This window comes from Acipenser ruthenus, chromosome 2, assembly GCF_902713425.1.
Source record: "Acipenser ruthenus chromosome 2, fAciRut3.2 maternal haplotype, whole genome shotgun sequence".
NCBI lineage: Eukaryota > Metazoa > Chordata > Actinopteri > Acipenseriformes > Acipenseridae > Acipenser > Acipenser ruthenus.
In genome coordinates, this window is record NC_081190.1 from 16,935,992 (window position 1) to 17,512,707 (window position 576,716).

The following is a 576,716-nucleotide window of genomic DNA, read 5'->3' on the forward strand; positions in this document are numbered from 1 at the left end:
TACAATACAGATATTGGTCACCCTCAGGTAGGAGGGAAGGGAGCCCAATCTAAACTCAGGCCTGTTTCCAATGAAATGTTACAAATTCCAGACATGGCACATTTGACTCAGTTGGTTCAGATAACTGTCTCTTTCAGGTGCTGGTATTTCAGGATGACTGGTCTTACTGTTCGCTGTCAGCAAAGCGCAATAGAAATTCACTCTAGAAGAGTGTTTACACTGTACGATAACAAAGAGCAGACATTTATGTCCTATAGGTGGCAATTGAAAACAGGGATGTTAAAACGGGTACACCTTTGTCAATGGATTTGAGTGAATTGAAGTGTTGACTTGCATTTTGAAATGTAAGTAGGAACGCTCTGCAGTTCTGTAGGCTGCTGTTCCCCACAGCCTCGGAGTTTTCATGTTGGATTAGCGGCTGCAGGAAAAAAGATGGGATAGGGATTAGAAGAAAGACAAAGTGCTTTACTGTGCCAAACCTGAACATGGCGTGCTGTAATCAGATCTGCTCACCACTCTCTTTGCTATTTGACAATCCAAGTACGATATATCTTTATTTTCATCTTTACTTGGCAATTCTGGTTGTACAGTAATAAGGTGGCTCCATGTGTTCATGACCAGAAAATGGTACTGTATCTCAACAAATGAGCTTTTACCTGCAGCCTTTCCTTATGCCCGTTTCACACACAAATGTCGCTACTGAGCCATCTCTGAGACATTTAAAATCCTTTAAAATACCCATTTACAGCACGAGATTGCGCCATCTATGCCAGTATAATACCATCATAACCCTTTCACACAGCCAAACGGATCTTGTGAGTACAACTTTCAAACCTGTCAGTCAACAGATCGTTTTCATGGCAACGGCGATTCGCCCATAAATTACAGCGTCACACACCGTCCCTTCTATTTGTGAATTCACCTCCTCGTCAGCCCGTAAAGTGAACAATTCCTTAACTTATTCCAGATTCCAATTACTGCCTCGTTCTTGATCAGCCATTGTATTTGAAAAAAATGAAAGTGTGTAACAAAAAAATGCCCAACATGTCCGGTATACAGTCACATGGGATGTTGACTTTCAATCCACGCCTACTATAGCGCTTCAGTGCCGGCATAGCATTTCACACGGGAGTTGAGACGGTTCAGTGCCGTCTCTGAACCTCTTCGTGAGGTCGTTCAGAGATGGCATAAAATATGACGGCTCTGTGACGGTATAGGCAATTTGCACAGACCAAAATGCAGCGTCGGTGCCAGTTCTGAGCCGTCATAACTCGTCTGTGTGAAAGGGGTAATAAACAATATTGCCTTCACCTTGTAGATTTAATAAAGTGTGTTGGGAGAACTGAAGTCAGGCAGTCTCTGTGGGCATTGGTATGCAAGGGTTGAAACAGCCTGGCTTCTTGACATAGGCAGTTGACATCCTTGATGGGCCAGTACTTGGAAGTTGTTGGATAACCTTGAACGAGAATTATGCAATTTGGTGACTTGACTGTAAACTATTTGAGTCACCAGTGTGTGTCAATATTCACAGAAAAAATATTTACAAAAATGCATCACTGAAACCTGGGACACCTTCATGGAAAAAGGGAGACCAAGATGAATCTTAGGGCAGGTCACAACACATTGCTGAAGAGCACTGGGAAGATTGCTTAGTAATTCATGGTGATTTCTCTTGCTAAATGTGTGAGGCTTGGTTGGTGTACTGTAGAAAAGGGTTGGTCTAACATGTAATAATAATATTGTTTTGTCATGCATTGGCTTGTTTTGCTGGGGGCTTGATAATGGTAATGAAATTATACTTCATACTGATAGTGTCTTTTCTACCTTGCAAACTCACAAACACACGAAGATGAACTGGCAAAGACGCTGATCTTGTTAGTTAGAAGCAGTCCCCACATTACCGTATTTACAAAAAAACATGTATGCTGTACGAACTGCTGTATAGGTTGCCAGATTCTGTTACCTGGATCAATGAGCTCTCAACCATTTCCAGTTAATTATAAGATACAGAGATAAGACAATATTCCAGTTAATTATAAGATACAGAGATAAGACAATATGTGGGATTCCATTTCGAAGGACCTGGATAAGCCTGGTATGTATGATTTATTGCCATATATGTTAACGAATATGCACTTCTCATTAGCACATTTTAATAGTTTTGTATTTGTTTTGGAGTGAAACTGGCAGGTTCCTAACCCGTCGCATCGCGTCTGTTGTTTTAAAGTGTGTTTGGCCGCATCGCTGCGAAGGTATCTTGTCGCCTGATGAAAAATCGCATTGCGTCTGGTGTGTAGCGGACTTTAGACTTGGACTCCAGAAACCACCGTCTTGCAACGTGTGGATTAGCGGTTAGGGTTCTGGAGCAGCAGTATGGAGTAGTGGTTAGGGCTCTGGGCTCTTGACCGGAGTGTCATGGGTTCAATCCCAGGTGGGGGACACTGCTGCTGTACCCTTGAGCAAGGTACTTTACCTAGATTGCTCCAGTAAAAAAAAAAAAAAAATAATAATAAAATGTATAAATGGGTAATTGTATGTCAAAATAATGTGTAAAAAAAATAATGTAATTGTATGTAAAAATAATGTGATATCTTGTAACAACTGTAAGTTGCCCTGGATAAGGGTGTCTGATAAGAAATAAATAATAATAATTTAGCAGCATACAATTTACTTAACTACATTTTTACTGTTTGAAACATGTTTTGCGAGGGATAGTAATTTTTAGAGGAGAGACATAACTTGAGTGAATTATCTACCGGGATACTCGGAAAATTACGATAAGCTCTGCATTCATTGTGGAAATAGGGAGTAGCCGTAAAAGATAATGAATGTAGGTTTCCCTCTCAGCCGGGCAGACAGAAGATCTAAAGGGCCAACCCAGCTGCTGTAATAGCAATTGTGCAGAACAACTTAAATACAAAATTAAAAGCACAGGAATGCTTGTTCTGGCAAATATAATACATGCCACTGGCTTTTTAAATGTTTTGGTAGTGTGGCATGCCTTCCTCTGCCTTTTGAAGCCAGCTTGACTTTAAAGAAATGTGGTTCATGCCTTGTTGTTATCTGCAAAGAAGTTGTGGCAGTTTGATGAAATAAGCTTTTCTGTTTTATGTTGGGGGGGGGGGGGTGTATTTTATTTTAATGTAGCAGTTTTTTTTCCCTTCAAACGGTAGTAGTTCAATGCATCATAATATATATATTATTACACAAACAGTACTGTGTATATATAAAATACAGTACAGTTTCTATGAGATCTAGTGCTTTATCAACAAAACACCTCAATGTGAGATTGCATATGGTGGAGATCAAAAATGAAATACTATAGGAATCTTTCTGACACGCATATCCATTTGTATGAAAAATGTACACGTCAAGTAAATCTCCTTTTCAAACCTGAGTCCACACCCCAAATAGTACAGTAGCTGCTGATCGATTGAGTACTCTGTTTGCAGTGGAGGCTGAAGTGCCTCAAGCCACACAAGGAACAGTAGTGCAGGTTACCTAGTTTGCACGCCCTGCCCCTTACAGAACCGGTCTGACCGCTCTATCCTTCAGTGACTCGCAGTGAGGCTCTTGGAAGTTCTTTCTGCCTGTTAACTGTTGCTAGAGAGTTTTGTTTAAAGCAACCTGTTGCTAGACAGATTGGAGAAGCCTCTTGAGCTCCTCTTGGTAATTCCAATAACCCTGGTGTGGACCAACAGGAACAAGCAAAAGTGATTTAAGGTAGGAAGAAATAACTTTGTTGTTTACAATAGTCTTTTCTTGGAGTAAAGATTTATGCCTGTGTTGTGGTAAAATATGACAGAAATCATGGTCAAGCACCAGTTTAGGTGTCTCAATGTCAGTTTGGGGTAGAGGCCAAGTTTCTGCAAGTCCCAATAATGTTAGTGCTTTGTCTTTTTGTTACACTGATTCGTTATCCTAAATCAACAAAAAATCAGAACCTGTCGGTACACATTCCAGTTACTCCTACTTAATACAGCAGGTGTGTGTCTGTACCCTGTAGAGGTTAGATTCTGTTACTTTTTTAATTTTGACCAAATTTAAAGGTACGTTGTTACCAAAAAGTATAGTTTTGGTCTAGTTTGAGTAGCTGTATGAACCTATATGACAAAAGCAGAAAAAATAGTAACAATAATAAAAAGCAGAACAGTGAGGCCTGAGTTACTAAAGTATGTGTTGGTCTAAATCCAAGTTTAAATTAATCTCAGTGGTCCCAGTAGGTAAGGAAACCACAGAGGCAGAGAAGGAGATCATCAACTGTTGATGCCTGCACTGTAGTAATCCATAATAGAGTGAAACCTGCCTAATCCGGCATCGCTTGGGAGTGAACATTTTTGCTGGATTATACAGTATACTGGATTACAGAGGTATTGCAAAATCCAATACTGTACCTAAAAAAAACAACTCTTACAGTACATACAGTAAAAAAAGGGTCCAGGTATAACCTACAGTTAAACCTATAGTTTTATCAGTCTTCAGGAGTTTACTGTAGCTGTACCATACCTGCGAGACATGCGTATTTACACAACATACGAGATTGTACATTTAGAAAAGAAAAGTTGCATGACTTGGTGCTGGACTGTAGCCAGAATTAAACAAAATGCTGGTTTGTAGAGGGGCTGAATTGGACAGGTGTTACTGTACTTAATTGACTGATCTCTAGCACTACCAGATCAAATAGAAATGTCTTCAAATTGGTGCCTTTTACTGATTTATGTATCACTATCACTCTTTTTCTTGTAATGAAGTTATGTGAAAATAACAAAATGTACCATGAAACATAATGCAAGTAATGATTATACCTGTATGCTATGACATTTCATCATAGCACATATTTTTGTGTCACTTACTCGCTTGGCACTATGAGCAGAAACTCTGTAGAAAGTTAAACAGGTTAGGTTGTGTTCCCTGCCGCTGCCTCGGATCGTTGAAACATTTGTGTTGTGGTTAGTCACGTTTTAAAAGGTGCTGGGTGACTTGGTGATTAGCATTCCTTGATTTCCCTCCAATGGCAGCAAAATAACTGGTGTAAAGGTCACTAACAGTGACCCAGACAGAAAGAGGAATTCAGATCGCAATCTGGGAGTTTTAGAATTGAACAAAGATGTTGGACAGAGTTGGTGTGCTGTAATGTATTTAACTAAATAAAGAGCATTAAATAAAGAGCTTCACAGCGTTGAAGGCTGAAGAGGTTTCCGCATCCTTGTACTGTACATGTAGCAGAGAGAAAAAGCAAGCGTAATGTCACACATTTGCTTAGTAGGTTTATTCTTAAGACAATGTCAGAAATGCACTCGTATTAGGTTGTCTGTGTTTGCTTCCACTAGGCTTTATGAATGTTCCTTGCGAGTCTTTGACTTGTATACTAGTCAACCTGTTAGTAGTGTGTTGGGAAGCTAACAGGGACGTTTACACACGAGAGCGTTCTACACAGGGCATAACAACGTAAGAAAAGCGAGGACAGGAGGCTGCTTGCTTTGTCAGTGCTTGTCCGGTAGTTGATTAATTCCAGTCTAGTTAGCTCTTAAAGGATCAGAATTGATACAACATGGATAGATAATCTGTTTCATACACTCTGTATAAAAATGTGTCTTCCACTTTCTGTCCTGTGCCGACACCATTCAATTTCCAATCGTGTCCTCTTGCCCTGGTCTTTTGTTGGGATTGAAACAGTGGGTGAAACAGCTAGGATTAACATTGTGGACTCCTTATAAGATTTTAAAAACTTTTAAAATGAAAATATTTCTCTCTTTGCATTCCCTTGTAAAACTACCGGTAAAAGGTGTGTGTTTATTTTTTTTGGTCTTGTGAACGAATAACTGGTTACCTACTCTAAATGGTTGTTCTTGATCTCTAAGCTAAACAAAGTGCCTTTTGTTTTGTAGTAAAATATCCCCACATGAGATTATGGCCAAGACAAATTAAATGCAAATGCAGTGATGTCAGTTCTTTGATAAAGCTGTGTTACCACAGCTGAGTATTGCATGAAAAGCTCAGGGCTCTCTCATGCTCTCCACAGTAAACCTTTGTGGTCCATTTGCATGACAACTGCAGCATACCGTGTGTCTGCTTTGACTGCAACATGCAAGATCAGAAGGATCTTCTGGTTTTCAGTTAGCCCTGCAATGTGAAGCCTGAATAATAGCTTGATTTACTCAGCTCTGTATTAGTCGGGCCTTTTTGGAATAAGGTCATGGCAATTGCCTTATTGTAAAATCTAAGAGCTCCTATTTTTTGTGGGATATCATTGTCCTTGTAAATCTGTACATCTGTTCTTGCCATGTGATGTGTCACAAGTCTCCGTTGAGGTGTGTGAGTTTGTTTATAAAGCTGTGTTCTCCTCCGGGTGGCAGCAGTATTGGTAGTACAGTAAACCATACTAAAACAGGATCGTTTGGAACTGGAAATTTGTGCTGGATTAGAGGTATTGCAAAATCTAATACTGTACCTAAAGAACAACAAAACAGACAAACCATTTGAACACTTAATCTATTCCAGTACATACAGTAAAAGTAGTGTCCAGGTATAGCAATTTCCATGTACTTTCTTCATTATGTGCCAGCAGGACATGTGCTTATTTACACAACATACTTGCTTGTAAATTTAGAAAAGTCACATGACTTGGTGCACAGTCAGATCTACATTGGTTTTAGCCAGACTTCGGGCACTTTCACTCCTAGTTTTACTTTTTTTATTTTAATTGTTATATTTGTAATGACTTGTTTCTTACAGATCTTAACCTGCGTTTGAAGAGCAGCAGACTCCACTGGAAATGGCCATTAATGAGCTGACGTCGAGAGCAGTCCTGCTGTACGACGAGTGGATTAAAGATGCTGGTGAGTTTCAGTATGAAACACTATTGCTACTAAAGGAGGTAAACCAAACCCAGTTTCTTTACTGTAGTGGTGCACAGCAACCAAGGAACAAACCACTGTCTATCCCTGGAGCCAGATAGCTCTACAAAGACCAGATGCTTTTACATGCTTATTTCCCAAATCTAATGCCGCAGTTTATCATTTTGTTGATATTTAATAGAGACTTCTTTGTTATGCTTGTCAGAATCCAGAGTTGTAACACTGGGTTGAATCATTGTGGCTGTGTGTGGAATTGCTTATCTGAGAGTGTTCACTTGATTGTTTTGATTTGGGTTATTTGCAACTGTGCTGAAGCAAGAAGGCATGACTTATTTAATTAAAAAATGATGGTACAGTCACACTGTATTTACACCTATTCACTTTTTCCTTTTACAGTTAAATAAGTGTTTTTTTTTTTTACATTGTGATTTTATGGTGTAGGCAGTCCTTCTGAATGTTTCTTGGTTCTGTTATAATTTCTCTAAATCCACCTTTTACCAACTTTTGAGCTACTTTTAGCTTTACAGAATCCAAAGTATTGGAACTGAACAGCTTTCATTAACTTTCTACTCTGCCAGCACCACCTACTGCCTCTCACTGTAGAGTAGGTGGATCGAGCAGAGTTGAAAGGTCATAATGTCCCATGATTCTTCAGGTGCATTTGTATTTTGACATTCTGTTTTATCTCAAGGTGTGGGATTCAGTATTAAGTATTCTAGGCCTTGCATATTCTTAATTTCCTTTTTCTTTTTTTTCTCTTCTAAACTAATGCAGACCCCAGAACTGCAGACTGGCCCCTCATGTCCTCTCCTCTGCCACAGATACTCCTTATCGGAGCTTACATTTACTTTGTGACCTCACTGGGACCAAAGTTGATGGAAAATCGGAAACCGTTCGACCTCAAACAGATCATGATTGTCTACAACTTCGGCATCGTGGCATTTTCTATATACATGTGTTATGAAGTAAGAATACATATATTTAAATGCATCTGAAAATGCATGGCTGTGTGTTTAATACAAGAGTCTGTATGATGGGTTTTAGAGTAAATTAGTTTAGTTTAGTAGTTTTACTAAATACATTTTCACTCTACAATACCAGTGACACAGATAAAGGTTGAGATGTTATAATCCTGTAATTGCTTTCATTAGAAGGTTTCTCATACAGTGCATTTAAGATAATGCCCTGTTCATGCTAAGAATGCCCCACTTCCATTTGTGGAAGTGGGAAATCAACTATGCTGTTTTTCCCCCCACAGTTTCTTTAAATGCCTAACACTGCACAGTAGAAAGTGGGATTCTCTGCCTCTTATCTGCGCTCAATCAGAACAAATGTCCTTCAGATAAGGATTGGATTGGGGCCTGGTTTATGTGTTTGCAATGGACACATGAAAATCCATTCAGTCACAAAAAGCAAGTTCTGTTCGAAGCATTCAAAAAAATAAGATTGAATTTCTTTCTCTAATCTATCTGAACAAAACACAGTTGTGCTGTCTTTCTTTGGATGGCAGCCTGGTTTGAATTCAGGTTGTTCAGTTCAATGAGGCAGTGTTCTTGCCCACCTGTAGAAAAGAATCCAGTTTAGTCAATGGAGTAAACTGGTGTGGATTCCAGTCTGCTGCACAGCAAGTTTGTTTCTTGTGTGTTTTTATATTTAATGCTTTGGGATTCAATCTCAAACAGTCTCCAGGGGATATGATTAGTTTAGTTTATTCTGCTTACAAAAGAATTGAACATTAAAAAGCAAGTAGGTTCAGATTTCACTTTGTTTTGTTTTCCCTGTCCCCTAACCGGCTTATGCTGAGTGGTTCTAACCACAGTTACTCGCATACTGTTGTGTGTGTGTATGTTTTATTATTTTTTTTAAATAAGTCTGTGTTAAGGTGGTTTCATCAGAGTGGTTTCAGGAGCTGCTCTTCAATTTTAGATCCCTTCCATAGATATGTGTAGCATAGGCTAAATCAACAAATGTGTCCTTGCCATTTAAAATCAAGTTTCCTTTTTTTTTTTTTTTGTTTTTTTTTGTTTCACTGCCAATACTGTGCACTAGATGGTGCTGTTGCATACTAATATAAATATATAAAGACACTTTGGCTGATCCTACAATACATCTTTACAGCTCCTTAAATAAGTGTGTGTATATGTGTGTGTGTGTGTGTATAATATATATATATATATATATATATATATATATATATATATATATATATATATATATATATATATATATATATATATTATATAATATAATATAAACACACACACACACACACACACAGTACACCCTCGCTATAATGCCCTTCATTATAACAAACCGTTGGCTATAATGAACGTGGACCCCAGTGGTTATCCAAAGGTATAAAGTTTAAGCGATTCATGTTTTTTCTCTCCCTTGAATGAACAGTTTCTTATGGCTGGCTGGGCGACAGGCTATTCATTCCACTGTGACATTGTGGATTACACAAGCTCACCTAAAGGCCTAAGGGTAAGCTCATAGCTACAGTACCAGGCATGCTGGGTTTCCTTGTGTGTGCAGCAATGAAAATGATAGCAAGGTTAAAGGGAAGTCATTCTTAAAGTAGATTTGCATGTGATTCGTTTCCCCCCAAAAGATCAATGTTTGCCAGTGCTGCCATCTAGTGGTTTAAATGATTTTGTGTACCAGTTCCTTATTAAATTGGCCTTGCATACTTTCTTTTTTTTATTCCAGATGGCATGGACCTGCTGGCTTTATTACTTTTCAAAGTTTATTGAGTTACTAGATACAGTAAGTACTGATATTGTCAACTTGTTTTATAAGTTGTTTTAAAAATAATAAAATAAAAATAGATGAAACAGGAAAGTCTAAATGTTAAAGTATTTAACTGAATATTTAGTGTTATGAAATGTCATTATTTGGACATTGTACACCATCATAATTTAAATATGGTGTTAAAATGTGTAACTAAATGTGAAATATATGACTATAAATACTAAGCAAAGCATACTTTTTTGTTGGACATAAATTATAATTTAAACAGTAAACAAATGTTTACACAAGTTTTAAACTTTATTTAATACATGTACATTTACAACCTAACTTTTGAAGTAAATCCATGAGACAGTAGGTCATGTCAAAAAATGCCCCTCCTCTGTTTTGATCTTTCTGAAAGTAGAAATAGAACCAGTGATCCTTGGTTGATGCAGTTTTATACAATGACATACTTGGGTATGAACTTTGGTTCTTAATTATTTTTGCCAACCATTTCTAGTTATATTCATATTCTCCAGGGATATCATGCAATGTTTTTGTGTAGAAGATCAGTGTATTTGTTTACTATATATGTGTTTATTTTGTTTTTCCTCCTCCCAGGTCTTTTTTGTACTCCGAAAAAAGAACAGCCAGATCACGTTTCTCCATGTCTATCACCACTCCATTATGCCGTTCACCTGGTGGTTTGGAGTCAAATTTGCTGCAGGTATTTATTCCTTCCTCATTTATGCTCGGAGGCTGTGAGTATAATATTTGGGATTCGGTTACTAATCTACTTTGCAAATTAAACATTATGTATTTTTAAAAGTACCAGAGGATTATCCAAATCTGCCTCTAGTTCAGGTCAATTGAATGAATAAACTCAATCTATGGATTTGTTTCAGATAATTGAATCAAGCCACCCTGACACAGGGTGTTCCTAATAAAGGCGCCCCATCCTCATTTGTTGTTGATGCAGCTTGCTTGCTTCTAGCATTCATCTTTGGGTTATTGTGTGTATGAATCAGGTACCACAAGCCTCTGCAGCCATCGGATGGAAACAAGACATTTCTGACTCATTTAGCAACAGTGGTTTTAAAAGGGTTAAAGGTGTAGTATCAAAACTGATGATCAAGGTTTCAGTCCAATTCCAGAGATAGACGTTCTGTAATGTGACAGATAATTCTTCTGATACATTTACAAGAAACCTGCAGCAATCCCTCCCTTCAGTGACTTACATGAATTGAAATAAGACTCATTCTGTGTAGCAGTTTCACCCACTCCAGGTTTTAATACAAGCTTGATTAGCCACAGTGTATAGGTAACAAGCTCAGGTATGTCTTAGTTAAACTCATAGTAATACTAGGAATGAATCTGCTATGCAATGGGAGCCTTATTTCCGTCACTGACCAATCCTTTGCAAACTACAGATAGCCTGACCTTCAATGGTCTGCCATTTCCTAAAGGCATGTGACAGTGGTCCTTGGTTTCCTGGTTGCAGTCTAGGATACAGAGGCTCATCCTAGTTGGGCACCCACTGTAATGCCCCTTTCAAATATATGTAAATATTGATGCCTTCCATATATATTTGTAGCATAGGCTAGATCACTAACTAGGCCGTGGATTGGAGATTATTGCAAAACCAGGCATTCTCTAAAGCAGTCATAGAAACAAATGTATCTATTGATACCACTGCAGGGTGTAGCCATCCAGGTGCTGTCTCTGAAAACAAAAGGTGTTAAGTGTCACTCAGACCAGTATTAATAGCTTGTTGAAAACCTGATGTGTATTTTATGGGTGGAGTTCACACAAACAGATGTAACTCGTGAGGATTGTCATTTGAATGTGTGGAAATACAAGGGGTACTTTCTTACTACTAATCCATCTCTTGCCTTTGTTCAGTTTCTCACATTCTAGCCACAGTCGTACAAATAAAAACAAACATTCAAAAGTGATTCGTTCCCGCAGGTGGACTGGGGACGTTCCATGCTCTTTTAAATTCCATTGTCCATGTTATCATGTACTCCTATTATGGATTGTCTGCTATGGGACCAGCCTATCAGAAGTACTTATGGTGGAAAAAGCACATGACTACCATTCAGCTTGTAAGTATCTCCCAAGCTTAGTTACATTTTTCTGTAATTGTACAATTCCACTAATGGAACTATTTCTTTAAATTAGTTATGGTTTGGTTTAATACAATATGTTTGTGTTATTGTATACCAAGTGAAGAAGCAGCTGCTTGGATTTGTGATTGCTGCTTGGAGAACAGCAATCCAAGCAGCTGTAACTTCACTTGGAATGGTAAATTAGCCCAGTCAACACCGATGACCCTCATCTGTGGAGAGCTTGTCTGAATAATCGGTTTATGCAGCTCTAATAGTATTTTGCTTCTTGTTGGTTCACAAATACGAGTGCCCCCCTTTACTGAACAGAGTTTACAATTCATTAACCTATTCCAGAGTAAAGCTGTATGACATGTGCTGAATTGAAAAGGCTATTTTTAACAAACACAATCCAGACAAAGTAAACCTGGATTATGAAGTCTTGTGTTTATAGATTACAGCGCCATCTACTGCCCACTCTTTGCTGCTACCGCGCTTGTGTTCTAACTCTGGTGTTGATGTTGTCACCGTTGTGTGTTTTAACAGGCCCAGTTCATCCTGGTCACAGTCCACATTAGTCAGTTCTTTTTCATGAAAGATTGCTCCTACCAGTATCCTGTCTTCCTCTACATCATTTGTCTGTATGGATGCATCTTTCTACTGCTGTTCCTCAACTTCTGGTACCATGCGTATACCAAAGGCCAGAGGCTACCAAAAGCTGTGAAGAATGGACTAAACAATAACAAAGAACAGTGAAGACCTGGAATGCAAATCTGTCCTTTCTGCTAGCGACAATCTTCAGTGATATTCACAGAGGGGGGAATAAACGTACACAGTGTAAATTTATACATTTTTCTAAAGTATTTGATTATAACTTTTTATATCTTGAAAAATATTGAAAATGAATATGCTGATGTTACCAAAGTATATAACCTGACAGTTTTGTATCCCTGCTTGGTATAACTGTTTAAATCTGTGAGAAGTCATTTAGGTTTTAAGCCAAATTCTTGTCTTCATGAACTACACAAGATGGTAACCAAAAGCACTTTATGAGGTGCTATAAGCAGCCCTTGTATCAGGGTCCTTGAATGATAACTAACACTGTTTTAAATTAGTTATGCTACTTAAAAGTAATTTATTAAAAGGAAACATGTCATGTTTATAACATTTGTCATAGTTACTTTGTAAAAGGAAACATGTTCTCTATATATTTCATTAGAAAGTTGCCTATTTGTATAACTACCTAAGTTATGTTTTAATTTAAAAACAATAAAATTGTAACCATGTGTCACAATGTTCTTTAATTTGGTATGTGTGACACATCTTTGAAGCATGTACACATTCCACAAGGAGCAATATTTATATAACTATCTTCTATTGGTTATGTAAAGTTCTTTAAAGATATTTTCTTGATACCCCTGAATGACAAGGATTGAAGCTTTTGAAATCCATGTTGTGATGAAGGTATGACTAGTTACCCATGTTGTACTTTAATGTTTTTCACACCACAAGTACAGTATGATCATTCAGAGACACAAGAGCAAGTGGCTTAATGTGACATCAAAGCAGACAAGAGAATTTAAGATGATTAACTTGTTCCCATAGGAACAGGGAATGAATCATTTTCTTAATTTGCTTTCATTTCAGATGCATTGATTTGTAATATCCAATACCATATGCTTTAAAATTACTATATTATGCTAAACATCTGCCAAAAGTCATAACAGTGCCCAATGCTGGAAAACAAGTACTGTGGGGTTTCTTGCAGAAATGTAGCAGTGGATAGTACTTTTTCAGACGGTTGTGCCAGTGTTTCATTAATGATTGCTGATTGGACTGTATATAGCTCTTCCTTAGCTTTATCGTGTTGTAATGAATGTCTTTTTTTTTTGTAGACATGAACCACAGTTAAAACAATGTGTAGAAATTATTATTATTATTTTCAATCTGTATTTTGTGCCAAAAATAAATATGATTCAGATCGTTTACCTCTGTGGTGTTCAATGTATATTGATGTGTTCAAGCTTGCAGAATTATTTTTTTTTATAACAAAGTGGTCAAACTCTTTTCTAGTTACTGGTGCCTCTCGAATGTTTGTGTGCCTTTTGTAACCTGATATGTGGACGTGTTTTTTTTTTTTTTTTTTAAATAACATTCCCGCATTCCCCAACTCGCACTTTGAGCACGAAGCATTTTCACCATTTGGTTCCTTGCATGTGTAAATGCTTTGTGGATCAGGGACCTCACCACACTATATGTAGATTTTGGTCACGATTGTTTCTCGCTGAAAGTTACCCCCACCTGCTGGATTGAATACAACACGCTGCTGTGCTTAAACGCAGAAATTACAATTATTTCAATCAACAAGGCAATGCACTTTGTTAAACGGAAGCAAGTAAAGGCAGGAGTTTTAAAGACATATTCAATTTATACTAACATTTTCCTCTGCTGTTTTTGTTATGCTTTACAAAAAAATATTAAAATCTGATACCATGTTCATGGTTACCCTGATTTTACATCACCAGGTACTAAATGCTATTTTAGGTGCATTAACAAATCAATCTAGTATGCTGTGCTGGTCTAGGGTTAATAGTAAGAAGGGCCGATCTCCATCAGGAACGAACTGTTTAAAAAGACACCCGCAACTGCTTCTACTGGAAAATGAATTATTTTAAAACTAAACTTAAAAAAACTCCTTTTAAAAACATGGTTGTGCTTACTTTTTTTGCACATGTTATTTAATGCATTGTATTTTTCTGTATCTCTTTTTAAGCATGTGCACAAATCCGTGGTCAAGTTTTCATTAATGCCACGAGCATTTCTATGCTGCAATAAACTTCCCCTTTAATGTCTCAGTTGTGCGTTCTTTCCTCTTCCCATATTAGGAATAAGGTAAGGTCACATGATCATGCCTCCGGTCCAATCACGATGTTAGGTTTGAAGCTACTGAATTCAAACTATTTTGTGAGTTTCGGAGTTCAGCAGGCGAGTGAGTGGTAAATAGGGAAAAGTAGGAGTTGAAATAATCCGTGTGTAAATATGGAATCCTAGCATATAACTGAAATACAAATTCTAAGCGGTAAACATGGAAGGGAAAGTAATTGGGCCTGGTCCGTACCGAGCTACAAAACTGGTAAGTGCTCTGCTTCTCAGGTACAAAGTCTGTGGGCAGGTCGTTGTGTGGCTATGCGGTTGCGTATGGTTCACCAAGGAATGTAAATCTTAAGAAAAGCGCTTTAATTTTTAAGTAATGCATTTCAGTTTTTTTTTAAATTATGATGTAATAACTGTAATGGGTAATTCTATGACGAAGCACCCCAAACAATTTGGATTTTAAACCCCGCCGTCTCATGTTTACACCAAACTTGGTTCTGGGGTTGTTTCAGGCAAACAAGCTCATATTTGCATTGTTAGACTGATTAGGTAAATGGGTAAAAAAGTTAGAGGTGTCAAAATGTGGTTGATGTGTACCCACTCTTAACGTTAACCAACCTTTTACTCAAAAACGGGTTGTGCTACAGACTTGTGAGAGGTGTCATTGTATTAGAAACCTCACAGCAAAAAAAAAAATACTTTCTTTGAAAGAAAACAAAAGAAAGTTACACCTTAATACAGATTTTGACTTTGCGGTGAAACACCAAAAATAAAGAACAGCTCAAGGTCTCGGCTTTGTCTGTGCAAAAGGAAGGTAATATTCTTGGTTTGCTTTGAACAAATAACCTAACCTTTGGGGACTTTTATATCCAATTCATGCACCCTGGGTGGGAATCACAGCAGTATCGCTGGCCAGAGAAAGATGACAAATGCTGAGTACCCCAAAATGACACCTCCCAAAAGTCTGTAGCACCAACCGCTTGAGTAAAAGGTTGGTTAACGTTAAGGAGAGGTACACATCAACCACATTTTGACCTCTCTAACTTCTGACCCCTTTACCTAATGAGTATAGCAATATAAATGTGAGCTTGTTTGCCTGAAACAACCCCATAACCAAGTTTGGTGTAAATCAGAGATGGCAGGGTGTAACCTGTTGTTGGGAGATTTGTCACGGAATGACCCGAATATGACACTCCAGTAAAACCAGAGCATAGGTAAAGAGCTGTTTCCTATGTCAATAACATAAAGGAAGTGTCGGTTCAACGTAGTACATATTTGCAATAGTCTGAACTGGGGTGGAGTCATTGGAATTACTGTATTATAGACAAACCTTTATTTTACGATGCTTCAAATGCCCCTGGGTCACAACATCAGTCTGCACAAGTTACTGTAATTTCATGGCATTGATCCGCTTTTTACCTGACTTGACCTTCTGTCCGGCCAGATTGCTAAGCTCTTTCTTTTCAAGTTAATAACCAATGCCTTGTTGTCTTTCTTTATTTAGCTAACACTTACTTTATGCTGTTATTTATTTTTATATTTTTGTACGCTTACAGTGGAATGAAACAATTAAGCTGTTTCGTGCTGGCATGCCATTGAGGAAGCATCGGGTTCATTTCCGAACCTATGAAAGCTGTTTCACTGCTTCCGAAGCTGTGGACTGGCTACACAAGCTGCTTAAGAGTAACCAGAACTTTGGCCCCGAGGTCACCCGTACTCAGACTGTACAGCTGCTAAAGAAATACTTGAAAAATCATGTGATAGAGGACATAAAGGGAAGGTGGGGCAAAGAAGACTTTGAGGACAATGGACAATTGCACAGGTAAGAGGAACAACTGACACCACCCAGTCCTCTTTACTGACTTGAAATATTTTGCCATGTATATGACAATTTGGGGTTACTTGGTAACTGACTGTGACTTGGTAACTGTTACATTCAATACTGTTCACGATGGAAATAATCTCACAACTCTGTCTTTCCCCCTTAATACAAAGGCACCAAATCATTATGCTTTTGAGTCTCTGAAACCTGAAACTGAGGATTGTAACAGAAGATTGCAACTGTTTTTTAGAAAATATGTATATCAGTATTTAATTTAGGAGTACAGTTAATATTCTTTCTTATTTAATACAGGTTTCCTCCATCATCCCCACTAAAGCCATATCCTAAAAGGCCCCAGTACACTGAAAAGAATTGTATTCCCAAATTTCCGAAATGGGATGATTATGAACCAATGTCTTCACAGGATAAGAATCCAATGAGGCCACTTGTTCTGGTAAGACATACATACACATACTTTAACAGTCTTCAAATGAAAATACAAAGAACATACTATATTTGTTGGGTGATTTATACATTTCACTTGTGTGTGTGTTTTATTTTAAAGAATTCAGAGTTGTGGAACAAGCGGCACAGCATTGCGATTGGAGAGGTGCATGAGTGCAAGCTGGTACACAGGAGAGAAATCTCACCCAGGAATGTGGAGCACATTTGGAAATCGATGACTCTTGCACAGTATGTAAAACTCGTGGTTTGTTTTTCCTGAGATGGGCATGTGTTGGAGTGTGAGAGTCAGCCTTTTTTTGCTACAATATGAAGTGTATTGAAAGTCGAACATAACCACAAATGTAAAATAAACTAACGAGCAACAGTTACACAACTCTATAGTTAGCAACCGTGATGAATGAGAAGGCTGTTTATTTTAACTTGGCTTTCAATTGTACTTGTTTCATACTGCCATTTCTTTATACTGGCCCTGGTAAAAGTATCTTGCGGTCTGGCACTGTCATGTACACCCCGGGCAACTTTAAGAAGTAAGGTAAAAAAACATCACAAATTAAATGTAGGCATTTATCAAAAATGAACTACCTATTGCATCTGTTTAAGTGGTTGTTAGCATAATTGCCCAACTTTTCTCAGAGCATATGCTACTAATGCTTAGGTATAGGGGCTGATCGTACCAAGAAGGAACTAATAATGTCAGTGTCACTAATAATCAGAAATGATTTTTTTAAAATTTCAGGACAAATGTGTCTAAATACCTCACATTTTGAAAAGTGACTTACTGGTTAAGATTGGTATATTTGTGTAGTTATGAATTATATATATCTTTTTTTTTTTTTAAACAGTTTACAGAAGATAGTGGGACTGGAATCCCTCAATGGTGTGCTGGACTCAAAACTGATAAACCCCAAGCATATACTTTACAATGTGTACAATACCAATAAGCAAGGAGTTGTGGTTCTGCAAGACAAATCCGGTAAGATCTCTGCAAGCTGCAATGAATGAATTAGACTTTGATTTACATATTAAATGTGTTTTACTTCACGTTTAATATGTAACTTTCATCATAAAATCTTAATCCACAGACTTAAAAATGGGTCTGTTGATTTTGAAAAAAATGTTCTAACCCATTAACTAACATATTCCAGGGGTATAAGGCCCTCGGTATGTGTGTCCATTACTGTAGCTAAATTCCTAAGATGAACAGTGCACTGGTCTATTATTATTATTATTATTATTATTATTATTATTATTATTATTTATTTCTCAGCAGAAACCCTTATCCAGGGCGACTTACAGTCATAAACAAAAATACATTTCAAGAATCAATGATTCAATAAATTACAAATTTGGTTAGGCAATGTTGATAGTAAATTATACCGTGACTATACTTTACTGTAGAAGGGCCGTCAGTAGTTTGTTGTTTTCAGTGTTTCACGTTTGTGAAAGTCAGGTAGTCAAATAACGGGGGGGGGGGGGGGGGGGGGGGTTTACAATTGATACTCATAGGCTACAGTGTTCAGTTTTTTCTACACTAACTGTTTATCATGTTTTCTCTATAAAATCCTTCTCCTTGCTCACCTCTTCAAACAGCACCTGTAGAACTCCTCTGTTTTTATCCTGGGACACTATCACCCTTCCTTAAATGCGCTTTATTTGCTCTTATCTGCTCCCTATTTTACTGTATTTAATCCTGTACTTCAGAATACTGTAATCTGCCAAGTGTTTAATCTGTAGTATTTTGTATTTAATCATATCCTGATGTAACTATCACTGTTATCTGCTGTATTATTGAATTGTATTTTGTCACACCTGTACTTTGCTTGAACAAAAGTCATTGTATTTATCTTGCTCTTATTGTATTACTTATATTGTAACACTTGAAATGTATTTGCTTACGATTGTAAGTCGCCCTGGATAAGGGCGTCTGCTAGGAAATAAATAATAATAATAATAATAATAATAATAATAATAATAATAATAAAATTACTGTCTGTATATGTACGTTCAGTTTTTAAACCTTGCTCATTTTTTAACAGAAGAGCTTCCTCATTGGGTTTTATCTGCCATGAAATGCTTAGCAAACTGTAAGTATCATTTTAACACTCGACCTAAAACTTCTTGAGAGACTGCATTTCTCTTATCTGTAAACATATAAAATCCCAAAACGATCGGAATGTTGTCTGTTTTGGTTTAGTACTGCATACATACAGTATTGTGGCTTTTGTTTTGTTTTTTCTCTCTCAGGGCCTAATGGTAGTGAGCTTAAACAGCCGATGTATCCTGGGTTTGAGAGAGACGTCTTGAAAACAGTAGCAGATTACTTCCACAAACTGAAAGAGCCTTTGCTCACTTTTCAGCTCTATGATATTTTCGTCAATATCCTTGGTGAGTCATTATATATAATTGTCAAAGTATCAGTAATAAGGCTTTATTTAATGTATTTCACTTACTGTATACTTTGTAGGTTGGGTCACTTATTGGCTATAGTGTGTGAAATCTTTGTGAATAAAACAGAGACTCTGTATTTGTCAAATTGTAATTAAAAAAAAAAAAAAAAAATCACAACACTAGTAAAAAAAAAAAAAAAATACTATGTCTCTACATTTGAATGGGTATGATGTTTACAGGACTTGTCCATCTAAATGTGAACTGAATGTGTTAGCTGGCATAAAGAAGAATCTTGACTTCATTGCATTTTTAAGGATATGCTTTGGGTTGCTTAATTTACATGTTCAGTTTGCCTCACCCTTTTTTGTCTGTAACTTCATTGTTCTCGCACAGTAATCTGCATGGAATGTTCATTGAACACATCACACATTGCATGCTGCAATTTTTAAAACATTTTTGTAAGCATGTTTGTTTTATTTATGTCACTGTTTGAAAAGTGGGTCTTTATCTGTAACCTTTTCATTCGTTTGTCACCTTCCGTTTCATTGCACCTCATGCAGCGTTGTCAGGGTTTATTGCACTGCAGAAGCAAACCCCACAAAGGAAGGAGACTGTAAAACAACCTCTGCGAATTCAGCAGAAGCCAACAGCTGAAGAGGGGAGACGGTGCAGGCTCAGTTCCCATATATCTATTGAAAACATTATGCTGAGCTTGTCTAGAAAGGTACAGCAAGGGGCATGTGAACCAATTGAATCCCTACAACATGTGATCAGTGGTCATTCAAAAGAATGGAATGCTGGAACTCTTAGACCCCTACCAATAAACTGCAGAGAAGCATCTAGCTCAAATGGAAATACTTGTTCACACACACACAGTGTTAGTGCTACAAAAGAACAAAGATACCAGAGATCCATCTCCCAACCTTTCTTGATCCACACAAACCAAAGTAGCCTACGGGCTAGAAAACACATTTCAGATGAAAACCAAGTGTTAAAAATAAATCGCGGCAATAGCTTGCAAAATCTCAAGGGACTTCAAAGTGAGACTTTGAACCCCTGGGTCTCCACGTACAGATACTGCTCTGAAGAAAGCTTATACGGCGCAGATCTCAGAAGGAACAGACATTCTTTTTCCGCCTTCACTTCCACTGCTGAACTTTTGGCAAACCCTGAAGACAAAGAGAGCACAGATCAGGGGTATGGAGTGATGCTGCAAAGAGCACAGTCGGTGCACTGCATGCCAACTACACACGGTTCCCATTGTAAATCCTGCCAAGATTGTTTCAGCCCAGGAAATGTGTCAACTTTGCCATTGAGGAACGAAGGGACTGAACGTCAGAGTGTTGGTCAGGGTAATTTTCATCATGCAAAGACTTTGAGAAGTGCCAAAGACTGCCTCCTCTCTGAGAATCCCTGCTTTACCAACTCCTTCAACAAGCTCCAGCCTGGCTCTCCAAGCAAACCTCTTACAGAGTTAAGCACTGCCCCTCTATCACTGGCTTCGGGTCAAAAAGCTTGGTCCAGCTCACTCAGTGATACTGGTAGCACAAACCCTCAGTCTAGCAGCATGTCAAGTAAGCACCATTTCACAAGAGAGGATGATTCTGTCTGTGGAATCATCTTGTAGCTTTTGTTTTACAGGCATTGGTGGCATTTGATTGTTGGGTTCAGGTGTTGTGAATCTTTCAAAATTACAAGATAGATTTTTTTTTTTTTTGCTTGCTGAATGTTAAACAAAAGCTATTGATCATCTAGTGGTTTCTTACCTAATTGGTCGTACTGTTTATCACTGTTATTTCTGACTAGCTAATTTTATAAGGATTCCTTGAAATGGGGCATATTTAGAATCAACATTTTGTTCCTCATGATATAGGCCTTCTGCAGAAGCAGCAAATTGCAACCGAAGCCCTTCAGGTTTGCTGTCTTCTCCTGCCTCCAGTAAACAGGAGAAAGCTGCAGTTACTGATGAGACTGATGGCACGGATTTGTCAGAATACTCAGATCCCACCACTCAATGATGCCATTGGGACCAGAACCCTGGTAGGTTCATAATGTCGTCATGTAACATGCATTGCTTGTTGTAAGCATTGAAGCCCAGTAGATAGTTTGTAAATACATACATTTAATATCCAGTAGAACACAAAACAAAAATGTCTTGTATAATTCCATATCAATATCTGAGCACTCTGTCATGCATTATTGTATTGGATAGGTTGTTGGGGCATTACTAATTTCCTCCTCTATTTATAGCAGAAACAATACCCCCTATCCAGAGCAGAAGTAATAGCTCTTAAATACTGTGGGGTTTTTTTCCCTCCTCAGATGGTTCAGACCTTTTCTCGTAGTATCTTGTGTTCAGCGGATGAGGTTGACTTGGATGAACTTCTGGCCACTAAGCTGGTAACATTTATGATGGACAATTATGATGAGATCCTGAAGGTTCCTAATCGGCTACAGAGTGCAGTTGAGGAGCATTTGGCCCACATGCGAAGAGTTCAGGTGGGTCACTTTATAGCATGCATGGGTGGATATCCCATTTAAAAATAAAATGTCACCAGTATGCTACATGCACCAAGGGACTTTTAGTATTCTGCATACTGTTGGCATATGCTAACTAATAGATGCATCATAGTCCTATGCAGATGTTATGCAAAATATTCCGTTTATATGGATTTTACAGTCTACATACTCGGTATGCTGTATACTAATCATAATTCATTTAAATGAGTCTTATGTTAATTTGAATGTATATATCTTTTTTTTAGATAAAGTATGCTGGAGCCGATGCAGATGCCTCTATTGTTTCTCAATCCTACTGCAAACAGATCAGCAAAGAAGAGTTTGATGAGCAGAGAGCCAGTAGCTCACTGGCTCCAATGGCGGAATTGCTGGAAGGGATCATTAAGGATAAAGAACTGTCCATCAAAGACAAAAAGAAGAAACTTAAACAGGTTATGCAGCAATTTCTCTTTGTTTCAGACTGGTAATCATTTCATGAGTTTTTAGTAAAACCCATATTCAAATGTAAAAAACACAATTTCTGAAGGAGATACTGAGATGCCACTGCTTCATGTTTAACAGTTTTCATTTTCTCTCCATTAGTTTCAGAAGTCTTATCCTGAAGTCTACAAGAAGCGACTTCCCACAGTGGAAAGCGAGGCAGCTCTGTTTCCAGAAAAACCTACATTTAAACCTCAGCTGATGTTTTTCACTCTCAAGAAACCATTCCAGCCATTTCAAAGAACCAGGAGCTTCCGGACGTGAGATTCAGCTTTGGTTGCAAATTTCAATTTGTCAAACTTTTATTGGTGTCAGTCATTTTAACAAGATGTAACTGCTGAAAGAAATCCTGAGTTTTTTTACTCTTTTAGTTTTCACTCTCAGAGTATATTACGGAAGCTAAAAGTGCAGTAAATCTAAACGCTAAACTTGGTCTAATATGTTCTATTCTTTTGAAATCTCTTTACTTCATACTTTCTTGGGGCTGTCTCCAAGCAGTCCAGCATAAAAATATACATCCAGAGCTTTTATTATTTTAGTTTACCTAAAAAAAAAAAAAAAGTACTGATCGCCTCTGTTCTGATTAAACAAGGTCACCAAGGTGTGTTGCACCTTTCAAAATCTGGACTGCAACTCACTATCAGAATATTAACAAATTAATTTATAGGAGAGGAAAATGTTATATAAAGTCCCAGAATGAACCAGGACTAATGTCCTGTTCTGCTGCATAAAGTGTTTACAAGGAATATTTATTGCCCATGTTAAAGTACTACTAACATTTCACCTGTACAAAATATATGATTATTTAGTCTAGGATTTGCACAATCTTTTTTTCTTTCAGTTGTCTGTTAAATAATGATTAATGTACCCAGAACAAGGCATGCATGTACATTTCTTTAAACTAGTTCATGCCAATAAGATGTAGATACTTGAAAATTATTATTTTTACACTGGAATAATCACTGTAATATTTAGTGCATTAAGGAAATGTTTGTGAGTTCTCACATTTTTATCTGTTGCGTTTGGTCAGTGCTTCAGAGAACAGCAGGTTGGTATTAAAACAATTGTATGGCATGTGTTTGACCAGACACTAATTAAACCAAACTGGAGTGAAGCGTTATTCTGTGGCAACTTTAACAATAGAATACAGATGTACATCCGAGTGCATTTTTTGGTATTGATTGATGACGTGTGTTCGGTTTATGCAGGTACAAGGATATTTAAATGTGTGTTAGAGTGAGTTTTGTTACATTTCAGTTAAGTAGGACATGTTTGTGCCTATACTGTAATTCAAGGTCTTGCTGGCTGTAGTGATTCCTTTATTGGATGTTTATTTGCATGTCCTACTGTGCAATTCCCTTTCCTGTCAGCTACCAGTTTTAAATGGTAATCTTTGGAGCGCATGTTTGTGTTTTAAGTTTTAAATACATAACTGCCATGGTAGACTTTTAAAAGTACCTCTGCATGTGTATGTTGTGTGGTGCCCTGTCTAAAGATATCTTCTAAAACGTAAGACATTGAACACCATGTTAGACAAAGTATTACATTTTTTAAATGTTGGCAATTCAGCAAGACACTGATTATGCTTTCAATCTTTTGCTGTCTGTAAATACACACTGTAAGAACCACAGTCAAACATTTTAATCCACCAATAAAAGACGCATGTTGGCGGTACGTCCTGTTGCTGCTTGTAGTTCCTTTATTTTTTGAAGATTACATTGTATCATTGTAAAATCTGCCCTGGATTATGTGTGTCCAAGTGTTGTAAGTTCAGAAAGTTCAACACAAATACTTTTGTGATTAAATCATTCCTGTGTTTGTACTTTCTAATTTAGGAAGCACAATTGATGCCGTGCAGCCTTACAGTTGTTGTATGGCCTGACCTGTGTGCAGTGCAGCCTTCAGTTGCTCAGTTCAAAACAGACAAAATACCAACAATGCATGTGTGTAACCCTCGTGGAAATAAGGCTAATGTTAACATTGTTTTTAGAAAGGTAGAAAAACGACCACTTTAAAAGTCAATATCCCAAGTAATTACAAAAATACAGAGTGACAAACATATAAGCATATATTGGGCTCCTAATATATCACCAGCAGGGGGGAAATCACAGACCTGTTAGCAGATTGTTGGGTTTATATATGGAGAGATGCACACGTCTAATGATCTCAAATTGCTGCACACATTTATTTAATACTGTTAATCTTTTTTGTAAATACAATTTGCTTTAAAAAAATGTTATCAAAGACATGATATTGTATATTTCAACACGTTGCACGCTTATTTTCTGTATATCCTCCATCTTTCCTTTATGGCTTACAGCTACACACACAGGCATTTTTACTTTTGTAGAAGCAACTGCATTACCTAAAACAAACTTTAGAAAATGAACATTATACATGTACTCGGTGAAGAACCAGCACCTCCAATACACAATATAAAGCAGCTGGGCCAGCACCTCTTACACACCACAATATAAAGCAGCTGGGCTTGCACCTCCCATACACCACAATATAAAGCAGCTGTCCCATCATCCTCATCATTGCAGTGGCATGTGAAAACTTAGAAAGATGGTCTCTACAGAGGTTTTTAGTCATCTACAATAATGTACAATAGACCTGCATTCATAGCTTCCCCTTTAAGAAATGAATATAATGAAAGTGCTGAATGTGTATGAAGGTAACAAAATCCTCCAACACAGGTATATATAAAAAAATAAACAAATCGTTTGGCATAACTGACAACCACATCATTTAGAATAGCACCTTGTAACAAAGTGACTGGTATTCAGTATTGATGCTTAACGTTAGGGTTTCTTTCTTGTTTCGATAGGCGCACCACTAACATTCAGTCAGCAAACACTGAAATTTGTGTAAACAGAACAAATAACACGACAATGCCTTTAAAAGCATTCTTGTGGGTCGGTAGTGTGTGATAGTTTAGGTACTTCCCCAGCCACCAGCTCCCCTCTAATGTGGGTATAATGATCCTGAGACAAGACAAATCCATGCTTGTCAAATGTAGTGTACTGAATAATCATGTGTAGTAGTTTTCAGCAAGGTCTGGTGACCAGTTTTATCACTGGGCACACACTTTATTGGAGGGGCCGTGCCGGCTTAAGGCCAAGGCCAGTGTGCACGAGAAATGCAACTGAAAGAATCTTTACGGCCAGATGACTAGTCAACTTTGGTCTGGCATGGAGCGTAAAAGCAGAATATGTTAGGGAGTTATTTTCCAGGTGGTCTTCATTTCCTTTGTTGTAATCTATCCTTCATAAAAAATTAAAATAAAATAAAAATTGAAAATATGCTTTTGATACATGGCATCTAATGATACTGTATCAACAGCACACTCTTTAACAAACTGTGTTCACTAGGTGGCTTTCAATGCAATTAGCTGAAGACCAGATTGGTCAAATGGAGCAATTACATGCAAGGGCAATGCTTATTGTATTGATGGACTAAGCTTAATTTTCTATATTTTAATAATAACATTTACTTTGTATAATGTGTGCATGTGTGTGTTTGAAAACACGTTACAATTATTAATTTGAAAAGCTTCTGCTTGTTTAACTCGCTTGGGTGGGGCCCTGTGTCCTGAACAATTGGTTTATTCCCAGAGGAAAGGAATTGATTCTGTGTAAACAGGAAGAAGCTGACATGACCATATATGAGCAAAGGCGCTGTGTAGAGGGAGAGAGGAATGTGAAACACAGCACATCTGAAAGTGCCTCTATAAAACAGCAGTAAAGAACAAAGATTGTACTCCATACAACCGACAGACAGCATTGCATTGCAGGCTGGAGCGACTGAACTATTAACTGGAAACTAATATTCATGAGCTGGTGCAATTTTATATATCGGGCCTACAGTTTGACTATGACTGATATTAACTGTTGATAATAAAAAAGACATGAACTACTACCTTACACATTGAGTGATCCATTATTATTTAATGTTAATTATCTCATAATAATGTTATCACTGTAATCTGATACATGGTGGTAGAATATCATTTGATGCATGCTAAAATGACTGTTTACCATACTTTTAGTTCTGTATGCGTTACATATCAATAATAGTAATAATCGACGTATTTCAAAATGGAATTATTATTACAAAGAATAAGAACCAATTATAATAAATAAATCCAACAATATAGATGGCACGTTCTCTTTGCTGGCATTAAATACATTCATAATTCATAAAACTTAATCCTAAAGTAGTAGTATTAGAAAGAAACTTACCAGTAAGTTATACAATTAGACAAACATTTCTGATGGAAGCTGTTCCACTATCTGCTGAAGCTCTAGTACCTGCCTCCAGCCCCTGCAGCATTTCACCAGCACTGGCTGCTTCCACCACAATGCCCAGTTGCTGAACCTGATATTGGAGTGGTGATCAGCAGACTTTGGCATGTGCTGGCTTCATTTCAACAATGTGGTCTGTGGGTGCAAATCCACACTAAAGGACTCCTAGTAAACACATATGGCACACTCCCGTCACTAACCTGAAATGTATACAAGTTTCTTGACAAGTTTACAGTACAGTCCCTTTTTATGTTTGTGGTCGTTGATAGATGATTGACAAAGAGAAGCTACTTTCACCTGAAGGAGACCTTGAAAGCTTGTGATGAATTATTGTTATTGGTGAATGAGACTGAATGGTCACCTTATCTATAAAACAAAAAAAATCCCTGGGCTCCCGAGTGGCACATCCAGTAAAAGCACTCGCTAGAGTGCAGGATACGCTCTATAGCCTGGATGTCGCGAGTTCAAATCCAGGCTATTCCACAGCCGACCGTGGACGGGAGCTCCCAGGGGGCGGCGCCCAATTGTCCGAGCGTCGCCCGGGGGGAGGGAGGGTCGGCCAGGGTGTCCTCGGCTCACCGCGCACCAGCGACCCCTGTAGTCTGCGGGCTTGCCTGTAAGCTGCCCAGAGCTGCGTTGTCCTCCGACGCTGTAGCTCTGAGGCGGCTGCACGGTGAGTCTGCAGAGTGTAAAGAAGCGGGCGGCTGACGGCACACGCTTCGGAGGACAGTGTGTTCATCTTCGCCCCTCCCGAGTCAGCGCAGGGGTGGTAGCGGTGAGCTGAGCCTAAAAATAATTGGGCATTTCAAATTGGGGAGAAAATAATAAAAAAATAATTGGCAACGACTAAATTTATAAAAACAAAAAAAAGGAAAAAAAAAAATCCCTTTTTTGTGTGAAAAGTTTTTCTCTTATCAATCTTCATTTATTTCTCCTGCAATGGCATTTGATTGTAGTAGCGGCTTCTTCAAATGCTTTTGAAACAAAAAGAAGCAGAATAATGTTAATTACCTTGAAACCTGAAGCTCATGCTAAAGTAGAAATATACAGCAGTTATGTAAAATAAAATTGCAGAGCGGATCTGTTTTACATATATAAGGATCAGAAATTTAAACATTTACATGATAACAACTTCCATCTGAAATTATAAAGCCGCCCGTCTCTGTGTCTCACTAAACATCAGCAATTTCCTTCCAGTAATTCACATCAAGCTCAATGTATAACAATCAAGAAATCTCAGTAACACTTACCTGGTGACCAATGTTGCTTGTCACACCAAATGATAATTTTCTTTCCCTTACGCAAGGAAGAATGGTAGTTGTGTCTTTTTTTTCTTTATGAGCCTGTAAAAATATACAAATTTACTTGAGCCATCACCTCTCTATGAGCAATATTTGACCCAACCTAATTTTCCCTGGTACCAGTCATTAGCGTTGATTTATTTTTTACATCAAATTCTAAGGCAGGGGTCAAATAACCACCTCTCCAGAACTTGACCCACCAGAATGGAATGGCCCAAGAAAATAGTACCTGCATGTAGCTTTAATCCAACTTTTAAAAAAATCTGAAGGTTTCAAAGGAACGATTCTCAGGAAAGAAGAGTTCAATATGATGCCAAAGTATATACATGCGAAGTTACCGTTTTTGTTGTTTCATCTGTAAGTGAATCCAGTGCTTCATAGATGTCATTTCTATCGATTGCCTTTGCTGCTTGTTTTAAGAGCACAAGCGATGATTTTTCTTCCCATTGTGTCCACATCCTCAGCCCCTCCAGCGCCTGGTCATACACATACTTATTTTCAACTTGTATAGTCCGCCAGTCCTTTGTATAGCCAAGTTCTCCAAGCAGCTTTGTCCAGTCTTTGCCAATCATATTTGCTACAACATGCAATGCATTTCTCTTTGTACCTGTAGAGAAATATTTGTAGCTCTTTATTTAACCAAATATCATTAGGCAAAAATTGTTGAACATGTATACAACTCTACATGCAAAACCATAGCAAAAGCTACCAAAAAAAAAATGATACATGCATTGGAATTGTTCTACATCAGTTTGTACGTGGTCCTTTTCCGTTAAATGCCGCTTACCTGTCTCTCTGTTCATAAATTTCCAGTGTTTATCAACCTGTGTTAAATCTGCAACATGTTTCTTTAGTTTCTTTCTCTTCCTTATATACATGCTCCAACCAGTCACACAGAGCGTTAACAGTAAAACCAGCACCACTGCTATGGTGGACACTGTTTGTGTGTTCAGACACAGACTGTTGTGTGAGCACTCTTGAAGGCATCTTGATTCATTACTGTTTTTATCTGTAGAATCGGGAGTTAGGTTCTGAATGTTCTGTTGATCCTGTCCTAAAAATGTATACAAAAAACAAAGGAAATGTCAATACAAAAGTGCTACTCCTGAATGTCCAGGCATTGCTGACAGAGCTGTTAACACAATTAGCAACAATGGTTCTAATTGTGAGTGCCACTGGCTTATCCAGTGGAAAAGGTAAAGGTAACTACATTATCCTATGACTCAACATTCCAGTAAGTGTATATGCTAAAATCCAGAATGTATAAAATACATCATTATTAAACTATCTAATAACCCCCTAGCTATTACTTGGTACCCAAATGGCTTGTACTTTTGAAAACATTGGACTGGGTTATCAAAAACAAGAAAGTGTTATATGTATATAGTACTATGAATTTCATTTATTTTCCCCTATAAGTAAAAATGACATTTTCTTACATAACTGTTGCCTATTCCATCTAATTGTGTTTTTTTTATTAATAAATTAAAACATATAGCAGAAAACACATCTTATATTTCCCTGTTCATTACTGTCCCAATAAAGACTTGATCCGCTGAAAGATCGTCAGAGACAGTGCCATCTAGTGCACAACGACTACCATACTATATATCAAGCTTAGAATACAATCTAAAATCTGCACTCCCATCACAGACTGATTTTAATTGTGAGTTTGTCAAAAGGCTTGACATAAGATAAACATGCAAGCAGTGGGGTGCATTCGGCAGGGGATCACAGTTATTCTTCTCTGTCCTGGACTAACTGATGCCGACAGTATTATCTTTAAAATAAATAAATAGATGCACCAAACAGCAGATTTCAGCCCAATTCATTTCAAGTGACAAAATGAATTGAGGAGGCGTGCTATTTCACTGAATCTCACAGTAATGTAAGTGGCAGCGCCTCAGATGGATGCTCATTGTTTCACACGGTATCTTTCCAATGCATTACAAATTAGAAATGGTAAAAAAAAAAAAAAAAAAAAAAATACAACACCACATAATTACCAGGCTGAAGTAATGATTTAACTGGTCTTGGTCCACACACGTTGTCAGCTGTCCCATTTCCGAATTCCCTGACTGACAAATTATTTCCAATGCAGTTTGTGTGCCGTTTACAAGTTGCGGTGCTTGAAATTACATCTGAGAAATAACCATGTATGCAGCGCTTGCAGAGTACATTGGACATGTTTGTGCCTGTTTTGTAAACTCCGTGTCCAAGTGGACACTGTCTGTGAGGCATACACTCTCCGTCCAGTTGATAGGCATTGTCTTTACACAGGCACTCCCGGTTCACGGTCGGAATGCACGGGGCAGTTTCTACTTCAAGAAGCCCGCAGGGTTTCCTGCAGGTTAAACACTTCCGCAAGTCTGTTGGGAAATCCATATATGTACCATCTTCACAACTGGTGCAATCAGTATCACTGCCCAACCCACAGTCTTCAGCAACTCTGTGACCAGGTGGGCATTTTCTGCAGTTGATTTCTTTACCTTCAACGTTAATTGAATATGTTTCAGATTGAGCAAAACTTCCTACTACCAGGAAAAGCATAATGAGAAAGATCCACCTCTGCAGAAAAAAACAATCATCATTAATATTACACGACTGCACAATCCACATTACAAAAACAATACTGCACAAACCACGTCTGCATTTTTAACATCCTTTTTATACAATGAAAGCCAGTAGTAGTTTTCATTCCATCTGCACCAGCACCAGATTTTATCAGAACATTATATTGTTCAGCCTTCATTTCCCTTTCAAATCAGACATTTGAATTGTGCTACTGGGATATAAGCACAGGTGAAAGGTGTTAAAGTGAAAATAAAAAATGAGAGGAGGAACAATATTTGGCAGTAGTAGTCACAAAATATACTGCCGTATAGTACTGTAGAATGATGTACAATGAAGTAACATTTCAAAAGGGATCGCATGCAACATTTGTATCCTCAGTTAATCAGTCACCACTGCCAGAATCATTTCTGCACATCTGGTAACGTTCATCAGCAAATCACCTGGACACATTCAGCTTACAACACCGATCTCAATGATTTTCAGATCGTCCAAATGAATGAGATTTGTGATACTCCATTAAAATACGTTATAATTTCCATTCTCCATAGGAGTTACATCGCAAAGTTCATAGAGCGAGTCACAATCCGAAAGAGCATATCTGCCAGGACAAGCCAATATTAAATAACGCAAGTATGTTTAAAAGAATCGTCTGAGAGTCAGAGTCAGAATGACTTGTTATTCGGAAACACCGCACCAGTTGCAACACGGTTCTGGGTAACTTTTTAAAACGTAAAGTATTTTTTTTTAACATTACATGTGTTAATCGAATATCCAATCATGTTAAATATCTGCACTTTAAGATATTAAACAAAACAAACAATACAGACTATATTTTTCTAATTTGGCTTCCTGACACAAATTGTTTCTCAAAAGTTCCAACTAGTCGCCTACGTTGTAGTTTCGGTGACTCACACCAAGAACTGACGAAACATACAAACCTTTGCGAAACCTTACAATCTACACTGACTTGCTAAAATCAATATAAAAATTTTTGCTGGAAATCGTTCTTACTTACAGAATTACAGGCCGATGCCATCTTCTTGTAATGGAAATCACGCTTAATTTTCTTGAGGGTGTTTCCAGCAAGGATTGCGCGCAGACTCACCGGGCAAGAATCCAGCAATTGCGTTGTGAGTCATGTTGACTTGTTGTTTAGGTTTCTCCCAGGTATGCGAATGGGGTTTCATTCTGGGTTAACTACCTCGACAGGCAGCTGAGATAAGACTGGTGTAAGAGGGTTAAAAAGTAAACCGGTTCTAGGAGTTATATAATTAGTAACAATTGTGATATACAGTACAAATGTTAACATTCATAAATCTGAATTAGTATTTTACAGATTATAAAATCTTTTTTTGCCAGTTTTTAATTATTATTATTAACGAGTGTCTTATACTGTGTGTATGAAAATGATACACATTAGATTTGTATAGTTCCCACAGCCCAGTACCCACCATGCCACAACTCAGAACTCATATAAAAAATTTGAATGACCGGATAGTACAACTGAACATGATTTTAGGAGTCTCTTATCTAAACAGGCTCCAATACTTCATGTTTTGATACAGCCAGTCGGCCCTTTATTGTTTAACTTGTCCAGGCCCTGGTGTATTGTGGCATTGTACCTGTTTGTCTTTGGGCATCTGTGAAACTCCTGTCCTAATTCTGACGCAGGATCAATTACAATACTTTAAATGTAAAACACACACCTCAGTGTTTGCGTCACAGGTGGGCGAGGAATGAGAATGCACTGAGATACACCCTCACTGATATACACGAGGTGGGAAAGTTTCACACACCTGTTCTTTTGAAGTCAGGCTTACATCATGTTTGGAAAGCGCTCCGTTTTGTAACTGAGTTAGAGGCGTGCATGAAATAACTTTTTTTTTAGCAGATAAGGCTGAAATTGACAAAAGAAATGTATTTGCTTTCACTGGTCAGTTTTTTTAGCAGTTCTAGCGTAATTCAACTGCATTATTCTTGGAAATTACCACCTGTTTTGGCACATACTGTATGCACTGCCAAGTTTGAAGAACACTCTAAATCTAAAAGAAAGCTCAATTCTCCTGGTAAAATAGTTAACTTCTAATTCACCGGCTAGATGTGTGTAAGCATTATCCAGTAAGGACTCAATTCTATAGCCTCAGGAACAAATCATCCACACTGCTGCATTGTACAGAAGTACAATATCAAATTTGTCCACCAGAGGTCTCACTTGTTGTACAAACAATTGATCTTAAGAATGCTGACAGGAAGCAAAATTCAAATTCAAAGTGCTTTATTGGCATGACCAATACATTGCCAAAGTAGTGATGACAATTTTTCATCTTTTACATAAAACAATTACCATTTAAAACACGTTTACATATTATTACAAAAAGCAAGTAAAACACAAATAACAGTATATATAAAACCACAACAACAACAATAGTAATGATGAGTATTTTATACTATTTTCTCCTCCCTCCCTGTGTGAGGAGCTTCAGTGTTCACTCTCTGTCCCTCAGGCTGTGACAGGTGCTTGTGTACTGGGCTGCCACTTCCACACAGCTTGTCTTCTCTCTTAAGAGGATGGGGGGTTTCTCTGGGTCTGGCAGGTCTGGGAATTCTGAGCAGAGATGTTTTATTTTCGGGAAGAAGGCTTCCCTTATTTTATTGTATTTTGTGCACTGCAGTAAAAAGTGTATATGTCTCGACCTGATTGAACTGACAGTGAGCACACAGGCTGTCCTCTTTGGGCAGCCATGTCTGCCTGTGTCGGCCCTTCTCTATGGCCAGGCTGTGCTCACTGAGCCTGTACTTTGTTAACTGTCTCTGTTTACTGTCTTTCACCTTGGTCAGGTATTCTGCCAAGGTGCAGTGTCTTTTTAGGGTCCAATAGGATTACAATTTGCTTGTTGTTTTTGTGTGTGTCCCAATGGGTAAGGTATTCTTGTTTGTGTTGTGCTATAATATGGTTGACTCTGATTGTGTGTGTTGGAGTGGTGCTGTCCTGATGCTGGTTGGTATTAGTGTGGCTCGGTGCAGTGAGCTTCAGGACCAGCTGGCTGAGGGGACTCTGCTCTGGGCTCTGCTCTTGGCATTGCAGGGCTTTATGGTGGTAAGAGTTTGGGTTGCTGTCTCTTAGATGAAGCCAAAATTTGATTGCTCTTTTTTGTATATTAATCAATAGTGGGTACTGGCCTAATTCAGCCCTGCATGAATTGTTAGGAGTTTTTCTTTGTATTTGCAGGATACTTTTGCAGAACTCTGTATGCAGGGCTTCTATTGGGCTCAAAAATTTTGAGCCAAATTTCAATTGGGAGCTTGTATGAAGTTTTTTGTTACTGGCATAAAGTGCACTGCGTGCTTTTCTCTCAGTGCATTCACTGCCAGGTTAAAACTCCCTGGCGCGCTGATTTTTAGGCCTTGATCGGTGTAGTATGTGTAGTGTTCTAAAGTGTTTTTGTCAAGGGTAAAGTGGTACTTATTTCCCTGAGCTACTGTATCTGTATCTGTATCTCTCTCTCTCTCTCTCACTCTCTCTCTCTCTCTCTCTCTCGATCCAGTTCTATACACCAAAATAAAGTGCGGTAATGTAAGGAAACGTCACTTTAAGGGAGCGTGCATGTTTTGTAACCTCAGATTAGCAGAATAACCACTCAAATATATATATATATATTTTCCTGAAAGAAAAATAAATAAAGAATAATTGTCCATATTTACAGGCACCCCATTCACATGGGCCTAGGTGAATGACTGCTTTGTGTTTAGTTGTTTGTGTGCTTCAAAATAGTTCTGTTTGTGTTTAAAATATTCTTCCCTTCTTAACTGGTTTCTAATGACAATAAAACCAGGGTTCTATTGCTTAATTTGTTGAGTTACTCATTGATGTGTATTGCCCCACATGCAGTGTAGCAACACAGAGAAGATTTGTTATGTATTTGTCCTGACTGTAATATAACTTAATGGGTTTTTTGTTCCAAGCAATTCTTACCCTTTTTATTGCAGCTGCCCCTGAAGGCAGTTCATAAGCACTTTCTCTTCTCCAAAGAATGATCTGTTAAAGGATAAAACCTTTCCATACAATGGCAGAGGTCCCTGGGCTTGTTTAAATCCATTTTAATTCATTTAGCTGTGGTGGCAGGCTACAAACTTGCGGAACAAACAGAAAACTCAATTCAATTGTACTGCTGCTGTGATTGATTGAAACTCATTGTTGTGGACCTGTGCCACATTTCACTTTAATGTTTCCCCCTGACCTTTGCTTTTTTGGCCTGTCATCAAAGGAGTACCAACAACAGATACTTCACATCTTCAGCAATAAAATTCCATATGAAAAACAGGATGTATCAATTACTTATACAATACAACACATGGTGACCACCTACAGGTTGCCCCATGATGTCATAATTAAACATTACATGATTCTCAGAGGGGCCCGGTATGCTAAGGCATGCTTTGTTGTATTTTCTGTTTTTGGTAAATTCACAAAACTAATAAAAAGAATTTTAAAAAAAGATTAAAGGCATGTATTGTTTTTTTCTATTTTGTTTGTTAACTTTTATATCTGTGTTTATAATCTCTTGATGCAATGTTATTATAACTTGTGATGTGATATCTACTAGCAGTAGACACCGGATGACTAATCTAACCCTTTGAAATGTTTCAACCAAGCCAATATTGCAGACTCTTTCTACAATTTATTCTTTTATTTGTAATCCTTCTGGCATCTGTCATGTGTTAACCTTATGCATCTTTTTGTTTTATTTTGTATTACATTATTTAATGGGTTCAGTTCTAAAACTGGAACATGTGAGATGGTAGAGCTAGAGAACACACTTTGAACCTCATTTACAAAAGGGTGCTGAACATTAAGGTGTACCATAATTGCAATTAGCATGCACATTCATGATTTCTGTATTTACTATTGCAAATGTATTCATTATTGAGCAAAATAGTGGGCATATTATGGTGCACACTCATTTTATTGTGCCACACTATGGTAACACAGTGTAACATTTTTTTTTTTTTTTGGTTCCTGGGTAGTAAGTGTTATTTCCTAATTTCTTATGCCTCAAAAGTATAGAAAATGGCTATTATTCCCCACAAACTTTGCTTTTGTGACCAGGACAGTGATATTTTGAAATTTACCTATTTTCCAGAACATTCCAGATAGATTCGGGGCTGAGTAAACTTGGAGTAACTTCTAGAACTTTCTAGAACTTTCCATAAATAGTAGTATAAATACAGGGGCCTTAAGCCCACCAGTTCAGTTTAGTTCCAGCTGCCTAAGTGGATACAGATCTGCATTTTTCTGAGATGGCATCAAGGTCATAGGAGACTTCAAAATGGTGGCATTCCTGATGGGTCTCCAAGGCGGTTTTACCAAGTTTCCCTGATATCTTTACCTTTGGGACAGCAGGGACACCAAGGCGCACTACCACAGACAGGACTGGCCACAGCGGACCGAGTTCTCTGTGGGGAGGAACAACGTCAAGTGGGAGCCACTGGTGGACCCCCGGAAAGTGCTGATGTCACCACTGCACATCAAATTGGGCCTTATGAAACAATTTGTCAGAGCTCTAGATAAGGAGTCGGCAGCCTTCAAGTACCTTCAAGACTTCTTCCCTAAGCTGTCTGAGGCAAAGGTCAAAGCCGGTGTCTTTGTCGGACCACAGATAAATCTTGATAAATTCAAGGAGAACATGGGAGCGTACTCGGAGGAGCAAGGCGAGCGCTTCCACCAGGATATACTGGACTTTGAACGCCGCTACCAAGGACAGTATAACGAGAACATGATGGGAGACTACATTTGGGGGCTGATTCGTGAAAGTGATTTACAGTATAATCGTAAATCTCGAAAAACTACTCACTTCTAAATCTTTTGTAGTCATTTTTGTATTACTTTAGTATAAATACATGTTAATTTGGATTTGTTGTTTTTTTCTGACTTTATGTGAACGAAAAGACACAAATTCGCCCGTTTTCTCATTGGAAATAGGTGAATTTCAAAATATCACTGTCCTGGTCACAAAAGCAAAGTTTGTGGAGAATAATAGCCATTTTCTATACTTTTGAGGCATAAGCAATTAGGAAATAACACTTACTACCCAGGAACAAAAATTGTGTTACATAGTGTGATTTGTATGGTATGAGGCACTCCACTCCTAATAATGAGGGGAGCTTTATTAACACTGTATTTACTAAAGGGCGATAATCGTAGTTTGCACCTTACATTGAGTGATAATTAGTTTGTTTAGAAACCAGGAAACCACTGATAGGTGCACTATTTAAACCTATTTTTCTGGGCTGAAATCTATCTGGCACCTTGGAGGCATTACTTGCATTAAAGTATTCATATAGAGCAGTGAAAATTACCTGTAAAAAAACAGATTATATTAAGCTTGGATAAACATTAATTAATGTTATAATTTCTTAGATTTTATTTTATAGTTCAATGCATTGGTACAAATTGTAGAGTGGTTAAATAAAACACTGGACCAAACAAGGTATTATAATTAAAAACAACCTCCTCCACTTGAATGTCTTACACCTCTGCATGTAGTTTTAGTTTGCATTGCCTCTGCCTGTCCCCTGCTGAGTGCTGCGTCTGTTGATCGCTCATTTTCGGTCAATGTAAGCCACCTCCACCTTTCACAATAAGCCACTGACCAAAAGATATTCCCATAATATTTAGTGTCCTTTCGTAAATGAGGCCTTTTATTTTTAAATTAAATACCTAAAATGACCACATGATGGAGCAGTAAGTGCTACTGAAGACTTTGTCCAGGATGGAGGGAAACACCACAATATTAATATGCAGTCTACAACAATATCAGTAAGGTAGGCATTGTGCATGACTTTTCGTCAGGCCAAGCTACCAGACACTGATGTGTTTTTGTCACCTGTTTTGTGTGGGGTTACATAGATCTGTCAAAGTTGGTCATATTTACTCATTCTTTGGCTGGAATATGTGCAGTCAGCAAGAAGCTGATTTTTTTATTTTATTTTATTTTTACATAACAGTAGTGTCACTTGATCAAATAAATGCAACTTTTATTTGTTTGTCTCGGATGTAACCTGCCATGGAACATGGAGCAGGCAGCAGCCTATGGACAGAGACAAATCATAGGTCCTAAATGCCAATGTGTTGTCCTTGTTAAACAAGAGCTAGCTCACACTAACCTAGCCTGGCTCTGTAAAGGCATTACATTTGTATTATATTACTGTTATTGTCCCCGAAAAAAAACAGGTTCAATATTACTTTTAAACCTGTTAAGGAAACTGTTAAGGAACTATTGTTGTAAAAATAATCAAATACTTGTGGTGTTCTGTGTCAAAACCAAAATCCAGGAAAACTCAACTCAAGATAGTGTTTACTATTAAATTACAGGACGATCAATCAATCTTTATTTTATATAGTGCCTTTTGTGATGGTGGTCCACTATGAAAGGCGCTATATAAAATAAAGATTGATTGATCTCCCTATTATTTAATAGAGATGTTCTGACCTTCATTTTTGCCCAATTGTCATTATGTTTTTCCTCATCTGATTTCAAGTGTTTGATCCTTGTTTATACTTTTACCTAATTTGGTTTCCAGATATTGTTTCACAATCACGCAATGGTTTATTTTTCAACATTTATTTTGGATGACTTTTATGGAAAGTCTTTTGTGTTTGTGTCCACTTAGTACAGATGGGATTTAAAATCCCCAGAGAATATAAGGGGTCCAAGCAAAGCCCTGAGAAAAAAGGCTTCTTTATTTAACAGAGCAGAATGTTCAACTGCTTCAGTTAAAGAATACTGCTTAAAGAAAAGGGAAAGATTGACAGAATTGAAAAAATGAATATAATTTTTTGAGCAAATGTTGTACATACTGTGTAAAATGGTACTCCATATGAATAGGGCTTCTGATTTTCAGTTTTAACCAAAAAAATCATAAAACACAAATAAAAAAATGAAATTGGTGTATAGCCTATAAACACCGGAAAAACACAGGAAAAAAACTGGAAATTGTTACTCAGTTCAGTATGACTTCACCCATTTCCCATTAAAAACAAAAAAAGACCTTTTCCAGTGCAGTTGGGCAATGTCTCTCCTTCCTGACATGTATCTATCATTGATTCATTCTGAATACGTTAAACCCACCTCAGCTACTGAGTGGCAGCACATTCATATGTTTCTATTGGAGACTCCGCTTGCAAGATTTAAAACAAGATTGCAATTAGAAGGCTTGTTTGCGGGATTTAAAGCTATATTAGTTAGATAGAACAAAACCGAATTGTAAATTGTGGCAACATGTAAAAAAAATGCCTAGACACACAAAAACCCAGAAAAATTTGCCCGTGACCATAAGGATTTCGTTGTGGAAGTTAACAAAGGAAATAAGGTACAACTTAAGTATACAAGTACTGTCGAGTTACTACTATACATATTTTGGCAGAAAAAAAACGCCGCAACATTGTGGAAAGTAACTGAAAACAATAATTACATACAGTGCATAAAAAGGGAAAGACCTGAAAAAATACAACCATTTACATAAAACTCAAAAATTGCTAAAAATAAGCACCGAAAAATGAAATGAATAAAAACAGAAAAACAGAAGCCCTACATGAGAGTAACATACAAGGTATAATAAGACAAAATAAATATCAACCTCTAAGGCTAACGTTTTTAATGCTTACAGTTCATCTTATAGAATGCTTGGAATAGTAGATACAAAAGGTACCAATGTACAATCCATAACATTATGCATCTCTTTGAAAGGAGGAAAATATTGTTGCAACCCCTTGTTTTTAATATAATATAATTTTAGAATTATCTGAGTATGTATTTTCCCTTTGGAAACAGTTGTTCAAATTAGACACAGGTTTGATGGACCACTTTTTCCATTTTCTAAGATCTAGGAATATTCACAGTTTAAAAGACCATATTACAAGAGTAGCTGAAGCAGTCCCTGAAGGATGGTGGGTAAAACTCTTGGATCTGATCAAGGGACGGGTTAAAGAAAGACCGGTGTACAATGAACTTTGTTAATGGTGCACCTCTTAGTGGTTAGGTAAAACATTGTTATCCCGAAGGAGCCCTCCTTAAACACACACTGACTTCTGTATAATACTGTGTGGCAGAGCTGAGGCGTTGAGTGTGTTTTGAATATTGTTTGGGTTTTGTAAAAAAAAAAAAAAAAAGTTTTACAAATGTATACATTTTTGATAAATATGGCAGGACTGGGTTTAGAATCCCCTCCCTGCTAAAACGTGTGGGATGTGGTCAGGCACTAATTGATTAATTGATTATCAATTAGAACTGGCCACATGCTATGAAAAGGACTTAGAAATCCTGATCCTTTGTTCTCCAAGCAGGGTTAAGCATGGCTTGGGTAAGATGAATTTGTCTGTAGGTGCCACACAGCTGTTTGTACACCAGGGCTACGTAAAGGTAAAGAAACCAGCCACTGAGGATCACCGTGTGTACATTGGGATTATTAGCATCGAGTATTTAGTATTGAGAATTTATTATCTTTAGAGAGGAAGTGTCAGGGAGAGACTGTTCTTGGAGTGGACTAGCGCCCCACCACTGTTTGGTCAACTTTCACTTCCTAGTGATGTTTTTGAACAATGTTCTTTTTTAGCATTTGTTTTGTGATTATTTAACCCCACACTAGGATTACCATTGCTGGTACCCTAGTGGCAGCCACGCTACACTGCAATTGAAACATTGTGCAAATAACTGTAAATAAATCTTGGACGTTGGTGCAGTGTTCAACGTCAACCTCCCGTGTCTCTCTCGTCTTTCTAAGCGGATCCTCGCCCCCTCTTACATATTGTATAAAGTTATTTTTGTTTTAGTGCATCAATTGCCTAGAGTCCTCGAATAATTCTATTCTGTCCAGTGCATAGGGCTTGAGGTGTTCAGGTTTTTGATCACATGATGTCCCTTCGAACTTATTTTGAGCCAATTCTCTTTCCTAATTAAACTCAGAAAAATCTGTTAATTACAAAACAATGTCATTTCTTTTTACCTTCATATCTTGACAGAGCCTGATTCTGTTTCGCTTAATTTTTATTTTAAAAAGATGTGAAAAATTACGTTAATTGCTCATCGCTGATCCCAATTGCATATAATTCTTGCAGTCGCCTAGTCTACCACTGTGCTTTTATTATTTTCTCACATTTAACAGAGTTGTCCTGACGGTGATAGCAAGTCAATCATTTAAAATCACCTTGATTTGTAGCAAAGAAAAAATAAATCTCAAACCCAATCTTTAATTTGTAGTTTTCTCATTATTAGGATACAGACAGCTTAATAAGGACTAATTAACATTTAAAAGGGAGATAGAGATTTGGAAAATAAAACCCGAAAAGTCCAAGCCCTAGTTATATGGTACAATACGATGTCTTAAGCCTTTCCACAAGAAATACAGAATGTGGGATCCTGCTACGGTTTAAGTAAATAAGAGATTAAAAGCTTTATTACTGTGTGCCAAATGTGACACATGTTTTTTTTATTAAATGGCAAGGATTTCAGCTTTAAACTCATTGTGTAAAATCTTAAGCTTGGTTAAAAAAAAAAAAAAAGTAAACTTGACCAAGTGGTTCCATATGAAGGACACCTGGATACCAGATTAGAGTTAATAAAACAAATACAATAATGCAATTAATGTTGTTGGTGACATTCTGGATCGACAATATATTATGCAAACGTTTTTTATTTAAAAAATATAATCTATCACCCCCCCCCCCTTTTATTTGCTTAAATATGTTTATAAGTTTCATCTCGTGAGATATGGAAGTCAGAACATTCTATCCATCTTCATTGCATTGGGAATGAAAAAAAAAATAGGGTAAAGCAGGGTCATGGTCTGCTAGATTTGGCACATTATTATTTCAATTGAGCCCACAAGAATCAGACTCAGAAACAAATTAAGGGCACAGATATGAGATAACCTTTTTTCTATGTGTCATTATGGCCATGTGCAGATAGTGTCTGTGTTAGATGAATGGTCTTGGGTCAGTAAGTGCACATCCAAATTGCTAACCCTCAATTGAAATTACTACTAAGCCATTGTGTGAAGCATGCTCTTTTTTTTACCTTGCTATTAGAAGGATATTGATGGTTACACCTTTCAGTTTAATGAATAGCTCAGAGAGCTAAGCAGAAACTACAGTTGCTTCTTCCTCAGCAACATATGCAGAATTCGGTCCTTCCTCACCAACTACTCCAAGCAGCTAGTTCAGGCCCTGGTACTGTCCCGCCTTGACTACTGCAACTCCCTCCTGGCCGGCCTCCCTGCTTCCGCTGTTCGTCCGCTCCAGCTCATCCAAAACTCTGCTGCTCGTCTTGTCTTTTCCCTTCCTCATTTCTCCTGTGCTACTCCTCCGCTCCCTCCACTGGCTCCCTATCGCCGCTGGCATCCAATTCAAAACTATTGTACTCACCCATCGCTGTCTTGACCTTTCTGCTCTCTCCTATCTCCAGACTATTATTTCTCCCTATACCCCCTCTCACCCCCTCCTCTCCTCCGCCACTGGCAGATTAGCTGTAACCTCCCCCCCCCCAGTGCAGCGAATACACGCTGTACTGTAATTAGCACGTTACTCTTATAAGCAAATAGTTTAACTGCTCCTAGTTAAAATCGCTCTCAAACATAATTATTTACTGTATTTTGTATTCTCTTATTTGAATTTGCTCTTAGTTACTACTGACTTTATTGTATTTCATAACTGCTCTTATCTGTAATGTGATATTTTGTAACAACTGTAAGTTGCCCTGGATAAGGGCGTCTGCTAAGAAATAAATAATAATAATAATAATAATAATAATAATAATAATATTTTCAAACACAGGCATGTGAGATAACAACTTTTGCTAGAGGTGCCTGAGTTGACAGAAGAGGATATCACGTTTTAAACAAACAGCAATGTAGACAAAAGGTTTGTATAAAAAAAAAACCATTCTGACAGATAAAAAAAAAAGAAACTTGCAAATACAAGTTTAAAACATAAGTACAGTAACACCCTTATTTAGACAACACCTGTCACACATATAATAACAGATAAGACTTAACACACCAGAAAATACAGGTCACAATTCATTTTTCCTACCAAAACTAGACACAATCAATTAAATTGTATCATGCACTTTTCTTTAAATAAGACAAATAAAAGTGTATTTAAAAGGATCATGTTTAATCCATACAAGTAGTTTTAAACACGGTGACTCACCGGTAACAACAGCAGCACAGCACATTCCTTTCACTGTTTTACACACCTGGACTTATACAGTGGAAACCAGTCAAGCTAAATTATTACTGGGACCAATCAACTCATTAAATAACCCCCCCCTCCCAAATACTGTATTTAGTGAAAACTACAGAAGAGAACTAATGGAATATCATATTATAATAATACATATCTAAAGTGAATAACAAGGATACATACATGTGAACACATATTATTTGTTTATTATTATTTGTTTATTTAGCAGACGCCTTTATCCAAGGCGACTTACAGAGACTAGGGTGTGTGAACTCTGCATCAGCTGCAGAGTCACTTACAACTACATCTCACCCCGAAAGACGGAGCAAGGTTAAGTGACTTGCTCAGGGTCACACAATGAGTCAGTGGCTGAGGTGGGATTTGAACCGGGGACCTCCTGGTCACAAGCCCATTTCTTTAACCACTGGACCACACAGCCTCCATATAACAAAAGAGTTAGTACAGAATAAATCATGAATTAATACATAACTAACCACTCAACATCTGTTGCACACTCAACTCAAAGGTTGTCGAAATCCAAGTGATTAGTGTAGTATAGAGACCATGTAGCATGCATTTGGCACCATTATTATAGTCATTAGCTATTTTACAGTAACATTTGATTTAATTCAGACCCCTGTCTTCTTCTTTGTCTCTAACACATGCACCTTTGAGTGCTGAGGGAATCCTCTTGATTTGGGGTGAAAACTAAAGGGGATAAGTCAGGACATAACTGTGATGTTATGCAACACCCCAGAAATACGGGGGAAACAGAAACAGAAACAATGGCCTCACACAGTTATGTTAAATGTCAGACGTGGATGGATCACAATTTGACTATGCCAAAGTTAACTAGAAAAGGATGAACTCCTAAATAATACTGAACACTAATGTGAAACCACAGTACCACAGGTACATTTATTCCAATTTACTAATGGTTTACAATAAGTATCTTGCATTAAAAATACATTTAATGATATATCGACAGCTAGAAAACACTTGCGAAAACATTGCAAGAGTAGAGTAGCAACAAAAAAAATGGCATTTTCCAGAAGTTGAGGACAATAAAACAGAAGAAGATTTAACCAATACTACTTTTACCAACCAGATTATCCGACTATAGAAAGCCATCAACAGCTCAACTGATCACCAGTCTAGATTGATTCTTCTTGTACTCACCCCTAGGTCTCCACGCTCCTGCAGAAACAATACAGCTTTTCCCAGCTTTAAGTTGACATACTTTTAAGCTCAAATAAGAGGTACAAGAGATTGTTTCATCATTCAAACAGCACAGCCACAATATCAATGCAAAATCTAAACTTCTGCTTACCTTACCACAGCCTGTGCTACAGCCCCACTCTCTCACTCACATGCTCTCTGCCTCCCTAGTAGATATTGAGAATTAAACTAAGCAAAGATTAAAAGGACACAACAACAGGTGGACCAGTGATACTGTTGCTAATGATAATAAGTTATTTGTACATCCTTGATCAATCCTTTAAAGAGAACCATATTTAAAATATAAACATCTTGCAAGTCAATATATGTGCTTAAGCTGCCTCTGTGGTTTGGGATAGCAACCCTCTGGCCATCTATAATCAACTTTTTTTTCAATTACATCCTCATTGTGAGTGGAAGTCTGCAGAATGGCTGACCACTTTATTTAATTGAGACCTGTCCTAAGCATTACTCATTCTTGGTTTAGAACTATACTAAAGCATTCAGTGCAATTGGCAGGCCGTCACCACACCTTATTCATTTAAACTATAAAGGCTTATGGCAGGGCCTAACATTCATGCACCAGTAGAGATTTCTCACCCTTGTCCTCAAACTGTATTTTTTTGCTTCAGAACGTGTTTGCTGGTCTATCCTTCAGAAAGGTGCTAGAATTCCTTTCCTTGATCTTTTGTAGCTTATACTTGACCTTTTCTTATTTTTAAAGAATATACAGTTCAGCCTTTCCTGTAACCCTGTTTTACTCTTTAAGTCATGTTGTAACACAAATGGGGTTCAGTTGAAACAGTGTAAACATCCACAGTATAAAGTCAGCAGAATTAGCAGGTAGCTGGATATTGTGATATTGACATCAGGCACAGAACTTGACAATTGAATTTCTGTTTGCAAGACTAGATGAAGCGCAGATACTGTGCTTGAAATAGCTTGCTGAACCCTTTCCCACTGTTCGAGTGCTTTGTTTACATGGTTGTTTGAATGTAGTTTCTTTCCATTAATATAATCTGAAGCCAGGAGCTCAACAGCGGATATCAGCCAACACCTGTCCCCTGGAAGACAAAGACCAGTCCTGAAGCTGTCTGCACAAGCTCACCGGGAATAGGAGTTAACAATGACAATCCAAAAAATACAACCGTATCATTTTTATCAAACAGCTATAAAAAAACAAACAATGTAATTGGTCAATTCCCACTGGAATCATTTAATTAATATTGAATTTGTGTCAAGTAATAATCCCCTGCTTCATTAAAATTTGAATAAAAAAGACTAGGCCCTGCTTTCTGACCCACGCGATTTCCCTGTTTTATTGTACTATTGAATCAAAATGGCAGAGAAAGGAGGGCTCTTTCCTGAATTCACCAATGCGTTAAAAGCTTATTTTGCTATTCAATAAGCTTTTATTTTAAAACACATATTTACTGTGCGCCAATGAAATTGAATCCACCTCTATGCAATTACAATGGTATAGCTGGAACTCAAAAAGCATCAACATAGCATTTTGTAGCTTGCTGCTGGACATTAAACATATTACAACACCACTCCTTTTTACAAAATATGAGTAATCACACGTTACTCTCACTTTTAAATATTGAGGTATATTGAAGCACCTCCTGTATACCTGCGCTAATTTATTATTATTATTATTATTATTATTATTATTATTATTATTTATTTCTTCGCAGACGCCCTTATCCAGGGCGACTTACAATTGTTACAAGATATCACATTATTTTTACAAACAATTACCCATTTATACAGTTGGGTTTTTACTGGAGTAATCTAGGTAAAGTACCTTGCTCAAAGGTACAGCAGCAGTGTCCCCCACCTAAGATTGAACCCACGTCAAGAGTCCAGAGCCCTAACCCTAACTGGTGTATACAGTACATATTATTTTTTTAAAATATATAATTTGCTGGGTTATTTCTGTATTTTTTCTTTCCTTTTCAACACAATTACTTTATACTGTGCTGGTAGTAGTTCAGGTATCCAATGACAGTATATGGATTTGGCACTGATAAGCCAATTGGACCTCACCCTTAGAGCCCTAACACATATACACTAATACATTTTCTCGATAATATATATGTTAAAAATAAAATATTAGAGAAAACAAATGTCACGGGTGGGGTGACCAGGGGTAACCGTAGTAAACCTATTTTTAGAATTTGTAACGACTACGCCACCTTGGGTTTGGCAAGGACAAGGACCTTGATGACCGAATAAATAATAATTTCCCCTATGCAGGTTCTTTTTATCCCTGGGTTCCAATATATACACACTGGATGTTTGGATAGGTAAAAACAATTTATTGTTTCTCAACAGGGTTAAAATAGAATACTAAAAACCACACAGCAACAAGTTTAAAAAAAACAAAAGGAAAGGTTACTGTCCAAAATGGCGGATAAGCCAAAAAGAAGGAATCAAGCTCTGATAGCTCCGGGGGGTCCCAAGAGACCCCTCTCCCCAACGTCCGCTTCCCTCACAGCCCTAACCTGCTGCGGACCTCACCAAGCCCACCGCCCGGACCTCCAACCGCTGACCGGCCAACACCTTCGATGAACCTGGAAAGGAGTGGGGCAAAGAAAATGGCCGTCGGGAAACGTACACTCAGGTAAGTATAATTACCACCTCTACCCAGGGGTTCTGGTTACTTCCCCTTAGCCTATCTTTAAACCCCGCGTGTCTCCTTTCTCTCTCGCCGCCGTTCCTATGACCCCGACATGGCACGCTGGAGACCGGCGCTGGACCTCGACCCTCCGCACTGACTGGTAAGTATCTCCGGAGTCGGATGCTGGACCTCGAACCTTGGGACAACAGTAAGTAGAACGCTGGCAGACCTTGAGCGTGTCCTGGCAGGACTACAAAGAGATCGCTCAGCGTAGGTAAATGCAAAATACAAAAATATTAGAGCAGTTCTGGAAATGATTAAAGTGCAAATAAGATAATGTTATCTCTTCTCGCCCTCAGACCCTTGGCTGTCTCCCAGGACCACGACCTTGACTCTGCTGGGGAATGGATTGTCCAAGGAGTACCACAGCAAGGCAGTTACCCAAAATAAAAATCTATTGGTTTGTAAACCAAAAAATGTCTTCAGTGTCAATAATTCTCTACACCAACCTGTTAACACAAAAAAAGTAGCTTGAACACAGTCCAACAGTGGCAGGTGATAATAAAACAAAATCCCCCCCCAAAAAACACAAAATCCAAAAACAAAAACCCATTAAAACTCCTAACTAAGTCCCGCTGCAACAAAGTCCCAAATAGAAAAAAAAAAAAACTCCAAACCCGTTCCTTTGTTCCTGCAGTCAACCTTAGACTGCTCCCAAGAGTGTTCTCCATGCTGCTGTTCCTATCCAATACTGCTGTCTCCTCGCTATTCTTCCAGACACGTTGTGTGCTTCTTCCCAAAACACTTCTCTTCTCCCCTGGTTCCTGTTCCTCCCTTTTTATAGTCAGCCCATGACTATCATTGGCTGGACTGGCAGGTAAGGCGGGACTCCCTATTAACTGTGGGGAAAGCGCTAACCCAAACATCAGGTCACAGTGCAAATTAGCAGCAGTTTAAAAACAACAGATTCACTAATAAAACACACAACAAAAATACAGGCAGTTAACCGTCACTTGTGATACAAACAAGAAAATAATTTAAAATGGCAACCGTTATGTTAATTATCCTGGCGAAGGTCATATTTCACCTTCTGTTGCTGAGTTTTCAGCCCAGCCAAGAATTAAAATGGCCCTTTCACACAGCAAATGAATAATCATTTTTATGCTCTCAGCCAAGTTCATCCTGGAAAGGGGTCAACATCACAAGACAACCACCATCACAGTTTGAACCTAATTTGGTAGTGTCAGCTCATCGAAGCCATAAGTGCAGAGATTGTGAAGGTGACAGTGTTACTGTATGCTGAAGAGACAGAGGGTGTGTGGGGACTGTCGGAGCTGCGTGGGGAGGACAGGGAAGGAGAAACCCTGCAGAGTCATGGCTTTCACTATTCATTCATAACACTGTTATCATGCATCACAAAGACACTGTATTTCTCCAACAAAGACACAACCCATAGAAAAACTGCTTTTTAAATGTGATCTTTGAGGGTTGCTTTGTAAAACTGATTTAATAGCTGTCTTTTATTCTGCTAAAAATCTAGTTATTAAAAAACAGAATACTTTATGCTAACCAGGCAATAATTACCATTAATTATGTTGCTATAAGATATTTCTAAGTCTTTTTCTACTATTGCAGTATTCATTAACAAGAGAGAAAATGACATATAATCACCTTATTAAATGCTATAATTTCTGCCTGCTTAATAAAAATAGGTCAACAAAAAACAGGCTTCATTAAAAAAAAAAAAATCCCAACCTTAGGAGCCATAATGGCTAAAGTCCTTGAAGACCCAGGAAAGGTTAAAAAGGTCTAGGTAGATTTATATTCTAGTGCTATGGCTCTGTCAGTGGTCTAAGGTTTGTAGCTCAATTAAAGCTTTCTACAGTTTCAGAGTACATTTCTTAAAGCAAATTTGAGATAAAATAAATTTCAGTATAACATTTATATAAAGCTGAAGAAGCAAATTCAAACACCTGGCAGATTCACGTGTAGTAAAAGATAAACAAACAAAATAAGCAAAGATGATCATATAGAAAAACACAACACATTGAACATTGAACATACTGCACTGCCTTGTACTGCATTGTATCCAGCTGTCTCTCAGAGGGGAACCAGCTGAACCAAACCCATAAATATTTACAGTGTATTATGCTTTTTAAAAGCAAAGTATCCATTATAGAGCTGTCTTTTAACATGCATTATAAAGGGAGTAAGAAAGCTTGGGGTTTGACTGGCATATTGGCACAGCTTTGGAAAGCATAGCATTAAAGTTTTAAACTTCCTCAAAGATCTGACTATCCTGGTTTGTAATATAAGTATATGTTGTGTGTTGCTATGCATTCCATGAACAGATAAAGGTTATTTTGCTCCCAGGCTGGCACAAAGTAATTTCAGCCAGGCTAAATTCAGGACTGAAGCCTTGGCATATCCCAAGGTAATGCCCTGCTGATGTCAGCTCAAAGGATAATGCATATCCTTGAATGTATTTATAAACTTCACATTGAAAAACAGAATTATGATCAATCACAAGGTTGATTTTTAAAGCTGAAATTAGGTTACAAAGGGCACTTTTGGGAAAGTGTATGTAAATGAATTCAAATAAAGTGAACGGTATGCTCTTCTTCACTTTAGGGATATTGTAAGCAGAGGGTATACCGTATAAGGGGTGCAAAAATCCTGAACCCTTTATGAACGCATTCAGTTAACGGAACCCTCAATTTTAGGGGGCATCACTCTTCTAATTGTAGCATGTTTCATTTGTGGATAACATATAGGAGTGATGTAGGATGGTTCCATACTTGGTATTTGGGTTCTGATTTTGCATAGCTGGCAATTTAAAACCAAATACTTTATGGGATTCTGTTGCAAATTGACAGACAGATTTCAATGCAGATGCAGAAAACCAATAGTTTGATAAGTCAGGATAGACTGAGCTGTTTTGACTAAAGGGAATCTAGCACAACTGGGGGTCCTATAGGTGACCGGTTCTAGTTATAATGTTTTGGATAATAAGAAGGGGCCATCCCTCCTCTAAAAACTCTCATAACACAGACCTACAGGGCATGCAGTAGGGTCTGATTCAGTACAATTGATGGCAAATGTATTTCTGCCTTTTGTGTTTTGGATACAACATAAATATTGAGAAACATAGATATTGCCACACTGTATGTATACATGAATACATGTTTTTATCAAATATTGGTAGCAGCCTATTCAGTGAAATGTTTCCGTCTGGCCTGGAAAAGCTCCCCTTAATCTTGGTAACCTTCACTTCCCTTTTAGCTTAGTAACCTACACTTTCTTAGGAAGCTTAGGAAACGTTTCCCTTTACCTGGGTCACTTTTCCCCTTAATTATTTGAAGTAGATATACCATATGTACCTCAGTTCTTTCACCCTTTGGATGACATTGTTTTTAAGTAGGCAAAAGAAAAAAAAAACAGACACAAAACATGAGGACGTCCTACCAGAAGGGCCTACAAGAACACATTTATAAAGGTCCTTTATGAGGCCGGTTTTCAACATCACTGAGTCTGTCAGACTGAAACCTATAAACACACCCAGCAGAACATATCAAAATGTATTAATTATATTTCATGTAGATTGCCAGCTCCAAATAAATCTACAGCTATGGCCAAAAGTTTTGCATCACCCTATAGAATTAACTAATTTTGTTTCATAAAGTTGAATGAAACCTGCTGAATAATGTTACGTTAACATACTGACTTACATACCGCTTTGTAGTTTTCTATATATTGTTACTTAACAAAGAACAGACAAAAATTGAAAAATGTGACATTGAACATGAAATACTGTACTACTATTATGGCTTCAAGTAGACTTTTGGGAATGTATTTAAATGATGCTTTCTTCAAATTATACTTGGCAAGTTAAACACTAATTGTAGTGAGAGTTATGATCCAAGCTCTATTGTAATCACAGTGCTTCAATAAGCACTTCGCATACACTGGCACACTCAATAGGAGTTAGCCTATTTTCACTGATATGATCGACTCAGAGTTGAGAATCATAATGATCTAGGGTGGTGGGGGAAAGCTCCAATCTTGAAATGATTTTTTATGTGTTTAATATTGGAACACTGAGGTGCCTGCACTGAAGAAACAGACAGGAGACATCAATATGGAACACTCAATAACAAACTGAGGGGCCATAAAAAAAAAGGTTTTGAGACACTAGATCTGAAATCAGGTTTGTCCAGCAGTGCTGTTATTGAAGAGGAATTGTTTTTTAACCACTTTTAACCCAACCAATACGTGCATTAGATGCTTTCCGATAAATGGATTGCATTTTGATCATTTCTATTGGGGTTGTCATATTAACAGTATTAATTTGATTATCTGAGCCAAACAATCTTACAAAAAAAAAACAAAAAAAAAAAAACAGGTCCCAAGTTTGGATAATGTGTTTTTGACACACATTAAACTAGCCTATAACTATACTGATTAAGTAGCCATAATAGTCAGTTTGCTATTACTACTATTATTACAGAAAAGGAGCAGATGGCACTATATGAAAGAGAGACATAATTATATGATTATATGGACTGTAATGAATACAAAAAGTAAAACGTCTGAACAGCAGCTTCACCATATCAGTCACCTTATAGGGCAGCAGTGTGTAAGTCGCCCTGGATAAGGGCGTCTGCTAAGAAATAAATAATCAATCAAAACACATACCCTAGTTTCCTAAAACCTTGTACCAGATCAATAATGAGGTGCTAAATAAAGCACAAACCACTCACAGTTTTTATTAGATGTCCTTGTATCGACACTTTATAAAAATACCATGTCATACCCTTGTCTCTAGTACAGTATGTAGTAGAGGCATATTGTACTCATTAAAGCTTCCTCATCTTTACCTTGGGATGGGGATAACGATTGTACTTCAGCGCACTGTCGTTAGTATCCCCCACTGGGGATGAAATTCTCTGTAAAGGGCAAACATTGGAGACGTTCGTACGCTTATCAAATTGTCACTGAACATGGAATTGACATTATTTAGCATAATATTAAGAATGTCAGATTCTTAGAATATATAGCAGTGTCTGTCTGTATGTCTGTACATCTGAATGCCATGCCTATGTAGTACCCTTTGGGTAAAATACAAATAATAATTAATTGCAGTGTTACAATTGTAACTAAAATGGAATCAAAACATAGTTAGTAATATTTTGATACATTTATTAATGTTAGTTTGATATTACAGTTTTAAATTTGTTTGTTGACTTTTCACCACCGCAAAGTCGGGTCCACGTCTCCGCGACTGAGCGATCAATTGCACAATGCGTGCAGATGAATGCTTATATGTGGACGTTTCTGCAAACCGTTGCAAGCAGTTGCGCAACTGGCTGCTTACAGTAGAGACAAAGCTGTACTTTCAAGCGATCTACTGAGCAATTTGTAGTGGAGTTTTTTTTTTTTTCATGTGCACGGTTGCGAAATATGATTGATTATTACAATCTCCTGACTGTCCTGTACATTTCTGTGGTAAAGAGGAGGTACATTAAAAAATATGTCAACTATTTAAAAAGATAACAACTGCGTCCCCAGCCAAGGTCGTGTCCATCATTTATGTGGCTTCGCTTCTGCTTTTAATATCAAAATAACTACAGATGAGACGAATATAACAGCCAGTTCTTCATGGGTAATTACTGATGCCATCGTATACTAACGACAATGACAGATGAAGGAAATAACTGACAGCACCAGCAGGGGCAGCGTAATCGCCAGAAAAAAAAAAAAAATACACACAACTCTAAACGCGGGAAACTTGTTGCTCAACTAAGTTGCTCAGGTGTGGACAAAGCAGATGCAGTCGATTAAATTGCGCAATTTGAGAGCGCTTTGGTTGCGCAGCTGAACGCTCAGATAATATGGACCCGGCTTTAGGCAAGCGTAGTGTGGAGACGTTTATCTAGTGTTCGCAGATGAGGAGAGTAAGTGCTGCAGAGAAAGCAAAAGCAACTGTATAATAAAACGACTTGATATTTATTTTATTTTTTAAAAAGTACAGTTTCAGTTTGGTATAGCATCCGTGTGCAAATGGGAAGAGATAACTGTTCAGGAAACATAGAAATAATTAATAATTTTGAAGAAGCAAGCAACATAACAACAACCCTGAATCAGCGGTGAAAAGGTAAAACGACTTGCAAACAAACATCGCTTCCTCTATCAAAAATATTCCAATTTCGGGAATAAAATAATCAGTGGTTAAGAATATTATTCAGATATGTGTCTGTTGAAGTCCAGAGTGCTACACCTACCTACTTTGATTCATGTGTTAATAAATAAATAAATAAACGCCCGTACCAGAGCTGCATTCCACACAATCAAAACCCAGACGGATAGACTGCACGATGACAAAAGATAGATTACTTCAGTTATGTGGAAATATGCAGGAATTTATTTTTTATTATTCCGGAAATGTGCACTGGAGCAAAAACAGTATTCACGTAAGACGGGCCTATCAAAACAGGGCAGCAGTGTGGAGTAGTGGTTAGGGCGCTGGACTCTTGACCAGCGGGTCGTGGGTTCAATCCCAGGTGGGGGACACTGTTGCTGTACCCTTGAGCAAGGTACTTTTTGCTCCAGTAAAAACCCCAAATGTATAAATGGTAATTGTATGTAAAAATAATGTGATATCTTGTAACAATTGTAAGTCGCCATGGATAAGGGTGTCTGCTAAGAAATAAATAATAATATCGTAACTTTAACTGTGTCATTTCTAAGTGAGAAGTGCCTCACAAGGATGTTTAGTTCTACACTAAAATATAATGCCTTGGTATCTGTTTACTTTCTTCAGTTGTAATACTATGCTGTCTACTTCATTAGAAAGCAGATCTTCACACTCTGGTTTGTGTATATTTGACAAAGGTAGAACCAGATACGCTTGCTTTAAACTTCTGAGTTTTAAAAAGCCATGCTACATTAAGCAAGTAGTTGTTATTATAAAACAATGGAAGAAAGAGATTATGCGGCTTCAACCAATTAAATACATGAGTGGGATAATAACCTCTCAAGAAACAGGTCTTCACAAAGTCAGGTCTTCATAAAATAACACTATTATATATATATATATATATATATATATATATATATATATATATATATTCTGGGTGCTAATGTAGTGAAAGGAAACAGAGAATTTTGATTTTTTTCTTTTAAAGAACACTGAAAACAGTTCTTTGGATAAATAAAAATGAAATAAAACCATTATTAGCTGTTGAAATAGTTTTACTTCACTTGATCTTCAATAGCAAATTAGTTCCCTAAAGTATGACACACATACATTCTCATTACGGCTCTGAGATTTGGATAAAGAGAACACACAGTCAACACATTTTAAATAGATATCTTGTAGAGAAGGCGGCCATGGCAATGAGAACAACACTGGGGTCTTTTCAATTGATCTAAACAGATAATTGAATCTGAGTGTACCAAGGTTAAGAAAATCAAATGTCTAGCAGTGCACAAGATTAAAAAAAACGCCAGGGAAGGGCCTACTGAATAATGGTTAGATTTTAATAAATTACCTCATCCAAGACCATCTCAGCTAAAGCAAATACATACATAATAGAGTAGCTTTCATTTTAGCTAACAGTGTAATTATTGCTGGTTTAACAGGCAGTGTTGTGAGACGAGGTTCAAAGCTATATCATTGCTTGTGCAGTTGAATAGTAGTCCAAAGAGGCACAGAGACAAGCAGTGGGTTCAGATTTGTTTGTATTAAAAGATCAACTGAATCAACAAACTTGAATTACTAGAAAAAAAAAAGGAAACACAGAATACTCTCTTGGCCTTGATTTTTTCCCCCCTGGGAGGCTTGTTCTACAGCTTGACAGCTTGAGTGGCTGGAGGATGGGATGGTAGACAGGTTCCAGTCTTCTTCCCCGGGGGAAGATAATTAGCTGCATGGAGGAGGAGGTGGGGGGAGTGGAGGTTGCATGAAAATGGAAAGACGGAAGTACAGGTGAGTACAGCACAGAATTTACACTACATGTTGAAGGACAGAAGTCAGATTTTTTATTATTAGTAATTATCTGAAGATGAGTCTTGGCTCATAGCATCTTAGAACCACACACACACATATATATATATATATATATATATATATATATATATATATATATATATATATATATATATATATATATATATATATGTATAAGAGCTGCATCTCTCTGTTGCAAGTCTTGGCTACAGATTTCCATCTACAACTTCATTAAACAAATTAGGGTAGGTAATGATTGAGGAATGGTAGTGTATCCCTCCAAAATTACAATGCTGAGATATGTCATGCCACTATTTGAAGAAAAATAGCACTATTTTTATTAATTTATTTTGACTCACCCTGCGCACAACATGGTGCACTTCTACTAGGTGAGCCACTTGGGAACCCAAAATAGCACTATTTTACTATTTACAAGATTAAGGTACAAATATGAATTTAACAAACACGTACATTTATTATTGTAGCATGCACGACAGGTCTGTTATTCTCATACAAGCACAATGAGTTGAATCTGGGATCAAAATTTCTAAACAATCAGTTGTGTGTTAAAAATGGCAAATGACTCTACATATTTGATGTGCCACTGACTTTGTTGTTATATAAAACGTAAAATGTATGTTTAATCAGAAGTGTGTCCACAAAAAATAAATTATTGTACCTTGATAGACAGAAATATAATACAAGCTTGCATCCTTACAGTATGCTTGTCATTGTCCCAGAGTGCCCTGCCAGAATCCCCCTGCAGTTTTTTTTGATGGTTGGGCCAGTCTCCGCGGTGCAGTCACAGCTTCAGGAACATTAAGAGTCTCAGCACGGATGCTTGTGATGAATCCTGGCAATCGGTAGTGTTCATCATAGGGGAGTTTGTCGGTAGGAGATGCAACAAACACTGACATGGGGTTTAAGGGAATCCACTTCTTAGTTACCTTTGTTGTATCTTAAGAGTTACACATAACTTGGTTCCCCTCCCTTGGTATACATAGGAGTTTGGCATACAGCAGCAACAGAGCTAAATTAAATGAGAAGCAGAACAGTAACATCCTCCCCCTACACTGAACTCTTCTTCTCTCCTCTCATCTAGCGTGATCTCCAGTACTTAGAATGAGGCATTGTTGTTATTATTAAAGGTACAGTACTCAAAACAGGACAAAATAATCCGCACATGCTGTTTGTGCCCTTTTTTGCCCTCAATGCTATGCAAATCTTAAGCTATTGTTTCACATATTGTAGCAAGCACAGGAATTACAGGCGACACACATCAAGGATCTCAGGTAGAATGCAGTTTATTAGGCAGCTAACAGCAAACCAGCACCATCCACACACTCAAACACATACACATCGACAGCCCTTCACCACCCCAGAGCACTACTCCGCCTCTCAAGGTGACGTCCACATATTACACAAATAACACCGGAAGGGTAATAACAATCACAGGGTGATACATTTAACAATATTGGAACTTTACAATAACTAGTAATGAAACACAACAATAATAATACCATATTTCTAACTCCCAGCATCCTCTGCTGTATATTAGCATAAGTGTAGAAAGCTGGCTCCGGGCACGGCACTCCGTTTGCCAGCAGGTGGCAACGGTGAGTCAGTCCAGTTACAATATTTTTACCAAGGCAAAGCAGGTGTACAGTATCCATCTTTGTGAATGACAGAGCGGGTCACTAGCCAGGAAAAAGAAAGAACTGAAAATACAGTGCCTCATTAACACATATACACATTAAACACATTCTTAGACCATTTTTTTTGTTGTTGCTGATTTTGCTTTCGTACTGGATCGGCTATCACCTGATGATGACCTCATTGTAGCTAGTGAAAAATAATCAGCAGTCATCAGCCAACATAAACATATATTTAGATTGGCAAAAAAAGAATTGGGAAATACTGAAACCAGACACCCTAAAAAAACCCAATAACCTACCCTTAATCAATCGAACAGCACATACACAGAAATAAATATGTGCTAGTTTTATGAAAGCCTTTTTGAACATGACTTTGGTCAGAACAAGTTATTACAGAATGCCATCTTGGGGCTCCAAACTTCAAATAAAATGTCAGATTAGATATTATCAGATATATAATTCCCAGGCACAATAGAGAACCCTAAGGTTACTGACAAATCAGTTCTAATATTAATAAGCTATAACAACAATTAACAACATTGGAGCATGGAAAATATTCTGTAATACTTGCATGTTTTAACATGTAACCCCTATATGCCATTATAACTACAAAGTTTTACTGAGTCTTTGCTGAGTAACAACTTCAGGTGCAGAAAAAAGCTCTCAGTAAAACGGAGAAGCACACACACAACAGAATAAAAGTGCTCTTTTGTCTATTGCATCAGAATGGTTGATCTCACTTTAACATGTCCTTTTGACAATGCCAGCCACCAAAGGTTGCTCAGTGATTTATGATGGGCTGAGGACCCCAGCCATCAAATTAGACAGTCAGAGCAGCATGTGTTAATAAGGGCATATCTGGGTCATACCAGGCTGATGAGCTCTAACTAGGACAATGCTCACAGCTAAATGAGGGTCACATCGAGGTCTAGTGTCATTACACTGGCTTGTCATACAGTATTTACTGTATGCACTTTTATTAGTGCTTACTAATGTTGCTCACTGATAAACACAGCAATATATAAGGATGGTATACAATGCTGGTTACAAATCTTAGCACACATCAAAGAACCATAATTAAAGTACATACAGTACAGGTACACAGATGGCAGGTGCTTCAGTATCCAAGACAAGTAAGAAAATTAATGATCTTTAAAGGGGAAGTCTCACAGTGGCATACTTATAAATGTAAGATGAATTAATGTTCAACAATATATACGTTTGCAATAGCAAATCAAATTTCTGAAATGTGTGCTTGTCATTACAGTAAATCTGCATCTTTGGGCTGCTGTGTTGTCATGCTGGGAAATGACCTTGCAGTGCGATAGAAACTTGGAAGGCTCCACTTGAAAAGCATTTTTTTTGTTTTGTTGAACTGTGACCTTTATTCATCTAACTGAGACATCTTCTCATGAAATCAAACCCCAGATGATTGAATATTTCCGATGCGACGAATACTGAGCTCAACCTTCATTGCTGACCCACAAACTGTACTGACAGCCAGTAGCTGTACGGAGATCAGATCTCAGCTGCAGGGAACCAGTTTGCATCCTCCAGTCTCTTCTGAACACAGAATGCTAAGTGACGATTGATTCAGGGTGATGGAGGGCTGAGTGGAGAATTAAAGAGGGTGAAGAAAAAAAAAAGATTAATATGAACCAAGTATTCATTTTTCAAACAACACATTGCGCAGTGATAAACAAAGCGTAGTTGCTTACATTCCTTCAGTTCTTCCAGAACATAACATTCATCATCCGCTTCTAACTCCCTGATGTCAAACGGCAGTTGTTGCTGGGATGCTGTAGAAATCTCTGTAATTAGAAAACATTTTTTTTATTTATTTATTTCCTTTTTTTTTTTTTTTTTTTAATTGGAGTGCCCAAATCTGTATTTATCCCAGTTCTCCAAGATTTGCAATCCAATCAATCACCTTTTTAAACCTAAGCAGCGGATGTTGCCTGAATCCTGGACTATAGAATTCCACCGTCTGGCAACTGACCATCAGAGGTCACTGTGACTGGGGACCCACAGGATGTGATGCACTAGGAGTGCAAAGACCAGTGCATCACATCCTGTGGGACCCCAGCCAAGAACAGCAACTCAGAATGACTGGTATTTGAACCAGCAAACTCCTCATTGCAAGACTCGCGTACACCCCACGAATGCATTTTACTTGGTGAAATCCTCCATACTTGTTATTACTTTTAGTCAAGTTAGCCACTCAGATCACTACTGAATGTGACTTTATCTTGCCTTTTTTAGGAAACACCCTCGGGGGTGATCTGTTTGTGCTACACCTGCTACTGTGTTTAAATCAGTGCTGGCCAAACTATGGCCCACAGGTCAGATACAGCCCCCAGGGCTTTTACAAACAGCCCTCCAAAAGTCTGTCAGTGTGTAAAAATGTGCAGCAAACACTTAGAAATTCCTTAAAATGTAAACAAGCTACATGTATTGTCACTCAGCACTTAAAAATAGGAAACGAGTGAATTATTGATTTATTGGCAGATTATAAACACATGAACATTGAATATTTGTTGGCACTTGTTTATGATGTTTACCAGAGTCCCCTCTATTCCTATATTCTGCTTAGAACATGCAACAGCTTAGAAGTCACTTGCAATAGTAGCTGCATTCGTGTTAATCTGAGAGGTATGACACAGGCCTGGTTTTTGGGATGGAACCGCATAACAGTCTGGCGTTTTGATTGGTCCTTGTCTGTTGGAGGAATATGACGTCAGCACGAGTGGGAAAGCTTGGAGAGGTTTTAAGATTGTGATGAGAGAGAGAGAGAGAGAGAGAGAGAGAGAGAGAGAGAGAGTGTGAGTGAGAGAGTGTCCGGCTTTCCAGAACCTTTCAATTAAAATATAATATGGTATTTTGCTGTACTAATGTAACACACTATGGGTGACTATTACTTGATACAAATTATCATGTTAGAAATGGCTTTCTGTGGTGATGTACTTTTTTCTTTCAAATAGCATATATATATAATCGTTTGCATGATTTATATTAATTGCAAATATACTGTATATCCTGCTCACTATTACAGTTTTGTCAGAGGATACATCAGTTTATCTCTAATGTAATTTAATCAGTTTTACATATAGACTGCCCTGTTCTCAGACTACATCCCAAATTCTGTGCCGCTTTGGTTTTCAGATGAGGTCCCAAATTGTGGGCTGCTCTGCATTTCCGAATTCAGCCCAGTTTTTGGGATGTTCTGCTGTTGCAGATTAAAGCTGTAACAGTTAATGCTCAGTTTACCTTAAAAAGGTACAGCAGAACTGGATCGTGAATTCATTTAAGAGTACCCCTTAGTACATGAATCAAAGTTAATGTATTTTTTTACTCTCCCCAGAAAACAATTTTTTTATGAAGAAACAGAAATCAAATTTAAATGTTTTTAAAAGAAAAAAAGCTTATTTCTTTATTACAATGAAGAAACTACATTGCACTGAAATAGATACATGAACATTCATTAAAGCAGACATTTTTATTAAAGGTTAATATTAAAACACATTTTTTGAGAAGGAACATGGTATTCCAAAAAAGGACATCTCATTTGCTTATGTAATGTCCATCAATACATAGTCATGCTTAGGGGTTTATCAGAACTCAACATTAATAGAATGGAGGAGTTCAACATATTCACCTCTCACACACACACACACACACACAAATACAATAAAGGCCTATATCAGCTGTTTCACTTATGGGTTTTAAGAGACCAGTGCCCTTCAACTTAACATACAGTAAACATTATTGTATTGGTAAAATATTCCTTATCTATTCCTGATAGTTTAAACTGTAGGCTATAGATAATGAAGTTCTGAAGTTCAGTTAGCTAAGCAGTTCCTCACTCCTCCCACTTTAACTGCTGTGTCAATGTAATGGCTGCCCATGTAAAGATCTTTGGGATCCTATGGGATGAAAGGCGCTATATCAATCCAAAGTATTATCTTTCATTTAACTTTTAATAAAAACGCCTGCTTTAATTAATGTTCATGTATCTATTTCAGTGGAATGTAGTTTCTTCATTGTAATAAAGAAATAAGCTTTTAAAAAAAACAACAAAAAAACATATAAATTTGATTTTTTGTTTCTTCATAAAAAGTAATGTTTTCTGGGGAGAGTAAAAAAAAAAATACATTAACTTTGATTCATGTACTAAGGGTTACTCTTAAATGAATTCACGATCCGGTTCTGCTGTACCTTTTTACGGTAAACTGATCATGACCTAGAAACTCGGCTGTCATCTGTAAGAGCAGAACATCCCAAAAACTGGGCTGAATTCAGAAATGCAAAGTGGCCCAGAATTTTGGACGTTATCTGAAAAGCAGAGCGGCCCAGAATTTGGGATGAGAATGACACAGAATTTGGAACGTTATCTGAAAAGCAGAGCGGCCCAGAGTTTGGGATGTAGCCCGAGATGAGGGCAGTCTTTAAGTAAAACTGTGATCAAGTAATAGTAACCCATAGTTTGTTATATTAGTACAGCAAAATACCATATTATATTTTAATTGAAAGGTTCTGGAAAGCAGGTCTATCTCACTCTCTCCGATCACAATGTTAAAATGCCTCCAAGCTTTCCAACTCATGCTGACGTCATATTACTCCTACAGACAAGGACCAATCAAAACACAAGACACTTATACGGTTCCATCCCAAAAACCGGGCCTGTGTCATACCTCTAATCTGACATGTGGTTGTATTTTTTTTTCCCAGTAAAAATGTCTAATTCTAAATTGAAGAGGAGAAGGGTCGACGATGAAGCAAGAAAGTTCCAAGAACAGTGTACTGAAAATGATTTCTTTGTGGAATATGAAGGTAAAGCCATGTGCTTGATTTGTCAGGTAACGGTTGCTGTTTTCAAAGAGTATAACCTGCGAAGACATTTTTGCACCAAACATGAAAGTGCCGACCAGAAGTACAGTGGCCAGAGCAGAACTGACAATGTTAAAGAATTAAAAGCATAGTTAGCAGGTCAGCAAAAACTCCTTTTCAGGTGGCATACAATTTAAGAAAATACAACACGGACTAGCAATGCCATATCAGAGTTGATAGCCAAACACTCAAGACTGTTTTCTGAAGGAGAATTTGTCAGAAAATGTTGGTCTACCCAGAAAAAGCTAACGTATTTGATCAAATTCCTTTGTCGAGACACACAGTTGAGTGCAAAATTGAAGCTATGTCTACAGACTTACAGAGTAAGTTTCGGGAAAAGTGCATAATAATTTATTGCATTCTCAATTGCTTTGGATGAGAGTACAGACATCTCATGATTTTTGTCAGGGGCATCTCCAAAGACTTTAAAATAACAGAGGAACTTGTAAGTCTTGCCAGTATGCATGGCACAGTTAAGGGGTTGGATATTTTTAATAAACTAAATGTTTGAGGATTGCGGTTTACTGTGGGGAAAAACTTGTTTCCTTCACTACAGATGTAGCCCCTGCAATGGTAGGTTCGCACAATGGACTCGTTGCTCGTATCAGGAAAAAAGTAAGTATCACTGCATCATACATCAGGAGGCACTGTGCTCAAAAGTTGTTCGTTTGAAAAACATAACGGAAGTTCTCATGAAAACAATTAATTATATTCTATCACATGCTACGAATCACAGGTTGTTCAAAGCATTTCTAAATGAAGTGAATGCACAATGAGGTGACTGCGCTTGAAATGTGTTGAAACGCTTTTTTCGCTTTAAGGGAGGCGATTGACATCTTTGTGAAAGAGAAGGGAATGCAAGGGGAGGATCTGTCTGATCATCAGTGAGTTATGGATCGTGCCTTTTTGGTTAACCATAACACGAAATTACAGGGCAAAAACCATGTGATTTCCCATTTGTATGATGCTGTCATAGACTTTGAAACCAAGCTTAAACTTTTTGCCATGCAGTTACAGAAATCCAACTGTGTACATTCCCTTCCCTCAAAGAATTCGCTGACAAAAATGCAACTCTCGGAACACACAAACTATGGAAGATATGAAGAATACGTGCTGAGTCATCTGGCTGCGTTCCAAGGCAGGCTTCTGGTCTTCAAATCCAAAGAAAACAACATCCATGTATTTTACAATGCCATTTTCTGTAACTTAAAGACTTGCCTGAAAAGTTTCAGCTTGAATTAATTGAACTGCAGTGATCTATGGAGCTAAAGGACACATTTAATAAAGTTGCCCTGCTGGAGTTTTATGCTAGTTAAGATGCCCGCTTTCCTAACCTGAAACAGCATGCACAGAGAATATTCACTGCATTTGGAAGCACATACATTCATGAACAAACATTTTCTCTGATGAAAGTCAACAAATCCCAGCACAGAATCTGTCTCTGATACTCACCAGAGAGATGTTTTGACTGTTTCAGTGTCTAATCTGAAGGCTGATGTCAAACAAAAAAGTCTCACTGAAAAGTTAGGTGAGTACTCTTGAATTTCATGTTCATTTTCATTTTAAATTTGTATTTATTAAACACTTTGAAATGCTTAGTTTCTAAGATTGTTAGAAACAGTAACTAATATGTATTGCAAAATCCTAATTGGTATAGTTTACTTTAATTCACACAAATAGAGGGGCCATACTATGTCTTGCTTTACTGAATTGATTTCATGTAAACTGGGCTTTCAGGGTTGTTCTAGATTCTACAGTTATGAGATGAAACTGCATGGCTATGTAAATTGTGAAATTCGTTTTACTGTGGGTTATGCAGTCCTCTACCCTTCTTGAGTAAGTCAACGTGGCCTGCAGTAGGAGAAAGGTTGGCCAGCACTGGTTTAAGTATAGCATCTAAAACGATGGCAAGGACGGTGGAAAAACTGCAACAATGCTTACCTGGGCTGTAGACCAAAGACAGTAAAAATAGCCAAACATATACAACCTATCATCTTACAGAAATATAGCTCAATGAACTTACAGTACATGGAATGAACTACAAACAAAACATATAAGCTGAAGGTCTGTAGCAATACCCAGCTCTGGTCCTAAATGATCTTTAATTACTTCAAGCTGCTTGCCGAAGACTGCACTCCATCCAGACATCAATGTGTTTATGCAGAATTTACCAGTGGCATTCTTAGGGGGTGCCATCTTAACCATTGTGAACCCTTTTGAATTTTGAACAAAATGGCAGTACTTTTTGCACTCAGATGGTTGTTAAAGTAATAATGCAATTGTACAACAATATTTAACATTCGTAATCGAATTGTTGCTTGACCTTTTTGTTTGTTTTTCTTTTTTTTGTCATTAACATACAATGCCCTGAACAGACGCTTGGAAGTGAGTGTGCATTATCGAGTTCAAATAAATGGACTGCATTCTCAAAGCTATTTACTACAATTCGTTATCAGCCCAATTCCTTTCAGAAAGGAGAAACACACCCATCAAGTTACCCAAACCAGATTTTTTCCATTCAGAATACATTTCCATGAATGACTATTTGGAATATATAGCTTTGAGAATCTTGCCCAGTGTGTTAATCCTCTAGCAAAAATATTTAAGGCAAATATATTCACCATGTAGCATACAGTACAGTATAATCTATATAACATATACTGTTATACTGGTGATGTTAGAATATGGCGTGCAGTTCTAAGCTCATTTTGAATTTGCATTGATCTGTATCTCAACACTATACAAATACAGTATCATGAAAGAACAGAGCTTAATGCTTTACTCCTTTCTGCATCATGTGACTTTACTGCCCCTGATTACAATTTTATGGTTCAGTTCCTCTAAGCTTTACAAATACATTACTGTCAAACGCCACGGCATACTGAGGTAATATACAAATTAAGTCAATCTATTTTTTTATGTCCATAAGATGGGCTTTACTGCATTAAATAATGCCAGACCAATGTGTGTTTTCATTTACTTCAATGGCAATTGATGAATCGGAAGTAATATTTAAGGCAAATATATTCACCATGTAGCATACAGTACAGTATAATCTATATAACATACTGTACCTTTTAGGAAAAAGTGGTCCCATTCATATACCGTATGTACTGTATGTAATGGCCTACCACTCCAGCCAGAGAAAAAACTGAACAAAAAACTATTGTCTATATATACATATATACAGTACTGGACCAAATGTTTTGCCAAATCTGGAGTATTGCCAAAGTAGGCCATTCCACATGTTAGGATGAAGTTATCCAAACATATTTAGACACTATCATCCCAATAAAAACTATTTTAATTTCTGTTATTGATTAAGAGAAATATGCAGTCAAGAAATTGAAACATTTTATTCTGAAGAAGCACAACATATAAGAAATGAAGGTTGATTTTCATGAAACAGAGATAGGTGTCAAGGGAAGGCAGTTTGAACTTTGAGGTGCGTAAATCATTCACTGTTTTTTAATAAATAATTACCTAAATACTATGGGGTGCCATGTGTAAAAAAAAAAAAAAAAGCGTTAATATTTTTTTTCCAGATTTAACTTAAATCTTGTATTTTTTTCCACAGATTTATAAATGTTGTGAAAATAAATAAATATATATTTTTTAAATGTGGACATTCAGATAGAATTTATAAATCTTAAAATAGTCAACATTTAAATGCTAAATCTTTATTTTAAAAATACATATATATGTTATTAAATATTTATTTTGAGAATCAATATTTAGCTGTTCGCAAATAAATCTGGATTTTGTGAACTTAAATATTTAACTAAATCTTAAATCTCTAAAAATATTTAGCATTTAGCTAAATATTTAACTAAATCTTAAATCTCTTAACTATTTAACATTTAGCTAAATATTTACTGGCCAGCTAAATCTCTAAAAAAAGATTGAATATTTAGCTAAATATTTAACTACATCTTCAATATCTTAACAAGATTTAACATTTATAAATCTGGGGAAAAAATACAAGATTTAAGTTAAATCTGGGAAAAAAGAATGCTAAAATATTAAGGCTTTTTTTTTTTTTTTACCCTATATTGTAGATTGTATAGATTTTGGGGAATGGGAATTATATGAGGTTTAAATCATTTCAAGGCAGGGCTTTAAATAAAAAGTTGACTTGTGAATGCAAGTATGACAAGGAAGCAACTCTTGACACAGAGTATTAAATAAAGATGGGCACCACTTGAACGCATGCTTTATTCACAGGTGTTCAGGAGTGGTTGTGATTGCTGCATTTCCTACAGAGAGTGTTCTGAAACACAATAATAAACTCCACACTCTCTTCAAGTGGAGTTCAATGAATACCAAACCCTAATTAACAGGCTTTAAAATGTCTTTCAAAATAAGACCTTTTTACAACACTGCTTTCCCTCACAGAAAAGTATGAAAAATACAATGGTCAAACCAGGACTATTAAGCAGTATTTGCCGTGTATGACAACACAAACATTGCATAATGGTACTGAAGTCATGGATTTGAAGTGGATATTGGTTCATATGAATGTGATACCAGGTCTTATTTACATAATACCATTCTACCTCGTTCTACTGTTACAGCCCTGGTCCTTTAGCAGAGTGCAATCATTTGGTGAGGGGCATAACAATGAAAGAGTTAATGCCTTAAAAACAAAACAAAAAAAAACAACAAAAAAAAACCTACAAAACAAAACCAAAAGCACAGCTAAGAAAATGACACTCTTCCCTCCAGCACAGCTGATCTACTATTGGATCATTTCTAAATGTCTGGCTGGATTTTTTCTCTCCATAATTTCTGATAGCACTGCTGTTAAAATAAGGAGTATGTTCTTTCTGTTAAGAGCAGCGTACATTTAAGCATAGGCAATAAGCTTTAAGCTTCCAATAGTACAATAGATGCAGCTCAAGCTTCAGTAAAAAGCACAATAGAGTTAATAAGTGCTCTCATGCTAAGCAGATTAATGCAAGGGTTATCCCAGCTCTGCTGTTGTAATGCTGCTTTTCCAGCTACTCGGAGGCAGCGAGATGATTGGTCGAGTTCGGTGTTGAGTTTCATAATTTCTAAGCAAGCGTGTATGAGCATGAATCTTATAGTAGCAGGCAAGGCAAGCCAGACTTTTTCAGGTTTTTGTCTTCATACTTGGATTAAACAAACACTGTTTTTTGGTGATCTGTTATAATTGACAACTATTGCGGCTGCTGACTGCTTCAGAAGAACAGAAGAGTAAGTTGCAATTTTCCTTTCCTGGGCTTTTAAAAACAGGGTCTGCTTCTGCTTGTGTGTGTTTTGGGAATACAGTACTGCACTTGGAATTAGTGTAGTTCCGGTTTGAATACTCGTCAGTGTCATTAATCAGGTGAACCTACATTAAAATGAATGCTGTTATTTTAATTAGTGACTTCTTTTTTTTGTAATCTCCTGTATTATAAGGGCTCTTAAACTTAGTGCAGATGAATGACTCAAGGACTCTTTACCAAATAACTGAGTGTGACATTCAGGCTGTCATGGTTACATTATGAATAGAACACTCTCTTATTTATTTGGGTGACCGTTTTTATTTTACAGAATGAAATATACCCTTTTCATGTTTATCAGATGGCTTATTAAATAGAATATTCTGTGCAGTCATAAACTGCATTAACCTCTCAAATTCCACACAACTGCTGTACTAACAGTTGTTTGTTTTTGTAACCCAGATACAACAAACTGTGTCACTTACCACGAAATATGAAACATATGTTTTAATATGTTTCATATCTCATTGGAAAGTAACAAGTTCATAACATCAACTATAAGTTTTATCTTTCATTAAAAGTAATAATTGACATGGGCATAAGACAGTTTTCTTAATAGACTACCTTAATTGTAACTTTTATGTTTCTATTTTAAATACAGTAATTGTGGCTTTTTATTCTCTGAATTACATGCTTACATGAAGCAGTTAAAAAAAAAAAAAAAAAAAAAAAAGGAAACTAGTTTTAGGTGTGGCAGATTTCTGTTCAGGGTTGCCGTGAACAGAAAAAAATAAATAAAATAAAATAAAAAATAAGGCCACTTCATCCAAAAAAACCTTTCAGAATGTTTAGTGTTCCCAAATGTCTATATACAAGATACAGACTAAGTTAAAGACTAGTATGTACTTGTTGTTTCATTAGGCCTTTTTAAGTTTCATAGGCTTGCAGTATATGGTGTATTATTCATTTTCTGTCTGCTAAATGTCACAGTGGTTCTAGCTACTTAACGTCTGATTGAGACAGACTGAAGCAATGCAAACAATAGGTGATTAATACCACCTGTAATTTAAAACTGACATGTGGTAAGGGTTCATTATCCTAACCAGTGATGCAAATATTTTAACGAATGGAACACAGTGGAAATGTTAAACTTTAATAAGCTGTATGTCTGGGCTTGTGCCAAAGTTGCACTCCCAAGTCTGCAATTAGATGAAAATCATGCTGTCTGTGTAGTGTCAGCTGTACTTTCTTTAGATGTGCTAAAGCTGGGCGTGTCTACACATTAGTATACAGCCGTCTTCTGCTATCTTTGTTATGCACCCCTAAACAGGGTTTGATCAGATTTTATATTGTATACAGTATGTGCTGTTTTATATTAGATTATATTTAGGGCTTCTGATTTTTGGTTTTAACCGATAAAACCCGATAAAACACCCCCGATTCCCATTAAAAAATAAAAACCTACTACAAAAATAATAATAAATACATTTCCCTGTGCTGCTGGGCAATGTCCCGCCTTCCTGACTTGCATCTATCATTGATTCGTTCTCAATACTTTAAACCCGCCCCAACAATGAATGACAGCACATTCCTACATTTCTATTGGAGACTCCACTTGCAAGATTTAAAATGAGATTACAATCAGGATGGAGGCTTGGTAGCGGGATTTCAAGTTGTATTACAGTTAAAATACGGAGGATTTAAAACAGAATTGTGGCAAAATGTACAAAAATGCTTCCACACAAAAACCCCAGAAGAATGTGCCCGTGACCGTAGGGATTTCGTTGTGAAAGACAGCAAAGGAAAGAAGGTACAACTTAAGTGTGCAAGTACTGTTGAGTTACTACATATTTTGACAAAAAAAAAAAAAAAAAACGCTGAAGCATTTTGGAAAGTAACCGAAAACACTAATTTTATCCAGTATATCAAAAACAAAAGCCCCAAAGAAAACTGATTTACATAAAACTCGAAAATAGCTTAAAATAAGCACAGAAAAATAGAATTAACAAAACCCGAAAAACAGAAGCCCTAATTATATTGTATGTTCAGTACAGTGTCAGGAAACATAAAGGCTGTAAATTCAGATCTGGAGGATCGTAGTATACATTGTGTCTTTACTCGGAAGAACCATCCAATGGCAAAGCAGTGGATTTGGAACACATACTGCACAGTGGTCCTAATACGGTAACACACTTGTACTGATATGGTGGGATGGAACTGGAATGGGTTATCAGTGTGCATTAGATTTAATACCAGTGTGACATCAACATTGGTGAATTATTATCTCTATTTGATCTTACAAACTTCTAAAACACGCTTTACATTAAATCATCTGAATTTCATGGTTCAAAATAAACCATAGAATGTTGAAGGGTAAAATAAACTAGGTCGTGTATAGCAGGATGTAAAGGCTCTAACACCAGAACTCTGTAATATGATACTGTATATGCTGTGCTTCATAGTGCACATAGTCTATACAGAAGACTCTTACCAAAGTTAATTTGCACAGTACATTTGCACTGTAACTGTGCACTTTACTGTGCATTTACTAAGCTTACACAACCTTCCCATGGTTAGAACACTTTGTCATGCATGTTTTTATTTACCTTGTTTGGCTATGATGTACCGTGGTTTAACATTTTTTTTTTTTTACTACTCTGATATTATTTTACTGTGGTGTACCCCAGAAAATGTTTATAAGGGTAATTCAATTTTAACACTGCAAGTTCTACTTCAAAACATAAAATACAGTTAATTGGCATGCCAAATGGACTCTCAGATGACGACCACAGTGAACACATTTGATCTCAATATGTTTTAAGTACCTCTTATAGACAATACCACATTGACCTCATTGTGCTGTATAAGTTGAAACAGCAAGAACAGTTTCATAAGAATTAAAATATAATTACTTGCCAAATTGATTTTAATTTATGACATGATATTTGTTTCGATCTAAAGAACAGTAGGAGAGAAATTAACATCCCCTGCAGCTGAAGCTTAATATAGCTGTAAAAAGAAAACTTTGCTTACTTAAAATGTCTAAAAAAAGACAGGTTTGCCATATCGAATTCTTTAGAGTCCATTAAAGTAAAGGCTGCCCTGAGTGAGGTTGGAAAAAAAAAGACATTTCCCTACATTCTCTTTCATTCTACTGCCATTTACATTCAGCAGTTAACTCAATTTTCTTTTTGACTTAAATTACTGGGGATAACCCTTACAATGCTGTATGTTCTGCATGCATATTGTGCCTGTATCCATACCAACAGTATAATCTTATAATACGGTATATTAAACCACTGTGTTTTATTTAGTTTTTTTCTCTACTTCAGGTAACTGGGTAACAGGTTGTAAAAAAATATATATATATATTGGCAAATGTTTACTTTAGTTATATGGATATTGGAATGCTCTATGAACAATGAAAGAAAAAGGGTGAGGTTTTCTGCACAAATACTATTCCAAACAAGTATTATTTAAATTCTGACGGACTCTCCCTGGTTTACGTCATTCATGTTTCTGCCTTAAAATACAATATAAATATAAAATATAAAATGCTAATGTGGGCAAACAAGAAACAAGGCTTTCTTTACTTAGTTAAACATTCATGCCAGGAAGGTTGTTGTTTGTTTTTCTGTTAAGGATATGGGCTGACACACGTTTTTTAAAAATCAGAAATCAGGATTCAAGAGGCTGTCTGTAGGCAAGGGCATGCGCTACTAAAGTCCAGATATTGTATCTACAGTATATTACAGAGAGCTGCAGTGGTCAAGCCAGATTTGTTTGAAGTATTTGGACGTTGCATCCAGCTGCTACATGGAAACTTTAACGTGACCTTTTTTAAATAGTAGGAACAAATCCACAGTATTTTTTCTAAAAACATAAAAACACTCTTTAATTGTATAAAACCAGAAATAAACACTATAATAGTTAAGTGATCTTGAATAAAATTCCCCACTTGTTTATTTTATGTTTTGTAACCAACATTTTTTTTCTCTCTTCAGAAAAACAAACTATGGTTCTTTTGAGTAAATGGCTGAATATTCCCTATAGTGTTTTAATACATAACTAAATATTTTAAAGGACTAGTTTGTACAGTAGCTTTCAGGATTTGGTACTTAAATCATTAAAATACATGGTCCTATTAACCCCAATATTCAATACTCTCCTTATCATTGTGCAGTTTCATGTTTAATTACTAATATAACATTGTTTTCCATTTTAAACAGTCTCTGAAAGTACACTGCAGTATAGCTGCTCTTTTGGTTTGTACCCATGAGAGTCTTCCATGGCCTATACCTTTTTACCTGTTTTGTGTTTAAACAAGATTGACATTTGTTGAGTGCAGGACCAAGAAACATGATACTTTTATCAGCTGCCTCTCCAGTAGTGCTTGTTGCTTTTCCTGTTGCTTTCTACTGACTCACAACTTCAAGTACTGTGCTGTAAAACGACACAAAAACAAGGGCAAATAATGATGCATGAACTAACGTATTTCCTTTTGAATTCATGACGTAGACATCAGTTTAATGTTAGAGTCAAGCATGAATTATTGTTTACTTTGAATTTAATAGGAAATCATATGCTTGTTCAAACACTGAGTATTTAGCGTTACCGTTTAATTTAACTGGTTGACAATTGTGTGCAGTTTACAGTATAGGAAGATTATTTACAATTACTCTCACATATTAATCTCAAAAATGAGGAGGGGGCTTTCATGAAGCTAGATCAGTTAAAAGGCTTAATTTGTTGATGTAATGAAATGAATATGTTAAATATGAAATCACATGGGCACAATAGGCTCTCATAGTCCTTTGCTCTTAACCAGCCATTCACACTGATGTCCAAGCCAAGCCTCCAAATAATATCTCTAAAAGAGCAAGTAGATTCCAATGACATTTTTTGTCCCCTTTAACTTTTTATGATATTTGTAATCACTCTGCTATATTTCAAAGTTGCCGGAACTTCTAGTTTCTCTTTCTGGTAAATTGTGTACTTTCAAAAATCAAAAGTTAAAATGTAATTTGAAGTATTGTAAGATATGTGGTACTGTTGGCCACCTTGAGTAATTTATGACCATCTACAAGGAAAGGACTAAATAGTGTGTGAAAAAAAATCCTCCCCCAATATATTTTAATAATAGATGACTCACTGGGTTGCTATGATCCAGCTCACAACAGAAGGTGTAGTTGGAAAAGGTGAAGTATGTTGCAAGCGCTAAGATAAGTATTTTGTTACTCGTTGTGCTCCCTTGGGGTGGAGTTAGTACATGTCACAGCAAAATATACGGAAAACACCAACAAGTGACAACATGTTTGAGCCAGATGAGGAGAAGAAAGATATAGCCTCAGTAGCTGCATCAGTAGCTATAAAACACATCCAAAACTCAGGCTTAGTTCACTGCAGGTCTGTCATTGTGTTGCCATATAATGTGAATTTGAATTTAAAATATTGTAACACCACCATATATATATATATATATATATATATATATATATATATATACACACATACATGGCTTGTAATGATGCCTGGTAGTGGCAAGATTTGTGACTGAAGTCCAGACTGTTTCCAGATTGTGGACGTGTTATCAAACCACGTTAGCACACTAGATCTCTTGGACAAGGTCGTGAGAGGTCATCCACATAACGCAATGACTGCACATAGGCTCAGTTTTCACTTCTGGACAGCAACTGGAGTCTCCATAAGCGAACTGTGAGTCTACTTTGAGATCAAGAAGATCAGCTAAATCTCGCTCAGTTTATTTTACTCGAGTAAACAGGGCTTTTCACCCAACGTCATGCAAATGAATGGGAAAGGTGGGGGTTGATATGTAAATTAACTATGTGTAAAGTACTCGTGCTGTTTTTTAAGATTACTAGTGACATTTTGTGAAAATGTGGTTTCCATGCGCAGAGAACTGGTACACGAGTGAATCCAAGCTGCTGTAATAAAGCAAAATACCCTGTGCCTGCTTGGTTAATAATGTGCTTTACTGCTCTTGACCAAATTGTCTTTCAATTTGAGGAGGCTCGTGCTGTCAGAGATGCTCTCCTTTCTTTTAAGTTGTGTTGGATTTACTGCTGTGTTAAATATTAATGATGCAAACAAATAAAACACAATCAATACCTTCATTTGCAATTTTATTTGGTCAGTTCTGAGGGGGCATCAACAACTTGGATGTTGATGCGATCGAGCTGGCTTATGACATCCAGTTCACAAACTATATTTATTAACGTGGAGGGCAGACGCGCGTTGTCTTTGGACATAGCTGGGATCAAAAAAAGGATGGGAATTAATTCAGTTAAGCAGCTCACTTGCTCTTTGTGTTTAACTTTAGCGTAGTTTTTACAGCAAGGGTATTCTCAAACAGCTGCTTTAATACTATAACAAATGCATAACTCAGTTTGTGTTAAGTGGTTTAATACAGAACTGTAAACCCACAAGATGTATACAACATGACAGACAAGACACAGCAAAAAACAGTAATAAAAAAAAGACACTGCTAACCATAAAATCGCCCATCAGCCACTACTTTCTGCCATCTTTGAATCCACAGTAACAACTGACCTGATCCCTTGCAATATTTATAGTTAAGGATAAACACGCTCATTAACATTTACATGTGAAATGTGGTTTTCCATGCGAAACTGGGCATGGTTTTCCCGTGTGTTTCATCATTTACACGAGTAAATGAGATTTACCCTATCCCTCTCGTTTGGCCGTTTTTTTCGTCCACAAACCTGATTTACCCGAGTAATTCTCCCAAACGTGCACGCGCATCGCCATTTCACGTGTAAATTGACCCGCATGGAAACCCCATGATTGCTGTTACACACTTAAGACCATTAATGTATCCGTTAATTTCAATACGGAAAAAGTGATCCCTTGAAATTCTCAAATTTGATTCTTGTTGTTAATTGTGTTTTTGGAAAAATTCAAGTTTGAAATGTTGGTTAATTCATGGTTAAGCCATGTTGACAGTAAATTGTAAAAGTAATATATTTTTACTTAAGGAGTCTTTTCTAAATCACTGTTTTCTATACTTCTTTTGACGTGTAAATCAGATAGGGAGTAACAATACACAGTATATCTTATTCATCATAATATTTTTTTTAGCTTTGTTAGAGCAGCTGAAAATATACTGTAGTAGCAGTTTTGTGTGTTGCACAAATATACAATTAGCGGTGATTATGTGGGCTCATTGCAGAATGTTGGCCCAGTAATCTGACATTCATTTGTATTTTATCACATTATGTAGAAAGGTAAATGCCAGCCTGATAATGATTAGATCATGTGAATGTATTTTAAAGTCAGGTGTACCAGAACAACAATGCAGTATTCATTCATCACTGTCCAAGCAGAACACCGCAACCTCTACAAAGCAACCTCTGCAGAATCAGTTGCATATTTTTATCACACACACACACGCACTCGGGTATAATTCATTTGCAAACTGGCATCCAATAAGAATGGATTTCAGTCATTGCAGTATTCCTTGGGCTCTAATTTAGGCATCAGGGGTTAAAAACGCCACTGCCCTTGTCAAAGTGTAAACCTGCTACACGTGCCAAGATTTTCATAATGAAATAGAATACCGGAAGCTTATATACTCCCAACCACCAGTGGCTTTTATTTCTGTGTCTTAAAACACAATGCAGGTAATTTTGGTCAGTGGATTTGTGAAGTGGATTTAAAGAAATCACCCTTTTATGAAATCTGCTTTTCACTTTTTTTCTCCAGATGAACCACATAAAAATGACACTTTCCCTAAAGATAGTTCTAACTCTTAACTTTGCAAAACGACAACACTGCTACGACTATAAATACTTTCAATGACTATGTTTACAATAAAAACAGAGGTAGCACACCATGATAGTAGCGATGTTATCCATGAAAAAAATCCACTTCACCCTGTCCTATTATATTTTGAATGTCACGCATCATGAGAACCATTCTATGAACTAAACATGCATTGCATTAACAAGGGTGTTTACAACAACTATAATACGTATAATTACAATAATTACACTAGATGTAACTGGAATGTTCTCGTCATCTTTTTGCTTTTTTATTACATGTAATTATTGTAATTATTTGTGAAATGTTTCTCTTAAGGTTCCCTTGTAGCACAAAGCAGTTGTGTTTATGTGTTTTGCAAAAATTGTCTGAATATGCTACCGCTACTACTACTAGCAGTCCATTTTAGTTTATTTGTTGAACCATGTACCATTAATATGTGTTTATGCGGTTACCGTTGTTCACTCAGCAAAGGCTTTATTGATGGAGCTACACAGAGGGTTCGGATGTTAATTGTACCAAACTGGCACTGGCCTACACCCTCCAAGCATTCCACACTTGGAACACGCATTTCCAACATCTAGAAAAGGAATGTACAATGACGGCATGATGACATCAACATTCTAGAAAAGGAATGTACAATGACGGCATGATGACATCAACATTCTAGAAAAGGAATGTACAATTCTGGCTGCCAAAAGTCATTGTAAACACAGCTGATGTCTTATATGAAAAGTTGAGCTGTGTTGGGTGGAGTTATTTTTTCTACAGGTGTACTGCTCTAGTAGTCTGCTGTTTTGTTATTTTCCTTAGACATTTTTAGGTGTCTGCTGTGTTGAAAGACTTCATGGAAATGTTATTTTTATATATGGGTTTAAACATTTGGTATTTAGGAACCAGAGTTAAGCATTGCATTCCTTATTATAACATTTCTTATTACAATCAAACTTTTAAAAGTTACAGTAATTACACATTCTTCTACTTGTTCAAGAAGTAAACACTGTGTTTTAAAGATTACAAATACTGCGATGCGTACAAGGTCAAAGATTCTGGGCCATATGTTAACCGCATAGTGTTAGTCCCAAATATGTCTTGTTAACGAGCTCTTTCTGTATATCACGTCCTTACATCTGCCTTTTTTTAACCATGATAACATTTTACTTTTACAGATTACCACATTTTCCTCAAGCTTATACTATGCATTTACCATTAGTTCATTGTTCTTGCCATGCTTGTGTATCCTATACAATGCTTTTCAATGGTCCTTATTTTACTAATGCTATTGGTCGTTTTTACAGACCCTGATTAGTACCTAATGTTACATTGGGTAAGGTAGTCCACTATTAGTGCTAATCAAGGTCTGTGAAACCAGCCCTATGTTTTTACCAAGGTATACAACAATACACTTTAAAAAGGACATTTGTAAACGTGAAATTATTTTGTAGATTTATAGCATGATATGTAAATTAATATAAAATAACTAGGCCACATAAATTATACTAAGTGAAATAATAATAAAGCGTGGTAAGGTGCTTTCTCAATGTGTAGAAGGTAGAAACTGATTGAATTAGTTCAAATGCTTATCAGTGCTGAGCACAATGTCAAGCTGAAGGACTTGTAAGGACAAAATGCAAAGTAAAGTAATGCTTTACCCTTTTGCTTGCAATGCAATCTACCTGGCTAACCTCCACGAATAGTTGGAAATGACAAGTTAATGCCTGTAGCAAAAGTATGTCTGAAAGCTTCCTGCATAGCCCACAAGTTCAGATACAGCAGTTGTGATCTTTTTGAGAAATGAGCTTTGCATTTCATAGGAAGTGTTCCATGGAACCTTTCCTTTTTAGGCAACACTGTTGGTAAATAATAACTGTAGCATCTCCACCACTGTTAACAAGGAATTACTCCTCACAGTCTGTGCGGACACAGTAATAAATAATATATACCATACCTCCAAAAGTGTGTATATTATATAACAGGCTGTGCAGTCTAGAGAGTGCCATTTTAAGAGATACAGCTATGGCCATAAGTTTTGCATCACCCTGTAGAATTAACAACAAACCTCACATGTTGCTGGAGGCTCAGCTTGCTGCAAAGTTTCTTTGTGTTCCTGCATAGACTTATTTATTTTTATATACACATATACACACACACACACACACACACACTGCTCGAAAAAAATAAAAGGCGCAAACATTCAAGATGGCAAAGAATAACACCATAAACATGTAGTCAAAAAAGCTATTGTGGTGCATTTTGCACTGGTACCCCCATTTAGACTTCAGATTGGATCATTAGTCAAGTGGCTGCTCAGGTGATAACATCGTTTGTTGCTGGTTTGGGAATCATGGCTTCTAATGATGCCAGGGGGTGGCAGACAGAGATTTCAAATGCTGGAATCTGGGGATACACAAAAAATACTTTTGACAAAATGTATTTCTGTCTCTGCCACTAAAAACAAAGTTCTTAATTGTATATGTGTTGGTCAAAGGAAATTTGATCAGCTGAAATGTCATTTATATTCTATAGTTTCTGCCCTCTCTGAAGCCTCATTGTCATTCTGTCACTCTGTAACTTAAATTACGAATATCCTGTCACAGCCCGTGTCAACAGGAGGTCATGAATATCATCTGCTAGCACCTAGGTTGTGTACTGGGTTGACAAGTGTTTTAATTTGAATTCCCAAACTTCATTTCTCAAAATAGTAATTAGTGAGTGGAGGGTTTGGGGTTTTGCTTTAATTCCAGTAATGTCAATCACAGATCTAGTTTACAAAGGCTACATTTATAACAAAAAATAGAGGTAGCACACTATAATTGTTGCACTATTATTCATGAAAAAAATCCCTGACCCTGTCCTTTTTTTATTTTGACAAGGGTTTACAACACACTGCTCAGTGCCGTGCCAGTGGGTGTCATTTTATGGAATTAAGGATGGATATGATCATATCTCATATTGAACGTACTAATAATTAAAGGCACATTGCATTAAAAAGGGTGTTTACAGGAGCAAACAAGATGCTCCATTTGTTTTCTGAGAATGTATTTTACTGATAATATTGAAATTGTTGGACATTATAGGGGGAGGTACTGCTCTGGATTGTAAATGATCTCCTGCTTAATGCTGATGCTGCTCTGTCTGCTCTACCTCATTAAAGGGGAAATATTCTGTTTCTGTCTGCACATACGTTTGCCTATAATAACACATGTATAAATTGCAATGTACAAAATTCATGTGTTTTGACAGTTTGGTGTTCAAGACACCTACTGACAGTAGAAAGGTCAGGGCAGGGTGTTTTAGTTCCACAATTGATTACATATTATACAGATACATGCTGAGGTTATGCAGCAAGAAAGTGTCCCATTGTTCGACTCACTCACAGCATGAAAGAATGTAAATATGTTTCAATTGATGGGATCTCGGGGGTTTACAGATAAAAGGAAGCTCAAAAAGTTTGTTTTGGTTTGAAAAAGCTTAGGAGGTCAGTAAGAGTTCTCCATGATAATTCACTCTTTGATCTGTTTTTGTGACTACCAGCAGGGTGTCGGCATTTTGTTTTTAGCAGCAGTTGGGAATATTATTGTTTTTATGATAATCACAATAAGAGTAGAGCTTTGCTGTAAAGAGACCGCTCAACATTTTATGGAGATAACTCCTGAATGAAATGTCGGATGTAGTTCAGGCCTACATTTGACAGTAGGATGATTGGGCCTACCCTGGGTTTGGTTTCTTCTCACCAGAGGGTGATACATCTGTGATAAATTTGTATTAACCGTAACATTTTGAATAAATACGGTTAACCGCTAAGGCAGAGGCCCCCCAATTTTGTGATTTTGAAGGCCGTTAGCAGGGAAGGAATTGCACTATGGGAAGATAAATACACAATTGACATTTCTTTAAGAGAAGTGCTGCCTCTGACATTAGTTTGCTGGAATTTTGATGAAGAAAAAACAAAAGAAAAACATTACACAGGATATGCCTTTCCCTTCTTATATCTGTTTTGTTCTTACATCATCCACCCTCCACCATTGCTTTGGGAAGTCCTTTTACTTCAGACAATTCAAAGCAAAGTATTATTTTTTTTAAATTACCTTTTCAATTAAAGTTGAACCATCGTGTTGCCAATGCCAAAATTGAGTGATTTAAATTCATGAATTAAATATAGTTGTGAAAAACAGGAAGTAGGATCCAACAAATAGATAATAAGGGGGTTGCCAGTTATGATATTAAATGCTCTTATTCTCTTCATAAACATATCATTATTATTTTACTGTTGCATGTCCCGTTTCCTGTTCTGAATGCTGTCTTTGTAAAATTAATTTAGATCATTTTAATTACATTTTTGTTGTGCTGCAAAGTGGATCTCATTAAATAAAATATAATTAGATTAAACAAAACTGTAGACATTAATATTCTTGAACCATTAGTTCATGGATTTTTTTAAAGCTTAAGATGGTTTGATCCACATGGAAGTAGTTTTGTGTGCTCAGCGGTACACTAATTTGCATTTAGGGGATTTGTTTATAAACAAACAGCAGGAACAATTTCAAAAAACGATATCCTGTTTTGAAGCTGTCCATAGTTTTTGACGTTAAAATGTATGGGGGGGTTACCGGAAAAAAAATGTTAACCCTCAATGAGTTACATTGTAATTATACCCTGAATTAGCCAGTTGGTCAATGCCAGATTATGACATCACAGAGATGGGTTCACCATTTTTTTTTTTTTTTTTGATGACCCCTTGATTTTGTTTTTTGTCTTTCAGAAAAACAGGGTAAACCATTAAAAGCAGTTAAATACATAATTATAGATGGACTGCAGTGAATTAGAAGGTGGTAATTGCATCAAGGGGTTCTGGTCAAGCTCTACTCTCGTGGTTAATGATGAATTCACCAGAACCTTGAGAATATAATATAATGTAATATATATATATATATATATATATATATATATATATATATATATATATATATATATATATATATATATATATATATATAGAGAGAGAGAGAGAGAGAGAGAGAGAGAGAGAGAGAGAGAGAGAGAGAGAGAGAGAGAGAGAGAGAGAGAGAGAGAGAGAGAGAGAGAGAGAGAGAGAGAGAGAGAGAGAGAGAGAGAGAGAGAGAGAGAGAGAGAGAGAATCAACCACTTCAAATGGATCGCTATACCAAAGGGATTCCACTATTTGGTTGTTAATCACGAGTAAAGATCAATTGTTATTCAGCTACATTTGATTTTTACAGTGAACCCCTTAAACGTATTTCAGTAAAAAATATCTTGTTTGCCATGAACAGTTTTCAATAAGCTCTCTGTTTGCGTAACACTGAACTTTCTGATTGTTCTTAGCTCTTTGCTCGAGCACAGCTGGGCACTGAAATAGTGGTTGACATCTACTTTGTTGCTTTAGGTTTAATTTCCTGTTTGATCAAATTGGAACTTGTAGTAATTCGATTTAGCACTCGTTCTAAATATATTTCAGACGTGTATGAAATAACTTGTTTGTAACCCCTGTGGTCAACTATAGATGCCCTTCCATAGTAACATGACCTTCAGCTTGTAACACCTGCAGCTGAACAGATGTACTGTAATTCAGTTATAATTCGCTTCCCACTGTAGTTTGCGTAAATAGCTGTACAGAGTGGGATTAAAAGTATGTGTAACTTTACATGTGTGTTTCTGAAATAAAGTGCGGTTTGCTATTTGTTAGTGTTTGATTGTAAAGTAAGCAAAGTCAAACTCAGCACAAAGAAAACTGAGGTTGTTTACTCATAGGATGTTGGTTCGCATGCTTGCACAAAAGCATATGAGTTAATGGAACACATTTATTTAAGTTACATACATAGTCTGTATGAGGGTGTTCAATTTCTACCAACACTTGTGTTGCTTGTTGTTTTGGAATTAGCAATTGATTTTTTTTTTTCTAAGCAAATTAATTAGTCCAAGACCTTAAGAAAAGGTCATGCTTTGTACAGGATTAACAAGAATAGCAAAGTCAGCATTGGGTTGTGTGCTTGCATCTATAATGTTTAAACTTTAACCCATGAGTTTATGCTGATCTGGACAGCTGAGTGTCTGGTTGTAATTCATCATTGTACAGGCTTGTCTAATTCTTGGCAGCCATAAAAGGTTGCTGGTTATAACTCTTTTTCCCAGGACACAGAAACAAGGGATCAGATATTCATTAATACATGTGTCTATTTTGATGTCTAGAGTATTACAAACACATTCTGTTTTTCAGAATCTTTGGGGTTTCTTGAATGTGTCGCCATAACAAAGAAAGTTATTCTAAAATGTTTAACGAATTGAGAGAAAGGCTAACGATTACCTCATTAGTTTTTATCGGTCCTGAGCGTCCACCTGCTATTCATAAGAGTGAACGACAGCAAAATTCTGCCGATAACTAGGAGTTATTGAACACTTTCTACAGTCAAGTCTAAACTAACGACAGCCTCGGCAGACTATTTTTTTTAAAGACCTATTTTATTACTACACTTGCTTTGTTATACAATTTGACATACCCGTGATTAACACTGCCTAGTTTGGGAAAAAACCAAAACTTAAATATATACTCACAACATATTCTCTGGCATAATCATTTTGAAGCAGTGCTGTGAAGTGGAGAGCAAGTGAGAGACTGAGAATAGACAGTTATTTTATTATTATTATTTCTTTGCCGTGATCCGCGGCTGACAGCGGCCCTTTTTATTTCTTTTACCTGTGTTCACAATAAACAGTTTGGATGAATACTGCCTGTGTGAACCTGTTTATTTTCATGGAGCGTTACAATATACAGAATACCAGTGCTGCTGATGCAGTCGGTGGGAAATTTGGGCTTGCTTGGTATTGCAAAAAACACTGATCGAGCCATAACAGTTGAGAATGTAATGTTTTGTTGATGATGATGATGGTGATGGATTACTAGAATTACAGTATCATTCAAACGTCCTCCTACAGTGCTTTTTGTTGAGTTTTCTTCATTTTTTGGTCCTGCAGTTAAGAATAGAAATCGTATGTGTGCGTATGGAAATGTGTTTACTAGCTTTGCCAAACAAAACGAAAATACAAAGTCATGATAGGGGCATTGGAATCAGGTTTGTACTGTTGGTGGGTTCCGTTTTTCTTTTTGCAACAGCTACCAACACCACCCAGGCAACATTAATAATGCTGATGATGTCATCAAAAAGAGCGACTGTATACACATTCATAAAGTGCTTTGCGACAGTCGCCTGTTTGCTGAGATCATTTTATGAATAGCAATATGCACGACTTTCGTTAGTTTTAAACGAAATTCATTTTATTACGGCAGTCGACAAGTACTTATGAATAGGACCCACTATGTCTTAAATATATATGATTTGAAAGGGCAATGATGATATACACTGATAATTAGTGATGTCACTGGATTCAAAAGTATGCAGATGACACAATTAAGGGTGTGCCAATACGCATACTTTGAAGTTGTTAGCTATTAGTTAAATGGAATAAAGCATGTCAAATTACTCAACACAAAACAATGAAGTCCCGCGGTTTATTTTGTTTACACAAACATTGGCAGTTTACGGCCTTATGACTGTAAGGCATACCCCTAGACACAATCTTGTCATAACTTTTAATTCATTGTAATTCAATACATGATTTATTATACTACTTAGTTAAATTCAGTTTTACTGTAAAACCAGAATCAAATAAGAATGAAATGAAAAGCTCATTTTTCCTGCAGACTTTTACTGGAAGGTTCAAAACCCATATCCACTTGCATGCTCAGGTTTATAATGTAGAAGCTATTATAATGGTTGGAGAACTTTGTGGCCAAATAGAATTCCTCATTTCATGGATTTTCATTATCATTCACTTGTAAGCATCTTCAAGTACTCTATTCAGCCACACTCACTCAAGGCTGAAAAGGTACACCTGGCAAGCACAGTGCAGGAATGTATAATTGTGCTTCATTTCTGACCCTGTATCGTATGGTACCAGTTTGTCTTCTCTAGAGCACTTTGTGAGCAGATGTTGATCCAATGAGCGGCAGATCGCTATACCACCATCACTTAACTGTTAAAAATAGGACCAGACCCATAATTGTATTTACTGGATTCTGCCATGTCAATGCCCAGGGGGCGTAAAGTTGTTGTTAAGGCAAAAGTGTGTGGAGGCATTGACTCGGGCAGGGGCGGAATTACCGGCATGATTGCAGAGGGAGTATTTTTAACATTAGGTAGATAGGTTATGTTTACAATTAGGCATGCTTAAAATTCAAAGGTAGAGCACAGCACACAGCCACGCTAAAGAATCAAGAAGTGCAGTTAATATATTTAATGACTAGTGAAATACAATTCAAAGCTGCTGTTTTGCTATTTCAAACCTTTTCACAAAACAAACATTAAACTAAGCTGCAGTGTCCAATGAAAAACCACATTTGTAGATGAAAAACGCTGAAATAAGTTTCTGCATTTAAAAAAACATGTAAACACGTGACATTTTCGGTCCACTAAAATAAAGGGCTTTACATACTCTGCAAGGAAGAAACTGCAGTGTCCAGTGTGAAAACACAACACAAAATAATAAATTAACATCCAAAGTAGCACTATAGCATTAAAATGTTCAATACAAAAATGGTGCCTAAGTTACAAGCTCTTGGAGTGTCTAAAATACAATCTAAAATATGTAGCTTAACAACAGGAAAGCGTAATCAATCAGAGTGTGGAGTCTGATCCGAGTCGAACTCCACGTCTTCGTTTTGTGAACAGAAGTTAACCTAACCCTAACCCTAAATCATTCAATGCACACAGCAACTACTTCTAGGCAGTCTCTTCTATTCATGTGAGCCGCAACATTTCCCCTCAGGCATTATCTGCGCATGATTATTGATACAACGTTGATACATTTGATCTCTCTCATCCTTTGGAAAATGTAAAGTTCCATTTTTAAAATACAGGTTCATTTTCCAAATAGTGACCCACAGCATAGAACACATCATTGTTCATTGCTGGCTGACTGGTTTGACATGGCCTTGCTCCTTAAGTGTTGGGAATTGAATTAATCAAAAGTTCTAGTTAAAAATCTCTGAGGAGAAAAAAAAAACAACAACAACTTCTTATCCAGCCTATTATTGTCACAAATTGATTCATATCATTTATGGGATGTGACCCTAAGTCAATTCCTCATCTTGAGTATAGATGTTGCTATGGCAGAATGTCTTAAGCCAGCTTTCTTCAATCGGCAGCCCACGGGCCAAATCCGTCCCATAAGAGCCTCCCGTCTGGCCCGGCGGACGTCAGCTGCAGTGCTGCCAACTGGGCGTTTTGTTCGCAAAATTTGGCTGTTTTTAATTACGTTTTGCAGGACAAAATTATGCTAAGCGGGTTGTCTATTTGTGGGCGGTTTTAACAAAATGCTGTGGGTTTTTTTTTTTTTTTTCACTTGCATACTCGCAATCCGCACATCATGAGCACCTTTGGCCCCCCAAGATTAGGACATTGCCTTATCTGGCCCTCCAGTGGGATCTCATATGACAAACCCGCATACATATTAAAACAAACATGCTAAATTCTATTCTTTTGTTTATTCTTCATTTTGAGAAAATAGTGCATTTCTACTTGATATTTGCTCAAACGTCCCAAGGATATTTTTTTTTATCAGAACAAACCTATACAGTAATACATCTAGGATTGACAGAATCTAACATGACAAATGCATATCATAATCTGTCAAGATCAACAAAGTGTTGAAGCCTTTCCTTGTAGAATATTTGTTTCTTCCTCTGGTTATGGTGTTTATTTTAACACCTCCCATTCCTTTATTTGAGGTGTTGATAACACATTTTTTTGCCAAAATAAGTTTGGTGTATTTCAAACAATATTAAAACATTTGTCACAGGGTATATATACAGTACTGTGCAAAAGTTTTAGGCAGGTGTGAAAAAATGCTGTAAAGTAAGAATGCTTTCAAAAGTAGACATGTTAATAGTTTATATTTATCAATTAACAAAATGCAAAGTGAGTGAACAGAAGAAAAATCTACATCAAATCAATATTTGATGTGACCACCCTTTGCCTTCAAAACAGCGTCAATTCTTCTAGGTACACTTGCACACAGTTTTTGAAGGAACTCGGCAGGTAGGTTGGCCCAAACATCTTGGAGAACTAACCACAGTTCTTCTGTGGATTTAGGCAGCCTCAGTTGCTTCTCTCTCTTCATGTAATCCCAGACAGACTCGATGATGTTGAGATCAGGGCTCTGTGGGGGCCATACCATCACTTCCAGGACTCCTTATTCTTCTTTACGCTGAAGATAGTTCTTAATGACTTTCGCTGTATGTTTGGGGTCGTTGTCATGCTGCAGAATAAATTTGGGGCCAATCAGATGCCTCCCTGATGGTATTGCATGATGGATAAGTATCTGCCTGTATTTCTCAGCATTGAGGAGACCATTAATTCTGACCAAATCCCCAACTCATTTGCAGAAATGCAGCCCCAAACTTGCAAGGAACCTCCACCATGCTTCACTGTTGCCTGCAGACACTCATTCGTGTACCGCTCTCCAGCCCTTTCGGCGAACAAACTGCCTTCTGCTACAGCCAAATATTTCAAATTTTGACTCATCAGTCCAGAGCACCTGCTGCCATTTTTCTGCACCCCAGTTCCTGTGTTTTCGTGCATAGTTGAGTCGCTTGGCCTTGTTTCCACGTCGGAGGTATGGCTTTTTGGCCGCAAGTCGTCCATGAAGGCCACTTCTGACCAGACTTCTCCGGACAGTAGATGGGTGTACCAGGGTCCCACTGTTTTCTGCCAATTCTGAGCTGATGGCACTGCTGGACATCTTCCAATTGCGAAGGGAAGTAAGCATGATGTGTCTTTCATCTGCTGCAGTAAGTTTCCTTGGCCGACCACTGCGTCTACGGTCCTCAACGTTGCCCGTTTCTTTGTGCTTCTTCAAAAGAGCTTGGACAGCACATCTGGAAACCCCTGTCTGCCTTGAAATTTCTGCCTGGGAGAGACCTTGCTGATGCAGTATAACTACCTTGTGTCTTGTTGCTGTGCTCAGTCTTGCCATGGTGTATGACTTTTGACAGTAAACTGTCTTCAGCAACCTCACCTTGTTAGCTGAGTTTGGCTGTTCCTCACCCAGTTTTATTCCTCCTACACAGCTGTTTCTGTTTCAGTTAATGATTGTGTTTCAACCTACATATTGAATTGATGATCATTAGCACCTGTTTGGTATAATTGTTTAATCATACACCTGACTATATGCCTACAAAATCCCTGACTTTGTGCAAGTGTACCTAGAAGAATTGCTGCTGTTTTGAAGGCAAAGGGTGGTCACACCAAATATGGATTTGATTTAGATTGTTCTTCTGTTCACTCACTTTGCATTTTGTTAATTGATAAATATAAACTATTAACATGTCTACTTTTGAAGGTGAGTGAAAGCAATAAATTCAAAAACAAATGGGTTGTAGGGAGATATGCAAATAAAGCATTACAAGAGCCAATCAAATCGCGCGTCATTTGTTTTTGAATTTATTGCTTTCACTCACCTTAACTCGAAAGCTACTTGTTTTTACTTACTCTCCTGAGCCTTTCTGAAGTCAAAATACAGTTGCGCTGTACTGATGAGCTCCAAAAAGGGCAAAACATGTATGCAGCTACAGTATTTTGACTTTTAAAATGCTGTGAATGTAGAAGCCGTTAGGCAACTTTCACGTGATTTGATTGGCTCTTGTAATGCTTTATTTGCATATATATATATATGCAAGGTGGTTGAGAATATGCACCATTTAGAGACCAACAATTACTTCAATAAACTGTGTTGAAAATAATACATCTATTTATTTAATAAACATTAAGCCAAAACACTCCAGGATGTGCTCAATTATTAAAACATATCATTGTGCCAGCAGCCACATTAATAGGCAATAGTGGATGACTTATTGCTAATTAAATACAGTATTATTTCAGAACAGAGTAAATGTCTTTGTTGGTTTATAGATGGCAGGTACTGTATGTTCAAATACCTTGTACATTTTCCTATGACATATGCTTTGATATTGTTCATAGCACTCCAAACCTACTTAAATCACAGACATATTAAACTTTCAATACTTTTTTTTTTTTTTTCCACACACACATAACACACGTATATGTAACAGGCATATCTGGTTTCGCTGTGATTTTGCAATTATACCCTGATACCATGTACATCATGATAAATCTAATCTCATTGTAACATTGATTTCATTACACACAGCCACTCCCCCCCCCCCCCCCCCATACACACACAGCCAAGCCTACATAATGCTTTCATTGCCTCCTACCCTAGTCTAGCACGGCATTATAAACTATTATAAGTTACCACGCATTTACCTAATGTACTGTAATAAGGTAATGTGATGTTTTATTTCATTTAAGGGACTGACCAACTGTAAAAGCCCAGGCTGCAGCACGTCTAGACGAAAAGAACAGCAAGCCCTGAGGCATTCTTAGATCCAATCAGACCAATTCTTTCCTGTGGATTTCTTAGGTAATATTTGGGGCTTTATTGTAAGTAAAAATAAAGATCAAAAGCAATGTTGCCTATTATAGTACAAAGTAAATCTTAGAGAACATTGACACTTTAACCTTTTTACTAAGCCAGCCCTGTGCTATGCCACAGTAAAACTACAACTTTGCATTTTGAAATAATTTTTAACTTTCAGAAACAACGCTTACACAGGAAGTGTATAACATATTATAATGAACTACTGTATACATGTTTGTATATATTTTAAAGGGTTATACTTTATTGTAAGCAGACTAAACACAGATCCAAACTCTGGTATTACTGTAGCCTTGTTTATTTTCAAAATTACAATTGTCCAACAAGAGTCAAAAGATATTAAAATCAAAAGAGTTCCCCATTGTGCATTTCTAAGTACAGTAAGTCACGCTGTTATCAAGCATTTATGGCTTAAAAATAAAATGCAAAAACATAATTTGCATGATACAAATTCGAGCGCAGGAAGGATACTGTAAGTACATGATCCTTATAAAAATACCACTGTCCTCTGTTGTGTCCACAAAATGTGTTCAGCAACAAAGAAATCCCTCTGAAGCTGCAAGTGCCACAATGACCACCGTACATAACTCATATACATTTCCAATAAAGCATTGTCATTTTGATCACTCGTGAAAATAATAATGCAAAACCGTTTAATATATGACTATTTACAATAACGTTGGAGAACATTTACTGTATTTAATAAATAGATCCTTTTGTTTAATTGTGAATTATATATATATGCAATAAAGTACAGTAAACACTCTCTGCTCAATCCGTACATACTGTAATCTTAAATCATAAATGTGCTGTTTTTTTGCTGCTGTCCGAAAATGGGTGGCAGTTCTCTTTTACTCCCCAGTCTTTAATACAGTTACCCGTTAGTATTAAATAAAATGTGGTCTTTAGCAAGTCTGAACACATTTCAAGTTCAGCCCTTCAGCCACTTCTGCATCATCCATTCAAAACAGACTTTAGCTTGTTCATACTACACCTGATATTTGCCAGAATGGATGTGTGCCCTTATTGTTCATTAAAAAAAAAAAAAAAAAAAAAAAAAGCAGGAATGAGGTACCAGTATTGACGTAGATAGGAGTTAGTTCTCTACATCACTGTCAGGAGAAGACAAAGGATTTACAACAATCTGTTAGTCTGACTGGAGCCCTGGGGAAAGTTGTAGAGACACACATACTGGGTCAAGGGGCAATAGAGGATGAATGCCTCCAAATGCTGCCTCTGTAATGGATCTGAACCGACATCAAGCTGTCTCTAATGACAGTAGCACTGCTGGTGTGCAGATTGTGCACCATGGCTGTCAAAACAAAGAGATCCACTTAGAGCAGTGTAATAAATCAAAGATGTGATTGTGAATTGGCATCTCGGCCCAACAGGTCTAAGCAGAACGTGTGACTGCTACAGACGTGCTCAAATTTGTTGGTACCCCTCCACAAAAAACGAAGAATGCACAATTTTCTCTGAAATAACTTGAAACTGACAAAAGTAATTGGCATCCACCATTGTTTATTCCATATTTAATAGACTTTGCTTTTGATTTTTTATTCAACATAATATTGTAAATAAGAAAACAAATGAAAATGGCATGGACAAAAATGATGGGACCGCTAACCTAATATTTTGTTGCACAACCTTTAGAGGCAATCGCTGCAATCAAAACATTTTCTGTAGCTCTCAATGAGACTTCTGCACCTGTTAACAGGTAGTTTGGCCCACTCTTCCTGAGCAAACTGCTCCAGCTGTCTCAGGTTTGATGGGTGCCTTCTCCAGACTGCTTCAGCTCTTTCCATAGATGTTCGATAGGATTCAGATCAGGACTCATAGAAGGCCACTTCAGAATAGTGTAATGTTTTGTTCTTATCCATTCTTGGGTGCTTTTAGCTGTGTGTTTTGGGTCATTATCCTGTTGGAGGACCCATGACCTGCGACTGAGACAGAGCTTTCTGACACTGGGCAGTACGTTTCGCTCCAGAATGCCTTGATAGTCTTGAGATTTCATTGTGCCCTGCACAGATTCAAGGCACCCTGTGCCAGGCGCAGCAAAGCAGCCCCAAAACATAACCGAGCCTCCTCCATGTTTCACTGTAGGTATGGTGTTCTTTTCTTTGAAAGCTTCATTTTTTCGTCTGTGAACATAGAGCTGATGTGACTTGCCAAAAAGCTCCAGTTTTGACTCATCTGTCCAAAGGACATTCTCCCAGAAGGATTGTGGTTTGTCAATATGCATTTTAGCAAATTCCAGTCTGGCTTTTTTATGTTTTTCTTTCAAAAGTGGAGTCCTCCTGGGTCTTCTTCCATGGAGCCCTCTCGCTCAAAAAGCGACGGATGGTGCGATCAGAAACTGACGTACCTTCATGTTGGAGTTCAGCTTGTATCTCTTTGGCAGTTATCCTTGGTTCTTTTTCTACCATTCGCACTATCCTTCTGTTCAATCTGGGGTCAATTTTCCTCTTGCGGCCGCGCCCAGGGAGGTTGGCTACAGTTCCATGGACCTTAAACTTCTTAATAATATTTGCAACTGTTGTCACAGGAACATCAAGCTGCTTGGAGATGGTCTTGTAGCCTTTACCTTTACCATGCTTGTCTATTATTTTCTTTCTGATCTCCTCAGACAACTCTCTCCTTTGCTTTCTCTGGTCCATGTTCAGTGTGGTGCACACAATGATACCAAACAGCACAGTGACTACTTTTCTCCATTTAAATAGGCTGAATGACTGATTACAAGATTGGAGACATGTGTGATACTAATTAAAGAAACTAATTAGTTTGAAACATCACTATAATCCAATTTTTTCTAAGGGGTACCAACAAATGTGTCCAGGCCATTTTAGAATATCTTTGTAGAATAAGCAATAATTCATCTCTTTTCACAGCTTCTTTGCTTTATTCTATGACATACCAAAGGCATGCAAGTATACATGATAAAATAGCTTTTAATTTCATCACTTTTCAGGAGGAATGAAGCATTATTTCAATGAGCTGTAAGGGTACCAACAAATTTGAGCACGTCTGTATGTTCAGAATGCTATGCATCATGCATAAGACATGCGCTTACAGCTCCATTACAGAGCTTGCACTTTAGTTGAATGGTAAGATCGTGGTCTTTGAACCGTACGGGTTGTGGTTCACATCCAGCCCTTGCCTTCCCATTTTACAACACAGAACCAGATGCATTAAATTAACAAGATAAACAGAAACCGTACATGGTAAAAAATCAAGCAAATCAAGCAGATGAAAACAGAATAAAACAACTTGAAACTTTTTCCTGTTGAGAACCCGATATTACTGTCAGCAGTTGAGCATGTGCCATTTTTTTTATCCCTATAAAAGCCATTTACTGTCCTGAAATTGTTTTATCAATTTGTATGCAAATGAGGCAAAAAAAATGGCTGTTGTGACGAGAGTGCCGCTGCCACGGTAATGGAACACACTTGATAGTAAATCCCACCTATTATTAGGGAAAAAAGCACAAGAGTTACAGCCTCTGCCACCTCAGAAAAACAGATGGTACATTTTACACATAAAAACTAAGTTACATCTCCTTTTGTTTTTAGTTACCAAACTGCCAGACTTGGGGTGTTTATCCATTTACAAATCACAGATACAGTATGGCTTCTCATTCACAAAAGCTGGCAGTGACTGCCACTGCCAACAAAACCATGTGTTTGTCCACAGCACTCAGATGGAAACAGTCTGTCGCTTCTTTGATGAACACACCATTAAAGCATCTTTATGACCTGTACGTGTCATTTTCATTACTGGCCATGAATTCATCATAAAATGAACGATTCACACATTTGTTTTCTATGGATTTATTAAAGTGGCAGTACAGTCAAGGGATTAATGAACTCCAGCAAACGGCTAAAATGAAGATCCTGTGTTTGAATCCTAACAAAGCCATATATATATATATATATATATATATATATATATATATATATATATATATATATATATATATATATATATATATATATATATATATATAAATTTTGTTAAGTGCAATTCTTTCACAGTTTGTATTGTAGTATTTAATAGTAGCCCATGCCTCAATGAAATATAAAGTATAGACTGTACAGTTAGAATAGAGATTTAGCTTGCATGTTCAATACAGCGTGTGAAATCCACCCTCTTTCCCAGTAGAAATACGGACCACTCTTTATCATCCTTTACATGTCCCTGCTCAAGTAGCCACGGCTTTCTTGCCATTTCTCTATTCTAAGACTTGGCCGACAGCACCGTTCAACAGTGACACCTGCAGATAGGAATAGGTTTTCCTGCTAAGGTGTTTGGTTGAATGGTGTGTGTGCTAGAGTAGATTAACTAGGCTAGGATATCTCATTTGCATGATTTATTTTATATACCATAAATAGTCATCAATACATTAATATTAAAAATCGATTTTATTATAAGGTGTATATCTGTCTGTTATTCAAAGTACCATTAATTCTAAAAGGCAATAATGAATAAGATGGATACAGGGTTGCTTGTTTAAAGGTGGCCTGCTGTTTGTTTATTTTTTTACAGTTTGTGTTATATAATATGTTTGACACATACATAAAAAAACCAATCATTATCATTTGGGGGATACTGTAATATATCCTACTGTAGTTTAACAGTTATAATTACTCTACAGCTACAATTTGCATACTAAGAACGTCAGAAAATGTATAAGAGGAGGCCATTTAGCCCATCTAAGCTACTGCTATTCCTAGTAGCTCATTGATATCAGAACTGTCAGGTTGGGTCTTAAATTAACCAAGTGATTCTGCCTCAGCAACATGACTAGCCAGCTCATTCCATAATACCCTCACCACTCTTTGTGTGAAGAAGTGCCCACCCTTGTGTCCTAAATCTATCTTCACTTAATTTACTCCACTTAATTCAATGACCTCCAGAAAAGTGCCTTGATTTTACAGTATATCATTTTAAGTACATGTAACAGGGCAGAAGCTGGGGCGAACCTGCGACCCCACACACTGCAATTGAGCGTCTTAATCACAATACAAAAGAGCCAGGCTCATCTACATTTCTGGTTATAGAGCTTTTAACCTCATCTCACCGACAGGGGACAGGACAGAATCCGCAATGGCAGTGTATCGCACAACACTGCCTGTTACATATGAGAAATTTAGACCTCAGTATTGAACTACATCAAACCTTTAACTCTCATTAAAGTGTAGATGGTCCCTTTAAGGGTCGTACAACATGTGTTGTAGCTACCCACTACACATAGCAACCGCTGCCTTGGTAACGGTAATCCAATAGGATGTCCCCCAAAGGAAAACCAATGTAAAATAATCTGCTCTGACAAGCCAATCAACCAAAGAAAACAACTGGCTGTGACCTTGATTTAAGGTTCCTATTGTTATTTATTATAATTGAAAATGCCCTGTAATGCTCTAGAGCTGCTTTTTAAATTGAACCCTCTTCTTTTAATGAAATAGCTTGTCAACCTAAACATTTGGTGAGAAATAATACGTCAGGGTCACTTAACATCTTTAAGGTCTTTAAAACAATACAAGCTCTTATTTTACTGTATTTGCATATGCTCTGTTCCTTTTAGTTTAAACAATAATTTGTTACAATTCCTGTGAGTTTGTACATCATATACAGTAACAGAAATGAGTTTATAAAACAAATATATTAATAACTGCATGAAAGGCACTTGATGCAAAAACTTTTTATTTTTAAAACTGCAGTTGTGTATGCTGGCATGGCAGTACACACAATAGACACTAATATTATTAATACAATCCATCACTAATACAATCTTTCTGTAAACTGCTACAGTGATGAAAGCAATAAATCAGTAGAAAAGTGAACACTCTCCTGCTGATATTATAGTACACAAATGCAAGATACAAAAGAGGTTATCACACAATAATAATTGAGTAACGGGTAACCTATTGATAGATGCTTTTATTGCGTGAGTTATTATTATTATTATTTCTTCGCAGACGTCCTTATCCAGGGCGACTTACAATTGTTACAAGATATCATATTTGTACATACAATTACCCATTTATACAGTTGGGTTTTTACTGGAGCAATCTAGGTAAAGTACCTTGCTCAAGGGTACAGCAGCAGTGTCCCCCACCTGGGATCGAACCCACGACCCTCTGGTCAAGAGTCCTAACCACTACTCCACACTGCTGCCAACACAGTTGGCTATGTGATGTGACCTTTCAACTCTGCCAGCCTCAAGACCTTTGTATAAATAGAGCAGCAGGTGTTGGGTAAAGTCAGGAAAAGGCAGATTATAAGAACAATGAGAATAATTCAACAGTGGAGCAACAGAACTCAGAACCACTCAGATTGATTTAAACAATATAAAACAGTAAGGGAAATGTTACTTAATAGTGCTTAACATTTACTCGTAAGCAGTACAGATAATACATATAACATAAAGAATGGTGAAAACTCAATTGACAATGGTTTTGCTACATGTCTCATTAAGCGTATAGCTATGAATCCGGGCTCTGCACCACAGATATTTTAATTCTGCAGTTGTATGTCCCAGCCTAGCTCTTAGTTGTTCTAAATGTGTGAATGGCGGTTTCTGTTTTACAGTAACAGCAGTGACTAATCTCCCGGTTGCTTGATACACAAACAGCAAACTAATAGTCTGTACATTGTACTGGTACATGCAGCATAACAGTTTATATTTTCTTACTATGAAAACATGACACATGTTTTACAGTACATACAGGGACCAAACCATTTTTTTCTTAATATTGGCAGAATGACATTAATAGAGTAGTATATATGGATAACAAATAAATAAGCCTTTGGGTATTCCCTTATGAAAAGGTATCTAGTTGTAAGTAATCTGTAGCCAGTCAAGGACGGCCCTTGATAAATACATCCAATTTAAATATAATTTAAAGTAAAATTAGTCTCTCGAAAATATAGCAGTCATTTGCAGAAGTTTCCACTAGAGGTGCTATATGTAGCAAAAATAAAAATCTGATTCCTAAACTGACAAGAAAGGAATACAAAATATGGATACATTCAAAATGTTATAAGCCAGGGCTATGCATCCCATTATTTAGCTCTTTGATGTTCTAGAGATTACTTTCGACTTTTCTTTCTTCAGAGATGACAAACTCATTGAAGTGAAACGGGTGTAGCTCCACTGCTCGGCTGGCCTCGACACTAATGATGTCTAAAAAAACACCTCAGTATGCTTTTGAATCATAAAAATCAGTAGCAATTCTGTCATGTATTAATGCAAGACACTGTAACGAAATGACAACCGCAACAACAAAAGGAAATCAAATCTATCTTACCCTTATTTGCAGGAAAACACAAAGCTGGATCACTTGTTTATATCCTTGTTTCATGTGCAACACAGTGGCTTAAATGATAATAATGTTGACACATACATCATTTTCAATAGAAATGTTTCAGATCTGATGGAATTTCAATCCTTTATAGCTCTTTTTACAAATCCCTGACCCAAAAGTCAAGTGACACAGCTGCTGTGGATATGCTCAACTGTATTAGCAAACACATATTTTATTGGGGGATGTAAAATAAACACTTTTTTTTAATCATCTCACATAATAGCATGTTTTTATGCATATGACATATTTGACCAAAGACAGCATATGTTTTCCTAAAAACAGAGAAGCACTTAAAAAGGAATGGGTAAATACAGGAGTCACTTATTGAGAAACACTGGCTCTGACAGTTTCTATGTTTTTTTTTTAATAAACATTGTACACCAAAATGCAATTTGCATTTTTTTGTGAAAGGAAAATGTCATCACCATAAAAATGTGGTGAGCGTCGATGTCTAAGGGGTTCTTTAGAAGCTGCATGGCTCACCCTGTCAATCAATACAAATAAATGTCCCATTTAAAACAAGAAAACAAAATGACAAATACATACAACAGTGTTTCTAAAAATCAAATTACAAATATAAATTAAAATAAGAAATATATTACAAAAACAAAAGTAAAACCAGTTAAGTTCATAATACCATGCTGGTAATACAAGCTGGTAACTTAATTGTGCTGTTTACTTAGTTTTATTTTCCTTTCACAAAAACTGGCCCAAAAATGGTACAAAGACCTTTAAATTTGGCAATGGAGATTCTGCTTGACTTAATATACTGAGTCTTATTAAAAAGATCATTTTTTTATTTTGCCCGGTGTTGCATTTATCTTTAGAACTTAAAAAAAACAAAACACAGGATGGATACTAAATGGTGTTGTTTCAAATTATGTAGCTCTGTGTCACGTTTTAAATTGCAGTAAGTGAGGCCGACTCTCTGGTGTGATGGTCTGAGCTGTGGTTCGTAGGAGTATCTAGAAAGCCTGGACAAGATAATACAATGCATGGGTGATTAAAGTGGTGCCCTAGAGGTCCCTGCAATAATTTAAAATATATTTGAAGTATTAAAGGCTGTGAAGGAGGCCTACTTTTCTTCAATCTAAGGTTACTATTCAATCTAGCTATCTTTTTTTTTAATCTAACTTCTCCTCTACGCGGGTCGTGACTTGCTAATGTAATACCAGGGGAAATCGTTGACCTTTCGATTTCACATGATAGTTTTCTTTTCTATTAGTATTCATTGAAAAGTTGCGATATCGTGTGGTAAGGCAGGAAATCCCTGTGGCCTTGTTATCTACTTTAAGACATGGAAAAGTATTGTAGTATTAAATAGAAATCTGAAGGTTGTTTTGAAAATATCTAAGGTACTGTCCTGTAGTTACTGTACTGGAGGTTAATTTACACCTTGTAGGTTTAATGAACAGCCATTTTCATCAGTGATATAACTTTAGTGTCTTTTGTATATAAAAGGTACATACTGAATACATTGGAGTGGATTATGCATAACCATAATATCAAGTGTCTTTAAATTGGCTAATTTAGCGGAGACATTTTTTTTTAAAACTGAGAAATTGACAGATGGTACATATGACTTACTGTACTGTAGTACTTTCGAATTCATTATTTGGAAACAATAGTGTGGTTATAGAGAAGAGATTCCCAACCTATTTACTGTGAGAAGTTTCTTTGTATGATAGACTTTCAATGGTAACCGAGATTACAACAAACATGTGTTTCCATTATATCTGGTACCATAATTAGGATGAAGTTTGAATGTTTTACCATATTCGGATGAAGTTTGAATGCTTTACTTTAGGATGTATGTTGCCCTTTCTTTGTCTTGAAATAACTATTGCATTGCTGTTTGTTTGTTTCAGCGTTTTTAAAACCCTCAATACTATAAAACAGTCAATACTAGTGTATGATGTTGACATCTTCAATACATGTATATGCACAGCCTTTGATTAGTGGATGCATGCTTTCTGGTGAAAACAGTCCAACAATATTTGTTTAAAACATAAATCTGTAATGAGGTTGATGAGGAAACAAAGATTTCTGGGTAACACTTCACATTAAGTGTCTATAATCACTGTGTATTTACATAGTAAATACATATGTACTTACACCTAATTACAATGTTATTATGCATAGTTACAATATACTTAACATGTACATGCACTATATATGCAAGTACACAATTGTATCAGAAAAATGTTAGGTTTAGAGTTAGGGTGAGGGTTAGGGGTAGGGTTAGGGTTAGCATTAGGGTTCTATCATGCAAAAAAAATTACACATCAAGTACTTTGTCACTATGCATAATAACATTGTAATTATGTGTAAGTACTCATGTATTTACTAAGTAACTACTATATAAATATACAGTAATTAGAGGCCATTAGGGGCTGATGCAAGTATTGGCACAGGCAAACAAGTGTAACTAGTGGCCAGGCAATTATTTTGCACTGCGGCCTATGTAAGTTTAAGAGCAATGCAAATTTCTCAGCACACACAAATAACAAGCTGCAGTCATGACAATGAGGATCGCAATGAGCACCGCCTGTGCATGCGAACAAAAAAGAAACTTGCAACGCAGCCAATGACATGCAGCAGGAACAGGAGGGCCACATCACAGCTGACACAGCTGGAAAGGCAAGCAGAGAGGACAATCCATCCCAAACAAAGTGACCCTGGATTTGAATGTGTGGGGTCTTCTCTGCCTTGCCCTTTTAATGTCTATCCTCACTAAGAGCCAACCGTCGTCACATCAGACAGTGTACCACAACAGCCATCCTGAAGCCAGTGACAGGTCTCTGAAAGTGTGTGGTTTTATACAACTCTAAACTACTTGATTCTACAATGGTTTGCACCTTGTCAGAGGAGATGCAAAGTTTTTGGAGGGTCAGCAATTGCCCAAGTGCAAGGCAAAATCCTTTCATCTCATTATAATGCTTGCTCTCGCTTAGTATTCCAGATCCCTGCCCAATTTTCTGCTCTTTTCTTCATTTGAATACATTTCAATGGATTAATCATTTAAATGGATTAATGATGGCACAGTGCTAATTTGATAGCGGGTGCAGAATGGCAGGTGAAAAACATTCTTTACATGTGCCACATTTTTAGTGACCGCTAAAGTCCCACTTTACACCAGCTAAAAATGTTTTTTGGCTGCAATATGGTTGCTTTGAAGCCGCAAATCACTTTCCACGTATCCTTACATCGGCCCCTAAATGTAAAGTGTTACCGGTTTCTGAGGTTAGTCCAGGGTCTCTTGTCCTGTGTTTTAATGTTTTTTCATCCGCATTTTGGGCCATATGCATAAAACTTACCATCTGCTTTATTGTGGCAGTCTTAAAAAAAAGTCAGCATTGGAAAGTAAGGATAATATTCCACTGGAGGCCAGTTTTTCATATTTTTCATCATCCATCATTGGACTATACTTTTCTTTGAAAATGAATTGATAAGAAGTGTACATCTTTTACCAGACACATTGAGTTATATTACAGTGTAGCTATTCTGCCGGTCACATTGCTGAGTAAGGAGGGGCAACCATAAAGTAAATCACATATTAATAACTTGTAGTTAAAAACTGAATTGAATTAATAGCAGTGATCACCTATTGGCACAGCTTTAGCGCAGCACATTAACAACTGCTATGAGTGAATATTAATGGTAACATTTAACAAATAAAAATTAACCAAAAAAGCACAAATGATAGAACACTGCAGTTACATGCTGGATGGCAACAGTTAGGTAAGTAAAGTTGCAAAGTTTCTGTAACATGATTCTAAAATCTTACAAAGTCGTTGCCCTTTTAATGCAATGCACATTTAATTGAGAGTACAATTCTCATGAAGCGTGATATCCAAAATATTAGTATAGACTTTGAGCATTGCCTTTTCATTGCAAATATATAACTTTATTTCTTCTTAGCAGACACCGTTATCCAGGGCAACTTACAATTGTTACAAGATGTCACATTATTTTACATACAATTACCCATTTATACAGTTGGGTTTTTACTGGAGCAATCTAGGTAAAGTACCTTGCTCAAGGGTACAGCAGCAGTGTCCCCCACCTGGGATTGAACCCACGACCCTCCCTTGCTCTAGCCAAATGCTATTTCTGTGTTATAGGTCATGACGGTTGTGGTGAAATAATATCCTGCGTATTATGGCAGTGTGATCAACATGCAATCAGAAGTACCAGGAGAATGAACAGGGCAGAACATGGCCTGAGGGTAATGATGACTGTACCATGAGTCTCTGTGGGATCAACACAAAGAGAATTACACATCTATTAGTTGGGGTCGGTAAGCCACAGAGGGCTGTGGTTCAGAACAGCACAAAAACTCTAAAAACACATCATAGTGAAGCAAATTCACTGGCTATGTCATGCTGATGCTGATAATACAATTCGTCTTGTGGTGTTGACCTGACTTGAACAAATGAGATGTGTTTGTGACATCTGTGCTTTCCTCTGTGATATTGGAAAAAGGAAAAACAAAGTGAATTTGTAGCTGTAAAACAGTCAGTTCCAGATTTGTTAGATTGTTGTGCAGGAGATTATTTTCTATTTTTATTTTAATTCCTATTTTAATGTTATTTGTTCTTTAATGTTTTCTTAGTTTTATTAAGACAGTATGAAACTGTTTGCAACTCATAAGGTGTTATGAGTTATATCTGTTGGGCTTTGATTATTATTATTTTATTATGGGCCCTATTCAGAAAACTTTGACTTAGTTAAAGAACCACACTGACCAAGAACAAAACGGAAAAGGAGAAGTGTAAAAATACACTGACCTGGCTGTACACTAAACTCAGCCCATACTAGTCTAAAACCCTGCTTTAATGTTTGCAGGCCCAGTGCAGGTATTGCTTGGTATTCTATTCAGAGTCTGCCAAGGCCATTATAAAATATTCAGTGCCAACATCCTTTGAGCCTGCGCAGGCCATCTTCATTTCTGTCTAGGTCAGCAGGTCTTTCTCTCCTCTGTCTTCTAGTTAGACTGTTTGTGTAAATGTATTGATGAAACCTGTTGTCAGTGCTGCCCATACACTTACACATAACTCATACTGTTACTGTAAATGCAAGCCCCAGTGCAAGCAACTACTGTATGACTACAGCCAACAACAAAGACATCCCTAGCCAATAAACCATTGAGATCTGACTTACCTCAGATACTAGTACAGTACAGTCTGTCCATTTCACTGCCTCAAATGTTTAACCATAAACATTGTAGGGTTAAAGTATACTTGTCCATTCAGGTCATCATGTGGTCAGCGTGTGGAATTGGAATAGTGGGAATGGATCGATGTGGTTACATTTAGTTGAGCAGACCACATGTGTTTCCATTCTAGTGCTATAGTATGTGTTTTTAAAGCTATTTACCGTTATATTCTCTGGTTAGTTCAAGGATTTTGCTTCATCTCCCATCCCTGTCAAAATTGATGTTTTGTGTACAGTATATATTCTTTGTAGTATTTCCTTCTAAGTTAGTTGAAAATTGGTCTCATTTTTCTTCTTTTGATCCCTTACTCGATGGCTTGTGTAGTTCCTTAGTTAGATCAGAAAATCAAAAGCTCATTTTCCATTGTAGCCACATGGAGGAGCTATTACAATGCATCCTCCTAATTCTTGTTCATAAATGACTTTCATCAAAGCATTGTGTAAAAATGTGAAAAGGAAACTGCTAGTTAAATCAAAAGAAAAACATATTTTTAATTTAGCAAAACATTGTTTATGAAAATTTCATAACAATGAAACGAATTTAGATTTGTGTATGATTAAGATCTGCATACATCTTAAAACACCAATCAATTTAGCATTTCACTGGTAAACCACAGTGAATTGCTAAGGGCATGTTATTCTTGGTACATTTATTAAATTCTGTTGAAAAAAAAAAACAGAATAGCAAGAAAATCTCATCAATATTTATCTTGTCACAAACAAAACATTCTCTCAAACGCTATCCTGGAACACTGCTGTTGAAACATAATAAAAATATTTAACGTATATGTACCAAGGTAACCCTTCAGGAAGGACAGACGATGTTTGGTCATTTGTCCTGAACGAAAGATGTTCTTAGATTTTATTTTACACTGAAGTAGCTTTTACGGTTTTTAAGCCATGTTATCAATATTCTGACCATATGGTAACTGCTCATTTCGTTGTATTCAATGTTGGAAATTCAAGCAATGTCCAGAATTTACAAATGAAAATCAAATGAAACATTAGTCAATTACTGTAATTGTTGCGTACACTACAGAATTAAACTAATTGCTGTGAATCTGTGTTGGGGTTTTATGTAGTAGATTGTTGTCCATTAAGAAGTCATGTGTGTTCCAATATCCAGCAGAGACCAGGCAGCACTGAGGGTCACATGCATAAAAGATGACAGTATTTTCCAGACAGTAAAAAAATAAATACTGGGCAGTGTTTTACATGGGATTCATAAAACTACAAGCAGGTTCTTTTACTGGCCGGTAATGGTTTTAGATAATATTTGTGAACAAAAGTCAAACTAAATATGAGTAATCAGTTAGAGAAAATGACCTGCATGTTGCATATGGTATCATAGACACTGGGGTACAAATCTGTTCATTTAGAATAATGAAGTAAAACCATGTTGTTTGGTTCCGTTTTAAAAGTGTTCCATCCTCACCTTTCAGCTCCTGTGCTTTTCCCTTCCAAAAACCAAGCCATGCGAGACATGTGTTACAAAAAGAAAACCTAAAAACTACAGGCAAAATAATGCCTCTGTCTCCACCAAGACAAACAAAAAGAAATGTCAATGGGGAAGCTATACATTTGCAGAGACAGAACAAAAAGCAACGGCACCGTACAACTTTATGAATCAGATAAAAAATATATGCTAATAAGAAAACTGGTCTCCAGTGCTGCTCTGTAAATTCCATCCATTCATTATCTGTAACCACTTAATCCTATAGAAGGTCGCTGTGAGCAGGAGCCTAACCCAGCAGACACAGGGCGTAAGGCAGGACTACACCCTGGATGGGATGCCAGGCCATTGCAGGGCAACTAAAGGGCAATTTAAAGAGGCCAATGCACTTAGCCAGCATGTCTTTGGACTGTGGGAGGAAACCGGTGTCGCAGCGCTAACCACCGCACCACCGTGTCGCCCTTGCTTTGTAAATTATAGGTTTCAAATACATAGAAACATATTTATACCTTACTTCATACCTGTGAATAAATTCATTCCAAACTAATTTTACTATAAGCACGTATCTAATTTGTATCAGATTTAATATGCTTTGGTATTCTGAAAAATAAGACATTAAAGTAATTACTTCATTAACAAAATTAATACATAATTATGGAGAATGAAGTATAATCATTTAAAAAAATGTTTCTTGAAAATCTATAGTTTTTCACAGCAGTAGGATGTTTACTATAATATTAATAATGCGTGCTTATTTTATTATTAATGAAAAATCCCAGAAAAACGCATGGACAGTAAGAATTCTACATTATCGGTAAAACCTGTTTCTCTTGATTTGCTAATCCTTTTTACTCCTACTTTCCATGGATTGGCACTGCTGTAGAAATGCCATGACACAACGAAGCACTTTGAGTTTGCACATTACGTTCCATTTGTTGGCGTTAATCAAAATTGGGCCTGGTAAGTTTTATACACTTTACATAAGAAATCTGATATGAGATAGTTATTGATTTGATGTGATTTATTGACCCTTTGCATCATGTCTTTACATGACTTACAGGTACACTTTCTTTGGTCATATGTTTGGTCATAGGTGTCATTACTAAATGATGGATATCATTTTATTTGTAATGATAAAAATTGGTGATGTATCTTTATTTAGTCAACTTTACATAAGTCAAACTTTTTTTAGTCAACTTCATATAATTATTTGAAAACCAAAAATCTAATGTTCAATTAAGAAAGAGACATACTTTATAAATACCATCTGCTCTAATTCTGTTTGTGCTGTTTTGAATGTTCAGCACTTGAGAAATGACATTTAGTCAATAGCTTTACAAGTACTTAGGAGGCTTCTTATTCTTCAACTCAATTACACTTATATAAACAGAACTAAATGATCCATGAAGTATAAGTATGAACATGAGTACTGACATTTCATGCATTAGTAGCTCTGATGGTAATGGGGTGGGATCTGTTGCATCACCAGTCACTTGCTGTCTATCAAGGTGATATTTCAGTCCATGGACGACTTTCCATAAAACACCAGGTTTAGTCAACACATTTATTTGCTTTATTTTGTTTTTGTAGGTGATTAATGCACCCTTTTTAAAGGAGAAAGCTGGTTGTGGTAAAATATCCTTACAGTTACAGGGATTTATATGGGTATTACAAATATACTGGTGAATAAATGATCAAAAGGCTTGCTCCCCTGAACACCTGGAATCTCAGTTCACAACATTCACTTCGGGTGATATGGTCAAAAAGAAATATTGCATGTTACAAGAAGACCAGCACTCACTTCACATAAAAAGAGATGACTTTATTTATTTCTTCATTTCAAACGTTTAAAACAAAACCCCCGGCAGACACCCAAGCACAGAAGCAGTACGGCTAGATGCCTTCCAGTGTGTCAAATATATTTGTTCCAAAACAAATCTACTTTCCTACAGTAATCCCCACTTTCAGTGTCACCATGCGCCCCTGCCAGATTGGCCCCTTTTTGCTTCTTTTCCTCCAATGCAGCACAGAAAGATACAGTTCTGCTGTTTACTGGGAATTATTAGAACCGGGACCTAGAAATACAGCTGCCTCAATTAGAGAGATTAAACAATTTAGTCTTTGCCTGAATCATCTAATTGAATGTAGCTAAGGAAATGCAAATCCATCACATCTATTGAAAGCACAAATGAATGAACCTTATTTGGTTGACAGAATGATTTTTAAACTTTGTGTTTAGTGGACTGTATAATTTTAGCAGTTTTTTTAAAACTATAAAACTATATTGGTAATTACCTATAAATAAGTATAACATAAGGCTACATGTGATCATCATTTTACAACGTCTGCTCTTGACTTGTAGTTCTCCTGATTGGAATAAAATAGTGTTATTCTCACTCGTGTCAATAACTATAAAGTTAAATATACAATGTAATTGGGAATGTATTAAAGTATTAGCAATGAACTAATAATTCTCAAAAGGAATTGGATGGTATATCCATTGTAGCCCCCTGTGTTACAAGATCAAGATCATAATTTGTCACTCTCATCTTGGGGCTTCAAACTGATCTTAGATTGATAGGTTTGACACCACAGCAGTTTCTTGCATACAGTTACAGGATATATTGTGTACTGTAGCATATTTAATTCATCTGACTTTACATCACCTTATTATGTAGCTCCCTTTACTGGCATGTCAGAAAACCTGTCACTTGTTTTCTATCTGACAGGGCCTTCCACACCAGCCACTTTGTGAATGCAGAGCTTTGATTTTAAAACTCAACAATTTTACTTCCAGCTTCTGAACAAGACACAATAACCTGGGTTTAAAAACACCTGACTTAGGAATAATATAAAACAAAAAAATATATAAAATCTCAGCCTTGCAGTTTTAATAATCAGAACTTTATTATCGCAAATATATTGAGCCGCCTATCTATAGACAAGAAATGTTATTATCTTTCTCCCCAGGCAATGTGAATCTGTAGTCTCATGTTTAAACACAGATTGCATTTTAAGTGCAGCACCAGCACAGTTTTATAGCTGCTGAGTTGCATGAGAACTCTAATATGTCGGATTATGTTGTGTTGTGATAGAGCGGGATTCTCGGAATGACCTTTAATGTCAGGAATGATTGATATACTGTGCTTCTCCAAAGCAAATACTGCCTGGGGCTGCTAAGCAGAGCTCATTTAAATTGCCCTAGACGCTGACATGTTGTTCATAATTGAATGCCTGTTTGATAGAACACGAGCTTACTTAAAATAACATAACTTCATTGAGTCCATTATAGCACTGTTTCCACAATCAGGCCCAAATGCATTTGTGTCTATTTTACCTTGATGGTTTCAGGAATAAGACCATAAGAACATGAGAAAATGTACAAACTAGAGGAGGTCATTCGGCCCATCTTGCTCGTTTGGTTGCAACATTAAACTTTAGATTGACTTTTCTCATTGTACCCTATTTATTCTGTGTGTAGACAATAACAGCACTGTTCTCCTCAGTGAATCTTATTCTGCATCTGAATATTATTCTCAGAATCAATACATCAAACCAGGTGAATGTGCTGGATTACTCCACAGCAATATATATATATTATATATATATATATATATTAATGAAGTGAAGCATATCAATTCTACAATACATCTCTGTAAAATTTTGTAGGAGCAAATTATAACATTTATAGGTTATCCAATAAAAAAATACATATTCTCAGGGTCTCCCTCCATCTCTTTTCTCTGACACTGAAACACACAATCTTCCACTTGGGTGTATCTTCTTGTGACTTTGTGTACATTGTAATCATGTGCATTGTTTTTTCATGGGTAATTACTGTTTCCTAATATTTAAGAGTTGGGTCTTGGGGTTGCATTGAATGAACAGAAATCTTTTGGGTCGAAAGAGGATTTAAATACAGAGTGTAATAACTGAAAAAAAAAAAACTTTACAAAAATGCAACCCTTAATTTACATTGACACTACATATAGAATCAACATTTCTCTCTTTACTATTTTATAAATATACCCTCCTTTGGAAATAAACTATCAAAAGCACATGCACACACTTGCAGCATACTGTCTGTGAGTACTGTCCTCTGTGTGTGTTTTTTTATCAGTGATAGATTCTCTGACTCCCACTCTGAGAGATTGCTGGTAGGTTTATTGCTGTATTAAATAACTCTGTATAGCAGTGTAGTCTGTAAGAAAATAGGTGCCTGGCACGAGTTGTTCACAAGTCCTCACAAGGTTGCTGTGTATCAATATATAAACAGTGTATGTATTTACACACCCAGAGTATGATTACCAACATTAATTTCATATATATTGTGCACATCTATATGGACAAAATATGAAACATGTATTTCTGTTGCTCTTTGTGTAATACACAGAGGTAAGGTGCACACTATATATTGCAATCTATTGTAATAATTCACAGGCCAATTTAGCCTCGCCTGTTTCCTTCCAGCAGTCTACCCAGGCCAGTTACTAGCATCTCTGGGTTGTTAAAATTGAATGGAGAGGGATATAACAACTTTTGTTGTCTCTCACACTTGGATAACCTTGAAAAAAATTAAGCAAGATTAACCATGGTTTTCGAATTAAACAAGCACTCATAAAATATAGGATTACAGTGCACTTTAAATTTCATTTTCACTGTAAATGCTGGAACTGGATTTTGATACTGCAGGGCCTTATTAGTTAATGCATCTCAGCCCAGTGCGATTCCCTGCTGACACCAGGCATTTTCATTTGCACCATGATTGAAGCTAGTCATTTATTTTCATTAGGTGGTTCTCACTTAATCCAACCCCAAACAAAGAAAACTATACCATAATTGGCTAAATCAAATGCGGCGATGTCAAAATGAATCACACACTGTTGATTGCATACTCATTTCAGTCTTGAAATGAATCACGCACTGTTGATTGCGTACTCATTTCAGTCTTGAAATGAATCACGCACTGTTGATTGCGTACTCATTTCAGTCTTGAAATGAATCACACACTGTTGATTGCGTACTCATTTCAGTCTTGAAATGAATCACGCACTGTTGATTGCGTACTCATTTCAGTCTAGAAATGAATCACGCACTGTTGATTGCGTACTCATTTCAGTCTAGAAATGAATCACGCACTGTTGATTGCGTACTCATTTCAGTCTTGCCGAGTAAGGCTGCAATTTGTTTTGATGCGGTTAGTGAACATCCTCAAACTCAACTTTTTTTTAACTTCAGCCCCTACCCTCCGTAAGACTTTTTGTTTGAATTGTTCAACTTCAGCGAACCATAGTGCAAAGGAACCTGGTCTGCAATTGAACAAGTGAACCATCCAACCATCGAACTGTCAAGCCATTACTCCATCAAACCTCCACACAACAAATTGTTAGTTAAAACTACAATTCAAAGATGCCTCTTGAATCAAGTTCCAAAAACGTGACATGGGCCGACAACTCTGATGTTATTTAAATAAAGTGTAAAATAAAGGAAAATAAAGTCTAAGATGCGGTTTGTTATGCAGTGAGTTAGCGAAGAGCATCTTTTGTTGTGTTTCATCCACAACTATTAAACACTCAATAGTGTCATACTAAAATGAACATATGAAATGAATGACAAATGTGTGTTCCTCTAAAAATTCACAAATCAGACACTGTTCTGTTTGAATTTGAACTTCTTAAAACATTACGTTGTACGTTTTTGACATGCTTTCTGTATCCTGTAACCACTATAAATGTGCATTCATTTTAGAAGCTCAGCACACTGAAGTAAATCCCAGAGCAGCTCCTGTGACAGCTGGAATCAGAGCTGAGAGGTGTGAGCTCAGCTGGCTTTAGCCATTCCCTTCCCTTAGGAAACAACTACCGGTAGCCATCCCTTATGCAAAGCACAAAGCCTCTTTGAGATGCACATTCAGGCTGTCGTGAGGTGAATTCACTTGCCAGCTAATTTGGTGCACAACTCCTCCTCCTGGCCACAGGATTCCACCTCTCTGCGTCAAAAACATCCAGCAAGGTTCTGATTGGTGGATTAAGTCTAAAGGTTCCGTGTGCAGAGGTTCATTGTTTTTACATTTGAAAATCCAGAATCCACTGCATCGCTTACTCAGGAACTATTCTTACATCCTACTCTGATTTGTTATTGGCTGTATTTAACGAACAACACAAACATATGAATAAATATAAGGAAATCAGTCAAACTGAAGACTGATTGGTTTTTCAGGTTGTGGTGCGTCTGCAGTCAGTGCTATTAGTCCCCCCATTTTAAAAGTATGCCCTGGTATTTTTGCATGGTATTTTTGTGGTTTTCCCATGGTTATACTATGCATTTTACATCATTACCATGGTTATTAATATGCTTTACCATACCTCACTATTCTTTACAATGCCTTCCTATGCTTTACCATGCTTTCACTATGCTTCATTACACTTTGCCATGCTTTTACTGTGGTAAACTTTTATAAGAGCCTCACCTTTCATGAGCTCTGCAATATAACATTTAAAGAAAAAAACAAACAAACAAACAAAAACAAAACTGTGTGAATACAAATGTAAGATGAAAACAATACCAAATCGCTCTGCTCTGTTGAAATAAAGAAAGTAACACAGAGTACAAACTGGATTCTTAGTGAAATCACAAAGGTCAGTTGTCTTGCAGTATTTTGATCAGCTTCGTTTTCTTATCTGTGTCAGATTCTTGAAGTTCTCACCACCAAGGAAAAGCAGCCTCCAAGGAACACAAGCTTACAAGATGAAAAAGATGGCCTGTCCTGGGGTTGTCAGGAGAGACAGTGTAAGTAGGACATTTCTATTCACTTTTTATCTTTTCCGCTTTGTGTTTTTTACATTTTTTGGAGGGTGTGTAATAAATATTTAATGTGTCTGCCCACTAAAATTAACATCCCTGGATTACATTTAAAAAAATGCAACAAGATATGTTATTTAATTGTTAAAAGGACAGCAATTTAAAACACCCTTTTTCATCTTTTTGTAACCAAAGTCTCCTCGGAAGATCTTTCCTTCTTCCCTGAGACTCACACTCGCACTTCACATACTGTTGGAGTCATTGGTTGCTTGTAGCAGAGGGTGGCATGCCTTTTGTATTAATAAACTCTGAGGTTCCACTTTTGATGAGGTCACAGTGAGCATGCAGTACAACAGCGACTCCTGTGACAGAAGGTTCCAGCCGTACTATCTATGGGGAGGGGGAGGGTGGGGGGTTGTTATGGTAACAGTCCTGGTATGTGACACCCCTGTGTGAGACCTACAGATTCCTTTAGTGTCAACTGTATAGGACAAAAAATAATTTAAACTGCTTCTACCAGAATTACATATTTTTACAATAGCTGTTATATCATAATATAATGCAGGTCTCCCCTACAGTTGTTGTTTACTGTAAATTATGTTTGAAATTGCCCTCTCTGCTACCACAGCATGTACTTTTGTGGCAGGCTTATGTTCATATTTCATGTTAAATACAAATAGCCTCAGCCTGTTACTGCTCTCCTTACATTTTACAGACTGACTCACCATTTCCCTCAATGCTATTCTACAGTTTGAATTACTGTCATTATTAAACCAGAGGAAGGAAACACACTATAATAAAAGTCATGGCTAATACAAGTGTAGGCCCAATCCCCCAGGTAACAGATGCCAGAAGGGAATCTTGTTTTCTTGAGTGAGCAGTGAGAGAAGCAAACTACATTTTCAATATGAAATTTCAGAAAGCGTTACCGTTATTTGAGCTTTAATCTATTGAATGAAGACAGTATTTATAAATCCCTCAACTGGCTACAGCACTTGCACCATTCCTGTAATTCTTGTAAATATACCTGGTCTATAAGTTCTAGCTAACATTAAGCAATGTTGCAAATCCAAAACAGCTCTATACATTACACGTCACAGGCATCATCATCATCTGAAATACACTGCAGCAAGATAAAGTGCATAATACAAATATAATCCTGTATTATTATATCTCGTCAGACTATTTAGGTGCAATGTCTTAATCTAATAATTGTTGGCATTGCAATGAAGAGAAATGATCACTTTTCCATATGTTATGGACCTGTAAAAAATTAAGCTTATATTGGGAACATATATTCAATCATATATCCAGTATTTTAGGTTTTTCTTTGAATAAAATCACCCTCATTGACTGTTAGGTCTTACTGAACATCACAACTTAAATAGAGTTCAAACCCAGTTAGTCTTAAGTATGTTACTTACTGCTGAAAAAGCTATAATGTTGCAATGGAAAGAAAATGAACCACCACCACTTACTATGTGGAAAAACATAACCTTGGATGTTAGAAAAAGCACACTATAGTTTGGAGGGAGTTTGGTCAGATGCAATCAAATACTTAAGTGATGCTCATATGTAATTCTCAAGAGACTATTTATTTATTTAAAATGTAATGTGTTGTATTATATATATTTTTTGAAGAGGCTATATGCTTTATTTATTTATTTATTTTACTATTTTTGGTATTATTATATATAGTGTTGCAATCTGTTTAGTACTATATTTTAAGGTAAAGAGATACCTTTTATTGAATGTGTGTATTGTTTATGTGTTTTAAATGAATAAAATCTTAATCTGGAAAAAAAGATTGATATCAGAACATTGAGAATGCTGGCTTATTCCACCTGCCACGTGCCCATCAGCCACTGGGACTGACTTGATTCGATCTCGTTCTGCAGATGGAAATGTAGGAGTCAAATCAATTTCATTTGGGGCTCTGTCAGTCCCTGTTAGGATTAAAGACTGGCAAAACTCAATCTCTCCAACATGCACTGATGGAGGATGTTACCTAAAGACCGTGGAACAAGAAGGATGTGAGAGGCAGCTCTCAGACTGAAGACCATAAAATGTATGCAGAACATGAGTCTGTTAATAAAACAGTGAAAGTCTGTGAATGAATTCATGGCAGTTATATGAAAACAAGATACATACAGGTGATCTTTGACTTCCTTGTCTGGTTGCATATTGGATTGCAGACTGCAGATGGAACTGTACAGCTGTGGTCGAACAAAACCTGCTGAATAATGTTACGTTAACATATTGAATTACATAGTGCTTTGTAGTTTTCCATATACTTAATGAAAAACTGACAAAAATTGAAAAATGTGACATTTTGAAATCTAACGTGAAATACTGTACTACTTGTGACATGGCAGAAGCCCTGCATAGGTAAATGGTGTGATTTTTGTAGCTGTGTGAATAAAAATGATATATTTTGAATTTGTTTGGCAGGGATGGGGTTAAAACTTCATCTCTGCAAAATCCTGGTGCAGAATGTGGCTGGTGCTTAATTGAGTAATTGAGGATCAATTAAGCCCAGCCACATGATATAAAAGGAAAGCCAGCACCTTTGTTTGGAGGAGAGGCGAGGAGAGGCGAGGCGAGGCGAGGCGAGGCGAGGCGAGGCGAGGCGAGGCGAGGAGAGGAGAGGAGAGGAGAGGATGGTTTTCTGTTTATTTTTTGATTCACTGTTACCTTGTTTATTTTGCCTTTTGTTTGAACTGAGCGTTCACCTTTTTGTTTGGAGGTAAAGGGATTTGTTAGATAGAGAAGTTCTGTGTTTAGTTTGAGCCTTTCACTGCAAGGTTTTAGTTTGTTTTTTTCTGTGTGAAAAGTATTATTTTGCAACTTTTTGGAGCTACACTGTGTGCCAGAATAAATGTGCGTGAAAGTGCTTTATTCTGGTGTCATCTGTCTGCCTATCTGCACACATTGGTCCCCTACTTAAAGGAAGCAGCTGTCCTACTTTCCATCCACTAGGGGGTGCACTTTCAAATACTATTATGGCTTATGGTAGACTTTTGCGATATCATTTTGTAGTTTCATTGATTACATGATGTTAAATAAAAGATATAAATTATGTTCATATAGTTTTATTTTTTTATGTCTCAAGCCTAAAATTCTAGAATGTATGAAACACCATTTGTGCCAACAGTTAATCAATGAATTAATCAATTAATTCATCAATTTGCAGAAATTCATAAATTAATTTGTTTTTTTGTCCATCAGTTCATCAATTAATTGGCAATTCATCAATTAATTCATCAATTCATCCATACGAAATGCTAGACGGGCTTCTGGGTGAAATGATTGCTCCACAGTTGACCTGTGAATTTATTAATTAAAAGATGAATTGCCAACTATCAGTCTCGCGCTGTGCCAAAAAGGTGCAAGGAAAAGTGCTTCAGCCAATCACCTTGCAGCTTACTAGAAAAGGCGTTTCAATCACCTCAGCATGGTCATGGTCACGTTCGGCAATGACAGCCTGGATTTGAACCTGCGATCTCCAGGCTATAGGGCGCATCCTGGAGCATCTTTACTGGATGCGCCACTCGGGAGCCCCCAGTAAAGTTCAGCACATTGATATCCCCTAAGGTAGTCCGTACTACTACAAAGCTACATTTTTTACATTTTGTTTACAAGTCTCTAGCCCCTCCAGTAACACTGAATGAATATGATTTTAAATATTGGGAAATGATTGTAAAAGTAAATGACACATCTTCTGCATTAACTGATTTATAAAACAGCTGTTGCATGTGAATAACTTCATTATGAAGATGTAGGGACTCTATCATGCATGCTGAAAAATAATTGTGACTCCTCAAAGTCTGCTTTCCTTATTATGCTCACTGCCTGAATCTGATTATGTTGCAGGGAATGTACACCTACTTCCTACTTTTCTGGGGTGCTGAATAGCAGGGGGCTATTAATACATTCAGAGAAGGCTTGTTGAGATCTGGACAGCATTCATCCTGCTTTTTTATTCTCTAAACTTCTTCGACAGCTAGTGTGTGCTTGGCATAAATACTCTAATTAGAAAATGTGGGTAAAAGGATTTTTCTTTCAGCCAAAAGATAATGAATGATCTGTCTCACGGACTTCCTTATACACAATCCTCTCTTGTGGCAATCGAGAACAAGGACTTAATTTCAATTAATTTCCAGTGAACTCAGCGTGTATTAAATTAGAAACAAATCTCTTGTGCAAGTTAGCACCTTATTATCAGCCATTAATCTATTTTTTGTGATATATTCTTGGGCTTGATGTCCATGTCAGTAGCACTGTGATGTAAATGTAATTTTCTCTCTATGGGCCTCATTTACTAAGGGGCGCTAAAGATTAGCACTTGTGTTAATTGAAATTACATTAGTTAGTGCCCAATTTACGATTGCAAATAGCGAGCCTACTATTAATTAATGCACACGCTAATTGGCACGCGTAAAATGTTGAGCTTCACACTTTGGTAATCAGAATGAATAGATGAATTTAATGAAAATGTATTTAAATGAGGCACCCAGCTCAGACTAATGAGATGAGCTGTATTCACATGGTATTTACTAAAGGCTGCTCACTGTAGTGTGCACCTTAAAGTGATTGCTAATTAGTGCTGACGGTCGTATGGTTAGGCTCAAGAGAGCTGCAGAAAATGAAATGAAAGTATCTCTAAGCACTGTACAATACAAGGCAAAGAAAATCACAATAAAATACATTTGTATAAGGATCCCAAGGCATGTCACACACAAAACTGCCAACAATTAGACCATTCAATAATTTAAAAAAAAAACCAGTCTAATAAAGAATATTCTGAAAACAACAAATTAAAGATAAAAAAATAAAAAAAAACGTTTAAAACAAAAAAATCATAAAATTTGAATTTAAAAGGGACAAAAAGAAAATGCAGTTTAGATTGTAAAATAGGAACACTAAGATTTTTTTTTTTTTTAATACAAATACATTTTTAATCTTGACTTCAAAAGAGTAAGAATCCCAGCTTCCCTGACAGAAAAAGGCAGAGCATTCCATAGTCTATGAACTTTACAAGGAAAGGGCCATCCTCCCATGTTATTTTTATTCACCCTAGGGTTAACCAGCAGCCCCGAATCCTGTCATCTCAGAGTGTGGTTAGGAGTATACAGGGTCAATAATTCCTGTAAGTAACTGGGTGTTAATCAACTCAGGGTCTTAAATTAAAAGCAAAATCTTAAAATCAATCCTAAACTGCACAGTGAGCCAGAGCAAAGTGAAAGGGAGCATTTTTTTCCGGAATAGGAAGCATTCTCAGTCCCTGAATGTACAAATGGTGTATGACTCTCAAATGACAATCCTGAATGTGGTTGCTGGCTATCCTGGCAGTGCCCATGACACTTATATGTTGAGACACAGTGGTCTGTTTGATGATTTTGAGACCAAAAAATACAGGGAAGGGTGGCTGTTGGGTAGGTGTTATTACATTCACTACTTAACGTGCACACTAAATTTAAATTTAAGTAAGAGGTCAGTAAACTACTGACCTCTGGAGGACAGAGGCCAACCCTGCAAGTGTCCGCTTTTTGAGCTCACTGGGGTCCTGATCAGAAGGGTTCGCTGTAGTGTGATGAGGATCAACGGTCCCTACGGAATCATGTGAAGACTGACAGCTTTGCACAGACAGGACACAAGCCTGCACGTGTGACTCACCCTGCACACCACTCCGCTGGGCTGTTACCAGGTGATCCACTCGGGGATACTTCAAATAGAATATTTAAGTACCCAAGATACTGAATCTCCAGCATTGCTGCCTTGTCCTGAATTAATCAAAACCAGAAAATAACCTCCGATCGTCCTTCACAATCTGAATCTGTGAAAACACTTCTGTGGGCAGAGTGCGGATGGCAGCCTGCGACATATAGCTCAGACAGCCTATATGGGGTATACACTGACTGTGTAGGTCAGGTAGGTATATTAAACAAGATGCTTATTTCTGAAAAAAAAAAAAAAAAAAATCCTTCACACTGCTTAAAGTAATTGTAGCTAACAAATGAATTGCATAAATCGTCCCCATTTTGTACAATTTTAAAGTAAAGCATGTTTTAGGCAAAAATGCACTTTTATTTTAAAACAAACATCTGGTACTACAATAGGTTAAAGGAAGTTCTCAGTTTCCATCTAGGAGATCTGTTAGTGCTTTACTATCTGGGTCATTTGACCTGAGCAGTGTCTTCTGGGTCAAAGCATGTTACTGGTTAGGGTTTGGTTTAGGGTTAGGGTTAAGGTTATAGTTTGCTATAACATGTGTTTCTTTCAAAACTGCACATCTGAGATTCTGAGAATAAAAGTATGGACTTTTCACATTAACTATTTGTCAGTGGTCATCTAAACCTCAGATGTGCAGATATCAATACTGTATGTACTAACTAGAATGGCTTCTATATTACGGCATGTGATTCCTTCCTATGTCAAGCATGGTTTTACAAAGCTATACAAACACATTGTCGGAATGTGCAGGTTACCTTGGCCTCTCACTTTGGTTTTCAGATGGTAAACACTAATTAGTGGGGCTTGCGAAGCAAGAGTCCCCACTTTAAATCTTCGACTATTATTATTATAATAATAATAATAATAATAATAATAATAATAATAATAATAATTATTATTATTAGGCACACTACTCCTCTTATACCGTTTAAGCTACAAACGCAGTTCAAACTTTAAAACGTGTAGACCGGTCTGGAATAGTGTGCTTGCATACAACTTTTTGATATCTTTTATACTTTTTAAATGATTAAGCTTTTTGTCCTTTTTGTCCATCTTCATTCACTTTAATGGGACTTTTTTCAACATTCTAAAGCTCCCCATTGTTTAAAAACTCCCAGACTTCCAACATTCTATTTACTGTAAACGATGTAACTTTTGACACAAATCAGCTACTTTGACCACTTCCCCAACAAGCTAGACAAAAAGTTAGAGGGTATGACATCTTCCTCTACTTCTCTGCTATTCAAATATGAAATCAAAACAGAAATAACTTTTACCAATCAAGAGGTACACCTGTTTTAGTAACCGCACCAACTCAATTTTCTTTTTATAAACAACTGCCATTTTGACCACTTTCCCAACAAGTTAGACAACTACTTAGAGCAAATTAAATCTTCCTCTACTTCTCAGCTATTCAAATATGAAATCAAAACAGGAATGGCGTCTACCAATCAAGAGGTACAGCTGTTTTAGTAACCGCATCTACTTCTTTCAGTAGGCTACTTCCCACTGTTGAATTAACTGTCATAGAACTTTGAGAAATTTCAAATTCTAGCACATTCTAAGTATGAGACAATTAGTAAACAATATGACTTTTGACACAAATCAGCTACTTTGACCGCCTTCCCAATAAAGCAAGCCCCACAACTTTACTTGTAAAGTTACCATCTAGTTGGTTTGAGATTTTTCCTCCTGCACATTTGGCATCTCTCAAACAAGCAGTTCCCATACAAGTTTAACATTTGTCAAATGGCCACGGCTACTGCACTTTCAACATCTAATATCACATCAACTATTCCTATACACATTTGCACAGTTATATAAAACATTGATGTTTTTTGTATTTACAGTATTGTATTTTCCTGCAAGACGGTAGCTCACTGTGAGACAGCCATCCCTTCAGTAACTAGGGGAAACTTAAGTTCTTTTAACAGCCAAATAAAACTTTTCAAAGCAGAAGAACATTTCTTTGTTTCATTCATAAAGCTTGTATCTCCAGCTGCCAAAAAAAAACTAAACTGTACCTTGGGTCTTCGTACTTGTATGAGACTTTGGGGGAATAAATACATTAAGGTCTGTGTGTAGGAGGAGGACTCAGCGATGTGGGTTGAATCCTGAGCATTTTCTTTACACAGAACCATGAAAGAATAAAGGAAGCTACTTTAGATGAAGCTGCTGTGCCAGCAACATTATGTTTAAGTGGTTTAAGTAGTACAGTGTTGGTTATATTAGAAATAGATGCATTTGTTCCTCCGAATAACTGAAGGTGGAAACTTTGCCCCTGAAAAGGGAATTAGGTGGGCATCTGAACTGTAAAAAAATATCTGGAGAAACAGAAATTGTTATAAAACAGTCCATAAATAGATTAATTAAAGTCTTATCTTTATATTTTTCTTAACTTAAATCAGTATGCATTTCTATCCTCGCAAACACATTCATATCTGATGCTATGGATGCTGCTTGTCAATTTTGTAGTTGTACTCTCTCCAGATTTTAAAAGGACACCACTCTTTCTTTCTGGGCAGACCTCCTACTCTTATCATCAGTCATCCTCCTGGGTTTGTTGCAGCTGCTTCTTCAATTATCAGAACTGAAACACCCGTGGAGAATGCTGGGAAAAACACAAGTAATTCTATTTCAAGAATCCAACTTCTTGTTTCAGACATAAGTAATATCTTCAGAGAATGTTAATATATATTTACTATGGGGTGAGATCTAGTAAAAAAAATATTATACCAGATATCTTCATCTACCTTAACTCTTTCAGTACTAAGTAACACATCGGATAACAAATTAAATGCTTCCAGTGTCTTTTACTGGTCAGTATAGATAGTGAGACAGTGAGGCTTACAATATTGCAGAGGCTCTTAATCATAACTGTGGTAACGATACCACCAGGGTCCAGACTCCCCGACGCCCTTTTGTCTGCATAGTTCTAAACTCCCTTCCACAGAAACATGCATTGACAGGCCCAGGCTGTGAGGACTCCGGCAGCCTTTCAAACCCTTGCAAACCCTTCAGTACAATGTACTACCTGCGGTGCAGAAATGGGCTCCTGGTGGGAGGTTTGATGAGGAAAGCAGGCGAGAAAATGCACAGTGAGCAAATAGTCTTCTTTATCAGAAATACATTCCTTTACTGAAAGAAAATAGTTTGACTTTACTGCATATATTTAAAGGAGTGTTTTAAAACCCATCTTCTTATTAGAATACCATAGCAGTGGTGTCACTGGTCCAGTATTTCCTTTGTTGAAGATATTTAGGTTCTTTGCTTGTTTTTTAGGGTCCTTATTATACAAAAAGATAAGGACCTTTATATACTGACCCACATGTCTGTCTGTCTGTCACACCCTGTGTTGTGAACACGATTACTGTATTGATTTTGCACCAATCTTCACCAAACATTTTATTTTTTATTTTGCAAAAACAATGCACACTTTGACACTCAGACACATATGATTGAACATGTAAATGTGCAGGGACATGACAATGCAGCTGCCTGGCTTTTTCCTTCTCTGGCATAAACATATCACTTCAGTACTAATCAGTGTAGCATGACAGAAGGCACATGGGACCTCTGCTTCTGTCTATGAAGAGCAGCACAAGAAATGAGTAATGCAAATTACGGGTCTGGACAGGGAATAAAACAAGAAACTATAGAGAGTTTTAGGATATGTTCCCGCCAAAGGACTTGCGTTGGAGTTGTTTTCTCTGATCTTATATTGCAGGAGTGCTGGACTACTTTGGGTTTTTTTGTCAGACACTACTTCTGTCAACCATTGATAGTTGCTTCTGTCAACAATTGACAGCTGCTTCTGAAAGCTTTTACAACACTGATGTGTGAGCACTTGTATAGATATAAACTCTGTCCTTATCTGAACTGCAATTTAATGGCATGCAGCTATTGAACAGGAGATTGCTGTTTCGAGTCTATTCTACGAAAGTCAGATACTGTTTTTCTTTTCATTCATCTTGCCACCCACTTATAGCACAAGACATACACATACAACACGTTTATGCAGTAGCAATGAAATTCCGCTATCTGTGATAAACACCCATCCCAGGTTTCAGCTTTCACAAAAAACTCTTGCTTGCCGTCCCCTGTGTTCTCTCTGCTCTGAGGATTATTACAGAGGACTTCGGTCTTGAGTACCATTGCTGCTGTCTTTCTCTGGAAAAGCAACCACATGTAGTAACACCCTTCCCCAGGGGCAGCAGACAGTGATGCCAGACCAAGGGGTTCATGACTGTGGATAGGGACAGAGGAAGTGGAAGGGACAACATTATTTGGCACACTGTGTGTTTTTTTTTTGTTGTTGTTTTTTTGCTAGGTACTGTGGGTTTGTTTTTTGTGTTATTTTGGGAATTAAAGCTTGATAAATATCCATTTTGATTGTTGCTTACCAAACCACGATATCCCGAGTGTTACAAACAACACATATTGAAAATGCTTAAGGCATAATCCACCTGTGTCCAATTTAGAATACAATAAAAAAAAGAAATTCAGCTGAAAAAGAAAAGCCTAGACCATAATTTAATTTCAAGCCACATTGCATTTGAAAATGTGAATTCTGTGTGTGCACTAAGCCAATAGACTTAGTAATCAGTTCTTGTTAAAGGCATGGATACTGGTTACACAAGACCACAGTATTTTATAGAAGTCAGTTTCATCACATTAATATGATACCATCCACCTAATGAGGTGCAAAAAAAATAAGTGACCTAAAAAGGATAGAATTCAGCTTTTATTTTGATAAACAATTAAACTATGCCATGTACCAAAGAGCCACTGTATGCCCTTTTACCCATTTTGGGAACGATGCACAAAATTGCAGCTTTCAGGCTGTACCTTGTTTTATTAGGCATTTATTTCTCCCACTGTATGAGAAAACAAGGTACTTTATAACATTATTCAACCACATTCCAAACATGTGTAAGAGGCTTTCTTTACTGCTATGTACAGCTGGCATTGATCTCGCAAGTGTAAACATAAAATTGGATAATGCAGTTTCAGGATGGTAAAAAGTATCTCTATGTAAACGTACACCAGTCAGTAAGAGTTTTGTGAGGTAGTTTGCATTACAGACATGTATCTACATTGCTGTTACTGTGAACCTAAACTATAGGTAGTTTGCATTACAGACATGTATCTACATTGCTGTTACTGTGAACCTAAACTATAGGTAGTTTGCATTACAGACATGTATCTACATTGCTGTTACTGTGAACCTAAACTATAGGTAGTTTGCATTACAGACATGTATCTACATTGCTGTTACTGTGAGCCTAAACTATAGGTAGTTTATTACAGACATGTATCTACATTGCTGTTACTGTGAATCTAAACTATGATCATTTCTTCATTCGATGCAGATGCTGCTTTGTGCCTTTGTTCAGTCAGGGAAATTGAATTCCAAGAAGACTTTGGTTGAATGGACAATTGTTTCTATGGCTTGCTTGTTATAACCAACTATATATTGTATAAGAGGGCAGTTTAAGTGCAGGTTGGTAAACATCAAATTAGTATTTTATATGCTGTTCCATTGATAGACTTCCTGTTCATCTGCAGACCAGAACTAAAAATGGGATTTACATTACCGTTTATCAGAACACTACCAGGGCTCCTCCTAATTATAGCACATTAATTAAATGACAACTGGGGGCCAGGCCTTCTCATTTCCATTGAAGTAAACGCCTGCAAGCCATTAACAAAGTTGACCTCCCCCTTTATGACTCACTTCTCTTACGTCTTTGTGGGGTTTTATCTAGGATAGGTTAATTGTTTTGTTAAACCCCACAAAGCTGCCCCCAGCTGATTTCTAACTATATCTGTTTTTTCCTGATTATATTTTTAAAGGGTGATTGCAAGGATTAATAATGTTTCAGTTTAAATCCTTTAGATTCATGCTACTAGAACAAAAAAAACAAAAACAAAATCACCAACTACAATCCTATCAAACAAGAAACTTCAATGCATCCACAACTTGGGGGAAAAAAAATATTAGTTTGTCCATAAATACTATTATGCATACAGGTCATCACTGTAAACTAGATGATACATCTCAATACACCATTCACGTTAAAACATTTAAAAAAATGAAACAGCCTGTGAGTGCTGGATAACGTGGACATGGCAACTTCAAGTTCCCTTCTTGTAAACTGTATTGAAATGACCTATACTTTACAAACTGTACTATAGAATGCTGCCTTTTTTATTTTTAAGCTGGTTTGATTTTGTTTTTAACAGAAATGGAAAGCATGGATGTGATAATTACCCAGATTTACAGTACCATGTATGTTATCTTGATTACTGGGGTTCATAATTAAAACAGTAGGAAGCCTGTTATTTCACAACAGGCTTTCTGCAAATGCAATAGAACAACTGTCAGGACGCTGCACTGATTGCATACTTTTTAAATCTAAAACGGTCTGCAATATATTCAAAATCAAATCTGGATGTGCAGTAAATGTGTTTCTATATATATGTATTTCTTAAGGCCCCAGTTGTAGCATTCAAAAGAGAAGCTAATTTAGGTGATATTTTAGTTCACAGTAAACATAAAAGAATAATTGACAAAATAGGTTCTACGAACATATGCACTAGTAGATGTAAAGTGTAAATACATAGACAAACGTAAAAATATAATTAAACATAAGAACACCACATATCCACTAAAAACTAATACCTACTGTAAAAATAGCAATGTTGTTTATGGAATAGCCTGTGAAAAATGTGATGAAATCAAATATGTTGGAGAGACTGGAACTACTTTATATAAAAGAATTCAGAACCACCTTTCATTAATTAGAAATAAAAAAATGAATGAACCAATAGTACAGCACTTCACCAGTCAGGGACATGACATAAATGATGTAAAGTTTGTAGTATTAGAACAGCTCAAATTAGACAATGCGACATATAGAAGAATAAAAGAAAGTAAATGGATAAATAGACTGAACACGATTATGCCAGCGGGACTCAACAGAAAAGAATGAACTAATTAATTTCAATAAATATATAACATTTAAATAAATAAACAAAATTCATTCAAAAGTTGTGCATGCTGATGCGCTGGGGAGGCCAAATCTAGACTGATCCTCAGAGCCAGCATTGCATGATATAATAAAAATATCAGTTTATAAAAAGTAGTGTTAATTAGAATTAATACAGATTCAAAGATAGAAGTAAAAATGATGTCACAATATATAGAACACCATTACATCATGTAAGAATAAATCATGAATTTGAATGTAAACAATAACAAGTAGTTGTCATGCCGTCAAAAACCTATAAATACCTCCAATGTTTGGATTCAAACACAGGCTCCCTTGAGAAAGATATGTACAACATATCGAAACGTTGGGCAGCTGGCTCTTTGAGCTAAAATATAGATTTTATATATATATGTATATATATATATACATACATACATACATACATATATACATATATATATATATATATATATATTTTTTTTTTTTTTAAATTAGGAATCAGTTCAAAATAAATGGTACAATCAATCAATTTTATTTTATATAGCACCTTTCCTGTAGAATATCTCAAAGCGCTGTAAAAGTACAATAGATAATCAGAATAACTGATACGCATCCCTAGTTGAAAGTACCCTGAATATTAGTTCATGTCAGGGTGGGGGGGAGGGGGGAAGGTGCAGGCTATATTTTAGGACCAATCCAGCTGGCATGATCCAGGTTTCTGATCCAGCAGATCGCTGTGGTGGCCAATTGGAAGCAGCCTGTAATTGAAACTGAATTGATATATTTTCTGGGATTCGCAAGTGAAGAATCAGCCACTGACGCCAGCCATTGTGGATCTGTAGTAATGTTATCTCAAGATACTGAAAGGGAGGCAAAGACCTTTAGCCTATGCCAGCCGAGGGTTGACATCTACGCAGAACTGTACGTTGTCTCACTTTGTGTTCAGGGGAAACACATTTAATGGGGAATTTTTATTTAGCTTGTATTGTCTTGGCTGAATTCTGTTCACTTGGTTAAGTATGGTACTTTTCCATTTTGGTAACCCCCCCCTCGCCTATCCGGTTTTGCGCAGCACCGAGTCATCTGCTATGAATAAGAGCTTCCTCTCACAATCTTACTGCCAAATGACCCTGTGGTGCAGTCAGGAGTGCAATACATTCAGTACCCCAAATCAGGACCGACTACGTCCGAATCTGAGAGAGTGTAAAAAAAAAAAAAAAAAGTATTGGGACTTTAAAAAAATACAAAATTAAATAAAGATGCTCTGGATGCTCTCAGTCAAAGGAGGCAGTTTTAAAAGTACTTCCCCGCAGTCTGTTGAAACAGGAAGTGATTTAGTCATGAGGTAGGCTTAATACAGTACATTTTCTATGTATCATATTTAAGATGGTAAACCACTGTTGCTGCAACTAAGGTATGTTTTTTTTTATTTAATTAGAATAAGGGAATTATACACATATCTTAAACAAAAGATCATCACAAAGTACCTTCAAAGGTTTCAAAGGTAGTCTTGGCATGACCAGATTCTATTACTGTAGTCCTGAGTGGGACTCCAGGCATTTGGACTTACCCATGTTATTGCAGTCAGTCAGTGATATGCCTACTAGTACTGTGCATTTTATTGAAAACTGGAAATTATTGTTAAGTGAAATCCTATTATTAGAAGTCATTTACAATAAGTGACTGTTAAATTTAGCCCAGGACCATGTAGAAAGTTCATAGTATCAGGAAATCCATGTCTTCACATTTTAATAGAAGTGTACACCTTAATGAAGGCGTGTGTCCCTTTGCAGTGTGTGCAAATGGGTATTGCCTAGTTGTAATTGTAGAATACATTGCCTGAATTGATAATGGTAGGTTTGTCTGTTCTGTTTTGGATTCACCCACAGGGCATTAATGGAAATTAAAAGTTTTCATCTCTCTGAGGTTGTATTGGTAACAGACATTCATAATATATTTTTATTTACAATAAAAAGAGGACGTACCTGGTTATTCCTCCATCACATAATGTGGTGCTAAAATCCTGTTAGTACTGCTTCAGTAATTTATTGCAGTGGAAGCATAACATCCACTGTATTCATATTGAAATGTCTTGGTTACTGTATTAATTCTGATTCACTTATGGATGACTGATTGGTATTAGTATAAAGACATTGGACACTTCTGGAAAGTGCTGAAAGTACTGTACTGTGGAAGATCGCTATTGGGATTACAGGATATGGTGTTTATACAGTATTTAGGCGGCAGTTCAAAAGCCTTATCAAATTTAAAAAGTAAAGCAGTAGCTGCTTAGCCTTGACCAGATTTAGCAGATAACTTCCAGGGTGCAATGAAGCACCAAGAAACAAAATTAGACAATCACCAGCATTCTGTATCTTCTACCTGCTGTCCTCAATGTATTTGCAAAAATAAATGCAAATTACAAATAATAAAAAAAAAAAACATCACAACATGTACATGACTGGATACCCTGACTTGTGTTATTGTCCTTATAAAATAGCTATATAAAGTAACATTTAAAGAAAACAAACAAATCAAAAGACACGTTGTTAAGGACTGGCACTGACATTACCAGGCTTGATCCACACAGTCCAAGAAGATTTGACCTGCAACTACCACAGCACTAGGATCCAGCTGCCTTCACCATCCCCCACCAACAGGAGCAAAGTGATTAACATCCAGCTCTTTCTCTCTAGTGGCCTTGGTATTGCTTCTAATTGGTTTGGGCCATCTGTCTCAGTTATTCCATCAAAAGCTGTTGATACCATAGGAACTATGACCTTGCTACCTTTGCTTTATCTTATTCATTATCCACCTGATGCCGCACACACACTGACACACACCTTGACCTCGTTCTACATTTGAAGTCTGTGGGAAAATAAAGAATCCTGCCATTAGTTATGCACTGCCCCTGTCCCTTTAATAGTTGACTGGCACTCATTTGAGACATCCTTCTTTTACAATGCAGTATGCTGCTGATATTGTCAAGTTCAGTGTTTTAACTAAATGTCAGAATCTCTCTATTTTTCTTTTTTTGTGACTGGGAAAAGATTTCAGTAACAGTACCTTGGCAGTAGAACAGTTGTTGCTAACACACTGTTATTTGGTTTTACACGTTCCTTGCTGATGAAGCTGTTCTGTGTATTGATTATTTATTACTGTTAAACTCAGCACCAACTGAATCTCATGTGCATGCAATTTCCTATGTGCCTCGGTGTGTTCTAGGATTAATTTCCCTTGGTATATACATGGCAGTAATAGTAACTTAATTCTGCGATAGGAACGTTTTTCTTACTTCCCTTTAAAAGTTAAATTTTGAAAGTATTTACTCCAGTCCTGAAATAACTCCTATTTTCTTTAAAAAGATATTTACCTGTTGATTTTACTAGAACTACTAATGGTGATATTAAGTCAAGTGCAGTTAAAAAGATGTTAAGTATTTTTTATATTATATATATATATATATATATATAATAAAATTACACACACCGGTAGTGAACAACAAAAATGGAAACACCTGGGTAAATGAGGGACAAGTATATTGAAAGCAAGGGCTTCCACACAGGTGTGGGTCATGCGTTAATTAAGCAAATAACATCTCATCATGCTTAGGGTCATGTATAAAAATACTGGACAGGCCTGGTTGCCTATAATTATGGCTAGCATGGCTGCAAGAGGAGACCTCAGTGACTTTGAAAGAGGGGTGATTGTTGGGGCGCGTTTGGCAGGAGCTTCAGTGACCAAGACAGCTCAACTTGCTGATGTTTCACGAGCAACGGTGTCTAAGGTGATGTCGGCATGGAACTCCAAGGGAAAGACATCATCAGCAAAGGGCAACAGTGGGCAAAAGCGCATACTCCAGGATCGTAATATCCATGCATTAATTCGAAGTGAAAGGCAAAAGAGGCGAGCAACTGCAGATCAATTGACTGCAAATTTCAACCTGGGGCGCGAGCAGCTAGTTTCATCAAAAACGGTAGCCGAGAACTCCAGAGTGGGATACCATAGTGGCCCAGCGCCCTATTAAGTGACTTTAGATTGGTGTTTCCGTTTGTTTTGGAAACACCAATCAAAAGTCACATGTTTAGAGACAAATTAAACAGCCCCTGTCAATTTTGTAATCTTTATACAGTATAAAAAGCAGTTAATTGTGTGTTTGTACAGTTTTAACTTCCTGTGCTGCACAAAGATCAGAGTCATAAATCATAATTTAGGAGGGCTCCTCCTAATTCCCTTCATATCAACGTTCAAATGCAGTAAACCTAATTAAGCACAGGTGCTGTGCTAAAATGATTGAACATGGAAGTAAACCTGGCTCAGACCTTTCACTGTTTTTGTGTAAAACTTTTTTTTTGTGTAATTTACAACGGGGCATCAGGGTGTGGTAAGCTTTGTAACTGAAGCCCTAGGACAGCAAGTAATAAAATGTCCATTTTCTATCAGCAGAGAATACTTTATGAAAAGGAAGACAAAAATGACATCTTAAGTAAATGTAATGAAAGTGGTTCTGCAAAGGATGAAAGTGCTGCATATTCGTCATCTTCTGGCATACGTTTTCTGTCTTTTGATTGAGCCTCCTGGTGTGCAATATTACATTTCTGAATTTGGATTAATGTCTGCTGAGAAAAAGGGTTATATAAGCATTGTTCAGTCATAACTGTAGCTGTGCCCCAAGACATAAGTATTTGTGTATGTATCCAGCAAGTCAGCCACAGGCAGGTTTTTCCTGGCAGGCAAGGACAATGCTAAATCACATCTCACAATATTTCTCATTCTAACAACTCTACAGACACAAGAGGCTAATAGGTGTTTCTATGAAAATAGAAGTACTTTTTAAATATGTTTATAATATTAATACATGGTGCTGAAACGAGATTGGCCATTTAGGGGAAAAAAACAAAACATTGCTTGGTCGGAACATATGTGTATTTCATGGTAGTTTTATTAGTAGGGTAACATTTATAATAAACTAATGGGGATGAGTGGTATTTATTTTATTTATTGTTTTGTATTTTACAGTACACTATACCTGTATCTCCTTTATTTGTTTTTGAGGTTTTGAGTCCTGATTTGTGCACCAATGAAGACGTGACTAAATAGTTTACGTTGGATGTTCATATTCAAGGTTTTGTCACGAGAGAGAATGTTTTGCTGCATATCTAAAAAGTTGAGCTACAAGGTTTTGGAAAAACAATGCCGAAATGCCCTCTGCACCCCCTGCATGTTGTAGCCCGAAAGTCATCTGGAAGCTGGCACACAGTCAGTCGTTTTCATAGCACACACCCCCAGATATACAGTACTGCTGCCAGCACTCTGACTAGTGAGAGCAATAGTCCAGCATGTTAATCTGTCGATATAATGAATTCCGTTAGATAACTTACAACAAACACATTTCATATCACTCTCTTATGCACTTTTACACTTTACAAATGAACAAAAACAGACCAAAAAAACCCAAAACTTTATTAACATAAGCTCAGCTGTTCAATACACATAATACATCTAAACCCAACAGTTTTGGATTTTAAATGCATTCATTTTTACATAATGTCAGTGAATGCATATATTCCTGGCTTGAGATGGTGGACAATATACAGTATTCTAGTGATAAATGCGAATAATGGTCATACCTTTTATCTTGACTGGGTTTTCTTAAAAAAAATGCACAGTTTGAAATAAAATAATGTACACCCATTTTCCTTCCTACAGCAACATTTAAAAAGATGTTTTTGTTGATTCAGAATAAGGGTGGGACCCCACATCTATTCACTTCTCCATAGCTGTTAACCTTTCATGCCTGCATCCAAATGCAGTCACAGGTAGAGAAATGTGTAGGCTTGTTTTTTATGTCAGTATGGTAAATGCTGCACCAATGCCATATGCAAAGAAAAAGCTAATATTCTTAACAACCACTTTTTGGCAGTAAGTGCAGTGCAGAACATAAATCACCCTGGTTATCGGCATGTATTTTATACTGAGATGCAGCCCCTGTATATTGAAATTCATACTGTGTGTATTATTTAATCAAATTGCTTGCACACTCTATACAGACATTGCTCGTACTGTACACTTAATACTGAAACTCATACACTCCTATTTAAGTTGTTCATAGACTCATAGCCTATATCGAATCTCATACACTACACTACACTGCAATTGCTCATACACGTTGTATTGAAATTGGTTGCCAGTCAAAAGCTGCTCCCTGTCAAGTGTATGTGTTTCAGTATAGTGCAGTGGAACATTTTATATAAAGTGCATGTGGGGTGAACTATATCCCTAACAGCACCTCATGCATTACTGCTTCCAAATATTAAGATGTCATCTTTTGAATAGCTCCCTTACTTGTATTGTAAAGCAGTAACTATTTATGTGGCCTGTCTTATGTGGCCCTGACCTTTTCACTGACCATATGAACATGGCTATCCAGCTGCGCCAATATAAAGTTCCAATATCAATACATATTCATATCAACATGTTTATAGGTAACGCATGTATTTTTCTGTATTATTATTTATCACCAGATTAATCACATATTGATGTGACCTAAAGCATATATATAAGTTTTATTTATTATCCTCTAAATTCAGTCTGTAAACTTTTGCCAATCAATATTAAGGTGATTGGCAACAAGCTTAATGGAAATTGACGAGATTACACCTCCCCCTCCCCCTCCCAGGGACTGGTACATATGTTTAGAGAGTGCTGTGGTTGAAAATGTGAATGTTTTTGTCAATGCAGTGGTTGAAATTAATATATGCAACACAGATACCGCCTCTGGAACTAATTCTGTATTACCGGTACTATCATAAATAAATCTGCGCTCCTCTAAGGTGCTTTTTTAGTCTATCAGACACAACCAATTGAAGGCATAATAAGACATTTCTTCTTCATCAAATACAATGCTGTGACAAGGAATCTCACTGCTGGCACAGAACACCTTAAAGGTATAATGTACATTCTAGCCTTTTCAACTCAATTGATCATCGTCACTGCCCATTAACTTTAATCTGTTTCAGCTTTTCATTTGTCATACTAAAAAGTCTGCAGCATTACGGCCTGCAGCATTATTGTGTATCATGGCAATTCGACACCACTCACCAGCACATCTTTAAGCCCCACTAGAAGCTATGATGTTTTTTTTTTTTTTTTTAATTAACCTAACGCACTACGTTATAGAGAACCTGTGAATGTTAATAAACATCAGTCCCTGATGTTTGTACAGTGCCAGGCAAAAAGGGATGTACGCTAGGACTCCTATCAATAATATCATTTATTGCAGTTTGTCGTGCTTTTATTATTGTAAAAGCATAGCAAATTGTAATAAAGCATAGTAAAGAAAAGCGGGGTATGGTAAAGCATATTAATAAACATGGCAAGCCAGGGTAAACAATGACAAATGAATGCACAAGAACTGCAAAAATACCATATGAAGATAACTTTTATAAGGCAAATGTTTTATGCGTTAAGCAAATACATTAATGCATTAATTGATTCATTTAAATATTAATAAGAGAATGAGACTAATTAAACCTAGATCATTTAATTTGATTGGGATTTCATTGGCATTACGTACTTTCTGTATGTTTATTACATTAATAAAACAGACCAATTCCATATTTTCTGAAAATACTGTGTACTGAATTGTGCAGGTTTACAAACCATTGCTTGTCATGTAGTCCTTCTCTAGTACAGTATTCTGTGTACGGACAGCTTCTACTTGTTCATTATTTGCAGTTTCTGTTAAATATTGTAACCACACTTAAAGGTGTGAGCATGTAGCCAGCTCACTATTTACTTGTTTTCAGCTCTTCAACAGTTGCTTATTTCAAGGTAGCTATAACATTTGATAAGTAACTTGAACTGCAACTGTTTAAAAGCTGAAAACAAGTACAAAGGTCTAATTAAGCAAATTCAATTCAATTAAGGGTCTAGTTAAGTAATTGAGAGCTCAGTTGAAATGAAAACCAGCAGCCACAGGGGGTCCCCAGGACCGAGTTTAAGAAGCCCTGCCTTAGACAGTGATGGAATTATTGACAGGATTGCGGAGAAGAGTGCACTGCTGTGAGGTCTGCTGGTGACGTAAGGTAGGACAGTCTCGTTTACTGTGGATTTGGGTGAAGTAGTTGGCTGTATTTTGAGATATAATTAGGGGTTCTGAAACCTTATTGTAATTTTGGGTTGGTATTGGAGCTGAGTGCTGCTAATGGTTTCTAGAATTGCAAAATATGAGCCGATGTGTTTAGAATTTAAAGTTTTTTATTAGGCCTATTGACAGACCGCAATCTGTGTGAGGTCAGTGATGGTTTCTAGTATTGATAAATAAGATATGTGTTTATACTTTACAGTTTATTATTAGACCTACTGAGGTTGGTATTGGTGTGCGGAGAATGGCTTCTTTTTACTTGATAAATGGGCTACCCATGTTTATTATTTGCTTACAGTAAATACCAATACTAAATAATAGCCTACCAACTGTCGGCAATCTGATATGCAATTAGATCTTAGACCACGATTACTGTAAACAGAAAATTGTAATTGCATAGAGCAGAGCCATCAACTGGACAAATTGGTGAAAGAATTTAGCTTTGATACAATGTTGCATTCACTGACCGCAAAGCGGTGGCAGACAGAGAGACGTGCAGAGACAAAGAATAATGAATAGAAAAATATTTCATAGACGGAAAATTCGATGATATTTTCAATAGGATAGCCTATTATTTGTGACTTCTAGATCATGAAGCCGTGGCCTATACTTTGCCATACCTAAATCGCCCCTAATATGTTTGAAAACCTGATAGTAGCTATAGCCTACAGTTTTACCCTAACAATTGCATGCGCTGACTTCATTATTATTTCGGTATGCTGATTTTGACATAAATGTCGGCCGGTGGACCCGAACTTCCCGGGCCGATTTTTGGTCCAGGTCTGCTCCTGGAGGTGTTGAGTTTAAAAACATTACAATAAAATCACACACACACAAATTTACAGTTCTCAATGCGTTTTAAATATAAATCATTGTGCTGAAATAACACTAATGTGTTTTGGGTAGGCTACACATTACATTATGTAAAACTTGTTGGTTTGGCAGGAAAAAATGTGTTGAAACGGTTTTCCTTCCCTCTCTTTAGCCAACCAGCTGCTTCCCCTGATCACTGATGTGCTTTGATGGGTTTTTTTTTTTAGCAACTCACCAAGTCTCTCCCCCAGTCCTCAACTACCAGGATTTTACCCCAAAGATGTTGCTGAGATGAACTGACTAACAGACTACCTGATAGTAAGAATTGCAATCTGAGAGAATTCTTATACCAAATATGGTACCAGATAAGCGGAACATGTGAGCCCACCATAATGAACTGAAATGAACAGCGGGTATGATACATGGAATTATTTCATTAGCAACTGTATAAACCATTTCAATTGTGTAATAGCAGAGCAAGGTCCTTAGATTGAGGGTCACAATTCCTGACTCGCAATGTCAAGGGGACAGGGTTAGAATTAGGGCATTCGTATCCTTAGCACTCTTTTACTGGAGTGGCTCTAAAGCCTGGCCTCCTTTTCATTTTTTTTATATGTTTAACATGAAACTAGACTAAACGTCACTGACAGCAGCCACAAAGGTATGTGTCTATAAAAATCCTTGAAGATGGATATCATTTTTTAGTATTTGACCCTTGTAGTAGTCTGACTATGTTAATCAGTAGGTATATAGTAATATCAATCTGAAGCCAGGTTCACTTTTATGCTACACTAGATTGTGATCAGTTTGCGTTATAGCTGCTCTTTTTACTGATAGGAACAATCGTTTTTAAACTTGCTTTTGGCTTGGTTCAGAATCACTGATGCTCAAAGTTGGTATGCAGATTTCACAGTGCATGCTGTAGATGCATCGGATAACATGGGTCTGCTGTCACAAGTATATTAAAAACAAGTGGCTTCGAATGTCATCGTATTTGTATGTTCTGCCTTTCCCTTGTCTTATTCTAATGTTTGCAATGCTTGAGAGTGGATCTGGGTTCTGGTGCTCCAGTATTTAGTTGTGAGTTTGTGAGCTCGCCTGGAGCATTCTAACCAGACAGGCTTCCTCATTCCAGTCAAATCATGTGGAAATGCATGACCTTCGACCCAGCCTGCTTGACCTACCCAATGAGGAAGTCTGTTCAGTCCTAGGCAGTTAGCATTTTCCAGACAAGCTCACAGGACAGGTCATAACTGGATATTGGATCAGCACAACACAGAAAGACTGATCATAATGGGAAATACAAAAAAATCAAAAGGAATAAATCAAATAAAATGAGATTTGAAGCTTGCTCTTGCCTTATGAGTGAGCTGGGTGAAGGACAGCTGACAACAAATGAATTGCCTGTTGCTCCACTGCATCCTTTGAAAGCAGCCAATAGACTTAACATTAACAATATGAAAACAGACTTGACAATTTATATGCATTAACGATAAACGTAACACTACATTAAGTGTCTCTAATTACTGTGTATTTACATAGCAGTTACTTAGTAAATACATGTGTATTTATACATAATTACAATGTTATTATGCATAGTTGCAATGTACTTAATGTGTAAATAATTTTGCACTATATATGCAAGTACACAATTGTATCAGAAAAGGGTTAGGGTTTGTGTTATATCATGCAAAAAAAATTAAGTACACTAACTATGCATAAAAACATTGTCATTGTATAAGTACACATGTATTTACTAGGTAACTAAAGTGTAAATACACAGTAATTAAAGACACTTAATGTAAAGTGTTAATGATAAATGTTCTATTTGTTTTATGCTGATCATTTTAGAAATAGCTCTTTTTAGCAAAGTAAGTATATCTGAAATCATTGAAGGTTTTTTTTTTTTTATGTACTTTTTTTTATCCAGCATGTCCTTGTAAACACTAGCAGTAATAAGGAGAGGCTTTTTCTGTGGGACCTTGTTCAATATTTAATAGGAGAACTGTCTGACACAACAAACTCCCAGCACCCACATACTTGCAGTAAAGATCAACTGCAATACCAAGCTGCTGTTAACTTACATTGTTTCTGCCCTTATATTGTTTTCATTATTATTTAAAAGGTGTGTGCGTGAACTAAAAATAGACATTTTCAAGTGTAATTAAATTCTGATACATTTGCATATTTGTGTTACCAGTTTTTCAGCAAAGTGAGGAGTCGGCTTTGTCGTATAACGGTGTATTCAGCGGTAATCCTCCCAGCTAAGACAATTCAAGACCTTCTGATCACGTGGCTCTCTTAGTATACAAAGTGCATACTTACTTAATCTGGCAACATTGCTATTCGTTATTCTTGATTTGCTGTAACACAGCATTTGTGTATGAAAGCCCTTGGCATTGACTTGCCTGTCTTCCAGTAAGTTCCTACCTGCACAAGGTTACCACACTTTCAAATAAGATGCTCCTGGTAAATGGATTAACACATCTAAACATATTTCTGTCTAGACAGATCCTCTATTCATAAAGTTGAAGTTAATGTGCTCTTTCTAGACATAGCAACTTTAATACAAAATGGGCCCATTATTAAAAGACGGTTTCACAAACATATTTGAGCAAGTTAAGCAGGTCACAGAACTGCTTTGAAAAACTGGCCCAGGTTGGTTCTAATAAATTTTTAAAGTTTTCTCTTATACTTGCTTTTTACAAAGTTACCATAGTTCAGTATACATTCTACTACACTTTGAGTACAACGTGAAAGTGTAGACAGAATGTAATTCGTTTTACACAATAATTTTCAGGTTAATCCCACTCCAGGATGTAAAAAGCTGAAATGACTGCCCCTGTTCACTCTGTTGACAGGGCTGCCATGATTCCAGTGCTAATAGGTAACCTTTCATCGATCCACATTTGTCTTCTGTTTCTTCTCTCAGCATGACTCATCCCCTAATAGAAATCGGAGTAGTGTTTTTTTGTTTTGTTTCTTGAGTACCCTTCCAATAGGATTGCAGAGTGAGTGCTTTTCTTGTCGTGTTAGAGGTCTATGCAATTTACTTACCACTTTAGTGTAGGTCAGCAGGCCATCTTATCCTAAAATATGATGCTGCATTGGGGTGGAATACAGGGTGAACAAAAACCTTTACGAAGCAAAAAGGAATCTTACTATAGCACACTGTGTACTGCATAAAAGCAGGTAATAATGCTATTTTATTAGATTATACAGTGTGTGTGTGAAGTTATATATAATCTATGATATGATATTGGTGCAACACTTTCTCCAAAAGATTCAGAACTGTTATGATTAGCTACATTATATTTTTAATAGTGATTTTATTCTGCAGTCTCTGATTGAACTTTTATTGATATGTTAGCTAATATCCTCCTAAAATGTGACTTTACTGTAAAGTCAGAGCTAATCCTTATGATTTCCCTTTAATTTAAGACTGAGTAGAATATTTTGTTAAATGCCAGTCTGCAACTAAAGGTGTTTGTTTTATATGTGCTGTAATACATAAAACATGACACACTGTGTTGAATTTCCTAAGATGAAATAAATTTACTGAAAATCCTCTCTCAAAAGACATCAGATGAAGACAAATTCATTTTCTGCTATTCTGAATTTTGATCAAATAGGTATGGAGCTTTGGAGTTTAAATCAAATCTAGGTATAAAATGTATAGGCTATTTATAAACATTGCAACAGGCATTGCTGACAGAAATTGTGTTTACTTTTATTACCAGTATCCTTCAGTGAACAGATTGCCTAGAGTGAACTGTAAATAAATCCATTATTTCAAACAGAGAAGACTTTTTCATGTATAAGTGTAAATTATATTAAAGAAGAACATGCAAAATAATCAAAAGCTTGTTCTATGAAGGTTTACTTAAAAGATTTAGACAATGCAATTATTATTAGACAAATAGATTTAATATTATAAACAAATACATACTGTACATATTATAGATGTTGTCAAAGCTTTACAGATATAAGTCATGTTTTATATAGTGAAGGAACTACGTATTTAAAATAAATAGATTTCTAAGGTTTTAAATGATATTGTTACAATTATAATAGCATGTTTAGTGGTTGTATCACATTTTATCCTAACATTACGTTATAGAATGTACAGTACACTCACGAGCGTTTGCTGTGACTCAAGACTGAACAAAATATGTTAGCAAATCATTATTCAAAACGGTTACATGCTCTGTTATGTTTAAATGAAGAACGTAAGGATACATGGCATTAGAAAAAAAAAAAAGTGTGTGTATATAGGGTGGGTATATCTAGCGTGGGATATATACAAATAAGTGGGAAAACCTGCTTACCAGGACTAGTTTTGAATATGTGTTTTATGCAACTTTAAAATGTCTGAAATAATTTCAGATTCCTATTGTTTTGGACCCCGGTTTTGATTTCCCCGTGAAGGAATTAGTCATGAAATGCCTCTTGCCGATCTGCCTGCATCTTAAATAACAGCAAATTGATAGGTTGAACCCAAGGTTCTGTCTAAAAAGATGGTTACAAAGAGGCCATAAACAGGGTTAGAAAATAATTCGAAGCAGAGTCTGCTGACAATGAAGGTAAAGATCCTCCAGGTAAAATAATCCCAAACTGATTTAATATAAAAAGTGTACCAGTTTGATCGCTATTTATATTAAATATCTGTATAAACAGAATATTGAATGATTGTGTGTGGTAAACGTTTATTTGCCTGAGGTCGAATACTATTCAAAGACAAATACAAAACCATATAGGCATGTGCTGGGTAGCAGTACCCTAATACCCAGAAGATGCATTCTAATACCTCATATTCTAACACAACAAGAACGTTTTGTACTATAGAAGGTGTATTTTTTTTTAACTGAAAAACCTTTTATTTTTTATATAAGCAGCACTGTTGTTGTCAATTTTTCAAGAGCCTTGTAAATGTGTCATTTTAAACAAGGTCAGTCTTTCTTAATATGGGGCTTTAGAATCGAAGCTTCGTAATTGGACTAAAACAGCAGGCTATATTGGTCACAATAAGGTGTTGTTTTACTTCTTGTTGCAGAAGAGATTGTGAGTTATAGTTTCATAGGAAATCCAGATGACTGCTTTTACACAGAAGAAAAAGAGATATTGCAGATTTTTTTCATGAATGAGATCTGTATGCTGCTAAGAATTTAAATAACAGCATCTTAAGTATCTTTGTCCTTGGTATTGTTTATTTAATGTTTTCTTTCTCTTTTATTAATGAACATTGATTGAATGCAGCCTTTCTGACAGTGCTCACCATGGTATCCTTTAACATTTCCATTTTACTTCATGTTTACCCATCATATCTGATATGACTAAATCTTGGATTATGCCTTTCCGGATTTCTACACAAAACCTCCTATTTCTAGTTTAAGCTGTTTTTAATTTGTGTTTAAACTGAGCAGTCTTATAAATTGCTATTACCTGGTAGTACATGCATTTGACTCAAATCTTGTGCCAGCCTTTTACAGTGCATATATATATATATATATATATATATATATATATATATGAATTCAGTTGTTGCATTTCTTCCCTGTAAATCCACATATAAATGCTCTTTCACTTGCAAAGCATGAGCACCAGAAGCTAGCAATTAACACAGAACTGCAGTTCACCAGAAAAAGGGATTACTGTAAAGTTAGCATACATTAGCATGTCAACAAGTAATTTATGCACTCACAAGGTTGAGAGGGAGACAATAACGCAGTTATAAACACAGGTAGAGAAACCAAAACAGAGTGCGGCGTTCCTGTCAGGCAGATACAGCTTGGGTCACTGAGTCATCCTTGTTTACTTTCACTTGCTTTCTCATTTCTGTGTCTCAGAGAATGCGTGTGTCACGGTGGCATTTTTATCAGTGGGTAATTTTTTAACCCTAATGCCTCGGCTGAATGAAATTGATGCAGTTGGCGTACAGACTTCTTGCATTCTCAGACCTGAAATTTGAATTGATACCAATCGAGATAAATATACTGCAGTAGTTAAGACGTGGAATTAGGTACGAAAGAGGCTTCTACTTCTTTTCAGGGTTTATTACTGTTTATTTTTCTGGCTTTTTGTGATTAGTGATTCTCAGAGCTTTTATTTTCTATACCCTTTGAAGAGCGAGGGTTTGAGAAGTGCTCAAATGAAATAACAGCACAGATGGGAATCACAGTGCACGCTGTACCTCTATTGTAACAACACGGCTCCTTGAATGGGGGAAAGTGAATGCAAAATAAGCAGTAGTCTCCAGTGTGCTTTCAGTGTTTAATTTGATTTGTTTCAAGGAGGTTTTATCAGTGTTTAAACCTTAACATCACAGGATCTGTATGCATGAATGATCTGTCACAAACTACAAGTGCAGAATATACAAGCTTTGGTTAGTCTTTGCGGGTATTTGATTGCTTATCATGCCCTGTCTTGTGCGGCCGCATAAAATGTGCTCATTTTCAGTTCTGAAGTGCTCTTAATGACATAAACACTGCATGCTGTCAAATCACTGTTTTTTTATTTCTAATTTGCATATTCATAAGTGACCTGCATTTCTATGTTCTTCACAATGTTTGGTCTAGTTATTACTGGGAGGTACAGTATAGAGGGCTTCTTGTCATGCATAACTCAGGGATTTCAATATAACCTCACACTACATGCCTGTGTAGTAGATTTTGACAGTTCGTGAAAAACTGAAATACATTATGTTTTCCTTTTTGGGTTCATAAATATTTTTTGTGTCACAGCTGGAAAGAAAAACTAAGCTGTACTGGGTACAGAACATTTCTGTCATATGGAACTAAACTCATGCATCCCAGACATGAGAAAGTACATTGTAGTAGTTACACAATAAGGATGTTCGATAAAATATACAGTTCTTTTTTTAAAACTAACTTGTCAGCATTGTATTGTATTGTTAAATAGGGTGAGAGAGGACAAGTCGTGCTCTGAATTTGGGTTCCACCATAAAAGGCATACAAAGTGTTAGGACTGAGGTGCTGAGTTTGACGGTTAAAGCATCTAAAATGCATTATTCACTTACAGTACTGTACTGTACAGCAGAATCTGCAAAAACAAATTTGTGGATTGGCTTGCTAGATGATCTGATCATTATGAGTAATATAGAAGATGTTATAAATTATATATTTCATTTAAAAAACAAAAAGCATATATGTTTTTGCATTTAATTTAAGTTGACTTTATTTGCTCAGTTTTGAAGGTATTGCTATTAAAATCCTGCTAATCCTTAGTGTGATTGTTTTATACCAGTCCTTGACACACACACACACACGCATTATAGGGTAGGACACTTTCTTCTTTTTTATATTAGTTATTATACTTCTGTTTTTTATATTAGTTCTTATACTTCCGTCTTCATTTTCATTAAGTGTGATTCATACCCTGAGATGTGAGATGTGTCTGTTAGCATGGGGGACGTGGGGGACATGTTACGCTCACTTTTTCAACGACAGGCAAATGTCCCCCTCACATTGCAGCAGTACTATTAATGTTTTATAAATATATTATATATGCTTAATAACTGTTATATTGTGTTAATAAAGCATTATAGATTGTTTATAATCATGCAATAGCCATAGACAGAATTATGTTTAAACATCCCAAAGTATAATAGGTGGCTAAAAACTGTTCCCTTTATAAAAATACAATTCTGTCTATGGCTATTACATGGTTATAAACCATCTATGATGCTTTATTAACACTCTATAACATAGTTATTAAGCATCTATTATATATATTTATAAATAATTTATTATTATTATTATTATTATTATTTTTATTTATTTCTTAGCAGACACCCTATCCAGGGCGACTTACAATCGCAAGCAAATACAAATACATTCAAGTGTTACAATACAAGTCATACAATAAGAGCAAGAAATACAATAATTTTTTTTCAAGTATGACAAACCACAATTCAATAATACAGCAGTTATTAAACATTAATAAGCAGCACCTTAATATAAAGGGTTACCCTTTTATTTCTAAATAATGTATTCGGATAATGACTTCAGTCCAGCAGTCTCCACTAGGACCCAGTGGAAATGGCAATCAACTGAGGCAGTGTTGGTGTGCAATCCATGATGGGTGATCTCAAGCAGAGATGATAAAGTGAAGCCCAGTGTTGTGTTATTTTCAGGTGCATGGATAAAAAGTGGTATGCAGCGAACTGAGCTTGCTTGCGCATGCCTAAACAACTTCCGCTTAGAAAGCAGGGAAGTACCATTCAAAGCTGGTACGTTTGCTGTTTTTGGTCTTTTTCATCTTTTAAAATTTATCATATTTTTTCACCAAAGTAAATAGTATGTGAATATTCATCATATGCAAAACATTGGGTCTTGTACATGTTTTTTACTTCTGCAACTTTACTTCTCATTTTGTCTTGTTCGTCGTGAATTGTTTTTTTCTTTTTAGAGAAATTGATTGTTTCCAGTATAAGTTTACAAAAAAATGTATGTATAATTAATGGTTTGCAAAACAATAATGTATAATTAATGGTAAATGTACCTCTGTTTGACAATAGGAAAACATATCAAATCGCAATTGCTTGCACCTGTACCAAAATCTCACAGCGTACCACTTTCTAACATTTGACAGGTCAAGTTTTGGTGCGTGTACCACATTGTGACGATGTACCACTTTCTAACCCTACACCGGTAGTAAAGAACTGTTTCTACAAGTTATTTATTTTTTCTTTTCATTGTGAAATTTCTTAATCATGATACCATTTCCAATGTCTATGGTCTCAATACTATACAAATATTTTCTATGTGAGTATTGGGATCTTGTTGTCATTGAGTGGCTGTGAATACCTCCTCCTGCCCTCCGATGAGGGAGTTCACGAACGCAAAGGCGCCAATTTGAATTAAATTAACGTTTATTTTATTACTATATGTCCCAGCTATAGAAACTGTCCCCCTAACCTTTGAAACCAAAGCTACACCGCTGTCTGTCAGTGAGTTTCCCTGTTGTGGTGAACATATTTAAAGCACAGGAATGTGTAAAGGGTCAATTCAAATTATTTAAACTGTGGCAAATATTAAAACGTGGTTGTAGTTACCAAATTAATTCCACAAATCTTTCCTCTTCAACAGCTTCACCGTCTCTTAAACCAGCATAATCTTTATTGGAAAACCGCATAACCAGTTTTAAACTAATTCTGGGCATTGCTGGAATTTCTAACAGGTTTGTAAGGTTAGTCAGTATCATCCCTAACTTTAAATCAAATCTATACCCCCATATCAAAAAGAAATCTGCTTCTTTGGTGCCATAGGTATTTCAGAAACACATACTTTTAGTTTTTTGTATTTTTATGTTGTGTTTGCTTCCTGCTGTCTGCCCTGTAGAATGTCGGTGTAACAAAAGGCATTTCAATATCAAACTGTTTCATCTCTGTAGATCCCTTATCAGTATTCATTGCATGTGGTAAAGTCATAACTAGAGCAATATTTTATATACAGGTTCTCTCAGTATGGAATGCATTCATTGTACTCTAATTGAGGATATTTTTATGATAACACCTCAAGCTACCACAGCTTGGGTTTCGCTAGTACACTACATTAAAAACAAACTGCAAAAAAAAAAAAAAGCAGATTGCTTTTTTTAATTAATGAATTAATTAATTTATTTTTAAAAAGGCTTCCTTACCTAGTCTTACTGAATGAAATGTTTTTAAACTTCAGTACAAAGAGGGCTATTCACTTGGACGTCATAAAGCCTGCACAAATGTTTATCTGAGTTTACGGTTGAGTAATTTGAGTAAGTGGATGAATTTTGTATGCCGTTGCAAGATCTACTCATCACGTGAGGAAAGATATTTTGGCAAGGATTATGAATTTATTCCACACAGTAAACTCTATTGTAACAGTTCCACCTTTGCTGGGCTGTAATTTTAAACTTTGAACCTTAAGACATTGAGACAATTGCAGCCAGAATGCGGAGCACACACGTGGTTCAGTTCCCTGATCTAAATGCAATGATTGAGTAGTTTTGCTACAATACAAAAAAAAAAAAAAAACACCTTTTTGTTCCTGCAGCATATATGCGTGTGGCTCCCTGGAGAACATCACCGACACATCAAGTTCAAGGTAGTGTATTATTTGTGTATGTTAATACTGAAGGAAAATGGCCTTATTCAGAAACATGCAAAGTTATATAAAGTAAAGTTTTGCAGTTAAACTATGACTAATTAAGAGCAGAAAGAGCTTAAAAGGCTGGAAAATAAACCTGAAAGCATTTTTCACCCTGTAAATTGCTGCTCATTGTAAGCCTGCACACCATGTAAGCCTTGGTACTGTTTGAAACAGGTTGTGTTTGGTAAACATTTTTATTACAGATAATGTTTACCTTTGTTGGTGAAGTGAGAAAATAGTATAGGCATTGTGCTCTATTATCCACCTCTTTAGATCTTCCTCGGGGATTATAAGGTAGCTAGTTTGTTACAAGCAATTCCCTTTAATTGTAAAAGGCAATTGTCATAAAATTGTGCATGATTTTCTGTACAGCTGTCTTTAAAAAGCTGGCAGAAATACTCATCCACAAGGCTCATCGCTTTTGAAACACTTAAATTTTGTCTTTGCATATTTTGTAGGACATCTGGGAATTATTTAAACTAATGGTGAAGGTACAGGAAAATAAGTGTCATATTTCAAAAGGTAGCAGTTTTTTTAAGCTGTAAGTTTAGAATTTTATTACCTTAATACTGTATATTGTAACTAATACATTCAGTCCTGCCACAGAGTTTGTTTTGCATTGAGTGGATGTTGTAAATAATGTTTGATATTTGAAGATTCGTTAAAGTTGGCAGGGATGGGAGTAAAAACCCATCCCTGAAAAAAAAAACAAAAAACAAAAAAACAGACGTGTGGAATGTGACCAGGCTCTAATTGATTAATTGATAAGCAATTAGTCTGATCAGATGTATAAATGCGGAGCTTGGAGCCAGCGTCTTTGTTCTCCAGCTAGGATGAGTAGGTTTTGTTAAGAGAGAGATGCCTGTGACTAAGATGGAAACTGGTAAAGTAAAATATTTAGTTTAGTATATTCTGCAAGCTGTAAGTTTAGTTTAGAAAGGATAGCGTTCCCTGAGCGGGACCTCCCTTTTTTATAGGGTGTAGCCCATGGCAAAACTAGGCCGCATTTTGTCTTACCACAGCTGGTAGCTTGGAGGTGGCACATGGTAAATGTAACAGATTTGTTGTGTTTGTAAATGAATAACATTTGGGCACCTGGGCAATGTTTTCAACCAGTCCCTCTGTGTCTGCCTCACTCTCTCAGGTTCGAATTAAAAATAGAATGAGTGGCAGACCTGTAATATCATGCAAATCATGCCCTTCCCAAACCCACCAAAACACAGAAAAACAGGTTCCCATAACCCCTGTTAATTAGCCCAAAAGAACTCTTCCAAATCCCCATTGACAAACGAGGTGCAGTGCCAGCCACCTGTCATTTTACACAACACTCCCAGTGCATCACAATACTGTAGGCCTATCAGCAGTGCAGACTGCATACTGTACTGTATGTATGCATATATAATCAGGGGGAAAAAAAGCTCTTATCGCCCCAGGCCATTTAGGCTTGCTATGCCTCTGAACTGAAGCTTTATATGAAAGCACATCTGTGATTAGTAATTTCATCCAACTCCCATTAAAAAAACTATTGTGCCTGGAGCTGTCAATAAAGCTTTTATAAATCACAATTATTTGCATGGTCTTAATTTCATAACAAGCGACATCAACTATTGGAGGCATTTATAATAAATCTGTGCTTCCTTTTTTTAATTTAAATTATTTCTAGATTAATCAAAATGATTTCTGGTTTGTTTAATCATGTTAATGTTCAGACTGCAGCCAAGTGACAATAAAATATCAGCGTAAGGAAAAAGTGCACACAGTGAAACGTTCAGACCCATATAAATGATCACTTTACCCAGTTATAAGAATGGCATTATATGGATATTGATGCCAAGCAAGCTACAGTACTACCATCATTTTTTTAATATCAGGGTACAGTGTACAATTCAACCATTACAGCCCTTTTCTCTACCTCCCTTTTCTAATGCTGCAGATACAGTGCATGTGATTATCTTTTCTTGAATGGTTCATTGGCTCCTCATGCATCATGAGTAATTATGCATACTCTCCTGTTTAACCTTTTCAAGCAACCCATGACAATCTTTTTTACTATATTCAACATAACCATATTATCATCAATTCAGCAATTTGAATAGATCACTGTGCTCAATAAACAGCCGCTCAGCCTCGCGATGCATCTTGATTTAGCTGTACTTTTCTCTGTTGATGCAAAAACAAATTCCCACACAATTAATATAACATGGTAATGATACCCAATATTTACATTCAACTAAAGGACCCAATTTGATAATAAATTGAATAAATAATTTATCAATAAATTATTTATCAAAGGTTTGGACTGAAACTCTTTATCAATGTCTGCATATGGTGTGTTATTTTTTTTATTTATTTTTTATTTTTTTACAGATTCTCATTTGTTTGCAGTTTATGTTTAATAATAATCAATATAACTAATGTTAATGTGATTATTTATTTGCCTTAGTTTTTCTCTAAACGTTGTACAGCCTAAATAAATCCTAATTAGTGCTCACAATGCAGTGCCCTCGTATAGCGCCAGCAACATTCAATTCTGGCGCCAGTAGACCCGTTTAATTCCTTTTTTTTCTTAGCAACATAGATGATGATAGTTTATCATTGAGTCGGGACTACTCACATGACCCACCCACACTCATCCACATGCACAGGAGAGAAGATCTGTGTCCTGTTAACTGCAGAAACTGGTCGCAAACATGTCTTTGCAGTGCACTTACCCAATTATAACACTAAAGCCGTTATGAAGGTGTAGTAGGTTCCTGGTGCTGCACCTTCATAACTGTTTAGCACATTTTTTCCAAATGCTTTGAGCTCCTGTTTAAGTTATACAGGGGTAGATGTAAGGATGTAAGGATACGCGTAAAGTGATTTGCGGCTGCAAAACCCCCATAATGCAGCCGTAAATCATGCTTATGTAAAGAATGGTGTTCATTAAAAATGATATTGAAATGCATTCAAATGAAGAAAAGAGCATGGAATTGGGCGGGATCCGGATACTAAGCGGGCGCAAACATTATAATGTGATGCAAGGATTTTGCCTTGCACTTAGGCAATTGCTGACCCTCCAAAAACTTTACACCTCTTCTTACAAGGTGCAAACCATTGTAGACGTGGGTAACAAAGAGCTGTATAAAAGCACACATCTACAGAGACCTGTCATTGGCTTCAGGATGGCTGCTGTGGTGCACTTCCTGATGCGGTAACACTTGGGTCTTGTTGACCTCAGCCGTAAGGACAGGACAGAAAAAAAATGATTTTCTTTTCCATGCGCCAAGAGGACTTTGCTGCCCTTCCTCTGACATCATTTTTTTTTGTTTGTATTTTCGTGCTCTACAAATGTCATACAGCGCCTACTGCTCTCTGTACTTCTAACTCCGTCACCTCTGGGCTGCAAGTGCAGCTGCTAAATAGACTGATGCGCTCATTGAGGCCCTCATTATCATAATTGTGGATCATTATCTGGGCGTGTTGAGTAATTTGCATTGCTCTTAAGCTTACATAGGGCACAGTGCAAAATAATTGCAATTTCAATTTTGCATCAGCAATTATTTGCACAGCGTCTATACTTACATCTACCCCTCAGTACTGTAAATCAATGACCATCTCTTGGGCACTCCTTTTATATAATTACGTGCAGCTATTTTGTACTTAAGCCGTAGTATAGCGGATTTATAGCTTTTTAGTTTCTTGTAAGTTTTATATTAAAAGTTGCGATTGAGTGCTTGAAGTAATGGGTGTGTGGCTGATTATTATAACCCAGAGCTTTCAAATGCTGTGTATTGCTTTCATCTAGATGAAGTATTGGATCTATTTTACAGCTTATTGCTGTTTTTGGGAACATGACCTTTTGATACGATTTCTTTTTATTTCTTAAACTTAAAACCATCATCTTGGCTGCTATACTGTTTTTAAGTCTGTCCCAGTTCTGGATAATTAGAATAATGTCTAATGGGTTTATTATCCCCCGCTGGAAATGAAATCCAGTGTGAAGGAGGTATAGTGCAGCCCATTGGCCGTCCATACGGAGTTATGCATGTCACACTTCAAACTGCCATATATCTGGAGAACCTGTAATCCAATTGTCATGAAACTTGATATTAGCATTTTTTAACATGACTTATTGAAAATATCAGATTCTGGGGATATATGAGGGTGTCTGACTGTCTGTACATCTGTTCATAAGTATGTAATACTTTACTATCTGGAGAATAGCTTTTAAAATTGTGATTAAACACGTCATTGCTGTTCTGTACATGCAGTTGATATATGTTGTGGTCATCAACTTTATCATACTGACAGCTTTAATTTTGAATTTACAGCAAGTAATGTATGTTACGGACACGTGTTTATTTATTTATTCATTTTAATAACCCAATTCAACTGAAGTAGCAGTTTTATTTGACATTGTTTTTTGTACAAAATGCACACACTATATTTACAGTGAGGTGATTTACAGACCTATTGTTCAAATTAACAAAACTTCAGGCACATTGTTAAACATTCTTTAATTCTTAAATGAACTGAAAAATGTATAATTGATACCATAATACAGTAAAAAAAAATCTCTCTGAAGTAAACATGAACTTGGTACCCAATCCAATCAATATGAAAGGCACCCACATTCTGACATAAAAATAAAACAAACGTATTACAATGCAATTAAAGCTTAAAGAATGTGCAGTAAATATTGTAGGACACTTCTGTGGTAATGGGGAGTGCAAGTGCATGCAATTACACTTATAAATCTGCCGTGAATCTCAAAGGGCTCTACTTCTGAATACATAAGAAATTGGAATTTGAACCCTCCTTTGCCGTTTTATTTTCCAGCAGTAATAAAGCTATAAACAAAAACACTAACACTGCTGAACACAACAGTAAAACCCTTTGCTATTTGACCTTTATTACTTTGTCAGAGATCATCAGCTTAGTCAATTTAAAATGTTCTTAGTGAGGTTCAGTGGGATATTATTTAAATTCCATTGAGATTCCCCCACAGTGTTTGATTTTGAAAGAAAGGCTTACCCAGTCTCATACAGGAAACTGACATTAACTAAGGGACTAACCTGCCATTTGTATCCTTTTCATATTTATTTTAATTTTTTTTAATTCATGACTGGAATCTTGCTTCTACTGTTAAGCAAAAAAATCCCAGCAGGATTATTTACACTGCTGTTCAATAATGCATGCCTCGGGGTCTCTCTGCAGTGTAGCATTCTACCCATTTCGCTGGTTTTCTATTGCATTGACGGAAATGTTTTCGGAAATAATGGCCCAGATTCTGCCAGTAAAATGCTTTATATCTTTGAATTATTCCTCCATACATACAATACAAATAGTGGTATATAATGCAAAATGATACTAAGGAAGAACTAGGGATGTGGCTACCTCAGATTCAATCCGGATGCTTGGGTGATGTTGAGTAGCTCATTTAAAAATGTTGTCCGAGGCAGGCTGAAACATCTTTAATGGTGACTTTAGGAAAATGTAACCCCATTTTAATAATATGATATGCTTAACCCCACAAAAAATAAAAACACAATAAGTTGCCCTGCCAAAACTTCAGAAAACCCATATATGCATTATAAAATAGATACCTAGATATGAAACCTGGCACAATTGCACTTGAATACAAATGAATACATAGTTATCATCTTTATTCAGTGCCATTTAAATCTGCAAACTTAAATTTTACTCTCACAGCATGTAATGGATCTCCTCCTAGTGGAGGATTAGTTAATAATACCGACATCAGCATAGGACCCATACCTCTCAACTATAGAGCTTGCTCTTTAGTTGAATGGTAAGATGGACGTCTTTCAGCTGTATGGTTTGCAGTCCGTGTCCAGCCCTTGCCTCTCTGTTCAGTTCAGTGAGCTGAGATGCCAATTCATTAGAAGAGACGACAGTATTGTATTGCATTTGTGTTTGCTGTATATTCACTTATTGATGAACACATGTCCAGGATTGTTGACTATGTTGCTTTTCTATCAAGTGGATACAATACCATTGCTCACATTGTAGAGGAATAAATCATAAGCAGGGAACAAGGCGAGGCAATTCGCTCCACTGCCAGTGTACTGTTAACTACAGACAGTATCTGACTGCTTCTTTAATGACCCCCTTTTTAATGTGCAGTTTGTGCACAGTTAATTATTTGTGTATGTTCTTTGTTCCAGATTTCAGACGACTCTTTAGAGTCCCCGGAACAGGGACCATTACAAGGAATGGAGCCATACCTGGTGAGGAGGCTGTCTTGTCGGAATTTGCAGTTGCCACCACTGGCCTTCAGACAAGCAGAGCAGTATGACTGGGATAGAAAGCCTGAATCAGAGTGCATACAGAGGCCGACCTCCCTTCCCCTCAGAACTCCTCTCATTGCTATAACATCTGCAGACACCAGCAGGTAAAAAAGGCAGTTTTTTTTTTTCAATTATATGAGCAAGTTTATGTTATATAGTATCTACTGCATAGCTATGGAACCCCTGGTAACAAATATATAACCTTTAAAACTGGTTGAAGTAATATGCTAAATATATGCAAGTGCAGAATCAATGAAGTTTGGACTTTGTGAAAATAACAGTTTAAACCGTTTAGTACCATGGTCCCGTGGACACATTTGTGTGTGTGCGAGACCAGAGTGTTACCATGAATACTGTAATACTGATGTATTGGGAAGGGAACTAAAGTCATTACAGTTTACTTGGAGACTGTTTTAAATCTTGAAGCCCAGTGATTCAGTCTGTTTTTTATTGCGTTGTGTTGTTGTTGAGGAACACAGTGGATTCAAGCCAAAGCTAACTCACATTCCAGTGAAGTATAAGGTACCTTGACACTTCTCTTTGAATGTTGCCACAGGCAAGTTTTGAGTGGGATCAAATTGTATGAAGGCAGACCATTGTTAGATGTAGTTTAAAAAATGCAGTATGGAAGGATTCGACTGTGTGGCCCAAGATCTCTCCCTATGATCTGTCTAGAGCCACCCTCAATTGAGGTGCAACCTCTGATATCAGAGGTCAACCAGTGCCGGATGATGGAGGACCACAGACTCCCAGAAGGTCCAGTTGCAAAGGGGGTGAGGAGAAAGACTATTGAGAACATTTAATGCAAGGTGGCCTTGGTCTTTACAGTATTGGTTAGCCGATAGGATTAGCGCAGCACGCAATTATGTTTTCTTCATAAATGTTTATTTTATTTATTTATTTATCTAACCTTTATTTAGCCAGGCGAGTCAGTTGAGAGCAAATTCTCACTTACAATAACGACCTGGCCAAGAGGTTCGCACTACAGCAGTAAAATCACACAATTAGCAAGCACAAATATAAGCCAGCAAAGATTTGAACCTACAGTTAAAGTCTTCCACAGAAAGAAAGCTATGCAACTTTAGCCTAAGTTGCAACACATTCCAGTCGCTGGCTGCAGCGAACCGAAATGAGGTGCGACCAAAAGCTGAAGCAAGCCTAGACGGCACCAATTTAATCAATTCACTGGAACGTAAATTATAAAATGAGAAAGAGATTTGTAGTAATTCCTGCAAATAAATAGGAGTTTTACCAAGCAAAGTTCTGTAAATTAAATACCAGTGAGTCAGACAACTCGTGTATAAAGAAGGCCAGTTAACCAGGGAGTAACGATCACAGTGGTGAGTGTGATAAGGAGCACCAGTCACAAATCTTACAGTGGAATGATATAGGACAGCAAGCCTCCCAAGGGCCTTTTTAGAAGCCATTTTGTAAATTACATTGCCATAATCAAAAATGAGAAGGACGGACATTTGAACTAGGGTGTACTTGGTAGAAGTAAAACAAGACTTGTTATGATATAGAAACCCAAGTCTAGATTTGACTTTAGCTTGCATTGTATCAATATGTGTATTAAAAGTTAATGCACTGTCCAACCAAATACCCAAGTATTTGTAAATTGAGATTTGCTCCAATTCAATCTTATTGAGAGTTAAAATCTTGTGGTCAACGTTACCGATTCTACTGCCAATTTTTCTATTAAGCATCATAAATTTAGTTTTATCAGTGTCCAGCAGAAGACGCAGATCAGAAAAAGCCTGCTGAACACTGTCAAAACCAAGTTGCAGATCACACACAACTGGTGTCCTCAAGTCAAACATATGTATTTCACATCAAAATATAGAAATGTTGGCTTTGGGAGTGTGTCAGTTTAATGTGGTTTGGTCAAATGGTCTTTAAGGAGGCCATAGTTCACTGCTTACATGGAACTCTGTACTTTCAGCATATAACCTCAGGGATAAGGCTTCTAAGATCTGTATGCTCTGTCAATTCCTTCATTCATAAATAATGCAATGTTTTCAAAGATTTTTCAGATGTGCTTTTTAGGAATGCATACAAATATAAAATGTCTGTTCCTTGAAAAAAACAAAAGCAGACACCAAAAGTTTTCAGGCTGTGTGAAAAAATTTGCCATTGTGACAGTGATGGCTGGTGGATGAAGTCAGACCCGGAACAGAAACCACAAACAGGCAGTACTGGGGTATCGAATGTGTGTCTTCAAAATAAACAAACAGTTTACACTAAACAAAAGACTTTTCCAAATCAAAAAGGTATATGGGCCAAAACAAACAAAACACAAAATAAAACTAACACTAAATCCAAAAAGTATTGTGCTGGTTTTAAAGCCAGCATGAGTAGCAATTGTTATTTCTCTTTACCTCCTCTCACCCATTCTTTACTCAGACACTCCACCGCCCCCCCCCCCCCCCCCCCCCCAGCCAAACTGCAGGTCTTTTATATTCTGGCCGAGGGGTTAACTTACCCCTCGGCCAGAGTCTGCACGGGTTTACTAATTCTGCACGACTGTCAGCTAGCTAAACAATCAGTAGCTGACAGTCACGCATTCTCACGAAGCAATTAAAACATAAACAAATAGTGGCAGATGGCATCTCGCTCGTTCGGCCAAATATACAATACAAAAACTAAATACAAATATAAAATAATACATATGCACCCAGGGGCAGGGTGTACCCTGTCATAGGCATACAGAACATGGCAATGTGCATATTACAGCTCAATTGTGTGTTTAATTATTACAATGTATTTTACATGTACTGTATCAACATGTATTCTGTGTAATGCCGGATATTGATGAACTTCTAATAAAAGTCGCCTCTGTTTGGCTTTTGTTTTTATTGTCTTATGTCTTTATATACCTTATAATAAACCAATTTATGAAAATTTTAGGATTAACTATCACTCCTGATTTGGGGGTTTTGTTGTGGTTGATAATCCAGTAATAGCTGACTAAAACCTTCTGGCTTATACAGCTTCAATGTAAAAAAGAATAAATGACTTAGTTATATGGTCAGTAAATCTTCCAGTCTCACAACTGATGATGTAGCCACATCCCAAACTTAACTGATGATGTAGTCACATTCCAAATAACCTCTGTAGGCTGTTGTTAAGCCAGGCTTTACAGATGTGTTTCTTCACTGAATCATGAAACCTTCCTTATGTTTCATTGAACAACCGGAGTCACCTCAAAACAAACAAGTTCTTCAAAAAAATGAGTGACTTAATACAGTATCTTAGACACTCAAACATAATACATCAACTAGTTCAAGCCCTACTTATATGTGAGCTTGTGCTTTTCAGTTTCATGTATGTCCTGTACATAATTTGGTATGCCTGAGTATCTGGATAGCTTTTTTATCTCATGGCTCCACAGCATACTCTTGTAGTATTTAGGGTAATCTGGAATACTGTCTGGTTGAAATCACAGGATGATTATAAATTGACTGGAAAAGCTCCCGCATTAAATTTTTACTAAATGTATAAAATATATTATGCAGCCAATTATTTCGAATCCCATGGCATACCATAAATGAAATTATAAAAAGCCTTTTGTGAATAGTCTTGCATCGGGTTGAAAAATGAACCATTTATTTCTTGGCTGTAGGCAAAAAAAAAAAAAAAAATTATAGCAGTAATTTGCCAAAGATAGGGTGAAAAAGAAAATAGTCTGTTTTTTTTGCTTTTGATAGGAAACCTTTATGGATAAGGCTGTGGATAATATGTTTCTTGGTTTTACTTTTTTTAATGAATGCCCTTTTCTATCTAAGTACTGATGAATTGTATTTTTACAATGGAATATTTTTCTGCAAACCATAATTTAAACTGACAGTACTTTTAAAATCAATTTTCTTACCTCGTATTACCACTGCCTCCCTATGCTTCTGTGTTATACTTCTATGTGGAATAGAAAGATATCTAAGATTGGTGCTTCAGCACTTCATGTGTTGTATTCTGACTCAATCCAATTGCCCAGTTGCAATCAGACCATATGATGTACCACAGCAGTTATCTGTACATTTGGATTTGAAATATTAACAAAAACAAGTTTAGACATAGATTTTTAAGCATTAGTTACCGCAACTTCTTTACATAATGTTTGGTAACACTTAACATTAGGAGTCTAATTACTGTGTACAGAGCTCCCTCACTATAACACGGGTCTCACATAATTACAATTCTATTATACATACAGTGCCTTGCGAAAGTATTCGGCCCCCTTGAACTTTGCGACCTTTTGCCACATTTCAGGCTTCAAACATAAAGATATGAAACTAATTTTTTGTGAAGAATCAACAACAAGTGGGACACAATCATGAAGTGGAACGAAATTTATTGGATATTTCAAACTTTTTTAACAAATAAAAAACTGAAAAATTGGGCGTGCAAAATTATTCAGCCCCTTTACTTTCAGTGCAGCAAACTCTCTCCAGAAGTTCAGTGAGGATCTCTGAATGATCCAATGTTGACCTAAATGACTAATGATGATAAATAGAATCCACCTGTGTGTAATCAAGTCTCCGTATAAATGCACCTGCACTGTGATAGTCTCAGAGGTCCGTTTAAAGCGCAGAGAGCATCATGAAGAACAAGGAACACACCAGGCAGGTCCGAGATACTGTTGTGGAGAAGTTTAAAGCCGGATTTGGATACAAAAAGATTTCCCAAGCTTTAAACATCCCAAGGAGCACTGTGCAAGCGATAATATTGAAATGGAAGGAGTATCAGACCACTGCAAATCTACCAAGACCTGGCCGTCCCTCTAAACTTTCAGCTCATACAAGGAGAAGACTGATCAGAGATGCAGCCAAGAGGCCCATGGTCACTCTGGATGAACTGCAGAGATCTACAGCTGAGGTGGGAGACTCTGTCCATAGGACAACAATCAGTCGTATACTGCACAAATCTGGCCTTTATGGAAGAGTGGCAAGAAGAAAGCCATTTCTTAAAGATATCCATAAAAAGTGTCGTTTACAGTTTGCCACAAGCCACCTGGGAGACACACCAAACATGTGGAAGAAGGTGCTCTGGTCAGATGAAACCAAAATCGAACTTTTTGGCAACAATGCAAAACGTTATGTTTGGCGTAAAAGCAACACAGCTCATCACCCTGAACACACCATCCCCACTGTCAAACACGGTGGTGGCAGCATCATGGTTTGGGCCTGCTTTTCTTCAGCAGGGACAGGGAAGATGGTTAAAATTGATGGGAAGATGGATGGAGCCAAATACAGGACCATTCTGGAAGAAAACCTGATGGAGTCTGCAAAAGACCTGAGACTGGGACGGAGATTTGTCTTCCAACAAGACAATGATCCAAAACATAAAGCAAAATCTACAATGGAATGGTTCACAAATAAACATATCCAGGTGTTAGAATGGCCAAGTCAAAGTCCAGACCTGAATCCAATCGAGAATCTGTGGAAAGAACTGAAAACTGCTGTTCACAAATACTCTCCATCCAACCTCACTGAGCTCGAGCTGTTTTGCAAGGAGGAATGGGCAAAAATTTCAGTCTCTCGATGTGCAAAACTGATAGAGACATACCCCAAGCGACTTACAGCTGTAATCGCAGCAAAAGGTGGCGCTACAAAGTATTAACTTAAGGGGGCTGAATAATTTTGCACGCCCAATTTTTCAGTTTTTTATTTGTTAAAAAAGTTTGAAATATCCAATAAATTTCGTTCCACTTCATGATTGTGTCCCACTTGTTGTTGATTCTTCACAAACAATTACAGTTTCATATCTTTATGTTTGAAGCCTGAAATGTGGCAAAAGGTCGCAAAGTTCAAGGGGGCCGAATACTTTCGCAAGGCACTGTAGTTATAATGTACTTACTGTGTACATCTTTTTGCATGATATAACCCTAATCCTAACCCGAACTCTAACTCCACTAACCCTAACCCTTTTTGGATACATACATCATGCAAAACAATTTTACACATTAAGTACATTGGAACGGAGCATAGTATCATTGTAATTATGTGTAAATACACAGGCATTTACCACGTAACTACTAGATAAATACACAGTAATTAGAGACACAATGTAAAGGATTACCTGATATTCATGTATCCCTGTCAAAATGCACCAATCTATTACCATGTTAAATGTCTGATGTTTCTTTTTTATCTTAGTAATTGACATTAAATTGGCTTTAGCTGCTGACTAGTTTTCTGTTAAGTCTCAATGCCTTTTGTGACCCCCCAAATGCAAGATACTACTGATTATGCATATTAGTCATCTCTGTTGTATTTAAAAAATCAAGAATTACTTTTTGAAAAAGATGCGGTTTGGAATCCATCCACTAATCCAGAATGAAACCTGAGGTTAACAGTGTTCTAACTACTAAGAGCAGACCTGGGCACTTACTCTTTCTGGTCTTGCAAAGGGGAGCTGCAGGTCATTAATGCAGCTAAACTGACATGACTCAGACATTGGTCCTAGATACTTCAATCAAATTATTTGTACATAGCGCCTTTCACAGCCAGCCATCTCAAAGCACTTCACAATAAAAAGCCTCAGCCAATCCCCATAACAGCAGACAACACCAATAACACTGCTTTTCTTCTCTGCCTGTAGCAAAGACAAACCAATACATTTTTATAACCCCTGTACAAGCATGGATTCTTTTTTTGTATTAGTTTACCACAAATGTATTTTTATTGTGGTTGCAATTGTATAACAGTTTCTCTGACTAAAAGTGAAACCATAGTACAAGGACAAAGGCTATAGTCTCCTGTAAAACAGGCTGCAAAATGCATCTTGTTTATTATACTTTTAAAATCTATGCATGCCAAATTTCAACAGAAAATGTATTTATTGTTAGGTTTTATTTTTTTAACGCAATTTAGTGTTTGAGGCAGCTCATCAATTTAAACAAAGAAAGTTAAACAGTCAAATGTATCCTGTTAGTTAAAGAACATTTCTGGAGTCCTCCTGAGCCATCCTTAACATTTCTCAACTCCTGTTGTGAATGCACTAATAGATATGTGGTTTGGTTATCTGAGCTTAATCAGTATGACTTTCCATCTAGGGGGTCTTTGACAAGATGGCATTATAAAAATATCAGATCCATTTCTTATATAATGCAGTGTTACTACAATTCCAGTCATCATTAATGAGATATATGCAAAATTAAAATGAAAAGTAACAAAACGGCCGTACACAAGCTCAAGAAGCTTAATTGCAGTAGGACAATCGGTTATCTAGATATATCCCCTGGTGGAGAATAAGAGGTAAGAAAATGGAATATGTTTCCTTGGAGATAATAATAATTATTATTTGTTTATTTAGCAGACGCCTTTATCCAAGGCGACTTACAGAGACTAAGGTGTGTGAACTATGCATCAGCTGCAGAGTCACTTACAACTACATCTCACCCGAAAGACAGAGCACAAGGAGGTTAAGTGACTTGCTCAGGGTCACACAATGAGTCAGTGGCTGAGGTGGGATTTGAACCGGGGACCTCCTGGTTACAAGCCCATTTCTTTAACCACTGGACCACACAGCCTCATATATTACAATGACCTTCCTCTTGCTTTCTGTTAGTTTCCTTTGGCAAATGCTTCCCTTTGGTTTTTATCTGTACTAAATTAAGTAGATTAGATGCCCTGAATACAAAACAAACCAACCAACAACAACAAAAAATAAATACCAGACATTTCTTCTGTATTGCTGAGAGTGATTGCATTAGGCAGGAAGGAGTTTCTGTCTGGCACTGCAGTGCTGAGTGGGAATGACTAAATGTACCAATAGAAAAAGAAAGGAAAGCACTCGATGTCAAATTTAATGGATATATGCAGCAGTGTTTCCATTCTTCAGCACAGAATATTCTTTAATCCTGGTCCAAATGTTTTAGTTAGAAACAGGGCAGAGAGGAATCATCACCATAGGCTTACTACTTGTCTTCAATTCAAACATCTGAAACAACAGGCTAGACAAGGTACATTATTGATTTAGTTATTTATAATGATCAAACTTCCTAACTAAGGGAGTACAAACATTATGCTTAACATTTGTTAAGCACAAACACATTGTGCCTCTGGATTTTATTAAATGTGGGATTTGATTACATTATAGGTAAAAAGTACTGCAAAACTGTATGTCCCACATTATTTCCCTGTCTTAAGTCCTATTCAATCCAACAAGATTTTTTTTTCAGGTTTTGCAGTAAAATGTAATGAACTGTTCTGTTTTAGTACAGAATTGTTTCATCCTTTAACTAGCACCAGGTTAAACAGCCAGTACAAAGCCCTCAACACTGCAGGAAATGCACTTCCCACAAGACTTCCATCCATTCCAGACAGTTTAATGAGCAGACACTGGGATTACAGAAGTAATTCCCATCTAATAGGGTTTAAGTTGTTAGGTATTCATTAAAATAGAACAAAACATGTTACTTACTGTGAAAGATTCCACTTGTTGAAAGGTTCATTCACCCCTTGGATGCAGACCCAGGCACAAGATTGAGGTATTTTAAAGCACTTTCATGCATTGTTTTTATTAATTACAGAAATAAAAGAAAAATAATCAAAACAAAAACCTAACTCACACATGGAGTGCTAACTAAACTTTTTAAAGAAAAAAACCCTAAACTATAAAACCAGACAGCTAAGCCATTTACTGGTTGCAAAACACACAGTTTTTGCAAACACAAGCAAAAAGGTTGACACGCTACCTTCTTCTAAACCACACAGGTTTCTTCTCCATGACAGCCTATCTTCACACAGACTGGAGACTGCCCAGAACAAACATTTCTGCCCTGTTATATACCTGCCTGATAATTACAGGCAGGTGACAGCAATTAAATAAACTTATTACACCTGTGTCTGTGCGAGCACAGCCACACCCACATACATGTATATGGCAGGGCCAGAAATTAACCCTATCCCTGCTAGCCACCAACACATTTTCTTCAGGCAGGGATTTGCCCTGCCACACTTACACAGCACAAAACAAAAGCTTTCTACACAACGGCTGAGTGCTAATCAATAACAGTCTGACTGTGATTTAATATAGAACAAACATATCAGATCAAACAAACCAAACCCATTCATATTTGATCTGGTTTTATCTTGTCTTACTTTTCATGTTAAAGGAAATTACTTGGAAAACTTGTGTAACTACACACTCCTAGTGAGGATTGCTCTGTTTTTCAGGATGCTTTGATTCTGCAGTGCATATCCCTTAACCGATTGGACAAAGTCCATACCAGGAAAAGCATGGTGCCACATCCAGTTTTGTCCATCTGACTGGAAGAGAATATATTTCAATTTTTGCAGTCCACAAGGGTTTTTCTAATCCCCATTGTTGCTTCTCAGTATACCATGATAAAGGGGAGTGTGCAGTCCCCATAGAGACAGGGGCTAGTGGGCAGCTGCTTGGTCTTGGAATCTCAGGCCTGTGCTGCTAATGTCTTATTGTCCCGTGTAAATCCTGAGTAATGGTTAAAATGCCAGGAGGCCTGTCTGCATGGACTAATGCGTACTGATGATGAGCCAAGAATGCATTCAAGATCAGTGATCACTCGAAATTGATTCTTAGCAAGCCCATTAAAGGCTATGAGGTCAATCAGTGAATCTTGAATGAATAGGATGCTGTGGCAGAGTGTCCCGCCCCTATATATATATATATATATATATATATATGCGTACTGTTTACTTATTTGTATTATTGTTTGCGGTGCGGGTAAAAGCACCGCATATTTGTTATTGTTTTAGATTTTAAAAACCTTGTGAGGATGCGCGACTGATCAGCTACTGATTAGCTGACAGTCACGCATCCTTACTAAACTCGTGCAGACGGTGACCATCTCCCGAGTTAATTCATTGATTAATTGTTGCTAATCGGGAGATAAGTCACTATATATGAACCTGCAGCTCTCTACCCTAGCAGAGAGTGTACAGAGGAGAGTACGGGAGAGTGAGCAAGGAGAGAGAAAGCCAAATAGAAACAACTGCTAAGCGTGCTAGTTTTTACCAGCACGAGACTTATTTGTTTATTTGTTTGGCCAACGTGCCCTTTTGATTGTTTGGTGTTTGTTTTATTCAAATCTTTTGTTTTTGTTTATTATTTAATAAAAGGAGCTGAACACCGTAGCGCTCGGTTTCACTCCGCCACAGATGCAAATTCAGATAGTATAAAGTAGGGGGGTGCAGAGGAGACAGGGCTTGTACTCACACTCATACACAGAGCCTTCATACTTGTACATGTACTTTTACTTAGCTTGACTTGGGGGGTTCTAAAAAGGGAAGTGCCATAAAATCGGATTTGTGGCCCTTCCAAAGTGCCCAGATAGTTCTTAAAAAGTATTTGACTGTGATTTGGGTAGTTATGAAGTCCTAATGTGTATTTCTATCACCAGAAGTGGTGAGCTAACACCAGAGGTGCCCTAAAATAAGTACAACTTACAATCATTGTACTTGCATAATACTCATAAAGGCTGGCATGGTATGAATACTTGCTTATACTCTTGACGGATACTCTTTATGGAACACGACTCATCATCACCGCTCCTGATTTCCTTTTCAAAGCTTTTCACGATAAATCTGCCCCGTTGTGTACTGTTCTTAAATGGTTTATTTTAACCATATTTTTCCTCAGTGAGCTGTTTCTTTGGTAGCTTAAAATCACCTGCATCACTTCCAAAATAGCTCTCAATATATTATTCTAAAAGGGGTTTTAAACTCTCTGTAATTATGTTTTTTTCCCCCCAAGTTCAAGACTGCATTGTGTTTAATATAGATCCCACTTTCAATTTCCATCATCAGAAAACCTTGGACAATAAAAAGAGGAATGAAAGATACTGCAGCAATATTTCCTTGTTAGAAGAACATCACTTTAAAATATTAGAAATGTAAAATAAGTGTTTGATTACTGAATTAATAAGAATATTACTAATAGATTTGTAATGGTATATTAACATTGCATGTTAGTACCATTCTAGAATACAGACATTACTCCTGACCAGTATCAACAAAAGTCACTTCCAACACTTGAATCCAATACTGAGAATTTAAAACCCATGTGTTCTGTCAGCTTCTGGACATTGCAGAATAAGCATTCTCAGTTTAAGCAATACGCCACAACATTATGTGTACAAATCACACTACACTGTTGTCAAATAATCAGGTGCACAGTGCAAAAAAGTCCCTATTCTTACAGTTACAAGGCTGAAAAAATGGCTGCAGTTATACTGCCATTCTGTAAAGAAATGTTATGTTTTTTCTTTTAACAGAATACTCACATTTCTACACATTTTAATTTAAATATGATGCCTCAGTATCTATTACCAGACCATAATAACTCAGGCAAGGATGCTGTCAGCACGAATTCAACCCTTGCTCGCAGCCACACAAACAATATTTATTTTATTTTAATCAATTGATTACTGAAATGACTGTTGTTTCTTAACTGAGGTAGGATTAATGACCTGTTGGTGCTGAAGTCTGGGGCTTGACATGGCGAAACAGACCGAATATTTTTAAATAAACAATTACGGAAAATGTTGGTTAAAGAGGCCAATGAACTAGTAAACAGAATTTTCAAACCTGACATAACACTACCCTACAGTTTATCTCGAGATTACAAGGGGCTGCAGAAGGCCCACAGGTTTACCATGAGGATCATTGACGTAACACTACCCTAAACAAACTCTGCAGACAGTTCTTTGTATATATATATATATATATATATATATATATATATATATATATATATATATATATATATATATATCTTTGGGTGAAGAATGATAAAATAGAGAAGGGTGACATCATGTGTCTCCCCTTTGATTGAGTATAAAATGGGTTACCGTAAATATGTTTATAATAAGCTGTGACACTGAAAAGCAATAAAAAATATTGGTTCCTTACATGACTAATGAATTAGAAGCAATTTTAAAAGAAAATATTACTTTAATTGGAACAGATTTATTGTACATCAATCCATACTGTCCTTATTTTCTGCAGAATCACAGCACACAAAGAAATGAGTTCTTCCATCTATTATTAGTCATATACATATACACCCAGGTCCAATACAAATACACCCCTTGCTTGAATCACTGCATTTTTTCTATCAAGTAATTTACTCACTGTGAAGAATAATATTAAAAAGAAATACTCAGCCAGGCTTTCTATTTTTTAGCTCTGCTGAAGGGCTCAATCGTTAACTTTTACTTTGGATTTAGTGTGTAAGTGACCAAGGTTGCTCGAGAAGCATTGATTGTGATTTGGCAATGCTACAGCAACGTGTCTTTGTAATGAAAAGTAATACACATTAATGGACAGTAGTCTTCAGAGACTGAAAAAGAATTAACAGTAAGTAATTCCCATCAGGATATTAGTCAATTCGAGATTGGTATGAAATTATATTACAGCTTTGAATGTTTTGTGGTACAAATACATTAAATTGTATGACCTCGATGATCTTAATAAAACAAACGTACTTTACTGTATTTAACATGCTCCCGCTATACAACTGCTAAGAGTTTCAAACCTTTGCTTAAGGTACTTTTTTAAAAAAAATGCATACTGTATAACGTAACAGCTAGTTATTCATTTTAAAAAGAATCCAAGGTAGCAACTAATTATTTAAAAATATCTATTAGAAGAAGAAAAATATATATATACAGTACATAATAAATCTAACATAATAAATTATCGTAACATTTTGGGAAAATCATCATCTTTTCCACCGCAGCATCACCTTTTCATCATCTTTTCCGTCGTGACTACAGTATTTGTAAAGGGCAGTTTGTTTCCTCAGAGACGGTGTGTTTTTCTGGGGGCGTTCATGGCCCGAAGGCATCAAGCAGACTCACTCTTAAGAGACAAACACAACTTCAGCAAAAACAGAGCTTTGTGGAAAGCGATCATAGAAATTGATTTTCAAAGCAACATGAAACAACATCGTGTAGCCTGGCTGACAATAAGTCAGTTCATAAAGACAGCTGCTTCGAACAAATCTAGTTGCATCTCAGCCAACTACATTAAGCACACGATGCACGTTTCCAAACGTTGCTTTGAAAAACCAGCCTTACTTCTTCAAATGATAGCTATTGGAAAGAGGGCTGCTGGAAGGTGAAGCGAGCATTTCAGATTGGAGAAACTGTTCAATAGCGTGAACAGCAGTAACTAAAGGGAAAATGAACGACTTCATGCGCACAAAACCTAATATAGATAAAGGATAAGAATATTTTAAGACAGCTGTCGATAGTTTTTTTTTAGTTGCTGCTGTAGCTATATTTAAATAAAAGAAGACGAGACACAGAAAAAAAAACAACTTTGTGAGGGAAATAACAACAACAAACGTCTCGTTAAAAAAAACTGATCTGGAGATGATGATTAGTCACATTGTACTTTTGAAACAAACTTTCTGTTGAAACGCTATACTGAGCAGTGACGTAATTCAAAAAAGGAGCTCTCCAACTTTTCAGCACTATACAGCTGCTCAATGCGCTGTGGTTTGAAAACGTGGACACGTTAGACTTCTATTTGACACCGAATCATATTCTTTGATAAGGGAAAACTTAAGCAATAGGGATGGATGCTGGCAGCAGTGAAGTCACACCGTCCCTGGTTGGCAGCAGCAGCAGCAGCGGCAGCAGCTCCAGTGGAAATAAGAAAGCTCCAAAGCATTTGTGGAGGCAGCAGCACCACCATTCGCTCCTACATTACCATCAGCACCACCATCATCCGAGTGGAACAAGGAACCGCTACACGGTGAGACAAAGAGGCTTTTCTGACACTGAGAAATACCTGTGCCCCAGAAAGATGGACCGAACATACGCAGTGGACACCGGACACCGACCCGGTTTAAAGAAATCCAGGATGTCATGGCCATGTTCGTTTCAGGGACTTAGACGGTAAAAATTGGCTTTTTTTAAATAAAGTTAAACGTGTATGTAGGTTATTGTTTTGCTATGTAACGTTTTTTAAGGTCTAAGTAAAGCAATTTGATCAAGAGGTTTTGAAAATATGTGGTTTTATCTTAAAATATAACTTTCTACCGGCTTACTACGTTTAGATAAGAAAGTGGTGGTATTTTTTAAGTCTCGTTTCTACTTGAGAGGTCTTCTTACCATCTTTGTGACAGTAGATGTGCAAGAAAAAAAAAACATATTTATTTACAGGTATAACTTGGGTGTGGATGCATTGAGCAAAGAAAACACTTGCAGTTCTCTTCACAGGACAAAAACAGTACACAACTGTTTCATTTAAGGTGCTTTATAAACAAAGTAAATTAGTAATTGTTTATAAATGAGTGTACTTGAGAAGAGATCGCTTTTCTTTTTCTACACGGTTGAGAAAAAAAAACTCGGTTGATTGTATACTGTTAAGCGTTATTAAATCACGTGTATACATTTTATCACATTTTTTCTTGGACAGTCGCTTTGTATTTGAGGTGTAAAAGGCAAACGTCCACAAGTACAACGAACAGGACTGTGAGCGTGAGCATTCAGTAATAGTCTGTGTTTTTATAGGCTTTCTATTCCCGATCGTACCCTACAACATGTATTATCGTGAAACCGAGAGTGTGGCATTTTCATTTAATATTTTTTTTTTGTCGTTTATGAACAATAGACTTCATCAGAAAAAAAAACAACAAAACTTTTACAATTCAAATCTCATTGTACTGTATTTACGCGTACATAATACAGTACATGGTATAATGACGTTGTGGTAAGCCTGTGTGATGACACGGGTGCCAGACTTGCATTGTCTCCAGTTTTGATTTATACCCTTTTCTGGCTGATGCATTTTGTTTTCCATATGGAAGGTGGGTTGACAAAATACATTCCCCTCATTTTTTTTCTCCAATAACCATATCCTACAAACTACACAACGTAACACGTTTTGCATTTGGAGTTGAACAGTTAATAGAAGCTACAGTATAAATACATATCATATAGCTGTATTTCCGTTCAAGGTGAAATAACATTATGCATACCTGGAAAACACGCTTCGCAATGCTCTTAAAATAAGCTGGAACCCTCTGAATTGCATTTAAAGGTATCAGCAGTATTTTAAAGTCGATGGGGTTATACTGCAGTTCTGGAAAATACGACTGTAAGCTCATAAAACGTGCTTAGCTTTTACAGGAGATGAGGCAAAATAAGATTTAGATTACAAACTACAAAACCAAAGAAGTAATGAAATGTGTGGTCTCCATAGTACAAGTACAGCTATGGCCAAAAGTTTAACATCACCTAGAATTTTAGGATTGAAACATAATATAAATAAATAAATAAATAAATAAATAAATAAATAAATAATGCATTTAGCTATTTTATTTAGAATCATGCAATCAAATAAACTACTAAATGCTATTGCAGAAGGCTACCTGAAGCCACAATAGTAGTACAGTATATGTTCAATTACATTTTTGTCAGTTTTCCGTTAAGTATATGGACAACTACAAAGCTGTATGTAATTCAATATGTTTACATAACATTATTCAGCAGGTTTCATTTGACTTTATGAAGGAAAATTAGTTAATTATAGAGGGTAATGCTTAACTTTTGACCATAGCTGTAGTTGTAGTGCAGTATTAGTCTTAGTAGTATACATTTATTTTAACATTCTTGTAAAAAGATAAGATTTTTTTTTAATCAACCATAGAATAATTAAGAGGCATACACATTCATATATTGTTCTTCCCTCAGCTCTCACTAGATGGCACTGTTAAAATTGATGGCTCTCTAGTAGACTAAGACCAAGTAAATCAGCAATGAAAACTGTATTTTAGTTTTTACAGTCAAGTCTGTAGTTGCTTTTCATTCATTCCCAAGATGCATCTTTTTCAACATTGCTGAGGTGAAAACCCCAAGGTGCCCTCTCCAGATGGTGGGATAAGGAATGAAATACAGGGTGATTAGAAAGTAAGTTTACCACATCAACGCATACTTTCTAATCACCCAGTATACCTCTCTCAATTATTAAAATGAATTATACAGACCAGCTACTTGATCAAAACGTGTACTTGTTTCTATGATGTGTCTGCTTTTTTCTTTTCTTTTGGGGAAATGGTTTTTCAGTTTTTTCTCCAAAGAAATTGCTATATCACTCTTCAAGTTCATCACTGATTTACTGTAGGTTCTTTTTCTCTTTTTTCAGTGATTTAATAATGTGTTGGTTAATAAAGATGTTTTCTTTTAATTACAAAAAAATGCTGCATTTCTGGGACATGAACATGATTGACATAAAGAAGTAGTATTTGCTTTGCAGACAGTTATATGTCATCTTGATAAATATCCTTTCAGCAGTCATACACTAGCAATTTCAGATTTCTGCAAACATCTACAGAGCTACCACATTATAATGTGGTTGTTGGGGTCCATAATTAGGAGGCAGCGATATTTGTTTTTCGCCTAATAATGAATATTGGCATTTTTGTTCCTGAAATGTTTTACAATGCTGACAAGCCAAATTAATATTGTAGCGTATGGTAGAAAATGAAGGAAGGAGGGACACATACACAGTTTGCAGGTCCTCAAATCTACAGTTTACTGGGACGATTATTCCTTTCCTCTATTAGCCTGGGCCACACCAAAAACAAAAAGCCCGCCGCACACAGCTCGACTCGAGCCGTCCCGACTCATCTCATCTCAACTGGTCGTACAGAGTCTGGATGAATCGTAGCATGAATCGTAGCACGTGTGCGTGCCCTAAAAATCAAGATTATGCAGATTTCAGTCGGGATGTCTTCAGATTTGAAGATTGAACATGTTGAATCTTTTTCAGACACAGTTTCATTCGGATGTGATCAGTCTGTCTGTGTGCGGCGGTTGCCAACCAAGACTGACTGAGACCGATTAGTCATAAGGATGTCAACCAATGGTGAAGCAGGTTTAAGTGACGTAGCTTGTCATGTAACTTGTCATACAAGATGGCGGAATATTGACAGCTTTAGTTCCACAGGTAAAAATACATTTGTTTTGTCCCGAATTCATAAATACCAGATATGTGCACATTTGAATAGTTTTTTTAGGCATTTACAAATCAAAGGTAAATGTTCAATTTACCTGTTTATTATCAGTCTATTGGCAGCCTATATTTTCTTACTGAGCGAAAACAGAAGTAACTGGTGCGTCGATCTCCAGTAGGTCACAAATCACAAGCCCCTAGATCCACACGCTGAGAAAAAAACTCCAAAGTCAAATAAAAATCAACAGGTTGGATTTTATTTACCACAGGCTAAAGTGTAGACAAACAATACAAAAAGTCAAACACTGCCTGAAATCTTTGCACGGTGTAAATGGTCAATAGCTAAATTAATAGGCTAAGCGCTTCTTTTGGTTGCCTTGCGGCGCTGTCGCTATGTTGGGCTAAGTTAAAACAAAAATGTGTACAGGGCAGTATTAATTAAATTTGCATACATAGTAATCACCAGTATATAGTTGTGGTCAGTAATTCAGTCTTAGCAGTGTGCGACACCCAGTCGTGAAAAACTCAATTGTGACATCAAACCAAAACTGAGCACAACTGATCGCAGAATCTGTGCAAACTCAGATGAGATGAGTCGGGATGGCTTGAGTCGGGCTGTGTGCGGCGGGCTTAACAGTATAAATCCCAGGTCGTTACAATATATACATTATAATAGAAACTGCTATTCCACCAGTTTAAAGTTTACACCACTCTTATTAAAATTGTATATTTTGTATAATAAATGTTGTAAACTGTAAATAAATAACACAGCATCCAAGGAAGTTTATACAGATGTGTATAAAGTTTCTATTACAATTTATCCAAACATAATTCACGATAAGATCACCAGGGCCACTTAGCACTAGAACGACCACATTTATAAGCATACCTAGAACAACCATGAGCAGTCAATTTGACTGGCTTATTAAAAACAACATAAATATTATAATGAAAGGACAAACAATTGAATATAAGTTTTATAAGTTTTATTCAGGAACGTCATATAAAGCATCTACACAACCGAAACATTGTAAATAAACGGACATTTGAACAGAAATGTGTTTATATACAGACATATTACATTATTATTATTATTATTATTTATTTCTTAGCAGACGCCCTTATCCAGGGCGACTTACAATCGTAAGCAAAAACATTTCAAGCGTTACAATACAAGTAATACAATAAGAGCAAGAAATACAATAACTTTTGTTCAAGTGAAGTACAAGTGAAACCTTAAAAAAAACAGTAAAAATTAAATAAACAAATATTTGAAAATAAATTTGTGTATATTCAGGTATATCATGTACATAGTACAACTGAAACAATGTAATTTAAGTGTGCCAAGGTCCGACTGGAAATAACATTAGTAGAGTCACGCGACAAATGCGTAAGGGCGGCAGCACCTGTGTTGAAAACTGGAAGAAAGTGGGTGGCAAAGAAAGCCGTGGAAGATGCAAAGGTTGCCCTTCGAATCGGTGATATAATGGGGCAAGTTCAGCATGGAAGGGGGGGTCTTGGTCTCAGTTCAGCTCCTCCTACGTGGCACAAGGCAGCCCCAGCTCAACGGAGGAAGCTGGTAGTCAACAAGATGCAAAAACAGGAGGAGAGGATGAGGTGCTTAAAGGTCATTTCCCAGGCCAAGCAGAGCGAATGGATGAGATGGGAGAGTGTGGAACAACGCAAGATAGGCTGGCAAGACCTATGGACAATGGAACAGAGCAGGATCAGTTTCCTCATCAGGTCAACATATGATGTTCTCCCATCACCACAGAATCTAAACCTCTGGTAGGAGAGGATCCCTCATGTCCTTTGTGTTCATCACCTGCAACATTAAGGCACATTTTGAAGGATATAAGGTGGGTCTTAGCCAAGGACGGTTTACTTGGCGCCATGACCAGGTGCTGCGATGTTTGGCCTTTGCATTGGAAGACAAGCGTAACATGACCAATAAGTTGCCACCAGTTCCATCGAAATATTACACACAAAAGACAACATTCCTCCACCCAGGAGAGCAACCGCCAAGAAAAGGTGTTAAAACCAAGCCTCGCCCAGGACAACTGGAAGCTGCTAGAGACTGGAAAATGCTGGAAGATGTTGGTCAACGGCTTATTTTTCCACCTGAGATTGCCACCACTAACCTTCGACCAGATATTGTCTTGTGGTCTGGAACAGCACGTCTTGTTCACCTGGTAGAGTTAACAGAGCCATGGGAGGATGCTGTAGATGAGGCGTATGAGAGAAAGAAACTATGCTCAACTAGTTTTATATTTAGCGGTCAATTTGACCGCTCCAGGTCGCAATAGATATGACAGTATTCTATCTCCCTAATTTTTGCAGCTACGTTATTCTTTGTTTGTCAGGGTAATTAGTACATATATTTAGGAAAAGTCAGGGAAGAACAGCTCTGTATCTTAAACACACGCACCGCAATTTCAATTTAAATTCTAAAAACGGTCAAAATGACCACCTTGGTCATTCCAGTGTTAGAATATCTGGGGGAAATGAGAGCCACGACTTTAAGGTGTTATAACTGATTCCGCGCTGTAACAGGTCTATAGCAACCTGGTATTTTCTGTAAGCAAATAAAAAAGTATGCACCAACAATCGATCATTCAGTATCCTCTATATAATCATTTACAAACAGTGACATGCATCACTAGATATCCCATAGAATGTGCTGTATGGAACATTCAAAAACAAATTTGATTTATAATGTAGTCTAACCGGGCGCCTGCGGGCTTGCCTGTAAGCTGCCCGAGAGCTGCGTTGTCCTCCGACGCTGTAGCTCTTGGGTGGCTGCATGGTGAGTTTGCAGTGTGAAAAAAAAGCGGTTGGCTGACGGCACACGCTTCGGAGGATAGCGTGTGTTCTTCTTCGCCCTCCTGAGTCAGCGCAGGGGTTGTAGCGTTGAGCTGAGCCTAAAAAATAATTGGCCATTCTAAATTGGGAGAAAAATATAAAAAATAATTGGCAACGACTAAATAAAAAAAAAAAAAAAAAAAACTGCTTACAAATAAAATGGAGGAAATTGCACTTTGGTGTAATCTCGCACAATCTCTCAAGAGGGAGGGCTGTAATTGAATCCACTCTCGCACTCATCACCCGCATCAAATGTGCGCAGGGATTCCTTGTGCATTGATGAAAGCACTGACATATATGAAGGCCATTGAAAAATGTAGTACACTGCAGGCTCTGCAGTCAAAGAAAAAAACAAACTATGTGTTTATGTAAAGGGGTTCTGAAATGGTTTCAATGCATTTACAGTATTGTGAAGAAACACTGATTAAAATAGATCATCTTTTTTTAATAATTACCTGTTTTTTCAGAGGATGGGATATGTTTTTTCTGGCTTGCATGGAGGTGTAAATTAGCATATTTCTCTAACTGAATGTCCAGTTATGGTTGGAATGAAAATGCCATGAACAAATTAACTCTGGGGCAATTCATAAAATTTCATTTTCTTTCTTGTGGAAATGGTGTTGCATTCTAATACATTCTGGTGCACATTCTATAGAGCTGCACACACACATATGCTTGAAGCCCACTGTTAAAGAGCCATTTCAGACCAATCAACATGACTGATGATATTTTTTCCCTCAGCAAAATTATTACTTAATGTCAAGGTTTTGTCGTGTTTCTGTCAGAAAAGCTTCTTTGTCTGCCATTCAGAACACCTACAGTTTCTACAGTATGGTAGGCTATCCAAACAAAATATATTATTGAACAAATGAAAACACTATCAAACATTGGCCTCAAAGTAAAATCCATGAAGTTGACTGTCTATATATTATGAAAGATTGATTTTTGTGGGTACCGTTTACAGGCTGGTGTATTGAGGGTACTGTAAATTATTTTACTTCACTGGACATAAAACATGAGACTGCTTCTTCTAGCTTCTTTTAGCTGCCATTGTAAGCTGAAAGCTGAATTGCTTGGAAAAGAGTGTTTCAATGATTGTGCAGTGACATCTCTGGGCATATTGTAACAAGCACAAAACAGTACAAGGACTTTAAACATAATTAAATGGCAGTCTGAAGTGAAGCACCATCTTAATAACGTGCCACTCAAACTCAATAACGTATTATACTGTATATTTGTGCTGAGAGTTTTAGATAATGTTTTCCTATTCAAGGCTTCCCAACGAATGTTTGTTTTTAACTTATCTCGTTTGGCATCAATTTTGCACTGACTCTAAATCAAATGACGCTGCGTTGCTATGCAGATACAGAGCTTGATATAGGAAGGTATGACTGTGTTCCACATGAAAGACTAGATTTGTACACAGCAAATCAAGAGCCAGTATTCCACATCTGCTCATTTGTGATATGCATCACTACTCGGCCTTGCACTGAAATAACCCCCTAGGACCAGAACTAAGTCGTTCTGATGAGCTGTGAAAATTCATATATCCACACTCAAAAATCAAATAGAAGGTTAAAAGGAAATAAAATAGAATACACCTTTGTTAACCAGTCAGGAAACTCCATTTCAAGGTGTTTTCATAAATTCAGATACTGTAGAATATCTAAAAAAAACAGAGGGAATCTGGGCAAATCTGGGCACTAGGGAAACGGTAAATAAATATGTAGTTTAAAAAAGTTTCAGTGTTTAAAACAACAATGAAAGCACTGAGGTTGACCTTGTCTAGTGCAGTCAACAGGGTTCTATTGTTTAAGTATGTATTGTAGAGCTGTGGTGACCAAAGAGTTACAGTACAGACTCAAATCTTGTAACAATTTATAAGTAGGACAGAAGCAGAATGTATATCAAGAATAGCGAGAGCAATCTGTATAAGACAGCTGGATGCACACTTAGGGGTAGATGTAAGTATAGGCGCAGTGCAAATAATTGCAGATGCAAAATTGAAATTGCATTGCGGCCAGGCAAATATTTTGCACTGCACCCTTTGTAAGCTTAAGAGCAATGCAAATTACTCATGATAATGAGGGTCTCAGTGAGCGCATCGGTCTATTTAGCAGCCGCACTTGCTGTCCAGAGGTGACCGAGTTAGGAGTACAGAGAACAGTAGGCGCTGTACGACATTTGTGGAGCATTACAATATAAACCAACAAAATAAGTAGTGTAGAGAACACAGCACTTTCACATGTGCTGGGATAGTGATCCCTAGATTGAGACTGGAGTCTAGCTCATCCCTCAATTCAGCTATTAGGTCTAGGATGACCTGTGGAGTGAGATGATAATGCTTTACCACCGTATCCTCAGTCATCCCAAACATTATTCAACACTTCACTCATAATCGAGCACACAGTAGCACTGCTTCAGCAGGTGGCGGGAGGGTATGAGTTGCTCCTCCAATTAAAACCAGGGCTCAGACTACATCACCTGTCATTGCTAATACTGTGGTTATAGAGATAGGAGTTTATAACAAAATCTAATCTCCTTTGATAAAAAAAAAAAAAAAACCTCTCTGGGCTCCTCCAATTAAAACCTGTGCTCAGATCATATGATCTGCAGCTGCTTGTACTGTGGCTAATAGCAGATTGGAGTTTATAACGGTGACTTGCCTCCTGTGAGGAGCCAGTTCTGCTGTTAATATAGGAATGTTTAATTTAGGGTTTTGGTTAAAATGTATTTTGTTCTTGCATTATAGACAATATTTTTGTTTTTGTTGTATTGAACACTATTATATTATAATGCTACACACCAATATATATATATATATATATATGTATTGTGGGTGTCATTTAATTTGTCCTGTATGAAAACTTTTCTTCAAATTCCTCAGGAAGCTAATGACACTTCTTTGAAAATGGCTGCCTGTATGTCATGGATGATTCGAGATCATGCAGTAACGTTTTTGTTTGTCTTTTCTCAGTGTATTTGGTCAGTGACATCTTTGTTAGTCTTTTCTCGGCAGTCAGTCACGTTGCTGCTTGTGTATTTGGGCAGTGACGTCTTTGTTCGTCTTTTCTCAGCAGTCAGTCATGTTGCTGCTTGTGTATTTGGGCAGTGACGTCTTTGTTCGTCTTTTCTCAGCAGTCAGTCACATTGCTGCTTGTGTATTTGCACAGTGACGTCTTTGTTAGTCTTTTCTCGGCAGTCAGTCATGTTGCTGCTTGTGTATTTGGGCAGTGACGTCTTTGTTCGTCTTTTCTCAGCAGTCACTCACGTTGCTGCCTGTGTACTCGGGTAGTCACGTCTTTTGTTGCCGATTTTAACACAGGCATCACTATACTGTACTCGAATTTAAGAGGCAGGATATTTTTTAGAATAATTTTTTTGTTTTGATTTAAAGTGTGTCTTAAATTCGAAGAAATATGGTCATTGGTTGTTAACATTGGTTGTTGACTTATTAATACATGACATTGTTTAAGTATATTCCTTATATTAGTGTCCTTAGAAAGAAACAAAGCCAATGCAATTCATTTTCTGAACATGAGAAATGAAACAAAATATTAACATTCAAAGCTTAAAAGAATGAAATGTCACATTGTATTAAATTAAATGTTAATTGTGGTGTGAATTAACAAGGATTTATAAGATGCAGCCATCTGTATGACATTTACCATGGCTCACTGATGGAAATACACAAATCAGATACAGTGTCTGAAAAAGATTGCTACAAATCACTAGTGAAAATGACAGAAATGATATACAATTTGATTGAATGGGTACACAGTTTACTCTAAGAACACTAACCCATCGTCAGTGTTCACACTGTACAGTACACGTTACAATCAGAACAATAAGTGCTTTAAAATGCAAAACATGATGAGTGTTTGTTTTACTGTATAAGCTGTGCAACATACTCCAAACAGCTCCTCGTTTCAGAGGGGCACTCTTCAAAATATTTGCTTTCGAAATTGTATTTTACTAGTAATCAAAAAAAGATATAAAGGGGGAAAAATTTAATTGGCACCAAGTTATGCAAACAAACATTTGAGGAAGGTTTTAAATTGTACTCATCCAGCAGAAAAGACCAGCCTTGTTTAAATTATGTTCTGACTTTTGGTTAATTGCATACCGTGGCTCCAGCGGTAGAATATTAATGAACCAGTGTTACCTTTCTGTGATTTTCATCACCATAACAGAGGAAGTAATGTCAAAGATATTCTACGTCGCAGAGCATTTGAGCAGGAAAAGTGAACCTGTGTTCTCATTATTTTACGTTCCTCAGTGGGATGATATATTTTTTAAAGAAACCCTACCACTCATATCCACATTTAGCTTTTAAAATGTTTCATTATTGACATTCCCCTTGCTAAATAATCTTGAATGACAATGCAGTGGCACTGCAACGGAATTGTATGTGCTTTGGGGGCAATGGCATAAGGTCAGCTACACTGTAATAAGCCATTGGTAAAATGGAATGTGGTGATTCTCCCTAACACACTCTAAATAAACTGGGGTGGGATTAAAATCGCCTAAACGAATCCCTATGCTGAGCACTCGGGTCCCGGTTAACACACACGGTGATCACGAGTGGTTGCTTTGTTGGCTCACCCTGGTTTGTACACACAGTCGTGAGGATTCCCAGCCCGCTTCCAGCTTGCTGACAAAGAACAACAAAATGGAGAACCAAGAACAAAGGGCTTGGCTTTCCAACCCCCTTTTAAAGGCAGGTGACTAGTGTTAATTTGTTATCAAGTATGAAATTGACACCTGGCCACCTACTGCACATTCCTTTCAATTAGGCAGGGAGGGAAGTTTAATCTCCCTGTCCTGCCATATAGAAAATGATTTGCTTTTATTACAAAAAATCAAACAAATCCCACCAAACCATATTTATAATGAAACAAAATATTTTACAGGGGCAGGCCTCAGCCCTGCCACAACTGGTTTCAAAACATTACTAATCTGTGACACTAATAATCCATTGCACTACCGTTGCACCATATTAGTACTATTGTGCAACCAAGTCAAACAGATATACACACATACAGTATACTGTAGCAATAAGCAATTTTATTTACAGATTACTTTGTCATTTACAAATTGCTATAGAAAGCCATATAAAGGACTGGAGTACTTGAACAACATACCAAGTTAATTACATACTGAATAAATATTACATAAGATGGATCTATGTAACACTGTTAAATGGACTACAATATAATCTGCTTTAAACCCTGTTATGCAGAATGTGTAATGAAGTGGTATCATACAGCACGCATGCTTGTACTCTTATTCTGAATGACCTTGTAGACCGCATGCTATTACTGCTGCAGTTGTTTGTAGTCAACGTCTGGAGTCAGCTGCTGTCGCCATTGAAATAAATTATAAAAATGAAAGATAATTATAAATGAAAAAAACAAATAGTGTAGGAGTTTTTATCCTGCCTGCGTGGGTGTTTCAAAGCCCCTGACGTCAAAAACAATAACCAGTTGAGCAGAGGTTCACCTGCTTGAATGGACAAACCGAATCTCAATATTTCATCTCGCCGACGAGCCCTCATCTGCGTACCTGATGAAGTATTAGACGGCTCTGTTCATTTCTGAGTAGGATAACAGAAATGTATGGTTCTGCATGGATAATTAAACAATAATTAATTTGCTAGGGAATACTCTGTTGTGTCCTGATGTTGGGTTTCTATTTTTATCATACAGTAGTTGATGAATACATACATGTGGATGTTCTCTTGAATAAAATATTGTGAATCCTGCCGAGTTGCCAGTTTCATTATTTAGGGAAAAAAAGGAAATGAGCTGGAGGCTTTTGTGCTCTACCCCCCTGGTATTGTATCAATGCATTAATCAAAAGCATACTGGTGTTGTTTAATTTATACAATTCTAAAAAGACTGTCTGTCAACGCCACCAGTCCCCAAAGAGGTTGCATTAAAACCTCTCTAGCTGTCACTATGCTTTCACTGGTAGGGTCAGCTGTGATCATGTCTGTGAATGAAATGTAAACTGGCGGCAGGCACTAACAGCAACCGCATCTTTCTTCTCTACCACTCTTCCTAAAGCCCATAGATTTTTTAAAAGATGTCCATTCCCAAACCATGGTGATGCTCTTGATATCGCCTTGGAAATGTTAGGTTTGATTAACTTCAGGGTCCTTTTCTGTTTTCCATGCCAATTTCTTAGCATATTATATATTTGGCTGTTTAAGCACTGTTTTTTTTTTTTTTTTTCAGTTTTGTGGCAAATAAAGTAGTCAATTTTTAGGCTTGCTGCTCTTGAGGTTTGCATTCCTCTTTTCTATTTAGACTTCACTCAGGTTTATATTTCGGGTCAATTTAAAAGGCATGTCGTATGCAGACAGGCTAAAATAATTGAATCTATTCAGTCTTGAACAAAGAAGACTACGCGTCGATCTGATTCAAACATTCAAAATCCTAAAAGGTATAGACAATGTCAACCCAGGGGACTTCTTTGACTTGAAAAAAGAAAAAAGGACCAGGGGTCACAAATGGAGATTAGATAAAGGGGCATTCAGAACAGAAAATAGGAGGCACTTTTTTACACAGAGAATTGTGCGGGTCTGGAACCAACTCCCCAGTAATGTTGTTGAAGCTGACACCCTACTAACAACCAAACGAGCAAGATGGGCTGAATGGCCTCCTCTCGTTTGTAAACTTTCTTATGTTCTTAAAAGTGAAAAAAAACAAAAAAAAGTTATATATTTATTGTTAATCTGTTTTGGTTCAGTTACTTCCTGGTCCGTGACGTCACCACGCCTCACCACTGCAAGCCATCCTGCCACAAGCTGTCAAAATCTTATAGATTAAAGTAGAATAATGTGTTTTATTGCTATTGTTTTTATTCATAAACTGCTGAAATAATGTATAAAGTATAAAACTGTAACCCCTCCACCCGTACCCAGTTTATTAATGCAGGAAACTGTGGGACGGGTTGCTGAGCAGGTTCACCAGGCTTGGCCCACATGGTTAGATTATATGATGTACAGAGGATATTTTGCATTGCATTATTTTACTTTATTTCTCTTGTTTTTCACACTGAATGCAAATATGACTGTGTGAGGTTTATAACAGCAAGTGTTTTTTTCCTAGTATTTTCATTTTTTTCTCTCTTAAAAAGGTCTCCTATAATTCTTGACATTGGTCTGAACCATATTTTTTGTGAGTTCTTGTCATTGTTTGGGTGAATGTCTGTGTTCTTATTTAGAATGTATTATAGCTAGTTGTAATGAGAGTGATAATGGCGGTGGTTTGTTTTTAAATGAAGCTTCTTAAATGTAAGAATATATTTTTTGCAGGTACGTATATATATGAAGATTACAAGGATTTACTTTTTCACTATGGTGCGTTCTGCTTCCATGGCAACGTGGAACATAGAACTATATTGCACCAGTTTGTGCATATAGTGCTCTTGCTCCTTATGATTTAATCAGTCGTGCCAGGTCCTATTCACACATCTTTAACTCATGAGTTATTCTGAAGTCTGTTTTTATGAATAATATAGAGTATAACATGTACTGTATGAAAATGCTGTTGGCTTCTTTAACAACAGTTGCAGTTGAACAAAAAATCCTAGGTGAGTCCTTTTGAATCACTTAAATGACTGCTCACTCTCCATCTGTTTTTTTCTGTATGTTTCCCATCTACGTTCAGTCGCCATCTGTTTTGCAAAGGGGGCTGTACAGTACTATAATTGCTGAGGCGCACTTAAAGAAAGCGCTGGGGTCTTCAATTAATATTCAATTTTTTCATGATGCACATTAATTCAGTCCCCAACACTGAGTCTCTGGGGGAACATCTAATACTTTGTCAATGGGAAACTGGCTTCAGTATTTTATAAAAGCCACTGCTAAATATACAAATCCTATGTAAGTGCCAAATGTACAATTTTATGCTATAACGCTTCCATCTTTAAAGTGCTACTTATCAGTATTTGATTCCAAGTGATCTGCAGATAAGAGATCCCACGTACTGTATGTTACATTAATCAATGTTTGTTACAGAAATGTTAATACTATCCTAAATAAAATAATTGGAACAGTATAATATTGCCAAGAAGCAACTTAGCTGCAGGTCATTGTTTTGCTTGAAGCAGGTTCTTGCTAGTTTCATACAGCTTACATAGTTTTATTCCTTTCAGAAAGTGTGCATTCACCTTTGCCTGTCCACTAGCTTTAAAGTCCAAAGGGCTTTAAAACAGTCTTGAGTTTTTAAATGGCTGGAAGGCAATCTAAGTGCAAAATGTTACTATACAGTATGCTTTATCATTTCAACATCCTAAAGACATATGACTTCAAATGCATGGTGGGTTGACATTCCGGGGAATAAAAAAACACACTTTATTTGACAGTAATATTTTTGCTAATGTATGAGCTACTATTGTTAGTAGAGCTACTAAGTAAGTTATACAGCATACAACCATTGGTTTATTGTGCATACAGGATGAAGATTGTAGTACAGTGCTCCTATGTAGAGATTGGAGAAAATGGTGCTCTTTGATAAAGTACAGTCATATCAAAAAATGTATTACAGTACCGTGCTTCATTTATGTTTTTTGCAGTATCAAATGAAATGAAATGATGTAATGCGTCAATCCAAAAATATTAATACATCAGTCCTCATTATTTTACTTGATTTTCTTTCTAAAAAGGTTGAACTGCTGCTGTATTTAAATACAATGGTTCATTTGAATAGGCGGCTGTTGTAACGTGTTATTTTCATTTATTTTCGCTTTAAGTTGATGGTCCACCTTTTTCCAAAGCTCTATTTAACTATTGTTGCACCTGCGGCACACACATTTCCAATCATTTTTTATTTGCATTCAGATTTGATTGCAGTGAATTATCTATTTACAAGGAGGAGGTGAAATGCACAGTATAATACATGACAGAAACAAATAATTTGATTTTAAATATGAACAAATTCAAAGTTATGGGTTTCTGTACGACCAACATCTTAAGTTAAACATATAGAATGTCAAATATAGTTATACACATTATTAAATCAGCCATGGTCTACCAGATTGCAAAATCAAACACATGTTTAAAAGCTTACAATAAAAAAAAAAATCCACAATAAAAAAAAAGTCAGCTATCATTGGCTTGACGGTTTTATTGTTGAACCTTATTTGGAAAACAGTGAGGCCAACTGCTTCTTTAATGCAGCTATTGCTGTCGATCTGTGAACAATGTTAAATATTATTAATGATAACATTTACTCCTGAGCATACAGTAGATTTCAGTTGTATGTTTAACTAGGGATTTGACCAGAGACTCACTTACAATGCTATGCAAAGTGTCTGGTTTTAATAGCTTTGCTCTTTCAAGCATAACTAATGTGTGTTAGCGTAATCTACTACCAAGGACCATGTTCCCTGGTAACGGGTAGCACACCACTGTAAAACTGAGAGAAGTCAAGCATGGTAGTACATACACACATACACATGGTACACCACACTTACATTTTAAACTATATCATGAGAATTGCTAATCTAATTGTGATTAACTTTTTCTATAGTCCTTTCAATATAATCTTACATTTCTTAGACATGTGGTTATAGATTGAGATAGCGGGCTACACCTTCAGAATCCTTCCCTCAGACTGGAGGAAACTTGCAACAAGACTTTAATCCGGTACAGCAACTGTACTCTTTCACAGTACTTACTTGTGATTGGCTGAGATATTAAGGCCGTATCTGGGGAAATTATTTTCCAATTCTGAAACTGTGCATGGGCATTTTCCCTATCATGCTTTTCTTCATTCGTGAACGCAGACCACAGGAGCTTATTTTTTATGGTACTGACCAGATAAAGTACTCCTCGTATGTTTGGTGTGTGGTATTTACACTACTGACATATTTTGGGCCCTATTTTGAAGTCCAAAGGCAAGGGCACATTTTCAGAAATAAGTACAATATAAATGGTGCAGTTTAGAAAATAAATATGAACAAAATATATTTGTTTTATGGTATTCAGCAGCTCTTCAGTAAAAAGCAGAACCTTGGGACTTGCCCATAGACAATTGCTTTGCATTTGTTTTTAGATTGTATGAGATATTAGTTAGTCAGTATAGCCTAGTTGTTTTTGAGTGATGTTTTTTTTTTTTGTTTGTTTCTTTAAACAGTGACCTTAGACAGAACATTCGTATTAAATGTTTCTGTATTCGGGCCAAATAATTAATCTCAGTAACATTTATTATCACTCTCCATATGTATGTGCAGTCTTCTAGCCTGTAATCCAAGAAGAAACAAGCATTCTTTCTGCAGCATTTGTGGCACTGGTCATTTCATTTAGACACTTTTTTTTTTTTCACACAGGGATACAACTGGTGTACGGGTACAGTATAACAATAGCATATGTCTTGTTAGCTTTTAATTTCAACAGAAAATTGGTTCTCTCACTGCTGTATTTGGCTGAGCTTTTAAGCAATATATATGGTTAAGTGCTTTCATGAGCATTTGCTGTGGATGTGGTCAAAGTGACCTACGTTGTCATAGTACCTTTAATGTCATGTCTTGTTATTTGTGTGGGGGTTAGGGATGTTTTTCATAGAATGTGGTTAAGTATGCTGAATAGTGAATATGCATGCGTTTGGTGACCTGAATAGTATACAATATACTATTCTGATTACTGCGATCCAGGATTCTTCAAAGGGGAAGTGAATGCTAGGTTGGGATGGAAACTGTATTCTGTCAGGTCTCCAGAATACCAGAGTACCAGTGCATGCAAACATGACAGCTGTTACAGAAACCTATTTCATGGGTGAAATGGATAACAAGTGTCCCACTCAGTTGTTCTACCGTACATTGTTAGTCGACAGCAAGCAAGGACGATTGTTCAAAGGGCTAACATGGGTAAAATGGGTAACAAATGCCCACAGTTGACTTACGTGTATTAATCTGTTCAGTACTGATTGGTAGAGCTGTGTACTTTAGTGTATTGCTTAGCAAAACAATTGTACCACCTAGGGAAATCGAATGCACTGTACATTCATAGCTAAGCACTAGCGATGATGCTCCAGTAAAATAGACTTGCTGCTGCCAAGGGACATATGTGTAGGACATTGCATCCTTGGATTTACTGCACTTAAAAATTGCAGCAGCTACATAATCCTTTGCTGTTTCATAGCAGACTATGAATTTTAAACGAATTCCGTTATTCACGGTGTGTGATGTTGTACTCTCTGTTCAGTTATCTTGGTACTGACGGAGGTTTCTACAATAATATAACACTTCTGGGCTTGTTTTATAGTAAAGCAACACCACACTATGGCATATATGTTATTCTTCAGGTTATATCTGGACACCCAATTAATACTTTAACTACAAAAAAGGTATTAAAAGCTTTTTGCACCAGTGTTGAGGGGGTGGGGGTGTGACTGATTGTTCCAAACTATATCACACAGACAGCTTGCAGCGGTGGTGCATTCAAGGGTATACGCAAGAAAATGCAGTTCACCCACTTTTAATTTGGGCAATATAGCATTTAATATACAGTTTACTCATTTCTACTCTCCTGTGATACGCAAATCCTGGGTTAAAGACAAGGTATTTTAACAGTGAGCATCTGTGTTGGGTTGCTGTGCGCTGGACTGACAGCTGAGAGCTCCCAGTCAGAACTGCAGCGCGAGCAGTGGGGCGTGGCCACTGGACTGCGTGTTCTGTTTGTGTGTTTGTGTGTATGTGTGAGTGATCTGTGACTGGTTGTTTATGTTATGTTAATGTTCTGTTCTGCACACTGGACCTGCGGGGCGGTGCCAGTAGCCTTCATCCTAGCCCACGAAAGGACGTTCACGTGAAGCGCACCGTGGGTCTGTGACTGTTCACACGTGGCAGCACCTGAGAGGGAAAGGACTGTATGGGGGGGCTCTGGTTGGCTGAGGGCCAATAACAATATATCTGTTCATGTTTATCTGTTCAACTCCACCAAACAGGGGCATTTACCCATTTTTTTATTTACCACTACACCACTGACTTGCAGGCTACGAGTTCCCTGACACTTTTTAGTGAACTGCACAACAATACAGTAAGGTTACTGTTCTAACATTCATATTTAAAAAAATAATAAAGATTTTAAACTACAGTGCATTTCCCAAAAATGCAAATAATACAAAGTTATTAGAAATGTGTAACAGCAGGATACATTTTTTTCAGGAACTGAATTGGGTTTTAAAGCAACAAAATAACAAAAATATATTTTCATAAACCATATGGGGCTTTAGAACTTAATGGGAAATGAAAGATATTTGATTGTGCAGAGATCACTTGCATGAACAGACAGCAATTTGACCCACTGAACCATTCAGCCTGATAGAAATCTTTTGAGATTACTGGTAGTATTTTAAACTTGACCAAATATCATATTTCTCTAAGGCATTTAGAAATTCTGATTCATGCTGAAGCATTTACATTGTAGTGTTTCACCCAGAAAATCCAGAGCACTTTTTTTTTTTTAAATTGGTCTTCCTGCAGTGATTTAAAGGACATATCTCAAACCCCAGTGCACTAGAGCAGACATCTTGAAAATAACTTTGAAACAGACTTCAAAATTATAAGTGTAAAAAGTTGTCAGGATGTTAATGAAAATAAAAAAATACAGGTACGTTATTTAAACAGTTGTAGCAACATGTGGGGGACGTATAACGCTATATTTTTCGAAACCCCTGCTACTTACTCTTTAAGTTAAACAGTAATCATATGAGATACATACTACATAGGATACAGCAAAGGTTAAGTAATGTTATTGCCTTGAACACTACAGGGTGTTCTGCTACCCTTTAAAAGCAATGAGCTTCACTTCACTTCATCGATGATGAATGGGAATGCACAACTAGTGCATAAGATAAAGATCTGACATCAAATGAGATGAAGTTTACATTTTTTTATTAAAATATTGCAGCATCTGTACTGTATATTGCAAGGGCAAGTCTCATACACAGGAGTATATTGTTTTTTGTGATCGGAATTATGCACATAAATTTGCATTTTCTATGGGGTAATGTATTGTATTGCACGTTTCACATTAGGAATGTATTATTTGATTGAGTGTTAGGAATGGAGCCCCTTGTTGTGGATGGATGTTGCATTCCTATTGTTACTCCAGTGCATATTTTACATGTTTCAAAATACATCGTACTTCATCCAAATGACTTAGCCTGAAGCAGTTACCATAAATATATATATATATGGTACACAATCACTGTTGGCAATCAAAGGTTAGTCATGTCATAGCAGCAAGATATTCATATAGATACATACAAAAAATGTCTTCATATGTTTGAAAGCTAACAAAATAACTCTCCTAAATTGTCCCCAGCGTTTACATCCATTCACGTTATAGGTCCATAATGCACCGTTTTGAAAGGAACATGTTTTAGTAAACTTGTATTTCCATTTTAAAACAAGATGTCTGGCATATTTCACCTGGAGAGTGAAACTGTCCCCACCCCTTCAGGGTCTTCTTTTCTGTCAGCACAACCAACCAGCTGCGTTATTGTGATCAACGGGTATTTTAAATAAACCCAATGAGCCATACAGTTATTTCTATCTGATTTATTAATAATTTTGATAAATGAGAATGCATACTTAGTTGAACACAACTAGAAAAACAGGATTAGACAAAAATCTAGAAACACCTGGAAAATGTAGAATGTTCTGTGAAGAGGCTTTCTTCATATGGTTGTAGTTTGCCATTTTAATGGTGTTCCAGAGCTTTGTTCTATAATAGTGTAGCGTGCACGGGGGAAGGCAGCAGCAGGGCTGGTAGGTGATGTAATCACACACACAGACATAAACCGACATACGCTCCTTGCAAAGGAGCCGGCTCTTTTGTACAGTGGTATCGGCACCATGCTTTTGTGGTAAATACAACCTGTATGATACTTTACAAACACATTTAGATCTGTGTATGATTAGCATTATGCAAAGTTCTAGGGACGACAGAGAAAAAAGTGGGGTTATTGCAGCTTTAGGAAAGGACTTGAATGAGCTAATTAACATTTTCATGAGAAACTCGTGTTTACATGTGTAAGTGGGCGCTGATTTCACAAGCATTTCCTGGAATCTCACAAGAAATTGAGACTTACCGTTTTTTGGAACATTTTCACAAGCTTTCCCTGCCAACTTTCACGCGCATTGTCCATTCACGTGAAGCCATCCAACATGTAAACTGGCCTAATGACAGCATATCTATCAAACATTGATTGAGTCCTGATAGTAAGTGCTTGGTAGGTACTTTTGAGACTGATGGAACTCTGTTTTCCTGAATCAATTAGTGGTAGCGTTTTATAGTTAAGTATTCCTCCATTTCATAATTTGAAATATTAAATGAGTGCTATCCCGACAGCCCGTGTGTAAATGTGTTTTAGATATCTTAAAATATTTAGAGATATCTATAAATTAATTTGAGGTATCTCTAAATGATAATTAGGCTTGCCTTGTTGTTTTTGCCTCCTCTAGTGTATCAAACAGAATACAGCCCATGTCTAAATGGTAAGAAATTGTATTAGATTGTAGCAAATGACTTCAGTATATTATGATTTATTTAGTGGTAAAAATGTGTCTCACCAAATGTCCCCGTTTATTCTTGACAGATTCTCTTCACATTTAGGGGATCTTTTGTTTTTGTCGACATTAAACAGGATTCTATTTACACATCTTGCTGAAGATCAACAAAGTGATCAGTAAAATGATACAGGACCAAGGACATCACTGTATAAATATGTCTAAGGTATACAATCTCAGACTTTTAAGTCAATTGACTTCAGTGTATAATTAAACATCCAGAACTATGCTTGGTGCACACAACTGTCCATGAAAGGCCTGAAATAAAGACTAGGATGTGTTTATTTCAAGTTTCTAGTCTGTAACATTTCTAGTCTGTAACAGTGTTTTGAGTGATTTCGACAGTGGGTTAAAATAAACTACAAACTGTGCTTTCTGATGAAGTTCAAAAGGCATGTTGTATACTGATATCAAGGAATATATATCCAAGTGTTAAATTGGACATGCTTGTGGGACACTGTAGTTTTAAGGAGTATCAGAAAGCCAAGGTTAGTTAGCCCATTATTTACAGTGAAACTGCTGAAACAGCCCCCTTGGTGAGATACTCTAACTATCCTTAGCAACAACTGGTTTGCCATCAAGAAAATGTGCCATTACTGTTGAATAGCAACCAGAACATGATCTTTTAGATTCCCACTAGTGTCAATTAGCATCAGTTTGGGTTTCGTAATGTGGACAGAAGACGACTAGGAACTTGGCCAAATAGTATCTGACAAAAAAAATAAATAAAAACTGTCAGATTGAATGTTTTTCAGTGTTTATAACCAGAGCGAGATTCATACTTGGTTCCCTGAGGTGAAAAAAAAAAAAAATGAAGTGGGATGCAATCTAAGCCAAATATATTTTTAATTAAATCCAATAGCTTGGAGCAATTTGTCCAGTCAGCCTTATTTATTTTGTAAAAGGTTAGGTTGTATTTTTCTCTTGTCATAATAAGTGTTGCACTTCTTCAGTGTGATGGTAAGGAGAGTGGCAAAAAAGAAAAAAAAAAGGAAATATGTCAACAATAACCTTTCCAACACTTCCACATCTTTCTGGAAATGCATCTGTATAATACAATTACAGTTGTTATATTGTAGCTCTCTTTTAAGCTCCAGGCAGGTTTTTTTAAACTGAACGAAGCAAACCGGATGGTGCTCTAGAAAGGGTAACTGTATGCAAGAATAGTTTTCTTGCTTTAAAAAACCCAGCCCACAAATATGTAATGTCTAGGCATCTCAGCTCATTGAATCTACTGGTCTATATGCTTAGCCACACCACTGTGGGTGTACCGCCACTTTTCTCTGTGCAACGTCACAAGCATTGTGTGAGAGTGAGAGATGGAAGTATGAGCACTCACCCTTATAAAAGTTTACCACAGTATTTTTTTAGTTTTGCCATCCTTTTCCCATGGTTATACTATATATTTACCATAGTTAACCCTTGTTTGCCATGTTTATTAATATGCTTTACCATGCCCCTCTATTCTTAACAATGCTTACCAGTGCTTCACCATGTTTTCACTATGCTTTATTACACTTTGCTATGCTTTTACTATGGTAAACGTTTATAAGGGCACGCCGTAATGGAAACACAATTTAGTTAAGACAACCGTACCAAGAAGGCTGTATTCCTTTGCCTCTTTTGGAAGAGTGGTAGAATCTGATTCACCACTCCATTGTCCACTACCTGTTCCAAAAGTGAAAAAAAGGCTTTAATGCAATGTGATGTACGTTGCCATGGCACTTGCTACATTGTGCCCAGCACAGACCCATAACTTCTGAGCCTCTGTTAGAAGGCTATATGCACAAAGCTCATTGTAAAAGGTGAGGGCTGTAATGATTATGATGACGTGGATGCGTGTTCACTGCTTGATTTACAGACCGAGACTGGAAGGTTTGGATTGACACGCTCCGCAGGCGTTCAGGTTTAAGTACATACAGGAACCCCACGTGTTGCTACCAGCAATGATTGCTCACATGGGACATACGGCCCGGCCTACAAAAGGCAAAATAAACACTGTACAAAAAACAAAAGGTGCCGTGAAGACAGCTCACGCTACTCTGCTATCAAATGGAGATCCCGCTTCCACACCTGTCTGCTATACTGGGTGGGATCTACTATCCCAAAACTAACTCCCTGTCCCTCGAGCAGTTCACTCAACTCCAATCTCAGATATGCACACGATTGTTGGTGCGTTGCGCTTCTTCCTCCCAGGACAAACCCCCGACCACTTCCCGACGTCAGAGGTGGTTGCTTCGTTTCCTGAACCCAGTCATTCAGCAGCACAGACGGACCGATGCTTCAGCAGCAGCACCCCTATGGCGTTTCAGAACCATGATCTGTATAATCGGGACCCTTTTATTCCTGGCGTTCTGCTGCACCACGCCCCCCTGCTGATTAGGAGCTCACAGCTGGTAAGCACACACACACACGCTGCTCGTTCCTGCACCTAAACCCAGCAGGCAGGCTGCTACACACAGAGCGTTAGGTTCCCCATCAAAACCAATCCCATTCTTATTTACACAATCACTACACTCGTATTTGCAATAAATAATCACAGAAGCGCCCTCCTTATGTGTGGAGCTGCAGCCCTGCTACACTCATTGTGGGGCTGCAGCGCTGCTACACTCATTGTGGGGCTGCAGCGCTGCTACACTCATTGTGGGGCTGCAGCCCTGCTATACTCATGCAGCACTCTTACACAGGGCACATCTTTGCTAAGGCTATTTTCTGCATAAGGAGGGGACAGTAATACAGTGCACCACACTACAAAAGAAAAAAAGTGTTCGTCAGCATGTTTATTTATTTTTTTGCAAGACTCAAACACTGCGTCTTGCAGCCTTGAAGATAAAGGTACATTTCTGTGTTTTTTTTTTTTTTCAAGGTTCTAACATCTGCTAGAGATTTCTGTACAATACAGCATTGCCTTTTTAACTGGCTTCTGGATTTCCCCCTGTCTCTTGGAAGTGTTGGAGGAGGGCTTGCTAGCGTAAACCTCCTGCACAGTCAACAAAACCAGGCAATTAAGGGCAGGGGACCTGTGAACCTTTTTCAATCCTATAACACGGCTTGGAAAAATAACAACCTCTGATTGGTTAAACAGCATCACATGACCGTGTGTATATATAGCATATACCATGGCTTGCATACTAATGAGCCACTTCACACTGAATAAATCACTACGCACCACTGCATGCTAAATTCCATGACAAACTGCCATTTTATTTGTTATTAGTTACAAAACCACTGGCAAAAATGACTGACATTCCACCTATTTCCTTTAATATATTTGTGGATGAAACTACAGATAACTGGTACAATACCAACTTTCTGAGTGAAGACAGCAGTCTGGTTTGAGCTTCAACTTAACCTGGCACAATTTGGACGCAAGGGTGTCCGACAACTAACAAAAACATCTTTTGAGATCCGAAAGGATGAAAACGGACTTGAATATGTATGCCTCGCATATAACGAGTACACAAACTCACCTGCAGATACAGCTTCAGCATCCATGGCAGCTTTTCCCCTTACTTCCTGTGTCATTTGAAACTCCGCCCATCATCAATGTGTGTTCAGTCCTCTAGTTTCTAGTGACTTGCCACTTTCGATGCAGAAATCCAACAATAAATTTAATTTAATTTAATTTGGGACTATATTACACTGTGGATGTATACACAATAAAAGTTTCTAGTTTTGTCTTAATTTAAGAAGCATTTTAATTATTTTAATTATTTTTAATTCCCCAAATGTCAGTTAGCCCTGTTATAAGCGGTATAAACCACTTCGGGCCATACGGTTCCGATGATATATACCATTTCTGGGGTGGTTAAATGCCCTGGTGTGGTTTGTATCATGGGAACCGCACGGCCTGTCGTGGTTTATACCTTACATGATAAATATTACTCCCCCTTGGGGGGACATCCTTGGAAAGCAATTAATAACTGAAAACTTAAAAGAACAAGCATCCCATTTCAAATGATTTATTGTAGGAGCTCCTTGCAAATAGTTAAAGGGCAGACAGATGTGATGTGGTTCTCTTCAAATGGCTCTTAAATGTCTGCTATTCCATCTTAGTGATAGCAAATGGCCTTAAGATTTGTATTCATCTGTGAATGTGACAGGGTTAGTACTCTAGGCTATTGCTAAATACATACGACTATAAAATATGGGTCTGATTTTTTTTTTTTTTTAAATAACATTGCCTGGTGATGTTAAAGAATTGGTAAGCAGTAACTGGTCATCTATGTTTCCTGTCATGATGTATGCCAAAGATTATCAGTAGTAGTGCTTTTATATACCCTGTGGTGACTTTTGGACAAACTGGAAGTTTTATGTGTTATTGTCTCTTTGATAATTATATAAAAAAATCATTGTTCCTATTAAATCTCACACATTTATTTAAATGATTAAATCTTAACTATCTTCAGTATATGATTGTGCATTTAACCATGCTTAATCTGTGCTTTTATAGTGATGTACAATCCTTGCCTGTGGTTTACCACACTTTCACAATGCTTTTAACACATAAAACTTTAGTGCCCACTTATTTCACTCCCACATTTTCACATTTAGAATGTCCATGTTTCGTCACCACAGCAACTCCCCACAACAGCTCAAGACAATTGAAGGTCAGCGGGTGTCCTCCAACCCTGTGTTGATTGCTTCTGTACATCCAGGAGTGCAATGGCTGATGTCATGTCAGCTCTAGCTCGCCAGGCACCTGGCCAGTAGTCGCTTTAGTGTGGTGAGGTGACCTAATTCCCAAAGATTTTACCTCTAAGCCAATGCGAAACTCCCTGTCAGATATTTGACAGGTAAGGATGCAATACTGAACTCCCCTGACAGTATAACTCACCCTGCACACCACAGGGACATGCCTTTGACAGGTGAGCCACTCTGGACCCTGGTAAAACAGGGTTTAAGGTAAAAGTAAAACAATATAAATGAAAGCTGAATCCATCTGACTTTTATATGTACATGTTATCCATCATAAATCAAGCTATCAAATCAGCTCATATTAAAAAAAAGAAAGTGTATCGCCTTTTTGACTTTATTGCCAAAGTATTTCATTACATTCTGTCTCAGACAGCATGCTATCCAACTTTTTATGACTCGCTTCTTGTGCGTACACAGCACTGTCCTGTCAAACGTTCTATATCATGTTTCAACACTAGTCCGCTTTCCTGTTTTGTTTTTTTTTACATTTTGTTTACTCTTTTATTATTTTTGCATTCATTCTGTTTTCAGTTTTGCCAATATTGAGTTATTATCATGTTTCCTCTATACCAGTCTTTACCTTTTTGTCTATACCTATCTACCTTTTTTCTTTACCTGTCTCTATCTTTTTCTCTATACCTGTCTTTATCTTTTTCTCAATACCTGTCTTTATCTTTTTGTCTATACCTATCTACCTTTTTTCTTTACCTGTCTCTATCTTTTTCTCTATACCTGTCTTTATCTTTTTCTCAATACCTGTCTTTATCTTTTTGTCTATACCTATCTACCTTTTTTCTTTACCTGTCTCTATCTTTTTCTCTATACCTGTCTTTATCTGTTTCTCTATACCTGTCTTTATCCTTTTCTCTATACCTGTCTGTGCCTTGCTTTGAGCTAGCACTGACAGCCTAACTGGCAGCACTGAACAGGCTACTTCATTCCATCACATGACTTACAACCCAGCACAACCTGCATTTATATTACTCAACCTGAACCTGAGACTGGCGAGCGAGTGCTACAGTATCTGCCTGTTTTAAGGATATTAAACATGGGATGTTGCATAACTACCTTCATTAAATGCAGGCTTATAAAACAAGGATAACGTATCTGGACATGCACCACCAGTTGAGGGATTCATTTCCATAGTCCTTGGTTGGATATCCAATTACACTACAATTCTGAGTGTCATTTTTGATTATGTGTTGTGCCTAATATGAATTATATCTACCTGAGAGCCTGTCTCTCTCAAATTGATTCAGAGAGGTTGATTCAAACTTTATGCCCCCCATTATCTCTCTGAACCTGTATCTGCCTCAGCATTTGTCTACACCCTGCATTCCCAGCAAGCATGTTTGTGTTCTCAGAACATTCACCTTCATTGTAGGGCTGTAAGAGCTTTTTGTTATCAGCATTCAGGCTTGGGAATTTGATACCTTAGGAAATTCCAAACTCTACATTGGTTTTAGATTTTATATGAGCAATGAGCTTGGATTCTTAAATTAATTTATTAGTTATCGTCCCTTTTAGTATAAATTTGTCTTTTAAATGTGCTAAAGTTGATACTGTATTTTCTGTTTTGTTTTTGTGAACTCCTTGAAGGGATTTTGTCCAGTAAGGCTGTACATAAGCCTACTCTTGTTGTTTTGTCAAATATAACTTTATTATATACAGTAAAATATCTTTGTATATCCGTTACAAACTATGTCAAGAATTATCAGAAAATTGTTAGTTAATCTGTTATATGCACGTATTTATTTATTTATTTATTTATTGAAATGTTTTATTTATACACCTTTGTAGCACCCCATACTGTAGCTTTGACGTATTGTGGACGTTTGAAAATAGGCTGCATTTTAATTACCTGAACAGGAATGGATCGGAATTACTCAGATCAGATCAACAGAGACCTTTGTGTATCTTAATGAACACAGAAGCCCCAATTACAGCTTAGTCAAATGAAAAAGGGGAAGTTGCGCCCTCTGCTGTGTGACTGCGGAACAGCATTGTTTTGCTTCTTGTAGGACCTTACAATTAGAATCAGTTTTTTTTAACAAGTACTAGGTTCTTTTTTCAGATTTGCTGATGTTACAGTATATTGGCACATGGACCAAGCTGTGAATCTATATTATCTTAATTAAATCAGTATTTTGGTTTGAAATGCTGCTTGTAAATGCTTTTCAATACTGTGCTTTTTTCAGATAATAAAGAATGTGGTATAGCAGCAGGCCACCGCAAACCTATTGTTCAACTGTAGGTATCCTTGGAGAAAAAGGGTGCTGCGTATGTCTTGCTCATAAGTCTTGTAATTGTTCATTGCAGTGAATCCTGGTAAAATCAATTCTAAGACCAGATCTCTTATTCATTTTCAGAATTCTAAATGGTGATATGATTTACATTGTATTGTTTTAATAAGTATGTTGTTGTTATTGTGGGTTTGTTTTTTCACTTATAAAAGAAAAAAAAAAAAAAAAAAAAAAAAGAATTTCATAAACACACCAAAACAAGTCCAACAATTTGATTAATGTCTTCATCAGTATGGGAAAAAGTCCTGTACATGGATCTGTTGTGGTTTAGCCAATCCAGATTGATGTATGTAAATAAACTAGAACTGCATTATGGTAATGGAACAAAATGTTTTGGACAACTGACTACCGTAAGTGTTAACTGTGCATTTTGGGTCCTGGGAATATAATGGTTACCTAACAGGGGCTAGCGGATCTCTTGAATGTAGCGAATGCAGAGTGAATGTATATTTTAGGACCGGCGTGTGCTAAATGAGTTCTCTGTATGGAGTAGCCTCCCCTAAACATGGCTTATCTCTGTGTGCTGTCTTGGTTGTGACTATGCTAATAAAAATAGCTGCTGGCCAATCACCATGACTACTGCCTGGAGCATGAGATGTGTTTCCTGTCCTACCTTGTAGGTGCCACCCAATCCCGACACATTACGATATGTAAAACAGTTAAGGTAATTGCTTATTATATAGGTGAGGTTTCTGGTGTGATGAGGCAACCCAGTGCAAAGGAGGAGACAGAGAGCGAAGCTGGTACTTCCTGCTCATAACTCTCTAAACTCAGCCCCGTTCGTTTCGGTGCACCGGCTCAACAAATTTACGTGCATATTACTCAGGCACTGTGAAAGCCACCTATGTGGTTCAGGGCTTGTTTAAAAGTACAGACCCGGTGCTTTCCAATGATTGTAAGCGGTACTCCTAGTCGGTGCACAGCACTAAGGAAGATCCACTACAAACTGTCCTCAGGGCATCAGATGAGAGCACTAGAGAAGCTGCAGACGAGAGAGAGAGAGAGAGAGAGAGAGAGAGAGAGAGAGAGAGAGAGAGAGAGAGAGAGAGAGAGAGAGAGAGAGAGAGAGAGAGAGAGAGAGAGAGAGAGAGAGAGAGAGAGAGAGAGAGAGAGAGTTTTATCCATTGTGTCTTGTGCCAGACAGGAACTGCTTTACAGTTCTATTCAGTGTTCCATATTGTGTTTTATTTAAAAAAAAAAATGCGATTATGCTCGTTTTGTAAAGGTGCTAATAAAACAGTTGTTTTTCACACAGTTTGCTTCATTTTTTCCCATGTTCATTTCATATTGAAGTTCAGTAGTGTAGTGTTTTTTTTAGCCATCTGTGATTACAAAATATATAACAGTGATCAAACATGATTGTTTTGGAAAAGCGTTTTATTTATTTTTTTACACATGTTCTCATTTCTACCACATATGTCTGATCTGTTGCAACTTACAAAATATGAAAGGAAATTTTGTGACCTTTCATTTCATACAAGTTACATGCATGTAGCACAAACTATGCAGTAGTTACACATACATAAATGAAAACAGTGAAAATCAGGCAGAAATAGTGATGAGTGTAAGCCACTAAACAAGACAGGCTGTATCGCAAGATCTGTTACAGACTTATAAGGTGTTTCCCTTCACATGCATTACCACATTTATACAGCAGGGGTCAGTATTGTACCAACTCCTCTTCCCATATGCCACTTAGAAATAGAGACCTGTTTTCCTGTATTAAATCAAAATGATTGTGCTTCCTTACATGCGATGGAGGCATTTTTTTTTATGTATGACTCTGTATAGGACTGTACAGTAATTTGGCCCCTTTTTTAAATTACGATGGCAGCTTTGTTACGCTAATTTGCTCTGGTTTAGTTTTATTGAATGCACTTCAAACATTAATAGCTCATTGGTCTTACTTTCCTGGCTTTGCTACACACCTGGCAGTCATTGTGCCTTTCCTTGCTCATTCAGAGCAACTTCTGTCTATCTCTCTTGTACAGGCTGGTACAGTCAAGGTACTGTAATAACCAAAAACATCACCTGTGGGGAAATGTACTTCCTCGCACATGTTCCCAAAGCTATCAGGGCTTGTTGCAATTACGTCAAGCGATTCATCGGTCAGGCTTGTATTTCTTTTCCCTCCAGCAGGAAGGGCAGACAGGCTACAGTTTTTAATTGTCTGCAGTATTACATCCTGGGAAATTTCAGCCAATAAATCATTTGACACGAAACTGTAAAATATGTTTCTGCATTATGATATACCGGTATGTACCATCATTTATATAATTCTTGAGATAAGTTGCAGCAGCGTGGTTTATTTTTAAGCATCAAATTGAATCATGTGACGCCTCTTCAACTATTTTACTGCAATTACACCCAATCAGCAGGCATTGCATTTTCATTGCAGTTTTCATGTAAGAATGTCATTTTTATGAAATGTATTACCTTGGTTAGCATACCAAAGGGCTGATGTACCATCAACACCATTTAAGCAATTCTCATATACACCACAAGATGGGAACACAGGCTTTTATTACAGTATTGCTTTTGAATTGCAATAATATTTTAGGACTGTTCTGTAGTTTTCAGAATTTTAAAGGTTGACAGGATTTAAATTTGATTATCTCTAGCTGAGAGAAAGAAAAATAGTGTAGTAAACACCAGGGATTTCTATTTCTGTGTGCATTCGAACACCAATGTGAGAGATGGTAGCTAGGAGCTGAGCTCCCTTGTAAAACTGATACTGCTATGCACCACATGTGTTTAACAGCATTGTATTTCCACTTGCAGCTGGCGAAAGGAGTGCTTGTCCAGTTGTGGCAAAGTGGTTAGTAGTGCGCAGGTGTGTAGGTGATGCAGTGCTCCAAAAAACGACAGACAACAAAGTTCATGGTCCAAACAGTCCTTTAATTTTCCTTATCACAGTTTGGCTCCGTTAAATAATAATACTGGCTTTACACAGCAATGTCTATCGCCAGTCCTGAAATAATAATACAATAACAATAACAGGCCACAGCCACTTCTCCAGACAGTGCGTTTTCTCGTGCAGGTGTGGTGAAAGACAACAATAGTGGTGCAGCAGTGCAGTGTAGTCCGGGCTTATGCTGGCCTGTAGCGACAGCTCCCAGTACGTATTAGCCATATACCAAGAACAAACAGTAACAGTTAGACAGACAAGCAAACAAAACACTAAACACTCATGAAACGTTTTTACTTCCATTTCCTTACGTGTCCTCTCAGTAACCATAACAAAGGAACAGATTGCTTTGTCACATCCCCTGAAATACCCTTAGTCACGCCCCCTGAGATAGCTAGTTCAATCACGTATCCTCCGATCCATGACTGACACATTGCGTACCGCATTAGGGCGATGACTTATGGCATTGTGACTCCGTCACCTTCCTGGATGGCTGGCTTACGACTGACCCTGGAATGAACTGTCAAACCATCCAGTCCGGGGCACACTGTCCTTGTTATACAGCGCCCTCACAGGTCGGGAGGGAGACTGTTGACTCGGATTCATTCGCTCTCTGTCACAACAGTATATTGCATTCAGCAGTTAATTATTACAGATGATTATTAAACTCTGTGTATGTGAGATTTTGCACATAAACAGAGCTGAATTAATGACCTAAAGTTTTAATGCAAAGAAATCTGAGTGAAAGTGCGCAATCAAATGTGTTGCCCAAAAGTGTTCAGGTTTCAAATAAACCAAATCACAGCTGCATGGTACAAGATATGGAAGTTAAACTATCCAGTTTTAAATGATACAGGCTGGACACGTAGAAATACAATTTGAAGGCTTTGAGACCCCTTTTTGCCAGTCGTAACAAGGCATTATCCTTCACATTAGAAGAACATTTGCTACATTACTTTTTTTATAACTTTTTTTTTTTAAACGTAGCGCACCCAATTATTTTACCCTCGATTTTCTCCCTAGTTTGGAATGTCCAATTATTTTTTCCCCTCACCGCAGCAATTCCGCACACAGCTCACGAGAACTGAAGGTTCAGTGGGCGTCCTCTGATCCCATGATCGAGACAGCTTCCTCTTTTACACCCAGGACCTCGACAGCAGAAGTCAGCGAGCTACCGGCCATTGGAAGACAAAGGCCAGCCCTGCAGGTGTCCTCCTGAGCTCACTAGGTACCTGGCCAGCAGGGTTCGCTGCAGCGTGATGAGGAGAAACAGTCCCTGCTGGTTTTGCCTCCCTAACCCACAGGAGCACCAGTGCCAATGCGACGCTCCTTTAGGAATCCCCAGCGAAGACCAGCGACTTCACACAACCAGTATGACTCACCCTGCACACCGCTGTGCTTTTACCAAAAATTGAATGAAGTGTTACCTAATTAACTTTTCACTCACTAAACATTTAGGGCTTTCTCTTTCATCACGTACAGTGTTTTCTAGTAATAGTTTGATTGTGCTCTGCTCCTGTGCTTCTTCTCGCTTCATTCTCAAAGGGCTTTTTTTTTCCACTGGCAGATTAGCAAGATGATTCATTATTCTAACATTCCGTTACATCAGTCTTAGTGATCAGCGTTGCCTTTGGATCCTGCAATTGGGGAGCGTTTGTTTCTGTTTGGTTGCCAGTCCTTTATCAAAGTGGCATTGCAGCTGTTTCTCTCCCAGCTTCTTATCTTATTTTTTCTTGCTCTGTGATAAGAAAAACAACATAGGAAACAAAAGTATAGTCAGTAGAGAAGGACTCATGCAGCTTTTTAGTTTTTTACTTGATTAATGTAATTGAAGTTTAGTTTCCAAATCACATTATTTTGTGATTTGTGTCTTTGTTTTATCCGTGGTGCATTTCAAATTCCCTGTGGAAACCAGGATTGTGTGCAGTGATAACTGTAATTGAGTCCTATTGGATTCCTCGTTGCCTGTGCATGTGGCCCTTTTCTTTCTTGTTGTGTTGTTCTTTATTTAGTATCTCTTCACAGTGGTACCTTGTTTTGAGAATAAATACCACACCAGCAGAAAATGGCTTTTCTCAATTACCAAGCAGCTGCTCACAGGCTGTATTTTATCGGGCTTCCCTGCATAACTTATCACAGCAGAACTATACCAGTCTTCTCCCCAGGATCTTCATCCCCCTGGATGACAGCCTCCCCATCCAGATATAGTCTCTCTGTGTTCAGAAAGACAAATCAACAGCATTTGGTTTGACTTCAGTAGTTTTTCTTCATACACTTAATACCTGACCTTGGTTCCCTCAGGCCCATTTGATGGTTGACCTTTTGTAGTTGCCAGGTACAATCATGGCAGAGTTTGACGTCATATCCCAAAGGTAAAACAAGCCTAGCTCAAGAGGATGGTAGTGGAAAGACAAACTCCAACACAGAATGTTTTATATGCTGTTTTAGAATCATTGCTCCAAAATAAATAGTGCATAGAAAAAGACTCATAGCATGATAAGTACAACTTGGCATGACTAGGGAATCTGTGAAGTGGAAGGTTTCAAAAAGAAAGAATGCACACATTTGCATCATACTATTTAGGACAGAATTGCTTTTTTCTGCATAAATCAGTGTATTTACTCAATTTTTTCTTGGGGGGGGGGGAGGTGGGGGGGCAGACACTCTCTGTGTTTTCTTGCCTAAGAATAATTCATCCAAAAAAAACTATTTAAGGGGTTTGCACTCATTTTGAGCGTTTCTGGGTTAAATCGCTCCAGTATCAAGTGCTTAGCATTTCTGTCTGTACTTAGCTTTGGACTGGAGCTACATATCCTATGTACTGAACAGCCTGCCTCAAGTCATTTGACAATGTGACGTTTCTCGCCTCCGCTCAGTCTATATAAATGTATAGGTGGGGCTGGAGTTCAATAGAAACTTGATAATACAGTAACTGAGAACTGGAGCAACAGAACCCAGAACCACTCAGAATGATTGCTAACACCATAACATAGTAAAGAAAATGGAAAATAGAAATCAAAAGGACATTTGAAGCTACTTTTGAAGAATGTTTTTAAAGCCAGGTACTCGTAGCCAACTGACATATTTTTCCATGAATATAAAACTGTGTTTTAACCATAACGACAGACAAAACATTATTGAAATAAATTTTAATTTATATATATTTTTAATAGGGTCCATTATTGCTTAAATAATTGACTACTACGAAAATAATCTTGACTAAAATGCCTTCATCAGTGAGGCATATGTAGTATGAACTGCTTGTTTCTATGAGATTTGTATGTGGCGGATCTATCCAATGTGAGTAATTGCAAATACTGGTCCCTTTGAGTAAGCTGAGGAAGTCCTCAATTATAATTAGGGCTTCTGTTTTTCAGGTTTTATTAATTGTATTTTTTGGTGCTTATTTTTAGCTCTTTTCAAGTTTTATGTAAATGTTTTTTTTCTGGGCTTTCGTTTTTGATATACTGTATGAAATTAGTGTTTTCGGTTACTTTCCAAAATGCTTGAGCGTTTTTTTTTTTTTTGTGTGTCAAAATATGTATAGTAACTCGACAGTACTCGCGCACTTAAGTACCTTCTTTCCTTTGCTGTCTTCCACAATCAAATCCCACGGGCACATTCTTCTGGGGTTTTTGTGTGTAGGCATTTTTGTACATTTCGCCACAATTCTGTTTTAAATCCGCCATATCTTAACTGTACAGCTTTAAATCCCGCTAACAAGCCTGATTGTAATCTCGTTTAAAATCTCGCAAGCGGATTCTCCAATAGAAATGTAGGAATGTGCTGTCACTCAGTAGTTGGGGCAGGTTTAAAGCATTCAGAACGAATCAATGATAGATAGAAGCGAGGAAGGCGCGACATTGCCCAGCAGCACTGGAAAATGTATTTATTATTATTATTATTGTAGTAGGTTTTATTTTTTTTTAATGGGAAAAGGGTAAAGTCAACGTGAATAGATTAGATTAACCATTTCCAAATTTCTTCTGGTGCATGCCAGTGTTTATTGGCTATCCACCAATTTTTTTTTTGTATCGGGGGTGTTTTATCTGTTTTTTTTCGGTTAAAAGCGAAAATCAGAAGTGTCCACTAAGGTACTTGGTTTTCATTACAGGGTTCTCTACCCCTGCATTATCCTAACCTATAAGGGACACATCTCATTAAGCCAGCTGGTTCCCATGGATGGTATTGTAATGAGGGTGGAATGCTTATTGAAAAACTAAATGTAACCAGTGTGGGTCCATTTGAAAGGGTCTGTGGCTAAAAGTACTTCACAAGGGGGCAACATAATACCATCCGATGCAGCTTTGTTTTTAAGCAGTTTCATTCTCCAGTCAATTTAGCTGTGTACACAAGTGTGATTACCTCCAGCTACAGCTTTGAGAAGCAGAAGAAAGGTTGTATAAATAGTGAGGGTGTTTGAACTTTTCATGTATGGTAACCAAGAACCTACCATTTTGTTTGTTAATGGGGATTGCCTAGTTAAAGAGTGTTCCTGGGGGGTTCAACATAAATCAATCCCGGATGCTCATTTGCATGTGTTAGGTGTATATCCTGTATGTGTTGCTCTTGTATATGTATTCCTTTACAAGCCGGCAGGGTCTTTTTCTTTTTCTTAAACTAACCAGCAAAATGCAATGCAAAGGAGGTTTCCCCTTATTTTAAGGTGAATCAGATACATGCTGAAGTGATGTTGCTAAGCTGTTAAAATAAATGGGCTCTTAGGCTTGCAATGTAAACCATAACATTGGTATTGCTCAGTTACATAAAAAGCTAACTTGTGTTTACCCAGGTTGGAATAAATAGAGAAGGCAGTAAATGACAGTCTCTTCCCCAGCTGTTGAATATTTTTTTTTTTTTTTTTTTTGAACCACACCACAGATCAGCCATCGGAATTAAAAGTAACACCTGCTTTGTTTTGGCTGAGAATGCCGGTCGAGACGACAGCGAGTGTGTGTTTCAAGACATTAAGGTCAACGGGACTTTTCAAATTTTGAACAAGGAGATAAGGGAGGCAAATGACCTAAAAGAATGATTAGGAGCTGTCGTTAGGTCCCTCCTACAAGCACATTGTACGTGTACAACCAGTAAGCACTTAACCAGCCTCAGCTTATTAGCTGTACTGTAGAGCTGGCAGTCTATGTGTTCTGGCAGGGGCTTGTTCAATAACTAATGTGCTTTTAGTGCTGTTGCTTGTTTTAAAAGCTGACAAGTGATTCTTTTTTTATCCTCGAGCCGTAGTTGCAATGTTAGAAAAGAAGAGGCGTGGCAGTGTCAGCAGCTTTCCTGGTGGAGTTTGCTTCTTTTCCTCAGCATCATTATCTTTAGACAAATGTTAAGGTAACACGGCGTATGAAGCAGCAGTCAGACAGTGTGAACTGGGAATTACAATTCAACCCCATCCTCAGATTTAAGGAAGGCAAGGAAAGATATTTTTTTTAAAACTACATTTTCCTTTTGCGGAGCAGCAAGGCAGAAAAAGCAACATCTTCCTGGCTTTTGCTGTCAGCTATCCTGGAACCCATGGCTCAGCAAGGACCAAACCCAGACACTCTCCCCGTGCCTGCGGTGGAGAAGCCACCCCACGAACATGCAGGACTGAACGAAGACCTGGTGAAGATTCTGAGAGAAAACCTGCTGCAGCATGACAAGCCACGGGCAACAAGAAAGGCTACCTCCATCTCGCCAAGGTTATCCCCGGCCATTTCTCCCAGGAACTCTCCCAGGCTCCTGCGCAGGATGATGCTGAACAACAACATCCAGAAGAAGAGACGTTTTACTGTAGCACACACATGGTAAGGGAAAACAGATGGAGTGGACTGCTTTCATTCCTTAGACTGTATAAATGTGATTGTGTGTGTGTGTGTGTATGTGTGTTTGAAACTGTGAAATATCTTATATTACTTGCTAAGAGAAAAAAAAGGCATACTCCTTGTATTATGGGCTATTTATTTATTTACCAGTATTAATTTATTTAATTATTGGAGTTTGATGACAGAACTAGCCTGTGTACCTTTACCTTAGAGTCAGTCAGTGTTATACACTCTAGTCTAGAGCAATTGGGACAGCACTGGGACAGTACTGTAATGCTTGATGGACGGCAGTGCATGTTACAAACAATAGACGTGACTGTTTTACTGTTTTTTTGTGTTATTGATATATAAAAGCTAGATTGATAGCATCTAAAAATACTACCCCCCCCCCCCCCTTGTGCCAGCCAGTGTTCTCTCAGCGACATTTAATGCTGTTTGAATTATAATCATTAAGTAAATTGAATTTGCATTCAAAACAAAGTTCACTTTGTCAGGCTGCTGTTTATAATCTAATCACTGCTAAGGGCTACAAAATTGTATTTTTTTTATTGCTGTAATAAACAGTTGGTGAAACTATAAAATATTTCAGTCGTTCTATGTTAGATCAATCTGACAAAGCTGAATGTGAACTGATGAAAGAGGTATTGAAGGATATTTTGTGCTCATTTATTTATTATTTGAGTTGAGTGTTTGCAGTCCACAGGAATATACTTTAACAGGCAAAAAGAAACAAAAAATGTATAACTGTATAATAAAATCACATATAAATACTGTACAGTCTTTAGGTGTATACAATCTGATTATTATTCAGTACCCACATATAATATTCATACTTGAATAGTACAGTGCTGTTTTTTATTGCCTCTTTTAATATACTCCCTCAGAATTTTTATTCAGAACCTTGCCATCCTTTTTGTGCATTGTGCAATGACAGCCGTCAAAGATATGCCCTCTTAGAAAATGCTCTTTTCTTATCTATCTGGCCTCGCGGCGCTGAAGTAAATTACTTCAAGGAACTCAAAGCACGGCAGTTTTTCAGTATTTCCTGAGGGATCTACCAGTGCCATGGGTGAGGGTGAATTTTAAATAATTGATATATTCATCCAAGTGTAAATCTTACCTTTTTGTATGTGCCCAGCTTGCCTTTCTTGTGGATCAATTCAAACCCCCCATTTTAACAGAGTCTCCCTGCAGTACAAGATGCTGCATGGTGGAATTGTGCTTTTAAAATATGCACTTTCAGTTAACTCGTTAAACACTGCAGACCAGTACACAGGAGGTACAAGGTACCTCCACTCCATTTTAGCATTGGAATGAAACTATTTCATTAGTTGTCTTTGGGTTTTGTCTTTCAGCAGTTACTGTAACGTGCTGAAAGCATTTAAAATATAAAAGCAACTCCCCTGGGCATTTTAAACTCGTACATATGGACATAATGCTTCATTTTCTCATTACCTGTAGTGTTGGAGTAGCTGAGCTTACCAGAAAGAATGACAGAAACAGTGAAAAATCAGAGGCTTGTCCATGCATCCTACCCCCCAAACTAAATCTGTATTGAACTGGTTTACTCAGAATCATGGAATTGTTGGACACATTTACACATTATTTATCCTAGTGTTAAGTTTTTACCAGTACTTGCTTAGTTTGCTACGTTGGCTCAAGTACAGGCTACAAAGGATTTGCTTTTTTATTGTTGAGCACAAAAGTAAAACAAACACATTTTACCCTTTTAATTTGAAATAGTCTCTAGCTGTATCAAAATGTCATGTATTTGTTTATTTTTTGCTGATAATGTCACAGTGACAAATGGCTGTAATGATGTATGTGCCAGTACAGTAAGCGTTGATATATTGATGGGCTTGTGATTGCAGATGGATACACAGTTATTCTGCAATGTAATGAGTTTATAAAATCTGAAGAATGTTTCACAATAAAAAAGGTGTTGTCCTTTTCATCTGTTTTTTGTATCCTGCTTCCGATTAAATGTTTGTACAGTAGTTAAAACAGGTTGTGGTAGAATGGTGCTGCATAATTCCCACCATTTTGTGTGAGGAAGACAGAAAGAGAGACTAAACCCTTCCACGTTGTCCGTTTCAGTATGTATGTTATAACTTATACATGCCATTGGGTCTCCTACTTCAGCTTTCTAGCTTTACAGTTCTACTTGTCTATTTACCAGTTGGTGTGGGCAGAGGCAAATACACTGGGGAGCTGTCAAACATGATTAGCAAACATACTAATAGAAGGTTTCATACAGCTGCCGTTTGTCATCACCATTGCATATGTAACTTCAAAATAAACGTGTAGTTATAAAGAGACTGATTGGGTTGTCTCTGGGGTCACTCCAGATTTATCTGCAACAATGAATGATTGATTAAAGATATTTGAAGGACCACAATCAATTCGGGGAGCAGTTTGAGGAGGACACGTTGAAAGGAATTTGCATGTGCAACTGCAGTAAATGACTGACTGATGAGTGAACTGCATGAAACAGAAAGTAATGGAAAACTAGCGATCCTAGAAACGAGACAAATATATCATCCTGTGTTATTCCCACACCTCCAACAGCATAAAATGGAGTTGTAAAAAAGACTGTACATGTCAATACAAAATGATATGCTATTTACAGTACTATACAAAAAATAAAAAATAAAACTCTTAAATAATTGTGCCATATATACAGGTAATTACACTTCAATTGCTGGCTCTGTGACCATTTTTTGTATCAGAGCTCACATGAACTGCAGTAACATTTCAATGTTTGATAAATACCATGTGCGAAAAGAGCAACATATGCCGGGTGTCAAAAGTGGAAACGCAAGATTGCAGTGAGATAAACATGCATTAACAGCAAACCACATTATCAGTACCAGTTACACTACAGCAGACTACTTCCACTAAACACATATTATTGCAAAGACATGTCGAGAAAGATTTCCCCCTAACAGAAACACAACCTTTGTGAAAGTTTACTACGGTATACCATGTTAAAAGTGTAAAGAGTGTATTAAATCACAGTATAGTTAAAGAAGGGCAATCATACAGGTATTTGTGATCTATTATAAACACATAGTAAACTGCAAAATGTTACTACTTTTATAAGTGAATCATGTGTAGCACAACACAATCCAATCATGTAAGAGAAATCAACCTTTTATCATTTTGTCTGGATTTGTCAAAATTAAGAGACATTATTTTGCACACTTTGAGCAGCCTAAACTGCACTTGTAGCAAAGTAATTAAGATTCATTAACAAACATAAACATTCAAAATAGGAGGTGAGAAATTGACTTTTAAATCTTGGTTAGCACAACTTTAATGCTAAAAATAGCTACATATCCAGGTAATCTTAAAGAACACAGAAGCAGGCCAACAGCCCACACCTTGATGTGTCTTACTGCTTAATTATACCACCCTGGGCCCTGAATCTATTTCCACAAAAGGCAGGGTGAAATGAACATGATATAACCCTGTGGTCCCCAGTGCTTTCAATCATAGAAATGTAACCAAAATGATACCAACCATTTAAATTCTGTATAGAAAGAAGGGTAACACTTTAAATTAAGCGTCTGTAATTCCAATGTAACTAACACATAATTTCCTACTGATTTCAAATGAAATTCCAAGCATGAGTTCATGACATAGTTTTCATGACTTCATAACATTTCCCTGTAATACACATGAAATAATCATGAACAGACACTTATTTTAAAGTGTTACTGAAAGAGGTACTTCAGCTTTCTTACAATCGTTGAAATCCTTTATCACTGTAAGAAGGTTGTTTTTGCAGCCTTGCGATCCTACCCGCCACCAATGAATAAGAACCAGTGTTTTAGGAGGGTGACATGTGAAGGCTACTTAATTAGCAGCCTTCTTAACTGTTGTCCATTTGCGTTGGACTGTAGTATTGATTTCTATACACTGCCCTAATAAACCCCAATGTTTACCTGTTATAAAGAAGAAGAAAAAACATGAAAAAAACTGGTATAGTCTTGACTTGAAAACGATATGCCAATTAGTGTTTGAGTTCAATAATTTAGAGCTTCATAGTGCATAGGACACACTGTACCACACTGATTCATTAATGGTTCAGCATAATAACAGAGCACAATGTATTCAGAAAATGTCAGTCGTTGGAGAAAGTAATACAATGAAATGCATAGCCCACAATTCAGAGGGTAGAAGTAATATTATAGTCTAATAAAGAAGGGTTTTTTATTTTTGTACATCTTGGAGCAGCTGAAATTCACAAACCTGAAGCAGTAAAGCAGAAAGCTGTTTATTAATTGCTTTCCGGTATCAGTCTTAGTTCCTGTATCAATATTAGTTCCAAGCCAACCGAGCATTTGAAGAGGAAACATCATGGCTGAATGCAACAGATGTTTTTAGAAGCAACTGTTTTTCTGGAACACTAAAATTTAAATTGGGTTCCTATTTTTTTTTCTAGAAACGTAGTGTAAACGAGCCTCGTGGTTGGTTCGGGTTCGTTTCGTCCTTTAATAGACAGATCCAGACACAAGACTGGAGGTTTAAGGCGCGGATGTGCTATTTTTAATAACAAAAATAAACAAAAACAAAACCCAACTCTGTTCAGAGTACTAACTAAACACAGGACAGCTGAGCTGCTTACCTGTTAAAAATGAACACCAAACAAACAAAACAAAAACACGCAGTTTTTAACTCCACAAAAAGGCTTTTCACTCTACCTTTTTTCTACGGCTGTACACACGAGCACAGTCGGGCTTCTTCACACACATCAGCCCAGAACAGACTGGCTGCAGGCCTTTTAAACCCTGCACCTGGAACTAATTTACAATCATTACCAGGTGCGGGTGATAATTAAACAATACACTTAACAATAAACCTGCATGCGCACGTGTTTTTGGCATGGATGATTTTAACTCCCTCCCTGCCTGTTTACAGTAGCTTCTCACAATACAAGGCAATCCTAATTACATGTTATGGTCGTAAATGTATAAAGTTACTGGTACCAGATTATGGGTGAATTTATAAAATGTAACTCTATAGCCAGGAAATTTATAGAAGAGAAGCCTGCTGTCATACATATTATACTGTACACCTCAATTACATTGGAATTGTATTTGTAGCTTGTGAGTGCATTGTAAACGTACAGTACAGTAATAACAGAAGAGCTTGCCTCCATAGAAAGAGCAGTGTCTGTCTGTTAAACATTTAGGGGTAAATGTACTAAGATGGGCCAGTTGCAGAGCAAACATACCGCAATTTGCATTTTCGTTACGACAATTCACAAAGTGCACATTTTGTCGTATGTACTAAGAAAAAATATGTTAATGAAGACAGCTGCAATATACTAATTTAAGTATTATTATATCTTAGCGAGATCTCTCTAGCGAGAGTTGTGCGATATTTTTTCAAATAAAATAGCGGCAGCTGAGTTGTGGTTTCCTGCAGCAGAGGGTGTCCGAAGGATAACGTCTATACATGCAAGGGTGCAAGAATCAAAACAACATTGTTTTTGTTAAATGTAAACATCATCTGTACAATGCATTAGTTCCGTCTTCATTTGACATATTTTAATACTGTTATATATATATATATATATATATATATATATATATACAGTGTGTATGTATGTGTATATATATATATATATATATATATATATATATATATATATATATATATATATATATATATATATATATATAATGAAAGGTAGTTTAATCCCATCAGATTCTATAGTGGGGCTCCAACCTTCACCCCCAAAAAGCTTTTCATAATCATACAGTAGCCCCTCGCTAAACCGGACATGTTTGTCCGACATAAGGAGGTCGGGTTTAAAAACAATGCAATACAATCGCACACACATACATTTACAGTTCTCGATGTATTTTAAATATAAATCATTGCGCTGAAATAATGTAAAAATATAAATCTGTACAGTAGGCCTATACAGTATACAGTACAGTAGTAAAATCAAATGAACACCTAGCACACTTTTTTTGTACTTTAGCCTACTGGTAACACAAAATAAATCATGCTGCTGCATTGTACACATTGGTGTACAATGCGAATAAAAGATTATTTTAAATTTAAACTAAATTATTTAAGTTTTTTTTATTTTATTTTAATTATTATTATTTTTTAACTTGGTCTACTTAGTAGCCTAGACAGTTAACACACAATCGATCATGGTCCTATACAGATGCTCAGAATGAGCTAGAGGGGTTAGTGGCACATGTGTGCAGTCTATTGCTCCCAACACACTGAGAAAACCAGAAATGTCATAGAAATTTGTTTTCAAGGCTTGCAAGTACACCCTGACTTTAATGAAAATTAGGTACTTGGGTGTTTGTCTCAAAAATACATTGAGCACAACTGGCAACTCACAAGAAAAAGCGGAATGGGAAATGCCAGCAACAATTGTGACTGTTTAAAACATGCTTTCGAAAGTTCTTAACACATTGATGCAATTGTAAGTGTAGCAATTGCCCACAAGCTTTAGTATATCTCATTGCAATATTTTTGATCCCTCATTTGCACCCTGTTCTCCACCCTGTTTTTGTGAATTTCTGCAGGAACACCAGACTTACATATTCATTTAAGGCTAAAGCGCAAATAAGAACTGCGGCTGCAAAGCATTTGTTAAAATGATGCTGACAGAGTTGCGTTTGTTTAGTTCATTTCATGCTAGACTTCCGACTGGTTTGCATGTGGTTTGCAACGATTGCGACAGACGCAACACTTTAGTACATCTACCCCTTAATCACTCAATGACACAATGTAAAGTATTTCTGATTAATATTTTAGGAACTTTTGTCACTGGCTACGGGGATTTAATCAAATGAATAAAAGAAAAATAATAAAAAAACAACATTTATAATTTTTTCTTACATGTTTTGTTTTATGTACGAATTTTGCTGCTATGTTATACTGTTTATTATAGACTGCTGAGGATCTTTTAGCCAATTAGAGAGGCTGTTTAATCTGCTGTTTGCCCCGCCCCCGACAAATCACAAACAAACTCCATTCCTAACATCCACCGTAACATACTGAGTTTCCACTGTGCTTTATTCTCAGTATTGGTAAGGTTTCCGCCAAGTCAAATCTGGGCACACACCTCAGTCACTTAAACAACATTATTCCAGCCATCAACCTTTGGCCTCTTTCAATTAAAGTGTGAATGGAATAAATAACAGTTTGTTACGTTTTGAAACACTTGCCGTTGGATCTTGCAATGCATATATTAACCGTAAAGCAGTGCATATATAGTTATAGCAATGCAAGCTTCTCTGTAGGAGTTATATATCAACACTTGTAGTACTTTCCTGTCTCCTCACTCCTTCAAACACCGACTTTCCCCATCTTACAACTTCATGTTTTATTGTCAGGCTGCATTTGAGACCTGTGTATAAACACTCACCTAATAAAAGAGATTCCAGGTGTTTTCAATGGCACGCTGTGATACAGTTTTCTATTTTTTTTTTATTATAGTCCTCAAGGTTACCCTTTTCATTGACTTGCTAATAATGATGTCAGGGTGCTTGGAGTGGAGGCCCATAAACAAACTTCCAACTCCTATTGCTTTTTATTGTCACATCAAAGCAAAGTACCCCGTTGCTAGGGAACAGAAGTCAATGATTAAACTGCAAGAGTAAAGAACAGTAAAAGCAAGTAAAGTCTTCTGAAATAACTATATACACATTTATACGTCTTGGGTCAAGTCACCATGAAACAGGTCTGTTAATGTATTAGGCGCTTAAAATAAATGCTGTTGTTGTAAATAAATTGTTAAATAACTCTTTAAATAAGTATAAGCTTAATGAATAATCTTTTTGGTGACATAATGACTGTTTGAGTGGTTTATCAATGTCACCTGAACACTGGGATGCAGTATATATGAGTTGTAGTCATTCAAAAACCTGAGCTATGTTTATATACATTTTGTATATATTATGCTGTAAATATAACAATGTGAGAGACGCCATCTTTGTGAGATCTGACTGCGGAGCCTCCACTTCATTCTGTGGACTATATTTTAATTGTCCAAAGGGTGAATCTCACTTAAAGCACCCTTCTGCACCATAGTAGCAAAACAAAGCATACAAGTCATATGTAGTAGCAAAAGAAAGTATACGAGTCATATGTAGTGTCAGCTGGATGCAAATAAATTGGGCTCTGAGAATAGGTTTGGTTTAGAGTGCACAGGAAGGCTAAACTAGTGAATAGACAATAAAAAGTCATATTTTACTGTAAAACCGAACAGCACCCAGTAACTTGCTTAGATAAGACACTATGCTATTTTTTAAATACACTTTGTTTGAACCGTGTCTTCATTTAAATATGAAAGTACAGCCGCAGTAATGTATTAACTTTACTCATCTTCAGATTTGTAAGAGGTTTGGTGTTAACTCCAACCCGAGGTGATTAGGTGAGAAGATTATGCAGGGTTGGTCTGCACAGGTGTGAATATATCAATTATCGTTACATGCTGTCTAGTCAAGTAGGCATCAAATAGATTTTAATTGAGACTCTATTAGCTTAACGTTGGAAGCTGGTGAATCAATTTATTGAAAAAATAAAAAAATGAATATAGAGAAACGAAGATGCGTGCAGGTGATCTTATGTGTAATGCCCTGCTTACAGACTGGATTGCAGGGTAGAGTTTTATATTATTTAGTTACTTCTCTGTGGGCCATCTGCCATTACATGGACTGGGAGCTGCTGTTCTTTATTCATCCTTTACTGCAGTTCTTTTGTCAGGTATGTAACAGAGATAGTTGAATGCTGTTGATTGCGGTCATGCTACGACAGGAGTTTGTATGGAGTCAAACTGTCCACAGATATGTATCTGTGTTGTGCCAACAGACAGAGCTGAGCATTTCTTATAATAAATAAGCTATACACTGTTCGTGATTTGCAAGTCAAACCTATTAGTTAAATCCTGTGGCAGTGCTTTGAATGGCTGTGGGGATGCTGACTTGTGGACTGGTCACATGTTGTAATTTGACATGCATTCCCATTGTCTCTATTTGTACTATTTTTTTTTGTGTGTAGCTGTGTTCATTGTTCTCTGTTTGGTTTGTTAGAGTTTTGCTTGGTTTGTGATATTTTCCATAGGGCTAATCATCTTACAGCTGTCCTGTCAAGGCTAACAGAGGGGTGCTAACTCACCACACCACACTGTTTCCCTCTAAACATGTTTCCATCAATATATTTTGTATATTTTTTTTGTAACATATTTTTGCTACAGTGTGTGGTGTAAATGTAGCATGGGTTGGATGTACTCTAAACACAATAGCTGTACGTAAGACATAAATATGGAACGGTAGGCTTTGTGTTTTTTTTCCTCAGCAGCTGTGACTTCCTAAAAACCTTGGTAGCTATGGTTTGAGTGTCACCTTGCTGAAGGCTAGGACCTTAATAGCTTTGGCTATTTACAGTCATTGAATGGAATGGTTTTGGACAACAGGATTGTGGTAGTGTACTGGGCAGCAGTGTGGAGCAGTGGTTAGGGCTCTGGACTCTTGACCGGAGGGTCATGGGTTCAATCCCCGGTGGGGACACTGCTGCTGTACCCTTGAGCAAGGTACTTTACCTAGATTGCTCCAGTAAAAACCCAACTGTATAAATGGGTAATTGTATGTAAAAATAATGTGATATCTTGTAACCATTGTAAGTCGCCCTGGATAAGGGCGTCTGCTAAGAAATAAATAATAATAATAATAATACTGAATGGTCCAGGAGGTTTAGAGTCACACAACAGAAAATGTTTTAATTTGTTTTATTTTTCATTTTAAAAAATAATAAATACAACACTTGCAGACATTATTAAGAGGATATTATGAAGCACAGTAACGTTACAAAAAAATGAAACCTGAAAATCAGAACCCCTATTCAGTTTTAGATTTTATCAGACAGTCAACATGCAGGAGAGTATGAAAAAAAAAAACCACAAGCCTCCCAGGTAACAGGAGTATATAAATACACTGCAAAAAGTCTAAAAAAAAAAGTACTGAGGTTGAGTCCTTACTGTAGGCAAGAGAAAACAGAAAGGTTGCCATGGCCACCTGTGCACTCGTGAAAAGTAGGCTTCTTGATTAGTGTTCATGTCAGGGCAGTGAGAATTGCAGAGCTTTTAGAACAAATGTCTGTTGCTATTTTCAGTATACGTATCATTATGACAGTTTTGGCAGTGTGCAATTGAGTGGATCACCCCCACAGAGGGCAAACTCAAATTGTATGTTTCTATATAGGAAACAGTGCCCAGATTTAAAGGAATATTGTTTCTTAAAAGTCATTAAATCCATGTCATTATGTTGTTGTAATAGAGGCATTGACACACTAATTACACAAAACAATGCATTTATACTGCTTGTCATTAGTTCATTAAACAAACATGTTGCTTGTCTTTTTCCCATGTGCATATACTATACATGGAAATACAGGATAACCATAAAATATTCATTGTGCCATTAAGTTAAATTACTAACTCAGCAAGTACACATTCTAATATTGCATGTGTGCACCAGGTAAACATGTAGCTATTAACACATTGTACTCTACACGTCAATGCAAACAATGGGGTGAAAAACACAACCTTGTTAAGATAATCAGTCAGGGTCCCCCAGCAGCAATCTCTCAGATGTAGAAAAACTGTCAGCAGCCATTCTCTAGCTATCAATACATTCTTAAGTAGTAAAAAATAAATAACGTGGTAGATCCAAGTACACATACAGCTCTTGGAAGGTTTTTTGAACACTATATTGAATAAATAAGGCTGGGAAGTAATGTGTAATCAACCATGTTGAATGTAATAAAATAGCAATTACTGTCATAAACAATAAAACATACTGTAAATGTCCCCCCTCCCACCCCCATCACAAATCATATCCAGAAGTATCTTTCAATGGTTACATTATTTATTTGATACAGTCTAAGAGTTTTTCATTTAATTATGCCTGTCCTACAATTGACTGATCAGAAAGGCTGTCCTTTAAGATGTAAACCGTGATTTACAATGCTGGGTTTGCTGGTTGGGTGTGGAGCATAGTCTCACCTCTGTGTTTGTTTTTTTGTATATGATGTGTGAATTATTTTGGCTTGTGTTTGCTTTTTTGTTAATTGAAAAATATATGAATATCACTTATTATATAGGCTGTTAAACAGAACTTGAAGCACACGTGGTTTACATTTCAAATCAATTAAAGGGGATTGAAAGTTATTCAGTCAAGCTTTTTTTTAATTATGCACGTGCCGTTAAGAAAACTTGAACAAAAACAAATCTAACAGCCAAGCAAGAGATGGTGTATCATTTTTTACATTTTCACAACAGGTCTGAAAGTCACACCTTTTTAGATAACTTTGAATCGGCTGACCCAAGATTTTGTGCATATCCTGGTTCAATGCCATCTGCACAATGAAACTCATTTTCATCTCAAACTGGTGCTGCATTAGTGCTTTGGGAGAACATGGTCTTGAAAGGTGGTACTTAAATGAAATGTTGTTGTTTTTGCTGTTGTAGTCTACAGTCTGCACCGGGCATTACACACAAGTCAAAGATCAACTTTATATATCCCATTTTTGTAAAATTGTGATTTATAAATATAATATTCCCCTGACAGTTATTCACAGGCCTCGTGTTCTTTCTTCATATTTTGTTTCCGCAGTCCGTGATTTAAAACCTGGCCTTTTGCGTCTTTTGTATTGGATGGCAATTACTGTAGCACAGCCAATGCAACTTGGAGAGATTGAGTTCTACCAGCCTGCAATCCTAACTGTGGATGGCAGTTTAAATCGATTTTTTTTTTTTTTTTTTTTACAGAAATGAACAAGCCTGATTTCAAAATAATATTAAGTGTTTCATAGTCGCAAATGGAAACGTGGCAGTATGGTGCCTAATTTAAGTCAATTACTTTAGATTTCAAAACACCCTGAACATTTTTTATTTGCAAAAAGGTGTGACAAAAGGATGTAGGTTGTCAACTTAATACCTGTATTTAAAGCCTGGCAGATTTAGCTAAATCCCTTTTTTTTTTAAAAAGTGTAGTACAGCCATTTTACTGTGCGTAAGAAAAACAGCCTCAAAATTAGCAATCTGACTGAGCTCTGGTGGTATAATTTTGAATGTTTAATGTTCCATAATTAATAGTGCCCGTCGATGATGGCTCTACCGTGTGATAGCTGACCGCGACGGGAGTTATGCGTACCAAGCCGAAGGCGAGGACGCTAATGAAAGTCAAGGTCAACTGTCACACGGTAAAGCCATCATCGAGAGGGCGCTATTGCTATTAGAAAATTATTTTTACCATTGTTTTCTTTCAATAAACACCTTAAAAACTAGATTTACCTTGAACTTGTACTGATTCGTTGGGTACCTTTCTGCTGAGTAAAGACGTTCTAAGAAAGTAGTCCAAAACATTTTTTAAATAAAGAACAAAGATGACATACATATAAAGAGAAAAACAGTGAGTTTTTATTTAGTAAATCAATTTTTATTTTGTATTAACTTGTTAGGGTTTTAAACTCTATTTATAATCAGGACATTGCCTGAGATATGAATGGAGCAATTACTGAACAGTCCGTGTACGATGGAGTCTGAACTACCAATACAATCTCTCATTAAATAACACTCTAAAATGCCTCCTAAGTCAACATGTTTCTACCTTCAGCCAAAGCCTTTCTCTCCTGAATCCATATATGAATGGAGCAATATTAATGAACTGTCAGCGTCTCGCTTTGTTGTTGAAAGATGCTGTGTGTCTGTGCTCCAGTCGAGCTGACAGTCTGTGATTGGCTCTCGGCAGTTGCAGGTACAGGATTGGTTGCTTTTGTCGATGCAAAGTATTATTGGCTGGTTTTGGTGGATAAGAAAATTAATTTGGACCAGATGTGTTTTTGTTTAGTATTTACTGTCCAATAAAAATACAGCAAGTCAATAAGAAAAGATAGCACTTGATTTGAAATTTGATTCACAATTGGTGCCAGCGGGCATCTACCGTCTATTAGAGACTGCTAGAACTGGAAGCTGATTGGCTGACGGTACTGAACCGTTTTCTAATATATTTTAAAGCGAGGAGGTGTTATTAATTTTTTAGTATCTCTGAGAGGATGCCTGGAGAAAAATAGCAGAGGAACACTGGATTAGGCTGATGACAGGCATTTGAACCCTTGACAATAACTTGCTGGCTTAGTCCCATCTGTTTAAACATTCTGGATGCATTACAGAAACTGGTGCAAATGTTATGCTAATAAGATCAGGACTGAAGATTATCAAACTGTAAAGTGCACTAGAAACTGCACTAGAAGACTGGCTCTACCTCCGCTACGCTCCCCTGCCTCCATAGCCTGCTCCTTCTCCACCCTTGCTCCGCAGTGGTGGAACGACCTTCCTACAGATGTCAGGACTGCCCAGTCCCTGACCACATTCCGGCGCCTCCTTAAGACTCACCTCTTCAAACAGCACATGTAGAACTCCTCTGTTTGTATCCTGGGACACTATCACCCTTCATTTAGATGTGCTTTATTTTGCTCTTATCTTCCCCCTATTTTACTGCACTTAATCCTGTACTTCAGAATACTGTAATCTGCCAAGTGTTTAACCTGTAGTACTTTGTATTTAATCACATCCTGATGTAACTATCACTATTTAATCATATCCTGATGTATCTGCTGTATTATTGAATTGTGGTTTGTCACACTTGTACTTTGCTTGAACAAAAGTTATTGTATTTCTTGCTCTTATTGTATTACTTGTATTGTAACACTTGAAATGTATTTGCTTACGATTGTAAGTCGCCCTGGATAAGGGCGTCTGCTAAGAAATAAATAATAATAATAATAATAAAGAGAGATTTACGAACAGTTCTCTGATTTACTGTTAAATTAAAGGAAATCATAGCCTTGTAGTTTGACATTGTGCCATAAAATATGAGGTTCAAGTGAATTGTGTTGTGTTTTGTTTATTTGCTGATGACATTGTATTGCTTCTAGTGGGTGGGGGCAGCGGTGCGTCTAACCCAGGACGTAATTCCACAACCCAAAAGGAGGACACAATAAGCCTTTCACGGTTCAGCTATATTAGCGGACATGATAGAACCTTTCTGCTGGCTCTGGATTCTACCTGTATTCTTCTTTGAAGTGGAAACACTGGATGTGAACAAGCCCTTCTCAGAGTAAAGGGGGATAACACACCTGCCTGCCCTCCCACCTCAATCCAGCTCATCTCATTTTAGAGTGAGTGAAGGGTCAGTGTAAGTGACGTCTCTGAATACAGGCAAAGTCAACCCTAATATGAGAGCTGCAGAATTGATTTCAATTAAATTAGGGCTCCAACAGCCAATGGTTAACCTCACCTGCTTAATAGTGATGCAGGGCTCCAGATGTAAATGTAGAGCAAAATACTCCCAGCACCCAGGTCAAAGCTTTACCTATAAGCCGATCCTACGGCCAGCGAAATGCTGATTAAAGTTAGTGTATGCACTGTGTCAGCAATATGCAAAGGGAATGCAGAAAAGCTTCAGTAATGAATTTTCACAGACAGACACATTCAGACTTGTAGTTTGGAACACTTTACCCATAATGATCCATTTTACAAAATTCTAGTTCACAGAAAATAGCACATTGTGTGATTTTCTATTCACTGTTTTCTAAAGAATATGCAAATAATACATCGGCATCTTCTTTACAGAGCTCTATTTAAACAACTACAGACAGTCTGTATGCCTCACTGATTTGCACACTACCAGTATTTAGATAGTAACATTTTATTTTCTTGGTGGCGATGTGAGGTGCCTTCCGGCTTTCAAAGTGACATTTTGAAAAATAGCTGGTGAACTAAACATGTGAAGAAATGCAGTAAGCCTGAACTAAAAGTGTGCACGTAGAAAGCACAGTGATACAGCAGTGTTGCCAAGCCCAAGTATTACTAATGGAGTTCAGCTTATTTTTACACCAGCTCCTTGACTTGTTTGGATGTTGTAGATGCTCAGCTATTGAAGTTTAGATCCTGGAAAACACTGGTCTTATGCTATTTTTTTTATTCGATGCTATACCTCATGATGTGAATGCTGGCACTGGTTTGTTATTTTTTGTTGTGGAAATGTAAAATACCAACAAAACATACCAACTCTAATTATTTAACCAAATAATTTAAACCACAGAAACCATGATGTAATTTCCATGAAACTTCTTGCAGAATAATGATTACCATGAAGAACAGGACTGTGCTCTGTACACTGGTAGTCTGTGTATTTATTGCATAACATTATAACATATTCTATATTTTGACTTTCGGCTCTATATTGTATGTATAGTATACTTGGAAAAAGATTATTTCCACGTAACACACCAACATTTGAAAAACTGCATTTTCTTCATTTACTGTGTTTATTTCGAAAGGTTCAGAGGATAAAACATTCAAAATGAGTCATCTGCTTTATAAGGGTGTCCCAAGATACATTATTTATTTATTTATTTATTTATTTTGACAGATGTCTTTGGCAGGAGATAACATCACAAAACACAAGGCATCCATTAGGTAAAGAAAGTAAAACAGAAACAACAAAAAAAACCTGTTCACCAGGACTTAAAATAAACACCAGGACAGCAGCATTAAATTATTTATGCCAAAATGCTTATTTCACTTTTTTTTGTGAAGAGAAAATAAACAAGCAAACCAGAGAGTCAATTTAGACACTGAAGTTACATTAAAAGTACCACTTGATACATTGGGTTGCTCATTGGGTGCAAATCTGTATGTAATCAGTAGTGACACCGTTTTCAAGACATGTCCAGAAGTAGTGCATCATTTAAAATGAAGTTGGAAAAGACATTCCAGACAGCGGCAGTTCTGCAAGTAAAAAAAAAAAAAAAATCCTACAGAAAATTCAATATACAGGGTAGAGTTTTAATAGAATCCTCTATATAACTCAACAAATAATTAATACAATATTTGGGTCTGCTGACTTGATCTAAACCAGGGGTGCACAGTGAGCTGATAGCAATAGGATAAATACGTAAGATCTTGAACAGGTCATTTCTTACTTTTGTACCTGTTTATTTTACAATCAGAAATAAACCAAAGAGACTAACAGGCAGTGCTAGATGCTTGATTTTAACCTGGTAACCTTGGTACAGTACATACTGTAGAGATCTGGAGTCAGGATGTAGACACAAAGCTGGGTTTATCCAAATATCAGTACCAGAATGTTGAGTCGGCACTATCAAAACATTGTGAGGTCCTTCCCACCATGAACACCTTTCACCTAAATGTGTCCGTTTTTATCTTCTAATCAGCTTGTACTTCATCTGCCTGTGGCAATGTGCCCCGCCCCTGTGTGCATTTGTGTGTTATATGTTGTGTGTTAAATGTTGGTGTATAGTCATTGGTACACGGGATATAAACGGGTCTGTGTAACACGAGTATTTAAAATGTATAATTGTATTTAGGCACGGGATTGCACATCACTTCACGTGCAGATAAAATGTGTATAATGTGTGTCATGGGATTGCACTTAATTAATTCATGTGCAGTTGTACCGAGATTCCAATTGAATGATTGACTAGCAATCGAGTCTCAGTACAACTGCATAAAAACAGCATTTTTTCACTCACTCGGGGTTGGGTGTTCGAGAGTGGAGAACGGGTGAGAAAGAGAAGTAGAAACGTTAAAGTGAAATAATCTATAAGTGTTTTCACTCACCGTGTTTGTTCGTTTGTCTGTTTAGTGTTTAGTATGTTTTGTTTGTCTATTTTATTTTGGCGTAGAGTGCCGTGTCCTGTTTTTGTGTTCTCTTGATTTGTTTATTAAATGGTGAGCACAACCAAGTGCTCAGCTTCACCAACCTCGCTGTCTCTGTCTGTCTGTTTCTTCCAGGCCTGCACGTATTCACCACTTTGCCACACTGCCGAACAACTGGTTCAGTGGTTTAAGCTTGTGGTGGAAATGGCTGAACAATACCCCTGAATAATGTATTACCAGCTGCTTTGTTCCCTGAGTATTCTAAGCTTTTACAAATTGGAACCTTGCTGCTGCTACAATCAACAATCAAACCTTCTAGCCATCGTCTTAGATTGTATCTCAAACAAAGGCTCCACTTGATTACTGTACTAAGTATATTTCTCTTGCATTACCAAATATGGTGTTAAAAGAACCAGGTCAGTTGATTAATGATGTTTCAGAAGAGAATTATTTCAACAAGTAAGATGTATAAAAAAAATGACCAAAAAAAAAAAGAAAAAAAAGAAATTTAAACATTTATTGCCTGTTTCAAAACTGTGGGCACTTTTTTGAACCAATTTACAATTTTGTTTTAAAATTACAATATAACTCCAACAAGAAAATATTACAAACAGTTATTTAACTGCAACTAAGTTGTTTCCTGTACAAATATATATTTTTTCAGTTCATAATAACCTGTTAAGACTGAAGAGTCATACTTAATAATTCTGTTGCATTACTATAGCAATTATTTTTCATCCCAGTCATTATCAACCTTTTTGAACTTTTGTTCCTGTGCCGTGTTTGTGATCCCAACATCAAAACGGCATTAACATTATCTTACAGTTTATTATAGGGTCCTGTGTATGCAGTGCGCCGCTTTACAAAGTTGCATATTAAAAAAAGGCATGGTACACATACAGTGCCTGACGCGTTTCCTTTAGTAATTGGTGCTCTTTGTTCATCAAAGCTACACACATAGCTTTGATGAATATTGGGTTTTTAATACTGGTTTCCATAAACTCTTTTCACACAAGCAGGATGAAAATTCAAAATATCATCTAAATGCAACCTGAACTAATGATATTTCTGTTCTTTAGAGCTTAGACAGTTTAGTTCAATCATGTTCTGCATTATACACTGTAACAATACTGTAAAAGAACACATATATGCAATTACAGTAAATCCTTGATTATAGTCATTTGGCTGTCATTCCAGGCTCACCAAACCCTGGGTTGAGATTTTGGTTGGCATTGGTCACGTCACACATTGAACAGTTGAATTGCTGGGGAAATATGTGCAAAACTATGTGTCAATTCCATTCCTATTTTTTTTTTTTTAAACGTAGGTTTAGAACATAAGGCAGAGTTTAGTCCATACAATTTTCATATATATATATATATATATATATATATATATATATATATATATATATATATATATATACAGCTCTGGAAAAAATTAAGAGACTACTGCAAAATTATCAGTTTCTCTGGTTTTACTATTTATAGGTATGTGTTTGGGTAAAATGAGCATTTTTGTTTTATTCTATAAACTACTGACAACATTTCTCCCAAATTCCAAATAAAAATATTGTCATTTAGAGCATTTATTTGCAGAAAATGACAACTGGTCAAAATAACAAAAAAGATGCAGTGTTGTCAGACCTTGAATAATGCAAAGAAAATAAGTTCATATTCATTTTTAAACAACACAATACTAATGTTTTAACTTAGGAAGAGTTCAGAAATCAATATTTGGTGGAATAACCCTGATTTTCAAGCACAGCTTTCATGCGTCTTGGCATGCTCTCCACCAGTCTTTCACATTGATGTTGGGTGACTTTATGCCACTCCTGGCGCAAAAATTCAAACAGCTCGGCTTTGTTTGATGGCTTGTGACCATCCATCTTCCTCTTGATCACATTCCAGAGGTTTTCAATGGGGTTCAGGTCTGGAGATTGGGCTGGCCATGACAGGGTCTTGATCTGGTGGTCCTCCATCCACACCTTGATTGACCTGGTTGTGTGGCATGGAGCATTGTCCTGCTGGAAAAACCAATCCTCAGAGTTGGGGAACATTGTCAGAGCAGAAGGAAGCCAGTTTTCTTCCAGGACAACCTTGTACTTGTCAGCCATACAGCAGGACAGAGACTTCAAACAGTGTTCATGATATCCTTGGTATAATAAATGACAAGAGTCTTTTAATGAACTTGTGAAATGAATGCAGGGCTACATACCAGTGATGTGAAAAAGTTGAGCAAGCAAGCTATATTGTGACAAAAATAAGTTTAAAAGTATGTAAATATATTCAAGGTGATAAGATATATGTCCTGTAAAATAACTGACGCTCAAGCAAATTGACTCCAGATGGTATAATATTTTTTTAATTTAAAGGCAACGTAATAAAACAAATTTAACAAGGCTGGAATGATTAAAGGATTTCAGTGAAAAGTAAATATTTACTCAGCACATACAGCTATAAAACATGCCTTTATTACCTTTTATTGTCAACATACAGTATTCTCCTGAACAGCTGTGAATACAGTGGTTCAAATATAATAATAATAATAATAATAATAATAATAATAATAATAATAATAATAATAATAATAATAATAACGCATTGCTTTGAGTCTGAGACGTGTCACAGGGATTCGAATAAATGGTCAGCAGGTCCAGGCTTTAAAAATGCAGACCTTTTTTCTTATTGACTACTGATTTTTCTATAAAAAATTGACATTACAAACAAGGCATCCCATAACTTGTAGTTGTATATAATAGCATATTCAAATGAAACAGTAGTACAACACAGATTTTTATTTTATTTTATTTCTGCCCTGGCTGTCTTCGCCTGCCTTTTCGCATGTTACCGCCTTGTTTCCGCCCCTTCAAAAGGTCACAAATACCGGCTGGGGATTGGTCAACAGATGTTTTCATGTTGCTTTCGGCGGTCCCTCCTACTCCTGCAAAACTTCTCTCCACCCCTTTCACGGATTGGAAATGGCTAGTTTTGGTTTTGGGATGAAGAAAATGCGATATGGAAACTAGTGATATTATCGCATAATCACTCTTTCGCAAGAGAGATCGGGGTTTGATTTGGTCCGGCCCTTAATCTTATCTGCTGTGGAAAACAAAGATGGAATATGTTTCCTGCCCCAGTGTTTCACAATGCCCAGTCCTGATTCAGCAAGAAATAATGTAGCCTAGTGAAAGGTTCAGTGGTAGTGCACGCTTTCATTAGAACAAAAACGCACTGCGGAATCCAGGGTTATGTATTTTTAATAATAGCATTCCTGTACATATTTGCTGAATGTATTTATTGCCAGCATGTACTGTGGAGTGCTCTTCAATAGAACTTACATTTTATAGTTAAATCATTCTGTAATCCTCTATCAGTAGACATACTGCACTTTTTTTGATTGCTTGTTGGGAACCATGAGAATAATATAAGTAATGTAAATTCACATAAAACCAAATACAAATATGTGCGGTCCGCAGTGAGACCTTGCACCTGGGTACCTCCTTTTACCCGGCTAGAATTTCTGGTTGATGATATATATTTTCTTATTTGTAAACAAAGTTTGTTAAAAAAAAAAAAAGTAGTAGGGGAGACAACTAGGATCATATTATCAGTAATACACTGCTAAAATAACAGTGTAAAGGAAGCATGGAACTTCCACACAAATACAGTACAGGTTAAGCCTGAAATGTTGAACTATGTACTGTACTATGCAGCCATATAACCACCAGAGGTCATCAAAACAGTTTCAAAGTCAATGAATAAATAACAAGAAGCTTCAAGTTGGAGTGATAGAGCCGCTACAATGATAAATCACTAGCCATAATTCTGCAGACCCTCTTTCAAATGTATTGAGGTCTCCCATGCATTCATATATTTATTTTCCCTTTTGTTATTCCTATATCCTTATACATAGCTAAACATGCATACTTAAAAGCTAGGCTCTTCCAAAATCAGTATATAAAACTTTTGTAATACTATGCCTGCACATGCTTTCACCAATTGTTTTAAAACTCCTGTTGAGGGGAACCTTAATATATATATATATATATATATATATATATATATATATATATATATATATATATATATATATATAATATGTGTGTTTGTGTGTGTGTGTCTGTTATACACAATTTTACAGCACCCATGTTATATAAAGAAAAGAGCATATTCAAAGCTGAAATAAAAGCTGTGTCTTTTCAAGCTGTTTCTGTATAGAGCTGAAATAAAAGAACATAAAGCATTATGTATGCATCACCACATGCCAAACCGTGCGTGGGCTCGCTTAGGTTTTAAAGGAGCACGAGGTTGTTGAAAGTGGGTTTGGGTGGAGATTGTAATTAAAATGATGATTCTAGAAATAGACATGTAAGTGGTCTGTAGCAACAGGAGTTAAGGAGAGGGGTAGCCATTGTTTGGATAGCAAAATAAGGTCCTTTTAGAGATTACCTGCCATATAAGAGCAGGCTGTAAGTACTGCATGAATCAGAATATTTGACACCAACTCATTTCATTACTTGGAGCTTGTTTAAATAAAATCCCAGTCTCGAATGAGATATATATTTCATAACCTCAAACATGCAAACTGTCTTACAAAGTGGGTGTTCCAGCATATTTTTTGATAAAATGTAGTGATAATGAGCCTTTTTTTAAAATAAATTACATTCCAATTTTAGCCTTAAATGCCTCACATTACCTGTGTAATTACAGATGCAATACAGTTAGTTTTAAGATGCTACTGACATATTTTATAAAAATAGTTTCTAAAAGAAAAGGATTAACATTCTGGGTTTTTTTTATTTTTGGATTAAAATGTCAGTATTCAAGCAGTATTCAAGCTAATTGCAAACGTCAAACGTGTTTTCCAAAGAGCACAAATGTGTTTTACAGTTTTGTTTTTCTACATTTTGTAAATTACAGTCCTCTAAGGATTGTTTATTTTAAAGGTCTTTAACTAGGCCTACTCAAAAGTAAAGCAATGAGTTCAGAACAATTATTTCATATACGGTTGCCCTTTACCTCCATTGGGGCAGAGGCGAGTAGGACTATATTAATCACAAGTAGACAATTCATAAGGGTTATATAGAGTTCACGGAACAGAATCTAACAGAATATAACTGCCCCCCAACTATTTAGCTCAAAGTGACATTATACTGTACATCACATATCAGAAATCAACCAATGAAGCATTTGTCAGAATTCCAGCTCTTATTCTGTGTACAGATGTCATCCCGTGCATAGAATACCACACCTAATTCCAGTGTTTAAAAATCAGAAAAAAAATGCTTGACTTAAATATTAAGGCAATGTTCTGTTATTTCCTTCATATCAGTGGGTTGCCTTTTCAACCCCTTGATTGGTTCCTTAATCCCCTCACTCATTGGCACTTTAATGTTTGTTTACAGTTACAGTGCTTGTGTTTTAGGATGCTGTATTTGCATTCTGAGGTTACCGTATCATAGAGCGCTGTGGGAGGTGAGAGATTTTGCATGCAGTGCTAAGTGAATTTCCTCCAGCGGAGCAGGTTGTTAACGGCCTTTCATGTTGCCACGGCTAGGGCATGTATAAATGCAGGTTAAGCCAAGATCTACTCCATTATGGACAGTTTATCTTAGTTATTTTCTACAAGGACAATTAGAGGAGCTTGCGCTTAAGGTGCTTGTAATGAGTACAGTTTAGCTTCAGTTGGAGCGTGTAAACAAAGAACCAAGGCCTCCTTCTGAAGCAGGGACCTAAAGTTACCGATCAGCGCATCTCTTCTGCACACGGAGCTCAGATAGTAAACGTTACTGAACGTGTACTTCTGTGGAGTATAAACCTTTACAATAATGGCTGTTATTGCTAATGTACTACCGAAGAGCAGTGTTATTGGATCAGCGTTTCTAAATATTATTGCTGTTGTCAGCAAATAAGTCATTTACGTTAATGAGCCTCTTCAGAATTGTTACTACATGCACTAATAATTGTTCGATTATAATCCTGCAAGATAAACGCTAAGGTGGCCTACGTGTTATCCTTCATAAACATCTGCATTGGACGTCACTGCATAAGTCATTATTGTTTATTGGGACTGGAGTGGCTTGCTTTGGGGAAGACAGAATTGCTAGTCCCATGATCCCCGGGGATTTGTTACTACCAGTAACACTGTCGGAACGCGGGGCTCTCGGGTTACAGCATGTTAAAACAGGATTGTTTTCTTAACATTTTTATGGGGTTGTATGGATGAGTGGTATAGGCACACATTATTTTTTATTTATTTATTTATTTATTTATTTATTTATTTATTTATTTGTGTAATCTGCCCATACAGACTATCTGCCCCGAGACAAAATATTTTTTTTTTACAAAAAGACGATGTGTGCTAAATATACAGTACATACACACAGCACTCTTTTTGAATTGAATTGTTGTAATAGGCTACCTATGGCTTTAATTGAGAGTACTGCAGTGTTTAATTTTGCTGTGTTTAACAATACCTTTTTTTAGATTTATTTTGTTATATAGTATATGTCCCAAATGTATTTTTAATTTTAACTTTCATTAAACTATAACACTTTTCCATAGCCCCACCTCAATAAAAATACTATGACACCCACCTCAGGCTCCACACAAGTTTCTGGTAAAGCCTCCTAAAAAAGCAGGTCAATTGAAAATAAAATGTTAATGTATTACAGAGGAACGCCAGCAGCATAGCAGTCACTTTTTTACATTGTACACATAACCATTGTTATAGGACAGCAAACGTCTGTGTATGTCGGCAAGAGTAGAAGTGAGCGGACCAGCTGCAAGTGCAGAAATAACCAATGCATAGACGCTCTCAGTCCTATACTTCTATTACATACTGCTTTATTATTAACATGCACATTACAAATCAAGCTTTGTTTTCTAATCATTATCAACCTATAGTCAATTCCTTTGAAAAGAATGATGAAGAGAATACCCTCAAGTGGCTGAGATACCCAGTCGCGAAAGTGCCTCAGGTACGATTTTCTAAAGCAGTTGATGTCAGCCGTGCTGATGTGGAGAATACTGGACGGTAAAAACTGAAAGTGACATGGTTGATGTTATGAATAGGGTTCCTCCGTGATGTGTTGTGAGATTTCATAGGGCGAAATGTGTGCTCTGATTGGCTGAAAGATCCTGAGCAGTCTATACTGATATGGGCTTAGATATTTCTTTTATTTCTATCATAATATTTAGGTTGCATCGATCTCACATCCTTTGTAAATTTGGAGACTTGAATTCCAGAAATGTTGCGTTGTCTGTTTGCCTTTAAGAAGATCCTGTCAGTTATGTAACTGCTGTCATACTGAATCAAACTCGGTATCATGTCAGGGAATTGGGAGCAGAAGAGGCTGGGAAACTAACATTTAATAATTAGTTTGTGGATTACATTTTGTCATCGTGGCCCTTAGTCCATTATTTGCCATTGCATACTGGGTGGCCTGACGCAAGACTTCATACAAAAGAGCTATTTTTAACACATTCATCCTTATTGGCATCTGCTTTGTGAAAATAGCTCTACATTAACAGCTGAAAGTATACTTCTGAGCACTCCTGCACTAGCTGTTTTTTGATTCCCCTGTCCCAGCGCTTCATTCATTATGAAGAAATAATTATTTTGCTTCGGAGAGAGTAGGGATGCATGCAGCAATTCCGAGGGTTCAGAATTCCCATGACAGCATTTGTGTGGGATGATCATGTGGGTTGTAAGCTATAATTAAGGACAAACACTCCATTTCCCTCAACATTCAAACATTCAAAATCCTAAAAGGTAAAGACAATGTCGACCCAGGGGACTTTTTTGACCTGAAAAAAGAAACAAGGATGGAGATTAGATAAAGGGGCATTCAGAACAAAAAATAGGAGGCACTTTTTTACACAGAGAATTGTAAGGGTCTGGAACAAACTCCCCAGTAATGTTGTTGAAGCTGACACCCTGGGATCCTTCAAGAAGCTGCTTGATGAGATTCTGGGATCAATAAGCTACTAACCAAAGTCATTGTATTTATCTTGCTCTTAATTGTATTATTACTTGTACTGTGATACTTGAAATGTATTTGCTTACGATTGTAAGTCGCCCTGGATAAGGGCGTCTGCTAAGAAATAAATAATAATAATAATAATAATAATAATAATAATAATAATAATAATAATAATAATAACAACCAAGATGGGCCGAATGGCCTCCTCTTATGTTCTTAACATTTACATTTCATGAAATGATACATTTCTGAAACGTTGCTGGTTTAAATATCACACTTTTATGTCAGAAACAACAGTAAAAATATAGGGTCTCCTGAGATTGATTAAGGATGAGTGTGCCATTTGTTACTGTGCACCCCATTCTACGTACCACAATGCAGTGATTTCCATATATGGGCTGATGCTAATGAGCGCACGCAGCTGTCTTTTTGTGTGTGGTGCTTGGGAGAAAGGCTAACAGGCAATGATATTTTATATATGTTAAATAAAATATATGGAGGAGTATAATGACAGAACACCTCAAAAATAATGAAGATGTGTAGTCTGATGAAAACGGTCAGAATACATCTATTCCAGAAGGTAGACGAATTGTTGAGATGGCCTTTTTAGCAGAGATAGTTTGCCTGGTGTATAGAAAGTCTCTCCTGTCAATGGATAACTGTGGTGGGGTGCCCCACCCCTATATAAAAATGCGTATTTATTATTGTTATTATTATTATGATTATTATTTATGTATTTAAAAAGCCCTTTTTGTTTAAATGTAGGACGGGCGGAAATGCTATGTGCTATATTTGTTTTAAGAATACCTTGTGAGAATGCGTGACTGTCAGCGACTGATTATTGAATTAGCTGACAGTCACACATCTTAAGTAAGCCCGTGCAGAATGTGACTGAGGGGTTGGTTAGATAATTAATAGCTAATTAATCCCTCGGTCACCACTATAAGAACCTGTAGCTTTTGCTGCAAAGTTGATTGTGTTTGGAGTGGAGAACAGAAAGATCTATGAAGAAAATACAAAGAGCAACTGCTACCAACCTGACCGCTGTACCAGCACGGTATTTGTGTTCTGTTTGTAGTGTTTGTTTGGCCAACGTGCCTTTTGCTTTCATTGTTTTGTTTAAATATTTTATTTTGTTAATTAAATGCGCCAAAGCGCTTTCATTTACCCCAGTACTGCCTGTTTGTGCATTCATTTCCTGGCCTGATGTCACCACACATGCCATCTAGTCACAATAACATACAGGGGGAAAGATGACACGTGACTTTGCCAGTATTCTTTGGATTCCATGCAGCAAATGTGGGGACCTGAATAAAATACACACCAGCATATTTAGCAACTCGCGTTAAAAATACAAATGCTGTGATTGCAACAATCTTGAAAAAACAGTGTGAAAACTAGGCTTTCTACTTTTCGATAGTAATTGGTAAATCTTGTAAAACGTCGAATTCCCAACAAATATGAGTTTGACTGAAATAAATTCATATACGATAAACGTGGGGTAAAACCACTCGCTATTTATTTTCTTACCAAAAATAATCACTTAGACATCCTCTCTAGTTGTGTAGTTTTTATACTTGCTGTCTGTCCCGTCTCCGTTCTGCTCTGAATGGCTGGTGGTCGCTGTCAGTCATCTCAGTAGTCCGTTAGTACTGTAGTTTCACCCTGTTCTGACATTTCTCGTTGATTGAAGCAGTGCTAGAATCTCTCATTTGCCAGTCACAGCGCTTGTCATTCAAAGTGCCTACTTTGAAATTAGCAGGTTAAGGTGTACGTGAGCTTTTGCCTTAGGTATATGGTGACAGTTACTAATTTGATTTGAAAATGGGGCGCAAGAGAAAAACACTTAATGAATATTGTGCACAATACCCTGGCCGACGGCTGAAGTCTCCACGGCAGGACGAAGCGGGCCTGTCTGCCTTGCCTTCCAGTGACTCTGAGGCTGCATCCCAAACCGCACCTTTGCTCACACGTTACCTTTCCTTGAGGAGCAGAAGTACTATGTTCGCCAACTTAAGGGTTGTCCCTGTTCCTTAGGGAACGAGTGAAGGGAGCTTTATGTGCCCTTCACTGCACCCTTCGACTGAGTGTACAAAACAGTTGACTTCTGCGTAAGTGTTTTTGTGTTGAAGTCCTAGAACTCTTTGCGTTAAAGGCGGAGACAAGTGAGAACAATTTTCAAATATGGCAGATGCGGCGGCACATAAATGTAATGTAACTGTAGTTAGCTAGGAAATTGTAGATATTGTTAAGTTATTTAACAATTATTTGTGAAATGTATATTGTATTAAGTCGCTTAGCTAATAAAATGAATCTTTTTAAATCTATGATCATGATTTAAATATATAATTAGAAAGTACAGCGAAAAATCTGTGCATATATTATTTTATTATTTATGCTATAAAGGTCTGTGTAATACACTTTTATATGCTGCGTTTACTATGATTTATTTGAGACCATTTTTAAATGTATAGGTCAGCTGTGACCAAACTTTATTTCAATTAGAATGTTGGTAACCATGGTTTTATTGCACGTTGAATATGATAAAGGGGTTTTGCTAAATGAGACGTTTTTCAATGGCATAAAAAGTCTGGGTTGTTTAAAAGTATAAAGATCGATTTCACCCATTCTCTGCTTCAATTGAAAAATAAAGCTAGAAAAAAATGGTAAATTCTTTCTGAAACACACGTCGATATTAATCGTCGATTTGGCAAAAAAAGCCTAGAGAACACATTAAAATACAACAATAAAATAATTTATTATGATCCCAATATATATTACACAGTATGTGGTTCCTTCGCAGATCAATTTTCCCTGCTCACTTATTCAATCAATAACACTCTTCAAATTAAAAAATAAATAAAGGGGCATTAAAACCCAACCTTGACATTTTCTGTAGAGTCTAGCTTTAATATTCATCCAATGCTTACCCAAATAAAGAGTTATTGACCTGTATAAATAAAAAATGAGAGGCTTTATGTTTTGCAAGAGCGAGTGCTGCATCAGCCATTTCTACTTTTTTCTTCTCATAGGACAGACAATACAAACCCTTTATTAACAAATGCAGTTTTTAGGCATTTGTTCCCACTATTCCACAGCTATACCTTACCTGATGGTTCAGACACCAGCGTATGGGGTATGTTACAGTAAAATAGCAATGCAAGTGAAAGCAACATTAAACAATATAGGGTTTAGGCCATCTTAGATTTCATAATTGTAAAAATGTGTATTGATGTTTTATTGTTTCAACTTTTCACCAACCCATTTTCCTATTTTATCAATATCTTTAGGAAAATGAAAAATATTATTGTCACCCCACTATCCATCAATAGCAACCATGGGCCGCCTTGCATCTTCTCCAGGAACAGGCTGTTCAGCCAAGAGCGAGATTGTATCAAATTCCCATTAAATCCACACATCATCACATATTCTTTTTATTTATTTGAAGACAGAAATGCCAGTTTCTTTCCATTACACTGAAATATTGCCACATAAGGCATTTTGTAGTACAAGAGTAATGTGAAATAGTGTTAAGAGGATGGTGATTTATTTTTGACCTATTAACTTATACCTTTTTGGAAAACAATGCCAGTAAATCCTCTCCAGCATCTGTAATATTAAAGTTAATGGTAAGGACAGATCATTGGCTGTAAGCAACAGCATCATAACTGGCAAATTCATAATTTTGACATTTGACACATACCCAATCATACTGAATCTTATTTTTAGAGTTTTTCAGTTATGGTCAACCAGAGAGATGTAGTCATGCACTCAAAATATTCTGGCACACGTAGTCTGCCAGTACTAGAACTAGTAACATTACCAACAAGGGCTGCATTAGATCAAAACAAAGCAGCAGCACATCTATAACATGGAGTTAAAATGTATGAGGCGGCACAATCGCCGATATTTATTCAAACGATTATATTTTGTGTGCCCAATTAATCGATTGTTATTTTGAGGCTTAACTGACAGCCCTAATGTGTGTGTGTGTGTGTGTGTATATATATATATATATATATATATATATATATATATATATATATATATATATACTGTATGTGTATATATATATATATATATATATATATATATATACTGTATGTATATGTATGTATAATTTAAAAAGCATTGTTCAGTGTTAATAAAGTTCAGTGTTAATTTTTCCACATGCTAATGTTCTTGCCCGTTATGCTTGTAAAAAGAACTGTTCAGGTACAGTATTATGTGCTGAGTTCTAAAATCTGATATTGTTAATTAGTTTTGGCAGAACATCAAACATCTGTTCAGTGCCTCTGAATAGTTATAATTCCTAGAGACATTGCCTAGATTCTAAAGTGGTTTTGCATGTGCCCATACATTGCAGCTTTGAAGAGCGATTGTCTGCAGCAGATAGAAGGCCTCTCAGGAAGCACACGGGTCAATTGACGCAGTTTAAGCAAAGGAATGACGTACACTGGGAAAGGCAGTTACAAGCAGAATCTCTGGTTTCCTGCCCTGTGGTCAGCTGGTGTTCTGACAGGTTATATTATCAAAGACTGTATCCCGTCAACACATCTGTTTTCATTTTTTGCGTGCTTTAAAGACTTAAAAGAAAACCGTTTACAATTTTGCAGAGATTTGTAAACTTGTGTGAGTCAAATAGTATTGGCTAAGGTTTCTTTACCCCTTAAGGACCAAGCTTTTTAATGTAAAGTAGATATCGGGACCTTTTCAAGAATACTGGTGTCTTTCCAGATATCCACAGATGCTTCTTTTCTTAAGGAATATATTTGTCGTTGTTGTAACTGAGAATGTTACATATAAAGTATTTTATAATAGCAAGCTGAGAGTCAACAACACAGTTTCTAGAACTCCAGGTTCTTTTGGGTTATCAGTAGTTCTCATGTTGGTATGTGGTAACGGCAAAAGATACCGAAGAGTTGAAAGCATTGGGTTATCTTGAGCTTATCAGATTCTACTTTACTTTTAGGTTCCAGGACTTTTTGTCAGGTCTAAAGAGAATTATTTTGCTAGGGAAAAAAAAATGATGCCCCTTGTTACAGAATTGGATACTTGTACTCTACTGTACTGTATTTTGTACAGTGTTTAAAATTGTCAAGTGGTGGCTTATAATTTGGCCGTGTGGCAGTCTCTTCTTGTACTATACTTCATGCAGCAGCATCCCATTTTTCACGTTTCAGTTCCTAATACAACAAGTACTGTATACAACAAAAACAGACCTGTGCCCTTGCAGATGATTGCAATGCAGTCTAACTTCTCCAGCAGCTCCATGACAATGACTGCAATGAAGTTATGCACCATCAACATGGAGATTGCTTTTAGTGTAGTCCTCAGTGTAACCATTCTGCCAAATCTCTTTAAGGGTTTTGTAATCTTAAAAATCATTTCACATGTATTTAAAGTTGCTTTGATGGTGAGGAACACACATGCTAAGATATGGAGGTCTCTCATTAACATCTCTGAATACAATGGAAATTTGGTTGGAAGAGGTCTAGTACAGATGCCTTGACCAGACTGCACCCAGCTACCTCCAGACCCTCATCTCTCCCTACACACCCACTCAACCTCTCTGCTCCTCCTGCACTAGAAGACTGGCTGTACCTCCTCTACACTCCCCTGCCTCCAGAGCCCGCTCCTTCTCCACCCTCGCGCCGCAGTGGTGGAATGACCTTCCTACAGATGTCAGGACTGCCCAGTCCCTGACCTGGCCTTCTCAAGACTCACCTCTTCAGACGGCACCTGTAGAACTCCTCTTTTCCCTCTGGACACTTTATCACTCTTCCTTAATGCGCTTTACTTGCACTTATCTGCTCCCTATTTTACTGTATTTAATCCTGTACTTTACAGAGTACTGTACTGTAATCTGCCACAAGTGTTATTCAATCTGTAGTATTTTGCATTTAATCGTATCCTGATGTAACTATCACTGACACTGTTATCTGCTCCGATATTGAATCGTATTTTGTCATATACTTGTACTTACTAGAACTGAAATCATTGTATTTTATCTTGCTCTTAATTGTATAAATACTTGTACTGTGATTGTTGAAATGTATTTTCTGTTTACGACTGTAAGTCACCCTGGGTAAGGGTGTCTGCTAAGAAATAAATGATAATAATAGTATAGACTTACCCGTTTAAAGGTGGATCATTAAAATAGACTACAGGGGCTCTATTTGCAAAACTTGACACTTTTTTTTTTACTGCCCATTTTGATTTATTAAATCATGTTTTCATTTGATGATACCTGTATCAACTGTTATAAAGCAAGTTATCTGTTTTATTCTCCTTTTTTCAAACACTGTTTAAGAGAATGTTTATAAAAACATTCCTTAATCAGTCCTTCAAGTTTTGTGAAAAGGAAATTCAGTTATTGGTTTTGGTACCTCCTTATCCATGAACCTTGCAGTCTGATTGAGCAGGGGAGAAAATAGAATACAGTACATGAACGTAAAATATATATGAAAAGGATGCAGGCAGACAACAAGCACAGCATGATAGTGAATTTGGTGAAAGTGGGGTTATGGAAAATGAATCCTAGTGCCAGGGTGTTTAGAGAACACATGCCTTGGCCCTTAGGTCTTTTTACATTTGTACAGATCATGGTTGTCACCTAAACAAAAAGCATTAATGGATTCCCTTTTGAGCAAACACAAATGATTTATAACAGCAATGTAAGGTTTTAAATGGAAACTTTGAACAATGCTAACGTTGTGAGCCTTGGGAAATGTAGACAGGTAATTATTCTGGTCTATAGGTGTGTGTGTGGGTGTAGGGGGTGGGGGGGTACTGTAGTTCAAATGTGGCCAGTAATAATACAAAAATAATCAGTATTTTCTTTTGGGATAAATAACGAAAAATAATACAATATCTAATCTAAATTATTACATTCTCTGTCTGTAAAACATATTTTCATACAGCTCCCCGGTTTTCACTGATCCTTGCTGGCAGACATTGGTTATCATAATTTGGCACAGTATGATGGCTATGTATTTAAAGATTATAATTAATTTGGCCCTTCAGATTTGGACGTTCTTTACTATACTGTAAATGTAGGAACAGTGAAGAAGCCGGCCTCTCCTCTGAACAGTTCCTGATCTGCTAATAAACATTGTCTATCAATCCATTGTCGTTTAAGTATTTGAAGAATTCTGTTGCTTAGAGTATTTTTTTTAAATTGCACAATATGGCAATTTAAGATATGAACTGATTTTTCCCATTATAGACAGAATGCTCTGTGAAGGAACTTGGACTGCGACTGTATTTTTATTTCACTCATGAGGATGGGTTTAACAACCCAATCTACACTTGACGTGGGCGAGTCTTTTATTGAGCCATTGTTGTTTATGGAATAACCACAAACCACATAATATGTATGTATTAGAAATGGTACGTTCTGAATTCCCTTTTCAAAACAAAGGAATAAGCTGCCACGTTACAGCTATTAGGTCCTTCACAACACTAAAAGGTACAAAATAATCTAAAGTAAAAATGACTGACTAATAATGAATGGAAAATATGTCATCAGTAACTGCTGTTATTTGAGATTGTGGACCAGTTACAAAAGGTAGGACCAATTGCATAAGGTTGAATACAGTTCTCTTTTCTTTGGACTTTGGAAACAATTTCTTGTGTCATCCATTTGGCAACGCTTCGCCCCTCAGGTGCAAAGGCCAGATGTTTTGGTATGCGAGTGAAACACAGAAAATAGTCCATTAACCTTAAGTATGGCATCATAAAAGAGCAATTTCCTGCTGACTGGAAAAGGTTATACAATAGTTAGAAGAATGGTACAGTAGTGTCTATCACTTCAATTGGAAGTATACCGTGAGAAGAACATGCGTATGTCATATAGAATCATAAGAAGATCAGAAGTAGCTGAGACACAACAGAATGTGTATGTCATATAGAATCATGAGAATAACATGCATGTGTATGAGATACATGTATTCATTAGTGGTTTTAGTTAAGATATTTGGGACTTTTGCCTCAAGATTTTTAACTGTAGCGCTTCTTTAAAACTGTCAAATCAAAGTAAATTATCTTGTTCTATTTTGTACCACATACCATTGCTGCTAATTCTACAAGGGAAGTCTTCTTTAATTAATACCAATTAAAAATAAGTGGGCTTTATTCAACTGATCTACATCTTCCACTTTTTAAATATTAAATTAGGACCAAACCTGTAATTTTACTTCCCTTTTCAAGGGAATAGACTGATCCTGTCTTCACAATCAGTCACGTTGTGGTCAACCTTGTTGTCATTTCTTCATACTTAAGTCTGGTGACTTGCTGGATCACACATTAATAATGGATCCTAAATAACTGCTTTAAGTATCCCAACTTATAGATGCTTGCTTGCCACCTACACATTCTGTAGTACTTGTACTAAAGTTGGCAGTATTGCAGCCTGCCAACTGAATTACTGTACATGCCATAAGTAGCAATGTGGAAATAACACAGTCTTTAAAGGAGAATGGGTGAAATACCTACTCTAAAGACTGATATAATATATTATCTCAGTCTTTAGATAAAGAATAAAGATAAACATGTCTCACAAAGCTGAATGTGAGACCTAAAACACAGTCTGCCAAATGCTGAAGGTGCAAAGTATTGTATTCACTGTTTGAATTGCTATTCCAATAAGAACCATTTTATGGAACCAAATACAGTGCCACAGAACGCAATCTACAAATGATACAGCAGAATGAAGGCCTTGCAGCCCCTGTCAGTATGAGATGAACTGTCCAAATGTATTGAAGAGATTATCTGCAAGCAATTTCGAGAGACATGTAAATGCAATCTTGCATTTATCTGATCTTCATTAAACATCCAACTCCACTGGAAATAAAATGCCCCATTGAAACACCATAAAAGTCAAATGAGTCTGTGTTTTAATGCACATCAGCTATGTGAACTCACCCATTATTACTAGTCATGTTCATGACAAGGTCTGTATAGCAGTGATAAGAATTACTGCTCGTATCTCTAACAGAATTGCCTCTTATTATCGTGGAGTTTGGGCAGTCATGGTATGTTTTCCCTGGAAAGTAGGAACAGATGAACTAAACTAGTATAAAACCAGTCACATAATCAAAACGTGTTACCTCAGCCATAAAGAAAAAGATCTCAACTTTGTGAATAATATCTTTACACGGCTAAACATAACATGCGCAACAACAGCACGGGATCAAGCACGGCAGCAGCACGGCAGCAGTGTGGAGTAGTGGTTAGGGCTCTGGACTCTTGACCAGAGGGTTGTGGGTTCAATCCCCAGTGGGGGACACTGCTGTTGTACCCTTGAGCAAGGTACTTTACCTAGATTGCTCCAGTAAAAACCCAATTGTATAAATGGGTAGTTGTAAAAAAAAAAAAAAAAAAAAAAAAAAAAAGTGAAATGTATAATGTGAAATAATGTATAATGTGATATCTTGTAACAATTGTAAGTCGCCCTGGATAAGGGCGTCTGCTAAGAAATAAATAATAATAATAATAAAAAAATAATAATACTCTAGTGTTAAGAACACAGGAGTTTTGTGAATCCCATTTGGGACTTGAACCGCAAGGCAGCACTGCCTATCCTTTTGAAATCCATTTCCTCAGCTGCATGATTACAGTAGTCCTCTGAATAAAACCTTCATGAGAACCTCACAACCATTGTGTATGACTTTAGAAAAAACGATGATGCCTGTGGATTTATCTGACAAGGCTAGGAAATAAAGATTTAAAGATCATTGAATTGTAGTTGTCTTAATATTATCTTTCTTCCAAATCAAAACTTTGACAACCTGCTAATTACACTTAACAAAACTGTATTTAATCGTGTTTTTTTTTTTTTTTGTAAGTATCTTATTTCTTCTACTCATAAAAAGAAAACGCTATTAAATACAGTTTTGTTAAGTGTGATTAGCGGGTTGTCAAAGTTTTGATTTGGCCCCAGCCTTAATATCACTTCAGAATGTTGCATGTACTGTCCTGTACTGGAGACACATTCTGTATACACTGTACTGGACAGCCTTGTCACATGATCACCCAGCTTGACTCGTGGAGATTAGAAGCGTGTGTTCAGTGTTTTTTTTACCATTGCATATTAAAATGAAAAAGTCTTGGAAACTAAAAGATTTAAACAATGCCACAAAGGCTGAAATAATTACTCTATCTGAGGCGTGTCAAACTCCAGTCCTCGAAGGCCGCAGGGTCTTCTGGTTTTCATTCCAACTTAAGCTCTCAATTAACATCATCGATTATTTGTTCAATTTGACAAATTTAATATTTTTCAAGGTCTTTTACAGTTGATGGTTTTAAAAATGCACTTGATTCAAGGTACTCTACCTATGAAACATTTTGAGGCCTAAAGAGAAGTGTTAAATGTGTCCAATTAATCAAATAATTAGACCAATTAAGTAACTGAGAGCTCGGGTGGAACGAAAGCCAGAAGACACTGTGGCCCTCCAGGAACTGAGTGACACCCCTGCTCTAGCTGAACAAACAAATAAACTTGCTTACAAATTTCTCTTCTCAAAGATTCTAAGAACAGGAATCCAATTCTAAGTGCCTATCACAACTCTTCGTACTGTGTACAGGAAAGTACAAGGATTAAGAATATAACTTAAATTGGTTAAAATTCATACGTGGTCGTTTGGTTTGTTAGGTTATTGATGAACTCCTGATAAAGTCAACTCCGCTTATTGTCACAATGTATGCGCAGTCTCTTGGAAGTGATCTTAAGCAGGTTTGACTGTATGGGCAACCTAATTGTATAACTGTATGCAATACTGCACCTTCACAAATACATCTTGTTGATATGCTCTGTGGAAATATTAGCATGCAGTTTAGTGCCCATATTTTGAAAGTTTTTCATGATGCAGCAAAATCTGCAGGAAAACAAAGCAATTGAAAATTGCAGGACATTGATCTTGTGGCTGTGTCAAAGTCACACAAGTAAACACAAATTTGTACTGCTTTATGTGCAGTGTGGAGTAGTGGTTAGGGCTCTGGACTCTTGACCGGAGGGTCGTGGGTTCAATCCCAGATGGGGGACACTGCTGCTGTACCCTTGAGCAAAGTACTTTACCTAGATTGCTCCAGTAAAATCCCAACTGTATAAAAGGGTAATTGTATGTAAAAATAATGTGATATCTTGTAATAATTGTAAGTCGCCCTGGATAAGGGCGTCTGCTAAGAAATAAATAATAAATAAGCGTGACATTATTACAGTCCACTTGGACAGAAACCTGGTATTTGGTGGGTAATTCTGAACTGAAAGAATTACCCACAATAATAAAATGATCAGGTTACTGTTTTTTTTTTATTATTAGATGTGAACAATTATTAGATGTCAGTGTATTTGTATGCCTATCAGTATAGTATACAGTATACAGGATCAAAGATCTGACACACCACACACTATAATCCTACTGGTGGAACTGTTAGTGGCACTGTCTCTCATCAACCAACACCCCCACCCATCTGAACCCACAAATACATAATGATATAGCCTTACAGTCTTGCACTTAAGATCCTGATAACCGGACAGTAGCTTAATTCAAGTGATCATCAATGCAGATTTTACTACATTTCAGTGAACAATGCTGCATATGAAATTAATTGTACTGCATCTTTGCACAAGGATATTCTCAGCATGATTTAACATAATCATTGTCATTATATTCTATCAGCTGCCCTGCAGCAAGATAGACTCCTATATGAGCATGATTATGGTCACTGTGTATCAAAAGAAAATCCACAAGGATATTTAATTATTATTCCTCTGAAGACCATTAAGAGTGAACATTATGTTGTGTGGCACTATTCGTAATACAGTATGCTGTGGTCAGCATGGACTCTTCTTAATAACCTATTAAAATAGAGCTGATTATAAGTGCAGCATTCTTATACTCTGTTTCACCTGTGACATACAGCAAACCAGTGCAGTTTAAATGACTTGCAAATTATATTTATTTACATTTTTCTGCAAATCTGACAAGACAGGAATGCTGTAACATTTTCACTGATAATTAATACTAATGTTTTGTTTTATGTTTTTTTGCTTTCTAGGTAAGTAATTGTTTTGAAGATATAAGAAATGAGAAGCTTGGTAAGATAATACAGTATATATTTGTTCTGGTTTGTTTACTGTAGCATTTTGCCGTATTAATGATGATGTTATTTAAGCAGGGAGTAATAATGAAGTGAGTCTACCAATGTAACAATCAGTTGTGGAATGTCCTTTGAAAGGATTTTCAGTTGAAGGAAAGCTTGCCTATTTTGACTGCATACTGTACAAAAAAAAAAGTTTTTTTTCAGACACGATATATTACATATGCTGTGCTGATAGTTAATATATATATATATATATATATATATATATATATATATATATATATATATATATATACTGTATTTTTTTTTGTTACAATGAAAATATATCCATGACAAAAATCCGATAAATATTTATTATACATTATACAGGTATGGAAATCCAGTTTCATTCGTATTTAACTTATTCAGCTTAACGTAGGCCTATTATATATATACCGGTATATAAATAATTCCAGTACGCCTTTCCAGTGTCTCCACGTTCAGCCTCTTTCACAGGGAAGGCAGGATTACATCTGCTTACAAGTGGATTCCATGCAGTTGTGTGCTGCAGAATTGCTGTGGAATCCTTTCGGCCATCCTCCACAGTTCCAATAAAATCTTTTACACACTATGAAAAAAAGTTTTCGTTCCACTGTATAGTTTTGCACACGACTACTGGCCATGATTACCTTCGTATGGATGTACTGAGAAATTAAGCTTCTAATAGCTTCTAATAGACTATACCTGAAATATGTAATTAGCATTTCTGATTTGATTTACACGTTTTCTAGTCGACATATACACAAATGCATGTGTTTTGTGTGTGAATTAAATAACGAGGACTAATACAGGTTTTGTTTATCCTCTAATGCAGCTTCATTCATGTTGGTGGTGTTTTATGAAAATTAGATTATACATGTGAATTTGGTTTAAGAAAATATTCTCATGCAATTCAGCCTTAGTATTTACATTCGTGTGTGAATACATTTTCAAATTTCAAAAAATGTCAAATTAAAAAACAATAATAATTAAAATGCTAGGATTCTTAAAAAAAAAAAAATAATAAAATCGATCTAGTAAAGAAATATAACACTCCTAAAATATAATAGCTAGAACCAATCACTCTGATTTTGAGGTCCCCCCTTCAGTTCCTGTTTGGTAGCACACGGTAATAAAGAGCTTCACCCTGAGCTCCATACTAAAGCTGGGGATCCTATCTTTTTTCATTGTAATTGTTACTAAGTTAGTACGCAGCTGGGGGTGATCCTGAGATAGTACTGTTAGCTAGTCCGCAACTTAGTACAGAGCTCTGTACTAAATCTACAAGTTCACTGCAGTTGAGCCTTTGTGTAACAATTACACTGAATGCAGTTTACATTTTACTAAAGAATACTCATCCACTAATTCTGTTCCCCTGTAAAGGCATGTTTACACTGATGCAATTTGCCGTGTCTGTGGCGGCACTGATGCGGTATCAAATGAGAAATGCTGGTAAAATACAGCCACAGTTTATTCCGCCACTGAACCATCTCTCGAGGTGGTTCAGTGGCGGCACAGTGCAGGTACTGAAGCGCATTACTTTCAGTGTAAACTGCAGTGCCGTCACAGCCACCGCATGTTGCTTTCAAAGTGGATTTTACCCCCCCCCCCCCAAGTAAATGCAATTTCCTGTTCCGCCACATGTGGATTGAAGAAATTAACCCAACTAAATGGCAAGTGACCCAGGCAGTAATTGGTCTGAAAAAGAAGTAAGGGAGCTTTCAGTAGTGTAATGCAGTGGTGTAATTTCAGGTAATGCATGCGTCTCGCATGCAACGTTTATACTGCCCCAGTGCTGAGTGGTGTTTTTCCAGCCAAATTTGGCCTGTTTTGAAAGCATCTGGCAGGACAGTGTTGTCTTTGGTGGTTTGGTTATTTTTTTTGGCTATTTTTATCATGCATTTTTTTTTCTATTTTTTTCTATTATGTCATCTCCAGCGCAGAACTTCAATCGCCACGATTCCCTGTATAGTATATCACGTCCTCCCCCCGGCTTTTTTCTGGAGCTCTGCATACAGTAAAATTATGAATCACACTAATGCTCAGTATTTTTATTCGTCACCGATTAACTTATCAGTACAATTAAAAAAATGTATTTTTAAAGACTGTCAGCTGACAGTTTTGAACAATTTAATTGTACACTACATTCTGATTAGCTAAAAAAAAAAAAAAAAAAAAAGCGGTCCTGGTATTGTAAGTTGTACCAGTATTTTTTTTTAATTATTATCTTATTTTAAATAAATGTGTAGCACTTACTTATGGTTTTGTAATATTAAATCTTAAGTGGAAGGGCAGTCATTCACTCCAATCCCCGGGTCTCTGTGACCGATGTACAAAACAGCTTTAAACCCGTGTTTATGGCCTCAATCGTAGGATGCACTTTTGCTGTCAGCTGTCGTTGTCAGCATTTTTACAAAAAACAAGTGTTATCCTTCTTAAAGTAGTACTGTAGTTTGTAATAGAAGTACTAATGTTCTCTTCAGTGCATCACAAGGACGACTGAATCAGACGATTGTGCAGGAGATTTGACTACAAACATTTAAAATGCGCGCTGGTTATCAAAAGAAGAGATAAACGCACAACTTGATGGAACTGTGCGAGATGCTAATGTGTATTCCACAATAGTAAAGTAAATGACATGCGGTGCTCTGCGTAATAAAAAGCAAGTGATGGCTAAATTCGATCTGTATGTATTCCAATCTTTTCATTAGTCTATTGTGATATTCAGAAAGTATAGTGAAAAATATGCATACCACGACCGGTACTAAAGGCATCATTGTTTTGATCATGGTACTGAACAGTGGCAAATTCTTTACGTGAGTTGTGTGTAAATAGTGAAATACGGCATCTGTGCAGGCACTGATCCTGCATTTTCTGTGGGAATACGGCTTAAGATGCCTACTGTGGATTTTGGTCTTGTTTTTTTAAAAGTATTAAAGCATCAGGAAAACAATGAATAACTTGGAGCAGTAAGTAAGCAAGTTACTTTCTAACTTACTTACTACGACTACTACAACAACTACTACTACTACTATTACTACTAATAATAATCCTCAAGGATGATCCCGACAGAATACCCCCGGGGGAAAACCTTATACACTACAGATCCCCCACAAAGCCACATAACTAGCCTTCTGAAATGATAAATAGAATAGGTTTAAATTAAAATAGAACACAGAAAATTATCCAAACTATTTAAAACAGCAAAGAGCTGCAGTGGTTGGGGGGGTGTATTAGAAAAATAGGGTCATGAGAAAATAACCTGTTGTGAAAGCTTGGCCTGCTGTGGAAATGTATAGTTTATAGAGCCACTGCAGTTATTGTTGTTGCAAGATTTGTGCATTTTGAGCTTAAAGGAATAATAAAAAGAAAACTAGTTTGCAATATGGTTGAACTTTAAGCAGATCATAGTCAATATGTTGGCATGGAACTTTACTTATTTGTAAGAGTCAGCTTTGTCTATATAACAAGTTAATATTCACTGACATGCACAGGCAATTTTTACGTGCTGTACCGTGAACGTGTTAGCCATGCTGAGCGACTGACACTTGGTAGATGGCTGCACAGTATTTTGTGCACAGCTTGTCTAAGAAAGCTGCAAAGCAATAGTGAAATGTTTCTTTTTTTATTTTTTAAATACTCCCCACAATAATAACATAACATGTTTGTGTCTTATTTGAGGGAAGTGCAGTCTCCTTCAATAATGCACCAAAACATATTATAGAAATTGTATTTTTTTGTTATTTGGTACTTTGTAAACACAGCTATAAGGATAGTAATGCCATTTATCATGTAATCCAAGGGTATGTTCTAATAAAGCTGTAAATTAAACTTTTTTACTTGCTACTGTTTTTATAATTTTATTTGCAATATCATAGAGAAAATCACTGTGCACTGTTAATGTAGAATGTCTTGTTTAAGCACTGAATGTGGCAGAATGCAAAGTGGTTCCCCAGCAACAAATTGAAAAATAATAACCATCAGAATGTGATGAATACATAGAGGACAGCACACCCTACTGAGCTTGATATGAAAAAATGGTGCAGTACAGTTTAACATTGGGGTGCATTACAACTTAACCTCAAATAAGTGAAGATGTCACTTCGCTTGGGGTATAGCCACACATGCTGTTGCTTATCTAGCGAACACTGAATATTGCATTTTGGTACTGGCACAAAACAAGCCAAGGGGAACACAATGTTGAAGCCCGTATTCTGTTTAAGCCCATATATTTGAGGCCTAGTCTCCTTCATTCAACCCTCATAGTTAATTAACCATGTGATATGCCCTATTGGCAATATTTTTCATGTACCCCAAACAACCTCTATATGCAGAGAGCTACTGCCTACCTGTTGGCATATCTAGATACGTATATCTTAACTGTTTATTTTGTATTTAAGGGATTTCCTTTCAAATTGTATTAGTTTTTGTATTTCTAGTCCACAGCTGATCCATTTCGAAACTAGAATCATTAGAAGCGTAGGAACTGGAAACAGTTAAACTACTTGTTGTTTATTTTTATATGAGCCGCTGAGCTGTATTTTTAGGTTGTTAGTCACATCCGGCAGGTCAAGAAAGACTAAGGAACAACTGCTGTTCAACTACAAATAAATGAAAAGCTGAGTCCTCCACAATGTATTTTATTAACTCAGTTATTGTAAGCTGAGCTCATTTAATAAAGACACCTGTTAAAAGCACTGTTAGAAATGTTTAACACTCAAATGCAACATTGAACTGCAGTTGAGTTTATTTATTTTGTCAAGTCATTCAATTATGCATACACTTAGTCGAATGGGAATACATTGGGATTAATGTAAAGGTACATAGGTCAGGGCATTCCTGTACCATCTGGTATAAAGAGCAAGCAATACATAGGTGAGAAAGTATAGATTCTTAACAAAGCTGTTTCTAATGCACAAAAGTGTCTGTAAGCAAATCTTTGAAACGGTACTAAGTATTGTAGAGTACTGGTCAATATCTGCCAAGCACTGATTGATGGGGTAGCATTTTAGATTATGGGCATACTTACCAATGTAATAACATCGTAATAATGCAGTAACTACCAATGTTTTCTGCTCTTACATGGTAACTACTGGTGGAATAATTACGTAATTAAATGGAAAAGGCCTGGGCCCTGGTGTTGCTGTTTAATTACACCAGGTCCAAGATGATGACAAGGCCATTGCCACGTTATTACACAGTAGTTACCAATCTAATCTAAAGTGTTACCATTGATGGTTATAACAAATTTCTATGCATGATGGCAGGAACATAAGCAATACTTTTTAAAATAATCTAATTTGGAAACTACATTTACAAAAATGTTTGCTTTCCTTAACAAATTCTAACAATAAGAGCCATAATTCCTGTTCATCTGCTTCAGCAGAATTTCTTTTAAATTGTCAGCTGATATCAGCCATATATTTCACTAAGAACAAACCCTGCAGAAGCTGTAAGGTGCGTTGTTAGAGATAAATGTAGCAGGTATGAATTAGCATAATGGTGTCGGTGCTCATTCGGGGGGAAAAAACATTTTTCCATCTTTGAATAATTCTGCCTTACAGAATCTGCTTGAAGTTATGTAACAAAACAGATGTTTGGTGCGATAATGAAAATGGAAATCTATCCACCATTCATCCCTGTGCGCAGGGCATTTCAGAAATAAACTGTCAGAAGCAATCAAGTCAGCTGGACTATCCCATTTCCATGCATCACTAATGCGAATTTCAGACTCGTGGGCTGGGTTAAATAATGGAACAGTGCATGACTGCCAGGCTTATGGTAGCAAGGGTTAAGAACAATGGATTAAAAACAGCTTTAGGAGCAGTTCTTTGTTTTGTTTGTCTGTAACATTAAAAACATCAAGAGGAACATGCTATTGTGATGCTGCTTGCCTTGTGTGCTGGCCATGCCCTTTGATGATTTGATTAAATGTCATTAATGTTTGTATTCTCTTTATGTCATGCTGCTTTGTAATATAATTTATGCTTCCAATATCTGAGGCTGAGATATACTGGGTGTGATTACTAGTTTTGTTCATTGTTTCGTTGTACCTCATTAAGTAAGCAAACTATTTATTAGCATGATTAGCTTTCCCCATGTGTAGCGGTAACATGTCATGCAAGCCTAAACAGTATTGACCTTTAGGTTTTATTGGCAGAAGATCTAGTTTTGCTTACTGTGAAGTGTGACTCAGAGATGAATTCATCACTGTGGCATTTACAGTGACAATATGCCTGGTAGACTATTCATAATTTTGCCTTCGAAATTAAATTAAATTTACACTTGCAATGTACTGTATAATAATCATTGTGCTTGCCAGCACATATTCAATTCCGTTAAAGTGATGAGAACTGTGTGGGGGGAAAAGTTTCAAACAAAAGGAGAAAAGGGAATTTTAATAGAAAACCTAAATGATTAAAAAATGTCTCTGAATTGTAGTTCGCACAGTATGACAGTTTGTTTATTACTTAAGGAATCTTACAATATTCAGAACATCTGCTGTTTAGGTAGGCCTGCGTAATATATATATATATATATATATATATATATATATATATATATATATATATATATATATATATATATAGTGATAAGGCAGGGAGGGGGATAGAATCCTCCCTGCCAGAAACGTGTATTTGTTTAGTTATTTGTATTGTTAGTATTGTTTAATTATATTTGTTAATTGTTTTATTATTAATTATCCCCTGCACCTGGCGATCATTGTAAATTAGAGCCAGGTGCAGGGTATTTAAAGAAAGCAGCCAGTCTCTTCGGGGCTGTTGTGTGGATAAGCCTGACTCTGTGTGTGTGTGTACGTGTGTGTGTGTGTGTGTTTGTGTGTGTGTGTGTGTGTGTGTGTGTGTGTGTGTGTACGTATACAGCCGTAGTGAAAAGAAAGGTAGTGTAAAACCTTTTGGTTTGTAAAAAGCTGTGTGATTTTGTTTGTTTGTTTTGTTTAACAGGTAAACAGCTTAGCTGTCCTGTTTTATAGCTTAGGTTCCTGTTGTTTTCGTTTTTTTTGGTTAATTAAAAATAGCTCGTCAGCGCTTTCAAGTTCAGTGTCTGGGTCTGCTTTTAAAGGGGCAACTAACCGCACAGAGGGAGCTCCGGTTCTATATATATATATATATATATATATATATATATATATATATATATATACTGTATATATATGATATTGACTCTACTCAGAGCACAAATCTAGGCAGGGAACTTCATATCAAAACAGGTTGATTGGACAGAAACAAAAGTGGTAATCAGGCAAAAACCATTCTGCAATCAATGTGCATCTTAATGCCTGGGTTAGACATTGCTGTGACATCCATTTGAACATTCTCTATTAACAGGACATTTCATTGTATTGGGATTGTTCCAAAATATAATGGGCTACTCAGCACAGTTTCACTTTTTTTTTTTTTTTTTTTTTTTTTTACCTGATCTAGTTAATTGTCAGTGGTTTGCCCCTGTAGTATTTCATCAGTGTACAACCATAGGCTTACAAAGCCTTGAAATAGAAAAAAAATAGGTCTTGACATCAGAGTTGTTTTAATTGTTTAAATCAGTTTAACTTATTATCCATATATAATTATGATGACAAACGAACCTTTAGGTGTATAATCCAAGTTATTAGGTATGCTATCAGAATAGCTGTACGATTCCATTCACATTGTATTCACATGCTGAGCAACACGACTGAGAACTGCACTGTGCTCATGGTGAAATGAATGTAAAGCTGTCTGTTTCAGTCCAGGTGATGTTGGAAGAACAACAAATTCAACAAATTCACACATGCTTAGATTGTATTACTGTGGATGGCTCTTAAACCCTAATAACATTAACTAAATGAAACGGGCACCTTCAACTTTGCTGAGAGTAAAATGGAATCCAATGTCTGTGAGAGCTGTGGTTTATCATGTAGATTGTTTTTTTTATCTTGCAAGATCAATGTAAATTATTCAGGTAACAACAGGGAACAACTTCAGCTGCAATAACTCACTGGGGTCTATTTTAATAATAAAAAAAAAAACCTTTTTTTTATGCAAACCTCCTTTTACGATTTTTTTTTACTGCAAGTAGTAATATTAATCATATTAAGATTGCATGGCCTGAATTATCATTTTTATGCAGATGACACCCAAATTTATGTGCATACTAAATCTGATGTTGATGTTGCTGCCTCTGTGCTTGCTGATTGCATTTCTGATATTAAGAATTGGATGTCACAAAACTTTCTGCATCTTAACTGTGACAAGACAGAGGTTATGTTGCTAGGCACTGCCCACCAGTTACGTAAAACCAATGCTGTAAACTGGTCAGTTGATGGTACTATGCTTGAGTTTAGATCCAAAATGAGAAATCTGGGAGTTATTTTTCATCCTGGATTAACTTTTGAACCTCATGTGTTTTGAACCTCATGTGCAGAATACTGTTAAGGCATCATTTTTACACCTTAGAAACACTGCTAAGCTGTGACCTATGCTTTCTGCTTCTGTAGCTGAAAAGCTGGTTTATGCATTTGTTTTTTCAAGGATTGATTATTGTAACGGTCTGCTTGCAGGTGTCTCCAAAAGCACGCTGTCCAATTTACAACATGTTCAGAACTCAGCAGCTCGTATCCTGATAAGGTCACGTGCGAGGGATCATATCACTCCTGTTCTGGAGTCCCTGCACTGGTTGCCTGTCAGGTTTCGTGTTGATTTTAAAATTTTACTTCTTACTTTTAAGGCTTTACATGGTTTGGCTCCACGGTATTTATCTGATCAGTCTGATCAGGCTCTTATCAGTCTACACCCCTTCACGCAACCTTCGCTCAACTGATCTTGGATTGTTATGTGTTCCCTCTGTTCACCTGCGTTCTGTGGGCGACAGGGCTTTTTGTTGTTATGCCCTAAAACTTTGGAACACCATTCCTAAAGAGATCAGGGATTCTGCCACTCCTAATGCCTTTAAATCTGGCTTAAAGACCTACTTTTATAGAAAGGCATTTTTATGACTGTTTTTAATTTCCATTTTGTTTGTTTGTAAAGCGCTTTGAGATGTTGCTTTTAAAGGCGCTATATAAAATAAAGTTTGTTATATTTATTATGAATAAGTGGGTCTTTAAATCACTCCTGGATTAATAAAGAGCAAAGCTCTTCATTGTTTTACCACTGTTTAGACCACTAAAGTAGACCCCACTGTATTCATGTTTTGATGCAGCTGGGGTTTGGAAAAGCAGCAATGTTACATGTATTTGTCATCAGTTAAGAGGAAATTGTTATGCAGTAATTGTTATGCAGTTCTCTCACTCTCTTTTCGTTAAGTATATGGAAAACCACAAAGTGGTATCTAGTTCAAAATGTTAACATTATTCAGCAGGTTTCATTCGACTTTATAAAGCAAAATTAGTTAATTCTATAGGGTGATGCAAAGCCTATGGCTGCAGCTATATATATATATATATATATATATATATATATATATATATATATATATATATATATATGTGTGTGTGTGTGTGTGTGTGTGTGTGTATATATATATATACACAGTATATATAATGTAAGTAGTAGCCATGAAAAGTATGAAAGATTTAATGCTTCAGATTGAAAACAACTGACATCTGGTTTATCTCCTTTAGAGGAGTTCTGTTTCAAAGTCCAGCGTTGTTTCTGCCAGAGGTTGTAAACGTATTAAATGCTGTTGAATTTGTTCTTCAGAGAACACATCTAAAACTTTATTTTAAACCATATCTGTACTTTGAAGCTCTTGTTATTTTGGGTGTGGTACTGTATGTGTGGTTGTAATGTTCATTGCTTATTGACGTCACATCTCATCTTGAAACAACATCATCAGAGCAAGATCTTATAGTGTGTGAAGGGTGTGTACATGATCCTCTCATCAAGATGAATCACAACTACTCAATTTCCTCCTTTGACCTACACTTCTGAGGTCATTTCATTTGGAAGTTAATGTGGAAGATTAATTGTGTAAATCATATTGTATTTGATGACTGGGTGCACGGGTGCACGGATGTGCACGGACTCACTGGTGACTACACATGTTGTATGAAGTGAACCCACCCTCTGTACCAGTGAAGCAGTGTGTGCTGGAAACATGGGTCAGGTAAGGGCGCAGTGAAATTTCGGAATTGTCAGCTCTTACCATCAAGTAAAACTTAATTCTCTGTGTTATAATTAACTACAGGCTGATAACTCAATGAACCAGAATACCCAATTTTTAAGGAAGTTCACCATGAATAATAATAATAATAATAATAATAATAATAATAATAATAATAATAATAATAATAATAATAATAATAACGAGTTTATGTCTACTATAAAGGATTGTGCCTGTATTCATCTGTAAAGTTCAGGTCAGTGTCACTTTTCTCTGTCTTCAAATTTCTAATTATATTTGAGCTCCACTGGTCTCAAATAAGCACCCTATACACAAAACATACTGAGGTCATAATCAGGCAGAACACATTTTAGAAACATTTATTAACCAGCTTGTTAGTAGAAAATAATACACTTTAAGTATTCACAGGATGATTTAATTGCTAAAAGGTCTTCTAAATGTTAACCAGGACAAAGAAGAAAGTCAAAGGTGACAGAGAGTGGATACATTCGGGAGTTTTAGCTAACAATGCAATATTCATGGTGCACAGTAATGAGGCATTGAAAAGTAAATCAGATACTGTGTAATGGATTTACTAGAAGAAAAAGAAAAAAACTGACATCATTAAAATGACAAATGCCTCCTTTTGAAGTTTTTGATCTGATCGGATATTATAGAAAACCACTGTAAGAAAATCAGATGCTTGTCTTATTCAATGTTTTAACTTTACATGCTGAAAATATGTGGTGGTAACAAAAGTTAAAAAATAATAATAACTTCAACTTGCCTTACTGTTCATCTCGCAAAGCACTTTTATTACTTTTCATCTGCTGAAGAAGCAGCTTACATTTTCACTTAAAATACACATAAAAATAGAAGGACGTGGGTTTCTGTTACTGACGGGGAAGAGGATATCTTTGAAGTTTGTTGCTAAATAAATATTTCATGTCTTATCACTGGCCCTCTTGTTGTCAAGCTGATTCTTTGAAATTTTAATCACTTGAGAGTACTTAGTGAGTGTCATCTAATATGGTTATTTTCCCTGGCATTATAGCCAAACAAGTATTTATCTGCAGCTCTATTTAACTAAAACTTTGATAGTAGCACATGCTGTTTTGAATTTAATATAAAATGTAATTTTATCCCAGGGCTTGATATATTTATTAAAATATGTACTAAGTTTGGTATCAATTTCATTCCTGCTAAATTATCCTTTCATTATTAGTAAGAAAATAATGCAGTTTCAATTCTGAAGACAATTATCTTGCTATTTAAAGTTAATGAAGATAATGGATTGTGCTGTTGTAGTCTTTTAGTTTAAGAATTTACGCTGTTGACATGTATAAATAAATGTTTATATTTGTTACAATATTATTCAGTTGTGTTCTGTCACATGTCACAGTGACAGAATGATGTTGAATAATTTGTTTCTCTACAGCCTGTTTTGATATGGAAAATAATTGTGCATCTGTTTTAAGACCAGCAATAATATAAAATGCTGATACCTTAATGCCCGAGTAGCAGAAGTGAGCCCAATTAATGTGGCATCTGTAGAAAACTCAGTGAACTACTACAGCTACAGTAATTGTTCTGTCATGTACTTGAAGCACTGTCATTTGTAAAAAAAAAAAAAAAAAAAAATTAAGTAATTGCTTATATGCTTAGAAATTTGACTGTGAAATCACTGTTCAATACACCAGACAACACATGTACCCCATACATATATATATATATATAGTAAAGTATTAGATTCAGAGCTCCAACTAACATGTGACAGTGTCACTTAAGCCATGACTAACCAAAATCCATGATGCAATCATGAATAACAGAATCTGTGGGCACAGATTCCGTGATACAGTGCTTCAGGTGGCCTAAAAAAAGTATTAATAACATGTAGTTGTTATGCAGAAAATCTATTTTAGGATGAATACAACAAATTTAATTGTTGATATTGGAGAGGCAGTAGCAATTGTGTAAATGTCCATGGGCTCCGCTTAGAAGTATTTTTTTTCTGCCTGGCGTAGTTTGATCGTTATGTTAGAAAAAGAAATAAGCCATGGTTCTTTATCCTACCAGTGATTCTAAACTATATTTTAAACTACTGTATTTAGAAGAACAAAACCACCGTTATTTGTGAGGTGTGTTTTCTTTACCATGAAGCATTGAATCTGATATATTAAACAACTATGAATATACAGTAACATACATTTATTTTTATATACAAACTAGATGTGCCGTACACATATTGCACACTGCAAAAAATGGGAAAGCCATGATTCATTGACCAAATTGTATTGACAGCATTATTGAAATGATGTTCTGCTGTACATGGTCTTTTGAGTAGATTGGTACCACCAACTTAATGGGAGCAACAAAAAACTGTGCATCTTTTTTTAGATCCACACACTCCCCAGCTGTTAATATCCTAAACACAGTTCACTGCATGCCTCAAGGTGTTTATCTCTTGCCTTTCTTGTAGTTTTCTCAATCTTTAGAGGAGCTCACCTTGGCTCATGTGTGCTGCTGTATAAATAACAAGGACTGTTTCGTAAGCATGTGCTGTATGTTCTGGTTTCATAAGTAGCTCTTGCTGTAAATACAGCTTTCACTCATTGGGTTCAAAGAGGCACCACCATCTTATTTTTTTATGAGGGGAAATTGTTACGGACGAGGCTTAGTCAGTCAGCAGCGTGTGGGAGTACCCAGTGGAAACCAGGCAATTAATTTATTACAGTAAGGAATTGGAGAAGCTCCAAACTCCGTCCACACACACCAGCTATCTGATGATTACCAGTTGCAGTGAACCATGAGACTGACGTCAAAGAATAGCTTAGCCTGCAAAGACTACATTTGTAGCTGGTTTTTTTTTTAATGTTTTTGCAGTTGTAACCAGCAGTCTTTCCTCACTGTAAATCTGAATGCATCGAACTGTAGAAACATTTTATTCCAGGGATTATACTTTCAAACACCACTGCTTGTTTATCCAGTGCTTTCTGATCCAAAGAACAAAACACACATTTAGAAAACTCGAAGTGACATAACACGTCGAGAACCTGTATTTTTAAATAAGGGTTCTGATTTTTAGGTTTTATCTTTTATTGGGATAAAAAATAATCTGTGTGAAACTACCGGATTCTGCCGAGTCAACGCCCAGGGGGTGTTAAGTTGTCGTTAAGGCCAACGTATGGGGGGGTGGGGGCGTTGACAGGGGCGTTGATTCAGGGTGAAATTAACAGGTATTTTTAACATTAGGTAGACAGATTATGTTTTCAATTAGGCATGCTTAAATTTAAATGTTCAATACAAAAAAATGCCTTTGCAGTGTCTAAAAATACAAAAATGTAGCTCAACAACAGGAAAGTGTAATCAACGCCACATCTTCGTCATCTGAAACTTCATCATTGATGATGCAAGCAGTTGTCTGAATCATTAATGCATAGAGCAACTACTTCTAGGCAGTTTATTCTATTCACGTGAGCCGCGATATTTCCTCTCAGGCATTATTTGCGCATGGTTATTAAAAAACGGAAATTAATTGTGAATTTTTTTATTTGAATTTTTTTACAAAAAGTACTATCCTCATTTGTTAAAAAAAAATACAGCTGTATATATAGTATAACTACAGTTCCTTGCTGCTGTTTTCTTTGTGTGTGCTGCACATTTTGTTTTGCTTTTTAAGCTTCAGCTTGTCACTGCCTCTGTACCCAGTATGTCATATACTGTACATTCCAGTAAACATGTATCCTCTCTGCTGTTGCTTGGTGGAGGTGGCGATGATGCTGGTCAAACCTCTGAGCATGTGCACAAGTCCCGCACTGAGAGCCCTTTGGGAGGCTTCTGTAACACCCCCCAAAGCATTACGGTGGAGTTCTGGCAATAAACAAACTCTGTTACTGGGTAACCTAGTCGGCCTCTCTGTTTGTGCGTCAGACATCAGTGATTCCAAATTAATATGGTTGTCAGTGATGCGGAATGGCTCACAAGGTTTCACAACAGTCACAGTTTTTCTTCATTTGAAATAATGCACATGCTTAAATACTCAAACCTCACATGGGTTGTTTTGATATTGCAGTACCGACTTTTTTTAGTTTTTGTTATAAATTTCAGTCTGCATGTCAGATAGATTTGTCACGGTCTCTTTAGACCATTCAGTCGAGCGTTTTAAGAGATGCTGCTTTACCACTTTTTAAAATGGAGGGTTTTTTAAATGTCAGCATATAGTGTGGACTCATGTCATCCTGTGCTTGAAATTGTTATTAAATAGCAAATAGTTAAATAGTACACTGGAGGCTGAGAATTCAGTCCTAACTCACTAAGTTACATACAGTAGTAATACCATTATTTATTTCTTAATTTTTTTATTTCTGCAGGAAACCATAAGGTTACCTGCAGCACATCCATTTTCACTGATAACAGAGCCTAAGAACAATCCTCAGGTCACTCTAATTACATCAAATTACATCAAAACTAAATCATTTTACTTTTTTTTTTTTTAAAGGAAATCTGTTTAATGGAAGAAGAAGAAGTGTACTTTAGTTGACTGTAATTTTTCTTGGAGGTCTGGCTCTGCCTAGGGTGCACCTGTCGAGACAGAGAGGAACTCCCCCAGGCCAAATGCACAAGTGCAATTCATAGTCAGACCCTAACAGTCATTACTCCAGCCAAATGAATGGACTGCTTATGATTTTTCATCTCTAAGGCTTTTAAGCTTTTTTGTTTCTTGTTATAGGATTAGGTAAATACAAATTAAAGTGTTTTTGCTGCCAAAAAAATTATTTATTTCTCTGTTAATTCTTGACACATGACAATACAAATAAAAACAACAAGGCCTCTACCACAGCAGCTACCATAGAAGTGTGATGTAAGAGCAATGTACAGTAAACCGAGTTTCTCTGCGTAAATGCATTTTTATAATTGCAGAAGGAAAGCACATATATTCAAATTAGTTCAATGAAGATAAATCAACATGTACTCCTGCTATGTAGGTGAAGTATATGGAGTTTTCTAATCTGCACTGCACTGATACATTTTTGTATGTATAGTAGTGTCTTCATTTGTTTTTAGACCTGGAACTTTTCATGTCACATGAAATCATGTGAACTGAGGCTCCAGGACTTAATGTGCACCTGTAGCATTCCTTAAAAGGGGCATTCTACTCATGTGATTAGAATGCTGTTAAATAAGTTACACGATCATGGATTGGAGCCTCTGGTAGTGTGTTTTACCAACAATTGTAAAAGACTTTGAAAGCACTGTGGAAGGAAATCATCAGAGAAGCCTGGGTGAAGCTAATGATACATTTACCTAACCTCTGGGATTCATAGTCAGAAAACTCGCTTTGACCAAGACCCTGAGAAATGTGCTTGCTGAAGTATTGACGTAATGGAGCACGGTGTGCTTGATGAATCAGACAGAGAAACATTTTCCTTAGATTAATAGATGCATATATGGTGAGGAATGGTTGTATGGGCTGTGAGCGCCCAGTAATAATTTTAGAATGTAATTTGTCAACTTGTACTATGCAGAGAATGCAAAAGTATTGTTTTATAGGTATTGATAGAGGTTTGTTTTTGGAAATATATGGACCCTGTTTAAAGGAAAATATGAAATTGTAATTTTTTTAAATGAGAAAGTAATAACATCTGGATTGTATTACAGTACCTTGTTGTTTGGTTCAAATAATTAGGAGTGAATTAAAATTGAAAATAAATGTATGCCTACCCCAACCCCCTCCATATCCATGGACATTAAGCACCTCTCCAGCATTGATCATAAGCTGACAGTGGATTGGATTTGTCCTTAGCTGTCTGCTGGATAGAAAAAATACATTCCGACAGCACCAGACATTTAACCCTCCAGTGCTGTGAGCAATGCTTGCATTGGATAAAGGATATCCAATGCTGTCACTGGGCGGCTGCTTTGGCTCAGTGCTGACGTTTGATGATACATTGTCTCTAGTCAGCATCTGTTATCCATGATTACTGGTGAATGAGTCTTTACAGAGTCTTTAAAGGCTTTACAGATTATCTGTTAGTTTGTTTTTTAACTATTCTACATTACTAAATTGATAATTAATTAACTAATAGTAATCAGTGTTGAAGATTAAACATTTCTACATCATCCATCCTTCTCAACGGGAATGTCATTCATGAGATTCTGATTTTTTTTTTTTTTGGTGAGAATCGATCCCACTGCATGCCACCTGATTTGAAATCATTGGAATCAATCAATCAGTTTGTATTACTAGGTTAGTGTCAATTAGTTCTTTCAAAATTTGGGGAAGTTAATGGATAATGTTGTTTTTGTTAGTAATAATGATAATGATGATAATAATAATGATAGTAATGGTCCATAACTATGCAAGCAATTATATTTATTAGTATTGCTGTACATCAACCAGTATTGGCAGCTACATTTCCAACACTGTCTTTGGATGCAAAAAAAAAAAAACTAAAAAAAACATTTGTAAGAATTTTATCCAGACTGACACTGAATTATTTTAATAAACACTGTATAAGGTAAGCATTGGATAGCTAAATGTCTTTGCTGTCTTTGGACATATTTTATTAAGAATATTTTAGATTTCTCCTTTCCAAAGCAGGCATAAATGAAAAGCAAATTTGCAAAACACAGGTTCACACACATCAAGTGACCTGAAATCCTGACTGCGTTCTCCCTTATCAGTGTCTCTTAATGTAGCAACCAATAATGACAGCATTTGACAACCTTCAGATCACCCTGCAAGTACAGTATAGCTTCTGACAGCTTCTCATAGTAGACAGCAACAACTGACCTTTGCAAAAAGCCTTTTGCAGTTATGTAACTGTGTAAACAACTGTTATTTTTAAAGAACAGTGGGGACAGCAGTGGAGGTGGGGGGAGAGGCAGCTTTTAGTTGTTTCTAAGTTAAAATTCAGCTAATAAAGAATCCTAAACAGAAGCAGCAAAATAAAACAGATTTTCAGCCTAATATAAAAATGTACACAACTGCAGCCATTTTCAGCTGTACAATTATTATTATTCTAATACATATAGCACATGAAAAATAAATGTTAGTTTACAAAAACCAAAAGCCACTGCCTAGACAATAAAAACACGATAGCAACATACTGTAAGAAACATCCATGTAAAGATACGTAGAATCACTAACTTTGTTGCAGTCTTGGGTTTTATCATTTCAACCAGAAAAATAGCTTATCTATTAAAAGTAGACAGTATTAACTTTGTATTTATTTATTTTGATACATGTGTATTTTACTTAATCAGTATCTTCCAGCCATTCATTGTATTGCTTTCTCTTGAAACAAGCAAAAACAAGTCTTCCATCTTTTCTACTGCATCTAAGTTTTGGACTAACTGATGACATCATGTGCAGCATTGGAAACCGATGGTCCATGATAGAAAGGGGTCATAGGAGGGCATACTGGGGAATCCAATAATGAGGTTAAATAGTATAGGGCACTGTGGACCATAGTGTCAAAACATTTCCTCCGTTCTTTAATGATCTCCTTATAAAGTGAAAAACGACGATTTTTTTTCTCCATAACCTGGGTGGGAGCTCCAGAACCAATGCAGTGTTTCATGTGGAATACACAGAAAACACAAACAAATGCACACACCCTGCACTCCACTGACTGTATTATTATTATTATTATTATTATTATTATTATTATTATTATTATTATTATTTATTTCTTAGCAGACGCCCTTATCCAGGGCGACTTACAATCGTAAGCAAATACATTTCAAGTATCACAGTACAAGTAATAATACAATTAAGAGCAAGATAAATGCAATGACTTTGGTTCAAGCAAGTACAAGTGTGACAAAATACGATTCAATAATACAGCAGATAACAGTGTCAGTGATAGTTACATCAGGATATGATTAAATACAAAATACTACAGATTAAACACTTGGCAGATTACAGTACTCTGAAGTACAGAATTAAATGCAGTAAAATAGGGGGCAGATAGAGCAAGTAAAGTGCATTTAAGGAAGGGTGATAAGTGTCCCAGGGGAAAAACAGAGGAGTTCTACAGGTGCTGTCTGAAGAGGTGAGTCTTGAGGAGGCGCCGGAATGTGGTCAGGGACTGGGCTCATCCTGCATATTGTGCAGCTGTGCATTTAACCGGTAAGCCACTCAGAGACACCCTTGGTTTTAAAGAAATCACTGATTGGAGGTATTGGAAGGTTCATGGAAAAATCTTTCGTATTGCCCTTGCCTACTGTGTTTGTTTTATGTCCTGTGGTCCGTCTATCTTGATGATCAGATGTTCTTCAGCTGCATGTTCAAGGTGCTTCTGCAGGCATAACAGGAGTTATATTTCAAGACGCTGTGCCACACAGTACCAGTGGTAACTAAAGATGCTGTCTACCAATGTGCTATCTTGTTACAGTACTTGCTCATTCACAAGGTCCACAGAAAGTAAGCCTAGTGAAAGAATATCTCTCGAAGAACAATATTGTTTGAATGAGGTTTGTCAACTTTTACATTACAGGGGCACTGGATCTGGCAGTAATGCACAGACTGCAAATGTTATTTTTATGTTAATTGATTGATATTTTTTTCTGTATAAGAAACAAGCTGTGGTATTGATCACTTGTTTTGAAACTCCAGCTTTCTTAGATAAATTACTATATTTTATATGTTTTTTGACAAATTGAATCTGCTTTGCATTCATCAGATCTGACAGATATTATCTACTGTTACAGTAAAATGTAATAAAAACAAAAAACGCTATTAATGGAATCAGGAATATATAGATTTTGAAAACCCTTTCCCAATACACACCTCTTGTATAATGCACATCTAGTGTATAATCTGCACCTTTTGTACTGCCCTACCAGAAACACTAGAAGCCCCAGATAGTACTCACTTCTACTATAACAGAAAACCCATATGCAGAAGTTCTCCTAAATTGTGGTGTCCCATTACGTGTTAGATGGCAGTGTATTGTACATTGTACTAGTGAAGAAATGTGTTGTACAGCACTTGTCATACATCTGCACAACACAATTCTCAATGTCATAACTGGCTAGGCAGAGAATCAAGCCGTTCTCAGTGAAGCTTGTCAGTGAATTTTGACTGGTTGTGTGAGCTAGGTGCGTGGGTGACTGCAGTTGTAGGTGATCATGCAGCATCATACAATATAACAGCATGTTTTTTTTTTTTTTTTTTTTTTTATGTTTCGTACAGACCAGGAAGTACTGGTTTAACAACATCTACTTGACTGTTTCTTGAAGTTTGACCTTAGCCCTTGTTTTGACAGCTGTGATTTCCTGTGACATACTGCATCTCGAAGCTGAGATAAGTTTGTTTGTCAATATAGAATGATGTGTTGGTGTACGTCGGTTGAGTTTGCTACTGCAAGCAACCATTTTGGAATGCCTTTATATGTACTGTGTCTTCATTTATGTATTACGTTTCCTGTAATTCAAATGAATATTGAAACACAAATACTTAGCAGTTGGTTGAAACCACTACTAATACAACACACCCATCATCATTGAAAAAAAAAAAAAAAAAAAAAGAAAGCAATAAAATCCTCTGCTGAATTATTATTTTTTTTTTTTTTTGAAGGCTGACATTAACAGGGCTGGAGCGGGTCTCGGACGGTCGCAATGTTAATAAATCCTGCGTGGATTGAGTTTGTCCCTTCTAGCTGCTATTAAGCGTGGTCATTTTTTTCTGTTTCTGTCATATCTCCCTGGAGTGTTTTAGTTATTTTTTCCTCTGTCTTGTCTACCCACCCCACCTCGCCTCAAATAAGTGACATCTATTTTGTCACTTAACACCAGGGCTGCCTTACAGTACAAATAATATAATATTAATCAAAATTAGCTGTTCAGATTTGGGGGATTTTAAGCAGATTTCTATATTCTGAATGGATTTTTTATAGTGTTTCACCCATTCCTAAAAAAACTCAAAACCTAAAAATGTTGTCAAAAAGGATTATTAACCTGACCTGTGATGTTTTATTTGTTTAAAGAATGACTGTGACAGGGGACTCGCTACACGGGATGGAAGGAGCTGACTGATCGAAATGACCGATTGAATGACTTGGATGTGTGTTCGCTGCTTGATTGACAGGAGACAGATAAGAAGGATGAGATTGAAATGCAGTCGTGCGGGATCTCCATCCAACAGAACCCAGGCTCTTTTGGTTGCTCACCCTGGATATACACTCAGCCGTGAGGCCTTTAGCTTGTAACAAAGCACAGAACCAACAGAGAACTAAGACACTAGCTTTTCAGCCTCTTTTTCAAGGCAGGCGACCAATTAGGCAGGCAGGGAGGTCTAACCTCCCAGCCCTGCCATCCAGCACACACTTTGTTTTTACAAAAGTTACACCTTTTATTTATAAACCCAACCAACATATATTTTATATTATTTTACAGGGACAGGCCTCAGCCCTGCCACAATGATACAATAGAATCTTAATTTACCCAATTCACCCTTCTGTATGAGCATTCAGCAATAAAGCCAGATTAAAAATTATAAACCTGAAAACAGTAAAGAAATTAAAACTAACGATAAAACAAACATACAGTACCTTTAAACAAATAAAAAACATTGTCAAAGACTCTAGTATTGCTATGCAGTTCAAAGGGATTTCAACAGGAAAAACAACAGTTATGAAAATACACGCCTGTACACAGTCTTTTCTTTTGAATACTTATTATTCATAAGGGGTGTAATTACTGTGTTTGACAGCTGTGGCGCTTGGAGTTCCCATTGACACATCTAATATGTGAAGACCTGGAAAGGGAAAGAAACTGGCAATTACTGTTATATATTTATTTTAAAAATAATGTTACAATGTATTAAAGGTATTACTAGACACTATGCTAAATCGACTGTTTACAATTTCCTTCTCGTCATAAAATGGCATCAACAATGCTGTAGGGGGCATTCAGGGTATTGCAGACTTGTCAATTTGAAGTAGCAGTAGAGAGCTGTAAGAGAAAATGTAAACCAGTTTACTTTAAGACAGAATACGCTGTAATACTGTGAGGTTTCCTATGCAATTCATAAAAACACGCTAGCTTGATTGTGATTGATGAAAAACCACAACACAATGTGCAGCTGAAAACACTAGCATAAAACATGAACAGGAAACACAGAAAGAAAGCTTGTACAGTATAAGATTGTTGAATACAAATCTGCTGTGTTATGCAGTGTTCTACAACCCTTTTAAAATATATTTAAAAAATAAAGCATTTTTACAAAAATAGACATTATATATATATATATATTTCAGTTAATGAACCCCTTTTATGTTAAACACAAGTGTAATTGGCTAAAAACAACAGAGCACAATAGATATAGCCTGTCATTTCACCCTGGCTTGTTGGAGGGCAAATTATGTTGCCTGACCGGGGCCTACCTAAAGAGGCCCCTTGACGATTGCACGCACTGCAGCCTAAAGCCGGTTCTGCAGCACAGCAATTGTACAGTTCAACAGTATAAGTGAGTGGCCTGAGTCATTCTGCAACTGCACAACTGACAAAAAAAAGTGCCTGGGATAGCTTGATATCTCTGCCACTGGAGTACACTCTTCTCTCCCTCATATGTGCTTTTCAAAAGAAGGCTGCAACTTACCTCTCTTTGGTGTGTGCATGTGTGTTGTTTTTCAAAACATGCACAACAGGAATCCGGACAATCCACGCTGCTGCAGTCACAAGACCTCGCTGACAGTTGTGGCTCAAGCGTGATGACAACTGTTGTAGAACTGAAATGGAAAAAAGTGATACAGGACGGTAGGGAAGAGGTCCTCAGATGACATTTAACCTTTTCTTTGTTTCTCCTCTTATTTGATTTTTTTTTTGTTTCCTGTTTTAACACGGATTGCCCTTCCCTTGCTTTCTAGTGTACTGATGAATTAATAGGAGCTGCCTGCGCTAGTAAGAGGATCAATAGCTTAGTCTCTGTGCTCGGAGGAAGCACACTGCTGTATTATACGGATAGGGGATGCAAATGACTGCAAAGAAAACGACAAGGAAAATAAACATATTTCTGATGTCAGCTAATTGCACTTGTGGAGTGTGGAAGAGAAGGACTTAGTACCTTTTCAGGGCTGCCTGGATTGATTGCATGTAACATGCTTGCTTGTCGTTCATTTCGAAGATGCTTTCTTATTCTTGGACTAAGAAGAAGGGAGTCTGATGCCGAAAAAATGATTCAAGTCAAAAATGAAGATGTGGCACAAAGAGTTTGAAATCCTTGCTGGAAGAATACCAAGAAAAAGGCAAGATGAAGACACATTTATTCACCCTGGTTTGATGTTTCTTTTGTTTTACCACAGAATATCTCTCTTACCTGAACAACAACTTTTTTTTTAATGGGTGTTTCTGTCCGCCTTATTTACACATGGACTTGCTTGCTGTTTGGTTGCCTTAATTTGTAAGAAGTAGTAATTTGTGATGTTTATTCGTAAAGGTTCAACTTTTCTATTCTGATACCACTGCTGTTTGGTATTCCATGGCTTAAACTCTTACAAACAGTATATGCACATTTATACTCTGTTTCATACACAAGTTTGGTTTCTTTTGGGAGGCATTTGACTACTAAGTGGAAGAAAATGAAGTGGCTCATATCATTATTGAATTCTATGGGAATTTGATTTTATTTTTGCTGAAACATATCTACTCTATGAAGCCTGGAAACACTCATGTGGGAAGGGAGAAGACAATGATGCATGTGAATAATTTTCCATTGAGAAGGCATTCCTGGATATGGTAAGTGGTATACAGCATTAGTCTTCTTTCTATGTAAAGCTGTTATCATTGGAGACATGGTACTTGCATTGTGCAAAGAGAACACTGTTCTCCTGTTATAAGATGTGTTATGTAGACTACTGATCCTAACAATTTTAAACCGCTTCTTTTTTTAATGGAGGTCCAAATACAATGTATATGCAGTACTGATGTATTGGTTGAGGCATAGACAATTCCATGTGGAACTTACTTATCAGAATGTGTTATTTACTTTAAGTAATAAGGCTGTTGAGCCAGGATACATATATTTGAGCATACAGATACTTGACAAATAAAAGATATAGTTACTAGAATGGCACAACCAATTATCTCATTTTAAAAGCCCTAACCACATGTCAAATCAATCAGTTAGGCTTGACATTGAAGATATGTTTTTTGTTTTGTTTTGTTTTTTCATTGGAAGATGATTTTTACAAGGCCTGGTCCTATAAGTTTGTGTCTCACAATCATGTGCAGGTTTACACTAACATTGTATGACACTCCATTGTTTAGTCTACCATTATCAGCAAGTAAACCTGTTAGCATCCCTCCAAATGTATTTTTTAACTCAAGAGAAACATGTATAGAATACTGGAATACTGATACAATGACCAGAAACATTAGGCTGGAGATCTAAATAATAACATCTCTGTAAATTATATTTTAAAACACGTCAGAACACATTTAATCTTTATGCACATATCCTTTGATAACACACCTCTAAAAATCAACAAAGTCAAACAAATGCTGGTCTGCAGTTATGTAAGACCAGATCTAAAGAATTGTGTAAGTAGTTAGTATTTCTCCTCTGGGCTGTGAGAAGAATTTGAGAATTTTAAACATGAATAAAGTCTTGTGATACTTTTCATACAGAAACAGTTTTGACAGCTTTCATTTAAACTAAGACACACATTCTTCCTTTAAGGTCTGGTTAAACAATGCTCACTCCCTGCTCTATAGAAAGCATTCACACAATTACAAAAGCCACACATATTCTCACTACCAGACAGTTTGTGGGTTGTCAATGAATGTGTAAGGGGAACTCCTATTTATTATAATTTTATAGGACTGCAGACCTGTATATGTTTACGAGGGATTATCGGCATGAGTAGAAATTAACTGTTTACACACCTAGACTGTCAATATAACCCATATACAGACACGGTATAATTATATTATGTACTGCTGTTTCTAAGCATAGCAAACCATTACTTAGTCATTTGCCACTTTCATTTAAAAGAGAGAGAGGCTTGATGAGGAATTTCATTAAGTGGCATTACGATCTTCAGTCCTGATTGTGACATGACTGTTTTGAATTACATTTTTAGTTGAAGGAAATTCTGAGAGGTGCCAAGAGACATGAGCTGTACTGACATTGAGAATAAAGTACGTCTATGGTACCGTTAATATTAGGAATGGGGTTTGACTTCCCTCAACTACCACACATGTGTCTTATATCATTGCAGCTTGATTGACAGCACTAGAAAGACACACCTGCACTGAGCCAATACAGCACAAAATTACCTGCTGTAGGAAGCGACAACATGTGTGTCTTTCAAAACTGCCCTGAATTGATGTAAGATTTAGGAATGATTTTGTTAGCTGAAACACTACATAACCGATCTCGAGAAACATACTCAAAAACGTTTTCATTAATCCAGCTCAAAACGCCCACACTAAAGTACCGTTTCATGTTTAGTCGGCCTAAACGCGTACAAACACTATTAAAATAGTCTGGTTACAGTTCCTAGCAGCGCAGTGGACTGTGGGACTTAATATGACATTATGCACTGCACTCCACCATGCACTGTATTTTATGTTTACAACCCGGCAAATGTGAAGCCCGTGCCGACGGAAGACATAGAGCTTCTTAGCATGGACGTTCTGGCTTTGTTTCTTAAAAACACAAGGGGCACATTTTATCATAATGTGTGCTTTTCATTTTGAACTCTGAAGTTCTCCTTGACAGATTTCATCACTCCAGATATCAATGTGCCTTGGTTTCTGCATATGATTACGTCGCTCCATGATCCACCATTTTACAACAAGCCTCAGAAATTGTATATGGCACAGCAGTATTGATAGTCGTTCTCAACTCCTTCAGGTGCCTGTTTTGAGTACTGCATTTGTAATGTCCACATGCCAAAACGTATCAGAAATAATTCTGGGATATTGGAGGATACACAAAAAATGTAGTTTGGTATTACAGCGTCCACACTTCTGATAAACCACACTATTTGATGCGATCTAATTTAGGACCAGACTCGAGACTACCCCCTGAGGTGGTATTAAACGCTGCTCAGTGTAGACGCTAATCGTATTTAGCACTTTTAAGCCGGTTTGCCTTGTGTGGACAGGGCCTAAATGTGTAACATTTTGTTATTTCTGTTTGTCTGGTAGTAATGAACCTGATGGTAAACATTCTTTTAAGCAATTTAATTAACACCGTGTTTGGTTTGCAAGTGTACCAATTAAGCCTTTTCATCTCTTGAGTTTGTTCTCTGCGTTGAATCAGCACATTACTTTAAGGTGTTCTAAAACAGATCACACATACTAAACAATGCCGTTTTCCAAGGCTGTTCATGGCCAGAACATTTTTCCATACAAGATTTGACAGATCAGCTCTTTCCTCTTCATCACAATTTGTTAAATCATCTTAGACCTGTAGTACTGAAAACAAACCTAGTCTGTATATTTTTTTATTGTGTTTAAAGATTTGGATTATAGACTTGTAGACTTGTTTTTTCCTTTTCTGCTGCTGAGATTCAGATGAATATCTCAATCTCATTTTAGTCTATGGCCATGTTGGAACTGCCAATGTTACCATTGTCAGGCAATCTGTTACCAGATGTTTACAGCAAAGGTCATTGCTCCCTGATCATCCTCAAATCACAACCATTAATAACAAATTAGTGATGTTAGATTGTTTTAAATTTCCTAACCGTTTTAAACTTTAGGATGAAATATGTTTAAACTATAACATATAGTATTGGGAATTTTGTAGCCAATCAAAACCACGAGATCTTCCTCAGAGTGCTGTTACTTTTTTATTATGTCATTTAGCAGACGCTTTTATCCAAAGCTTGGGGGTGAACTATGCATCACAACTGCTGCTGCTGCAGAGTCACTTACAATTGGACCTCGGTTTTACGTCTCATCCGAAGGATGGAGCACAAGGAGGTTAAGTGACTTGCCCAGGGTCAGTGGCTGAGCTGGGATTGAACCTGGAACCTCCTGGTAACAAGCCCCTTTCTCTAACTACTGGACCACCAAGCCTATACTATCACATCATTTACGTGTACCTGTATATGAAAAAGGATATACAGTGAAGGATATACTGTACACATCCTTCTGTATAAATACCGCAATTCTATATTCATTGTCTTTGACAATGGTTAAATGTTAAGGAACAATTCTAAACAGCAATAATTGGACCGATTTCAAATTGTTTTTAACTCCCAGTAGCAGATGGAAGAAGGCACCAGAATCAGCCCACCATTACTATTTTAGGTTGCAAAGATTTGATCAGGTGTTTCTTTGCAGTTTTTCATTTTCATTGCAGCAGTTTTTGATGAGTGGGTGGGTCTAAGGAGAAGCTTGGGAATGAAACTACAGAATAAGAAACATTTGGCTGCAGTTGAGCCATGAATGCAACATTTTACTGGCCGCCATGTTTATATATTCTGCGACGGGAATCTCTGTAATTAGGGGATCTACAGCAAACTGCAAGGAAATATGCTACTGATTTCACCAGCCAAAACCAGTATTTTATTTCCCTACATCTGAAGTGCACATTTACTTGTTTATTGAGAAAAAAACACTTGGTGAATCTGTATGATGTTAGCTCCAGTTTCTGGCTTGAAAACTGTGTATTAAACTTTTGACCTTTTAATCAAGCTACTTCGTGTTAGACCATTATATTGAGCCAGTGCATTAGCTATAAAGTTTGGAGTAATTGTATAAGATATTAATTGATATATTTTAAAGGGGTTAAAAGGTCCAGCAAACAACATTTAATATGTCTTTTCTTAATATTACACTGTCAGTGGAAATCAAGTTTTAATTAAAGTGCCTAGTTATTATAATGACTCTTGTTACATAAGAGAGAGGGCTATCATAACCGTGTATATTATTTTCAGTACTGAATAATAGAGAACATATAGTGGATGCTGTGTATAATAAGAATGAATATGTGTTGTGTTGACAGATTGGTAAAGGAAGCGCCAATTATGTTATGTAAAATTGGAAGGAAATATAAATGGGCACAGTGAAATGTGAAGTCAGGGCTTGCTAACGCTGCAGTATTACTGGTAGAACGGATTCATAGCTTTCACTTACCTTTTCAGGAGTTGCTTTAAAACACTGCAGCCTGTCAGTTGTTTCTCAATGGAGTTAATGTCTGTCTATCTATGGTTACTTGAACACATATTAAATAATAAATAAAGACATTCTAGGAATTGTTCAGGTTTTAATTAAACAAATATATACACATAAATAGCTTTTATTTTTTGTTCTGATTTTAAATGAGTCTGTATGCCTTTAGCATCTCTTCTTTGAGACGTCTCGACTGCTTTGGATGTACAAATGCACACTGAATGATTAACATGACTTTTTAGATGTTAGATTACCTCCTGGGTTTACCATTTGTACAATATTATAATACTAGTGATCTAAATAAAGCCTAGCCGAACCAATAGGAGACCACATCATTACCAGCAATGTCAACGCAATGGATTTGAAACAAATATTTCAGTGTTCCTGTGGCAGGGCAAGGAGTCCTGCACATGAAAAGGGGGCGGGGCGGACCATAAATGTATTATTTATTTTTAGAACGGGGTACCCCTCCGCCCTGGTGCAATTTATTATTTTGTATTTGTTTTGCTGTAGTATTATTATTATTATTATTATTATTATTATTATTATTATTATTATTATTATTATTATTATTGTCGTTATTGTTATGGTTTATTTATATATAAATATGACGGCGGAGTCGTGTTTTTTTATTGTTTTGTATTGTTTCGCAGCGTGGATGGGAAGCCCCATCTACATTAAAAACCTCGTGGTGACCATCTCCCGAGTTAATTAATTGTTCAATTGTTGCTAATCGGGAGATGGTCACCTGCATATAAACCTGCAGCTCTCTGCACTCGGGGTGGGTGCTCGAGAGGAGGAACGAGAGCGGAGGAGACGACAGAAACGAAACTAAAATAAAATAAATCTAGGAACAGTGAAGTCGATTTGCCCAGCCTGACCTGGAATACTTATTTTCTTATTGTGTTCGTGATTATTTTGTTTAAACTTTTATTTTGGTCTGTGAGCACTGTTTTTGTTTATTTGTTTTTGTTATTTAAATAAACAGCGCATGCCGTGTCTTTTGGCCTGCAGTACTGCCTGTGTGTTTTCTTCCGGCATCTGGCCTGGCGTCACCACGTCAGCCATCCTGTCACAGTTCCATAGAACCTTTGGACACATGTATACAGTATGCCAAATTAGGAAAGGTTACAATTACCAAATTGCAAAATCCTTGTCTTCTTTTTCAGGCCTGATGATAAATACCCTCCCTTGAAATTATACCATTAAATTTAGCCTTATTAATGTGGATATTAAATACAGGCTACAGAACATAATCCTTGGGCAAATGCAAAGCCTAAATATCTCTTCTAGGGCAGTCTAGGTAGTACAAAACTTCAATAAAATAACAGATATTTGATCATATCCAGCAGGTAACGCCTGCGTCAGCAGAAATTCTGGGTGTTAAAGCCTCTATCAAACTCATAAATTACATGTCACCCCTCTGGTAACCGTTTCAGTGCATCAAGCAGCAGTCATTTTTTATACAACCCTAGGGGGAAAGCCTGGCTTTCCAAACCCATAAAGTAATAAATTACTTTGTCAAAAAGTAAAACCTTTCTGTTATTTAATTAAGTCCTAATTAGGTTTGCAGGTTGTTGCCTTGAGTATATTTATCATACTGTACTAAAGTCTGAAACAGAACTGGAAAAAGTGGCTGCAATTATAAGTTAGGCTTGGTTTTGTTTCCAGATTGATGTTTAAAGTCACTGCAAATATATATTAGACCACATCTTAATAGATAATCCCACCTGGGTCCAGGCTTAATCCTTGGTTTACATCCAGAAGACAGTTACAAAGCTGTGGAGAAAGGCTCCTCTGTGAACTGTAGAAGCACCTAAAGAATAAAGTGGCTCTTCATTTTATGATGGGTCTTTTAGGTTTTGTATACAAAATATTAATTGGGAACAAGAATATTAACTTACAGTATAATATCCAAAGAAAAGTTGCTCTTACTAGCAGTGCAGGTATCGGCATTCACGTCTCAGCTGGTTTATGCACAATCGTTATGTCACTGTTGTGTGGGCAACAAGGAGAGACTGCGAATTTGAACCCAACCAGTTAAGAAGGGTATTGTGTGTTAAAAACAGTATTAGACAACCAGTAGTTGTGAAAAGGAATCTAGTTATAAAATGTGTAAAACCTTAAGAACAGAGATGCAGATGTGGATTTCACTTATATTTAAAACATCTCCAGCCTGCCTGAATGAATATGGCTCTGGGTATCTTATAAAGCTGAGATATTAGGCACAATAAATAAATAAATAAATAAATAAAATACATCTGAGGAACTTGTTTTTTTTATATAAAGCTTCTAGACATTGTTTAAAGTGAGAAATTCAGAGAAAGTTATAGGGGGCTTACTATTGTGCCAGATCAAAACACTGCCTAAAATGTAAAGCTTACTTTAGAGCTATGGTATTACACAAATCCTCCTGATACTTACTGGATCCTTGGAAAACGAATTTAAAGTAAATCTGTAGAAACAGTTGCAAACTGCAGACTTAGTTAGCTTAATCTTAAAGCATCTTTAAGCATGCAACAGAACCAAACCTTTTTTTGGTTTCATTTTGTCCAACAAAAGAAAGTCGTCGAAAGTATAATTTAATACCCCTTTTTTTTTCCTTGTTAGTCCTACAATATGCTTTTCCATATTTGGGTGTGAGTGGGTTGATGTCTAAAAATATAAAATAATAAAAAAAAAACATGACAAACCACAGTATGACTTATACAGTATGATGTTCCGTAACCCTGTGATGTTCCAGAAAGCACTGTTGTGGGTTTTACAGCCGATTTAACAGAACCCAAACAGCTGTTTCCTTCGATGCTTTGCCTTTGGGATGTCACACAGTATTTGAATTAAAAGCCACTTCCGCGGTATGTACTGTACTAATGAAAACAAGGTTGCGGTCCTGTGATTGGGTAATGCCCCTGAAAAGGGTACCAACCATTCAACGTTGGGTCTGCGGGTCTGTCTGGAAACGAATGGCTTGCAGAAACTGATAGACTGTTAAGCAGTGTCTTAATTTTCACAAAGACAAAGGATGGAGTTCAAGCACACATGCAGCAAATGATTATTAGTGAAGCATGGTGACTGAGGTTCATTAGTAAGATAATGAAACTAGCTACCCTTGTTGTTTTCATACATTCCATGGAAACTTTTTTTTTTCACACATCTCTATGAAAACAAAACAACAGCTGCCTATCAAGTAGAAGAATACTGCAGTAAAGGTTGTCGGTGCAGGTCAATGTGAATGTAGAAATGGAAAGTATTTCTACAGTAGAAAGAATATAGTTATTGATTAGGCTTTTTTTTTTTTAAAGATAACAACATCACAAAAAACGGGTTGTTGCTGTACAAAACCCACATACACAGCCACATTGGTGACGTTAGAACTAATTCTGAACCTTATGTAATGCAGCCAGATCTACAGTTTCAGTTATAGTATGAAACATTATCAAAACTTCAAAACAGTCAGATAATCCTATTGCTTGAGCTTGATATACCTAATTATCCACAACCAGGAATGCTTATCCCCCCCTGAGGAATATAGTGGAGACGGACACACGTACAGTGCATGCATAGGTATGTTTGTTCAAGAGAACTGATTGTCCCATTGTGATGTAACTTGCTTGTGTCCTTTTTCGGTTTATTTGGTGGCTTTTTGTCTGTTGCCACCCTGAAGGTCCCAGGAGGGCCTGAAACTACCATATCACTTGCATTTATTTATTTATTTTATTTGGCAGATGTCTTTATCCAAGGCGACTTACAAGTGTTACAGGGCAATACAAGGTTACAATGCAAAACAATATTTAAATACAGTATAGTTTACAGGAAGTGCAAATTATACAACTAAAATACAGTATAAGATAAGATGCAAGAGGTTTGGATTAAAACTGGCTAAGAACCTTCTTTAGCAAAAGAAGGTATCAGAATCAAGCAGTATATGGAGGTATACATGCTTGTTCAACTCAGTTCAACTAGGTTGTTCATGTAATTTAGGATTAACAATGTATTGGTTATAGAATCACTTGGCACAGTGAACTGGCAATCATCAATTTAAGGTCAAATAAAGCAAGGCTGCTGCTGTGGAATTACCTTATGAACCAAACTGAGGAACATCATTGGAACACCATCAAGGTGTGGCCTCCTGTGAGACTGCTGCATTATGCTGTTTTTGATCAAACGTAAAAGAAGCTAACTCACTGGCATTTATTCAAGTTTTGGTAACATGAGGCTATGTTCACAGCAGAGCAGATCAATAACGAACAAAGGCATACAAACAAGTAAATCAGAGTCTATGACCTCTGGCTGCAGGGCAGGAGGCCCAAACAATCTACCTTTTGTGCTACTGAATCTGCAGCTTTCTCAGCCTTCTCTTCAAGTCCCATGTTGCTCTTCTTGTGGTTTTCTGTGTTTGCCAGTAATTGGATTAGCTAATGCTGAACTGTACTTCTACAACTACATCAGTGATTTATCGATCACAGGTCAGCAAACTGATTGATGGCTACTTAAGAGATTGTCTATTGACAGTCTTCTCATGAATGTAACTGTCTGACAAAATAGTAATTACACTCAGCAATCAGGACTTTTACTGCTGAGTAATTCTTTTTTTATAGAAGCTTAATGACTCATAGCCATATATTATTGGAGAGCTGATGTCTAAAGGGCCTGCTGAAGTCATACTGATTAAGCAGAGCTTCAATAATAAATGATAATTGGATGGTTTGAGTTATTGTCTTTTGCATATGAATGGTCACACAATTAAAGGAAATTTCATTAATCAATTCTGGAGCCAAGAAGTACAGTACAGTACATTAACAAACATCCATCCAGTGTGTGTGTGTGTGTGTGTATATATATATATATATATATATATATATATATATATATATATATATATATATATAAAACGTTGACAAATTCGAAATTAAAAAAAGCTGCTAACATGTTGCTATGGGGTACATTTTCAATGAAAGGTCGACTAGAAAGTCCTGAAGTTCCGAGACGGTTCTGAAATTACCATGTCACATGGGTTACTTGCCTGTAAGAATGCAGTCATTAACAGTAGCTAACATATGCCTTCTTTAACTGTGACACACAATTTAAGAATATATTATGTAAAAATGTTACTGGGTCAATGTGACAGGGTAGCGTCATGGCCTAAGAGATGGCAGAGACTCAAAAAACAAGAAGCAGCAGGTTAACCGCTATTGCACATGTTTATTCACAAATACACACTAAACCAAACACATTTACCAAACAAAAAAGCACACGGGCCAAAATAAAAGGTCTACAAAATCTCAGGGACATAACAACGAACAAATAGCCCAGCAACACATACACATACACATACACATACATACATATATACATATATACACACACACACACACACACACACACACACACACACACACACACACACACACACACACACACACACACACACACACACACACACACACCCCTTCACCTTCACCTTCACCAACATTAAACTCTAACACCTGTGATTACCCCTTTTATACACCTGTGGCTGGAGCCTCATTAACCATTAATCATTCAATTATGGCCCCAGCCACATTCCTACATGCTTTCTGGTGGGGAGGAATTTACCCCTCTCCCTGCCAACACAATATTCCCCCCACACACACTATATACCAGTACGGCTTCCGCCCTGCGACAGTCAATTAAACATTATTAGTTGTAGGTTACAATAATTGATATCCTGTGCTTTACTCAGCTGCCACAGACACTTCACTGTAAACATGAATCATATTAATCTGTGAAGCTGTGAAACAGAACAATCACTTGACCCTATTATTATTTCATGTTAAAATTAACATTTTCTTTTGTCATTTATGTACCTGTGGCACCAAAACATGCATCATCTGGTATACAGAATAATTACATGGAAACGGCACCCTTTAAAATGACTATCATAAACTAGATCCATTGGCACCCTTTAAAATGACTATCATAAACTAGATCCATTCTTAAAACATAAACCATTATAGATCAATGTATCTATACAAGGCCATATCACTTTTTGCTGTTACTATTTACTGTCACATTAGGTCATAATAATATAGTATCGTACAAGTATGACTTTGACTTTATTTGATGCAAATATATAGCAATCAGCTGTAGCAAACAAGGTTGAACCGAGGCTGGTCAGTATCACCATGGATTTGTGTTCTTATTGACAAACATAATACTGATTTATGCCTAATTAATGTTACCAGCATTAAACGTTGTGTAGAAACAGCTGTCTAATATCTTTGAGATATTGAGTGTATGCCTATAAGTTTTAGTCAGTTTACTGTCAATGCATCATCTTACATCAAAGCTTAATTTATTAATAAGCTCTTCTGCTATTATTCTATTTTGTCTGAAAATATATTTAAATAACCACAGCAAGTCGGTAGGAGCTTCAGTAAACAAGGCTATTAATTGGTAACATTACAATGTAATGGCTGCTTAAAAATATATTTGGGGTCATTGTGGACCATTGACTGTATTTATTTACTTAATGGTTAACATGATGTAGTTGTCTTTGGGTTGTGAAACTGTGGTTGAATTCCACAAGCAAGTTAAATTTAGCACAGAAAAAAAAATCAAGGTAGTAAACAGTTTTATGAGATGTTGGGAAATCTTGCCTAACATTGGGGACCAGATGTAGTTGCTTGAATCCAAAGCCTAGCTTGAAGCACTATTGAGTTCTTACAATGCCAAGCACTGCAGAGAGATTTTGTCATACCATTACCCTAAAGCATACAGTATGACCAGGCTTCCTGGAAACATCAGTCCTTTACAGGGAATTCCAATGCTGTCCATTGGACGGCCACATTTCAGATTCCTGTAGGTTAACGCATGTATTTGCATAAACGTGAGTGCTGAAAAAGTTTCTATTGTGGTTTGGTAGTGCTGCAGAGATCAATGTCAACATGTTTCATAAACTACAGTTATGTCAACTGATGCCTGATTCAGCTTCTGCTAATGCAGGTTTTCTGAGTCAATTGACCTTCTAGATAACCAGCAGTCACTTCTAACATACTGTGTAACCTTAATAAGCAGCTAGTTGACTTGACTAAAAATACAGTAGTCTCCAGCTAAGAGAACCCCCCTCGGGAAGCAGGCAAAGTGTTCACAGTGTAAGTAGAGGTTAAGTGGCTTTTCCATAAAGTTTACTTGTAATGTCAACTTACTCCTCAATGTACTGCAATTAAACCAGCAGTCACTTATTGTAAGGAAACCTGTATGGTTTGCAACTTATAAAAGATTTACTATCTGTTTTTAGCCAAGTGAAAAATAAGTATATGGGGTAGGGAGATAGAACAGTGTTATAGGAAGTAGATCTAATACTCTTTAATTAGAGAGTTTTAGCAAGGAACACCAGTGGTATCATTTGAAAACATCAGCTCTTTAGATTTGTAAAGTGGTATAACAAAAGCACCAGCTGAAGAAAGAATAAACCCTTTTTAAATGAGTTTTACTTGTAAAATTGAAAGCAGTCGCACATGCAGTCCAACATGGTGCACAGTGACAGTGGTTTTGGGGAGAGGGGGATCTGTTTCTTGGCAGCTCAGACCGCCCTGGGGGAATTTAAAGAACACGTCAATCAACTATGATTATTGGTTACAGTAGAGAAAAAAGACCAAACTATGGATAGATATACCAATCTCTGCATCTTTGTTTGTGTAAATCTAAGCAAGGCGTGGAGAAAAAAGCCTTGAGGATGTTGGAAGTTAAAGATGTAGGCTACATGCCTGAGTTTAATTACAAATCGTCTATAACAAAACACATTGTTTAATTGTTTGCAGGTTTCAATGTTCATTATATCTCTACTCCCATTACCTTGCAGCAATTCAATATGTCTCAGTGTAGTTTTACAATGCAGTCCCTGGCTGGAATCAATTCCAAATTTGTAACTTGCAGTTAATTGCGAAAAGCAGTTCTGTATCGCAGGGCTACCTGATCGGCCCTACCTTTATAAAAGGTGATTACAGTATTTTTGCAATGTATTTTTACAGTTTTAACATGCTTTTCCTATGTTTAAACTATGTATTTACCATAGTTTATCCTAGATGGCTATGTTTATTAATATGCTTTACTATACTTCACTGTTCTTTACAGTGCTTACCTAAGCTTTACCATGCTTTAATGATGCTTCAGTACACTTTGCTATGCTTTTACTATGGCACTCTTTTATAAGGGTACCACAGTTTTGTGCTCACATTGGGGTTATACACAGACCTGCATTTCAATCAGCTGTGGGTATGGATGTCCTACCGTGCTGTAAATATGTGCACATTCATTTATAAACCTTTCACCTTGAGAATCTGCTGCAAAAAACAACACTCCTGTAGATAGCTGCATTTTATTATTGTTTAACAGCAATAGTCTTTAAGCCTAAAGTCCTTCGTAGAGCCGACGGAAGTAGTTAATCGTAGATAACATGTAAACTGCCAAAGTCATTGTTACGATGACGCGTGGAGGTCACCGCTATGGGGAAAGGGTTAAAGTTCTCTAACTGATGTTTAACTCAGTTAAATCTAGCCCCATGTTTAGATGCTGTCCGGGCTTTATGAAAGGAAGTGCACAGCAGGAGCTGGCTCTGAACACTTTATTTTTGACTGTCTGTGCAGAGTAGCTCTTTTATGTGCTGGACATGTAACTGTCTGCCTTAAACTGCAGTACTATAGCATCTTCTACATTGTGTAATACCTGTACCGTTCCTTCACAGGTTTTAAGGGTGTCATCTAGGGTTGTGCTTCACATAGTCAGAGTAATTACCTTTAAGAAGTATCTGTCAGCAGGTATTAAATAAATCAAAATGTACCAATTTATTAAGATGTTGATTTAAAAACAAGAAAAGCTGCCCTTTCCTCATCTTTGCAATTAAATATATAAATCATTGTACTAAAATCAAATTAATACCTAGCGCACTTTCTTTTTACTTTAGCCTGTGGGCTGCCAGTTACACAAAATAAATTATGCAGCTGCATTGTACACATCATTGTACAATGCGGGAATAAGAAACTAAATGATTTTACCACATTTTAGGCTACTCAGTACACAATTAACAAAAAATAGATAATGATGTCGCATTAACACATTATGATACTATACTGCAGCTTACATATACTGCACACACTTTATAGAAATACATGATTTTATTACAGTGTACACGTGGCTGCAAGTAAAACACATAGCACATCTGCTACATTTGTTTTCTATTGGTATTAGTCAGACATGCTTTTCCTTAAAGACTTCAAATTCAGAATTGTAATTACTGTAGTCCACAGCTTGCCTTTCGAATCACTGGAGTCCATCAGTGTTTCTAAAAACTTTGCACCCTTTTCCAACCATTCAGTCGCAGTTAGTTTAAACTCTGTGGAGTACGAGTTTATATGCCGTCTTTTAATCATGTTAGGTTTAGCGATTTAGTAGCTACTTGTATCTGTTCTTTTGTTTATTTCCATCCTGTCTTTGCTGTCAGTATAACAACCGTTATCAGGGTTTTTAAAAAAAAATCAAAAAAAATCTGAATTTTTATTTTAATGATTTAAATGAGAAAATGATTTAAGTTAATGATTTAAAAAAATATGTAAAGTGATTTAAGTCACAATTTAAATCAGCCAACCCTGACCGTTATACTTAATTGTTTTTTATTGGGCATTGTGCATTGTGTCCGACATATCTGAGTGTACGACATAGCAATGTCTGTAATAGCAAGGGACTACTGTATATAAACTATGTAAAATCTTAATTAATAAATGGATACATATTTTGAAATGTGTTATAATATGTTCCCCAACATATTCCAAAATACATTTAGACATATTTTGAAATATATCTGATGCATTAACACTAACGACACATTGAAAACATTTTTAAATAAAACAAATCAGTATATTTATTAACATCTATATATTTGTGCAAAGGTAGAGACTGGGGTTAAATCCCAGCACTTTTTTCAGTTTAATTCCCCTTCAACCGGGAGGCAAGACAGCCATGTGAGAATGTGTCTGGACTGTGGTAAGTGTCTTGATTGGAGTGGAACCGAAAAAAAACAAAACATGGAAGAATGTGATTGCCAATGTAATCTATCCAATTGTATATACGGGAATGGACAATTACGTAATCAGTTATAAAATATAGCTTAGGCAGCACCATAAACATAGATTTAAATCAGACTGTGGAACTCAAGTACAGCTAAGGCTGGTGCGACCTATCTTCAGTAACACTTGGATTTATGCTGCAACTCCAGACCTAGCCTTAAAGGCCCAGAACTTGTAATTGGCTGTTTCTGTGTTTTTTATATTTTTATTTATTAAAAGTCAGCAATAAATTGTTCAAAATATTGCAGTATAAATCTTTTTTTTTTTTTTTTTTAATTTAGTGGTTGCCAATTTTATATTGTTTTCTCCCCAATTTAGTAATGTCCAATTATTTTTGGGCTCAGTTCACCGTTACCACCCCTGCGCTGACTCGGGAGGGGCGAAGATGAACACACGCTGTCCGAAGCGTGTGCCGTCAGCCGACCACTTCTTTACACACTGCAGACTCACCATGCAGCCACCCAGAGCTACAGGCAAGCCCGCAGGTGCCCAGCCAGACCACAGGGGTTGCTGGTGCGCGGTGAGCCGAGGACACCCTGGCCGACCTAGCTCTCCCTCCCCCCCCGGGCGGTGCTCGGCCAATTGAGCGCCACCCCCTGGGAGCTCCTGTCCTCGGTCGGCAAAGGAATAGCCTGGACTCAAACCTGCGACGTCCAGGCTATAGGGCACATCCTGCACTCCATGCAGAGCGCCTTTACTGGATGTGCCACTTGGTAGCCCGGCAGTATAAATCTGAATATATTTCAAAATATTTTTAAATGCATTTTGGAATATATTATTATACATGTTACAATATATTGTATAAACACTATCACCATTTTTTTGTATATATCCTGCATATTTTAAACAATGTCAATATATGAATTTCACTTTTGAATGTTTTAGGATATGTTGTTATATACTCTCTTGCATGGATGAGCTCGGTCGAAGAGCAGCTTGTTCTGGGGATTGTATTTGAACTTGCTGCACTGTGCTGTCCATAGGGACGTTGTGCTCTGAAGTGAGATGCTCTGGGCTGGACAGTAATACACCATTTAATTCCTGCCAATCCTGTCACTGTCACTCAGGTCAACAGCATTATCATGGTTGTCAGGTAAGCAGAACCACAACCATCAAAGGGGAAGTCCTATTAACCTGAAACAGAGGGAGTTTGTTCACCTCCCAGCTTTTTACACCCATAATAGGATGGGCGGGGTGGGGTCTAGCTGGACAAAAATTAAAGGTCAAACTTTGTTGCGTGGCATATGACATTAACTGAAAATATATCTCATCGTGAATGTGATGGATTTTTCGCAGTTCTTCAACCAGTTTTATACCACTACTGTACACTGATGTGATACCCCTAGGTAAAGAAATGAACAGTTATTTCATTTAAGCTACATAAGTGTTTCTAGCAATATTATTAGTTTATTTAGCAGACGCCTTTACCCAAGGCGACTTACAGAGACTAGGGTGTGTGAACTATGCATCAGCTGCAGAGTCACTTACAATTACGTCTCACCCGAAAGACAGAGAACAAGGAGGTTAAGTGACTTGCTCAGGGTCACACAATGAGTCAGTGGCTGAGGTGGGATTTGAACCGGGGACCTCCTGGTTACAAGCCCATTTCTTTAACCACTGGACCACACAGCCTCGTGGCAGACATAAAAGCACTATTAAGCAATACCTCCCTGATGCACTTAATAGTGCTTTTATGTCTGCCAGAGAGCTAAATAACAGCGTTTGGGTAGCTGCCTGCAATGCTATGAGGAATAATACAATTTTTAAACCTCAATGAATATATAAATTGTGTGGTCGAATTTATTAAATAAGTACTTTAGAACCCACATAGCTCTTAGAACATGTAAGATGTTAATTTGCTCAAATATCAAATACATGTAGTTTACCCTAACAGTAAATCAATTGTAATAAATACAAATATAAGATACCGTGCTGCTGTGGTAGTCACCAGGATCCAAGAGTGTAGATTGATACTAACTTTGTTTTTAGCTTTAAGATCACATATGTCCCATCATTGGGTGAAAGCAGATGAAAAGAAACTGTGCAGATATTTGCATTTTAAAATTTACTGAGAATTTTGCAAAGTAGACCCCAGCTCAGCTCATAGAGTTGAGATGCTAAAGGTCTACATTTTGTTCTTTTAGTAACAAGAACTGAAACTAGCCATTTACAAAACAAGCTGTATTCAGTGTGATGATAATGTATTTATTCATTATGAAAAAAGAAGAAGAAGAAGAAATAATTCAGTTTTAATGTCGCAGTGAAGGAGCCATGTATTATGTTACTGTCCAGTGTGGCAATGCAGGATCATGGGCTGTGTGCTTCTGTTCATTCTGATCTTGCACAAGGTTGATGTTTCAGGTGTGGAAGTGGATGTACAGGACTGTGGCATGATGGGAGTCTGTAAGTTTTGAGATTGGCTGTTCAGTATTAGAGGTGATGACATTTTGCATACCAATCTGGAAGTCAAATATCCTTAAATCTTTAAATCTATTCAGTCTCTACCTCCATGGCAAATTCATATCTCCCATTAAACACAGTAGTAGCAGTAGGAGGTCACGTGATCTGAGCACGGGTTTTAATTGAAAGAACCCAGAGATTTTTTTTTTTTTAATCAGAGGAGGTGTTGCAAATAACTGTCTTTATTGCTGGCCTTGTCTTTTCAGTAACACTGCGCTCACATTTTCTGCCTCCCCACTAGCGGCCACTGCCAGAAAGGGATCATCAGGCATAATGAAAAACATGGCAAACAATATTAAGCCATGGGTAAAGCATTGAAAAACTGCACATGTACCATGCTAGTTTACTGTAAACTATTATAAAGGGTGTTGTGAGAACAAAAAGCTGATTGGAATTAGGGCACAATATTTAATGCCAAAGGTACTGCTTGCTTATATATAAAGTAACACTGTTTTTTCTGTGTCCCAGCAAGCACATGCTTTAGTTCTGGTTGTAATCTGCCCTAACAGATTTAATTTACACATACTGTACTATACTTGAGGGTTTGCTAGTGCAGACAGCTGACAAGTCAGCAATGAGCTGCATCTTATGATACATGATGGATGAGAGATAAGATGAAAGTTTCCCTAGCACTGGGAGTTCATTGTTTAATGAGATCTGATCCCTTAGCATACATTGTGTGAACAAATTACTGGATTTAATTTACTGTTTTTACTGCTTTGCTCATTTTCAAAATGTACATAAGGATAGCAAATGAACCTGAGGTTAGGGCCATGCTTAGCATATAGGGTACGATTCAGAGAAAACCATTGGATTTGCAAGTATCAAAACTTTTTCGGTAAAAAACTGATACTGTTGATATGTTAGTTTAATAATAATGAGCTATTTGCATACTTAAATAGAGGGAACGTCTACTCATAATCCTTTTCCTGATGAATTATCATGCATACATTTTGAAGTCTTTGACCATGTTTAAAGCTGCCACGGCTTGATATTATGCGAAAGCAGATTCTGCTTTTCAAGTACAAAAACACATAGGCTTATGAATTCTAGCAATACTAAGTTAAAAACCATGCTCCTTGTCAGAAGGATCTGACAAGGGGCGTGTAGTGGGTGCCCGTGTACCTGGTTCCTGCCTCAATGAAGTGGCTGCATTGACCAACAGGTCCATCAAGGCTATCTCCCACACACACAAACATAATCCTGTTGTATTTGAGGTGGGTTAAGGCAAAGGGAGGAAAGGGGTCTGTGTACACAAGCAGTGACTGTCAGTGAGAAAATGAGCTACGTAGAATGGTGCGCTGCAGCGGTCACATGTTGGTTCTATACCATTTTAGATTTTCATTTGAGAAGAACTGCCTGCCTTGCTGCATCCAGGGAATACCGTCACATTATATTTTGCTTATGGTGATCCAAAGCCATATTCCCATGGAGACTCCAAGCCCTGGACATGTTTTAAACTTGGACACAGTAACTATAAAACACATGGAAGTGATCTTCAATATACAGTACGTGTTTGAATAGATGTCATTGTATAAAATCCAATGTTTAACTTCCTCTTTGCCATATAAATGTTTTCTGTGGGGTTGCAAAGGTCCACCTCCACATCACAGCTGGCTAGACTGGAAATCTAACTTCAGTATTTTGAACACGTCCTTCAAAACAATTGGCTATTGTTTTCTGTAAATGTTATTGTGTGACACTATGTGAATAAAACGATGTTTAGAAAATAAATGGACTGTTGATATGTAACCTGAATTGGAAGCCAGCAAAATTATGTATGGGACTTCATAGAAACACTAAAGTGGGGGGTGTCTTATTCCCCTTTTTTCGAGTGTGACCATTGCAAGGGGAAGTATAAACATGTATGTAAATGTACACTCACACTATTTCTAATTACAGCTATGGCCTAATGTTTTGCTAATGTTTTGCATCACAATTTTAGGATTTAGACATATTATGAACAAAATGTAATCTTATATTTAACATCATGTAATCAAAGAAACTACATAATGATATGGCAAAAGTTTTGAAATGTCAGATTTTTCAATATATTTCAGTATATGAAAAACTACAAAGCGCTATGCAATTCAATATGTTGACATAACATTATTCAGTAGGTTCTATTCAACTTTGTGAAGCAAAATGTGTTCATTCTACAGGGTGATGCAAAACCTTTGGCCAGCGATATATATGACACTAGCTGTTGTCCATGAGAAAAGTGAGTTTTGTAACAGGGGTTCTCTTAAAATATTGCACCACAACAAACTTGCTAAAGAGGTGATGCCAACTATAAAACTGTGTTTCACAACTACTGTATACAGCTTACTTACCAGATTCACAGATTCACAGGTTTTCTCTTGCCTTGTCTTGGGTGGTCTTTTGCTGTCCATTACATTTTTTTTGTTTTAGAATGGCTAAAATATTTAAAACATTTTATTATTATTATTTTATTAATTAGAAGTATTTTTATCACTATGATCATTGGCATTGCCAGACTACATACAGTATGCAGGCTGGGGCAAGAGAGATGTGAATGCTGCCATGAATCCACATAAGCAAATTACAGTGCGACAGCTCAAGGCCACATAAGCAAATAAAAATAGTTTTGATGCCGCACCATAGTGAGCGACTACAATTGACTTTGTTTGAATAAATTAGCATATGTAACATCCTCAACATCAGGGTATTGAGCAAATCAGAAACACTGGCGACTAGCATCCACAGTTTGCTGTTCATAGGTCTGTATTTTTGTGTCCCAGTTTTTGCAATATGCTTGTATTACTGTGTTTCTGTTATCAGGAGTGTGAATATATTACTTAAACCCTACAGATATAGTTATATTCACATTCACATCTTGAAATGATTATGTTTATTCAAAGCTCTAAGACCCTGAATACAATAATGGATTTCAAGCAAAGCTAAAAGCCTTCAACACAGTAATGAGCAATTATACCATTTTAACCTGACCCCAAAAAAGGCATTTGTCAGTTTGTTTTTGTTTTCTAAATCATTTCCATATGTAAGCATAAGCATTATCAAATTAGTTTGTGGGAAAGCTCCGGAAATAAATACATAAATATTAGTTCCATTCAGATTGATGTAAATATGGTATGTCGTATCCATTTTATCCTACAAGTATATTTAAGCTTGCTCTTTTTCAGCATTTCTTTAGGGGCTAACAAAGTACTGTAATACATCACACACCTAGAGTGCAGTACAGTACAAAAGTTTGGGGCCGAGATACAGGTACCCAAAGTCAACAATAGGAAAGTGTCAGATATGTAAGATTGACACCTGGGTCATTTGCTGTAATTTTCATTATCTTGAAAATCTCCAGCCCAGGCTTGGTCACCTGCTGGTCCTAAGCAAAGATTATGTAATAAATTATTACATTAAGTAGCCCCCTGCAACTTTGTACAGATGAAAAAAATAAAACAATAGGTTTCATGATGTTTCAGTTGAATCAAAAATAAATGTTACTCTAAGAAATTTGTAATTTATCACAGTCGTTTGTGAGTCCCTGAATAAACGTAGAAAAGGAGGAAGCCTACTTATATTGTATGAGGTAACTGTAAAAAAAAAAAGCAGAACATCTTTCATCTGTTTCACAAACTGCTAGGCTGTGAGACATCATCCAATTTTAAAATTCCCTGGGCATAATTGATGCCACAAAATGAAAAATGTTTCCCACCAAATGTTTCCTGAGGTATTTTTTTCTGAATTGCATTTGCACATAATTATGTTATAATGTTCAAAATATGTTCACAACACCCACATAGGGTTTAAGCAGTTGCATAGAACAGTTTGTAATTTACACAATTTCTATGTAAATTATGTACTTAAAAAAAAGTATTGTTTATGAAAAAAAAAAACTACATAGACTATAAAATACTGGCGTCGTCTTGCGTCACTGGCTGGGCAAAGTTGATACCACAAAATGAAACAAAATGTTTTCTGAGGTATTTTTTTTTTTATTAATTGTATTAGTACATTGTTTTTTGCTTATCTTTTAATATTGAGATCAATACTGGAATACAAATGTGTGTTTGTATGGACTGTGATTGTTATAGCTGCATAAAAAGAAATGAGGCACCCCTGTGTTCTTTCTTGCTTGTTTGTAAAGGTGAAAGTACCGTATGAAGGAAGCAAAGGGTTTGAGTTCTTATTCAAATCATTCCACAGATCTGCCGGTTAGGACAAGCTCTCGTTTTTCTGGCTAAACAAATAGTTTTGTTTTATTTTAATCTCAGGTTTTCTGTTGTTTATTTGCTGTTGTTTACCAAAGAAAAATCGTAGTGCTGCTTGCCTTTTTTTAATACCCATGTTTTTTCCAGTATGTGACAGTATTTTTGTGCAATATTTTTCCAATTTACCCATGTTTTTCCCATACTATGCATTTACCATAGGTTACCTTGGTTTGCCTTTTTTGTTAATATTCTTTATACCTCACTGTTCTTTACAATGTTTACCTATGCTTTATTATTCTTTTCCTATCCATTTTTCTGTCAAGACCCAGTACCTGAGCCACCGAATATCTTGTTATATTATTTCCTTAACCCAATCGTATGCATTCTTAAAGTAACTACCAGTTTCCCTTTCACTAAACTTAAAGACAATAAAATATAAATATTTTCATTTGTTCACCTGTGTTGTTAATCAATGAAACCCTTGCCAGGCTGAAAATTAATCTTAACCTCAAACTCCTTTTGTCACAAAAATGGAATTATAATTAAAAACATATCACGCTGTATTCATAAAGGGTGTTTAGACGTGGCAAAGAGTTTCACATGTTCAATTGGAGTTGTGTGTGTCTAACCAAAAGGGCTTTCAACGAAACTATAACCAGTATTCATAAACCGACTTAAACACTCATTTAGATAAGCATGTCTCATTGTGAGATACTGTAGCTATGTTGAAGCAAATACAAGTGGCTATGCTTGCAGTCAAGTGCAATCAATTGCAAATGCACATTGGTAGATTAGCCAGTGGTGTAAAAGGTAGCCCCCATCCTGATCAGTTTGATTGACATGGCTGAAATGCAGGAGTGAAATGTAAAATGTGAGAATGTATAAGGCTATGGAGGATACGGTGTGCCAAAATTTGAAATAAATACATCAATAAATAAATAAAAGAATAAATAAATGTGAATTTATTTATTTATTTATTCACTTATTTCTGCTTTTATTTTATTACGATTTACATGTATTATAAATAATAATCCCTCATTTGTGTCCCCTGCCTGTTTGTAAAATAAGTGTCTGTCATGTGAATTTTGTAATTAATTGATAGAGAATTATGATTATTAATGTACAGAGCAGCATATTTTGCACTTTTGGTCATTTGTAAGACCCTTTAGCTATTTTGTATTATTATTATTATTATTTTTTACTTCATATACTATTCAATTGAAAAAAGGGAAAAGTAAAATAGAATGACTATTTGTTTTAGCTGTGCATAAATGGGACAGAGAGAGCTGAAGATCAGTACAGCCCTCTCCTTGCTTAACAAATTGTATTTTGGTTAGTCATGTATACAATTTAGAACAGGTTGCGTAGAGATGAACTTATTTTATGAAAACTTGACTAAGAATAGACACTGGTTGTAAGCGCAGCAAAAAAATTTTGAGTTCGACCCGTCAAAATCTCAACCCGGTCATGAACCCTGTTCTATAGAGTGGAAGTCCAGAACGCTAGCCCCTGTGGAGGCTTACAGCAATAATGGAACATCAACCTAAAGCTTAAGAATTCAAGTCCAACCCCTTAGTGACATTCAGTTTGTGTGTAGATTGTCCTGGAGTTAGGATAGTCCTGGAGCCTGTTTTAGTTGAAGAACTGATGATCTGAAACAGACATGGGTCTTAAGCTAAATGTTACTGAAGTTCAAGTGGGTCTGTGGCTTCTCTGTCTTATTCCACGTGATTCACAGCAACCAACGTAAACAAGTATGTTATGTTATTCTGTGACACTGCACACCACCATCAAAAAAAAAGAGGTGTATTTTATGTATTGTATTTATGTTCCATGGTTATAAGGTGTAATGTAATCCTGGGTCAAAGTCTTGATATATTATTAAAATTCAGATCTTAACGTTTTATTAGATTTTCTATAAATAGAATCTGGTTGATGGGTTAAAGTTTTGAAGGGATAAAAATCTTTTGGAATCACCTTTAGGAATAATTTTCTTAATATAATTCATACTTTGCTTGGCCCTTCCCAGGCGTAATCTTATTAAAGAGAGATCAATAAACTATTAGATTTTGTATTAAGCTTCAGAGATGGATGGAAATATTGAACCCAATGGTCTGGAGAAAAGTATGAAGAAACATTGAAATATTGAAAGCGGTAATACTGGAACCATTTATATTGTGTTCTCTTACCAGTAGTCTCGTCAAAAATATCTAAGAATTATTGTTATTATTATTAACGTCACTTTTGGAATAATAAAAAAAAAATTCTCAGAAATACACTAATGCACATTATAGGATTGGTTAATGGTTTGGGGGCATGAATACTCATTAATGTCCGCTAAAATAGACCTGAAGAATACAACCAATGAAATAGTCACAACATTATTAAGACAGTTTGCAAATTACAAATTAAAAGGGGCAAGGAATGAACTTGTGTGCCAGGTACGCATCATCATTTGTGTTAGGGGTGCTTTTTCAGAGGTCCTGTATATCCACTAAAGTTTAGTCATGGCTTACCAATAATTGTTATGTACGTGAAAAAAATCCTTCATTGTCCTTTCACAGTGGATAGTGGGTCTAGGCTGGATATGACTGCTATTGAATAGCCTTACATGGTTGCTTAAAGAAGACTTGTGATGGCATTGCATCTAAACATGAAATGTTTCACTCCCCAGAAATATCAACCATCCAGATAATGAGTGCCAATAAAGAGAGGATTTATTTATTTTACAGATAGTTAAGATAGAACTAGACTAAGCTTTTAACTAATTATTTTTTTTTTTACAAAAGGGATGGGAGTCGAACAAAACTGACCCCGAGTCCCAAACATGTATTGATACATTTTATTTAACAGATAACTAAAGAGTGCATTGTCTTTGAACGGAATGATTTTGAGATCAATATAACAACATTGGTGAAGAGGATTGAATACCGTAATTAGTCAGATTTAACAGTAAATTCGATGTGACATACATATAATTAAACTACATTATTCCTCATTAGTTACATTAAAACAGTTGCGACAGTGAAAATGTTTTTTTTTTTTTTTTTTTCTAGTGTCATTGAGTTAACAGGCATTGATAATGTACCATCATTACTGAGCTGTGACCAATAATAAAGTTATTGGTCAACTTTAAGTGGACATGGTTGGTAAATTGAGATTAGGAATTTGCCTGGCCCATAGTTTAATAATCTTGGTTGTTGTGGATCTAAATGCTGACTGTTTAAACCATGCAATTAAAGCCCTCCAGGTTTAAAACATTTGTTTTATATACTTTACAGCAAATGTAATCCGTTCGAGATGTTGGATTCCATACCCTTGGTCCACACATTAACTGATCCATCTGGCATGATTTATACAACAAGTGATTTAATTTAAGTTTAAGCAAGCTTTATTTTCCATACAGTGTACTTGTTAGAAAAACAGGATACTATATGAACATATCTGGAGTGCTGTGTTTGGGGTCTCGCCAAAGAACGTTCATGAAGTATCCTCTATACGGTACACATGCCCTTATTGTTTTGTTAACATGTTTTTTTTCATAGTGTAAAAAAAACTAAAACAAAAAAAACAGGGGTTTTGAAGTAAAACAGTACTCTTCCAGGTTTGCAGCAAACTGAGAAAAGCAGCTGAACTTCCGATTGTAAATGCACACACTCTTCATTTAATTGTCTTTAGTAAAATACTGTTTATGTATACAGTTATTATGTGCAACCGTGTTAAACAGTTTTCTAAAGGGGAAAAACAAAGTGTATTTTAACTAGCTACAAGAAATAAGTTACAATTGGTGGGTGTAGGTTGCAGATAATCAGAAAGAAAACACTTGTGCAATGCAGTGCAGTATATGTTTGATAGTGGCCAAATAAGGGCCTGTGTTTACCGTACAATTAAAAAGGATATCAATTGTTTGTAAACTGAGGGAATCGTAATGCGCATCTACTAACTTCTCGTCTGTAGTGAAGTCGCCATGGAGATATGACATCTGAGGTCATGCACTTTAGTTTAGGAGCTGTGCGGGTGCACACAAGTTCAGAGCCAGCTTATTGTCCAGTAGAAGTGTAAACGGTGGCCTAAATGATAAGAGTCTTTTAATCCGGGTCTAGGGCGGCACAGGTCAGAGTTGTAAGTGGAACACATTACCAGAGTAGGGATTCAGTATAATTAGCTACACAGGATAATAATTAGTTTAGCTAGATAAAGAAGTTAATGTACAAAGCAGACAAGCAAAAAAATAAACACAATTCAGTGCTTGGCTGGAAGGGGAGAATACATTAGGAATTAATCCCTCTGTGGTCCTTGTTAAGAATAAATTCTTTGTGAACTTCCCAAGGCTGTGGTTTTATTAGCTTTCGTTACAATTTCTTCCAAAAATGACCTGTACATGGTTTTACGTCACATTGGGCACAGTGTACAACAATATAACATAGATCTAATGAAAGCAGGCCTTTCCTGTTTAACAAGAGATTACTGTGTTCTACCCCAAAGAGTCATTGTCATTAAATCCTGAAGGGAGTCATGAGATGAGTTGAAAAAAAAACGTTTTATAGAGCGAGTACGATATATTACTAAAGCAAGAACTTTTCATGAAGTGTGCATTACTTCTTGGTGAAACAATTCACAAAAAAAAAAAATCCTTTGCTGACTTGCAGTTAAATCCAATGTGGAATGTCAAGGCATTTTGGATTATAAGAAGTAAAAAGAGACATTATGGTATTCAAGGTTAATGGATTAATTACTTGTGCACCACATATATACAATATATAGAATAATATATAGAGAGAATACTATAGAATAATAGAATAATATATGGTTAATAATATATTATAAAATAATACATGTCTCGAGTTGGTTTTGATTCTATATATATATATATATATATATATATATATATATGGATGAAGGCTATATTTGCACCCTGAGCCATTTGAAAAAAAAGAATAATACTACAGTAGTGACGTCAAAATGGCCATTGACATCACTATTCATCCAGAAGATTATACTTGACCTTTTGACCCATATTTGACTTCTGTGCACCCCGACCACTTTCAAACAAAATGTCTTGTTTTAAATCACTCGGCAACACCCACAATTTGTGGTTTATAGGCACTTTTAACAAGTCTGTCTGTGAAGATTTACAATCATCCTCAGCCAACGGCAGCACTAACCAAGCGAACGAGACAAATTATCTTCTACAGAGACTAGAAAATCAAATAAAAAGCATACCCCATTGAAACACCTTTTCCTTAAAAATACTTTATTTTTTATCTACCCAGTTTAATTCATCGTTCCTGAATTATCAAAAAGAAAATTATATTTAAGATTCTTTAATATTGACTTAATTTACGTTATTATTATTCCTTAAATTCACTTGCAATTTGAACCATAACACCCATTTATTGTCTCTTTTTATCACAGATAATATCCATGTATTATTCCATATCGGGTTTCTGTGACAGTTTATAAACTACTCAACCTAACGGTCTCATAGTGTATGACGTCACATAAACCTTGGATGGAATTATTTTCCTGCAACTCACTGAAGCTCATCTATTATTCTCTCTCTCTCTCTCTCTCTCTCTCTCTCTCTCTCTCTCTCTCTCTCTCTCTCTCTCTCTCTCTCTCTCTCTATATATATATATATATATATATATATATATATATGAATAAATATGAATAAATAACAGGAATATCCTGTACTTGATTTTACTCTTTAGGTATCCCTATTCACGTTTTTTGTAATTGCTCTTTATTTGAAATCGTTCTTATCCATTTATCGTACTTACTACTAATGGACTTTACTCGTATAAGCAAATATTTTTACTGTAAGTTTAACTAGGGCCCGGACCAAATCAAAACTTTGACAACCCGCTAATCGCACTTAACAAAACTGTATTTAATAGCATTTTCTTTTTTTTTTGTAAGTATCTTATTTCTTCAACTCATAAAAAGAAAACGCTATTAAATACAGTTTTGTTAAGTGCGATTGGCGGGTTGTCAAAGTTTTGATTTGGTCCCAGCCTTAGTCAAACTCACTCTTAAATGTAATTATTTACTGTATTCCTTATTTTGCTCTTATTTGAATTTGATCTTATTTTCTACTGATTTTACTGTACGTTACAACTGCTCTTATCTGTACTGTGATATTGTGAAATGTGATATTTTGTAACAACTGTAAGTCGCTCTGGATAAGGGCGCTGCTAAGAAATAAATAATAATAATAATAATAATATGTATATTAAATAAACACATTTTTGCATGTACATACATATGACCATAAATAAGGCATTTATTGCAATAAAGCAATCGATAACATGTATGTACTGAATGTTGTATATAAATACTGTACGAAACATTCGTTTGCATGACACTTGTCAAAGTATAGATGCTTATTAAAGATTATAAGGGAGGCTATTCAAAGAGAGTATGATATATGTCAACATACATTGCTGATGTCCTTTTATTGGAAATGATGTTCCCTGTTTTAATATCTGGTTTATTTTCTCTTTTCTTCTAGGTAAGTACTTTCTTCAAATTCTTGTTTAAAAGGAAGTGAACAAATATATATGGAAATTATCAGGAGAAACTGCAGAAAACTGCAGAAAAGTTAGGTAAGAATTTGGAAATACAGTATGTTCAGTTTGAATGTCAGAGGCTCAGTAAACAAATGGCTCATCAAATCAGCCGGCACTTCACATGCAGAAATTGCCATGATTAAGTTTGCTCAGGGTTCTGTGAACGTTTCAAAAGCAGGAGGGTGTTTACTGGGCTGAAAATGAACGTACAGATGGAAGCTAGGCTGTCTTGTCCTCAGAGAAGAGCTCCAGAAAGGTCACTACTAAATCAATGAAAGACTGAGCGTTGACAAAAGATAAGAAAAAATGTACCAGCATTTTCTTACATGTGGTCATGCTGCCAGCACACTTTTAAAGGGGTGTTAATAATAACCAGGACTTTGAAAACATGTTTCCTTTAAAGGAATATGTTATACTGACATGTGTTCTGCTAGAATTAAAACATCTTTTAATGTGTCTTAAACAAAAGAATTTCTACAGAACTGCAGTGCTTTCAAAGGTACAGTTGTAAACGCCTCATGAACCCAGTGTGTGTAATCTTTGTGATTAAAGAAATACATTAATTAAATAATAATTACTTTTAGGCTGGGACCAAATCAAAACTTTGACAACCCGCTAATTGCACTTAACAAAACTGTATTTAATAGTGTTTTCTTTTTATGAGTAGAAGAAATAAGGTACTTACAAAAAAAAGAAAACACTATTAAATACAGTTTTGTTAAGTGCGATTAGCAGGTTGTCAAAGTTTTGATTTGGTCCCAGCCTCAGTGTCAAATTAACATTGTAGTTAGTTATTTAGTTTTACGGTTTTCAGTACAATTCTGTGCTGATTGTTTTGTAGAGGGCAGGGTTGTTGTTTTGTTGTTCAGATATTAAGGATGTGCAAAAAATATTCTGGCTGATATTTATTGCTGCTGATATTTTTTTTTATTTATGTTGTTTCTACTGGGATTTTCTTTGATTTTATACACATTTGTCACCCAGGGGCTTCAGTAAGGTTCTTAAGAGGATGTTTACTTCATTTTCTGCACACTCTTAGGAACAATTGTAACTAAAGCAAAAAACACTAGAGTTTGCATCCAAAAGCCTGGCAGCAGAAATAATATTATCAGCATTTAAAAAGTTTCTTGGTCTCACAGTACAGATGAAAAACAATGGATATTGAATTAAAGCTGCCAGGGAGTCTACTAAATTCTTGCAACTGCAAATTGAGAAATATTCCATAAGCTTCATCCTGCAGCCAAATTCATAACCCTACTGCTTTCATACAGCCCACTCTAAGCATGGCCTCAACATCTTAGAAAATTACATGGATGACAAGGTTCTAACAAAAGCAATATAAAAGCTTATTTACTGAACCCTTGGGATCATAATACTGGTGCTTAAAACAAACACTGTGAAGCTGTGTGGTGAAGGGAAATTGAAGTGCCTGTTGTTTCTTTTCAAAATGAAAGCAAGGGATTCTAATAAAAACGACCTCCTCCATAGTTCTTTTAATAGTGTCTCCGCATTAAAAGCCTCAGTGGGCCCATTGGGCTTGTTGAATTGCCTATTAGACATCACTTTATTCCTCTGGGATGGATCATTGCACTGCAAGCTTCTGCATACTCTGTAAAACTGATGGTAAATTAATCAAGGATGCACTTTAGCATACCCACAAATGACATCACATCAGGAAATTAGGTTTGTGCACATTTTACTCGTCTGCATGCCTTATGTGAATCTGGACACTGCTAAAGGGAAGGTCTCATTACAGTTAGATTTACAGATCTTATTTGAATTCAGCTTCTTTGTTAACCATGCACTTTTCTTCTATCTTGGCCTGCCCCTCATATTTTCACTTTGTGTAAACATGTACTGCCACTAAGGAGTCCCTCCTCGCTGCCATGGTACTGGGAAGTGACGTTGTAGTACAGACCAGAGTTGACCTCTACATTTGTGCAAAATACAATCTTTATCCCAAACCATAAATCAGCAAAAGGATGTTTAACCATTTCAGAGCCCCAGCAGAATCAGCAAAAGGATGTTAAACCATTTCAGAGCCCCAGCAGTTTTGAGATGTGAAAATATCTTACAAACCTGCATTACAGCATTCAGAACATGCAGATAGCTATAATGATTACAGGCAAGAAAAACAAATACAAAATCTGACAATTGCACAGCTACAGTAAAATTAGTCACTAACAATAAACACGCGCGTTAATTCTCAGCACCAGACAGTCCAGTTAAATGCATACTCATTTTTACTAACATCACAAGGGTGAACATGAATATATGCAAATATGGTTGGAAAGAATTAATTCAACATTGGCTTCTGATTGAACTTCGTCTGTCACAGAGAGTTTGAGAGTGAGTATTTGTTACATGTTGGGTTAATTCAGTTTATCTGAATGGTGGCAGATGTAAATATTGTCATTATATAAATAACAAAAAAATAACTAACCTTGACATTATAATGATCTAAGCAGAAACCATGATTGAGGATGACAGATGATTCGATATTAATCAGTTAAGAAATTAAATTGTATGTAAATGTTGATGATATCCCTGTAATGAGAGTATGGTATAGAAAATAGGAAGCTAAGCTAATACTGTAGAATGAGCATTAGAGGAAAGTCCTGATAGGCGAGATGCTGAAAGACACAGGAAGTGTGTGAGGGAAACTGAGCAATAACCTCTTAACAGGAACTGGCAGACAAGATATATGCATTTCCAATTGCTAACACACACCGTATATTGGAGGATTTAAGGCTTTCAATTCATAATCTTGAAAGAACAATGTGATTTTTTTTCTAAAGGTTTCCATATGATAACAGAGAATTATTTTTGGAAATAATTGTGTAAAATAAAAAAAAGGATTTCAGTATAAACAAAAAAAAACTAGCCTCAGTCACATCATTGCAATATTAATAAACAGCTAAAAGGGATGAAAACTAAAGACTAATAGTGGACTAGTAAGATACGTTTTTAAGGTCACTGCCTTAATAGAGATTTGAGGTTAAAATGTACGGTAGTTAATCAGTGAAAGAGGAAGCACAGAATCTGTCCAGTTGATTCTGACGTTCCTGTTCACTGGAGTACAGTATTCTCAATTTCCAATGACTGTGTTATGTATAGACATGCTTGGTATCACTAATGAACCTTGAGTTGAGTGAAGCCTTTGTCAATAGTAAAAAGATTTTATTTGGGGTTATGCTTTTTGTGTTTTCCATGAATCAAACCTAAGGCAACAGCAGATCAAGTTTACATGACATTCTTCTTCCTCTGGTTTATAGTTCTGAACGGGTACAGAAACCAGCGTTGTAGTTAAATAACAAGGAGTGTTTTCAAAGTACAGTAAACAGATGAAACATCTGTTCTAATGCAGTATTCATGAAGAATTTGTGCCAGTAAAGACATAGCCATATTTTCAAAGCGTTTCCTCCAGTCTTTAATGAACTGCTATTTTTTGAAAGAGGTTAAAAGCCTGTTCATTTTACAAAAGTAGGACCAAATAATAAAGTAATGTAACCCAAGTTCTCGTAAGAACTCTCAAGGTATTTGTTTTTCATTTCATAACAATAACACAATTTGTTTTCTCCTTTTAAAAAACAGGAGTTAATTACAGGAGCAAACGCTTTGAAAGTATGGCCCATACAGTACTAATGTAATGCATTTAATGGCATGTCTATGTTTTATTAATTCACCCTCTAGGGCTACATTTGTACTCCAAATCATCATTAGCCCATTATTTTCAAAAAGGAAAAAAAAAAACACAGCGGTTTACCAGAAATAAACTACTCCAGATATGTGAATTAAAGTATAATTATTAATTTAAAGTCCAAATAAAAGATTTGCAATAGAGTGTCAAATATAACTACCGAAGTCATGATGACAGATGCAAAGTAGTAGTTTTTTGTTGGATGTTTTCAAGCCTGTCAACTTATTCCATTAGTTTGGAGTGTACCTCCCTTTTAGGGTAGAAGGGTTAAAATACTTCAGCTGTGAAGTGTTGTGCTGGTAGATTCTTCCATTACTGTCACAGTAATACACCTCCTTCCATGTAGATGCATGAGATGAATGCTTTGGATTAATTCATTATGCAGGGATTCTCCATCATCTCAGTCAAAGACAGCTTGTTGGGGTTTTGTGAGGGCAACAGTGTGCTGGTATCACACTCACTGCATGTGATTCAGCAGCTTTGCCCTCAGCTGCTATGTGATTCAATGAAAAGGTTTACATGGATTACAGTTACATCATGGAGTCTTACACCCCACTTAATAAGTGAGCCTATTACTGTACATAGCTCCTGTGCCTCTTGCACGCATCCTTTTATAAAGACGCCACGTACAACTCCTGCTGTTGTTTCCTATTCATTACCCTCGACCCAGAATGTGACAAAGCACCCGAATGCATGCTGTATGCTGACATCAAAGAAACGTCAAGCCTGCCAAAGTAACAAGCCTGCCCACTTCGATCCAGGGAATTTAATAGGGTTATGTCCTCGACATACAAGCTATTTACGGATCATATTTTACTGATTTTGTATAATTGTGTTCTTGCAGAACATAACAACCTTAACTTGCATAAAGAAGGAAAAACATTGAGTGAAATAGTTTGCATCACTCGATTTTCAAGGTGTGGTATCCAATGCATAATCAACAAGTACAGAGAAACATCATCTGTAATTGACAAACCCAGGACTGGAAGAACCAACAAGCTGTCTAACAAGGATGAGCAATACTTGAAGATAATATCCTTAAGGAATAGAAAGAAGACAAGCTTTGAATTGACAACAGAACTGGCAGAAGGCACAGGTGTTGTTGTCCATCAAATCAACAGTACAATATAATACATGGATGAAGGCTATATTGGCATCCTGAGCCATTCAAAAACAATACCACAATAGTGATGTCAAAAAGTTATAATTCCTCTAGAAGAAAATATACTTGAACTTTGACCCATTCAACACCATCACTTTCAATTCAAACACAAAGTGCCTTGTTTTCAATCACTCGACAACACCCACAGTACAGACATGTTAATTAAAGATCAACAAAATGAGAATATGTTAAAAAAAAAATATTAAAAAAAGATGTAAAGCTGGCACATTCATGTCTCAGAGAAACTGGAGAGGAACGGGAAATTAAAACAAGGTAAAGGCAATCATCCAAATAAAGCTGAAGCACTAACGGATAACAACATAGAATGTCTGTACAGCACTGAAACACTGCGTTTAAAAAAACTCAACTATACTGCTGAACCTTGCCTTCTTTAATATTAGCATCACAAGGGTATCCACGTATTATAAAAAAAATAATCAATGGGCCTCTTCAGTGACTTACAGGAAAACAATTCCATCTCGGGTTTCTGAATTATTTTCCTGAAACTCACTGAAGCCCATCTATTATATACAGTATATATATATATATATATATATATATATATATATATATATATATACCTATTACCAAATAAAGCATTATATGTGACAAAGAAAACACTCTATTGCATCCTTGGGTGGGTGGGGTGTATAGTGAGGACATGCCAGCTCTGTCCCACTAGTTAGACAGTCATCCTTAGTGTGGAAGATGGACTGAGGTCTTCAGTGAGTGTGCCAGAAGCTTTGATATATTTCAGTGAAATTAATGACTATAAGTTACACTGAGGCTGCAATAAAACCTAAAGCACAGATATTTTGAGGCTGCTTGTAGATCATTATTTCATACCCCAGAGCTTTTTTTTCTCTGTAGGAAAATGAATAAAGTATGACGACATCAGTTATTAAACCTTCATGTAAAAAATAATTGAGGATGTAAGTAATTTGTTCATTAATCCCAGAGTAGACAGGTCCTATAAAAATAATGGGTTTTAAGTTGAAAATAATGAGCCATTACAGAAAAGAGTGCTATATGTTAAATGGCTTGGCCCTGATTGTTCGAGAGGCACTTGGCAGTTAAAGCTAAGTGTTTTCAAATGCAGCATGTTGAACTTTGTACTGTAGGAGGAATGTCAATGAAGAGAAAACCAGTTGTGCAACCCTATTTGAGATGGGAATAAAATGATATAATAATAACATGTAAAACAGTTATTTAAAATGTGAAACCAATCTCTACATTCCGGATTATGTGTAAACCCTGATCCCATTAAACAGCAGACATCTAGGCTTTCAAGGCTCCTGGGTTCTAGGTTCTAGGTTCCTATGTCTTTTACCTTCATATTTGCATTTCTTTGATCAATCATGAGTTACAGTAATTAACAAAAGTAATTATAAAGGTATATGAGTTTGAATTTAGCAGCATCATACATGAATCATTGATTTTTATTCACAATTACTATATATTGTGTGGTTTATGTAACAATACTAATACATGCTTAACATCAACCAATCCTTTATTTAACCAGGTAACTCAATTGAGGACAGCGTCACATTTTCAATAGGGGCTTGGGCAAGAGCCTCTGTGCAGTAAGCAGGACAGACAGGACAGTCACCTGAAATAAGTTACTACATGCTTGTGTGTGTCAGAGGGCCGATGCCTTTGAATAAGCAGTCAGCTATGGTCAGTCACGTTGGTGACCGCTTCATTATGGTTTCACTATATAATTTCTTATAAGCTACTTGAAGAAGAATTGTCAGAGGACGATGCAAAACTGAAGAGAAATTGTTTACTAGCCTGCCTTTTGACAAGGCTTTTTGGATGAAGAATAATGATATTGGTCATGTCCTTTGTGGATGTGGTCTCTTTCCTTTTGTTGAATCAGACTCTGGAATATGTGATGTGGCTTTTAGTCATTTCAGCATTAGTAATAATCCTTGCTGCATGCAGCGTATCGTGCCCATTCGTATTTGTGTTGACAGAGATTGTATCCCCAAAATGGAAGATTTAAAATAAAAGATACTCAAGGCCATGTCTACTTCGTGTGGTCTGGTCAAAAACTCAGCTCCAATATGACTCATGACGAGGTAACGACTGGTAAGAGCTGCTTTATGTAGAGATGTTTGAGACTTGAGTTGGTTCTTGGATTATGAAGCCACTACTATTATATATTGTTGTCTCAAGAAAGTCAAGAAAAGCAGTGAGTGAGGACATGTGTGGGCTTGTGATGGGTAAGAGATCCTGACCTGCAGTCAGCCAGGCTTGGAAAGGCAGTCCTTGGCCTCTGCCAGTCAGACTGCCGTTGTGACGAATTGAGGCAAATTGGATGATGCCTAATTGGTGGAATTATTTTTTTTTAACATCAAGATAGTTTCTCACTATTACAAAAAACTGAGACATTGCTTCATACATTATTCATAGCAATACAAATATGTAACAGTAATCAATGAAATGCATTATTTTAAAAGCTAAATATTTGTTGTTTTGTTTTGACAAAGTACGATACTCATATATTATGTCAACACCCTGAATTACTTTCAAATAAAAACCTATTTTATACCCTCTGGATTTATCATAGTTTTTAAAGATTTTGTTCAAATGCTTAGGTAAAAATCAAAGAGAAGATGGATCCTCAAGGTTTTATCTTTTGACTGCTCTTTAGTAATTCTAATACGGTAGCCCCCGTGAAACCGGACATGCCAGGAGACAGACAGGTTGTTCGAAATAACAAGGTGTATGGTTTAAAATCGCACACCCACACATTTATTAAAAAAAAAAAAAAGATTTTAATAAACCATTGTGCTGAAATAACATTAATGTGTTCTCTGTTCACAATACATGATTTTAAAATATAAATCTGTACAGCAGGACTATACAGTACAGTAGTAACATCATATGATTACCTAGCACGCCTGTTTTTACTTTAGCCTATAAGCTACTGGTAAAACAAACTAAATCATGCTGCTGCATTGTACACATTACTGTACAATGCAGATATAAAAGATTTTTTAAAATTAAAACTAAATGATTTTCTTTTTTTCACCATAGCCTACTTAGTTCAACCAAAAGATGTAAAAATCTCTACCCACCACCTATTGTTTACATGAGCTGGAGTTGAAAGTCGTTTGCAGTGATATTCACCATCCAATATCTCTATTAACTAGAAACCAAAAATGACAGCTGCTGTTCCTCCTGAGACTAGACTTTCTGATCCTCTGTTCTCTGCACGCGCTGTGTCCAAATTCTAATTAAAACTAAATGTTTAGCCTGGTATTGTCTCTGCTGCTAGCCCATTTATATGTACTGTACCCGTGTAGGTAAGAAATAGTCTGATACTGAGAATGAATATTTACGCAGAGAGGCGCAATTTCACAAGGTCTGTGGTGTATGTAGAGGATAGCACGCTATACTGAGCTTAAGGAAATATGGCAGCATTATGCCACAACATTCTGTGTTAGCTATTTTAAGCTTATTTTAAAAATGTAACCAAGCTACCATAACAGCTTTTCTTAAACAAATAAGAATAGCAGTATATACATTATATATATTTGAAGTGACTTACTACACATGGGTATTTACTGCGGGACTAAAGGGACTTACTGTATATATTTAAAGGGACTTACTGCATATTGGTGCTACAAGAACTTTGCTTTGCCTTGTGCCCCTCAAACCCAACCCAATAATAATACAAACTATAATAATACAACCCAATAGTAATAACTCAATAATAATGCAAGGCGTGGTGTTATCCCAGCACAACTCTGTCGTATATTACATGACCATGCCTTACTGTAACTGGCATTCTCGAATATGATAACATGCTGATTGGATTACAGTAAAAAAAAGGTTCATTTGAAAAAGATACCACTTTTTTTCTACGCTCTTTAGATGTACCAGCTGCTCTCCTCAATGAAACTGCTCATGGTGGCATTCATCAATGCAGCTGCTCATAGTACCACCGAGCAGCCCTGTGCACTGGTGCTCCTTCATGTTTAAGGATGCTGAATGTATACTGACAGAATAATAAACCTGATAATGAAATATGCTCAGTGCAGAGAATCGGCTCTCCTGGCAGAGATTTTAACTTTACTGTTTCAGTGATTTACAACCTTGTTGGTGAAGGTCATGGAATGTTGGTTTTTAATGGAGAAATAGAGACAGGCAGTCTATTACGAAAACTCAGTGGACACAAAATAATCCCATCTCTGCTGAAATTGGCTGAATGCATGCTACAGTGATTGGGTTTGTTTTATATAAGGTTCACTGCTTGTCAGGAGGCTCTCAATCCAAAGAGCCCTAGTGGGGCACACTGTCGCTAAAACAAAAATCCCATTTCATTGTTGTTAATGTCTTCTTGAGTTTTATGTATTTTAGACGACTGCCTTTTAATTTTACAGTTTATTGATTGAGATTGTTTTTTGCTTGAGATAATGTCGTTTACATTTCTAAAACCAGTTATGAAATGGCTAACTGTTGCCATGCAAAAAGAATGTCTCTCTTCCTGCTGTGGCACTGATGTACCTGACATTGATCATTTATAACGCCCTGGCATTTATAAAGCATCTAGAATGCAGCATAACGACTCTCTCTGGTATAATATATTTGTACATATCCCATGGATCCCTGGAACCAATAAAATCGAATTTGACAGGTTCTACTGCAATAATCCACATAGTTGCCTTTCGAAAGATGTTTTGGGTTAGAACATAACTGCATTTGTAACGATGTACTGTATGCAGTACACAAAGTTACACATTCATTGCCTTTGCTTTCTCATCATATGGCTTCCTGTTACAGTTAGGCAAATGAAGGGACCCTGGTTGGTAATGATGTTTTTTAAAGCTGGAAAGAAAATATTAAAATCTAATGATATATTGGATTAGCAAATAACTGAATTTCTACAATATATGCAGTCTGCAGACTCTGTGTACAGGTTGTACATTCTGTTTGATCAAAGAAAAATATTCTTCAAATGAGCCATGAGGTTCAATTATCTTTTACAGCTGTATTGTATTCCTCTTTCAATTAAACCTGGTTGATCGCATGAGATTTTAATTTACCAGTAAGATCCAAACAGGGCATCACATGGCCAGTTAGAGGCAGTGTGGTCACATGTTACTTCTGTTGAGATAAGCAGAAAAATCTGAAAACGGAGCCTTCTCTTTGTTGGCAGGAACAGATGTTTGCTTGCATCTGCTTTTGAAAAGTGTAGGATCGATGTTGCTTTATTATGTATATAATCATCATTGTTTCTTTTTTGTCATCAATTTGAATATAGAACTAGACTGTTGTAATTGATTTATTTATGTAGCTTCAGTCTCTTTAACTGTAAACGTTCTGTTATAGGGAAGGATTGTTGGATCTCCTGATACACACGTACTGTACATATGAATACTATATTTACCTTTATTTTGTTCCACAAATAAATAATGACATAATTTAAAACCTCTATCTTTGTTGGAACAGTGCTGAGAACCCTTTAATTAATTGCACATTGACCTTGAGTTACTGTAAGATAAAAATCAGTTTCCCTGGTTCAGAAGTACAGAATTCCCTGTAAATGTATTTGGTTGATTTAATATTGAAACTTTGTGTCAGGCTGAATGTAGTTTCAGTGAGGTTAACTTAAACCAATTACATTTTCTATTATCTTAATTACTGTGTCATTGGCAAATGAAAAACACACCAAGGATATAATGCCTCCTCTGCACTGCTCGCAATATATAGGCTCTTTCTTTGTCTGAGATACTGGATCTTAGATGCCATCTACTTTTCACAATTCCATCAGCAGCCATGGTAACCTATTTTCGATCACAGAATTCTATATGGGATCCTGAGAGAACAACCAGTAGAATGTGGTTTCCAAGGCAACAAGTTGTGTGAGCAGGGCACAGGTGATTTAACATCTTGGCGGGTACAGAGACAAATAATGGCCTGCAAAAATATGTTTCTCAGTATAATACATTTACCTACTGTGAGCTTTGGACAGCATTTTCTTTCTCGAAAGAGGACAGAATTTCAGACAAACTAAAAAAAAAAAAAAAACTGGAGAATGCTGACAGTGTATTACAAGAAAAACATCAGATCTCTAAGGGCTGCCTTGGGCTGAACATTTTCCAGAGAAGTTATTGATTTGAATGTAATTGTTGTCAGCTACTTCAGGTCAAGAACAGGCCGGCTTCAATTTAAAACCAATGGAAAACCACCTTTAACTATGGAAACATTTGTTGTAATTCTCCATTTGTACACATCATCAGCTGAGACTTACTTTTAGTAGTTCTCAAGCTATTGTGCAGACATGGTTGATTCACTGATACCCAGATTTAAAGGCAAGAAAAATCCACATCCAAGTTAACTGGTAGACAGCTTATTTTATTGTGCCCAGGATCAGTTTGAATATTTGTAGAGGACAAGTGAGAGCTTGTTGTATTACTCAATACTCACACGGTTTGTAGTAATTAGAAATTCATAGTAACATTATATTTTGCTCTGCATTTTGTGAGGGGGGATATTTTATTAAAATCAAATATTCTATTTTGTTTTTAATGTAAATGTGTCAAAAAGACTTTGGTAAACCAAGACGGATCAAGACAGAAAAATGATACATCTAAATATTGATTATGAATTATTCAGTAGTGTTTAAGTCAGGGGCGTATTTAATAACTAAAATACACAAACTATTTGTTCATATTTGTACTCAAATATATACATACATAAATAAAAAACTACTATTAACAGTAGAAACACATATTTTAAAAGAAAAATAACAACTACTATACAAACAGAAAATATATAAACTGGCTTATTACACATTACAGGCAGTCTTATAATATTACTGATAGTTGAAGGACTGTAACTTAGAACACAGTATTTAATGTGAATTTACAAAATACATTTGACTACATGTAATGATCTAATTACTAACGTTTTTCTTTAAATGTTTCTGAGGATAGCATACATTCAGACAGTCACAAATACATGTACAGTTTACAACAGTAATTAAGAAACCATATTTATAATGAGTACTTGAGTTGTTTAACACATTGGCCCTGCTTTATCAAGGTCAGATGTCAATGTTATAAAACTAGCAATAAACAAATTCACTAAGGAATGAAAGGCATCACCAAGGTGTTTGTAAATTGCTTTGTTAAAATAAAAGTTTGATTTTTCTTTCTCACAGCTGAGCATTTCAGTTGTTCTTGTCAAAGTCTTGCAGAATGTAAAATGTAAACGCGTGAGCACACAGAGGTACGATATCCTGCAAGTCTGGAGCTGCAGCAGTTCTTCACTCTCATTGAGGTCATTGCGTGTTACGCTTAAACAATGTGTATTTCAGTTTTTACAATGTTAGGTCATACACTGGAATCTCCCTTCAGTTTGAAGTGGTTAATACTCATTCCTCAAATCTTACAAGTATTTTCCTTTTAGAGTCACTTACTTACTTTGTTCTGGTGTAAAGTTTTAAATAATGGAAAATAGTTTTAGTGGTAAAGCGGTCTGATTTTAATTAAGCAGACTGACCAGAAAGGTCTTAATTAATGTTCCAGGAAAACAGATTTTATAGTTGCCTAAGAAGCAATTTCAAAGCTATCAGTTTATTGTTGTTGATCTTCTTAATCTGGAGACTTATTTTTGGAGAGATATTATTAATGTTCAAAGGATTTTTTTTTTTGTATGCATGCATGGTCAGCTTTATAAAGTTAAAGAAATACAAAATAAGCTAATGAAACAAAAATGTGATATAAAATAAAAGTACAACATCGGGTTACAAAAATGAAGATCACAGTGCACCTCTAGTAGCAGGACCCTCTTCATATCGCTGTTGTGCAATTCTTGCTGGAGGCTGAGGCAGCTGTTCCTCTGCTTGCCTGAACACCTCCTTACGGTCCTGGCACAGATTGTGCAGGATTCAGCAGGCTGTAATAATTTGGGGAACAAACTCGTGGTTCACTTCAGTAGTATCCGCCCCCTCCTCCCTTGCAATAGCCAAACGCCTGTTCAAACACCACTTGGATTTGGCCCACTTTATTATTAATAAAGATATAACATCCCATCCCCCCTCCTCCCCACCACACACACAGATGATGTGTGAAAAGCAGTGTGGGTGACAACACTAAAACAAAGTATTAAAAAAGCAGGCACTATCCATCAGCAAATAAGATCTTTAATATCCATTTATGTCAAACACAATGACACATGGATTCTTTCTCGTGAAACTGTTCAGTGCTCATGTAAACAGTATTTTGGGAACTTTCACGGTTAACAGCATGAGAATCTAAGTGGGCCTTCAGCATGGCTAATTTAAATCTGACCCCCTCCCCCTCTCCTTCATTTGCATAATGTTCGGGGCAAAGTGCATTCCAAAGGAAATGAGAGGCTTTACACGTAAACACAAAAAGGCACCATGCCCACGTTTATTTCACGAGAAACAGATGTCTCGAAAAGTCAAACACTCATGTAACGCTACCTAATGTCTGTTTGTGTCTAAGTATAGTTCCTTTGAGATTCCTAACCACAAAACAAGCACCATGACTGATACTTAGTTAAGCAGCCTCAACAGAGAAGACCAATTGGGAAAATCATCAGATTAGACTAAAAGGGATATTGATTTCTGAAGTGCATTATCACACTGGGCGGTGCAGCATTGGGCTTTTTATTTGAAGGTGATTACTCATTTAGATAATAATATCTTTATATAGCGCCTTTCATAGTGGACCACAAAGCACTTTACAGAATTAGGCTGTGAACTGTGCATTATATGCAGAGTCACTTACAATAGGACTTTGATTTAACATCTCATCTGCAGGATGGAGCACAAGGAGGTTAAGTGACTTGCTCAGGGTCACACTGTGGGTCAGTCAATGGCAGAGGTGGGATTTGAACCAGTGACCTTATGGCTATAAGCCTTGGACTTTAACCACTGGACCAAACTGCATTCCAATTTCCCCAGTTCTGTAGTATGCATGCATATTTTTATTTCTCATATTATGATTTTCCTCAGCTGCTTCCCAGCATCCTCCTGTCACAGATAATCCGTTCAAAACCCCCATCTAGGGTGGACCACTTCTCAAATTCAAGAGAGGGGCGTTGAACTAAATGCAACAAGGTTTGAACTTTGTTCCAGCTTCCCTGCAGCTGTATTTGTTCGACTGCTGACAATAGAAGTTTTAATGTGTCTGTGATCTGAAACAAAAACACATTGGAAATGTGAAAACACGCCAAGTAATCAAAAGTGCCCAGCCATTTAAAGTGGAGATATCAAAAACACAAGCCAAGTTTCAAGAAACCATTGGGGAAACCTTACCCAGCACAAAGCAAATAGGCACAACTGTAAAAGAGGTGGGGGTTAAGGTTGCCCCAATTGTTTCTACTAACTTGGCTTGTGTTTTTGATTCAAGTTCGATCCGCTTTTATTGTGCCTGAAAAACACAAGCCAAGTTAGTAGAAACAGTTGGGGCAACATTGACCCCCACTGCTTTTACAGTTGTGCCTATTTGCTTTGTGCTGGGCAAGGCTGCCCCAATGGTTTCTTGAAACTTGGCTTGTGTCTTTGGTATCTCCACTTTAAATGGCTGGGCACTTTTGATAACTTGGTGTTTTTTCACATCTCCAATGTGTTTTTGTTTCAGATCAGAATCTCAGAATGATGAGATGACTCGAAAAGAAAATCTCCAAAATGTAAAAAATTATGTCTCCAGAGAATTCTCAGTTGGCTGACTTCATCTTTCAAAAGACTGCACATTTTCTCAACTAATCATGTAGCACTGACAGTTATTAACACAACAAACTTGCAAACTGAAGGTTATGGTTTCAAATCCCACGCATGCTAGACCTTTTTATATTATATAAAAAAAGATATTTTTTGCAGGCAAATGTTCCATTTTAAAACAGAAATAAATAATTTAATATATATGCTATAGACATCACAATAAGTGCGTTCCCTAGTATATTAAAATGTTAAACTCCGATGTCCTGTAATATATATATATATACATGGATAAAACTCCCTGGGGTCTGCAAAAATCAGGAGAAAAAGAAGACTTTTTTTTTTACCTTACTTTGGCGACTTATTTCCCTTATTGTATGACATGGGTTGACTTTTCTTTCTACATTTCACCTAAGAATGTTGGGAACTACAAATTAAAAGTGAAATGGTGCTTTTGGCTGATTCATTTTTGCTGCGCCAATACCCTGAAAACACGTAAACTATCCTTCCTGTATAGAGTCTCTGGCAGTTCTCGCTGATAACTTGGCGCGAGGAACTACCGTTTCTCTCAATTCAGCATCAATAACATGACTAGATAACCCATTTCATACCCTCACCGCTTTGTGTGAAGAAGTGTCTCCTACCCTCTGTCCTAAGTCTCTCCTCTCAATTGACAACAGTGTCTTCTGGTGCCTGTTTCTGTATTGCGCTTGCGTATTGGGTAAGGAAACTTGAAAGTCCTCAATCAAATCCCCCCTAATTATTTATTCTGGGCTAAATAGATTCAGTTAATTCAACCTATCTTCATAGCTTGTTCCTTTAAGCCATGGGATTCGCTTGAAGAGGGTGCTGTTAAAGCTGAGGTACATTATCAATTGAGATGTGACTGTTTTTAATTGACTTTGAAGGAAATCTTCTTACATGCCTAAGGTATAATTTTTCAAGTTGGTGATGTCGGTGATATTGAGAATAAAGCATGGTAAAACATGAATGAGGTTTGTTTGTGATGTGTCATGGCGTACGGCACACAGAACTGGTGCTCTGCTTGGCTCAAAGCTTCGCAACAGTTTGTAATCCTGTATAATGGTCATTTGAGTGGCCTGATAGAAACATTTAGGAAATGGTGTCTGCATTTTATCGGAACCTGTGAATTCATTCATACAGTAAAGCATTGGAAGGAGTTTAGTTTTTTATTAAAAGGTCACTGTTGTTTGAAAAACATGTTTGTTGAAAAACTTGCACACACATAAAATATGCACACACCTTTAGTAAGAAGTTTTATGGGTTGTATATAGGTCTGTTATAGGCTATGGATCTGTTATCTGCAAATGGGGGTCAAGATACAGTGTCAGTTTAGAAATAAACAATCCCACCAATACATATATAAAATGTTTTAAACCTAGTTAGAAATGAACTCACTTACCTCATGACGCAAGCTCACAATTATGTATTCCTCATTGTGTGGCACGTGTGTGTGTGTGTGTGTGTGTGTGAGATTGTATAATCCTTGTGATCTCAGAACATCTAAGAGCTCTTCAGTATGTGACAATATCTATGTTGTTGACAGCATGCTTGATCTGAAGTATTTACAACCCTGTTACAGTGTGCCAGGGGTTACTCTGTGATCTATGTGGCAACCAGCTTGCTCTCAGTACTGCATGAATAATTGTCTCAGTGCTGCTGTAATCCAAGTCTAAACTGTTAAACTGTAGTGTGTTCTTTCTCCAGCAGAGGTCTCTGCATTCATTTAACATGAATTCCACTTTGTGTACCCTGTGTGTTTGCCAATAACCTTAATTCATTCTGGAAAACAGGTATAAGTGCAGCAATATCGAAATTCAATATAAATTCATTTTACTCCTCATTTGCTCAGATTGTTGATTTAGATCACGGAATTAATTCTAACCATGGCTGTGCATTATAAGCATGGTACAGTAGAGGTAGGGGGTTTGCAGATTGGTTGTATTTTGTTATTACTGCTTGGTTCTGGACCATACAACCAGCGAACAGGCTGTTTGCTTTCACTTATCGAATAGGTTTGGTTTCGCATGCTCATTAGTTGCAAATAGCACTGCTGTAAAAGACTAGGGTTAGGTTTAGGGTTAAGGTACAAGGCCAAATGTATTTTACTTATCACGTTGGGAGCTGTATCTTAATGTAGCAGTAGACTGATTTTTCTAATATTTTTCTAATGTACCAGACTACAGTAAAGTATTTTCCTAATGTAGAAGTATACAGATATTTTAACATGATTCCACATATACCAAACTAGTAGAATAAACACATTAGTGATGGGCTGACTTCCAAAATCTACATGTGAAGCAAGAACATTTCTAAAAATCTTTTGGGTTTGATTCAGCAAAAATGTTTGACAAGCAAACTTTGCATGCAGCAAAGTAATGTATTCAATGTGGAACATTGTACTGTACATGCACGCTCTCAAAAGGTAAAAGAAATTGCACAGCAACACATCTGCAGTGTTAATGGAGTTCAAGAACAAGGCCTCATCTGGTTTAAATAGAATAATAAAACAAACATATTTAGAAGAGTATTACTCTTTCTGGATATTTTGCATTCACTGACCAAAGTGTTGTTTTTCCAATAAAATACAAATTATCTCAGATGTCTTTATTTTACATTATACATTCTGCAAGAAGGACATGAGTGATTACGCTGCTGTAAGATTTGACCTTAACATATTTATAAATAAACATACTATGTAAAGTAGCATACCATACGTCCAGGTTATTACATTTACAAGTATCTACACAATGACTGCCGCGGGGAAAATTAATGCTACAAACCAAACAAATATTTCTGTGTATGAAGACATTTTGTGTTTTGAGGTTGTATTTTGAACTGGATTGCTTAGGCTGCTCGAACTCTAAGTCACCAATTGGAACCTGATTGTCTAAGACGGTCTGTGAGGGTTATACTGAAATATACACATTTGTAGGGATTTGGTGATGTGCATTTTTCTCACATGGTCGTGGTAGGGCCTCTTCAAAAAGACTGATTTTACCTGGGGCACAACTACTGTCATTTCTGTCTCTTCATAGAACAACAGAACTAATGTTCATTCACCGAAACAGCAGCTACAGAGTATTGTGTCACTTATAATTACTGTTCCGAGTTCGCAGTTTAGTCAGAATTTTACCGAAAAATTAAAGGATTTTTTTTAACTGGATGTCGTTTTTTTACTGATTTATACCCGATTTATACACAGTATTTTGATTAAAATGCTGTTTTATTTGGACTCTTTGACATTGTAATAAGCAGGCCTACACTGTATCCTAGGATACAGCAGACGTTTAGACGTCAGAGGATCAAATGACGTTAAGACGTGGTTCTCTGTCACTTCACAAACACATTATCACCTGATTATGTTAGCCAATCAAAGTCTGATTATTGTGGCAATTGCTGGGTGTAGTAACTACCGGTACTAGCTTGATCAAAAACTAAATTGAAATACTTGCACAAAAATATAATATTTTTAGTGGATGAGGAATGGGGAAAAAACATAAATCAGTTTATCAATATTCAAAAGAAAATGAATGTTTCAAAGTATACAAAAAGCAAAAAATAGCAGAAGTGGGTCAGATGAGGCAGAGGATGCATAGCGCTGCAAATACTGCTGCATTGAGGTACATGTTTGCACTGACAATAAAAGAACATACTGAAAAATAAGCGACACATTAAACTAAAGCAAGAAAGTGAACTGAGAGATAAGCAATCCATTTATGCAGCTTTTACACTCGCTTTAATAAAGAGAGCACAGAATGACTGGGCTAATGAGTTTGTCAGAGCGCTGTGCTTTGCTGGACAGCCACTGTTTATTGCAGAGAGGTATGGTATTGGTGACTTCGTGCAACAGTACTGTCTGTCCATCAGCTGAAACACTGCCTTACGTCGACAATCTTAATCGTAAATATTTGACAGAAAATGGTGATGCTTTAGTTGGTAAACTTATATGGAATGCATTGATGTAAATGTCCCGAGTGATTTTTGATGCGTCTCCCAATAGTTCTGTCAATTCTTTTTATGATTTCAAGGTGAATAAACCTGGCTTGTTTTGTGCTGATGTCATGTTCACACCTTCTGTAGCTACTGTTTCCGTCAGCACAGCGATTGCCCAAACGTTCGCAAAGTACCAGATAACATGGGAAAACGTGGCCTCGACTTGCACAGATTGTGCTTTATCAGACATGCCAGGGACATTATTAATCAGAAACCAGAACTGCTACGCATCATATTCCACATGTAAAGTGTGTAGACTGACATTTCTCCCCCCAATTTTTACCGATGTTTCAATTAAAAACATTTTTTTTACCGATTTTATCTCTATTGTAATATATGTACAATAAACTCTGAAAAATTCCCCAGATTTTTTTTTTTTAAAGATAAAAACCAAAAATGCGGAACAGTACTTATAATTAAAACATTTATGTGGTTATATAAACATTTAGTGGAATGCCATTGATAACAATTGCTGTGACTTCCAAAACAAACAGGTGATTGTTTTCCAATGCACCTATCCCTTTAGGTCCAGTTGTCTTTCATTGGCTGTAACTATATATTCATCACAGAATGTTTAAAATAGATGGTTTGACAGACAAAAAAGTGAGAGTGCCTTTGTCTAAAAATGCTTGTACTATGGTGCACTAGAAAGGGTACTTATCTAGTGCTTGTTGTTAATTAAATATACTGATTATAGACACGTCTATAATCACACATCCAAAACATCCAGTCTGATCACACTTCCCCTTCCACTTGATAGTTAAGTTTCGTATGACAGTGCAGACTAGCATTTCATCAACATGTGGATGGTTTGTGCTTAATATATATATATATATATATATATATATATATATATATATATATATACACACATACACACACACACACATACTGTGAAGGGTTTTAGTCCTTCGGGTTCTTTTCCAGCACTTTAAATGACCCAGCCACACACAAAACTTGATTTTTAAAAGCGCTGTTGCGCTATTTTTTTTAATAGTCACAAAAACCAAAATAAACAAAACAAACACTTAGCTCTTTTACGAGCACTAACTAACACACAGGTACACCCTGACTACAAGTGGGACAGCTAGGCTGTTTCCCCACCAAACAGTAAATAAAACCACACAGGTTTAATACAACAAACTTTACCTCACGACTGCTAAAAGCAGAGCACCTCTTTCTGCCTCCTTCTACTCAGCAGCATAGAGCAGACTGACTGTTCTCCTTATAAACCCTGCACCTGGCTCTAATTTACAATCATAGCCAGGTGCAGGTGATAATTAACAATAAAACAATTAACAGAAACAATTAAACAATAAGCAAATTAACAAAATGTGCATACACACATGTTTTCTGCAGGGAGGATATTAACCCCCTCCCTGCTGTGTTACAATACATATATATATTGCATTTGCTTAAAGGAAATGAGTAACACCATCATTAAAATGATTGCAGTTTAATCTGTAGGATTTCAGCTTGGCTGAACTTCTATTTCTATAACCAAATGAATTGGGTTTGAACTTGTTGTTATGAAAGTACATGTTTTTCAGGTAACCTCCTAAAACAGGAACTTACCAAAACATGTAAAAGAAAAGGGAGGTTATGCATAAAACATACCGTCTTGTTTTCTGAGGGGGTTGGACAGCAACTGGCATTTGTGCTTTTTATCTGATTCATAAAATGGGTTTACTGGCATTTTAGTTTTAGCATCATGATAATTACAGTAAATAGTTTACATTGTATTGTATTGACAACATAATTCAAATGTATGCTGCAGATGACGTTGAGCCAACAGAGTTGGTGGTACGCAGGCTCTCTATGGGACAATATATATATTTTTAATATGGATAGTAAAATAAAAGCTCCAAGTATTACCCTTGATACAGTGCTCTCAGTAGGAGTGTGGCTTTATTTTTTTTGGCAGATTACATAAATATTTTTCTGACACTCATCCTCTTTTGTTCTTTATTCTACGAATGTCATTTTTTCCAAACCATATAAAAAAAATTGATTGATATAAACAAAATACAAATGTTTTAAGATGAAAGTAAACATTGATCTAGATTTTTACTTTGATGAGGATTCTGTATTTTAATAAACACTGTCCGCCCATGGCACAAATAGCATGTTTTTCATGACATAACCTTTCTCTCTCTCTCTCTCTCTCTCTGTCTCTCTCTCTCTCTCTCTCTCTCTCTCTCTCTCTCTTGTGCTGTAGCTCAATTACAGATGCTAATACACAAGTTAATATTACTTTTTAGCCCACAACTAGTGTTTCCACAACTACTAATATTTTGTTCAACTGCTCACAGATGCTCATCATTTCTGATACTTTGCTGCCTCCTAGTGGAGTTCATCATGTATCTTCAGGTCATGAAAGCAGTGTATCTCCCATGAAGTATATTCACGTGCCTCTCTTCATTTCTGAGATACTGTAAAAATAATTTTAGAACCAAGTGACACCGAATTGGAGTGGACAGCCCTTAATCAAGTAAACAATGAAGATGATGATGGAATTATTAAAACCAAATCCATGTTTGCAATTTACTTCTCTGTGAAGTTCATTAATACCAAAGCGAGTATAATTAAAAGAGGCTATACGAATTCAAGTAAACTATCTCATAGCTCATTAATAATAGTACATCTTTATGTGACCAAGAAAACCCTACTGATATTTAACATCTTAGTAGTATCTGTGATGTTCTGCTTAGTCTGTTGATAGTGATGAGTTTCTGTGCCTCTCAGCTTGTTAGAAACCAGAACAGGCACATTATGTTTACAATTACAGAAACTGCAATTTGTTGTTCATCCCACGCTCATTAGTTGGCCATCTTAGTCATGTGGGATTTAACTGATCATAAAATCTATGCACATGTGAAGAGCAGAGGGGCGTCGGAGCTGGGGGGGGGCAGGGGGGGGGGGGATCATGGACCTCACTTTTTGACAAACACAGCAGGGAAAAAGGGCGCTTGTATAGCACACAATGTTTAGTTGCTGTTACACTGCATCCTACATAAAAGTGATGCACTAACTGTGTCATATACAATTATACTTAATGTATTATCCTGCCAGCTGGTTTAGTTTGCTTCAACGGAAAAGACAGCTGCATCAAAGATTGGAAATATTTCTGTTGAATATCTCGCTCCAGTACAAAAAGGGAACTTTTCTTGTTTGTTTTCTGTTGTTTTCATTTGCTTATGTTTTCATTTTGTTTTATAATCCACTGATGGTGAAAGAAGAATGTATTTAAAAGGTGGACATAAAAAACAAAATATTCTATAATTTATCATTTACTGCTTTTCAGGTAAGCATTGAAATATTTAGGAACATTTGTTATATAGTAGCTCTAGAGAAAATGATCTGTTTTGAATGTGACAACTCAAGCAAAGTGTTCTCTTAGCCAAAGTCTTCTCTAAGACAGAGTTGACCACCAGACACAATATGAATCAATAAATACAAATGTATTTGTTACTTATTTCAGAAGCGGAGCTACGAGTGAAGTTGAAGAGATCAGTCTAACCAGTAAAAAGAAGTCTGATATTTTCAGTTGGGTCATGGTGTATTATATTTATTCAACGCTCCGACTGAGTTGTTTTATGTATTTTTTTTCCTGGTGTTTGTTCAGTTTCAATTGGAACTATGTTGTGTCTTTCCGCAGTCCGCAGTCCATTGGTACATCAGTGTCGTACTATTCATTGTATGACCGAAGGAACTTTCATTTCATTGGTTCTTTGTTTCCCGGGGGTGAAGGTTATGGGAGCAGGAGATTTTGAAGCTCAGCTGAGTTGTGGTGGATGAGGAAGCAACGTGTTCTGTTCAAAGTGATGGATTTGTTCACCCAGGCCCAAAATGATTTCTTAGTCTAGTTGCTCCGCTTCACTGTGATTGTTACGTGTGCTGTCTGCTTTCAGAGCTGTACTATTTGCCAGTTCCTGTTCCTCATTCATTGGTTTGGTGTCCTCCCCTATTTTCATTCTGATAGTTTCTGTTTGCATTGTAAGGGTCTCAATCCGCTATTTTTTTAAACTGAAATAGAGTCAAATTTGATCGAGCTAAGAAGCAAAATGTACTTCTACTGTGACGACCCCACCGATGGGCATGACAGATGCTATTTTTTGTGATGGAGTGTATAACATGTGATCTCTTTATTCAAACTTGGCAGGAGTAACTACTGTGACATCAGATTTGTTTGTTTTTTGGCAAACTTTGCCTAATTGTCTTATAACGGACAAAAAATAAATACAAATAAACAGTTACCCCAGAATTTTTGTTTAGAATATATCACTAAAAATATATATTTTTGTGCTGGACAGTGACTGAGTTTGACACATCTATTTGCTTATTGATACTGCCTGTAGGAAAATTAGTACAAATGGCTGGCTGAATGCTAAATAGGAGGATTTTACAGCATTCATTTTCCATGTTTTAAATGTAAGAGAAGGACACAAAAAAGAATTAAAGGTGGATAAACACTATAGAAAAATGAAATACATAAATACAATGAAACAAGACCCCATCACTAATGTGTTTTTATTAAACACTTATATTAGCTTAAAATGGAAATTACTAGGTGTCCTGGCAACAAACACATGTTCATCTTATTAATGTTAATGTATTGGACGAACTAATGTACCTACTGTATTTATTAAATGTTCAGTGTTAGCTTGATGTTCTTCAGGTAAACCGGTAACATTCTTTACAAATCCATTTTTGTTTATGAATTAATGTGATATCAGGATATATCAATAATATAGTATTCGACAGTGAAATTTACTGCCCCACTTCTATATATTATATTATGGTAATGTATGGAACAGGATTTTACCTTATAGTATAGTATAGTATAGTTCAAGGCCCTTATTTTCCAGAGGGGGACATTTTGAAGGCACAACACTGTTTTTCCTATCCACTATCTATATCTGCCTATGATTGCATAGGGTTATTTATTCAACGCATACTTTATTGAAACCAGGAACAAGGTTCAGTACATATGATAGAGGAGAGGTGTTGCTATGGTAATGCCTGTGACTGTCTCTTTCACCAGAGCTCCATTGTCACATAACAGGGGAGAACACTTACATTATAGAAAAAAATGAAATCTGTTTTTGTGAAATTATCCATAATATATATGAGTTATATACACTGTACACATCTCCAAGCAAGTTTCTCAATAGAAATAGAAATTCAATTATAGCAAAATGTGTAGACATCAATAATTTAATATGAATAGGTAACCTGTTTTGGGGTGCTTGAAGTCAATGTAATAAACACTAGATGTCTATAAAGTATAGAGACAGTTTTTATTTTATTTTATTTTTTTTGCAATATGATATGAACTAGTACGGGGACAAATATCCGAATATTCAAACAAATATTTTTTGACATGTATTCGCTAGAAATGACAAAAAATACCTTGCACTTATTTACCGCCTCACCAAAAGTTGCACGATGGTTTAAAAAATGGCAAATGAAAAACAGCTCTGTATGATATGTGAGATTGATATACAGTATATTAATAAAAAAAAAACACAGGGTCAACACAGCAGCTCAAGCTTATATTTAAAAGTTTTAGACAGCAAAAAGTAAACAAACCAGATTATGCGTGCACACAGTGATCTCTATGGAAAGCCATCTGGGTCAAAAAAGTGTTGTGCTGCTTTAGAGCGAGTCAGAATCTCATGGGACAGAAAAAAGGAAAGCACATCATTCTGAAATGCCTTGCTTAAACAGTGCCCAACTTGTTGGAAATGTTGTGTAAAGATTTTTATATAGATCATATATATTATATTATGCAACTTTCTGTTAAGAACAATGTATTTAAACGATAACCAAAACAGTAAGTTTTTCCCCCTTCATTTTACAACGCCACTTCCACGTTTGTTTTATTTGAAGTGTTAAATGTAAGTTTTCGTTTGCTTGTTCAGCTACAAAGACACAAGTAAACCTTGTGTTATTACTGTATGAAAACGTGTCTATGGACACTGTTTACTGTGAAGAAACAGCAATGGCTAGGAATGAAAAAAGTAAAAAATAAAGTACGGTTTCACTATTTATGTCAGGAATAAACAAAGCAACGTTTAACTTGAACTGCTAATTCACTGGGGTAAAGTAGTCTTTACTCCTGGGATATTTTTTTACTTTAATGTTTTACATATTGTAACGTCTTGCACACATCCAGGGGTCATGTCCCCCTGACAAAGCTGCTTTGCTGCATGCATTCTGAGCAATATAATGGCTTTTATTACTTTTTGAAAACGAATGAAAATCAGAACAAATATTTAAATTATGATTGAATATCCGAACATGAAAATCCTGTGTTCGTCCCAGCACTAATATGAACTTATTTCAAGGTAATTAGAGGATCTGAACACTGTGAGATGTAATAGATTTCTAAAAAGAGATTGCACATTTTAATGACATGTATTTTACAGTACACCGAATTTGCCCATACGCCACACAAATCTGTTCTTTCCAGTGACGGTACATTAATTGACTCTTTCGGTGCTCTAAAGGCTGCAGATGATCTTTAGCTGCTGATTACCTTACATTTGATTTGTAAATATCGAGAGATCATTTAAGCATTTTAATAGAGTACCCCTATATGTGAGAGTTTCCATTTTGGTATTTCATAACATAGGTTAAATGAAAAGCTTTTTGTCCACAAACAAATAACATGTAATTCCAAATTGGCAAGGATTTATAATTAAAATAGCATGTTGGTCTAATCCCGCACTTTTTGTAGTCGAGAAGCAAAGGTACATTGCATTTAAACATACAAAGATATAGGAGATGTCATACAAACATTTCCACCATGCTTCCTGTTTTCATTAACATTTAGAAAGAATAGTTCCACAGATGTTCTCTGCAACATGATATTGCTGAGGTAGTTCACAGACCTGTTTTGTAATGTGCAAACGATATCTAAGCTGTTGCTATGAGGATGGCAAGTGTACACTCTTACATGAACCCCTTTTATTTCTTGTCTGAAGCAACCGGTTTTAGATCAACATTGATACAGTGTATCCTTTTCTATATGGAATTCTACAATTAGATTGGAAATTGAATAAAGAAATGTAAGCTGGCTTAAATATACACCAGTATGTGTCCCAGTGTTTTTTGTTGTGTATAATTAAATGCATAGTAGATAAATCCTATTTATAAAACAGGAACACATTTATTGAAGGAGACATGAGAGTATAAGGGATACAGCAAGGCTTGAAATGTATGCTGTAAACAATCAAATCCAATTTTCCTAGTCTAACTTATTCCTGCATACTGGATGTTATTTTATATTACTGGGCTGGTAGGTACAGTATGTATTATTGTATTGCCCTTCGGTTGCCGTGACAAAAGATGCATTTGGCTGGATTTATCAAGGGCTTTGTATCAAAATGAATTTTTTGTCATTTTGTGGTGCTTATTGCATTTTGCAGTAAAAACCTTGGTACAGGCCCATTATCATTTATGGTGGTGTTGATGGAATTTGGTTACAGATTTTAATTTACCGTGCTATACAAATCTAAAGAGATGAACGTACAAAAATGGCAAATGCATTGCATTTGAAGAGTGTCTTGTGAGCTTGAAGAAGGGGGTGTTAAACACCCTGTCAAAGTTAACCCCTTAATCTCCACTAATGTTATATTATAGGAGTCTGTGTGGTCCAGTGATTAAAGAAAAGTGGTGTTTGTAACCAGGAGGTCCCTGGTTCAAATCCTGGCTCACTCACTGACTTACTGTGTGATGCAGCTGATGCATAGTTCACACACCCTAGTCTCGTAAGTCCCCTGGATAAAGGCCTCTGCTAAATAAACAAATAATAATAATACAATTAAATGAGGGGTTTTAGAAAGGAGGGATGACCTTCCCACATGTGAAAATATAAGAACAAAGAAAAACATTAAAAAAAAACAAAATACAAGTAAAAGCGACTTTACCAATAATCACAGATAGAATGATTCATATCACAGGCACCGACTCCGTGGGTGCTCCGGAGAGTCCCATTAGATGGTGGCAGTGTCAAACTGGAAGGTGGAATAAGACCACTAGACCAATGGTGAGGCAACCAACAGATAATAATAATAATAATAATAATAATAATAATAATAATAATAATAATAATAATAATAATTTGATTAATGCCATTTTTTACCAAGCCTCAAAAGACTTTAGAACTATCTTTGGTCATCAATGGGACAGACAAGGCTGAAGGATGTCGCTGTCCTTACCTCATTACCTTATCAGAGATCTAGATGCAAATAAGATTAGACAATTTAATTCAGAGGGCTACAGTGGGACATCTTTAAATTGGGACATTAGTACATTAATGATTGTAGTAATTCATAGTTATTTAATCAAAGGCTGTAACCCCCAACTCCACAAAACAGCCCCCCCCCCAGCACCTATGATTCGTACCATAAAAAAGGCAATTACAGCCTTTTGTTGTTCTGCTCACTTCCACTAATGCTGCGTGTTCATATGGTTTCCAAGTGTTGTTTAAGGTACCACTTGAAGACAGCAAGGTTGTTGATTGCTGCAGTGTTTAAATGGAAGTGTGACGTGTATGTTTCTAAACCAAGGGAGCAAAGGCATAATGAATAATGTAGTGATGCTGCAGAGATGTATTCCAGTTTAAAGCCTTGAATTCGGCAATATTTTGTGACTACATTTAAATTCAAGGATTAAGGTCACAGCTGAATGCATAAATCTGTTCTGCAGAAGACATGTTTTGAATTTGTAATTAAGAGTAGAGGTTTAATTCAAATAGGAATCTTTGTCAGCAGCCTAGCTTACCTTATACTAATGTGCTCCCATGTATTAGCAGCATCAGATCAGCAGCTAGGTCATAATTCATTTTGATCTCTGTCTGTTAGATACAAAGCAGCACCATAGAGATGGCTTTCTCCACACAGCAAGCCCAATGTATTTATTGTGTAGTGGTGTAACAGGCAGTGTTGTGTGATACACTGACTGCCGTTATGGAGTCTGTCCCCTGTTGGTGAGATGAGGTTAAAAGCTCTATAACCATGAATACTGACGAGCCTGGCTCTTTTGTATTGTGGTTAAGATGCAATCTTGCGGTATTCAGGGTCGCCAGATCATGCCCATCCTGTTACAGTAGCAAGCGCATCAGCATTTTTATCAATGGTATATGAAATTGTACAATTAATTTGATTGAAAAATGAGTTTAAAAAATGTATAGTTGATTCATTCTAAATGTCGAACAGGAGCAAATTAAGGAAAGAGATGATAGGCCTAAGTGTTATTGTAGCATTTTGAAGCATCTCTTTTAACTTGACTGACACAGAGAAACTGAAAATCAATGCTGCTTTTGAAAACTCTACACTTGAGTCTTATAGTACTGTATACAGTATTAACACAATACAAGGTGTGTGTCACTTTTAGAGTAGAGTGGTTATTTTGTGAAACTAACCTCCTTTTGTAGAAGTAGTTAGCTCACTGAACATTAACATGAGAAGGCAAGGATAAATATTGGTTCTGGCATATAAAATTACTGCATTTGACAAATAACCGAGAGCAATACATTACCAAATCATGTTTAAGCCAGTGTGCAGCACAATGGAAGATCTGTGCTGCAGGTGTAATACAACATTGAACCTGGTGCTCGGTCAGTGGCTCACACAGCTCTGAGTGACAGGCTATCAGACTGTAATAACTGGCTGATTGCACAAGAGAGAAGCCAGAGGGTGCTCTGAGAGGGGAGAGCCTTTAGTATACCCAGGCAGCGATCTGTCAAATAAACTACAAAAGATCCACAGTAAACTCTCACCACAATGAGGTGCTTGGTGCACTGTAATTCAACTAATGCATGTGCTTGAAGAAATCCATCCATGTTTAACATGATGAGCCGCTGAGTGCTCTCTTTTTCATTGCTGCACGGAAATACATATTTATTGGACGTTTCTTAGCTAAAGTGTCCTGCATTTGGGTTACACTGTGGTATATGGATGACAATGAGCCTGCCTGCAAACTGTGAAAACCTCACTCTGGAGAAGGTAGCCAGATATCGGAACGCCTACATTCACGGGTCACCATATGCCATTAACAAGCCGATCGACATAAACCAGAGAAGGAGATGGTAAAGTTACCTTTCATACAGTATTTGTTCTTTGTATCAATTACATGTTTTGTTTAAAATAAAATGTGGTGTTGTAATTCTACTGGTGGAACTGGATACTGCTATTATATGTTGTTTGTAAAATGATAAGAAAAAACACGCCAGCAAAACATGTACTAGTTTGATAGCTGGAAAGAATAATATGTTTGGTTAAGAGTAATACCTGTTAAAGTATTACAGAAAATCAACTATGTAGACTAAAAAAAAGAAAGATTTTATTAATCTGTTATCAGTATTAGAACCTAAATATGTTTGGTCTGTGGCAATTACAGTACAAAGAGCCTTTTTGTATGACAGTTTTGGTTTAGAAGATTCTTTAAGAGCACAAGGTTAATAACCTGTGTTGTGTATTTGAACATTCTCTGAAATCCATTTAAAAGAAATTGGTCATCTTTGTTTGAATCCTTCTTTACTATCTGTCATCTTTACCATGGTTATTCATAACAGGTTTGCTATGTCACCATGTGCAGCTTTTGTATTTCTATGTATAAATACACACTCAGTACATCGCACATGCTGATCCCATTGGGCTTATCCTAAATATTGTAATATTATTTCTGAATCAATATAAAAAAAAAAAAAACCTGTGTTTTGTTGAGATCTTGCAAAATGATCTAGCTATATTAATTTGATCACAACAGCAGTGATCTGACAGCTATAACTTCAACTTACACAGTCACAGATTTCAGACAAAATTCTTGTCATCCATATTGCTGAATCAGGAAATGATACTGAGAAGGACGGTTATTTGGACAAAAGCCTGCAGCAAATGTTCAGATGGATGCTAGAGATTTTTATTGATGACATACGACTGGTCAAAGCAATAAAGCTGCATGTGTTTCACTTGGTACTGAATGTATTGTAACACACCATGTACCGAGGTGAATAATGGCAATAGTAAGTATTGAGAATACTGTAAAAGTTACTTGCAATAACAAGTGTCTGCCTTTCAATTTGCTCTGTGTTGGAGACCTGTCTTGTTGTTTGTCTGTATATACTCTTGGTTATACACTTGATAAACAAGCAAATGTTGTGAATGCACAGTAGCAGTAAAGATGCCTGTATTTTCTGGTGATATACAGGACAGCTAGTGAATAAAGTTCAACTCTGATTGCTACCAACTGCTGTTGGCTGGAACATTTCTCTTTTAATATTTGTATTTAGCACAGGATTGGTGTCTGTGGTAAGAACTGTACACAGTAACAGAAAAAAAAATCATTAACAAGATAAAACTGCGGAGCAACTCATATTGGTCATTAGATATGCAACTGGGTTACTCCAGTGTTTCATTAATAAGAGCCTAATCAAAAGGCTTTCAAGTGTACGTTGCTCATCAGTCAGCATCTGTGAATGCAATCTGCAGAGCTTTTAGTATGAAAAAAAAAATGATTTACTGAGATTTCATTGAGCTTTACGTTTCATCATTACCTTTCCTGTGCTTGCTGCAGCATGGAGAATCAATTCATTGGCAAACCAATACTTTGTATTATATTATAAACCAAATACTGTGTATTTAACACATTGATATGTGAAAAAATGGCACATTATAAAAAGTACCCAGCCATTTAAAGTGGAGATATCAAAAACACAAGCCAAGTTTCAAGAAACCATTGGGGCAACCGTGCCCGGCACAAAGCAAATAACACAACTGTAAAACCAATAGGGGACAAGGTTGCCCCAATTGTTTCTGCTAACTTAGCTTGTGTGTTTGATACAAGTTAGAAGAAACAATTGGGGCAATCTTTAAGTATTGACTTTTCATTCTACATTTCACCTAAGAGTGCTGGGAACTACAAATTAAAAGTGTAATGGTGCTTTTGGCTGATTTATCCGTGCTGTATAGAGTAAAAAATAGAGAGAAAAAAGAGAGAAGAGAGAAAAGTCTGGCAGTTCTTGTACTTCGCTGATAAATTTGGTGCAAGGATGTACCGTTCCTCTCAATAAGCCTTATTAAACTCAAATGATACTAGAACCCTAATTTTGTTAGTTAATATATAGTGCAGCCTTTTTATTACTGTATTTTCTTGTTCAACAAATAATGAGCAAATGCTAACAGCAATTTGATTACATGTCCTGGAGATGTTTTGAAACACACAGTATTTGTCAATGTCAATTAAGCATTAGTACTTTATGATTGACTTCTATATGCAGTGTACTGCTAAATGTGTTTTTTAATTAAAAATTCCTTTTGCATAACTATCTGCAGAACACATCTGAAATCCAATCACAGATTCAAGGTTAACCCTTTTCTATATACATTCTCAAATATTGATGTTAACCTGTTTATACCCCGTGTAGCTAGAACAATGCAATGCTTCTGTTATAAACTATTACAAAAAACAAACAGAAAGTGAATTTCACTATTCTTACTGTACCTGCTCTCATTCATAACCAAATTGCACTGATGCAAACAGAACAGTTTGGCCCATGTTTTAAGTAATTCAAACACATTTTTTGCCATTATTCTGCTTTGTCTGTAGGTAAGCACTGGTACACAGTTCCTCTAAAGTTCTGAGTCCCACAGCAATTGGAAAAGGTAAAATATGAACATTTAGTTCATATGAAGCTGCTTCGTTCCTAACCTGACGACTAAACGTTTTTAAATGAGGTCATCATGGATTTATAAGTGGCATGTACTGAATGAAGAGTCACTTCATCACATTTTAGACATTGAAAACGAGCTAATAAACATGCCAGCTAAGTGAAGTGTGCTGTATAAGGTATTAAAGGACACAACAGGAATTGAATCATACAGGAGCAGCTCCTCGCTAAACCAGGTATGTTTGTCTGACATTAGGAGGTGTCGGGTTTAAAAAACAAACAAACAAAAAAAAACCGCATACACATACAATTATAGTGCTCAATGCATTTTAAATGTATAAAACATTGCGCTGAAATGACAGTAATGTTTGAGTATGCTGCACATTACATTATGTAACAAGTCACATGATAGTGGGATTATAGTATGTCTTAGATTGGCTGTACAATGTGTCAATCACTCTGGGGTTGCGTAAGGCATTGTGAAATGATGGGGCAGGGGCTAGGCTTTGCTCTGAATAGAATCTGCCATGGTATCAGATATGCTATGGTTTGACTGTGGCGCTAAGCGGTAAGATTTCACTGTGTCTAGGAATTCGGGACATATCCCGTCCCGGAGACATTAAACCCGGGACCGGGACTTGATCTTTACATTCCGGGACTGTCCCGCCCAATTAGGGACGGGTGGTCACCCTAATTGCGCCTGTCTAGTACATTTCACCCAAGACTTACGACTCGTTTGCAACTATTGCGACAGGCGCAACGCTTTAGTAAACCTACCCCTAATGAAGTGTTCAGCGCCTTTTGTGCATCATTGTGTGAATGTAGTTCTACAAGGTATGTAATGTTCTGTATTTTTCCTTCTGCTAATTTCATTATTTGAATTGAACAGTAGATGGCAGAGCGAAACAAACTACAGTACAGGTATAGTACTGTTGAATATACAGCAACGGCCAAAAGCTGTGCATCACCTCGGCATAATAATAATAAGAATAATAATAAAAAAGATTGCAAAATTCATATCGCAAAACTCTACAGGAAGCTATAATCGTAGTACAATATTTCATGTTAGATTTTAAAATGTCACATTTTTCAATTTTGATCAGTTTTCTGTTAAGTATATGGAAAACTACAAAGCGATATGAAATTCAGTATGTTAACATTATTCAGCAGTTTTCATTTGACTTTATTAAGCAACATTTGTTAATTCTACAGGGCAAAGCTTTTGGCCATAGCTGTACACAACATCATAAGAAAGCACAAATACTGGCAAGATAGAACAACATGTTCTTCAATCTGTTTTATAAAATTACAAACATAGAATTTTCAGAAAAGACTTCGGAATACATGATATTTACTTTGTTAGAAGATGTGTGGGTGGGGGGGTCATGATATTATTTGATGTTATCGCATACCACATAATTCCAGTTTAACTTTGGGTATGGAAACTATAATTTGAGTGATTTTCTGATTTAACTCATACCATTACCCAAAGCATGAGCATTTACTTTGATAGAGTTAAATACAATAGGTAGGCATGTAGCTGTAAATCCCGGGACAGACAGGCGTGGCGCGGCACCGCTGTGCATTTTCACAGTGCGATACCGCTAGTCTGCACCCGGACACACAGGAGCGGTATGCACTGCGTGGCTGACTATTCTTACAATATAGAAAAATTGAATGGGACAGTACAGTAGTTGTCAGTACCACACCTATGGCTATGTACTCGAATATAATTTACATTATGGCCAAATGTTTTGCGTCACCTAGTACAGGGGTTCCCAAACTTTTTTTTACCTGAGGCCCACCTGTTCAGCAGCATTAGGCACTGGGGCCCACTATTAGTACTCCTTGGGAAAATGTCAAACGAGAGCCTTGCAGAAGTTACTTTTTACAACACTAATCTGTGCAACCAAATACAACTTGCAAAATGACATTGAGTAAGCTTGCAACATCCACCCCCCCCCCCCCCCCCCCCAAAAAAAAATCGCAACGCAGCTGCGCCATTAACCAAAACAAAAGTTATGAAAATAAATCTATCTGCAGCGAAATTTGAATCAGTCAGAAAACTTTTATTATTATTATTATTATTATTATTATTATTATTTTCCAACAGAACATATTGTAGCGTTATTTTAAGATGACTGTCAACGAGCCAGTAGTTCATAAAATAGCAGTATATCCAAACGTTTTAATTAATCAATTATCGGTATGTAACAAGAGTTTGATTAATATTATTATTATTATTATTATTTATTTCTTAGCAGACGCCCTTATCCAGGGCGACTTACAATTGTTACAAGATATCACATTATTTATTTATTTTTACATACAATTACCCATTTATACAGTTGGGTTTTTACTGGAGCAATGTAGGTAAAGTACCTTGCTCAAGGGTACAACAGCAGTGTCCCCCACTGGGGATTGAACCCACAACCCTCCGGTCAAGAGTCCAGAGCCCTAACCACTACTCCACACTGCTGCCCCTTGATTTAGTTACTATTGAAACATATATCAAAGTACTCAGTATTTTAAATGTTAATAGCTAATTAGTCACAACAACGTTGAATTGTTAAATTAATGTTATCAAAAACAAAAGTTAGTATGAAAACATTTCTACAAAAGAAAAAAGCCATTCCAGCACCTCACTGAGCCCACGGTACAAATGCATACAAACTCTTGTTCTTTATACTTTGCAAACTTATTCTTTAGTAGAGGATTTAACATATTGTAATTGTATTAATACTGAACACACTTTTTACATCTGCCAGCAGAGCGATCACATGACCTTAATAGAGCTCTCACTTTACATCCCGCCTACAGGTAGGCAATCTATTCACTCTGATTTGTGAATTTCTGCTTTGATTGACAGTCCGGCAAGACTCCCTTGCTACACTTTATTTTTCAACATATATATATGGCAGCAGTGTGGAGTAGTGGTTAGGGCTCTGGACTCTTGACCGGAGGGTTGTGGGTTCAATCCCCAGTGGGGGACACTGCTGTTGTACCCTTGAGCAAGGTACTTTACCTAGATTGCTCCAGTAATAACCCAACTTTATAAATGGGTAATTGTATGTAAAAATAATGCGATATCTGTATAATGTGAAATAATGTATAATGTGATATCTTGTAACAATTGTAAGTCGCCCTGGATAAGGGCGTCTGCTAAGAAATAAATAATAATAATGAACATAATTTCGATATTTTATTTAACATCATGCAATCTAACAAACTATAAACCAGTATCTCAAAAGTCTACCGGAAACTACAATAGTAGTACAGTATTTAATGTTAGATTTCGAAATGTCACATTTTTCAATTTTTGGAAAACTACAAAGCAATATGTAATTTCAATATGTCAACGTAACATTATTAGCCAAATTGTATAGGGTGTAATTCAAAACTGGCTTGTTTTTCAAAGTTGTTTTTCTGTCATCTATATGCAGGTGTATGAAATGAGCGATCAGCTTAGCAAAGAAACATACAGTACATTGCTGACAGCAAGTAGCGTACTACTAAAATGTTAGAAAATATATCCTTTTACAGCCAGTTATTTAGTAAAAACAGTAGTGAACTACAGAAATAATAATAAAATAAAAAAAAGGCAAAACATGATAACAGTATCAGATTGGCTACAGGAAGGATGCTTATCACGGGCGTTGTATAAAATACTGACTTGCCTGTCCTTGTATGAAATATGGGAGGGATCAAACACTTCAGGGTGCTTGGACACCTCTGTAGACAACAGTTTAATTTATGATTTTACCCGGCAAGCACGTGTTGTCAGCACTTGGCTGTGATTGGTTGATCTACTACTCTGGATTCTATTTGAGCTGTACCGCTCAGCATCACCACGTCCCGCGCTGATCTGTCCAACACCATATGAAAGCAATGGCAGGGATACAGGCGGCAAAATGCTTCGCGTGTCACACCGCGCCGCGTCGCGTCTGTCTGTCCCAGTCTTAATCTGTAATGCTTAAATGGGTTCCTTTGTAAGTCACCCAGGGATATTGTAGAAAGTGATTACATTGAACAAATGATCTGAGACGAATGCCGTTTAAATATGTTTTATTTGATCTTTATCTTAGGTTTTTATACATTCATTTCAATCACTGACAGCCTTGGGGCTGAACTGTCTCATGTGGTCGATGCAATATGAATAAGAAACTGTAGCGGTAAATGGAGAAACGAGTGCTTATCATTTATGAATGAGTAGAAAAGAGTGCTGCTTTTATCTATCATTTAGAGAGGGAAAGGGAAAGGTGGAAAATAGGGTCAGCATACACACAGTAGGATACTACTTATACAATTGTTACTGCTTATGTCCAGCATACATGCAACATGCAAATACTAGTAAAATCTATATGTGTGGATTTTACTTACCATTAAACATGAAAACCATCTAACCGTAAAAACAAATCCTGTTAATATGACTACCTAGTGAATCACTTTCTCTTTCAGCAAATAAAATGCTATAAATAATCAGGTCAGGTCATGTTGCACAAACTGTTCTCTTCTATTAGCTTCTTGGCATTCAGATTAGGTAGGGGTTTTAAGATTCCCTTTTCCATGAAGCCAAATCTCAACACAACACTTTATCCCATAATGATTTGCTTACAGTTTTGTCTAGTGTTTGGATGTCTGCAAAGGCTCTTTTTAGAAGAGCCATCTAACCCTGCCACCTCACCTGTAAAATAACTGGACAGACAAGTGTAACAAATGGGAGGAGGTTAAGGGGTTCAACTACCACATTGCAAGTTGCACTGGACTATACCAACACTGACGAATCAACCTACGCTTTTTTCAGCTGCTGTTCAATAGCTGTAGCTTTGTTATTGTTCTCTGCTTTCTTAAACACAAATGAATGCCCTTATCGTAACAGACCTCCCATATGTTGACATGTCTTACAGAGCCTGTCTAGCACTTATAGACCACACATACAGTGTTGCAATGCACTGCAGACACACTGTTTGTGTTGGGTATACTTCAGTGGGACTGCCATTGCTTTCTTGAACAGAGTTCCATGCAAAGCCAGGCTCAGTTTTTAGATCCACTCATTCAGATCTGCCCATCCCATCTGCTGTATACAGTAATGTAGTTTGTCCTAAACTTACAGTATGCTTCATTACACTCTATGACTGGCAAACAAGCCACACAAAGTTCACTCGAATAAGGTCGTACTTATTTACTTTAAACTTCTGACCTGTGGCCTTTGGGTACAGGCTCTTATTAGAAACACATTGACTGGTTACAGTTTATGTTTATCTGACATTTTCACCACATTTTGTTCCTTTAAGATTTGATCGGCACAATATCTAATAGGGTTGCATTGAAATGACCTCTGGGTACTTATTTTGACATTGAAAGTGTTTTGAACTTGTACCACATCCTCTTTCCAACTGCCTGTTAAGCTGTGAAACATTTCCTCAGGCAACTTTGTGGTTACCTAAAGCATCACATTTCAGTTATGTTTTATATACATTGAAAAGAACGGACTACCTTGTTTTTCAGGATCACTAGCTGCACAGTGTTCCAACTTTACAAATTATAAGAATATACATAACTTCAAATGTCACCTGATGAATCACTGTGTGAAAATAAGGACCATCTGGCTGCCTGCATTTAGTTTCACCTTATGAAAATGGATAACAAACTATAGACATTGCATTATACATATATGTTGAAAAAAACATAAACAGACAGTGGTCCCTATTCACAAAGCTTGTTAAAGGGTTTTTTAAAGCCTGTTGATGAAGTAAATGAAGCTGGGGTCTGCTCTAGACTTCTGTTAAGCAACCAACCGTCGAGTAAGGGTTTCATGAAACTCAAACACCCAGTTCTAAGAAAGGAGAATGTAATTGTGAGGCGAAGAAATAGGAGCCAGAAGGTTGTGATTTTGAATCTTGGCCCTTTGCAAGGTTGCCACATTTCATCCCTTACATTTGGAGGCAGAGTAGGATGTGAACCCTGGATAGGCAGTCTAAGGTGAAAAAAAAGCAAAAGGGGATGAGATGGGGTGCTGTAAAGAGGGAAAGAAAGTATAACAAACAGGTCCTGCTCTTTCAGCTAAGCTGGTCATAGCTTTGGAACGAGAAGGTTGTGTCAGTTCAAAACCCTATGTTCCCTCTGCCGTTGCTGACCCTTAAGCATTGGGCATTACGTGTAATAACTAGACAAAGCACATAATCCTCTATACTGTACACCTCCATACGTAAGCAGGGAGCCCTGTTAGGGGTTTCCTCTAATCTTCTGGATCTGTGTAAGCTTGTTTGTCAGAGATGTTAAATACACTACAGAAATCTTGCTTACTGTGTTGGTTTCAGGGACACAGTTTTCCATCTTTGATGAATCTATTTATAGTACAAGCTTTAGAGATTGGGGAACTACCTCAGCAAGGCAGTTAGTCAGCTTAAACGGTATGGGTTGGTCTTTTGATGCATTTGATAAAAGAGATAATCTGATTGTGGAATTCTGGTATCATAAGAAGCTTATTGCAGTGACTTAATTCAAAGGGGCTGGGTTAGCAATTTTATTCACACTGGCTAGAGAATTGGTTTTTGTGGGGCTCCTGAGTGGCGCATCCAGTAAAAGCACTCGCATAGAGTGCACGATGTGTCTTATAGTGTGGACATCGTCGGTTCGAGTCCAGGCTATTCCTTTACTGACCGAGTACAGGAGCTCCCTGGGGGCAGCGCACAACTGGCCAAGCGCCGCCCCGGGGGAGGGAGGGTTAGGTCTGCGGGCTTGCCTGTAAGCCGCCCAGAGCTGCGTTGTCCTCCGACGCTGTAGCTCTGAGTGGCTGCATGCTGAGCTAAACAAAAATAATTGGACACTATTAAATTGGGGAGAACCCCCCCCCCCCCCCCAAAAAAAAAACAACTAATTGGCAACTACTAAATTTAAGAAAAAAAAGAATTGTTTTTGTGTGTGTAAAATTAAGATGTTTCTCACATATGCAATTCAGTGTATTAATTTCTGAAACATCTACAAAGCTTGTGTAGTACATGTCAGTTCCATTAAATAAAATAAAAATATATGTAAATAACATAAAACCGGTATAAGATTGATTAAAAGGGTTATAATATAAATGCATAATACAACAGTATTTGTCAGGTACTTACATATATTTCTGTAAAATTCTATATAGTAAATCATGATTTATCTAAAAAAATGTAAATCATTAGTGCCTATTACTACATTCCTTGATGATGTATCTAGTTGATTTACGTTCCCTAAAACAAAGTTGAGCAGTATGGATACAAGTGTCCTCCTCCATGAAACCTATTTGTTAAGTCAATCTATGAGCCAGTTGCATATGATGTTGCTTTGTGTTACAGAAAAAACAAAAATAAAATAAAATAGGGCATTCCAAATTCTGTTTGTTATCATTATGCGGGAAATACCGACATCTGTTCACTCTGGTCTCCAGATTTAAAGGGCTAATTCTTTTAGTTGGAATTAGGTGTCCTCATGCAGAACACTCCCGGGACCCTTCACACACACACACACAGAGGTTGGTGTCGCACAGGTGATTAATTCCTTTCAGACAGGCTGCCAGTGATGCAGACTGACGTCATTCACTGAGGGGAGACGGAGGTGGGGGAGGACAGGGAACATTGGAGATGATTCCTACCAGCATAGCACTGCTAAGCTTGTTATTGTTGCTCGCAGTGTACTTTTGTGGGCATCTAGACTATAAAGAGAAATACAGACACATACAAAAATAGATATGATAAATTTATCATTTTCATTTCTTAAATCTGTAAGGAAAAATGAATATTTGTAACTAAGAGAAACTACACACACACGCATCTTAGACTTAAACACATTCTTATTGTTTATTGACTTGAGCACATTACACCTATTCTGATGTCTCAGTTCAAGTAAAGGATTGGCAGAGTGTTGTTGTAGATAATCTACATACATTGTTTATTGTCTGTTTGCTGAATAAACAGAAAAGCACATGGTTATTTCACATAAGAGTTGTATAGAATAAAGAGCTGTAGTCAAAAATGTACATACCCCAATGGAAATGTATAATTTCTAGAAATTTCTCGAAAATAAAGAATTTTAGGAAAAATCTTTTGTAACAAAAGTTTTGCTTTTTGATGCTACCCTTTGATGCTATTATAGTATTGTCTACAATGTGCTAGAAATTTCAATATGATAATGCAGAACCTTATTCTAGAAAATGCTGGATTGTAGGTGAACATTCTTAGACAGTATAAAAAGGTTAGGCATAGGATGATTGCTGTCATTACCAAGAAGTCAATATGGGAAAATGTAAAGAGCTATCTGAAGACCTTAGGCAGAAAATGATCTATTGTCATAAAGCTGGAGAAGGATACAAGAAGATTTCCAAGCATTTGAGTATCGAAATTTCAACTATTGTTTCAATTATCAAGAAGTACAAGACTCATGGTACAGTCACAATGCTCCCTCGGTCTGGAAGAAAGAAGGTACTTTCACCAAGAACAAGTAGAAGAATTGTGAGGAAGGTTAATAACAATCCGAGATTGACTGTCAAAGATATTCAAAGTGAACTGGCTGCAAGTGGGACTGGGGTTTCCATTTCAACCATAGGTCGAGTATTGCATGGTGAAGGTCTCAATGGTCGCAGGCCAAAGAAAAAGCCACTTTTAGGAAAACGTCACAAGAACAAGTCTCATAAAGTTTGAAAAACGGCATTTGAATGATGGATATGAGTTCTGGTCAAGGGTTTTGTGGAGTGATGAAACCAGAAAATAGATTCTACAGCATACCAAAAGATATTGGCCAATCACCTGAAGCGGTCCGCTACAAAACTTGGTATAAAGTGCAAATTGACGTTCCATCACAACAACGATCTAAAGCACACATCAAAATCTACTTCAGAATGGTTAAAGAATAATAAAATCAAGGTTCTGGAATGGCCTAGTCAAAGTCCTGATCTAAATCTGATAAAGAATCTTTGGTATGCATTGAAGAAGGCTGTGCACAAGACAAGTCCTTGGAATTTGAATGAACTGGAACAATTGTGCGTTGAAAAATGGTAACAAATCACTAAAGAATCATGCCAAAAGCTCATTGACAAATATCCTAATCATTTAAAAGAGGTTATTAATGCTAAAGGTTCCTCAACTAGCTATTCATTTAATTTTTCTTGTCAGGGTATGAGTACTTTTGAATTAGCATTTTTGGAGTTTTGCAAAAAAAATTGCAAAATACATATAGAATCACCTCAAACTTTAACTTCATACTCAGTTTTAAGAGTTTGGGATTCGCAGGTGTTTGTATTGCTGGACTGTACGACTGTGTTTATATGCAAGTCTTTTATTAACTTCCCATATGGATGGTAAGAAACAACATAAGTTATTCCTTGCCTTACCTCAATAATGTGTCCTTTAAAATAATATGCACAAAAAAATGAACAGAAGCAGGTGCCTGGATTGCAACATTTCTCACAGCTGATGAGATAAGACAAACTGAGAGTGCTTATCCCAGAGCTCTTTCAAAGGGCCGGTGTCACTGAGCATGTGAAATCCTCTAGTCCCCAGCTTCAGACGGCTAGGGTTTTAATAGTAAGAGGAAATTCCCTCATGCGGCACACTGAACTGCACGACCAGCACAGGACTTCATGAGCAGCACTACCCTGCTTCCCCTTTCAGTTTAATTTCTGTCAGCTGTGTTGCCTTGTTGCCGATGGCTTTTCGCTGGGATCCCATCGGGTCCTTAAGCCCTCACTGTTCAGCTCGGAGCAAGAAAAGAATGCGCTTTCTCAAATCCTTCAGGTACTGGACTTCTGCTCATGCTTTCTGTGTTTCATTTCAGCTTTGAAAATACTAAATGAGCATCTTTGTTTTTGTTTCTTTACAACAAATGCTTGCTTTTTAGTTACAGTTGGATTCAGCATTGCAACATATCTACATCATTTTATGCTTTTGATTTTGTGTACCTTTATCAAAATGTGAATCAGTATTACATGTAGCATATCTTCAGCAAGGAACATTTTTAAAGGGAACTGTGTTCTCTTTATTAAGCTTAGGATGCACCATATGTTTGAACTATATACCAAAGCCTTTCATGGATTAGTATCATGGCCTTTTTATATATTGGCTAACATTCTCAAAACAGATTTAAACAATTGCATGCATATAATTATGCATCTGCTCTTCAAAATAATGCTAATCATTTACACATATCCACACAATTAGGTGCAAATATGATACATGGAATGGTAGTAATTGTAGTATATGTACTGTGTGTCCTTATATAACACATATTGCACAGATGGACATGTTGTGATGCAATCTACATTACAAGCACTGTTATTATACAAGCTGCTGTTTAGTTGTGTATGTTCGTTGTTTGTAAGCTTTATACTGTAGTTGCACATATTAATATTCTGAGTACTGAACTTAGAAACTTGTTAATATGTGCATTTAAAAGAGAATATAATTTATCTAGGTCGGTCGGTTCTATAGTCTGCTTAATCCTCTTTTGAAAGGCTGTATATATGTTTTCCAGATTCTGTAATACCGCAGTTCTCAACAGGTGTAGGGCCAGAAAGCGGTGCTTCTTCAGAATGTGGTACGCGTACCAAAACTTGACCTGTGTAACGTCAGAAAATGGTACACTATCAATGCTGTGACTGACTGACTACTGCACAAATCACTATGGGCAAGACAAACTGTAGTTCACCCACAAAATCTTGTATGTTTACAATTTTAGGTAACCCAATTTGTTGGTCATCAGTTAGTCACATACATTTGCTGAATTGTGAAAAAAAATATATATATTCAACGGAACTTTTAAAATCTAAAATCATTTGCGCATGCCCAGGCAAGCGCAGTACATGGTGTACCACGGTTTAACACAAACCACAAAATAACACCACACCTGTGAATTTTACAAACAAAAGTTACATGCTTTAAAAAAATGTTTTATGTTTTTGTTTTTAATGTACCTACAGTGCCTTGCATAAGTATTCACCCCCCTTGGACTTTTCCACATTTTGTAGTGTTACAACCTGGAATTAAAATGGATGTAATTGGGATTTTAACCATTTGATTTACACAACATACTTAACACTTTGAAGGTGCAAAATATTTTTTATTGTGACACAAAAGTTAATTAAACAAAAAAAAAGACATTTGTTGGTAGCATAAGTATTCACCCCCTGAGTCAATACTTGGTAGAAGCAACTTTGGCAGCAATTACAGCTGTGAGTCTTTTTGGGTAAGTCTCTACCAGCTTTGCACATCTGGATCCTGCAATTTTTTGTCCATTCTTCTTGGCAAAATTGCTCAAGCTCTGTCAAGTTGGATGGGGACCGGTTGGTGAACAGCAAGTCTTGCCACAGATTCTCAATCGGATTGAGGTCTGGGTTTTGACTGGGTCATTCTAAGACATTCAGGTTGTTGTTGATTTTGTGGGTGAACTACAGTTTGCATTTGCAGAAATGCATTTTTATTTGCGACAAAGCAACATGTAAAAGGGCTCCAGAGTGGTGCATGTGGTAAAGGCACTGTGGAGTGCAGGATGCGCCCTAGAGCCTGGAGATCGTCGGTTCGAGTCCAGGATATTCTATTGCCGAACGTAGACGGGAGCTCTCGGGGCTGCGTACAATTGGCCAAGTGCCGCCTGGGAGGGGGAGAGCTTAGGTCGGCCAGGGTGTCCTCGGCTCACCACGCAAAAAAAAAAAAAAAGCAACGTGTAAAAGGGCCTAAATAAATAATTATTAGTATCATTTTAACTGAGGCACGTGCCTCGGGTGCCACATAGCTGGCTACTGCCTTGAGCAAAGTTGAGAACCCCTGCTTTAATATAACTAATGATTGTCAATGGAAGTTCCTATTTAAAAAACCTACAGTAAATTATGCAAAACAGAAATTTAACAGGATTTATTAAGTTAAATTATGAACGAACACAGCAGTTGCAGGATATTAGGCACATGCAATTTTAACTTTGACAAATATAAAAGAAAATGGTCATGCATATTGCTATATTACATATTTACTGACATTCTGCTTTCGAACTAGAATTTAGAAGTGCTCCCATTTGATTAAATCCCATATCCTGCTTCTGTATATTTTTCTTTCAATTTTTTTAAAGTTTTAATGTTTCTTTGCCCACCAATAATAAAAGCGTTGGTTCTGCAAATATAAATATGTCCAAATAAGAAGAAGCTAACAGCTTGCTAAAATGGGAAGTTAACCAATATCTTTGTGGTTTGTTTTTTATTTCTCAGCAAACACGTTTACACCTTTAAACACATTTTTAAAAAACTTTTTTTTTTGGAGAAGAATACATTGGTGGTCATCAAAATATTGGGGCTTGAAATACGTCATTTTGTAACGTACAGTAAAGAATGTTAGTGCTGACATTAAAGTTAGTGTTCAATATTAAGAAGTTTCACACAATACTAACTGATTACAGTAAGCATGCTGAAATGTCCAAAGGATGGATTGTCTTAAGTTCATACCTTGAAACAGTATATTAGGCTGGACTTAACACTTGAATAAGGGAAGTTATTTCTTCTGAATCTTACGTGCACTTGCTGGTGGTTGAATAGGTTAATATTACCACTTTCACACACATATACAGCTACTGGGTCATCATTGTTGTATTTTTTAAATCATTTTTGCAGTCTATTTCAAATATAGAGTGGCCAAAAGATAAAGCACGCTCAGCGATTCCGAGAGGAGTGTCGGTCTCAGCAATTTAAGGATTGGATAAAACCTGTGGAAGGCAACTCGACCAAGGCCTATTCCAGTTATTGCAAAGCTGCACTGTCTGCAAAGCGATTCACAGATCCACTTTTAAGCAACATTTTTAAAGGGACAGGGAGGAGGACATTATGCAGATTTAGATATTGAGCGATTGTTGATATGTATTAAGAAGTACAGATTAACCAGCTTTGTATCATTGCCATGCAGGCATAATTTGTGATATAAAGCAGGTCATGATATAACCCAGGGTTCACGTTTGCCTATGACAGCACATTAGGAGTGCGAGAAAAAAAGAAAGAAAACTAGATGAATTAAACAGCAGTGTTTTAATACTGTACATTTAGTCGTTCTTTACATTTAAACCAATACATATAGTTTACTACAGGACAAATAGGTTTTGTATCATTAACTAGGACGAAAAAGGCATGAATTTTCAAATGATGAGAGCTATCAATTAGGCATTCCACTTGGTGTTTTTTAGTGTGCATTTGTATAAGGCTGACTGTTAAAATTTGGTGATGTTGGTGTTTTGTAAACAAACTGTATCCCGTTAAACCACCCACGCAGCATTTGACAGGCTGAACAAAACATGACAAGAAGCGGGTTTGTGAGATGATATTAAGAGAGGTAATTTCTCAAAGAACCTATGGTGCATGTCTGGTGGTTTTTGAAAAATTGTGATAATAATAAATGGGGTATGATATTAAGCGAGGTGATATAAAACAGGTTAACCTCTATCAGTGTAGTATGTGTAATACTTAGTAAATTGTCTTTACAATTAACTTTATAATATAAAGTCATCAAAAATGTCACTAGAACACCACTTTCCTTTTTATAAAGGTCTCTAAATAGCAACATCTAGTGACTTCTTGGGATTTACTATCTAGAATACTTGGTAAATTGTCTAGCGACATTTTTGGCGACTTTAGAATGTCTAAATAGCGACATCTAGCGACTTTGTGAGGTTTCTCTGGTGACTTCCTGCTTGGTGGAGTTGGCAACACTGGTTGGGTGGTTCAGTGGCGGCATACAATATGACGGCTCTGTGACTATATAGGCAATTCACACAGACCAAAATGCCACATCAGTGCCGGTTCTGAGCCGTCATAACTCGTCTGTGTGAAAGGGGTATATGTTTGAGTGCAATGTGCCTTGGAAGACATACTGACCGGAAGGTAGAGGTACAGGTATAGTGCTCATTGTTTTTTTTCTAGCCATACAGTAAATAAACAAGGTGGAGCTTTAAAAATTATTTCTAATTATTTTATATAACCCACTTCTTCTCGCTTGTGTGTGTCTCTATTCCCCTGGTTGTCAGTAAAACTAAACATAACTATTTGACTCCTCTTCAAATAATTAAGGCAGTCACACTTGAAAACAGATTGCTTTCTGCCTCCCCTTCAGAGAATACTATTTTAAATGTTGTATGTATACCCTTTGGGCCCCGTGTTAAATATATAAAATGACTATACATGTATGTATATATATAAATATAGTACAATTCGGTTGTGGAAAAGCATCAACAGTACTGTAAATCGCTCCATTGCCACTCTGGATTACAACTGAAAGCAAGTCCTTGTGCAATATCCGAGTGGAAACAGGTGTGTCTTTTCCAGTGTCCAGTCCAGGTTTCTGTGATATGTACCACTGTAGTGTATCTGCCCTCTTGTGAGTTGTGCTTTCCTGTAGCTGTTTTTTGTAAACGCATGGACAGGTTGGTCAATGCAGCCACTGCATTGAGGGCTGAGCCAGTTGCATGGGCACCCACTAACAGAAAGGCAAGTACGGCAGTCGGTCTGTGAGTTGAGTGAACCTTTGGGAGAAAACGTATTCCTTGTAAATCCATTAAATTTACTAATATGACACTAATGTCCTTAAGGGAAATTTCCTTAAGGGTCACTTATAAGGCCCTTCATCCCACAGACACATTTAGAAAAGGAAATCTGTATCACACAAAAGTGGTGCTGCTTGGTTCTGGGCTTTAAGAATGTTACTTTGAGAGATACTATACTGTACATTATCTCATCTGTAAAATAAAGGAATTATGATCTGCCTTTAGATTGTAGCTACAGTAGCTTTCATTAGGGGGATGTGTGTGGTTTACTGCCTCACACAGCATTCCCTCTAATCCTGAAACATTCTTTTTTTGGTTTAATTCCACCTTGGAATCAGCAGACACAACAGTTTCACATTCCCAGTAGTGGGGGTGGGAGCATGTCAGTGTACTGCAGTGATTTAATGCCACTTGTGACATTAACAGCGAGGACTGTGTGCTTAAGAGTGTGGCAATGTCTGAGTCTGTTTTATAACTGAATGGAGTCGTGAGTAATTCAAGGCTGTCATTCTGGGATGCTAACTCGAGGAATAAATGTTATTTACGGGAGAAAGGGTCATATTTTAATATTTATCTTTCTGTTTGCCATGTAATTTTCACTGTGTATGGCACAGTGATGACTGGAGATCCATGCAGTCCAGTGTGTATGGTGAAGGTTAGTTGACCCTCATCATAAGGCTGGATGTTACATCATTTTAATCAATATGCCAATACAGTGCTTTTTTTTCTTGCCAATAACTTACACAACATGGGCCGGTGCAGGGATTGTTAAATACTATATATGAATGTTCAGTCTTTACTTATGTATTGGGTCTGATATTTATGGTACAGTATGTTTTAAAAATGTCATACTGTACTGCACAATGCAGTAAAAATGATACAGTGCAATGGCACCCCCAGTGGACACATTAGGTCACAGTTTATGTTTGTTTGAGTTACTTGTAGGAAAGGTTATTCATTCCAGTGTAACTGTATTTAGTTCACATAACTTGAAAACTGAGAAATTCTACTAAAATAAACTAAAATAGATGATCTTGGTCAGGCTAATGGACATAAATAATGTGACAAACATTTAAAAACTCAATATGTGCAAAATCTGATTTTAAACAGATAACATAAGCAAAAAAAACTACATTTGAATAGTACAGCAGGCCCCAAACTTGCACCCTTTAGGGTGACCCTCTGTATGCAAACTACTACAGCTATGGCCAAGCGTTTTAAAATGAACACATTTTGCTTCATAAAGTTGAATGAAACCTACTGAATAAAGTTATGTTAACATTTTGAATTACATACTGCTTTATAGTTTTCACCATATACAGTACTTAATGAAACACTAACAAAAACTGAAAAATGTGACATTTCAAAATCTAACAAAATACTGTACTGCCGTTATGGCTACCGGTAGACTTTGCAGTATTATTTTGTAGTTTCTTTGATTACACAATGTTAAATGAAATATCTAAATTATGTTCATATTTTTTTTTTTTTTTTTTTCAATTATGTCTCAATCCTACAATTTTAGGTGATGCAACACTTTTGGCCATAGCTGTACATGACATCCATTTGAAATGAAATTGAATTTCCATGCCCGCTGTAACAAGTCAGGTCGGCAGAGGTGAGGGACAAAGATTGAATCAGTCAAAGCTTCTGTAGTTCAGAGCTTTTCTCAGCACTTTCATTTTTAATTCACAAATAATAATAAAAAAAAATTTCAAAACAAAATACTTTTCAAAACCAAAAAAAATGTCAAATATAGGCTGCAAAACACAATACATAAATGGTTTATTAAAACATAAACCTCTAAACCCGTAGAAAGACTGTAACCTTAGAGGCCATTGTAACTTTGGTTGCCTGTAACCTGCTCTGGGCTGTACACTCCAAAAAACACATGCAGCTTAACGAAGCAGAGCTTCACTGTTATTATAAGGCCAGTTCAGGTAATCAGTTAAGTCATTGATTAGTTAACCCAGCTGCAATTGATTGTGGCTGGGTTAAAATACTCAATTACAGCTAAGGCCAAACGTTTTGCATCACCTAGGAATTTAGGATTGAGACATAATTTTATATATATATATATATATATATATATATATATATATATATATATATATATATATATAGGAACATAATTTAGATATTTTATTTAACATTTAACATCATGTAATCAAAGAACCTGCAAAGTGATATTGCAAAAGTTTACCGGAAGCCATAATAGTAGTACAGTATTTAATGTTAGATTTCAAAATGTTACATTTTTCAATTTTTGTCTTTTGATAAGTATATGGAAAACGACAAAGTGGTATATAATTCAATAAGTTAATGTAATGCAAAATTAGTTAATTCTATTAGTTCTATTAGTTAATTCTAAAACATTTAGCCATAGCTATAGATTACCTGTCGTGGCCAAATTCTAAAGATTCACAGCAGGACCTTTTGTCTCCCCTTTCTGTATTTGAAGTCAGGGAATTAACCTGTTCCCTGCTGAAAATCAACAATACATTTTTTATCCACACTTACAGTAGTACAGTATTCGTTCTGGGACAGGGCTCTCCTGGTCCCAGGAATCCACCCTGTCACACAGGTATTCATATTAAAACCCTCTGAAAGGGAGTTCTTTTGAACGTATCCTAGTTAAACTAAAAAAATTTAAAAAATCTTTAAAAAAAAGACGTTAATAGAGGCTGTACATTTTATTGTTTTGCTTCTGGAAAGACCAAGAATACTGTAAAATAACTTGTTTATATAGTAGATGTAATTGCATGGTGCATTAGAAACATGAATCATGAACTCTAATGATTTGTACATTTAAAGGCTTGAAAAACAAATCTTGGCGCAGCGAGTATGTGACTGCTGTCTTTCACAATTGTTCAAATTTGCTATGGGAAGAAAGAAAAAATGGAGCATGACTGTTCTTACAAAGGTAGAGGCTTTCATTCCTAACAAACAGTTTGACTCTGGTTTCAGTTTTCAGTGATTAAATGGTTTAAAATATAAGCTGCTGTATGTTACAGAAAACATAGGCTATTTGGGCATATGCAGTAATTATAGACATGAACCCCCAGAGCTTTGTAAAGCTTTACTTTTTTTTTTTTTCATCACCCTAAAGTTATATAATTAGTTATAGAACTAACTAAGTTTGCTTTCATAAAGTCGAATGAAATCTGCTGACTAATGTAACGTTAACATATTGAATTACATACTGCTTTGTATATCCTGCACAACAACAGACATGACCACTGATGTTGGCAGCAAAATCGTCTTACATTTTATTTGCCTAAAAACATTTTAATTCATCCGGAACAAAGTAAAAACACACAACGCGTTTCAACACATAGTGTGTCTTCATCAGGTGTAGCTATACAATTGTGAAGAGTTTTTTTTTTGAGTGTGCGACCAGTCCCGACTCCACAAATATCAACAATTAAATGAGGTATGGATGGATGGTTAATTCACAATTACGAAGAACTGTTTTATGACTTTGTGGAGACAAATATATATATCTGGTTTAACTTTTCTTTTTCAACTGGACCATTTTTTGATGCATGTTTTTCTACAAAAACTCACCCAACAAATACATTCCTTTTAAAATTACAGAGCAATATTGTTATGGCAATGGGTGAAAGACCACACAGGTGAGACCTTGGAAGCTATTAAAAGCTATTAAAAGCATCTGACACATATTGTACACTTTTAGTTGATCTTGAAAAGCTCAAATGAGAATTGATATTCCCTAACCTTTTGCTGGTCCATAACCTTTTCTTTTCTTACAGCCACATTATTTTCTGGAGTTCTTTTCGCAAACCCTACTGCGTGTACAGTACGTCATGAACTTGAATAGATGCTTTGTTTTCGTTATCTAAGTTTAATGGTTATATTACTTCATGACTTTTTGACATAAAATGCATTTTTTTAACAAAAAAAAAAGAAGGAAAACCAAAAATGCATTTAATTCATATGGTCAGTCATACTGTAAAGCATGCGTCGTTTTCTCTACAGCTGGAGACTCGTGACTTCTCATTAGAATTGAATTGCTGTTTTTGTTAAATACATGAGCCTGACCTTTACAATGTGCACAGAAAGTTTGGTAACCTGAGACAAAGCAAGCATCCCCAGTGTAAAATCAGACACTGCTTAAAAAGCCCTGGGTTAAAATAGTGAGCAGACACTGCATATTCCAAACTAGCTACTCTAAAATCAGCTCATACAGTATTCATTTAACCGTGCCTGTGAATTGTTCATGAAAAACACAGTAAATTGAACTCAAAATTAAATTAAGTGAACAGAGTGAGCAGGTGTTTGCCTTCGCACTACACACAATAGCCCTAGGGGGCTAAACTGCATAACAGGCCCTCTGATCTGAATAGTACTGCATGATACAACATGTACAGTGTGCTGTTGGCAGTATACACATTGTTACAGTACATGATATGCTGTATATGGCTTTAACACTTTTCTTATGGTTTATATTTAAACCCTTGCTTCACACTTAGCTCTTGCAGATGAACTGTTTTCACCAGATAAGAAAGGATGGGTGATGTCTGTGTATCTTCTGATCCTGTACATCATATTGCTAATCTAAAGAACAAATTGTCCTGTTCAAGTCAAATTTAACGCCTGTGACTTGAGTTACATTGCTAGTCTTTAAGATTGCCCAACATTTCTCAGTGGGGCTGTAAAAATGCTGTAAAGATATACAGAAGATGTTAAATTCATATTATGAGAGAGGTACTGTACCCATTACAGTGTTTTCTTTTCAGATGACCTAGCATCTAATGTTACTTGTAGGTCACACTACAGTTAACTCGCAGCACCAAGTATGTACTGTATCATGTGTTAAACTTTACCATGCTGGCGACCACATTTTCCATTCACCTTTTTTATCAGATCATCAGATTATCAGATTGGCAAATCCATTTAGTATTGCAATCTCACAATAGCTATCAAATGACACTTTAATGCAAATCAATAAAACACTACATACAGCAGACAGTGTCTTCAGGCAATCTCTCTCTGTGGCACATATTCTAAGTATCTCTTATTTATGACTGCAGACCCTCATTTCATGAATCAAGAATAATTGTAGCGTTGTTCTTCTTAGTGTTGTATTTAATCTAAGCAAAAGTTTAAACATCATTTTGCATTGTCTCTGTTGAGCTTTGGACATTACATTACCTAACATCCCCTGAAATTCCAGACTTCAGCTTGTTAATATGTAATTTACCAGAACTGCTTAGTAGCTTATTATCAACATACTAAATTTCAGACTTTAGGTACAGCTGATTTGCTTAAATGTAATTGCTGCTTTGCTCTTTTAGAACTGTCATATGCATAACCATCATATTTTCCTACTATTGTAGTTCCAGAAGTGAAGTGTCCTGCTAGTTTGTTTGTGCTAATTTAAAAAAAAAAAGTGTCCTATATACTCAGTGGAGTTTGATTGTAATTTGCTAATGAAGAGCTTTCACAGTGAATTAACCTCCTTGGAGTTAAATTTCTCCCTCATTGACGTCAACGATTCAGAGAGAGGGTAGTTTGCTGTCTACGTTCAGCTGAGTTTGCAGCAAAACAGAATAGAGATCTGCCCCATGGTCAGATAGTCTCTCTCTCATTCCCTTATGGGGGTCTAGTCATGCTGAGAATGTGATGCATTCAGCAGCTCTACCCTCTGTCACGTCCAAACGAACCTGCTCAGTGTCAGCAACTTGTAAACAGTTCCAGTTGGCTTTCATTGTAGAAGCTGCAGGGGATCTGGAGGCTGTCTCAGCTGCTGGACTCCCTTGTGACTTTCACAACGCACACATTCAAGCGCAATACCTCCCAAGTCAAAAGCAAGGCAGAGAGGAGAGGAAACATTCAACTTCGTCACCAGTGTGGAACACTGAGAGCTGCTCAGTGCAGCTACTGATACTGCTGCTGCAAAGTCATGAATGTGTTCTTCTTTGATCATGTGCGTTTCTTTATTCTGCCTCCTTGCAAATTGGATTTCTTGAAGAACACTTCTTTTTTCCTTGCCACGGGCAACGGAATTTAAGAGCTGTAGAGTTACAGAAGGAATATTCCAGCTGACATTCCGAGAGAGAGAGAGAGCTTGCAATTGTAACCTTCAGAATGAGCATTGTTCTGAAGCCTAGGTCTCGGTCCACCAGCTCCTTGAGGAATACAGATGTGCTTAGGTAAAGTTATTTTTAACTCTTTTTCCTCTTTTTATTGCTGCTGTTTTGGATTACTAAGTCACCTCCAGTACAGTAAACTCCCTTTATTTATTGAGGACAACGAGTACTTACTGAATTTATTTTTGTACAAGTGAAATGTTGTCCGCACTACCCTTCCTTTAAAAGAAGAACATGAATGAATTAGTTTTTAGTATTTAGAAGTTTCTTTGAGGTGGTGAAATTAGTTGGTGTCACTACGTTACAATCTATTTTTTGTCTTCCTCATATAGATTAGAATCCAGTCCTATTCTGCTTTAGGCCACTTAACTAGACAGTGTCAGCTTCCCGTTGAACTAAAACAAACAGGAAAATGCCTTCAGAAGGCTCAAATAACAGACCTTTCACTTTAAAACCAAGAGCGATGCAGACTAAATTACAGCGTAATGACAGGTACCCTCTATATTTTTCACAAACAAAAAAAAAGATGCTTGACTCACAAAACAGCAGTTCTCTTATCATGCAAGCCTACCCAGTATTTGTATTTTGTCTTTTAAATGGATGAGAATTCAACTTGTTTCTGATTACAAATAAGCAACCAACGCTGCTACATGCTATACTGCAATATTTGTAAAATGTTTTAATTTCCTGGATTATTCTGACAATCGCAAACTGAAAAAGGGTCTCTTTCATTGATTGGTTTCTTGGTTCTCTTTCACTAAATGCTGTTAGTTACAGTTACTGTATGTACAATCTGAAAAAGTCCAATCTGTCTTTATAATTTAGGTACTTGTTTTTTTATTAATAACATTTCTACCTAACTCATCATGTTTGAACTATTTGAACATTACCTTCCACCCTATGTCCTACTACTGTCCCAGTAGTGTGTATAGTGTATATATCTACATGAGGTTATTTAGTAAACACAAATTATATTTTTGAATACATTTTCCTAACCTTTTTTTTACATAAAACAGATGTTTGGGATTCACGAAATAGATGGTAAATAATTGGATGTTGTATCTTTATTATGTAGCTTAAGCAGTCTGTTTTGTTGAAGGTGTGTTCAGAGACTGGCACCTTTTCTAACATGGATACCAAATTAAACAGTATGGCAGTGGCATACTTTTCCTGCCACAGATGTAAATACAAAATGAGAGCTATCAGTAACATTGCAAAATAGATCATCATGACCAACAATCACTGTATGCACAAAAGGTGCGCGTTTGGCATAAATGCAAAAAAGACAGAATACTATTTGCTGAGGAATAGGCATGCCAAGTTTCATCACTAAACACCTTCTCTGAAACACACATTATTGAAAATGCATATATAAAATCTTTGAGCACTGCGTAAATATACAGTATTTTGGTCTAGGTAAGAAGTCTACTTAACAGTGCAGAATACTATTGCAGTATAGGAAATATAGCTACAATTATTTAAACAGTTTGATTTTGGTAGTGTAACCTAGTGCTGAAAATGTTAAAAAATAAAGCCTTACTGCTCAGTGAAAAATGTTAAGTAAGTTCTAAGTGTTGTTAATCCACCTTTCACCAGTACTGGTACTTTTTCATTCATCAGGAAAAGAAAAGTTTAAACAAAAAAAGATGGATTCAGGTTTTGGCATGTGTTATTCATTCCTGTTTGTATATAGAGAATAATCACATTTCAAAAGCAACATTCCAAGCAAGATTTCAATCCACATGCATCAGTAACAGCAACTGCAAACCTTTATTGAATGCATGCAGGAGTCGTCTATACAGTCTAGGTTTCTGTGTTTTTTAGGCGCCATGCACAACTTTGAGAAACACATGTATTGTATGTTCAAGCTACAGGTACCCTTAAATAAGTCAACAGCAGTCTCCAGCCGCTTCACGAATATCATTAAAACACACTTTTCTTTACTGAGGCGTAGGACCTGTGCAATCACTCCTAGATTTACGTTTGTTTACACATCCTACACATCCTACACATGACTCTGCAGCTGATGCATAGTTCACACACCCTAGTCTCTGTAAGTGGCCTTGGATAAAAGCGTCTGCTAAATAGACAATAATAATACATTCACATTTAGAATTTGGCCCATGGCCTTATCCACTGGAGCTCGATAGCCGCCCCTCTGCTGGCCAAACAATGATAAATGCAGTACAGTGATTAAGATGACTCGGCCAGCGGGCAGGAAAAGTGGCACTTGGGCCACCTTCCCGCTAGACAAGGCACGCTGCAAGGTGGAGGCAGGGGAGGAGGAGGACCAAACAAAGAAACGACAGGGGGCATGGGCAGAGAGACCTATTTAACTGGTTAAACTGGGAACGTAGATGATTGGTGGGTGGAGTCTCCTTTTGGAAAGAACTAGTTTCCAAATCTTTTTAGTTTTAGTTTTCAAATTTACGTCAAGTCAAGTCAGAGCCCTTCTGTTATTTAGTAATGAAGGAAGTGACAAATAATGTGGCAGGAGGGTTTGTTAGGCTGTGGAACACTTCATAGTGAGTTCATAGAAAAAACATTACAATATTATATATATATATATATATATATATATATATATATATATATATATATATATATATATATATATATATACACACACTATTTGACTACACTTAAATAACTTTCATCGTTATGCAGGGGACAATTTTACCAGCTAAGATAGAATTTAATATATTGTTGTTTTATTTCAAACCTATCCTTTTCCGCACTAAGCAGCTTCATAGCTAGACTGTTTCTGTTGATTCCTGAGATGGTGTTTCATTGTTTTAGGCCTTGTGCGTTTGAAAAGAAGGAGGTTGCTAAGTCAATGGCATGTAATGTAATGTAATGTAATGAAATGCATTTTTGTTTACGACTGTAAGTCGCCTTGGATAAGGGTGTCTGCTAAGAAATAAATAATAATAATGTAGGATATCGTGATTACATTTGCATCAGGAGCTGGTGGGTGATCCCTTGTGGGGGCTGATCCAGCAGCGATGCAAACCGAAAATAAGCACCCTGGGGAGGGCTGTGCTGCCGAGAGAGTCAGTTGGAGAGAACGGTAACTCCGAAGGGAGCAGAGCTTGTCACGCAGCCCCATAGCTACTGCTTGGCTGGTATGGGCTGACAGTATGGAAACGCAGCTTTTGACGCTGCTATACCAGGATGTGTTGTGCACCACTTTGGCAGAAACAGTGTAAACACTAAACAGTCTCTTCAATTGCCAGGCTCCCATAATAGTAAACACATAAACTCCATTCCACAAGTGAAATACACAAATAAATAAATAAATAAATCTTACAGATTGTTGCAATCTTCTGTAAGAGTTCCCATGACACTTCACGTTAAAGCAAAGGAAAATAAGTCCTGGGCATGCGTTTCCAGCACGTCCATGATATAATGTAAAGTAGTTATAGTGTGACGGCTGGATGTACTATGTTACCCATAATTTACATTTTTATTATTTACATTCTGAGGAGATTACTCATGGGCATTTCAAAATGGCGGAGGTGCAATACCAGCGTGGCGACTGTGGTGTATTTTCCCCACATATTGGAAAAAAGATTATTATTATTTAAATTAACAGCGTAAGTATTTGACTAGTTGGGGATGATCCTGAGATAGTACCGTATTAGCTAGTCTGCAACTTAGTACGCAGCTCCATACTAAATCTACAAGTTAATTGCAATTGACCCATTGAGACTCATTGTCTGAGTACCAGTGTGGTTCAATCATTCCGTGTTACTATGTTGACAGGTTAATAGTGTTTGTACTCAGTAAACCGCTCATCCATCCGGTTGTCAGCTAGAGCTGATTTCAAATTTTGTCAGCGCTCCAAATTGGAGTTAGGATTTTGTTTGTTTATTTTGTATTTACTTGGGAAAATAAATATACAGGCACCGCCCTGTTTTCCTGAACTGTGGTGAGGAGACATATTCCTTTTCCTGCACTAGAAGATGGTGTTTAAGGTGTCAAACAGTGTGAGACAAGTCACCATAAAGACTAGTTATATCACAATATAGACAAGTTAAACTTCAGATATATTACAGACCACACTGGGATGTAATGATATGTATTTAAAAAAAGACACATTGGGGCATGTTTTCAAAGTGTTTTCTTCAATGTTTAACTTTTTTTTTACTTACAAAAAAGGAAAATATAAAAAGGGACCCTATTGCATATTGTCATGATAGAAAATAAAATGTTTAATAAAAAATACTAGTTCATGATTGATTCTTGCCATGATGGATGCTGTCCCATATAAAAAATTAGCACAATGTTTTTCTGTTGTGATTTTCTATTAACTTAATTGACAGAAACTATTCTCTTATTTGTCATATACGACTATTTTTACTGTACCAAACCATTACGGCATCACATTCCGAGATAAAAACTATTTGTATGAGATACTATTATGATAGATTTTAAAGAGATTAAAAGATAATGCGCAACATACTAAAGCCAGCTTTTAGCATCAACTTTTTTTTTTAAGTTACATAATTAGGAACTTTAATTAAATGACTCAAAAGTGTGTCTGTATCAGTAGGTTTATAGCATTGCTGGCCCTAACAGTATTACAGCAAAGGCCATTTGAATAAGAATAGAAAGGATAATGTCCTTGTTCAAGGATAATCATTGTGTGTTGCTTTTTATAATACTGATCCAGATGGTTTTATAGTTGTTGTATCCCTTTCTGTAAATGTGCCATTATGCTTAAAAAAATACTCATATTCTGTTTTCCAAAAACATATGGAAAATAAAGAGCTTGGTATATTGAAGCTAATAGTTCCATTTTTTTTGTTTCCATTACAAATAACTACTTACTAAAAACAGTTGGTTGACGTCACATTCAATTAATGTCACATGTAACCAAGACAGCAATAACAAACTTCCCTGAATTTGTTTTTTTTACACAGGGCACCTAATTTAGTAATAGGGACTGGACATTTTTTAGAGGTCAGAATAATTATCTTGATGGGAACAAGCATTCTTGGAAGAGTAACACAACACAAGAGTTTTGTAATAGGCCACAGATTTCAAGATCATACATGTAGGGTACATATGCACAGTACGTACTGTGGCCAGCAATGAACAATCAAATTGGAACAGATCACAGCTGTGTGAGAAAATGGGATTGGATACGTCACTTTGTTCTTCTGAGTTTGCATTATGTAATGCTCCTGAAATCTTTATTCTATACATCTTACATATTTAAAAGACATGTTCTGAGAGGAATAAACGATTTTAATAGTTTACAACTAACAATAATGTAACTGCTCATAGCTTCAGCTAAGTTGTTACTTAGTTTTATTCCATACCATTTTATATCAGAAAATGTTCCAACCTTTTTGGACTTGTTGCTAAATAGTGACCTTTGTTTTGCTTGCAGTGTCCTACAAGATATTTAATTTCATACTAAAATATGAATCTTTATTTTTTTAATACATTTTTACATACAAACAGTTTAGCCTCTGTATTGTTTTCCTTATATGTCCTGTTCTTATAATTTACCTAATTGGTAAATCCGGTAACAACTTTCTGTTAAAACTACTCCTCTGATCATAAGGGCCACTGTATCTTTAAAATGCAGTAAGAAGCCAGCCCCAACATGTTTTTCTTTTTTTTTAATAGGCAGGATTTCCCCCTGTGTAGAAGCAATATTGTGCTAACACAAAACGCCCTTGACTATTAAATTACGTTACTATTACTCTTTTTCCCTGACTCTATATAGCGGTGTTCTTAATAAGATAATTAAGAACACCACTTAAAGCCCCCAACACTGCGTTTTTCAGAAAGCAGATACTTTAGTAGAGTGACGCTCAAAACCATGGCAGAGGTTGAGGGTTGTCCTAGGAAAATGCTTCATTGCCATATAGGCCTACTACTGTTTGGATTGGCAAAGTTACCTGTGATGCAAATGCATGTGTTTGTCGTACAAAACCTGTGGAAATAAAGGTTGATGAGAAATCCTAAGCGCTCATTTATTCATAAACGGTTAAGTCATGTTGGCTGTCAGTTGTACTGATTCACTGTTTTCAATATTTGACGATTTTTTAAATGTAGCTGAAAGTTGAAAGAAAAAAAATAATTGGTGACTTAAAATAATAGAACTACTTGATTCCTTTGTCTACAAATCTCTGTGGAGTTTTACAGGTAGTCCCTATATAGTGTGAACTCGATGGTTGACTGTAAATTACTACATTTCTGGGTTATTACTGGCTGTTCCAAATTACAGAATATGGGTCTGTTCAAACAAGGGTATTAATTTGTTATCACTGTGGAATCATGTAGAATTTACAGCAGAGTAAGATTTCTGAGGAAGCATGCATGATGGATTAGTGGGGCTGCCTCACAAAGGGGAAGCTAATTTTAGGTGTGGGCCTGGGGCACTGACCTCCTTTATTTAATACATTGCACATATGCAGTATGGAACTACAGTATGTAGTCATGTATTTATGTGACACATATTGAATATGTTTCCTTTCATGATGAAGATTTGGGAGAATTTGACTTCATCCCCAGGGTCAGCATAGTGCTCTGCTGTATTTCAGTAAGTATCATGGGCCAGTAAATAAACCCATTAATCAATCTATGCTGTATTATTCAGCTAACCAAGCAAAAGCTAAACAGATTTATTTGCCACTGTCAATGAAATATGGGTAACACTTTACATTGCATGTCTCTATTTTCAGTGTATTTATATACTTAACATGGACATCTTTTTGCACGATATATGTAAGTACAAAGTTGTGTCAGAAAAGGATCAGGGATAGGGTTAGTATTAGGGTTATTTAATGCACAAAAAATGTACACATTAAGTAGATTGTAACAATGCATAATAACATTGTAATTATGTGTAAGTACACATGCATTTGCTAAGTAACTACTATATAAATACACATGAATTAAAGACACTTAATGTGTTACCGAACTATATGTTTATGAAGACAGAGATACAGTAAGTGTCACTAGCTGTCAGTTTTAATATGTTCTGCTACTTCCCTTGTACAGGTGTACATGTGTCAAATACCAATTAAGTTGTTGGCATGTCTAACTAGAAATGTTGTGTTCTAATCTTGTGTTTGGTTTGGTTTCATTATACAGTAGGGTTTTTTTTTTTCTTTGTAAGATTTGCTGTGATCTGAAGTGATGAATATTCTTTACTGTCCCTTTCTTTGACTCAGTTTCAGAAACATAAACAGCTGGGCCTGACCTAAAGGGCCTCACTCGAGCACCCCTGTGAGATTCGTTAAGGAAGGGCATGAATCAAATCTATTATTCATGATGAAGGGTCTACTGATTAATGTAGCAATGCTGGGTAGTTTGATATGGCCCTCTGAGAGCTGTGTCAGCAGCTGGTTACATAAAGGATGCTACAGTATATACAGGTATAGATCTTGCTTCCTGTTACTACATTCAACTTTTAAAACTGAGGAGCTCCTTGATGCCGTGTGTGCTGTTTGAAAATGGATTAGATGTATAATATGAACCAATAGTTGATGTAAACTTACTGTGCATATATGTATATAAGGTTAATGCAAGAAGCAATATCTATTTTTGGGGGGCGTCTTTGTGAATTCAGTGTACTTGAAAGCATAGGGACAGTGGCACTGGTTATAGTTCAGACAATATGCCAGTAGGCTCCATGCAAATTCCTTTTTGTACAGCTCTGCCAGTTAGTCTTGGGCCTCTTGCATGGATTTGATCCAATGTCTAAGAGGTAAAAAAGGTAGGTTAAATACCCTGTTGAAAACCTTACGCTGTCCACAACCTATAAAATATGATACTGTATCTGCTTTTATCAGAACCTGTAGATGACAGACAAAAAGGCATTTGGAAAAGTATTCAGAGTTTAGCTTAGCAGTGCTTTAAAACCTACTGTAGTATTACAGATCAATCACATCAGATCTACAAATCCCCTGGATTTGTGAGAGTTCATGCCTGTCTATGCCCATTGAGGTCTTGTGACATTTTATTTCTCTTATCTCAAGAGGCATATCAAGACAGCATGATCTTTATGAATAATGCAAATCTAATACTTTCCTGATTTCTTTAAACCAGTGTAAAACCTGCTAGAGCAATCACAGAGAATCCTGTGCCAGTTCCTAATCATTAACAGTTGGTGGTTAGGAATATGTTTTCATGTCCCTGTTTGTTGAGTGGTAACTGACATTCCCTTACCAGGCCTTGTGAGATAGATACAAAAACTTACTGCAGCTGTATTTCAGACTCAGCCTAAAGACTAAGGGTGTTTAAAATACGTGTTGCAATGGGTAGGACATAGGTCCTATATATTGAGTCATGTACACTTATAAAATGACCATCTAAATTGGACCTTTAGAGACAAGCGGTCTTTACATACAGCTGGCTATTTTGACATTGGATTAATTGTACAGTAGTGGTAGCTATAGACAGGAGAGCCTTGATACAGTTTTTCTTTACCCTTTTAGAGAATGGTTAGGTTGTTGCTTGACTGTGTTGTTTTATTACTCCGTCCAACTTTGTATATTTACTTCATAATGGTGAAGTCTGCATAAACAATGACATTCCGTGCATTGCATACATGCAGAATAGTTTATTACATGCAATGTAGTGGCCATGTATGGGCAGTGGCATAACTGCAGGAGTGAGCCGAGGCGCCAGTGTAGGACTCTAGGGACCTTAACCTTGTAATCGTCTTTCCAGAGAATATGAAGCACAGCCAGTAAACACTGTTTGTTTTGCCAACTACTACCCAAGTTACAAACTAGTAAGTCTCTTAAAAAGGTTGTTTATATATTTATATATATATATATATATATATATATATATTTTTTTTTTAGGATTAAATGAATGTTAAACAGCAGCATGTCTAAGTACGGACACTGCTTGTTTCTGTGTATTGTAAATATGTGTACCTCCCTGTGGTTACTGTTCAGAAGTTTTGAAAGAAACAAAAACACTTGTTTGAAATAAGCAATCTACAGCATGGCTATGTTTACAATGAATGTTGGCCCCCTGAATGGAACGTTCTTTTCTAGAATTTTGAAGTCATCATACCGTCATTGTACCTACCGTAAAACTTCAAATAATTGCCAGGTCTCAAATAATCACCTGTCTCCAATACATGCCAGGTCAGCTGGCAGATATTGTAAATAAACACCAGGTCTCTATTAAACGCCGGGTCTCTGTCATTGCTGTTGAATCTGAGGAAGATGAGGAGGAACTTGAGTGTAATGAACTGCTAATAAGTGACAGTGATGAAAGTGACTCTCAGGATTAATAAATAATAATAATAATAGAAAACGCAATTTAAGGCCTACATGTAATGCATATTTGTTTAATGCAGTTATTACGTTATTAAAAGTTTGATAATTTTAAGCGTGCTGAAAGTAGGCCAGAGACTAACCTCTTGGTGTATTTTAACGTGTTTTGTTGTATTAACAATGTGTAAGTTTGAGATTAAACAATACATTTTTTTTGATAATGATACTTATTGCTTTTATTGTTCATTTTTCAAAACATTTTAGAAGTTTGCATTATTATTATTATTATTATTATTATTATTATTATTATTATTATTATTATTATTATTATTATGATTGTGCTGTAAGCATAGCCTACACGCCTGTGATCTGATGTCTACAGGGTTGTCTTTTAGTGGATTTAACTGTTGTTGTTATTATTATTATTATTATTATTATTATTATTATTATTATTATTATTATTATTATTAACAATGGTAGATCTAATTCCATTTTTAAATACAAATTCATACTTCTGCTTGTTCATTTTTCAGCGTTTTGCATACTGTACCCTTGTTAACCAGATCATATATAAAGACCGTAATAATACTTTCGCTTTGTACTTGAGGGTGTTCAATACAGTGTAATTTTGTTATAAAACAAAACTGTTACTTAGTTCCCACTGACACACAACCTTTTAACAAAGTTTCTGCAATATGTAAATTGAGTTACGATGTTGCTACAAGATTGTGTGTTAGCGGGTTCTCAATGACCGCGTGAAGCTCTCGGGTACAACTGGCGAGTGCCAGTTTAGTACAGTTAGCATTGTTCCATGGATTAAAATGCATCACATTCAAGGGACAACTTCGTCTTACTGAGAGAAATACAGTTGCTTTTCTAGATGTGCAAGTCCTTCCTTTACTAAGATGGCGGATGCTCTGTGACATCATGCCTGTTGTCAGCCACTACCTCTGATCTCTATAGAATTTCGCCAGACTTTAGATTTACTTGTACTGCCAAAACATAAGAGCACTTGATGTTCAGCAGGTATTAGGACTCCTAGGCTGTGCTGCATAGAATTTGAGTGAGGGGCACAGGTGGGGCCTTGGTACTTGTTGCAGAGAAAGTTAACTTAGTTGTAAAGAGTGTTGTGCCAGCCAGAATATACATTCTGGAAAATGAAGAAAAAAACAAAAACAGCTTGAAAGTTATTTTGCTGATGAGAGGTAACTTGTCAGTATTGTTGTCTAGCTTGATTGTGTGCCAATGGTATTACAATTTAGCCATGGTGTGCCACTATATATGGTTCATTTAGAGGATTACGAAGTATACAATTAATTGCATACCTTTTAACTTTAAAAAAGTGAAGAAAATTTCTTATGAAAATGCACATGCAGTAGTTTCTGTTAATTGTATATCCCATGTACTTAACAGTTATATGCATTTAACCAGAATATGCAATTATAAGGAACATATACGTACATTACACAGACATTTGCTTCACAAATGTACCTTCAAATGTTACTAATAATTGCATACTGTAGTTAATTGCATAAGACTTTTAGGCACACAGGCTATGTAATCAAGAAGAATTTACTGTACTGTAACTTAACACAATGTGCTTTGTATTTAAAGGTGGATTTCAGTGCTACTTGCATGAATTATCTCTTAATAAATTAAGTAGATATTGAACATTTCACAAGACTAATTTTGTGTGCTTACAGTTAGAAAAACAGGAACTCGCGCCCTCATACTAAAAGAAAAAAAAAATTATTGTCACTTCGCTCGGCACATTTGTTCGAGAGGTATAAAGTGTGATTCTGAAGGTTTGCTATCATTCACCTAGAGGTTTTTTATGGACGGGGGTTTGTCAACACTGGGTCAAATAGATTTTTATCAGGAATAGCTGTGCTACAATCATAGCGTGCTACCTCTATTTTTTTTTTTTTGTAAACATAGCCTTTTTCATTTGCCTGTTTTAATTCTTAATGCCAGCTTGGTAAAATAAATAAATAAATAAATAAATAAATAAATAAATAAAAAAAACTCTTTACAAAAGCAAATCCCTTCTTCTCTCTTCACAGAGTCTCATATACAGTACTAAATCAGAGGTTGTTTGCTCAAGCCCAGGGCTGCCTGCCAAATGGATGTTTTATATCATTCATGTTAGTTTCTCTAACCTATTATCTACCAATGTCATTCACTGTTTAAAGATGTAGGGAGGATTCTGTTGAATAAAGTGTGAAGATAAATGGAGTTTCCATTTATAGAACATGCTGCTCTGAAGCATTGCATATACAGTATAAGGTTGTGGTATTTATTTTCTGTTAGAATGCTACACCTAACTGCATATTTTATACTTGTATAGAAAATGTTTCTCAAAGTTTGTTTTGTAATGCAGCCAATCTGATGCTGTCTTCTAGATGCTATCTGTGATTCGGGTGCGGTATTTGAACTTAATGATTTTCATTTGAGAGAATTCAGTTTCACATAGGCAGGTGAAACCAGAGTAAGTTTTAACCTTCAGAGTAGATGACAAAAGAAGAAGGTACCTTTTTCTGTTAACAATTCCCCAAAAGTCACAGTCTTTGGACATATCTTTCAGCAGAATGTCCCTTTGCATAATGATTTCCATTTCTACTTCACTACTTTGGACATTAAACATATGCTAAAATGTTACAGCCAACTCAGTAATGTCTACCTGGAGAAATGTATTTTCAACAAACATCACAGTTGGCTCTATCAACCCTAAGTCTTAATCGCCTGTTGAATTCATCTACCAGTGTAGTCAGAAGTTCAGAGAAAAGTTCTGGTTGAACCCAGCTTTCTTTGTCTTCAAACTTCCCAAAATTGTTTTGGGAAGTACAACAACACTTTATTGTTCTTTTCAGAAATCTTCAAACCCACTGTGCTGATCATATGCAAGATACCACTGTCCTTTTCTGCAACTCACAGCTCAAGTTGTTCAGTTTGGTGGTAATGTCAGTAAGGAAACGCAAATCAGGAAGCCGATAATTATCCAGTGCTTAATAGCCCGCATTCCTAGATTGCAAAATAATTTCTATTTCAGACAAGAGATCCAAATCTCTTTGCAAGACCCTGCCATTGCTTAACCAGCTCATGTCAGTGTTGAGGAGCAATTCACCGTAAGCGACGTCAAGCTGATCAAGTAAACATTTAAACAAGCGATGCTGTAGTGCTGTTGCTCATATTGAGTTAACAATTTTCACTACGGCTTTCATTACGTGCATGAAGTTAATAACTTTACCACAGAGCGCCTGCTGGTGAATGATGCAGTGGCAGTTAACAAGAGAGGGGAGGTCGGATCACTTCTACAATAAGCAATGTAGCCCGAGATTGTGTCAATCATGGCTGGTGCTCCATCTGTAGTGAACAAAACAAGCTTCCAATTTGGAACTTTATTCTCCACATACCTTTTTTTAATTTACCTTTTTTTTAATTTAGTCTTTCCCAATTATTTTTTTATTGTTATTTTCTCCCAATTTGGAGTGGCCAATTATTTTTAGGCTCAGCTCACCACTACCACCCCTGCACTGACTCGGGAGGGCGAAGACGAACACACGCTATCCTCCGAAGCGTGTGCCGTCAGCCGACCTCTTCTTTACACACTGCAGACTCACCATGCAGCCACTCAGAGCTACAGCGTCGGAGGACAACGCAGCTCTCGAGCAGCTTACAGGCAAGCCCGCAGGCGCCCGGCCAGACTACAAGGGTCGCTGGTGCGCGGTGAGCCGAGGACACCCTGGCCGACCTAACCCTCCCTCCCCCGAGTGATGCTCGGCCAATTGTGCGCTTCCCCTGGGAGCTCCCGTCCACGGTCGGCTGTGGAATAGCCTGGACTCGAACTCGCGACGTCCAGGCTATAGAGCGCATCCTGCACTTCACGCGGAGCGCCTTTACTGGATGCGCCACTCGGGAGCCCCTTCCACATACCTTTTAAACTCCTTGTATATGTCTTCTCTTCTTGTTCTACCTTTCAACTGCAAAATTGTTAGAATGTGTTCTTTTGTGGTAGCATCTTGAAAAGTACTCACATCTTGAAAAGTGTGCTCGTGTTTTGCTAGTATATGACTGAGTGAAGCTTCAGTGCTGGCCTTTTGCTGCCGGTTTGGTAAAAACAGATTGCTGAGCCTTCAAAGCTGCTTTCAATTCACCTTTGTTCAAAGAGAGCTATTTAATGGAAAATCGTCTTTAAATTCCTTGTGCATTGTAGTGTGATGTCTTTCCAGATTACCTCTTTTACTTGCTGATATATTTGCATGACATACGATATAAGACATGTGCACTTATCCTTCACTGTAGTAAACAAAAATGTTCCTTCCCATTAGAAATGGAAATAATACATATTTTGTTTCTTTTTAGATGCCCAGCTACATCATTCATTTATAATGATATCTATGAACAAAAATAAGTCAGTTAAAGCTATTCACGTAACACTTTCCAACAGAAATCAAACAACGGCGTCAAGCCTGGAATCTTATTGCAAGGTGTCCCTCTCTTGCATGATCAATAAAGACAAGATGAAGGAGCAATAGAACTATGTAGTTATTTAGTCCAATTGAAAATGAAGCCAGATGCACCATCTGCGAATTATCAAATACATACCAAAAAACTAAACATAAATAAAAATAAAAATAACAACTGACACATGAAATATCCCCTTCTTGTACTGGACAGAGCGATCTTTAGCAGAAATATTTTTTATCTTTGATGTAGCTGGTGTCTTGTTCATTGAAGGCATTTTAAAAAAAACCTGCAGTTCTATAAAATGTGTTCAATCATTTACCGGAAGAAAACTAAACCCGCTGCCAGGTTCATAAATGCGACAGGTCGTGCGACAATAAAGCAAACATGTACTGTATTTATTTGTAAGTGCTATAAAAAAAATGTGTATTTACACCATTCTTTCAGAAATGGGAATTTTCATGGATGGGGAACTATATATTACAGTACATGGCAATGAGTACATTTCATGGAAATTGTGAAATCTGTGATAGCCGTGAAAAAACACAGCCTTAATCATTATAGTGCACAGTTACTAATAGTTTATCAACTCAGGAATACATATTATATCATATCCATTGGCACGTCTGTGAAGACAGATTTTATTTTGTGTTTCATAGCTATCTGTTTCCGCTTCTTCTATCATGTATGTTGGAGTTGTTTTATGAACATACACGATTAACTGCTATGTCTAGATGTTGGCTACACTCCAGACCTGCAGATTTGTTTCCTATTTTTGGAACTTGAATGCATACCATAGACAGAAAAGGGTTTAATTATAGCATTTTATGCTAGTGAATGTGCTAAAGATGAAACATTTTGAAACTATTGATTTCTGAATTTTGCGTGTATTGGATTGCATTTAAAATATCTTTAAACCATTGAAAATGGTAAATCAGCTATTCTGGATCAGATTACAAATCCTGTCTCTGGAACAGTGTCTGGAAATCAATAGGATCTGTGCAAGGGCATGAGTACATTAAGGTATCTTGAGTCCCAGATAATATCATGCGGTAGAAAGGCTACTCATAAAAAGCACTTTTAATTTCCATAATTTCATTTGCTGTGGGGTATAAGAGAGTAGCGTCAGACCAAGTTAACTGTACGCAGCTTGTGTTTTATTACCCTGAGAAAGGTTAACTAAAATATTTTAAAATAGGCCTATGCTTGAAATTTACTTGTCTGCTCTAAATAGAAACCTTGTGTTCCCAAATCGTTCTCCAAATTGAACTAGTGCAATGATTATGATTGGTTACCACCAGAAAGTATGCTAATTGCCCTACTCTAAAATGATAGTGTTGGCTTAATTCTCCAACCATGCTATACATATTGATATCAGGAAATCAATTCCTACTTCAGGAGGGTGCTTTTGGACAAGTCCATGCTCAGATATGTATAGGACATTGGACACTTGCATAGAAAATCAGCAGTGTCCCACAAGACTTTCTGGTGGCAGCCCCATTGCATACAGAATGATTGATTGCTTTTGTTCTCTTTCCCTCCATGCAGTTTCGATGTCGACAATGGCACATCTTCGGGGCGGAGTCCTTTGGATCCCCTGGCAAGTCCTGGATCAGGGCTCATCCTCCAGGCCAACTTCGTCCACAGTCGGCGGGAGTCCTTCCTGTACCGTTCAGACAGTGACTACGATCTCTCACCGAAATCTATGTCCAGGAACTCCTCCATTGCCAGTGACATGTAAGAACTGTAGCAAAATACTTCCGCACTGAAATGTAGTGTTAACCAGAATCAAATAAGTTATCACTAGCTGAAACCTAATTGGAAAGCTGTACCCAGTACTGTACTTATTATTTTACCGTTCTCTGTATGTCTACCCCCTGTGTGTGTGTGTGTGCGTTCGACAGTCACAGTTGTGTTTTATCGCCATTGGTTTCAATTGGAATGTCTTAAGTCAAGACAAAATGTAATTTGCCTGAGTACATCACAGGCAGGAAATAGCCTATTTAATAAGCACTGTATGGGTTCATTGTGCTGTGATATTTTTTTGAAGCTGTACAATCCTTTTTTTCAGCAAATGTACAAAGAAGATCTCTCTGTTGGTAGAGAGGTCTCTGTCTTTTTCCCTTTCTCTGCTTCAACAAAAACCTTATAGAGTCAATGGTGAACTGCTTTATTATTATCACAGCAAACCTCCCATACAAAGGATGTTAGTGTAAATTCAGTAAAATATCAGTTTTTCATATCGATGTAAAAAAGTTGATATACTATTCAATTACAAATAGTGTAAGCCTCGATATGTTACATCTCCTATATAAGTGAAGATCGTATTAACATTATTTCTGGCATTAAACGACTATAGTTTCTCTTCTTTCACGTGTGCCCCAGCTGACCTACAGTACAAGGGCTTAACATTCCAGTAGATCCCAAGATTTCATTTTCCCTCTAGGTGCCTGAGCTTGTGTGAAAAGCTGAGATTTTGCTCTTTCTCTAGATTCCTAAGATGCCATTTGACTCAGTATCTATCCTCAGAGCCTTTTGAATTGGCTAGTTGGAGAAACGAATGGCAAAAATACTATCCATATTCCTATCCAGCTATAAAACAGTGATCATTGGTCCATTGCATAATGGTAGTATTATGGTGGAAGTACTATTATCTTTTTGCCCATTTGGTTTCATTGCACCCCACAACACATGGCCAAAGTCACTGTTTTTTTATAGTCTTCAGCTATGCAGCTATGCCTCCCATACTTGTAATGTTAAGGTTAATCCATACTATGTGTTGGGTGTAAGTTGATTGCATACCAGATATGTTTCAGGGATGGCCTGCTAATGTCAGTCGGCATTGACCCAAATATATTTACTTTACGTTATTTTGTGTTTTTTTAAATTATTTATTTATTTATTTATTTATTTATTTATTTATTTTTATCTGTATTTGGCACATCATGTATAAAACAATACTTGAAATTCAGAATGGAGAATCCGCAATGTGATGATTTATTGATCTGCAATTGAACAGATGATTTAATGATGAATGATAAATTTGGCCGGAGACCTTGTCTGTGGGTGCTCGACAGCTACCTGCACGAGGCTGGCTAGGAATACAATATCATGCATCCTAGTGCCACAGATAGGAAGTGGCACTCAGGGCCACCTCCCCCCAAGACAAGGCACGCTGCAAGGTGGTGGCAGGGGAGGAGGAGGCCAAAACAAAAGAAGCGTCATGAGTGAAAGCCACACAGAGCCTTTATGGTGCTTGGTGATGACATGTTGGTTAGGGGCGGATTCTCCTTTCCAGAAAAGCAACCATTTTCAATCCATAAGCCATGGCCATTCCAAGAACGAGATGAAAACATTTGGACAGACTAATGTAGGAATTCTGACACATTGCTGATCATGCTGAATTAGTCCTGTGAAGAGAATATTGGAGAATGTTGGGAATGCTGCACTTTTCCAAGTAGCAATCTCACTTAGTCCAAGGAGATATAATGTTTCTTAGGGCAGCTGTTCCCCCAGGAAGAAGGCCTCTACTTGAGCCAGCACACACTTAATGTACTCTGTGTCACAATTCTGCCCCAATCTTTGTCACAATTTCAGTTTCAGTAAAATTGTATTGACTTGCATTTCCTGTTATCTCCTGTTATCCACCTGGTTTAGTTTTATTTAAAACATGCTACACTTGTCCATAGGCTCTTATTGTTTGACATCCCTTGCCATTGTCCTGTCAACTGTCATGTTATTTGGGGTCATTCTGGGAGTCATTTCTCTATGGAGTTTGACAGTTCAGATTTTGGAAATATTTAATTTTCTTACAACGTTAACTACAGTTTGACTTTAGTAAGTGTCAGATTAATCGTGCTATTCAAAGTATAAATTAATTTTCTTTGGAGCAGGTATTCAGACTCTATTTTCGGTGATAGGTGTTGCAAAGGAAACGGTGGCAGGATAAATGGGTTTTAAACAAGTAGAAGTGGTGTCTGGAAAACTAAATGATCGGCAGCAACTTACAGTTCAAGGGGGCTTGAGAGAACATTCTGTTGGTTACACTATGTAACACAATTTTTGTTCCTGGGTAGTAAGTGTTATTTCCTAATTGCTTATGCCTCAAAAGTATAGAAAATGGCTATTCCCCACAAACTTTGCTTTTGTGACCAGGACAGTGATATTTTGAAATTTACCTATTTCCAATGAGAAAACGGGCAAATTTGTGTCTTTTCGTTCACATAAAGTTAGAACAAAACAACATATGAATCCAAATTAACATGCATTTATACTAAAGTAATACAAAAATGACTACAAAAGATTTAGAAGTGAGTAGTCTTTTTGGTTGGGGTAGTATGGGTTTCTCTCCTCAGCTCCACCTCTGAAATTGTCATCTGGATCTACAACGTCTTCCTCGCTCTCTGACTTGCTGCTCTCTTCTAAAGACGGCTGCTCTCTCTCCGGAGGAGTGGGTACGGAGAGCTCATGGCAGTGTGGCACCGGGGCGATGGATGAAGGAAGGTCCGGATACGTGATAGCAGGTGCATTCTTGCCAGTCCGACGTTTGGAAGGGTCCACCATGCAGAAGTAGCAGTTGCTTGAGTGGTCAGTGGGTTCCCGCCAAATTCTTGGGATAGCGAACTTCATGGCTCTCTTTTCCCCTCTGTACCATCCTACAAAAATACATTTATTTCACCCATGACTAATGTGTAAGAGATTCTCGCAACATTTTTCATATATGATATATTTTTTCAATAACATTGAAAATTGTAAAACATTTTAAAATTAAAAACTTTTACAATTTTAAAAATTTTAACAAATTTTATAACATAAAATTCCAAGCAACAATTGTCCATCTTACCTTCCAGAGTTTTTTTGCAGTGCTCGCAGGTGAAATGAGGTGCCCAGGGTTTGTCTTGATCCCCGACAGGCATGCCGAAATATGCCTTGTAGGCCTCACACATCTTAGCAGATGCTTCCACGGAGTACTTTTTCGCTCTTGTCTTGATAAATTGGCCGCAGACATAGCAAAATGCGTCTGCCGGATGCTTGCAGCCTCTTGATGCCATCTCAGAAAAATGCAGATATGTATCCACTTAGGCAGCTGGAACTAAACTGAACTGGTGGGCTTAAGGCCCCTGTATTTATACTACTATTTATATTACTGGAAAGTTCTAGAAAGTTCTAGAAGTTACTCCAAGTTTACTCAGCACTGAATCTATCTGGAATGTTCTGGAAAATAGGTAAATTTCAAAATATCACTGTCCTGGTCACAAAAGCAAAGTTTGTGGGGAATAATAGCCATTTTCTATACTTTTGAGGCATAAGCAATTAGGAAATAACACTTACTACCAAGGAACAAAAAAAAAAAAAAAAAAAATTGTTACACAGTGTTATTACTATAGGTGTGCAGATACTCCAAATAATTCCCTTTAACAATTAAAACAGAAAGAAGCATGTACTGAGTACCAATCAATGCTAATAAGACAGTCTTCTATCTTCTAATAACCTTTTATGACCTACAGGCAGAGGTAGCTCTGGTCCTGGAGGGCCATTCGACAGCTGCTGTGGGACCTGGGTGGAGGGTTAATTGGTTCAGTTGAACAATTTAAATAAAAAACCTGGTCTGGAAGGGCCCACTTATTTTTTAAACAGGGCACTTTGTGTTCAAACGTTAAGCGAACTAACATCACTATGTAAACAAGTTGTTTCTTACTTTTTTTATGTAAGATTGGGCCTTATAAACTAAACATGCTTTATAAAAGACTTAATTTAGGTAAAGTAAATAAAATTATGTATTTGTGAAACCTCTTAACAACTGTCGAAAATACGGGTTCACTCTTTAATACATAAATAAATGAGTACCTGTAACCCGAGTTGCATAATGTCAATGTTTTTTTTTTGTTTTTATTTATATATATAATTATTTTGAAATCAGTTGATGCATATAAATTATAGCACTTCTGCACATATACTCCTGAATTCCAAGTTTCTGATAAATGTGTCCCTATTAATAGGATTAACTGTCATCAGAGACCTGGTTTGGTTTCTCGGAGATCAGAACCAGTTCTTTCTGGAAAGTAAGTAGCTGTGCTAGTGGCTGCAAACACTGCCAGTTTTTTGGAAGCACGGATTATTTAACTACTGACTAGCTTTGCCTGCTATGCATGACCCTTTTTGCTTTGCACAAAAAAAGAGCCGTTGCAAACTGTTATGTATTGGATTTAAGAGTGTTAGTTATTTGCTGCCACCTACTGGTAGTATTAGCTTAGCTCACTGAGCAGGCGCAGTCTTCCGTGTATGTGATGCGGGAACAATAAAGAAACTTTTGTTGAACCAGAGCACCGTGTCCGTATATATATATAGATATATGTATAACTAAATAATAATATTAATGTTATTAGACATAACATAAAGTGGCGACGAGGATTCGTTTTAAGTTACTGGACAGCTGCCGGCAATAATTGATTCGCTACAGTTTGTCTAAATAACTTTCAATACCCAGACGAGTGACGACGGCTACATACAGAAGGAAGAAATGGCGGCAATCATAGGACGACTCGACTGCTTCGATGAAAATACAGAAGACTGGAACACTTACATCGAACGTTTTGAACACTTCCTCACAGCAAACGACATACCAGCAGAAAGGCGAGTAGCGGCTTTATTAAGTGTGATTGGGGGTAAGACATACAGCCTGTTAAGGAGTTTAATAGCGCCCGAAAAGCCTGGTGCTAAAAGCTATAATGAAATAGTACAAACACTGCAGGAACATTTTTCCCCTAAACCTCTGGTAATAGCCGAAAGGTTTCGTTTTCACAGACGTAATCAAGAAGAGGGTGAGTCTGTGGTGCAGTATATAGCAGTGCTAAAAAAATTAACAGAGCACTGTGAGTTTGGCACACATCTTAATGATACATTAAGAGATAGATTGGTATGTGGCTTGAGAAAGGAAGCGATCCAGAAACGTCTTTTATCTGAAGCTGAATTGACGTTCAAAAAAGCAGCAGAGATTGCTGTATCAATGGAGACGGCTGCTAGAGAATCTCAACAACTAAACGCTCCGCCTAATATAAGTAAGCTCACGTTGACACGGAGAAGCAAGTCGGTTAATAATTGCTGGCGTTGCGGGAAGGATACCCACAGCGAAATGGAGTGCTGGTTTAAAGAAAAGGATTGTCGTTGTTGTGGCAAGAAGGGTCACATAGAACGCGTTTGTAGAATGAAAAAGCATGAAAAGGGGAACGCGCATAGTAGCAAGCTGAGGAAGAAAAGTGTGCAGTACGTGGAAGTAAATGAGTCAAGTGATGATGCTGATACAGATACCGAATTGGCTTTGAATGTGCTTACTCTTAAAGGTGAAACGGCCAATATTTGGGTCACACCAGAAATTGAGGGAAACCCTTTGAAAATGGAACTGGATACTGGTGCTGCAGTGTCCTTGATATCAAAGAAAATGTATGAAGACAAGTTAAGTAATTTTCCCTTGCAACATACGAACCTAGTGTTGAAAACTTATACTGGAGAAGCAGTTTTGCCCAGTGGAAAAATTAATGTACAGGTGAAACTCAATGGTCAGATGGAGCTACTGCAGCTATATGTTGTTGAGGGTGATTACCCACCTTTGTTTGGTAGGGAATGGATTAAGAAAATGAATCTTAACTGGCAGGAAATAAAATCCTTAACTCAGCCAAGCAATTTGGAAGCAGTTCTGATTAAGCATAGCTCTGTATTCAGAAAGGAACTTGGCACAATGAAGGGAATTGAGGCAAAGATAATTGTGAAACCTGACAGCAAACCAAAGTTTTGCCAAAAACGCACGGTACCATATGCAATCAAACCCAAAGTGGATGCTGAATTGACCCGATTGCTAGAAAATGGAGTAGTGTCACCAGTGCAATTCAGTGATTGGGCAACACCGATTGTACCTGTTATCAAGAAGGATGGCACCGTGAGGCTATGTGGTGACTTCAAGGTTACGGTAAACCCTGCTCTGTGTATTGAACAGTACCCAATCCCACGCATCGAAGATTTGTTTGCTTCTCTAGCGGGAGGTCAGTGCTTCAGTAAGTTGGATTTGTCCAACGCCTACTTGCAAATGACGGTGGAAGAGCAATCTAGAAAGTACCTGACTATTACAACACAGAAAGGTCTGTACTGTTACAACCGCTTACCTTTTGGTATTGCTTCAGCTCCTGCATTGTTCCAGAGGGCCATGGACCAAATATTACAGGGACTGTCTGGTGTTCATTGCTACCTTGATGATATACTGGTCACAGGTAGAAATGAGATTGAACATCTTAACAATCTGGATGCTGTTTTGCAACACCTGGAAGAGTATGGCCTGCGTGTTCAGAAGGACAAGTGTGAGTTTTTTTAAACAATCATTGGAGTATCTGGGACACATCATTGATGCTACGGGCTTACACAAGTCACCTGGAAAGGTTAAAGCTATCGTGGATGCGCCTGCACCAGAAAATGTAAGCCAGTTGCGATCATTTCTAGGACTGTTAAACTATTACAGTAGGTTTATACCTAACCTAGCAACCATTCTGAGTCCACTAAATGCGTTATTGTGTCAAGGAAAGCAATGGCAGTGGACTAAGGACTGTGAAAAGTCATTTAAGATGGCTAAGGAACAGTTAGTGTCATCAGAGGTTTTAACTCACTTTGATGGAAACCTTCCAATTACCCTTGCTTGCGATGCTTCACCATATGGAGTGGGGGCGGTTATTTCTCATGTCCTTCCTGGTGGAGAAGAAAGACCAATTGCGTTTGCATCCAGGACTCTCAGTAAGGCTGAGCAGAAGTATGCACAAATCGAGAAGGAGGCTCTTGGAATAGTATTCGGTGTACGGAAATTCCACCAATACTTATATGGCAGGAAGTTCACATTATTCACAGACCACCGACCCCTCACAACCATTTTTGGTCCAAAGAAGGGAATTCCATCATTAGCAGCAGCCAGACTGCAACGTTGGGCTTTACTGTTATCTGCCCATACATACGACATTGAATACAGGAAAGGCTCCGATATTGGGAATGCTGATGGACTGTCAAGATTACCATTGAAGGTGACACATAAAGACAAACCTGACACAGTCGACGTGTTTTATTGCAACCAAATGGAACAGCTACCAGTGAAATGTGCTGAAGTGAGAAAAGAAACTAGAACTGACCCTACACTGTCTCAGATTCTAGAGCAAGTCTTAAAAGGCGGGCTAGAAGCCAACCCTGCTGTAAAGACGCCATTCTACGCAAGGCGCCATGAACTGTCTGTGTACCAAGGGTGCTTAATGTGGGGTATCCGTGTTGTCATACCTGCAAAGTTAAGAAGCAGAGTATTGGATATGCTACATGAAGGACATTCTGGAGTAGTCAGAATGAAGGCCATAGCAAGGAGTTACATCTGGTGGCCTGGAATAGACACACAAATTGAGGAGAAGGCAAAATCTTGTACATCATGTCAACGTGTCCAGAATATGCCAAGTCGTGCACCACTCCACCCATGGGTATGGCCAGGTAGACCATGGCAACGTATTCACATTGATTTTGCAGGTCCTTTTAACGGACAAATGTTTCTCATCGTGGTGGATGCTCACTCGAAGTGGCCTGAAGTTTTCATACTGGAATCCACCACTGCGGCGAAGACTATTCAGGTTCTGAGAGGACTATTCAGTCACTACGGTATTCCAGAGCAGCTTGTAAGTGACAATGGCCCACAGTTCATCTCTAGCGAATTTGAAGCATTCTTGAAAACGAATGGCGTAAAACATATCAGGTCTACCCCATACCATCCAGCAACGAATGGTTTGGCTGAACGCTTTGTTCAAACCATGAAGCATGCACTCAAGTCAGCGAAGGAAAGTGCAACTACTAGTAAAAAACTAGATAATTTTTTACTTGTGTATAGAAATACTCCTCATGCAACAACAGATGAATCTCCAGCAATGTTGTTTTTGAAACGCAAGCTGCGCACACGATTGGATCTGCTAAAACCAAACATGTCTTTACATGTTGAAAAGAATCAGGGGTTGCAAATAGCACAACGACAAAACAGTGCGAAGGACAGACAATTTCAAGTCGGTCAGGCAGTGCTGGCACGGGAATATCGTAAGGGAGATAAATGGATTCCAGGAGTTGTTACTGCCAAAACTGGACCTGTCTCATACACTGTGGATGTTGGACCTGGAATGTCTTGGAGACGTCATGCTGACCAGCTACTGGATTGTGTTGGCACCCATCTGAATGAAGATCCTGCAGCAGAAATATTACCAACCCTGACAGAGCCTATTGAGGTTTACACAGCATGTTCACCAACTGCAAACACAACTTCCAAGGGGGTCATTGAGGCTGAAACCAATGCTAAAGAACCTTTGTTTCCACCTTCAACGAACCAAGATGTACACATGGCAGAACCGTCACCAAATGCTGTCGAGAGACGCTATCCTGTTCGGAGTAGGAAAGCTCCCAACCGTTTGACTTTTTAATTATCGGTACAGCGTAAATAAATAAATAGTAAAACAACAAAGGCTTGCATGTTAAAATAGTTCAGTAGTGTATAGAGAGCAAGCCAGAAGAAGGGGGCAGAATAATCCCCTGGCTAGCTTGAGGCATGAGGCAGTCCACCCTCTACCTCTAGTTATGTAGATGATTCAATTTGTGACAACAACATTTAACAGGAAGGAAATGTTATGTATTGGATTTAAGAGTGTTAGTTATTTGCTGCCACCTACTGGTAGTATTAGCTTAGCTCACTGAGCAGGCGCAGTCTTCCGTGTATGTGATGCGGGAACAATAAAGAAACTTTTGTTGAACCAGAGCACCGTGTCCGTATATATATATAGATATATGTATAACTAAATAATAATATTAATGTTATTAGACATAACACAAACCAACTTTGAAACTAAACAGGCATTGACCACTCTAACTTGTTACCCTTAGAACAGAAACACAGAGCAGTCTTGTGTTCTGTTTAGGTAGATGGAAGACTTGTAGAAAGAGTTGCTATAGTTAAAGACAATGGAAAGGGTATTTCTATCTCTTGGTTTCAGATAATTTTAGCAAAGAATGGGTTATTTCTTCACCCCTTTCTTAGGTTTCTTGGCTGATTGGGGATGAAGTGGAGCAGGTAGAGGTGTCGCCAGCATGCAGTGCATCTAGGTATACTCATGATACATCTACTCTTAGAAACACTCAAAGCATTAGGGGTGCTGAGCCTAGCACTTGGAAAACAATACTATACATTTAAACTGTGTTTCCACATTCTCATATGCACAACCTCATCAACACATTTTTGTGGATTTTGATCTATTTTTTTTTTTTGTGATAACTGAAAATGTTTAAAAAAAAAATAATCTATGTCTCATTAAATCTAGAGCATTGCATCCCAGCGTGCCTTAAAAGCAGACTCTGCATACCGTAGATGTGCGGAATAACGTGTGGAAAAGCTGACACTTAGATGTGAGGATGTCAACACTACCAGCCATGAGAAACAAACAGGGTTTTATAGACACTGTAGGTTAAATGTTTTGCTGACCTCAACATTGAACTCATAATAAGGCTGTCGTATTGTGGACATGTGGATTTTTAAGTTTCTTGTGTATGGAGACAGTACACTTCCAGCTGTCTTAATAGTTGGTACACAGCTGTATTTCTATATTTTCTCAATTAATACCGGTGTAAACTTCCTCAACAGGTGGCGTCCCTGGGGGTATAGATTGGTTTGGTTTAAATACACATAAATATATTTGATATACTTGCAAATTAATGTAGGTTCATAACTATACACATATACAGTATTTTACCTTTCAAATTGATTAAATAAAATTTGACACTTGTATGTAATAGTCCATAAAAATGGTATTTAATAATGTCCTACGAAATAGTATCAAACATTCAAGCTTCACTCTGGTGGTCATTGATGTCACCAGAACTATGTTCTGTAATTGCATGCTTATTAATGAATCCTAGAATAAGAGTGGTAATTTGTGTACTGCTCCGTGTACCAGAAATATTTTCCAACCTTTAGTCTACAGATATGGGAACAAGGCTGTTACTGTTGCAGGTTATCAATTTGCCCGCCGCAATGATACAGAAATATCTGTGGCTGAAGTCATATTACTATCCATACATTAAAGTAATTCACATCATTTCTTTAAAAACATAGACCATGAAAACCTCTATCCTTAAAATAGTTAACAACATCAGAAGTAGAACTTAATAGTAGATATAGGACAAGGTTAATCTGAATTGCACACAGTCTTTTGTTTTCCATCAAAGACTGGTGTCATGGTTACCGACACACTTTAAAATTACAATGTAACCGTGTCAAACACACTTATTGCCAGGGGAAAAGAAAGTTCATTTTATCTTGTGGTTTGAAATTATGGCGTTTCAGGGTTTTTTCGTAGGATCGCTGATTCGCAGCTGTAATCTTCTAGTTTGTGGAAAAACTGGCAGATACATTATGCTGACAGTGTAAGACAAATTTACACTACTCATTTTTTTCCTGCATATTTTGATTTATAGTACCTATTTCAGCAACAGTGGCTGTCGATGAAGGCTCTACTGAGTGGTTGTGGACAGCAGCTACAGTTATGCCTCCCTAGATTGACCTTGAACTTGTAATGATCCATCGGGTACCCATCCGCTGAGAAAAGTTTGAGCAAAATAGTCCTGAAAATGTTCATAAAGGATCACATACATAATTAGACCAGAAGTATCAGTTGTTGCAATGCAAGTTTAAATTGGAACAGACTTTGTAATGTGTGTTTCATTACTGTGGAATGTATACAATAAAGGTGATTGTTTTTTTTTTTAATGGTGAAGAAATAAGACTAAAGCAAGTGGTGTTTGTTACAAACTGAAGTACACATCTGTTAGGTGCATCATCTTTCTGATTGTCCTTGTCCTTGCAAAGCTTCTCACGAAACCCCAGTTTTGCATTTGACTACTTAACAACTCTATCACCCAAAGGGTGGAAGCTCCAAGGTACATTTCTTAAAGACATATGTACCTCAGATAATGATTTGGGAAAGTGCAGGTTATCAAGGTATTAGGAAAAGTTTCTCATACATAAAGAAAGGGCAGGTTACCCAGCTAACAGAAAACTTCAGCTTTCCGACTGGATTGACATTTAGAAACCCACAGTTAGTTCCATTATTACAGGAAATGGAGTATGTACGTGTTTCAGATAATGTGTAACTTTCATCGGATCCAAACGTAACAGGACTATTGATTAGTCAGAGACAGAAATATTAGTCAGGCTGCAGTGTTCTTGTTTGCACCCTGTGTGTTTCCAATTAGGAAAGAAAAGGCTCAGTGTAAGAGCGCAAAAGGATTAAGGCAGACCCAACAATGAAACGACGTGGAGCTCACATGGTGTACTATGAATCAAATTAGAAAAGTATTACAAAGGTCCCTCAGCAAAAAAAGAAAGAAAGAAAACACACAAACACACACACACACACGCACACACACACACACACACACACACACACACTCATACACACACAACAAAAAGCCTCACAGACAGCAGAGCTTTGTCGTCTAAGTTCCTCTCAATCAGAATCTGTCAACTCTGTGGTAACTTAAAAGCTTCAGCTAAATTTACACAGGGTAATAAAAAAACTTAATGATAACCAGCTGTAAAAAGATATATACCAGCTGTTAAAAAGATATATACTGATGCACAGAAGAAATGCAACACTCAGGTCTAATGGATTTAATCAAATATTTTAAACATAGATCTCAAACAAAATCACAGAAATTGTTAACAAAAATACAGATCAAAGAATCATGATAAGTTTTCAGTATGAAACAAAATGAAAATATTACTAAGTTAGTATCGGTTATCACCTTCCTGAGCATTAACACATTCGTGGCAGCGTTGGCGCATAGACCTGATCAGCCTCTGGATAGACTGTTGTGGGATGTTCCACCACTCTTCCTGTGCAGCTGCAGCCAGCTGGTGAAGGTTTACTGGTCACGGTTGTCTCCTGTGGATGGCACTGGCGATTTGACCCGCAGATGTTCTATGGGACTCAGGTCAGGAGAAAAAGCTGGCCACGGCAAGACCTTGACATTGTTTTCTTGAAGTCGTGCAATTGTAATCCTAGCACTGTGTGGTCTTGCATTGTCCTGCTGGAAAATCAACACTTCCGGATTGGCTTGCAGGAACGGAAAAACGATTGCCTCAAGGACGTCAATGTATCGCTGAGCAGTAAGGCATTCTTGTGTTAAAGGAGATTCATCCCCACATCATCACACTTCCACCGCTCCACCGGTTGACTTGAACAACGCAACAGCATAACGCTCACCACGACGTCTCCACACACGTTGTCTTCCATCTGGTCTGTCAAGGGCAAAACGGTGAATAAAACACTCCACCACTCTCTCTGACGCCACCTCAGATGTTCTCTGGCCCACAGAAGACGGCGATTTCATCTCTCAGCTGTCAACATGTTACCCCTGAACGGCCTCTGAGCATGCAAATCATTTTCATGCAGAGGGCGAGCTACAGTCATTCTGCTGATGCGCGGGTCATTTCTTCCTGGAATTTCTCATGCTGTAGCCACTGCAGTCTGAAAATAATTACGCATATGGATCGGTCGGATGTGACGGTCCTGGTCCGGTGTGGTGACCCTCTGCCTTCCAGGACATGGCCTGTCCCTCACAGATCCAGTTTCCTCGTTTCTCTGGACTAGTCTGCTGATTGTTGAAGCAGAACACCTCATTCTCCAGGCAACTTCTTTCACAGGCCGCCTTCAATCATGCCGATAGCAACCAAGCGATCATCATTACTCAAGCGGGGCATGATAGTATCTTTCGCTCTTCTTGCATTAAAATAATGTCTTTTCAAATGGTTATTTATACAGATTCTTAATCGACTCAAATACCGAACACTGAGCACCTGGCTTTTTTATGAAATCACATGACTTGAGCTCAGTATTTTGTTATCCCAGGGAACAATACTATTCAAACAATCAACAAACCTGTCTGCTCACTATTTAAAATGTAAATAGCATTATGTATGTGCCCAATGAGCTATCGATGTAAAACCTAGACTGTTGTGTTTTCATTGTGCATCACTATATTTAGTAACAGAATGTTATTATTATTATTAGTATTATTATTATTATTATTATTATTATTATTATTATTATTATTATTATTATTATTATTATTATTATTATTTATAATGTGTTTCTTCTAAATTATTTGATTTACATACGATTAGTGAAATGTATTTGATTGTGTGCTACATCTTCAACCCCCCCCTCCATTATAAATGGGATACATATTAAAATTAGTCAAATGCTGACACATTCTCAGTTCAGGCCTGCTTGTTGTCCATCTGCTGCCAATGGATATAAACAGGAGTGATCTAAAATCGCTTTCAACTCGATGCCAAGGGAAAAAAAAGGGGTCACCATTAAAGCTGTAACATATCAGTACAGCAACTGACAGGGCAGATACATATACATGTATCCTGCAGGATTCAAACTATTCCCTCCAGAAGACAAACGTCTGTTTCAATTCATCAGCTCACTTCAAGTTTACTCTTCGTGTTCCCATTGTGATATGACTTGTCTTAGCAGTGATTGGAAGCACATCACTCACGGCCTTGGAGCTTGTGGACTCTCTGGCTATGTTTAGAGTATTTTATTTGCATAACATTCCTCCCTGCTGTAGCCCTGATATGGGCGTGTGATGCCTCCATTCACAGACTGCTGTCAGCCCTGTTTATCAGCCTGCAATACAGCACTCATTGCTGAGGGGAACATGGGTTTATTTACAGAAACAACACCCTCTTTATCAGCCACATGGTCCTGCCGGGATTATCACTCCATTCTTATATTTCTGGCTATAATTATTGTACAGTATGCAGAGACAATGAGAGTCTTAGGAAGGTTTTTTAGCGAGCCTAATGAAAGGCAGCAGTGGTATGTTGTATTGAGGCATGCGGGTCAATTTCACATGCATAGTAAAATGGCTGCTTGCTGCTTCACTTTGCTGTGCTGTATTGCATTGTGCCCTTGAGAGCTTGCATTCCTCCAAAGACACCACAGAACAGCTTCCACCAGTACTAACAGTATGAATCTGCAAACGCTACCCGTTCTAATTTATTCTGCCTAATCTATTGTCACAGTATTGTTTTAGATAAGTATTGTTTAAAAGCATGCGTGTATGATGTTATTATGACCAATTGCAATACAGAGACTGGTGGCAAATGACTTTGTTCCTGCTTACTTTGTATTCCTTTAGTATTCTTACTATGTTTATGATTTACAAATAAGGGGGATTTAATTGGTAACATGTACTGCATGGTACTGAGGCATTTTTTATATAAGAAACAACATTTTTTGCCAGAAATATTGGTACAATAAAAAAGTTTTTCATCTCTCTACACATGCAACAATCTTTGTTTGGTAGCAGGGGGGTTTTTTTGTATAATTTTTTTCATTTCTCATAATCTTTTCCCAGTTTGTATTAATGTCAGTTCAGTGAATTAACTCCCCATTTTAAATAGACTTTTTGACTACAGTATACTGTTTCACATGAATACATATGTATTGTACAGAGGCCTAACCAGTTGCTTTCTCAAGTTCCATTTCAAGTTGAATACCTGCTTCTGAAGCCACCAGCCAAGGAAGCCTGCTTCTAAGTTTCTAATAGTAGAAAGCAATGCAGAGATGGAATTATTTCAATAGTGTATAACAACAGCAAAAAAGAAACATACCACCTTTCAAACTGTGCTATTTGCCAGGCACATTATGATGATATATTCCAGCAGACAACTAATTCCAGCTTGGCGGTGCACTGTATTGAAAAGTAAACAGTGTCTTGCAGTGTGTACACAAAGGCTATCTGCTCCAGCCTATGAGATGAAAAAGAACCCCTTCTGCATTACAAACTATGATTTACTTCCATGCATTGCAATTGGTATGAACACAAAGATGAAGCACAGCAAACGCATGCAGTTATTATTGCCTGAATTGTGGAATGTATACATATAATGTGTATGCATTATTAATAAAAGCAATGTATACTAAAGTTTATGGTTATAGAAGTCTCTTCATACAGTACTGTAGGTTTCGTTTGGTTTGCGACTTGGTATTACAAAAGTTGTTGACAAGGAGGGAAGAAAAGAGATGGCACGGCATTCCTGGCCTTTTGGAAGTCATGTTTTCTCAATAACAGCAACGTATCATTTTGACAGGTATAACAGGACCTGTAGATCTGGGAATTATCTTTAATGCTGTTCTGAACTGTTACTGGCATTAGTTTCCTGCAGACACACAGGACTCTCGGGCCTCTAATTAGGAGTTATCTTTTGTAAAAGGGAATGATTTGAGACAACTTTCAGAGGAAGGCTACTCAGTAGCCTTCATGGTCATTCAAGTTGCTGCAAAAAGTGAGGGCTGGGTTATTTAACAAAAAATAAACTATGGTAAAATACCAGATGAAGACTAAGGAAATGTCCCGCAATAAATTAAGATATGCAAAAAGTTGCAAAACCGATGGCAACTGTGAAGGAAAGATGAAGGTGAAATAATGTACCCAATTTAGACTTGACAGGCAACACAACCACCCTGTCAAAACGTTATCTGTGGTTTACCGATCTTTACTCTGGTAGTCTTCACAGCTATAATGGATAAGCCATGAATGTCAAGTGAATTTATTGGTGGGTGCCAGATCCCTTAATGTAAATCCTGGGAGTAAAATATGTACACACTGAAACACAGTACAAACTGCCTCTTGAGTGCTACAGTAGCTTTCATTCAATTGATGTTGTTTTGGGAGCCAAGTTCGTTTTCTTTTGTGTTTGTTTGTCTTTTTCTTTTTTTCTCCTGTGGTATAGTAGCTTTGCGGTCAAAGTTGACCAGCGGCAGAAATGGCAAACACAGACCCAGTAAACGGCAATTCAGCACTTTTGCAACTTCTATTAATGCTCAACCAAACAAAAGGTGGTTAATTGACTGATTGATCAACCAACCAGGAACTGCGTGCCTAGCATTCTCAGGCTGATCAATCAGATAACCAACCTCCCACACCAAACCAATTACAGTCACCACTCACATATCCGACCCTATAAAATTTGGACTTCAGTGACGGTTAAACGCGTGTGACGCATATCTGATTATTTCATTTTGGCCCGTTCCAACCCTTGTCTGTTTTTCAGAGAACACAAAAAATTATACAATATCAAAAATACATATCTGAAAAGACTGTGTTTTAAAATAAGTAGACTTCCATTTAGATGTACTTTATTGGTTTTGTTGGTACAGTAGTATATTTTCAACAGAAGTATTTTAATTCAGAATGATATTATAATGAAAATATCACTTGCCAAAAGAGACTACACATGGACTGTAATACAGTACATACTTTTAAATATGATAAGTATTGTAGCAGTATATAAAATTCCCTGTTAATGACCCAACAGCAAAATGAAATCAAAATGTTACCCATGCACAGAACTGCATACAATGTAAAAGGTAATGCAATTTAGCAAGAGTAAAAAAATAAAAAAAAAACGACGTAGTTTCCAGAATTAAAACACTATCCAAAGTCAGTATTCAAAATTGCAGAATACAGTAAAATACAACAAAGATATAATTAAAGATAAAGATAAAATTTAGAGAAATTGCCACTGTCATGCATATTCCTGAGCAGTCAAGACTGGGGCGTGGTTTGGTAATGGGTAGATTTATTGTCTGTATCTATTAATTAACAGCAACTGATTTGGCATGCAGAGATAAAATTGCATTGGTGTGGAATAGCATAAATCTGGTAATAGACAAAGTATACTCCAAGATGTCTGCCTGTATTATTGTTATGATTACTTTTCACATGTTTTGTGTGATTGTGAGTGGTACCATCCCTAATTTAAATATAACACACCCCTTCTCTGTAAAGATGCACGTAGTTGATTTGATCAGCCTGGGAAGTTCGGTTAGGGGCAACAAATTTCACTTGCCCCCCTTGGTCTCTTGAACAAATTTCTTTTCATAAAAATATGAAAACAATTCCAGGTGGTTATAAAATAATGGTTTAAATGATAGTTACATTTAGATCTGAAGAACCCTGTAGACAATGCATGCTCACTATTAACCTTTTTAATACAAATAATAATGGATATAATGTAATAACTGTATACATATCGGTAATATATAATAATCATATAAAAACATGCTTCAGGTTAAACTTGTGCTGTGTTTCTTTTCAGTCATGGAGACGACCTGATTGTAACACCCTTTGCACAGGTAAGTACAGACTACTCAGCAGTGTCTACAGTACAGAAAATATCATGTAGACCTACTGTGTACTATTAGCCACTGTTTTTATATGCAGATATTACAAACATCCAAAAGACCACCTGACAGTATTTCCTAATCAATCGCACCTTTTTCCAGAAGCAGTAAGCAAGTACAACTCCTCATGTGTGGCTAGCAATGTCATTCAGAAGGAACGACATTGAAGTGGTGTGACATCAAAACGTTAGATAAGACACATATACCTTCCATTACTTCACTGTTGCTAACGTGTGACCTTGATCCCTAGTGCTTGCTTTCTTGACAGATAAAGGTTTATTTTTAATTATTTCTCAAGGAAACAACCTACAGTGTTGGCTAGGGTGAAGAACCTGGGTTATTGGTAATTGAGCCTTTTATTTTAAAAAGGAATTCATATGTATTTCACCCTGTCTCATAAAATCAACATTAAATTCTGCAAAGCTTTTTAGCTACTGCATTGCATTTTACTGTACTGCATTTTACAGTGCTAACACACGTTCTAATGTGCAGTACAGTACATTTGAATATGTGTTAGCACAGAAACAAAAGTATGGCTTTTAATTAGGATGAAAACTTGGTCCCGATGTAATTTGATATTCTCAATAGGTTTTGTACCCCCAGTCATTTTAAATATTGATCAATGATCATTCTTTTGTTTAAGCAAACAAATACAAGACCAATCAAACAAAAACAATGATCTAAAAGTCATGAACTAAATGGAAGGCCTAAATTAAATTACAAAAAAACACAGTGCCGTCATCAAAGCAGTGCCATCTCTCTTGACAATAATGTCTGTAGCAGTGATAACAATATGTGTGTTTGATGTAAACTAGGTGTTAGTCAGAGCTAAAGCTTTGGTCATTTAATTATAATATCAATATTGTATTCTTTAAATGACATGTTGAGAAATATAGAATAGACATTGAAATCTGGAGGCTGTCTTTGATGAGCTGGCATTGTTTCATCCTACTTTCCTGGTATTAATATATAATAAAACTGTATTATGATCACATTAATTGTGGCACTATTCCTTACCATTTTAAGGCCTATGTTTGGACTGCAACCTGAAGGTCAACTATACTTCTGAATAATACTGAACTTGTGTTGGTGCCACATGCACAGTTTCTGGGCAAAGGAAGACATACAATTGATTTTTTTTTTTTTTTTTTTTTTTTTTTACAGAAAAGCACAATTACAGAAATGTTTTTCCCCATATCCTCTTCGGTCATTTCATGTATAATTTTACCAAGTTGTTCAAAAGCTTGGCAGGGCAACGTCTCTTACATCATATAATTCTCATAAACAATTTTAAATGTGAAAGTATGACCAAAGGAGATATGAAAAGGGGATATTGATTTTGCGTAAATGCTGACCATAGTCTATGAATCTTGGGAGCACATGAATAGACATAGTGATAAACACTGACATTCATTGGTTTACAGATGCTAACAGTATCATGTATCCTGAATGAGGTCACATACTGTAATGAAAACTATACTCCTAGTAAATGCAAGCTGATGCTTGGATTAATTTATTGACAATTCACCTAAATATCTTCTGTCATTTTTGTTTTACTCACTCATTAGTGAACAAAATGTATTTCTATAAACTATATATATTGTATACACTGGCGGTCAAAATTATCGGGACATCTAATATAAAGTTACTGAAATACAGTACAACTAAGAAAGGAAGAATCAGCATAAACTATTGATTTATATGAAAAGGATAATAGAACAGAGGATATGTTTTGTTGGCATTTTACTGCAAATGTTTCTCATCAAAATACCCCCCCATCTTGGCAATCACATCTGCACATACTGTACTTTAGGCATTCTGTCAATTGCTGTCTATTTTTGTCCATTTAGTCCCAATCATCTCCCACAGCATATTTGTGCTGGTTGCACTGTTCTTTTTCACTCTTCTATCAAGCGCTTCCCATAACATTTCAATGGGGTTAACAAGGTTCTCCACAGGAATTCTGTATGGCTGGGTGGCAGTATTATAGCAGGGAGCACTTTTAACAGAAACATAAAATTGCCTTACCTTAAATATATAATAAGACAAACAATTTGAACAATAATAAGAAACTGAATAATAATCCACCCTAATTCGTACACAGGCTACACTAGTCTATTTACCCATTGATCCTTTGCAATCTTTGTTGTGGTTCTGGCAGAGCTTGCACTTCATACCATCCGGTTCCTTGCTTTAGAAAAGCCAATTCTATTGCTTTCCCCACGTAACATCGTACCCACTATCACGATGTTTCTTTTACACACTGGCCCCTCTTGCGTTTCTTCCAATCCGCTTTCTACAAGTTGCTCTTCGTTGACTGTATCGAGTTGCTCTTTTTCATTTTCATCATCATTTTTAGATAGCATTTTAACGTTTCAGCCTCCCTAAGTGCTTAAAACAGAAAACGTACCTCTTCAACTCTGATTGGTTAAATGTAGTGTTAAGACACAGCAACGTCATGTGGTTCCAACATTTTTTTTTCACCCAGCGCGTGCAAGTGATCCCTATTGTTAAAGGCACAGTAGCAACTGCAGTGCTGTGGGTTTTTCAGCTGGGCGACCCACCCGGCTGAAAAGGCCTGGGAAGAACCCTGGGTTAAGGTCAGGCGACTGAGGAAGCCAGCACATCATTTTCAACACCTGTTGTTCTTCTGTCTGATTTAGGTAATTGAGGTTTAGTCTGGCTGTGTGTTTAGGGTCATTATCATGTTGAAAAACAAACCCTTCACCCACTAGTCACCTTCATGATGGTATTGCATGACGTTGAAGAATGGAATGATATTGTTCTTTTTCAGATATACCTTCTATTTTTAATACAAAACAACCACCAACCTTCATGTTACCACCTCCATGTTTTACTGTTGGCATGACATCCTGACAGTCTCTCTCCTGGTTTTCTTCTCACGTACTGTTTCCTCTTAGAGCTGAAATGTTCAAACAATGATTCATCTGTCCGTAACACTCTTCTCAGTTGCTCGTTTGACCAATCTTTATGGTTTAGTGGCCATTCTAGATGTTTTTGATGGTTCTAAACAGGTTTTCGAGCTGCAATTCTCCCCATCAAACCAGCTTCCACTTTTGATATGGAATTGAAATCAGCAGCAAAATTCAGTGTTGGTTAGGAAACAATTACCCTGGACTTTCAACAATCAGTCTGTCTTCTCTTTTAGTTGTTTTCCTCTTTCTGCCTCGGTCACTTTTATTTCCATAGCTACCAGTTTTTCTGTTGATTGTGGTATGCACTCCATTATTGAAAACATTTACTTTTGTTGTAATTTCTCTTATGGAATACCCTTCCTTGAGAAGTGTAAGTATGGACACACGATCATCAGATTTTATCTCCTTCCTTGAAGTAAGTATGGACTCACGGTCATCATATTTTATCTCCTTCCTTGAGAAGTGCAAGTATGGACACACGATCATCTCTGTTACAAGGGGTGTTCGTTTAATGGGAGAAACGGAGGTAAATGCCAGTAAAACATATCAACTGTTATATTCCCTTCTGAAATGGATAATGAACTTTTGCATAAGCCAATGCTTTATATATAGTTTTCCTTTGTAGAATATCAGTAAGATTTGTAGGTGTCCCCATCATTTTGACTACCAGTGTATATCTATATCTATCTATTTATCTTATATATATATATATATATATATATATACATACACACATACATATACATATATATATATATATATATATATATATATATATATATATATATATATATATATATGGTATTTTGGTATTTAATAGTCTGTAATACCTATTGCAGCTGCATTCTTCTACCATGCCTCCAATTATGTTTACATTTTTTCTAGGTGCTGGCTAGTTTGAGAACTGTACGAAATAATTTTGCTACAATAACCAACTTACCAGACCGAGCCTCAAACAAGTAAGTATTTCTAATAAACTATTATAATTCATTTTATGAAAATGAAAATGTAATCTTCTCTTTACCATTTGAATGGCTTAGATTATTTTGTGTTGTTTTTTGACCTCTTGTGGTAAAATCTGGAATTACAATAACTCCTATTGTACTGAAATGTTTAAATATCCTTTATGTGTTTTGGACATAAATGTCAGGAATCCTCTTGGACCTAATGTGGAAAGATTAGCACACATGCTGTTCTGTGGCTCTGACCTTGAATAAACGGGATGCTTCTGTCAATGATCCCAGTGTTTTCCAGCATAGTAATGGTAAAAACTTGCTGTCCAAGAGTAATATTTATTACACTTTGGTTTTAGCATGGTATACTACAGTGAACTTTTATAAGGGCAATTACAAGCTTGTCTCTGAAATGCCAACATATTTTGTCAATATCAATATCTTGAGTATTATAGTTACTTCATTATTCAAAAGAAAAAAATGCATGGTTATAGTAGGAATGTTTCCCCACAATTACCTACGGTATATGCAGTTATTATATTGACAAAGAAAATACCTGGAAATACTGTTGAGCTCCTCCATATGGTCTCTACTGGATTTAGAGCCATTGATTGGACACACTAAAGGAAGTATGTGAAGCACTGTTAAAACCAGTCTATGATACACCAGGATCAATGACTAGAGGTCATGACATCTTGGTAATAGCCCTGAAGGTGAGAAATAATACTTTGCTAGCCAAACAGCATGTACAATGCTATCTGGGTACAACTACCATTGGTAACCTTGACCTGGCCAATCTGCTGATCGAAATCTATTTTACACCATATGAATTAAACTTGCAAAATGCTTCCACACAATAAGACCCCACTCCCCCAGCCTACAAAACACATCACACACAGTTTGAAGCTTTGGAACATAAATGGTCTTTGATGGTACCTCTGGTGCATTTCTGGGTCAAAATAAGGTGCTAAGTTGTCAGTGGAATGGAAATCAAAGCTGAATCTCCCTGTTGTTGTTCAGAGCTAGAGCAGTGACACCAATCGTACACACAAATATAGCAGTACAAGTTTTTAACGTGAGGAGTCAGTGGCCAAAAAAAACCCCAGAGAAAATATAGATTATACAATACCAATGTGTAATTACTGGCAGACAGCATGGTACCTAGTCTGAGCAACAGATGTTTTGTTGAAATGACCTTGGTTTAGACAGGGTTCTGGGTTTTTTAAGCTAATCATTTTAAATTGAAATAAATCATTGGCATCCCAACTTGATATGCAAGTACAAAAAGTATCCATATTAACATTTTTTAAACAGTTTCCCAATTTAACAATACTACAGGAATACTACACGAATTCAGTTAATTCATGGTTAAGCCATTTTGACAGCACTGTGTTTTAGTGTATAAAGATCCTTCACTAATTTACTGCCCTTGATATTGCATTTTTTTAGTGGGTTGTTGTACAGCTTCCTTTACATCTGGAATCCTGGATACTAATATGTCAATGTGGTTACTTGACAATCAAGGTTCTTCAGGAAATAAAGTTATTTATTTTTACTGTTGATTACCAGGCGATCACCCATGTGTAACCAGCCGTCCATCAACAAGGCCTCCTTTACAGGTAGGTTGAGGTTTTACTCAGAGCAAAGCTTTTTCTTACCTCTAAGTATTCGTTTAACATTTTTTTTATCATTAATTATTTTTCTAATTGTGATTTTACATGGAGGGGTGAAGGGGGCTATCACTTGGTACTGTCTACATCTAGGTGCAATGTTGGTGGCATGTGCTCTATGAGTTTCCCTAGAGAGCAAGGAGGGTTTCTTCCTGTTACACTCATAGGCTTGGAACCTTAGGAAAGATGTGCGAAATATAAAGTCACACTGTTAGGTCCGATTTACATCTGATCACTAGTTCTGTGAAACGGCTGAAACTTCAATTGTACCAGTGACATCTATATTATTATTATTATTATTATTATTATTATTATTATTATTATTATTATTGGGTTAAACATATGTCGTGCCTAATTTTAGTCTTGAAAAAGAGGGGACTTATCAGATTTTAACATAATGATGAGATTGGTATTAAATCAGTGAACAGTTGTTAGCTAATCGTGTGACTTGATCAAACTGCCTCTTCTAAGCAGAGACTGAATTTTCCACTGAGGACTATGTTATGTATATCAAGTGGCCTAAGCCAAACCAGGTCCTTGAGATGTAAAAGGCTAGTTTGAAGAAGCGTTGTATTGAAAGAAGCATGTACTGTACTTAATGTTTTTGCTTTATGTTTTACTCCAGATGTAGTGGCCTTGTTCTTTTAAAGAGTGCAGTTATGTCTCGTATGCAGTACAATTATCATATTAATAAATGCAAGGGCCTTTGTAGGCTTTCTCATTTTTGCTCTGCTTCAAGACTGAAGGTCTGACCTACTGTATGCTGGAAGTTCTGTTCATGGCGATACAATCCTTGAACATTTGTTGTGTGTACTATTTAGGGTTTATTATTAAATGGCACTTACATTTACATCCTGTCTACTTCACAAATGCTATACATCCTTAAAGAGAATGTGTGCACACACGACCATTCACTTGGCTTTCCAACATGCATTTTTAATGGGAACATTCTTATTGTATTTGTATTTAAAACCTAAATTTAGTCATTGCCAATGATTTTACCCCAGTTTTCTCCCCAATTTGGAATCGCCAGTTTGTATTTTATTAATCCCGGTTCACCGCTGCAACTCCTCGGTGACTCGTGGAACGGCGGCTGACACACGCGTCCTCCAAAACGTGTCCCTGCCAAGCCATCTTTTTTCGCACTGCATCTCCACAGCGGAGCCATCAGACCTATAGTCCCGGAGTATAACACAGATCTGAATGGCTCCACAGCAGACCCACAGGCGCCCTATCAGCCACAGGTGTCGCTGGTGCGCTGTGAACTGTGGATTGCCCTGCCGACCTAAGCCCTCCCTACCCGGGTGGCACTCGGCCAGTTGTGCGCTACCCCCTGGGAACTCCCGATCACGGTTGGCAATGACATAGCCTGGATTCGAACCTACGATCTCCAGGCTATAGGGCGCATCCTGTGATTTGTATTTCTAAAGCAATGTTTTAAACCAACAACAGGCAGGTAAACTACATGATAATATTTCCCTCACCACAAGTACAGTTGACAGCAGTGCTGCTGTAGCTGCACATTGGTGGTTTTCTAAAGTAATGTTTTGTGATTTGGTTATATACAGAATGTACTTTAGGTGGCACTAGAGAACAACGTAATGACTGAAAAAACAGGTTTACAACACAGATGAAAATCTCAATTGTATATACCCTTCATTGAACAGGTCTTTTTTTAAAATATGGTATTTATAATTTCTTATGTTTGACAATAAAAAATAACCTTATAAACATATTGAGGGGGGTTGACATGGTGTTTACATTAAAAATAGTTAATAGATTTTCACTCAAATTAAATAACAGCTACTAGTACAAGTAGTACAAGTGTTTATTTATTTATTTATTTATTATTTAGTGTTATGCATTGTATTACCGTGTTTATTATCTATGTATATATTTTATATTTGTAACACTCCTGATTGTTTTGTATTTAATATTATATATTGTTATTTAAGTTTATTTACATTTTAATTTGAATAATCAATAGAAATTATTGTTGACTATCTGAGATCGTAAAATCTTTTGAGACTACTTTGTTTTCTGCACTAGCTGAAAATACAATGTAATAAGCATATATTATTACAATTCTTAATAATGTAACATCTTTAATAATTATGAAATACTAGTCCCGACCGTATTACTATTTAGTTGAACTCTACTTGTTTGAATAAAAGATTGAAGTACTGTGACAGCCATCCACAGTAGAATGCAATGGTGGAACAGTGCATTCTGTCATGTGGGATGTGTAAGCATCCATTAAGCTAGACGTCAAATTGTTTGTCTCTGGAATACAAGGAGGGTTTCTTCCTGTTACACTCATAGGCATGGAACCTTAGGAAGGATGTGTGAAATATAAAGTCACTCTGTTAGATCAGATTTACATCTAATCACTAGTCCTGTGAAACTGCTGAAACTTCAATTACTGTACCAGTGACATCTAGAAAGTGTTATTATTATTATTATTATTATTATTATTATTATTATTATTATTATTGAGTTAAACATACAGTAGGTCGTGCTTAATGCGTCTGTCGAAAAAGAGGGGGCTTATCAGATTTTAACATACTGATGAGATAGGTATTAAATCAAGCTCTTTATTAGTTAAATCAAGTTCTAATCGTGTGTCTTGATCAAACTGCCGACGGAAACGATGGAATGCTGGTGTTTCTGTGCAGAAACCTCACTCTTTCTTTCACAACATCCTGCCAACACAGTGACAGGTGCTCTGAAACATTTGGCTCTGCCTCACATGGGGGGCATGACTGATGATGGTTTAGAGTAAAGCGTATGACACTGTTTACACAAATAAACATCACCTTGAGCTGGGGGTGCTCTCTGTGCGTTACACACAGGAAAAAGTACATCTTAATTGCAAAGAAAAATGCTTCGGTAACAATTGTCTATGAATTCATCAGGAAAAGTGCCCATTGTTGATGTATCTGTCCCACACTCATTAAACCAGTCACAAGTTAGACCTGATGGAAGAAACTAATAGTTTGATGACATGCAGTGTTGCAAGCAGGTGTTTTGGGGTCAGATTACACCCCAGTGATCCACCAAAACCTCACAGTTAAATGGGAAAAATCTTGACCCCACAAGTATGTAAGAGTTGTGTATGTAATTCAATCAGTGGGCTCAGGCTGGTCTAACTGAGACCATGGTGTCATATTCAGCTGGTTACTGACCAGATTCAAGCTGCTGCTTCGAAAGCCAAGGCATTGTAGAGTGCAGCAAAAGAGAAAGACACATAGATTTTAGGTCTTGATAAGATTTAGTTTGTTTATACACTGAGGTCAACTATGAAGTTTTTTTTTTTTCTTCTGGTGATTTTTCTTTCTTAGTTCCTTTGATAACAAGCAAATGGATATTATAAAGACATAATCATAATATTGACAAGACATTCAAAAACAGAAGACATTTCGTGGTTTTACTCAAAATGCACGATTCATTCCAAACTTGTTAAAACAGTTCTATCTTTAAGACACACAACCATTGTTTCTGCACTGCTGTATACAGCTGTTCCACCCTTCAATTGTTAACCTGGAATGCAATGTAATTCTTTCGGTAAGATTTAACTGGATTATATAGTTGACAAGCAGGAATTATGTATTGAGCATATGCTGTGAATACCTAAGACTGAATTAAAGCTGGTGCTAAAAAAGCACATTACCACTCCTTTTTTTACACAAAAAGACAGACATAGTCATATAGGATGATTTAGTTGATTTAATATGTTTGTTAGTTTTTATCAAGAGGTATACTTGTACATGGTATGAGACAAACAATGGCTTTTCATTTAAGACAGACCACAAATATTAAGAAAGAATGCTTTTTTAATTTAAGTTTTTAGTCAAGGTCAGAGTCCAGTGTTCTGTTTAGTTATTGCATACTTATACAGCTGCTGCAGGTTAGGAGTTCATGACCTGGCATCTCAAGTTGATTTGTCCTTACCATGGACAGGACAGTTGCTGCTCTTGAGTCCAGGGTGAACAGCTGACTAGGGAACAAGGGGGAATCTCTGAACCAGGTGATTATTAAACTGTGTTCTGCTTCATTAGCCTCTGGGGTCCTGCACCCCTACAGTCCATGCATTTTACCACCACTTTGAAAAATGCTCATTGTGGGCATACTGTCTACATACTTGCCAACATTTGGAAACTGTTCAGTGGGATGCTCGTCTCCGGGGACAGGGCGGGGGTCATACGCATCATACACATGGGAGGAGTCATACGCAAAAAACACTCACTATCATATAATAGACGTACCCCCCCCCCCCCCCCAACTCAACACGACATGACCATCATGACAGTAAAAATAGACATGATGAAGCGTTCTTACCTTTGTATAAATTAGTGATCAGCAGATGTGTCAGCCGCACGAAGAGCACAGCGTGTGGTTTTCACTAACTCTACTGTGCAGAATTAATGATTTTTTTTTGTATAGGTAAATATCGGGACTTTCTTCATATGCTTCGGGACGCGGGACATTTGCTAGGAAATCGAAAAAATGTGTCTACAGCGTACTTTGTTTAGAAGTGTTAGGGTTGCATTTGTTTGATCCACCACTATTAAGATGTTAATTGTTATGAGATTGTTTGACTGTTAATTTATTTATTTTAACCACCAGGCATATATACTGTAATATATAGTAGATACATAAAAAAAAAGAATGTGTTGTGACTTATTAACATACATATTAATAGTTTTATAGTAATTGGAAGTTTTTAGTTTCTCTCAGATTTAAAAAAATTAAATGGTATTCTCAGTTGCTGGTATACAGTAAGTCAACAGGAAGTCACACATCACTACAGCCCAACAGGAAACAAGTGTTTCCTGTTCCCCGTTTTTAATTACTCCAGCATAGTACTGCAAATTACTATTATATTATATGTTTTTTGTTGTTTTTGTTACATATTGTATGCATGAAGCAATGGTAAAACCAATTTAGCAGGGTGGCATTAATAACTCCAGTTAACAATTAAAAAATTGTCAGGTTTTTACTGAAATGCAGCAGTAGACTAATCGTGTCAGGCATGCTTATTCTACACTGACCTCTTTGTTTTGTATAAGTTAGTTTTAACAGAAATATGTGTGTTATATAAACTTATAATACTCTTGGTATTTTTGTTTTGAATTAATTCTAAATACTGTATATTAAAATGCAAGAAAAACCAAGAATAGTAGAAGTCTGGGCATGAGCAGTCACTTAAACAGGATATATACCAAGACTATTGACATGCATATTTGTTGTTATAAATGTCTGCCTGCATATCAGTTTTGTCTTTTCTTGGGAACAATTCCTGAGAAAAAATTGTATGAAAGACCTTCAAGCACGCTTTTCTTTTTCTTTATCTACAGCAAATTATTCCACTTTGTATTACCAAATGGCTAATTATTGGTAAAACATCAACAGTCTCCTCTAACAGAGCATTTTAACTAACCCTCCATGTGTGAGGTCATTTTGTGATTGAATCCCTAATCATAATATATATGTTTATGACACACAAGGGAAAACTTGAATACATCATGGATGGCTTACAGTTACACAATACAAAATAAAATAAAAACAGAAGCTTTACATTTTAATATACTTACATTTAATATGCTTAATAATAACCATCACCAATGTATTCAGTTTTTTTTTTTAATACAAACATATTGTTATTGATCAGAATAGAGTAGTCAGAATGAGCTGTACCTATGGGCAGGCACTGTACTAGGAGGGTTTACCTGCATCATTTAGTTTTGTTGCCAAGCAACAGAACATTTTGTTCTGTATGCTGTTTTTACAATCAGGCTGAGAATCAACAGCTGGTATATCTACCTATCTAGCTACCTATCTATCTATCTATCTATCTATCTATCTATCTATCTATCTATCTATCTATCTACCTATCTATCTATCTATCTATCTATCTATCTATTGGTTACTGGAAAAAAAGACTATAGCTTTTTTGTAGTGGCGAGTGATTTCAAGGTACAAGTATATGTCCTCACGAAATTCCAATATAAATTAGTGTTGCTATTAAAACGCCAACATGTGCTATCGGGCTATACCGATGTGGCCAAAGGTTTAGCATCACTTAGTGTAGCATTTTAGTATTGAGACATAATTACAAAAAAATTAAAATAAACTATATGAACATAATTTAGATATTTTATTTAGCATCGTATAATCAAAGAAACTACCAAATGATAACGCTAAAGTCTAAGCCCCAAATGTCATTTGTGCATCTTATTCTATGACCCCTTCTAGATACAGGTGAATTTTTTTATTTATTTTTGCCTAATACAGTGGTCGCAAACTGGGGGGCACCGTGGAGAGTCACTAAGGGGGGCGTGACTATGACTAAAGGGGCAGTTCTGTAAAAAAAAAAAAAAAAAAAGCTAAATACATAAATGTTAACAAACATATTCTTAAAAGTCAGAGTGTAAGCGCAGCTCTGCATCATACAATGCCAAATAAAACGCGTCAAAGGGCATGGGCTTGCATGTTAAAAGAGCTATGCACACCTGACATGAGCAAAAGTAATTAAAACTATTAATTTAAATTGAGTAATGCACAACACAAGCGAAGCAAGTGGCTTGAATGAAGCGAGCAAATATAGAAATACATTTGTTTTATTTGTATTTTGCTACGTGCTGTTTGCGTCGCAATGGACCAATCAGAAATAAGGTCAAAGGTAGTGGCTGTCAGACTGTCAGTGTCTTGCTCACGCAGACATTACCACAGAAATAAAAAAAAATCGACATCAATTAGAATTTAATTATTAAAGATGAAAAATATAATCCTCTTTATGATGTCCGTGGTTAAAGACAATAAAAAGAAGGACGCCACATGTCAAGAAATACAGCAGCAGAAAAATTGGAAATTGATGGTATGTCTATTTCGCTTTATTTCACCTTAATTTTAGTCAAAGTGCCAGGGAGCGCCACACACTGGTTTCGTATTTCTGTAAAATGATGCTTCTTTGTTTTAATAATGTTGACCAATAATTATAATCATATTATTAGCTCTTTCACAAGCTGGTGGTATTCCCTAAACTGTTTCCTTTTTTTAGTGTTTTCACGCACCACCGTTTGTGAGAATTTGATAACTGTGACGCTACAGTCAGAACATACTTCCTTTGACTGTTTGAACAAATGCCACCTTTCAGAAAACGGTTTGTGGTGCCAGATTATGAATGTTTCTGAAGTTTTTTCTTTAGATTTATCCAGTCCTTCAGTCCATTTTCAGTGAAAGCAGGGTCTTTTGAACTTCTGAAAAAGTATCTGCAAGGAAAGCAGAAAACTACCTGCTTACTGTACTCTAAATATGAAAACTTATTTTAATATTCTGATGAAAATGAATGTTTTTTCTTACCAAAAACAATTTTCGGATACACAGGTTAACAAGGCCATGACGGCCCTGTTGCAGTATCACTAAGGTCCAAAATACAGGATTTAGTTGCAGGAGACAATGCTTAGCTGGTTTAACATCTATTCTTCTCCCCGATCTGAGCCCCGTATAGATATTGGAAAGTTTACTAAGAGTGCAGTTTTTTTTTTTTTTTGCAAATATATCTTATGAAATACGTTGAATACCCCTTCATTATAAGTATGACAGTAAGGGCATTTTAGAAGCTTAATAGTCAGTATTAATAACTGATTTAAATTGGTGTGAAGTGATGGAAATGGTGTTCGAAATTGGTGTAGCTACTGTAGGACTGCAGAACAGGTTAACAGATTTAAAGGATTTAAAAAACAGTGCAGTTTGCTATCCTTACTGTTTTTCTAATTTGCTTAAATAGTCATAACATGTTTTAAAGTACAAGCTAATGCTATGTTAAACTTCATTTAATTGGCCATCTTATGTTGAAAAAGAAAAACAATGTCAAATGTATATGTAGCTTTTGACAAAGTCCCGCAGAAAGATTTTGACAAAGTCCCGCATAAAAGATTAACCCTCAAACTGAACGCAGTAGGGATTCAAGGAAATGCATGCACATGGATTAGGGAGTGGTTAACATTTAGAAAACAGAAAGTACTGATTAGAGGAGAAACCTCAAAATGGAGCGAGGTAACCAGTGGTGTACCACAGGGATCAGTATTAGGTCCTCTTTTATTCCTAATCTACATTAATGATTTAGATTCTGGTATAGTAAGGAAACTTGTTAAATTTGCAGATGACACAAAAATAGGAGGAGTGGAAAACACTGTTGCAGCAGCAAAGGTCATTCAAAATGATCTAGACAGCATTCAGAACTGGGCAGACACATGGCAAATGACATTTAATAGAGAAAAGTGTAAGGTACTGCACACAGGCAATACAAATGTGCATTATAAATATCATATGGGAGATACTGAAATTGAAGAAGGAATCTATGAAAAAGACCTAGGAGTTTTTGTTGACTCAGAAATGTCTTCATCTAGACAATGTGGGGAAGCTATAAAAAAAGGCCAACAAGATGCTCAGATATATTGTGAAAAGTGTTGAATTTAAATCAAGGAAAGTAATGTTTAAACTTTACAATGCATTAGTAAGACCTCATCTAGAATATTGTGTTCATTTCTGGTCACCTTGTTACAAAAAGGATATTGCTGCTGTAGAAAGAGTGCAAAGAAGAGCAACCAGAATTATTCTGGGTTTAAAAGGCATGTCGTATGCAGACAGGCTAAAATAATTGAATCTATTCAGTCTTGAACAAAGAAGACTATGTGGTGATCTGATTCAAGCATTCAAAATTCTAAATTTATAAATTTAATTCATGACTCAATCCTAAAATTCTAGGTGATGCAAAACTTTTGGCTGTAGCTGTACCTGCCAGAGAAGATAGCAACACTAAAAATCACATGTTTATTGATGGATATGTTGACATATGTAAACAGTTAAAATAGTATTCACTCTAGGTTGTTCTAAATGTGGTGTTGGATGCTACAGGGAATGTTTTTCATGTTTTGTCATCAGACATTGCTGAGCACAGTTATCACAGAGAAAGGTTAACAACACCACTGGGACGAATAAGTATGTGAAATTTGCCCACCCCAGCCCCAGTGAACCCGCATTGATGAAATCTACCTCACAATAAAGGCATATATCAAGGTAATTAGTAGGCTTAACAGAATATGTTCTCTAGGAGGGACAGTACACAACATGCCACTCTCTCAATAACCTCTCATTTATAAATATAACCCTGTAACCTACCATTACTTGCGTTCATTATTGGCAATCCACACCCATCTATACCCTTGGTCTCTCTTATTTTCCAAAACAAATGAGGTAACACAATTCCACAGTCCAACAGCCAGATTAGTCCCTAGTCTGACAAGGAGGTCTGAGACAAGTTGTTATGTACTCTACACAACTGATCAATTCAATACATTCATACAAGTTAAGTTGAGTTACTAAAGCTAGCTTTCCAGCAATATTGGTTGTCTACATCCTCAACTGAACTGAACAAGTAAAACATCCCAAAATATTTCAGACACACTGAAACAGCGTTGATGAAAAAGTACTGACAGTAATACTGCCCTAATTCCATTGTACTGATGTCCATAGAAAGCAGTCACTTTGAAGTTTCACAGACATAAAAAAAGAAAAAAAAAGTGTGAAACTTGAATAATTTTTGAAGGTTAACTTCGATACATCCCTGTATGTCTCTCTGGGGTATGAACAATTGTTTGTAATGCATGGTGTGAACAAAACCCCACATACCTCCAGTGGTACAAAAACAGGATGAATAAATGGAGCATTCAGACTGTTTTTAAAGAGCTGTCAACTTACAGTGACCACAAATATATATATATATCTTGATTTTTGTATAAGCCACCCTCTTCTCAATGAGTGGTTGGTACAGATGATTATATCAGTACTCATCCTACCTTAGCCTTATTGCCTTATTGCCGTCTTCCCTTCTGACAGTCACGTTTGGGCACAAAGGAGGACCAAACCTCTGTTCTGAACATATTCGGAGACCAATCTGATACTACACCTTAAAAGCCAGAGGAAAGCAATTACACTGAAGAATCTCATTTAGAGTATACTCCATTCACGTTTTGTTCATTGAATTTGAATGCAAGATAGATTGTGGTAAAAAAAATAAATAAATAAATAAAATCAACATTGAATAAGATGTTGCTATTAAACAGATATTGTCTGTTTGCCTGTTCTTAGCACAGTACCTACTGTACATGTGTTTGCAAGTCAGTCCAGTTTATGTTATTAGAAATGTATCGTTATTTTATTGTATCATGTGAAAAAAAAGGGTACAAACTGTAGAATAAAAAAAAAATCCATTACTTTTGCAAGTTGCAAGCTGTACATTTAGGGAATAACTGTACATCATACTGCACATCACAGTTGTATATGTATGCAGCTTGCAAGGTGAGACAGCTTGCAAGCTGCATACACAGCTAGACACGGCTAGACAGAAATGTGTCTCTGTTTAATGAATTAGTAGTTTGGAATTAATCTGCTTTAGCAGTATCTTAAATAATTCCTTGCCTTCCCAATTATTGATCTACAGAGTGTAGCCTTTTTTCAAAGGAAGGCCCTGATAGAACAGCATGTTGTTTACAGTCATTCCACATTCCATCTGGTTCAGGAATCCAGTCCGCATGTTAGCGTTCACTCAGCCTTTTTAAACCAGAGTGGCCTCTGAGGGCTGGTTTCTGATGTCGCACTAAACATGATAAGAATGCCATTGACGTCAGAGGAGTCATCATTAGTGAGAAAGGCACCCCTGCTCTTGAAACCGCACAAAGTGAGTGCAGAGCTATTGGAAATGAAAGCAAGGCCTGAAGTGAGGGAGCAGGACACACTGGCTTTATCTGGACCCCTCTTTAGCTTCTCTTATTCCTGTAAAGCATTCAGAAGGAATCAGAGTTTCACTGGAATGAAAGGGCAGACATGTTTTAACTCCCGTAATAATACCAAAAAATGTGAGAAAGAGAGTATCAATCCATCTGTGTGCAGACATAGGCTCTGAGCCAAGTAATGAAATAAGCTGCTTTTATTGTACTTGCTGTATAGAATCAGATAGGCATTTAACAAATTTGAAAAAAAAATAGTAATGACCTCTAAGCATACTTTTAGCCAACTGTAATTGTTTCATAAACAATGTCATTTGGATGTTACGATAAAAAATAACAAATTGTGAATACATTTAAATACTGTTAACGAATAGAAAAAAAACTGCATTGATTGCCAGTGCTAATATTCTCTATCATAAAAACAAATAAATAATAAATATATATATATAGAGAGAGAGAGAGAATAAAAGGTGACTGGGAGTGTATCATAACTGTAAAGTTGTGTGTATTTCAAAATACATGCATACAATAGATCACACAGTATCTATCACATAGCAGAGGGCTAAATATAAGTATATGTAATTATACAGTTTATACAGTACACACACATGCACGCACGCACGCACACACACTGAGCTAAGAATGTGTTTTATCAACCAAGCATTGTTTTACATGCTTTATTGTGATGTCATTAGGAGTGACATGTGAAAATACTATTTGTTTGCTGCTAAAAGAAATAAAGAAAAACAAAACAGGAGTTTTACTAGTACTAATAATTGTTCTGCTTTATTTGAATGGACACTGTTTATTAACGGTTAACCAGTAGCTCACTAGCATGTTTACACATGCTCACTTCTAGTTCTGGACAATCCATGTTTTTTTATTTAACAGAGCTCTAAGGTAAATTAAATAAACAAAGAAGTAAGTAAATAAATAAATAAATAAAGTTAAATATAATTCCATTCTACTGATATCCATAGAATTGTATCTGAACGTAGCCAACAAGGTTTTACTGACATAAAGTTTAAATCTTGAATAGTTTTTAAACATCTGAAGAATGCCAAGTGAACTTCGATACATTCCTGTAGGTCTCTCTGAGGTATGAACTATTGTTTGTAATGCATGGTCTGAACAAACCCCCACATACCTCCAGTGGTGAAAAAACAGGAAAAATAAACAGAGCATTCAGACTGTTTTTTAAGGTATCATTTAATATGACAACTTACAGTGATGACAAATAAATAGCTTGATTTTTTTCACTCATCCTACCTAAACCTTATTGCCTTATTGCTGTCTTCAAACCTCTGTTCTGAATCACAAATTAGGAGACCATAAATATAGTAGTATATTAATATACTGTTTGTAAAACAAGATGCCCACTGTATCACAGATACATATAAATGATATATATATTTTTTTTTTGTTTGTTATGTTTTCACCAAGTCTGTCAAATATTATATCATAAGAATACTATAAGTTACCAGTAAGTAAAATGCAGTATATTCAGCAGCTTCACATGTTTTTGTGTGAATGTTGGCGCTAAGCCCTGGCTGAAGGTAGCCTTTAGGTTCATTAAATTTTAGTTTGTTTGCATAGCAGCAAGGAGTTCTGCCAAGACGTCACTCATTTGCGTTACCAACATGTATTGCAGTTTAAAGAAAGGTTTCTATTCATCATGTTTCTTTCAGTTAGAATTTGATCAGTTTTACATGACGTGAACGACTCCTGCTACTCATTGTTGTTTTGTTGCAGAAAGTACCCTTTTATGACAATTATAAGCCAAAGCACCCAAGGTTAAGTGGATATGGAAGATGTCAATTAGCTTCCTGTTTTTACTATCAGAATTCAACGCCCCAGTGGATTACATTTGCCAAACAACACTCAGGCATGAAGACTTTGTAAAATAATATACATTCATTAATGAAGGATCAGCTAGTGAAATATGGATTATCAAGTTCACATCTGGACTAGTGAATACTTATATTCAACTTTATAAACAGAAGAAATGTTGTTTAAAATAAAGTACATTTTACTAACCTGTTCATTCATTTAGATTAGGGTTTAATATACTGTGGAATGTACCACGAATCCAGTGTACTGCAATGTACCAATTTACTCTGGAACTGTGACTTCCGGGGCGCCGTTTGTGTCATCATCATTTTATCATCATGAAATGTACATTGTATGTCATCAATGAAGTCACAAAATGATGTATTTAGTGCACAAAATGATGTATTTTGTCCACAAAATGCAAATTTCATCCACAAAATGATGTGTTGCATCCCCAAAATACACATTTTGTTTGTACCTCACAGGTGGCAAACCTACTTGTGGTCATTTTTAAAACTACTTCACTTCAGTGGCTGAACAGTAGTAAATAATGATCTTAGAATAAACATCAATAGAGATTCTGAGAATGCCAAAGAGCATACATAATATGATATTAAACAGTTACATGTGGATGGTACTGTAACAGGAACTCTGTTGTAAGTGTCACATCTGCTCAGTGTCACAAGTCCACATTTCCCTAGCAGTCACTCCCCATTGACAGTACAGTAACTCATTTATTAGCATTAGTACATTGGGATAAGATTTTAAAACAAAACCCAGGGATAGTACAAAGGCGCAACACATTCTCTCTGCCTGAATAGAGATTCAGTGGTAGACACAAGTGGTACAACTTGCAGGGAGTAATGCATTGCTTTTCAGTATGGTGATACTTTCTCTTTAGGTTTACAACATGTTCCCTGTTTTTATGCACTCTTCTCTGTCAGCAGTATTTATTACATGTTCTTTAAGTATGCAAAATAGGTATGCGTCTATAAAAATGAATGCACACGTATCTTTGAGATATGGCTTCACAGGATATACACGTATGTACCAGGTTTGTTGTATTTCTTTCTTCATATTGTGTCACATTTTAAATAGTGTTTTATGACAACCTTGCCAGCTTTTGTCAGTCGTTTTTCAAGTTGCTTCTTGCAGGCATAGTGCGGTACTCACATAACCCTTGTATGACATGTCCCATATATGCTTGGTATGTGATGCCATCTGCTTCATTTGATATAATAAATGTCTCTGCTTGTTGAGTTTAGCAAACAGAACGAGGCTAACGTGAACCCATGCCCTGTATGATACAGTACAGTAGTTTCCATGATTCTTGGGCTGGCGGCTAGCGTCTGCATACGCTCAAGATGCTGACAAGGGTCAAAGTCTTGCAGAATATAAAGAACAACAGAGGCAGGGATTGTATTATTCTGTTGCTAGCAGTATAGTGACTTTATGAGGTACTAAATAGCAAACAAAATACTCTGACAAAGATAACGTAATATATCTGGCTAAATTAACAGTTTTAACATAATGACTTTTGACAATGGGGATGTGACAGTTTTGCCACACACATTACCACCTACTTCAGGCCTAGGTTTGAGGCCAAAGTTTCCTGCACTACAATTAATTCAACAGATTTAATTTCTTATCCACTAAACTTGTGGTGGTTGTCTTGTAACTACATTGGTGAAGTGGAATGGTTTGTCCTCTTTCCCCGTTAGTTATTGGTATTATTTCTTCAGCTATTGTACTTGGTTTTTCTGTGTAATATACTGTATGTCGTGTTTTCATTTCATGTTCCTTGTGGCACAAAAGGTGTTCTGCAGTTCATTTTCTGGATTTCCTTTATTTCGTTTCCCCCTACTGTAGAGTATCTCTGTGTCAGTGTCTGCCTCTGAAAGTTCACAGACCTTTTACATGGAAAGTTATATAGTAGGTGTTTGCACTTCAGAACTCATGAGCTCCCTCTAAGCCATAGGTAACCAGTGCCGTGCACTGTGGGGGTCTCATTGCTGAGCTGTGAGATAAAGGCTGTGGCTTCTCGGAGGAGGTAGTTGACATTTTGAGTGAGCTGACCACTTTTCAAAACCACCTTTTCTCACACACTACACAGCTTTGTAGAATGCACTTGTACACTACACAGTACCTCTAAACTATGGGGTGTTTTCCACTGTTTGTCGCTTAGACAGAACAAATGGGGTTCTCCTTGATTCAGACTGTAAACTTTGGCAAGTCCACATTAGTGACTGGGTAATCTATAACGTTCAATAAGAACATTCTAGATTGCAGGCTCACTTAAGCCCACACTTACAACTAAATGAAATTAGAGTATTAAAATCAGAACACAATAACTCTCAGGCTTTAATTAGTTTGTAATAGCAGTGGAATTCTATGGTGTGGATATTGTGTTTAGTTAATGATCTTACATGGTCCATTAACACTCTTAGACACAAATGAGGGCTCTTCATTATCACAGTACACACATCTGCGGCTGTTATTGCTGAAGTAATTTGATTCCTCCATGCAGCATTTCTGAACTTTAACTCGTCAGGGAAAGAGGACTTGTCTAAAAGGCATCACAGTGTATCCAGACGATGCTCCCTCGTGCAACAATGCTTGTTTTCTTTCCCCACAACAGCCAGTTTTATTCCCCTGCTGATTTAAGATGTGTGACTAAAAATATATTAAAGCTTGTGGAATTACGTTAAATATATTGCTGTGATACGTACAACACGTGATAATGCAAAAGCAAAGTAGTGCTTTTCTTGTTACAATCAGGTGTAACGCTGCTTGGTGTTCTTTAATGTGAGTGGAACAATTACCAAACAACCTGACATGCTGAGTTAATGTACTTACATCTAACACTGTTTTATTTATTTATATTATTTTTTCATTAGACCTTTAAGATGATTCAGTTACTAACATCAATCTTTTCACTGTGAAGAGCATGTGGACCCGTATGATGGCGTTTCACAATGGTTCACCCAGTGAGTGGTCCTTACCTTTCTTGATTTGTTGCACATGTTTCACTGTACCGCCTGCAGACGGAATGAGGTCAAACGACTTTGTGGTTTTCATACATTCTTGCTGTAATAAAGTTATGACGCAGGCAGAAAACCTGTCTTACTTCAGAATAAAGAAGCTCCCAATTATGTCATTGCTTGACACAAACAACTTGTTGTTTCTGGAATACTTTATCATATAGTAATTTCACATTCCATTAGTTTGAAGATAATATTGATAATGTCCTTTCACAACACCCATTCATTTTAAAGTCTAATATATGAAGTTTGGAATTAATGAGTGCGTATCTAAATGCCTGAACTGTATGGTATAATTTATATTAAAAATAAATAAATAAATAATAATAAAAAAATTGTATTGATGGTAAAAAGGCACCATAAAGTGCATACATTTTCATTCTCGTTTTTGTATTTTTGTATTTTTTTTTATAATATATTTAGATATATTTCTCACAAATCTGGAATATTATTTTCTTGCACTTTTCACACAAACCATAAACTAGGTATATTTAAGGTTTGTCATATAAAAACCATTGTGATTGGTGTTTTACAAAGACATGTCATTAGATTAAGCAATTGCAATGCCTTTTTCATCATTATACTGAAAGAAGTGACAACATCCTTCCACCACAATATACGTCCATTAATTGTAGTTAGTCATTTACAACGCAGCGCACCTTTAAATGTTAACTTTAAAGTGGGTTTTGGGGGCGGGAGATAGATCTGCTTTCCTCCTATCTTCTCCTGCCTATCAAAGCTATCTGCCTATTTAAGCCACGTCACAATCTACCTTCCTTCTCTTGCGTTTTGCTTTTTGTGTGTTTTGCTTTTTGCATACATTGCAGGAAACCTCCCTGCCGGATTCTCCTAAAAATATCTTATTCATTTCTCCGATGGACATTTAATGCAGACCTGTACAGCTACTCATGCCTTCGTTCAAAGGGGGGTCCTCGCCGCAGCTTGTCAGAGGGGACCAGCGGCCACACTGTTCTTTCACAGCTCATGCGCTTTTTCTTGTCTCACCCAGAGACTCTATTGTTTCTCTCTCACTGTACCAGTAAGAGCTGTAGTCATCTACAATCTTTAAATACTAAAAAACAAATACTAACAAACTATTCCAGATACCCCTGCAGGCGCCTGGCCTTGGAAGACTCGCCTCGCCTCTTTGAGGGCGGCTCCTGGAGACAGGGATTCGCTTTCCTTCCTTCTTTCCAGGTTATGAACCTTTCCGTCCTCTGGGGGCATGGCCCGGTCCACGAGGCAGCGCCTCCAAGGATTCACCGCAGAGTCAGAGGATTTCTATGTTTTCAGGGGGTCCCGGGGGCCTATGGGGCTGACCTCCGCAGTACGAGGTTCTTGCGGTATAAAGTCCGGACCCCGTCCTTTGCCCTGGCCCGCAGGCCACTAACAGTTCTAAACAAGCACTCCTGGCCCGCAGGCCATCATCATTCACTCGAGGCTAAGCCTCTAAACACTAACCTATATTTTCACGCAGCCCTAGCTCCCACCCATGAAATAAAGGCAGTTTCATGTGAACATGAAAATGTTTACATCAGCAAGTTTGCACTATACAAAGCAATACAAAAAATAATCACCACAATTAAAAAATAGGTTATAGTGACTTATTATGAATAAGAGTATTTCTAATACCCTTCTTTAGTTTTAACACTCTTAGTTTTATTTTCCTTGAGTTTGATATTTTGCAATAATGGAAATGCCCTGAAACTGCCTTTCCAAATACTGCAAACCACATGGTGTGGAACTTTGTGCACTTCACTCTTGCTTCTCTGTCAGATAGCCAAGTATAGCAACATGCCCAACACCAACACTGTTTTCTCATTTAAAGTTAAAGTTATGGACTCGGTGACCTGTACTCCTTTCTATTATTTTCTAGTCTCTCTTTTTATTTTATGGTATCATATCAGGAAGGTAAAAAATGACTTTCATTTACTTACATAACAGAAAGTGGTCGGTTCCTTAGCTGTAATAGGTATCAAACTATTGCTTGCTTGCATATCCCTAATTGTCTCTGGTTTTAACTTAATATTTGGTTTGGTTACCTTTATTTTACTGTGATTTAAAGGAGCTGTGCACCTAAGGGATAATATCATTGTGCTGTTTTCATTTTGCACTATGATGAAGCTCCAGTAAGTGCCCTGTTCATATGAAATAAAGGGCTATTTTATAACCTTGGTTTACAATTGCATTGTAATTGTGAGCAGGCTTATTTTCAAGTCCCAGTGCTGTGTTAGCATCCCAAAGTATTTATTTATTTATTTATTTATTTATTTATTTATTTTAATATTGTGATTTTAAATATCTTTTTAGTTTGATAATACAGTAATTCAAAACAGCCACCAATGAACATGTGATGGGGTACACCCCACCCCTGTGTTTATTTGTATTTTGTGTTGTATTATTATGTTTTAAAGCTATTGTTTGGTGTTTAAAAACCACATTTTGTTATTATTGTTTTACAGCATGGATGGGTTTAAAATTCCCCATCCAGCTAAACGTGTGCATAATGTGGCCATCTCCAAATTAATTAAGTGATTACCAATTTGGAGATGGCCAGGTATATATAAAGAGCGAATGTGCCACTCATGAGGGTTGTTGGTTGTTCAGAGAGGAGGAACGTTTTACACCGTTTTACACTTTTTTTATTTGAAAAAGTTAACAACCGCACATTTTACGTTTGTCAAGCAGTTACAGTATGCAAAGGAATGGTGGATCTGTATGCTGTAGGCTTTTTATTGGGCAAGTCAGACTACTGACAAGCTTCATACTTTTTCATGATTTTACTACAAAACCAAATAAACTACATACAGTAAAGTGAGGGAAACTGCAATGTATTCCTGAAAGTTTGCTAGGCTTAGCGGGCTGCGAGGATGGCAGGATAACAGGGTAGATTTAGATATATTTTGCGACACACTGGTTGAGGACTATTAGCTGGTAGAATGTGAGCGTGGCATCCTAACAGGAATGGTATAGCGAGGGAGGACTGTAGCTGTCTCTTTCACTCTTAAGGTGTTTATCTCTTTTTAAACCTTATCAATATGTAGGGCTAGCACTGAACAGATGACCAGTTAAGTGATAGTCGACCTCAGAAACTGGTAGTCAACTAACCAAAGGTCACGTGATTGTGAGGTAATTGTGAAGAATGTGGTTCAGATGGAAGGAAGTTCAGTCGCGATTGCAATCCATTAATATATAAATTATATTTTAGAACATTTAAAAAAATCCCCCTCAGTACGATAAAATGTACCCTAACCAGCAGCTCTGGTCCTCAGAGAAGACATTTCTGCAGCCCTGACAACTAGATCATGAGGCAGTGTAGTTTCCTGTTTTTTATAAGTAAAACAAAAACACTACTTTCTTGTTATGCTTCCCTGAGAAAAATGTATGCAGCCTCTTTCTGTTGCAAGTGGTACCTTTATAGAATGTATGCAGACTAAAAGGTCAGAAATGTCTGGTTACAGATGTATGGATGAGTGTTGTAAACCATTACACATGGGTTCATATTTTAATCTAAAATGTAACATAATTGTGGGGCATGCAAACGTTACATATAAGGAACATTTAAATGCACAATCACTATTGTATTTATCTATTTTTTCACAAGCACAATGAAGCCATTGCAGTGAAACCTCAGCCTTTAAAGTAAGCTAGGCTCCCCTTCCATGTCAACACAACACTGCAAATTCATAACAATGACTGCATTGATCATCCCATTATTGTTTTATCTAACAAACTTATGCATTTGGTTTATTTGTAATTGTACAGATACTGTTCAGGGCTGTCCTCTGTGGGTGTTATCTCCACAACTCAAAGGCAGCCTTGTGTCTGCAGTGTTGATGCAGTATCAGGTCCACCAGTCAGAAGAAGTCCATGCCAGGTTTTACGATTTCCAGATTCACCGCTCGTGTAGTGCTAAAGCTTTTGGTTTTGGTTCAAAGGAAGCAGCGCTCTTGCTTGCCTCATAAGAGCCTTTCCTGACTAAAAGATTGAAGAGACAGAAACTCTTACATTTTTTGTTTTGTCAGGCAGTTGTGAGCAATGTGTCATTAATACCAGAGGCTTAAGAAACAGGAAATCAAATCATCATTTACCGTCACTGATCCATATGGTTAACAACTGTCTCAAGAAGCTGGGCTACAACACTTCTCTTTCGTTATTGCTATGCATTATTAAATGCTACAGCTCTGAGAAGTTAGATGGATATTCTCTGTTAACATGGACCTATTCACAACTCAAAAACTGATTTTTAACCTTGCTATGGATACGCCTTGGGATTGTTTTGGCCATTTATGCCATAGTTTGGATTACTGACAGTAGTGGGCTTTTACATGGAATACAGTTTTGTTATAGGTTTTTTACACTGACTGATACATAGACCCAGAACTAGATGTGTTTGATCAACCAATAGTAATCTAACTGGGATTGGAGTATTGTGATACCTGGATAAGGAGGCTGCTCTGAACTGGGAAAGCAGATATTTTTCTTCACTGAAGGGTTTTTACAACATTATGAAGAATCACTCATGTGTGAACATTGGGCATCCGAACATGGCTGTCTATGGCATGGTGGATCCTTTGGATGCCTGTGTTAGCCCCGTGAAGCGCTTGAGAACTGAATTTACCTGTCTCTTTGCAGAGGAGGCCTACCAGAAACTGGCCACCGAGACCTTGGAGGAGCTGGACTGGTGTTTGGACCAGCTGGACACACTACAAACCAGGCATTCCGTCAGTGAGATGGCCTCCAATAAGGTAAGACATAAGCACAGGTTACTTCATAACGGCAGCTGTTGACTATACGACTCTAACAATTTCTGCAGAGAAAATATGGTGTTTTGAATTTCTGACTGAAATATATTATTCATTCACTATCATCTGTGTTATGTTATTGAAGACAGGTGTATTTACTTGTTATAGTCAAAGCCCACCTTCCAAGTGCTGATAGCGTTTTTACAAGCATCCAATACAAAACACAAATGGCTATTCTTCCACTTGGTAGCAGACATGTCTAAAAGAGTACATGTAACCTGTTGGATATCACTGAGGTTTTTAATACTCATTACAAACCTGCATTACAGTGTGCTTTTAAGATTGTATTATTAACAATAATTCATCAATATAAACCCATTAAAATTGTATAAGCAAATGCAACACATACATTTTAAATATATTGAAGCAGTGGCTATTTCATCGCGTTTATGAGTGCATTCTTGGTGATTTTACAAATGTAGCGTGTTCTGTGTACAATAGTATGTTAAGCACATTATTAACCTGTTTAAAATAGTTAACTGGTTGTAAAGCGCAGTGTCGGGTTAGTGCTGCTTATGATGCTATATCGCACAAACAGCAGGCAAGACAACTGTTTATTCTGATATCGTTTGTGTCTGTAGTTTAATTAAATAATGGATTTCTGCTTAATATGGAGCTATGGGTGCAGGCCTAAGGTATATTGCTGGATGTTAGAATCAAGTATTATACTGTGTACCTCAAGTGATTTGTCTAGATGATGCTTTCCTATCAAATTATTGTGTGAATGACACATATCAATCACCTGAAACGCGGATTACTATATTCAGTACTGTTCAGTGCTGTGCTTCCCCTTTACTGGCAACTGACTGGTTTCATGTTTGTTTTAGCTGCACTATTCCTGGCTTGATTAATCTCTTATGGTAATGGTTAGATGCTTGACACCTACATGTTTCTTGAAAAACAAAAAAAGAGTTAAGTTTGTAAAGGTTATCAGTCTCCTGGGTATGCTGACATGACATTTGCCTAGGTGAAGGCTGACTTGTCACAGCCAATCTGAAGGTCACATGTCTGATGCCACACTCTACATCAAACCTTTTATTAGGCATTTCAGTCACATCCAAAGTGGCTAAATGGCATTTAGAAGCAATCAAAACACCACTTTGATCTTCACTGCTACCGATACCTTTAAAGCTACTTTTACCCACCTGTATGCTCGCTATTGGGAATCATTTGCCAAAATTAACCTGTATGTTTATAATGATAATATGTCTTTACTTTCTTGAACCTGGGTTTTCAGTTGTCTTTAGTAAGCATGTCTTAAAGCTACCCATTTATGCTATGAGTTTCAGGGGTTAGCAGTTTTCTACTGGACAGGAATCAGCTAAACAAAATCCCTACAGTACCTGACAAACCTGGGGCCCGTTTCCCAAAAGCAGCTTTAACCTCACCAGCATCGTCAAACCATCCTAAGAGCAACATTTGCAAACTGCAGTATTTCCCGAACACCATCGTAACTGCAGTCGCTCTTGAACGTCTACTTGAATTCACTAGCGAGCTGGCGTAATCTGGACATGTTCGTGGAGGTTGTAATGCACTGTGGGAATGTAAAGACAGAACTTAGCAAGGGCTGCTATTCAGAGGTTAGTTGCTTTGAATCGTCAGCAACACCGCAGACCCCCTTGTAGTCGGCTCGTTGCAATAAACATTCACATAAGCGAAATCCTGCCATTTCTTGTGAACCTCTTTGCCTCAAGGAGGACCAGCGTTTGCAGCTTTTACTTTCATTGCAATTTCTTCCCACTTCTTTTTTGTTTGATTTGTTACGTTATTTTTTTAATTTACAGAACAATATGTCCGTGATTATTTCTACTTCATAAATTAATATTTCTACCTCATTTTGGCACAATATATTTATTTTTTTCACTTCTTTTGTCTACATTTTCAATCAGAGGAGCATTATTCATTCGATTTACGAGAACACTATAATTTATGTATAGGTTACTCCATAAATTAGTTTCAAATGTGTTTCCCAACAAAGCCCTGAAGAAGCACTTCAAAGTCTAACGATGCACGTGAACATCAGGAACAAGCTGCACTTCCACGTGAGGTTTTGGGAAACGCACGTCAAGAGAGGCTGGAAGCAGCCGCACGTTCATTGTGAAAATGATCGTGAGCTCCAAGTACTTCTGTTATCGGAAACCAGCCCCTGGTCAGACAGTGAAATAAAAACAAAACAAAGGGTGCTGCAGTGATGTGTACAAAGGCTTGGATTGTAGGATGGAAGGCACCCTTTCACTAAGCTTTGTAGAAGTTTGACATTTTTTAAACGCTGATAAACTGTTGCTCAAAAAGGACGTATCAAACTGTATTTTATTCTTTAAAAAACGATCCTGAAATAACATTAGTTTAAGCTTTGTGAATACAGCCCATTGTTTGGAAAGAGCATCAATATTGGTGTCTAAGCTTACACTAACACACAATATATATAGATAGTTTTTCAAAAATTCAGTCTACATTAACTCGGCTGTTTTATTTATTTATTTATTCATTGTTTTAAATAACGTAGCCGAACCAAAAGCAGGGTAATCAAAAGAGAGCATAAATCTTTCTGGCTGTAAGTCTTTTGTTGTGATCTTTTATTTTATAAACAGTGGTGGTCACCCTATTAACATCTGCAAGAGATACATCTTCATCACCACTTTTTTTTTTGTACACGTTTCTCGATATTGAGCTGTCATTCACTGTCTTACACTCTCACATACTACACGTCAGATATTTTAAAAGACATAAACAGGACATGCTATGATCCTTTTAAATAGGACAAAAATTGCAGACAAAGTGAAATTACACTACGACCTTTTTATTAATGTAGAATGTATTTGTGTATTTGTTTGCTTCAGGGGTGTCTTTTGAGTGGTTGGATTGTTCGAGTATAACAAAAAGATTGAGTGACAGCCCATTGTACTGTGTAAACAGCCACTGGATTGTTGAGAGAAGGTTATGGTAATTTGTAAGGCTGGGTCAGTGCCAAATTTTTCACTATCGATATATCGTTCTCCAAAAAAGCAGATACATCGATTCATCAACGTTATGAAAGGGTACAAAAAAAAAATAGTATGCATATTAAATTGATCACATCTGTTTATGCTTATATTAAATCTTTTTTGTACCTTATTCGTGTTGATTTGTACCAGTTTGGGGGTTAAAGCAAAATAGAGAAAATTTTTTTTAAATCCATAACAAGTTAGAGTAACAACCAATCAAGAGATAAAATTAAATAATTTTAAAAAAGCTATCACTGTCCACAGCAGTTTAATAACAAGAGTGTTGTCCATGGCTTATATTGTAATTGTGTTAAGGAACATGATAGTGATAGTTTAATTTAAGAGATGACTGGCACTTGCTTACAATCTGCCCAGCATTACTGAATACCCGCTCACAGCGGACTGATGTTGCCGGGATGCTTAATACTTCTGGCCAAAGATACAACTTCATTTGGAACAATCTTGGTTGTTTTTCTTCAGTTTTACTCTGGAGTAGTTCAGATGAATACATGCAGATTTTGTTTGAAGTTTTGTAGGGTGCCATCTCATTAAATGGTCACGTAGATTAGTTGTGTTACCAGAGTATCCCAAACATTACTTTCTTTACTTTAGTTTCTTGCCGTCTTACTTTAGAAAATAATTGCCAAACATCGGAAGGCAATGTATTTGTAGCTCGGTCGATACAGTATTTGTAATTCTAACACAACAAATGCAATCCTATCAGTAAACACTCACAGGGGACGGGGCAGGGGGGAGAAGGTGAGCTCAATCGCATGCAGATTCAGTGAGTCAGACCTGAGGGGAGCACAGAAGCTCTGCGCTTCATGCAAAAAAGAATTGCCAATTCCAGATTTAATAAATAAAGTCTTTCCTTTGCTTAAACTCTTTACACAAAAACGAAGCACACACTTGACTATTGATAGTTGTCAATCGATAGAATGCATCAAATAATCGATGCATTGCCTCAGTCTTAGTAATTTGCAGCCAACTTTGGTACATCTCCCTTTAAATTCCTGATTAGTTAACACTTGAAACACAGTCCTGTCTTCAGCAGTGATTACTTTTTAAACACTGAAGCACAGCAAGGTAATAAGAGGTTGAGATCATATTATCATAAAACATAGACAGAAAAAAAAAACCTTTTGGATTAGTGGGTCTGTATTTTGAAGCAAATGCAGTCAGAGACGAATTAAACAATTGCTTGCATGAATGCAGGAGCTCTGACAAGTTGTATTCTGTTAAAATTATTGTATTGCCTTTGCCGTTCTGCTTTCTTCATAAATGGGTGTTATTTTTTTCTTCTTGAAAAGTGAACACTATTACATACATTACAGCAATTCTTTTAACAATTTATTTTCTCTTCAAACTGAATAAACCCACACCTGGAGCACTTCCTTAATGTCGTTCTCATAACTGAGAAGGTTCTTTTATGGTTTTATGATATCATTGGTAACTTTGTGCATCATTTCTTCAGCATACTTATAAGGGAAGTTAGTAGCAGACAGCAAAGGCTGCCCACATTACTACCAGCATAACAAGACAGCCTTGTTCTCCCCTTCATGGTTTTAGTTGCCTTTTATAATGGCCGGTTAGCATACCAGCAGGAGATCTGCACTGTAATTTAGGTTGTTTTCATTCTAATTAACGTTGAACTTGACTTTGTGAACTGCAGGCTTGTTTTAATTCTTCTAAACCTCACTTTCTGAAAATCCATATGGATATCCATTGATATGATATTTGATTGGAATCTTTGTTATTTCACTTAGTTATGTTAACATTGCTTACATATCAATAGCATAACGGCATCAATTATTATTATTATTATTATTATTATTATTATTATTATTATTATTATTATTATTATTATTATTATTACTTTGGATTGGATTGGATTGGGTAAAGCCCATGTATCCTGCCCCTGAGTGGTAGATTCACTCCCAGTAAAGCTGGTATTTGGAATCAATCTGACAAACGTATTCCTATTGTATGTGCAGTATATGGCAGTTCATGTTGCAGGCGGGATCCTAATACCTGTTGCACAGTCTGGTGGCAAAGTACAAATATTATTAGGTAAGACAATGAAATGATAAAGCCTTGGTTAATACACCATTTAAAGTTACAAACTAAAAAAAATCAATTCACATGCAAATTATAAGCTGTTTCGATGGCATTTCTATGCCCATCACATTGTAAACTGTGACCAATATTTTGAGCTATTAGCTGTTATTTATATATATATTTTTCCTTAACTTACATATCTCAATGGAACTATATGCAGTGTACATGTTGTTAATAACCAGGCTTTACTATTCAGACCCCTGAAGTGCCCTGCTTCTGATGTCTGGTCTAGTTACCTTTGTGTTTGGATCCACTACAGTATGTACAGCGCTGCCCATTCAGCATGCTCCATTACCCTGGCATTGCTGTGCTGTGCTGCACGCTGATCAGCTCACAAGCTCTGCTTGCCTGTGACTGTGTGCAAGCAGCTCAGCCTGCTGTACCGACCTGATGCAGGAATAACAAGCAGCACCTTGGGCTGTCTGAGGCACTCACTGTACATCTGAAAGAGAACACCGTGCAGCGCTAACACTGGACGTGTCCATAGCAACGGGAATAAAGCTGGAAATGTGGAGTAATTACCAGTAAAGACTGTCACCAAGAGCTAGTCTGCAGGGGAAGGGAGAGTCTTTTGGGGTTTAAATTCTATTTTTTTAAATTTTTTATTTGACTATTTTGCAATAGAATGCAGCCAATAAAGCATACCTAATTTCTTAATCCTGTTACTGTATGGATGTTTTGTATATTTCTCTGCTGCTGTTAGGGTTTGCAGCTGTTAATTTCTGTGTAATAAATAGGAAGAATTCTGGTCCACACCTTCTTTCTGGAGACCACTGGGCTCCACCTCTGCCTTTCATTTCACATAACCCCTTGAATGTAATTGCCAGCATGCCTTGAAGCAAATGGGACCCTTCTTTCACATTCATTCATAATAGCAAGTACTGTAGCTTCCTGCTGAAGAAATCATAGAAAAAAGGGAAGTGATAACTGCTTGCATAGTTTTTAGCCCCCGGTCAGTCAGTAAAATTGCAATGCTACATGACTCAGTGAGCATAACAGTTATTGTGTTTTTAGCATTGTGTGTGCATTTTTTTTTAGTAGTTTGATGAGCAAGTTGTTAAGCAAATATATTAATTTTTCTGCACACAGACAGTTTAAGGGGAATTACTTTGGAACAGTGCAATTACAAAAAGTAATGTATAGCTTACAAAAAAAAACATATTCTAATTATACATGCAAATATACAACTACGTGGTTGCGGTGTATTTACAAATTTTAAAAAATATTTACTGACGCACCCAGGCAAAATAATCCTCCCCCATCTCATTGTTGTTTTACTTCAAAGCACCGCATTGACGCAATAGGCTGCATGTAACCCTTCAATAGATGCAGGGGTGGCTACAGAATTGGAGGACCACAACTCCTCTTTCATTTACAGTAGATACAGAGAGATTAATATTGTGCAGCATATAAACAAAATAGTAGACTTGAAAAGTCAAAATAAGTCTTAATAATAAGGCTGAAAAGAAAGCATTTGGTAGAATATGAAATATAACTTTTTAAAAACTCAGTAGCGTGACAGTCTTTGATGGAGTAATGCTTTAAAAGTGTGTCATGTAATGTTCACACGAATAACTAAATTTATAACAACTGATCATTGCAGTATTAAACTTTACAAGCATCACAGGAATGTCTATATTTAGAAAACACATCTGTTTTGTTTTAATTTTGTTGTTGTTTTATTCTGTATCGTTTTAAAAGAAAACTGAAATGTTGCTTGGTTTTTTTTCTAAGAAGATGTTATAAATAGCTTTTTTATGGGTCTTTCGCATGCAACCCAAAAGATACGTGAGCCTGTCTTTAAAAGAACATTTTAAACCTGTCCTAAAATGTTCTAATTCAATAAAGTTAACATGAGAACATTCTGTGACACAATGTGCTAGAAAGAGGGTATAAAAGTATATTTAATATGTTATCCACTGCAGGTCTGGCTTCAAATGAAACGATTGATAATAGTGTAACTAATAGTCAAATAAGAAAGCTCTGTGAAAAGCTTCATATACATTTTTCATTTTTTATCTGAAATCACAATTACAGGCACTATTCTTTTGTATATTTGCATACTGCACAAAAAGAAAACACATGTTCAATATTTTGTTTTAAAATATGAATATTAATATATTAAATATTTAAAGCAAAATATATGTTAGCTACTGTAACTACATGTATAAAAATATTTAGAAAATGCATTTTTTTACAAATACTGGGTTGCAGTAATTTTAAAACGTTGGTTTTAAAACCATTTGCAGCCCTGCAGTAGTTCAGTCAGAGGGTGCTTTATAAGTTATTGTCAGGGAGACATTAGATGATGGCTTTTAATCCCAGCTCAGCCATCAGTTTACTGAGCATCCCTGGGTAAGTAATGTAACCTCATTGTAGACGACCTCAGGAAAGCCTTAGTTAGATTAAATAACTACAAGCCATGCTTCCTTGTTTTAGTCTTACTCAATCTAAATACACTGTGCAGTGCCGGGACCTTAGTTCTTAGTAGGTTTGGTCACAATAGCTACTGTCCTATTGACCTGTTGGCCATCATAATGAAATGCAAGCTGATAGGAGCTGCAGAAATCCAGTGTCATGTGATATATAAACTGTCTCTGTGTGTTCTATTCAAAGGTTTTTGGATTAAATATAGGTATATAAAACATAAAAAGACTAGAACAATCATTTTTTGTGTGGTACAGATTGTGATCAATACAACAAAAAAATCACAAATCTAATTGGCTCTACTGGTTTGTATTAGTGAGAGTGTAATAATAATAATAATAATAATAATAATAATAATAATAATAGAATCTCATTTATCCACACCCTGTTCATCCGCGACTTCAATTATCTGGAGCTCCCTGACGAGTTTTATCTCTGAAACATTATTGTCAATGTAGACTTAATGCCTCGTAGTGCACACGCACACACACACACACACACACACACACACACACATAAAGACTCATGCGTCAGTCTAACCTGTGGAGTCGACACCAAGACAGCATCGCTACAGATGTGAGGCTTCATGTCTTGGTATGAACAGCAGAAGGATTCTGTAAAATTAGTTCTCCTGAGGTAGTTACTAAGTAAAGCCCAGCAAACATATTTTGCCTCGCTGAAACAAAAGACTATGATGGACTTTCTCAAGGTTCAAAAGAACGGCTTGCAGCAGTGAATTGTTTAAAAATGCTGTTATGAAAAAATAAAACACTTCTTTTGGCAATGTAAGGCAAGTTTAAATTATACAGCCAGCTTGTTTATTTAGTTTTAAAGTTAAAAAAATAACTTGTTTGAAATCCAAGAAAACTAGCAGCACTTAGCTACCATTATTTAATATTAATGCATGGAATAAATTAGCGATAATACCTTGTGATATTTCTAGCTGCTAGCCACATGACTTAGTTTACAGGAAAATTTTGAGCTCTGATGGGCTGAATAGCTTATTCCTGTCATTAAAGGTCTTATGTCTTGTAGCTGTGTAGTTTTTTTGGTAACAGAAAAAGCTAGGGAAATGGAGTTGGAGGTGTATGGATTTTGCTAGGAGTATTGTTATCAAAGTAAACTAATTTTAAACCATTCTTCTGTCTTCGTAACATATTGCATACATCTCCAGTAAACGCTAACTTGGTTTACATTACTAGTTTCTGTATTTTATTCATGCATATTATAGTCGCACGCATTGACACCTCATTTATCCATCGATTTCACACATACGTGGACCTATGCACCCCCAAGCGCGCGGATAAACAGAGTTCCACTATAATAATAATAATAATAATAAAAATAATAATAATAATACCGGCATCATCTTTTTCTTTCAAAACTGGTGTACAATACATATTTAGTAATCCTATTAATTTAGCAGTCTTTTCTTTTTCCTATAGACCCTAGAGGGCAGTATATAGGCCCTGTATACTGTATATTTATCCAGTGCCGCCTATAATAGTATAGCTTGTATGAGAAACTGTTTTGCATTATTTTGTGCTGTAAATGTATTTAGAATACAAATAATTTGAGAATAGAATGGATAGATTAGATTGTTATGGTGTCAATTTACAACCATGGATTGATTATTTCTTAACATTATTGTTGTTTTTGTGCTGCCTGATGACATTCACACGTTATAAGACAGCGTTCTAATAAGCAATTTATTGTACTCAAACGGCAGTGCATTTACAGTAATACCACAAACTACCATTCAACCCAAAAACAACAATAGTATTACAAGATGTTACTTCAACTGAAGCAATGGGCAACTGAATATTGAAGCTAATATAGTTAGATATGATTTGAATGGGAAGCTGGCTTTCCGTACTCTTATGTGACTTCATTCTCATAAACTGTTGCATATACAAATTTGAATACTTATACAATGATTCTATAATATCAGTCAATAAATCAACCAGATATTTAACCAGACAAGAGTAGGTTCACATGAACACTGAATTATTCTTCTTCAGTTTTGTTTGCCAGTAACAATTGTTCCCCATAGATATTTAAAATAAATCGGCACATCTAAATACTGTATGAAATGTAATCAAGTTACAGACAGCAAAAGAGTAACTACAGTGCCTTTCAGGGAGATTTACCCATCAAATAGCATTTACTGTAGAGCTGAAATAAAGGAGAGAACACATTCTCAGCCCCGACTGATTTGCCACCTGCCTTCTACCAATCAGTAGCCAGCATCTTTCTGTACCTCCTGTTCTGCACATTTGTTTTTAAAATAGAAAATGAGTGGCTGGTTATTGGTGGGTGGCAATTGCCCAAGTGCTGTACATGGCTGATTGTACAATTAGATGATCCTTATTTGGAAGCTGTTGACAGAACTAGTACTTCCAGGAGCTTTCTGCATATATTATTCCTCAAGCCCTGGTGGATACAAGAAGATGCGGTTGCCCAGCTCTTTGGCCTCTCTCATCAGATCCTGCTCTCTGTTGGCTTCAGCTCCACCTGACACATATCTCCAATCTGGATCGATACAAATGGCGTTTTCAGTCCGGGGAAATGAGGGAATCATGGAATACATTGCCAAGTTACTCCAGATACACCGACAGTACTGTACACATCAAATAATCTAATACCAGCAATTGCTGGATTAACAGTTCCGTTTAGACATCTTGCTGCTGCGTGAGCTGCTACTGCTGCTGCTTTGCATTTCTTGGATTATTTGCTTGGTTGCAGTCCCTAACATTTTTCAAAATGCCAGAGGCAAACTACTTGCTTTCGGTTTCTTGGGGATATATAAAGGTAAGATTGGAGGTGTTATTTGGTGGGGTGGAATTGTTACTGTATCATTTTATTAAAGAAAAGGTAGATGTATGGGTGACCAGCACTAGCATCAGATATTACAGTAAATATGTATTTTTATTAAAACCATTTAATACACATACTAATACAAATTATTATACATGTTGTGATAACTGAATAACACACTGTGAACATTTTTAGGTTTGGATTGCATTGTGTCTGTGTGTCTGCTGAACTATTCTGTGAAGTCTTTGTCCTGAAAAGAGGAACATGCCAGAAAACCTGAGCGTTTGAACACATTTATCTTAGTCAGGTTAGAAAAGCAGTGTGCTTCAACAGAACCCTCTTGCTTATCATATCAATGAATACTTCTTAATAGTGTTTATAACGAAGCATAGACACCAATTTGGCAGTATGCTAGGAGCAGTGGCACTAGGAATGTGCAGTAATTGGTAAATTACCAGCGTCTTGGAAAGGTTAATGGATTGGTAAAGAAATATAGATGTGTGTTTTTATCTTACAAAGCCAGGTTTAGTTTCAACGTCTGTCTGCCACCAGGGAGTTTGTTTCCCACAGAGGTGCAGCTGGCTCTAAGCATGTGGATGTATATTAATGTGTTTGAATTCAAACTAGAGGCAGGAATGCATCTACTTAAATAGTTTTCAGTTGACCCAGGTGGAACAAAACAATTGATACTCTTTTCTTATACATACTCAACATTCATGTGCATTGAGGTCATGCTTTGAAGTCATGTGAGCGATTCCGAATGGAGTTTGTGAGAGAAATGCAAAGCAAATTGCATTACTGTTTAAAAGAATTGAAGAGATGCATAGGTAATCTGTCATTGTCTGAAAGGCACCACAATGCTATTTTTGCATTGCAAACATGGTACTGCTGTACATTACGCCAATAGAAAAATTCTCCTTTGTGTACCGCAGAAAATAATTCACAGAAAGTGTATGTGTGTTACATCATGCAGCAGTGCCCTCTTTTGTGGAGGAAAGGATTTCTCATAATCCACAATCCTTGCCAGGATACAGTAGCTGGGGGCCATCTTAGCCCATCAGAAGCATTAGAGTCAGTGTTTGCAGGAGAGTCGTGATTCAAAATCCTTTCATAAACGTTTTGTGAAAGTGGACCTTATTCTGGGCATACAGTATATTTTACATTTCCAAAATGGTTCACTGTATGTATTGATTCAGAATGGGTAGTCTGCTGCAAGTGAACCTTGGTGCTCGTAATTGGTCACTTAATGTTGCATGTTTCATTAGTCATTTAGATTTCTTTCTTTTTTCAGGTCAGACCTTTAGCCTGTCGTTCTTATACCTGTGTACAGTGTGAATAAATTATTTAATTCCCTGCATCCCCACTACCACCTCCATAAAGATTATTTAACATGTTTGCATGCTGTTGTCCAACCCTAATTAAAACACATACAGCTGGTTCAATGGGCCCTCATTCCTAAATCGTAACTAAGGCTAAAGAAAGTGGAGCATGCCCATATGAAATACAACACTAAACTGTTCAATACCCCTGATTAAAAAAAACACATAGGCACAGTGCTATCGGTTTTTGGGGAAAATATACTAATTATTTCTCCTTAACTATGATAATTTTCAAAAATGCAAACCATGTAATGTATAACCTGCATAACCTGTTGTTCCTTCTCCAGTGTAATAAAAAACATAGTAATTATTTCTGTTTTGTTTTGAATTTTTCAGTTCAAAAGAATGCTTAACCGGGAACTTACCCACCTGTCTGAAATGAGCAGATCTGGCAACCAGGTCTCAGAGTTCATATCAAGCACATTTTTAGGTAAGTGCATTGTGTGGTTTGCTGGAAGGCATTGAAAGGCTTGATTGCTTACAGCAAATGCAAATTTAATAAATCTGCAGACCTTATTTCACACTGGATGTATGTATGTACAGTACAGTAATTATGATTTCAGCCTGCAGAACATCCCATGAAATTGCATTTCATCTAAAAAAAAAAAAAAGCTTGAGAGAGAAAGTCTTCTGCGTGAGATCACCTGACAGCTTGACTCACTGCCTTACACTGCAAAGATGACAAAAACAATAAGCATCAGATCCCGGCTGCACTAGTCAGTGTCTCTGCAAGGAGGAGGCCTGCTGCTCTTTCTGGATCAGCGGCTTGCCCTGTGTGAACATTTCACATACTACTTTCTGTCATGATATGATCTGTCACCCTTGCTGTCTGTATGTAGCACCGTATCTGTCTTCGATACCCATACAGAAAAAGCCACACTCAGATGATCTTTCTTTATTCATTTAAATACCGTAGGATTCCCTTTAATACACAAATACACTTGGTGGTGCTAAACATTCAAATGTGCTACTGAATTCATTTATTTGTATGTATTAGATTTACTTTTCATATTGTTATACTGCAGTTTGAATTCATTATTCTTATTATTTCTCTTTAAATGAGAAATGTAAAAATAAATACACAAAACTGCTGGTTTACATGTTATACACACATTGGTATTGTAGGTTTGAAACCTACAACTGTTTCCATAAACACTATACAATAAACTTACATTACCTTTTAAATGTGAGACGTTTATTTTTTCCCCCAAACGTAGTATTCATGTTTAAATGTGTGGGGGCTTAATTAATGCAAAGCTGTGACGTGCAATGCATTGAAATTAATGGAAAGCAATATTATATAAACCTGTTAGGAGTCCAATTATGGGACCATGCAAACCCACACAGTCTTCAGGCTTTCTTGGGAATGAATGTATTTCAAATCCCACGCTCCTGAGACTTGTTTCACAGCTTTAATCTGCATTGACCCTTGAACTAACAAACAATATTACAACTTCTAAAATCCAATGCTTTGAGGAATCTGTTTTTCTAATTCTGAAACATGTATGGAAGTAATATTGCCTTTAATGAGCTTTATGTACTGTATATAAATTAGGAACTAATAATCTTTTTATATTTTGCCCTTTACACCACAGAAAAACAACATGAGGTAGACATGCCTTCTCCAGCACAGAAAGAGAAAGACAAGAAAAAGAAGCCGATGTCTCAGATCAGCGGGGTGAAGAAACTAATGCACAGTACCAGTTTAACAAACTCAAATATTCCACGGTTTGGGGTCAAAACGGAAATGGAAGATTCACTGGCAGCTGTAAGCATTGGTTAAAGTAAAACACAATTCTACTAAATGGAGGCTCTATGATCTAATAAATTGCAACCCAGTTGACCATCTCTACTTGAGTTTGTTTCCCTCCATTTCTACTCCTAACAACTTAACTTTGGGGGAATTAAACATCTTCCAGAGCAAATTGTGGTAAAAAGAAGAATGAAATGTGATGGGGTTGTCCTGAACTATTTGTATATTTACATCCTCTTTTATGGATTTAAAATAGTTTTTAAAAAACATGTGTATTTTAATAAGAAATCTCCATTTTCACAATAGCTTCCTTTTCATTTGTAGGAGTTAGAAGACGTCAATAAATGGGGCCTTAATGCATTCAAAGTTGCAGAATTTTCGGGAAACAGGCCTTTAACAGTCATGATGCACACGATTTTCCAGGTGAGAAATGTATTTGACTTTTCTTTTTTTTTTTTAAACCTCTTTGCCATTCATTTATATTAGGATACCAAATCCATATTATACCACTATCCACTTTGATGTACAGGGTCTCCACAGAGGCTTCTACTGACAGCATAGCATAGCAACCTGTTGATAAACGATCTACTCAGAGCAAGCCAATACATATAGTACATATAATAGCTGTAACTAGAGGTCAGATGTAGTGCATTTGGAGTCTCTCTCATTAGTATTAAATCCTCACCTACATGTTTTATATTAATAAGCATAACATAACATAATTACCATTTTCCAGACTTACCAGCAATGTTGTTATATAAAATGTTGTTCTGTTCAGACAGAGATTCAAATACTGTAACTTTTTTTTTTTTTTTTTTAAATCTTAGGAACGGGATTTGTTAAAAACCTTCAAAATTCCTCTAGACACCTTTATCACCTACTTGATGACTTTAGAAGATCATTACCATGCAGATGTCGCATATCACAACAACATTCACGCTGCTGATGTTGCTCAGTCCACTCACGTGCTGCTGTCTACCCCTGCTCTAGAGGTTTGTGTTATCAATCACTCTCACAAAAGACCAGTGCTGTCAAAATAAATGCTGTATGCTATGCATACTATATATTCAAATAACATTATGTCAAAGCTATTTGTTCCAGTATGAAGTGTTTTCCTAATTTGCCAAGTACTTTTTGAAAGTCATTAGTACTTTATATATAAATACTGTATTAATCTATTTATTTGTTTGTATGTTTTCTTACCACGTAAACAGCTGGTTTGACAGACCCTAATTAGCAGTAATCATGGACTACCTTTAACCAGGGTCTGAGAAACGAGCCTAATAAGACAAAAATAGATCTGTTTCAAAATATACTGTTATTATAGGGTATAAAAGTGACAGGTTTTGTTGGTTCGAGAAGCTATTTAAACTAATAACCCATGCACTGAGAGTAGCTATTTTGTGTTCATGCTAGCTATACTTCTAAAAGGAGGATATAGAAATGTTACAGCTCAGTATTACACCAGTATTTTAAGAATGTATTTATCACTTCTGACTCTTAGCTGCTCTCAGTGAGTGATACTTCCTTTGACGTCAGGGCCGCTTGAAAAAAAAAAAGTGTGATTTCCTGGAGGTGTTGGATAATTTCATCTTGGAGGGTGGGCTTGTGGGTTTGTGAAATGTGTCAAAACTGTGCTGGATTACACTATCTGCAGCCAGTGTTACCGTCTGATTGGAATGTGTGTATGTTACAAACCAGGGGTTTAACACAATTTCGACATATTTTTTGGCCAAAATCCTACATTTTCTTAGTCGTTTGGTTAAATGCCTGGTTTAACAGAATGATTGTAACATACTGTATACAGTACACAAAAAATGTAGCCCACCTTTTCTGTCGCAGGCATTTCATATATATATATATATATATATATATACACACAGTGTATTTAAATTGTATTTGGTGATGTTAATAAGAGGGGGCAATATATCACCCTTGAAAACTCCAGCAGGATTTTTACAGAATTAAATGCTGCTGTTATTAAGATCGGACACAGTTCGGGATGTTAAAATAGACCCCAAAAACTTAATATATAGTTGGAATTTCAAACCTTTTGTACCTGCACGTGGTTTCAGATATGATTCCTGATGCTGGATGGGTTATATTTATATTACACAGGGAAGATAATGATTTCAGCTGACAGTATATGGCTACGTGAAAGCTGTTCACATTTTATGTTCACATAATTAAGTCTTGTTATTTTGTTTGTTTTTTTTCTTCCTAGGCTGTGTTCACAGATCTGGAAATTCTTGCTGCCATTTTTGCCAGTGCTATTCATGACGTAGATCACCCAGGAGTATCCAACCAGTTCCTTATTAGCACCAGTGAGTGAGCTTTTGTTCTGCAAGAAAATGTTCTTTACATTCAGTAATAGATCTTCTGTCAGTGTTAAACAAATTAACATAAGACTTTAAAATAAGACATTTTGGGACAGCTGTATTTGAATTTGATAGTATGTAGTAGCAATATTCATAAATCCTTCATAAAGGATACATACATGTAGAGTAACATTGTGTACCTTCATGCGTAACCCTTCATAATCAATTTGAAATCTAACATCGCATGCAGTCTCAACTTGATGGCTACCCATCTTAGAAATGCACTGAAGCAAATGTTACTACACCATGTTATGAATACTTAAATGCATGTTATGACAGTTTTCAAAGAGATCATGCAATTGGTAAAACAATAATATGTAGTCTTTTGTTATGAGTCCTACATAGGGCCTGATTCAATTCACTTTCTAGCTGGAAAAAGCATTTTAAGAGAATACAAATCCATGCAATAACCTGAGCAAATGTGGAGCCATTTTTTTTAATTTTGATCTGATTAGCACAACTGATGAATGAATATTCTGTATTTTAAAAAAGCTTCACAATTATTAGCTTGTTTTATGAATGTCTATATCCTAATATCTTTTTCCAGCTAAATGTTTATTGAATTGAGCCCATTGTGTCCAATACAAATAATGTATGACCAAATACATTTTACAGAATACAGTCTGTAACCGTGTGTTTATAAACTTGGAAATGTCTGCTTCAACTTTGGAGTTCCTATGAGGCAATGGATTCCCCCAACCTTAGATTTCCTGAGTGTTAACCCTGGGACTACCCTGCAATAAATTGCTGTTAGATGACTCATCAGCTTCAAAACAAAGGGCTTCCAGCAATTTGTATGGACTGCTGGGCTGGAATAAGTGCACTTGAATGACAGACAAAGGGAAAGGGATCAAAGGACACTCATATTTGCAGCTGCCTTGATCATCTGAAAAACAGAAACAAGAACATTTTTAAGAATGTTAAGAGTGAAACAATAAACACGAAATAGATTGGAATGTACAGTTACATCAGTGTTAAAAAATGGTAGGTTCTATTGAAACGACCTTATAAAAACTGGGGTAAAGCAATGTTTAAAAGTGAACTGCTATACGGTCGTTCAAATATTTTCCTTCTAAATAAAGCTAAGGTAATAGTATTACAAAAATACATATAATGTAAGAAATATTTTTCGCTAAAGATGAACTAATTTGTTGACATGATTTTCCCTTTTTATAACTGGTATATTATAATAAAAGTGGAATAATTTGATATTGAAAATAAGTTAAAACACACATAATGAAGCCAGAGCAAATCATATTCTTATGAATCTCTTTTGTGCATTTTTAAAAAGGAATTTATTGACACAATTTCAATGAATTGTATTCCGGTGAAGTTAACATAGTATCTTAAAATTGTCTAATCCTTCACTGTACATATATGTGCCAATATTTCCACAGTCTCTCAGAATTGTTCCAGTTATGTAATTAAAAAGACAGAAGCTGTATCTCCACAGCAGTAAAAGCTGTCATTGTTCTGTGCAAGAAAAGGAGGCAGCAGTGGAGAGCTCAGTGTATTGCTAAACACTGCTGTGTGGAGCTGTAGCAGCAGACAGCTCCCGCCAGCCATCTTAGAATATTATACTTATGGCTACCTCAGAAAGAAAGGAATGCCTCTGTATCATACATGTGCATATTGGGCAGCTTTTATTAAGAATACTAGTTTAAATAAGGTTTTATTTTAGTACAGTAAACCTGTTGTATAAACATGTTATACAGTACTGTTATTACCTACAGTTATATTATAACACTGTACACTGTAGTAAAACTAGATGTTTAAGAATTAAAAATAAATCATATGGCTTGGTTTTAAACAATTTTTTTTAGACGCACAGAAAACGTGTCACCAAAATCAACATTGCATTATAAAGTATATACATATATACTAAAGTTTATATTTAATCTGTTGTATAGGATTTTTGTTTAACTTCTGCCATTATTTACCATCATCTTTTATTAATTAACAATCACCATTTCATTAATTATTGTGCGCCAAATGTGTGTCTAGTCATATGTCTGCTGGTTTTCTTTTCTGGTACAACATTTTTTTTGTCACAGTCTCTGTAGAATAGTGCTGTTCCGCCTTTGAACGCTTTCTTGGACATTTCAATAAAGCTGATCCCTGTCTCCGTGCTGCTTTCAGACTCTGAGCTTGCCTTGATGTACAATGACTCATCGGTGCTGGAGAATCATCATTTGGCTGTGGGCTTCAAGCTGCTGCAGGATGAGAACTGTGACATTTTCCAGAATTTGACCAAAAAACAGAGACAATCACTGAGGAAAATGGTCATTGACATTGTAAGTAGATGCAGGCTTCTGGATATTTAGCAAGACAAACTACGGCCCACGAGGAGTTGCAGCAAAAAAAAAAAAAAAAGCATATTTCATTCATTAGACGTTGGCCTTTTGAATAATCAAAATTCATATTGCCATATATTCCTCATTTCTGCCATTGATTCATTCCATTTTGAATTACTCACGTGTATCTTTCTATAGAACTGCTTTTTTACTTTAGACTTGACATGGCTTAGGAGGCAGAGCGAGGGCCGCAGCCTTCCAAATGAATGATAGCTCATATTTATACCTGGTCTGATTTATCACATTTGTTGCTGCCCACATCCTTCCCTTCTGGGCTTCACCTCTGTGATGTTGCTGCCATCAGGACAGAGGGTGCCCCCCCAGGCCACATCCGTCCCTCTTTGAAGCTATTGCTTCAGTCTAGTCAATACATTTGAGGAAGACCTTATGCATATTTTTCTCTCCTAGGTTCTTGCAACAGATATGTCCAAACACATGAATTTGTTGGCAGACTTGAAAACTATGGTGGAAACCAAAAAAGTTACCAGCTCTGGAGTTCTCCTTTTGGACAATTACTCAGATAGGATACAGGTAAGAGTTTTTTTTGTCTGTTTGTTTGTTTGTTTGTTTGTTTAATGAGCTTTAATGCTTTTCAAATGTTATATTATGTATGTAAGTTTTTGTTTAATAATGCATAAGAAATACAAACTGGTCAATAGCCTTTTACCTGTTGGCATATGCAATCAAAAAATATATACATAATTATGATGATCTATATGACTATATTTCGGTTTTGTGTTATTAAGTATATAACTTCTGTAAAATATATTATTTTTCCATTGTTCACAATGGGACAGTGTTAAGCTTTAGGTTTCAAAGCCACTCAGATGAGTGCACAGGAGAGAGCTTTATGTCTGCCAAAATAAACATAACAAAATAATGCTGTACACAGTACGGACGCAGTAATGTTACAGTGAAGTCCTTCAACAGGACAATTAATTAGTACTGCAAAACACTGCAGTAAATGTAGGGGTAACAGAAAATACTAGAGAAATATATAGAACACTGAAACCCTAAACAATTAAACTACTCTGAGACATCAACCACTAAACCCATTATTTGCTTTGTTACTACTCGTTATCGCTTAATTACTTATGTTATGCATTGTAAACACTATTGTAGAAAAGCAGAATTTAATCAGACCGTTTCTTAATGTTTGTTTTACCTTTGTTGTGTGAGTTGGTCCCTAGATTGTAATTCTTTTTCAATCTGGCAATTTAATTATTATTATTATTATTATTATTATTATTATTATTATTATTATTATTATTATTATTATTATTTTACTCTGTTAGTGTACCAGCTGTCTTATTCTGCAGTCTTAGCTTTGTATAACAACATTGTATTTGAAGTAGATATTTCACACTGATTGTTTAATTAACAAGAACATGATCTATGCTTCTCATGAACACTAAGAATTTGTTTTGGTGTTAATTGTGTAGGTTCTACAAAACATGGTCCACTGCGCAGATTTAAGTAATCCCACCAAGCCTCTCCAGGTGTACCGGGAATGGACAAACAGAATAATGGAGGAGTTCTTTAGTCAAGGAGACCGGGAGAGGGAGAGAGGCATGGAGATCAGCCCCATGTGTGACAAGCACAACGCATCGGTCGAAAAATCACAGGTAAGCACGTGCTGTTTTTGCAACGGAAAATGTGATATTTTAGCATTAAACAGCCTCTCAGTTTCCTTTTTTTTAGTTCATGCAGCTATGGCCAAAAGTGTGGCATTACCCTATAGAATTAACACACTTTGCTTCATAAAGTCAAATTAAACCTGCTGAATAATGTTAAGTTAAAATATTGAGTTACTACTCTTTGTAGTTTTCCATATACTTAACGAAAAACTGGCAAAAATTGAAAAACGTGACATTTCAAAATCTAACATGAAATACTATACTACTATTAGACTCTGGTAGGCTTTTGCGATATACTGTACTTTTGTAGTTTCTTTGATTACATGGTGTTAAATAAAATATCTACATTTCTGTTGATATAGTTAAAAAAAATAAAAAATAAAAACCTCTCAATCCTAAAATTCTAGGTGATGCATAGCTGTACATTTTGAAAGGGAAATGACTTAATTTGTGAAGGACATGAGTAAAAGGAACCATTTACATTACTGTGATTTTTTACTGTCACTAGATTATAACTCATAGGACCAGCCTGACGATTTATAAATCAGCTGACAACCTCTAATACTTACTTGATGTACAATGTTTTCCAGAAATTATAAAAAGTACATTATTGTAGATTTAGATTCAGAAGAAGCAAAATAAATAAATTAATAAATAAATAAATAACAGGCATATATTTAAATTGTATATATTTAAATATTAAATCTCATAAGAAAAATGAACAGGGCCCATTACCTAAAAGATTAAATAAAGAACGAAAAAACACCTCAAGAAGTAACAGGAATTCAAATATAATTACATGAGTAACAATTTCGTATATCAATTCATGCTAAATTCTACACTACAATAAATGTTTAATGTCCACATTAAAGTGTGAGCAAAACAACAACACAGCTTCTTTCTTTTGGTTTTAGGTGGGGTTCATAGACTACATCGTTCATCCTCTCTGGGAAACGTGGGCAGACCTGGTCCACCCGGATGCACAAGACATCTTAGACACACTAGAGGACAATCGCGAGTGGTATCAGAGCACAATCCCGCAGAGCCCCTCCCCAGCCCCGGGTGAGCAGGAGGACAGCCGGCAGGGGCAGGCTGATAAATTCCAATTTGAACTGACGCTGGAGGAGGACGTCGAGTCGGACACGGAGAAGGACAGCGGCAGCCAAGCTGAAGAGGAAGAGGAGGAGGAGGAGGAGGAGGAAGAGGACAACAGCTATAGTGACTCTAAAACCCTTTGCACTCAGGACTCTGAGTCCACGGAAATCCCACTAGATGAACAGGTGGGTGAGGAAGAGGAAGAGGAGGAGGAGGAGGTCTCTGTGGAACCCTGCAATGTAGAGGAGGAAGAACAGCCTGCCGACACATAACAATGTAGACAGCATTAAATAATAATGAAATTATTAATAATAAGAATAAATAATAATAATTAAAATAATAATAATAAAAGTTCCAAAGCGCACATGTTGCACATCACGACCTTGTCCACTCCTCACTCCCACCGGGCTGGACAGAGTAGATCAGAGACTGCTGGTAGTTCTATAACTTTGCACTCAGGAATATTGTGTCAGAATTTCAAGCTTATTGGAGCAACACGTCAGTTGATGACATTCAACTCTCGGGTTCAGACGTTTTGAGGCTGGAGTGGGTTATTTTATTCTAGCAAACAGAAACTATTCCAGAATAATTGTAGTGGATTGTAACTCGCCTGAAAAAGAAAGAAAAGAATGAAAGGGTTTGTTTTTGTGTAACTGGAGAAATGTGTACAACACTAGTCTGGATGACATCCTACCAGGACTCTTTCATGGAAGAAATAACAAGACAATGTGAAAAGTGCAGTGTTGGAGGAAAATAGCAATTTACCAACAAAATACCACGAGGAATATGTTGTGTGGATTAAACGAGACAATTTTCTAAATTTCAAGTCTTCCTTGAAAACTGACTGAAAAAAAATGCAGCTTTTGGGCTGTTTTGACCTCTTGAGTTTTTGTATTGTATGTAAAATTGAGATATTTTGTAGATTTTACTTTTTAATTATAACAAATGTATGGAAATATTATATTTAAAATATTTTAAAAGTTTCATCTGCTATTGCATTTTTTTTTTCTTTTCGCAGCAAGTAACTTGCAAGTTTGCTGTACAAATCCAAGCACTATGTGGTGTTTTTTTGGTTATTTGTTTTGTTTTGGTTTGTTTTTGCTTTGTGTGAATATAAAGCATAATCCCCAGGCACTTTTTATTATTGCTATAATTATGTTTAACATCCAGCATACTTTTGGTGCAGACAACTATATATTTTTTAACACAGGTGTCCATGTGTCTTTATATATAGTGCTAAAATTTCCACTGAATTAATTACATTGCCTATGAAAAAAGGCCAGTTAAACAATAGCGACTGTATGGATCCATTATAGTTACATTGTAATGTAATTCCAGTAATCAGCAAATGTCCCGGAAAAGATCATACAACACCTCTGTTCTGCTTTATTCTGTATGAAAATGTAGACTAAATAATATAAAAACTAATATGTAAATCATCTGTGAATACTGCTGTGCGAAGGTTTTAACAATTCAGCATAGTGTATTTATGTCTGTTAAATATTGCAGTTGTGACAGGGAGGGGTCTACTTTAATAGATTTAAGAGTGGTGATGCTTAGATCCAGTGCCATGCCATTGTAGTAGGCTTTACAGCTTGGGTTGAATTGGGAAGAAAACTGTCTGCACTAAAAAAAAGGAAATGCTGTTTTTATCCATGTCCTAATTAGAAGGAGCATCAACACAAGACAATCAGCTGCATAATGGTAGAGCCTCAGGAGTCAGAGCTAAATACATGCACTGAAGAGTTCACAATGCTTTTTCTTGCCAAAACTGTGCACTGCATTTGGAGCTGCATACTGGTTCTTATAATACAGTTAAAAAAGTGACTTGTTTTCTTCATTTTTTTAAAGCTTTTTTTTTTGCCATATTAAAATATCTGTAGAACGTAACAGTAGCATTCACAGCTGTACATTTTAGCTTGCAAGTTACTATACCCACATATTTTATTATTATTTTTTTTTTTTGGTTATGGTGAGAGTCTGTAGATAGAACAAAAGAAAAACTTGAATGGATCTGGGTTTATTGAGCGCTTAAAGAAAAAGAGGTTCTTTTAAATGCATTGTTTAAATATTTTATTATTTTGTGCCATGCCTTTTTTTTTTTCTCACCAGATGCCCTTACCTGTAATACAGTCTCGTTTGTCTCTGTTTACAACCATGTATTTATTGTGCTGTACATACTATAATGTTTATTGTAAATTATCGATTATTATTATATCATCCCTTATGGGGGTGGTGTTGCTGTATTTGGAAACTCTTGGTGAGAGAATGATTATTATATATACTTATTCAATGTAAATGTATCTTCTGTAATACAATATGTCACCTTAGAGCTTGTTTATGGAGAACTGGGGAAAGCCAAACCAGATTTTAAAAAGCCGCAGGTCTTTGGTCCCAGGGCTGTGCCTTAACTTTTAAACAATGTATTTTTTTAATTTATTTTTATTTTTCTCTTCTGTTGTGCTGTATTAGGATGTTATGTGACTGTGTGGCTAGGGCTGGACATTTTAACATAAAACAGATGCCTTAGGCAATTAAAGCTTTATGTTATGCTATTAAGACCTAATCCCATTTTTTTTAAAACCCAGCTTGTGCAGCTTTATTTCTGTTGAAATGTTTAAAAAATAACACAACACTATTATGGTCACTAAGAGTGCACAGTGCTCATGTTTAACTATATCTAATATTTTAATGCAATACTATAAGAATCCAATTTTTAAACTTACAAAATGTTCAGTTCTGTACAGTAGTAGTAGTGTATTTTTTATTCAATCTGATACAACTTTTTACAAGTAAGAAATTCAGGTACTCATTCTGTAATCTACCTTTGCCCAGCCCAGTAAATGTTTGCTTGTTTAGAGAACAAGTTATTTATTTTTCTTTTCTTTTAAACAGAGCCTCCTTTTTGACACACATACTGTAGATTCTAGCAGCCCTGGCCCAAAGGAATTGGTCGCTTTTGTTTTTAAACTGTATAAAAGGGATACATTAACTGTAACTACAAAGACTCCTGAACAACTATTATTTTTTCTATTGGTTATGTCTTTAGAATGCCAACTTGTCTGGAGGTTTCACAAGACAATTATTTTACTGGATTCATTATCTCTTACAGTCTATGGGATAGTACTGTAGGTCATGCTCAGAACCTTCATTGAAAACATTTTTTTATATGCAACAGATGAAATAAAAGCATGGGTTGATTCTGCCTAAATCCTGGTTTCTGTGGTGTTGTTGTTGTTTTTTTTTTGTTTTGTTTTGTTTCTGTAAAATACTGATTTCACATTCATATAGACTGGCTTGGTTGCCATGGTAATCCAGAATGGCACAAGGTTTAACAATGTTCTGGAGGGATACATGATTATTGCAATTCCTTGTTTGCTGGTTTCCCAGATGCCCCATTGAATAGGCTGCACCTAGAACAACATGCTGCAGCAAGAATGCACACATATTTCCCCAGTTTAAAGGTCACTACGTTGGCTTCCTTGATTTTAAAACACTGCTTCGCTTACTGTATAATGCTATTCATGATTCTGGCCCTGCCTGCCTGCGTGAGTTACCTAATCCCTACAAGATAGCTCATAATTTGAGCTCTGCCAGTGATGGCCTCAAACTGCATTACAAATTTATGGTCTTTTAGTTCTGGAGGTCGTTCACTTTGGAACTCTTTTCCAGGGTGTATCCGGAATGCTGATTCAATCAGTATTAAGATTAAAACATATTTCCTGGATTTAGCATTTCCCTGGCGAGCAGTGTGGAACTCTTTTGGCTTGCTGTATATTTTTGTAAAGCGCACTGGGATGCTTATTCATGAAGGACGTCATATAAATGAAATTGGTATGGTATGGTATGCCAATAACCTTAAAAGTTGGAAAAATGATTAGCACTTCTGAAACATCACCCGTCAGATTCCTAAGGCTCGAGATATTCGAGACACTCTTGGCAGCAGTTCTTCACATGTGCTGAACTCATCAGGGTGGACAGAGAGGGTCAGGGATACAGCATTTGAATAAAAAATATCAGATTTTTAATAAACAGATTTATCATCATTTCAAAATCTATATTTATGTGTATGACATGTTCCCTTGTTAATATAGTAGGAATGCAATATGGTTTGCAGTGACAAAAAACAAATTATATAAAAAAGCATCAGTTATATACTGCACTGTAAATGTGTGATATGAGTAATTTTCACATCCCCCCATATGTTCACAGCAGCATACGCTGAAAAGTGAACTAAAAAACCCTATGTATAAGCTACAGTATAAGAAGCCTATTTATCAACCCCTTTGTCCATCTTTCTCAGCGTGATGGAGAGATGTTTTTGTTTTGTTTTTGTTTTCATTTTATGCAGTGTTAGCAACTAATTCCACAGGGTTTCACATCATAGTGTTACTTGCTTTTTAAAAAAACATCTAGAAGAATAGTCCTAGGGCTAGTGGACGTAATTAAACATTTAAAAAAATACACAAACGCTAGAAGTCTAAAAAGTTTGATGAAAATCATCCTCTTTTTATTTCATTTGTTTTGTTTTTATTTGTTTTGACTGACATCAGTGTTACTCTTACAGGGAGTCTGTTCATAAACATACAAAACACTGCACTCTTACATTAGGAATACTGTGGCCATACCCTAGACTTACCATGACGTTTAGTCCTGAAGAGTCACAGATGTTTGTCTCCATGTTACAGTGCGGGGCTCCTAAAGGAAGTGTTTCAACTGGAACCTTAACAAAGCTGGTGTAGTCATGAAACCACAGATGCAGCACTTCATCATAGCTGCACAATCATGGTTCGGAAATTATCATTCAAATCTAGGATAATAGGGGCAGGAATGGCAGTGCAGACAAAATGTTAATGCCCACCAACCAAAGGTTTTAAGTATAAAATCTATTGTATGTAAACACATTTCTGCCAGTAAACTTTTTTTTTTTTTTTTTTTTTTTTTTTTTTTTAACAAGGGTTAGGTTACCCGGAATAGTTTTTTTTTTTTAATATGATCATGATTTTTTTTTATCATTATTATAAACTAGTTAATAAAACTGAACACATTGAATGCAGTGACTCATTAAATCATAAAGAATCATAAATGAAAATTAGGTCACACTTATTATTTCCTTGATGTCTTGCAACTATTAAACCATAAGCATTGCACTCACGTTACCCAACATTTCTTGACTGAATTTTAGAGGAGTGTCATCTAGTGGCAACAAAAGGGATCTTGGTGTTTTATTTCCAGCTGCAAAAGTGCCAAATAACTACAAGAATGGCTCCCATAGCACACAATGCATAACTCCTGGCACATTAGCGAGAGGAAAAAGGTATGACTTGTCCAGTGTTGACGTGTTTATGTATTTATTGGTTTTTTGTGTGATTTGGTCCACTGTAACAGGTCTGTAGTTTAATTGCCTCAACATGTTGCTGGCTTTCCGATGCTGATTTGATTCAGACATTGCCATTCCTGTAAAACTCGGGAGACTGTCCTGATGGTCACATTGATCATAACAGCCACTGGATTCACAGGCACCCACTATCACACACTGCTGCTGTCTGAGAATTGTTGCACTATACCACAGCTTATATAGATCAACTGGGATTCTAGATGCATGAATGAGACTCAGATTTTATTTACATTCTTCATTTTGGCCAGTCAGTATGCAATAAGTAGGATGCAATTTATAATCATTTTAATAAAAGCAACAACAATATGTATCCAATATATTAGACAGACGCAAAGTGATCCTGTCAATTACTAGATTCCATTCTTGGTAACAGTCTACTTTGCAGAATGACATATTAAAGGTTCATGCATTCTTTATTTGGAATTGAGAGGATCACATTTATCTCTAGGGTAGACACAGTACAGTGAGGTAATAGTGCTGTAGGACCTTGATATTTATAGAGTGCTTTAGGTGCCTATGTATATGGAATTGCATTGCTCTTTGACAGGAGGTCAAAAATGCTGAAAAAAAGGTTGTGCAGGGATTATACAGTTAAAGCAAAAAAACCAGCCACATTCACCATTTAAACACTATTATATCCTAAAAGAAGCATACATTATTTTAAATCTACTACTGAATGTATAATTTAGCATTAAAAGTGAACATCTCCAAGTATGCTCATATGCTTTGTTTCCCAGTGTGTGCCCTGGCCCTGTATAAATCCTCTCCATACGACACCAGTGTTCACTGTTTGGTGACAGACACTGTGATTCATTGTCCAGCAGGACAGAAAAGGTCACTGTATTGCCAGCAGCTACATTTCTGAGCTGCAAGACATTTCAGCCAGGTCATACTTTGGAGTCCGATATGCAAAGCTAATGCCATCATTATTTTTAGACAGGTGTTAATCAAGAATCTCAATGGACACACAGCTGTCAGATTACTTATGATGTAGGATTATGCTGATGTTTGCCATTAAATATAGGTCAAGCAATTGAATGTATTAGTCAATGAAATATTATTAGACTAATAGTATTTAATGTCGCCTACACTGACAGGTTTAAAAAAATGAAGAATGTTGATAAAATGAAATAATCCCCTGGTATGAAATGTATGCAGATTCACAAGGTCACACATGTGTAATCCATTAGAACTCTACTGTTTTTATGAGAATTGTGTGCGACTATTCAGCAACCATCATAGGAAAGCAAGGACTTCAGTGACTCCACAAGGGGAATGATAGTGCTGCCTGTGTTTCATCCCTCAATGCAGCGGCTGGAACGTCAATTTAAACGTTTTTTTGTTGTCTAATCTTGGACTACTTAGGTAGTCCACAATTAGTGTGAAACCACCCAATAGTATGATATGAAAGGATAGCTTTAATATAACAAAAACACAAATTGGTGCATGTAAATGTTATTTTTTCCATGATTTGTAGCATAGATACTATGGTATGTGCCTTTGAGTTAAATAGGTCACCTTATGCCAGACATTACTGTATCTTGTATATTTGAAATGTTGATGTGATTGATGTTCTATTATAATTAATAATCTTCTGATTCCTTAAAACTGTAGCTATTGTATGTGGATTTGCTGCTTTATCCAGTTAGGGTAGTTACACCAGGGCATATGTTTAAAATAAAAAAGCACATTACATTACTATGACGACCAGTAAATAGCCTGCTTGTCAACTCATTAGCTCACCATCAAAACCTGTAAACTCTCTGAGAATGTAGATCCTACACTACCATTGGCATGCTTATATTGCAAGTGGTAAAGTAACAGCTGTGGTGTTGCTGTGGTCAGCTGCTCATAGTAAATGCCTGCCACATAAATAGTCCATTTATTTTGAAAGCTAAAACAGCTCAAACTATAGGTTTCAATGCAGTATAAATGTGCAGGACAGGCATGCTTTGTATGACTGTGTTTTGCTATGTTTTGGTTGTTTTTTTAATGTCTCTTTTTGTTTATACCGTATCATTTGCCTCACTCCTCCCAAAACTGGTCACTCAGCTGTTTCAACATTCGCCTAAGTTTGATACAAATGTATTTTGATCTAGAAGTAAAGATCTAGAAGAATATAGTGTTCATGTGCTACAAATAAAAGGAATAAAGAAAACATTTCTTTGTTTTGTTCCTTTATAAATTCTTTACTGTAGCTGAGAAGTGGGTCGCAATTTTGTTACACTTTATCATTTGAAAATGACTGTTGTTGAGCTGGAGACCATCTAAGAACTGGGAACTTGAACAGATATGTATTGGTCTGTGACAGGGTAGCGTTGCGGGCCCTGGTGGTAACGGCAGGCAGAGAGACTGTGGTTGAAGCGCGGCTGCGCGGTTTAATAAACAAACAAAAAATAAAAATACAAAACAAAACTACTACTGCTCACATAGCAAAAATAAAAAGTCAAACAAAAACACATATTGCACAGTAAACAAGAACAAAATAACGAGCTCAAGGGCCAAAACAAAAGTTTAAACAAAAACTAAACTGTTCAGGCTGGGCAGAGCCTTCACTGAACTTTGTCAAGCAAGACCCACAGTCACAAACCATTCACTCACCAACTCCCCCCACCAAACACAGGATTTTCTCTTTTTATACCACGTGGCTGGAGCCTAATTATCAATTATTCAATTAGCTCCAGCCACATTCTCACATGTATTTTGACAGGGATAGGAAATTAACCCCATCCCTGCCAACCACCACCAAACCACCACAAAACAATATTATTTACAGGCAGGGCCCTGCCCTGCCACATGGTCTCTTACTGAGCGCCCAGCAGGTACTGTATATGAAATCCCAGACCGTAGTTTACAATAGATTGATATGGAGATAGAAATAGACAATGGATAAGGGATATCTTGGTGATTGATTGGACACCAGGATTTAAAGCACACAGAGTTCCTTCTTACTGTGTTAAGCTTGAGGAGCTAGTCAAAAAGACACACAGGCACGAGTAAAAAGTTGCCACGATGTAAACATTGAAACAAAACCCAACAGAAACGCAACATAAAGAGTCAAAACATCATGGGGTTAAATACAATTTACCCTCTGTATCCTGTTCTAGGTAAACCACTGAGGATCCCTCGGCTGGGTCATTTTGACTTGAGTCCCAGGGGAAATTGTCAAATGGGGCCCGATTCACAAAGCTTTAACCTGTGAGATATTTTAAGTGCATTTGTTTTCAGACAGTAGAAACACACCCAGTGTAGTAGTTACCATACAAGAAATAAACAACTCTGACATTTCATTTATGGGGCTTGTGATTAGTGAAAGAGTGTTTAGTGTACTTTTTAAAAATCCAAATGATCTTATTTTTATTTTAGAAAGAAATGTGAAAATGACGATTTGGAGTAGACAGCTTTGTGAATTTAGCCCATTATTACCAAGCTGAAACTGTATTTTGGTGAAACTAACAGCAGGGGGCTCACTGGAGAGCTATGTTAAAAATTCTATTTAGAATCAACATGTTTTTGTAATTGCAACTACACTGTTAGTAAAACAACATAAGCACGTTTTTTAAAGTCTCTTTTGATGATTGCTTTGGTATGTGGTGTCGAGGCAACCTTGTCCGCAAGAAAAGTTTAGAATTTTCAGTTATTAATATTGCTGCGGTATTGGCCGGCATATCATCAGTTGAAAGCATCATTTTATCAATTTCACGGTCATTTTAAAGTGCACAAAAATGGTATAGACTAAGCATGGGTATTCTTGTTGAATATCTTGTTGACTTATTAATATATAATTAATATATAAATTGAGTGTTAATACTTATTAAATCGAGTCAAATTATTTTTCTTTACTACTATTTTGAATTCTACTGTTGGAAAAAAAAATCACACTTATTGCCTTGTGTTCACAGCTATTCTTTTACAGAAAACATTTTAGCAATTACCACATATAAACTGCACAGTATGCATCTTTTGCCATTAATATGGGTCATTGCAAATGGAATGACTCTAAAGTGCATTTAGCCTATGTGCTTGGGTGGAAAATTACTTCTTACTCCTGTCCATTGTTTGCCTGAGCAATATGAGCTGACTTCAGATAAAATGGATATAAGAAAGATAATCATACTGGGCACAGATTCAGGAGTTCGTTTTTGAGGAAGTGAGGTGAGAAGCAATCTTGGTTCAATTAATGGGGTGTACTGTGAAAAATGTTATCAGTCTGGAGTTTGAAGCGCTGAAATCAATTCCCAAAGTTACTGAACGCGGAATCATTTAGAAACACTCCAGGGGGAAAGGGGGGTTTGTTTCCTAACAAACTGAAGGGGCTTCATTGGGACGTGATACAAGTACCTTCTGAAGCACAGACAGTCTATCTATACAGCAGTAGCCCATTTTCTTGTTGTCTTGCAGATTACATTGTGCAGCTGTTAAACTAGCATCATTTGTCAAGCAATAAATTAACACTAGGAATACAGTATATAAGTAAGAATTATTAAAATAAACTAGACGTTATTACAGGAGTATTTTTTTTTAATACAGTAGCCAAGAGGGGGGAAGTATTAAACAAATCTAGCAAGTCACTTGTAATGCAGAAAATAAAAAGATTGACATCTGGAAAAAGGCATTTTCCACCTCATCACACGTTTTGATGCAGTACCGGGAAAGAACAGAATGCTATGCAATGACAAGCAAATCCACTCAACACATAGCCCCATTCAAACCAGCAGGAGGTGGACAAATTATTTTTTTAGTTAATGGACATCACCTGAGGGAGGATAAAGGACAAGTGCTAGCAGCAGGGGCTTCACCCAGGACCTTCTGCACCAACAATTAAAATATTACTTCTGTGCAAGAGAAACACTTGAGAATCCCAGGACAGCATGCAGTCTTTACTTTCACACACAACCGCAAAGAGAGCGCACAGACTCAATCTCATCACAGAAACACACACACAAGAGTCCATTAATACAAGCTGTATATTTATTATCATCTCAAAAACACTTTTTTGTTGTTGTCCATAATTCACATACAAACAAAATACCCAGTTCTAATATAATCCATACAAGATAACTAGAATAAAACTGTGCACAATGATATATCGTTAGTTTAGGTCCATAGGGTTATATTAGAAAGACATACATATATTTGTGAAACAGCTGTTTAATATCGCCATTGCCACTATAACATCAGGGTTTGAAATGCACCACCTTTTATTATTATTCTGTTTAACCAGTTTAGCTACATCTAATATTCAAAATAGCATTTACCAATAATACTGTAAAAAATAAAAAAGGTACACAAACATCACTTAGTGTTCATTGCAGCTGTTGATAAGGTATTAAGAGGTGTTCTCCAGTCGGCACTATTATCTGTTAGTGCTTCATTGTGCCTTAAAAAGTCAAGGATACAACTTGACTTAAAATCAGCTGCAAGTTTATTTCTTGGAAAACTCTGGAGACAGGCAATGATGTAAGCAGAAAGAACTAACTTGGCATTCACTACATCACACACAGTGAAAACTTGACAAGATGCAAAACCTTATATTTTAACTCATTGTTGCTGTGCATAACAATTACGTCATATAGTAAGTAGTTGTTTTTTTTTCATTTCACTTATTTGGGTGCCCAAAAGCATGATCAGAAGCCAGTGGAAGCTAGCAGTTAACTTTAACATCTGCAAATAGGTAGCGTTTCACTGGCTTGATTCAGGATCAGTTTCTCACTGAGAATCTAGCCGAACGTGTTGTAGTGTTTTCACTTAATGTTACCATAAAAGGAAATCAAAAGCATATATGCAGTTCTGCTACAAACATTCAGAGGAATGAACCCGCATTTAAGACCCATCATAATATTTGATTACTCTTTGCATTGTCCACTTCATGTGTATTTTGGCTTGCAGTAACGCTGCTGAAATGACCCTCCAGGTGAGATTCTACAGTTCCAGCATGGTGACATTCACAGATGCATTTGTAAAGATTCATTCAAATGATCATTTTTAAAAAGGGCTAATTTATTACCCTGAAGAGTATACTATCGTACTACAGTATTCACTTCTATTACAGCGACATACATCAAAAGTACAACACTGGAAATGTCTGAATTAATTTGATATAGTTTGTGTAGAAGCACACATTTTATTTCACCCACAATACATAATATTGATTGCAGGGCTGCAAACTTGACTTCACAGAAACTAATGAGAAGCCACAAGCATATAATTAGAAAAAAAAAAAAAAAAAACCTGATGCTGCTATTTTTAGCACCAGGCTGTCAAGCGTATAAGCCTGCAATGCGTTGTTTAACGGTACAATATTACACAACAAACCAAACCAAACTCTAATTATGTTGTCACACTGGCAGTCACAATATCACACAATTACAGCAGATATACATGGTTACACCAGATTATATACAGGGAACAGCTCATTAAATCTTGCACGTCTTGGCCCATTGCACCTCAGAACTGAGGTTGCACAAACTATAAAAAAAGTCATTTATTCTTATTTAATATTTCATGCAACATTTAAGACCATACACTCAAAACTTATGCCCATTCTCAAAGTTTCATTTCACACAAACACGACAGACTGTCTGCCAGTAAAACCATTTATGGTAACATTCTTAAAATTGGAATTTATTTCTGAAATGTGTGTACCATTAAACAGTTTGTTTTTTTTTTCAGCTGCCTATTTAATTAAAAACTGATTTTTGGTTTTACTAAAACTGTGAATGAAATATAATCATATTTTTAGTAAATATAATCATATTTTTAGTAAATGAATCTGCATGGTCATGTCTGTATTAAAGCTGGTACATGTGTGTGCTAATCTTTTCAGCAAACATGCTTGTAAAGAGACGAGAAACAGAATTAACAGGATTGCACAGAAATGAATTTGGGTTTGCGGGCTACAAAGTCTGACAGCATTGTGCAAAAAAAACCAGACAAAGCTAGGTGTTTTCAGTAGTTGTTGTTCTTCAAATGCATCATTGTTACTTTCAAGGTGTGGGTCTAATGTTAAGAAAATCATCTATGAAGAGAAATGCACTCAAAATAAATACTCACCAGTTAACAAAGACAGGCAGTTAAAGAGAAATGTCCAGCAAAAAAAAATAGTAAAGTATATTGCATTTGTTCATAGTATTAAAAAAAGTAAACCCATTACCAACATTGGGACCTCAGGCCCATATTCACCAATATACTGGCAAATGCATAATACCAAATAAGAGTAGAGATTTAAAACAGTGGGGTTTTTAGAAAATGCTTTACATTTATTTTTGGCGAAGTTAAAGTATGGCTGAATGAATGCTTAACAATAGTCTTTTTCTGTCTCCCAAAAGGTTATCTTCTATAAAAAAAAAAAAAAAAAAACAGTGAGCTAGTGTCTTTTTAGAAAGCTGTAGTGTAAACGAATAATAATAAAAAAAAAAACCTGCAGAAATGTAGAGACTGTGAATACTATTTAATACATTCAGATATTAGGCTGCTAAAAGGCCACACATTTTTCAGGTAGTTTATATTTTGCAGTGCATTGAGTTACAACACAACCAAACGGAACAGTAGCTGAGAACTCAGCAGTGTTTGAGCCCAAGTACCAATCACATTAACAAAGGTCAGATACATACATAAACTCACACACAGGGCACTGCAGTAAACAAGCAAGCCACATTAAGCGTTTAAAAAAAATAATAGAAAGGGAAAGGCAATATATTGTTGTCATGGAGAGAGAAGACCTCAGTAAATCAAGCCTGGAATACTGCAGTGTATAATCAAAAACTCTTGCACCAGAGCCTAAAGCGGATGATCAGACAAGTTCAGAGCTAGAAAATCATTTTTCTCGATCCAGCAGAATATATAATACATCATTCGGTTGCCAGAAAATAGTCCCACACTGCTTTTTTGTCAATGTTGATAAATGAAAGTTATTTATCATGTGGTATATTTGCCTGTGCATTTTAAAATGTAAAAGAACAGTTATGCTGAATTCATTCAGTTTTTTTCTGGTGAACTAGGTACAACTGCTACAAATATACAAACAGGTGGAGTTTGTATATGTGAACACACAGACATCTTTCACCCAGGGAGGGATTTGATTATTTGGCACCTCCTGTATTGGGAGATCTGAGCTTGCTTCTCGAGCACATTCTGATGCTTGATCTGAATCACACAATACACTGCAGACCAACAAGGCTGTTCCAATCCAGGCAGCATACTAACATGTATTAACATTAGGGGCAAGCAAACCCAAGGGCTAATTACCTGTAATAAAACTATTTGAATGATATAAAACTAGCAAGAAACATGCTAAACATGTTAGTTTTAATCAGTTAAAATTGTTGTATTCCTTTTAGAAAAGTGCGTCTCCCTCTGCACTTGTTTTGTTAAGTAGAGCCCTATGTGTCTGCTTTTGGTTTACTCAACACACTTGGAAATTGAGGTTAACGTGCAGATCAAAGTATATCTTGCAGATTTGACTGTTTGCCAGAACTCTGAATTTATATATATATATATATATATATATATATATATATATATATATATATATATATATATATATATATAAGAAAGTGTGTGCACGTGTGTTAATACAAGTGTTTCAAGATCTAGCTACAGAGTGCACAACCTTTTTCGGTTCTCATTTGGAATCTGTCTTGCATTCTTTCATATCCAACGACAAACATCACTGAGTGTATGTGACTTTACATAAGGAAAGTCATTTCTCAAAATGAGCTGCTTAATGTAGGCTTAAAAAAAATAATGTATGTCCCATATATTGATATATAAAGAGAATACGTACATGGAGTGCTGTGTTTAGTTCACTCATGAGGACGGCCTTAAACAACCCACTCGCCCCTCTATGGGTTTGTTACTTATTTGGCCATTATTTTTTGTGCAGAAAACTACAGTATTCCATGAACGTTAATGGAGTAACCTAAATTTATTAAACTTATCTATATTGGCTTTACTTTGAAACTTACCACTGCCTGTAAGTGACAAACGTCACCAACTGGTAAATAATTTGGTAGTCTACCTATTTACTGATGTCATAGTCAAAACAATAAATACATATATGATTTTTTTTTATATGTAAATCAACATATTACCACTGAAAAATACTTCTTAGTGTATGTACAATCAGCTTGAGTAGTTTTGTTGATTGCTCCATTAAGTGCACTAAAACAAGACATTTCCAGAGAACAGTACTCTGTACATAACAGCAAAATACAACTTTTATTTCTTTATCGTTTATTAAGATATGGATAAATGAAAATTTCAAAGACTAAAATCTAAGGATTTTCATATCTTGGCAACGGCACACATTACCACTGCCTCTGAGCTGCTAGCAGTTCCTAACAGCCACAGTTAGGTTCTTGTAGCGGAGGAGGGTTTTCTGTTAGCTTTGTGTTCGGTTTCCCAGCGGTCACAGCAGGGTTGGTTTCTAAACTCTCTGACATCCTGTCACAGATGATGTCCACAAGCTGCTCAAATGTCTGTTTAACGTTTATGTTGTCCTTTGCGCTAGTTTCAAAGAATTCAAATCCTTCAAAGACAAACGGAAAAATGGTTATTATATACAGGTTTATGTTTCTACCTTCTACATATTACCAACACAGCCAATATATTTCTCACCATGATTAATCTTTCTCAAGCAATATGAGATTTTGAAAATTAATTTAAATTCTGTGTGTTGGTTATCCCTCTTGTTTTCATTTTCTCAGGAACCTTGTGTTTTTAAACTAATTATTTAATTATTTATTTCTTAGCAGACGCCCTTACCCAGGGCGACTTACAATTGTTACAACATATCACATTATACATTATTTCACATTATACAGATATCACATTATTTTTACATACAATTACCCATTTATACAGTTGGGTTTTTACTGGAGCAATCTAGGTAAAGTACCTTGCTCAAGGGTACAGCAGCAGTGTCCCCTACCAGGGATTGAACCCACGACCCTCCGGTCAAGAGTCCAGAGCCCTAACCACTACTCCACACTGCTGCACACTGCTTGAAGGGTTACAATGAACATTAAAGTTGGTTCTGTGTAGAAGGCAGTGATTTATACATCCTGTAAATTAAGATAACATTCTGGGGGAAATGCATCCTGCATGTGGTTTTCACCGTATAAGGTATTACTCCATGAGTGAATGCAGGGCCCCGAGAGGGATGAAGAGAATGATCTCAGATGTAGCATCTACCTGTATAAACAATGTGGTTTGTGCAAGACAATTGAGTTCTCCAGACCTTCGTCATCTCCAGGTTGTCTTTGAGGGCTTCTCCCCGTTCAGGAAATATTGATCAATTATCGTGTAACTGTATAAGACAGCTGACTAATATTTCCAATATTTGCAAATAACTGTTTTGTTTTGTACTATCAGTAACCATGGATATTATTATTATTATTATTATTATTATTATTATTATTATTATTATTATTATTATTATTATTATTAATAGTAGTAGTAGTAGTCATAGTAGTAGTAGTATTTAATAAATACAATTTGATTATTAACATTTACCAATGTTAATGCTACGATTCTATCGTGGACATCATGAAAATCGTGATTTTGAATAGAGTCCAAATCTTGGAGATAGATGTAAAAACACATTTGATTATGCACTTCCTTTATTTCCTTTAAAAAATGCAGTATGTCATGCACTGAAAATACAAATCTGTGAGTATCTGTAAATTGTTTGGTTGTGTATGCATGCAGCATTTATGTGTAGCTATGTAGGTCAGCGATGCGATTGCTGAGAGAGCAAGCATGTAAATGGGTGACGACCAAAATACAAAAAATAAATGTGAGTGAGCTGTTTTCTGTAAAGACAGAACAACAAATGTTTAGTGACTTACAGAGGCTTTCTTTACAACATGCTGTTTCAGAATCATGGAAAACTCTAAAGCCTGGTTCATACTTCTTTACATATGAATACAATACGTCAGGTGCAGACAGCTATAAAATCTGTGCGGCTTCACTATTTGCTGTACGAAGGACGCATCGTGCCGCAGCCCTTTTGTCTGCTCAAAGTAGTCGCAGCTGTTGTTCATACTTTAAATACAGACTGCATGCGCCGTCACCTGGGAACTCCCGTCCACGGTGGAATAGCCTGGACTCGGAGATGACGTCATTCTGACTTGTCGCACAGGGTCGGAGATCCTCAATTCCGACACTACATTATTTGGTGACGTGAATTCTTGTTTTTTTTTTACCATACCTCGCCCGTGAAGTGTACTAAAAATGATTGTGCCAAAATCATAACCATTGTTAATGAATTGTCATTGATATTTAATAATTCATATTAAATAACTATTAATTAATAATACAAAGGTTTAGGATAATTGGTATAGCAATAAATAAATAAAACCACAGCCCTGTAAAATGCTTACACTAATTAAATTATAATTCAATATTTTTTTTAAAATATTTAAGATAATTCAATAAGCAAGGCTACAGCAACAGCAAGAGACTGTGGGAAAGGTGGCCCAGGATCTCGAGGTCAACCAAGGCCGGTTGATAGAACATGCAGCTGCAAATGAGGTGGATGGGAGGAGAAGGAGGAGGAGGAGGAGGAGGAGGAGGAGGAGGAGGAGGAGGGGAAGAAAAAACTTGGGATTGAAAGAGTTAAGTCTCAGTTTTAGGTTATTGGGATAAACCAGTGAGGGAAAGCAGAGGCCACTTGAATAGCAGCAAGCAATATCGATATTTCTAGTTTTTATATTATATGGCAGGTTGTATCTTAAATCAGTATTGTTATTTTTTTATGTTTTAGATGTACAGTCAAATCTATCTAACAGCTACTGAATATCCGGTTTAAAGTGGTTGTTAGGTACTGGCCTTCAGCTGAAAGTGAATACAAAGTCAGTTTTTCCGCTTCTGTGTGGAAAAAAAAACCCTTCTCATTAACTAATGAAACTTGGAATCAAGCAATGGGCATTGTGTAAAATATAGTCAAGCATAGGAGGATTTTAACAACATGCATGTCAAAATTGTATTATTCCAGACTTTCAGGATGAGGTGTGAGGAAAGGTTAGGTGTTAGCCAAATAAATGTGTTTAATTAACAGCCCCAGTTCTGTAATAAGAAAGTATGCAAGCCCCCAGTCGATTTATTCCATATCTATCTATCTATTTATTTATCTAGATAGATAGATAGATAGATAGATATATAGATAGATAGATAGATAGATAGATAGATAGATAGATAGATAGATAGATAGATAGATAGATAGATAGATAGATAGATACAGTTTCTACTCAAAAGAGCCAGCTTCCTGATGTTTAGGAATGATTAACATACCTTTGTCAAGGGAAAGTGTGTATTACAAATGCCTACTGATGCTGTGCAACACAAGAATCAGACAAAAAATAACTCAATTGAAAAGGTATATAGGTTCTTAAATGATGAATCACTAAAATAAGTAATTGTATACATAATATACTCTAACAACATTCAAAATGTTGAGCAATTACTAATATTTATATCTCTTTCCTAAAAAAAAGGTAAAGTCGAATACCTACCAAGCTGTTCTGCTAACTGCTTGCCCCTCTCAGTGGAGATGACTCTTTCATCTTCCATGTCACATTTGTTACCAGCCAGTATCACCTGTGCGTTGTCCCAGGAGTAGGTTTTGATCTGGGTGGACCTAGAAAAAAGATACAGAAAAATAAAAGTAGGGGAAGATGATTTCAGAAAGGCAGGTGCACACTCAAGGAGCGAGGCACAATTACTGTTACAAGCCGACTTGTAAACTTAATGCTGATTCAGTGACCTCGGTCTGTTGTTTACAGTAATTATTCTGCCAAAACTACACTACGTGCCCAATGTTTTTCAAATGTACCTAGCAATTTGAGACAATACAGTTGTAATTCATAGCGACAAAGAAAAAACTTTGCTGCACAGTGTCAGGTGCTATCCTGTTTTGCGATAAACTGCTTTCATTACAGCATTCATTTAAGAGAATGTATTATAGTGAATAGGTTATTAATATATTTTATTAACCTTTGAAATCTGTGTAACAAGCCAGGTTCGCCAATTCACTGGTCATGAACACAAAACATGTATAATTAACTCTGAACATCTGTTTGCGATATTTATCTTTTGTAATTACTCTGCGTCTAATGTTGTTATTTTTAAATGGTTCTTTATCTAACACTATAAAATGCTGTATTCAGTGGAATATGATTAACTGTACACCTTGTTGTGTGCATATGTCTCATTCAGTAAATATACACTGAGTGTACAAAACATTAGGAACACCTGCTCTTTCCATGAAAAAATAGACTGACGATGTGAATCCAGATGAAAGCTATGATCCTTTATTGATGTAACCTGTTAAATCCACTTCAATCAGTGTAGATGAAGGAGAGACAGGTTAAAGAAAGATTTTTAAGCCTTGACACAATTGAGACATGGATTGTGTACTGTATGTGTGCCATTCAGAGGGTAAATGGGCAAGACAAAAGATTTAAGTGCCTTTGAACGGGGTATGGTAGTAGGTGCCAGGCGCACCGGTTAGAGTGTGTCAAGAACTGCAACGCTGCTGGGTTTTTCACGCTCAACAGTTTCCCGTGTGTATCAAGGATGGTCCACCACTCGTCGTACCTTGACATGAATGGGGTATGGCAGCTGACGACACAAGAAACTGCAGTTGCAGTGGGCTAAGGAACAAAAACACTGGAGGATTGGAAAAACATTGACTGGTCTGATGAATCCCGGTTCCTGCTGTTTCATGCTGATGGGAGGACTAGGGTATGGAGAAAACCACATGATTACATGCATCCATCATGCCGCGTGTCAGCATTGCAGGCTGGTGGTGGTGGTGTGATGGTGTGGGGTGTGTTTTCATAGCACACATTGGGCCCCTTGATAAAAGTGGAGCAACGTTTGAATGCCACAGGATATCTGAACATCATTGCCAATCAGGTGCATCCCTTCATGGCAGCAGTGTATCCATCTGCTAATGGATTTTTTCAGCAGGATAATGCCCCATGCCACAAGGCTAGGATTGTCCAGGAATGGTTCCACAAACATGACAGTGAATTCAGCTTACTGCAGTGGCCTGCCCAGTCACCAGATCTCAATCCAATTGAGCATCTGTGGGATGAGATGGAACAAGCTATTCAGAGTAGAGATCCACTACCAGCCAACTTGACACAACTGTAGGAAGCATTGGAGTCAACATGGGCCAGCATCCCTGTGGAACGCTTTCGACACCTTGTAGAGTCCATGCCCCGACGAATTGAGGCTGTTCTGAGGGCAAAAGGGGGTGCAATTCAATATTAGGAAGGTGTTCCTAATGTTTTGTACACTCAGTGTATATGGAGTGGTTAGGGCTCTGGACTCTTGACCGGAGGGTCGTGGGTTCAAATCCCGGTGGGGACACTGCTGCTGTACCCTTGAGCAAGGTACTTTACCTAGATTGCTCCAGTAAAAACCCAACTGTATAAATGGGTAATTGTATGAAAAAATAATGTGATATCTTGTAACAATTGTAACTCGCCCTGGATAAGGGCGTCAGCTAAGAAATAAATAATAATAATAATAATAACAAAAATCGTAATAATAATATTTGTCTTTGATAGTGTGATGTAGGTTGTCAATCAGGCAGGTAGGAAACATACAGGTAAGCGCTTTTATTTATTATCACAAAAATAAACAAGCAAGTCACCTAACAAAGGCTTCTAGGGAGACAAGGTATAACACATAGACAGAGCTTTCATACACAGAGCCAGACAAGCTACTGATAGCAGTCTGCCTGTCACTTTTTCTTAGTGCTTGTGTCAGCATTCCAATTCAGCCCTACAGCAAAGAAAAGCCCTTGTACAATGTTTTTTTTTTATAAGCTCTTGCACTACATTTCTAATGATGTATTTTCATTGCTATCTTCATCCCTAGCACTGCTTATGTAGGTACAGACTTCAAGTACTGATCGTTCTGCTGGATCAGGAAAACATATAGAAGCTACAGGAATTGCACTTCTGGCACACGCAGTTCCCATGAGTGTGATATAAAAGGAAGTGAAAAAGATATTAAACAGGTTGTGAAGGCTCCTCGTGGGAATAGGTCCTTTTCACCTGGTACCTATGGAAACCAGAAGGACAGCGAGTGAGGAGAGTGACAGTGTGTTACGCTGCAGCGAAGCATTCTTTGTGAAAGCTGTGGTTGAGAAGCACTGACAGTCGTGAGCGCTGCATTTCAACTGCTGACGCACGACACGACCTTGAGGCGCCACAGCAACAGTGATGTGGTCTGGCACCTCAATGAGCTCTTAAAATGAAGAGCACATTGTGAGGAAGAGTAAACAAATAGTTTATTGGTTATGAAAGAAACAACAAGGCAGAAATGAATGGGCAAAGAGAATCTGATATATTAACACTGAGGACCCAATTTTAAAAGGGCAAGGCATTAATGTATTCATGTTAATTTCATCAGCGCTATAGGGCCTATTAAGGTGTCAGCCAAAAATCTGAGGAGTGGCCTCGTTTTCATTTTGGCCTCAAAGAGATTTTGAGACAGGACAAAGGTATGCCATTGCGAGCTAAACAAACCTCTTCCAAGCAGATCTTCAAAAAGCAAACGCTATTGCAGGGAAGCTACATCAACACAAAATAAATAAGGAGCTTGTGAGGGACACAACGTAGGAGGCAATGTATAGAAAACGAACAAGTAACGTAAGTTATCAAAATGTATTATTTATTTTAATAATAACAATTTAAAAAGTTTGTTGCGATGCATTTTTTATAAGCACATATCCAATTTGTGTTGGGTTTATTATGCACGGCCGCAGGTATTCCGAAAAATAGGACTTTAAACAACAGCATAAACAAAATTATAACGCTTAAATTACTTTTAGCAATTCTACACTGTACAGATACAGTTTCTGCACTGTAAATAAAGGCCTCAGTGGTGAAATGTTTACTACAGTATAATGGAAACAATGAATGCATATTTTATTATTACTGATAATCACAGAAAACGCATGCACAGTATGAAGCATTCCACATTAACGGCGAAGTCATTTTCTCTTGATTCTCCACTTTCCATGGATTGGTCAGTACTAACCAAATTGTGCCACAGTCCAACGTTTGTTATGTTAAAAATCATGGAGGATATAGTAGGACACAAACTCTTGAGTTTGCACATTGCCTTACATGTTTTTAGTTGGGTCTTTACTCTTACTGGTTGTCATGTCCTGAGAACGCATTAATAAACAAAGGCATCATAGATTTGTACATGTATTCTTGCTGTTATAATTAAATATTGAAAACCAGTAGCTGTACCAGTAACAGACACCCTACAGTGCCTGCTGCAGTACACACTCCCCATAGTGGAACTGTTGGTGGTATTAGTGATATGATACGGCTTCATTCTGGCATCCAGACCTCCTGCATTACTAGGGGTATACAACATTAATTAAAACAACATTTTAACACTACTGCCGCCTTGCTTGAGTGCTGAAAGAAATATTAATATAACAGTTCACACATTGAGGACTGCAAATTGAGATTTCACCGGGTGAGTTTCAGTCGCGGCACATGCTTGCTAAAGTGACGTACTGTACAGCCCAAGCTTTCAAACCATGTGTCTGGAGAAAATACTGTAAATGACACAGAGCACTCAATTTTGCAGCCATACCAATGAAATGTTTACTTAATTGGTTTTAATATTAGGAAACATACAGCAACTTAAAAAAAAACTCAATGCGGATCAACTAGTTAAATGTTTTCACAGTACAGTAGGTGGGTCTTATTGGCAACCATTACTGTTAAATCTGCCGCATTGCACCCTAGCTTTCGGTAATGCTGTGAAAGACGTTTAGAAAGGATTCTAAGACACTTTCCACTTAACATTTATAAAAGCAAAGCTCTTCAATCCACTGCATATCCTTCATAATGTGGAAAATTATGCTGCTGTTATTTTCCAACTGGGTATTGTAATTCTTCATTGTTTATATAACAATACAATAATGAGAGATGTGACCTTTTCTGCTGAAATGTCGCATTTACTTAGAAATGAATGAAACACGATTAATTGATTTGTTTTTCTATCGAAATATGTGTCTCCATGGATCAGTGAGATGACAGACATTCATCAGTCATGGGTTTAGCAACCCCCACTCAGGAAACAAAAATCACAGGAAAAAAAGCTTTTCAACTAATAATACCGAATGTGAGCTGCAGTGCCCAGCAGTATTCGCTTTCATGGTCATTGTATCAGATTCTTTCCCTGTCTGTAAACTGTACAAAAACAGGGTTACTGTCTGCTAACAGAATGCTAGGTAAAGAGTAGATAAAGTTCAAACAGAATACTTAAGTTGCACTATATAAATAACTTTAAGCTGCCTCTAGCTAAACTATGCAATATACATGCAAGTTTAAGAGGCATTACAAAACGATTCAGTACAGTCAGCCAATCAGCTTCCAGCTCTAGCGGGCTCTAATAGACAGTAGATGCGCGCTGGAATGTCTCAGCACCAACTGTGAATCAAATTTAAAATCAATCCGCACAAGTGCTGGCTTTTTATTTTTGACTTGCGGTATTTTTTAGCATAGCTCACATCTATTGGACAGTAAATACTAAACAAAGACGCAATTGGTCCAAATTAATTTTATTATCCACCAAAACCAGCCAATCAATAATTTGCATCGAAGAAAGCAACTAATCCTGTACCTGCAACTGCCGAGAGCCAATCACAGACAGTCAGCTCGACAGGAGCACAGACACAGCATCTTTCAACAACAACAAAGCGAGATGTGGACAGTTCAGTAACATTGCTCCATTCATATATAGATTCAGGATAGAAAGGCTTTGGCTGTTGTAGAAACATGGCGAGTTAGAAGGGATTTTACAGTGGTATTCCTCCAGCAATGTCCTGATTATAAATAGGGGTTTAAAACCTTAACAAGTTAATACAAAATAAAAATCGATTTACTAAATAAAAACTAATTGTTTTTCTCTTTATATGTATGTCATCCTTGTTCTTTATTTTAAAAATGTTCGGGACTACTTTCTTAGAACGTCTTTACTCAGCAGAAAGGTACCCGACGAATCAGTACAAGTTCAAGGTAAATCTAGGTTTTAAGGTGTTTTTTTTTTAAAGAAAACAATGGTAAAATAATTTTCTAATAGCAATAGTGCCCTCTTGATGATTGTTCTACTGTGTAAAAGTTGACCTTGACTTTCGTTAGTGCCCTCATCTTCGGCTTGGGACGCAGAACTCCCATTACGGTCAACTATCACACGGTAGAGTCATCATCGCCAGGCACCATCGCTTAAATAAGACACATACGTGGAAATTCAGAAACTCTTTAGCACCTTTTTTTCAGAAAAAAGAAAAACACCTACTGAAGTAACACATCTCAGAATTAAACTTTAATTAAGAGGTCTTGGTTGTTCTTAAGAAGCTTATTTCTAGTTTTGAAAGGTGTTTTTTTTCTGAGAAAGTGGTGCTAACAACACTTCCCCCATTATTCTGAAACAGCATAGCAACAATGCACCCTGACAACAGTATGGCTGTGTCTCTCTGATTATGAGATTCAATAAAACTGAAATGCTAATGATGCCCACATCTTTTATGATCATACAATTGAAATTCTAAAGTATGGGCTTTCTAAAGGTAATAACTAGGCAGGCACATACAGAGGGTCCTCATAACTGTTTAATAAGCGCACAGTAAGTGAACTAAACAAATGCAATCTGAAAACATCTATACCAAAATGTTGAGGTACAAATTGTGCATGTTACATTTCAATATAGAATGAATAAATATTTCTTTAGAAATGATACTGTTTGACTGTTAGAGTAAACATTATTTTGTGTATATCTGAAGGCGTGGAACATACAGTGATCATTTATTTATGTAGGTGTAAATGCAAAACTGGAGCTATAAGTAACGTAAATAACCATGACTTACATGAAGTGTATTTTTAATATAAATATAAACACACGGGAGGTACACAAGAGGTTTAAATGATTAAAAAAATATTTTATTTCAGGATATTTCGGACAAAAGCCCATCTGTGTAGAAAGAATAGTAAACACGGTGCAGTAAACCTGCTACCATATACCACCAGATTCTAATACTCTCAATACGGGCTGATGTTTAAGCACAATTGTGTACTTGAACTAGTCCTAAAGCATTTAAACATCCAGACTTGGGACATTCAGTATTAGGAAACAGTATTAGAGACACATTAACATAATTGGCTCTTTTTGCTGCTACAGTACATTAACATTTGGTTCTCCTTTCATGGAGCAAAGCTTTGTACATGGATTCAAAATGTCTCTCATCTTAAGGTTAAACATCGATAAAGAACACATGGGGCTGCTGTTTGGCTTAGTGATTTTAATTGCTGTTCTTTACTGATGTGAAGCCTTTGCTCATTACTGTCATGTTATGCAAAATATTAGGAAGAAGGATCTATGAAAGTTAAAAAAGACTTAACAGGATGCATATAAATCACTGGATGCATATGGGGAGACAATCAAAAGAAGCGCTTTCTTAAGCAATAGGGTTTGTCAACTGTGTTTAACAGCACAGGGACTTTGCAGCTGCAGATAAGTACAAAGTGATGCTGTTTTAATTGGAAAATTAACTCCACAGCCTGAATAGTGTGAGCAAAATACAGGGTTTCTTTTTAAAGCATGAAATCCCCAAATGTTCACCACACACCACCCATATGGGTTTTCCTTTTACCCGTGTTCTTAATGAGTGCTGTTAATATTGTGATGATCTGTTATCAAGACCTATTGATGCTAAAAAAAATGCTATCCTCGTAAAACCACTGTAAATGTAGAACTGAGTACTGAGCAAGATGACAGTGATATAACTGAATTAATCACCCGCCCTCCAACTCCACCCTCTCCCTCAACCTCATTTGACGAACCAGAGAAGTTTATCTGTACCTTAGCACTACAAAAGGCCTGAACACAGATGGAGAAATCCTGACTCCTAATGAAAACTTCAGAAGTGTTTCAAAACTAGAAATAATACATTTCTAATTGAGAAACACTGTTTTTGTGTTTTTTTTAATGACAGAAGCAAATCTAAATAGCACCTCCTTTTAACTCTATATTAATAAGCACTCACTGTCCACGCTGCCTATATATAATGTACAATAAACATGTGTTGAAAATATGGTTGTCTTTCAAAATCACGTTTTCATCTCAGAGTATTTACTTTGCGTGAATACAGTGTAACGATATAACAATACAGAGGAAAGAGGTCCATGATAGAGAAGGCTTGACAGCTTTAGGGTGGCTGCATTAAGATCCTGCGCTTCATTAAAAAATGTTACTTTCTATGCTCTCTGTTGCAACTAATACCCTGTCCACACAAACAAAATAATTAGTAAATTATACCAAATACCACGTTGTTTATTATGGTTCGGCAGTTCTTGATTCCATTAGAAATAGCTGACATCATCTTAAGTTTATTCTAAATCTCATCTTGGGGCTGACCTGGTTGCTGTTTGTATTCTAGGTAAAAAGCCTGTGTTGATGTGATCAAACTTGACTTTTTCTGCTTCAGTGACCCAGTGGAAATGTGGATCACATCAATCCTAGTTCATATCTGGCCTGACCATGAGGACCAAGTTCTTCCTTTTCAGTTTTTCACGTAATTCTCTTATCCTGCAATCTTAACGTATGACCTTAAAGAACAATTGTATATTTTCAGCAGAATTGTTTATATTGCCGAATTTTCATTTCATTTTTCCACTGTAAAATGTCCCATAAGTTTGTTTCGGGCTACTCTGTTATAGTATACATGTTATAGAAAAAATATATATATTGTGACCAAGTGAACTATAAAATATATGGGAAAGTGGTGGACGGTGAGTATATTGGTCCAAGAGTGAAGAGAAGCCTGTATCCTCTCCATTGAATTTGGGTTACATAAGTAAGTTGTAGTCTTTGACTGCCAATGTCACAAAGACTACAATTCCCAGAGCTCCACAGGGGCGATTATTTTGAGACAAGGGTTTTCACCTGTCTCCAATTAGGCAGCCATAAAAGAGCATGGGTTTTTTTTCAAACGCGAGTGTGTGCAAAGGGTATGACATGCAGAGAGACCGATACGTACTGGAAACAGATTAAAGGTTGGTGTTCTACCTAGGGGAAACAATTGCTGCCTAGTTAAAGTGTTCTGTTTGGTCAGTAAACAGCTAGCTGTCTGACTTATAGAAAGGGGTAGTTAAAAGATAATTAAAAGGTTTAGTTAGTGCTCTTAATAAAGAGCTAGGTTTTGTTTTGTTTATTTTGTTTACGTTGTTGATATTTGATTTGTGTGACTCTGGATAAAAAGAACACGATAATAAACATACAGGCACCGCCCTGTTTACAATAAAATGCTGTTGTCCAGTGTGCTTGGTTCCGAAAGACTGTGTTCAAGACCCGAAAGAACCGTGACAAAACACCCCAGAATGTCACAATATATATATATATATATATATATATATATATATATATATATATATATATATATATATATATATATATATAGAAAGTTGTCTGAAAGCAGCATCAATACAGTGTTGATATATATTTGACAAGTGTTTTTCTTTAGGTTGGTTAGGCCTGTTTTCTTTTTTTCTACAGCAGCATAACAAAGTGACCTTCATATTCACTGTATTTATAAATAAAAGGCTGGTTTCACAGACTAATTGTGTACCGTTTTCAAACACAATTTCCCTTTTACACCCTAAACTGGAATTATGTATTTACTTCTTGACTAGTACAGTACATGTGTAATCTCTCCTTGTTGCTTTCACAATAGGGAGCTACGTTTGGAGCGCAGGAAGTACTTGTAATACTTTGCACTGCGCCGTACTTGCCTTCACACACATGAATTCAGGATTAGGCTGTTTTTTTTTTTGTTTTTTTTTTTTAACTACCAAAGTATTTCAATTGGTATCAGAGCACTCGTATTGCCTCTGGGTGAACAGTGGTATTGGACTACAAAATGTAACATTAGTGCTAATGAAACCAGCTTAAACACATACTGGGTCTAAGTGATGATGCTGTCATAGTATTGGTAATTACAATAAAGCACAATGGAATGTTTTCCCCTGACAAAAAAAACAGAACAGGTTTTTATTTTTATTTAATTGGCCATTAAGCTTTTGTTGTTTTTGAAGTGTAATGGCCAAATCCCCACTGAACAGCTGTACAAACTACCCAGTATTTTCTTTTATTGTATAAGGCTTTGAAAAGCTGTTCATGTAGGAGAAAAAGCAAAACAGAAAGTTCAAAATGTCAGAGAAGAAATGAAACAGGCTTTTCAAATTGATGGAGCGGCTACAAGCAGAGCTGAGATTTCTAAAAGGTGATAACGGTTTCCCTGGAAACCAGAAAGAATTCCTTTAATGGAGCAATAAGAATCAAGAGGCCAGCCAAATATCTACTTATGGCAAACAGTGTCTTCAATAAACAGATGCAAAGTGATACATATGTCACAAAACATGGTAAGTGTACTTAATCTGACAGAACTGAACTCCTAGGAGACATGGAAGGTTCAAAGAAATTCAAATAAAAAGTGTACTGTTGTATAGTGTTCATTTGGATCTGACTTGAAAATGTAATATTTTCCTGCAAACCCTGATGCGTACTAAAGACCAGACTTTCTTTCTGAAATTTTAAGTAATGCAATGTTATTGTCTGAGCCTTTGTTTCTGTTTATCTTATTGCGATATTGAAAGTAGAACTTGTGAGTTCCTGGGCTGAGACGCTTTTTGTCTTTTTGTGGGGTGTGAGCTTAAGCCTGGAACATACTGCCCGATGCAAATCTTTGTGAGCGGGCACAACACACTGCCCGATTGAAATCGTAGCAAGGGACGCACAATTTGGGGGTTTTTCTGATGTTTGACCTGCCCTGGATGCAAATCAATGACAATAGGCGAAAACATAAGGCGGTGTGATTGTGAAAACCACTTATGACTGGAGACATGCATATATTCTCTCTATTAAAAAAAATAATAATAAATATAAGTAATAACCATTCAAGGAGCAGTATATTTATTTTTGTTCATTCTAAATGTCATATATTATTAAACAACTAGCTTGCTCTGTTTGCTGTTCAAAGTCCTTTTTTGCGGGAAGACAGCAATGCCAGTCTTACCTCTGAGGGTTTCCTTTTCAGATAACCTGGGACACTGAGATAAGAAAGACGTGCAAACTTGAGCTAAGGGCATGACAAATGACTGGCGTTACACACTGCTGATTCATTGCACTGACTGCAGTGAAGGAACATTAAAAAAGGTGCTCAAATTGAAATGTCACCTCTTTTCCAGGATAACCAGTACTGTAACAGAATGTCAACACACACTGTACAGTTACTGGGAAGCCAAGCCTGTTATTCAAAAGGATTAAGATATTCAATGTGGCCACTACAACCCTTAATTACATTATTTGAGGATAACTTGAAACATTGTATTTAAAAATAAAAACTTTTGGTTTAAATTATCAGGCCGGTTTTAAATTGTTTTATTTGTAGGCTTAAATTGCACATTTTCAACACGGAGCTGTACAGTAACTCGTTCCACTGGCCCATTTGCTCCTATGATTCTCACATTGTATTTGTTGCTGAGGTTCAATTGTCAATCCGAAAAGAGTCCAGAATACTACCGAACTGATTTGAAGTTACTGTACGGTCTTTTACTGTTCACAAGACAATGCAGAGTATATGTAGTATTGTGCTCATCTCTTCCAATAGAGGAGCCCAGTGCAGGGAAATGCATGCTTCATTCTTGAAATTACTCTGTTAAAATATCCTCATGTAAGTAAAAAATGTGATCAAAATGTACTTCTTAAAATATTTAATCAGCATTTTATAAACAGCATTGTTTTAAATGATACGCAGCATGCTTATCGATAGAATCTATTTGCAGTGCAGTCTGTAACAATGCAGTGAGCAGAGAAGCTTTACTTCCACTCCCCCAGTATGGGAGAAGAATTTCCATGCTCAGAGAACATTCGTGGATTACAGCTTCAAATCAAAAGCAAACAAATCTTAAACAATAAGTGCATAAGTGATGAAATCCACACTTAACTCACCAGTCCTGCACAGCATTGAAGGATTCTTCATTGGTTATGTCGTACATTAAAAGAAATCCCATTGCGCCTCGGTAGTATGCTGTTGTAATTGTTCGGTACCTCTCTTGACCTGCTGTGTCCTATCAAACAAATATTTTAAAAGAATTAGTACGCTCTATGCTATTTCACTATTTTCTTCAACTTATTAATCAGCACTCAGTCAAGATTAATTTATAGTGTGCCAGACTTCATCCATAACTATTAAACACTCATTAGTGATGAATTTAGAAATATTAAAAGAAACTTCATGACAACCTCACATTTCATCTAGAATTTATGAAGCTTCTTTTAGTATTTCTACATGTGCCACACTTGACAAAAGTGCTAGAGGACAACTCTAATAAAAAGCAACACGAAATGAAGAACACAATCATTCCACCATGCACCGTCTGTACTTCGTTTGAAGGCTGGAATCTCCAAAAGTATACAACCTGTAAGCCAAAGAGGGGTGTTGATGAGACTGTCCAGATTCTGAAAACCAAACCAATAACCTTCTGATTCAGAAGGGAGTAGACAGCCTAGTTCTGACTCATCAATGTGATACTGTGACCTGTAAGACTAGGACAATAGATCAGACATTACAAATGAAGTAATGACCTGTTATCATCTTCTTTAGGGTTAAAAAACCCACTCCTTGTGATTGTTATTTTAGCCTCTGTATCTTATAAATCATAACAGTATGTCTAAACAGGCTAGTCTTAATAAAAGCAAAAGCCCAGAGCTACAGTAAATAACAATGGATGACCTATTCTCCTAGGAAAATGTTTCCATGGTAATTTACCTCTTAACCAAACAGCACAAAGCCCACAGTTACAATCACTAACCTTACAATATCCTAGATACAGATTTCTTTGGCAATGTAAATGCAGACTATCGTGCTTGACATATCTGCAATACATGGCCTAAGTAATTACAAAGACAGTTTTGATTATGGTTGGGTCCCATGTGAAAAGAAACAGGCACTGACTTATTTTAGAGTACATGGGTCATGTGGGTATATTTTGCATTGTGCAATAATATCACACAAGAAATTAATAATAATATTAATGTTCGAACTTCAGCCAAGAGACTAAATCAATGTATCAGAGTAAAGGAAATCTTGCGTAATACAAAGGTAAACTTATTTTTTTTGTTAAATTGAAATAATTACAAGTGCATTTTAGCCAAAAGAATTTAATAAATCAGACCACTTATGCAATCAATCCTGTAACTTCCATTTTTTAGTTCCCCTACCTTTTTCCACAGCAGCGTTAATGAGTTGTTTAACTAACCTCATTAATATGCGTCAAGATAAACAAAAACAAAGGGTTGTGTGAGCCATGCTTGGTTGCCTAGGAACCAGGTAAAAACATCTGGGAAGAAAGCGAATCTAATGCAACCATGGGGTAGAACAGAATTATCATTTTTTTGTTTGTTTTTTGTTTTAAATATAACCTAATACAAATATAAATTGTAATTTAAAAACATATTGCATCACCAGACAGACTGCAGTGCCACTAGGCTGTCTATGGTAGAGTGATATACAGTATATACAAAGACAGGATGAAAATAAATGGAAGAACCAATACAAGTAGCTACTAAATCACTAAAAGAAAGTAATTAAAAGACGGCATATAAACTCATACTCTACAGAGTTTAAACTAACTTCAATCTGTTGGAAAAGGGAGAGAAGCTTTCAGAAATAGTGATGGACTCCACTGGTTTGAAATGCAAGATGTGGACTACAATTAAAATTCAGAATCTGAAGTCTTAAATTGCTTACACAAAGGGAGCAGATAGGCTATGTGTTTTACTTGTAGCTACGTGTACACTGTAACATTCTATGCAAATTAAAAATGTATATTTTTGTAAAGTGTGTGCATATGTAAGGTACTGTATACAGTTGTACCATAATGCGGCACCATGATCTATTTTGTGTTAATTGTGTCCTAAGTAGGCTACCGTAAAAAAGGAAAATGATGCACACAGATCATTTAGTTTCAATTTAAAATAATGTTGTATTATTTTTGCATTGTACAGCATGATTTGTTTTGTGTTACTAGTAACTTATAGGCTAAAGTAAAAAAGTGCACTAGGTATTCATTTGATTTTACTACATACTGTATACTGTATAGCCTAGGCCTAGTGTACAGATGTATTTTTTTACGTAATATAATGTGTACAGAGAACACATTAATGTTATTTCAGTGCAATCATTTACATATGTAAAATAAATTGAGCACTATAAATGTGTGTGTGTGTGTTTTCTTATTATTTTTAAAAAAGACATCTCATTATTTTGAACAACGTGTCTGTCTCTCGACATGTCTGGTTCAGCGAGGGACTGCTGTGCACACATTTTAATAGAAAATTATATTTCGATAGGAAGAGATTCCAGTTTTACACATTCCCCCCCACCAGCTTACCAGAAATGTGGTAGCTTTAGCAATACTGTAATAAACCAAAACACTTGCATTACTAATGGCACAGACTGATAATATATATATTTTTTAAATAATATTTCTTTCACTCTTAATTTTAAATATGCAAATTAGAAATAATACAAAAAAACTGTATCACACTTCTCCTCCCATCACAAAAAGCATTGAAAATTGCAAAATTGCAAACTTTTAAAACAATACAATAGGTCCAACACTATTATTGATTCATTTTACCAACTAAACAACATTTTCTGAAAACTGAAATCGTGTAGGTTTTTAATTGCAGCTAACAAAATAGAAACCATGTATTTTCATTTTAAAACTTGGAAGCAGTGGAAGCAGCTGGTTGGTTAATGACAGGAAATAAGCCATTGAAGGGGTGGGGACAATTTCACCCTCCAGGAGAAATGACCAAGCAAGTGCAACAGTAACTTAAAGCCAGGCTTGCGTGTTGAAGATTCCTCATTCAAAACTCCATGTTCCAGCTGAAAAATAAGGAACTTTAGCGTGTACTGTACTGTCTTTGGCTTAAAGTCACACCAAGAACAGAATTAAGTTGCACCTGTACAATATTTGATCTATTATATCCTGCTTCATTTTGCAACTCTTTAAACAAAATGGCTGGCATCAGTCAATATTGAAATCTGAAAAACAGCCTTTTGAAATGTGTTGGACCCTATACATAAATTCAGCTAGTACACTTTTGCACTTCAGATATTAGTCTCTTATACTGAACTCCATAATTTAAATTTGCCTTAACTTGAAATCTGAAATTGCTAACTGTGCCCTGTGGCGTGAAATAAACCATGACACACAAGCATTTTATTTCCTATCAGGGCCCTATGCTGGGTTATGAGATGATGCTGGTGCTTCTCTTATCAAACACAACCAGCAGGGAAACAGATGCATCATGGGAAGGAAACAAATCATCAGGAACATTCAAGCAGAAGCCAATTAGAGGGGAACGTCATGGTCCTGTATGGCTGATAATTAGATTGCAAGCAGGCCTGTTTGTTTTATAGCCCGTAAAGCTGGTGTTTAGACACAAAGTGAGATCTCAAGACCTCTAATTACTGAAAATGTACATTTTGTTTATAGGCCTGCCCTGTGCCCTTAAAGATTGTAATTGTAGAGATAATAATAACTAACAAATACTGATGCCATCTGAATGAGCTTAACTGTATCTTTCACAGACAAGCCTAAATCTTGCCGAATGCTTTTGAACTGAGATGTCTGTAATGACATTCAATTTTGCATTACCATGTTAATCTGTCAAGTGCTAAGAACTCCAAGGGAGATTCTACCAAGACCATCCCATTCTGTGACAGTTCCCAGTGAAGATGTGAAAGACACGGGGCGACGCTCTGGTCCATTCCAGCTCCACTACACCACTGCTTATAGTTAAGAATGATGTCAGAGTGTTTTAAACAGTAATACCTGCAGAGGGTCCTTATACAATCTGTCTGTCAGGTGCAGTATTGGTCCTACCTTCAGCCCTGTCCCAGTGATGGGAGCTCCCCATACAGCCAGAGTTGTTGGCTTTTTTAACCATAGCAACAGCCAAGCTAAAATAACTAATAAATAGAAACTGTTACCTGGGCTCTCCCTATTAGATTAAATAAAACCTTTTCCATGATATGCTTTTTTTTCTCTTAATGAGCATGTCTACATTCAGTCATAGTTGTACTTTCAACCTTAAAATGAATCTTCTAATTGAAGTGCTTTGTGGCCAAGTATGTTTCACGAATCCAGGGAATGAAATACCTTATGTGGTCAGTAATTACTGCACTTTGCAGTCTATCGGCTCCTAGCTTTCAAAGATGCATTACTAAATGACTGTGTGTAGTTAATCACAGAGTTCTCAGAGAGAGTCTTTTTCTATACTGATGGGTATGTCCTGAAATAACCTTTTAATGTCAGCCATTAATCCATAATTCAGAGCCTGTATTTAAAAATGCTGAGCTCCATCTTAAACCACAGGGACTGGCATACAGACCAAAATAAAATTATTTTGGTGAGGTTTATGCTGCTAAAACTAAGGCTCTACATTTGTTGGGTATTAAGCAAAAGCTGTACAAATAAACATCAGATGACAATATAAAACATTAGCCAGTCTGTCCTCACCCCATGGCCAAATGAATTGTTTGCTAACATAAACAGACATGAACTTTTGTTCAATAGGTTTTATGGTTTTCCCTAACCAGTGTACTTTGATTCACAACAGCAATTCCTAATATTTATAAAACTGTGCTACTCACTCATACTTACTAATAAAATAGATTAATAGTAATAAGAAAAACAAACAACAATATCTTTATACCGATAGGCACACTAACAATAACGACTATGTATTTTAGTTCAGATGTTCTTTGGGTATAACCACCAAAAATATACTGTGAGTCAAGTGCACAAATTTAGATGTAATGATTTGTGACATTGTGGTATACATTTGTTTTAGAGAAATGGATAATGAATGTGTTTATAAATTACTTTGTGGCCTATGTAACGTAACATCATTTTTCAGACTATAGTGTGCACTACTACACAAATGTAATGAGAATGTCTGCGTGTTACATAAAAGTTACATACTTGTTAGGAGTTAAGGAGTAATGGCTTTGCTGTGGCGTGTTATACAAGATAATAATGGAACTCCGGAGTCAATAACGCCAGAGAACCAAGTTGAGATTACGTTCCATGCCACACCATAGGTATTATCACTATTTTACTACAACTTTTTAAAATAATCATTGTAGTTTACTGAAAGTGTCAATGTTTTTGGCTTGAGTGCCCATGTGAAGCATTTCATCAGTAAGCAGTGGTTTTAGAACAGGTGTCATGCTGTCATCTTCTCAGCTGTGCTTTATTTCCCATTCCGTTATTGAGTAATAACAGAACAGTTGACCTCCATAGAATACAATAGGAGAGCAGTCTGTCAGAAAATATTCTACATACCATACTATGGTGGAAAGGGTGCATGCTATACATGGGGTGCGTGTTATGGTATCATTCTTAGATTTAGCATGAACATTACTATGTATTTTTCTAGCTACATACTTAAATTTGAAATAATCTGGCTCACATCCCCTGCATATTCTTCATATAAAATATAATCATATGCAAAGAGCAAGAGTACCCTGCAGGAGCCATCTGAAAGTTAAATGAAAAAAAAGCCTATTACAATTTGTTACATGCTGAGTCTGTACTCAAGTAATTAACTAAATGAATGCCACGTTTGTTAATGCACTACCTTCTGCGTACTAGACAAGTCAGCTAAACTGCCTGTCTAGAAGAATCATGTGTCTGGCCTTTCTCTAGGAGCTACCAGTGTAGGCTATTGATTCCCTCTGTTTGCGGTCTAGCCCTTTATCCCTTCATCGCTGCAATAAATTAGACCTAGATAGTCTACATTAGTCATTTAGCAGATGGGCCGATGCACCCTTAATAAAACAGAGCTTTTAAGGCTTGTCTTGCACTTCTGCAAGCAAATTAAATTAGGAAAAAAGCCTAAAGTTAACAGGCAGATGTGATTTCACCGGACAATAATATATCCTTTATACAGCAAGAGGGACCATTTAAAAGGTTTTTCATTTGAAATGATTCCTTTCAATATACATGGATGACAGCTTCAAATGTAACAATTAAGGAAAAATAAGACAGTGCTTCACCTTCACTTCTCATCATATCCTACATGCACAGCCCTGTGGTTTCACCAGTGTAACTAAGGCAGTATCAACTGATTTAGCTAATTTGGGATTTACACTACATTATATTCATACTATAATTTAAAGACTGAATTCTCTGTAGGTGCAATAGAACTCATATTTAACTGCAACAGAAGGGTTCATTTTTCTTATATGATAACCACTTCAAACTTGACTTATGATAGAATATAGGTGTGTGCCGAAGCCAATATGTATATAAATTCACATGAAACAATGTCAGGTAAATGTTTCATGCAGCTGCACAGTATAATCCACTGAAGCATGGAGTAGAAGACACTGATTAAAATGAATGCTTCATTTTTCTCCTAGTGCTATTATTAGTACAAATAATCTTTATTCCAGCTTTCAGCATGAAGTTTGGATTAGCCCTGCATGAAATGTTGATGTGCTTGGATAAATCAAAGCAAGTGCAACCTTTGAGTTCAAAATATTACATCACCATCAATTATTCTAGAAAATGGAAACTGCCTTATGCTTTGAATGTAAGCTAAAATCAACAGCTGTTCTGGGCTAACTGTCCTCCAAGTGCTGGGGCAGAAGAATAAACAAGAACAACTGGCCTGTTTCACCCTGACCACTAGTTTAGCATCTGTCCCAGGATGGGAATGCATGTGCCATGGAAACTGTGTAATATCTATTATATAAGAGATTTAAAACATCCATGTGAAGATGGGATAGTAGACCCTGATGTACCAAATTATGTGAAAGGCACAAAGCCAAATTCATTCAGAATTGACTCTAGTTTTGTGCTTGCCATAGTTATTTCTAAATGGAAAAATAAATGAGTGATGCTGATGAACTTTAAATGGGTTCATGTGTAACATTGCCAGTTTGTTTTCCATTTAGAAATTTTAAAAAAAACTGGACTGGAGTAAATGCTTTGTGATGACAAAAATATACAAGATAGTACTGAGTTAATTTTGTGAATTTGCTGACACATGGGAGGACATTAGTAGCAGGGAAGCTTTCCATATAAACAGATACGGAAGATAACATTAAATGGTATAAGTTTCTGCATATCTTTCAACTTCAGATCATTTTAAGTCCAATCCTTACCAGTATACAGCTCAACATTATCACTCGAAAGGAACTCAGGGCCAATATACAAATGGTGAGACAGCATGTTGCAGGTCAAGTTATGATAAAAAAAGCATAAAGCAATCCTTTAAGGTTTTTTTTTTTTTTACTTAATCCCTGCAAGTGTCTACTGCATCCAATGTATTCCTATACAAGACATATTTCAAGCCTATTCAGCAGTAACTGTATGACTCGGTTGTCTACATTCAGGCAGCCTATTCCTAGTTACTGCACCATGGCCCACGCATTCCGACACATTGCAAATAATTACTTCGCACATTCTTTTCAGACAGAGCCAGGCCATCCTAATGGGTCATCATAACACTCTTATTGCAATGCTTCATGCTTTAGAGATTTGAAATGTGGACCATTTGCATTGGTAATCGATACCTTTATTGCCCTTTGAGATCATCTGGCAAAATGAATGAATGCTTCTGCATTTGTTTGAGAAATGCAGGATGTCCACAGTGTTGGCAGTGATGTACAGTATAGTAGCTGTTTCAGAAGCCACATGGCAGCTTTTAATTCAGAAACATGTGTCATCGGAAACATATTGGCCAGACTTATCAAACAAACCGCCTTTAATCAATGATTTTATTGTAGATTTTAATTAGGGCTTCTGATTTTCGGTTTTAACCGATAAAACACCCCCAATACCAAAAAAATGAAAACGGTAGATAGCCAATAAACACCGGACAACAGCAGAAAAACTGTGGAAATGGTTAATCAATTCACGTTGACTTTACCCTTTTCCCATTAAAAAATAAAACCTATTACAAAAATAATAATAAATACATTTACCAGTGCTGCTGGACAATGTCCCGCCTTCCTGACTTGTATCTATCATTGATTTGTTCTGAATACTTTAAACCCGCCCCAACTACTGAGTGACAGCACATTCCTACATTTCTATTGGAGACTCTGCTTGCGAGATTTAAAACAAGATTACAATCAGGAATGGAGGCTTGTTAGCGGGATTTAAAGCTGTATTACAGTTAAGATACAGAGGATTTAAGGGGCTCCTGAGTGGCGTATCCAGTAGTTTTGAAAACTGCTTATTTGAGGGCTAAGAATGAAAAATCTGCAAAAAAATAGAGCATTTTTAACATGGAAATTGCCCAAATAAATGGGCAGCTGGGTGTTAATAGTCAACCTCCAGTTCTTATTGTAGTTTTCTATCGCCGTCCAAAACCCAATCAATCCTTTCTGTCTGAATTTGCAGAACTCCTGTCTATATGATCTGCTAATTATGACAGGATTTTACTGCTTGGGGATTTCAGTAATGAATCTGATAAAACGGTCGTGGAATTTTTAAGGCTTTTGGATTCTCTTGATTTTATTCAGCATGTTCCAGGGCCTACTCATAACCGTGGTCATACTTTAGATTTGGTCATCTCTCGAGGGCTACATGTCCATATTTCTTCCATTATAGATCTTACTGTTTCAGTTTTCATTTTTGCATTTTATTTGAGGCTATTTTGCCCTTACTGAGAAAAAGTGTGGTGCGTACTGTTAAGAAACGCATTCTTAATTCTTCAACTGTTAAAAAGTTCTCGGAAATAGTAGGTTTATCACCACTCATTTCTGATAACTCTTCATCTATTGATGAGTTAGTTGATAGATACAACTGCCATTTAGCAACTACTTTTGAGACTGTGGCCCCAGTTAGAACTAGAATGGCCTTTTCAAAGCGTTTTTACTCTTGGCGATTCATAACAGATAAATCTGAAAAACACTTTGCGTAATTGCTCTACATCACTGCAGAAAGAGTGATTTAAAAAAACAAAAAAGATAACAAGTGCTCTGGCTTTTCTGCTCTGTACCACATCATGGATTGTTATTGCTGTGTTACCTGTTTGACAATGTGGGCAATAATCCTTACACCATCAATGCACTAGGGCGGCCATTTTGAAAAGCGTGCTATTTAAACAGTTGTAGCAACATGTGGGGACATGTAACGCTATATTTTTTGGAACGGTGCTACCTACTCTTAAGTGCTTGTAATTCTAGAAATTTTACTTTGAATGCACCATAACTATTTTACAGCTTGTTTGTATCACACATTACTTTTTATGAACAGTTTTCCCCGAGATGACTGTTTTGTTGCAGAATTCCTGCAGCCAAGACTTAGCACTGGATTCAAGGTATGAATAACCAATATTAATCGTGTGGACCCACTTGCGCAGCTACCATAGAATCAATTTAAATACATTTCCAGGGATAGGCATTCCGCTTTACACATGTTCCATAGAAATATGAGAACTTACATGGTCAGATAATAACCAATATCCATTTGCCTTAAAAATGCTCACTACTTTCCATTTCATTAATTACAAGACCAGAACATTGCTTAAACAACACTAAGGTTCAGCAAATTAGAATGAATGGACAAGAACAGAAACTAGAAAGGACATACATTACATTTGTATACCAACCAGCAGCAGCTTGTACTACCAGAAATGAGATAAAAAGTGTATTCATATAAGAATCTTTTTTTCTTGCTTTGTTTTTCAAGTACGTACGCAGAGAGAGCCAGACAAGACAAATCTCAGAGCACACTTGTTCCCGGAGGAGATTTAAAGCTGTGCATCTAATAAAACTAGTTCACTGCATAACAAATCAATCAATAAGGTACTGAAACAAGGTGCCGGCTCTGGTAACAACAGTGGGTTTTAAGTTTTAGGTCAAGAAGAAATAGGGAAAAACACATTCAGAAAAGGTTTGTAATCTATTTGCAGATGATAATATATTAATATAGATTGATAACAGGTGCAGATTAAATAATTAAACGGGCATCATGTTTGCTAACCGTAATTAGGTGAGATGAAATTTTCTGAAAACAACACGCACTCATATTTCTGAGGATGATAAAAAGAGATGCACGGTATGCATTGAGAGCTCTAGCCTGTTCAGTGTTTGTTACCAGAGCCCAGCTGAACACAGGAGGCAACATTACTAAAACTTTAATATTGAAATAAACAGCCTGTAATCAATGAGACTGTATTGGAACTGTTGCCATCAGTGATGGAGAATAACATCCATTGTTGGCTGAAAGTAAACCCACTGACTGACACCTGTGGCAGAGTGGTTGCTGATTATGTACAGGTGCAGAGGTGATGCAGTGCAGGAATAAACAAGCAGAGATTTGTAATCCGGTATGGAAAATAGATGTTTTATTTTTGTTATAATCCAGGTCTGGTGACCAAATAATAAACTCCGGTTATACACAACAATGCTTAAAACACGGAGAACAGTAACAGGGATTGCAGCCCTAAACAATAAACACGGTATCTCTCCCACAATATACAAACACGGTCACCAGTCCTGGGTGCGTGCTGTAGTGCTCGTGGTGGGTGATACAGTTTAAAGAGTGACAAATAGTGCAGTGCTGTTCCGGGTTCAGTGCTGGCTCTTAGCAACAGCTCCAGAACGTGTTAGCCGTCTATAAACACACAAGTAACTACTATAGACAAACAAACAAACAAACACTCACGATATGCTCAATACACAGTGCACGGGTCCTTCCGGATCTATTTCGAAACCAAAAGCGGAGGAAAAGATTTACAATTCTCCAGCCCCTTTTATGCGGTTATGCATGACCCCTTGGTAAACGATTGCAGCTGATTCCATTGCCTGCAGCTGCTACCTCGTTTACCCAACCATATCGGCCGATACCGATATAATATTAAGTAATAGTGCAAGTCATTTCAAAATACTGATGTAAACTAACTAGTTTTTTGTTTGCAAACATGCACACTTTTATTTTTGCCTTACTGTTTCTAGAAACTAGACTACTGTTTCTAATTTAGGAATGTGTTTTAAACTTTTATTTTTAAAACAAATGCAGAAAAAAATGGCCAAATCAAAACACTTTTGCCTTCAAAATGAACAGGATTTAAATCTAGATTAAGGTATTACAGTTACAAAATAAAAACAGTGTATACTAGTAGAAACTTTGTCATCACAAAAACAACAACAATAATTGATAGATAGATAGATAAAGCCAATTTAACATTTTGCTAAAATAATATAAATATTTATATATGTATCCGATTTACATTCTTGCCTCCATCATCCAATAGCTTACTCATATATTTAGTGTAAATGAGTGAGTGGAAGGTTTTTCTTAACAAATAGTAGCATTTCTGCTTTTTCGCACATTAGCCTGTTTCTCCTCTCGTCCACAATATGCGAAGCTGCACTGAACAACCGTTCACTGTCAATGCTACTGCAGGGGGCAGACAGAAACTTCTGTGCAGGTTCAGCTAGAATGGGAAAACGACCCTTCTTTGAAGTGTGGGCTCGCTCATGTAGCTTTGTTTCTGAAGCATAACACCACTGCTTATAGCATCAGTTATTATTATTATTATTATTATTTGTTTATTTAGGAGACGCCTTTATCCAAGGCGACTTACAGAGACTAGGGTGTGTGAACTATGCATCAGCTGCAGAGTCACTTACAATTACGTCTCACCCGAAAGACGGAGCACAAGGAGGTTAAGTGACTTGCTCAGGGTCACACAATGAGTCAGTGGCAGAGGTGGGATTTGAACCGGGGACCTCCTGGTTACAAGCCCTTTTCTTTAACCACTGGACCACACAGCCTCTATACTGGACCACACAGCCTCTATAGAGTTACTACCCCACCGGTACTTTCTTCCAATATCTCATCGTACATCGAACACAGGCTGTGGCTGGGTTTTGTAGTGCCGTCATCTGTTTCCTTTGGTTTCTTCGAAGCAGGCTCCGTTGAGGTCTGTTCCATTTCATTCCCCTTGGCTTGCATGTTTTCCAGGTGTGTCACCAGCATTTGTGTAGCCAGCAGCTTTTTGTACAAAACAAAGAAGTTAAGAATGCTTAATAGACCTTCTATTAAATTAATACTTGATACTAGTTTTGTAAAGTCAATAGTTTTTTTCCCTCCTTACTTTAAACCAGCTAAGCTTATTTTACACCACTGTTGTTCATACAGTAGTCTCTGCGTATAGGAACACCTCCTAAGAGAACACTTCATCTTAGGGAACAACCTCTTGCTAAAATTGATTTTTCCCATTGTAAATGCTCCGTCTAAAGGAACAGGAACTTCACTTAAAAAGAACACCTTTTTGGAACTATGACGGAAATATAATGAGTTCTGGTTGTAAATCTCCCTCTCGACCTGTGAGGGCACGAAATAGCGAAAGTGAAAGGCCTTGGACAGGTTGGCCTGACAGTTCGCTGTGTATAACCGGAGTTTATTATTTGGTCACCAGACCTGGATTATAACGAAAATAAAACGTCTATTTTCCATACCGGATTACAAATCTCTGTCTAATTATTCCTGCACTGCATCACCTCTGCACCTGTACATAATCAGCAACCACTTTGCCACAGGCACCAATAGGGATTTTGTTTTGTAACCTGATAACTCATCATCATCAAACTCAAATTCAAATGGTTTATTCAATCTTTTCAAAACTGACTTGTCATTGTGAGAGTAATCTAGAGCTGCTGTTGCACTTTTACTGTATGTAGGGGTGCTTTGTTAATTTAGTTTCAGTTAGTTTATTAATGTTAGTTTGTCAGTTCGTTTATTAGTATAGTTTATTATCATACACTTGCCTATTGCTTTTCTCTTTCTTATTCTGTTAATTTCATTGTCGTTCAATGCAAGTCATGACATAAGCAATAAACACATTTGTATTTATTAATTGATATCGTGATTGACCTTGGCATGTTGTATCCGGTGGTCAACTCTGTCTTGGAGAACACTCCGGCTAAGAGAACACTTCGCTTGCTTCCCGAGAGGTGTTCTCTAAGCCAGAGACTACTGTACTATTGGGATTTTACAAAGCTTGTAGACTTCCGTCTTAAGCACCCTTCAGATCCTGTATCATTTTCTGCAACGCTGTTAACAATGTTCACATTTGATCTTTACCAAGAATCAGGACCTTTGCAAGGATAGTCATTTTGAAACAGTTATCTAACAATAAAGAAAAGAACGACTGCTATCCTAACGTATAGGTCTAACTACAAACCTATAAGTTTAACAGCAATCATATGTAGAAACATGGAAACTATAGTAAGGACCAAAATGGAGGAATATTTATAGGAACAACATTATAGGAGACAGCCAACATGGCTTTAGGAACTGTAGATCTTGTTTAACTAATTCACTAAATTTATTTCAGGAGGGAACTACTAGAGTTGACAAAGATGCGTATGACATAATCTACTTAGATTTTGAAAAAGCATTTGACAAAGTACGGCACGAAAGACTATACCTAAAGATTAACCCTTTGCAGTCCATTTATTAAGTGCGCATCAGGCGCGTCAGGTCCAATTTATTTTCACACGCGTAGTTAATTTTAGACGCGCTGTTTAAAATAATTTTTTTTCACAGTCAAACTAGTTTAAAAGGCCCTGTATATCAACAAAGCACTCACTAGGCATCTCCAGCCCCCCCCCCCTTTTGTTCGCTATAGCTTTCACATATGCTAATAAATAAATAATAATAATAATAATAGCCGTACATACCGATCAGTCATCTCCTGATCATTCGTTTTATCACCAAACTCCTCAATAATGCAATCCAAGTCATTATTTTATTACTATAACATCTCAAAAAAGCTCTGCAAATGTGATATTTTCTGTGCGCTGATACAGTAACATTCAGCTTGTTTCCTTATGACCGCCCATATGGGATGCCAATGGCAAGTATGACTATTCATGAGATACACTTTTTTAAAAAAAAAAAAATTTTATCGGCTTGTCTCGGCTCCTGTCGCTCCCACTCGGCCATTGAATGGTATTCTCGTTTTTTTGATGATGTCGGACAGGGTCCAACAATGGACCGGATAGGAATAATTGCAATGTCGGACCAGGTCCGACAATGGACCGCAAAGGGTTAAATCAGTAGGAATAAATGGTAAAGTAACAGCATGGATTCATAACTGGTTACAAGATAGAAAGCAGTGTGTTATAATTAGAGGCCAGGCATCAAACTGGAGTAACATAACAAGTGGGGTACCACAGGGATCAGTATTGGGACCATTGCTAGTCTTAGTTTATATAAATGACTTGGACCAAGACGTAACCTGTAAACTATGCAAATCTGCAGATGACACAAAACTGGGAGGGGTAGCCAACTCCCAATCAGCAACTTAATAACAATAATACAAAGAGATTTAGACAAGATTCAAGCTTGGGCTGACACATGGCAGATTAAATTTAATGTGAAAAAATGCTAAATCTTTCACATAGGGTGCAAAAACATTAGAGGCAAGTACAGCATGAATAGTAACGAAATATAGGAAGCTATGTACGAAAAGGACTTGGGTGTAGTAGTGGATTCATCTCTTAAGCCATTGCAGATTCATCTCTTAAGCCATTGCACAGTGCAGAGAAGCTATAAAAAAGGCAAATATAATTTTATATAGCCAAGACAGTTGAATTCAATAATAAGACCTTTAGCTAGCCGCCTGGAGGAAGGGTGGTCCATTTAGCCACGGATTCCCAGAGGGTTTATTTCCCCTAATAACCTGATTAGGGTTTTTTTGTTTTTCCTCTCCTGAGTGCTACCACGCTGGCACCATAGCGAGCGAGCATAGGGGTGCCGAATGGCCTTTTCTTGTTTTAGAATTTCTTATGTTCTTAATATATAACTAATTCAAAAGCCCTGCTGCTTAAAGATTAATGCTGACATATTTCATTAAGAATGGCCAGACAGTAAATATTTCATGATTAAAGAAAACATCTAATTGATGAAAGCACTCTCAATTCATAACTCCATGATTACAAAAATGTCACTTGGTATTTTTTATTCAGAAGCACTTAACCTTTAAAAACGTAATTAATCAAGCTTAATATTTAAATCAATGAAATGTCATTTTCGATGGCAATGAGAACCTGGTATTTCGTGGATCTGCCTACAACTCCCAGTCTATTGGCTTCATGCTTCAAGCCCAGTGGAAATGTTCATGACATCAGCAAATCCAGTTAACTTTATTTTTTTGAATAGTTTTGTGCTTCATAAAATAATACTCATCAAATGAAAATAAAATGCAGAAAATGTGTTATATATTAAATATGCATTCATTGTCTGGTCAATTGCCCTTTTCACCTGTGTGAACCATGCTTCTGAAGCTTGGACAGAGCTCAACCTGGTCCAAGATCGGCATTTGGACGAGCAAGCTCCGGATTGCATAACTCACTTTGGCTTTAGTTACAGATGACCACCACATAATGTATACTCATTTTACACTTATAACAAGGCTTTGTGAAAACCTTAAATTCAAAACTAGGGCTGCTGTTGTTATTATTATAATGAGATGCATATTATATACTTCAAAGAAATATTTCCTTAATATCAGCAACGTTTTTAAAATGCATCTGAAACATGCCCACTATTTTAAAATGTTTCAGCCTCATAAAAATCTATTACAGATGCAGAGTTTACCTTGAACACTCCTTCATACTCAGGCACGACTCTACCTGCTGATTAAAGACGCTTTCAATGGGAGGCCATCACTGAGGCTTGCTGATTAATATCTTGCAGCTTTGAAAAACAGGTGTTCCTGGTTATACCTGTATCCAAGCGGATGAAACTGTAGGTTTGTTATATTCTAGTTCTGGAATATTACAACAGGATGCTGCAGAGCACATAACTGTCTAGTGATTGGTGTCCACAGGTTGTTGCTCTGCATTGCATATTAATGCACCATCCCTAAAAGCCACCAAATGCCACAGAGCACATCATTATATACTCCTCTACCCAGCACCTTCACACAGGTACAGTATGGCCATTAGCATGTGAAATACAGAAGGCACTCCTGTAACTCAATTCTTTTAAGATGAGTGTCCATTTGTAACGTTTGCTGTTTTGGTCCATACGTCTTGCATTCAGTAAAGCCAGCAAGAGGAAAAGAGATTACCAGGAAAGCTAATCATTTTAATTACAAAGGTAAATCACTGAGGTTTCCAAAAATATATAATATGAATCCAGTCTACAAGATAAATGGATGAGATTCATTTGTGTGACCAGAAGAGATCCCTAAGAACTACATATATATTTTATTTTAATGAACAGTCTTAAACATGCTGAGTCCCTCAATTTCTTGTTTTGTTTTCAGTGTTTTTTTTTGCTTTGTTCACTGGTGTACACAGATTCATATTTCAAGCAGGACCTATGTATTTATTGCTTTCCAGTGCACATAAAACTCAGTAGCCTGAAAACCAAAGATGAGAACCAAACTAAACTAAAATAAATATACATTTAGGTACATTACAAACAGGAAATCTCACTCTTTTAAAACAGCTCAGCTTGTTTTCAGCAGAAATGCTGACTATATGCTACAATATACATTAAATCTCTTAAAGTATCAAGTTAGCAAAAAAATAAAAAAATTATTTTTTTATTTATTTCTTAGCAGACACCCTTATCCAGGGCGACTTACAATCATAAGCAAATACATGCTCTTTTGGCACCTTGTCCAAAATAGGTTTAATTTATTATTTCCTTAAAACTGCTTTGGTTCTGTGTCCTTCCCTTCAAATACTGTACAAACGTTTTGTGTGCATGTTCTTCTTTTAAATATTAAAGTGATTTCTATTTTAGTACATCTCACTGATTCCGGTTTACTTGGCACGTACTGGCAACCCCAGGGAAATGTAAAAGATAAAATTCACTCCTCAAGGTTTTCCCTATAACGTCTGTAAAGGACAAACATTCTGCTCCTGGTTTAACGTCTTCCTGGTTTTTGACCAAAGGTTTAAAATTGCTTATGAAGATGTTGGGCCTGAATGAGCCTTTACATTAGTTTTTGGAATACAAAGCTAAATTAAAGCCACATTATTTAAGGTGAATCCTACAGAAAAACATGGTCACTGGAATTGATGTATTGCATTAATCAGTTCTATTTCAAAAGGTTAGAAAAGTAAAGAATGTCGGAAAATATAAAGTTTAATAGAGAAACTTTGAGACATGTCCTCTGGTGCAGTGAGAGGGGATCAAAGACCATATAAAATTATTAAATCTCAAACTCTTAATTAAGCCAAGAAACAGACTTATTACTGTCATACAGCCATAGGAAAATGTATTTATTCTAGTATATTCTGGCCTGACTGTTAAAAATTAATCAGTTCTGTCATAGGAGAGTTACCAGGAATGACAGAAAATGTGTTCATTTTTTGGGGGGGTTCAAGCTACCTTCAGAATGTATGCCTTGCTACTGGCCTTTTTTAAAGGGGTCAAACTCACCATGTCCTTGTCTTAAATGACTCCTCACACCATAGGAAGTTAATTTTCTATGTATGATCCGCTGTGTCTGAGCTGCTTCTACTGCTTTTAATGATCAGAGCTTTCAAAAGTCTGCTACAAACTAAAATGGTCGCGTTATACACTATTTTGGTCAGCTATTGCTACCCAATGTACAGTACTACTTATGTAATTATCAAAATAAGAACTTTAATAATATTTAATATGGTGATACATATTTTTTCTTGTTCTCCCTCCACCTTGTAAAAATCTAATATTGCTATGTGTAGATCTCCACAAATCTTTAAACCATTTCTTAAAACTAATTAACTTGGTTAATGTCAAAAATATAAAGTACCAATTAACATGGATATTCTATTATCCTGTGATAAATCTGTTTGCATGCCTTGCTCGAGGTAGTCTTTAGGTAGAAAGTTGCCCCCACCTCTTCAACACATTCTTTCCATCTGCTTACCCGACACTGCAGTGATTAAATGTCCAAGGAAGTTAAATCGTAAGAGACTACCTGAAATTACGGAATGCTTACCCAAGATAGACAGTATAATGTATTTTAAAACTGCACATAAGAGATAGACAAAGCGCATGGAAGTCCAGGGACGGTAAGATATTTCATTAGAGACAAGTACTTTACTGTATTGTACCGTTGTGTAATCCATTATCTACACTGATTAAAATGAAATATCTGGCGAAGGAGGCCTGGCGAATGAGGCTGTTACTTTTGGGACAATTATTTCGCAAAAGTAATGAATAACAACATTCATCTAGCCTATTTATGACCGATGCCCACTGAAATCAATAATATTTCTGCAATAACATGCTAATATTGTGACTTTCTGAGCAGTGAAAAGTGCACTTCAGCCCTTTTTTTTTTTTTTTACTTTCCAAGCAGATTTGCAATCTTATTTTTGTAAAACTGGTTTAACTTGATTGAGGTAATAAGCATATGAGAACAGTATTCCAGTACACTGCCCATTTGACTGTAAATCTGTTATTACAACAACAGAAAAAATGTGTCAGTAATTGCCAGGATCAAACTAAAACATAACATCGTAGGACTTACATTGACAGCCTGGAGCATCACCTCCTTACATACAAATTCAAATTCACACAGTTGGGGAACCAGCATTCATCAAGCATTTACTGCTGGGATGGACAAGGTATGAAACTATTTTTTAATAGTGGTCATCTCTTGATACCCAATGTATGGAATTATCAAAATAAAAATACAGACTTACAACTTTATTAATATTTAATATTGTAATACATTTTTTTTTTACACCATAGAATTTGATAAATATGGGTGCCTGAGCCAGAAACCCATTGGATCAACATGTTATTGGTAAACTGAAGGGAAACCTTTAAGATTGGCATTGTATAGACAACCCCCCTCCCTAACTTAGCCTCCACCGCTCCTATCCGGGCCCCATCACCCCACAGCTTGTTATGATAGAATGAAGAAGGCAGCAACACCTTAGCTTCTCATGGGATTAAAAACACAACACATATCACTGTGTTATCAACCAGCTAACACTGCAAGGTTTCTGGAAATCAACAGTCCATAAATTGCCCATCTAAAAATGTCCTGGTGGGTAGACAGAAAGGGAAATGACAGGGGAAGGGAAGATCTTACTGCTGGACCTCAAAATGACATCTGCTCTGTAACCAAGAGCTACACCATGCAAGCTAAAGAGCCTGCAATTGAATCCAGAGAAACAGTTTCCATTTGCTGCCTCCACCAGTAATCCATTGCTTTTAGTCTAATGAGCAGCTCTCTATCCACAACACAGGCTTCGTGCTCAGACCCAAGTTAGTATGTTTATATCACATTGAATGATTTTTAAACAGGCGACATACCCGCTGTTAAATCAGTAACCGTGTATGGTAGTAATACCACTGGGCTGTACAAATAGTTCAGAAACCATCAAATAATTAGCTGAAGAATTTAGATTTTTTCAATATTCAAAATTAATTAATGTTTGTTTAAAAGATCTAAAAGGATGTCAGGATCTTTATTCCATCTTCGTTTTAACTATTAATCATCTTCAGACAGAAATACACCCAGGAGACTCCTCTGCACTGTTAAATTAGCATTAGAAGTTTTGGTACAGAAGGATTAACTTACCCATATTTGTAGTTTAATTCTTTTTTCGTTCTTGTAGACAGTTTTGACTTTGAAATCGATGCCAACGGTGCTTACAAATGCAGAAGTAAAGGCATCGTCAGCATAACGGAAAAGAAAAGATGTTTTTCCTACGCTGCTATTGCCAATAATTAACAGTTTGAACATGTAATCAAAGTTCTGATCAGATGACTCCTTCTGGCTAAATTTAGTGTCTTGAGCAGCAGCCATCTGCAAATAAAGACAGAAAAAGCAGTTACAATCCATGACAAAGGGCCAAATGAATTCACATCTTCATGTTCATTTTAGATGTTGTCTTGCTGCAGAAAGCAATAAGTATTGCAGCCATTGACAAACACTGCTGAAACACAGATTTCCAAACAAAAAATATAATGTACATTAACAACCTCTTTCCTCCAAACTAACTGGGACCAGGGGTGTTAGCAAAATCTGTTTGTTTGGTTAATCACATTGCTACAGCAAATTTGTGTTTAAGACTTTCCCAATCTCAATCACGAATCCTTCAGAAATAATAACCATTTCTGTACATTTAAATATATTATGTACTGTAAATACCATAAATAAAGGGCTGTTGATGTATTATATCTACGACAACAATACAGAAGATGATTGGTACTTGTAAAACAGAATTTCAGATAATCAAGGTTTTGCTATGCTGTGTTTTTGCAAACATGTTCAGATAATTGTACAAGAATGTCACCAATGTGTGACCCTGGTAATTCAATGAACACAGATGCACAGATTTATAGACAGAGCACGCTAATTGCAATATCTTCCACTTACAGGATAAGAGGACTCCAGAATACAAGAAATTATTTTCATAATAAGAATCTCCTCTAGGTGTTATTCAACAGAGCATAAAAATGATGGTACAGACACATTTCTTGGTATCCCTGAATAGATAATCGTCCGTTCTTTGAATCAATGTAAACCATTTCAATACAATGTTAGTCATTTACTACTGATCTGGTTTGATTGAGTAGGGTATTTCTGTGGGGTTTCTGCATGTATTCTATGAGCAGATAACACAATGTTACCAATTTTCTAGAAACGATGAACGACTCAGGTTAGACATGCCTGGTCTGTTGATCCCACTTATACTCCTTGTTTGCTTTCCAAGGATTTTTTTTTATAAAATGTTATCCATTTACTAGCAATGCAGAATTGAACCTGTACATTTTACCTCACCAATACATTTCTGCAATAGTAACTGACAAGACAGATATCATATTGAATGTTGCACCAGTCCTGAAAGTCCCCATTGCAAAAAAAACAACACATTTTTGTAGCAAATATAAACATTTGCAGCATCACTGCATTTGTGAAACAACTAAATACAGTGTCCCCCCTTTTTGAAGCGGGGACACTAAGATATTTACCTAACAAGGGGTCTGAGAGGGGTCAATAGACAATACGTGTCCCACCCCATGCACCACAAGCCAGCAGGGGTGGTCCAACACTTTTCCCAGGATGCTGTATATTTCTCTTCCACAGATACAGTGCCCAGTGTCTATTTTATTGTTGGCTGCACACAGCTAACAGTCCAGTGCTGCTTGTGAAATCTACAATGCAGTTTTATTGCTTCTCTAACAAACATTTTACACACTAACACAAGCCTTTACTATATGAAGGCAAACAATCTATAAAAGGTGCATTCTCCCAATCCTTCCCGTGTTCTTAGAGATACATTTCCAGATTTAGTACATAAGGCCTGTTTCTTTTTGTTTCAAATATTATATCACGCTGTCTGTTATATGGTCCATTCAATTTTATAAGTATCTATGGAAGCTTTAATGTTATTTTATCTGCACAAAGATTGTAAAACAAAATACTGTAAAAACAAATAAACAAATAAATAAATAAATAAATAAATAAATAAATAAATAAACATTGCACTTTATGCACTGTCGCTTTGGTATTTGATATGTCATTAATTTTATCTTGTAAAAACTGATAAATACTACAGTATGAATGGGTATTGTGTTTTTTTGTTTTGTTTTGTTTTTTGCTTCATGACGTTGATGCTTAATATTATTCATATAATGCAAATTAGGCATAATATGGACATGCAGATTAGACTCGTTTTGACAAGTTGTGTTTTTAATTATAGTGCTATGCATCCGATACAGCTGTAGCACATAGAGCTTTCTCATGTGTTACTTGTTCTTCACCAGAGCCGAGGACAGCACTGAATATTTAATTTTTCATTTCAAGCTATATATATATATATATATATATATATATATATATATATATATATATATATATATAATTAAACATTACGTTTATTCCTTGACTTAGGAACAAAAGAATTACAAATAAATATTAGTAATAGTCTTTACTATACAATATGTTAACCACGTAGAATAGCCCTTCTTTCTTGACTTTCCATCGGTTACCACTCCCTGTGAAGACAAGCCAAATCTAAACTGTATTTTAAATAAATAATTAAATAAATAAATGCATATGTTGTTTTACAGGTTACAGATGCTCTGTACATCTAGCTACATTTATATATATATATATATATATATATATATATATATATATATATATATATATATATATATATATATATATATATCATTTCAGTGATTAACTTTATTTTTTACGAATAAAAAAAGAAAACAACAGCTGAATTATTCTCGTTTACAGACCTGCACTGTTGCTTCGTGTCTCATGATGTCGGTCTTTACTCTTCCCAAGATTCTGTAACAATGCTATTAATACTATACTTGCCAAATGCTCTTTCACTAGCTCCCGACCCTCTCTGCAAATCAGCACCAGAGCTGTCCCTTTCTCGCAAGCCAAGCGAACACACGCAAACATCCACACACACATTTGCAACGCCCTTTGGGGTTTGTAGTCACTTTTCTAACATTTAGCGCACGCCTTATTTAAAAGCAAAGAGTTAAGAAACTACAATACTCAAGATGCATTGCACACATGGTCGGACAAGCAGCTGCCGGTGTTCTGAATGCTAGAATGCAATTGTAGCTTTTGAAGGCGCTTGCAATACAAAAAGTAAGATCCTTATATATATATATATATATATATATATATATATATATATATATATATATATATATATATATATATATATATATATATCTCGAATGTTTTAATGTCTGAAGTACTAGTACACTTTAATATTAGTGTATGCTAAAAATACTATGTACAGTATTAGAAAGAAGAAACAAAAAATGCATTTTTTAAAAGCATTGCTATCCTAAATTAGATTTGAATCAATATAAACTGCTCCTACAGACTACACCTTATTTAAATTATGTAATTAACAATAAGAAATAGTATGGTTTTATTTCCTTACCTTCCCGTAAAGCTCCATTTATAGATGTAAAATGAGAAATAATTTGTAGGTTTCCAAACTTGGTAAACCAGTTGATCTTATGGTTAAAAAAAAAAAAAAAAAAACTCAAACAAGCCACTGTTTCTGGTTTATGAAAATATTTCTTAGCTCCTCTAACATTATTCCTACCACCACTTTCAAATCAGATCTCGCTTGTTCCAGCTAGGCGCATAATTGTGAAGCAAACAAACAAGAACACGTAGATGAATTAATGCAATGGTTACACCGTGCAGCACCTCCTTTAAAGTGACACGAACTGATTTTAATTATGAACCCCTACATACACGCAGCTTTATGAAATAATTGAAGCAGACGCTTATAATTATACAAATGCTAACAGAAACTTACATTCAGTCAAACGTTTTAACACTTTTTTTTAAAATGTCTTTCAGTCGAAACGTTTGTCACTGAAGTTTGTTGTATTTCTAAAGTCAGCACGGTTCAGTGTTTAACGGTTATGGATGCTGCTCTTATTATTACAATCTCATTTTGAAACTCTTAATTCTAAACCTCTTTCCTATTTCCTGCTCACTAACCAGCGCTGTTTTGTTTGACTGACGTGATTAGAAAAAGTCACTGAGGCCAGTCTATGTGACTGTTCATTTTGTTTCTTCCTGGAACAGGCTGATAACATAGGACTCCTTGGAGGTAATACAGAGCCAGAAGGAATACAGTCTGGAAAAAAGCAAGTCTCAGATGGACTGCCCACAGTCCAGCCAATACACTATAATCATAGATGTTGACATTATAAAACCTGTATGGACACTTGAACTGCGACTAAACCAACTTCTGTTTAATGTAGTTCTCATCTTATGAATTCAGCTGTTGTCAACCCCCAAATCTGATTTGCTATTGTTTCCGCGGCAACAATTTGGGTGTCCAAAGTTTTTATTATTATTATTATTATTATTATTATTATTATTATTATTGGACAGGTATTCCTAATGGACGAGCTTCTATTTTCACATGTTCAAATCGATGTGCTCCATGTTGTTTTGCACCCCTCTCTCAATGTGTTTGCACAAACTGAAAATGTGATGGCTATACCAAGAAAAAAAAAGTGCATAGTTAACCAGGGCAGAAGAATGAATTATAATCTGAAATAGACTTCCCCTTTAAGAAGATCACCAAGGTAGTTAAAGCAAAAACCTCAAGGTTATTGAGTAATAACAAACCTTCTAACTCCTTGCCTTGGAGTCAAGCCGGAGAGACATGATAACCCTTTTATCAAAGCTCTTTTTCATTGCATGAGGGACTATTAGCAGTACGCACTTGTGAAACTATAAAGCGATCCATGAGATTGAGTGCCTTGTCTTCTCATTCAAATTCAGTTGCTGGAAAAAGGATTTCTTCTCTGTTTACAACATGAGCAACACATTGAGCATTGATTTCTCTGCTTTATTTTATTATTTTAATCTTGTATACCCCAGATGAGGTTATGCTTTGAAAACAAAGCAAAAAAAAAAAAAAAAAACAGACTCCATCCGGAAAAGCCATCTGTTATTGCAAATTAGATCCACCATTCACGTTAACGGTATAGTAAATTAAAACAAACACAGAAACGAAAACAGATATATCTAGTACATTGTGTGCCCTGAAAAAATAATATTAGTGAGGGCCTATGAAAAAAAAATATGAACACTAAAAAAGAACAGATTGTAAATCAAAATCCAGCATTTGAGTTGTCCCTGCCGTGTTTAGATCTAGTTATTTACAGAGACGTGATGTAATCTTTCACTCGTGTTTTTCACTTATTATTATATTGAAGTATGTTTACAGCCAATTATTCTTACCTTAAAGCAGTGCTAAACAAGGTTTTACAATCCATTTTCTTAACCTATATAAGTATTAGAAGCATTTATAATGGCCCCCTTTTGTATATTGAAGGGCTTTCGGTTATTTGCTTGTTTTCTATTGGTTAATTCAATATATATATATATATATATATATATATATATATATATATATATATAATTACTTTCTGTGCAACAGATCATTTGGTGTGCAATTAGATCACTGCAGTGAAAGTGAGCTACAGCAAAGAAATATATTTTGTACCAGAATACAGCAACAACTCTGACACAGAGTTCTGCATATTTCAAATTAAAGTATAAAATATAAGTAAAAAAGGGGGGTGGGGCAGTGATAATAATATTATTTTAAAGCTCAATGATTACTTTTTCTAATACCGTTGTAAGAGGTTCGATTTCTTCTCAAAGAATAATGAATCTTCTTCAGATAAAGTCAATCAAAAATAGTATATTAAGGAATCAAAATGCAAGCAGGAACAAAGCAAATCAAATGTGATACATCAGTGATCTCACACACAGGTCTCAGCTGGTGTTCTGAGCTGGCATCAGTGTAGATGTTATTTACTTCTGAGCTGAGCTTTCATGGCATCAGAGATGTTGGCTTTTTTTCTGAGCCGGCATGGCACAGAGATGTTAGTTTCTGAGCTGGCATCAGAGTAGATGTTAGTTTCTGAGCTGAGCCAAGAAATTACTTCGTACAGCACAGATATACAGTTAGCTTGTGTAAGTTATATTTAAGAACAATGATATGAGTTTTGTTCAATTCTCACAGGCAACATAGCGTTATACCCGTGCATCACAAGGTCAAACAACAGGGCTGGTGATAGCAAACTACTGATGTACACCAGCTATTTACAGCTTCATTAACTCTGCGTTGATTCAGAGCTTATATTAAACACAGGAAAATCACACAATGTTTCGAGACAGTTTAAATGGGAAGCATAAGTAACAGGTTGTATAATGAAAAGGAACAATGTGTACACTGCCCCACACAAGGAGCGTGGTTATCGGAAAAAGCCTACATGTTCCAATTGTATAGTGTGTTATTATGCATTTCGTGACACTTACCTAAGTTATAGCTTCACATTTTTTAACAAAAGTAACTGGTTTCAGAACCAGTTTTAATTGGTTTGATTATGGTTTGTACATTGGCTCAAAACAGCTTATTAAGTTGAAACAAAGGTTTTATCATTGCTCCAAGAGCACAGCTGTATTCTGAGTTTTGAAAAGCCAGTCACTCCATACATGGGAGTATTTCGGGGCATGTGCCAAGCAACAGAGCAACAAAGTCAGGGCAATACATAGCCAAAAATCTTTACACCGTAGTTAATTCTTGATGGCAGGTTTAGATTAATGAATAAAGAAATTAAATACCTGCACACTAAATAAGCTGAGAAATAAATAATTTTGTTTATCAAAACACCGTGCCAACAGGTCATATCAACATTTTGATCTACGAGATAGCTTCATCTCAATAAAAATTAGAATTCAGAAAGGAGATATGCACAAAAGATTTGAAGTGAATGATTCTTTATTGCATTTGACAGAGGCCATGCCAATGACGAATGTAATATATTTTGGCCAATGGCCTTGTCCATTGGAGCTCTATAGCCGCACTATGTGCTGGCTGAACTGTGATGTAATGATTGTTGATTGATGACAGCTATAGCCAGTGGGCAGGATAAGTGGCACTCTGGGCCACCTACCCCCCGCTCCATGTGCTGGCTGAACTGTGATGCAATGTTTATAAATTTGTAGCAGTTCTAACCAGCAACAGCAGAAGTGGCACTCTGGGTCACAACCCGCGCCCCATGTGCTGGCTGAACTGTGATGCAATGATTATAAATTTGTAGCAGTTCTAACCAGCAACAGCACAAGTGGCACTCTGGGCCACAACCCCCGCCCCATGTGCTGGCTGACTGTGATGCAATGATTTTAAATTTGGTAGCAGTTATAGCCAGCAGGCAGGACAAGTGGCACTGGGCCATGACCCCCTGCCCCATGTGCTGGCTGACTGTGATGTAATGGCTATTGATAGATGACAGTTGTAGCCAACTGGCATGCAAGAGGCACCCTGGACAAGGCAGGCTGCAAGGTAACGGCAGGGCAGGAGGAGGACCAAACAAAGAAACAACAGGGAGGTGTAGGTGAAAGGGCAACTTATAGGAACAGTTTGATTACATGTATGATTGATTAGAGGGAGGATCCTGCTTTCAGAAACACAGCAAGTTTCCAATGAGTATAGATCTCTATAATGGCTAGAACATTCTGTAATTGTACTATCTGTCTCTTGGAACGTCCTGAGCGTTAATCCCAAACATGACAAGCAGTCTGAACTTTGTTAAATCTTGCCCATTATGTCCAAAATAAATCCTATATAAGCAAGGTTATATAAGCAAGAGAATATAGAGCAAACGTAGAGTGGGGATTTCAGGTAATTAACTGCTTCCGTTTTACAATGACAATGCAAATGTATTCAAAAACATTTGACTTTGGCACATTTTATTCTATTCCCTACGGTACTGACAGTTCTGAAAGTATTAAAAAAAGATGTCCCTCTGACCTTAAAAATGTCCCTTCTGCTTTGAATTCTCAGTTTCCAGCTGTCACAATTTTAATGGAGTCTGACAGTAAAGACTTCAGGCATTTCAGGTATCTTCAGAACTTAAAGAGGAAAATTGCTTTTTCACAGCACACACATCGTACGTGGTATTCAACAGTCATTGTTATTAGTTTTATATATCTCATAAAATATGCAATATAAACGATATAGAAATATTCAAACTGATAGTTACTGTACGTAAAATCTGTGAACAATTTCACAACAAAAGAAAAGACACAAAGAAGAATGTCTGTATTACAGTCAGTGCTTATGCATATCAATGCTATACATGAAGTAGTTCATAAAAACAACAGTCATGCTGGCTTTTTGATTGGTTACAAAAAATCCCAATATGTTTAAGTTTAAAATTAAACAGACGCTAACTTCCCCTTCTTAAGAGCATAAGAACATAAGCAAGTTTACAAACGAGTGGAGGCCATTTGGCCCATCTTGCTCATTTGGTTGTTAGTAGGTTATTGATCCCAGAATCTCATCAAGAAGCTTCTTGAAGGATCCCAGGGTGTCAGCTTCAACAACATTACTGGGGAGTTGGTTCCAGACTCCAACAATTCTCTGTGTAAAAAAATGCCTCCTATTTTCTGTTCTGAATGCCCCTTTATCTAATCTCCATTTGTGACCCCTGGTCCTTGTATCTTTTTTCAGGTCGAAAAAGTCCCTTAGGTTGATTATTATTATTATTATTATTTTTATTATTATTTATTTCTTAGCAGACACCCTTATCCAGGGCGACTTACAATCGTAAGCAAATACATTTCAAGTGTTACAATACAAGTAATACAATGAGAGCAAGAAATACAATAACTTTTGTTCAAGTGTGACAAACCACAATTCAATAATACAGCAGATAAGTGATAGTTACATCAGGATGTGATTAAATACAAAGTACTACAGGTTAAACACTTGGCAGATTACAGTATTCTGAATTACAGGATTAAATGCAGTAAAATAGGGGGCAGATAAGAGCAAAATAAAGCACATTTACATGAAGGGTGATAGTGTCCCAGGATACAAACAGAGGAGTTCTACAGGTGATATTGTCGATGCCTTTTAGAATTCTGAAAGCTTGAATCAGATCGCCGTGTAGTCTTCTTTGTTCAAGACTGAACAGATTAAATTCTTTTAGCCTGTCTTTTAAAATAATTCTGGTCGGTCTTCTTTGCACTCTTTCTGGAGCAGCAGTATCCTTTTTGTAGCGAGGTGACCAGAACTGAGCACAATATTCTAGATGAGGTTTTACTAATGCATTGTAAAGTTTTAACATTAGTTCCCTTGATTTGAATTCAACACTTTTCACTATGTATCCAAGCATTTTGTTGGCCTTTTTTTATAGCTTCCCCACATTGCCAAGATGAAGACATTTCTGCGTCAACATAAACTCCTAGATCTTTTTCATATATTCCTTCTTCAATTTCACTATCTCCCATATGGTATTTATAATGCACATTTTTATTACCTGCATGCAGTACCTTACACTTTTCTCTATTAAATGTCATTTGCCTTGTGTCTGCCCAGTTCTTAATGCTGTCTAGATGATTTTGAATGACCTTTGCTGCTGCAACAGTATTTGCCACTCCTCCTATTTTTGTGTCATCTGCAAATTTAACAAGTTTGCTTATTATACCAGAATCTAAGTCATTAATGTAGATTAGGAAGAGCAAAAGACCTAATACTGATCCCTGTGGTACTCCACTGGTTACCTCACTCCATTTTGAGGTTTCTCCTCTAATCAGTACTTTCTGTTTTCTACATGTTAACCACTCCCTAATCCATGTGCATGCATTTCCTTGAATCCATACTGCGTTCAGTTTGAGAATTAATCGAGAATTAATTGAGTAACCATTTCCACTGGGGGTTTAGTGATCCCACTCTCCAACCCTTTGTTAAGCATCACTTCATTTACCTCATAGAGGAGGGTTCTCCGTGAGTCAGAGGGGACCCCCGGCCAAACCCCTCCTTTAGCCTGCATGATCCCTTGTCTTCTTCTCTTTCAGGTTCTGATGTCTCTATTTATGTGAGGGCCCCAAACGGCGGAACCCCTCTTGTTTGTCGGGTCTCCTCAAAGATGGTGACCCCTCTCCTGTTTGTCGGGTCTCCTCAGTGACAGAACCCCTTCTATTATGTTGGGCTTTTGAAGAGGCGGAACACCCCGCTCTATATGTTCTAACATTTACTAACTTTGTTTTTTTTTTCCGGTTCACGAGCCTCTTCGTATGTTTGGTAACCTCAAAGACGGTGCCCCTCTTTGTATGTCGAGTCACCTCAAAGACGATGGCCCCCCTGTTTGTCAGGTCTCCTCTGCATATGTTAAAGAGTCCGAACCTCTTTTATGTGTTAATATTACTAATCAATGTTTTTCTTTCTGGTTCACGAGCCTCTTCGTATGTCAGGTCATCTCAGAGACGGTGACCCCCCTCCTGTTTGTCGGGTTTCCTCAATGACGGAGCCCCTCTTTATATGTTAAACGTTACTAACTTTATGTCTTAAAACATCACAGCAGGTGGCCTTGTTCCACCCCGTGAATCACAAGTGATGCTGAGCTGGCAGCATCATTAATCAGAAGCTGACTAACCACTGGAGTTCCTCCTCCACCTCTCAAGGTCAGGATTCCCTGAAGTCGGTTTCTCTAGCTGAATGTAATGCTACAGCCCAGATGAGCCCCACTGCTGCCTTACACTGCACAAACAAGACAGCCTGCATTTCATATAGCTCCTATCCACCATGTAATGTTGGCTCTGTGATTCAAACTGAGGGCCTTCACAATGTATTAACATTAAGAAAGCATACTCATAATGTTGAATTATGTAACAGCAAATCTGCACTGAATGTATTTTATTTTTTTAATACATCGGTTTCATTTTTTGTAGATTTTTTTTTTTTTAGACGAACAATTATTATTATTATTTTTTTTTTTAACATGAGCCAAATACAGACGGCAGCATGGAATATTTTACACCAGAGGTATTAATTGTATTCATGGAGCCTTATGTTGGTGTATCACTGTTTCCCCTGCATGTTTATTAATGTTGATTTGAGAGGACTATGATCTGGTATTCTGTTTATGTCACTGCACCGGTGTAAATACAGTTTTCAGTCACATTTTGGTTTACTGATATATAATACTGAAAATCACTAAATCGGGTAAATAAAAATAACGTAAGTATCATATATAAATCTAGCAAGGCTTGATAGAAAATCCCCAGTTGCTTGACCAAGGTCTTTCAGTAAATCCAAATACCCAAATTGAATTACTCCGCAGTATTTTATGGTCATACATCCATTATACTGCATGTCATCTGTGTTATTAGCTTCACTACAACTGATTGGTATTCCCAGCCTCATACAACAGACCTGCTGTTTATGATGTCATTTGAATTTCAAAGTGGCAACCTTCTCAATATCATCACTGAGATCAGACAGGCTGTGCAAGCTGTTTCTTTAATCTCCCCTGTCATTTCTTCTGTACAGTACATGCAAGCCTACTTTTACTGATTTTCCATTCACATTTTAGTTTGCATTCAATGTGACATTTTAATACAGGAGTTCATGGCGTTGTAATTATTATTTGAAAACCTGCAGCACAAAAGAAACACACAGACCAGATGTCCCCAATATGATAAAGGATTAAAGTAGTATGTGTACACATCAACTTGTTCCATATCTTAATTAATACTTATTCTGGAGTTTTGATGTTTTTAGATCATGATAACTGCTGAAATCTAATAACAGCACATATGTGAATCACAGTGCATACTGTACACCTCTATTGCTACAAAATACAGTAAACTGCACCATGAACCAGTAGTCTCCAAACACTGGTTCCATGTCTTTTTTTCCCCAGTGTTTATCATTTAAAACCAAACATCATAAACCCTAATAATGTCCATGCAACAAATGTGTGCTGAAAGACAGACAGTGGTCCCCTGGACAGATATTGGTTGCAAACTGGTATCCATCTACTTAAGACCAATTGCCTCTTTAACTAGGGGGTCTGAAGCATGTACAGTAAAGAACTGCGGTTAGGCCACTCCCCAGGTGGGCTTGTGCATGTTAATTTAGCCTGTCCAATATTTTGAAAGATATAAATGCCACTATCTCTCATCCAATTTAATGCCCTGCTGTTTGCAGTGTTATGGTATATTATAAATAATGGAAACTATCTTGTTTGCCTAAAATAAATTATAATTATGAATATAAAGTATAACATAATCAGGTAATGAGGCAAAAAAAACTTCTTATTTTCTTTTATCATTTGGAACAGGTATTGCAATAAATACAGGTAATGCTTTTATGGCTGCATCAGTCTACTCTTTAATATTCTGTAAAAAAAAGTTACATACTGTAATCTAATTTCTCTGCCAAATCTTTTTTTTCTGCTTCTGTTGTAAGGCCCTCCTTGTACCTCCATCATTGACTGGGAAAGGTCATTAAATATCCACCAGCTCAAATCCAGCTGCAGTTCCCAGTACCAGCAAATAAGATGCACAATCTTATTCTACTGGGAAATGAAGAGATTAAATGATATGTGCCTCATTAAAGTTTCATGTGTTTAAATTGTATTTAGCTGTGGGGATTAGGCTGTCTGACATGTAACAGAATAACATTCATGTTCTTGATTTAATCAGAAAGGACAAAAACAATCTATAAAACAACCGAGATCAAGATTGTGTAAGTAAGAACCTTCAGCCTGGTTTGTTACTGGCTAGATTCCTATCCTCAAATCTAATGGATAGCAGTGACCGTGCCTAACTTCATCTCAATCCCTTCCAAAGACCCTTCATTAGATATTTAGAAGAAGTAAAAAAGGACGTTTCTTGCAGGATATGATGACTGTAGAGGATTGTGAATTTAAGATGTACCCTAACTTAAACACTGTAGGCTGGTTGATGCAGTACAGTACAGTTTCACCCTACTTGGATAATTTACAAATTAACCTGATTTCTAATCAGATGAAAAATATAATACTGATGTACATTTTCAGCACATTTTAGAATATTTTAGTACTAAATATTCCACTATGTTGGTAGGACTGCATTAGCCAAACCAATGCAGACTCCTCCTGCTTTTCTGAGAATACAAACAGAACACAACATTCAATGACATAGTTAGAAAATCCCTAAGTTTACAATGTGGTCTCAGTCAGGTCATGGCAGTCAAACCCACAGATACCGTATGTGCAACATATTGTGAAAAGCAGTGGCCTTAATTAATCGTAAACTTATACTTTTGTCTATATTTACATTGTTCAACTGACTGCCAAAGAAATGGCTTGTACTGTATTGTAGCCAAGCACTGGGCGGGACTTGATTAATGATTCAGATGTCATTTCCGGCGGGTCAGACAGAGATTTGAGTCGGACAAAGCTCAGGTGGGTTGTTTTTGGTTTACAGTACGTGAAAAGCGAGGGTTAACTGTAAGACTGTAGTGATTTTACATTTTTCATTAATATATTTGAAAAACAGCAAAACAACAACTCGCCTGTGGACATATTTTTGAAAAACATACTGAAAAATCCAAGGAAAAAATAACGTTTATTTTTAATGTTGGGCTAGTACAGCTACGGTTTATATGAATATAGAAACAAAAAAGTTACTAGTATTTCTCTAAAACGTTTTTTTTTTCTCCCAGAATCTCATGGTATTTTAAAATTCTTTTTCGTTTTGAGTTGCAGTTTTTAACCTAAGAACATAAGAAGAACATAAAAAAGTTTACAAAGGAGAGGAGGCCATTCGGCCTATCTTGCTCGTTTGGTTGTTAGTAGCTTATTGATCTCAGAATCTCATCAAGCAGCTTCTTGAAGGATCCCACGGTGTCAGCTTCAACAACTGCATGTTGTTTAAGTAAACGTCAGCCTCGCATTCTTGAAAATGCTGTTGAATGACAGGGATACAGCGACACCTGGCGTAGATGTTGTTTACTGTACGGTACAATTACTATATTTTTTTGTAATTAAAAACTACAGCATTATTGATTTGGGAAGCTAGGGCTCAGTTCAACTGAGGCTAAAAGTTTTTTTTTTTTTTTTTTTTTTTTTTGTACATATTCCTTACCATTACAAAATAAAATTGAACAAATAACATTGTGTAAAGAAATAATTACTGACCGTTTAAGCTTACCTTTTTTTTTTTTTTTTAATTAAGTATTATTTGGATTTATCAAAGGATTTGACAGCTTGTCATCACATTCACACCCTTTTTGTTCAGATCTATATTTTGCTACACTTTTCAACAGACCAGTTTCAACAGCTCAATACCTCCTTGGTTGGATTGATGTTTCAACATTGTATTGCATGCTAATTAGTTGAATAACATTGAAATAAACGCAAGTACTTGTGGGGACCATTGTGTAAATAAGGTTGTGTGTATAATGCTTTGCTTGACAATAAAAATAATAATAATAATTAAAAAAAAACACTGTTTCTGCAAACAGCACATGCTGACTGATTCTTCTTTCAAGAAGATCTGTGCAGTAAGTTTGCTGACCACATCTGTATGTTTGAGGACAACTAGTAGCAAATGCTGAGCCATGTGTGCTAAAGTGAATATTTCAACTGTTACACATAATACAAATGTAAAGGTTCCGTGTCATACTATAAAGTCGGTACTCAAAATAAAGGCCCAGGCTTTTGCAACAAGAAAGAAATTCCTATGATGAGCCTGATTATGAAGTATGTTTCCATTATGAACAGATAATTTGGTTTGTTTATTATGAGGGTAAAAAGTGCTTTTGTTTAGCCTCATTCGTGCGGTTATTGAATAAATAATAATGTTTTTATATTATTAATAATCAAATAAATAATACTGTAGTCACAATCTAAATAGACGTTTGCATAAATCCATACTACATAAATATTCAAATTCTAAAATGTTAAGATTAAAAAAAACAAAAAAAACAAAGCTGTAAACATACAGTAAATATATGTTTATTTACGTTTAAAAATGTATAGGGGTACCCGAGTGGCTCACCTGGTAAAAGCACAGCCACGTGGTGTGCAGGGTGAGTCATACACTGCAGGTTTGTCACTGGTCTTCGCTGGAGATTCTGGAGTGTCGCAGTGGCTTAGGCGGGCCTGTGGGTTAGGGAGGCAAAAATGTCAGGGACTGCTTCTCCTCATCGTGGTACAACGAACCCTTTTGATCAGGCACCCAGTGAGCTCAGAGCGGACACCGGCTAGCTTGCTGACATCCGCTCTCGAGTTCCTGGGTGTAAAAGGGGAAGCTGGCTCGGTCGTGGGATCTGAAGACGCCACTGAACCTTCGGATCGCCTGAGCTGTGTGAGGAATTGCTGCAGTGAGGGGAAAAAATAATTGGACATTTCAAATTGGGGAGAAAATTGGGGGCACACTAAGTAAAAAATAAAAAATGTATTAACAGGTTTCTTTTTTTTTTTTTAAGTTTTGGTAGACTGACAGTGAACCAACTTTGTGGAGTATTATGGAGGATGGTATAGAGATGCTTCTTCTGGACGAGCCCACAAGGTTTTTACTGAGTCATGAGCCAAATCCCCGCTTGAACATGTTAATAGGTGGAACACTTACTAGTGTCTATGGATTATGGGCAATGTTTGCATTACCTGGATTCCGGAAAGTGCCATTTAAGTTAAAGGTACTCAGATCTTAGTATTGTACTGTTGGAGTAGTCTAATCTAATATAACATTTTAAACTGTACTTTATTTTGTATTGGTAAAACCTGCCATTGTGACTACCATAGATAAAAGCAGTCGTCTGTATTCTATAAGGTGTGGTTTTCTACATTACGATTCTTTACGTTACGATTATAGCTCCCCACTGTGCTATTTCATGCCAGCTAAGTGACTGACTACCAAAACTGTGACTGTAGTATAGATATCAGGACCAAGGCCCCTTTTACTAAAGAAAAATAATACAAATGTTTAATTAAAGTATGTTCAACCATTTTGTCTGCCAAAAACATTTGACAGGATTAGTCGGGATTCCAGCCATTTTTACTAGTCAATACGATTTTCTTCCTGTAATTCATTAATGTAATTGACTGTGGTAAGCTGTTGAAGATATCATAACAAAGAGGTCAGCCATAGAGGTCAGCCTGGGTATTCTTATCAATTCTTCTGTTGGTAAGACAGATCGCTGCATGTAGTTCATGCTTAGGGATGTTGGTAAGCATACACATTGTTTTGTACTTGTAATTGGGTAAAGAATAAATAATCACCAGGTAATAGGTTGCTATTTGATTTAAAAGATAAATTACTTAAAACTGTCAATGCTGTATAGGTACCATTTGTACCTTCAAGTAAGGTACAGACACGGAATGTAATGAAACTTCTGGAGGGACGCAAAGGAAGGCTGGCTGATCTTGGATCTGGGGATGGAAGGCTGGTAAGTCCTTACACCAGACAATAGCACTCCTCTTTGGTTTTAATGCAAACTTAATGTCTATGCAATAATATACTTCACAGAGATAAGTGATTGCCAAATTATGTCTGTGGTTCCTGAACGTCTGTGAGCTTAAAAAACCCACAACATTTTAATATCGAGCAAGTGGTCACTGCACTGCTTGTCAGTGTTATTGAAGCCCAAAGCAGATGCACACATATTTTTTTTTTACTGTTACAAAACATGGATACAAAAGAGAACACTTCATCTGTTTAGAACTCCAGCCTGCCAGAATATTGCTTTCAGACCTGTAACTGTTTAATACCTACTGTGCTCCCTCGGGTGTGTTTTTAGATGTGAGGTAAATCAACATGCCTGAACAAAAAGGGGTCTAATTCAGTATGTCGTGCCGTACACACATACAGAATTCCAAACTCACTGGTCTTGCATCATTAACAGAAATATACTGAATGTGTGTTCTAGTGACAAGTTATTTGCATTCAGATATGTATATTGTATATTATATTGAATTAGATGATCTTATACCACAGTGAACTATGTACAAAATAAATATATTTTTTCAGAGTATAGCAAACGCACCAGCAAACAGTTTTTTCCACAAATATGAGTTCTTGGTGTTGGTATAAGACCATCCAATTTATAGGATGAAACAGTTATGTGATGATTTATAAGGACATCCAATTTATAGTATTAAAAAAAAGTTCAGGTGATTTGTAGTTTTTAGAGAACAAGACTGAAGAATACCAGCAGCAAATGTACTGTATTTATTAAAGCAATTACTCATTACTGACTAGATATGTTTTCCATGTACCTCTTTCCAGAAATGGCAACTCAATAGAGCATAAAGCTAAGCCCAGCATATTTCTTTAAGTGAACAATTTTGTCTTTGGAGAAGAGCTGCTAAAATATAATCAAAGACTAGGGTACGCAATATATTTGAAAACTTTAGGAGGCAAAAAGATGATTTTGACTCTTTTTGGTGAAAATTTTACTTTATTTTTTCTTTTGTTTAAAAAATTAATTACACCAGAAACACTTGTCAAATTGTAGGGTTCATTGCAGACTTGTAGGACTTTAGTGTGGAACTCGGACTCAAGTCGCATTTTTCATGACTCGGACTCGGACTCGAGTCACGGCCGCAAAAGACTCGGGCTCGACCTTGTGCGACTTGGACTCGAACATTTGGGCTCCGTGACTCGGAGATATTAACAACGAGTCCTTTTTTATTTTCTATTACACAAATAATATTACAGTTACTAGGAAACTGCACAATAAAAACCCACCCAACAAAACATCCAATCACTGGTTAGCCCTGTTGTCTTTGCAGCCAATCATAGTAAGAATGAGAAATTGGAAGCGAAGGGTTGTTGCATAAACACATGACCACACAAATCCAACTCAAACCATCACAGACCAAGTTTTTTTTTTCCTCTTTTGCATTAAGTTTTATAAGGAATACATAATGTAAACAAGTAAGTAATTATTTGGCTTTTAACAAGCCTTTCTCTTTATTACTTTAAACCGTTTTCTAAGTTTTTTTGAGCTCCCTGAATCTCCTGGAATATAATGTATTTGTTTGCACTGAAAACAGTAGAACATTGGTCAACTTAAATGAGTTTACTGAAAACAAAAACGAATGAAAAAATGTATAATCATATAAATTATAATCATACTTTTAGAGCTTCTTAATTCATGTCAGAAAGTCGCTGTGTGATTAAATATTCTGTGCTTTACTTTTAATCTCCACTTGTTCCCAGCACACACCATCACTGTTTGCAAGAAACGTCAACAAAGTCATCTGGCAAATTCAGTGTAAACCTAGGTAGTAAAGTCTCAAGTCGAAAATTGCAGACCGTCAAACAGGCAGATATATCAGACTGATATCACAGAAGGACTGATTGATAGCAAAAAAAAGAACGACTTATAACTTAATACCACTTAATTTACCAAAATTGCAGCGTCAACTTAGAAATCTTTTTTTCCATTATGAACCTACACAAAGGGGAAATACATAAATTTGTAAACTTGATTGCTTTTCTGCAAAGGAGAATCCGCCCCTAGCCAATACATCATCAGCAAGTTCATAAAAGCTCAGTGTGTTATTCTTTCATGTCGCTTTTTGTTTCGGCCTCCTTCCTCCCCAGCCACCACCTCGCAGCGTGCCTCGTCCTGGGGTGAGGTGGCTCTTAGCCATTTCCTATCTGCGGCACTGGGATGCATGTAATGGTTCATGTATTTCCAGCCGGCCTCGCGCAGGTAGCTGTCGGGCACCCACGGACGAGGCCTCCGGCCAAATTTATCTTTCACTCGGGCCCTGCGTGCCCACCACAGTCATCGGGCCCTGAGTGCCCTTCACAGTTCATAAATCATCCGCAATTGTAATCATCATCATTCATTCATTGCCTTTCATTCATGGCGGATTCTCCTTGCTGAAATATGTTTTTGTGTAAAAGAAAAGAAAAAATACATTATCTGAAATCAAATGAAGTGAAGCACAATCTTGTAAATGCATCATTGTATTACAGACTTAATAAAAGTGCAAATGCAATGAAAGTGAAACATAACGTTACTGTTTTGCAAAACAAATAATAAAAATAGTACTTTTACATCTTTTTTATTGAATGTATCATATTTTCCAGTCTTACGTAGTTTTTAATATAATTTATCACATTTTCCCACCATTAAGAACATAGTAGGTGAATATTTATCATATGCAATGCATTGGGTCTTGTACATTTTTTTTTTACTTTGTGGTGGAATTCTCGTGAATTGTTTTTTTCTTTTTAGAGAAATTGATTGTCTGTTTCCAGTTTGTTTGCAAAAAAAGAATGTATAATGAATGGTAAATGTACCTCTGTTTGACAACAGGAAAACACCCATCAGATTGCAATTGATTGCACCTGTACCAAAATCTGACTACGTACCACTTTCTGACATTACACGGGTCACGTTTTGGTATGTGTACCACATTCTGACAATGTACCACATTTTGACACAAAGTGAAAAACAACATCCACAAACTTGAACTTGAAGTTTATCTATAAACTTCAGGTACATTCAAACAGTATTCCAGTTCCAAAAGAAAAGAAGATAGTGACAGACAAGTTGAAAAAGGCATGAAAATAGAATAATCTAGCTAGAAATAAATTGAAATAATTTTTTTGTATTTTTATTTTTGTATTATTTGTGCATTTTTATCAGACAGTGTCCGTTAGGTAAACTGGTCCCCCACTATTACCACTAGTTTAAAGAAAATTGATTTGAGTTTGTTTCAAGGACTCAGACACGGACTCAAGACTCGAAGTCAAGGACTCGTGACTCGGACTTGGACTCGAATGATAGCGACTCTGACTTGTGCCCTGATGACTCGGGACTCGGGACTCAGACTCGAGGTTTGAGGACTTGACTACAAGTCTGGTTCATTGATAAAAAATGATACTGTTTAAACTAAAAGGGTTGAAGTTCAGACACCATCAGGTTATACCAGTGTGCTTTCTCAAAATTATTCCATGATACAGTACTTTTCTTACAGAATTGAAATTTACATAGACAAATACCTCTACCTTACTCCTGCCTGTAGTATTTTATAGAAATAAATATAATCTACATGGCCTTAATGGGTACAGCATGTTGTATTTGTGTATTTATAGACACAGCTAAAATAAGTGTTTTTGTAATTCTCAAGTATACTTGGAATTTCTGTTCTATCAAAATAAAAGCAGGTTACAGTGCTCACTCATTACAAGGTGGACTTCATACTACGAGTCTCCATTAAATATATGCAACAGTATAATTTCTGATTTTGTGGTATGTTGTTTCTTTTTTTGCTAGGTCATTAATGCCGCGTCCATGGGGTTTCAAAGTACAGGCTTTGAGATAAACTCTGTTCTCTTAGCCTATGCCAGAATTCAAGCGAGGTGGAAGAGAATTCCATCTAGTGAGGCCAACTTTGTAAACAAGGACTTCTGGAGGGTACTGATTATACTAACTGGAGTTTTTTATTCATATTTGTAATTGAATTATAAAGTCCTGCCAGTTATTTAAATTCTCCCCTTATCATAGTTAATTTGCATGCTAATTTGTTGCGCCTTTCCCTTGCTTATACTGCACATTCACCTGCTGGTATATTACCATGTTTGTTTGTTTTTTTACCATACATTGCCATACTTACCTGTGATTTACCGTTCTTTAAGAACTAGCTCAAAATCAAGATTTGAAATTGTTCCTGAATTACTAGTATGATGCCCCAGTACTGTACCAAATTGGTATTGAAGATGGTGGATAACATTAACTAACAAACACACAACCAACAGGAAATCACATGTGACCAAAGAGTAAAAGTAATGCAACATGTGGTTAATGAATAGACTAGGGGGGTGCATTTCACCTCTGAAGGCCTGGGTTTGAACAAGTTTGGTTTTAATCTGGCTCTTATTTTAGTCCCTAACACACTAATCATACTTGGTAACTTTGTTGACAACCTAACAAAGAAATCACCAGTATTACTCCTGTACCCCCAAAAAGCACCTGAAGCACTCCCACGTGCAATGTGTAGAACCTCAAATATCACAATCATTTATTACACCATATAAACTGAACTTTTCTTGTCCTCGTAGACAGATCTGTCAAGATACAATAATGTGACAGCTTTTCTATCGCCAAGTACGGTAAGTTACATGTTGTGGACTATATTTATAAAACATTAGCTAAATAGTAACAACATGGAACAGCAAAGCATTTACTGTCATAGTGCTTTATGAATATGAAAAAAAGGTGAACTACCATACTTTTGATGGGACTGTAGTGAAGACTTTAGTATGTGATAATGATTTACCTGTGAATTCAAACTTGGGCTCAAACACTACTTAATGTTCTGTACAGTATCAGTTTATATGCTTAGTACATTGTTCAGACATAATAGTGTACTGCATAGTATTATTATCTTGAAACTTGCTTGTGATAATTTTGCATACTTAGCTGAAGAACAGCCTTAAAAAAATATCTTTCTTGCCAAAACCACAAGCTGTGGAGCAAAAAAGAAGGCATATAAAAAACAGAAGTAGATGAAGTGATGTTATCTCAGAGTTAATAATGTCATCTTAAAGAGTAAGTAGCATCGCCACGTGTTGCTACATCTGTTTAAATAACTTACCTGTCATTTTTCTTTTTATTGTTAACATTTAACATTTACACATGCACAAGTCATGACAGTTTTCCTCACAACGTGTTTGCCGTACTTTTCAGGAAATGCATTGCTATGCATTTTTCAAACTTTTAGATGATTTTATGACTTCAGCAGAAATAAGCTGGACTAATTGCATTGGAGTCTGCACTGATGGAGCCTCAGCCCCAGAAAGCATTCTGGCGTGCAAAAAATTAAAGCTATTTGCACACATTGCTTTTATCACCAAGAGGTGCTTGCTGCGAAAGATATTGAACCAAATCTTCACAGTGTTCTTAACAAAGCGGTAACACTCGTTACTTTTATGAAATCCAGAGCAACAAACTCCAGGTGTTTTGCTGCACTTTGTGAGGAAGTGGGCCCAGAGAACCATTCCTTGCTCATCCACAGAGAGGTGAGATGGCTACTCAAGGCAGAATGCTTACCAGTATATTTAATCTCAAGGAAGAGTTATATACTTTCTTAGCCGATAAGAAACCTGAACCTGCCGAAGTGCTGAAAGATGACAAACTGGGTTAACTCATAGACATATTCAGTGAAATGAATAAGCTGAATAAAGCTATGCAAGGTGGGATCACTCATTTTATTGCCCAGCTTGAAAGAATGGCAGCGCATCTGTCTGATCTACTCAACAAATGTAATACAGTACTTACTTTCCTGTACTCACGACAGAACGAACCCCTGCTCTAAATCACTGCAGGAAGATCGATAAAAAAAATGTTAAAAAATTAACAAGTAGTGCTCTGTCTTTTCTGTTCCGTACCAAACCATGTATCGTTATTGCTGTGTTACCTGTTTGACAATGTGGGCAATAATCCTGACACTATCAGTGCATACAGAGGCCATTTTGAAAAGAGCTTTTAAACATACTTTAAAGTTATAAGTGTAAAAAGCTGTCAAGATGTTAACAATGAAAAGAAAAATTACAGGTAAGTTATTTAAACAGTTGACGTTATTAATATCAATTTAAAAAGAACCCAGTAGGTGTGTTGACACTCTTGATGACTATTTTTAATTGTGTATCTCTCAGTCTAGTCATGACCGGTTTAGCCTTGCAATTGTGGTATACATTCTGTCCAAATTTCGATGTGACTTTTTATCTTCTGATCTGATCTGCAAAGTGTGAAAAACAAACTGAAAATATCGAACTCATTGTTACAGATCACGTGAGTAAGTTTGCTGGAGGATGCCAAATTAGATGAGGTTTGAAGATATTTTTTCTTGCCATTGCATATGCATCTGTTTAGCTAGGTTGTGCACATGCATACTATATACAATTTTGACTGGTCTACACCCCAACCCAGAACATCTTTAGAGGGACATGGCGAATAATTGTAATCAAGCCCTTACTTTTGTTCTGTGCGTTTATGCGAGTGAATCGTTTGTCTTGCTGCTTTTTAAATTGACTTTAACCGGTGCCAATAGCATGAACAGTCAATGGATAAAAATAACGTTATTAAATGTTAAGTACTTCACTTTACATATAGTGCTGTGGTTTTTGATAGTTTCAAATGTAAAGGTCAGTCAGCCAGAATGTACTGCAAAGGCAACACCTCCTATCCAAAATGCTAATGGCCAGGGGTTACTGTGTTGTGCAGAGTTTGTTTTAAAAATAATTCTGCTCTGATCAGCATGTGTCGCTTTACTTTTGTGGTGTGATGTAGCTGAATGTATTTATTTATTTATAAATATTTATATGTACTTAAATATTTGTATTTACCCGTAATTGTGTAAAATACAGACCTACCCACCTGGTGTTCTGTTGTTTGATATTTTTTACAACCAAAACATTAAACACTGATAAAAGGTTTATTTTTTTTTTCCAGCATATTGATACATGGAGAGGTCAGTGCACTTGTGCTGGGCACTGAAAATATTAATATACTGTATAATGTAAATCAATCTAAAACCACAATGAAGTAATTGTAATGTGTTTATTATAAAAATTGGATAAAATCCAGGGCACAAATAATACATGTGTTATCATCGTACTTAAAATATATATATAATTTGGAGACCGACCGTTCCTGAAGGGACTATACAATTGAAGGGTTACTATGAGTAGGAAACAAAGTTGTCGTTAGTTAAATATGACCTCTGTGATTGTGAAACAAAAAACAGTTCTCAGCTCTCTAGAACTAGCGGTTACAAGGTTTAAAAGCAGCCATGTTGTCGCTATGTATATTGAGGGTGCATTATCCCCTTTCTGGTCTTGGCAGCTTGCCTATACAGTTTTTCTGTTATATAAATAAATAAAGAGGTTATCAGCATTGTAATAGCAATATGCATGTTTTAAGAGCAATAATATCTTAACAATAGTAACAATTATATCACAGTAAACCAATAAATTAAACACCTGCATCTTTAGATGGTATATCTATTGCTCTGTATATCCCTATATCTTATAACAGTATCTGTATAAATTGCAGATAAATGTCTGGTTCTCTTTCACAGATGGAACCTCTGGAGGTAAAGCTAGTGTCAGAGCTACCAGACGATGCCAGAGTGATTGTGTGTCGCTTCCCTTTCCCTCACTGGAAACCCACAAGCTCTGAAGGCACAGGGCTGGATCAGGTTTGGGCATATGATGTACAGAGTGTCCGGAATCGCCCTACACAAAATGTAAAGATTTAGGGATGTATTCAGAAAAGTGAAGTGTGTAATGGCAATTAGCTCATCTGGAAACTGTATCATGTTTAGCAACTGTATGAGACTGTAAGTTGTCATATACTAATGCACACTTATTTTTCATTAATTCAACTCTCGAATTATTAAGTAATCAAGACTTAAATAAAAGTATTCTCTTACCCCAAGGTTGCAATGTTACTGTCTCTTGTAAATACATAATAATTCATCATTTATGTCCAGTCTAATGGGCACTAATAGAATAAATTCAATTCTATTTGTGCCCATAGCTTTATATGTTTCAGTTGGATTTTAACTAGCGGTTACTGTGCTGATTTGGACTGTGAATGATTGCGTTCCTTCATTCACAGACTGTAACTCATGAGTTAAAGAGTGGTTACTCAAAGTATTTATAAACCTTGACAGTCATGAAACTTCCTCTTTTAACAACACTCTAGAACATTTTCATGATTATCAAACTATTTTATTTATAGAAAGCATTCTCAATAATTCATGTTTTAAAGCTTTGTGCATATGGCCCGTTGTTTCATTTCTCGTTTCTGTTAGAAGCTAGGCAAATCTATCCTGTCCTATAACTCTTTTGAAATATAGTACCGCTTGTGTTAACTATTTGTGCACTAGGATTGGGTTTAATATCGAGAATGTGGTCTTTGATAACCAGCCATCAATAAATATCAGGTTCATTCTGATCAGGGCAAATGTAAATGTCATCCTCTTTCCTGCCATCGTCAACTTCATCAGCATCTGCAGCAGCAGCAGGGTATTGGTAGTTACAGTAAATACTACATCCCTCATTTCCATAAATAGGGTCATCATCAGGTTGACTGCAGATAAAGAAATTGGTTTCAGCAGGATCACCCTGCGTGTAGATCTCTATAGGATTTCCACACTGCACAAATTCTGCTTCACTCTGCGTATACTGTGTTGATTTCTGCTCACAGGGCTGTTCAGTAGAGATGGGGAACCCAATGGTAACATTTTCATAATGTCTGTGAGTTATGACACTAGTCGCCTGGAAACTAGCTGGAGATGAGTTGTAAGCACCAAAAGCTCCCAGGGAAGAAGCATCGGATGTGTCCTGCGACAAGTACTTTTGAGCTGTGGTTGATTGGTAGGTATTGTTTTCCATGCTGGTCCTTGAACTGTGGAACACACTGGGAATCCATCTAAAATTGCGTTTCCAAAGGAAAAAGGCCAGGCTGCAAATTAGCAGTATTGAAACAATTATGGGTACATAGACTGCTATCAAATTAGTTTTGCTTTCGCTTGCCGCAGATATAGTGCTCACTGGTGTTTTAGTGGTGTTCATGATTTCCTTGATGGTTGTTCTGGTATGTCTTTCAGTGCTGGTAAATTATTTTAATTTTATTAATACTGTTACAAAGAAGTATTTAAAATGTTGTCCTTGTTCAAATGCAATTTTGCAAAGTTTGTAGAGCTTGTTAGAGCCTTTGGATAAAACAAGTTACAGTTCATGTGAGGAAGAACATCCCAATATGGAGGTTTCCTTCACATTCCACTCTTCAAGGGTCCCCCGGAATGAGGTTTCTAGGGTTTGTGTAGGATCTTGTAATACCACTTCTCTATAAAAACAAAGAAAAAGCATGGTCAAAATAAATGGCTAATTTAAACGGAGCTGTTCATTCATTCATTTATGTATATCTGCAGATCATTCCTGGGAGGACCCTCTGGCACAGTGTCCCTTTTTCAGTGGTGCTGTGTGGCAATAGAGATACCAGTAAGTTGAAATGTCAAAAAAATAACATACATCGACATAGATTTATGCATAAAGTGTTTCCTTCCATTGGCCCTTTTATAGTAACTTGAATGATGATTTTAGACTGTACAAATTAAAAGTCACTTTTTTTTGGGGGGGGGGGGGTATTTCAGTTCAGTATTCAGTAATATTGAGACAAACCTTTTTTTTCAGACTCAAACATTATATTTTGATTTATAATGTAAAATGTTTACAGTTTAATAAACATATAGTATAATTGTATAAAAAATATATAAATAAAGCTGGTCTCGTGAGGGTTCGTCTGTGTATTTAGTATACCACAGTTTTTAGTATTGGTCAGGTTTACAAAAATGAAAATGATCAGACCCGGATAAATATTGTAAATGTCGACCAATATATAATTCAGAAAGTACACCACAGGAAAAAAGTTGTATGATTTGATTGAATAAAACACAAAAGCTAAACTTTGAGCTAAAAAGGAAATGTGCGATTGTTCACAAAATAGTGTCCTGGGAGGGTCTTGAAAATAATGACTGCACAATAAATGGCACAAGCGGAAACAACTTGACTTCGTTTTACATTTACTTCTCTTTAGTGTTACTTTTTTTTTTTTTTTTTTACCCTTTTACCTATTTTTTTTTTTTTGTTTGTATTTTACATGTCGCCTGTCAAATCACCGGACAGGTTACAGTTTTTAAGCCCAGCAATAATTAAACGGTTTTCAATCAGGCAAAACTAAGTTGTTAAAAAAAAAACCCCAAAAAAAACAAGCTCTTAAAAACGTAACATATATTTAACATATTGTAAAACATATCAAATTTGTATTCCAAGTAGAGTACTATCATGAAACAAATAAATCAATAAAAATTCTACACAATTAACAACAGCTTCAAGTAAAATTACTCAAACTATAATGGCACACAATTTCACGCATTCTCAATGTTACATTCCAGAGATGTATTTTTAGCATACCGGTACCAATCTTGTTCATGATTTCTGTTTGGGTTTTGTTTCTTATTAGCGAAGGTGGATTTTAGAGAGAATTTTTTAGTGAACCTATTTAGTAAACTATAAAGTAGTGGGGAACGCTGGGATATAGTCTCCTTTTGCTTAAGCAGAAAAACCAATCCACTTGTGTTAGGTATTTTAACACATTTGCTATAAGAAAGCCAGAGGCAGTACCGTACAGTCTATCCCCATAATTCGAGGTAAGTGACAGACCTACTGTGAAGTGTACACAACCCAGCTTTTTAACTGGCAATCTTTTCTTTTTACCCTGGTTTAAAAATATATAGTTCATTGCAAAAAGTAAAGAAAGGTTTGTTACTAAAATTTACATGTTCAAAATATTTTGTTATTAAAAGAACTATAACACTTTAATTACTAAATGTACTGGTATCGTTAAAAAATATAATAAAATATCAAAAGGTCAGAAAAGGTATAGAAAAATTACCTTCCTTGAAGTTAACCGGATTGTTGTCTTGCTTCTTAAGAGAAAAAGCAGTAACAGGAAAACATGTTTCTCTGTAAGATGGTCAGTTACTTCCTGTACTTCTTGGTGGTGTGAGGCAGCAGTCTTAAATGAATAATTTGCAGGAAGTGTTGTATATGTGTCTGAAGAATAAATAAATAGATTAGTTTTTGGAACCAAGCCCACTGTTCTCAAGCATGTAAATGAGCAGTGTAGAATGAATTAATGAATTATGCAGGCACACAATGCTTGGACCATCACTGGCATAAGGTTGGTATGGTTGGTTAACCGTCATGGTTGGGGGGCTGATGTTTGGCCAACCAACCAACATTAACTGAGACACAACCTAAGCAGATCAGCAAAGCATAGACATGCAACATATATTGAAGGTACAGTGCTAACATCATCTACGCAGACCACCCAAGGGACCTGCATTTAGCAGGTCAGACCGGCAAGTTGACATTAAAGCCCCCAGACCCCCAACAATCATTGTGTAGCCCGCAAAATAAATCTATGTAAGATCACTGTTTCGGAGATGTAAAAAACGGGTTTGTCATTCTAAACACACGAGTGTATGTACACTCCATTCATTGATGGGTTCTTAATTCAAGTTGAAACTTATGTCATTTTAAATTAACCAGTGTTGTTTTTTTCTTTTTCTTTTATTGATTTGAAATGTAATTTTAATAATTTAGGTTGGATTATTGATCATTGTCCAAATGCCCGTCCACTACGCCTCGCTGATCCACAGCAAACAGTCTGGACCAGCATCCCAGTTGATGAAACGGGACCTATGCGGTAGCAATTTGTGTGTATTTTGCTATTAGGTGTGCAGTATTTTACTGATTTTTCCCAAAGTTGCAAAAATGTTTTGATGATGTTTCTGATAGGTTTCCTAATAATATGACATTGTGGTATTTGTGGTTGAGTCTATTGCATATCTGGGATTGGGGGACTGTTGAAAAAATTATTTATAATCCTGCCTACGGTTACTGACAAGTGCACTCAGAACAGGCCAGTTGTGCTGTGAAGTAAAGTAGACTTGCAAGCTTTGTTTACTAGCTTGCTTTGATCTTATAGTTGAATGATTGTTGCTTCTATTTACAGTTGTTTTTTTTTTATTCTTGCTTTCACCTCTTGGCTTTTCTTACTAGAACTGTTATACATTGTCTCTATGGGCCAATTCAATTGGCTTTTTTTAGAGAAAAGGGGGGTTGAGGAAACTACAAATGCATGCAATAAACAGAGCACATGTTGATCCATACGTTGATTTATTTTGCTTTATTATCCATATAATCTGTGTTAATCGAATCATAAAATACATATGGATCGTCTGACGTCAGTGTACGATTCAAAATAACTAAGCACCTAACAGCAGTGTATGTGCAAATTCATTAATCCCATGGTCTGAGGAACATTGCTTTGTCGGGGTCATTTGGGAAGTATGTTTTTTGTATGTGCCATCTCGCAGCCCCCCAGCCCCCAGTTTGGAAACCCCTGCTCTAAAGGACAGCGACAGTGTAACAACCCAGTAAAAAGCAGTGCACACAGGATATGTATTACTTATAGTGTTGGGGCTCTATTGTATATTAGCACTTGCAGCTCATAAGGTGTTATCAGCAAGAGCCTCGCTGCTGCTTGTCTGCTACTGTAACATGCCTGCTGTGACGTGCATTATACCATCTGATAGCCCTCTTGTATCTGTGTCTAGTAACCAGATTTTGTGCAGCAGAGACACTGCAGATAGCAGGCTGCTGTGGCCCAACCTTACAGGATAACCACTTGTAACACATGTTGTGACACACACACATTGTTGTGACACACACACTGTTATCTGTTTAATACACAAGTGCAAACTGTGACCCTATACCTAATACAAGATAGTTCAAGAAAACACACTAAATAAAAGCATTTACTGAGCATTAGCCACTAATTCATATGTCAATGACCAAAATACACTTTTCTAGTAGTTTAACAAACAATCTTTGTAAAAGATTATGAAGTCAATAGCCAGAAAAGAGGTAATCATTTTCAACACATATTGAAGAAAAACATTTTGGCAAAAAAAAACAGATGATGGTTGACTACAACTACTACTACTAATACTACTAATAATAATAATAATAATAATAATAATAATAATAATAATAATAAGGCTAGATGTATGTTTTAACATTCAAATGTGTAGATAATTTGTGGGGAAGTTCCACTTTACATTCAATATAATAGTCAGGTTATTTGTTTTATTTTATGTTTGGTTCTTGTGATCATGTTTCCCTTAACAGAATGTGTGCGTTGCTGTAGCATGAAGTGCTTTGTGAAACATTCCCCACTTGGTGGCGACATGTACTACATTTTGTTTCCCAGCATGTACTGTATGTGTATTTACTGAGGACTTCAGCATTAAAGCCACCAGTTAAATTGGGTGTGTGTTACTGCATTAGTGCAACAGTATCTGCATTCTGGTTTTATATTTCTTACTTTATCTGACATTTCGTTATAAACCATGGTAAACTTGTATAGGGGCATATTGCTAGATGGAGATTGACAGGCGTTGTAGAATTTCACTACTCCAAATGTATTTGCGCATGGTAACCACCAGAGGGTACCAGAGCGCTTTAACTGAAACTTTTGATGTACATAAACTTGAAGACAAGGAGTACACAGACCGATATAATGCACATATGAGAAATATCGCCCACTTGGTGGCGCCATGTACCTCCCTTTGATTCCTCTTTGTCGAGTTCGGTTGTGGGAGTGGGTGTGCGGTATGTGTACAAAACACGTGGAAGGATTGCATGCACAGCAGCATTATTTATATGTACAAGGTTTAACTGAAGGTATTGTTGTTGGACTACAGGTGTTTACATTTTTTTTTTTCAACAAACCTTATCTGAATATTATTACCAAATATGAAGCTAAATAAGGTTTTGTATCGGTTAAAATCACAAACCATCACATCTTGATTAATTGTTACCTTACCGGTGTTCACATGATAATGTTACCTGTAAATAATAACTCGTGAGCATATTTATGAATAGGCTCATTCAGGTGATATTTATAACCTATTAAAAAAAAAAAAAAAAAAAAAAAAAAAACACCAGAGATTATAAAAAATACTGCATGGAATAGTGTGATAAATGAAAATGTAATGCCCGCCCAAGGGGTGTGATATCCTATAAACCCCGAGGGTTCTCATATCACACACTACCCCATGCTTTATTCTCTATATGTCGCTTCGATATGAATGTTTATTGTTTGGTTACTCCATTTCTCCAATATACTATTTGTACTGTCGAATTTATTCGCCTGTTTTATGTGACTCTCCGGTGCGCATGAAAAGCAGGTAGAGATAATTGACTGGTTATTCGGGTTGTGTGAGCCAATCAGAAATGGAGGAGGTCTCTATGGAGATCTTGTATTGTGACGTCTGAGCCGGTGGTAGTGGGCGGAACAGTTTGGTATAAAATGAAAAGACAGTCTTCATCGTGTATCCAAATGTAAAGGAAGATCGAGTCACAGGTCTGGTTATGGATATAATACGGACTATCTCTTACCAGCCAACAAGCAGCAATCAAATGTGTGAGCAGGCACTCAACAAACCGAGCGAGTTTCGAAGAAAGAAATCAGTGGACCACACACACACAGCTCCCGAGATGTCTCGGATCATAACAGACCCCACGACTGGGAAATGTTACTGCAGAGGCAAAGTTTTGGGAAAGGTAAACCTCGCAATCCCTGACAAGGATATGCAGAATTACGCGGTTTTGCAAAACCAGTCGGATAAAAACTCAATAATATAAGTGATACTGTGGAACTACATTTTAAGAATTGAAAATATTGCTGGAGAAATATATATATATATATATATATATATATATATATATATATATATATATATATATATATATAATCAAGCTTGGAAAGAGTATTGCTTTTTTATCAACTTTGTTGGGCTTCAATTTGTCGTTTGTGGTAGTTTCCATGTGAAGTGCTAAAATTAAGAAAGGAAAAAAAAAACTAAGTTTTAATCTGTGCTGTTGATTGAGGGATTACAGTTATGGGTGATGGTATGGTATTGATTCTTTTTGTATTGTTTTATTTTAGGGTGGCTTTGCAAAGTGTTACGAATTGACAGACTTGACCACCAACAAACTGTATGCTGCAAAAATAATCCCCCACACACGGGTAGCCAAACCTCACCAAAGGGAAAAGGTATGTGCACTAATGTGTTTTTGTTTTTGCATGTATCTGTTTATTTTTGTAGCATTGTGCTTATTTGCACGTACCTTCAACCTCAACATTGATATATCTACAAATGCATTTTGCTTATATGGTTTTTTTTTTTCGTTTTAGATTGACAGAGAAATCGAGCTGCATAGAACTCTGCACCATAGACATATCGTTCACTTCTACCATCACTTCGAGGACAAAGAAAATATCTACATCCTCCTGGAATACTGCAGCAGAAGGGTAAGGCTTTTCTCCTAGTCCTTAACAGAAATGTCTATGTACGAGTACTCAAAATGATAAACAAAACGATACCTATTACTCCTCTAAGTACCCCATTGATTGATTTACATAATACAACATGTCTAATCATGTCTGAGTATTTTATTAGCTACAATGTACTTCATCACAAACCATTTTTAATGACAAATATATATTTGCAAAAGTTATTCTTTTTTGTTCCGCGTAGTGATTTTTGTTTATTTTTTTCTCTCTATTGCAGTCTTTGGCTCACATACTGAAAGCACGAAAGGTGCTGACTGAACCAGAAGTGAGGTACTACCTCAGACAGATCGTCTCCGGACTGAAAAATCTGCACGAGCAAGACATCCTGCACAGAGACCTTAAATTAGGTGTGTGTTTCGTCTGAATAACATATATCTGTTAAATATTTTAAAGCTACCAATTTCTTAAGCATTGCAGAGACCGTTTTAAAAAAAACATGACCCTATGATAACTTGAACAGTACTGTAAATGTACATTTTTATGGCAATTTATAGTGCATGTGTATCGAATTTTAAAATGTGTTAATTTTATTCTGATCTTTTAACAGGTAACTTTTTCATCAATGAATCCATGGATCTTAAAGTTGGAGATTTTGGGTTGGCTGCAAAATTGGAACCAGTTGAGAACAGGAGAAGGTGTGTGTGTTTTCTTCTTTTGTTCTTCATATAACATGCATTATGATTCATTAAGATAATCATTTAAGGAATTCCAAATCTGGTTATTAACTTTTTTAACTTTTTTTTTTTGTCAGAACAATCTGTGGAACTCCAAACTACTTGTCGCCTGAGGTTCTTAACAAACAAGGGCACGGCTGTGAATCGGATGTCTGGGCTCTGGGCTGTGTAATGTAAGTATACTTGGATCTCATTGCTGGCTTTTTGTTGGTGTGTCGCTTTCTCTTTTAATTCTTTGCGCTTCATAAATCAGTTCTAGCCAGTTGCCAGGAAATGCTAGTTAGGTCTAGCATCCGGGAGACCTAAGCAGTAGACAAGAGCTGCTTGTCAAATATCCATAGGCTAGCAAGCAAAGAATAAAACAATACTGAAGTATTAAAGAATTATATATTTATCATTTACAGGTACACAATGCTTCTTGGAAGGCCCCCCTTTGAGACAACAAATTTGAAGGAGACCTACAGATGTATAAGAGAAGCCAGGTACACAATGCCATCCTCCCTGATGCCTCCCGCCAAGCAGCTGATTGCAAGCATGCTGTCCAAGAATCCACAAGACAGACCCAGCCTGAACGACATCATGAGACATGAGTTTTTCACACAGGTCCGTTGCTCTGCTCGGCTGTTGATGTTAAATGCAAGCATTGTCAGCGGCTGTGTTTTGCAGGAATATAACCACATTTCAATGTTTATATTACAGGGGTTTACACCTGAAAGACTGTCTTCCAGCTGTTGCCACTCTGCTCCAGACTTCCACTTATCAAGCCCAGCGAAGAATTTCTTCAAGAAGGCTGCGGCAGCACTGTTTGGAGGGAAGAAAGAAAAAGCAAAGTACTATGACAATCTAAGTAAGTATTTCTTTATCTGTCTGCCACAGAATGCAACAAAGAGTTGATATATAATCCCTTTGTTTAGAAAGCAAGTGCCACATGAAATTGTGTATCCATACAAGGCAATACTTAGCAGTGGATACTTAAGTGACACAGTGGTTAATCATGACCTAGACTGTGGTGTGATGCTTGGTAGTCCATAGAACTAAGCAAGATAAGATAGAGATTTTCCATTGTCTAGTTTACAGTTCAATCTGGGTTTGTTAATGACACATCCTTGTCTGTAGTTTTGCCTAGAAACTAACTTTTTTGGTTTGTGTATTTTTTTTTTACAGATAAATTAACCAAAGAAGAAGATGAAATACACAAGCTTCGTCATGAACTGAAGAAGTCTTCCATCAGCCATCAACCCCACAAGCACAAATCCCATGAGGTGAGTCGTGTGACGAATATCAATCTGTTTAATAGATTATTGAAGGATACATAGTAAATTCAGCTAAATTGAATATATATATATATATTTTTTTTTTCAGATTTGATTTGAAATATAACAGCATCCATGCAGTCTGACTGTGTAAATTGATTTACTCATTTTATGTATTTGTTCTCTGCAGGATACCATACCTCCTGTTGCCCCAGTCGGTAAACAGACAGCATTGATGAAAGAAAATAAACAGCAAATTCGAGACACAATAAGAATGATTGTGAGGGGAACACTTGGAAGCTGTAGCAGCAGCAGTGAATGTAAGTAAACGAATCCGGTCCAAATACAGCGGCACAAGTAAATAAAACTGATGAGATACTAGCAAGCTATTTTAAAAGACTCTTTTAGTCCAAAGCATAATTTACAGAAAAAAAGCATTTGTGAAGAACTGATCCTAATCATTTGTGCTGTTTTGTAGGTCTTGAAGACAGTACAATGGGCAGTGTTGCTGATACTGTTACCAGAGTTCTAAGGGGCTGTCTTGAAAACATGCCTGAAGGTAAGAATCTTGATATTTAGTTGGCCCGTGTGGCTTGTGACGGTGTTACATAAGTGGGTCCTTCAGTTTTCATAGAACGACTCTTAAGGAACAGCAGGGCTGAGTACAGATAAATTACACTGTGGGGTGCTGACTTCTGTCTGCTTTCAAAAAGGCATCTTGATCTTTTGCAGGATACTGATTTTTAAATCTGTTTTTTTTGTTTGTTTCAGCTGATACGATTCCAAACGAACACTTGAATAGCACTTTTCAGTGGGTGACAAAGTGGGTTGACTATTCCAACAAATACGGCTTTGGGTACCAGCTTTCAGACCACACAGTCGGTCTTCTCTTTAACAATGGAACCCACATGAGCCTGTTATCAGATAAGAAGTAAGTAGACTGAATATCGGATGGTGAAAATGCATGTAGTCACAGAGTGTTTCATCAGACTATTTGTGCTGCATTCCTAATGAGTTTTCTCCATTTTGTTTTTGGTTTTTTTCAGGACTATCCATTATTATGCTGAGCTTGGCCAGTGCTCTGTGTTTTCTACTGTTGATGCACCGGAACAGTTCATCAGCCAAAATACCATTCTGAAATACTTTGCACACTACATGGAGGAGAACTTAATGGATGTAAGTGCTCAGTCCCTCAGGGTTATTTATACAATTCTGCGTTTTTCTGTTGTGCTGTTGTAATGGCTTGCATTGGAATTATGTTTACTTATTGCATTGTGTCCCTTTTTGTTTGACAGGGTGGTGATTTGCCTAGTGTAACAGATACCCGCAAACCCAGGCTTTACCTTCTTCAATGGCTGAAGTCGGATCGAGCATTAATGATGCTTTTTAATGATGGCACGTTCCAGGTAAATATTTTCATTGGAGAGCCAGTAAAAAAAAAAAAAAACATATATATAATTTTCACTAGTACGAATGTGTCTGGGTACAATTGGTATTTCTCAATTGCAACTGATGCTTAAGATATTATTATTTTTTTTTTCTAGGTGAATTTTTACCACGATCACACTAAGATCATCATTTGCAACCAGAAGGATGAATACCTGCTTACCTACATCAACGAGGACCGTGTTTCCACCACTTTCCATTTGACCACACTGCTGATGTCTGGATGCTCGCCAGATCTGCGCAGCAGAATGGAATATGCCTTAAACATGCTGCTGCAGAGGTGTAACTGAGGATGGGACGTTATTGGGGACGCTTTCAAAAAAAGTGAAAGGATGGATTTCTAAAAAGAGGGTTTTTCACAAAGTCGTAGTGGAGTTATCAGTATGTTGAAGACAAGGGGGACTGGAAGTGATATTTGGGGACAGAGGTACGAAAAGTTCAAGTGATCCTCCCTGAGAGAGTGCTGGGCTGGAACCAGATGTTAAAGATTTTATAAATCTTGCTTTGTTGAAATGGACGTGGGCTTGCAGAATGCAGTGTTCTGTCTGGACATGCAGCAATGAATTCAATCTGAAAGTCAACAAAGCAGGGTGATAATGTGTAGCTCTCAATGGAGCAAAACAGAGAAGACTTAAAACTGTGAAAACATTCCTGAACGGGGAATGTGAAAGACATTTTAAAAACCAGGGCTACATTGCGGACGCTTTCTGACAATTGCAGCTTTGTGCTGTCTAACTGTGAACTATGGCCATATTCTTTACAAAGCTGGCAACAAAATAAGGAACCAATACAGTGCTATTCCACTTGTGTGGCTGGACAAGTGCATTCCTTATTATCACAAAATAACTTATGACAATGTGCGGTATTTATTATTTATTCAATAAAAAGAATTTGGAAAAATTGATACTTTTGTGACTGAGGGTCTATCCAAATTGCTATTAAAGGCTATGAAATGAAATCTTTGTGTGGAGTTTTTAATGAAAGGTAAATGGTATGAGTATTGAAATTGGTGTCATTCCCCCTATTGATATACTACATAAATCACATTGTTTTTATCCAAGTTATTCTTATACAACCTATTTTCTTTGCTTAATATCTTTTTTTAATTTTTTTTAAGACACCGATTTGCCCATAGCGCATTCCATCAATATCTTCTCTGTAATTACACAGCCTGGCTTCTTTTTAGGGTGTGTTAATGATGCATGGATGAATTAGGACAGTTTGAGAAAACAACTGGTAGCAGGACATATTAATGCTGGATTTTATGTTTTAAATCTGATTGTTTTGGATATCTGGGGAATGTGTGTTTATATATATATATATATACACAATGGCTGCACTGACTTTTAATTCACCCTTTCATACAGGAGACTTATAACAAATGATTAGAACATTCATTTTGCTAAGCTGAGAACACACTTAATATAGATAATTTGGTGGATAACCAGGGCTAAATGTGGAGCAAAACATATTTTAATGAAAGTCATATATGTAGTAATATATGGTGTAGTTTGTGTAGCTTCTACATGTAAAGTCTGATTTGAAAGCGTCGTGGAGTATGCTGAGGTGCTAACAAAATGTGAAAACTTTGCAGGGTGGTGAATACTTCTGCAAACCACTGTACATATAATATATGCCAACAAATATGATATTGCTAGCCAGACATGCAGACTGATGTGTTTTAATGAATATTGAAGATGGAAGTCTCTAGTTTCATGGTGTATGTGCTTCGTGGAGGGGTTGCCTGCCTTCACCTACTATAGAGGGAGAATCTGCCTGCTGTATGACTCACACTGATTGTTAAAGATCGTGTTTTTTCATTTAAAAAAAAACAAAAAAAAAAAAAACACTTTTTCATTAATAACTTTCACAACTAAGGTTTTGATGCACAGTGAAGTAAATACACTGATAATAATAATATCTTTAGTGATTTTCATAGTCGACCACCATCACAAAGCACTTTACAGAGGTATGCTGTGAACTGTGCATTATATGCAGAGTCACTTACAAAAGGACACTGATTTAACATCTCATCTGCAGGATGGAGCACAAACAGGTTAAGTGACTTGTTCAGGGTCACACAGTGAGTCAGTCAGTGGCAGAGGTGGGATTTGAACCGGCGACCTTCTGGTTACAAGTCCTGGACTTTAACCACTGGACCACACTGCCTCCTGTGCATTCTGTAGCAACTCTAATGGGCTATTGATCGCCTCCAAGTAATTTTTTCAGGCTAGAAAAAAAACTACCATCATAAACACTTAGTGTGATGGTTTAGGTAGAACAGACAGCTGTTACATGTTAATCCACATTGGAGAGTATTGCTGTGTCATCTAATTCACCATTTATGTTAATGTATTGTTTTATTGCTGTGTTTCAAGGCAGTTTATACTTTGAATTCATTCAATACACAAGATTATTACAATGTCATGTAGTCTACCTAGTTTACATGTGAAAAAAAGGTAAATGCACACTGTACTGTAGTCTGTCCTTCCAATTTGACCCCAAATTACTTAAAGCGTTTATAGTACTATACAATATAATCCCCATAGTAATTGCATTCTCGTGGCATATTGATTATTTAATACTAGCTAAGAGGCCGGCAGGTTAGTAGGTTTGCTTGAACTTGAAGGAACCACATTTTTGCAATACTGAACATACCAATACAGAGCTGTTCAACCAGTACACACCCAAGCCAATACAATAAAGCACTATTGGGCATTACAATGACTTCAGCTCATCTATATTTGATGATGTCAGTTGTGACCTTTATCATGCAGAGAACCTCCTGTGTGAACTGTGTTCATTTACAGATGACAGTGATGACAGTGGTGCTTCCTACCAGAATTAGCACATAGATAGATTAGGCCTCATAGTCTTCCAACACTGAGCCATCAGGCAGCTTCATAGACTAATGTGGATGGCTGATTGAGTGTATTCCAAACTGCAGGCTGATCTTACTTAGTTACAGGAACTGTAACAGAGGTTTATTGTGCCTGTTTTCAGCATTGGTTTCTGTGTAGCCAAAATAAATTAAGTTTAGACAGATACAAGTTTCAACATGGTGTCAAGATATCTGTATTCAGATACTTCTTTCAGCAATGGTTTATTTTACTCACTACCTTACAATAGAAATATGTTAATATAATGTTAATAGTTCTATATAAAATACATATATTATTTTTTCTTAGATTTTTTGGGGATAGTGTCAGATACTTTATATACAGTATTATTATTATTTGTTTATTTAGCAGACACCTTTATCCAAGGTGATTTACAGAGACTAGGGTGTGTGAAGTATGCATCCTCAGTGCTAAGAGACCTTAACTTATGTGAAAATAAAACCTTGGGACATTCCCCCATGTTTTGAATGCTCTTGTGCTGCCAGTGTTTAGTATACAACTGTACTGTCCATCGATCTCTGCTCTGACTTTGATAGGCTTAGCATGGTTCCTGTTTGGTGTAGGAACCATAGCAACGCTTATCTGATACAGCCTTGGATGATTAGCTTGATGATGTTGAAAAAAGTTAAGGAAAGTATATCATGTTGATAACAATGCAATTTAACAATTCAGATTCCTCATTGAAATAAGGAAACTTTAACGTTTCCAGGAAACAGTTGTGAAATATAATGAGTTTAATTAAATACAGGAGTAGTTCATCTTTAAAAATATGGGTCAACATTTTATTTAAGTGTCTATCTATAAGCATATAGTAACATTTTATAAAGCAGTTTACACTTATAAAAGTTTACCACTGTATTTCTACACAATATTTTACCATTTTTTACCCTGGTTTGCCATGTTTAGGAATGGGCTTTACCATACCTTGCTATTCTTTACAATCCTTGCCTATGCTTCACCATGCTTTCACTATGCTTTATTACACTTTGCTATGCTTTGAGTATGATTATTTTTTTAAGGGTATTACAGCAATATTGAATGACTCAACTAGATATAAGCTTTACTGTTTTATCCATAAAATAAAGTCAATATTTTTGTTCAATGTTATATTTTTGACTTCCTAATATGTATTGAATAAACAATAGTGAAAGGGTAATTATTTACAGTACAATTCACATTTTTAATATGCTGTACAGCACTAGGAGACTGCAGGGTCACAGTCAAATTCAAGGGAAACAAAAACATATATAATTTGATTGAGTTAATAGTCTGGGAGAAAAGTGGGTTTTTATTGGAATTTTGAATAGGGGCATAGGACAGGGAAATAAGGAAGCTCATAAAAATTTGGCAAATTCAGGCTAAAAAATGCTCTGTGAATATTTTTGGCTCCAGCAGCCAACTGAATGTGTCACATTGATCTGGATATATAAACTACCAGCAATAGAAGTGTTCTTGCCCTCTATCTGCATCGCTTCTACACATAAACTGATAACATATATTATATCGAGTCAACGAATGAGGCAACAGCTTAGATAAAGATGAGAAATAATAACATTTATTAGATGTAGTGTTATATTACAACATTGTGATCCAGGATCTCTCCTGACGGCCAGCAGGACACGCCCTCTTTTGAGGTGAGCCTCTACAGTGGTCAGAGATCATCCAATGCTGAGTGATGGGACCCATCGACCTCTAAAGGGAGACGAAGCTGCAAAGGAGGCTGTGGCATGGAGGACGAGAAAGACACTCCAGACATTTTGGAAAAGGTAAGCCTTCCAAAGTGAAAGAACCCTTTCCTCAGGATGGTGCAGGAACAACACCACACTCTTGTACTAAATGTACAAGATGTTCCTGAGGTATCCTCTGCTTAAATATTTCCTTAAGAGTTCTTAAGAATTGTTAAAATAAATGCCCAACCCACTCAAGCTTGGAAGCACAGGATGTTGCACTTACAGCAACAACGAAACATACTGAGTATCTATCTAGCGATCTCCACCCCCTGTAGTGTAAAGTTGTGTGAAAGCACAGCAAATGTTCCTCAATCTGTGAATCCAACCCTCAGTAAAACCTAAATACATTTCCATTTCCTGGACTAACAAATAAGAAATAGCTTTATATTTTATTCAGAGGTGAGATGTAAACAGAATCGAAGTTCTGCATATATAATTGTCACAAGGCTATTTAAATGTATGTATTTTATTAATTTATTTTTACAACAGATAAAACAGGAGAAATGTGCTGACTTTATAATTATTTTTCTTAATATATATATATATATATATATATATATATTTTAGCTCAAAGATATATATATATATATATATATATATATATATATATGTATATATATATATATATATATATATATATATATATATATATATATATATATATATTAGATTGGCCAGGGTGTCCTCGGCTCACCGCACACCAGCGACCCGTGTTGTCTGGCCGGGCACCTGCGGGCTTGCCTGTAGGCTGCCCAGAGCTGCATTGTCCTCCGACGCTATAGCTCTGAGGTGGCTGCATGGTGGGTCTGCAGTGTGAAAAGAAGCGGTCGGCTGACGGCACACGCTTCAGAGGACAGCGTGTGTTTGTCTTCGCCCTCCCGAGTCAGCATGGGGGTGGTAGCAGTGAGATGAGCCTAAAAATAATTGGCTATTCTAAATTGGGAGAAAACGATAAAAAAAAACAATTGTCAACTACTAAATTTTAAAGAAATTAATAAATTACCAGTAGTTGATGTCTCAGTTGGAAATCTTAAATGCTTTCTTTTTAATAAGATTAGTCCAGTGACTGCTACGTTTATATAAAGAAAACACAGAAATGTCATAAAGGTGTTATTATCCATGAACATTTCGATATCCTGATATTGGAGAGTTAGGAAAGCTGAAAGACCCTATACTTTTTAAAAGAAGATAAGCATTATTCACAATATGCATTTGTCTGTGCTGGAGTTATCGCTAACTGAAACCATTTAAAAATATGCAAGATGCCATATAAAATCCAGTGTACAGTAGGGGTGTTTTGAATTGGCATTCAGATGACAAGTAGTTAAATACCTAAACGTTCAGTGATTCCTTTGAAATGATCGGTTCTGTCACATTGCTGCCTGAGGTGTGACACACCAACAAGCTGTACCTCTAATGTAATTAGGCAGTGTGAGCGACTCATAGGAATATCAACGGAAATGTCTATTACTGGATACTGTTGCCATCTCCTTCTTCAGCCTTGGAGGTTACCCCTTACGTTGCTTGAAGGCGGTGTTGATGAGCATGTTAGAAGGTGCTATGTGGGAAGTGAGTGGTTTGCCATAAATTTGAATTTTAATTGTGATCGTTTTTTCATTGAATATTCCCCAAGACTGCATGACAATGTTACAATAACAACTAGAAGATACTTTAGCATTTACTGCAGTATGTTTTATTTATTTTTTATGGGAGGAAGCATACATGCAAAGATGTCTTGTTAATTCCCAGCAGTGTAAGATGAGAATGAGCTTAGCAGACTGACTCTTGATATTTGTACAAGGTAGTCCTGAAGCATGTACAGTATGATAGCTAGTGACTGTATGAAATTAGAAGGTCACGCATGCACTCACAGATTGATATCAGTAAGCAAGAGTGGATATTCCATGAGAACAGGTTTATTTTGCAGACAGGGTTTAACTTGTGCCTTTAAGCTTTGGTGTGGTGGTTTCAGTGTCATGATATGCACTGATCATTTATTGCATTACAGACATCCACTCCATCAAATGAATATTTGATTGAATAAAATGAATTTGCATGTCAAAGCAGTGTATGATGTGTCCTTAAAATATAATCTATCGCAGCATTACTGTATCAACTCATTTTGTCTGCCTTCTCTACGATAACTATATTTAGGCAGTACAGTACAACGTTGCATATCCGACCCCCTGTGGACTGGGGTATAGGCAGATATGTGAAAAAGTCGGATTTGCGAACATCTATAGAAAATGACATTTACACATGCATAAATAGGTTAGTGAACAAAAACAAGACTCAAACTGCTTTAAACACTGGGAAATTATTTGCTTTTAATGTAAGCAAACGTAAACGAGATTAATTAGGCTACAATACACAGTGTTGCTATACGGTTTACTATAAGCCATCTCTACGCAAAGCATTTAAAAATACAAAACAAATGGTAAATGTACAGAAACCTGCAAGTGATGGCTTCTTTCTTATCTCTAGAAGTCCCTGTCTCCCTGGTTATGCTTTCTTAATATCTCTATCACGGTACTTTTCTTAGGCTATTTTAAATAAACGGCCGGTAAGCATTGTGTTTATGAAGCTTGCTTTGTTTAATTCAAATGCATTTAAAAGCTACAACACCACGCTGCCAATATATGCAACCATGCAAATATTATTGAAACGTCACTGCTACACACAGCTGACTAACACACGCACACAGCCCGTTTCTCTTAAAGGGGAACGCACCAAAAGGCTGATTGCTGTAACGCTTTTGTTCTGTTTCCACTGTACTGTAATTACAGAGCACATTGCATGTACAAGGACTTAACAGTTTTCCAAGTGGATATACTTGCGGATAAAATCGCTATGGGTCCTCTTTGACGTTCCTTTATCCTCACTGTACAGTGTTGTGTTACTGCAGGATAGGAGGATTTGGAGGAATTGGCCTCCATCAAACTTTATCCTGATTTTAGTGGTGTGGGCATGTGTATGACAAGTGGGTTCCAGATATGCAAACCATCCACGCAGCAAAGCCTGCTATGTCTGAATTACTGAAGCCACATAAGAGTAATTCCTCTTTGTTGTTATTTACAAAGTAATGGACCTTGTTCAAATACATCTGACATGGAGGGTGTGGTGTTGGGACACCCGCCTTCAGACCCTGGGTTAAAAGAGTGAAGTTTTGGGTCAGATTATTGGTGAAGTAGGTTGTTACTTCTTTTATTAATTTTATAAAGGTAGTTACCCACCGAAGACCCCTGCGGGATTGTCTGTTCATGCATCCAGCGATGCAAATCCCTGGCAGTTTAAGGCCGTTGCTGTTAGAAAATAATCTTTCTGTCTAGTGAAGCTCGCTCAATAAGACACAACACCACATTTCTTTGCCCTAATTTCTGTTATTTAATGAATGTTTTGCTATATTAAGTTCACTTTTCTAGACCAACAGCATTCTACAACAGTTTAATGAATACCAAACTGTAAATGTCTCGACCTTTCTTTAAATTTGCAAGAGAAATTGTGTTGCTTCCTGTTTCCATACAAAGAGACAGTGACTTTTGAACTCTCTTGGCCCCCACCTGCTCTTTGTTATTGTATAATAACAGATAGAGCATTCCAGTGGAAAGGTCAAAGTCTTACATGTTTTTTTCAGGAACGCAATAGTCACACAAAAACTACATAAAAATAAAAAAATGCTTCATTGTGATGATAGTTCATTGTGATGATAGTTTACATTCATTTATTTGCACTTCTTTCAATCCCTGCCTCTCTGGATCAGGTGTTTAATTTCCTGTGCACGGCTCTAAACCTTGCAATAGTTAGTGGCTCATGTTAAAACATATTAATACTGTATAGCAATGATATATTTTTATTTTTATTTTTTTCACTTACAGCTATAATGTTTGTGAGTATCAGTCAATATCAATCAGACAATGTTGAAATTATAACCAGGATGTTTTTTAATATTTCATTTATGTTATTTAATTTTTAAAATCAGTGCTTATCTGGGTTTTTTTGTCTGATGTTAAGTTAATTCACTTCTTCTCTTCTGAAGATTTGATGTGTTGAGTGTTATGGTGCAGTAACTAACTTTCACAACTTCTGTAAGGTGAACTAAACAGGACGTTTATTGTGTGGTTTCTACAGTCCAAGGAACAGGGCAGCTTCCTGACGTAACGCACACACCCACATTCACTTATGGCATCGTAGCTTAGCAACACAAACATGACACCCACTCACAACTCAAGATACAAACAGGGCGCTGCTGAGCGCTTAACAGCTGAACATAACATTGAGGCATCCTGAGAAGAAATAAAGTAACAGTAATGACAGATACGAAACACAGTGTATGCTGTACCGGTACCATTACTGTACTTCAAAACACAGCTGACTGCACAATGAACCAGATCAGTGTAGTACTCTTCGATTTTCTGTCTGTATTTATAGGATTAACACAAGTTTCACTCTTTTTTGTTTGTTTTGGGGTAATTTTATAACTGTTTACATAGTACCTGTCCGACACATATTGTATCTGTACGTAGGGGCCTAGGAAAGCCAATGGGATTTCGACCACGTACAGAATTGGATAGAAACATAGCAAATTAAATTAAATTTACTCAACTTGCTGTGCCATGTTAAGTTTAGACTACCCTGCTGAAAGAAAGGCTGTGAAAATTATGCTAATATTCAGAGCAAAAAGACTTTCACAGCCTGTAAATATGTGTTTCCGGTGAATCAATATTGAATTTATGAATAAAATAAATTAACTTTTGTTACCAGTTACAAAAAAAAAAATGCAATTTAAATTTGGAGGCAAACTGAACACCTCCCTGTGTTAGGACCATTTCCCTCATTCCTGTTACTCAATAATAACGTGCTGTGTATAACAGAATGGGTAATGCTTTATGTTACCTGTGCAACAATATAATGTTCCTAAACCCCAATCTAACAGTCCCTGACCACATTCCGGTGCCTCCTTAAGACTCACCTCTTCAAACAGCACCTGTAGAACTCCTCTGTTTGTATCCTGGGACACTATCACCCTTCATGTAAATGTGCTTTATTCTGCTCTTATCTGCCCCCTATTTTACTGCATTTAATCCTGTACTTCAGAATACTATAATCTGCCAAGTGTTTAACCTGTAGTACTTTGTATTTAATCACATCCTGATGTAACTATCACTATTTAATCATATCCTGATGTAACTATCACTATTATCTGCTGTATTATTGAATTGTGGTTTGTCACACTTGAACAAAAGTTATTGTATTTCTTGCTCTTACTGTATTACTTGTATTGTAACACTTGAAATGTATTTGCTTACGATTGTAAGTCGCCCTGGATAAGGGCGTCTGCTAAGAAATAAATAATAATAATAATAATAACAGGGAAACATTACTGTTCATTTAATTATAAAGGTCAATATATTGCAAAGCATGGCCAAAAAGGGTCATTCAACAACAGGAAAAATGGCTGCTGTTTATTGACTAAAACTATAAAGAGATTATTGACTAAAACTATAAAGAAATATCCCATTTGTTTGCGCTTCTCACTGTTGCATGTAAATCTCAGTTGAGAACCACGTTAACATTGCAAGACACAACTCTGCCTGGGATAAATCTGAAACAAATCATTTACATTCCAAGGTAGATTTACTTCTTTAGTCCTGTCATTTTGACATATGACTCACGTTCCCCCAGTAGCTATGTCAGCCACAGCTTTGTTGTCACTAACTCTGCTTTGAGCAATTCCTTTCATCTTACTTTGCAGAATCCTCTTTCCACAATGCTAAATAAGCCTTCTGTGAATGTACTTTAACAGAACGTCAAGTTTCTGGAAATATAATTAATATCTTCAGTCATAGTGACGAAGAATGATTTACTGCTTTCAAGGTTTTCAAACAGTAAATACTCAAATGTTAACAGCTGGTTTCGTGCAATGTTATTAATGTACATGGGCAGATAATACAAGGGCCATTTCAATTGAATGACAAAATGTTGTCAAATAGGCAGTTTTTTTATAATGGACGTCTCCAGGCAAGGCAAATGCAACCATTAAAAAACATTTCTAGGGCGAAAGTGAAGGTGCCAAATGTAGTACATACTGCTGCATATGAATGACTTGTCCCTCACCACATGAGTAATTTATTTGATATGTACATGGTAAACCTCACATGCATTCTAAACATGTAGGGCTGCAGTTCTGATCTGACAGATCAAGGACTAATTCAAGGTGCTCAGTTGGCAGGTGCAGCCATGTCCAAGGCTTCACAAACTACATTTCATAGGGAACAGTCTCAGTATGCCCATAAAGGCCCTACACCCTATGTTATGGCAGGTATTTAAATACAGATTAAATACAGTATTTAAACAAATGAAACTTACATAAGCTCTAAACAAATGATAAGAAAATGTGTGTGTTGCCAGCTGACTGCATGCAGAGAACGCATCTATACTCTGGAAGTGTTTTGAATGCATGCAAATATTCTTTTTTTCAGAAACAAGTAGGAAGCTTTTGTCAAACCCAAGAGAATGCAAATAAAGCAAAACCTGTCAGGGCAAATGTACTGAAATACAGTGCGTACCACCAGTAATTGGAGTATCTGTGTGAATCCGGATCTGGTTTCTGTGCAATTAGGTTGTAAAAAAAAAAAACAGGACTAGGAATGATTTCATGACAAAGATCATAGATCTTCAAGTTGAAGGTTGCTTATGCCAAATGTTAAACAATTTTGTTTTCCAGTTTTTACCTTGTCTTTTTAAAAGAGATCATTCTTATTATTTCTTTTTTTTTCCTCAGTTAAAAAATATAAATGAACAAGGTGTGGTTTCTAATAAACTACACTTCACAGGGTAATTATATTTGACTATTATAATACATATTGTGGGAGACTGCAGTTTTAATATTGATTCATGTGCATATATCATGTATGCCTGTTATACCATAAATTACCGTTTCAAATACATTATATTTATGCACCTATTTGGAGGGTCCTCATAATCAGGTATTGTTAATATTTATACAATCTGCATAAAATCTCTAGTTTTTATCTGAATATTTCGACATGCTAGCCAAAAGGATTACACTCGGATATAATAAATGTTTGGCTAGAAGAGAAAATTAGTGAAAATTCAAGGCACTTATCATTTAGGGTGACAGACAGACAGAGACAGATGGATGGACGGACGGACAGGTATAAGGGACCACAGTTTGAATTCTTAAACCTGTAACAAGTTTAGAAATAATAATTCCTTCTTCTTAGACAGCATTCTCTTTTCGCTTCCTCCAAAGCCATTTTTTACATCAAACAAAACCATGACAATATCTGAGACACTGAAAAGGGAAGCATACGTTTCATTGCAAAAGAACATAACAATATTGAATAATATTTGTAAAACCAAACCATGGATAAGAAAAAATACTGAGATATAATCAACGGAGCACCTATGGACCACATTGAACTATATTACAACAACGTACTGTCTTTCATGTGTTATTCTACCAGAGAAGTTAAGACAAACCAGGATACTATAAACATGTTAGGGGAAAGGAATGGGAAAACCTGTGGATTGCCAACTTTCTTAACATATGACTTTCCTGGAAAAGAGGAAATGGGTTCTTTCAAGAAAACAACAATCTAAACAATCACAGCTCTTAATGGTCTGGTTTCACTCCAGAGTTGTCAAGAAAGAAAAATAAACACTCTTCTTTTGCGCACATGACCCCACTGTTGAATGCAAAATAACATTTCAGAAATGCTTGTTTTTCTTGTTTCATTCTGACTTGACACTTTATTGCAATTAATAATTATTTTCAAGGTGACTTAAAAACATTGACTTATTTTTTTGTTTTCTATCTTTTGGTATCACTTTATCACCTATCCCAATTCTCGTGTAGTGTATTTTTTAAGATAAGTCTTGTCAAAGTCTTTTGTTCAGGTCATACCCACTTTTCTCCTTGGTGTAGCATAGGGACTGTTCATTGACCAAACCAGAGACTTTATCAAAGTTAAAATCACGTTAAACATCTTTACATCTTAAGGAAGTTTTGTAAACAAAAACTAAATTAGATTGTTACATTTTATATAACACTTCCTGATATGTATCCGTAGTGTTTTTTTTAATCAAAAATTATAAAAAAGATGCAAATAGTTCATTTATTTTTTATTTGTTTATGGTAAATACAGGGCATATTGTCCACCCAATGCTTTCTTGTACAGCACCCTATACGATATTCTATATCCAGACATTTATCTACAGTATCTATCTATCTATTTAGATTACTCTCCAGGTGTGAATCACCCCTCAGCCCTGGTGGTTTGATATGAAAGAGGTTACCCTGACTAATGAAAAGCTCAATAACTTTTAAATCTTTACCTTGTAATAACACTCTTGTTATTTAATAGAATTGTACTTATCCAAACCATTTTGTGAGATGAAGCTAAGTGGAGGTGTTAGGAGAGGGGTGTTTACTTTCTAATGAATTCAGTATGGAAAAAACACATGTTGAAAACAGTTTAACACGTGATATGAAGATATTTATATAAGGACATTTTGCTAGATATTTGTTCATATCTCCAGTGAAGGATTTTATGGCTGTGGGGTATAGGTAGCGTGCATAATTATAACATTTCTCACGCATATTTGTCAATCCTGACTAGCCCATTCAGGCACAGTGCATGCGGTAAAGAGAGCCAAACAAAATATTTGAAGTGGCTTCTCACCCTCCCTTTCTTCAGCAGTTTAAACATGCTTCTCACATTCCACACAACAAAGAAGAAGAAAGGATGAAAGCGAACTGCAATATACCTACAAAGGCACAGCCCAGCTGCTGGCATAGCAGTCGCTGTCTTGAGCAATACCACCCTTTTCTTACTATGTGGCTCTCACGGTGAATCCAAAATAATATGATTAAATGGAAGGTGTATCACATTATCATCAGGTATATTATATACCGGCACTTTTTAAATATGCTTTTGTGCCTTTATTTAAAGTATTCTTTGGTAACCACCTAGAATGCATCTTAATAGAGACACAAATACCAGGGGATTAGTCTGAACGTAAAGGGTTTTTAACCATATAAAACACTCAATGGTGCACCATACAGCAATGCTAAAAGAAACTTAAACACTCTAAGTCTTTCTCAATGTCTTCAATCCATATGGACATAATGATAACTGAATAGTTTGTTTTCTTTTTGCATGCATATAAAATACAAATTGGTTTTGTTGAGGATTCCTTTCACACACTGCACTGCTGCTAGTGGTTTGCTGAGATATCTGCTGCTCACCTAAGACTTGTTCCGCTGGGACTTTCCCTATTAAAAGCTGCAGACCTGGGGGTTGTAGCCAGACATACACACAGCAGCTCAAATATCCAGCAGGAATTTAGACCAGAGACAGAATTGTTGACTATGACCTTGAAAATGAAATTTAGCAATTGTCAAGTGTAGCATGCCAGCATTAAAAAAATGGTAGGCAAAACACCCTGTCCTTAGTGGATATAGCAGTACATCAGTAAGAAACAGCAGATAGAGCACATGTGGCGTTTCTTACAGCTGCTGTTCTGGGAGATCACACATGTTTAAGACTTGTATTGAAGCCACAGAGAGGCTTTTGACTTCTGTTTCAAAATGTCACCAGGCTGTGATTACTGAAATGAAAACTGATCTACAAAGGGAACCTAACAGATTTGTGGAACTGAAATACAGTTCTACAAATCTATCCTAGAAGGGAGCAAAGGAACTTGACATTGGGTTCCCATAATAATTCCAGTTACCATTTAACAGTGTGATCAAATGTTACATGGTAAGGCTTATATATTCGTCTTACTCAAAAGGGGATTATCACAACTCTCATTCTTCCATAGCTTTATATCTGAATGGCAAAGGCATCCCTACTCCCTCTGTCCTATTCTTGTGTGTTATAGAGTAATTGGCTCAAAAAATGGTTTTAATAAGCATATTATCATGAAGAATTGATAAAGAATACTAAACCTAGCCCACCAATGTGGGGACATACCTTTGTGGACTGGTGAATATGAGTCAGTGTTGGCACACTTATTTCTGACGCACAAATATGTTTTGTTTTTCACTATGATATTTTAAAATATTAATTGCGCTAGTGTGCTTAGTGATCCTCATTAGAGACAACATTGACTGGCAATCATTAAATGAAAATTCACTGCATAAAGTTGTCTCGTCCTACTTCCTACTTTTTATGAACCTGCAAACCCAGAATGACCGCGTGTTAAATATAGGTAATTTAATTTATATGTAAAAGGTATCCCTTACAATGAAAAATGCTGGCTAGTGAGAGCTGCTGTCTAACATTGCATATGCTTAAAGTTAACCCTCCAATTATATATTGTTCTGTATTTTTATAGTTACACCATCAAGAGATTGAAAAAGTAATTGCACCTAGCGAGCTTCATTAGTCACTGTACCTATTGGTGCATTTATGACCACAGTATTGCAGACTTGTTAACAGCCTCATTAAATTAAATTCTCTTAATCTTTTTCAGTCCTTGTGGCAGGGCGAGGTCGTTGCTGGCTATCTGACGCATTGATGATCCTGCAAGGGGGGGAGTGGGGGGGGGGGGGGGGGGGTGTTCAGGAGCCCCATGAAACCCTCCCACAGTCCTACAGTAGAAAGTATTGAAGCCTGTTATATTGATACCCAGCATTGTGTTCCTTACTAAGAGCTGATTCAGCTATATCACTGGACCAATGGGCTGAATGAAAATGAGTGGGTGTGTATCTATTGGCAACATAGGAGCAAAATTAATTTAGCTACATGATATAATGAGTGTGTGAAGCAAAATACTTTTTTTTCTTTATTCACATGTGCTGCTGTTTTGCTATGTTTCCATCTGCACCATGGAACAGAAATGCAAAATACATCTCATTTCATTCAGGTATCACATTGTGGTTGCAGCCAATTCCATTTATGTACTGCATGTATGTTTGCACCAGTATGTATGCATGTATGTTTGCAACAGGCTGTATGCATGCACAGGACCTTCTACCACTTGGTGCAATTACAACTGAAAGTAAAACAGAATCCCAATTCCAAGCAATCATTCAATCACAATATCTGACTTATGCATCAAAAACAATATGAAATATTGAGGGCAGTGAATTAAGGAATGTACATGTACAACTTCAACATGTCCTAACAGTGAGTTGTGAATTATCAAAACTCTTGGATAGGGTCTATTTTCCAATGCTGTGGTCTTTTCCTGAATATGTACATTGTAGACAGACCAGCACACACCAAATGCACTGACAAATTGCATGGGAAGGAGCTAATTAAGGCTGAGTTAGGGACATGAATTCACCAGATATAATCTTCTTGAAAAATGTTTGAAAATACTTCCCATCAGTATATCCCAGGTAAGTTTGGGAAAAGTTTAAAAATTTACTTCAGTTTAATTGTGGATTAATTTAATTTCTAAAAAACAGATACTTTTATCCTCTCTTGATAAACCATAGTTTGGTTTAACCTGACACACTTCTGTTAAGATAATAGGAATTTGATCTATTCACAGAAGGAATCATTTATTTTACTGATGAATCGTGAAGCAGTTTGTTATGAAGGGCTCATTGCCGGAAGCATAGGATACCAATCAATGCTGGCACTTTGAGAACTGTACTTCACTTTTCTGAACCCAGAAGATACCCATCTGTGCAGGCACTATGGGGGTATTTGACTGAATAGAGGTTCCAATAAGCTGGTAATGAAGCAGTAATTTCCATTCTCAACCAGTGCTCATGAACCCCAGTCATAACTAAATATTAGAAAAGTTCCACAGCAAGAAAAAGTAATTTATTAACGTGGTTTGACAAGTCTCTACAGCTCCATATATAAAGTTTCATACACAGCACAACAACCTTGCTAACTTATTTACCCCCTGGAAATATACTGCGTAACAACTAGACTGTAACAAGTGGAGTAAAAAAGAGGCCTGGGATAGAGCAGGCTTACGAGATATAGGATGGCACTATTAGATCTGCTGTTGTGTCTGTATAATCAAGCTGCATGTTTTTGTAACAGTCAGGTCTGTATAGAGCACCATACTTTTATTGAAGCTGCAGCTTCCTGCTTGCAATTTAGAACCTGTATGAAAACAAAACATGGACACCAGAACAGCATTCTTTTAGTAGAAAAGCTCAATTCTAGCTGGCAAGTTGGTAAACACTGCCTTGAAACAAACTCCTCCAGGTATTTGTAAGTAAACTGCTCAGAACTTCAAAACACTCAGTCACAGTACTGGTACTTAGTTAAGCAATTGCTGACGTGTTTGTGCTTCAATTATTAATTTTACTGAAAAGGAAACTTGCCTGTACAAGAGAAACTATTCTGAAATAAACTGTAAATGCACTGGCAAGTTTGCAGTTTACCTTTCCATACTGTGCTTTACCAAAGGTAAGCCAGGTTTCGACAATGCTTACCATACTATAAATATCTGTAATAAACAATTACTAAACTGAACTTTACTACATTTAACTATGCTTTAACCAGTTTACTGCAGTACATTTTAAAAGGGGGGTTCCAGTTAAATCAGGCCTTGTTATTTTTATTTTACATAGATTGTTTTTATATATGCCAAGCTATTGAGATCAAAGAGCTGGATATGTCCAAGTTTTATTCTAATCAGGAATGTAACCTTCTGTTCTGAAAGGGGCAAGGTGTACCAGCTGCACCTGCTCCTGTTTTATAATCAGTAGCCCTGATTCTTCAAACTCTGCTTATCACAGACTGATGCTTCTCTAGTGTATTAGCATGCAGGTTAGGTGCGCCTCCAAATACTGTATTCAAGATTGCTGTATAAGATGAGTGTGCAATTTCGCTCTCAGCATTGTAGAGAATAATTGGACTGGTAATGAAGCTGACCCCAGAGAAACCCTGAATTTGTGTATTCTAACCATACACTGACAATGCTAAATAGAAATGTGCTGCTAGCTTGCATAATGTTGTTTCATTAAAAATGGTCTGGAGCCCTATTACTGTCTCGTCGCATTAGGATTAAAAACAAGGCTAAAATCCCTGTGACTTCAGAAATAGATCTATTTACAAAGAGCAACATTGTTCTAAGGGGTCATTATTCTTAGTAGCCTAGAAGCCCATGACAATCAAACAAACAACAGGCTACAAAGGTTTTATTGTTGGTTGCCCAACTGGATTCTTCACACTCAGCATGGCTATATTTGAGCTTCAGTTGGATTCTCAAAACAAATGATGCACAATATATAAAAAAAATACAAAGGTTGTCCTGTTGCCCTCAATTTAAGGTTGTTCTGGGTCAAAAGGTCAGAGGTTGAAGTCGTGCCTAAGGATAACCTGGACTTTTAACAGCTGCTCTTTTATATGGGATATAAAACCCAAATCCTGTCTGCGTTCTAGAAATGAATGACCCCTAAGGCATGTACACAGCAGAGGCATGATGTCTAAATCAAATAAAGAAACCTTTCTACGTTCTCACCTCAGTATTGGAACAGTGCCTCCTAAGAAAAAAAGGAAAGGAATCATTCCCGTACAAAACAAACTATTCTGAAATAAATTGTAAAAATCTGGTTATAAACATTGAAGGTTTTATTGTATTTTGTGTTTTAATCTGGTAACGAGATTTCTCTGCAGGAGACTCTGGAAGCTGGAAGCTTATAAACCAATCTGGATACTCCTAAATACGAAAGAAAGAAAGAGTTCATATTTTAAATGAGTAAGGCTAGGTTTGATGGAATGAGATTCATTCAAAAATGTCTATTGTCTGCAAAGAATAAAGTTACATTTGACACAGTTTCCTAAAGATTTATGTCAGAGAATTAAGTTACCTGTAGTATGCAGTTGAACAAACTCATTTTCAAATAGAGTTGCTGGTTATAGCACATAAAACATGTCATAATGGTAACATTAACAAGAAACATTTTTGCAGGTAAAATTTTGTCTTAGTGTGCTGTCTCAGTTTTATGGCCTTGTCATTACATTTTTTGTACAACTGCTTCTTATTGGTCATTGTATTGATGTAAAAGTCCCCAATAGGACATAGGCTTGAAAACGAGTTTCCATTGGTCCAATATTTTAACTTCATGAGGGCTAATCTTGATACTGATATTATCAGGTGGCAGTTGCATCGCATCTGAGACAGATATTAATGTTCACCTTATAAGTAGTTGTTTCCCTAAACATAAAGGGTGGCTTTGCTTAATTGCCTATTTTAAAGTCGTGGCTGGTTGCACCTCTGAATTTTAAGCAAAGGTTTGTCCATCCTTAGGGCTCCTGAGTGGCGCATTCAGTAAAGGCGCTCCACGTGGAGTGCAGGATGCGCTCTATAGTCTGGACATCGTGAGTTCGAGTCCAGGCTATTCCTTTGCTGACCGAGGACGGGAGCTTCCAGGGGGCGGCGCTCAATTGGCTCACCGCGCACCAGAGACCCCTGTAGTCTGGCGGGCGCCTGCGGGCTTGCCTGTAAACTGCCCGAGAGCTGCGTTGTCCTCTGACGCTGTAGCTCTGGGTGGCTGCATGGTGAGTCCGCAGTGTGAAAAAAAGCGGTCGGCTGACGGCACACACTTCGGAGGACAGCGTGTGTTCGTCTTCGCCCTCCCGAGTCAGCGCAGGGGTGGTAGCGGTGAGCTGAGCATAATAAAATAATTGGAGTTTCCAAATTGGGAGAAAATAATAAAAATAATTGGCAACGACTAAATTTATATTAAAAAAAAAGGTTTGTCCATCCGCAATCTCTCAAACACATGGACAACAAAAAACATTTCTGACACGACTTTAAAGATTCCTTGAATCTGGCTCCCTTTGACGCTTAATCTTAACCACACCTTTGTGCATTTGGTTTAGGATTACCTTTTCTTCCTTACAAACATACACACCCTTTTAGAATGTACTGTGGTGCACCGTGGTTACTTTGGTTGATACAGTATTTTGACAAACTAGTATTTATGAAAAAACATTTCATCTTGGAAATCCATGGTACAGCTCAGGGGGGTTTCAACACGTTATTAAGTTCAGACACATTCAGAAAAGTAGGAATATATATATATTTATTTTCTTTGTGACATTTATTGCTTCTGTCCTGAATATTGTAAATTTTTTTTTTTTTTTTTTTTTACAGTACTTTGATACCCAATATTTTTTTGTTTGGGGTGCCTTAAAATGGAGGGGATTTGAATTTAATTCTTTATGCTTGCAATACACTTCCTGATGTAAAAAAAGCCAATTTTGATATCATGTCAGACCATGCTTTGTTCATGGTAGTCCTGGATGTATCCCTTACTTACCATGGTTAAACATACTTGGTGTATTGCGACACTGACAAATCATGGTCAGCTTTTCATTGTCAGTCTATGGGGTTTTAAAAGATGGTAATACAGTGCATCACAACCAGTGATTGCTAACCATGAGTAACTATGATCTTTCCAAGGAAGCAACCATGGAACATTTTAAATGGTCACAAATGCAATGTGTAAAATATACTATGATTGGGTGACTCCATCTTGGGTTACATAAGTTGGTAGATTCTGGAGTGTTACCTGACACCTTCCTTAAATCTAAATTCATATGTCAATGAAAAGGCTGATGAAAAGCTGTGTGTACAACTATGGTCCAAAAGTTTTGCATCACCTTATAGAATGAACTAATTTTGCTTAATAAAGTCGAATGAAACCTGCTGAATAATGTTACATTAAAATATTGCATTACTTTGTAGTTTTCCATATAATGAAAAACTGACAAAAATTGATAAATGTGACATTTCGAAATCTAACATGAAATAGTGTACTACTGTTATGTCTTGAATGTTTTGTAGGTTGACTCAGAAGCCAAACACTTTCCCAGGCCTCTGGGCAGCCTGTGTCTTCCCATTAAAATCTCTCTAATGAGATTGCTTGCATCATTCAGTAATAGCTGAGAGACACCTCCAGCACTAAACCTGTCCAAAGCAGACATTTTTGTAAGACTGTGACTTACAAATTACAGGATTTTCAAAAGTTCGTAAATGATAACTCCAGTGTTAATCCAGTGTTAATCAACAAATCGTTATGTAGCATTGATTTTGGCACATATGTAACTGGGCTGGATTTACCAGTGAGCAGGAGGATGATGGGAAATATACTTCTAAGAGGCCCGTGCGGGTACATGTGAAGCCATCTTGAGGCAGGGAATGCAATTTAAAAGTTTGAAAAAGTGTAAGTAAACTTGCGAAGAATGCTTTCACATAAAAAGAACATGTTTCTTAATAAACACTAAATAGATTATTACAATATTAGTAACATCATTAGATTTGTTATGACCATTATCATGCATGAACTGGCAACATCTGTCATTGCTGAATGCACCTAAAAGCATGAAAGTATGTTGAGGAATTATACTTTTGGCAGGATGTATCTGTCTTCCCCAATCATCCTAATCACACATCTTGCCATTATGTGCATCATTCCAGCAAATGTTGTAAGACACACATAAAGCCCTGGGCTGTTGTTCTACAGCTGTTTAATAATGTACATCTTCAGCAGTCAAGATAGCACTATTCCCTTCCTCTTAACTGCATTTTGCATGTTTACAGATCAGCTATGCTAACAAACATATCACACTGGAGCACCATAAATAATCTTACAAATCCTGCCAACTGCCCTTTTATTTTGTTATGCTGGTTGTTAATTGCTGCTTGAGATTAGATAAGAATACATTTTTTAAATTCCCATTAGGCTGTCAGATGGGTAAGCAGACAGTCAGCATTATTGAAATTTGCACAAGGCATGGAATACATTCCAACGGGCAGCAAATTCATGGTCTGGTGATCTACAGATACTACATGCTTTCCCCTTTATATGAAAATGAATGCAGCCTCATACTTAAATATATTAACACAGTCTTTACAAATGACAAGACATTTATACAGGATATTCTAAATACATTACTAGCCTTTAAAGGCCAATGTTGTGCTGAGTATTGGCCTTCTTATGATGTTTTTTTTTTTATGGACACAGATATTGTAGATGGTGTGAAGTGTGCTGCTGGGAACAACTGGAACTGTTGGTTTGCTGATGAACACATTGACCTGTTAGCCAGCTGATACTATAATACTGCAGGATGGGTTCACAGCACTTTAATGTAGCTCATTGAGAACATGGAAATGTGTAAGTAGGAAAAACTGGATTATGTTGAGATTTGTAAGAATGATATTGTTTGAGATCATATCAATAACCATTTACCCCCATCTAAAATAGAAAAGTAAATATAGGTGCAACTATTGTTTCCCTTAAGGGTGAATTCTAAAGTGTAGTACATTTGTGTAATGATTTTAATTTCCTTTGATGTTAAGGGCTCAGTTTCATCTCATGGAAAGTCTTAACACAAACTTTCTAAGCAGCTTAGTAATATTCTATTTCCATACAAAATAATGGACCCATGGCTTTTCAACAGAAACTGACAGGATTGCATAAGCAGTCTGAGCTTTGATAGGGCTCAAGAAAAGCTGAGGGGAGTGAAACTGAAGAAAGTAAATAAATGATCAGCAGTCCTGCCTATGTGACCTGGAAGGACAGTCTTGACTTTATATTTTTGTTGAGATCTTTCCATTTACAAAGTATGAACACATACTCTTAGATAAAAAGGAAAACTGAAAAAAAATGAATGCTTACTGGCTTCAGGAAGTGCCATAGTGTGCCAGGCTGCTACTCTTTATCACTATCAATACATTTGCCATTCAAATACAGGTACCTTTGTATTGCCAGCAAATATTATACTTGTCGTCGTACAGTCCAAACATTTCAAACATGTTTAAGACCTTCAGATAACTAAGCCTTCTGGAATCTTCATTGAAATGTTTCAAAGGATGAGTCAGCGCAGACTATTTAAGTACTGTAATGTAAAATGTTTTTTTTTAAACCAAAATAAATAATGCATTAATTGAACTTTAACGCTAACAGTGACTGACATTTTCATTTGACATGGACAGAAGCATCCTGGGTCTTCTTAGGTACTGTATCTCTTGATTTTTTAGGTTACCATATTTTTAGTAGTTTGGTATTTTAATGTATGTTACTGTTTATTTTTATTCATGAAACCAACCAAGCATCGATGAAGCGAGTCTTGGTAGTTTCCATTAGTCATTATGCAAAAAAAAGTTTTTAGACTGTTTTTTATAGGGCAGATTGAAACAGGTATCAGATGACAAGTGATGTGAGCTTGCCGTTTTGGCTAAAAACTGATTGTACAGGGAAGAGGAATTTTAGAATAAAAAACTGTTTTCTATCAATCTAGTAAAAAAAAAAAAAAGTTTATTCGAACATACACAAGTGATTATGATTTACAATTGGATCAGGTATGTATGCCACTTCACAACCGACTGGCTACAAGTGAGACAGGAATGTAATGAAGCTAGCTGCAAGATGGCCTGTTGCATAAAAGGGTGATATTATAGGAAAGTTTAGATGACGCAGAGCCTTCTTTTGAAAAAAGAAAGGACGTCAGTTTCATTGAAGAAATAGTTCTCAAGGCTGTGACCTCATTTATTCACCAAGGTGCCATGACAACTGAGAGAAAGGGAGAAGTCAAATGTGTTTGAAGTTATGTGAAAATGATACACAAGTCAGGCATTGTGGATGAAGTAAAAGCTTTATCCTTTATCTCTCATTCTACTCCCATGTAGTCATGCATTCTCACTAACAATGCTTTATGCCTGCATTCATGCAGACACCACTTTAATTACTGTACTATAGAGTATTATTAAACTTTCCATTGCTACATTCTTCCTGTTATAGCAGAAAATAAAACCAGTTATATCTTTACTGGTGCTCCCTTTTCTATTTTCACTATCGTCCAACCCTTTCTATGTTTTGATTGCCCTGTGTTTATAATGATGTTACTTAAACAGAACTTACAAGGGTACAGTGCTAGATGTTAGTGATATCACCCTGTTGTTGTTAGGACATAATTTTTGGATTTGCAGGTGCATGTTCTTATTTCTCACCTAAACACCATCTGTTGCCGAAAGAAAATGAAATGACATGTCCTGTACCATTAAAGGACCACGCATTTCTAAATTTAGAACCCGAAACACCTTTAGCAGGCACCATGGTATTGCATAGAAGCACCTGATTCAGTAAACCAAATTTAAAGGTCACAATATCACATGGTTTCTGAAGAAACAAAAAAATAAATTGGCAGAACAACACAGGCATGGAAACATTTAGATTGAGCAAAAGATAAAAAGATCAATGTCAACCATATAACCTTCAACTTCAAATTTGAATATATATTATCTGTAGCTTATAGTCAGGAATGCTGATGTAAGGGAGAGTACATTCTAATTTAGTAAAATGTTTTACCAGGTAATTGATGTACGTGCCCGAATAACACACAGCGGTTTATTCTAGTTGCATCATCTATGTTGTTCCCAGAAAATAATTAGGCATCATTTTTTTTTTTAGATTTATTGTGATTCTTCTGAAAGTTGTTCATTCTGGCATTCAATCAAGTCTAACCAAAGTGCCCTGTCTTCCATCTAAGGAACATTCCAGTTGTCATTTGGTGATTCATCATATGATTTTTTTTTATTTTTTAATTGCAATAGCTAAGACAGGAATCTTTCTTTTCAGTAACCCTCAGGTGGCCGCCAGTCTAGAAAAACAGGGAAAAGAATTGCTTCCAGCAATGACATGTAGATTGCATCACGGGGGGGCTGGCTGGCAGTGCCAGGATTTCCAGTAGTTTCATCATCATTGGTTAAAGATCTACCAAGGATTCCTAACTATCCAAGCAGGTTATTTGCACCAGATGACTGGTGTGTCACACATATCTCAATAAACCTCAGTATTTTAACAATTTGTTGGAGTCAGAGCTGATGGCTAGCAGTGTGGAGTAGTGGTTAGGGCTCTGGACTCTTGACCAGAGGGTCGTGGGTTCAATCCCCGGTGGGGGACACAGCTGTTGTACCCTTGAGCAAGGTACTTTACCTAGATTGCTCCAGTAAAAACCCAACTGTATAAATGGGTAATTGTATGTAAAAATAATGTGATATCTTGAAACAATTGTAAGTCGCCCTGGATAAGGGCATCTGCTAAGAAATAAATAATAATAATAATGACTAGTATGTTTGTTGGTTGTTGCTAATAAATAGGGTTTCAAAGGCAGCATGACAGATTTATTTATTATACAGCTTAAGGCATTGAACCATGAAATGAATGTATCTATCAATCACTTTCCGATATCACAGTGTAATTCCTTTCTGACTAATACAATTTGATATCACAATTAGAAAACCATAATTAAAGAAAAGTATGAATGTGTAGGTAAAACATATTGCAGGACATTTTTATAGATGTCATTGAGATTTCATTTATACATTTAAGACTATCCACAGCTGTGGTTCTTAGGATATTGTTCCAACCATCTCCTTAGTTATTTAATTTAACAGTCTATATCAGGGGTCTCCAATTCTGGTCCTGGAGGGCCGGTGTCCCTCCTGGTTTTTGTTCCAACTGTACCCTAAATTAATTAATTGGACCACATACGCTTCTAATAAGCACTTAATTGGTCCAATTAAGTATTTAAAGGTACAGTTGGAATAAAAACCAAGGGGGACACTGGCCCTCCAGGACCAGGATTGGAGACCCCTGGTCTATATTTTTCCTGGATGGGAATTGACTGAAAAAAACAGCAAGTATTGCTGTTAGCCAGCATCTATCTCTATCTATCTTTCCATCTATCTTTTCATCTATTGCTTTATTTTATTACTTCCCACTGTGATGTAATATTTAAACTCACATTAAATCATAATAAATTCACATTGAATGTATAACATACATTTAAAACATATCCCTATTAGTAACCCTGCACTTATTAATTTCTCACTGATATGTAGTAAAACACTAGTTTTATTTGGGCAAAACCTGTGTGACAAGTTCTACTGGCCCAAATACTGGAAGCAATACAAAAGTAATAAAGCAATTAACATTATCCTCTAACAAATACCTTTATAGTATATGGCACACTATAACACGCATTCCAGATGCACCTGGGGCGGTAAAAGGTTATCTATTATTTCCATTGTGCGGCGTTTGAAAGAGTTTACAGAGCTTCTTATTTCTTATAGCGCTGCCACAAAGCTTTGGAAGATCGGCATGACCTAAACATTTTCCTTTCCCAGGAGAGGAAGACTTTGACATCAATCAATGAATGAATCAGTCTTTATTTTATATAGCGCCTTTCATAGTGGACCACCATCACAAAGCGCTTTACAAGATGCAGTAACAACAAGAAAATCCATAATACTTTAAATACAGACAAATGCATAATACATGCCATACAGTAAAAAAAAAATACATTAAATACAGTGGAAAGTGCATAATACATGAAATAGTAGCAGCAACACAGCAGCTAATAACAAATATCAGGCTCAAAGGGCATGGAAAGCAAGACAGAACAGGTGGGTCTTATGGTTAATTTAAGACTGAGGGCAAAATAATATCAGCTGTGCTCTGGACCATATTAAAGTAAAAACACAATTTGTCTTTCAGGAATCAGATTATCAGATTGGGAAAGGTTATAAACTGCTCTTGCTGACACTAGCAGCATTCTACAAACACATCTTCTGAAGCACTCTTTATATGAGTGCATACCAAGTTATAAAATCGACCTTTGAGTTGCATACCTAGTTAGTTATAAACCTGTTTGTGAGGTATACAGTGGACCTTTTCAATTTTCCCATCATACTGTAACTACGCCTGTAGTTTTCATGTGTTCAGCAACAACACTGCATGTCACACACACACACACACACACACACACACACACAATGAGGCATCACCATCACAGCGTGTTAATTTACCACCAGTGTTGTCCTGGAGCTTTAACACTCACAGGTGTTAGTAAAAAAAACACTCCCACAAGTATTGGGACAGAGTTAGGGCACAGGGTGCATGTTAAGCAGAATCATCATGGGAGGGTAAGGAATAAAAGGGTTTGTTGCTCGGGTATTATTGGGCATTCTTTGTGCAAACATTTATATGCTTATTACCACCATTTAAAACAAATATACAATAGGATATCCCATCGTTTTAAAATGGTCTGTACTGCCAAATGTTTAGGCTCAGTTAACCAAAAGAATCGGGATTGTTTAAGGCTGACCCCTTAAACCTGTGAAACAATGTTGCTTAAAATTCCTGGAAATGCCTGGAAACAGTCTGGGCTTATATGATACAATCCACAATGTCATCACTGCGCTCAGCTGGCAGCTATTAATGATACCCAACAACTCATGGGATACATACAGTACAGTTATGGACTTCTGTTTCACTGTTTTTTGGTTCAAGATATATTAGTCATTGTATTTATCTTGCTCTTAATTGTATGATTACTTGTACTGTGATACTTGAAATGTATTTGCTTACGATTTTAAGTCGCCCTGGATAAGGGCGTCTGCTAAGAAATAAATAATAATAATAATAATAATAATAATAATAATAATAATAATAATAATAATAATAATAATAATAATAATAATATATTGAAAAACAAAGGGCCCAATGCTGATCACAGGGCAAGGTAATAACACTAAGGCAAAGGTCGAATAACAATTCTAAACAGTAATCACTTGCTGTGGAGTGTATATATGTACAAATTGTATCAAGAATATATATATATATATATATATATATATATATATATATATATATATATATATATATATATATATATTATTTTTTAAATGTATTACTTTAAAAAAGGAGAATTATGAGTCTGACAGAAATGTAAGTGCTTCCCTGTATACAGGTCATTTTTCACACTGTCAAGCTGAAATTTATATTTTAAGTGTTTCTTTATACAGAGGAGGACCACAATCTGGATTTCCATACAAAACTAAGTGAGGAGTGAATAGTGGCAGACAAACACAAGGAATAACAGAACCTAATGAACTAAATACTGTATGGGGGAGATCAACCATAAAGCCACAACTTTTGAATTCCTCTGCAATAAAACTAATCAAGGTCCATTACTGATTGTGTGCTGAGATCAAATGCATTATTTTTAATAATAATAATAATAATAATAATAATAATAATAATAATAATAATAATAATAATAATAATTCAGGCCCAAATTTATCAAGATTCAGGCCCAAATTTATAAAGGGGAAAAACCGACCACAAAAAGCCACGTAATGTGCGTGTTCAGTACGGCCGCACTCAGCGTCAAAATAACGACCTATTATATAAGACTAATTTGGTTAAGTAGGCGATTCTGCAATCAAACAATTTAAATACCCCTCACCGCAATTAGCTGTGGAGAATTACACACCTCTCACAATAAATAGCGGGTTTCGGTCAACCCTGCGTGTGTCGGCTACACATTCCAAAAGAAAATGAGTGGCACACAAAGACGATGTGTTAGACGATGAAGATGTGTTACAAACTTGAAATACATCACCAGGACAAAGGAATAAAATATGGAATGTGTGGTGGCTTCTTAATAAACAAATGTACCACTTCAGAGTTTGTAGTCTAGGTTGCTTATACATTAGGACACATCATCCAGTTACTGTGCTTCACATATTAGTTCAGCTTCTTATTTCATATAGAATTATTCCAGGCATATAGACTTTTCAAACTTCAGAAACAATAAGTATTATTTACTTACATCCATGGCAGTCAAACGGGTGGAAAATCCTTCCATTGTACAGCAATATGTTCAACAACTACGACTTGTATCTTCTTAAAATCTTATGCAGTTACAACTCTCCTATTTCTTATGTATGTCTGTATTTCTGACTCTATGCATGATTTTAAAGCATATCTGTATAGTCTATAATATAGCTACATTATTCAGATGTGCCTACAACCAGCTGTACTGTATTTGCTCTAGCTGCAAACTAACTGTGTCATCTGTCTCTCTGTCCTTTTTTTTTTTTTACTGTTTTCTTTCAAACTCAAATTTAACAATACTGCCTGAACCAGTCTTATTAAATACCAGTATGCCACATTACAAAACATAAATTCTGTAGGCATTACTAAAATAATGGTGGAGGATGAGCCCTCATTGTATTACATGTATATGAGACTTTTTCTTTAGTGCGCCTCGGAATGTCGTTCCATCTTTTCTTAATCTCCTCCACCGTTCTTATAATAATGCCTACATTCTAGAAGTAAAGGCTCTCGTTAGAACCTTGCTTTGCCACTGTGGGGAGACCTTTTCAGGTGCTTCTAAGAACCTTTATTTACATTTGAAGACTTTCTTTTTTGTCATGTAGCTATGAAACATGTATTGAAAATTGGAGTTTGCAAAACAATACAGTATTATAAACCGCAATTTACAAACTGACTTGATCAGAAGGGTTAAAAAAATTAGCTCTTTGCAGAATGTTATTAAATGTTTCTTTGTCCTTAAAATCGATGTCTCTTTCTTGCTGCAGACAAGTCTCCCACATCACCTTGCCTTTTATACAGCCTACTGTCTGACTGCGGCAAATTAACGCCTGCTTTTCAGAGTTCTTAAAATAATCAAGCAAATACGAGGCCTGCAATTACCGACAGCTTTAATAAATTAGACTGAATATTTAATAGACCTCATTTGGAAAATCCCCTCTCAATTTTAGCGGTTTCATTCAGAAACGCCCCAGAACTTCAAATGCATATACAGAATTACATATGCATCAAGGGCTAAAACGCACAGAGACATTGCCCCCGCAAATCACGTATTAATTGCGTGTTTATGCCATTGCATGTGTTTTATAAAAATTCAAGAATTCAGAACCCTCAGCGCCTGTTTTACGGTCGTAAAACATGTGCAATCCTTTTATAAATCTGGGCCTCAGAGTCTTTGGTAATAGGAATCAATCTTAAGATATATATAACACATATATATACAGTATATATATATATATATATATAAGAAATGGTCCTCACAAGTAATTGTATATATATATAAATATATATATACAATTACTTGTGAGCACCATTTCTTTAGTACATACAGTAATCGATAAATGCACCACACCTATAGTTTTATTTCGAGTCCTAAACTAGAATTGGAATCTAGGTTCTACCACACTGATTCATGATCTGGAGCAGTTTTATTTATGATTCTGTCAGTTATCTGTAACTGACTGCTGATAGCTTACAGTAATTTGTCTAGCCCACAGTCTTTGATCTTTAGTGGGGAGCCAAATGAGAAAATGTATGTGAAATTTAGACAGCTGGAATTTACTGCTTAAATAAATCAAACTTTGTGAAAATATGGCATAAAGCAAATTCTAATATAAACCCAGCTGTAGAAACCTTTATCTCATATAATGCTTTATGCTTAGTCTATAGCAGTTAACCATTTCACTACCATTTCCCATTTTCAGTGAATTTTGCACAATTCAGTGTATTAACCAATATGTCACAGTCTGGTATTTTATCCTGTTTGGAAATCAACTAAATATAAATTACTACCAGCCCTAAAGCACCTGCTGAACAAAGACAAATACATTTACCCACAGGAACCACAAAAACTACCCTAAGATGAAGTAGTTTTCTGAAGTCAACCTTAGGTTTAGAAAAACATACCTGTAAATGTTTGCAGATGGCATGCCACTCCCCAATAGAAAGCGCATGGGAATCAGGTCAACCTTTAATCTCTTGTCAACAGCTTTTTTAAATCTGATGCTATTAAAGGGAAACAATAGATCCTTGCTTGTGTGAGAAGAAAAATGAATAAATGAATATGGACAAAAGCAACAGAAACTATAGTATTTATTTTGCCACACACCAAGAAGACGTTAATAAATATAAGATAAAATAACATTTATAACAATAATGTAAGGAGGATACCTGGCAAAAGCAAACAGAACATGGTATGTTTAGCAAGAGTGGCACATAATTATATAAGATGAAAAAAGTAGAGAATGACAGAGATCATTCTTTTTTATTTTACATAATATTAAACATGTCAAAAAAAACAAAATACTTGGATAATGCATGGTATAAAGTATTATTTTAAGAATGGTTTCTTATACATATCTCTTTTGACTCACATCTGAAGCGTAATGTATACAATAAGAAACATGTCAGACAAACATAATCCTAATCGCTGGAAGCAGCAGAACTTGTCAGTAGTTAAGGTATGATGATTATACACACAGCAGGATTATGTTCATGTTCTGTAGCCTAGCAGGTTGTGTTTACAACTGAAGTAAAAAAATATATCTGTATATTCCAAGTTAATATGGATGACAAGATAAATAACAAATCCATTTAGACAGATGTTGAATTGTAATGTCCCCTAGTCATCATGGTGCAGTGGTTTCAGCTTCACCAGATAAACTCCAAATGTACAGCCTAGAGAGTGATTAAATAGGCCCTTAAGACTGACTATAACACAATGGGAGTTTTTTTCTTTTATTTCGAAAATAGTTCAACCTTGTACAAAATATGTTTTCTAATTATAAGATGTCCACAAATGAAGACTAGGATCATGGTAACATAGAAATCTAGTTGATACTCATCAATAACCATAAAACACATTTCCCTAAAACAGATCGTCTGACGCACTCAATAAAATGTTCTCATCGAAGACTAGAAAATGATGAGTTGCTGTATACATTCTGAAGATAATAAATTAAACCCCTTGTGAGAACTGAGGATGGATGAGGTGGGGTGTTTATTGGAGTGTCCCTACTGGAGAAAATGGGATTTCTGTTCATATATACATGTACAAATTAAATTTAGAGAAAATGCATTTCCGAAGCTGGTCCCTAATGTTAAGCTGTTTGAGTTGTATATCTCCCAACATTTTGAAATGATTGACACACATACTGATAGATTAAATACCGGTATTCACCCTTCCCAATTTTGTCAGATGCAATGGAAGTCTGATAATGGACACATGGGATATATTATACCAGCAATTAGCTGGCTAAACCTCAAGACAGTATGTATTAAAGGTCCCGTTCAGTCTCTTGTCTACTAGAGAAAACAAGATTAACATTATCTCAGTTTTTTTTTTTCAGATGACCAAGAGACAACCAACAATCCAAGTTTGTTGTGTAAGACATGTAAAACAAACATGGGAATGATAACAGCATCTCTGAGAAAGCAAAGATACAATTGGAGGCATGCTCCAAGAACGAATTAGAAATCGAGTTCCTATTGTTTCAGCCCCTCCTGTTCTATTGTAAACAGGGTTGAGGGGCTTCAGACAGAAGACTAGTAAGCCTGTCGGATAAGGTTATTTTAAATAATGTTTACTCAGTGCCCCCTAACCTGCCCAAATAAGAGTTGTCACCACCATCAAATAATTCACAAAATAGAGAGTCACTCCCCTGTTGAACACGCAACAAATCAATCATTAGATTGGTCATATTCATAAGAATACATCCCCCTTGGGATCCATCTTCTGCATTCCGTATCCTTGGAGCTTCAGCCATGGCTCTGCACTAAGGTAATCTACAGATCCAATACTATGTCTATATCCTTCACAGTTTAATGGTCTTTCTGAATATCAGATTCAAATAAGAAGAAAACGATTCTCATGTATTTCTCAGAGAAGAGACACAGGTTGGCAGTACATTTTCCTTTTTCCGATTAGATTTCATCTAATACCGGTATACCATATGTTTTATGCTTAAGGTTATGTAGTACAAACAAGTTCTTCATGAATATGGGCTTGTTTTTACTTTTTAACAACACTATTTTTAAAAAATTTGAATAGAATACATACTTCTCTAGATGAGTTCGCGAAAATGACATTCATTATCTCTAAGGTTGTGTTATTTAAGAGATATAGCCAGTCCCATGAAATGAAATAAACATCATTCAGTGATCATGATGTAATCCAATCAGATTGTAGATCAAAAATCAAAGTTACAGTAAATAGAATGTAATCATAACTATTTTTAACATTTCTAAACCGGATCCTTATCCTAGTCCAAGACTATTTTAAAAATGTCTATAAATGCTTTGAGGGATATCCAAGAGAGATAAGAACACACCACTGCTGTTCACTGCGATTTTAAACGACTGTTGTTTGCAGTTGACTTGTGATGTCATCTTTTATTTGAAAAAAGTGATAGAGAGTCGAAGGACCTTGAGAGAAAGCCTCACAGGATGTAAAACAGTAGAACATGTCCAGACCTGCTGTGCCCATGTGCTGCTGCCAAACCCTGCATTGTAAACAGTGGAATCTGAGCCCCTCCACACCCTTTACAACAAGCAACACTAGCAATGTTATCACTGGTAGCCCTTTCCTGGAGAAGAGATTCAGTTTCTTTGCTTGTATTTTATACTTTAGTTTGGGATCTGCAGATTTTTCAAATACAATGCTACTGTAGGTGCAATGTTGCTTCTGCATCCTGGTATATAATCATTTCACAGTTTAAACTAGCCCCTGTCCATCTGCAAACAGACAATGTGACCGACAGCAAAATATATACTGCTGTGCAAAAGTCATGTTGCATGTTTCAACTCTGATACATTATGGGCAGCAGTGTGGAGTAGTGGTTAGGGCTCTGGACTCTTGACCAGAGGGTCGTGGGTTCAATCCCAGGTGGGGACACTGCTGCTGTACCCTTGAGCAAGGTACTTTACCTAGATTGCTCCAGTAAAAACCCAACTGTATAAATGGGTAATTGTATGTAAAAATAATGTGATATCTTGTAATAATTGTAAGTCGCCTTGGATAAGGGTGTTGGCTAAGAAATAAATAATAATAATAATCAACAATTTACTCAAAGACTCCACTAGTGTTTTTTACTATTATAACCACCTTGACTTGCATAAAGAAGGAAAAACATTGAGTGCAATAGCTTGCATCACTTGATTTTCAAGGTGTGGTATCCAAAGCATAATCAACAAGTACAGAGAAACATCATCTGTAACTGACAAAACCAGGACTGGAAGACCCAAAAAGCTGTCTAACAAGGATGAGCAATACTTGAAGATAATATCCTTAAGGAATAGAAAGAAGACAAACCTTGAATTGACATCAGAAGTGGCAGAAGGCACAGGTGTCCTTGTCCATCCATCAACAGTCCAAAGCACCTTTGACCATTGTTCCATAGTCCAATGTGTTCTTGTGCATATTTTAGCCTTTTAGTCTTGTTCCCCTTTGTCAACAGAGGTATTCTTACTGCAACACCTCCTTTAAGTCCTGATTTCAAGAGTGACCATCGTACTATTGATTTGATGGACAACGACACCTGTGCCTTCTGCCAGTTCTGTTGTCAATGCAACATGTCTAAGACTTTTGCACAGCAATGTATAACATCATATGTATAATATAAACCAGCCTAGGCCTTAATATATTTGAGATGCAATTCTTGACCATTTGTCCTTTTTTAAGGACAAAAGACCAGGAAGCTCTATATAAGATAAGTAAAACATTCCAGCAACTTAATTGCATTTAATTTACTCGTGGACAGTTTTAAAACCTCAAGATCTTGGCAATGCCCCAGTTGTCTTAATTACACAGATAGTGCACCGAAGCTCAGGGCACTTTAGCAAATTCCCTTTTCATTCTGCCAAGTCCCGGATATCCTTGATGTCCCTGTAAATGCTGATGAGAGGCTTAGTTGCACCTCTACATTTTCTATAAGAATGACAGCTACTTGCTGCAGCCAAACAGCCTGATTAATTTATCTGTCACCTCTATCTCTCTGACAGTATGTCCTGCTCCGTAGTTTTTCTTTTTGTTCAATAGATTCTGCTGTTTTGCTGTTTGTATTAAAAGCGTAGACTTTGTTTTTTTTTTAATTCAGAGTACTGTTACAGTTAGCATTTATTACCACATATAGTAAAGTGATATATCCATACTAAACCATGAAGTAACAGCTTCTGCCATTATTTGAGTGTTACTGAAGCTGGAAATGCTCATACCATTTTTTAAGTGATTTCCTTCCTCTTTTGATGGACTGGTGCTCTTCTGACAAAAAAAAAATCAATCAGAGCTTCTGCACCACACAAGATATCCTGCTGTGTGCGTGTGCAAGGAAAAGGAAAACGGAATTCTTTATGAAAGAATGATAGGCAGGTTGATTCCGCTCTGAACTGGTCTAAGGCAGACGTTTTACGGACAAACCAGTAGCTGCACACCCTTATAACCACTTTGGGACAAGCAGATATGATAAGGGGAGAAGCATTGCTGGGCTGCTAGGAGGAAAGCCCTGTTTATGACAGCTGTAGAAACTTTAAAGCGCAGGTTAGAGATTCATTTGAGTGTACTGTTCAGGAGTAAATAAACATTAAAATAAAGATCACCCCTGCATAACACAGGGTTTGTTTGTTTTGGTTTAAATAAATTGTAACTATATACTATACTATGATTGAATAAACAATATTTGCTGTTTTGTATTATAAGTTATATCTGAGTTTCTATGTCATTTAAAGGAATAACAAACACACAGTACTGGGTACAGGTAGCCAAAAAATAAAGAGTTGCTGATAGACAAATTAATATTATTATTATTTATTTCTTAGCAGACAACCTTATCCAGGGCGACTTACAGTCGTAAACAAAAATACATTTCAAGAATCACAGTACAAGTAATAATACAATTAAGAGCAAGATAAATACAATGACTTTGGTTCTAGCAAGTACAAGTATTACAAAATACAATTAAATAACAGAGCAGATAACAGTGTCAGTGATAGTTACATCAGGATATAATTAAATTAAAAATACTACAGATTAAATAACACTTGACAGATTACAGTAGTCTAAAGTACAGGATTAAATGACTCTCAGATTCACCTCGTTTCTCCTAGACTTGTCATCAATATAAATGCATGCTTATTATGATCCAGGACGTGCAGATACAATCACCAGTCCAATCTTGGTGTTTGTAATCCTGTAATCAGTGCACAGTGATTGAAAGGTTACAGTGCAAACTGAAACTTCTATAGGAGGCCAGGGGGAGTATAATAAAATAAAAAAATAAAGTCATATGTTAATAAAGGGATATCACGACAGGATGCAGAATCAGTAAGAACATAGCTTTCTGTAAAAATGACACCATATTCTTTGAGATTTCAAACGCCTAATACTTTCCCAGTTATGAGTCATGCACAAGCATTTGTGCAAATCAGTATGCAATTATACATTCTGGAAGCTACAAATAAGTCAAGAGGTTGTTAAGTGAAGTAAAGGATGGCGAGAGACCTTTCCAGGTATTTTTTGTTTGTTCGTTTAATTGCAAAGGGCAGAGTATGCAGGAAACAGGTGTCAAACGTGATGCAGAGGAAGCTTGGTGGAGTTCTGCTCTTCCACAGCTCCCAAAAAACAACACCAGTTTTGATGTGCTGGCAGGACTTCCCCTCTCCCTTGCTGAATGTTAACTTTTCCATAAAAGTTTTCCTGAAATAAATTAAAAAATATAAATATTTTCTTGTATGATGGAAATATGCTTCAAATATTCCACAAACAAACTTGTCAATTTTTTAAAGCTCAAAACACCCCTTTGTGAAAACCTCTTGATCCCGCAGTAAATGTGGACAAATGTAACCAATACATTCACCACGTGTATCAAGTGTTTGCTTCATTGTGTCTCTGGTGGGGGGGTTTTGTGAAAGTGTTGTGACTCAAACTAACAAAATCATCCCTCTTGACTAATGTAAATAAATCTCACACACATCTAATTGAATTTATTTAGCTTTGACTTATTCTTAACAGTACAGTTGTCATGTATTAACATTCAGTGCAGGCTTGTAAATATGAATCTATCAGCTTCTTATTTTCCTTTTTTTCTCAGGTACACAACATCCAGCGTAACACATTACTGACTCAAAACAGCTGCTAATCAACTCTTAACAACAAGTAACCCAACCTCTCCTACCTTTCATGCTTTGGAGTGCCATACTACTGCTTCAGAAGTAAAGAACCTTCACTCTTGGTGGAAAGCTCGGGAGGACAAAGATGGCTCTTCCACTTCTGGTTTCTGTTCCAACCCTGTTCTAAATTTTAGTTGAACCAATTAAACCTCTATCCAGACCCTGAAGTAGTTCATCATATCATGGTACCTGTTAATCCTGAAGTGGAATGGCCCTGCAGGACTGTGATTGGACATGCCTGGTCTATAGTCTTGTTTGGGAGTTATGAGAGAATTCTTCCTGGTCGAGCATTTGAGACAATGCCAGAGAGCAATGCATAATCACCACTTTTAACTGCGTCCGAATCAGCATGGGACAGTTCTGCGGAGCTGCCCGGAAAGACAGCACTTCCATCTCCTTTCTGCTGCTTTGTCATTGCAGGCAGATGTTATTCCTAAGAGGCAGCCTTAGTTTCTAAAGGGGGGTATAATAATGACATATTATTGTGTTCTGCATGAACTAATAGATGACTCAGTTGATTCATTTCCAATATGCTGCACAGCCGCCATCCATCTTCATTACACTTGGAGCCCTGTGCAGTAAAAAGCAGCATGGATCTGTGAAACCACCTGTAATCTCAATATACTGTGCAGTAATTTGCATACTTCATATTTATACAAATATTTACACAGGCTTTATCTGGGGTAGCCTGGACTATCCCATGATTGGCTATGGTATGCTTTTATCAAATTTAAATTTTTTATGAATCATTTTAATCTATACCACATTTGTCTAAGGAAGATGTATTTGATTAGGCTCAGGATGCAAGTGCAAGCATAAATAGATAAAAGAGTATCCACTATAATTAAGTACAATTATATGCTTACTGCTACAATAATAAAACAAATAGTAGAAAATATGGCGTCCCATTAAATGCAGTTGCAACATATGAATACATGCAGAAAACCCTTTGTTTTTTTAAACCCATGACATTCATGTCCATTGTAATAGAAAAAAAGATGACTGTGCTGAGTAATGAGTATAAACGTATATATGTAACGAGTATGGTAATAATGTACCCATACAATCATGACAGCTTGTAACAGGATGTTACATGTAAGGAAGTGTTCTGTGTGTGGGTCATCACTGAATAATAATGAGACAGACACAGAGCATTTGGTGTTGACACGTCGCACACGTACTGCCACTAGGGTACCAGCAATGGTTGCCCAGCGTTATAGTTAATAAAGAAAACAAAACAAAGCTAAAAAAAAAGTTTGCCACACAAAGCGAGCGCTAGTCACATTAAAAGAGGCGTCCCGCTCCAGGAACCAAATACACTATGCAAACCCTCTCTATACTGTTTGGGATCAACATCCCCAAAACTAACCTACTACTGTTGCTCTCGAAGTCCCGGACTCCCAGCGACTCTGGGTTGTTGTGACGGTCCTGGCTGAGCAGAGTCTTCACAGGCACCGTCTTGTAGTTGAAGGGTTCCGTAGTAGTTAATCCTTCAGAGTGGACGCTGTCCTCCTCGATGTCAACAAAGCAGCCCTCTCTGTAGCGTGGCGTTGCTGTCGCCTCGAGCTGTGACGCTTTTTAAGCTGCGTGCAGCCTCCCCGGACACGCCCCCCACCAATCCTGACCTCCTGATCAGCTCAGCGCCGGGCAAGCTCACCTGCTCAATTAGTTGCCTAGCAACGCGTCTCCTGTTCCGTGTCCCAGCTGCACACATTTGCGCCAGAACCAGTGACAGGGCCTTCCCTGTCCCACGGCTCCAAATACAATTAGGAGAAATGGCTCCTCTGTCCAGAACAATTTAAATAGTTTCTAGAGTATCAAACTGTGCATTTAATACAAATATGCTTCAGATGATCCAGGTCAGCAGGATTACTATGGCAAGGCCATGTACGAACCCCTCATCCCACTGTCTGTCTGCAAAGGTGGGTGTTTGGAGGAAAAATAAAATGCTAAGCAAATCATTCTTTCACATAATGTATGCTACAAAGCTTCTGACAAACTACTTGTGTATGTGTATAATACAAGTTTATGACTGCAGACTGACTGCATAAGCATGCTTCACTGACTATACACATTTATAATTAAACCAATTGATTTAAACCCCAGGACTTCTTTCCACAGCAAGCACACATTGTGTTACATCAAACTAAAAAATGTTTGGTGAAAATCAATTATGTACAAAAAGCAATGAATGGAATATTGGAACAGACAATGGTTTGTGATGCTTGGGCTAGTTTTTGCTGAACATAATGTCTTCTGGCACACACAGATTATTTTCATATATGCTGTTTTGATGATAGAGACACTAGTTGGGTGGCATTTTCTTCTTCCTTAAGGAGAATATAGCAATGCAGATGACACCCAATGAAAAACAATGTAGTCAAACTCCTTATTTTTTACCTATGACAAATGCAGGACTGGAAAGAGTTACAGCAGAACAGCTCATGAGGTAGTTTTTTTTCTACTGGTCTTTGTCTAAACAACACAATGCTCAAAGGGGGGAGGGGGGGGGGGGGCTAAGAATTTTTCTTAAGATGGGGGTTTGGTTGCCAATTCCATGAACAACAAACATCAGTAAGGGGTCATCTATAAATTAGCAACAAATTAACATTTTTTTATATGTTATCAGACTTTTCATCTGTGGAAACATTCTGGTGTAGTTACATTTCCATGTAAAATACAGGCATTTCCATCAGCATACATTTGATTAGAAAATAAAAGGGAGGTGTCTGTGACAATAATCCCTACAGACCTTTACATGGGAATGGAGTGTGTCCAAGGTTTATATTATTTTTTTTTGTGGGGAATTCCTTTTTTAGTTAAACAAAACTTAAATACTTTTCCAGTTTGCAGACCCATTCCTGGTACGTGAATGTTTATTTTGGACGTAAACCAGATTTGTTTTATTTTAAAGCTGGAAAAATAAAGTTTTTTGAAAGGAAGAAAGGCCTTTGCTTTGTTCACATGCAGTACAAACAATAAAAACATGATTCAGCTGGTCCACAATTCAAAAATTGTCAGTCCAAATGAAAACAGAGTACAAAATAAAATATTAGTTTATTTGTAAGCAGAAATAATGCCTAGATGCATCACAAACAAACAAATTCAGTAAGCTTCAACATCCACTGAAATGTGCATTGTGTTTCAGCCCAGGGCTAAACATACACATGAAGTATTATGAAATCCAATAGAGCTTCTGCACTGCTGTGAAGCTAATGTTGCATTTTTATTAGCATGTGTGCTAATTTCACCACGTTTATTTAATTGCAAACTTTAAAAAGCTGTACTGTACTGCTACACCATACTAAAGCTATTCTGATTAGATTTATTTCTATAAATTGAGGCCACGGATAGGGGTTGGTTAAGGTTAAGAGGATGTATTTGCCAATCTACTGCTGCATTTGCATTTGGATAATGGATTCTTGTTTCTAAGGGCCTTCTTGATGGCCTATCAATCCCAGCTGTATATAATATAAACACTTGTCTTGTTTACGCCCTGCTTGACAAGACAATATTGCTCTTCTGTGTTTTATGATGGGAAATGCCACATAACAGCTTATTCATGGATCATTGAAGTTAACTTAATTATTTAACTGTATTACACAATCAAGTTATCATCCAAAAAAAAAAAAAAAACAACCGAAATGCTACTTGATCAATTTTTTACTGATGCAAAGTCTAATGAAATTTCCTGCATTAAAAAAGAATTCAGGAAACGTAAACAACCGGTAATTCTCTGTAACGTTTGTTTATTTCTTTAGTTGATACAACAACAATAGGAAATTAATAAATTCAACACAAGTAAATTCCTTAATTTGGTAGTATTTACTAGTCCTTTTAAGTATTTTATTTAGTACAAGTAAAAATGAATTAAAAAGTTGGATTGTGTAAAAGGGTGGAGGCTGGGTGCAAACCAGTGACCCTGCGCACTGCAAGCGAGCATCTAAACCACCAACAGGGGACAGGACAGAATCCGTAACAGAAGTGTATCACACAGCACTGCCCCTCACAACTGGCAGATATCAAAGTGCTCTTGATTCATCCAGAGAGCAGGTATAGCACACGCAGTGGCAGTTTAGTCTCCCTGCACATTTTATCCTGGGCCTCATTTTATAAGACTGTTTGCAAAGGTTCCCAGATTTTGGGATGCATTCAAATCCATGCCTCCAAGTGGAAAGGCTGCACCACCCAGTCCTCTTTTTAACACAATCAAGGTTTTTTTCCAGAAGAATGTAAACCTCAAAGGCCAATGCTGCCTTTAGATTACATTTGTATCATACTGATTTTGCAAGAGTTTTGTAATTTAACAAAAATGCAGCTGTATCTCTTTGTTGCATATACTTAACACACTATACATGCATTATAACCTACTGTGAGGGGCTATTTGGACCCCGAAACTGCTGTTATTAACTAATGGCATGTACTGTATAGTTACAATAAGCATATATGTTCAGACAAACACACATCAAAAACAGAGAGTATGTTATCCCTTGAACTGGAAGTTAGAAGAATAATGAAGGTCAAAAACAGCAGATTTCCCAGCTTTGTTAAATGTTGGGTGTTAATGAAATAAACAGGGTTGCTTTTACTGTACCTTGCTGGAAATAACCTATTTGAAGCACAGTTCTAAAAACTGATTACACTTTTCCTTCCTCCATAAAGAGGATGCCACACACCAGTGTCCCAGCATTGTTTAGAGGAGATGTTGTTTCCATTTCATTTCCGTGCACTTGCATCCTGAACCAGTAAGCAGTGCTCCATAAATACAGGGTCAAAAATGTGTATTTTTATGATTTTGCATTGGCCCGCTCACGAGGCTGACTGTGATGGAAATACCAATAACAATCAATATCTGTATTGATTACCCAATCATTGCATTTTTAAAATGGAACGTGTTGTCTCGATATACGATGTTGATGTCTATATTTATTCAAAGAGCTGTCAGGATATGGCTGCCAGGTTTAATGAGAGCTCCTGTTTATGGTTTTATCACCACCATAAACCTATGTAGGCCTTAAACCTTAAAACAGGCTCTGAAGGTTATTAATAAACAGGAAGCGAGGGAAAGGGACAAGCTGCATATAACGCACTCAATTTTATGTATGGCCTCCATTAATAATTCAGGTGTGTGCATGACCAACTTTTTAATACAGTAGTTTTAAAAAAAAAGAAAATGCTCCAATTAAATCATAGGATGTAGCATTCAGAATTTATATATATATATATATATATATATATATATATATATATATATATATATATATAGATATATAATGATACACATTCTTTACTTTGATAATTTAATGAGGCACATTCTGTATTATTTGCTGAGGGTGTTGTCTGTTCTACATCATCCTAATCATCACAGTTTCTAATTGCATCTAATCCCTCATGTGTCTCAAAGAACATTTCGCTGGCATGTCGAATCGCCTTATTAACCACACAGCAAGCGTGTACCTGACAAATTCAAAATGGCTGACAAACGAAGCTTTAGAACCGTTTCTTCAGAAAATGCTTCAGTGTAACACTAAGGAAACATGGTGTTTGGGACTATGAGAGGAATGCTAATGTTAAATTAACCTTTAGAGTACAATACATGTATTGCTGTTTTTTTGTAAACTTGTGTTCATCCGGATGTTCATTCCTACAAACTATTTCTATGTCCCTCAAGCTGTTCGGATGACTGGGCATCTACTGTACTTTCAGCATTGCCGGTGACAGAGAGGGTTTGAGTCGTCCTGTTTTAAAGGTGTCCTTCTGCTGGTTTAAGAAGCTAAAACATGATTTAAATAGTGGTTTGTTCGGACTACATACTTTAGTGAACTAAACCGAAAAGCATACCTGGCATGAGCTGCCAATGAACCCCAGGGGGAAGTTTCTGGAATTTCCAAGTGGCTTGCCAGCAGTGGATCTGTCAGTAAGTGAGGGTTTGCCTCTGGAGTGGGTGCTGCGGGGCTGCAGATCCTCTGCTGGGTCTTCATTTTTGGAAATGGTTTCTTTGCTTGTTTATTTTCTTTTAATGTTCATCTGCAGTTTGTTTTTAATTCAACACAATGCATATTAAAAGTTGATATATCTTCCAGGTAGCCAATGACTTCTAGTGCTGTGGGCCAGATTCACTCAAAAGGTCTAACTTTTGTGAAATAGTGACCTACAGCATCCTGAAAATAGGGGGTGAGGGTGGGGGTTATGCTATTAAGAAACAAGAACAGGGATTTTAAAGCTTTGTGTAAACTATCTACCAGCTTTCAAAACCCGAACAGAAATACTTAGGGGTACATTCAGATATATTTTATAATAATGTAGTTAATAGGTTGATTTAGGGGGGCGGGTTCCCTATAACCTTTCTATTCTAACGTTTTCTATAGTTTCTATAGTCTAGGTAACCACAAACTATAATTGGCCAACAGTCCACACATGTGTAACCTGTGTTTTATTTATCTCCGAAAATCTTTCAAAATAGGGCCCAGTGTGTTCAATTAAAAAACTGGTGAAATATTCATTTCTGGATTTTACCGGCAGGACAACCATTCAATATACTGTATTTTAAAATGGCTTTATTAACCTTTTTCTGCATCGTCATCCAGAAAAAAAATCCATTAAGGGGAATATCTCAAAATAAAAAGGCACTTTTTAACTCAGAGGAGTATGCCTTATATAATCTGTCCTAGTTAACAATTATAGTGATTTACTTATTCAAACAGTAACATCATCTTTCCAGGATTCTGGATCTTCTCTGAACAGTCGCCAGTTCAGTATGATCTATTTTCTGGGAGGTTTTTTTTTTTTAACATTCAAAGGTGATATGACAAAGTTTAGCATTGTATATGAATGTGAAGTATAATTTCGACACTCTGCCAAGGCCCTGGGTTATATCTGTTCCAGTATGCCGTGCCATGAGTGAGCCAAGGGAGGTGGCTAAAGCCAATAAATTAGTAAACTGCATTGAATATAATATTCAGGGCAGCCTTTGAGGGAACAAGCACAGCAATCCACAGCATAGTCTTTCTTGTTGAGCAGATCTGTAAAACTCTGATGTGTGACCTGCACTCCACTATATCCTCATGGCCAGGGACATGCACCCCCAGTGGGGGATAATAAACCTGCCACAAAATTGCACATGCTTTCTTCAGCTTATTGCTTTAAATGAGTTGTTTCAAGGGACTTTTATCGAAGTGCTTTTATAAACAGAGATGCAAAGCCATGCGCTGAACAAACAGCCTGATAAATCTTTGCCTTTACTTGCCTTACCTTCCTGTTTTTGCCTCAAAACACACGTCAACATGTTTCCAATGTAGATTGTTTTAGCTCAGGTTTCCAACTGCTTTCCAACAGAGGTTACTTTCACTCAAGGTTAATTATCAGTGAAGGGCATCTTGGGAGTATGTATTCAAGTTGCTGCACATTATAAGACATGCACTGCTAGTGAAGCATGGTGATTATGGTAGGCCAGATGCATTTTTTATACCTTGTTAAGTAGACAAATACTCTTGTTAAGTAGACAAATACTCTCCTTAACTAAGATCTTGTCAAATGCTTTGCATATTATTTTTTGTGGTACCATCTGTAAATCAGTCTATCTGAATCTAACACAACGATAAGCCCTGCTTTCCACCTATTTCCAAATTCTCCAGTGTTTTTTCCAATAATAAATAGTTTATAAATATAACATACTAATTGAGGCTATAGCCAACAAGAAAAGATGTTTTTAGCCTAGCATGATACCAGATATTTAGGTATCATTTTTTAAGTACAAAAATACATGTTAACCATAACTTGTGCTTTTTTCATAACAGAATATGCAACATCTACTTTGTGAATGGAAGTGCAAATAAGATTTTGGGAATTATTTTGTCAGAAAATGGCCTTTATTTAGTAATGAAATGTGGCAGACACGGGTGCTGGAATAGACACTATTTCAGTGAATGGTTGCCATGTTGAGCAGTAGATGTAAGCTGCAGCACCCCCTTTGTTGTGGTAGTCTTAGTCTTGGAATCTTGTTGCCTATTTTCTGCTGTCTTATTTTGTCAAGTGTTCTCCTTTCTGTACTGTGAAAGATTTAAGCAAGATACGATAGAGGCCCATCATGTTCAAGCCAGCTACGCTTAGCTACTTCTCATGATTTAACATTGAGGGGAGCTGCATGATCAAAATGAAGTGAAATTAATTTAATGAGCATTCATTATACATCTTTGAGTGCTTTTAAAAGATTGCTATCTTTCTTCGTGTCCTATGACTACAGCTGCATACTTCAAATGTGAGGACTAATTAAAAACAAACTGCTAACTGGTTTGCATGTGGACGGGGAATTAGTTTCCTTTTAAGAGAAGAAACAGAAACAAATTATAAAGAGTTTTATGGGTGGGTCAGCATCAAAGGAAGTGGGAGAAATTATAGCAAATTGTGTACTGCAAACAAACATCGCTGAGGTGATAAGGAAAGTGGGTTCCAGTGGAAACATGGGCCTGATCCTGTGGTTTGTTCTCCTCAGGGATGCGATCCCAGATACGATAGTCTGTTGGTTAGCAAAAAAATATCCTAGAGATAACATCTGCTGGGGACTCCACCAGAAACCTGTGATTTCACTGAAAGCCAGACTTCTAAAGACCCAATACTAATCACTGGAAAACATGTTGTGAGCAGATGTTTATTTTGTTGCAGTGCTGTCATTGGTTTATGCAGCACTGCTAAAAGATGGTATAATATGATTAATTGCCTATAATATTTGACAGATTCTTTATTCTGCATCTGTGGAATTTTATCAACCTGAAACCAAGAACAGTGACACATATATTTTTATAAAGATGTATAATACTGTTCATGGGTTTATGTCACTTTGTCTTTTTTTGTGCTTGGTGAAATAAAAAATGCAGTTGAAATGTTTTTATTATTATTAGTTCATGTGCAAATGCAAGCTGACATATGTGACTGGGCAATACCAGGGCCTACAGATTAATCTCCCCTCCAGTCCTTTCTTATTTCATCTCCTTGAAATGTTTTGCCGTGTCTGCCCTTGAATCTTATATCCGAAACATGCCAGAGGTAACGTAGAAGTACATATATGTCATCACAATTCAAATAATCTTGAATCCCATTATCTACCCAAGTGCCTAAGATGTGACACAATTACAGATTGACTGAAGGTTAAGGCATGCAGAGTGGTAGAAGTGGTTTTACAGTGGCAAGCTACATTTACCTTTATGGATCACTTGTTAATGATTTACCTGCTGTACTACTGGCAGGCTTCATCCTGCCATTATAAAGCACACCTATGGCGGCACCATAAAATTAGATTTTACTCAGGCCCCAGTCAGTATAACAACATCATGCACTACATAATACTTGAGGTTTCACTATTGTTTTCCATGGTAATGAGATTTCACGAAGCAGGAGCCAGGCCTGTGTAAAGGGACTACTAGAAGAAAGACTAAGTGCTTGTGACTTTAGCACCAGAATAGGGGTTTCCTCTTGACTACTCGGAGAACCGCCCTCGCTGAGGTGACGCTGAACCGATCGACCTCCAAAGACAGTGTAGTGTGCGAGGTATTTATATATATATATATATATATATATATATATATATATATATATATATATATATATATATATATACACTACCGGTCAAAAGTTTTAGAACACCTCCATTTTTCCAGTTTTTATTGAAATTTACGCAGTTTAATGTCTCAATGTACTCTGAAATTAAAGCATAGAACAAATAAACAATTGGAGATAAAAAAAGAAATCATGGAATCGTTTTGTTTAACAAAATTTAATCTAAATTTTTGACTCATCAAAGTAGCCACCTTTTGCAGATATAACAACCGAACACACTCGTGGCATTCTTTCTACAATGGAAATCAAATATTGTTCGGAAAGTTCTTCCCAACACTGTTGCAGAAGTTCCCACAAATGTGTTGCACTTGTAGGTTGCTTTGCTTTCACCCTTCTGTCCAGTTCATCCCAAACCAGCTCGATGGGGTTTAAGTCTGGAGACTGTGCTGGCCATTCCATGATTTGAAGCCTACCGTCTTGTTCTTTTCTTCTAAGGTAGTTCTGACATAGCCTGGAGGTATGTTTTGGGTCATTATCTTGCTGTAGGATGAACCCCTGACCAACTAGGCGTATACCAGAGGGTATTGCATGGCGCTGCAAAATGCTGTGGTAGCAGTTTTGGTTCAGGGTCCCACTCACTCTGTGCAAGTCGCCGACTCTGGATCCAGCAAAAGAGCCCCAGACCATCACGCTTCCTCCTCCATGTTTGACAGTTGGTGTCACACACCGAGGAACCATCCTTTCGCCTACTCGACGGTGTACAAAAACCCTGCGTGATAAACCGAAGATTTCAAATTTTGATTCATTGGTCCATAAGACCTTCTTCCAGTCTTCAGTAGTCCACTGGCGGTGCTTCATGGCCCAGGCAAGCCTCTTTTTCTTATTTTGCCATCTTAGCAATGGCTTTCTTACTGGCACTCGACCTGTCAAACCTGCAGCTCGAAGTCTTCTCTTCACAGTTGAAACTGAGACTTGCTTACTTCGACCAGTGTTAAGCTGTGCTTGAAGCTGTTGTCCTGTGAGCCACCTATCACGCAAGCTGTTGACTCTCAGAAACTTGTCTTCTGATTCTGTTGTGGCTTTGGCTTTCTTTGCAATTTCTCTAAAGGAAAGACCTACACTTTTAAGGGTTATAATGGTCTGTCTGTCTTCCTTTGTTAATTGCCTTTTTCTCGCCATTATGAGAGCAATATACTACTTCCTGCAGTACAATACTGTCCAAATAATGCTTAAGAGGGTGTAGTTACACAGTCTGTTCCAACACTGCTTTTATACAGACAGAAGGTTTGCAAGTAATCAACAAAAGTTGGGACACCTGTAGGAATTGTTAGCATCAATTTTCAAGGCTTAATTTACTTCCATTGCTGCAGAACAGCTGTAAGTTGTTAACCCATTACTTGTTCCCTGAAAAATGCCTTTTTGTATAACTCTGAAATGTACATTATTTTTCAGTTTTTGGTAACCTAAACTTTTTTTTTTAACCTCTGGCAGTTTACCGCTTACCTTTGTACCATTTCAGGTTATTCACTGGACTTGAACTGCTTAAATTTCAATAAAAACTGGAAAAATGGGGGTGTTCTAAAACTTTTGACCGGTAGTGTGTATATATATATATAGATAGATAGATAGATAGATAGATAGATAGATAGATAGATAGATAGATAGATAGATAGATAGATAGATAGATACGCTCTTTGCATCCAGACAACCTTATGAGAATGATCTAATATTAAGACAGCTATTTAGGATTCTAGCTCTAAACGCAGAATTGCCTTGTAAAACCCACATCAATTTGTATAAATCACATACAACAAACAGTTACTATAGTGTTCACTTAAAGCATGAATTGAAAGCAATAATACTTTCTACCTCAAACAAAACGTTCTACCTTGAACAAAACGTTAATTTTACTTTAAGGGCTGCTTATTCTCATGTTCATAAGAGGATAAAAACACTACGTGTTGAACACTTAACAGACTTTCGCTGCCTCTCCCAGCTGGTCTGTATCTCATAAACACAGCTGCTCAAACGAAAGGAAAATTCAAATTCCGGGGCCTTTCTTCCTTGTGTTGTGTTTCCACTCCAGGGGACAAAAGAAATGTTTTTGCAAAAACAAGTCATTAACTATTTAGGTATTCCACTGAAACAGCAAATCTTCCACACGACGTGCACTCTTCATCTCTGTCGACTTCAAATGATATGTCCCATCTTCCTCCGGTGATCAATCGGGGCTAAGTTAGAGATTTGACTTACTTTTAGGATTTCAGACATCTTATGTGGCAGACTCCCACACCAAGGCAAACACTGGGGTTTTTATCCCGTACCAGAGTTAGCCAAAACGCTATATCTGTTCAAGCCAATTGCAGGCCGTGGGTCTTCAAATTGTCAAAGTTCAGAGCCTTGTTCTGCGTGTCATAAACAGAATGATATTATGACCCAACTTGATGCTACACCAGGAAGCGAGGAACTTCCCCCAAGGGGAAACTAAGGAAGGATAGAGGATGAAATAAGGTCTCCTGGGCTTACTGAGATGTTTAATTGAGAGAGGTCAGACTTGGCTGATGCTCTGAGGTCGCATGGAGAGCCTTGTGATGTATGCAGGGAGAACCCCCCCCCCCCCCCCGCTGTAAGAGTCACCTTCGATAAGTTGAGTCAATGACTAGCTTGAAAGCTGGGATCAAGCTTTGCTCTCCAAAAGGGGAGACTGGCATGGATGTAAATGAATAGATTTAAGCAGGAGAATGGAAAACGAAACAATGTTGTTGACCTTGGGAAGTGAGCTTCATTTGGCCCTAAAAGAGGACCCCCGGCTCCCCTTAACTGCGCCACCAATGCAAAGAAGAAAAATATTAATTACAAAAAATAAATCTAACCGCTCAGCAGAGAGGGGAAAAAAAAACCCTTTTTGTGGGAGGAAACCTCTGGTGGTCCTGGCAGAGACATGGCCCCCACTCCGGGCATGCTAGCAATAATTTGTTGAGCGGAAATGATATCAAGGAGAGAAGAGCGAATGCAAGATTCCACTAATATGATGTTCCACTGATGTTGCTGCAGCTATACAGAATAAATGTGGGAAATAAAACTGGGGAGGAAGACCAGCTTTAGAAAAGAGTGAGGAACGATGAGTAGAAGAAGGTGAACAGCAGGGATAGATGTGAGAGGAGGACAGGAAATGCACAATAGTGATATTGATATTGAATTCCAGCTAGATTTGATAGTTCCTAGGGAGAGTTGCAGCTTGTCTTTTGCATGAACGAGAAAAGAAAGAATGAAATTCTGGTTGAAGGGAGAAGGGGAGATGTGATGTTGCTTGCAGGTTGTGAAAGTGGACCAGCCGGCTGAATAAGAGGAGCGGGTAGAAGGAGCGAGGGCATTGCCATATCATCTTGAGCTGAAGACAGACGATTGCAAATGTATGAATTTAGTTGAAAACCAGTTCGCTGAATTGTTGAATGGGTAGAGAGAAAGGTTGAGCGGAGAGAGCCAGACATCTGAATTGAGTGATCTGTAAACGAGAAAGAGCATCAGCATTGTTATTAGTGATACCTGGAAGGTGTTGGGCTTTCAAAATAAAATGATTGATAAATGAAATCCAGACTAGCCGACAAAGAAGTTTTAACATAATTAGAGGGGAAGAGGAACGTCCTTTATTAATAATATGAACAGTAGATTGATTATCACAAAAGATTAAGATAGTTTTATATGCCAAAATGGGCCCCAAAGAGAGTCTGCAATGACAAATAAGGAATACCTCAAGTAAGGCTGTAGATTTAAGCTGAGGAAAGTTCTTGATTTCTGGACAGACCTCTGAGGACCATTGATAAAGAAAAAATCCACCAAAACCGATAGAAGACGCATCCATATGGAGTGAGAGGTCGTGGGGGGCAGAAATGAAGTCATCTTAAAACAGAGAAAGGCTGTTCCAGTGCTGTAAGAGAGAGGACCACATCCTAATGTCTTTCCGGGCTTCAGCTGTAATATTATTGTGAGAGTTGAGATTTTTAGCTGTTGTAGAGAGAGCAAGAAGACGAGAAATAAATGTCCTACCTTGAGGAATGATGTGAATTGCAAAATTGAAATGTCTCAGGAGTGAAAGAAATGGAATAGTTGATCTCAGAGAATTGAATGAGAGAGCAAATGCATTCCAGTTTATGGGGAGGCAGTCAGGCTTCAAATGGGACAGTATCCAAAGTTATTCCTAGGAACTCAAGAGGCTGAACTGGACCGATGATTTAGTCCAGCTGTCTGCCACTGGAATATTTGATGGTTCTTCCATGAGAATCTTTGCTTCTTGAAAAAGCAGGTGGAGCTGAAGATTGAATAGGAGAAACTGCAGATGCACGATTCTTAAAAAAAAGTGTTGCTGACAGCAGGGGAAGAATAATTTGAGGCTGAAGAGGAGTCTGCTTTTGGACACAAAGAGGTAGAATGGGCGGTGGAAGCACAAACCACAAGCTTTAGCACAGAACCACTGAAGAATCTATTAAAGAGATTCAGGATCGGGTTGAGACCAGTCAGTGTATTGTCCAGTGCTAAACAAGAAGCTGCTTTGACTGAAAAAGCTTTATGATAAATATGAGTCCAGTTCTTGTCGTCGGTGAGCATAAGCTTCACAAAGGATATAGCGAAAAATAGAAAATGAAAGCACAAATTCTCCAAGAGTACGTTTTTTACAGAGCCGAGGATCCCGAGATTTTAAAGTAACAGACAGATTGCCACAGTCAACTACCTTGTGATCCAGAAATTCTGAGGTTGCAATAAGAATAGAGACCAAATTAACGCAAATTGGAGGAAGGATCAAATGAAATTGAAGATTGAGGGGTTGCAGTCGCTGGATCTGAAGCGAGTGAAGCTTGCACAACAGGGGCGGAGCATGAACTGACAAGTTTGGATCTCTGCTGTGATTTCTGAGGGGGTAAAACAGGCTCGGCCAATACGGAATTGCAATATGAAACAAAAAAGCAGCCCAATCACTCCCTGCTTCAATGGGCAATCCTTCAAAAGAGCTTTCACGAGTTTGTCGATGGGCCAATCCTTGTAAAAAGAGTTGCCCTGGAGAATCATCCTGAGGTTTGATGCATTTAGAGTGACAAAGAAGAATGGCAGCAGGCACATCTGGATGAACGGAGGTTGAAGCAGCAGGATTGGCGATGGCTTGATGGAAATCTTCAGCAGCATAGTCAGATGGACGAGAAGCAGGACGGGCGGATTTCTTTGAGAGTATTTTTGGTGGATTATTTGTTAAAGGAAGACAGCCAGAAGGAGAGAAAAAATCTTAATCGGAGTCAGATCAAACCGAAAACTGCCTTGGGTGAGTAATAATTTTAAACAGATTGAAAACAAAGTGTTTTTGTTGGGTTTTATTTTAAGATTGGGTCAGCAAGTCTGCATGGTAACCGCAAACTGAAAAGCAAGACAAGAATTGGCTACAATTTAAATAGGGTTTCTGACAAGTAATTATAGGGTGACTGACAGGTATTTTAGCGGGTTGACCCAAGGGAGGAGCCCCAGTTCCAGCCCCCCGAAATACACCAAGGTTCTACGCAAAGTGGCTTGCACCAAAAAAATATGATAACACAACCAATCGTTTTCTATATTATAACATAAGCTTTCTAATGGAGTATGTGTAATACATTATCAACATGCTACATATAATGATAGTTTCTGGGGGGGGAGAAACATGCTAACCAGTTGACACTGATGTTTAAGAAGAATGAAGCATCTGCAATTAATGTAAATTTGATTTAAAAAAGTGGGGTTAAAAAGAAGCCTTTTCCATGACCAGTTTACCAGTAGATCAGATTGAAGCTCTGTATTTTACAGATATAATTCACTAAAAGTCACTTTAACCTAAAACTAGAACTAGAACATGTGTATTATGAAAGCATGCATACATTATCTGTAGCAGCAGCAATATGTACACATATGTCTAGCCTAGCACCAGTGGAGAACATCTACATTAGGGAATAAGTGGGATAATACCAGGACTAAAGGTTCTGCACCAGTGCATCAAAATGAGACTGCATCTGCTCCAACATCTGGGTTAACAATAGACTAGCTATATTATTATTAAGTGAATGCTTCACTTTGATCACTAACCCTTGGAGTAACATTACTAGGAACTCTTACCACTATAACAGATCAACACCTAACAATATCTGGGGATCAAACATATAAGACTTTTGAAGTTACCTATGAATTACATGCCAACACAAGCTGCCATCATCATAGCGGGCAAAAGCTTGATAAAATCTTAGTTGCTTCTTTTTGTTAACTGTACATCAAAGCATGAGGTTAGCTAAGGAGTATGAGTAAAAGAAAGTCACCCAGAACAAACAATTTCAGGCTTGTAACACAATCTTGGTTCTAAAATGTGTTTATACTGTCTAATCTTAGTTTTGTCTAGAGTTGCATAGGTCTTTGTTATTATTATTTTAAAACACCAAAGCGGGTAATGGAGACTGCATGCATTTCGCTCCGTCATATATTACAGTTCTTACACATTTAAAACCAATATAATTTGTGGTGTGCTCACTTGAGCATGTTTGACAATGCCATTTATGTGGCTATCTTGTGTATACAGTATGGAAGGTACAGCCCGTTTCACTGCTTCATTATTATTACACAAATTGAAAACACTCTTGCATTTTGCTTTGGACAGAGGTTATTACTAGAAAACATATTGTAGCGATCTGTACAAAGTGTTAAGTGTTGTATCGTTTTGTGTCGCTGTTCCATGTTTTGTCTGTGTCCTGAGTGCCTGTCCATGTGAACGAGTGCACCTCTGGGGTGGGGTGGGGGAGGAGGCGTGATCGAGTCGTGGCCCCCGTGTGCTTGTGATTGTTGTCCAATCGTGTTGTGTTTGTGACTCGTTGGATTTGTGGGGTACAATAACGTGTCTTATTGTGTCTACGTTGTATGTCTGGTTATGTCTAAATGTCACATGTTTTCGCAGCGTTTTTGGGTATAAAGGGGCAGGTTGCATGCTGCTGGGGGCTGTGTTGTGGTGTGCTGACCTTGCTGAATAAAGTCCGCTGTTTGGTGAATGTGATCTTGTTGCGGTCATATGGCTCCTTATTTTTGCTCAACATTACAATATATTGCTTCCAAAATTGTAGGTATTCTGACAGAGGTTAAACAATTTATTTATGCTGTTATTTATAAACTATAGTTTTAATGTAAGATTAAACATTACAGTTTTTATAGACTAATCATGAGGATTAAACTCACAACCCCCTGGTTTTGTATCCCCGCAATAAGAAAAAAAACACATGTTAAGATTAATTCAAAGTACAGTCAAAATATAAAAAAATATGCCTTTCGTGAATTATTCATTTCTCAGAGAATACTATAGTTTGACAAATACCTTTCTAGTTTTCAAATAAGCTCAATACAGCAAGTCCTTTATAGGAGGCGGTGTGGTTAATGAAAAGGGCTTGTAACCAGGAGGTCCCCAGTTCAAATTCTGGCTCAGCCACTGACTCATTGTGTGACCCTGAGCAAGTCACTTAACCTCCTTTGGGTGAGAGGTTGTTGTAAGTGACTCTGCAACTGATGCATAGTTCACACACCCTAGTCTCTAAGTCGCCTTGGATAAAGTTCGTAAATGATAACTCCAGTGTTAATCAAAGTAACATTGATTTCCAAAATGATGTTGATTTCCGAAATAATGTTAAAATCTTAACAAGCAGTGCTTCTTGCGACTATTTCTTTTGTTTTCGTGGGAATTTAAAAGCAAATCCGTGTTCATTGTCATAATTTATCTGGAGTTAATTTGCACTTGAAAAAGGAGGGTATTAATTAACAAAAGACTATAACTCACCTTGAAACAGAAATTTAACAGACCGTGGCTGTGATGCCGACGATACAGAGACTACCTAGATAATTCAATATTTGTAGTTATGAAAATATTTTAGACTTTTATATACTTGTAGTTATGAATGAGATTTATTTACTTGTTTTAACAATTTGTAACCTTGAGCCCGGAACACACTGTCCGATGAAATTGCAGGAAGGGATGCATGGATGCATAAAGTACAGTGGCAATGAGGCAAATCAACAGGTGAAAAGATAAGGTTGTGGCAGTACTAATAAATATCTACAGTTATTAAATACACACACACATGTGCACACACACACACACACAGACACACACATGCACACACACACGCACACACACACTGTGGCAATGTGCCCCGCCCCTGTGTGCATATTATGTGTTGTATGTGTTGCGTGCGTGTGTAAATGTTGGTGTATAGTCATTGGTACACGGGATATAAACGGGTCTGTGTTTCACATGTATTTAAAAAGTGTAGATTTGTATTTAGGCACGAGGAGGGCACAAATCACTTCACGTGCTGGTTAAATGTAATATGTGAGCACGGGGTTGCACAGAATTAATTCACGTGCTGGGATTCAAGTGAATAATTAATTAGTAATTGAATCCCAGCACAACAGTATATATAGATGCACGTTTCTTTCACTCAGGGTTGTGTGTTCACACACACACAGTATTCCATTGGTTTGTATATAATGTCCATGCCGATATTTTTTGAAAACAAGACCTGACAGCCTCACATTGTACTTTTAACTATTAGACAAAATATTTACAGAATTCTTAAAAACTGCTGCTATAATCATGATTAATGTATTATTAATAGCTTCATCATTAAATTATACCAAATATGTTTGTTATTTACAATGAAGGTAACCTATACTGTGTTGCCCAAATGCAGGAATACCTAATGTAATGTTGTCAGACTCCCCCCACACTGTATGTACAGTGTACACTCTCACCTTCACATGTATGTATGCACATATTATAACATCTTCTTATAATACTGTAAGTGTTCAGTGGCTACTTCTATTCATGTTGGATTTCTTTATCGCAGAGGCAAGCAAGCAGTACCAGAGAAAATGCATGATTAGAGGAATTCACCGAACAATTAACTATAAACAAATTGTGTATTGGGTTTTCTGTAATTTTAAAAGCTTAATAAATGTATAATGAAGTGTTGCATACATGGTATAAATGGGGGCAGCGTGGTCCAGTGGTTAAAGTCCAGGGCTTGTAACCAGAAGGTCATCAGTTCAAATCCCACCTCTACCACTGACTGGCTCAATGAGCAAGTCTCTTAACCTCCTTGTGCTCCATCCTGCTGATGATGTTAAATCAATGTCCTATTGTAAGTGACTGCATATAATGCACAGTTCACAGCCTACCTCTGTAAAACGCTTTGTGACAGTGGTCCACTATGAAAGGCAGTATACAGATATTATTATTATTACAAACACAAATGACACTTCAAACGTATTTATTTATAGCCTACAATCGTACATACTAAAATACATACAAAACTAGATGTCAGTATCAGAAAATGAATCGCAGCCAATATACATAGATGGCTTACCCCCATCCAAAAAATAAATTAGTTTATTATTTTTTTAAATCTGTGCCGTTCCACGCCAGATAATCGTAAATCAGCATTTTATATATACAATTATACTACCATTCTTTTTTCCATTTTTCTCGATCTCGTTAACATGCATTTTGATTAACGAGTTCCCCTCATTTAGTCATTGAGACAGGAAGTGATGTACATGACCTGCGACAGTTAAGCTTTTTAACGAGAAATGCATTCATTAACGACCTCATCAACTTCAAAGCATTAACGGACTGATTTTATTAACACATTTTGTTTGAAATCACTTGCTACTAAAGCTCTTGTTACTATACCACGAGTTTGATACAATAACGCTGTTTTTTGAAAATCCTGCCCTATATTCAGACAACTAGGTCAAGTACTGTAAAGGATTTATTTTCCTTGATTGTTTTAAAATGATAATTAAGAATTAAAAAAAAAATACTATGCATATCAATTGTTTTTACTGTTATCAGTATGCAGAATGAATATGGCATAATAGGGAATAGTCCTATAATAATAGGAAGAAGATATATGATATCTGCAAGCTTGGCTGTTGTTCAATGCAGTCCAACAAACATTTTGTTTTTCAAAAGCATTTTTCTTTCTTCTTCTTCTTCTTCTTCTTCTTCTTCTTCTTCTTCTTCTTCTTCTTCTTCTTCTTCTTCTTGTTTTTATGACAGCACACCTATAAAGATTATAGTTTAAACTTACACAATAGCTATTTGTTTGGAACACTGCACCTCGACACAGGATACAAACTTGCCAAGTGTGTAATTTGGCTTTGGAGTTCGCTATTATTTCATTGATTCCAGTCACACACTGTAAACTAATAAGCAGCAATTGCAAGCATGATTTTTTTTGTCTTGGCTGAGAATGCACGATTAGTGGCTGCAGACATCCAGGACTAATGCATTATCTTTCTCAAGGCACTTAATTCAAATACATTAATGGAATGATATGGAAGCAAATGTGTTGTTATTTTTATTGTCAATGTCAGCATCAGTATAACATTTGATAATAATACTTCCTAGCGCGTTGCAATACTGTAATCAAGTCAACCCCTATTGGTTTTCATGACATGCATTACAACCAAGATTGGTCTGGAAGATATGCAAACATATTAGTAACCTGTATATTTTTTCAAGGATTTATATTACCACGTATTTACGTTTGGCTATGCAGTGTATGATATCATTTCCTTTCAGGCACGCTCAGGCTTGCAAGCACAATGAGAAAGTGACCATGCCTGGAGCACCCATTGTGTGTTTCTTCAGAGAATGAAAACAAGTCGGTGGGGCATTCTTGATAGGCAATGGTTCCCAACCTTTTCCAGCACCGTAGTGGTTAGTCAGTGGACTGTTATTCATTTGCTGTTAATTTAGCTCATTCGCTGTACTGAGGAGATTATATCAGGATTCAGATATGGTGTGAGGCTGAAGTTTCACAGCCTGGTTGCATGCCTTTGTGTACTGGTCATGCAAATCTGTTGTGGTATCCAGTATATTTTTTTTAACATGTAACACAACCACCTTACAAGCTTTTTTTGTTCACTTCAAGCCTTGTTATGTCTACAAAATCAAGACAGTGAAAATGTTTGATGATTATGGAAACCTGACATTCACATGGTGGCCTCAGATGTTAAAACAAATGGTGTATTGTTGGATTATATGGTTAAAGGAAGCAATTTAAAACATGTTAACACCACCTGTAATCTCACAGTCCTGTCACTATTTATTGTTTAATACAGAGCCAGACAATACGTACTCATTCCACTTTGGATAGCAAAAGCTATTCCATTTAATTCATTTCTTTCTTGGGGGGGGGGGGGGGGGGGACCACGGTGACACAAAACACAAACCCTGAAGGGATTAGGATGTTATGGCAGTGTGCCCCGTCCCTGTGTGTATTTTATGTTTATCTGTTGCGTGGTGTATTACTGTTGGTGTATTGGTGCACAGGATATAATGTGGGGTTATGTAGCACGAGTGTTATAAAATGTATATTTGTATTTAGACATGAGGATGGCACAATCACTTCACATGCAGAGTAAAAGGGGTATTTGTATGGAAGCACAGGAAGAGCACAAAGTAGTTCACGTGCAGATGTGCCGAGATTCCGATTGAATGATTGATTAGCAATCCAATCTCGGTACAGCTGCATAAAAGGGTGAATGTTTCACTCACTCTGGGTTGGGTGTTTGGTGAGTGGAGAACAGGGGAGAGAGAGAGAGGAGATTAAAATCAGATAAAGAATAACAATTGCTATCCGTGCTGACCTAAATCAGCACTTTACTTGTTTTTTTTTACTGTTCGTCCACTGTCTGTTTTGTCTGTCTATTTATTTTGGCCAAAGTGACGTTTGTTTTGTGTATAAGTGTTTTGTTTTGTTCAAACCTTTTATTTTATTTGTGTTAATAAAACACTGAGTGCTGCAGCATCTCAGTTTCGCCCACAGTTGCTGTGTGTTTTGGTTTCATTTCCTGGCCTGATGTAAACCCTACAGCCAGCCTGTTCACAGATGTATACATAACAACAAAAACAGTTCAATTTAAACCCAGCCCCTTGAAGCTAGTGGCTTTTAAATAACTACACACACATATATATATATATATATATATATATATATATATATATATATATATATTAATGATTCAGCAATTATATTTCTTCTGGGTGTCATTTTAAAAGGATTCAGTCAATAATCTCTTCTCATTGTGTTACATGTATAGCCACAGGATCTAACCACACTTACACGATAGATCTTATCTTGGAATACTTATTAAGAGCTTTAACAGCTTAATAAAGGGCACATAATGTTGCAAAAGCTAAAAGCAGCAACACCAAGAAATTTAAACTTGTAAGATTTGTAAATATATAATTCAAGGATGTAGAATGGACCTTGTCATGAAGCCAGCAGCTGCCCAATTCAAAACTATTTAAAAAATATTAGTCTTTCAAACTTGGTTCAAGTGTAATGCGTGTTGTAAAATCCAAATAGTTTTTTTAAGGGATAGCCTATAGGTGTGTTTCGTGGGGTGAAAGACAGGGCTCCACCTTGCTTTCCCTGTCAATCTTCAACCATTTTCTATTTAAGTCTGAATCTCACACAGCCCGCTGTCTAGCGTTTTCAGTTTGTTTTTCTCCCCCTCCTCCCCTCTTTTCCCCGTCTATTCTTTAGCAGCTCCTGCTCTTTATCTTCCTCGAACTGAGACTGGGCTCTATTTCCAGCTCCCTCTTCTGTCATTCCTTTTCCAGGTTCTTCAGCTCAAGAGCTTATTCCTCCTACGCAACTGCCGCTCCGCAGAGCCTGTCATGGTCTCCGCCAGGCCAGTCTATCTTACGTGTTTTCTGGTTCCTGAGGTTGCTGAACAGCCAGCCTTTGAGGCCGCTCTCTCTCCTCTGGCCAAGAAGGCACCTGCAAGTCGGGAACCGCTTTCCTGTCCTATCCTACCCCCTGAGGCCACTCCTCAAACTACCTCTCCAAGTAATGACCTTTCACTCCAGCCCCAGCTCTCGCCCCATGAAATTCATACATAGAATTGTCTTCTTTGAAATGTGACAACCAAGCACCTACTGTCAAGGCCAACATCTGAGGCCTTGAGCATGGGTATTCTTCTTGTACAGACATAGACACACTAAAGAGACTTGCTTGCACTGTTTGATGTTTTTGGTTCTCAAACTTATCTCAGTGTTGGTGTTTAGAGCCACCATTGTTTAGATGATTAGACCCTAGTCTACATAGGAACATGATAAAATGTCCTAACCACAATGTTCAGTCTGTATAAAGCAGCAGGAGCCAGGCTGTGGAGGTTCTGATATAAAGGGACAGAAGCATGTTTTGTTCTGTATTTTAATTAAGTTTTCTTTTTTAAATGATTGTTATTATTTTACTTCAAAGTCTTTCCTGACTGTTTATTGGAAAACACTTCGATCCCTGAACCCCTAAAACAGTCCTATGATGAAATTGTCAATTCTTGAATCGACATGATTGCATATTCTGAGGGATCATTTGTAAGTTTTAATCACATGTTTTTGTTGCCTGAGCTTAAAATAAACAAATGTATTTTTCTCCCTAAACCTCTTTTCTTCCACTTAATGTTTTTCTCTTTTTTCCTTTTTTTGTATTCTCATTTTCCTGCCCTTTCATGTTTCTTTGAATTCTTCTGTTATTGAACATTTTTGTTTCAGAGTTATCATCATTCCTTGGTTGAATTCCCATGTCTTTATTTTAAGTGTTTTTTTGTTTTTTTTAGCACTGCATGTTTATAAAACCATTGGTACAGCAAATCATGAATAAAGCAACACTGGTGCTGGTGACTTGCCAAAGGAATGTGGACCAGACAGGCTGTAGTAGATGTGAATGCTAATGCTGGGAGAAAATGTGAAAACAGACATTTCAAATAGAATGATTACTGGCAACCCAAGTCAATTACCCATTAGCTGAGTGGCACTACAGTACTATAGCTGCTTTAGTACAGCATTTTAGTTCCAAGTTTTATATCACAATTTCCCCATGTTAAGATATTAAAAGACTCAAGGACTTTTTATAAACAAAAAAAGGAAACCTAACTGAAAGAATATCTAAGAAATATATATATTGTAATAGTCTATGTATAAAGTTAAAATGTATAAACCATTTAGAAAAATGCACATTATGTCAAATATGATCAATCATTCACCATGCACTATAGAAACATTAATTTATCAGTATTCATAATATTTTTATTCACATTTTGACTGCTTTAATGGGACAACCTTAGGCTTTTAGATGTGTACTGTATGTTGGCAAAATGCTTGGTAAAAAAATATTTCAACAAAACTTATTAGTCAGTTTTCTTCCTCAAACCCAACAATCAACAGAGTAATGAGTCGATGCCTAATACTCATCTAAAAATAAACTAAGGCAAGTAATTGATATGTTAGTTATAAGTTTTGTTTTCTTTTAGGAGTAAAGGAATTTTCTATATGTGTTTTCAAAGTAATAGGGAGGGAGCAATGCCGTATGCTTGGACCTGATAAGAGTGACTGGCTGGAAGACAGGCAGTAGCCTGTGACACAAAGCTCAGTTGTTACCTGCAAGGTTTAGCTACAAGGCTGCATTAGGATCCAGATTTCTGTATTGCCTTGCCTCCAAAAGATCTGCTTTTTTATTGTATCCCCTTATTAAAATAAAACAGGAGAAAAAAAAAACAGTGCTATGAATTCTATTTTACTGTCTTTAAGGACAAATATAAAGTAAAGAGACTCACGCACGTTGTTTGTTTTCACAATAATTTGAACATTGGTGGTATTTAGATGTGTTTTTTTTTCTTAAAATATTCATTTTAGGAAATACCAGGTCACACTGTTGGCCAACATTCGGATGATCCAAATACTGGTCCTCAGAAAAACGAATCAATTTCATCATCTACAGATACTGTAGCTCACAAAGGTCCTTTATTTCTACCTGCACTTGTCTGGTTTCAAGCCTCAGTGCACACTGTATCTCAGAACAAACTGCTCTATAGTACCAGTCATCACTAATCAGCACCTAATATTGCAGCCTCACTGCTGAGAGTTCCAGACAGCAGATGAAGCGTAGGATTGCCACTGTCTGGTTTATAGAGTATTGTTCAGAGGGGAATTGGGATGTGGAGCAATGAAATAAGGTGTTCTGCTGAAATCGGTGATGCTTCGCTAAATTCAATCCTGGAATAGCACACTTTGATAAAAGGGGACATTTGAAAACACATTGAATTAGTGCTCATTTGTGAATACACCTATGTATAGCGATTGCTTAAGTGTTTTAAGTCTGTGTACTTGTTATAATTGAAAGGAGGGCAATAAGTCTCCCGTAGCGAAAGCTCATGTAAAATATGTTCTCTTCCTTTTCCCTGTCGATCAAAATAAAGCTACATTTTAGACACTACCCCATTAGAATTAGAGTGGATAACTCTAATTATACAGCAAGCATTGGGAGATCATGAACAACTTTTGTTTTGTATTCAAAGCACCTGAATGGTTTCTTTTATTTTATTACTGGATATAATTTTGGATCTAAACCAAACAACAGAATGTCTGTTCCAAATTGTGCTGCATTTCTTAGCAGACGCAGAGATTGATCTAAAAAAGCAGTTTTCCAAATCCATCCTTACATGTGGGATAACTGCAGTACTCCCTGAATGTTCATGACGTATCTTCGATTAAACAGTATGTTTTTCATCAGAGCTACAGCTGTTTATATTGGGTTTTCCTTTGACTGGTGGGAACAGGTCTGCCTGGACTGGTGGTAAGGTTTATAATTATTATAATTTTTTGATTAAGAAGGAAACTCCCATGTGTTTACATACTTGGTGCTGACTTTGACCAGCTTCCCAAAAATTCACCTGAGCTGAAAGTCACTTATTTGTTTTGCAACCTGCTGTCCTTGTCCTGTGCAAATTTATTTTCTGTTGTTGGGCTGATAGTATTAGTTTATTCTATTTGCTTCAGATCAGCCAACTATTTCATGAGAACTTTTTTTCATTTATGAACCCTCTGTATATAAAAAGAATAAAATAAGCATTTTTTTTTTTAAATGATTGAACTGTGTATTAATCAGTAAACTAGGCTCCATGACTTTAAAAAATCAAGACAATGCAAGAGTTAAACTGTTCCACTGGCACATTTAAATTGTTAAATTGGCCACTGGCACATTTTTACCCTACATTCCTGAATATGAACTGCTCTGCACCAGTATGAATCTATCTACTCCATCTGAATACGCCTCTGCTACACTGAATGGGATATTTTGAGGCTTAAAATCCTACACCTACTCCTATGTGAAACAAAGAATAAAACAGATTGCAATGTTTGATACTTTATTAATATCAGAAGTGTTATTTGCAACATTGTTTGCAATTAGTATAAATGTATTCGTGTGTGTGTGTGTCTGTCTATTATGCTACGGTAAAAGTTTGATTCTGTTAAATCTTAAGTTTTACAGTCAACTGTCAACATTTTCCATGTAAGGTGGTTCGTTTATCAGAAAGGATGTCTTCCATTAATTCATAAAAACTTTCTCGATCACCTGGTGAATGCTCCATGGGGGCAGCCATGTTGGCAACTACATAAATGTGTGAAGAGGATTAGAAAGACATTCGGTCATCAGCCAAAAGCACTTCATTATTTTTAAGATTTACTGGTAAATGTCCATGTTTATTTCGGACATTTTCCACTTTTCTTGGTAAACCTTGAGATTTGCCAATGTTCAAACTTTTACTGTATAGCCATATTTGTATATTTATATATGCAAATTCTTATATTTCTATTTTTATTTGATAATTGCTAAATTACTGTTTTAATAAATGCATTGTATAACTCAAAATGTTTCAGTATGCAGCAGGGACATATTCTTTAAGCCCCTGTGTATTTCAACATGAACCTTAAGATGAAAGACATTATCTGAAACAGTACTACACTATACAATATCATTTCCACACATCCTAACCCTTTGAAACGGGATCCTTTGAAACTGGATGTCTCTTTTAATGTTTTATTATATGGTTTAATAGTATGAAACTTAAGACCCCTAAACCACTTTATCTCCGTGTCATCAAAGAAATGTGAACAGTTTAAAGACCTTGTTGAACTTGATAACCTCAGTTCAGAAAGGGAGTCACAATGAGAAGAGCTTGAGTTCTGAGGAAGCATCTGTTAAACTCCACTACAGGTTTTACAGCATTCCAGCATATTCAAACATCAATCCAAACCCTGAAGACATTTATAAGCTCCTTCAAAATGGCAGGTGATTCCTATTGTTTTAGTTTTAGGTTAGTGTCCTGAATTTTGTCACCTGTTTTTGCATATTAACATTTCTGTTTGTTTTAATTATATTGCACTATAATCCCACATGTTAGCAGATATATTTATGGATCCATGAAATGCATGTCAGCAGCAGGTAAGGATAGAATACATTTTACAAATGATTCATGTTTGCAGACACACAGGGATATCGCAGGGATATCATACAAATCCAGACTCAACTGCAAATGTTAATTAAAACTGTGACTGCGCGTACAACACCCACAGCCAAGTGACAAATAGTTCTGAAATGCTCATAAAAGTGAGAATTGTTCCTGATTACTTTGAGACAGATGCATCATATCCCTGACCTTCTCCTACGGATGTGTTTTCATTGCATTTTAATAATAATGATAAGAAGAAGAAGCACAACTTTTAACTTAAGTTTCTCAAAGTTGTTTTATAATTTAGCGTGTTACAGGTCAGGGTGTAGTAACTACAGCATGGAGAATAATCTCAGATGCAGTTTGTAAATGACTTACAACATACTCTTGTTCCCTATGCAGCAAAAGACAGATATAAAACATGATTCAAAATAAATCAGAAATGATGCGACATAATTGAGCAGTGTGTGGCTGTGGCAATCGATACCATATGCCTTGGGTCTGGAAGTGGTATGTGCTTCTCCACTGTGGCACTGCAAAACTATGTAGAAATTATCCCTGCAAGCACTTGTGATTGCTGAGATTCTGAAGATTCATTCATTTGTAACCTGATTCACTGAAGGTCAGTACATTTAGATACATGTCAAAATACAAGTACATTAAATGAAATACATACATTTTTTACTAAGGTTGTATTTATTAATATTTATTATAAATCATGTATGAGAAATCAACAAATCATTGTTAAGGATTTGTTAATCCCATGCATAGAAAATACAGTTGTAAAGTCTCTTATAACATAAATCATTTTGCACAGCTTAAGCAGCCTTAACTTCAAGACACAATACATATGAACCCTTATACTACATGTACTTAGCACACAATTTGGTGATTGAGAGGATGGAACATTAAAAAATGAACCATGAAAAACATAAGCATAAATACTGTTCACTGTTTTCCAGTCACATAATGATGTTGCTAGTGCATGTATTAAATAATGGAACATAGTAGTTCATGCAATGTACACGTATTTAAATACAATGCAGCTACATACTGTAGTAGTTACAGTCATTTACCTGTAAATGGATACACTTATTTAAACTTGGAATATTTAGTTATTACATAGTATATTTCTTCATTACCAGTAATACGTTGTTAATAAAAACAATGGATGTGTTATTATTCATATGAACAATCTGAAAGATTTTCAAATTCATTTTTAATTCAGTTGTGTTTATTTGCATTTGACAGGTTTTCTATTATGCCATGACCAATAATACATTACAGGTAAATGCTGTTATTAAATGTCTCCTGTAAAAAGTGACAGTGCTGCTGGCTAACCCATAAGGCCTAAACATTTAACGCCTCTCCTTCTACTTGAGTGAGGCACAACATCAATATAAAGTTGCTATAGCAACGACTTTGGTGTCATGCAGAGATGCTGCACTTGGTAATTTCAATTCAGTGCTTGCAGCTTAGCGCCATACCTTTATTACCATGGTTACCTTATCATTTAGTTTGCACAGAGATGAGATTTTGTTTCTCATTTTCAAGTATCATCCAGTTTGCCAATGTGTTTTTATTAACAGAAAGAGATTACTCTCAAGGCCCAACAGCCCTGTCTAATGAAAAGAGCTGCCTCACTGAAGTGCGTGAATGAACACTTTGTGTGTGTAGGCGTCATAGGACCTGTGTTAATGAAGCTAGAAATATGTATCAGGTATGCACGTCAGGTAAAAAAACAAGCCTTAAGAGCATATACTGCATAAGCAAACCAGTATTTTCACCCAGTAAGAGTCAGTTTACATTCGAAATAACTACTAGCAATCATTGCTAGCAATTACTTCCATAAGACAAATTGTCATTGAATTGCTTAGTGTAAAACACTGAATAATATAGCTGGCAATTGTTGTCATTTTCATAATCATCATCATCATCATCAAGACAGTGCCCTTGGATGAACTTTAAGATTATATGATGTTTTTTGGACTGGACGCGTACAGAACATTTTTTAAAAACATATTTTATATTACCAATTGGCCACACAATTAAACACAATAAATAGTTATAAAAACGTTTTTTTTTTTGTTTTTTTTTGTGTGTGTGTGTACCTTTTTAATTTTTGAAGTGGATCCTCTATTTTGTGTCAAAACACTTCAGTCAAAACAGTAGTGGAGAATCACTAAAGCAGCAAGCTCGGATGTTGAAATTGCTGTTAATTTTGTCAGCAGTATTGCTTTTAAAAGATGCCAAATTATAGAATACAAAAATACTGGCAATTAATGAATTGCCTGCTGCCTAGTGCAAAATGACCACAGTATAGAAAACCAAGGCCATGTGTCTAATAATAATAATAATAATAATAATAATAATAATAATAATAATAATAATAATAATAATAATAATAATGAGGCAGAGATAATGTGAAATATTAATTTGTCTCTACACCTTCAGTATCCTACTCCTTTAACATGGAATTTGTCCATTTGTTTTTTACACAGAAATACATTTTAATAAAGCTACCAGTATCTTTTTTATATAGCTGTCTTTAATTATATATATATATATATATATATATATATATATATATATATATATATATATATATATATATATATATTTGTTTGCATGCTAACCTGATGCCATCTGTTCCTGTTTCTTGTCACATTCTCACTGAACCTTTTTATATAGTGTTGGTTTTTTTTATTTTTATACATTCCTTCCAAACATAATAAGGGTAACGTCCCGCATTTTCCGCAGAATTTGCATATTTCATTTTCAATGGCTGAACGCTTCTTGCATGGGATCTGCCCCTCTCTTTTTAAACTCCTATGCTAGTGTACTAAATGTGTTTTCATCTTCTGGAGAGAATCCAAGCTACTGAGATGATCAGGAATACTGGAAGACCTTTTGTTAACGCTTGAGGCTACAAATGCATATTAAAGGAACACACACAAGATTTTACACAACACCGCATGACTTATGGTTGCTAACACCTGTGACTAAGTATTGTTGCAAATTTCGTTTTCAACATAATCTGCATGTCCTGGCTCATAAAGCAACTACTACTTGTTCTTTTTTTTTCAGAAGACTTCCATTTTCACTTCTGAACATCATATTGTTGTGTGCTTCTGTAAAACCGTTTGTTGAATCATTTTTAGTTTTTTTTTGCTTTTAAACCTTTGTAGTTTGTGAGCTGTTGTGAAGGAGTAGATACTTCTGTAATACAATCTACCAACATTCAATTATTTGTAACCCCCTCCCCATTACATTCAATAAAACTAAAGCTGCATTTTTACAAAAACATTCACAGGATTTTATTGTACAAAACAGACCATCCCATTTTTTTTATACCTGTTGAGGGTGGACACTACCACTTTACTCACTGTAAGTCCTAACACTGCTTTAAATCTGCTATAATTTTGTTCCATATACAACTTGTACCACCATGGCAACAGAATAAGAAATCTTTTGACATGCAGCCAAACCATTTCCATCTAACATCTGTACCTTGTTCAGCGCTGCACAACAGCGCTGCATTCTCAATGCTGTTATGGGAGACTGGTTGGGGATCAGATTATTTTAGAGACCGTAGGGAACCCCCCACTCCTTTTTAAATAGTTGACCAGGACGTGGTTGTTGGGGAAAGAAGATACACACAATTCGTCATGGTGAACTTATGGTAACTAATGTTTAAAATGAGATACACACTACCAGCTTGTAGCTTTTGGCATAGGTAGCCATGGGTTTTTATTTCACGGTATGGGCCTGATTTTCAAAACTTAAGTGGATTGTGAGAATATGCAATCCCTTTTTATCAATTTTATAAATTCTAATGCTAGTATAATTCTCTTGCTCCAGTGTGAAAAGCATAGAAAAGTTTAGTAAGACATAGAGAAACATTGGCTTTCCTTGTGTATTCCTTTTCACATATATCTTCATACAGGTTTATTGAATCCCATACATGAAAGGTTTGCTATGGAAACTAATGAAACCCTGCCGGTTTGTGGGTGTCAGAAGCTCTCAGTCCATTGTGTTAATCGTTATTGTACCTCCACAAACATGTGCTCCAGACTGAGTTATGTTATTAAATTTTCCACTGTTCATAGATCTGGTCTCAATTCTTATTTTATTCCCCTCAATTTATCATATATTTGTTTTCCTTGAATATGTCACTTACTATTGGCTTCAAAGATGACATTGTTTCATATATTGCTCTTATGATATTAAAGGTAAGAGTGAAGTTATGGAAATTCATTTTTTGCTTATTTACAGGAACAAGATTACATTCCTACTGCCCTCAGTTCCTACAATTTTGTTAAGCAAATGGGGTTTAGATGGCAAAGCTGATTTTTGACTGGCACTGCTTATTCCTCTAGTGATATAACTTTGTTGTTCCAGTTTGGCATTATTATTACATTCATTGTGCTCTTATAAATATTTACTGTTGGGAAAGCACAGCTAAATACAGTAAAGTATAGTGAAATCATGGCAAAGCATCAATAAATATAGAAAAGCATAGTAAATGGTAAACAGTATAATCAGGGGCAAATTGGAAATATCCTTTTAAAGAATAAAGTCATTGTAGTGGATTAAAACTAACAGAAAATATCAAAGTCACGGCTAGAAGCAGGTAGATTAATGTATTGTTTTTTCTGGCCAATTCCTTGCTAGTTTTATTGCTCTTGCACTCATTGTTAAATATGGCACCTTGTCTTGATAGCCTCTACACTGCTCTACCACATTGCTGCTTCATAGAATGCTTTTCATTCAGATAGTAAATAATAACAATGCTGATGTCCATTTTAAAAGAGTATACACATGTGCACACTTGTGAAATACAAAAAAAACTATTGTAGCAAGAATGGATAGAACAGATAAAAAGATACAAGCCAGACAGAATCAAAAAAATATTGAGATTGCAACAAGCCAGTCCTTTGAGTTTGTGTGGGTTTGTGTGCCTTCATATATATTTAAAAACCACTGTCAAGACCAAATTTAGCAACCAATAAATTATTAAAATGAGAGAGTCCAACATTGAGAGCGTTTGATGTAAAATGTTGTAATACATTTTTCCACTGGCAATTTATTTTCCACCACCACACATTACCACACGCGGCAATGTGATTGTGAAATCTGACTTCTTTCATGTCGGTGGAAAGGTTAGTATGTGAGATATTTTTGAGTCACTGTAAATTACCAAGTATTTCATAAAGCAGCAGTTTAAATCTAAAAAGTACAGTCTTTGGTCGGAATATGTTAAATCAGCATTGCCTCATCTTTATCGATTTACATGGTAGTCTGTGTTTGTCTACACATTTTCATATTCACTGTAACAGCTCATTTACATACAGTAAATCTGAGAATATGTAAATATGATGTGTCTTCATTAATCTAGTTACATGAAAAAAGGTTCCTACAGCAATACTGTATTTATTAAACAAAAAGAAAAACATAATGATTCTTACACAGTAACATGTATTTGTGCATGCGGGTAAGTGGAGGGTTATATAAATGGCATTGCTTTTCAATACAAGTTCATTGTGACTGTTGGATATGCAATAGTAAGAAGACAGGTGCAGAAGGCTCTGTGTGCTTTTGTGAAAGACACTGTCTGTTACGCATTTGTCCAAATGACTACTATTGAGTGTAATATTGATATAACAGCTGCCACTTCTATGTGGGCCTGTGGCAATGTGCCCCGTCCCTGTGTGCATTTGTATGTTGCGTGCGTGTGTTAATGTTGGTGTATAGATTGGTACACGGGATATAAACGGGTCTGTGTTTCACGTGTATTTAAAGTGTAGATTTGTATTTAGGCACGAGGAGAGCACAAATCACTTCACGTGCTGGTTAAATGTAATATGTGAGCACGGGGTTGCACAGAATTAATTCACGTGCTGGGATTCAAGTGAATAATTAATTAGTAATTGAATCCCAGCACAATAGTATAAATAGATGCACGTTTAGTCACTCGTGGTTGGTGTTCGGTGAGTGGAGAACGGGAGAGAGAGAAGGAGAAAAGAAAGTCAAAAGTAAAGTAAAGTAATTAGTGTTTTCACTCACCGTGTTTGTTTGTCTGTCCGTGCACCGTTTGTTTAGTGTTAGTCGTTTTTTATGTCTGTTTATTTTGGCGTGTAGTGCCGTGTCCTGTTTTGTATTCCGTTGTTCAAACCTTTTATTTGTTAATAAACGCTGAGTGCAGCCATTGCACTCAGCTCATCACAACCACCGTCTCTTTGTTTGAATTCCTGTCTGGTCTGACGCCACCCACTCTGGCCGTCTTTGTGACAGGGCCATAGGCCCTTATTCGCGTTTCGTTTACTTCATCATTTTAAAAGAAATGCACCACAGCAGAAAGATGACAATTCTTTCTCAATTGCTGAGTAAAGAGTTAATAATCGATAACAAAGCTGAAACAAAGCTGGGACTATTTCGTGTTCAATGGGTTCCAGTGACAACTTTTTCCTTTAGCAACAAAACTATAAACATACATATTCTACACACTTTAAATCCCTAAATCAACCACTTTTTTCATTTTAGTTTCCTTTATTCACAAAATGGTATTAATGACATATTATAGTGAAAGGTAATCACTGAAGAAAAAAAAGATTCAGTAATTTCAACACATTAGAGAATGCGATATTTCAAGATGCAGTTTAGCGCATGAGTAGACAGTTATATGAGAGTAATGCCCTTCTGTTTCTGAAGAAGTTACTAGTTACCTTTGATTCATTCAATGAAATAAAACAAATAAACAAACGAGCAAGAAATGTCTCCAGTCTTTGTTAATTGCAGGTAAATATACATTTAGCTTAACGGCCACCCTGAATGTAAACTGATGCTGTTACTTTGGAACCAGACAGATCAGTGTTAACAAAAATGGGACAATCAACTTATCTTCTTTTATAATATCACTTTGAATTTAATGTAGTTTAGGCGCTTTCCAGACTTTTGGCACAAAAGCCACCTTTTTATGCACAGATTAACCCTTCACTTGAGAATGCCATGTTTGTATTTTTTCCTACAGGTGAATAAGGGGTGCTGTTTATGGTCCTCATCACTCATCACTATTACACATCTCATTCGCTGGTAAAAGGGTCAATATTTTCCACTGTGCTGTTATGATGGGATGGGATTAAATTAAGAAGGGGGAACAAAAGGATGCTATAATCGTTCTTCACTTTCTGTAATTACAGCTGTTTCATCTTTTCATTTTACTCTGCATTTATTTGCTTTCGTATCCTTAAACAGGGATATTTAACTAAAAGAAAGGGGCATCTGCAGCACAACTTAATGCAGGGAAATGGAGAATTCATGCAAAGGTTCCTAGATCCTTTTACAGAAACATTTGTGGTAGTGTTTGCATTTAAATTGAATTGGTGTGAAAACCAGGTCTAAACTGTGCAAATTACATGGTCAACTATAAATACAGCTGAAACAACCAGGGAAGCAGGTAAAAAAAAAAGAGAAATAATACAAATATAGAGTGCACACTGGATTTCCATGTGGCCAGACAAAGAGAGAGGAGGAGGAGGAGACGTCCCCAAACATTTAGAAATCTGTCTTTTCTGAGCCTGTCTGACACACAATCAATCAATTTTGCCTCAACAGACAAACAATCACTGGCATCTGCCAAGTGCTTCAGGCTGACCTGGAAGGAGACATGCGGAGAGCACACTGTGTGTCTGCAGCACTAAGGATACCCGCTGCAATATTTAATGCCACTGGCTCGTCCAACGTACTGAGGTTTACTGTAAAGCCATAAATATTTGCAACTAAAAATATTTGGTGAATTACATCTATAAAACCTATTTTACTCCAGACGTTTTGGCTATCTGTTGCAATATACAAAGTATGTATTGTTAGTGGAATGTGCCAAAAATGTTTGCATTTATTTTCATACGTAAAAACACATAATAAAAGGCTTGCAAATATTTATGGCATTACAGTATAATGCAGACATAAGCCAGTCAGCTGTATCAGGTGCAGTGCGAGGTGTACCTGCAGCTTTAGTAAAGCAGGCAGGAGAATTCATCCATTTCCCTGTCTCTCAGGAGCTGCAACAAAATACAAAGCATGGTTTTCTTGGGAGGTATGGGTTTCCTGGTGTCCTGAGAGCTATTGATTGCACACAAGTGCAGCTACACGCACCAACACATAAGAGGCACCTTTACATAAATCGTAATGGAAACTATTCTGTCAACGTGCAGTAAGTGTCTGATGCCAACCAATATATCACAAATGTGTATGCAAACCATCCTGGATTTACTCATGACTCGTTTTTACTCACTAATTCGCAGATGGCAGCTGTATTTCAGCGGGATGACAGAGAGGCTGGTTGATAGGGGACAATGGGTATCCACTGAAGCAGTGGCTACTGACACTGCTGCTCAACCTCACAACCCCTGCCGATGTTTGGATGTCTCCGGGGGAACACTACAGTACAGTAGTTTCTATTTCTGAGGATAAATGAACACATTTCTAAGGATAAACATATTTATGTTGTAACATCTTCCGAGAACAAAATCAGTCAACTGGCACACTAAATGTTTTTTTTTTGTATGGCAGCTGTATAAATGAAAGCGTCACATATAATTGCATCATTGCTGAAACCTTACTGCAGTTGCAGGGGGTAACAATAGGAATTCTGTAGAAAGGTGAAATCATTTCCTTTACTTTATTCCCAGTGGTGTTAAGTGTATACTGTATTTTTAAGTTTCTTGACTTCACATAATTGTTTTGTCCTGCATACAACTATTCAGGTTGAAGTACTGTACTTTTATTATTATTATAATTCTTATTATTTTTTTCTAATTTCTTGTATTTTCCAAGTAGGGTTTTTTTTTTTTAAATGTATCGCACAAATGCGGCACTGGATCCCTCGTTTTTACTTTTTGCTGCTTTTTTAAAATATATTTGTTATTGATTAATGTGAATTAAGTCTGTTTGAGCACTCTTACTGAGGTTCATTTACTATACTATTGAAGCCTGTTGCCCTGTTCTAAAAATAAAATGTCACATTCACACAAATATATATATATATATATATATATATATATATATATATATATATATATATATATATATATATATATATAGGAAGCTAAATAAAAACAACTAATTCCAGTTCAGATGTTCAGCTGGGGAATCAAAATGGAGTTACTCAGACGTGACACTACATCATAAAAACATACAAATGTGCCAGTTGTAGTAGATCCCATAGTATTGACAGTACTGTCCTTATTCACAATCTGTAAACCTGTTCGTAGTAATACCGGTACGGATCAATAAGCATCATATTTAGGCCTTCTGGTGTCTGGTTCTAAATTCCATATCATGATTAATATTTTCAAACAATTTCTGACTGGTAATTGAACCCCCTATCTAAGCCTTTAGAAATGAATTGTATTTCCTTAGAGCTCCATACAAAACAGGTTTGTAGCCTGAGGAGACTTTCTTTTTCTTTTTTTTTAATTTCTAGACATTTCCGGTAACTTTGAGTCATTATTATTTACTTTCACTTTTCAAATCGAATAGTTTCACTGTTCTCATAAAATGCAGTTTAAGTGACTGACTAACTTTACACATTCACTTACATTAGGGTTAGGTTAATCATTTATAAAGGTCTGGTATAAAGGAATGCAGTATCTTTAAATCACCTTCCTTATATGTGTATCATCAGTATATTTTAGTCAACTACTGGTGGTTGGAATGTGGGGCTTTCCATTTCTTAAAGTGACACACTGTATTCCAGGGAATTTTGAAATGCAGTATTAAAAGGTCAGGAATTTGAACAACCTAGAGACATTTCCAACCTTTTGCAAATTATTATTATTATTATTATTATTATTATTATTATTATTATTATTATTATTATTATTATTTAATACAGCTGGATGGTGACAGATAATAAGGCTGATTTCAAATGTAAATAAAAATTAAATAAATCTCCCCAATAATATGTTAATCTGCATGTCTGTCTGTGAGAGAAACAGAATGATTTTTGGTGGTAAATCTCCCTCCCGACCTGTGAGGGCGCTAAGTAAAGGTAACAGAGTACCCTGGACTGGATGGTCTGACAATTCATTCCCCGGGTTAAAAGGAAGTCGGTCATCTAGAAAGGGGGCGGAACTCCAGCGGTACACTAAATCATCGACCCGGAAGGGAAACGATGTGGCAGACGCGGACTGGAGGAGCGGTTGCAATTGTTAACCAAGGAGTCATGAGTGACGGTACAAATAGGGGACGGAGTGACGTGATCTGTTGCTTTGTTTATGGTTAACGAAAGACCTGGAAGGACCCGTGTGTGAAACAGTATCGTGAGTGTTTTGTTTGTTTGTCGCTAATTGTTTGCTATTGTTATTAGTAGACGGCTAACACGTTCCGGAGCTGTCGCCAGAGGCCAGCAAAAACCTGGAACATCACTGCACCTGTATCACCAATTGTATTTGCACCACGAGCACTACAGCACGCACCCTGGACTGGTGACCGTGTTGGTGTATTGTCATTGTGTGTAGAACTGTTATTATTTGGGACTGCAACCCATTTATTTATACCAGTGCATTACGCATTGTTGTGTACTGCCTGGATTTATTGTTTGGTCACCAGACCAGGATTATAATTAAAGCCTGTTCTGAGTGGATTACAATTATCTGTCTCCTGATTACACACCACTCCTGCACCTTTCTACTGCAACCACTTTGCCACACTGTCACATAGAGAAAAATGTCTGTTATGCATGAATTACCATGCAGTTTGTGCTTAGTGCATCACTTATCTTTTTCATTTTTTTTAAATACCACTGTGTGCTGACACAGAGTTTTAAAGTGAAGTCATTTTTTTATGTTACATCTTCTGACATGCACAAGGTGCTCAAGAGAACATGTTGAAACAAGTCATTGCTCGTCCAAAGGGGTGCTTTAGTGGGTGTTCACATTTTATGAAGTTTGTAGGTTATAAATATGGCTTCACTGTGGTTTTGATACAGAATGTAGCCACTTGAATTTTGTTTATTAACTAATTAAGAATTAAAATAGGAATGTATTGAGGCAATGCTGTGCAAAGGAGATGACCCAAATGTAAGATAGGTGTAAAATGGGTAGTAGAAAAACATTTTAACAGGGTTTGAATCACAACATAACAGGTGCCTGATTACAAGCAGAATCCATCTGTAAACATAACTGGGAAATCAACTACCATTTTTGTCCCAGAAGTCAACTAGTCAAATAAACAGCACCATTAGTTCCTAATTTGTTATTATTCATATTATTTCATTTACACATTTTAAAAGACTATTTGTGTAGTTGTCAGGGTTTCCTCTATTATATTATTTCCAGGTAAGTATAAGTTTTTACATTTATCTTTACATACATGTCAACCCCTAAGTGTTCACACCAGTGAGACCCATGCTGAAAAACCTTGGGATTGATGAAAAACCTTAACCTAGATTTTTGCACATGGCTGACAGCTACACCACTGACCTAGACTTAAGGGCTATGCACACTGGGAGCGAAGCAAACGACACGAATACAGCACGAGTACATAAAAAAAAAAAACTGTAGCTAGTTATGAAAAGAAAATACTGTCTGCTTTTGCTTCTTTGTAGAGACGAAATAAAAGAAATAAAACAAAGAAATAGTCTGGGTACACCACACACTAAAAAAATGACATTTAACAGAGTGTTTATATGTGATCTGGTTTGCATTAAGTCGTATATATAAATGTAAAACAATAAAATAATTTGGTTGAAAATATCAGCTCAACTATACTACTAGTCAAGTTGTTTTCTGCATAGGCAGGGGTCATGTATTTATTTCAAGTCTTTTGGATCGTTTCCAAGTCTGGTGTGGATTGACATTTGGTGACTTCGCTCGCTGTGTCCAGTGTGGATGCAGCTTAAGAGGGGGAAAAAAACCAAAATAAATAAATATGATAAAATAAGCCTGTAAAAGATTGGTGCTAGATGTGCTGAGACATGCTTTTTTGAGCAGTAAATGATGAATGTTGACTCTTCTAGGGGGCTCTGTGTAAACTGCAGCTCTGCAGGGTTGCTGGGGGGATGCTGGATAAAGCTTGATCACTACCCATAATGCACTGGGTTGTGAGAGTGTAGGTTGCTCCAGCCTACTGTAAGCATGACTCTGTCCTCCATGTTGAAGACTGTCTGTACCAATACAAGCTGGTGGTTCAACAAGCCTCTGTAGCAATAATTGTACCATGATACCCTCCTTACAGCTAACAAATAGCCTATTCTCATTTTCATAGATACATGTCTTTTTAATTCCTGGTAATAATACTTTCTGTTTGCTACACTTTACTTAGATAAATTCCATTCCTTGACTTTGATATGAAAGGAATTTTCCGGTGAAAGCATAGCTAAAACATTTTTTTACATACAAATCTTTCAAATTTCGTATCTACATTCTACCGTGACGGTTTCACTTCACACTATTGTTTGTAGTTAAGCTACGTGAGTCAGAACGAGGCGTGAGGTCTGAAGTTCCTGCCTCTAGCAGTTCTCAGCATTGAAATGTACTCTCTTAAAAACAAAACAAAGCAAGGCTATCAGGTGACCTTGGTGATTGTTCTGTAATGTGGGCAAAAAAAACAAAAAAAAAAAACAGCTGTAGATTCACTTCCATGAATATAAAATAAACTATGGTTTAAAACTGTATATATTGCTACAGCTGTACTGAATATGAACAAAAAAAGATATTCAGAATATTGATTGTGTCATTAAATGCACCGGATTCTTATGATTTTTTTAGATAGTAATGTATAAAACATGCATGGAGCCATTTCTCAACAGCTGAAGTGTTGGAATCATGTATCAACATGCAGGATATCATATTTAAAATGAATACATTACTGACATGAATACTTACTATTCTTTCTTCAATAACACATCAATTATCTGTTATAAAACATTATTAGTATGTTATTAATAATAATAATAATTGGCTTCATCAAGCCAGTGTTTTACAAACATGTAACTACTGGAAGGAGGGTTTAAGAAACTTAAAAAATGTATTTTATCTAGTAATGTGTCAATATAATACTATTGTAACACACCGTTAAAACTGTTATAACACATGTATTGATATATTATAAAACTAAAAATAACACATAGAATTCCCAATCTTTTTACATTATCCCTACACAGAAACACGTTCCTATACACATATTTGATATATTTCTCTTTGCAGGCAGACAGTCCCCAGAGTATGTATTATTCAGCTGGGCTGCATTCAACGGTTTCACTATACTAATGCGCTAAATATGTATTAAACAATCAAAGTGAACGCGAGCTATCTTCCTGATCAAGGCAACCCTGCTACTATTGTAGGTAGGAGGCTCAGGGTGAGTCCCTGGCAAGTTTACATTATTCGGCTTGAGTAAACAGTTAGAATGTCTGGGAAAAGGAAGTTAAAACATGATTCATGATTATTAGTTTACCATCTAGCAAGATTCCTTCCCTGTTGAGAGCTTGCTTGAGATAACAAGCTCCATTGGCAGTAGGTACTTTTTTAGGAAGTCAAACAATGGCAGCCCTTCCCACTAAGCGTTTGTGCAAGAGGACTGTATTTTATTGCTTAAACTGTGGCTAATTCTTGACACAGCATGCTTTTTACTTAGAGTTCCCTGCTCCCCTGAGCGTAATACTAGCAGAACATGGGATTAGGATTGTATGTGCCAATTGGATACCCAAGCACCAAACTGATCCAGGTACAGCCTTCACTATTTTTATGAGTTGGAGAGCATAGGCTGTGAACAAATGTCAGCAGCTGTTTGAGTAAAGGTCCAAATTGAAAATCAGGAAGGTGTGCATAAAACGATGTTCACAATTTTGTGTACATTTTGTGTGGGTCAGTACTTCCCTAGAGTTTCCAATTGGGAACTAACCAAGACATTTTTGCCCAATTTGTCAGCTTTTATGACTGAAAAGCAGACACTACTTATCCACAAGTCATAATAAAAATACAAAAACAAGACTGTAACCTTAAATCCAAGTCAGAATAGAAGATTGCAATCTTCTAGATTGCGCACTGTCTTTAAATTGCATTCCCAGAAATATGGAACAAATTAGGACATCTGAAAAAATATTAAAAAATCAGGAAAATACTGTAAAACAGTACTGGGGAAGATTTACATTGTAGCAGTCAATCTGAAATACTCAAAACAGCCTCTTAACAAACACGTTTTAGACATTTTAAACAGC

At 36.6% G+C, this 576,716-nt stretch overlaps 7 protein-coding genes across 20 annotated transcripts in view; 5 read left to right on the forward strand and 2 right to left on the reverse strand.

Annotated features, from left to right (window-relative positions):
• The window catches only part of LOC117403542 (elongation of very long chain fatty acids protein 7-like), a 16,859-nt gene extending 3,179 nt beyond the window's left edge, over positions 1-13,680 (forward strand). For 2 of the 3 annotated variants that reach the window (XM_058990242.1, XM_058990249.1), the window contains 7 exons: positions 6,736-6,839; positions 7,632-7,822; positions 9,261-9,341; positions 9,567-9,623; positions 10,209-10,314; positions 11,556-11,692; positions 12,239-13,680. In XM_058990242.1, the coding sequence (XP_058846225.1) occupies positions 6,776-6,839; positions 7,632-7,822; positions 9,261-9,341; positions 9,567-9,623; positions 10,209-10,314; positions 11,556-11,692; positions 12,239-12,448 (846 nt within the window). In that variant the 5' untranslated portion in view covers positions 6,736-6,775 and the 3' untranslated portion in view covers positions 12,449-13,680. Of the gene's footprint in view, positions 1-3,579; positions 3,724-6,735; positions 6,840-7,631; positions 7,823-9,260; positions 9,342-9,566; positions 9,624-10,208; positions 10,315-11,555; positions 11,693-12,238 lie in introns of those variants that run through there. The other variant, XM_058990244.1, reaches the window with a different exon arrangement.
• Positions 13,681-14,589: 909 nt separating this feature from the next.
• Positions 14,590-24,049, forward strand: LOC117400082 (DEP domain-containing protein 1B-like). Of its 2 annotated transcripts, XM_058990226.1 has the most exons (12): positions 14,590-14,825; positions 16,123-16,388; positions 16,701-16,842; positions 16,954-17,081; positions 17,696-17,826; positions 18,890-18,937; positions 19,098-19,238; positions 19,802-20,815; positions 21,115-21,281; positions 21,564-21,740; positions 22,007-22,192; positions 22,344-24,049. In XM_058990226.1, exons 1-12 carry the CDS (start codon positions 14,778-14,780, stop codon positions 22,503-22,505), a joined length of 2,610 nt encoding a protein of 869 aa, XP_058846209.1. In that variant the 5' UTR covers positions 14,590-14,777; the 3' UTR covers positions 22,506-24,049. The 2 variants fall into 2 exon arrangements, with proteins under 2 accessions (XP_058846209.1, XP_033855424.3); XM_033999533.3 differs by lacking the exon at positions 19,802-20,815 and having other exon boundaries at positions 14,595-14,825.
• A 3,373-nt stretch (positions 24,050-27,422) lies between these two features.
• Positions 27,423-31,609, reverse strand: LOC117400174 (uncharacterized). The gene is made up of 6 exons (XM_058990240.1): positions 31,439-31,609; positions 29,856-30,417; positions 28,637-28,903; positions 28,188-28,456; positions 27,799-27,891; positions 27,423-27,522 (listed from the first exon to the last, which is right to left on the reverse strand). The coding sequence occupies exons 1-6, from the start codon at positions 31,457-31,459 to the stop codon at positions 27,463-27,465; spliced, it is 1,272 nt and encodes a 423-aa protein (XP_058846223.1). The 5' UTR covers positions 31,460-31,609; the 3' UTR covers positions 27,423-27,462.
• A 20,805-nt stretch (positions 31,610-52,414) lies between these two features.
• On the forward strand, positions 52,415-418,193 carry LOC117399458 (cAMP-specific 3',5'-cyclic phosphodiesterase 4D-like). 11 transcript variants are annotated; one of them, XM_058990262.1, is made up of 22 exons: positions 52,415-52,656; positions 60,894-60,995; positions 61,609-61,667; positions 61,874-61,936; positions 62,103-62,580; positions 107,335-107,434; positions 145,449-145,675; positions 350,255-350,443; positions 354,706-354,768; positions 367,926-367,962; positions 371,832-371,905; positions 373,469-373,518; positions 393,866-393,978; positions 406,097-406,190; positions 407,356-407,528; positions 407,838-407,936; positions 408,341-408,505; positions 409,738-409,837; positions 412,031-412,185; positions 412,654-412,776; positions 413,688-413,870; positions 414,797-418,193. In XM_058990262.1, exons 6-22 carry the CDS (start codon positions 107,393-107,395, stop codon positions 415,247-415,249), a joined length of 2,340 nt encoding a protein of 779 aa, XP_058846245.1. In that variant the 5' UTR covers positions 52,415-52,656; positions 60,894-60,995; positions 61,609-61,667; positions 61,874-61,936; positions 62,103-62,580; positions 107,335-107,392; the 3' UTR covers positions 415,250-418,193. The 11 variants fall into 11 exon arrangements, with proteins under 11 accessions (XP_058846245.1, XP_058846248.1, XP_058846237.1 ...); XM_058990265.1 differs by lacking the exons at positions 52,415-52,656; positions 60,894-60,995; positions 61,609-61,667; positions 61,874-61,936; positions 62,103-62,580 and adding an exon at positions 66,134-66,269; XM_058990254.1 differs by lacking the exons at positions 52,415-52,656; positions 60,894-60,995; positions 61,609-61,667; ... (2 more) ...; positions 107,335-107,434; positions 145,449-145,675 and adding an exon at positions 159,119-159,456.
• A 7,131-nt stretch (positions 418,194-425,324) lies between these two features.
• On the reverse strand, positions 425,325-466,889 carry LOC117973042 (ras-related protein Rab-3C). The gene is made up of 5 exons (XM_058990285.1): positions 466,734-466,889; positions 464,059-464,286; positions 444,424-444,542; positions 432,891-433,015; positions 425,325-429,904 (listed from the first exon to the last, which is right to left on the reverse strand). The coding sequence occupies exons 1-5, from the start codon at positions 466,755-466,757 to the stop codon at positions 429,714-429,716; spliced, it is 687 nt and encodes a 228-aa protein (XP_058846268.1). The 5' UTR covers positions 466,758-466,889; the 3' UTR covers positions 425,325-429,713.
• Positions 466,890-477,203: 10,314 nt separating this feature from the next.
• On the forward strand, positions 477,204-489,323 carry LOC117399446 (ATP synthase subunit C lysine N-methyltransferase-like). The gene is made up of 7 exons (XM_033998606.3): positions 477,204-477,242; positions 479,270-479,479; positions 480,125-480,229; positions 484,079-484,219; positions 484,864-484,914; positions 487,884-488,051; positions 489,017-489,323. Exons 2-7 carry the CDS (start codon positions 479,309-479,311, stop codon positions 489,059-489,061), a joined length of 681 nt encoding a protein of 226 aa, XP_033854497.1. The 5' UTR covers positions 477,204-477,242; positions 479,270-479,308; the 3' UTR covers positions 489,062-489,323.
• Positions 489,324-494,704: 5,381 nt separating this feature from the next.
• Positions 494,705-500,130, forward strand: LOC117425156 (serine/threonine-protein kinase PLK2-like). The gene is made up of 15 exons (XM_034041917.3): positions 494,705-495,006; positions 495,392-495,499; positions 495,641-495,757; positions 496,017-496,146; positions 496,347-496,434; positions 496,551-496,646; positions 496,878-497,076; positions 497,173-497,320; positions 497,638-497,735; positions 497,917-498,046; positions 498,205-498,285; positions 498,498-498,657; positions 498,773-498,902; positions 499,022-499,132; positions 499,271-500,130. The coding sequence occupies exons 1-15, from the start codon at positions 494,815-494,817 to the stop codon at positions 499,460-499,462; spliced, it is 1,980 nt and encodes a 659-aa protein (XP_033897808.2). The 5' UTR covers positions 494,705-494,814; the 3' UTR covers positions 499,463-500,130.
• The last annotated feature ends 76,586 nt before the right edge of the window (positions 500,131-576,716 follow it).

Excerpts from the sequence above, each read along its gene's own strand:
- LOC117400174 (XM_058990240.1), bottom strand. The coding sequence starts at position 31,459 with ATGGCATCGGCCTGTAATTCT. Across the intron at positions 30,418-31,438 it reads TGGCATCGGCCTGTAATTCT|AGGTGGATCTTTCTCATTAT; the intron begins GTAAGTAAGAAC and ends TTTTTTCTGCAG. Across the intron at positions 28,457-28,636 it reads ATTTATGAACAGAGAGACAG|GTACAAAGAGAAATGCATTG; the intron begins GTAAGCGGCATT and ends ATTTCTCTACAG.
- LOC117399458 (XM_058990254.1), top strand. The coding sequence starts at position 159,134 with ATGGATGCTGGCAGCAGTGAAGTCACACCGTCCCTGGTTGGCAGCAGC. Across the intron at positions 350,444-354,705 it reads TCCTCCATTGCCAGTGACAT|GATTAACTGTCATCAGAGAC; the intron begins GTAAGAACTGTA and ends CCCTATTAATAG. Across the intron at positions 393,979-406,096 it reads GTGAGATGGCCTCCAATAAG|TTCAAAAGAATGCTTAACCG; the intron begins GTAAGACATAAG and ends TGAATTTTTCAG.
- LOC117399446 (XM_033998606.3), top strand. The coding sequence starts at position 479,309 with ATGGAGGATGGTATAGAGATGCTTCTTCTGGACGAGCCCACAAGGTTT. Across the intron at positions 484,915-487,883 it reads CTTTTCTATCGCCAAGTACG|ATGGAACCTCTGGAGGTAAA; the intron begins GTAAGTTACATG and ends TCTCTTTCACAG. Across the intron at positions 488,052-489,016 it reads GGAATCGCCCTACACAAAAT|GGCTGTTCAGTAGAGATGGG; the intron begins GTAAAGATTTAG and ends TTCTGCTCACAG.
- LOC117425156 (XM_034041917.3), top strand. The coding sequence starts at position 494,815 with ATGGATATAATACGGACTATCTCTTACCAGCCAACAAGCAGCAATCAA. Across the intron at positions 498,658-498,772 it reads AGCCTGTTATCAGATAAGAA|GACTATCCATTATTATGCTG; the intron begins GTAAGTAGACTG and ends GGTTTTTTTCAG. Across the intron at positions 498,903-499,021 it reads TGGAGGAGAACTTAATGGAT|GGTGGTGATTTGCCTAGTGT; the intron begins GTAAGTGCTCAG and ends TTTGTTTGACAG.
- LOC117973042 (XM_058990285.1), bottom strand. The coding sequence starts at position 466,757 with ATGAGACACGAAGCAACAGTGCAG. Across the intron at positions 433,016-444,423 it reads TTCAATGCTGTGCAGGACTG|GTCCACCCAGATCAAAACCT; the intron begins GTGAGTTAAGTG and ends TCTTTTTTCTAG. Across the intron at positions 429,905-432,890 it reads GCAGTTAGCAGAACAGCTTG|GATTTGAATTCTTTGAAACT; the intron begins GTAGGTATTCGA and ends TTGTCTTTGAAG.
- LOC117400082 (XM_058990226.1), top strand. The coding sequence starts at position 14,778 with ATGGAAGGGAAAGTAATTGGGCCTGGTCCGTACCGAGCTACAAAACTG. Across the intron at positions 16,843-16,953 it reads CAATGAGGCCACTTGTTCTG|AATTCAGAGTTGTGGAACAA; the intron begins GTAAGACATACA and ends TTTATTTTAAAG. Across the intron at positions 22,193-22,343 it reads AAAAGAAGAAACTTAAACAG|TTTCAGAAGTCTTATCCTGA; the intron begins GTTATGCAGCAA and ends TCTCTCCATTAG.